At 47.9% G+C, this 487587-nt stretch overlaps 8 protein-coding genes, 1 long non-coding RNA gene and 1 pseudogene across 28 annotated transcripts; 3 read left to right on the plus strand and 7 right to left on the minus strand.

Moving 5' to 3' along the window:
* Positions 1–4374: 4374 nt before the first annotated feature.
* On the minus strand, positions 4375–8917 carry LOC127491683 (uncharacterized). Its single transcript, XR_007920548.2, has 4 exons — positions 8686–8917; positions 7080–7572; positions 5961–6119; positions 4375–5328 (listed from the first exon to the last, which is right to left on the minus strand). It is a non-coding gene; the product is annotated as an uncharacterized lncRNA (long non-coding RNA).
* A 133247-nt stretch (positions 8918–142164) lies between these two features.
* On the plus strand, positions 142165–151803 carry LOC103349280 (uncharacterized). 7 transcript variants are annotated; one of them, XR_011384863.1, is made up of 11 exons: positions 142165–142307; positions 144288–144550; positions 145840–146063; positions 147903–147985; positions 148205–148338; positions 148549–148780; positions 149279–149570; positions 150294–150469; positions 150668–150713; positions 151170–151297; positions 151421–151803. XR_011384863.1 is itself a non-coding variant. In XM_070065102.1 (11 exons), exons 4-11 carry the CDS (start codon positions 147970–147972, stop codon positions 151542–151544), a joined length of 1089 nt encoding a protein of 362 aa, XP_069921203.1. In that variant the 5' UTR covers positions 142165–142307; positions 144288–144550; positions 145840–146063; positions 147903–147969; the 3' UTR covers positions 151545–151803. The 7 variants fall into 7 exon arrangements, 4 of the variants coding, with proteins under 4 accessions (XP_069921203.1, XP_008259211.1, XP_069921219.1 ...); XR_011384864.1 differs by having other exon boundaries at positions 150294–150441; XR_011384862.1 differs by having other exon boundaries at positions 150294–150441; positions 150668–150853; positions 151229–151297; positions 151421–151555.
* Positions 151804–161051: 9248 nt separating this feature from the next.
* BUD13 (BUD13 homolog) lies at positions 161052–404277 on the minus strand. 3 transcript variants are annotated; one of them, XM_070078661.1, is made up of 11 exons: positions 404247–404277; positions 187024–187210; positions 183890–183980; positions 179136–179220; positions 174674–175636; positions 173328–173542; positions 171826–171931; positions 171347–171485; positions 170177–170361; positions 169214–169295; positions 161052–161465 (listed from the first exon to the last, which is right to left on the minus strand). In XM_070078661.1, the coding sequence occupies exons 2-11, from the start codon at positions 187164–187166 to the stop codon at positions 161372–161374; spliced, it is 2103 nt and encodes a 700-aa protein (XP_069934762.1). In that variant the 5' UTR covers positions 187167–187210; positions 404247–404277; the 3' UTR covers positions 161052–161371. The 3 variants fall into 3 exon arrangements, with proteins under 3 accessions (XP_069934762.1, XP_008259196.1, XP_069934770.1); XM_008260974.4 differs by lacking the exon at positions 404247–404277 and having other exon boundaries at positions 187024–187962; XM_070078669.1 differs by lacking the exon at positions 404247–404277 and having other exon boundaries at positions 183890–184019; positions 184395–187176.
* ZPR1 (ZPR1 zinc finger) lies at positions 191116–202310 on the minus strand. 2 transcript variants are annotated; one of them, XR_007919279.2, is made up of 14 exons: positions 202070–202310; positions 201760–201921; positions 200978–201068; positions 200592–200662; positions 199960–200046; positions 199739–199861; positions 199339–199386; positions 199128–199194; positions 198646–198716; positions 197552–197641; positions 196970–197080; positions 195110–195164; positions 192368–192433; positions 191116–191716 (listed from the first exon to the last, which is right to left on the minus strand). XR_007919279.2 is itself a non-coding variant. In NM_001171408.1 (14 exons), exons 1-14 carry the CDS (start codon positions 202247–202249, stop codon positions 191582–191584), a joined length of 1389 nt encoding a protein of 462 aa, NP_001164879.1. The 2 variants fall into 2 exon arrangements, 1 of the variants encoding a protein (NP_001164879.1); NM_001171408.1 differs by having other exon boundaries at positions 191582–191716; positions 195110–195196; positions 202070–202249.
* On the minus strand, positions 204000–206439 carry APOA5 (apolipoprotein A5). Of its 4 annotated transcripts, none has more exons than XM_008258641.4 (4): positions 206415–206439; positions 205874–205933; positions 205664–205775; positions 204000–205164 (listed from the first exon to the last, which is right to left on the minus strand). In XM_008258641.4, exons 2-4 carry the CDS (start codon positions 205920–205922, stop codon positions 204213–204215), a joined length of 1113 nt encoding a protein of 370 aa, XP_008256863.2. In that variant the 5' UTR covers positions 205923–205933; positions 206415–206439; the 3' UTR covers positions 204000–204212. The 4 variants fall into 4 exon arrangements, with proteins under 4 accessions (XP_008256863.2, XP_008256874.2, XP_008256881.2 ...); XM_008258652.2 differs by lacking the exon at positions 206415–206439 and adding an exon at positions 206235–206397; XM_008258659.2 differs by lacking the exon at positions 206415–206439 and adding an exon at positions 206239–206380.
* APOA4 (apolipoprotein A4) lies at positions 226303–228474 on the minus strand. Its single transcript, NM_001171410.1, has 3 exons — positions 228426–228474; positions 227994–228120; positions 226303–227299 (listed from the first exon to the last, which is right to left on the minus strand). Exons 1-3 carry the CDS (start codon positions 228472–228474, stop codon positions 226303–226305), a joined length of 1173 nt encoding a protein of 390 aa, NP_001164881.1.
* APOC3 (apolipoprotein C3) lies at positions 233719–235190 on the plus strand. The gene is made up of 4 exons (XM_002708371.5): positions 233719–233814; positions 234406–234476; positions 234589–234721; positions 234880–235190. Exons 2-4 carry the CDS (start codon positions 234422–234424, stop codon positions 235001–235003), a joined length of 312 nt encoding a protein of 103 aa, XP_002708417.2. The 5' UTR covers positions 233719–233814; positions 234406–234421; the 3' UTR covers positions 235004–235190.
* Positions 237590–239263, minus strand: APOA1 (apolipoprotein A1). 2 transcript variants are annotated; one of them, NM_001101687.1, is given in 4 exon segments: positions 237590–238264; positions 238737–238890; positions 239040–239101; positions 239232–239263. In NM_001101687.1, coding segments are annotated over 3 exon segments (801 nt in total). In that variant the 5' UTR covers positions 239083–239101; positions 239232–239263; the 3' UTR covers positions 237590–237660.
* SIK3 (SIK family kinase 3) lies at positions 243628–487383 on the minus strand. 7 transcript variants are annotated; one of them, XM_051849007.2, is made up of 25 exons: positions 487088–487383; positions 354911–355027; positions 351938–352001; positions 327980–328141; positions 301117–301241; positions 300482–300605; positions 278403–278521; positions 277754–277864; positions 277366–277509; positions 276907–276984; positions 276671–276780; positions 274872–275025; positions 274455–274610; positions 271124–271194; positions 268772–268915; positions 264885–265035; positions 264041–264166; positions 263691–263776; positions 263156–263265; positions 260770–261109; positions 259259–259974; positions 249171–249334; positions 248176–248308; positions 246485–246644; positions 243628–245781 (listed from the first exon to the last, which is right to left on the minus strand). In XM_051849007.2, the coding sequence occupies exons 1-24, from the start codon at positions 487358–487360 to the stop codon at positions 246496–246498; spliced, it is 3927 nt and encodes a 1308-aa protein (XP_051704967.2). In that variant the 5' UTR covers positions 487361–487383; the 3' UTR covers positions 243628–245781; positions 246485–246495. The 7 variants fall into 7 exon arrangements, with proteins under 7 accessions (XP_051704967.2, XP_002708438.4, XP_008259171.3 ...); XM_002708392.5 differs by having other exon boundaries at positions 259259–260154; XM_008260949.4 differs by lacking the exon at positions 277366–277509.
* Positions 396917–397775, plus strand: LOC103349271 (ubiquitin carboxyl-terminal hydrolase isozyme L3-like; annotated as a pseudogene).
* Positions 487384–487587: the final 204 nt, after the last annotated feature.

The raw sequence follows: 487587 nt of genomic DNA on the forward strand, positions 1-487587 counted from the left end.
CTGGATGAGAAGTGGAGCAGTCAGGACACTAACTGGCGCCCATATGCAGGATGCCAGCATCTCAGGTGGTGGCTTAACCCGTTACGTCACAACGCCAGCCCCTAATTGGCTCTTCTTAACCAAGGCACAGAGTGGAGATGGCAGCAGCCTTCAACAGGCATCTCCATGGCCATAAGGGATGATCCTGGAATACGGTCTCATCCAGTCCTTGGGCAAAGGACTTTGGGGCTTTTTTGATGACAGAAAGTCAGCCTTGAGGAGGGGCTGCCGTCCACCCTGATGGGGTGGGGCCCTTGTGGAGACCCAAGGCCCCAGATGAGGACAGCGGCAGTCCCGTCTGACCCTGCAGGCGATCCTCCCTGCAGAATTGGGTTCCTAGCCTAAGAAATCTACACAGAGGAGGGTGACCAGGATGGGGACAGACTTCAAATCATGTCAGAGGACAGAGATTCAAGGAAACAGGCTTATGGAGCCTGCAGAAAACTCACAAGGACAAACTCTCCAATACTGAAAGAGCTGCAAGGGAATGGACTCGACCCTTTGCCTCATAAAGGATAAAATTTCAGCTGTAGATGCAAGACAGTTTGGATGGGGCCAGCGCTGTGGTGTAGTAGGTTAAGCCGCCGCCTGCAGTGCCGGCATCCCATATGGGCACTGGTTCGAGTCCCGGCTGCTCCTCTACCAATCCAACTCTCTGCTATGGCCTGGGAAAGCAGTAGAAGATGGCCCAACTCCTTGGGTCCCTCTACCTACATAGGAGACCCAGAAGAAGCTCCTGGCTCCTGGCTTCGGATTGGCCCAGCTCTGGCTGTTGAAGTCATTTTGGGAGTGAACCAGTGGATGGAAGACCTTTCTCTCTGTCTCTCCCTCTCTCTGTCTGTAACTCTGCCTCTCAGATAAAAAAAAATAAATCTGAAAAAAGACAGACAGACGGGTTGGGCCCCACACAAGGATTCAGAAGTTAGGGCTGACAACTGTGTCACCCAGCAGTGCTTCCTGTCACTTCCCACATTGTGGTTCACAGAGAGCACACCCTGAGGAAAAGGAACCCACAGGGCGCCCCCAGCCGTGGGGTACTGGGCACCCAACTTGGCAGCCTGATGAATTCACAAAACATGACCACTGACAGCACCCTGGAGAAGCTCTGATGTAGACAGAAGTGAGCTTCCTGCTGCTATGGCTATGCAAAGACTAGGCAAGGGCACTGCAGAAATGTCCAAGTATTAGAAAGCAAGCTTGTCCCCTTCATCCTAGGGTTCCAAGATTCTAGGCCACCAGGGAAGACAAGAGGAGGAGGGCACAGCTACTCCATGCACAGGGTGTGCCCAGGGCAGGATCCAGTAGTGTCTTCCCTCTGTTCCCAACAGCAGGCACCTTCCACGTGGGCCGCCCTTCACCGGGACCTGGGACCTCCGGGTATGTCTGTCCCACTAGTTGCACCTGCATGAGGTCAGCCCTACAGATGGACTAGTGAAAGTCACCCACATTGAGCTCCAAGGAGCCAAGGAAAGGCAGGTGGTCCCAGTAATTATCCCCCTACTGACCCTCATGCACCATCCCAAACACAGAGCAGTGCAGCCTCCGCGCTATCCTCCCAGGCTGTGAGAGGAGGAGCTGACCCCAGGCTGATGATGCGTGCTGTCTCAGCACATCTCATGGAGGGGCACGGACAGGAGAGCCAGACAGACCTGGGCTTCTCCACTCTCGGGCTGTGTGGCCTCCATCAATTCCTTAGCCTCTCTGATCCTCTACCTCCTTGGCTGTGATGCAGTGCAGATGGAGCCCACCTCGCAGACTTGTTAAAAGGATTTCATGAGATAACGTGTCGCACAGCCATGGCACTCTGTGCGATCTTGGGTAGGCTACTGTGTTCATGAAGCCACAGTGTCCCCCTCTGTAAGAGGACATGGTTTGTCCATCTGATGACTGAAGCTCTTCAGGCTTGAAGGCTCGGCTCTGTGACCTGGGAATTCATGGCCAAGCCTGGAGTGGACCAAGAAAAGCTCCCCTCGGAGGCTGTGAGGCCAAGCTCCTGGAGCCTGACGATGCCTCACTCCCTCCCTCAACTCCAGATTCACTCCCTAGGGACATCTAGACCATCTCCCAGACCCTTCCCCACCTGCAACCAAACCCAGACAACCAGCCCTGCAACTGTCCATCAACACCTTGGCCTGGAATCCCACAGGACCCAGTGTTGATTTATGAAGCACTTCAGTGTCCCCAGCCAGGTACCCTCCACCTCTGCCCTGCACAAGAGCAGCCCACTTCTTGGAAGATAAGAAGCCACTAATTGTTTCCCTCTCCACTCCGGTATCGATTAGGAGAGTATGCTGCATTGGTGTCTCATTGACAGCCGCTGACTCTTGCCTGGTGTCTAATAGGACGGAACAGAAAGGGGAACGGCTGGTGGGCTCTGCAACCAGAGACCAGGTAAGCAGGTGGAGGGCTGGCTGGCTGGCTGGCTGGCTGGCGGAGCTTGGGCCACACTTCTGCATTTCCAGGACACAGACTCAGAGACCCACCTGCCTACCTCCCCACCTGCAGCCCAGCCCTGGATGAGTAGAGGCCTGAGGATTCTCACAGGTTCCCAGAGTCAGGCACCCACAACTCCCCGTCGACTCCTACCTGTGCCCCTCTCCAGCTGCTCTGTGTCCCAGAAAGCCCACCTGGGTATGTCGCATCACCCCAGCTCCCTTTCTCTCTACTGTAACTCAGAGTTCACCAGGGGAGACACAACAAGAGGCTTCCTGCCAGACCTCTCCCTGACGCCAGCACTCCTCCAGCTCAGCTCTCAACCTGCTGGTCCCTTCCTTTCTGCTGCGTGGGCCACGCCTGGGTGGTAACAGGCCCCACCCCATCACTATGCCCTAGAGGGCTTCGCCATCTTTGTTGCTTTTCCTTAACCTACCAAACTTCTATCAATAACATTCTCTAACCAAACAATCCACCCATTCGGTCTTCCATTCAATAAATCTCCTATGGGCGCACTCCAACTCACATTCTAGGCACAGTGATAAGCACTGAAACAGAAAAATAGTGAGACACAGGCAGGTGGGGTCAGACCTGTGTAGAAATGGGACTACAGTGAATGGGAGAAGCTGTGGGAAGGGGCTTCCCAGGGTGAAGTGGGCTTTGTCCAGCTGTCCCTGAGAAGGGGGGAACACGAGGAGGGTGCCTTTTATCCATCCTATCAATATCCCTGGAGATGTGACTTCTCTATTAGGAACTGATTGAGTATGGATCTTTCTGGAAGTTGTGGAATGACATGGGAGACCTCGCCGTACCCTTGGGGGCTTTCTCAAAGCTCTTGACGTCCAATCCCTTAAGCCAGAGGGGTGGCCAACAGCACCTTTACCACTTCACCCAGGGAGCCACTGGCTTGGAGAAGCGGGCAGAGGGCAGGGTCCCAACCAGTACCCCCAGAGGGTACTGGGAGTTGGCTGGAGAGTCAAAGTCACCAGTTCCTCTAGCAAGGGCAGGATTCATTCAGGAGCCTCTTTTCTGGACTGTGTGACATCCGGGAAGGGGCTTGGTGAAGGGATCGCCACGGCTCAGGAGGGATTTACAGGATTAATCTTAATACTCGCCAGCACCAGTAATTTGGTGATTAAAAAGAAGAAATAATAAAATAACAGGCTGGTCCCACACCATGCGACGCAGTTCCCTCCTCCTAAGCACAAACACTGTCTCACACATGCACACTCACACATGCACCACCCACACATGCACACCTACTTGTTCACACACACATGCACATACCTACACAGGCACACCTACTTGTTTACACACTCACACACACTCTCACATGTACACACCCACACGGGCACACCTACTTGTTCACACACATGCACACACCCACACAGGCACACCTATTTGTTCACACACACACATTCACACATGCACATACCCACACAGGCATACCTACTTGTTCACACACACACTCACACATGCACACACCCACACAGGCACACCTACTTGTTCACACACACACACACACACACAGGCACACCTACTTGTTCACACACACACTCACACATGCACACACCCACACAGGCACACCTACTTGTTCGCACACACACACACATGCACACACCCACACAGGCACACCTACTTGTTCACACACTCGTGCACACCCACACGCCAGCCTCCCAGAAAAGCCGCGGTGGCAGCAATGAGCACCAGGACCCCTGACTTCACAGGTGAAGGTGGGATGAAGCTGGGGGGGGGTTGTTTCTGCAGGGTCCAGAGACAACTGTTTACAACAGATGGACAAAACTAAATTAGGCGATCACAGAGCCTGAGTACAGAGCTGGCGGGGAGGGGCTCCAAGCATTACTGACGATGAATATCAAGTAAGCTAAAAGCCACCCAAAATGATTTTTAGAACTGAATTTAATTGAATGTTGTCATGTGGATCCTACTTCTGCATATAATCAGATTATAAATCCTACTCCAAAGGCTTCAAAACCTACCGAGAACTGTCGAGTGCACTCACCTCTGGCGGGAAAGGTTGTAGAAAGATCACCCTGGCATCAGCACAGACGAATGAGGACCCGGCTGGGCGCCCAGCACCGTGCCGGACGCTGGGATATAAAGATGAGCTGAAGACAGGGCCTCCAGCGAGGAACTAAAGAGGGCTTCCTGCCAAGGTGACAATGGCCATGGCCACATGGGGAGGGGTCTACAGATGGAAAAGGCAGCAGGGCATCCGAATGGCACGGGTGAACGCACAGAGATGGGAGAGAGCATGGCTCAACCAAAGGCGGCAAACCATTCCACTGGGCCAAGGCTCAGTGGGCAGCATCTGAGCTAAAGCCACAAGCGAGCTGGGGTCTAGATCAGGGAAGCTTTTGAATGCCAGGATAGAAGGTGATGTTACTATCCAAAAACAAGTGTCGAGCCACTAGGCAGTTAAGCAAGAGTGTGAGGTGGCCACCACATGTTCTAGAAAGATCCATGAAGAGAACAAAGCTTGCAGCTCTGCAGGCTGCAGGGTCCTGGAGGTAGTTTGGGTAAAGAGGCCAGACAGACGCCCCTCTTCTAGCGGGGTGAGGCAAATGGGATAAACCACATAAGGTTGCAACTTCACAGGTCCCAGCCAGAGACCACTCCCCTCCATTTGATCAGTGACGCGGAGCAGGCAGGGCTGATGGACCCTCAGACCCAGATCTGGGGAGGTGCCTGGTTTCCCGTCTGGAAGGAGCACTGGACTCAGAGGTGGCAACCAGGACTCTCAATCTCCAAATCAGGCTTGCTTGGGAGGTTCCCAATCACCAAAGGCTATGAGGTTAGGAGACACTGCGCAGGCCGTGTTCTTCCACTTACACACTGAAAAGGTATCAAGAACAAAGACAGGGTTTCTGGCAGTGGTCAGCAAATCCTTTTCACAAAATCGCTTTTAAAACTGTACAAAATAGGAAAGGAAGGGAGGGAGGGAGGGAAGAAGAAAACAGAGAAAGCAAGCTCAGGGCTCTGGGAATCAACCAGAGGGAAAACAATGAATCAAGAACCATTTCTTAATGAGAAATTGAACTTGTAATAAGAAAAGTGAGAGGGGCCAGTGCTGTGGCGCAGTGGGTTAATGCCCTGGCCTGCAGTGCAGGCATCCCATATGGGTGCCAGTTCAAGGCCCAGCTGCTCCACTTCCAATCCAGCTCTCTGTGTGGCCTGGGAAAGAAGTGGAAGATGGTCCAAGTCCTTGGGCCTCTGCACCCACATGGGAGACGTGGAAGAAGCTCCTGGCTCCTGGCTTCGGATCAGCGCAGCTCCAGCCGTTGCAGCCAACTGGGGAGTGAACCATCGGATGGAAAACCTCTCTCTCTCTCTCTCTCTCTCTCTCTCTCTCTCTCCCTCTCCTCTCTCTGTGTAACTCTTTCAAATAAATAAATAAATCTTTAAAAAAAAAAAAAGAGAGAGTCTGCAAAATTCTGAGCTGAGGCTGCTCCCATCCCTGCACTCACCTGTGGTTCTGAGTGAGGCCAACTATAAAATCAGATCTTCACTGCGGGAGGGCTGATTTGACTTGGAGCAGAAGACCTGGAGTCTGTGTCCAATGGTTGACAGTGGGGAAGCAGATGTGCAGGGCCTACAGCTTGGCAGGACGGAGGTGACAGTCTCAACTGGAGCAAACAGCAGAGGAACAAATCAGCCTCTGGAGATCAGAGAGGCACCAGGGGCTGCCGAAGCATCCTGGGAGGCTGCACAAATGCAGGGGAGACCCTGTGGCCTGGTGGGAAGCAAAGGCAGGAAAGGCTCGAAAGCTGCCTGCACTTGGGACGTGCACCCCCTTGGTACACACACAGAGGATGGGGGCCTTCCCACTTGAGGCGTTTGCACACACCTCTGACTCATTACTGGCTGACCACCAAGCCACATGGACATAAAGACAAACTTAGGAGGCCAGGATGAAAAACAAAAATAATTTTTAGAAGACTGAGCAGAGACATCAGTAGCTATGCACCGCTAGGGAGACATATTCCCCAGATTAAGTCCAAATATGTTACTAAAAAAAAGAGAAAAAAGAAAAAAACCAGCAATACCTCCCAAGGGGGAAATATCAGATTCCAGAATTTGTACAACATACTATCTAACTTGTCCAGTTCCTAACACAAAATTACAACATGCAAAGAAACAAGAAATTGACCCATACTTAGACAAACGCAGTCAATAGAACCTCTCCAAGGAGACATAGATATTGATGAAGGAGACAAAGACTTCAAGAGCAACCATTATAAATGTGCTTAATGAATTAATAAATGTGTTATTAAAAATATAACTGCATTTAATGAATAAACCATGTTCCAAAACTTAAAGAAATATATAATGACAACCACTTAATTAAATAGGGAATCTCAATAAAGAAACAGAAACTGAAAAACCACAAAATGGAAATTTTAGAGTTTGAAAATATAAGCTTCACTAGATAGGATCAAAAGCAGATATGAGATGTCAAAAGAGACTATCAGTGAACTTGAATTGAATATGCGCCCATAAAACAACCCCGGCAAGAAAAATTATCCAAAGAAAATGAACAGAGCTTCAGAGACCTGTGGGGTGACAGCAACTGGAGCCCAACACACCTTCAATGGAAGACCCAGGAGGAGAGGAAGGACAGAAAGGGCACAGAATTAACTGAAGAGCAGGACTGCCTCCAATTTCGAAGTTCCTTCATTGCTCCACTCTGGACGTCAGGGAGTGACGTCAGGGCGGAGGAAGGCCAGAGGCTGCCAGGGGTGTGGTCAGAGCTGCCCTTCCAGGAGGACCCACACCCACGGTGGCGAGGCACCACGCTGCTACTTAAGTCTGCCCATTGGCCTCACCACAGTCTGTGAGCCCGGCCAATAGCCACGGTTCTCGAGATGCGGAAAAGGCTCCAAGGGGCACTGCAACCGCCCAGGTGACAAACCCAGCAAGTGCTGAGTTGGGACTGGAACCCGCGTTCCCTCTTCCTCACGCTTCTCCTCCGCACTCTGAGGGCTTCCAGCTCACACTCGCCTGCTCCGGTGGACTTCATGCTGGGGTCTCCTGAGGTCCTGGATTGCAGGACCAGAGAACAGTGCGGCAGGACGGAGCCTGGGGTTCAGGAAGGAACGGAGAGGAAACGGGGTGAATGCCGAGGTGGCTAGGAGCCTCCAGCACCCCCTTCTCGTTCCACAGAGATGTGAGGCCTCTTTCCGGGATGCCTGTCCCACTCTGCATGCCCTCCCTCCACCCCTCCACAGGGGCTCTCCGGGTAGGGACTGGGGTTAGAGAGGCTGATTCTAGGTGACCTTGGGGTTTCCAGGAGCATTAGCTGAGCCAGCCCTTCAGGGTCCAGGCCTGGTGACCTCTTCCTTTGCCTGGCTGAAAGTCAGGCTGGGCCCTGCCTTGAGAGTCACCCCCAAACCCTGCACTCTCAGCTCCACTCCCATGCCTTCCAGATAAGGAATCGAGGCCCAGGTGGGTTAAGGAATTAATCGGAGTTCACACAGCTGGTGGCCTGCATCTGTACCCTGACGTGGCCCACTCGAAAGCCTGTGCTCTGCTCTCTCCCTCTCTGGGGCATCTGCTCACAAGGATGCCCCCAAATGCCTCCCCCGAGGGGGCTGGGGGCAGGTCTTCTCCCAGAGCAACTCCTGAGTCCCTGCCTGGATCCCCCCACCCCCCCTCTGGTGCCCTAGGCCTCCTCCCCTACACCGTATCCCACAGAGCAGATTGGGGTCAAAGTCAAAGGAAGGAGATGACCTGCTTTTGGAGGTAGGAAGATTCAGTTTCCAAATATTCACCAGTCAGGGAGGCCCCACCCCCAGTACCCCCCCACCCCCAGCAGATGCTCACCCCATTCCCAGGTATCCCCTGAGAACAAGAGCTCAGAGGCACACACACCCCATCACTGTGAGAGTCCAAACCTTGCATCTCTCTCATCTTGATATTCCTGGGCCAAGCCCATGGGAGGCACTCAGTAAGGAGCCGCTGGTACCGGCCTCCTTCCCCATCTCTGTGTGTGGAGTTAGAAGACCTGGCTACTCAGCCTTTCTGAGCCCCAGCTTCCTCTCTTCAACATGGGGCAGGAGGGCTGTAAGGAGGGCAGGGCCCCGGAGGAGAGGAGCTCAGCGCTGGGCATCCGGGAGGGACATAAGGGCTGGTGGAAGGTGTGAGCAGCCCCACCCAGACTCGAGAGGACAAGAACCAAGGACAGGGTCCTACTGGGTCTGCTGCAGGTGCCGCTGGGAGAGTAGCAGTGAGTCTTCAGGCCCAGCCTGTCGCCAGCATGCTCCAAATTAAATAACTGCAACTCCCCTTTTATTTCCTCGCTGACAGCAACTTATTGCGAAGGCAGCTGCTTCTGACATTCTAATATTCAGAGTCACATCCTGTGGGATAAACACATCGTTGTTGTCTGAGCCAATGATTTGTTCCAGGATAGGAAGGACCCGGGAGGGGCAGGGAAAAGCTACGCTTGGTGTGGCTGGCACAACCGGAGAGGAGGAAAAATGGCCAGGGGCCGTCCTGGGGCCCCTGCGGCGGGCCTCTGCCTCCAGTGTAGTTTGGGCTGCCTGACCGAGCCTCCTCTAGCTACCTGCTCTCACCATATGCCAACCTGTGCCAGGCACTGTGAGGCATACAGAGATGCCTCATGTCTGGGAGGCTCACGTCTCATGCTCCAGTGTGGGCAGGCAGCGGACTCTCACCCATGCACACCGGGTGGCACAGTGGTTAGAGCTAGGTGTCCGAGATGGTAAAACCGGACTCAAATTGTTCCTCTGACGCTGACACCAGGGGTATCTGGGGGAACTTTCCAAACATCAGTCCTGTACCCTTAACATGAGAATGACAGTGTGGTCCACCTCCTAATGTCATCCAGAAGATGAAATGGAAGAATGCAGAGAAAGCACCAGCTGCCTGGAGTACGCGCTCCTGTGGTCTCCAGTGGGCTGCACCAGGAGGGTGAAAGGCTGGGAGAGAGGGGCACCAGCCGGGGGCCGTGGTGATGCCAGGGAGCACTCGCTCCTGAGTGACAGTCCTGGGTTGGTTAGGGGCTACACAACATCCACATATCCCTTCCTGGGCCCCAGACCCAGGTGGGACCTTCCCGGGGTTCAGTGTGTACTGGGATGCACCAGGTAGCCAAGCACATGCGGAGAGAAGCCAGCCGGTGAGCTGACACATTCACAGTGTGGATCACCTCCAGGGAACAGAAACAAACGCCTGGATGAAGTCAGCCATGCAAATTTGGGGGTGCTCTTAAACTGGGATGTAATCCAGAAGGTTCCCCAGGCAGGGAGACCCTAGCAAGGACCCACGTGGCAATGTAGGGAGTAGGGGATGCCTGCTGCTGCAGGTTTCTCTCTGGCCTTGAGGTGGGGTGGCAGGAGGGTGTTTTCTCCATCGAACGGCCCAGTACTATGGTTCGAGTGATTGTCCCCTCCAAAACTCATGTTGATGTGTAGTTGCCATTGGAATGGTATGAAGAGGTGGCATTTCTTTTTGTTTTTATTTGAAAGGCAAATAAAGACACACAGAGAGAAAGACAGGGAGACAGAGAGAAACCTTCCATCCACTGGTTCACGCCCCCAAATGCCTGCAACAGCTGGGGCTGGGCCAGGCCAAATGCAGGAGCCCAGAGCTCAGTCTGAGTCTCCCACGTCAGGGGCAGGGTCTCAAACACTTGAACCATCATCTGCTGTCACCCAGGGTGCACAGCAGCAGGAAGCTGGACCTGAAGCAGAGCTGGGACTCGGAGCCAGGCCCTCTGAGAGGAGACGCAGGTGTTCCAAGGGGGATTTAAACACTGTGGTACATGCCAGCCCCAGGAGGTGGGACTTGTAGAAGGTCGGGAGGGCACCAGGGCTCCACCCTCATGAGTGGACTAATTCCTGATAACTAACTAATGCCAACAGAAGGAGTGGATTCATTATTGTGGCAGTGAGCTTGCCCCCTCTTGCTCTCTCTCTCTCTCTCTCTCCTTGTGCTTCTGCCATGTGTGACCCAGCAAGAAGGCCCTGGTCAGACACCAGCACGCTGACGTTGGACTTCCCAGCCCCCAGACATCTCTGTTCATTGTAACTCACCCAATCTGTGGGCCTCCGTTACAGCGGCACCAAATGCACTGACACCACACAGAAAACCTCAGGGGTGGGATGAAGCGGCGGCAGGCGCAGAGGAGCTGCGAAGCCAGCGCCCCTGGGGCTCCTGGGATTCTGTGAGCAAAGCATTGATTTGGGTTAGGGCTTCCCAATTAGCCTTGAGAGAGAAAAATGTCTCCACAGGCCTGAAAGGAAGAACACAAAAGAGGAAGAGAGAAGCGACAAGAATACCCTGCAGAGTTGCTGACGCCCGCTCCGGCCTTTAGAATACGGTGAGTATGGTAATCTAATAAACACGGCAACAAAGCGTTCGTCGCCAGGCTAATTTTATTAGGACAGATCTCAAATGGCTAATTTCCTTTTACTAATGAGCAAATTAGTTGAATCTCTGATCTGCTTTTAAGGCACTTATACTAATAAAACATGAACGACAGTGCAAGTTGTGAGATGTGTGTTTGGGTTGGACGGAATCTACAGGCGTGGAGGGTTGGTTGTTCCAACGTGACTTTGCCCAGAGGGGCCTCAGAGCTGGGCCGAACAGCAAGCAGCCATGGTCAGCCTTTGCAGCAGGGCTTGGCAACAGAACAGGGTGACACACGAAGGTCAGATGGCCTCAAACTTTCACCAGGTTCCCTTAAGAGGGCGGTGCACCTCCGGCCATAGCCCTCTCCCACCTGCAGCCCTTGTGCAGTGTGTGTAAGGCCTTCCCAGCCCTCTCGGGACCCAGGCTGGCTCGCACCAAAGCAGAGGTCCTTCCTGCCAAACCAGCCTGCTCAGGGGCAGAGATGGGGCTCCTGTCTCCAGCTCCTCAAGGCAGTTTTTCAGGTGTCTGGGGAAGGAGGCGGCACAGCACCCAGTTTTGTCCTTGCAAAGGGGCTTTCATTGAGGTCAGTATTCATTGCAAGCAGTCAGGGCAGGCCTGGGAGAGCTCAGCTCAGGGTGGCCAGGTGGCAGGCCCCAGGGGAGAGGTGTGCCTCAGGGTCTAGGCCAATCAGAGCCCAGGGAAGGGGGTCCTGCTTGCTTTGGTGGCAGAGAGAGAAAGCCTGGGACAGCACCCACAGCAGAGAAAAGGGTTGTGAGGTGGTTGGGGGCAACCTGGCAAACACAGAACCCCCCACCCTGCTTCTACCAGGCTCTGCAAACAAGGGGTAAAAGGAATCTCTTGGAAGGGGGTCAGGACCAGACAGGCTCCCCAGCCCAAAACATGTTCAGCCACCAACAAAGGCACGCATGAGAGTGGGGGACTCACCCAAGAAGGCGCCCAACCGTGAGCCTGACAGAAAGGCCCTCCAAATGCTCAACAGGTAAAAGAGAAGCCCCACCCACCCACCCAAGTCCCAGCTTGGCATGAAGAGGGACCAGGGTTCAGACATCAGCTCAGCCACATAAATGTGAATCCAGCTTACCCGCTTGCTGGTGATATGCTTTGGGTCAAGGCATGCAGTCTCACCACGCTGCAGTTTATTTCTCATCCGAAGGGGAACGTGTGGACTGACAGAGCCATCCCGTGGACTCCAAGAGGAAGGACCCCAACCAACCGTGAGCTCTCGACGGAGCTCTGCCCCCTTCGCTCTGCAGGGTGAGCTTCAGCGGCTGCTGCCCCTTGTGGCCATGCAGAAAGTACACGGACGACAGAGAGAGCAAGAGAGGTGGTCTCCCAGGGCACGCCCTCGGAAGCCCCATCACTGAATTGCTTACTAAAAAGGGAAAGGGCAGCTTCAAGTAAAGGGAGCAGCTCATCACCAGGAGCAAGCAAGTGCCTGGCAGGGAGGCCCCGAGGAGCCTCCGCGCCCTCTGCCACGCAAGCCGCCCTCGTCCAGCACCTGCCGGAAGTCACACATGCACACCGCTGCCTCCTGGCTGAACTTGCCCTTCCCAAAATGCCCCTGAATGAGTGTCCTGTCCTGCAGCCCTCCTGCTTGGAAGGGCTTCAGCTCCACAAACTCAGCGAAGTCGCTTTGCTGGGTGGGGGGCACAATGGGAAGAGCAGCAGGAGGCTGGCCCAGCGACAGGCCCAGGGTGTGTAACACAGCTCCCAGACGAGCTTTCCCGGCCACTTTCCTCTGTGCAGGTCAATCGCCCCGGCCTGCCGTGGGAGCCGCAGCCACAGGCCTCATCAGGTCTCCCAGGTCTCTCCACGTGCCAGGTCTGCAGCCCCCACCCCCAACCTGTCCATTCCTCTTCCCCCTGCCCTCACAGTCCCCAGGGCCACCTCTCTGAAGTGCTCTGGCCTCATTCATTATTCAGCCATTTCCTCCGTTCCGAGGCCCAGGGGCCAGAGGGTTGGCAGCTTGTGCTCTCTTTCATCTCCCAGGTTGCGCGAGGAATGCAGAAACGCTGGGCGGGCGGCCAGGATGTGGACAGCAGGCTCTCGGGCCTGCCTCTGTGACAGCCCCCATGCTCTGTGCTCCCAAGGCTGCTCCCCCAACCCAACACCCCCAGAATTACCCCGCAGCCGGAGTACGTGCCTCCTGGGCCCTGACCTCCACTCCAGCAGCCGCGACCCACCGACGCCCATCCCTGCTCTCACGCAGCGGAGCTAGTCTTGGACCCCAGCGTGTCTGAGTCCAGGCACTGGCTCTTTACAAGCAGCAAGAGGTGAGACCTGACTACTCTGTAAATAGCACACGAGTCACCCGAGATCGGGCTTTGGGCTGAAGGCAGCTGAGCAGCCTTCGCAAACTCCTGGGCAGAGCGAGAAAGACTCCTCCTGCAGTGATGCCGAGATCTGGGCCAACTCCAGAGTCTATCCAGGGGCCCACTCAGTGCTGGTGCCTGGCCTGGCTTCAGAGGGGACTGGGGAGGCAGAGGCTTTCCATGCTGCGGCACCACGTGTCCTGGGATGACCCCTCCCCCTAGTCCCCACCCCAGGCTGCAAGTTTCCCTCCCAGGATGTGCCAAACTGCAACTTGGCCTTCACGCAGGGCTTGGGCAAGGAGAGGGTCAAAGAGCCTGGTCTTGGATGCAGCTCCCCACAGCTTGGCCTCCCACAGGATCAAAACTGCAATCTTCGAGACAGCTACAGCAGTCTGGAGTTAGGCTCCTGGACAGTGGCAGGAGGCAGAGCTGGCCCACCCTGGCCACTGGCAGGTGGAGAATAAACCTGCATGGGCGTCTCTGTGCCCCTGAAGCAGGCGGGCAGTGGGAAGATGAGCACCTAGCAGGCACGGTTCCCATCACCCCTCTGCCAATGCGCCAGGCACTACAGCATCAGACGAAGGCTGTGGCAGTAAAATGAGTCTTGGCCTCCCCTCCACAAGGCCCCATTTCAGAATCAACCAAAGGGGACAGTAAAGGAGCGGTCTCCTGGTAAGGCCACCAACAACAGAGTGGGAGGTGAGGCAGCATGCCGGGGCAGCTGCCCTAGCCTGATCCCAAAGTGTAGGTTTCCCCACGGGAGGGACCTGACAAGATCTCAAAGGGTGACCTTTTCATTGACTCTACAAGCCAGGATGCTGCCTCAAAGCCTGACTCTCCAGCCTGCATTCCCTCCACAAGCACCTTGCACATAGAATGTACCAGCCTTTGCGCAGAGGTTGGGATGAGAGTTCTAGAAGCTCTGGCCAGGATAGAGGAGGCCATCCCACTCAGGACTGTAAGAGGAGTCGACCTGAAGTCTTCCGTGGAGCAGCGGCTGGGAATCCTCACCTGAGCCTCCCCAGAAGCCCCGGCACCCAGGCCTCCAGAGCTTAATGAGAGGACCTGATCCAGGATTAACATTAGCTCAGCATGGTCAAAGGGGTTCTGCCCTGAGACCAGGAAGCAGAGCCACACCCCTGTCCCAAACTGACGTCACCCCAAGTTCCCTTACCCGTAAACTGAGGGAGTCCTTCCCACCCTCACGTCCTGAGTGTCCCTAACTCCTGTCCCAGGCGGTCTTGCCTCCAAGCGTCGTCTGAGAATGCAACGCAAGTGTCAGCGTGGAACTGCAGAGGGTCCTTGGAGGGCTGGCCTGAGGAGCAGGGCAGGAGGCAAGGAGGAGCCCTGCCTGGTCTCGACTTCCAGTGGGACACCACAGAGCCTGGCAGGCTGGGCTGGGCTTCTCCCAAGGGCCTGGGGCCACCTGCGCCAGCTCTCTGATCATGGCAGGTCTGCAGCTGTCTCTGTTTGGGTTGGAAAGAGTGGGCTTTTTGTAGTTTGAGTTTAAGATCTTCAGACCCCTCCCTCTGTTTTTTCACTGATTCAAGTTTCCCTCGCCCAGCTTATGTAATATCCAAAAATCAATTGCTTATTTTCCTGTCTGTTTAAAAATGAAAGTGGGACTTAGAGGGGAGCCTGCAAGCTGGGAGGCAGCCCCAGGCTGAGCCAGAGGCACCGGGAGGAAACGGGCCAGCAGCTGGCTTCTAAGCTGGCTTGTAAAGGAGCTGAGAGCTGGGGGTCTCCGAGGACCTCTAGGGTGGAAAAGCCCCCGGAGCTGAGCTCTCAGTTGACAAGGCCGCCCCTCCCCTCTTCTGCTCTCCCTCATCCCCAAACAGAGCCTGGAGCACCAAGCCACAGCTGCACCAGTGGAATGGGGCTGAATCAGCCTGTTCCAGCAATAGCCAGTCCTCCAAAGAGAGCAGTTCACATGCACCTGCTCACAAACCTCTGGAACTAACTCCCCACAATTCACTAAGAGCCCACGTGGGACGCCTGCATCCCATATCCGAGTGCCTGGGATCCAGTCCCCCTCCATCTTCTGAGCCAGCTCCCTGCTGATCCACCTGGGAGGCAGCAGATGACGGCCCAAGGACTTAAGTCCCTGACACCCACTTGGGAGACCCAGATGGAGTTCCTGACTCCTGGCTTCAGTCTGGCCAAGCCCTGGCTGTGGAGAGTATTTGGGGAGTGAACCGGCAGATGGACAATCCATCTCCATCTGTCTCTCCTTCTCTCTCATGTCACTGTGTCTTTCAAATAAATACATCTTTAAAAAACAACCAAAGAGACACAAACAAAAACTCCCTAGCAGGAATGTAGGGACAATAAAAAAGATCCATGGTTGACAGGGCTTCTTGGGGAAGAGAAATGAGGTAGTGGAGCACAGGGGGTACTTAAGACTACTTAAAACAGCAACCCCATGGTGTACGATGCTGTCGTGGGGGTGCAGGACGTTTCACGACCGTGAAAACCCACAGCACGTATGACACAAACAGGGAGTCCCAGTGCGAACTACGAGCTCCGGTGGATATTCACATCTCCATAGTGCTTCATCGTGGGACAAAAGTGCCACACTTATGCAAGATGTGACTCATACAGGAAGCTATAGAAGAGGGAGGGGTGTGTGGGATACGTCTGTAACTTGTCACTCGGTTTTCCTGTAAACCCAAGCCCTCTTTATTTTTAGAAATAAAGTCTAGTAATAGAAACAGACAGGTCTTGCCTAGTCTTGGCAACAACCCAAATGCCCTTCAGTAGGCGAATGGTTAAACAAACTATGTCACATGCATACCATGCAACAAGGAGGAGCAAAATATTCACACCATTCAGAGAGAGAAAGAGAGAGAGAGAGAGAGAAACACACCCTGGGGTCCAGTGACAGAGCCTCTAACTTGCTGTGTGACCCAAGGCAACTCGCTTGCAGTTTCTGCTCCTGACTGTGCTTCTGGAGAACCCTCTTCCTTCTACCAGTTCATAGCCCTCTGTCTTGTTCAACAGGACAAGATAGAGCTACACCCAATGGCTCTCCACAGCCTCTGGCATGTGGGCAGCCCTGATGGCTCCACCCCTCCCGGCTGGCAAGCCCCAGGACCTTTCTTTCAGCTGGGCTTAGGCAAGGCCCTGCTCTGCAGGCCCAGGAGCCACCCTCCCTGCACTCTGAAGCCCAACTCCTCACCTTCCCCTCCTGCCCCGCCCTCCTCCTGCTCTCCTGACTTGTCCATACATCACCAGGAATGCAATACCCTTTTTCAAAAAAAAGTCATTTTGCTCTGAACTAACAGAGTCAGGCCTCATTGTTCCCAATATCACCAAGCAATTTCTGAGCTAGGGGAGTGTTGAATTGGAGCAGGAAGATGGGCAATTGGGCAGGGTCAGCTGACGTGGAGAGTAAGGGGTTGAGAGTTCCAGGGAGGTGAGAGGAAGGCTCAGCCTGGAATTAAGAAAAAAAAGGAAGCTGGGGTCTCTGGAGGTACAAGCAGAGGTGACACCCTAATATCTTCTGTCTCTGCATTTCTAACACAACTCACTGCACCCAATCTGGGTTCACCTGCAATGTAAGTTCTTCACTCATTCACAAATTCCCCTTGAAATAATGCGCACCTTCTCATCTCTCCATCCTCTTTGCTGCCAGCTTTGCAGGAGAAGCTCCTGGTCAAGAGAGTTTGAGCATCTCTGGGATGGGGCTGGCCCCATCTCTGCCAGCCCAGGGATCACTGTGCATCCTTCAAGGCAGTGTTCCTGCCTCCCTCCTTTAGGGACCCCTGAGCCCAATTCTGAGAGAGTAAACTGACCCCTGCCCTGGGTACCATGATATGTAGGCTCCTGAACAAGTTTAGCACCTATCACACGCATTGGGTTCCTAGGTCATGTGGTACAAACACAGCCTTGAGTTCTGCAAGCTGATGCCCACTGCTAACACAAGCTGCATTTATGAGCAAGGACCGCGTTTATTTATCTTGGTTTCCACCATCCCAAACGCCGTTCCAGACACAGAGTAGGAACTTCATAAATGTTAAGTGAACAGAATATTTTGGTAGCTATATAATTCTGAACACAAAGTTGATTGGCTGACATCAGTCATCTAAGGGGGCATCAAGACACTCTTAGAGCAAAGAAACCCATCTCCTACAGGCTCTAGAACAGAGTTGTCCATTAGAACACCCTGCAATGATGGGAATACTCTCTCTCTCTTGTCTAACACGGAGACACCAAGTGCGTGAGGCTGTTGAGCACTCGGAATGTGGCTAGTATGATCAAGGATCAGAATTTTACATTTTCATTAATTTCAAATTAAATAGCCACATGTGGCTGCTAGCTACCAACGTGGACAACTACCAAATTAGTATAGTTTTGGAGAAAGAGTTGGTGACTTAAAAAAAAAGCGAACATGAAGACTCCTATTAAGACCTGGATGGAGGGGTTGGCTGTGGCATTGAGGGTTAAGCTGCCCCCTGCTGTGCTGGCATCCCATATGGGCACCAGTTCAAGTCCCAGCTGCTCCACTTCTGATCCATATCCCTGCTAATGTGCCTGGGAAAGCAGTGGAAAATGATCCAAGTCCTTAGGCCCTTGCACCCACGTGGGACACCTAGAAGAAGCTCCTGACTCCTGGCTTTGGATCGGCTCAGCTCTGGCCATTTTGGCCATTTGGGAAGTGAACCAGCAGATGGAAGATCTCTCTCTCTCTCTGACTCTCCCTCTTCCTCTCTCTCTGTAGCTCTGCCTTTCAAATAAATAAATCTTAAAAAAAAAAAAAAAAAAAGACCTCAGTGCGGCAGGCATCTGGGCCCACATCCCACATCAAGTCCCAGCTCAGCTCCAACTCCAGCTTCCGCTAATGTGCATCCTGGGAGGCAGCAGGTATTGGCTCAGAGAGCTGGGACCCTGCCACCCACATGGGAAACCTGGACTGGGTTCCTGGCTCCTGGCTTCAGTTTGGCCCAGAACCAAATATTGCAGGCATTTCAGGAGTAAACCAGCAAACGGGCCCATTCTCTCTCGCTCTCACTCTTGCTCTCTCTCTCTAATAGGTAAAAATTTTAAAGAAAATAATAAAAAGAATTTGACACCACAGCATAGTATAGTAAAGATCGTGGGCCCTGAAGCCAGGCTGTCTCGGGTTCAAATCCCTACATCTCAAGTTACTAGCGAGTTATTTAGCTCCCTGTGCTTCAACTCCTCACCAGAAATAACAACAATAATATTTACCACATGGATTCCTGTGAAAGTCAGGGGAGTTAATACATTACCATAGCACCCAACACATAGTAAGCACGCAACACGTACTGTTACTAACATTAGCACACACAGTAAGCACTCAGAAATGCTTGTTGAGTCTGACGTTGCAGCTACAGAGGAATATTTGCTAATATTTACTGAACATGTATCACGTACAGAGCACTGTGTTAAAAACTTGTTAACAATCCCAACAGCAAAGTATATGAGAGGGTTTCAAAAAGTTTATGGAAATGAAATTAAAACTAAAATTTATTTTGGTACAAAAAATTGAAATCTATGCATAGCTTTTCTGTGATACATGTTTTCCATGTTCTTGAAAACCCCACCGACACATGGATTTCCTACAACTGTGTGTACCAACATAAACCTATCTTTTAAGTTCATTTTCCCACATACCTGTAGAAGTGCCCTCATAATTACCAACAAATTAAAGGTGAAAAATGGAGGCTAGAACGGTGAAGTGAGGGCCCAGATTTGAACAGATTGCCTGATTCCAGAGCACCAGTCAGTCTGCTCACGTCTAAAATAAGCCTCGGAATAATGCCTGTACCACAGATTGTCGGGTGTATAAGATAATGCTCATGACGTGTGTTTAGCATGGAGCAATTCACTACACTGGGAGCATCTGGAAACCTCCAGAGACACTGGGGTTGCCACAGCTGGGACAGGTGCACCTGGCATCTGGCAGGTAGAGGACAGAGAAGCTGTGAACAGGCAGTGGTGCACAGAACAGCCCCACGGCCAGGAGTCACCAGACCCCACAAGTCCCGAGTGCTGAGGCAGGGAAGCTCTGGCCAGAGCCTCACACAGACTGTGCAACAAGAGCATACAGGACGGGTGTGTGTGTGTGTGTGTGCGTGTGCAGCTGCACGTTTTAAAGGAGGTGCCCTTTGTCCAGCACCCAAAACGGCAGCACTGTGGCTAGGCAGCTCCATCAGGGGAATGAGCCAGTTCTTCAGGTTGCAAACGGTCCCCACTTGCCACCCGGGAGGGCTAAGTGCCTGGCATTGCAGGGTGGGGAGTGTGCTTGACCGACAGAGTCCCCTCTCCCAGGACACTTGTGACGAAACTGCACCAGTGCACGGTCAGGAAAGAGAGGAAGAGGAGCCGGGGACAGAGTCACCCTCGATGACAAAAGCAGGGTGAACCCACTCCATCCCACTCCCTCCATTCCCAGGTGAGAAGCACACAGGACAGAGGAGGGACCTGGGGCCACAGATAAAGTGTATCAGAAAGTGGAGCCCGGGGGCAGCCAGTCCTCCCACACTCCAGTCTTCCTGTTTGTGGTGCATGAATCGCACAACCCACTCCCCCAATCAGCTGAAAGCTGCCCGCTCGCCAACCACGTTTCGGTGTCAGCGAGATGCCTCCATCAACCTCACTGCTGCTTACTGAGCACCGTGTGCGCCGCAGGGACAAGGAGGCTCACTTTGCCACCCTCCAAGCACACACAGCCCCAGCCTGCCAGACTCCACGATGACAGCTCTGAGCCACAAGGCCACGATTCCTCTGTGATGGATGACCCATGCCTGAGCCACGCGGTGCCACTCCACACAGCACAGCAGGACGACACGCCTGCCCTTGCCACTGAAGCCCAAGGGTCTCTCGCAGTCCCCAGCACAGGGCCTAGCACACAGTAGGTGTTCAACCAAGATCTTCTGAATGCATTGAAAAATAAGGAGGTTGGCCCCTGAGCCCCACAGATGGGATTCAAAGTAACAGCCTTGCCTCCTTGGTCATCTAATGTGTGCAGGCCCTGTGCTTGGCACTCAACCAAGTTAGGGGCAGAGAGGAAAGACAGGTATGAAATAATATGAGCAGGTGGTAAGGGCTGCGATCAACAGAACCCTGTGGGGGTCTGGAGCATGCACCTGAGTTCAGGAGGACACAGGGAGGGTTTCATCGAATGCGAGCGGGTGGGCAGGAATGGGAAGAAGGGGAGGGGTGCGCCTGGCAGACTGGGAGTAGGGAGGGAGAGTGAAGGCGTTCCTGGCAGAGGGTCCCGTGTGCACAGGGACACGGAGGTGGGCACGGCAGCTGAGGGGTGGGGTGGAAGGAGGGCTCCAGCTTGGTCAGAACAGGGGAGGCAAGACACAGCCACTGTGATGTGAGGGAATGAGGAGGGCCCAGGCAGCGGGGGTCCCGGAAGACCCTCCCGATGGGGGCGGATGAGTGTGAGGGGCTCTGCAGGGGAGGTAGTGGCGTGGTAACAAGCGAGCACGCATTTAGCTTCTCTCCCACGTGATACAACCACGGCACGGGGCGCTGCGAGTTAGGGACCTAATGCCACTCCAAATTAAATTCATCAGTGTCTTAATTAAGATCTATATTTAGTTCTTAATTAAAGGGGAGAGAAAAATCCACGATGTTGCACAGCCGAGATTTGGAATGGAGATAAATCATCCTTCCGCCAGCACCCTGGGCACATGCCCACCCGTTTCAGGACCCGGCCTCCCGTCAGGGCTGGAAACCCTCCGTCCCCCTTCCTCCTCCCTCCCTCCCTCCCTCCCTCCTTCCCTGTTTCCATACTTCCTCTTCTCAGTTATTCTGCGACTATTTACTGAGACTCCACTCTGGGCCAGGCACTGAGCTTCGATTCTATTTCCTTTGAGAACAGCAGGAAATAAAAGAGCCTGTGTCTGCCCGCAAGGCACTTACAGCTCAGGGAAGAATGCCCCCGGCCCCCGGCCCCCGCCCCCACCCCCACCTGAGGCCTTTCCGGCGGCGCATCCTGGCCTCCAGACAGGTAGGTGGCATGGCATCAAGGAGAGAAGGCATTGGCAGACACCCTCCTACACCCGGGTGGGCGGTGACTTGCCTGAGACCTCGCACCACTCTCGTCACTGCTGGGGGATCCGTTCAGTCTTCTCTAAAACAAGATGCGCAGCCTCTGGGTGGGATGGAGAGCATCCCAGCCGAGTGCCGGAGGCTCACGTTCACCTCCAGTTTCCCCCGGCTCCGCTACCTTGGGCACATCACTTCTACGTCTTAGACTCCTCCCCTCTTCCAGCAGGAGGAGGAAGCCCTCTTGGCTTTCCATCTCTCAGAGATGGCTGGGAGAGGCTCTGGTAAATAGCCACGTGCTGCCGGACCCCTGTGTGTAATCCCGCACAGCGACCTCGGGGGGCTGCAGCGAAAGTCACCAGAGTGACAGGGGAAGACGCTGCGCCAGGAATTTAAAAGGAAGTGAAGAGATATGAAAGGAAGAGACCGTCTGTAAAGCAGAAGCTTTGGATTTCAAGTTCATTCTCTATTTTTTGTTTGTTTTGGCCACATCAAACTCTTGGGTGAGGAACTGCTGGGTTGCGCCTTGGCAAGTCCCCAGGTGGGCTGGCTGCAGGAGAGACCCTCAGGACCCCCTTTCTCCTTCCCACACCCTCAAGCAGAGAATGAGGATGGGTTGTCAGGAGTGTGAGGAGGGGTCTTCCAGCTTCCCTTCAACCTTAAGACTCTAGAATTCTCTGCCATCCACTGGGGCCCTCTCCCCCTGGGAGGGGCCCAACTGAACAGTGGCTGATGGACAAGGTCATGGCACAAAGAGCTCTGCAGACCAGCAGGCCAGGTTCCTGGGAGGTCAAGTGATTTGGTCAGGTGAACAAAGAGGGCAAGAGCGGGGGTCCACACCTGCCCTGTGCCCAGGACAGTCCCGAAGGGGATTCGAGCATGAGCAAGACAGGGTTCAGCATAGAAGATGGGGGACTGGCAGGGGCAGGACAATTAATTAGGAAAGTCTTGAAGTGGACAAGACAGCTGTTGATTAGGACCACCAACCTGGCCTGCTGCCCATCCTCACCCCTGAGCCCCTCGCCCACCAGAGAATGTTTTTCTCCAAAGCAAACCCAGGCTCTGGGGACTGCTGGGCCCCCCTCCATGTGCAATGCGAAGTCCACTGGGCAACACGGGGGCTGCTCATGGGGGTGGCAATGTGGCATAGGGGGTAAAGCTACCGCCTGCAGAACCAGCATCCCATATGGTCGCTGGTTCTAGTCCCGCATGCTCTACTTCCAATCCAGCTCCCTGCTAATGCACCTGGGAAAGCAGAAGATGGCCTGGTGGTCCTAGGGCCCTTGCACTCACATGGGAGACCCAGAGGAAGCTCCTGGCTCCTGGCCCAGCTCTGGCTGTTGTGGCCATCGTGGGAGTAAATCAGCAGATGGAAGATCTCTCTCTCTCTCTCTCTCTCTCTCTCTCTCTCTCCATCCCTCCCTCCTCCCTCCTTCCTTCCCTCCCTCTGCCTCTCTGCTTCTCAAATAAATTGTTAAAGGGGGGGGGGGGGCTCAAATCACCAGAGCACTGCACCATCCCCGGTGCCCCAGAGAGGGTCCCTGGCTCTGGCAAAGACTAACAAGTGGAAGCACAGGGCCAAGCACCCTTTGCACTTAGTGTTAAAGGTGTCAGACTGGCTAGCAAAAGAGGGGAACACAAGTGAGCCCCCTTGGGAAACAGGTGGCACAAAGGAACAGAACCAGCAAAGACTGGCAGGGGCTGGTTTTTGGCCTGTCAGTTAAGCCCCTGGGGTTAAGTTGTCCAAGCCCCACATGGGATATCCTGGGTTCAAACCCTGGCTCCTGACTGCAGCTTCCTGCTAATGTATCCTTGGAGACAGCAATGAAGGCCCCTCCCCCAGCCCCCAGCCGAGTGGGAGACCTGGATGGAGTTCAGGGCTTCAGCTTGGCCAGCATTTAGGGAGCTCTCCTTTAAGGAAAGGGAAGCGGAAGGGAGGAGATGGGTGGGCCAGGCCGCAAGGGCTGCCCGGGATCGGCCCAGGGAAGGCCTTGGAGGAGAGAGCTTTTCACTCCTGCGGTGCACTCGGCCTCCAGAGAGGGTCCGCCTCTGCACACCGGTCCAGCCTCGCTCCCCACGCCGGGCAAGCTCCGCAGCGCCTCTCCACCTCCGGACCGACCATCGTCGGACAGCCCCGGGTGGGCAGGGGTCTCGGTTTATTTCAGAGCGGGCCACTTGCAGCCGGGGAAGCCGTACTAACGCCCGCGGAGCCGGCAGGCCGGGAAAGTTAACTCGGCACAATCGGCGCATCAAAGCGGCGCAGCTGTGGCTCGCGGAGCCGGCGTCGCTTTCTTCTCAAGGTTCCCTTCTCCCCGATTAATCAGCGGCTACAGCGCGGCGCTTTGATCCCCGAAATCAAACCCTCCGTCTGATGGGTGACTTGATGTTATGCTAATCCGAGCTGATTGAGCTGAGATAATTACACTTCATCCAGGTTTCCTGGGAGTTCCGAATAAATATTGATGCACATCTGTCCCCCGCTCAGGTGTAGCGGGGAGCTTTGCGCTGGCAACAGTTTCGTTCCGGCCCGGGCGCGTGCGCGCGTGCCGCCGCCAGCCGCCCACCTCGGCCTCTGCGCCCGGGCGCTGGGAGCCAGGCCTCCGCGCACGGCCCGCGGGCGCTGTGAACCTGGAGGGCGGCGCGCAGCTGTGCTGCTCTGGGCTTTGAGTCGCGTTGCCTGCTTACGGGCTGTGTAGTCTTGGACTCCGTGGCTTAATCTCTCTGAGCCCCCCAGGGCCTTCGCATCTCTTACCGATTGCGGTGCGGGAGAATGGGCGTTATGAGTCACAGCCGGTCTTGCTGGCACCCGCGCTGGGCCCTCCCTGCCGAGGGCCCCACCGGCGCCTCCTCCCTGCCAGCGCTCGCGTGCCCAGGCTGCTGCAGACGCTATAGAAATGCATAATAAAGACGGCGTTCCGGTGCCGCTCCTCCCCGCGGGCTAATTAGGTCGTGTTTGTAAAGCACTTGGAAGACAAAACGCGCCCCAAGTGTTAATTATCATTAGCCCCGTCCCAACACGCTTCCCCGGCAGCAGCGCGGGGAAGCCATAGTGTCCCCTGGCCAGCCTGCGCCACAGCGGCCGCGGGGGCGGGGCGCGGGGACAGATGCCAGGCCGCGCGGCCCAGCCCCTCCTGGCTCGGGATGAGGGCCTCTGGGACAGAAAGAGGGGAGGAAGAGGCACGTAGTAGCAGACGCATCTAATTGAGGGTGTGTCTGCCTCCCACTCCCGGCTGTCTGGGAAGGCCTCACAGAGTCCTTGGCCCTGGGGAGATGGACCCCTGGCACTGACTGCTGGACTGCCCTAAACAGTGTCTTGAATCTCAGGGTTTGCCCCTGGCTGCCCCTAAAACTTTGTCCCCCGCTAACCAGAAACCCTGCTGCGCAATACAAACCCCCAGCAAGGCCAGGCCCTAGGAACCAGCTCACAATGGCTTTAATTCCGACAGATCTTGGCCTTGCCCTCAGAATGAGACTTTTCTGGAAGTCTATTCGACTCCTTCCTCATCCTCCAGGCAATTAGCCTTCTTCTCCGGCTGGAGGGGTGGGAGAGGAAGGGGCCCTGAGTCCTATCTGGTCCCATTTCCCACCTTCATTAGGGATGCAGGGCAGAAGGCCCAGGTGCACAGGTGAATGTGGAGTGGCATTAGGTCCCTAACTCGCAGCACCCCGTGCCGTGGTTGTATCACGTGGGAGAGAAGCTAAATGCGTGCTCGCTTGTTACCACGCCACTACCTCCCCTGCAGAGCCCCTCACACTCATCCGCCCCCATCGGGAGGGTCTTCCGGGACCCCCGCTGCCTGGGCCCTCCTCATTCCCTCACATCACAGTGGCTGTGTCTTGCCTCCCCTGTTCTGACCAAGCTGGAGCCCTCCTTCTACCCCACCCCTCAGCTGCCGTGCCCACCTCCGTGTCCCTGTGCACACGGGACCCTCTGCCAGGAACGCCTTCCCCCTCCCTCCCACTGCCGGTCTGCCAGGTGAAGGGCAGAGAGAACCCTGTCCCCAGCTCCTCCTCCAGCACTGGGCAAACATGTCCTTTGTGATAAACCACAGCAGCACTTAGATTCTTTCCATTGAAAAGGATAAGGAAGATGTGCAGAGTCCCTTACAATTTACAAAGTGCATTTAGGGGCTGGCGCTGTGGCACAGTAGGTTAATCCTACGTCTGCAGCACTGGCATCCCATATGGGTGCTGGTTCTAGTCCTGGACACTCCTCCTCTGATCCAGCTCTCTGCAATGGCCTGAGAAAGCAGTAGAAGATGGCCCAAGTGCTTGGGCCCCTGCATCCACGTGGGAGACCCCAAAGAAGCTCCTGGCTCCTGGCTTCAGATTGGCCCAGCTCTCACTGTTGTGGCCACTTGGGGAGTGAACCATCAGATGGAAGACCTTTCCCTCTGTCTTTCCCTCTCATTATCCATAATTCTACCTCACAAATAAGTAAATAAAATATTTAAAAATAAAGTGCATTTAAAGCCTTTCTCTGAGAAACCAAAGTTCAGAAATGTCAGGGGATTTGCCCAAGGAAACACCCTGGTTAATGGCCGTGCTGGGACAACAGCCTGGGTATGCTGTCTCCAGACCCTGTGCAACACCTTCGTGTCCATCCTGCAGTTGTATTTCTTTCTTTATTGGAGAGATGGATGGAGACAGACACACACAGAAAGACAAAGACAAAGAGCGCACACGTTCCCATCCACTGATGTGTGCCCAAAATCACTGGGGTGAGGCCAGGACCAATGCCAAGAGCTGGGAACTCAACCCAGGTCCCCCAGGTGAGTGGCAGGAACTCAACTACCTGAGCTACCATTGCCTTCCAGGATCTGCACCAGCAGGAAGCTGAAGTCAAGAGCCAGAGCCCAAAACTGAACCAAGTACTGCAGTGTGGGACACACGTGTCTTAACCACCAGGCCAGTCACACACTCTGTATTTCCTCGTAAAACTGCATATTCCATTGCTCCCCCACTGCTTTACTAAAATCAAGCATTTACGTCAACGAGCATTTTGCTATGGGTACTTCCTGTTGTTGCAGAAGCTGATGGATGGGGCTGGGCGCCAGACATCTCAGAATCAGAAGGCAAACCTCCTGGGTTGGGGAGAAGGAATGTCCAGGCCTCTCCCTGGGGAAAAAGACTAGACACTCCACAAAGCAGGCATGGGCCTCATCTACCCCTTCCACCCTAGTAATTCCTACACGGCATTTCATAATGTTTGTTGGCTTCCAAGCAGGGATACAATGGAAGACCAGGCAGCCTGAGGTCTGCGGGCAAGAGAGAGATAAGGAGGCCACGCCCCTCCGCCTCCCTGATCCCCAGGTTCCCAAATTTTCCAGAGCATAAGATATCACCTGGGGAGTCTGTTACTCCCGTCTGGGAGAGCCCAGGACTCTTCTTCAGGCACCTCCTCACCCAGCACACGCGCCCCAGGGAAGCTAGGACGAAAGCCTTCCTTCCTCCAGCCCCCCCCCCCCCCCCAGGTGCTGAGCACACACAGAGATCCCCGGAGGTCAACCACGCAGGGAAGATGCTCCTTCGGGAAGAAAGCAGTGAGACCACCTCTGGGGGGTGAGAGGGGCAGGGCCATCCCGCAGGCCTGGTGGGCGCGTGGCAGGCATTTGGCCAGGCCTACAGCAGTAGAAGTGGGGTGAGGGATGCTAAGGACACTGGTCCACCTGTTGCTGGGAGCCACCTGCTCCTCCACTCCAAGGGGCTTCTGCAGAGAGGAGCAGCGTGGGATTGAGGATGCAGGATATGTGATGGGTCACTGGGCAGGCAGGTGTGCTGCCCATGAGGAGCTCTGGGGACAAGCAGGGCTGCCTTCTCCACTGGACACAGGAGGTCAGGCTGGAAGGCCCATGAAAATGTTTTTGTTCTCTTTTAAACTCAGAAGAAAATAAATAAGGGGCTAGCATTGTGGCGTAGCAGGTTAGGCCACCACCTACAATGCTGGCATCCCATATGGGCTCCAGTTCGTGTCCCAGCTGCTCCACTTCTGATCCAGCTCCCTGCTGATGGCCTAGGAAAAGCAGCAGAAGTGCCTGGGCCCCTGCCACTGACGTGGGAGACCCAGATGAAGCTTCTGGCTCCTGACCTTGGCCCAGCCTAGTTCTGGCCATTGCAGCCATCTGAGGAGTTAAGCAGTGGATGGACGATATCTCCTCTCCCCTGCATCCATAACTCTGACCTTCAAACTAAATAAAAATCTTAGAAGAAAAGAACTTTCAGAGAGAATGAGAGTTATAACATACAATGTGAATTCACGTGTCTATATACCAACACAGTTATAAAGCAGAATTTATTTTGATGGCAGAAGGGACCTGTGAAAGCAAAAATGCCTGAGAACCACTGAAGTCACAAAGCGGCCTGAGGCAGGGGGCAGGATGTGGGACAGGAGGCCCTGGAGCCTCAGGGGCTTCCCAGAGAGGAGAGGGGACTTCCCCTGGGAGCTGGAACTTACAGTGGGCCTGATCCCTCTCGGATCCCTCTCGGGCTGTGCCCGGGGGGCTGGCAACCCAGCAGGGGTCTGGAGTTGTCAAGGCGATGTTCAGCCAAGCTCCCCATAGCAACCTCAGGCCTACATGTGGGGCTCAAAATGAGAAATGGGGACAGAGAAGCCTGGGTGCATGGGCAGGAGGATAAACAAACGGGAACGGATCCAGGTGAGCACATTTATTTATCGTCAATACGCGCGGTCCCTGTTGATTGGAGCTGCACATCCTTCAATCTGTTCCCTAAGTGGGGAGAAAGAGAAGGACCAGCCTGGCCTGGCCTGTGCTCTGGTGGCCTCGCTCTCGTCCCCTGCCCCGTGTCCTGCATGTGGCGAGCACGCGGCTCCACCTGCAGTCAGAGGCCACGGTCACTAATCCAGAAATGAAAGCGCCCGGAGAAAACAGGCTAATCAAATTATACATTCCTGAGAACCATTTATAAGCCGGGTACATTCTTTAATCTTAATTAGAAATCTGAGCAGCTCCCACCGTCTCTGTAATCAACATTTAAACAGCACTGACCCCCATGGCGCTAACCTTGAGAGCCACGCGCAGGTCGGCAGGCAGCCAGGCAGCCAGGGAGCCAGGGCGGGGTGGGAGCAGCCTCCTCACACGACAACACTGGACCACTCAGCCGCCCCTCGTTACCCCATGGGCTCCCCTGCCTGATGACACACGTACACCCAGCTTTAATCTACGCCATCCGCCCTGCCCCCACCCAGGCCCAGGTGTAGGAGCTCCTGTCTCTCACCTAACAAATACAGAAGTTTTCTGACTGGCCCGTTCTCTATGCTGCAGCCCAGTGATCTTTCTACAAAGCACTTCTGATCACGTTGATTCCTGTAAAACTCCCCCCAAGTTTCCTTAGAGCCTTCAAGATACAATCCAACACCTGCCGCCCCCAGCACGGCGCCCCAGGCTTTGTGGGCTGGCCCCTACCTGCCTCTTTGTCCCATTCCTCCACGACACTGAGCCACTGTGAGCCCCCACGTGCACTGGGGGCCTTGATTTGCTGAGCCTTTGCACATCCTGTGCGTCCTGCCAGGAATGCTTCCCTCTAACTTTAACAACCCGGCTGGCTCCCATTTAGCCTTTAAAAACCTTGCAAAGAAAAGCCACGTTCTGTAGGGCAGTTTTAAACGTTCTCTTTTTCCCTCTGAAGGCCCAATGATTTTCATCTATGAAACTGACAACAGAGCAGAAGCAGGCAAATTTATTGACATGCTGCAACATGGGACTCATACAAAAAGTATGAGACTCAAATTAGGGCTGGACAGCTGCCGCTTCCGTGTGCAGGAAGACGCTGGGACACCTGGAGGGAGGTGGCCACAGGTAGCGGGAGGGTGACAGCCAGCAAATGCACTAACAAGGTTGTCTTCCCACGCAGATGAATCCTCCCAGGTAACACCGAGGTAGTAATCTCTAGCTAGGCCTATGGTCAACTCCCCCACCCCAACCCCATCTCTTTGCTAGGCCTTTGTCAGATGGAAAAGCCCTGCCCACATCTGCTGTTTACTAGATGTAAATGTCTTTTTACAAAGGGACCGCTTTTCAGACCCTTTTTTGGGTTTTCGGCCCCTTTGAATAGACACCTGAACATATGCTAAAGATGTACTTTGGGGTGGCCTGTTTCAAACCCTCTCTGTCCACGCACAGGCTTGTACGGGAAAACTCACAGCCGCATGACTCGTCATAGACTAGGCTGGAAACGATCCAGATGTCATCAACTGGTGGATGCATACACAGGAAAGAACTCAGCGTTGACAGTGTGTTAGGCAGCCACTGGGGACACCTGCATCCCTTGTCACTGTGGATTCGAGTCTCAGCTGCTCAGTGCTCCTGATCCAGCTTCCTGCTAAATACTGGGAAGGAGCAGAAGATGGCCCAAGTACTTGGGTCCCTGTTACCCACATGGGAGACGGATGGAGTTCCTGGCTCCTGGCTTCAGCCTGCCCTAGCCCTGGCTGTTATGGGCATTTGGAGAGTAAACCAGCTAGATGAAAGATCTTTCTTCTCTCTCTCCCTCTCCCTTTCAAATAAATAGATACATTTAAAAATGAACCTCAAAAACATGATGCCAAGGGAAAGGCTGCAGACAGAAAGACTATGCAGGATGTGATTCCTCTTGCAGGAACGTTCCTGCAGAGGCAAACCCACGGAGCCAGAGGCAGATCAGTGGCTGCCTTGAGCAGTGGGTAGAAGCAGCCCCAGCAGCACCTGGGTGTGACAAGGGCATCTCTGGGGGTGAAGGAAGCAAGCATTCTAAAGCTGCATTTGGGTGTTGGCTGCGCAATGCTATAAACTCCCGACAACCACTGAACTGCACACTTGCAGTAGGTGAGCTTTATGACATGAACAACCTTCCCAGGAAAGCTGTTCAACAGTAACGCTCACTCATGGGTGGTCAGCAGGAGGAGCAGGGAGATCTGTGATGAGACAATGTGGAACCCAACAGGTGGGATGCATGCTCACAAAAAAAATTCTTCTAAATTCTCTGCTTAAAATTTTTCCAAAACATTAAGGGGGAAGGGGACTCTTCTTCCAGCCCCAGCCTTTTGGAGGCTGTCCCCCGACACTCCTTGCACCCACCTTGGGAAGAATCCAGCATGCACTGCCCCTCACTGGCTCGGCTCGCCTGACACAGGCTCATTCCTCAAGAAGCTGGGTTTCTCTGTCCCACCCGGGGCCCCTTGAAGAACGCTGTTTTGCAAAGGCAAGGCTAGAAAGAAGGTGGCTGCTGAAAGGCCCCAGATACAATGCGACCTTTGCTCTGGGGCTTTGTTTGTTTGTGTCAAGTGGTTTAGTGAAATCTGATTCACTTTTCAAAAATTATTTATTTGAGAAGCAAAGAGTTGGGGGGGAGAGAGAGAGAGAGAGAGAGAGAGAGAGAGAGAGTTCTTGTTTGCTGTTTCATTTCCCTAAATGCCCACAACATCTGGGGCTGGGCCAGGCTGAAGACAGGACCCAGGAATTCAATCCTGGTCTCCCAGGTGAGTGACAGGGACTCAACTGACTACATGAGCCATCACCTGCTGCCTCAGGGTGTGCATTAGCAGGAAGCTGGGGCTGGGTCTCAAACCCGGGCACTCAGGAATATGAGGTGAGCAAGCTAACGGTGGTTTTCACCTCTAGGCCAAACACTCACCTCTGCCTTCCCTTTTGATTGCTGGGGCAGGAGTCCAATTTATATAACAAGCCTAGAGCCTCCAGGGAGAAAAGAGATGAATGGCATAACCCCTGCTTCACAAACTCAAAGATAGCTCAATGTCCCATAAAACCCAGACCTCTAAAATAATATTACTTTAGGAATAAGGGTACCCAGGTGGGTGACCTGGACCCAAGACAAGGATGTGAAAGTTCACAGGAGAGAGTTGGTTTGGGCAAACCACACTCAGGGTGCAGAAGTCCCTCCAGGGGCTCAGATATGCTTGGAGAGTTGTACTTCTGGTAGAGGCTTAAGCAGGTGAGTGAGAGCCATGACAACTGAGGGCTTGAAGCCCTTGGGAACCTACTGTGGCTTGACAGGGGACCTAGGGTCAGAGGACAAGTGGCCAAGGGCTGTGAGAAGGCACAGCAAGTCACAGCAGCACAGGGCCGTCAGACTGCCACTTCACCTGCACTTGGTGGTGTTGGAAGAAAGTGACCCCACTGGGAACACATATGCCACTGGGATCTTATTGTATAAGTCAGTCTTGAGGAAGGTTTTTGTTACAGCCAAAAGCTTGCTGATTGATACGGTTCTTTCTACACAGTTTTTACACACTCGGTGAGGTCACGTCACAGTCCAGATGGGGAGTCACTGGGAGGCTGCTGTACTCCTGTCTCTGTCCCTGGATCTTCACGCAGAGCCCTGGACTGCGAGTCCAAATGTGTGCTGAGTACATGAATGGCTGAACCCAGGACCTCTGCAGGCTGACTCCCCCGACTGCCAACCCAGGGTGTTCCGCCTGAAATCTCAGGTTAGCATGAGCTCCTTCCTGCTTTAAGAAGTTCCAAGTTTTGCAAGTGTCTTTTCCTCGCCCCTTTCTTGGTATGGCTGGCAGGGGGATAGAGCAAACTCAGGTCCTGGGGACTTATTTGTTGTCATATGGTATTTGAGAACCACGGGTCAGAACTCCCTCCTTGCAGAGCAGTGCCTCCCATGCGCCAGGAACCATGCTAAGATGTAGACATAGCGACGCGTGGCATGCAGTCCTTGCCTTCCTAGACCTTGTTTTCCAGTCAAACAGAGAAACGAGGACGTGCGGGCGTGGGGCCTATGCAATGGGTGTGAAGCACTGCACAGCTCTGGGCTTGGGTAACCCACAGGTGACAGTCTGGCTGCCCGAGAAGCTGGCTTCCTCACTGTCTTGGGGCCCTCCGAAGTCCCTGGGTGTTTTCATAGATCCCAGTAGCATATGTGTTCCCAGTGGGGTCACTTTCTTCCAACACCACCAAGCGCTATTTGAGGAGCAGTAAGTCCAGCGGTGAGACAGACACAGAAAGGGTTGATTCGTGGGCGTGGGCGTGGGCATGGGGGTGTGAGCAGAAACCCAGGTCTTCTTGTCTCTCCTCTGTGTGCCCCCTGACTTTCTCTTCATCCCCAGCCTGGTGACAAGATCAGCCGCAGCAGCTCCAGGCATGCCTTCCAGACCTGGTAGCACACAGCACACGAGGCCTATTGTTCTCTTCCACAGCTGTCTTCCAGATGCAGTAAGACTTTCCTGCAAAAGCCTCCTCTTTCCCTCTTGCTCGTGTCTTATTGGCCCAAATATGAGACACAACGCCACTTCTTGAGCCAGTCACTGGGGAAGACCCAGATGGAGTTCTGGGCTCCTGGATTCGGCCTGGCCCAGCCCCAGCCATTTGAAGAGTGAACTAGCAGATGGAACAGTCTCTCTCCCCACCCCCACTCCCCTCCCATCCTCCTCTTCCTTTCAAACAAATAAACGTATAGATCTTTTTTTTTTTTTTAATGAGCAGGAATTATCAAAAAGACAAGAGGCAGAGGGGTGTCCCCAAGAGTGGGCTCAGCACTTGTGGAAACAAGAAAATGTTCTGTGAAGAAGGAGAGGCCAGGCAGGCTGGGGTGCTGGGGTGCTGGGGACAGGAGAAATCCAGGACCTGCTGGAGGAGGCCTCAGGGGCTGTGTAAGGGCCCTGACCTTGAGTCTCCAGGAGCAGAGGAGTCAGGTTTGTATGAGGAGGGCTTTGAAGGCAGTGAGACAATGTCCCAGCGTAGGCAGGAGCGAGAGGCGCGTTTCCAACGAGGATCCGTGCCGCATTCTCCTCCAGCCAATCGGCTCGCGCTGCTCCTGGAGCTGTCCGCGGTATCTGCAGCAACAGCGGGGGAGCAGCTGAGACTACCGCCTGCCCCGCAGGCCCTGTAGCAAGGACAAGCAGAGCGGACAGGAGGCAGCAAACCCACTCCCCTCTCAGCAGCCCACAATGAAGCTACCACCCGGGACAGCCAGGCCTGCAGTGAGCCTGACTGCACCCCTTGAGTCTCCCTGCCCCCACACCATGGTGCTGCCGGCAGCCCGTGCCGTCTCTCCAGCTTTACTAAGGTAGCTGCTGTCTGCCCCTTGGCCTGCAGCCCCCGACCCTCCAGCCAGAGAGAAGGGAAACATGGAGTCACAATGCGGAAGCCGGGCAAGGAAACCATGAGCTCCTGGTCCCTCTCAGCCCCTGTACTCCCACTTCCAGGCTCTGCTGCAAACACACCTGCTTCTCCCTGGACTCCTGGGTTCTGCTCCCCTCCCCTCTCCCATTCCAGCTTCAGAGGGGTCAGCCCCCACTTCCTCGCCACCTGTGGCCTGGCTCCCACCAACTAGGTTATTATTAATATGGCCACAGCCACTCAGCACCCCCAGGGACCACCTCGAAGAGCCCTTCTCAATCCTCATCCTCTATGATATCTGAGAGGTGTTCTTCACTTTGCACAACCCCTTTCTTCTTAAATTCAACTCGGTATCAAACCCTTACTTCATGGAAGCACTCACAGTCATGGATCTCAGCCTGGCTGCTGTGTCACTGCTGTCTGGCTCCCTGGCCCTCCGGCCACTCCCTGCCTGCCTCTTTCACACCTCTTTCCACCCGCGGCCATGGCCCCACACCTGTGCATGTTCTCATCGTGTGTCTCCAGCCATCTTCTCCCATCTCTCGTTCTTGTGTAACAATGACTTTCACATCTAAATCCCCAGCCCCTCACCTCCTGAGGCAGCCCCGCCTCCCCCAGGAGGCTTCCGCTGGGCCCTGCTCTCCCTGCACCCCCTACCTCACCCCTCCTTCTTCCCAGCTTCTCAGAATGCATCCACACCTCCACACTTGACCCCGTGGAGTTTCCCAGGACACCTAACGCCCCCTGGCCCCTGAGTCTTTAGATTCTTAAAATTCTCATTTTTGCCATAAGCAAACCTTAGGGTCTCCCTAGACATTTGTCTAGTGGAGTCCAGACTCCTCCATGGTCGGCCCCAAGCAGTGCTACAGCCTTGTTTCTGAGGACACTCCTCTGGATGCTGCCTCTGGACCCAGGCCACCCCCGTCCCTGCAGTGCCTTCTCTCCCCCAGCCCATCAGGCTGTTGTCTGTTGCCTGGCTCACTTCTCAGTTCCAGCCATGGGAGCAGATAGAACCTCCAGCTTTGTGATTGAGAAACCTGGGTTCACAAACACCACTCAGAAGCCTGGGTTCACAAACACCTTGCATTCACAGCAAGGCCCTTAATGCTTTGACTTGGACTTGAACTTTGCACGCTGAACTGCAGGGATTTTTCCTGTGCATGTTCACTGCTGGGAAGGAGGGGAATCCCGCAGGCTCCTTGCAGGCAGGGCCGCCTTGGCAGGAGAGGGAAGAAGGGTGCTCAGGCCCCTCCTCTCATCTCATCAACCCACGTGGGTGGAAAAGCAGCAGCAACGCTCACCACTGTGTCTACAAGGGCTGGGGCTGGTTCCTCCAGAACACGCCCAGGGGAGATGCTGAGTGAGGGAGAAAGCGGCTGCTCCCACATTGCCGTGTGTTCCTGCCAGGGCAGGGCAGGGCCAAGCTGCACAGACCCTCAGTCTGAGCGGCGCTGGGTGCACCAACATCTCTCATGAGCTGCAGCCCTCCCTACCTGTAAGCGCCACCCCCCCCCCGCCCCGCCCTGCCAGCCACTCTGTGCAGAGTGTCCTACGACGAATCTCCTCACATTCTCAGCACCACATTCCTAACCTCCTTCTCCAGTTTCTGGAAGAATCGGTGGTGCTCACTCGTGGGTGACCAGTTGTCAGGGATTGCAGAGCCGGCTTGATTCCCAGTACCCACTCCCTCTGCAGCAGCCAAGCTCCCCAGGGGTCAACCTCATAGGCCAAGAATGAGCCCCAGCACTCCTACTCACACTTCCTCTCCCCTTAAAAAAAAAGATGAGCTCCTTAAGAAACTGGATGCCCATTGAGGTCACTTTTTAATGCTCTTTCACTTCCTTTCATGCTCTCAGTTAACACCCAAAATCTGACTCTTCATAGGGGTCATCCAATCCTTTCTTCCCCAAATTGCAATTCCATTCTCAGCGGGGCTGGTCCCCATGTCCCTGTGGCTATCTGGTGGCACCCATGGCTCAAGGCGACTCCATCCCCTGCCCTGTGCCCCAAGCCCAGCATTTACACAGTCGTGAGGCAAACAGACACTCAGTACAAGTGATGATAATCTGTAGCACAGCCCGGTTCTGCATGTTTGCTCCCAAATTCCAAAGCGCAACTCCCCAAATATTACCCTCAGCTGTGCTCTCTTATGAGCTGGAGGCACAGGAAGGTGGCCCCATTATCAGAATACACCAGACAGCCAGCATGCACACAGACCAGGGCAGAGTCCTCCACACCAAGTGCCCTCGGCTGGCATCCGAGGTCCCCTGCCTCTGCTCCTTCGTCCCCCCACCCCCACCCCCAGACCTTGGGTCTCTCTTCTTCCCTCCCTGGATCCAGCTGCTTCCTCCTCCTGACCTCCGGCCCAGGCTCTCAGGCAATAGGTTCCATCAAGTCTTCCCCTTGATGGCAATCAGAGGGGACCTCGGATCTAACAACTCCCACAGGCAGGACAAGGGAACGGCCTCACAGAGACGACACCCAGAAGATAAACAAACCTTCCCCAGCCCAGCGGTTCTCAGCTCTTCCTGTGCACCAAAACCACCCAGGCAGCTTTTTAGGTATTGCTCCAATGACTCTCAGATGGGGCCCACGTGCCACCTGCAACCTGCAGGTGATCCTAAGGCGCAGCCAGGGTGCGTGCCTCTGCACTTGACACTGAGCACGACTCCCAGCGCAACTGAACATCACTTTCTCCTTCTCGCCAAAGACACTCTTCCTTGGCTGGGTCCGGACCCGGTCCCCAGCCTGCAAGAGGAGTCCAGAGGCAGCCAAGCTGCCCGCCATGGCAGGTGTCTGTGCTGACCTGGCACCGGGGCCGGAGCTGAGGGCAGAGCTGGGGCTGCTGCTGTCCCTCTCGCAGTGAGGGGCAGGGAGTGATGCAACGTGGCGGCGAGGATGGCAGAAAGGAGGCCACACCGCCGAGACACCGCTCACCTGGGCATCGCAGTCCAGCTGAAAGCTGTCTCACAATAGCCCTCGGCTGGACTCCCTGGGATTTGACAATGGGCACGAGGAAAGGGGCAGTAGCAAGCTAAAACAAAGACCAAGGGGGCGGTTTAGTCCTGCAGTTCTAAGACCCCTTCCAGCTCCCCAAGGGGGTCAGGGCTGCTCTCTAGCCCCTAGGGCTCAGGGCTCTCAGCCCGGCAGTCCTGCCAGGGGCCCCCAAGTCCTGGGAGGGAGGACACAGCACAAGCCTGGCTTCCCTAGGCCCAGCTGAGGCGTCCCCTCCATCTCCATCTCCCACTCACTTCCTGGCCCTGCACGCCTGCCACACACTCTCTTCTCAGTGGTCTACCCACGGGCCCCGACCCCAGCCAGGGCTTAGGGAGAGCAGCGGCTGCTGACGTGGAAGGGCCCCGCGTGCGCCTGGGCTGTGTCTTGGTGCCCTGGCAGCCGACTGGAGCCCTGCTGCTCTGCTTCCCTGCACCTTCACTGTCACCCCAGCTGAGCCTCCCCAGGCTGCCTGGGGGCAGGTGCTGCCAGCTCCACCTGACAGACAAGCGCGCGGAGGCTCCCGGAGGGGAAGTCGCCGGCCAGCGAGGAACAGTCCGAGTCTCCACTCTCCGCTCCACTCCTTCATCTTTTCCCAGGAGCACTCAGTGGGGGAAGGGCTGTGAGCACCAACACTCAGTCCAAGAGGACATCTCACCCAGTCCCAACCTCAAGACCTGACTCCCAACTCAGGAATCTTCCTGCAAAGCCGACCCCAAAACTTGACCCTTTCCAGGGGACACAAGTCTGGGTCTTTGGCTTGTCAGTGGCAGGTGCCAATCTTTTTCTCCTCCACCAGGGGAAGCAGTCTCTGTGGCTTCTATGAGCTCCTAACCAGCCTTACAGAGCCAATTTAAATGTCACCTCCTCTGGGAAGCCCTCCTTGCCTTCTCCCACCCTCTGCTCTGTTCCCATATTTTCATTCTTCACAGCCTATTATAATTTTTCTCCAATTTTTGTGTAAGTCAGCTTTCTGCAAGCCCATCAGACAGGATAGTGCCTTACTCATCCTGGTGTCTCCCATGAGACAGACCAGGGATTATCCCCAAACCAGGTACAGGTTAGGCATTCAGAAGGCCATGACCTAACCCTGATATGGCATCTCCCAGGAAAACCCAGGATCTGGAAGGGCAAGTGGGCCCCTAGCTCTGCCCTGCAGTCCCTCTCCCAAACTAAGGCCAGAAACTCCCAAGCTGAGCCTGCTGGACCCCAGGACTAAAAGACAGCATGGGATAGAAAGATGCCCTCCCCCAGGGCCAAAGATGCCCTCCCCCAGGGCTGTCAGGGAACCTTCTCCTGTCACAGATCAGGCATTGGCCAGTCCAAGTTGACGGCAGTGACGGCAGCGTTTGACAGGAGGGTACCACCTGGTAAGTGAGCAGAAGTCCAAGCACACACGGAGTCAGCCTTCACCCTGTGTCCCTGCCCAGAGGCATCAGGCACCACGGCCCCAGAAAGAGCAAGAACAGACTGTGTTTCTGGGCAAGAACAGGGACGTGGCTATGGATAGAACGACCCACGGATAAAGGATGCTTCATCCATGCACGCGGAATGACTGACTGAAGAATGGATGAACCACCCACCCTCATGTGGGACCCAGGCCGCGTGTGTCTGTAGGGTGCCGGCAGCCAGGGGGAGGCGACCCAGCCCAGGGATGGCAGAGAGGAGGCCTCCCCTCCCGGCACGGGAGCAATCCCAGGCTTCTGCTTATTGGGAAATCAATAAGGAGGCGGGCCCTGCCTGGGCAGGCTGACACGCTGTATACAGGCCTTCTGCAAACACCATCATCTCCTCAGTTATTAATGGGCCCTGCTCGCTGCCTCTTCATTAGTGCTCAAATATCAACAGAAAACCGTTTACTTACCACGGGCTCCTGCTTGCGCCGAGCAAATTTGGACAGGGCTAGGCAAACAGGGAGCTTGTTGTTGGGCTAATGACAGAGCCCAGTGTAAAGTTTAGCGGCAGCAGAAGCAGGCAGACAGGGCACCAGCCTGCACCTGCCCCCAGGGGGCAGCCCCGCATGAGCTGGTGGGGAGAGGAAGGCGGGGAGCCACACCAGGGAGAGGTGCACGACCTGGGCTCCAGGCCACACAGCCGTGGTCCTGCACTGGAACCCGTCCACATTGTGGTCAGCCGTGACCTCTTCAGACCGCCCCTTGGGCCCTAGGAACTAGGCCTGGCAGGAATGCAAGGTTGCATGGAACAGTATGCGACAGAATGCAAAGTTGCATGAACATGAGCTTCATAGCTACATGCAGCTCAAGTTCAAATCCCGGACCTGGCTCACTGTGCAGTGAGGTGGACCTTCGTTGGCTTAAGCCTCAGTTTTCCCATCTGAAAAATGGACACTAGAGTAGGGTGAATCCCATAGAGAGGCCCTGGCGATTCTGTGGGATGGTGCACAACACAGAGCTTGGTACCCAGGAGCCTTGCGCAGATGAAAACACTGTGGCGAGGACAAATTTGGGACTCTCACCCTGAGGCTGTGGCTCAGAGCACAGGGCCAGACTGGCCCAGGTTTCAAGTTCAGGTGCAGCCCCACAGCACCCTCCAGCACTGTGCATCCATGAACCCCGCCCCGGGGGCTGAGCCACACCAGACGCTCCGCTCCGTGTGCCCAGCGCAGGCTGAGTCTCGGTAGGCCCCCGCCCCCCGCTGCCTTGCTCTTCTAGACAGAAGAGCTCACGTTGCTGGTGGGATGTAGTCCCAGTCTTTGGGGCTCAGCTTTGCAGCCTCAGCTAGCTCTGGCCTCTCAGAGAGTGGTACTGGGGGTGTCCCTCCAGAACAATCCACCTGGGCCCAATGAGAGAGGAGCCTCATGAGCCCCCAGTGGCCTGAGTCCCACATGCCCCTTGGCCTGGTGTCCCAGGTTGGGGGAAGGTGCAGCACCAGACCTGGTGAAAGCAGAGCCCAGGAGCCACCAGAAGGGCCAACCTCTGGTGCTACAAAGTCAGGGCGGCTGAGGGGAATCGGCGGAGAGCAGAGTCCACTGTGGGAGTTGCATCTCGCATCTTCCTGCGAGACCTCCGTCACGCACACACCTGCTGCAAACAGCTGCCAAGCATCTCTCGGGTGCCCTGGGGATGCCCAGCTACAAGCCTTGTCTGCGAGAGGTTTGGGTCTGCTACAGGGCACACACAAGCAAACAGAAGCACAGTGGCCACAGCTATAGCCAAGCACACACAGAAAGGGCCCCAGGAGCAAGGACAACGAGGCCTTGGTTCCATCTGGGGAGGGGCCGATGACCTCACAGGGCATGAATATTCAAGCCCAGGCTGGAAGGAGGAGAGTGGGTTCCAGTCAAGGAAGACAGGAGGGGCCCTCTGGGCCACAACAAGGGCACCTGCAGGCAGGGCTGTGATCAGAGCAGCTGGGGAGGTCAGAAAGGACCGACCAGTTCTGGACAATCCTCCCATGCCACACCATGGCGCTGGGGGCCACCAGTGCACACTCAGTCTCTTTCTGAGACAAGGAGCTCACTCGCTGTGTCCCTGTGCCTGCAGCAATGAAGCAATACCGAAAGGCCCCTGAGACCTAAAACAGCCCCGGGGCAGAACAAGGAGACAAGTTGCTCACCACTCAGCCTACAAACCAGATTTGGTAGAGTGCCTGCTGTATACAGCTCCCAGGAGTGCAGGACCTGCTGTATACAGCTCCTGCGAGTGCAGAGGTCAGAGCCTGCTGTAGGCAGCTCCCAGGAGTGCAGGAGTCAGAATGAACCTGGCTCTCAGGGAGTCGCATTCTGCAGGCGGAAGGAGGACACTGTCCACAATAAACAAACACGGAGTGAGAGGATTTCCCAGGGAGCTAACGCTGGACAGGAAAGGGGGTTTGCAACGCAGTGCAGAACACTGAGGAGGGGCCAGGGCAGCTGTCTTGACTGAAGTAGTCAGAGTCGGCCTATCTAAAGGGGAGACACTTGAACTTTGGATGGAAAAAAACGAGGAAGGAGGATTCCTGAGTTTGAGGCGTAACACCTGGGCGTGTGGGGCGTCCCTTCCAGGGATGGGGAGACTGTGGGCAGGTGGGAAATGCACAGGTTCAGCCGCCACTGCCCTTTAGAGTAGCTAATAACAGGGCCATGAGCTGGACCACTCACAACGCCCAGGCTCCAAAGGGCGTCCGTGCACACACTCTCATGCACGGCTGCCCACGCCACTCCTCGGTGCACACTCACACAGTACCCTGAAGGCTCCTTCTAGCACAGCAATGAACACACTTACAGGGCACACGCCTGCTGCGCCCGATTTCCCAGGCTTTGCCACGCTCAGAGCACAAGCAGTTGGGTTGCACAAAGCCCACAGGTGCACCTGCACCCTGCTTTCCTCCCTTTGCTCATGTACACCCCTTAGCCCTTGCTCCCCTCACGAGTTCCTCTGCTTTTTTAACCTCGTATAATGCGCATATCCACCCCAGGTGACTGGGCTAGGTTCCTCTCCCAGAGGGAAGGAAATTCTGACGCCCGAGTCATTTGAATCCGTGGCACTGAAAGGTCTCCTGACCAGGAGGAACAAGAAAATGTCACTGGCTGATGGGAACAATTTTAATGCAAAATGCCACCTTCTAATGATTGTACCTTTTGCTGCAGCTGCCAGCAAAAAGACACTTAGCTCTTTCCCAGGGGCCAGACACTGATCAAACAGTTTTGTACTTTCTCTTGCCTCCCCCTGCCCCCCCCAGAATGGGGCTCTTTGGCCGTTCGCGGGCTCCTCCCAGCGCCAGCCCAGGCGTCCTCCTGAGCCAAGTGGAGGAGAGGCCTGCAGGAGCAGCCCCGAGCGGGGACATGGGGAGCAGGTGCGGGCAACTTCTTCAACTCTTTTCTTGGCTTCCTCTCCTCCTCCCACAACTGGCTGCACTTAGAGGAGACAGGGCGTGCCCATCGTGCTCACCGGTATCCTGGTAACCAAGCACGGGGCCCAGAGCTTGCTCACAGCCTCACGCTTTCCCGCTAGCCCTGGGGTCGCTCCCTCTCTTCTTCACCTTTCAAAGCCTGAGGATCCTCCAGTTCCCACCCAGGGATACCTCCCCTGGGCGCACATTTAAACTGCCTGGATATTCGATCAACATGCATCTAAGGAACATGGGAAAGACTCGTGCAGCTGGAGTTGAAGCCAGGTGACCCTCAGATGCAGAGAGCACCCAGGCAGGACCCTTTCAAAGCACAGCCTCGAACCATAGAGCTGGGAGGCCCGAGCTGTCTCCTGGCGGCGAGAGGAGGGGCCCCTGGGAGCTGAAAGGGGCTCCAGCCAACAGCCAGCAAGGAAACAGAGGCCTCAGGTCTACAACTGCCCACATCACGAGTGAGCTCAGCGCTGGGTTTTTCCCCAGGCAGGAGTGCACCCCAGCACCTTGAGTTCAGCACAGCACACACTCTCAGCGCTGCCAGACTTTTTTTTTTTTTTTTTTTTTTTGACAGGCAGAGTTAGACAATGAGAGAGAGACAGACAGAGAGAAAGGTCTTCCTTCTGTTGGTTCACCCCCAAATGGCTGCTACGGCCGACACACTGCGCCGATCTGAAGCCAGGAGCCAGGTGCTTCCTCTTGGTCTCCCATGCGGGTACAGGGCCCAAGCACTTGGGCCATCCTCCACCGCCTTCCCGGGCCACAGCAGAGAGCTGGACTGGAAGAGGAGCAACCAGGACAGAACCGGTGCCCCAACCGGGACTAGAACCCGGGGTGCCGGCACCGCAGGCGGAGGATTAGCCTAGTGAGCTGCGGCGCCAACTGCTGCCAGACTTCTGGCCCCCGGAACTGGGACAGCACAGACAGGAGGTGCAAGTTATTGATGTTGTCATTCTTTTTTAAAAAAATTTATTTGAGAGGGGCTGGTGCTGTGGCATAGTGGGTAAAGCTGCCACCTGCAGTGCTGGCATCCCACATGGGTGCCAGTTCACGTCCTGGCTGCTCCACTTCCGATTCAGCTCTCTGCTGTGGCCTGGGAAAGCAGTGCAAGATGTCCCAAGTCCTTGGGTCCCTGTACTCGTGTGGGAGACTGGGAGGAGGCTCCTGGCTCCTGGTTTAAGATTGGCGCAGCTCTGGCTGTTGCGCCCAATTGGGGAGTGAACCATCGGAAAGAAGACCTCTCTCTCCTTGCTTCTCCTTCTCTCTGTGTAACTCTTTCAAATAAATAAATAAATCTTTAAAAAATTTATTTGAGAGGCAGAGCTACAGACAGAGAGAGGGAGAAAGAGAGACAAAGGTCTTCCACCTGCTGGTGCAGAGCTGAGCTGATCCAAAGCCAGGAGCTTCTTTCAGGTCTCCCACGTGGGTGCAGGAGCCGAAGCACTTGGGCCATCTTTCACTGCTTTCCCAGGCCATAGCAGAGAGCTGGATTGGAAGAGGAGTAGCCTGGACTTGAACTAGTGCCTATATGGGATGGTGGCGCCACAGGTAGAAGCTTAACCTACTACACCATGCTGCCAGTCCCTGCCACTTTTTCCTTTCTAATATTTTCATCATGGTAATGTACACTTAACTAAAATTCACCATCCTAACCATTTTTAAATGCATCACTAAGAGAAGTGTCAAGGACATCCACGCGGTGCTGCCATCACCCCAGCCTTCCCCACAGAATTTCCTTTTAATTTTTATTGACTGATTTTAGCTATTTGAGAAGCAGACAGGCAGCAAGAGCTCCCATCAGCTGGTTCACTCCCCAGATTCCTGCAGTGGCCGACTGAACCAGGCTAGTGCTCAGAGCCAGGAGCTCAATCCAAGTCTCCCACACAGGTGGCGAGGACTCTGCTGCTTGAGCCATCACCGCTGCCTTCCAGGGTTCCAGAGCATTTTCACCTTGCAAAAGTGAAATTGTGTCCCCATTAAACAACAACTCCCCCCTTCTCCCTGTCCCCAGCCCCTGGCGGCCACCATCCTCCTGTCTATCTCCAAGAGTCTAGAGGTATAATTATTTCTTAATATTTATTTACTTATTTGAAAGGCAGACTGACAGCAAAAGAAGGAGAGACAGAGATTTTCCACCTGCTGGTTCACTCCCCAAATGGCCACAGCCAGTCCAGGAGCCAGGAACTCCATCCAGGTCTCCCATTTGGGTGGCAGGGGCCCAAGTATGTGGGCCATGTCCTGTTGTTTTCCCAGGCACATTAGCAGGGAGCCGGATGGGAAACAGAGCAGCCAGCACTCTACTATGGGATGCCATGGCATCGCAGGGGGCAGTTCAACCTGGTGCACCCCAACGCTAGCCCCTGTGGGTGTTGTTTTAAACTGCAGAGTCAACAGTAATCTGTTGTGCAGAAATAGCAAAGTAACCCCCACTCTCTCTGAAGCCTTAGCAGCTCCTCACAGCTGTCACCGCCAGACCCCTGCAGTGTCCTCTGCTAAGGCCCAGACCGCCCACTGGGGGAAGCTCACGTCTGGGTGGACAGGCGGAGCTTGGGAGTCCCTCGAGAGTGGCGATGAGAAGGCATTCACCATGCCTCCCCGTGGGGCCTGTTATGATAATAGCTAACAAAAATAGCAGCTGCCATTGATCCTCTGCTAAGCATCTATTTGTACCGTAATGAAGCCCTTAGCTCTCTAAGTCTCACCCACAACGCCCGTAAGTGGCAGAATCTGCAATGAGGCTGAGGCACTGGGACTCGCCGTGTGCAGACACCATGCCACGCACTCCACGGGTGCTTTGTCATTTCAATCCCACGGACTGCCTCGTGAGGTCAACATCATTATTATCCCATTTTAAAGATCATGAAATATAGAGATTCAACAATAACAACTTGCCCCAGGTCATGCACGGTGAGTGACAGAGCCATGTACTTACCACTAGGCTGAGCTTCACTGTCTCGCTCTCCTGGGGCCCAAGAGGACCAGGCTGCGGTGACGGGTCCCAGAAGGTCTGCTCGGAGAGCGGTGGGGCTGGAGGAGGGGTGGGCACTCATCATTAGAGAGGGGACAACTCAGTGGGCTGAGAGCAGGGCCAGATGCCAAAACCGGGCATTGGATTCCAAACTGGGTGAGGAAAGGAGGAGGGGGCTGAGGGAGCCCGGCAGTGGGACCAAGGGGCCCTGGCCCTCAGCCCCAGGCCCCTCCTTCCATCCAAGTAACTTCCCAGCTAAGCATCTTATGAGTTAGAGTCTATTGAAAAAGATTTCGTTAAAAAAGCAGATTCCACTGCTACAACACATTCCTAGCCCTTGGGCTATAAAGATGGTGTGTTTACTATAAAGGCTCAGAAAGGTGAAGCCACTTGTCTAAGCTCACACAGCCTTTTGGGATCAGGCCAAGACTAGACCACAGGCCTCCTCTCATCTTCGGGTCACTGGGAAGATCTATGAGACGGCCCCCAGGCCCCAGCTTCTTCGGGGTTCCTGTGCTGGACTTGAAGCCTCCAGGAAAACTGATGGGCTGAACAAGACTCCCTGGCCAAGAATCGGGGATGGCCCGGGAGCTGGCATGTAGGGTACCAGGCAGGGCTCTGCTCCACCGCGTCACGTGACCTGCAGCAAATCACACTTCCTCCTGGCTTTGGGTTTCTCCGAAGGCTCAGACGGGCTCGCCCCCTGTTGGTCTGGCACTGGTGGCGTGTGCGCCTGTGGCTCTGTGATCCCCGAGAGGCCAGCAGCTGTGACTCAGCACCTCCTTCCCGCCCTGCGCCGGCCCCTGCCCTGCCACGCGAGGATGATGAGAGGCATTAAAATACAAAGCAGCTGCAGACAGGGAGAGTGGCGGAAGGTGTGGGCGCGGGCGGCGGGAGGTGTCAGCGCCAGAGGAAGTAATTTAATAAGGGCCCGCTTGGAAATTATATCACCCCAAATAATATAATAAACCCTAATTTACTCACATTTATCTCCCAGAGTTTTTTGGGGGAAGCATAATCTTGCCTGCTCTACAGTGATGGATTAGCGCACTGGAAACTCCACTGGGAAATAAAAAAATACATCTTGTAGCTTTTGACGCGTTATTATTCAGTGTTATCTCGTACGCCTCATTCCAGGCCCATTACTCATGTTCACTCTTTTCCTTCTGTTTGGCTCCCCCCCTCCCCTTCCTAAAACCCAGGGCCAGAGGCAGGGCTGCCGGCACGTGGCTCTCCCCGCCATCCGCCTGAGCACGACCCACGCTAGGATTTCTGGATTGGGTGATGGGTGGCAGGAGGGGGGGGTCCTCCAGCAAGGCTCCCCAGGGCACGAGGACATGGTCAGTGGTCTGGGGTGTGGAGTGTGGAGCCATTCCTTCCTCTTGCCACACTTGAACCCTACGGCTATGCCCACCTAACCCAGAAAGTCAAAGGGGACACTGCAGCTGCCCCGGGGATCACCAGGGCTGGCCTCAGAGTGGCAGAGTCTGAGCTCTGCAGAGGAGTTGGGAATGGGAATGATCTCAAGCAAGCGAGGGGCTTTCACTGGAAGGATGAGGGATGTCTCAGAACCTGGCAGACCGGGCCTGGCAGAGCAGTCAGCAGCCAGCCAGCTTCCTGTGCCCCTTCTGCAGCTTCACGTCCTCTCTCTCTCTCTCTCTCTCTCTCATCTATCAACTATCAACTATTTGTGTCTATCTGTCTCTGTCTCTCTCTCTCTCCCAGGTCCACCATCCAACTCACTGTTTCCAGGCAAGAGCCTGTAAGAGACCCAGTAGGGGCCAAGAGCCCACTCCTGATCCGGGCAGCTCTGGAAGTGGAGAGGGGAGAGAACAGGAGAAGGTTGAGGCCACACAGGATTTTTAATGGCAGTTCACCCCAAAGCTTCAGCGGGCAGCTGTCCAAGAGACAGGTGCAGCCAGGGCAGCACTCCAGCAAATGGCTGCTATTAATCTTTCTGAGGCTCAGTTTCCTTATCTGTGAAATGGGGGTGCTGATTGGCAGAAGGAAATGAGATCAAGGAATCAGACGCGCTTTGTGAAGGGCACTGGGTGTGCATCACCCCCACCCCACCCCGAGCCCTCCCAGATGCACTGGCAGCTTCCTCTCCTCCTTTCTAAGCAAGGCCAGGCCACAGAGGGCAGCAATGGCAGGCCCCCGAGTGCCCGCAGCTGCCCTTCCAGCCTCCTGAAGGCAGCAGTGTGCAAACCTGCTCTCCCCTGGAGGCAGAAGAAAAGGGGGAAGGCCAGCGGCACCCTGGGAGACTCTGAGCATAATTGCTAATAAGCAGGCGTGACCAAGCCTTAACAATAATTAAAGTTACCAACTGAGAACTTGTCCATTTCGGGGTCTAATGGTTTTTCAGCACATTAAACATTAAAGGGGTAATCACCTCGCACGCACCGGTGCCCGTGCAGACGCCCTGTGTCTGCCTGCTGACAGCAGGCAGCAGCAGGCAGAGGCCCAAGCAGAACCTGGGGTGCAGAAGGGAGGATGTTTTCCCACACCCCGGGGTTGCAAGCACAAAACCTAACAGACTGCCCCAGAGAAGCCTGGTCCCTGCCTAGGGCAGCTGATCTCAGCCAGGATGGGACATCGTCATGAAGTCTTGCTTTTTGTCCCCAGGGCTGACGTCCCCTGGGCCTGAACCAAAGCTCCCAGGATCGCAGGGCAAGGACACCCCTCCCAGGTCTCCTGGCCACCTCTGCTGCACTGAGCTTCAGCATTCCTCTGCCGATCAACAGTGCCGCCTGGTGCACCTCTTCCCCCAGAACAGAGTAGATTTGGGCACTTAGGAAAAACAGAATGCTCTGCATCCTGCTGTTGGGTCCCTTGTATGTCCTCCTCTTTTATTGCTGGGGAGATTTTCCTTTTCCCACTTTGCAGCTGACAAATTATAGAGGTTGATTAATTTGCCTGAGATCACACAGCTATGAGAGGAGGTGCCAATATTCGAACCCGGGGCTTCCACAATGCCTGGGCCCTCTAGAGAAACCCTCCCAAACAAATTGGCTGGACTTCCATTGGCCTGATCCTCTGCGTGCCCCGGGGAAGTTGTTCTCGGCCACAGAAGCAGGGAATCCTGGGACTAGAGCTTCATCTGCAGTGCCACAGAAGGGACACGGACCGGAACTGGGAGTCTTGGGCTCCTCCAACTGCAGTTCTGGTCCCACTTACAGTATGACCTCAGGCATGGTATTAACCCTCCATGTGCCTCCATTTCCCCGCCCCCTCCCCTCTCTTTGTCTCTTTCTTGCTTGTTTCTCCTTCAAATAAATAAAAAAGGTTTTTTAAAAATCCTATGTGATACCATATTGAAATACAGGGCAGATGCTAATTTCTTCTAGAAAACTACTGACCTATATCAACACCCTAAAACCCAATCTCTCAGCGCTCAACAAGACCAATGCCACCTCCTCTGTGAAGCTTTTCCTGGCAGCTGCTCCATCATCAGGAAACTAATTATCTTCCCCTGGGATTCCCACAGTACAGGGCACAAACACTCCCTCCCAGCGCTGACTCGCCACACTGCCTTATATTTATCACAGCATTCATCTCAGCTCCTCCCTCCCCCAGCCAGCTCCTCGAAGGCGGGGCTGGGCCTCCTCCTCCAAATGCCCGTGCACAAGGGAGCCCAGCCACACAGAGCACTGCTGTGTTGTTTCCCTTCCAGGCCCGTCACGTGGCTGCCCCATTCATCTGCCACCCTGGAAGGTTCAGCCTCCTTCCACTTGCTTGCAGTAAATACCTTCAAGCCATAGTGTCTTCCACCATAAAATACAATTAATAAGAACCTCCTCTGGGGACTTCTTGGAAATAGAATTATTTAGTTCATGAATAGCACCCACCGTCTTATAGATGTGGCCCCACCTGTTCACTCCCACTGGGGCTTCCTGGACACACCACCTCCAATTAGTCAAGCTGGGCAGGACACAGAGAAATTCCTGGTCAAGTCTCTGATACCACCCCCGGTTCTCCTCTCCAAATGGGGTAGTTTTCTGAAGCGGGTTTTATCTTAGCCAGTTCAGGTTGCTATCGCAATCACCACAGACTAAGCAATTAATCAACACAGATTTACTGCTCACAGTTCTAGGGGCTGGGGAGTCCAAGATGGAGGCACAGGAGGTTTGGTGTCACAGGTGGCATCCTCTTGCTGTGTCCTCACAGGGCAGAGGGCGCAACTCCCCGCAGCCCCTCTAGGAAGGCTCTAACCTGTCAGGAAAGCAGAACACTCAGGATCGACTCCAAAGACCATACCTCTTAACCCTGTCACCTTGGTCACCTTGGGAGTTAAGTTTCCACATCTGCACTTGCCAGGACACTGGCATTCAGATCACAGCAGGTACCAAGGGTCCACTGGTTTCTGTGCATCAGAGAACTGGCTCCAGGGCAGCCTGGCAGGCAGAGGAGGCCTTTTCTGGTGCCACTTCCCCTCCCTGTCTCAGCCATGTCCCCTCTTCTGCCCGAGGGGGCCCCGAACCAGTGCCACCAAAAGCCCTGACAGCCCCCACCAGTCTCTGCCTGCATCCCATCCTGGTTCCTTTCCTCCTCCTGTCCCTCCCACTCACGCAAAATCCTGTCTTGCTCCTAATGCAGAAGTGGAGTTATCTACAAGGATTTGAAAGGACAAATGTGCAGGGAGCCAAATGGCACCAGGCTCCTCTCTTCCCTTTGATAAATTCCTTGCCTGATCCAGCAGTCTTTCAATTAGGTGGATTAAACTGTAACAGAGAGCTCTGGGGGAGGGAGGAGGAGCTGCTGGGGAAGGAGGATGCTCCGTGGGAATGAACTGATGGCTGACAAGGGCTACCCACACTCAGGACTGGACGGCCAGCCTGAGTCAGCCCCTCACTCTGTCCAGCGTTCACCACTGGCCACATCTGTTTCATCCTCACGATCTCATTTGCTCTAACAGGGACACTACAAAGCATGTGCTCCATCCCCACTGCATCAATAACGCTGAGGCTTAGAGAGCAGCTGACTTGCCCAAGGTCATACAGCAGAGCCTCAGCTTGACCTTGGACATTCAAGATGCTCCCCACTGCAGCCTGCTCTGTCTGGGCTCCCAGCTACCCCATGACATGAAACCCAAAAGTGTTATGAGCTGGGAGAATGGAGAGTCAGCCATAGGCCCACCATGGGGCAGGCAGGTAGAATGTGGACAGGTAACTCCACGGGATGTGAGAAAATGTGCAATTTCTGCATTACTCCCAGCACTGCCCTGCACACCACAAAGTGCATCTGTGGCTTTGCAGACTCCTGTACTAGGGTGAGGTCGGGGCTGGCATGCAAGCTGCATGGTGCAGTTGGCCACGTGAGCATGGAGGAGGGTTTTCCAGTGGACTACACCTAGGTCTTTGCCAAGGGGAATTCTGCACAGAATGTAGTCCCTTAGAGGTAGATGCTGGGACAGATGAGATAACCATGGTGGTGCTTGGTGGCTCCATCCCAGCCACAGCACACACCTGCCCTCCATGCTCCTGCATTGACTTCTTCCTGGGAGTGAGGTGGGGTCAACAGATCTGGTTGTGGATCTCTCCTCTAGCGCCCCAGGGATCAAGTCAAAGTGCTTCAGAAAATGGGAGTCTCATGACAATCCCCACCCCACCAGCGTGCCCCTGGGCCCCTCCACTCAGCCTCACCCCGGATCCAGCCCAGAAGAGATGGACTTGCCCCCACAGCCCCTCTCCAAGTTTCCACAGGCACAGGTCCCCAGGGGAGGCAAAGTGAAAGGATGCCCCTGCCCCAGAGGATGGGGAGCATAATAACATGGGCCAGGGTGGGGTTCTGATGGGAGCCTGGCCTCTTATAGTCAGAATTGCATATGGCTCCAGTGAGGCAGGAAAGGCATCTAGACCAAGCCCCTCGCTTTACAGAAACTGAAGCTCAGAGTGGAGAATGATTTTCCCAGGGCCAAATGGGTGAAGTCCTAAAGATCTGGGAAAAGACCTTGCTCTCCCAACATCCAGTCCTGGGTCCTCCCCACAGCACCCTCTGCTGAGGTCTAGGAGAGAGGGCCCAGCCAGAAACCCAGGAAGGTTGCATGTAGGACATCGCTTAGTTAGGATCCTGCCAGGACACTTTATTGTATATAAGGCACCTTCTAACATTGCGAGGACCCTTCGTAACTAAATGTATGAATTAACCCTTAAGCATCTGTTGCATGCTGACTGCTGAAGCAGGTGTTACAGGAGATAGGAGAAACGGAAAAAAATATTGTCCTGTCCCTGTGGAGCCAACTCGCCAGATGCACAGTCCTTGGTTCCATAAGCATTCGTTGGGGTTAATTACAACACTGTGCTGAGGGTGTTGGGGTGTTCATTACAGATAAAATCCCTCTCTTCTGGGTGCTTCCATTCTAGTAGATAACCATAGCTTATTTCAGCACTGGCCACACACTGGAAACTTCTCTATTACCCTTATTGTCTCATAGAATCCACACAGAAGCGTCTGGCTACTCACGTTAAGGAAAGGGGGATCCAGAGCTGTTAAGGATGCCCCAGCCCAGTTCTTACTTAACCCAGCCAGCATTGGACTCTGGCAGTTTGACTTCAAAGGCTGTGCTTCTAGCTGTGACAGGACTGGACTCAGAAGGAGAAAGTTCCAAAGAACACACATCCTCTGAAATGTGGCCACCTCAACCCCTGGCCCCTAAGCTGGCCGTGCACCTGCACAGTAGTCCCCCGGGGCTCTGGGGAGAGCCGGCACTGCCATTTATAGCCCTGTAAGTCACAGATTGGGATTCAACCCTTTGTGACCCCAGGATGCTTTATCCTGGTAACAATGTGTGGTTTCCACTGGGACTTTGCTTAGGTAGAATTCATCGCTGAAACTCCCCGGATCCGAGGCCAAGTTTAGCCCAAGCCAACCCATCTCTCCCTTGGCTCCTCCCACTGCAACAGCCACAGAGTGACAGAAAGCCCCAAGCTGTCCTCCTGAGGGAGGGGCCGGCCCTCCTGAAAGACAAATGGCCTTGTACTCCACGGCAACAGCCCTGACGTTCAGCGTCCATATAGGTCAGTGCTGTCAAGAGAGGGGGCAGGGTCGGCGAGCACAGGGGACCCAGGTGGGTCTGTCACTACAGGGACCCTGAGGCTGTCACTGCAGGGGAACGAGCCTGTGACAGCAGGTCAGCGGATCTAATGAGCAGCCCAGCTCCGCCACGTCAGCCCTGACACCTCTGCTTCTCCAGGCGGCAGCACCTGTCGGTCTGCTGGCCGGGCCCCACCACCATCCATCGCCCTTCCTGGCAGCTGGTGCCCAGGAAGTGGCCTGGTGACAGTGAGAGGGAGGGCTGAGGGAGCAATGGCGGGGGGGGGGGGGGTGCAGCTCCTCTGCCTCAGCAGTGGAGCTCAGCACAGTGTCAGGGCCCTGCTGTGGGGGAGGCCAGAGACAAGAGAGTGAGGAGCACCTGGGTAACTCACAGGTACCAAGGTGGGCCCTGGACCATCAAAAGCAAGGCAACAAACAAGACTCTGCCCTGCCCTGCAGAGAGCCAAGGAGATGACAATACGATCAAGTGCACGCTGACAGCTACAAACAGTGCAGTAAGGAAACACCAAGGAGACAACCATCGCTGCTGGCACAGTCACTGGGAAGGCTTCGTGGGAGCAGCAACTTTGACATGAACCTTGGAAGACGGATACAGTTTTGACAGGCAGGACGGAGGCTGTGGGGTGTCCCAGGCTGGGGAACCACTGGAGTGGAAGAAGAGAGGCAGAGAGGCATGGGGTGTCTGGGGACTCCAGAACCCAACTTGGCTGGACCACAGGATGCGGGAAGCATAACCAGAAAGACACGCTGAGAGCCAGGCGTGGAATGTCTTGGGTTCCAGGGAGTGGAACTTGGTCTTTATTTGGAAGGTAATGGGCTGTTCTTGAAGGTTTCTGACTGGGGTAACGGCATGGTCAAAGCTGGGGATGGCCCTGGAGGGCACAGGAGGAATTTAGGAGACAGGGCACCTGAAGTGTGAGGACAGGTAGATGGGTTAGGATTCTGGGTGGTTAAAAATAGTGGAAATCTACGATAGAAGAAGCCTGGAGCTGGCACTGTGGCACAGTGTTTAACCCAGCCTACAGCACCAGCATCCCATATGCCGATTGGAGTCCTGGCTGCTCCTCTTCCAACCCAGCTCTCAGCTATGGCCTGGGAAGCAGTAGAAGATGGCCCAAGTCCTTGGGCTCCTTGCACCCACGTGAGAGACCTGGAAGAAGCTCCTGGCTTCGGATCAGCACAGCTCTGGCCATTGCAGTTATTTGGGGAGTGAACCAGCAAATGGAAGACCTCTCTCTTTGACTCTGTCTCTCTCTGTAACTCTCTCTCTTTCTAAAAAAATAATAATAATAATAATAAGATAGAAGAAGCCACTCCAGATCTGCTATGGTTGCTACATCCTATCACCAACCCAGGCTCCTTCTCTTTCAATTCTACCATCTTGGCACGTGGCTTCCATTCCTAACAGTACTTCATGAACCAAAACAGCTACAGTTTAGGCCGCAGGAGAAGGAAACAGGAGATGGTAAAATTCCCCCTCCGCATCAGCCCCCTTCAAAGAAGTCTCCTACCTTTTCCCGCAACATTCGCTTTCCCATCCCACTGACCAGGATTTAGCTGCATGGCCAGCACGAGGCACAAGGAGGAGAGGAATTGTAGTCCCAGGATGGACCCACTGCACGCTGAGGGATTTGTCACTACAGAGAAGGAGGGGTCAGGGTCATTAGTGGGGAGGTCACAGTGCATGGACTCGGAAGCTGTGGTCAGATGTGCCTGCACTACCTCCTCGAAGCCTTGCACTCCAGCGCAGGTGCACCCCGACTCACAGGGAGGCTGGCCCAGCTCCACAGGTGCAGGACACTGAACAGAGCTTCCAGGGCTCAGATTCTGGCTTGACCACACCCCACGCGCCAGCCTTGTGGGGAGAGCAAAGAGTTTGTCCCCGGGATGAATGTCTTCTAGCATTTGCTCTGTGTCTGAAGGAGGGTAATGAGTATGGCCCCTTCCTCAGGTCTCACTGGGACCAGCTATTTCCTTTCATGGGTGAGGTCTCATCTCCAAAGGTTCCGGCTCGCCTCGGCAGTTTCTCTTATGGCATACATCTTAGAGTTTCCCAAAGTGTCAAACACGGGCATGGGAAACAGATCTCATGTCACCAGCCAGTGCCAGTAAATGGCTAGTGGCTGTCTGGTTGCTGCGTTGAGGATTCTCAGGACCCTTCTAGACTTGGAGGAAAAGAAGGCTCAGCCCATTTGGGTTTTGTTTGTTTGTTTTGTTTTGTTTGTTTGCTTGTTTGTTTTTTTGACAGGCAGAGTTAGACAGTGAGAGAGAGAGAGACAGCGAGAAAGGTCTTCCTTCCGTTGGTTCACCCCCCAAATGGCCACTATGGCTGGCACACTGCACTGATCCAAAGCCAGGAGCCAGGTGCTTCCTCCTGGTCTCCCATGCGGGCGCAGGGCCCAAGGACCTGGGCCAAACTCCACTGTACTCCCGGGCCACAGCAGAGAGCTGGACTGGAAGAGGAGCAACTGGGACAGAATCCAGCGCCCCAACCGGGACAAGAACTCAGAGTGCCGGCGCCACAGGCGGAGGATTAGCCAAGTGAGCTGTGGCGGCTCAACCCATTTGTGATGCCTGCCAAGGACAAAACAGGGCAGGGGTGGAACAAATTCCAGTAACTTGCCACTGTCTCCCACTCTGGGTCTGGAATGAACCCCTATTCTTAGCTCAAACCACAGGCAGGGATCTAGGCCAGGCCAGCTCTGGAAGGACCTGGGGGCTGTAAGAGCAGGGTGTTTGGTAGGCAGCTCCCCTTTGCCTTTCTGACACGCTTCCCTTCTGCAACCAAGACTGATCGCTGGGCCAAGAATTTCATGCCAGGCTGGGGGATCCCAGAGGATGAAAGGGTGGTTACCAGAAGGGTAGTGGCAAGCTTCTATTCCCTGAGAATCTAGGTACAGTCAAAACTTGGAGGTGCACAAGGAAACCCCACCCTGGATGGACCGACTCCTGTGCCTGACCAGGCTAAGAGATCACCAGCTGTCCCCTGTCCCCTCCCAGGAGGGATACGCAGACTCCTGAACTGGAAAGCACTGCTCATCCACTTGGTAGAACCCACTCTCTCACCCCCTCCCAACCACCCCACGCTTGCCCACCCCAGTCCTGGCTAAGAGTGCAGCCAGCTCCACCAGGGACAGCCTGGGCGCACTGCCGGTGAAGTCCCCTGAGCCTGGCCACGTTAGCGAGCTAACAAGAACGGATCTGACAGAGCAGGATTACCCACGCGGAGGGAGCCGGAGTGATTGTGTTTACTCCCAAACCTGGCCCTATTTAGTGGTCTGTGTGCATCATTAATCTTCTTCCACAACCCGTTCCCCATCTGCTCCCACTTTTTAATGAACTGCCACTTGTCGCACTCAATAAAATCAGCACTTTTCAAGAATTTCAGCAGCGACGGACGGAAGGGGGAAGGCAAGAGCAGCCAGAGCAGGCGACGGGAGACAGTAGGGGGTGGGGGTGGGGGAGAGAGAGAGAGAGAGGAGGGGTGTTATAGAGATATCCCCGCGGGCTCAGGAACCGTTCTGGATCTGCATGGGCAAATGAATCACAGCACGCCTGGTGCTCTGGGCAGCCTTGCCCGCAAGCAAGGTACTAATAACCACATCAGACCAGGGCGCCGGCAAGGCCTGCACTGCGCCACGTCAGGCTGGGTTTGATCCGAGCCAGCCTGCTTTACACAATTATTTTCCCGGCTGGGAGTGGTACAGGCAGCATAGGGATGGAGTTTTCCAGGCCTGGCCGCCAGCTCTGGGGATTCATCTGATACCAGGCTATTACCTCCTGATTACTGGGCTTGGCACTCACCCGGCCCTGAGCTGCAAATCCACAGCAGGAAGGGCGCATGGGGAAGCTGGGGCTCCCGGCCCACTTTTCAATCATGCGTCCCCCCAAAGGTGCAGGGAGGGCTTCATCCGGGGCTTCGAGGTTGGGGAGGGGCAGTTGGAGGAATAAAGACAATGGTCCTTGCCCTACCTAGAAGTGTCAGGGCTGGCATCGCAGCAGCCGAGGCTCCAGGAGAAGAAAATCCAGGTGAACAAAGAGGGACCTCCCAGGGTCACGCAGCAGTTCTTGGAATGGAAGCCCCAGATGGGACTGCAGCCCAAAGAGGACTCAGAGGGAGGCGGGACTGGCAGCTGGGCTTGACCTGCTGGAGCCCCTGGCCCTCCAGATCAGAAGCCCGGATGCCCTTCCCCGGAGGCTGTCCTGCCTAGCTCCTGGACCAGGCAGGGCAAGGCAGGGAGGCGCTGATGAGGCCTTGAAGCAGCCTTGGCCCGCTAGGCCCGGGTTCCAGGAGCCCGAGCCCTGGGCGCCCACGTGCCCACCAGGTCTGTGGCTCCCCCACTCGCCCCAGGGTGTGAAACACCGAGCCTTGGATGCTGACACAGAGACTGTCAGAGCCCAGCCCGCCATGGCCTCCCAGCTCCTGCAGCTTGCAGTCTCCCTGGCCTTGCAACAATAACTCGGGGAACTGGGAGTGACGCTGAAAGGGCCCCCAGTGATCGGACTCGTCAGGCCACAGATGTCACTCTCATCTTGAAGGGCTGCTTTTCCAGGAAGCCCAGGCCCTGCGTAAAAAGTAAGCAGCACCTGCACATCCCCCCCCCCAGACTGACTGGAGCCCTCATCCCCAAAGAACGCCAGACCACCGACCAATCGAAGGAAGGCCACAACACTGCTGACCAACCGAGGACCCACACCTGCAACAAACATGCCCCCCTCAACCCCAACTTCAATTGATAAGACCCCTCCCCCCGACCCCTCCAGGAGCCCAGGAGTTCAGCGACAGCCGTCCAGTTCCGTGCCTTGCACTTTGCAACGAATGCCTAATTTCTTTCACCGCCCCCGTCGCAGTAACTGACCGGCCTCGAGTTGGTCAAACAGACTTAGTTTGGGGGGTTCTGTAGCAACTCCTCCAGCCAGCTTTGGGGTGTTCCAGAGCATGCCCAAGCCTGAACACCTGTCATGGCAAGGCGAGGGCAAGCAGGGGGGACCTAGGCCCTGCCCCCAGCAAGCCTGCATTTCCAGATATCTTCCCTCCCACTACTTCAGCTCCCACCAGGATGCTTGCCAGCCCCTCCCTGGGGAGCAGGATCCCCCTCCTGGGGCCCCACAACACTGTGCAGTCCTGCCTTCCCCCCACACTCTCGACTCCACCAGGCAGGGCCCGAGGTGTCTGCTTCAAAGCAGTGCCCCCCACACCCAAAACGGAGCACAGTGGATGGACCGGTGGGAGGGAGCTCAGAGCCACCTTGCTTCCTATGTCACCTTCCTGAGGCCCCTGGGGGCTCCTTCCCGCCCTCGGGTCTCCCCAGCATCTCCAAGGCTACCCCCATGATTCTCTGGGCGCTGTGTGGAGCAGGGCGGAGGGCATGGGCGCTCCAGCCCTGAAGCTGCGTGCACCTCCCCAGCGCCACCTTCACCCCAGGAGGGTGAAGATGACTGGAGGGGCAGATGACTCATGCTCACGACGCTGGTCCTCACAGATGCCCCAGCCTGGCTGACCTCACAGAGCCCCTGACCCTCAGCCACCCCGCTTCTTCCATCTGGGGCACTCTGGGCTCAGAGACTAGGTGTCATCCCAGGTTTTGTCCAGGCCTGTGAATGGAGACCCCACTCGAGGCCGAGAATCCCTTGGAAATCACAACCAAGAGGGGACAGAGTCAGAACTGGACTTCCCATTGCCATGTGGGATGGGGAACCATCAGGGAGCCACGCCCCCACCCCCAACCCCACAAACCCAGCCCAGGGACGCTGTGAAGCCAGACAAAGGCAGACTGGAGGGCCGAAGAGAGACAGGAGGATGGGTGGGGAAATGGCTGGAGGAGAGTCCCACGCTGCCCTGGGAAACAGGCCTGCAGGTAGGGGTTTTCCAAAGGAAAGTTAAGGGCCCTCCTGCATCAAAGGAAAAGTTCAAGACCCTCCCAGAACAAAAACAGGAAGAAGAAGAGGAAGGTGGGGTGGCATAATCGTACCTACATATGCAGGTGTAACCCTGTAACAACCCTGTAGCAACCCTGCAGCCTTAAGATACCCAATCGGAATGCATGTAACCACATAAGGGGGACAAAGAGATTAAGACTGTACAGAAGGCAAAGCCTGCTTTGTTCCTGGCTCAGCCCTGGGCCCGTGTTGACTCGAGTAAACACTGCTTCCTGCTCTGAGCCTCTGCGTCCCGTCTCTCTGTCCAAGAACCCCACAAGCATCCTCACCCCAGAGGCAGAAACAGCCCCAGGGACTGCAGCGGCCATGGGGTGCTGGGCCAAGGCCAGGTGAGCGCTGTTGACAAGGGCACAGCAGAGCAGTCGGGACCCGAGTGCCCCCAAACCCAGCACACCCCCGTGAAGACTAGGACGACACCAGTCGGCACTGTAAAGGGAGGGACCAGAAAAGAAAAGGTGAATGATGCATCAAAGAAGAAAAACATGAACGGAAGGAAGGAGTAGTTCAAGAAAGCATGAGTGGGACCTTATCAAAATTTCCAAAAGTTTAAAGGCTTCGGTTTTTAAATATTCATATGTGTTAAATAGGATAGTTTTTTTTTTTAAAGTTAGACACATTATAAAGTAACTTAAAACAAAAAAGAAGAGTAATTTAATAAAGAGACATTATGGGTATATAATCTAATTTTTTTAGTTTTATTTATTTATTTGAAAGGCAGAGTTACAGTGAGAGGGAGAGAGACAAGAAATAAAGCTTCCATCCACTGGTTCATTCCCCCAGATGGCAGGGCTGAGCCAGGCTAAATCCAGGAGCCTGGAACTCCACCCAGGTCTCCCACAGGGGTGGCAGGGACCCAAGTACTTGGGCCAACTTCAGCTGCTTTCCCAGGTACATTAAGAGGGAGCTGGATGGAACTGATGCACACAGATGGAAGATCTCTCTCTCTCTTTCTCTCTCTCTCTCTTTCTCTCTCTCTGCTTCTCCTTCTGTCTCTCTCTCTCTCTCAATATCTGTAATTCTTTCAAATAAATAAGTCTTTTTTAAAAAATTAAAAGTAGAATGAATGACGTTTGACCAGTCAGCTCTGCGAGGTCATGCTGTAGCCACAGGCTTGCCACAACAAACACTGTTCCTCATTCAGATGCAGCAGCAGGTGCCGTCCCCATCTTTTCACTCCCGGACCCAGCTAAAGGGGCCACCCTTATCTTAGCCCCATGGCAGAGGGGAAAGTGCCATGGGGGGACCTCACGGGGAACTTAATGCTGTCCTAACATCATGGACAGATTTTTTTTTTTTTTTTGACAGGCAGAGTGGACAGTGAGAGAGAGAGACAGAGAGAAAGGTCTTCCTTTACCGTTGGTTCACCCTCCAATGGCCGCCGTGGCCGGCGCACCACGCTGATCCGATGGCAGGAGCCAGGAGCCAGGTGCTTCTCCTGGTCTCCCATGGGGTGCAGGGCCCAAGCACTTGGGCCATCCTCCACTGCACTCCCTGGCCACAGCAGAGAGCTGGCCTGGAAGAGGGGCAACCAGGACAGAATCCGGTGCCCCGACCGGGACTAGAACCTGGTGTGCCGGCGCCACAGGCGGAGGATTAGCCTAGTGAGCCGCGGCGCCGGCCAGACAGATCTTTTTGACTCGTATTCCATTTGCTGAGCAAATCTCAGACCATGCCGGATGTCAATGGAATAGGAAATATCAACCCTTGGGAAGTGCTACCGGACAGCAGGCAGGGATGCACGGTCCTCTTGCCCGGGCATGAAACAGCTTTGAAACTGGGGAAAGGAAACTGACTCATTATTCAATTAAAGTAATGGGGGGGGGGGGTGTAAAAAAAGAAATAAATAAATAAAATAAATAAATAAAATAGAAATAAGAGAGCAGGAAGCAGCACTAAAATAAATCAAAACTACAACAAAGACCAGGAGTCATGCAAATATTGACTTTTCTTAAAAAACAAAACCCAGGAATATGTTTACAATCAAGAGACATAACGTTGGCCCTCTGTATCTACTGGTTCTGTGTCTGTGAATTCAACCAGTCCGGACTGAAAATATTGAAGACGGGCTAGCGCGTGGCACAGTGGGTTACACTTGTGACACCAGCATCCGATAGTCCCAGCTGCTCCACTTCCCATCCAGCTCCTAGATAACGCTCCTGGGAAGGCAGAGATGGCCCAAGTGCTTGGCCCCTGTCACCACTGTAGGTGACCCAGGTGGAATTCCTTGCTTCTGGCTTCAGCCTGGCCCAGCCCAGCCATCATGGTCATTTGAGAAATGAACCAGTGGATGAAAGATCTCTCTTCTCTCTCTCTCTCTCTCTCACTCTGACTTTCAAATAAATAAATAAGAGTTCATTTTAAAAAAGAAAGAAAATATTTAGAAAAAAAATGTGCCTATATTTTAAAACTGGACAGGATTTTCCCCTCGTTCCCTAAACAGTGCAGTATAACAATTATTTACATAGCATTTACATTGTATTAGGCATTATAAATAACCTAAAATATATGTGAGGATGTGCATAAGTTTATGCAAATACTATACCAGTTTTTATAAGGGACTTGCGCATCTGTGGATTTTGGTATCTGTAGGAAATCATGGAACCAGTCTTCTGTGGATACTGAAGGACAAGTGTTTAAAACCAGATGCAGGGCAAGCACTTGGCTGAGCACCTGGATTCAATGCCTGCCCCCACTCCTGACTCCAGCTTCCTGCAAATGTGCACCCTGAGAGGCAGTGGCAATAGCTCAAGTAATTGGGTCCCCGCCACCCACGTGGAGACCTGAATTGAGTTCCTGGCTCCAGCTTCAGCCTCAGCCCAGGCCCAGCTCTTGTGGGCATTTGAGGAATGACTTAGTACAGAAAAAAAAAATCTCCATTTCATTCTGGATGAGATGGTTTAGAATTGTGTCCCAGATTCTCCCCCATTAAGTGCAACTATCAACCCTGGAAACAACGACAGAACACTCTGAACTGTGGGAGGCAGGCAAGCTGGCTGTGGCCTCGGCCTGGAGGAGTCATCTCCCACCCCACAGAAGAAGGCAACCGGACCCACCTTTTCCCAGATCTAGCAAAAGCAGGAGCGCAGGCTCGGCCAGCCCCAAATCAAACAGCCCTCAGCTGACAGATCAGGCAAGCCCGAGCGCACGTGCTGGTGACAAGGACAGCCCCACCCATGGGAAGAAGCCTTCAAAAGTTGCTTCTTTCCTTCCTGGCCTGAGTTCCCTCCTCCAGGGGCCCCTTCTGTCCCTCCAGGCAGCATGAGCAGGGGCCACGGGATCCCCAGCTAAAGCTCGTAAACCAGACTGGCCAAAATAAACCCAAAATCCTCTGAAAACATCTGCCCTTTGTGTAACAGCCCCCAGGGGTAGTCCAGGCCCTGCACGTGCCACATACTCAGGGTGGCCACCTGCTTAAGAATAAACATTACGTGGGGCCTCGAGTCTCCTAACATAATGAACAAGACGTCCATGATACACTTTAAAAAATCACCTAACATACCAAGACCTAAGAAAAATCATTAATCTAATGAGAAAAGGCAATCAGCACCACCACCCCCGAGATGAATCAGACACCGGAGTTCTCTGACGTGATCGTTTTTTTAAGCAGTCAGCATAAAAAATGCTTCAGTGATAAATTACAGATTCTCTTGAAGCAAATGAAAATAGAATCTTAGCAAGAATCGAAGTTATATTTGCTTTAAGAAGATCCAGTGGGCATGAGAGAACTTCAAAACTCAATTCTAGTGGCCAAAACCCCAGCTAGGATGCTCGAGTCCCACAGAGCTCCTGGGTTCAGTTCCGGCTCCAGCTCCTGACTGCGGCTTGCTGCTAACTACAGACCCTGGAAGACAGCAGAGAGGGCTTCAGTAGCTGGGCTCCTGTCACCCACATAGGAGGCCTGGTTGACGTCCCTGCTCCTGGCTTTGGTCCCCTAGCTGCTGCAGACACTGGGGAGTGAACCAGGGGATGGGAGTGAGCACTTTCTCTCTCTTTCTCTCTCTCTCTCTCTCTCAAATAATTTAAAACCAAAATAAAAATAAAATCCTAACAGAAAAAAATTTAAACTCACTGGATGAACTCAATAGTGAAGCAGAGATGACAGAAGATAGAATCAGAGAAGAGCTAAAAAGACTTCAACCACACACTTTGAATGACAGACAGAAAACAGATGGGAAAAATTGCACAGAACCTCAGGAATCTGGGGAATAAGAACCAAATGTTCAACACTCACAGCATCCAAGTCCCAGAGTGAGAAGAGGAGCACTCAAAGAAATAATGGTGGCGCTGGCGCTGTGGCTAAGCAGGTAAAGCTGCTGCCTGCGGCGCTGGCATCCCATATGGGTGCAAGTTCAAGTTCCGGCTGCTCCGCTTCTGATCTAGTTCCCTGCTAAAGGCCTAGGAAAAGCTGTGGAAGATGGTCCAAATACCTGGGCCCCTGTCACCCATGTGGGAGACCCGGACAAAGCTCCTGGATGCTGGCTTTGGCCTAGTCTAGCCCCAGGCATTGCAGCCATCTGGGGAGTGAACCAGCTGATGGAAGCTCTCTCTCTCTCTCTGTCTCCCCCTCTCTCTGTGTAACTCTTTCAAATAAATGAAGGAGGAGGAGGAGGAGGAGGAGGGAGAAGAGGGGGAAGAAAAATAATGGCTGGAAATTCTTTAAATGCTGTCAAAGACTCAAATCTGCAGATTCAAGAATCCAAGAAAACCCCAAATGGATAAACTCAAAGAAATCAGTGCCAAGAAAGGTCATAATAAACTTCTGAAAATCAAAGACAAAGAAAAATCTTGAAAGCGGCCAGAGAGAAATGATGCATCACCTAGAGGGAAGCATCGATCCAAATGCCAATGGAGTTTTCGTGGGAAACCACGGAGGCCCAAAGAATGAGGCCTGACATTTCTGAAGTGCTGAAGGAAATGAACCATCAACTGCGAATTCTAAGGTATCCTTCAGGAATGAAGGGAGAAATACATTCTCTGATCAAGGAAAACTCAGTTACTGTGCCTGGACCTCCACGTGGACACGGAGGCCCTCAAGCTGAAAGGAGAGGATAAAAGAACCTTGGAGCACCTGGAAGAAAGGGCAGGAGGAAGAATAGAAATGTTGGCACATTTCAGGACCAGCGCTGTGGCGTAGTGGGTAAAGCCACCGCCTGCAGTGCCAGCATCCCAGATGAGTGCCAGTTCAAGTCCCAGCTGCTCCACTTCTGATCCTGCTCTCTGCTCTGGCCTGGGAAACAGCAGAAGATAACCCAAGTGCTTGGGTCCCTGCACCGATGTGAGAGACCCAGAGGAGACTCCTGGCTCCTGGCTTCGGATCAGTGCAGCTCTGGCTGTTGCAGCCATATGGGGAGTGAACCATCAGATGGAAGACTTCTCTTTCCCTACCTCTGCCTCTCTGTAACTCTGCCTTTCAAAAAATAAATCTTTTTTTAAAAATTGGCACATTTAAAGATTATCTTTTTCACAGGAGTTTTAGACATCAAACTTAGTGATTCAGACAAAAATTATGACATCATCTGATGCACTCCCAAAATTTGGAGAATTTATCCAAGCACTTAGAAAATAAAATAATTAACACTACTTTACCACAGTCTCTTCAAAAAAAAAAAAAAGAAAGAAAGAAAAGGGAAAATTTCCTAACTCATTTTATGAGACTAGTATTATTCTCATAACAAAACCAGACAAAAACAGTACAAGAAAGGAAAAGTACTGGCAAGTATCTTATGAATGTAGCTGGAAAAACCCTCAACAAAATAGCAAACCGAATCCAACAAGATGCATAAAGAATTATAGCCCATGTCTAGATGGGATTTATTTAGGTATGTAAGACTGGTTCAACATTAAAAAATCAACCAATGCAGTCTGCCGTATCAATAAGATAAAGAAGAAAAATCACTTGATCATATCACTGGATGCTGAAAAAGCATTTGACAAAATCCTATACCCTTTCATTAAAACAACTCTCAGAAAGTTAGTAATAGAGAGGAATTACTCAACTTGATAACAAGTATCTACAAAAAGACCAACAGCTAACATCTACTCAATAGAGAATGATTAAATACTTTCTCCCTAAGAACAGGAACAAGGCTAAGATGCCCACTATCATCACACTGAATCAACATAATAATGGAAGTTCTAACCATTGCAATTAGACAAGAGAAAGAAACAAAAGACATAGAGGGGTGAATGGAAGAAATAAAACCATTTTGTCTCCATTTATAGATGACATTATTGTTTATGTAGAAAATCCCAGAAGAAAAATTTTTACGACACTAAGTGAGTCAAGCAGAAGCTGATATAAAACACACAAGAATCAATAATATTTTTATATACCAACAATGAACATGCAGAAACAAAAATTAAAAGCATAACATCATTTACAATCACTCCAACAAAAATAAAATATTTGTGTATAAACTTAAACATGTTCAGAATCTGTATGCTGTGAATTACAAAATGCAATGAAATCAATCAAAGAAGACTTCAATAAATGGAGATACATCCTGTGTTCATGGATTGGGAGACAACATAGTGAAGATGTCCGTTGTTCTTCCAAAACTGACCTATTAAGCTTAATGCAATTTCTATCAAAATCCCACCGAGATTTTCTCTAAATGTTGATGTATTCATCAGAGTCTTCCAGAGCAGCAGGACTAATATGATCTCTGGTTACAATAAACCAGAGATGTGTTACAAAGAATTGGCTGACATGGTTACAAAGGCTGAGAAGTCCCAGGATCTGCAGCCAGCAACCCAGCAGAGCTGACAGCACACAGTTCTAGCTGAGAAGGAGAGCCAGGCCTGTGGTTTCCAGTCCAAATCCAAAGGCCTGAGGACAGGAGAGCCGAGAGTTCCAGTTCCAGTCCAAGTCTGGGCCTGAATCTGACGCCCAGCGTGAAGACAGCAAGGAGTAGGCAAATTCCCTTACTATGTGGTTTGTTCTATATAGGACCCAGTAGTTTGGATGACACCCACCCACACAGCCGAGAGCAGTGTTCTTTGTCTACTAATTGACAAGTTACTCTCATTCAGAAACAACATCTTAGACATACCCAGGGCAATTTTTTTTAATGTTTACTTATTTATTTTTCATGCACTTGAAAGGCAGAGTGAGAGAGAGAGAGACAGAGAGAGATCCGTCTGCTGGTTCACTCTGTAAATGCCTGCAACAGCCCAGACTAGGCCAGGCCAAGGCCACAGCCCAGAACTCTATCTGGGTCTCCTACATGGGTAGCAGAGCTCCAAGTGCTGGGTAGCAGGAGTCCAAGCCTCCCAGGATCCAGCAGGAAACTGGATCAAGCCAGCACTCTGATACGGGATGTAGGCATCCTAACAGCAGTTTAAACTGCTATATCACAACACCCCCAGAATAATATTTAACCCGGGGCAGCATGTGGCATAACAGGTTAAGTTGCTGTCTCCAACACCGGCATCTCATATGTGCACCAGTTCAAGTCCCAGCTGCTCCTCTTCCAATCAATCTCCCTGATAATGTGCCTGGGAAAGCAACAGAAGATGGCCCAAGTGCTTGGGCCCCTGCAGCCACATGGGAGCCCTGGATAAAGCTCCTGGCTTCAGTCTGGCCCAGCCCCAGGCATTGGGACCATTTGGGGAGTGAATTAGTGGACAGAAGATCTCCCTCTGTGTCTCTTCCTCTCTTTCTCTCCATATCTCTGCCTTTCTGATAAAATAAATCTTTTTTAAAAACTTTAAAAAAAGAATAATTTTAAGCTAATATCTGGGCACCACATGGCCCAGTCATGTTAACACATAAAATTAACCAACACAGTAGTCAAACCTATTCTTTTAAAAAAAAAAAAAAAAAGATTTATTTATTTATTTATTTATTTGAAAGAGTTATACAGAGAGAGAAGGAGAGGCAGAGGGAGGGGGGTTTCTTCCATCCACTGGTTCACTCCCCAATTGGCCGCAACAGCCGGAGCTGTGCCAATCCAAAGCTAAAAGTGAGAAAAGTCCATCTCACCGAAGTGTATGTGGGATCTCTCTAGATTACTTAGAACGCATGTGAATCCACGATTACATTAATAAAAGTTTCAGTGAAGCAACAAAATCGGGGTGGATGTTTGGCCTAGTGGTTAAGATGCCTGCATCTTAGCCGGCACTGTGGCTCACCAGGCTAATCCTCCGCCTGCGGCGCCGGCACCCCGGGTTCTAGTCCGGGTCCGGGCGCCGGATTCTGTCCCAGTTGCTCCTCTTCCAGTCTAGCTCTCTGCTGTGGCCCAGCAGTGCAGTGGAGGATGGCCCAAGTCCCTGGGCCCTGCACCCGCATGGGAGACCAGGACGAGGCACCTGGCTCCTGGCTTCAGGTGGGCGCAGCATGCCGGCCGTAGTGGCCATTTTGGGGTGAACCAGCGGAAGGAAGACCTTTCCCTCTGCCTCTCCTTCTCACTGTCTAACTCTACCTGTCAAAAAAAAAAAAAAAAAAAAAAAAAAAAAAAAAAAAAAGATGCCCGCATCTCACATCCGAGTGCCTGGGTTCTACACCAACCTCCAGCTCTTGACTCCAAGTTCCACAGTTGCATACCCTAGGAGGCAGCAGTGATGGTTCAAGTAATTGGGTCCATGCCACCCACGTGGGAGACCTGGATGGAGTTCCCACCTCCTGTCTTGAGCTTCAGCCAAGCCCAGGCTGATGCAGGCATTTGGGGAGTGAGTCAGTGGGTAGTTCACTAAAATCTCTCTAGCCCTATTTCATCTGTCTCCTCTTGAATACATAAGTATTTTTAATCTACAGATAAGTTAAAAACAAAGAGATTGTATGACAGCAGACATGGATAGCCGGGGATTATTTTCATTCTTCCCTTCTTCCACAGAACACAATTTTCAGTCGGGCTCATGGTTTCACAGAATAAATAACTACATTTCCTAACCTCCTTTGCAACTAGAGCAGCACTGGTTAGAAGAAGTTCTAACCAGTGGAATGTAAGGGGTGACAATGTATCCAGCTTGCAGAAAGCATTCTTCAAACAGAAGGGCACAGCCTTCCGGCTCCCTTCTTACTCTCTTACTAAATCATAAGGACAAGGGCCACAACCTAGCAACCGGGAGAGGATGAGGCAGTGGACTCTGGCTCGCTAAGGATTTTCTGGAGCCACCATAACTCTGGTCTGCCTTTGTTTCATTACAAAGAAATAAACTTCTATCATGTTTAATCTGCATCAACCTTTTTAAGCAATAACATCTACCTTATTTGGGACATAGGGAGTTGGGTCTTTGAGTTGAATCCAAACTTTACTAGAACAAATGGAAAGATATTCCACACCAAAACAGACCTGTTTCATTTCCAAGCCCAAAGGGGAACTACAGGAGACAAGAAAGACAAGAAAGAACGTATAGACTGTGGAAGAACTACAGATCAAGCAGATACGAGGACCGTGAATGGACCCGTGTTTAATAATAGAGCAACAGCTCGATGGCTATAGCAACAGCACAGAGTACTACGAGAAAAACAGATCCACAGAAACTGTGGCTAAGGAATTTAACATACCCCCTCCAAACAGATCAAGAAGGCAAAAATGAGCAAAGATAGAAGATTTAAGCAATGCAAGTGACAAGCTTGAACTGAAATATAATAAAGAACTATACCAAAGACATGAGAAACATACATTATTTTTTAGCTCACCTGCAATTTTTTAAAATCCACTAAGAATTAGGTTATAAAGGGAGATTATTCAACCATTTCCAAAGACTATAATAAAATAGAAATCAGTAACAAAGAGACAGGTTTTTATTAATTCCAAAGGTATAGAAACTAGAAAATGAATCTACTTATTAACACTTGTGTTAAAGAGGAAATCATAGGGGAAATTATGAAATACTTAGTACTGAATGACAATGAAAACACTACATGTCAAATTTGCAGGATACAGCTAAAGCAAGACTTAAGGAAAATGAATGGCTTTAACTACGTCTATCAAAAAAACAAAAATAGAAAAAGTTAGCTAAGTATTTAATTCAGGAATTTAGAAATAAAGATCATAGAATAAATCCAAAGAAAAGAAAAATGAAAGACAAAAAGGATACAAATCAAACTCAAGAATAGAAGTATATTAAATTAAGATATAAAAAATTAATTTTAAAAATAAAAAATTATTGTACTGTGAAAATGTTCAATTTTAAATAATAAGATATGCTTTGAATCATAAAAAAGTATAAAATATCTTCTTGCAATTCTTACTAAATTAATCTAGCCATTGATCATGAATGGTTATTAAAATCACTAAATCACTGGTAAAGATGGCACCAAAGGGGCTGGCGCTGTGGTATAGTGAGTTAGGCATCCACCAGTGGCACTGGCATTCTCTATAGGTGTCAGTTCAAGTCCCAGCTACTCCACTTCTGATCCAGTTCCCTGCTGATTGCCTGGGAGGGCAGTGGAGGATGGCCCAGGTACTTGGGCGCCTGCATCTGTGTGGGGGACCCAGAGGAAACTTCTGGCTTCATTCAGAAAGACCCAGCTCCGGCTGTTTTGGCCATCTGGGGAGTGAACTGGCAGATGGAAGATTTCTCTGTCTCTCCTCTCTGTCTATAACTGCCTCTCAAGTAAATAAATAAAATCTTTTTTTTTTTAAAAAAAAAGGACTATTTTTTAAAAATTTTAAAAGACGGCACCAAAAATTATTGGGGAAACAATGATTTTTTCAAAAGATTTATTTACTTCAATTGAAAGGCTAGTCACAGAGTGAGAGAGAGATCGATCTTCCATACACTTGTTCACTCCCCAAATGGCTGCAACAGCCAGAACTGGGCCAGGCTGAAGCCAGGATCCAGGAGTTTCTTTTGGGGCTCCCACATGGGTGCAGGGGCCCAAGCTCTTGGGCCATCGTCCATTTCTTTCCCAGGCACATTAGCAGGGAGCTGGATCAAAGGTGGAGCAGCCAGGACTCCAACCAGCCCCCATATGGGATACCGGCACTGCAGGCAGTGACTTACTTAGCTGATGGTTCACCAAAAGGAAATCATTAAATCTCTACCTCCTGCTGTATACAGTGTGACTTCTCGGAAGCCCAAAGCCCTAACATTGAAAGGTAAAATGATAGACTGCATAGAATAAAAATGAATACAACTTTCCTTGTGATCTCCAGCCAGGGTAGACTTCATAAACAAAACCCAACGAGGCCAGCGCTGCAGCTCACTAGGCTAATCCTCCGCCTGCGGCGCCGGCACACCGGGTTCTAGTCCCGGTCGGGGCGCCGGATTCTGTCCCGGTTGCCCCTCTTCCAGGCCAGCTCTCTGCTGTGGCCAGGGAGTGCAGTGGAGGATGGCCCAAGTCCTTGGGCCCTGCACCCCATGGGAGACCAGGAGAAGCACCTGGCTCCTACCTTAGCATCAGCGCGGTGCGCCGGCCACGGGGCCATTGGGGGATGAACCAACGGCAAAGGAAGACCTTTCTCTCTCTCTCTCTCACTCTCACTGTCCACTCTGTCCGTCAAAAAGAAAAAAAAAAAAAAGAGCCAAAACCATGAAGAAAAACTGATTAACTTGACTATATCAAAAGTAAAGATCTCTATTATAAATTCGAAGAATGACATTCATTCTTAGGGCTTCTGTGTCACACTATCCCAACAGTTACAAAAGTCTTAACCTATTCCAGCAACAATGCTAAACCTAAAATATCGCCTAATGGAAAAGTCCTGAATCTCATTATCTAAATATGCAAATCAGCCAAGGGTGAGACGCGGGGTACAACTTATCATAGAGCAAAATTCCTCTCCATCTGTGGGCTTGTGGAACCGGAACATAAATTGTCTGCTCCCAAAAACACAGTGGCAGGACAGACACAGACACACATTCCTACTCCCAAGGTGAGGAATTGAATGGTGCCGGCGCTGTGGCACTGTGGGTTAAGCCACCACCTGCGACACCAGCATCCCATATGGGCACTGGTTTGAGTCCAGGATTGCTCCACTCCCTGTTAACGCACCTGGGAAAGCAGTGGAAGATGGCTCAAGTGCTCGGGCCCCAGCCATCCCTGTGGGAGACCCAGATGGAATTCCTGGCTGCTGGCTTCAGCCTGGCCCTCTGTGGCTTGAGGCTTTGTCCCCTGCCTGAGTGGCAGTGGCAGCCCCGTCTCCCTCTCTGGCCTTGACCTCTGCTCTCGAGGGCTGTGCTCAGAGACACTCATCCTGTTTCTTTTAGGATGTGCTTGTAGCTGAGTAGGTCTGCTGACTAGTTTCCTTCCCTTCTTCCAGTCTGTCCCTTTCAGTCTGAGCCGGCAGAGTGTGTATTGGTGTAAATTCTCAAAAACCTTGTGGGTCTCCCATGCATGTCAAGGGGACCTGCGTCATTACACACAAGGGCCCTCCGTAGACATTTCCTGGGTAACCCACCTCTGTTTCCTGCTGAGATGATTGGTTGGATTTATAGGCACCCACTGGGTCTCTTCAGGGAAATGGGATCTGGCCACACCTACCGTGCTGCAGTGAATTTCCCAATTGTGGCAATCTGGATAAGCCAAGAACCTCCCAGATCATCAAGTGCTGGTTTCTTGATGCTCAACAATACTTTCCTCAATTAATCTCTCTGCTCTGGCACTTTAAACAGCAAGGGGAAACCAGGGTGCACCCTCCACATATTGCCTGGAAATGTCCTCAGCTAAACATCCAAGCTGAGTGCTGCTCTTCAAGTAGAACATAAACCAGCCAGGGTCTCTGCCACTTCATAACAGGGATTTCCTTCCCTCCGATTTCCAATCGCACGTTCCTCGTTTCCTTCCAAGACCACACCAGAAGTGCCATCAGTGTCCACACTCTGTTCATGATGACACATGTGTTCTCTCAAATGATAGGAGCTTTATCCACCGCTCTTTCACTTCCAATTTAGCCCTCATTAGAATCGCCTTTAACACCCATATTTCTGCCGACTATCTCTTTGGTGCAATCTAGGCTTTTATCTGTTGTGAACCTCCAAGTTCTTCCAGCCTCTGTCCATGACCCAAGTCCAAAGTCACATCCACATTTTTAGATACCTGTCAATGCCAGCACCCCACTTCTCAGAATCAAAATCTGTGGTAGCATCCTAGGGCTGCGTAACATAGTACCATAAGCCAGATGGCTTCACATCAGAAACGTGTCCTCGCACCCTTGTGAGGCTAGAAACCTGAAGTCAGTGTGGCAGGAGGGCCGCGCTCACTGCGAAGGCCCTAGCAAAGGATCCTTCCTTCCCTCCTCCTGCTTCCCGGGCTCCAGGCGTTCCTTGGCTTATGGCATCGTAACTCCAATCTCTGCCTCTGTCTCCACAGGACCTTCTGTGTCTCTGTGTCCTCTCCACTTCTTTTTTATTTTTTAATATTTATTTATTTATTTGAAAGCCAGAGTTACACAGAAGGAGAAGGAGAGGCAGATAGAAAAAGGTCTTCCATCAGCTGGTTCACTCCCCAGTTGGTCGCAATGGCTGGAGCTGCACCGATCCAAAGCCAGGAGCCAGGAGCTTCTTCCGGGTCTCTCACGTGGGTGCAGGGGTCCAAGGACTTGAGCCATCTTCTACTGGTTTCCCAGGCCATAGCACAGAGCTGGATTGGAAGTGGAGCAGCCAGAACTCAAACTGGTGCCCACATGGGATGCCGGCACTGCAGGTGGTGGCTTTACCCACCATGCCATAGCGTCTGCCCCTCCACTTCTTACAGGAACACAACTCATTGGATTCAGGACCCACCCCAAATTTAGGATGATTTCATCTTGAGATATTTGACCAAGTACATTTGCAAAGAGCACATTTACAAATGAGGTCACATTCTGAGGGTCCAGGTGGACACGGATTCCTGCAAGATTCTATGCCGCCTATTGCAGATGCCATGGACAAAATTAACAAGCAAGTGACAACTCAGAGAAAATATTTCATAGTCTAATTAAGGATTGCTATCTTTAAATACAGGAAACAAATCAACAAGACAGGTAACCCTATAATGAAAGAAGCAAAGGATGTGAACAGGTCATCCTGTCCACAGAAACAGAAACTCAAAGGATTGAACCTTAGGATTCAATTAATAATAAGAGAAACCCAAATTAAAGTAAGGAAATTCTACTATATACCCTTAATGTTGGTGGTTAGATAACATCTGTGTTGACAAGAATATGGAGAAACAGGAACACTACTTAATCTACATGGACTTTGCATCTTGCTCAGAATGAAGCCACAGTCATCACTCTGACCCACAAGTCTCCACGTTGCCTTGAGTCCTGCTCCTGCCTCTGCAACCACCTCTGCTCCCTCCGCTCCCTCCCCCGAGCACCAGCCCCCACACTGCTCCTGTACCAGGCCAAGCACACACTGGGGCTCTAGGAATTTGGCGCGTTTTGTTTCCTGCCTGGAACACACACTCCGTTCAGCTAAAAGACTTTGGCCTCTGCTTAAATACCACCTCTTAGGGGAGGCTCCCTTGACCACTCTGGCAACACGGGAGAACCCTGAGTCCCCATTCACCTCTCTCCATCACAGTCATAGCTCCCTGACATACTGCATCTGCTGCTTGCTTATCAGGTTATTGTTTATCTCCTGCTACCCACTGCAGCATCCCCTAGCCAGTGTCGGCAGGTTGTAAGTGTTCAATAAATATGCTGAATGAACAATGAACTAGCAATATTGATCGACTGTTTCGGTTGTACTATCTCATTTAATCCTTACAATAACCACATGAGTTAGTCATTATAGAGTCCATTAGAGTGACTTAGAGATCGAGGCTCAGAGGGATTAGACCACCTATGGCGATCACACAGCCAGCAAGGGATCCAACTGGGATGTGAGCCCAGCCTGGCTGATTCCAGTCTCAGACCCTCAAACATTCCAGTGTACTCCTGCTGACTACCCAGAGAGCTCCTGGTTCTTGCGTGGCAGCCAGGAACGTGCTCGGCTCACACTTCCGGCCTCACCCTTCCAGAGCCAGCCCCCAGGCTGCTCCTAGCCAATGACCAAGCACAGCCGGTGTCCACGCAGGCCTCTTCCAGGCAGCTGTGGCTCAACAGGCCACACAGGGTCTGAGACCCTTCCTGTCCCATCCTCCTTCCTCTCCTTTCTCAAGGTCAGAGCAGTGTTGAGGTCTGAAGACGTCCCCTGCCTTCTGCTCCTCCCCTTTGTACTGTGACGGGGAATCCTTCCCCCAGAGAACCACCTACACCTCTAAGCCCTCTCGGCTTCTGTTTCCTGGGGGTCCTGAGCTGACAGACGTCATGACAGCAACCATCAACGGGACAGCACAGTCCCCACTGAAGGTGGACAGACACATTCCCTGCAGCCAGCAAGTCCACGCCTGCAGACACAGTCAACGGAAATGCAGACGCACGGTCACAGAAGGACAAGGGACAAAAAGGCCCACAGCAGCACTGTTCATAATAGCCCCAAGCTGGGAACCACCCAGAGTCCCCTCAGCAGTCATATGGGGAAGTAAATCCATCGCAGTACAGTCACACAATAGAAGGCGTTACAGCAAAGAGAAGGCACACGCCGCAGTTACACCCCTGTGGGTGAATCTCACAGACGTGACATTGAGGGAAACAGTCAGAGCACACAGTGTAAGACTCTGTTTATACGAAGTGTAAAAAAACCCCATGTTGGACATTAGGACGACAGTTACTCTTGGGATGAGTAGTGGCTAGAAGGGACACAACAAGAGATCGGGGTGCTGATGGTGTTCTGTTTGCAGCTCTGGGTAGTCACTGTGTGATCCAGTGTACTTTTTGAAAATCATTCACAATGTGTATTCTTGCCTATATGTATATTAGACTCCAATGTAAAAGATTTTTTTAATTATTATTTGAGAGAGAGTTCTCATCCACTGATTCACTCCCCAAATGCCTGCAACCTAAGGGACCAAAGCCAGGAGTCAGGAATTCGATCCAGGTCTCCCACACAGGTGGCAGGGACCCAGTGACGACAGTCACCACTGCCGGGACCCAGGTCTGCGTTTGCAGGAATCTGGATCAGGAGCTGGTGTTCTGACACGGGATGCATCTGTCTACACTGCTAGGCTAAAAGCCCATTCCCACAAAGGTTTTCATGAAAAAGAGAAAGTTGGCCAACACTGAACACTCAAAAGAAAGACAAAATCACAGCCCTAATCACAACCCTAACCCCTAATTCCTGCCAGGGCACCGCCACCTCAATGTTATCCCATGGCTCAGAAATGTCCTTTCCCCGTACCCTCAATGTCCAGGCTGTCACCAAGGCCTGCTCCTTCTGCCTTCACAGTGTCTGTCGGCTTGGATCCGTTTCTTTCATTTCTGTTGTCTGCTCCATTGGATGCCTGGACTCAGCTAAAGTTAGCTTCTAACTGGTCCTGCAGCCAGGGCTGGGACAGGGCAAGGTTAGTGCCAATATTTAAGAAAGTGACACCTTCAGGGGCTTGCCCAGGCAGGGCCAGCACCTGGGGGTTATGGTTCCTTCCACCATGCTTGCCTCACCCTAGGTCCCTGCTTCCACTTTCCCTGACAACACACCTGCTCCAGGAGCCGATTTATCCTTCTTACTGCCCCCGCCCCGTGCCTCTCTCGCCCAAGGACTTATCCCTGTCCCACCTGCCTACTAATTCAAAGATGGCCCTGGATGAATCACACCATCTCCCCTGGCCTCGGTTTCTTTATGTGTAGAGGGAGAAGCCTGGACCCAAAGGTGTCAAGCAGATATCCTGTGAGTGCCGGCTCGGAACAGTTGGCTTGGCGATCTGGAGCGTGAGGTTGAGAAAGATACGAGGGCGAGGACGGATTCACTGGAGAAAAGCGCCTTGATGAGTGACTGATACTTGCCGCAGGCGAGTGTCTCGGTCTGTCCAGGCAGCTGCAACAAACCACACAGAGCTGGCAGCTTAGAGCTTTGTTGCTCACTGGCCTAGGAGCTAGAATGTCCTAGATCAACGCATGGGCACATTTGGCTTCCGGGGAAGACCTGCTTGCTGGCTCACAAACAGTGCTTTCCTGTCGGGAGGGGCAGAGAGCTCTTGGGAGTCTCTCCTGTAAGGGCACTTCCACCTCCACAGGGGTCCCACCCCCAGGACCCAATATCCCCTGCAGACCTCACCCCCACCGTGGGGGTTAAGACGTCAACATTTAAACTTGGGGCAGACACCAAGTATTCACAACCATGCTACATGCACTGGGTTTTTGCCTTAAATGGCTCTAAGTCCGAATTGCTGACCAGGCATTCTAGACCCTTCATAATCGATTCTCACCACACCCCCAAGCCAGTTCCCTGGGGCATCGACTCGACCATGTTCAGCTGGGCTGCAAACCAAACCAAGGGCAAGTGCACTGAGACAGCCACATTGCCGACAGCAGCCACACCAGCCTCAGGCGCACCAGGGCAGGGCCCCACCAAGTTGCTCAGGCCCTGGGCCCTTCTCCACTTCCAGGGCCAATTCCAAAGCACTGCTCTTCCCCCCACCCCCAGAGAGATGATCTCTGCCACAGCCAAACCTCATCCCCATGGAACCACCTGCCCACCAGCCTGGTCCCCTAGGCTCCTCGGGCACCTGCAGGAGGGAACCGGATTCAGCAGGTGGCCCAGAGAGTCAGCAAAGCACAAAGACAAAGGCCAGCTGGCGAACCCACACAAACGGCAACCCAGTGCCCTGCGGAGGCTCCACGGGGCTGTCTATGTCCCAGATTCAGACACACCAGTGCGCGATTTAAGGGTGGGGAAATCATAGTTCTAATCTGTCTTCTTTCTTTTCCAGCATTTTTTCACTCTAATTGGTGATGACCGGCCTCTGCTTGAGCTGGCTGGTATGAAAGAAGCCAGAGCAGAGCTCCCCCGCCCTGTGTGGATGGGCCCCTGCACACAGGCACACAGGAGGCAGCTGGGGATCGCAGCTACGTGTGGCTGCAAGATCTCTGCTCGCACAGAGCGCCAGGAACACGCGGAGCTGCCGTGATTCACTGTCCCGAAGCTGGGTGAGGTGGGCCCTCCAGATAAGGCACAGTCGGCCAAGCAGAGCAGAAACAGGGGAAGCTGGAGCCAGGGGCCAGGGCCAGGAATGGACTAACATGTTGCTGGCGTCTCTTGGAGCTGGAAGTCCCAGGACTAGGCTCATGTGTCCAGCAGGCCAGCCTGGGGTCGGGGTGGCCTGCTTTGCTCTGCACCATTGCCAAGGTGCTGCAGGAGCTCCCTAGGGACCACCGTGAGCCCTTCTCAGGGACATTCCCAACGCCCCCATCAAAGTGAACCCAAGTCGGGAAAAGCACGGTGGGTGAAATCATGGAAACGCAGGATTTCTAGAGACCAGAGCGGCCAGGAGAGGATGAGCAAGGCCTCCAAACACCGCTTGGGTCTTGCCTCAGAAGGGCCAGGCCAGGGGTCCCAGGCCGTCCTTTGCCCACCCTATCCCTGCTGCTTCCCTCCCCTGCCCCTCTGCTTGCAGTGCAGCCTGGCAATCACACGTGAGAACAGGTGAAGAGCAGGGAGGGCACCTCCTCTGGGACCACGAGGCTGGGCACAGCCAAGCTGGCTGGGGGTGGGGGCCCCTCTTCTGCCAGTTAGCAGAACAGAGTAACCACTTCTCTGGAAGGAATGTCAGTGACACCATTGGGAAGGAGAAGGGCCTGGCTACTCGCTGGAGGCCATGAGTGAGCTTGGAGGGCAAGAGGGACATGGGGGATGGATTGGGGTGGGGAAGAGGCAGGAATCCCCTTTTCTCTCACCACCAAGGGCTCTATCCACCTCCCCCGACTCCTGATGCACACCATGGGCACCCTTCAAAGTCCTCCCCCTCCAAGGAGCCTTCCTGCCTGCCCCAGACAGAAGTACCTGAAGTATAACCAAGGTTCAGGATCACTGTCTCCAGTCCATTGCTTTATAGACCTGGCAGTGGCAATAACAAGGTCTTGGGAGGCAACATCTGGATCTTATTTGCAGTTCTGCCTTGACGAGGTGGGTGACCCAGACAAAATATGCATCCACCATGGAGGTTTGATCATAGCACCCACCTCCCAGTACTGCAGCAAATAAGCTACACACAGAGCCCAGGAATTTAGCAGATACTCGATAAATGCGCTTCTCCATAACACGCTTCATTGCCGGGTGCGTGTCTCACCTCCCCACCCAGACTGCCAGGTCCAAGAGGGGAGTTTGGCACCGACCCCACCCCTGCCTCACACCCTGAGCCAGCACAGTGCTGGGCATGTGGCGCGCTTAGTAAAATGCCTTTGGGAAGCAGCAACTTAGAGAGCAAGGTGGGGGGCAGGGTTCCAGGAGGCAGAATCCTGGGAAAGGCGATTTGACTCTGCAGTGTGGGCAGGGGGCTGTCACAGCCTTCTCATCCAGCAGTAAAGCGCCATGTTCATTATTTTAACAGTTATTCGTGATCAAACGATTTGGTGTTAATGTGGATCTAATGTATAAATCCATACGGGTCCCACAGTCATTTAGCATTAATTAAACGAGGCCATTATAAGGCTGGGATTCCGCTGGGCTTACTGCACTTAGTCATGAACGGCAGGAACCACTCGGCCACTGTACGCTCGCTCTCTCTGCTCCTGCCCTGGCACGGGAGGAGGTGTGCTGGGAGGACTCTGGCTGGGGTGCAGAGGGATGATTGGCAAGGTTGGGGGGGGGTCCAGCCTTGTCCTTGGGGAGAGGACACTTCACAAAGGGCTGAGTTTGTAGCACACTGGAGTGGAGCATCTTCTGGTGACCGGCCACTCCCTGCCTCCTGAGCCTTCGGGAACAGAGTGGCCCTCTTGCTTTCTTCATGGGACTTACTGTTGTTCAAACCATCTCTGCACCCCTTGGTTCACTGGTGCGTCACCACCAGTTCCATGAGAACAAGGGCTTAGTCTCGCTCATCCCCAATCCTCTGAACAGCTCCTGCCTGGCCCATGGCAGGGGCTCTGAAGATAATTTATCCATCAACTGAAGCACTGGGTGGCCACCGAGGCCTTTCCCAGAAGGGCACTGGCCAGTCTCTGACTTCTGTGTCCAGAAAGTAAGGGTTGTACAGAGAGTGGGCAAGACTCACGGGGAAGACAGCTGAGGCTGAGAGACAAGGGACAGAAAGAAGCCCATCTAGAAGAGAGGGAAAGATGGAGAACCCTTATGAAGTCAGGCATCGTAGGTAAAGCCACCACCTGCAATGCCAGCATCCCATATGGGCACTGGTTCAAGTCCCGGCTGCTCCACTTCCGATCCAGCTCCCTGCTAATGCACCTGCGAAAGCAGCAGAAGATGGCCCAAGTGTCAGCCTCTGCTACTCACGTGAGAGACCTGAAAGAATCGTTGGGCTCCTGGCTTCTGCCTGGCCCAGCCTCAGCCATTGTGACCATTTGGGAAGTGAACTAGTACACTGAAGGTATCTCTTTCTCTCTCTGTAACTCTGCCTTTCAAATAAAGAAATCTTTATAAAAAGGAGGAGGGAGAGCCGTCAGGCAGGAGCCCCACAGAGGAGAGCTCTGGGTCCCAGCAGCTGCATGAGCCAAGGCCATGTGCTGAAACTACATTAATAATCACAATCACAGTGCGAGAATCCCTGGGGACCAGAACGACTTCCTCTCCACAGCACTGGCAGGCACATCGCTTCACTTGGTGCTCCTGCCATCCCCTCAACACACACAGGGGCGATTTCACCTGCCATCCATACATGGAGGACTACTGACAGCGATCATTAACAGACACAGCCCTTTCTCCTCCTACGCAGGAACGTCGGTGTTTATACCCATTTTGCAGAGCAGCAGGCTCTCAGAGGTGAAGGGCCCCATCCAAAGTCACTTGTGGACAGGCAGCCTAACAACCTCAAACTCAACCCATGGCATAGCAGGTTGAGCCACCACCTGTGATGCTGTCATCCCATATGGGCACCAGTTCGAGTCCCGGTTGTTCCACTTCCCATCTAGCTCCCTGCTAATGCACCTGGGAAGTCAGTAGAAGATGGCCCAAGTGACTGGGCCCCTGCACCCAAGTGGGAGACCCGGAAGGAGTCCCAGGCTCCTGGCTTCAATCCCAGGCTCCTATTTCAGCCATTTGGCTAATGAACCAGCAGAAAGATATATTCTCTCTCTCCCTCTCTCTCTCTCTCTCTCTCTAGCTCTGCCTTTCAAATAAAGTAATTTTTTAAAAATATTTATTTATTTAAAAGGCAGAGTTACAGAGAGGCAGAGGTAGAGAAAGAAAGTGAGAGAGAGGGAGGGAGGGAGGGGTCTTCCATCCGCTGGTTCACTCCCCAATTGGCCACAACACCCGGAGGTGTGCCAAGCCGAAGCCAGGAGCTTCTTCCGGGTCTTCCACGCAGGTACAGGGACCCAAGGACTTGAGCCATTGTACACTGCTTTCCCAGGCCATAGCAGAGAGCTGGATCAGAAGTGGAGCAGCCGGGATTTGAGCCAGTGCCCACACAGGATGCTGGTGCTGCAGGCAGTGGCTTTACCAACTACACCACAGTGCCGGTCCCAAATCAAATAATCATTAATGAGAAAAAATTATCCACAACTCAGTGGTCAGTGGTTAGGACGAGGAAGCACAGCTCCCAGTCCCCACCCCGTCCAGGCCTGAGTTACTGAGCTGTAGGGTTAGGATGAATGACAACGAGGACAGCAGGTTGAGGACAACCTCCCTCCGGATGGAGGTTAAGCTGAATGAATGAATGAATGAAATAGTTCATTGTTGCAGTTCAGAAGGCGATGGTCAGAGGCTCTGGGTGCCTCACAATCTACAAGTTGCAGCTGAAAACGTTGTAGGCGGTGTCTCCTACCTCTTCACATACCCGCCTCCATTCCCGGTTCTGAGACCTTGGATCTACCACGTAGGCTCCGATGTAAAAGCATGCCAGAGGCAGGCCTCCGTGACTGGCTGAGCACGCACGCGTAAGGCAGGACAAGCGAAATCAGCCAGGCTGCCAGGGGCACTCAGTGCTGTGGTTGCCACGGGGGCGGCGGGGGCTGTGGTCAGTGGGACAGGCCACACCCTGGGGGTGGGGGCCATGTGCACCTGCAGGCCCGGGGTCACCAATGCTTCCTGTTTCTGAAGAAAGCTCAGATGTGTGGCTCTCTGTTGGAAATTCCACAGTTCTAAATCGAAGCCAGCGCTGTGGGTGCCGAAGTCTTCTGGGGGAAAAGCTCTTTTTCTTTAGCAGCTTTATTGGGGTCTAATTAGTAGACAAAGAGCTGGACAGAGTTGATCCGCACCATTTGACAGATTTGACCATAGGCAGACACCTGCACTCAGGGCACCACATGAATTCAATGCCTCCTGGGCCCCTTTGCCTTGGGGTGGTGGTGGTGGTGGTTGTGTGTGTGGTGTGTGTGTGTATGACTTGGGGGGGTGGTTGTATGTGTGGTGTGTATATGACTTGGGGGTAGTGGTGGGGGTGGTGGTTTGTGTGTGTGTGTGTATGACTTGGGGGGGTAGTGGTTGTGTGTGTGTGTCTTTGTGTGTATGACTTGGGGATGGTGGGGGGTGGTTGTGTGTGTGTGTATGACTTGGGGGGTAGTGGTTGTGTGTGTATGTTTGTGTGTATGACTTGGGGGTGGTGGTGGTGGTTGTTTATGTGTACGTGTGGTGTGTGTATGACTTAGGGGGGTAGTGGTTGTGTGTCTGTGTGTGTGTGTATGACTTGGGGGTGGTGGCAGTGGTAGTGGTTTATGTGTGCTGTATGTATGACTTGGGGTGGGGGGGTGGTTGTGTGTGTGTGTATGTGTGTTTGTGTGTATGACTTAGATGTGGTAGAGGGGTGGGTGGTTGTGTGTCTGTATGTGTGTATGACTTGGGGGTAATGGTGGTGATGGTGGTTGTCTGTGCGTGTGTGTGTATGACTTGGAGGTGGGGGAGTGGGGGTGGTTGTGTGTGTATGTATGTGTGTATGACTTGAGGGCTGTGGCGGGGGTGGTGGTTGTATGTGTGGTGTGTGTATGACTTAGGGGGGTAGTGGTTGTGTATCTCTATGTGTATGTGTATGACTTGGGGATGGTGGTGGGGATGGTGGTTGTGTGTGTGTGTTTGTGTGTATGCTTGGGGATGGTGTGGGGTGGTTGTTTGTGTGTGTGTATGACTTGGAGGTGGGGGGGTTGGGGGGGTTGTGTGTGTATGTATGTGTGTATGACTTAGGGGGGTAGTGGTTGTGTGTGTGGTGTGTGTATGACTTGGGGGTTGTGGTGGGGATGGTGGTTGTGTGTGTGTGTGTATGACTTGGAGGTGGGGGGTGGGGGGATTGTGTGTGTATGTATGTGTGTATGACTTGAAGGGTGGTGGTGGTGGTTGTATGTGTGACGTGTGTATGACTTAGGGGGGTAGTGGTTGTGTGTCTGTGCGTGTGTGTGTATGACTTGGAGGTGGTAGGAGTGGGGGGGTTGTGTGTGTATGTGTGTGTATGACTTAGGGGGGTAGTGGTTGTGTGTGTGGTGTGTGTATGACTTGGGGGTTGTGGTGGGGATGGTGGTTGTGTGTGTGTGTATGACTTGGAGGTGGGGGTTGGGGGGATTGTGTGTGTATGTATGTGTGTATGACTTGAAGGGTGGTGGTGGTGGTTGTATGTGTGGTGTGTGTATGACTTAGGGGGTAGTGGTTGTGTGTCTGTGCGTGTGTGTGTATGACTTGGAGGTGGTAGGGGTGGGGGGGTTGTGTGTGTATGTATGTGTGTATGACTTAGGGGGGTAGTGGTTGTGTGTGTGGTATGTGTATGACTTGGGGGTTGTGGTGGGGATGGTGGTTGTGTGTGTGTGTATGACTTGGAGGTGGGGGGGTTGGGGGGGTTGTGTGTGTATGTATGTGTGTATGACCTGGGGGCTGTGGCAGTGGTGGTGGTTGTGTGTGTATGTATGTGTGTATGACTTAGGGGGGTAGTGGTTGTGTGTCTGTGTGTGTGTGTATGACTTGGGGGGTGGTGGTGGTTGTGTGTGTGGTGTGTGTATGACTTGGGGGTGGTGGTGGGGATGGTGGTTGTGTGTGTGTGTGTTTGACTTGGAGGTGGTGGGGGGTTGGGGGGTTGTGTGTATGTATGTGTGTATGACTTAGGGGGGTAGTGGTTGTGTGTCTGTGTGTGTGTGTATGACTTGGGGGTGGTGGTGGTTGTGTGTGTGGTATGTGTATGACTTGGGGGTTGTGGTGGGGATGGTGGTTGTGTGTGTGTGTATGACTTGGAGGTGGTGGGGGGTGGGGGGGTTGTGTGTGTATGTATGTGTGTATGACTTGGGGGTTGTGGTGGGGATGGTGGTTGTGTGTGTGTGTATGACTTGGAGGTGGGGGGGTTGGGGGGGTTGTGTGTATGTATGTGTGTATGACTTGGGGGTGGTGGTGGGGATGGTGGTTGTGTGTGTGTGTGTTTGACTTGGAGGTGGGGGGGTTGGGGGGTTGTGTGTATGTATGTGTGTATGACTTAGGGGGGTAGTGGTTGTGTGTCTGTGTGTGTGTGTATGACTTGGGGGTGGTGGTTGTGTGTGTGGTGTGTGTATGACTTGGGGGTGGTGGTGGGGATGGTGGTCGTGTGTGTGTGTGTATGACTTGGAGGTAGAGGTGGGGGGGTTGGGGGGTTGTGTGTATGTATGTGTGTATGACTTGGGGTGGTGGTGGGGATGGTGGTTGTGTGTGTATGACTTGGAGGTGGGGGGGTGGGGGGTTGTGTGTGTATGTATGTGTGTATGACTTAGGGGGGTAGTGGTTGTGTGTCTGTGTGTGTGTGTGTATGACTTGGGGGGGTGGTGGTTGTGTGTCTGTGTGTGTGTGTGTGTATGACTTGGGGGTGGTGGTGGGGATGGTGGTTGTGTGTGTGTGTATGACTTGGGGGTGGTGGTGGGGATGGTGGTTGTGTGTGTGTGTATGACTTGGAGGTGGTGGGGGAGTGGGGGTGGTTGTGTGTATGTATGTGTGTACGACTTGGAGGTGGGGGGGTTGGGGGGTTGTGTGTATGTATGTGTGTATGACTTGGGGGTTGTGGTGGGGATGGTGGTCGTGTGTGTGTGTGTATGACTTGGAGGTGGTGGGGGGTGGGGGGGTTGTGTGTGTATGTATGTGTGTATGACTTAGGGGGGTAGTGGTTGTGTGTCTGTGTGTGTGTGTGTGTATGACTTGGGGGTGGTGGTGGTTGTGTGTGTATGTATGTGTGTATGACTTGGGGGTTGTGGTGGGGATGGTGGTTGTGTGTGTGTGTATGACTTGGAGGTAGGGGTGGGGGAGTGGGGGTGGTTGTGTGTATGTATGTGTGTATGACTTGGGGGTGGAGGTGGGGATGGTGGTTGTGTGTGTGTGTATGACTTGGAGGTGGTGCGGGGTGGGGGGTTGTGTGTGTGTGTGTGTGTGTGTACGACTTGGAGGTGGGGGGGTTGGGGGGTTGTGTGTATGTATGTGTGTATGACTTGGGGGTTGTGGTGGGGATGGTGGTCGTGTGTGTGTATGACTTGGAGGTAGGGGTGGGGGTTGGGGGGTTGTGTGTGTATGTATGTGTGTATGACTTGGGGGTGGTGGTGGGGATGGTGGTTGTGTGTCTGTGTGTGTGTGTATGACTTGGGGGTGGTGGCGGGGATGGTGGTTGTGTGTGTGTATGACTTGGGGGTGGTGGTGGGGATGGTGGTTGTGTGTGTGTGTGTGTGTGTGTGTGTGCTGCAAGAACACCTCACACATAGTCCACCCTCCCAGCACGTTCTGAGGGCACAATTCCAGTTGCTAAGCACAGGCACTGGCAACAAGCAGGCCTCATTTAGCACAGCTGAGACTTTACACCCTGCGGTAACCCCTCAGCCCCCGACGGCTTCCCCAAACCCTGCGGGCTGTGGTGCAGTGCCGTAGTCTCTGCTTCCACGAGCTTGGCTATTTTGGGTTCCTCGGGTGAAAAGAATCCTGGGACCGTCCTATTCCACAGAGCAGGAGAGACTCCAGGTTCATTCATGGCCTTGCGAGGGCAGGATTTACTTCCTTTCCAAAGCTGACTGCTGTCCGGGGTGGTGGATGCCACTTTTCCTTATGCATTCACAGAACAGGAAGTGCCTATCCGCTGTCCACCAGTCTGGACAAACACTACAGACCTCCCGCTGGGAAGACCACAGCCCTGCTGACCCCCACCCCCAGCTCATAGGCAGGCCAGGCCACCCCCTACCCTCCAGCTCACATGCAGGCCAGACCACAACACAGCCCCCAGAAACTACCAACCCAGGAAACAGACGTGCGGGACACTGCGTCCACGGCTCCTTCTCAAGTCCATGGAAGAGCTGTGGCACGCACGCACTATGTGCCCACTTCAATCTTTAGTTTGTACCAAACTAAGGTTATCTTTTCAACCCACCTTCTACAGACTTGTGCAAGTGCCAGCATACATGAAGACCCAGGAAGTAAGGGGACATGTGGCCACATAGCTAGATACCCTGAAGCCACAGCTTCCAGCCCAGGCGGCCTCTCCCGGCCTCAAGCCCCCCAAAGTCTGGGAAGAGAGCACCCCCACTCCCACCCCTGCCCCCACCTCCCCCAAGCCCCACCCTCGGGCCATTTAAAAGGCAGCGTGGTTGCACAAGCCAGCTGTCACTTAGGCACTTACAGGCAGACCCGTGGAAAAACCAAACCACTGTTATTACACTTAATAACCAGTTTCCACATCATCAACTCATTGGCGTCTGACAGGCGCTCTTAGGGTGTCAGCTCCCTCGGCCCAACAAGTCGCCACTAGCAGGGGGCCGTGGGGTTCAGAGCGGGCTGGGCGCCGGCCTCCTGAGACTTAGCCCATCCCCTCCGGCTCCAAGCCGGGACGCACACCCCAGGGCAGCCGTGGCAGGCCTCGCCCTCTGCTCCATGCGCCCAGGGTCTGGAGCCGGGTCAGAACCCCAGAGGGGCCGGCGCTGTGGCACAGTGGGTAAAGCTGCCGCCTGCAGTGCCAGCATCCCATATGGGCGCCGGTTCAAGTCCTGGCTGTTCCACTTCTGATCCAGCGCTCTGCTATGGCCTGGGCCCCCGCAATCGTGTGGGAGACCTGGAAGAAGCTACTGGCTCCGGATCAACTCAGCTCCAGCCGTTGCAGCCATCTTGGGAGTGAACCAGCAGAAGGAGGACCTCTCTCTCTCTGCCTCTCTGTAACTCTGCCTTTCAAATAAATAAATCTAAAAAAAAAAAAAAAAAAAAAAAAAAAAAAAAAAAAACAGAGAAAGGGCCCTGAATAGTGTCAAGAAAAGAAGAGCCCAGCTTGGCAGAATGGGCACCCAGAATCTGCAGGAAGTGAGTCCAGGCTGGGACACCTGTCTGGATCCCAGCGCTGCTGTGGGACCTGGGGGGGGTGGGGGTGGCTCCATTTTCCTGGGCCCAATTCCCACTTGGAAAAGGTGAGACCTCAAGAGTTTGTCCTAAGGGTTAATAGTGCCCAGCACGGCATCCACACCCAACAAATGGTGGGTCTTACCAAGCGGCCGACGAGGGGAAAGGGGCACAGGTTTGGGGCCCGGGGGGAGGGAGACGGGGACCAGCACAAGGGGCTGTTCGGGAATTGGACCCCGGAGAGAGGCTTCTACATTGACCTACCGCACCGCAGGAGGGAACATCTAATAATAGAAGCTGATGACAATAAAAGCTAACATTATTCTCACAACCCCCCTTGAAGAGGTGAGAAAACTCAGAGAGGCTCAGTTACTCCCCCAGAGTGCCCCAACAAGCACCCAACTGGGCTTGGAGGCCACACCATGGGGCTGGACCCTGAGAGCCTCTGGCCCCTCCCCCCTTCTACCCAAGCTTCTTCAGGGGAAGATCTGCTGGAGGGGGTGGGGCAGGGGCCAGGGGCCAAGCTGTGGTTATCCGGGGTCTCAAGGTCGCAGGTCCAGGTTGTTCAAATGAACGCAGAGGTCTGGGGAACAATACAAAGAGAGGAACCAGGGCGTGAGGCCCCTGAAATGCAGTGACCTGCCTCTCGTTCTGAGGCCACACAAGCCACATCTTCCACAAGGGTCATCCTGCCAGAGCCTTGGAGGACAAAGGACCAGCCCCCTTTCTGGGCCCTGGCACACACACCTGCACTGTCCCCTCCTGAGGCCCTGCTGCAGTACTGGCCTGAGGCAGTGCAGTGCTGCCATCTCTTGGCTGCACATCATACTGCAGCCCCATCCATCCTGCAGGATGAACCCAGCGCAAGCCCAGCCCCAGGAGCACCTGCTGCCCCAGCCTGTCCCGCAGAGCCTACTTCCAGAGCAGGTCCACCCAGCAAGCCTGGGAGGGCAGCTCCTCCACCAGATGGGGCCTAGGACGTTAGACCAGCCTCGGCAGCCACAGAGACCAGGACAGGGCATCAATGCCCCAAGGAGCCCAGGGCACCTGAGCTTGTCCCTTCTCCCTGCCCCATCCCAGGGCAAGCAAGAAGGAGGCAGGCGAGTGGAAGAGAAAGCATTTTTGAGGGCCTAGGGATAGGGTTTGCCACCAGCTTCAACTATAGCTGCGACCCCCAAAATGCCAGGGGCCGTAGCCCTGAGAGGCGGGACTGTGGGTGACAGGCATGGTTTCATGCTGATTATTCTGGGACTATGTTTCCTTTTTGCCCCTCTGTGCTTAATTGGAATTTCACATTTTTCTGCAATGCCAAAGTCACAAGAACTAATATGTGTCTATAAATTTGTCTGAAAGTAAATCTGCTTCTAAGGAGTAACACAGTAATTCGCCAGGGAAAGGCCCTTTTCCTTCACAGGTGTGGAAAGGAGCTCCGAGGTGGGCAAGCGCCCGAGTCTGGGCACAAGGTGAGCCGGGGCGGACTGGGGCTCCCCCTGCATCTCAGGGTTCTCTCCTTTGAAAACCAGCTCATGCTCCCCGCACCTCCAGAGACTTGCCCCCTACTCGTCACACACACTTCCTGTCTCTCACTTTACAGGAACAGAAACGTACCTCCTTCACTACAGCATTCCCAGTGTCCATTATTGTGCCTGGCATGTGACAACCACACCACAAATTTGTGTTGAATGAATGGACTTAATCACAGAAGGCTTCCAGGAGGTGGTGATTTATACATCCTTTAAAGAAAAAAAAAAAGACAGTGTTAATGAATCAACAGGGAAGGGGAGCACCCCAGAAGTGGGATGCCAGTTAGAGCTGCCACGTGGTAAATCTGTGTTCCCACCTAACTTAAAAGGAGAGAGAAAAAAGCAGAATGACGTAGATTGTGCTTCCACACACACAGGTGCCTGAGCTAGGATCTGGTCCATGGCTCTTATTGCTGGCTTCATCCTGGGACTCTGGGCAGAAGCCAGAAAAAGTCCCCCATCTGGGACCAGGGAGGATGCACCAAGAATGGAAGCAGCAGTCACTGGATCTGCTGGGGCCCGTCTGTGCCAGCCTGGGTCTGGCCAGGTCTGGGGTGCACGCCTGGCTGAGCCAGGAACCACCTTCTCGCTGCTGCACGTGGGAGACCCAGAACGCGTCACATCAGCCTGATTCCCCAGGGCTCCAGCCCAGAGACAGATGAGGGGCTCCAAAATGCTCCTGGAAAACTAGAATGAAGAGAGAAGTTTATTTTGGTGCTGAGCGTGTTTGCAGTCCATGTGTAATTGTTCCATAACATGCATTTTTCATGAACTTTTCAAGGCCCCCTCATATGCATGAATTTCAAAATTTTTGCACCAAAATTAACTTCTCTCTAATTTCATTTTCCATAAACTTTTCGAAGCATAGGGGGTGGGGATCCAGAAACCCTGCAGCCCATGGGGAAAAAGTGAGGGGGTCCAAACTTAAGCAAGGTCTGATTTTCAGGGTCCTTGATAATATCTCTGACTTTTAGATTTGATGTCTTTCAGGTAGATATAAAAGTCCCGGGAAAATGGAAAATTTCATCACGGTGCACAATGAATTGTTCTGGAAAAGTCCTTCGATAAGTTCTTGGAAAAAGCTTTATTTCTCCGAGAATCGTGTCTTTCTGTCAAAGCCCGGTGCACCTGCCTCCAACCGCCGTCAGAAAGGAGATGCACACTTACTGAGCACCTGCTGTACGCCGGCCCTGGGCAGGGTTACGGTGTGCCCGAGGAAAATGGAGCAGCCCCCCTCCCTCCCCCGCAGCCTGCAGAGACCTCCATCCTGGTCACCGACAGCATCTGCCCGGTACCTGGGAGGCGGGTCTCTCACCCTGCCCAGCCCGGGAGGCGCCGAGGCCCCAAACATCCTCAGGTATCTAGACAGGGAGCAGGGCGCCCCAGCGCTCTCTGACTGACCCTGAACGGAACTCAGCCCTGCTGCGGGCTTCGGGGTTTCGGGGTCCTCCCGCGAGGCCCTAGAGTGCCCGTGGGGCCGCTCCTGGCGCTGGGGCCCGGGGTCAGCGTGTCCCGGCATGAGGAGGAAGCACTCAGGGCAGCAGTAACGACTAAACGATAGAGCGCAGAGAACAAGGGCAGCGGGAAACAAAGAGGAATGGAGGGCACGTGAAGAGACAAAAAGACCGAGAAAGAAGAGGGGAGGAGGGAGGGAGAGGGAGAAGGGCCAGCCCCCCCCCCCCCCCGCCATCTCCAGGCGGCCCCCAACTCTCCCTGCAGGGAGGCGGGAGGAGGGGCACAGCCGCGGGGTAACCTTGGAGACAGGGCAGGCGCGAAGGGGGCGGAGGCTGCGGGGGCGCGGGGCGGGGCCGCCCAGCAACAAGTCCCGCAACAGGTCCCCCGGTCAGCGCGGGGCGGGGCGGGGGCGGGGGCCAGAGGAGGCGGGATAAAGAGGGAATCAATTTGGGAAAGAAAGAGGGGGGAGGGAATTGGGAGCTAGGAGGGAGTCAACCGCCCGCACGCAAGCACGGCTGCGCCCCGGGTGCGGGCTGCCGTCAGGGCAGGCTGGCCAGGTGACCCCTCTGGTTAGCAATAATGCATATCTGAAAACCGCCAGGAGACAGGATTTGGAGTGCTTTCTCCACAGAGAAACGATACAAATATGAGGTGATAGGTACACTAATTACCCCGAGCTGATCATTATACAATGCAAATGTGTATAGAAGCATCAGTGTTATCCCATGGATATTTACAATTGTTATGTGCCGTGTTACAAATATATGATCTTTTCTTAATGAAGCCCAATGCCCCTTCCCTTGCCGGATGGCCAGACTTAGTGGCACACTTTTTTTTTTTTTTTTTTTTTTTTTTTTTTTTTTTGAAAGACAAAGTTACAGAGAGGTCTTCTGTCCACTGGTTCATTCCCCAAATGGCCACAATGGCAGGAGCTGATCCAAACCCAGGAGCCAGGAACTTCCTCAGAGTCTCCCACCTGGGTGCAGGGGTGGGTCCAAGGACTTGGGCCATCCTCCACTGCTTTCCCAGGTACATTAACAGGGAGCTGGATCGGAAGTGGAGCAGCCAGGACAGGAACTGGCACCCAGTTGGGATATTGGTGCTGCAGGCTGGGGCTTTAGCCCACTGTACCACAGCGCCACCCCCATAGCACACTTCTAACAAGAAGAATGTGATGGAAGAGACAGACTGACTTCTTTTTTTTTTTTTTTCTCTTTTTTTTTTTTAAAGGCAAAGTGGACAGTGAGAGAGAGACAGAGAGAAAGGTCTTCCTTTTGCCGTTGGTTCACCCTCCAATGGCCGCCGCGGCTGGCGCACTGCGGCCGGCACGTCGCGCTGATCCGAAGCCAGGAGCCAGGTGCTTCTCCTGGTCTCCCAGGGGGTGCAGGGCCCAAGCACTTGGGCCATCCTCCACTGCACTCCCTGGCCACAGCAGAGAGCTGGCCTGGAAGAGGGGCAACCGGGACAGAATCCGGCGCCCCGACCGGGACTAGAACCTGGTGTGCCGGCGCCGCTAGGTGGAGGATTAGCCTAGTGAGCCGCGGCGCCAGCTCTTATTTATTTATTTTATTTGACAGAGCTAGACAGTGAGAGAGAGAGAGAGACAGAGAGAAAGGTCTTCCTTCTGTTGGTTCACCCCCCCAAATGGCCGCTATGGCCGGAACTATGCCGATCCGAAGCCAGGAACCAGGTGCTTCCTCCTTGTCTCCCACACCAGTGCAGGGGCCCAAGCACTTGGACCATCCTCCACTGCCTTCCTGGGCCACAGCAGAGAGCCGGACTGGAAGAAGGGCAGTGGGGACTAGAACCCGGTGCCCATATGGGATGCCTTAGATGGAGGATTAACCAAGTGAGCCACGGTGCCGGCCCCGACAGAGTGACTTCCAACACCAGGTCATAAAAGGCGTTGCCAATTCTGGCTGGCCCTCTCTGGGACCTCCCCACCCCCACTCTGTGAAGGCAGCAGGCACTCCTGTGGACAGGGCTGTACGGCCAGGAACCGAGGCCTTCCGCCTACAGCAAGCCCAGCAGTGACTCATCCCAGGGTGGAGGTGGGCCCTGGAGCCACAGCCCAGCTTCCAGGTGAGACCACAGCCCTAGCCACCAACTGACCACAGCCTCATGGGAGACCCCAAGCCCAGGCACCCAGCTAGCCCTTCCTGAGTTACCAACCCACACACCTAATGGGAGAGGATGAAGTTCATCATTTAAAGCTCCTAAATGCTGGGGTGATTCGTTACCCGGCAATGGATAGCAGCCATGGGGCTTGTGATTGGTTCTGCAGCCACAACTCCAACAGGGCATGAAACCCACAATGGAGCCCAGACAATGCCCACGGCAGTGTGGGGGTGGGGGACACCATGCAGCGGCCCCAGGGAGGCATCAGCAGGTCCTGCCGCAGACAGAGTTCTGACTGGCACCCCAGGCAGGTCTGCTGTGCAGGGCACTGGCCAGCCTGGATTGCTTAGCATTCCCAGACAGGCAGCAGCCCCGAGTGGGTCCTCCTTGACCTTGGCTGTCCCCACAGCAGCACAGTTCTGTGAGGACAGCAGACAGGCTGGGGCAGAGCAAGCACAAGGTAGCAACCACAGTACCTGGCCTCAAACCCCAGTCTTCACCGATTATCTGGATCATCTTGTACAAGTGACCTTGACTCTCTTCATCTGCCTTTCTCTTCTGTGAAGTGCTGAAAATAAGCCCTGCCTGACAGGGTAGACGTCTCACGGTGTGGAGGAGTGGAAATCAAATGAGCAATGAACAGACAGCAGCAAGCCCAAAGCTGGTTCTCCATCAGTTTCGGCACCACCCAGCCCCAGAAGCCAGGAGGGCAGGCGTAGCCAAGGTTTGCCCTAGTTTCTTGCCTGCACTTCCCATGTGACCCATACTTCTTAAGAGGAATCCCCAGAGAAGTTTAAGAGGAAGGAGTAAAGAAAGGAAGAAGTTGACGCCGTAAGCACCTCTAAACTGTCTGCAGAACAGGCCTGCCCTTGACCTTGTTTCATTCTTCTCACGTCCCCGGGTTACTCACTGGGGAATGTTTGTTCTGCCAACCACACAGCTGCCTCAGTCTCCTCATCTGGAATACAGGGCCAATAACACTCCTTGGTCCATTCACTTGCTGTGAGGGTTAAATGAGATGACAGGGGAATTGGCCTTGTAGTCACTCCTCCAATATTCAGGATGACTGTGGCAATGCCAACAATTCCACCAGGGTCTGTAATACTAAATATGCTTTCATACCACAAAGTTTAAACCCAGGGACTTTGACTTCTTTTAGTGAAGGAACTCCACTCTCTTTCTGAGGTCTTCTCCTCAAGTAATTAATTGTGGAGGAAGTTCTGACGTGGGACAAAAGTCTTTCCTTCTCCCTGCACACCTGCTGTCCTGCTCCATCAAGCATCGTTCAGCTCTGCACCTGCAGCACACCTCTTACGTCAGGGCCTCACACGTGCAGGGGAAGGACACAGGGATGGATGGGTGAGTGGATGCATGGGTGGGTGCATGCATGGATGCACGGACGGATGGATGAATGGATGCAGGGATGGATGAGTGGGTGGGTGAATGGATGGACCGATGGTGAATGAACGGATGGATGAGTGGATACATGGATGATGGGTGGTTGCATGGATGGGTGGATGAATGGATGGTTGCATGGATAAATGGATGGGTGGATGGATGAATTCATGCATGCATGGATAGATGATGGGTAAGTGGATAGAGGGATGATTTGAGGGTGTCCTTCAACCCAAGCCCTATGCCAGATCTTATCCTGTGCTTTTCCTGGGGCTCAGTGTGGACAGAAAAAGTTCCCCTCCCACAGGGAGGGAGAGGAACATCACCCACCCTAACTAGCTCTGTCTTAATTACACACGTTGCTGCCGTGTTCATCAGCTGCACCTGAGTAGTGGTCTTAGTGCCCTCTGGGCTGTCCTCCCAGAGGTGGAGAGGGAGGGAGAGGGAGGGAGAAGCCCCTGTCCTTTACCACTCAAGGGCTCAGCAGGCCGAAGGGAGACACAGTAGCAGGGCGGCAGCCTTCCACCCTGTCCTCAACCCTCCGGCATCTTAGAATTCCCTGGGGTAAGGACAGGGACTGGGAAGTGGGCAGAGACTCCTCACAGGACCCCCCCCCCCACTGCCATCCCCACCTCCCTCCACCCCAGAGATGCCCAGAGAGGAAAGGGTTGAGTGGCTGGGAGATTGTCGCAGCATCACGGAAGAGCCCTGGACTCAAGTCAGCCTTACGCTGAGGACCCCTCTCTGACATCTGTAGGCTCTGTGACCTTGGAGATGCCACGTGACCTCCTTTTGAGGAGGAAGTAGAATATTCAGTCTCCTAAGATCCCTGCCATCTCTCGAGAGTCAGAATCCAAAGGACAAGTGGCAAGGTCATTGAGGAGCTGGTCAGCTGGACCCCAGGGCAGAGTCAGGCGTGTCCTGCCCATCAGCTCTCTGGCTGGGGGCCTGGATAAGGCAGGGAGCCTCCTGGGTCCCCTCCTCATGACAATGACCGGTGCCAGGAAAGACACTCTAGTGGAGCCTGGAGCCTCCACACTGTGGCCTGGGCCTGGCAAAGAGGCAGTGGCCGAGCCAGGAGTCCCTGAGCAGGCCACACACTCTGTCCTCCTAACCACACAGCTGCTGGGAGATAAAGAGCCAGGAGCACAGCCAAGGGCCTAACCAGGGGCTCGTGGCCACTTCCTGCCCATCCCAAGTCCTCGGAGCCACAAAGCTCCAGCTGCCAGCCTGAGCCCTCTTCCGCTGCTGCAAGTGCCACCTGGCCAGTCTAGAGAGCTGGAGGACATGGGCATGGAGCTCCAAGGACATGGAGCCGGGCCAGGTCCTCAGCGTGCACAGTGACTCATGGCACTGCAGCTCCACCAGGCCAGACTCCAGCAACCAAGAGACAGACCTCTCTGGAGCTGAGCCCCCGACTGCTCCAGCGGAGTGAGGGGTGAGGAAAGCGTGATGTGTGTGCCCAGCCCCAGGGGACAGGAGAGCTGGCATCTCCCAGAGACTTTCTGGGAAGTGTCCTCAAGGCAGCACCCGGCTCCAGCCCAGCCTATCCACCCTGCAGTCAAGGGTGTCCCCTTGTCCCCACTCCAGCCCCAGCACCGAAGGTCAGCCCATTCTGCAGATGAAATCACAGAGCCCTGGAGAGGCAGGGCAGTTCAGGGCTGAGCTATGTGGCTCGAAGGGAGAGGGCAGTCCAGGACCGGTCATCCAGCTCCCCTGGGGCTGTGCCAGTCCAGCCAGGAGGGTCTCTAGACAGACAAGAGACAGAGGCTGAGGGATGTCTGCCCTGGGGACTGGCTCCATCTGTCCTCAACACGTCCCTGCCACTAACCTGCCACGTGAGCCTCTCTAAGAGACCTGAGCCCTCTGTGTCAGAATTTCTTCATCTCCAAAAAGGGGGTGGTCTCTGCCCAGAATCCCCTCTGCCCAGGGCTCCTTGGAAGGTCTAGATGAGTAAATGCTCCGCATCACGGTGCTGACGCTGTGGCGCAGCAGCTTAAGCCGCCTCTTGCAATGCCAGCGTCCCTAGCTGAGCGCCGGTTCAAATCCCAGCTGCTCCACTTCCCATCCGGCTCCCTGCTAATGTGCCTGGGAAGGCAGGGGAAGATGGCTCCCTGCTGGAGTTCCTAGCTCCTGGCTTCAGTCGGGCTCAGCCCCAGCCACTGCAGTCTTTAGGAGAGTGAACCAGCAGACTGAAGCACGCTCGATCTCTCTCTTTCTCTCTCTCTCTCTCTCTCTGCCTCTCAAATAAAATAAACAAAGCTTTTAAAAAGACCTCTCTGCATCATGCATCAGTGTCCGAGCCACAAAGAAACCTCCTCGTTTTGCAGTGTGGCAAAGGCGTGGTAAGGCCCCACATAAATTTAAATCCTCATGGCTGTATCGGCAGAAGACATTAATCACAGATGATGTTCATGCAACAGATACGTGCAGCAGTGTTATGCTGATGAAGGTTCGCAGATTGAAAACATTCTCACGTGTCCATAGGCAGACCACTTGTGCGATGGGGGTGGGGCTGGCTCCTGACCTCCTGTGGATCAGCTGGCAGTCAAGGACTCCAGCTCAGCCACGGTGTGACCTCGGGCACCCTATCTGACCTCTCCGCTCCATTTCTTCACAATCAAAGGGGACACTACTAGTGGACACCTCACAGGTCACCCTGAGGATTTAAGGACTTACATCCGGCTGGCAGACACATAATAAATGCTAAATAAACATGGTCTTGGTATCTCTGGAGCTCCAGGGGTCCTTTCCAAATGTCCAGGGATACCTGCTAACCCCTCCCCCACCGATTCTCAGCCCCTTTGGGCTGGGTCCGTGAACTCTGTGAGATGAGGACCCCACTCACCAGGGCCAATGCCCCTCACTCCAGTCCCGACCATCCCCCACCTGCCCGCTGCCCACCTGGGCAGCCACTGCCTGCAGTTCCAGGAAGCTGCCTCTTCCCTCCCCTGCTCTGCCCTCACCACCACGCAGGAATCAATGCAATCCCCTAAAAGCTCATAACTCGGAGGTAATTATAAGAAGCATCAATTACCCAGCAATGTGGATTTCATGAATTCAATTAATTTGCATGGCGATCGATACGGGCGGGTTCGCTGGGGTCCCCGGGGGAAGTTAGGACATTGTTCTGCACACTATTGATTTTACAATGTAAAACAAAACCTCTCTCCCCGAATTCATAGATGCCCATTCAGCCATATTAACTTTCAGATCATTTATTTTTGTATGTCTTTCAACTGTGTTTGTTGCTATCACACAAATGCAGAGTATTACATTGTAGGGAATAATTGAATCAATACAGTCACGCAAGGCAAGGCCTCCCCGGCTACAGGAAGAAGGGCTGCTCTGCTCCATCCTCTGCCTTCCCCAGCCAGCACCCTGCCCCCACCCCACCCCAGACACCCTCTCTCCCAACCAGGACACTCTCCTGACCCTGAGTCATCCGCTCCATGACATTTACCGGCCAGGTTCAAGACAGGCCACAGATGCAGCAAGAGAAATGTGGTTAGACAACGGGAAGAACTTTCCTGGTGATGGACAGGAGCTCAAGGAGGTTTGAATGAACAGAGGACTCCCTTTTTTGGGAAGAATTTTCAGAGCCAAAAAGATTAGGTCAGGGGCATGGGCTCAGTGACTCCTTGGGGATACAGGCCAGGGAGAAGTGTTTGCGTTTTCTTTATTTTATTTGAGAGGCAGAGAGAAACAGACAGAGCTCCTAGCTGGGTTGGTTCCCTCCACCAATGCCCACATGACGGGGGGCTGCGGAAGACCAAAGTCAGGAGTTGGGAACTCAACCAGGGTCTCCCATGTGGGTGGGTGGCAAGAACACGGTGACCTGAGCCATCGCCTGTGCCTCCAGGGGTACACAAGAGCGAGAAGCTGGGACTCAAACCCACGCGCTCTCCTGTGGGATGCAGGCGCCCCAAGCAGCGTCTCAGCCACGATGCCAAACGCCCACCCCTGGGAGGGCCGGTTCTTTTCCTTCCCCAGGAGTCAGCGTGCCCTGAACTTGCCGCACCCATCATGTCAGAGAAGGCCAAGTTTAACAGGAGGTGGTGGCTCTGGAAAGAAGGGCCCCCTGCTGGGGCTGCCCATGCTCCCCAGCTCTGGTATCCCCTCACCGCCGTGTTCTTGAACCCTGCCCCCTCCTATCCCAGCCAGCCAGTGTCCAGAGACTCCTGCACACACACACACACACACACACACACACACATGCACGCACGCACACAGCAGTCCAGACACAGGCGAGGGGCCTCCAGCCCAGCCATACCACTGGGGAGCCCAGCTGGGACTGCTCCAGCCTCAGGGCCCCAGCTCGGCACAGCACCCCAGCACCCAGTGTCTGGAGAAGGGGAGAAGCCTCTCTTTTTCTGAAATTTGACTCTCTCCCTCCCACCCCCTGTCAGGATATTAGACAGCTAAACAGCCCGCCGCCTGTTTCCTTCAGATAACCAGTTCCTGACGAGCCCCCTAATTGTCCCCAGAATCTCAGCGCCAGTGTATAGAGTAGGTCATTTAACCAACAGTACACACAACTAAATAAAAATCCATTTTCCAAGAGAAAATTCTATTCTTATCAGAGTTCTGCAAGAGGGCTGCGCGCGGCCCATGTTAATTGAAGCTTTGATGTTTGTAGGAGGAGGCCTCTAATGAGCGCCACAGAGAGGCTGGTTCATAGCAGCACGCCCCGCAGCCAACGAGCACACCCCAGGGGCCTGTGCCCAGGGGCAGGGGGGCCCCAGGGCCTCAGGGTCCCAGCCGCTGCCTCGGGCCTGGAGCAGGCCTAAAGGGGTGAGGAAGGCCAGCAAGCTGGAGGGGCCACCTGGAGGTTTGCCCAGTATGTGGCCTTAGGCAAGTCACTTGCCCTGCCTTGCCTCAGTTTCCCCTGTGGGTGACCATAATCCTCTTCACCTTTCATCCTCTTCACCTAGCCTGAAAGGCCATTTGACGGTAATACAACAAAAATGCAATCAAGGGAAGGGAGTTTCCTTCTGGGGAATGCGCTAGAAGCCAGGCTTCCAACTCACCACTTTACAACCAGTACAGCATAAGGGACCCGCGCTTGCCCGCTGACCACTCTCTGCTCTCTGCTTTGGAATGCTCCTTATCGCCTTTGCATACAAGGAAACTGAGCCGGGTGAGTGCCTTGCTCCAAACCACAGAACGTGGTGGAGCTAGGAAGTCCAACCCTCTCTCCTGGCCTCTGGAATCTAAACAGCTCCCTCTTGTCAAGCAAGGTGGGTAGCTCTTCCCTCCCTTCATCTCGATCCCGCCCACCTGCCTGCTTCCGACCCCACTCGGGAGTAGCATCTGGACACACACACCTGCACGGCTTTCTCTGCTCTTCCCAGCAACCTTCAAAGCAGGCAGGCAGGTACCTGGAGGCAGGAGGATGAGCTTTGCAGGAATGCATGCAGGTTTGTGAGCTAGCACTTCAAAGCTGTCTGCCCCACCTGGGCCACATGGGCTTTCAGACCTGCAGCTCCAGTGCTGCAGTGGTGGCGGTGGTGATGCTTTTTATACCCAGCACACAAAGCTGCTCAAACTGTTACCACCCAGCTCTCTACACACAGAAACCGGACTCAGAGGATTGTTGCTTTGGACTCGTTCTGAGAGGAGGAGCACGGTGGGGGCAAGAGGCACGGAGTCATGACACAGACCCCGGGAGTCGGATGAAAGCAGGCTAGAGGCGAGCAGCTACAGACTCGTTTATTTCAGTTGGTACAGCAGCTTATATAGCCAAGGCAGCCAATCCGGTCAAGGGGTGGTCTATGCCCTAACCAATCACAGCCTGTTGCCAGACAGGCTCTGTTGCCATGTGGTTTCCAAAGCCATCCAATCACAACCTGTTGCCAGGCAGGCTCTGTTGCCAAGTGGGTTTCAAAGCCATTCCTGAGTAACTGATGCTCACTTGCCAGTGGCCATCTTGGCATGGCCTTCTCATTCCACCACATTTCCCCCTTTTCGTTTATTTTTGAGCTACGGGAGGCATGATCCTTGGCCATACCATTGTTGACCCCGTTTCCATGTGGTCTCCGTACACGGCTGTGCCTGTCTTGAGTTGTTCCCCAGGGGATCTTACCTGTGTTAACCAGCGCTCAAAATGGGAGACCACAGGAGTGCTTGCTCAGATAGGGGTAGGAATGAGAAACAATGGTAATCAGGAATGGCATGACCGCACGCAGGCTGTGGGCCGTTTGAGTGGCTGACCAGAGCTAAGTGGGGTATAAAGCAGTAGCGGATGTGGCTATGGGCAGATTCTCAGGGTAGGATGATAGGGCAAGCAGCTTGACAATCGGTAGCAGGTGCATCTGCTAACAAGGCAGGCTCTCAGTCTTGTTCAGCTGGTTCTGGTTGGCTGTCAGTTGCAGGCTTGATGTTTCTGGCTGGTACCCAAATGGGCTGTCCCACATTCTCTGGAAAGACACAAGCATATCTGTGGCCCTTGGTTAGCAGAAGCCTTTTTATAGGCGTTGGAATCCAGGGCCTGAATTCTGTGTCTGCTCCGACATTAATGGCAAACATGTGGGTGGGATGAGGTCTAGCGGCCGCCCTGAGATCCTGGGGTGCCCGGGGACTGCCACAAACGTGGGGATCCTCACTGGGTGTGGATGGGAGGACCTCACATGGGTTATTGCCCAGGGCTTCAGCCGCCCAGGCACATTTAATCCAGTGCTTCTTAAAGGCCACCAGAGATTACAGCTGAGATAAGAGGAGAGATGCAAACACAGGGCTGCCCAGGGCTCATCAACGACTTGACCCTGGCTTGACCCAAGCACCTGGGCCCAAGCACCAGCCAGGACCACAGGCAGTGCTCTTGGGGAGAGAGAGGGAAGAGGCGGGGTCTTCAGGGGAAAAAGGAGGAGGAGGAGTGGGTGAGCTTACCTGACCGGATCAGGTGAGAATGAGCTCACGTTCATCATCCTCAACATATTTACCTCTGACTGCCAGTTCTGTGCAGGGGCCAGGGGCTCAGAGGCAGGCATGCAGCCAGGAAGCCCTCGTGCCTGTGGGAGCCATGGTTAAAGCAGAGAACGTGTCAGCTGAGGCCTGCCGGGGTCCTCGGGAAACGTGAGGAACTTCTCAGCTGTCACTTCCAAGATGCCCAGGGGAGAGGGGAGAGGTCTGCCTCGAGTCACCACACCGTGACTGCATCAGACGGCTGTGCCAGCTGAGACCAGCCTGCAACGCGGGCACCGACGCCCAGCTCAGGAGAGCTCCGGCAACTTAGGATCACGTGACTGGCAGGGAGCCGGGCTGGGACTGAACCTCGGGCAGGCGGCCCCTGGGCGCAGTGCCTCCCCTGGCATACCAAGCCTGATAGGCACAGGGTGCAAGACATCCGGTGGCCCAAAATCAGGAGTGGAAAGCAGGCGCCTAGAACGGGTCCTGGGCACCTGCGTGGCTGACCCTCCCTCCACTGCCCGACATTTCCAACAGGCAGTGCCCACGCCAGCCGCATCTGCAGCTTCAGCAAGGCTCAGCTCCAAAAGGGGGCAGGACCTGGGGACAGGAGGGCTCGTGGCCACTGGCTTCTGCCTTCCCAGGAGCTGCGGGGCCTGAGAAAAGATGAGGAGGAGCTTCCTGGGACTGACGACTGAGTCAAGGCCAAGGTGGCTGAGAGGCCTCAGGACCTGCAAATCCCTTTGCAGCTCAGCCAGTTCCCTTTCCCTGGGCGGCAGTGGGGCTTTTTGCTACATGCTGGCATGCCAAGAGTTAAAGGCCGGCGCGCTATTAGAAGAAAACTCCTTAGAAAGCAGAAGGCTCCCAACCTGAGTCTCCCAATCAGGGAAGCCTGGGAGATGCAGCCTCCTGGCCCCCCGCCCCTCTGTCCCCCAGCCTGAAGGCAGCCAGAGTGAGAGCCCCACAGTGAGAGCAACCGGTGTCTCTCCCGGCTTACACCTCAGTGCTTCCTCGCTGCCCAGGGGACGCGATCCTGGGACTGTGCCCACAGCGGAGGCCACGCCTCCCCTCCACCTTTCCAGGAGCCTTGGGCATGCAAGCCCCCTCGGGCTCAAGCTCATACGGACACTTCCCGGCGTGCCCAGCACTACCTGGTGCCTGCTGCCCTTCCCACCTGTCACATCTCACCACTCCCATGCAGCCAGCCTGTGGGAGGTGGATTGCATTAATGGCTGTCCTCCTGGGCAGCCAGGGTAGCTTATCGCTCTGTCCCTTCACCTAGGGTGCACAGGTGTGTGACTTGCTTTCGGGGTCAAGGTTGGAAAGTGCTCCTGTGACTGGACTTTCTCCCTTCTGCTCTTTCCAGTACCATTAGGAGATCCTGCCCAGGCCAGCCCGCTGGTCCCCAGAGGGTAGCCATAGACTCACAGAGCTGAGTGTCCTAATGAGACCCCACCTAGATCAGCTGGCCCCCAGGCAACCCACAGACGCAGGAACTAGATAATGGTATTCTTACGTGCAGTTGAGAACCTGTGCGTGTTTGTTACACGGCATGGTGAGCATACTGTTTTGGTACCTAACTGATGCATCATTTTAACCGGCATGATTTCCACCTACTCAGTAGATTTCAGCTAAGGCGGATATCATGTCTTGGAAGTCTGGCCTGAGCCCCACCTGTTCCCACTGCTCAGAGGCAGGTGCTCCTCCTGGAGAGTTCCATAGCACCGAGCGGTTACTGGGTTACAATTGCTATTTCACTTTGCCGTCTCCCTCCCCGCATTCTGAAGTTTTGAGGTCAAGGACTTCAGATTATTCACAATTTCTGGCACACAGGGATTCAATGACCATTTGTCGGAAGAATACAAGGATATTTCAAAATGCTCACAGAAAATGGAATTAAAAGATAAGTTTATTTTTGGTGCAAAAATAATTGAAATCCATGCAAAGCTTTTTTTTCCATAGCACAGAGTTTTCATGAAGTTTTTGAAGACCTTTTGCATGCATGGATTTCAAAAAGATTTTGCACCCAAAAAAAACCCACAACTCTTAATTCCATTTTTCACGCACTTTCTGAAGTCCCCTTGTAGATGTGGAGCCAGCCTTTTCCCAGGGGTGGATGCAAAGAGACCTTCTCGCTTTTCCACCCCCACACTACTGTCATGGGAAATTCCCCAAGTGGAAGCAAACTCCCGTGAGCTCGCCACCGTTCCCACCGTTCCCACCGTTCCCACCGGCCGCTTGCGCCCAGGCGCGCTCGAGCCCCCGGTCTCCCAGGCTCCTCTTGCCCGCTGCCTGCCTGCTTGCTTGGAGATGAGGCACTTTTTGAGCCACTTCGCTCCATCTTCCTGCAATATCCTCCAGCAAATCAAGCATCCCCTTCTTGGGATGTTTTCAATCTGTTTTATGTTGATTTTAATTAAAGAATCCAAAACTGAACAAACAGTTCCTAGCAGGTGGCCATACAAGTGTGAAATAAGCAAACTGTTTTATCTGCCACAAACTCTGCTAGTAAATTTCTTCAAATTAATCCCAGCCTCCGAGAGTCTGCTGATTCCAAGGAGAAAGCTAAGCAATCCCAGCCTCCAAATATTTGCTTTTGTTACAGTTCCTGGAGCCGTCGACGGGCAGATCTGCCTTTGCGCCACCCTCAGCCCCTTGTCTCCCACACCCATCTCTGGCCCAGAACATGGCTCCACAGCCAGAACTCCAGTAGCGCACTCAGATGCCCAGGGGAGCACTCCCAGACTCCTTTTTAATTTTTGATTTTTATTTTATTGTTGATGTGAAGACAGAGACAAGAGATCTGCCGTCCTCTGGTTGGCTCCCCAAATGCCCACAACAGCCAGGGCTGGGCCAGGCCAAAGCCAGGAACTGGGAATTCCATCCAGGTCTCCCATATGGGAGGCTGGGACCCATCACCTGCTGCCTCCCAGGTTGCACATGAGCAGGGGACCGGGGTTGGGAGCCAGAGCCAAGACTCGAACTCAGGCACTCAGATGTGGGATGCAGGCCTCCTTGCGAACAGCATCACCCCTGTCCCAGGCAACCACTACCACTGCCACCCCTCCCACCAGAGCCTCACCCAACTCATGAGCACAAGTCCACTCCTAGGGAGGAAAGGAGTTGGGGGCCCGGCACAGGGCTTCCTCGCCAACCCCTGGAGCATGCAACTCAGGAATGAAAGGAGCTCTGGGAAAATGACAGCCCCAGCCCCAAGTCCTGGCCACGGCATAGGAGATGGCCACTCCGTCTCCACGGATGGACACGCAGATGGTGCAGCCTCTCGTGCAACCTGTGAGCCTGTGCAGAGCAAACACTGTAGAATTTTTCTTACTTTTGGATCCTAAAATTCCGCATGTAGGGCTTTATCCCCTCCCAAATTATTTTTATTTTTATAATTAATGTGTAGTAGTATCTATTTATTTTAGAGCTATTTATAATGGCAAAATTTGGGACAATGTGTTGCTCAGCAACAAGGAATTGATTACATAAATGATGGAACAGTCATAAAATACTGCAAAATAATATTTAATAATGTGGAAAATAATCTTGAGATTTCAGTGGCTAACGCAGGTTACATGACAATACATACAGCATGACTTCACTTTCTTTTAATTTTCTTAACAGCTCGTATATATTATATCCCATCTATAGTATTCTATATTCTTTATGTAGTATGTATTATACATTATACATTTGTAGCATATTATTCAATGTGTAGCATACATGTTCTGTATGTCCTCTGTGCTATAAACTCCAGAAGTAGGATAAATATTGCCTACATGTTATTCTGTATAAGTAATATGTGTGTGCACGTGTAAGAAAAAACCTGGAAAGATATAAGCTAGCATGAATGGTTGTCTCCGTGGGTACTGGAAATATGGTATATTTCTTTTTTTTTTTTCTTTCTAAGTGTTTATTTATTTATTTACTTATTTATTTTTATCTGAAAGCCAAAGAGAAAGACAAAACTCCTAACCTCTGGTTCACCTTCCAAATGCCTGCAGTGCCAGGGTTCAACCAGGCTGAAGCCAGGAGCTGGGAACTCAATCCAGTCTCCCACATGGGCAGCAGGTATCCAGCTACTCGGGCCAGCACCTGCTGCCTCCCAGGGTGGGCATTCACAGGCAGATTGGGAACAGAGCCAAGACTTCAACCCAAGCACTCCCATACAGCACACAGGCATCTTAACTACTGCACTGAACACCTGCCCCTCTTTCTTCCCACTTTTAAAATCATTTTGTTAATTTTCTGATTTCGAGAACCCCGGCTGGGGAGATAGGAGACCCGGGGTGGACTTTCAGTGATGGACGTCACCTCGTGCCAAACACCCCAGCCTCACGGTCGATCCAGTCGTAGACTCACTGATGTCACACAATATCAATTTCCTAATGTACATGGGGTATGGAGGAGGAACCACAGGGGACATTTTACAATCTCCAATGTGCACTGCACCAGCCCTGGGAGAAAAAGATGGCAGGGAAGGAGAAGGGACGAGCTGAGCAGGGCTGCCACCTGTTTTCTCCACTCCCTGGGGCCTCAGAGCATCAAGACCGACACAAATGTGGCACTCACTATGCTCTGGCACTGTAACATTGCACACTTGGTGCAAAGCAACGCAGGCAGTGAGAACCTGCATCCCGCCCCCACTGTAATCACAGGGCTGCCCCTAAAGGACAGTGGCATTTGGGGCCATGCCCAGGAAAGGGGTCACCTGAGCTCGGGTACAAGCATAGGTCTGGCCAGGGACCATGCTCTCTGCCAGCAGCACCCACACCTCTCCTGGAAACCTCCCCTTCAGTAATCTCAGCCCTGGACGTGCCACCCCTGTAGAGCAGCCGGCGGCAGCAGGAACAAACCTCTGGATCTGTTGGGGTGACATAAGCTGCAGTGCAAATACCCAAACACGACCAAAATGCATCTCTTGCTCAGAGTTCGTCTTAAACCCAGTCTGCTTCCCTCTTGCGGCCCCACCCTCCTAGTGCAGCAGCTGGAGGAAGAGAGCAAGGCTTGCACCAGGAAGGACCTAAGAGGCATGGCTGAAAGTGCCCACTATGCCCCTGCTCACATCCCATTGGCCAGGACTCTGTCACATGGCCACATCCAACTGCAGGGGAGGCTGGGAAATGTAGTCCAGCAAGTGCAGCCAGGGAGGAGAGGAGGCACGGATGCCTGCTTTCTGGTGATCCCCTCGCAGGCTCCCGCCCAGCAATGTGGGCAGATTGTCATGATGTGGCTCTTTCTCATCACCGTCTTTATTTTACCCTGGGCTCCAGACACACCCTGGCATGGAGGAGTGCCCAAGGACATAGCACAATGCCAGGGGCACAGTGGCTTCTCTGCACCACCTGTGAAACAGTCTCCTCTCCGGGCTGCAGGGACTCGTGCCCCACATGTCCCTTCTGCTCCCCTGCCTTCCCCGCCTCTGCACCCCCAGGGCCCTTTCCCCACTCGCTGGCACCTCAGTTCCCACCACTTCTCCCTTCTTCTCTCACTTCTCCCTCCCTGAAGCCCTCAGCTGCACACTTCCTCCATCCGAGAGGACCTGTACTTCTTTTTTTTTTCTTTTTTAGTATTTATTTTATTTATTTGCAAGTCAGAGTTACACAGAGAGGGGAGAGGCAGAGAGAGAGAGAGAGAGGTCTTTCATCCGCTAGTTCACTCCCCAATTGGCCGCAACAGCCGGAACTGCGCTGATCCGAAGCCAGGAGCCAGGAGCTTCTTCCGGTCTCCCAGGCGGGTGCAGGGGCCCAAGGACTTGGGCCATCTTACTGCTTTCCCAGGCCACAGCAGAGAGCTAGATTGGAAGAGGAGCAGCCAGGACTAGAACCGGTATAGGATGCCGGCGCTTCAGGCCAGGGCGTTAACCCGCTGCGCCACAGCACCGGCCCCAAGGACCTGCACTTCTGACTGCCTGCTGGCCACACACACACCTGAGCTTGCCAACACCTCTCTCTTGTTACTGAGTCCGCCATCCTCCCTGTCACCCAGGGGACCCCAGGGGTGTCCCAACCAGCCCTGCCACAATGAGCTCCCAGGGGCATCATTTCTTCCAGTATCTTTCTTTTTTTAAGACTTAAGGCCGGTGCCACGGCTCAATAGGCTAATCCTCCACCTAGCGGCGCCGGCACACCGGGTTCTAGTCCCGGTCGGGGCGCCGGATTCTGTCCCAGTTGCCCCTCTTCCAGGCCGGCTCTCTGCTGTGGCCCGGGAGTGCAGTGGAGGATGGCCCAAGTGCTTGGGCCCTGCACCCCATGGGAGAACAGGAGAAGCACCTGGCTCCTGCCAGCGGATCAGCGCGGTGCGCTGGCCGCGGCGGCCATTGGAGGGTGAACCAACGGCAAAGGAAGACCTTTCTCTCTGTCTCTCTTTCTCTCACTGTCCACTCTGCCTGTCAAAAAAAAAAAAAAAAAGACTTATTTATGTATTTTGAAAGTCAGAGTTACAGAGGGAGAAGGAGAGAGGGAGAGAGAGAGAGAGAGAGAGGGAGCTTCCATCCACTGGTTCACTCCCCATATGGCCGCAATGACCAGCATTGGACCTGGAGCCAGGAGCTTCATCCGGGTCTCCACATGGGTGCAGGGGCCCAAGCACTTGGGCCATCCCAAATGCTTTCCCAGGCGCATCAGCAGGAAGCTGGATCAGAAATGGAGCAGCCAGGACTCTCCTCTCACACCCGGACAGCACCCCCTCTGCTCTAACTCACCTCCATCTGCTCCCCTCTCTCTTCTAGCCGCATCCCCCACCACCCCTGCCCCAGACCCGCCAAGGCCAAGGCCTTCCCAGTCCTGCAGCCCCTCCACACCCCTGCACGCACATCTCTGCGTGTGAAATTCTACCAGGAAAAATCCCACGCATGTGCCCTGAGCAACCTCTACCTCCCCTCACCCACCCTAATAAAACAAAGGCAAAGTGCCCCCACCTCCCCGGCTCCCTCCGCCCAGGGCTTTGCCCCCTCGGCCATGCCCCCTGCCCAAACACTCATTCACTGCAGGACAGGGCTTTCCCAGACGGCCTGGCCCAGGGGCTGGCACTCATTAAGGCGCACAAGGTTTACCGAAGGCAATGGGGAGCTTCTCCCCCACTCCCCAGGCTATGGCATGGTTGAGAAACGCATGTCCCAGAAGACTCTCTTTCCCAGTGGGCCCCGGCGAGGCCTGGCTAGCGCCGCCCTCTGCATCTCAGCCAAAACTGACTTCCTGTAACCCTGAAGGCACGAAGCCAGGGAGGAGCTGTCCTGGGAGCAGGCCCTGCCTACTGTTGAGGCGGCCGAGGGGGTGGGAGAGGCAGGTGGCCTGCCCACCCCTCCTCCTCCGGTGGGGAGACAGCAAGAAGGGAAGGCAGCCAACAAAAGAAGCCCCTCCCCTCCGTCGCCTGCCCCGTGGCCTCTCTCAGAACTGCTTATCAGCATCCTGCCGTGACCTCTGCACCACCAACTTACAGGACAGTTGCTCCCGGAGGCAGCAGCAGCCCCAGTTTGAAGCCAGCCCCCAGCGCCACCATCAGATTCCAGACTGCTTTCCCAGCCCCCTGGAGTCCAGGGCCTGTACCCCGCTTGGGGAGGGGTGGTGCCCCCTTCCAAACCTCAGGGCAGGGAGTCTTGGGGCCCCAGGGGGTGGCTCCAGTAAAGTGGCACAGGTGCAAAGATCACTCGCTGCCTCCAGACACACACCAGTAGCAAGGCACAGGTACACCCCACTTGTGTAGGCAGTGTGCACAGAGGCAGGTGCACACCCAGGAGGAGGTGCCCGCTGCCTCCTCACCTGGAGCAAAGCCTTGTCTTCTGTTCCCTTTCCTCTCGTGCCCTCCCTTCCACCTAGAAGTACAGATGGGGCCTCCACTAGGCAGCTTTTTGTGGCTAACTTTTTAAAGAAAAGAAGCTTTTTTGGCTCACGGTTCTTGCAAGGTTTCAGGGCCTTATCTGGTGGCGGTGTCCTTGCTGGTGGAGTCCTGAGACAGTGTGGAGCATCCCGAGGCAAGAGAAAGGAAGAGTGTGTCTCTGTCCGTCTATCTGTCTGGTCTCTGTCCCTCTCTTCATAAAGCGTCTGGGATTCACTAACAGAGACTCCGTCCCGACAGCCTCGCCCGGCCTCAGCACCTTGCCAAAGTGGGATTTGGTCTCCACCCTCCTTGGGCCTCGTGATGCAGCTTAGACCCCAGCACAAGGTCACGGCAGGGCCCTCTCTGCCTTCCCAGCACAGAGCTAGCTCATGGAGGGTGACTTGGGCGGGGCAGGAAGACCCAGAGGGAGGGGAGAAGCTGGCGGGAGAGGGGCAGGAGGAGGCCAGCAGGGCACCTGGAGCGAGTGAGGACGCTGGGCGAATGAGCGGCCCTTACGCTGAGGTCCCTCTGCGAGGCCAGGCTGGCTGAGACCCCCGCGGTCCAGGGCAGGCAGCCCCGCCGGGCGGGCCCAAGCTCTGAACACCAGCGACTTCCACGGTGGCCGCCCACACTCAGCTCCGCACGCGGCAGCCAGCAAGTTCTGTCCAAGTTGGCTCTTCCCACCCCCGAGGCTTCCGTCCCACTCGGGACACTCTCCCTCCTGTGGCCTATGAAGGCATGCGGCCTCTGCCCACGAATTAGCACTCCTGGCCCAGGAATACACACGTGTGTTCACGGCGGTTTGCTTAGCACGTCAGCTCCCCGCGGCGGGGACTCCGCAGCCCCCACCGCTGCGCGGGCAGAACCTGCGGGGCCTGACTGAGCACGGGCTCAAGGCAGGTGCTGGCCGGCACCAAGAACCTGGCATGCGCTCCCAGCACGCAGGCTTGTCTTACCCGTCAGCCTGGGTGTTCTTAACAGGCATCACTGGGGTCCGTGGGAGGGCCCCCTGGAAGTCCTTAGACCCCCCAGGAATTAAACGCAAAGTGAGTTCATGCACATACCCATGGGTTTCTGGGGAGGGTGTCCATGACTGTCATGGGAGACCCAATAGGCTGAGAGTCTGAGGAGCGAGAGGGAGAAAGAGGGCAACAGGCAGGAGCACTCTGCTGGGTGGTGTTGCACAGTGAGCGGCAGAGGCTCTGGGTCCCCCAGACTTGTGTCAGGTATTTAAATCTACCAGGATGGGGGCCGGCACTGTGGTGCAGTGGGTTAACGCCCTGGCCTGAAGCACCAGCATCCCCTATGGGCGCTGGTTTGAGATTGGCTGCTCTACTTCCAATCCAGCTCTCTGCTGTGGCCTGGGAAAGCAGTAGAAGATGGCCCAAGTCCTTGGGCCCCTTAATCCACGTGGGAGACCCGGAGGAAGCTCCTGGCTCCTGGCTTCGGATCGGCACAGCTCCAGCCATTGCGGCCAATTGGGGAGTGAACCATCAGATGGAAGACCTCCCTCTCTCTCTCTCTCTCTCTCTCTCTCTCTCTGCCTCTCCTCTCTCTGTGTAACTCTGACTTTCAAATAAATGAACAAATAAATCTTAAAAAAAATAAATCTATGAGGATGGAGGGGGTAATTGTGGCACAGTGGCTAAAATGCTGTTTGGGACACCCATATCCCATATTAGAGCTCCGGGGTTCAAGTCCTTACTCTGCACCCAGTCTAGTTTCCTGCTAAAGTGCACCTTGTTAGGCAACTGGAGATGATGGCTCAAGTACTGAAGTCCCTGCCACCCATGCGGGAGGCCCGGATGATGGAGTTCCAGGCTCCTGGCTTCGTCTTGGCCTAGCCCCAGTTATCGCAGGCATCTGGGGAGGGAAGCAGCAGATTTTCATTCTCTCTTTCTCTCTCTCTTTCTCTTTCTCACTCTCTGCCTTTCAAAGAAATAAAATAGGTAAATTTAAAGAGATGCCATGACCTAGGAAAGCAGTACAAGATGGCCCAAGGCCTTGGCCCCTGTACCGGCATGGGAGACCCGGAAGAAGCTCTTGACTCCTGGCTTTGGATCGGCGCAGCTCCGGCCGTTGTGGCCAATTGGGCGGTGAACCATTGGATCGGATGCCTCTCCTCTCTCTGTGTAACTCTGACTTTCAAATAAATAAATAAATCTTTTTAAAAAATTAACATCCTCAGAGAGACAAGACACAGCATCCACAAAATAAGAATAGGTTGCTATAAGCAAAGAACACTGAATGAAAAAGAAGAACTGAAAATTTTGGGTAGCAAAGATGAAAATTGCAATAGAAAAGAGAGAAGATAAAACAGGATAAACAAATAGCCTAAAAAGGAAGAAAATAGGAGAGCAAAATTTTTAAATCAGATGACTAGGGCAAAAGATTCAACATCAACTAATAAGAGAATAAGAATGCAGAAAAGAGAGATCATTAATAAAATAATTCAAAAAGTTTCCCCAAAACTAAACAGCATGAATTTCCATGTGCCAAGTCCAACCCATGAAGATCAATTCACACTAAGACACATCATCATAAAATTTCACAACACTTAGGAGGATTAAAGAGAAAATTCAAACAGAAAAAGGGGGAGGCATCGTAGTCCAAGGGCTAAGAATTAAAATTATTTTAGCTTTTTTTAACAGAACACTAAACTCCAGAAGGCTGTGGGGTGATGTGCTTGACATTCTGAAGAGCAACGTGCAGATGAGAATTCGGGGTCAGTCAGGGTGGGCTTGGTTACTGCAGTGACACACAGCTGCTGCCCGTCTGTCTCAGTGCAGCGGGGGCCAGGACTACTGCAGACTGCCCCGTTTCCCCGGTGGGTTTAGACGCTCACCAGCTCTTTGAAAAACCCTCAGGGAGAGTCACACAGCACTTCTGCTCATGGTTCTAGCTCATGGTCGCAAATACAATTTCTAAGAGTTAGAGAAGTGCAAATCTGCCCTTGAGCAGAGAGAGGAGAAATAGGTACGGTGGGTGTATACCTGTGTGCATGTGTGTGTGTTCGTTCATCCGCTGGTCATTCAACAGTCGGCTCCCTCTCCTTACCAAGCCACCTACACTTACTCTGTCCCCAAGGACAACAACCAAAAACTTCCACCACCCGACATAGCCACAAATGCTAAGCTTAGGAGTCCTGCTGATGTGTCACAGTGCATACACATTAGATCCAGACACACTCTCCTCTTAATCTGGAGAGCTCTATGCTGAACACAAGTTTTCTGTTCTATGTACCCAAGAGACTGAGGGGGTGCAGAGGGAGGATGATCGCAATGGCCAGTCCCATTCAGAAAGGGGAGGAATGGGAACACATGGGAGACACGAGCCCACAGCAATGCTGAAATCCTGCTGGGCGGACTTGGGAGGGCCTGGCCCCTGGGAGCAGGGCTGCTCTGGTTAGGGGCCCACTGTACTCCCTGGGTGCAGCTCCTGCCTTCGTGGTACTCCACCACTCCCAGATCTCTCCCCGGGAAGCATTTCCATTACCCTCCTTGGTCATAGCGGAAGTGAGGGCAGGAGAAAATGCACCCCTCAAGGGCTGAGCCTCTCTCTGGGATCACCCCCTACTGATTGCCGGGGTCATTGAGGTCATAGAGTCCTTCTCAGAAACAAAGAATCCAACTCAGGAAGGAGGCAAAGGAAACCCAAGAATGGCAGCGAAGAAAAGACCTGGATGACAGGGTACAGCGAGACTTGGGAGCAGTCAGCCCAGAAAGAAGGAAGGCAGGGGACTTCAGGGCACGGCTCTCATTTTTTTAACAACAGAAGACATGGATTATCTCATGAGCCTGTGATAAATCATACTGAGAGACTGTTAGAAGGAATAAGAAAAAATGGCAACAGATCCACCTTAAACTAAGCAAACTGAAAACTAAGGCAATTACTAACTTCAGAAGAAACACAAAGAAGAGAAATATACTCCAATGCTCAGTTATAAATATCTGCATAGGTATAACAATGTTCTGAGTGTTGGTATAATTTAAATGTAATACAGTTGTATTGGGAGTTATGGTAACTAAATCCTCATGTATAATAAATAGAAGTCAATGGATATCTAGAAGTGATTAACTAAATGGTATCAGTACTTATGAGTTTTTCAGAATAATGCAGGTTTAAACACTAAGAAAGTTACAGATGGAGACGAGGGAGACTACAGAGGGCTGAGACCAGGAGCCACTGCATTTTGTTGTCAACTTTTTCATGCTACTTGACTTTTAAAACTATGTGCATATATTACCTTCAAGAATTTTTTTTGAAAATTTGAACTGCGTGCATTGATGGTCCTAACATTCAGCCAAATTGAGGAAAATGAACTATCCCTTACTAAAAACTCCTCTACAACAATCGTTGGCAAGTGGTTGTCCAACTCTGACTTAACCATCTCCACCATAGAAAACTCACCACGCGAACGCACCTGCTATTCCCCTACAGCCCTGCCTCCTGGGCTAGATCGCACCCTAAAAGCAGAGAGACCGTGAGGCTGTGGGGCCAGGTCCACGTCTGTGAATGCCTCCTACTTCTCCAGCAGAGGGAGGGTCTTCTCACTGTGGCACAGCCTGCCGCCCTGGCCATCCCTGTGGAAGAGATCCCTCCCTCAGCCTAACCAGTGCCCACTCATCCTGTCTCAGCTTCAGAGCCACTTCCTCCAGGAAGTCCTCCCCAGCATCCTAGCCTCAGTGCCCCTCCTCCGACTCTCGTCACTTCCTGGATTCAGCCGTCATCCTCTCCCTCCTCCTCACTTCCTTTTCCACTCCACTGCCTCCCTCATCACAAGCCTCAGTTGCCTTCAGCGGGCAGGGCCAGATTCGCTTCAGTGGTTCAGGGGTGGAGACTCCCACGTGGACCTTGTCCTGGGCCAGGGATGTCCCGGGAAGGCACCTGAGTGAAGGCCACACTGCACACAACACGCGTGAGCATCTTCCTGGCCTGTCCAGGCAAGGCTGGGAGGGAGTGGGGGGACTGAGTCTGACTTGATGCCCCTCATCAAATCGCTGTGTAACCTCCAGCTATTCCATCTCTGGGTCTCAGCCCTAGATGAGAAGAAAACAGGCAGGGTGGGAGTGGCCAGCACCCAGGTGCCCAAGAGCTGGGCCTCCAGGGACAGGCAGAGGCCAAAGCTTAGCCGACAACAAAGGGGAAGGCACAGAGCCCCTCCTGGCCTGCATAGATCACAGGAGATGGAATTAAAATATCTATTTGAAGGTGGGCGTTCAGTCTAGTAGCTAAGATGCCCGTGTTCCACATCAGAGCTCCCGGGTTCAATTCCTGGCTCTGGCTCCTGACTCCAGCTTCCTGCTAATGCGGACCCTGGGAGGCAGCAGTGATGGCTCAAGAAATTAGGCTCCTGCCACCCCACGTGGGAGACCTCTATTGGGTTCCTGGCTTCCAGCTGTGACCTCAGCACAGCCTCAACCTTCGGGGGCATCTGGGGAGTGAACAGTAGAAGGGAGTACTGTGTGTGTGTGTGTCTGTGTGCGTGTGTTTCTCTCTCCCTCTCTGCCTCTCAAATACATTAAATAAATTATAAACAAAGGTAAGTTAATTTTGGTGCAAAATTTTTTGAAATCTGTGCATGCATTCATAGAAAATGTGAAAAAGCTATGCACGGATCTCAACCTAAATAAACTCACCTTGAAACTCCATCTTGAACTAACTTTGTGACGTTCCCTGGCAGGTGCCTGCCGGGTGCCGGGAAGACGGGAGGTGGCAGGTGAGAGGACTCCCTGCCAAGTGCAAGGCGCTTTGTGGGGCTGGGGCTGTGACTCGCACAGGCTGCACGCAGGCCCCCCTCAACGGCCCCTCGGCATGGCCAGGCCACCCTCCTGCCCCGCCCCACTGTCCCAGGAATCACCAGGCAGCAGAGTCCAGCTGGGCCCCTCATCAAATCGCTGTGTAACCTCCAGCTATTCCATCTCTGGGTCAAAGTTCGGCCTTTCTTAACTTCTCAGGAGTGTGTGCCTGTTAGCTTCCTGGTGGGGGCCAAGCATTTACCCCCACAGGCATCAGCAAGCCCCGGAATTCCAGGGCCGCTCTTCAGGCTGGGGGCTTCCGCCGGCTGGCCGGGAGTGGAGCAGCTGGCCCAGGCAGATTGCCCGGCGCGCTCAGCATCCGGCTGCTTCCCAGGGGCACACCCCTGATAAATATGGATGCACACCTGGCCAGCAGCAGGCCCACACCCTCCGCCCGCACGCACACCCCCGCCCCTGCCTGCGGGATCCCAGGGCACAGGCAGGGGAGGCAGGGAGGCAGCCCGTGCACTTGTCAATTACGGGAACAAGGCTCTGGGCCCCGCCTCGCCTGAATATACATGAAGCCCTGGCTGCCACGAGCTCCTCTCTCCCACCTCTCCCCACCCACAGCAAGGCAGGAGGGCGCTCGCCAAACCTCCAGCAGCCCACCTGCTTTGCGACCCAGGGGCACCCTGGCCTCCCCGGCAGGACCCTCTGCCTCCACGCGGTGCAGGCTCTGTGGCCAGAAGCTGCCCGCTGCCGCTTCTCCCCACACCCCCAAGAGCCAGCAGGCTCGTCCTGAGCGGGCTGAGGGAGCACAGGGAAGATGCACGGGCCCCCCACAACGTGCTCCCCCAGGGATGGGTTTGGTGCTCCCCCTGACCCTGTTGGAATCAAGCACGGGGCACTTCCTGTGGGGGCGGGGCAGGGGAGGATGAACCCCTGGCCCCTGGGATGTGACATTGTTCAGAGATGGATCTCATCAAGTTAGAGCCCCACGTTTAAGAGGTCACTGGGCACAGAGACGTGCTCCTAGGGAGGAGACCGGACAAGGACTGTGCTCCAGGGAGAGGGGCTAGGAGCCCGTCCTTCCCACACTGGCCTGCATGGCCAGGAGCCAATGCAAGTCCATCGTTTAAGCCACAGGGCGGATGGTACTTGGCTGCCCTGGCCCCTGCAGAGCAGCCCCCTCCCCTCCTGAAAGAGCCAGCTGGAGGTTGCGGCTTCGGGCTCGGTGTGGGCTCCGCTTCGCACCCTCCCCAGCTCACACAGGCTCCTGCAGCCCCTGGGGACCCCATGGGACAGATGAGAACATGGAGGCCCGCTGGAGGTGACGACTGAGCCGGAACTAGAACCAAGGCCCCCTCCCTGAAGGGCTTTCCTATGCCAAGGCAAATTCCTCTTGCCACATTTGGCCAGAATCCTGGGAGGCCGTGGTCTGGGGAAGCTCCTCTACCCTGCAAACCACGGTTGGATCCCAAGGGGGGGGGGGGGGACAGCTGCTCAGCAGGCCCCGCCCCTGGGGGCAGAGCCAGGGCGGGTGCTTTTCACAGCCCTCCCCCATGGTGCTCCCAGGACAGCCTCAAGCCAGAGGCCTCCTGGTGGACCAGGACTCCCTGTGCCAACTGCCTGCGATGCTCTCTCCATCCCTGCGTGCCCAGTGGCAATCACACCTCAGGGAGCCTCAGCTGCAGAGTAAGGTGCAAACGGGTGCCCACACATTTCTACGGGAAGGCCGGCAGATGCCAGGCTCGGGACACGTGTTTCAACTCCTTTACTTTACTGGGGGGCCAGGATCTTAAAACACCAACAGAAGGGAAAATAGTGCTCTGGGGGCGTGGACACTGCTGCAAAGATGCCCGGAAACCACCTGGAGGGCCTGGGATCCAGGCCTGGCTGCCCCGCTTCCCAGCCAGGTTCCTGTTACTGCAGCTGATGGCTGCAGGTGCTGGGTCCCTGCACCTACATGGGAGACACAGATGGAGCTCCTGGCTCCTGGCTTCAGCCTGGCCCAGCTCCAGCTGTTGAGGCAATAGGGGAGTGAACCAGCAGATGGAGGATCTCTCTCTCTCTCTCTCTCTCTCTCTCCCTCCCTCTTTCTCCCCCTCTCTCCCTCCGTTTCTCTACTTTTGAAACAAATAAAAATAAATTTTAAAAACGTAAATAGTATTTTGCTTTAAACCGGGACCTTTACTCTTCCTCTTAAGCAAATATCATCAGTCATCATGAAAATCAAGGAGCTGCCCTGGAGCACTCCCGAGGCAGGTGCTGAGTGCTCCTCACAGCATTTATTCTCACAGTAGCCCTAAGAGGAAGGGGTTAGAGTCCCCGCGTTACAGATGGAGCAGCTGGGGCTCAGAGATGCAATTTAACCCACTCAAGGTCACGCAGCCACGGGGTGGTGGGCCTGAGACTGCAACCAGATGACCTGTGACTCTGGCCACAACTACCTGGTCTTCCACAGAGCCTCTAGACTTCACAACTCATAACCCACTGATGGAAAAGCTACTAAGTACTGTGGACATTAAAAGCGTCCCAAAATGCTTTTTTTTTCCCACGGTTTTATAATATCCACAGATTTTTCTTCCCTAACATGAAATTGAAGAATTCAGGCACACAGAAACGCCAGCCCAGAGAAGGAGGAGAACTGCTGCCCTCACTCTCAGCACACAAAGAACCGCCCCCCTCCAGCCACACTCCCGTCTCACCACGGCTCCATCGCCCCTTACCGGCCTGGCTTCTGCAGGCCTGGACTGCCCTCTCGTGGCCATGCGTGTAACTGCAGCGGATGCCTCCACACCCTGCCCCCAGGCCAGGTGCTGGCCACCTGACCCCCAGGTGAAGTGGAAAGCATTCCTGATGGGCACACCCACACTGTGGCAGCACCAGCCTTCAGACTTTGCCCAAGCACTGGGACTGAGAGGCCTGGGTGCTGAGGCCCAAGCGCCAGACTGCAGCTCCTTCTCTTCACCTTCTCTGCCAACCCCCTTGCCCAGGTAATGGGGGCATTAGCAGTGAGGAGGATCCTGGCCCTGGGGCAATGGCCAGCACTGTGATCCAATGTCCAGCATGCAGCCGGCAGCCTCCCTCCAGAGCTCCCTCCTCTCCTGGTGCTCTCAAGCCCCACCCACAGGGCACTCCCCTCCCCAGGAGGCCTTTCAGCCCTGTCTCCAGTAGGGGCACCCTGGACCCTCTCAGCAGACCCAGGACCACCAGTCTGCCCCTCCTCCAGCCCCTCCACAGCCTGAAAGGCCCTGAGAGCAGGGACCAGGTGTCCACCTGTACAGTTACAGAGCCTGCTCAGCTGGCTGTACCAAGCCCACCTGTCCTTGGCAAGGCCTCCTCTCATCCTCTCCCAGCCCCTTGCCTACCCTGGGCGGGGGTAGGAAGTCCCAGCAGAAGCGATCCGTCAGCAGGCATTGGATGACCAACAACCTCCGGCTGGGACAAGGGCAGAGGACCATCTCTACTCCAGCTCAGTCCTGAGGGGATAGAAGGCCCCTCACGGTCAGTCAGCCCCGAGGGCCAGTGCGGAGTGGAGTCTGAGGGCTGCTACCCCCCCATCAGAACTGGTCACTCAGGTGTGCCCTGGCTGGTCTGAGGGTGCCCCAGGCCTGAGTGCGCAGCCGCCTGTGGGCTGTCAGGAGCGATTGCAGAGGCGCCGCTGATGTCCCTAAGTGGAGGACTGGTTAATGCGGAGCTGCCTCTGGGGAAACGGGAACGCCTGGGCGAGAGATGACAAATGGTAGCCGGCCAGGCTGAGCGCACTGCCATCTCGTACATCTCCTTCGGCAGCCCGCCCGCCCGCCGCCCGCCTGGCTCTGGTGGAGGTCAGCCCCAAAGGAGCCCCTTTGGGCTCCAAGAAGCTCTGGGGGGGAGGGGGAAGCAGCAGATCCACCTGTCCCCAGCTGCAGAGGGGAATGGGACACCCCCCTGCCCACACACAGACACACACAGACACACACACACACTGGCCCTGCCCCCACAAAGAGGCTGTAGGAGAGGCTCAAACCAGAACATTGCTTAGGACAAAGCTCCCGCCCCTGGCTCTGCACGGAGATGCAAAGGCCCAGATCGCTGCCAGGTGCACGCTGGCCACAGCCAAGCCCTGCCTGGAGAAGGAGCAGTCAGGCTAGCAGGCTGGGGGCGCCCACAGCCGGCCGCCCAGCCCACGCCAGGCATGGGGAGGGGGAGCGGGGTGAATAATGGCGGGCACAGGATGCTCCCGAATCCAGATAAGGGAGAATAATAACTTGTCAAAGATATCTATGATGTGCGCTCGCTTTCCCGACGGAATATCTATGGGGCTAATTCATCAAGCCCCAGGCTGGCTGGGGCCCCGGTGGGAGAGAGGAGCACGTGCCGGGCCTGTGGCAGCCCAGCATGGCCTGTGTGGGCCACCAGCCCCTCTGGCTCCAGGTCCTGCCATGCTCAGTGGGCACCACGCCCTTGGAAGCCCACTGTGCCCACCTGCTCCTCTTCTGGCCACTCTTGCTCTCCTCCCGCTGCAGCCTGGGCAAAGCCCCAGATTTTGGGTGTTGTTTTAAGATTTTTTTCCTGTGTTTTTAATTTGTATTTATTTGAAAGGCAGGGAGAATCTTCCAGCCACTGGTTCACTCTCCGAGTGCTTGTGAGAGTCGGGGCTGTGCCGGGCTGAAGCCAGGAGCCCAGACCCCCATCCAGCTCTCCCGCGTGGGTGGCAGGGACCCAAGCACTTGGGCCCCCACCTGCTGCCTGCCAGGGTGCCACCATCCCTGCCGGACTCCTCCGTCCCACAGGCCCTCTCAGGCACCTCGCCCAGCTCCTCACCGTGGCAATGCCCTCACCTGGGTAGACTTCCAGTTAGCACACAACAACCACCTGAGCCCACCCACTCAATTCATTGAGGGACCAGCCCCTCCCAGATCCCAGGCCTGTTCAGGGCACTGAGACCACAAACCAGGGAGCGAACCGGACAGAGAGGCCCGCACCATGGGGCGGCGCTGTTAAGATGTTGGAGGGTTTCCACCCTCCCCTGCCTCCCCACAACCCTGCAACTAAATGGTTAACTCCTGGCACTGCTCAGAAGGCCTCCAGCGTCCTACCAGGGGCCCCCAGCCTGACGCCCACGCCCATGTATTTAGTGGGAGCTGGTGGCATGTCTGTCCTTAAATATTTTGACTCTCGGCACCCGGAGAGCACACCTGTAGCCTATCCCGCGGGAATTAGAGAGCTTGTCAGAGCCAGGATGGCCGTGTCTGCCTCCTCCCGCCCTCTCTCCCTCCCTTCCCACCTTCCTGTTTGAGGCCTGAGGTCTTCCTCCTGGCGCCACTGCCTGGCCCCTGAACGCAAATCCAAGAGCTCCCACCCAGGGCCGGCCTGGAGGGGGCATCCCCTGGGTCCCCAGGGCCAGGAGAGGGAGACCAGGTTCCCAGAGGTGCAGCCCCTCCTGCTGTTCCTTCCCCAGGGCTCCTTCATGGGCACCAAGAGCCCTTCCCTGTGTCCACAGCCCCCTCCCTGTCCGCAGACAGCGGTCCCAGGGCCGGCACGGGCACTGGCCTGGCCCCCTCCCAGGGCCTGGGCGAGGAAAGAGGCAGAAGGGGGCCATGCTTCCGCCAGGGCAGCCTGAAGCTGGAGAACAATTAACTTGGCGCCTTCCACCAAGAGCAGGGGAAGTGGGAGCCACGGGCCTGAGTCAGCACAGCGCAGAGGCGGCCGCCAAGCGGCTGGCTCAGCTCGTTAGCAGGACGGGGCTGAGCCAACAAGAAACAAGGTCAGGGAGAGGGGGCCGGGAGCCCCCCGTGGAGGCGGGGGGGCCTCTCCAGCCCCACCCTGCAGACTGCCCAAGACAGCCCTCCCCTGCCTCTCCCCCAGGCAGCCAGCACCTGTACCCACTCAGCAGCACCCTCCAGGCCCCCCGCCCCCAGGCAGCTGCTCCAGGACCAGGAGCAGTAGGGGAAGCCCACCACAGGCTCCCTCCCTGAGAAGGGCTTGGGCCTCAGGAGCAGCGCCACGCTGGAGAGGGTGGAGGAGGAGGAGGGCCCCGTGGCTGGGAGGCTTCATGGAGGAGGTGGTCTCTTCACCTGTATTTCCAGAAGGTGTACACATCCCCCCATCTCCCAAAAGGAAACAAAGCAGCCAACTGCGGAGTACGCCCCTCCTCACCCCACCTATGATCCCACCACTGGCCTGCAGGATCCCCCCAACCTGGGGAGGGGTGGGCAGCGACTCCCCCAGACTGGAGGTGGAGATTTGCACTCAGGTGCATTTGGCTGCAAGCCTGTGATCTGCAGAAGGAGCTGAGAGCAAGGGGGGGGGGGGTCTAGGAGGAGGGGAGGTGACAGGCTAGAGCCAGGCTGGAGGGGGTGCTGAGCGTGGCTCCAGCCCCCGCAGGACAGGGCTCTGCTCTCTGGGTGACAAGACCTTGCCCTGTAATGGGCTGCAAGGGGCAAGGTTGTCCTGAGCCACCCAGCTTTGCCAACAAGAGCCGGGAAGGCCACCAGGAAGCCAGGCCTTGATTAGCTCTTGACCCTGCGTGCGCGCCTCTCGGGTCCCGATGTCGCCACAAGGATTTAAGGGGAAGGGCGGGTGACAGGCAGCCAAGGACGAAGCAAGGCTGGGTTGGCCTGACCACAGCCACCCCGGCCCCAAGACCCAGCTTCCCAGGGAGGAAGGGCAGACCAATGCAAAATGACGGCGGACAAGTGCTCCGAACATGTGTGTCTAACGATAAAATTATTCCACTAGATTTGTCTAGCGTAAGTTCCTTGGAGACAAAGCTGTTTTTTTGTTTTGTTTTGTTTTGTTTTTCATTTGAAGGTCAGAGAGACAGAGACAGACAGATCTCCCATCTGCTGGTTAAATGCCTGTAACAGCCAGGCTCAGGCCAGGCTGAAGCCAGGAGTCAGGAACTCCATCTGGGTCTCCCACGTGGGTAGCAGGGGCCTAAGCACTTGAGTCATCACCACCACCTCCCAGTGTGCACGGTAGCAGGAAGCTGGAATTGGAACCTGAGCCAGGACTTGAACCCAAGACCGCCCAGATGGGATGCAGGTGTCCCATGCAGTGTCTTATCCACTGGGCCAAATGCCCACCGCAGAGGAGGGGTTTAGGCTTTTGTTCACTGCTGTATGCCTGAACAGTGCACAGCACGTGGTAGCTACTCAGTACTGTGTGATGCCGAGGGGACGAGGGACGAGGGACGGGGGACGGGGGACGGGGGATGGGGGGGCGGGTCAGATGAACACCCTGGTGTCAAACCTGGCTCTCCCTTCACCCAAGCCCCTCTTCCCCACTCTGCCCTCCACACACCCCTGACCTGGCGTGACTCAGACAAGCCCACCCCCTCCTGCCCCAACCCCCACTCCCCCTGCCCGCTGACCACACCCAGCAAGCACAGTGAGCCTGGGGTGCTGTGCCCAGGCACTGACTCTGCACTCATTTTATAGACGGAGAGGCTGAGGGCTGGAGAGGCCCAGGGTCACACGAGTGGTGAGCGTAAGAGCCAGGACCAGACCCACGATCATCTCCACCAGGCCGGTGCAGCTCTGGCATCCTCCTGGCTACCTCCTGGGTCTTCATGAGTATCCATGACACTGAATTGGAACTTGTCCTAAAGCCATTCATCGGGATCCTTCACCTGGAATCGCCTGGTCCTTGAGACAGACGTCACACTGGCCTGGGGTCTGAAACAGCCCCAGGAATGCCCTCTCCCTCTGCTCTGCTCAGCCCCTTCCCTCAGAGCCTTGCGGTTCCCGGCTTGCTTGCTGAGCTGACCTGCCCACAGGTCCCTCACTCCAAGAACTATGAAGCACAGGCAAGCTTGAGCCCAGGGGTTCCCCAGGGAAAAGGGGTTCTGGAGCCCTCACACCTCACCGAGTCCGGCAGCGTGGCCCCCTAACCAAAGCGCAGCAGGCGAGGGTCACAGGTGGACAAAGGACTCCACCCGGAGAGCTTCTCCATCAGTCCTGGTCCACCCCTCACTTGAGAGACCCAGCAGAGAAACCTAGAGACCCCTCCCACATGGAGCTGCCACAGGACCCTGCTCTTCCGGTCCCTAGTGAGGTCAAGGTGGGAGCTGGGCCCAGAGTACGGTGCCACCAGGCCTGAGGTCAGAGGTCAAGGTGCCCTAGCCTGGGTTACCCCATCCTGAGGAAACTTCAACAGGGCCTGGTTCTCAAAGCTGCCTAGCCTGGGGCTCGCCTGGGTCTGCAAGGGGCAGGGGTCTCAGGGTCCTTGTTTGGAGAAGGTGTTCTGCGGGGGTCAATGGCTTCAGTCTCCAAGCCCGAGTTGCCAGGAAGTGAGGGGGGTACCGGCGACAGCCCCTTGATGTACTCCTGCATCTGCTCCCCACCTCCTGTCCCCGGCTGAGCCAGGGCTTCCTCCCCAGCACAGGCTGGGCTCAGCATCTTGTTTTAGCGTTGAAACCTCCCCAAGAAGGAAGCCAGATATGTCCGTCAGGTCGCCCGGGCTATGCCTCCGCTGCCCCCGGTCCAGCCAGCTGCCATGTGACCTGTCTTTAAGACACAATCAAAACCAAAAATCTGTGCTATTCCAGGAAGGCTCGGCCATGCTGCCACACACCTGTGGCCTCCGTGCTCTCGCAGTACATCCACGGGCACCCAGCATGTGCCGTGGTAACGTTCAGGTGTGGTGATTTGCCTAGCCCCGTGCCCCGCACACAGAAAGCTCAGAGTTCACTTTTAACGCAGCAAATAGATCCAGTGCGCTCATCACGCCACAAGAGAGGAGCAGGCTGCTGGAGGAGCAGAGCCCTCCCCGGGGTCACAGGGCGGCCCTGGAACCCCCGGGATTGCTACCCCCTCCCTGTCTGCTTTCCCTCGCACCGCGTGCCTCCTCCTGCCCAAATCAAGCCGGGGACCACGGGCTCAGGATGTGTGGGTTTTGTTGCCATCTGTGTCACACATTCGGCAGAGTGTAGCCATCCATGTGTACGTGTCTGTATGAACCACTGAAAGACCAGGCACCCACCGGCGTCCCTGCCACCTAATTGAGCCACAGAACAGAATTCAGGTTGCGTACACTCCTGCATCACCCTGCACTTGGCCATTGGCTTTGTCCCCTGGCTTTGCTCACTGCTGGGCCACTGTGTGTGTGTGTGTGTGTGTGTGTGTGTGTGTGTCTAAGGGACTGCCTGTGCTTGCATAGCCAGGTCTGTGCTCGCTACTCCGCTTTTCAAAACTAACCAGGGTGTGTGATCTCTTCAACGCTTAGCACTGTTGTGTTCAAGTTTTCCCAAAGCAGTGAACTCTGAACAGACGCCTCTTATGAAACCAGGCCACAGAAACGTACAGAATCCACCCGTCAAAGAGCAGCAGCTCCCTCCTAAAAGCCACTTTATTTTAGGCACTGACTTAATGGTGTACAAATGACATGCACAGCGATGCGGAATTAGCATATGTCTTGAATTCTTTTTTTTCCAGGAAAGGATTTTGTATGTGTGTGGAAAAGTCAACGGCTTGTCCTTTTCTCCCGGAGCGGTTACCATTCCAGCTGCTCCAGACCAGGGACTTCCCTTGTGTTTGGAGGCAGAAGAGGCCCCAGGAGGGTGCGAGAAGCAACAGGCTCAGGGGGTCCCCCAGACCCTTCCTCTCCCCCCGCCCCAGGCAGCCCTCACTACCCTCTGGCCCACAGCTGCCCTCGCCCAGGGACCTGGTGGCAGACAGCGGCAGACCTACTTTGGTTTCCATGGCACCCGCAGGCATCGGGAGGCCGGGCGAGCGTGCCGCAGCCAGCAAGGCAGCTGGGTTTGAAGGGTGTTGATCTCTCTGCGGACCAGCAAGGCAGAACCACGGGGGAGCAGAGGCGGCAGCCACACCAGCAGCAGCCACAGGAGCTGGGCATAGGAAGTACACGGGGCCCTGGGTGCAGGGCCCCGCCACCCTCCCCCACCCAGACGGAGACATGCTAACCAAGGCACCCACCCCCAGGCTCCCCTGGGGAACCCCAGCTCAGACCTAGGCTCATGCCAAATCCATCCCCCACGGTTCACCTGGGTCCGTTTTCACACAAATGCAGACCCCTGCCAAGAAATGCTCATCCACACACACGACGTGGAGATCCACATTCACCCCCACACACGTTCTCCAGACACACTCACCCCTGCACACACACACACAGCACAGGCAGTACACACAGTACACTCGCCTTATCCCCACACACACTCCATACTCACATGCACAGCCCCAGACACCCCCCCACACACACACACACACAGACTTGAAGGTGGGGGGCCCAAGCTCTCCGACACGACTCCGACACCAGCTTGTGGCTCTATCTGTGGCTGGAACCGAATCCAAGCATCCCAGCGCCAGCCCCCGGCTGGCCACCTCGTGAGCCACGCCCACCATGGAGGGGCCTTGCGTCTTCTCCGTTTATTTACTCTGCAGTTCTCCGGCGTGGCCTCCATAAATGCCAAGAGGATGAGAAGTCCACAACCCTCGTGCCGTTCGGACTAGAAATAAAACCTGCGATGGCGGCATCACAGAGGCGCACGCTCCTGTGCGGCCCCTACCCCAGGCGTGCTCCAGCAGGCTCCCGGCCCGCTGCCCCCAGAAGGCAAGGGGAGGAAGCCTGCTGGCTGCCACTGCCCCGAGGGGACACAGGGACACAGAGCCCAGCGTGCCTAGTCACAGGTCAGCACGCAGCTCCTCGCCCGGCCAGGGCACTGCACAGCCACAGGCTCCACCCAGGAGGCCTTGAACACCTGAGACCCCAGGGGCCCCTTGGGGAGGGGCACATTGGCCTGAGACTCTCTTGAAGCTTGATGAGGTGGTTTCAAGATTGTCCTGGTGATAACTTGTTAATTAACGGGCAGAAGTTGAAAGGTGTGCGGTGTGCTGTGTCTCTGTGCCCAGTGTGATAATCACAATAGCTAACACTTCCCGGGCATCAAACATCAGTACCTGTCAGCTGTTGGTATTATTGCGAAGCCAGCTGACAAGGAAAACCACCCGGAACTTAAAAGTCGGGGGTGCAGAGATGAACGTCCTTTGTTCTCCAGAGTTCTGAGTCAAAGAAACCGGTTCAGTTTTAGCAGCAGCAGCACAAGCATGCTTCAAAAAGTCGGTGGAAAATGGAATTAAAAGATGTTCATTTTGGTGCAAAAAAAAAAGTGAAGTCCACACACACATAGTGTTTTCTTTTTCTAATCTTTTTTTTTTTTTAATTTTTTGACAGACAGAGTGGACAGTGAGAGAGAGAGACAGAGAGAAAGGTCTTCCTTTGCCGTGGGTTCACACTCCAATGGCCGCTGCGGCCGGCACGCTGCGGCCGGCACACAGAGCTGATCCGATGGCAGGAGCCAGGTGCTTCTCCTGGTCTTGCATGGGGTGCAGGACCCAAGTACTTGGGCCATCCTCCACTGCACTCCCTGGCCACAGCAGAGAGCTAGCCTGGAAGAGGGGCAACCGGGACAGAATCCGGCGCCCCGACCAGGACTAGAACCCGGTGTGCCGGCGCCACTAGGCGGAGGATTAGCCTAGTGAGCCACGGGGCCAGTCAGTGTTTTCAGAAAAAGCATTTTCCATGAACATTTGAAGACTCCCTCCAGTTATCTCTGCCGGGCACTTCGCAAGGCCCCCCTTTGTACCCCTCAGCAGCTCCTGGTGGGCAGTGGGGCTGCCTGCCGGAGAGGCAGGTCCCAGACTAAGGAGGCTCACACAGGCCCACAAGGGCCCGACACCTACTGGGAGGAGTAGGGGGCGGCACCGGAACTGCACCAGGCGAGGGCTGGGGGTCACTCCCTGATGGGGAACGGTCAGGAAGGGCTGGGGAGCCAAAGAAAGCTTCCCGGAGGAGGGCACATCGCCCTGGCCCTGGCTACATCGCCAGGCCTGCAAGCACAGAGTTAGATCAGCCAAGCTCTGGGCTGGCAGCGGGCGCCCTGTGCGGGGAGGTTTCGGGCAGGAGCCAAGGGCGCGAGACTGACAAGGTGGTCTGAATCCGGATGCAGAAAGTCCTTGCAAGTGTGTAACCCGGTGACCCCCACGCTCGATGTGGGGCACAACGGGGAGTCTCAGGCCAGGTTAACATCACCCCCTCCCATGCACGGAGACCGAGCCCCAGCGGGAAGCCCCCCACGCCGCTAGGGGCGTGACACGCAGGGGCGCCTCCATAAACGTTTCTCGGCCTGCGCGGCGCGGGGTCGCGCGAGGAAAATGGATTACGAGTCGGGTGACCCCGAGGGCTTGGGCAGGCCCACTGTTGCCCAGGCCGGGACGTCAGGCCACACGGTTAACCTCGATCTCCACGCTGGCGAAACGAATCCGATCATGCCCTGACCTCTCCTGTTCAGCCCTCCGAGCCGGCCGGAGGCGCCAGCGAAGGCGGGGAACCCAGCGTGCCGCCACCCAGGCGCCCGCACCGCGGACTCAGCTCGCGCCGCTACCAAGAGCAGGCAGAGCGCGCTCGGGCGGCACCGACGGCCTGCGCCCAAAACCTGTCACCCGCACTCGCTTTCGGCACCGGCAGAAGGTGCAGGATGGGTGCCCACCCGCAGCCCCCACGGCCGCCGGCAAGGATGCGCAGCGGGCGGGGCGCACCCCCGAGGGGACCGCAGCTGCGGGACGCCCAAGGTGCCCTTTCCCTTCCGGGAACAGTACCCCCTCTCAAGTCCAGGGAACAGCAATGGCGGGCTCTCCAGGTTCTCACAACCGCTATGAAAGCGGAGGGGAAGTACTGGCTTCCCCCTCTGCGCCCAGAAACCGATCTTGCGTGGCTCACAGGCGGACAGAGAGGCAGCTGCGACTAATACCAGGCAGGGGCGCGAATTCTCCCTGGCCCAGGGCTAGTTTTGCCTCCCTCCATCCCGTCCATCCCAACTGTCCTAAGACAACAGATTAAATCATGAAATGGGCACAACGAACATCTTAAAAATTGCTTGGGTCTGGCGTTGTGGCGCAGCTGGTTCAGCCACTGCTTACTGCTCCAGCATCCCCTATCAGCATGCTAGTTCCAATCTCAGCTTCGCCTCCCCATCCAGCTCCTTGCCAATGCACCTGCGAGGGCAGCAGAAGATGGCCCAGGTGCCCTGCCTGCCACCCATGGCTCCTGACTTTGGCCTAGCCCAGCCCTAGCTGTTACAGCCAACCGGGGAGTGAACCAGTGTATGGAAGACCTCTCTCTCTCCACCTCTCTCTCTCTCTTACTTTCAAATAAATAAACTTAAAAAAAAAAAAAAAAAGGTGACGTGATCCCATTAAACCACCCAACTCTCCTTGCCTCTGCCATGGCGTTTTTTTAGATTCTCCTATTAGGACAGAAAGAGAGAAGGGAACTCTAAAGAAATCAGGTCTAAAGGCCACCGGGGGGGAGCTGCCCTTCCTCTTTGTGGAAAGCTAGTGTTTAGAAAGCCCTGGGTTCCTTCTGAAAGCTGAAAGCCATCGGTAAGGACCCAGTGCTCCCTGGTCCACACTCAGCAGCTCAGATCTTTCTTCTCACAACCCAGAGGTGCCAGCTTACAGAACGCGGTGTCAGGAAGTGAAAACTTGCCAGGGGTCACACAGCAAGGGGCAGAGCAGCCCCCTCCCCTGCGCTGTCCTTGTGACCGCTGAAAGGAGAAGCCCTCTCTGACCCTGAAACTGCAACAGGAGCAGGAGCACTGGGCGTCCAAGCAGCTGGCTTTGCGTCCCCACTGCCACTTCCGGCTCTCTGACCCAGGCCAGCCACCCATCTCAGTCTCCCAGCCTGTGAAATGGGGATAAGTGTCCCACGAGGCGAATGGACAACAGCCAATGGCAATGGCAGGCGGTTATCGAGGAAGGCAGCCTTGGGTGTGGCCTTCACCCCAGCTTCTGCTTCCCCCTGAGGGGCAGCGGCAGTAACTGGCTTCCCAGGAACTGAGAAATAAGGTGGGGGGCTGCTTCCAGGTGGAGTCAGGTTCAAGGCTCCAGGTCTCCCACCCGGCCCGAGTCACTTTCTCAAATGATGTGTCAAGTGACAAGCAAAAATATATTAGCAATTTAAGAGCGTGATTTGCCTGCAACTTTTTAATCCTCAGGCTGTTGTTGAATAGATTAAAGTGTCTGCCTTGATCCATGCATTTAGATGGGAACATAAATATAGCCATCACTTAGCTCGCCGCCGCCAGGCTGGGTGTCACGCCGCGGCGCCAGCTGCCGACCCGGCCGGGCGAGGCATGGGAGGGACCTCTTTGCCCTTCAAATCCCTCGCGCATTTCCGCCCTGACTCGGTGCCCGCAGCCGCCGCCGCGGCTCGCGCTGGGAGAGGGAGAGGGCGGAAGCGGCCGGGTCCCCCAGCTCCGCAGGGCCCCGCCAAGAAGTCGATTTTGAAGAGGAATTTGGGACATAGATCTCCGGCGCGCCCGTTTTTTCAGGCGCCGCTCATCCACAAATCCATCTATTTTCACATGAATCTGCGGCGAGAGAGCCTCTTCCCTCGCGGGGCGGGGCGGGGCGGGGCGGGGCGGGGGGTCCGCAGAGCCCCCGGCTGCCCGAGCCGCCCTCCGCCCCCAGCGACCTCGACGCCTCCCTCCCTCCAGGGGCCGGGCCCTGGGCTGACTGCTGACGCCCCCGGCCCGCAAGCGTGCAGCGCGCCGACGCCCGCGCCCCAGGCCCCTGCCGAGCGCGCACAAAGCCGGGCGCGCCGCCCGCGGCTCCGGGTTTATTCTGGGCCTGGCGGTCCGAGCTGCAGCTGCGAACAGTGGGAGCCGGTTCTGAACGGGGCGAGAGGGCTGGCGAGGCTCCTGCAGGCAATTAGGCCTCAAACAATGGCCCGCGGAATGTCAGAAGTGGCGGGGAGGCTGGGCTGCCGCGGGTCCGCGTGCGGGTGGGGCCCAGGGCCCAGAGACTGAACTGCCTTGCTCCGGGCGCCCCTTTGGACAGGTCGACACCTTCGTGTCTCCTCTTCCCGAATCCCCTGGGGGGAAAAATGATCCCTTTTCACTCCCGGGAGCCTTGGCTGCAGAGACCCCGCCCCCAGAGGTCTTTTTCCAGGGAGAAAAGGCAGCCCCAAGCTGGGGAAGACCTAACACCCCACGGGCCAGGCCTCCACCTACAATTCTTCTTCTTAAGATTTATTTTATTTGGGGCCGGCGCTGTGGATCAGCGGATTAAGGCCCCAGCCTGCAGCGCCGGCATCCCATGTGGGTGCTGGTTCTAGCCCTGGCTGCTCCTCTTCCTATCCTGCTCTCTGCTATGGCCTGGGAAAGCAGTAGAAGATGCCCCAAGTCCTTGGGCCCCTGCACCCGCGTGGGAGACCTGGAGGAAGCTCTTAGCTCCTGGCTTCGGATCGGTCCAGCTCCAGCCTTTGCAGCCATCTGGGGAGTGAACCAGCAGATGGAAGACCTCTCTCTCTATCTGTCTCTCCCTCTCTCTTAAAAAAAAGGATTTATTTTATTTATTTGAAAGGCAGAGTCACAGAGAGGGAGAGACAAGAGAGTGATCTTCCATCCCTTGGTTCACTCCCCAAATGGCCCCAAAATCCAAGACTGGGCCAGACTGAAGCCTAGAGCCAGGAGCTTCTTCCGGGTCTCCCAGGTTGGCTTCCCAAGCAGTTGGGTCATCTTCTGCTGCTTTCCCAGGCCATCAGCAGGGAACCGGATGGGAAGTAGAGTAGCCAGGACTCCAACCTGCACCCATTTGGAATGCCGTTTGCAGGTGTTGGCTTAGCCTGCTACCGCAGGCCCCCAGAGACTTCTAATTCTAAAAGGCCCCAGGATCCAGATGCAGTGTCTTTCAGAGGCACCCAGTCCTGCCTCTCCCCACGGGAGGACTCTGGCTGTGGACTCCCAGCCAGAAAGCAGCGTTGAGCAGCAGGCAAACCTCCAGGGACAGCCATGAGTGGGCTCTTCCAGAGCTCAGTCCCACCCTCCAGTATTTGCGGACCCATCCTTGGTCTCCTCCCCCGGAAGCTTCCTGCAGGTGTCATTAGGTGGCTGACCTTAATAACGCCGAGATTATCCTGGGCTATCTTGTGGGCCCCAGTATATTCCCAGGAGCCCCTGAAAGCAGAGAATATTCTCCAGCCGAAGTTCGCAAGGTGCAGCGAGAGAGAAAGGAGAGGACGAAATGTGGCAGAAGGGAACGTCAGAGAGCTTGCAAGTGAGAGAAGGCGCTGAGGCACTGATGCTGGCTCCAAGACGCAGGAGTCCACATGCAAGACGTGGAAAAGGCCTCTGGGAGAGGAGGGTGGCCCCAGCCGACAACCGCCAGTGCTACAGCCCCGGGGAATGTGAGGGAGCGTGGGAGCAGATCTTCCCAGAGCCCCCCATCAGAGCTGGGCCCGCGAGAAGCCAGGGGAGTTTGTGACCTGCGGAACTGTAGATCACTAATCTCTGTGGCTTTAAGATGCTAAGGTTGTGATCATTTGTTACAGCAGCAACAAAATCCCTCCAGCTCCCGCTGCTGCTACAACAAAAGACACCTTCATCTGGATTACTATAAACAGCAAAGGGTTATTCCTCGCAGCCGGGGAGGCAGGAAGTCCAAGGTCAAAGCATTGCAGACCAACTGTCCAGTGAGAGCCTGTCCCAGAGTCCCCGTGGGTGGTGCCTTCTCCATGCCCCCTTCCCCCACAGAAGGGCAAACAGGCTCTCCCAGCTCCTTTTAGGAGGGCACCGATCCCATTCACAGGGGCCTCACCTCTTCGTGGGGATTGGGCTTGAACCTGTGGACTGGACAGGGACACCAACAAACACACCCTACCCCTCTTCCCCATGACCCACTTAGCAAATGGCTGCAGCAATACCGGCTACGCACCCCAGTGCCTTTTATGCGTGTCTCAAATCCCCGCCGACATGCAAGGCATTGCTGGTGGCAGTGGAGGCCACTCGTCTCTCTCAGAAACCCCACTGCACACCTGCTGCACCTGCACAAGCTCCCAGCAGCCTCCAGCCTCCCACCTTCCGGTCTCTGGCCTCCTGTTTCCCTCCTCGCCACCAGTCCCAGATCCGATCTCCACCAGAGTCTCTATGGGTCCCCTCTTCCAGGAAGCCTCCCTGAGCCTTCCAGCCTGCACAGTCCCCGCCCCTCTGCTCTCCCCACTTAGCACACAGGACACAGGGCCTTGGGTTCGAGTCTGCCTTTCCTAGGCACCCTTCCCAATGGAATGGCAAGATCCACAGCTTTCATGTCTCTTATCTCCCCACTGTGCCTGACACCCTTCTGAGTATGGGGTGGGGGTCAAGTGAAACCTGCTACATTGTGGCCTGGCGGGTAAAGCTGCCACCAGCAATGCCAGCACCCCGTATGGATGCCGGTTTGAGTCCCGGCTGCTCCACTTCCCATCCACATCCTGCTGATGGCCTGGGGAAAGCAGCTGAAGATGGCTCAAGTGTTTGGGTCCCTGCCTCCCACATGGGAAACCTGGAACAAGCTCCTGGCTTCTGGGTTTGGCCTGGTCAGCCCTGGCCATTGTGGCCATCTGGGGAATAAACCACTGGATGGAGATCAATCTCTCTCTCTCTCTGCAACTCTTTCAAATAAATAAACAAAAATTTTTTTTTTGACAGGCAGAGTGGACAGTGAGAGAGACAGAGAGAAAGGTCTTCCTTTGCCGTTGGTTCACCCTCCAATGGCCGTCCCGGCCGGCGCACGGCGCTGATCCGAAGGCAGGAGCCAGGTGCTTCTCCTGGTCTCGCATGGGGTGCAGGGCCCAAGGACTTGGGCCATCCTCCACTGCACTATCTGGCCACATCAGAGAGCTGGCCTGGAAGAGGGGCAACCGGGACAGAATCCAGTGCCCTGACCGGGACTAGAACCCGGTGTGCCGGTGCCGCAAGGAGGAGGATTAGCCTAGTGAGCCGCGGTGCCAGCCTAAATAAACAAATCTTTAAAAAAAAAAAAGAAACCTGTTGAGTTGCAAGCACAGTGAAAATGTTCTCAGTGTGGTATTGAGCGCTAGGTCTCAGGATCTCAGGGACACTCCTCCTCCCCATCTGGCCTGGCCCTGCCTTCCAGGGGCCAGGAGAAAAGTCAGAGGCCCCAGGCCAGGGGGGCCCTCGGCAGGCACTGAGTGGGTAAGAGCAAACCACACGGCAGCCCCTCAGAGACTCGGGAGCAGCACCCTCTGAGCCAGGCCACAAATGAAGCCGGATCAGGAGCCGGTGAGCCGAGAACGGTGCCCAGGGCGGACACAGGCAGGTGCAGCGTGGAAAGAGAGGGCAGCAGGAGGAAGCGTCCGCTGTGGGCTCTGGGAGCAGGACGAATCAGTAGGGCCAGGGGCTAGCCTGTTCCAGGAAGGACCAGGGTAAGGCTGAGGAGGCGGGGCAAAGAAGGAAGAGGTTAGGAAGGCAGGGAAGGGGCGGGCTGCAGACAGGAAAGGTATGAGGAGGAGAGGGAGGGGCTGGCAGGTCTCCCTCAATGGTGGCCGTGGCCGGGAAGGAGCATGAAGCGACACCTAGCCCGCCGGGGTTAAGGTGAGGTGAGGAGATGGCGATGTCACCCCCTCCCCCCCAGCCACCACAACGAAGAAATTATGTAGAGTAATTAATCAAAAGCTAATGAGAAATGTGTTTTCTCTCCCAGCCTAGCCCCACATCACATTCTTATTAGCTGAGGTTATTACAATAGTAATCATGCGTGCTCCAGGCGCAAATTGGGTTTTTTGCTCCACTGCCACCAATTTAGAAAACCATTAATGGCAAGATAAAGGCCCCCATGGCTCACACCAGGCCGAGCTGGGTGAACCTGCTGCTGACTCCTGCTCCGGGCGCCCACTGTCCAGGGGGCTTTGCAGAGCACCCCAGGAACCCTGGGAGGTGGACAGGGAGCCAAGAGCTGGGGGCTGGGCCGGGACCCCAGGTTTCACCCACAGGAGGGCACTCTGTAGAACTCATGGGAAGAGGAAATGAGAAGGTAAGTATCGGGGCAGGTGGTTGCCGCAGCAAAGACGCCATTGGGACGTCCGTGTCCAGTATTGCCTGGGTTCAGACCTGGCTCTGTTCCCAGTTCCAGCTTCCCACTAAGGCACGCCTTGGCAGACAGCAGTGAGAGCTCAGACACTTAAGTTCCCACCACCCGCCTGAGAGACTGGGACGGAGCTCCTGGCCCCCGGCTTCAGCCTGACCCAGCCCTGTCTGTTCCGGGCATTTGGGCAGTGAACCAGCAGATGGGACATCTCACTCTCTAGCCTTGCCTTTGTTTCTGTCTCTCTGCTTTTCAAATACATAAATAAATATTTTAACTTTAAAATACATAAAGAATTTTAACTTAAAAAGATGTTTATCGTGGCTCAAAACAATTGGACTCGGTGCATGGTTTTCCGTAATACACATTTTCTACAAGTTTTTTGCAGACCCTCCTGCGTGTGTGTGTGTGTGTGTGTGTGTGTGTGTCTGTGCGTGTGTAGTCTTTCCTTGATAATTACTGGAGACTCAGTTGCAAGGGATGAATTTCAATGGATACTGCAAAGGAGGAGATGCACTGGCTCCCGTTCCTGGGAGGAAGAGGGGTAAAATCAGAGCGATGTGAGGGCATCAGGCCTCTCTCGCTCTGTGCATCTCTTTTGGTGTTGTCCTGTGTTAGTCTCTTACTACATGTGAGCCTCTTCCCTGGGTTGGGAGTCTGGGAAGAATGACTCCTGGGTCAGGGCCAAGGCTGCTCCAGGCTTACATAATCGTCATTCTGCCTCAGCAGCCACATACAAAGTGCAGGGCAGGAGTCCGACTGTGCCACCTTGGGTCCTGCACGCGTGCTAAGGCCCACCTGTGGCTGGGGACACCAGGCCAGCCAGGTCTTAGTCATGGGGACAGTTCTGTGCTTTTGCCCCTACAGAATGGGGGCAGTGTCCTACAGCAATAGAACTACAGCAGCCAAAGGTAGAGAAAGGGGTGCTGGGCACACAAAGATGGAGACGGCCACTGTACATGGAAAAATAAAAATAAAATATCAGGGTTCCAACCCTGCCCTTTGCAAACCACTTCTTCTGAAAGCCCTGGGCACTACCGGGTCAAACACTGAGCACCAGAACATGTCAAAGACCATTTTCCCCAAGTAAATCTCCCAGGATTTACAAAGCACAAAGTTACACCACACTCACGGCAGCAGTGGCAAGCGCTTAGCAACCTCACTGGTTGGGCTGCCTGTCAGAGGGCCTGCCTGTGGCATCAGAACCTATAGCCCATCGGTCCCTTCAGCCCGTTCCAGGTGATTCTGTGCTGAGGATCAAAGTGCAGATCTAGAAGGCGTTCATAGCCATGGCTCTATAAGGCTAAGGTCAGCCAACAGCAATGTCTCTACAGAGAGCACTCCCCAGGCGCCCAAAGACCTCACAGAAGTCCAATCAAGACAGCTCAAGAGATTTCTGGAATACTGCACCCTTATATTATACAGCTTCTTCTAAGCACGCCTACACAAGTCTGATTCATGGGATCAGAAGTACACTCAGGATGTCCTCCTAAGAAAAGGCTAAGACTTCTGGCTTGGTTGTTCCTATTGTTTAATATCCTTCAGTTGTTTGAATTTGTCTACGGCCCCGACATGGTAAAACTGCCCACCACTTCCCAACTGGGGCCAGACTAACCCAATCTGAAGTCTATCTCTACTTCCCACTGGCTCAATTTCCTTGTCTGTAAAATGGGAATATACCTCCATACACCTTCGGAAGTGGTCTGTGCGCAGCCAGGAGGCCCAGAGGTGGCCTTGTGAGGTGTCAGGCCCTGTGTGAGTCACTATGGGTGAAGATAGGACTTAGGGGAATCTAAGAATGCCAAGGAGGGGGCCAGTGCCATGGCATAGTGGGTTAAAGCCATGGCCTGCAGTACCGACATCCTATATGGGCACCAGTTCTAGTCCCAGATGCTCCACTTCCAGTCCAGCTCTTCGCTAATGTGCCTGGGAAAGCAGCAGATGACCCAAGCCTTTGGGCCCCTGCACCCATATGGGAGACCCGGATGAAGCTCCTGGCTGTTGGAGCCATTTGGGGAGTGAACCAGCAGATGGCAGATCTCTCTCTTTCTCTCTCTCTCTTTCTCTCTCTCTCTCTCTGTAACTGCCTTTCAAATAAATAAATTGTTAAAAACTTAAAAAAAAAAAAAAAGACTGATGAACAAAGAGTACGTGTCATGCAAGAGCCATGAACCAAGAGGAAGACGGAGCTGCTGGCCTCCTGGGGGTGGGGCAGATTTGGGGGAGGAGCGGTCTGCTGCAGCTGGGCGGACAGAGGAAACGTGCTGAAGAGGCCACGGCCAAGCTGAGGTCTGGAGATGAGAACCCTGAGGGTGGGAACGTGGAGCAGGCCACAGCTGAAAGGGGCCTCCCTCCGGGCCACCTGCTTCCTCCTGTGGTCTCTCCAGTCACAGGGGATGCTAGCTGGGCACCGCCAAGGGGTGGCCTTAGAGGGGGTGGGGTGTTCCTCACAACTCGTCCCTGGAGAATCAGGCCTGTGACACCCTCTGCAGGACCACCCACCTCCTCCCCATCCCACCACCTGCCTCTATCCGCTCTCCTGCTCGGCCATGGTTCAGTGCTGCTGATTAGCAGCAATCAGCTCAGCTCCCCCAACCCCACCCCTCTGCCAGGGCTGGGACAGCTGATCACCAAGGCTTCCTCTCCCTCCTGCAGGGAAGGCTCAGCAGGCAGCTGGAGGCAGGGGGCAGAGGGGAGGGCACAGCTGCTCCTGGAGTGGGCTGAGGTGGATACAGAGGGGTGTGGGATTAAACACAGAGTCCAAAGGCCCCTCTAGCTCCTGCTCGGGCTGAGTCTCCATGATAACAAGAATTCCTAGCAAGACAGAGCCTGTAGAAGCCCTTTTCCCATAGCGTCTCACCGGTTTAATCCCAAATCAGCCATGGGAGACAGGTGTCGTCATCATCATTCTTGTTGTCATCGTCTAATGTTTTTCTGCCTTGGTCAGCTCTAAGATCCAGAGGAGGGGACCACGTCAGGCTTGTGCTGCTGTGGTGCCCAGCACCCAGCAGAGATGGTATTCAATAAATAGTTGCTGAATGAGTGGCTGGATGAGTGGATAGGTGGATGGATGGATGGATGGATGGGTGGATGGATAGATGGATGGATGATGGATGGAAGGATGGTTGGATGAGCAGGTAGATAGATGCAGAGGCAGGCAGAGGAACAGATGGGTGATAAATTATTTCACTTTGTAGATAAGGAAACTGAGCAGTACAATGGGAAAGTACCCTACACCAGAACAACCGAGCAGCAGCAGGTCAGCCCAAGTCCTGGCTCACCAGCCTCCTCATCTCACATGCTCCCCAGCGTCCAAATCTGCCCTTCTCTTTGGTTTCTTGAACAAGCTCGGCCGAGAAGGGCCTGACCTTCTGAGGCTCTGGTTCAATCCTTCCTCTGGAAGTGGGTCAGAAGCCACGGCCCTGCCAACTCTGCCCTCACAGAAAGGGCGGGATCCCCGGAGCCCAGGACCTTGATCTGAGACACCGAGGCCCGCTCTCACTGTCCTGGATAAACCTGGCTGGTGTGGGGAAAGAGCGTGCGCCCCCACGGAAGAGCTGGTGACCACGGTGCAGGCTGACCAGCACAGGACTTGGAGTCACACGGACGTCACACACTCCGCTCTGTGACTCAGCCAAGCACCCGCCTCGCCCCATTTCTTGGTTGGTTCCCTGGGCGCTGTGATGTTCTCCCTCCCTCTCTCCATCTCAGTGAACCTGGCTCCGACCTCTCCAACCTCACTCTCCCTATAGATAACATATGAGGGTACGGTGTCACCCACATTCCGTGGAAGGTTGAATTCTGTGGGATAATTGTGTGGCCCAGCCCCAGCCCCATGCCCAGCCCTGTTCCTGGCTCCAACTGACTCCCTACCCTCCTCACTCCTCGGAACACAGACCCTGGGAGTCATCCGTGGCAGCCTCACTTCCACTCTGACCACGCCCACCGCCATCAGGCTGGGAATTCTTCCCTCGCCCTGCCTTCTGCCCCTCTGCTGCCCCCCACAATGAGTCAAGGCCCTCTCTCCAGCAGATCCTGTGTCCCTGCAGTCCCGGGGTCCATCCTCAGGCTTCTCCCAGGAGGCACGCTCACACTTCCCACACTGGCCCTAGGCAGCCACCTGGCTCCCGCTCTACCTTGTAGTCCCTCGTTTGCTCTGATCTTTCCAGGACCACCAGAGAGCTTTGCCCAGACCTGGCGGGAGTCCTTTGCCTCAGTGCACTTTGGGGCTTTCAGAGCAGGCACATTCGATGGGAACAGAGCCCACACCCCTGTCCCTGAGATGCACCTGGGAGTCACTGGGCGGAGACCCCTTCCCACCTCTGCCATGCCCATGGCGGCAGCTGCGCTTCATTCTGCTGTGATTCGGGAGGAGATCTGCCCCTTCAAAGCCCACTCGAAGGCCGGCGCCGCGGCTCACTAGGCTAATCCTCCGCCTTGCGGCACCGGCATACCGAGTTCTAGTCCCGGTCGGGGCGCCGGATTCTGTCCCGGTTGCCCCTCTTCCAGGCCAGCTCTCTGCTGTGGCCAGGGAGTGCAGTGGAGGATGGCCCAAGTACTTGGGCCCTGCACCCCATGGGAGACCAGGAGAAGCACCTGGCTCCTGCCATCGGATCAGCGCGGTGCGCCGGCTGCAGCGCGGCAGCCGTGGCGGCCATTGGAGGGTGAACCAACGGCAAAGGAAGACCTTTCTCTCTGTCTCTCTCTCTCACTGTCCACTCTGCCTGTCAAAATAAAATAAAATAAAATAAAAAAATCCCACTCGAGGTGGGTGTTTAAGACACCTGCATCTCACATGGGAGTACCTGGCTCTGGTTCCTGACTTCAGCTTCCTGAGAATACACATCGGGAAGCAGGCAACAACAAGTGATGGCTCAAGTAATTCAGTCCCTGATATCCACATGGGAGACCCAGCATGAGCTCCCAGCCCCCAGCTTCAGCCCCCGACCCCCAGCCACTGAGGGCAGCTGGGGAGATTCCGCAAGTGGGGGCTTGCTCACACTCTCTCTGGCTCTCAAGTAGACTTTTAACATTTTTTTTAAGATTTACTTTATTTATTTGAAAGGCAGAGTTATGGAGTGAGGGGGAGAAATAGAGATCTTCCATCTCCTGGTTCACCCCCAAACGGCTGCAACAGGAGCCAGGAGCTTCATCCAGGTCTCTCACACGGATGCAGGGGCCCAAGGACTTGGGCCGTCTGCTGCTGTTTTCCCAGGTGCATTAGCAGGGAGCTGGATTGTAAGTAGAGCAGCCAGGAATTGAACCAGCACTCATGTGGGACGTGGGCGTCACAGGCAGTGGCTTAATCTGTTATACCACAACACCGGCCCCTAAAAAAAGGTTTTAAGTCCACTTAACATGATTCCTCCTGAATGTCAGGGCACAAGGTAAACCCCTTAACACCACAGACTTCAGGTCCCTTTTCCTGACCCTGGCCTCAGTGCCACGTTCAGCCATATGTCTCAAGCAGGGGCTTGGTGTGCAAGCCAGCACTGGCCACTGTCCTCCCTGCCATGTCTCCTCGAGGGCAGCCTCTGGCCCATGGCCAGCAAGGCCCTGGCAGGTGCCTCTGATGAGAACTGGAGGCTGCATCGATGCTGTGACCACTTAGAGGTCATCGCACAGCAGGTGCACCTGGGATCCAATGAGACCGACCGTCCCAGCCCATCATTCCAAAGCCAAGCAATCCCAGAGGAACAAAGACAGACAAGACCGCGTCCACTGGGACGATATTACCATCATTCCCATCCGACAGGACAGGCAACTGAAGCCAGAGGCGAACGCCCACCCCAGGTAAAACAGTGGGTAAGTGAAAGAGAGGAGCTGCAGGAAACTCAAAGTGTCCTGGCTTCTTGGGCTGACTGAAGGGTTCAGAACTGATGTCTCCAGTGTGGTGACCCCAATGTGGCTCCACAAGCCAGACTCCTGGTGCCAGCTTCCGTGTCGGGCTCCAAGACATGGCAAATGCCTGCTAGTGCACGGACACCAGCGTTATGGAGTCTCTACTTCACCTGGAGCACGCGCAAGGTTCCTGGCTGAGGAGGGTGGAGAGAAGCCGGGAAGCCACAGCCTGTGCATGCAAATGAGGCAGCTGCATAATTAATTAACATCAAACAGTTTCATTACGAGATGGAGCTTTGCGGCTGTTTGTCTTGAAAAAAAAGAAAAAGAAAAAAGAAAGGAAACAGCAGGAAGGGGACCAGAGAATGGAGGCTGAGACTGCTCGAGCCCAACTGAGAGGCTCCTGATTCTGCCTGCGGTGGTGGTGGTGGTGGTGGGGGGGGTGATGGCAAGGTCTGCTGGGACAGGACGCTGCCCAGGAGGGCTCTAGCCCCCAGATCTTAACCTGCCTGCACAGGGACAATGCTCTTCCACCGCCAGCCCGCTAAGAACAGCGCCAAGCCCCCAGCCAGGCCCCTGCAAGAGCCGAGGTGGGGAAAGGAAGGTGAGCGTCACCAGGCTGAGTGCAGGGGCCCCTCCCAGAGCAGCCAAGTGGGAAGCCCACAGGGAACCTCGATTCCCAGCCACTGAGCAGTGGCTTCCCCAGGGAGGGGGCCGGTGCTCTACCCCTCACCGAGACCCCAGTGCTGCCAGGTCACCAAAATGGTCTCAAAGCCCTGTGGGACAAAGAGCAACCGTGAGGAGCAGGCACACCAAGGGGCCCACGTGTCCCGCCCTGTATCTCGGCTCTCCTTTCCCTTCCACCCCAACACCCATTCTTTCAAAGTGCACAGGGGAGGGCAGGCGAGCAGAGTTGCTGGCCCAGGCCTCCAGGAGCTCCAGCACAGACCCTGGGGTGCGGGCCCCTCATGTCCCGCCTCTCGGAAGGCATCCCCCCAGCACCGCAGGATCCTGACAGTGCCCGGTTCCAGCCATACCCAAGCAATGTCTGTGCTGCGGGCAGCCACAGCCTCCTGGGTTCCCACTGCTGGTCCTGCCAGCCTCTGTCCCCCCTGTCTATCCAGCTCCTCCCTATCTGCCAGTGCCCGAATAAATATCCCCTCTCCCGCCCCCCAAGACTCCCACCCTTCCTGCCTTCCTGTTGCCTGCTGGGTTAGGCCCCACTCCTCAAAGTGCTCAGCTGGTTTGTGTCTATGCATTTGTTTGTGTGACAGACTCCAGCCATAGACCTCGAGTGCCTCAAGGGCAGAGTCGTCATCTTCTTTCAATCACTAATATCTGGGCTAGACTTCAAAAGTTTGTCAAGGGGCCCGAGTAGTGGCGAGGGGGTGGAGCTGCCACCTGCGATTGCCAACATCCCATATGTGTCCCAGCTGTTCCACTGTTAATGCACCCGGGAAAGAAGATGGCCCCTGCCACACATGTGGAAGACCCGGAAGAAGCTCCTGGCTCCTGGCTTCAGCCTGGCCCAGCGCTGGTCACTGTGGTCATCTGGGGAGTGAACCAGTAGATGGAAGACCTCTCTCTCTCTCTCTCTCTCTCTCTCTCTCTCCTTCTCTCTGTAATTCTGACTTTCAAAATAAATCTTTATAAACAAAAAAGTTTGTCAACACTCACCTCATGCAGACATCCCAACTTTTTTTTTCTTAGTTTATTTGAGAGCCACACAGAGAGAGCGTCCACCCACTGGTTCACATCCCAAATGTCTCCACCAGCCAATGCCTCAAGCCGGGAGTTCCACCCAGGTCTCCCATATGGGAGACCTAATCGCCCGCTGCCTCCCAGGGTCTGCATTAGCAGGAAGCCGGATCGGGGTGGAGGTGGGGAAGAACCCGCTACTCTCTCGTGGGACGCAGACACGTCAACCCTGACCCACTGGAAGGAGAGTTTCATCCGCTTCCTGGATGTGTCGCAGACGCCGGCCAGCTGTTGAGACGGCAGGAGTGGCCTCGGCGGGCTGGGTGTGTGAGGACCAAGAGCCACCTCCTGAAGGGGCCACCTTAGGCTGCGTGGCTGAACGCCAGGTCACAGCAGAGATCAGGTGCCGGGAAGCCCGACCTGGGCGGCCCAGGGGCCCCATCTGGGTGTTGCAGGGGACACGGGGATCGCAGTGCCTCTGGACACCCCTGTGTGCAGGGGAGGGTCTGTCAGAGGGCGTTCTGCACACGTGGACTCAGGCGGCTGCTCCAGGCCTGCACCTCTCCCGCTGTTTCCCCAGCGAATCCACAGGGCCTCTGCGTGCCCCAGCCTTCTCTCTTCCGCCCTCCCTATCCTCCCATCCTGCTGACTCCGTGTAGCCTACATCTTCCCCAGACGGCCAGAGGGGAGGGACCCAATTTAGGTAACAAGGTTATTATCAGTTAATTTCCTGCGGTGGCTCCTAATTGCAAAGAAAGAGAGGAAAGAGGCTCATAAACATTCCCCTGGCCTCCCCTCCACGGGCAGACAGGCAGACCCTTCCTAGCGCTCTCTCTGCATTCCTGCTCTCTTCCTGCTTTGTCTGCGGGGGGAAGCCAGGCCCGGCCTGGGACTCGCTCCACAGAAGCCACCAAGAGGCACATATATTTCGTGTCAGGGTGGGTGCAAGGAGGAAGCACAACCCAGAGGGCTCCAGGCAACTTCCTTCACGATTTCATCTCTGAGTGTCCTGCTACTCCACAACTCAGCACGCTGGCACACGTCAGCAGCACTGATGCTTGGTCCCCAGTTCACAGAGGCACACAGCAGTCAGGCCTCGGCTCCCTTCTCTCCTGCAGGGAGGGGCGGGCTCTTAGAGAGGACGCAGGTGGAGCGGCCCCGCCCCAGGCTGGGCAGGCAGTCCAGCACTTGCTGATGGAGACCCTGAGCAGTGGGTGCCAGACGGCAGGGGGGAACGGGGAACGTGCAGTCTGGATGGGAAAATCACCCCCGGCAGGGGAGCGACGCCAGGGCCCAGAGTCCGAGGCAGCAGGGCCACAGAGAGGCAGGAAGGGCCCCGCCAGAGCGGAAGCAGTGGGAGTCGCTGGGGCTGAGCAGGTGCCCAGCTGGGCAGCAGCAGGGCCCCGTGGGCAGTCTTGGAGCCGATACCCAGCATATCGAGGATTCGTGGCCGTGCCTGCTGGGTGGGACTCCCCCTTAGCAGAGGAGCCCAGTACAATGCCCCAGCGTGACACCCGGCCACTTGCTGCAGGCAGCTGGGGACGTAGATGCCGTGAGTGGCCCAGCACTCGCCCCCTGAAGTCTGGCAATGCCAGCGGACAGGGCCGATGCCTGCCAGCCGGAGCACCGAAAGGTGGAAGGTCAAGGTCAAGCTCCAGGAGAGAGCCAGACCTGGACATGGTCAGAGAGAGGAATTGGGTGGCGAAGTGCCCGACCAGGGCCTCACAACGCCACCCAGCAGACGGTGGGCCCCTTCCCCGAGTCGGCCCACTCACTCCCAGGGCCCCCCAGCCAGCATCAGCCTCTTCTAGACCCTCAGACCTTCCTCTTCTGCCTTCTACCAGCCCCGTCTGCCCGTCCTGGGCCTCTGGAGCCACAGCCCACAGCCACGGTCACCATCTGGGGTGCAGGTGGCCATGGGCCGCCCCACCTCCAGGAGTGGTCGCTGCGTCCTGCCTTGCCCAGGCCCGCGCTGCTGCCAACACAAGATCTTTCTAAAGCACAGCTCCAGGCACAAGCTGCCCACGTCACGGTACTGACAGCTCGGAAGCGCAACCCTGCAGCCACACCTCGCCTCCACACAAGTCGCCGCTCCGGCTGCTGGCCGCCCGGCCTCAAGCTCCTGGAGACATCGGCAGCTTCGCACCCTCAGCGCATGGTGATGTCCACTGGGTGCACGGCTGGACGCAGATGGTGGGCTTCCCTCGTTATCACAACGAGGAGAGTCAGAGAGGCGAGGAACTTCCCGGTGCCACGCAGGCTGCGTCCTACCTCCGGCCACCCACAGAGCCTGGGAAGAGCCAGGACAGACGAGCAGTGGGACCCTGGGCCAGGCAGCGGTCTGCACGGGGCAGGAGGCAGCAGGCGGGGAAGGCAGCCAGTGGGAGGGGCTCAGGAGTTCAGCAGCTCGAAGAGCAGGAGCCGCTGCCAGCCTCGCCCAGGTGGGGGTGGGGGTCAAGGACTCGCCTCCCCCAGGAACCATGGTGGGGCTAGAGGCGCTGGGCCAGAGTGAGGACAGCACCTGGGCTGTGCAGGTCGTAAAGCCCAGGGCGCTGCGTGAGCCCTGACAAAAAGGGGACCCCGTCGCACCCACACCCCTCTCAGGAGGAGAAATCTGGGGACACAGAGGCTGGGCCCTTGGTCTGTGAAAACCTCAAATCCCAGCTCAGCTGGAGAAATCTGGGCTTCATGGGGGAGAAGTGAAAACCCGGAGAACCCCATTCTCCCCAGCTCCCACCCCTGCCCCAGCCTTCAGAGGCCAGTGGCTCCCCCTATACACACCTTAGCCCCACCCAGAAGCCCTGCCAGCCACACCCACTGCTCTTCTGCCCTTGGCCTCTTTGCCTCTCCCCTGGACGTGGAAGGCCACCTCCCTCCTCTCTCAGCGACTGGGGGAACAGGGGAACCTGTCTTCCATCATCAGCCACCTCGCCCTGGGCCTGGCCCCAGCCCCATGCCATCCACCCTTGCTGCCTAGAGCTTAGGGCTCCAGCGCCCAGCGGGAGGCGGCTATGCCATGGCTGGCCCTTCCGTTTTGTCAGCTGCTGCCCGATGACAGCGAGCAGGGCCCAGGAAAGCACGGGTGACACTGCTGGCCCTGCCCAGCAGTGCCCAAGTCCAGCCTTGCTGAGCAGCTCTGTGCGCGCCCTGCTGGGAGCTGGGGGAGCTCGGAGAAGGGCAAGTCACTGGGCTCGGAGCACCGACCTGGGTCCCCCGTGCCCCCAGAGGAAGGCACGCTGGGGCCCGGGGTAACAAGGCGGCCCCAGGCACCATGTTGGAGCTGCCCATCCTCACTCAGGGTGTCTCTTCCTTTGTGAGACCCCAGGACCCAGCCGGGGGCTCCGCACATCAGCCCTGGCCCAGATCTGGGGGCTCAGTGACAGGGGTGGCAGCTGGCCAAAGGCTGGTAGTGGAAAGCAACAGGGAAACTTCGCAGAAAACACACCCCTCCCCTTCCCCGAGCCCACCCCTTCTTCTGCTAGCCTGGCCTGGCTGCAGGGCACAGAGGAGGAACTGGAGAGGGCTGGGATCCAGCACAGACAGCCCGGGGCCCTGGCCACCCACTCCCGCGCCCCTGGCAACACGGAGCCCCATCATCAGGCGCTAATTAAATCCCCCTAATGAGGAAAGAAGGATTCAGGAGCCGGCTCCGCCGTGGCCGCCCCGGCCCACCGCCCTCGCCTCTCCATCGGACTTATCGCTCGTCACAGGATGTTTACAATAATTTTTAATTTGTGCAATTATTAATCACTTTTCTATCTGCCTCATTTGCATAATAATTAGTCATCTCACTGTTTGGCATGCCTGTGAATGACAGTGTTTTAAATTGAATTAAGATTTTAATATTCTATTTTCCTGCTTTCTTCCCCCTCCATGCGCTAATCAAAGTCAGATTTGGCAGCTGGAGAGAGGGTGGGGAGGAAGCTGGCAGGCCCCGGCCCTGGCCTGCTCTGCGCCCCTGACAGCAGTGCTGGGAGGAGGCCCCGTGCGGCGAAGGTAACAGCAGCCGCCTCTCACCAGAAACCTGGCACTTGAGGGGTTAACCCCGCATGGCTACCTGGGTGACAAGGAGCAAAGGCATGGGGGGAGTCTGGCCCAGTGGCATCAGGGGTCAAGAACTGTACTTTCTTTTCTTTCAGTTTCCAGGCAGGCATTGGCATGCACACTGCAGAGCAGCCACTGATCCCTGGTTTCTAGCCCAGGTCCCCTCCAAGGGACCTCAGAGCCCTGGGGTGGCCTCACGGCCATTCCCCTGGTGGGGGGAGCGAATCTCTAGATGCTGCAGTTGAGCCTGGCTCCCCTTCTCCATCCAGACAGCCCCAGGCCCTTTGCCCAGGCAGAATCTTGAAGACCTGCACCAGGGAGTGTGACGGGACAATAAGCAGGAGCCGGGTGCTACGAGTTGATGCATCTCAGCTCGCTCTTCTGACTGCCCTGAGAGCTCAGCTCCAGCCGAGAAGGGGGCCCTGCCCTATCTCAGCCTCCCGCTGCTGCTGCTGGCTTGCCTGCGTGTTGCCATGGCAATCCCCTGGCTACCAGGGATACCCATTGCTGCTCTAGAATTCTCTGCTGAGGCCTGGCAGCTCTGCCTGCAGCCACTTAGAACATCTCGCCCTTCACCATGGTGTGAACACCAGCACGGAGTCTGCCAAGCTTGGTCCTGGCCTTGCCCTTCAGGTGAGCAGGAAGACGAGCCCAGAGCCAGGGATCAGTGCAGGGCAAACAGCCACGGGCTAGGCCAGTGCCGCTCAGCACCCCAGCAACAACGCTTTCTTTCCTCTGGCCAGCCCCCTCCTCCCACGAGCAGCAAGGTCTCCCACCCTGCACTTAGGGGTGCAGGGAGGTCCCTAGATTGGGGGGGGGGAGTTAGTCTGACCGCCAGCATTAGAACTGGGGTGGGAGGGAGAGCGCTAGAAGTCTCCAGAAACCTTTCTCTTTCACAGGGCCCCCGGCTGGCCTGAGTTGCCCACCTGCAAGCCAGCCGGTGGGGTCAGGAAGAGGAGGTGTTCCACGGGTCCCCTCTGGCCCAGAGTGTCCCTGGGCTGACCCAGGAGCCCTCCTGCCAATGCATCCAATTGTTGGTCTAGCGAAGCGGGACTAGGAACCGGCCTGAAGGCCCAGGAAGAAGGTTCACTAGAATCCAGGAAAGGCCCTGCCCTAACCAGAGGTGACAGGGAGCTGTCAAGAACCTAGCAGGCCCTAGGGCTTTGGGCCATGTCTCCAACCTGAACTAGAAGCAGCACACGGTCTGCTTATCCCATTGTCCACCAGCCCAGATGAGCAAGGCCTCGGGACCCCAGCTCTGTCCCACAGTTGACTGCAGCCTCCACAGCCCACTTCCTCCCACAGCCCTCAGACGGCGGGCAGAGCCCTGTAGGTGGTAGGACACTAGCCAGGGCTTCAGTAGCCCCTGCTGGCCGCTGTGGCCTTCATAACTCATCCTGGGATGCAAAGAAGGCCCAGGGGTTCACTGAGCTCCAGTTGACTGTGACAAGCCTGGTTGACACCTGTCACCCCAGCCTGTTTATGATAGCAATGCGCGTAATGCACGTGCTCTCACAAGCATCCTAGTCTGGGTGATAAGCTAAATGGCCCCAAATTGCAGCCATCTTGGGAGTCCCAGAGAGCCCGGGGGACAGGTGGAGAAACAGCCTGGAGACCCCAGCCCTGACTCCAGCGCCAAAGAGAAGTGAGGTTTCCCGCTTTGAGTCAACACCATAGGAGGACTTTCAGAGCCTCGGCCACTAAGCCAGGGCAGAGGCATCACCACATACCTTCCTGGGGGAGGAAGGCGTGCAGAAAATGCAGGGAACTACTTCACAGAGGGAACAGAGAGATGGAAGAAGAGCAGAGGCCGTGAGAGGGAGTAAAATGCATTACTCCATATGTCCAGAAGATGGCAACACCGAGCAGCCTGACAGCCCACATCCGAGGCAGCCTGGTGGCCCCGGGAGGCTCTGAGTACCTACCGCTTCTCCCTTCTGCAAAGCCCATCTTCCCCTTTATCTGCTCTCCATCTGCTGCGCCCTCGATGACTCAGCCTAAATCACAGAATCAAGACATTAAACCACTTCACAAGCTCCACCCCCTTCCCTCCCCAAGAACCAAGGAAGAGAAGCCAGAGCCATCAGCTCCGGCCAGCAGGGCTCTGGGTCCCTTGCGCTTGCGCAGACGACTGCATAACACAGGGCTCCCCAGAACCCCTTTTCTCTCCACCCATCGGGTAGGGAGTTCCCAAGTACAGAGGCGCAGGAACCACTGCCGTTTTCCGCGGGGGTCACAGAAACCCAAAATCTATGTGCTGTCATTCATTCAGAGACGTGAATGCGAGTTAGCCGTGGAGTAACAAACGCACTCGCAGTCACGGGGTGCGGTGGGGGGAGCAGCATCTGGGGCCCAGGAGGAGAGCAGCCCCAGTCCCACTCCGCACAGCCTTGTGGGGCGGTGAGAAGGGAGTCTGGCTGGTGCAGGCGGCTGCTCCTGCACGGTCCTCCCGCCTGAATCCCCACTCCACACAGGCCAGGTCGAGCGGCTTGGAGCGGAGCTGAGTGGCCGCCCGGCCTCGGTCACGTGCCCCCTCCAGCCCACGCCAAGGCTGTGCAAAGCAAGCACATGACTGGGCTCATTTGGGATTTTATCCCCTTCTTCCCCGTGCAGAAGAAAAGGAAAAAAAAAAAAAAAGGCTCCCAGAATCCCAAGGAAGATTTCCACCCACACTGGCACGTCACTAACAAGAGGGCTGCTGGGCTCAGGAGTTGGCACCAGCCCGATTTTTACCTGCTCGGAACCACGAACTAGCATCCGGCTCAACTCAACTCAGGCTTACTGGACTCCTCCCCTAGGCGGGGCCTGGTGCTGCACGCTGCAGGCTGTGGTCTCTTCTGGCTGGGGGAGAAAATCAGCACAACTCCCAGGGTCAGGTATGTGAGCATGTCATGGGACAAAGCCTTGGAGGCTGGGGAGGCCCCCGCAGGGAATGGCACTTGGGTTGGGTCCCAAAGGCTTTGCTAGGACAGGGAGGAAGCACAGGCGGGAGCAGTCCCTGCGGGGAGCAGAGGCCCGTGAGGGGGTGTTCACGGGTACATCCCACCAGCTCTCCAGAGAGGCAGGCAAGAGGTGGGTGGGTCAGGACAGGAGAGAACGCCAAGGAGATTGGACGCATCCTGTGGCCAAGCACTTCATCCTGGACATGCTTTTCCAGGGACCCTCTGCCCACCCCCCATGGCTGGGATTCCCAAACTTCCCCCACTGTCTCCAGGAAAGCCACAGCACCCCCTGTGGCTGGGCCTGGGCTGGCCGGAAGGGCCTCTGCAGGGGCATCTGATAGGAGGGTCCTGTGCGCTAACGGGACTGCACACAGGGCAGTCCCCCCGCCGGGCAGGGACAGGACCAAGGAGCTGGCAGGAGTGCTCTGACCTCTGCCACCTGGAGGAAGCACTTCCGGGCTCATCCATTAGCCTTGGTTTATGGAAACATGAGCATCAGCTTTGCTGGGTGGCTGGGAGGCGAATGAAAGGAGTGTGTGCATTTAGTGCCCAGAGCTGTGCTGCTGGTTCTGGGGTGTGTGCCTTGGGCTGGGAGATGGGGGTTGGGTTGAAAATGAGTAAGACAGGGGCTGGCACTGTGGCATAGTGGGCTAAGCCTCAGCCTGTGGTGCAGGCATCCCATACGGGCGCCAGTTTGAGTCCCGGCTGCTCCACTTCGGATCAAGCTCCCTGCTGATGGCCTGGGAAAGTAGCGGAGGATGGCCCAAGTGCTTGGGCCCCTAAATCCACATGGGAGACCCAGAGGAAGCTCCTGGCTCCTGGCTTTGGACCAGCCCAGCTCTGGCCGTTGCAGCCATCTGGGGAGTGAAGCAGTGGATGGAAGACCTTTCTCTCTTGTCTCTTCCTCTTTCTATGTGTAACTCTGCTTCTCAAATAAATAAAATCTTTAAAAAGAAAATGAGTAAGACAGCTGCTGGCCATGGGACCTCACTGTCCTCCGCAGAGCATGGCGCCTGCTGCCCTGGGAGGGCTGTGAGAACTCAGAGAAGGGCTGCACTGGCAAGCCTATCCTGCACTGGGAGCGTGCACGAGTCTCCACTCCAAGGTCTGGGCAGAAACTGGGCAGACGGGGCCCGTGGAGCACCCTCTGTATCCCTGGGGATCCCAGCACCTCGGAGGGTTGCCCGAGAGGGGCTCCATCTCTGTCGACACTTTCTCTTTAGTTCCCATCAACAGACTTCCCAAACCGGGCCTCAGACGCCAAGTGTGCAGCATGAGGTCAGGCCGGCCAGGCTGAGCTGAGCCCCAGCGGCAGGCATGGGACCAGACAACCCCACTGCGGCCTCCTCCTCTCCTGCACCAAGGAAAACCAGGACCAGGGCAGCGTCCCACCACCTTTCTGGACAGAAAGCGCGAAACAAGCAAGTGGCGTTCCTAGAGGCTAGAGGTAATCAGACTGTGCCCAAAACACCCACGACGCTAATAAGAGGTGGCAACACAGCTTCCTTCCTCTCCCAGCCCGTGGAAAGGAAGCGTGGGAACTCGCCAGTGGTCAGCGCAGTAGGAATCAAGGGTGTGGTACGGCCTCCAGGGAAGCTAACTCAGTCATAGACACAGTGTTTAAAATATAGTATCTTGGAGCCGGCGCTGTGGCACAGCAGGTTAGGCTGTAGCCTGCGATACCAGCATCCCATATGGGTGCCAGTTCAAGTCCTGGCTGCTCCACTTCCAATCCGGCTTCCTGCTATTATGCCTGGGAAGGCAGCAGAAGATGGCCCACATGCTTGGGCCCCTGCCATCCACATGGGAGACCTGTATAAAGCTCCTGGCTCCTGATTTCAGCCTGGCCAAACCCTGGCCATTGAGGCTCTTTGGGGAGTGAATCAGCTGTCTCTCCCTCTAGCAGTACCTTTCAAATAAATAAATCTTAAAAAACAAAAACCACCAATGGGGGCAAGCATCTGTCCTAGGGATGATGTTGCTGCCTGGTTTAAGTCCCAGCTCCGCTCCCAATTCCACCTTCCTGCCAATGCACACCCTGGGAGGCAGAGGTGATGCTTCCCATAGTCGAGTCCCTGCCCCCCATGTGGGAGATCCAGAGTGGGTTCCAGGCTCCTGGCTTCAGCCTAGCCCAGCCCCTGCTGTTGTGGGCATTTGGGGAGTGAACCAGCAGATGGGAGCATGTTCTCTTTCCCTCTGCCTTTCAAATATATAAAATGTGCACACTGGTGTGAGCCGTGCTCTGGGGAGAACGGCGTCTCTGCTCTGACTGGAGAGCCCAGGGTGTGATGGCAGGGAAGTCGGTGTGGGGTGCAGGGCTGGCAGACCAAGGGCGGCCCAGGGACTGCGCGTGTTAGCTGGGCCCCACAGCTCTCTGAGCGCCGGGATGGGTGACAATTAGCTCTGCAGGACTAGAGCTGAGAAATGGACTAAGAAATACTTCAAAACCAGTGAGCGGGAGACACACTCAGTACAGCTGGGAGCAGGCAGACCCAGACGCCCGAGGGGCTGCAGCTCAGGCACACACACAGCAGAGGGCACAGCTGGACCTGAGGCTGGCTGCAGAGACAGGGCGCAATGACCTCCAGGCCTGTGTCACGCTAATCACCTGGGCCCAGCTGCCGGCACAGCGGTTTGTGCTGGGGACGCACTGCCTCCACCTCCTCTCCCACAGCCAAAGCAGTGGCTTGCAGAGAAGGCCCTCAGCAACCTGAGACCCCAGAGCCGAGGCCAGTTTGCTCACACACAGGCAGCCCCGCTCAGGAGCTGGGAACAGAGGGTAGGGCTGGTGGGTCAGAGTGCCCCGCCCCCGGGCATCCCTGTGTGCTGTGGCTGTGGGTGAGTGTCCTCCAGTCACACCCCCATGCACACTCAGTGTCTCCCTCTCACTCCCCTCCTAGGTTCCAAAGCTCCGGCTCTCTGCTTCCCTTTCTCTGAGGCCGGGTGGGCGGGGAGAGGAAGACAGGGGTGCCTCCCACCTCCGGCTCTGCTCTGACCTCAGGGGTTCAGTCACAGCCCTCCCCACCAGCCTCCTACCATCCTGCAGGACACCCGCCCACCTCAGAGTGTCACCTCCTTCACAGGCCAAAAAGCTGCCCATCCTCTCCCGACCCCCCACCCTTGAACCTCAGACCCTGGAGTTCTAGTTGCATCCACAAGTGGCCAGCAGAGGGGGCCACCTTTTCCTCCTCTACCCAGAGAGCTGGAGGAGCCTCCTCTAGGTCCTGTGGGAGGAGCCTGGGGCTCTCCCTGTCTTGCACTCCCCGCTCTTTCTGCTGCCCCTTAGGAGACCCGGACAGCACAACTACAGTGCCAAGCCCGCGGGCGGGGTGCCCTCCATCGTGGAGCCCAGCATGGCCTCTCTCCATGGTAAGCCTCCCCACCCAGGCCAGCATGGCCTTCAAGGCCAAAGAAACTGGAAATTATCATTAGCAATAACTGCCTTTGAGATGCCGTGTGCCCTCTGATGGGGACAACCGTGCCCTCACCCCAGTTTTACGGGTCCCTCTTCTCTGCTCAGTGGGGCGGGGGTGGGGGTGGCGGGGAAGAACCACTGAGTCACCAACCACTACTCCTCCCCTGCCCTAGACCCTGGCCCTCCCGGGGACAGAGCGCACTGCCTGCTCGTCCACTCTGCTTCAAACAGCTCGGTCCTCAATCCCACCCAGGAGGACACCCTGGCCCCCCAACCACAGCCAGGCAACAGTGGCCCCGGTGTCCAGGTAAGGCCAGGAGTGAGGCGAGAGTGGGTGGTAGACAGAGCTGCAGCAGATGCTAGTCAGAGGGCAGAGGCAGAGGGCGCGCCTCGCACTGCTGCTCCAGAGCCACCCAGAGACTCAGACAGGGAAGTTAAGCAACTCGCTAGAAGACAGCAAACACCTGAGAGGGGAAGGCCAGAGGGACTCCCCCTGAAGACGGTGCACCTCCCACAGGGGGAGCAACAGCCCGGAGAGTCAGAAGCCCAGGAGGAAATAGCCCCAGGAGACATTAAATACCGCCTGGAGCCCCTGGCCAAGGCTCCCCTTCAGACACAGCCCCCCAGCTCCTGCAGCCGGTTCCACAAGCCTCAGGGGTCCCCCTTCAGGACGGCCTATGGATTTGAAAGCGGCAAGCCCTGGAAGGCAGAGCCCACGCCTTCCCGTGGGGAGCAGCCCTCCCGCCCAGGTGAGACCTGGCCTGGTAAGCGGGGACAAACGTGCGGCACTATGTGAAGCAGAATCCAAGCCCTGTTTCCACCACCTCCCAGCACCCTACCCAGGGCCACTCCTGTCCCCCACGCAGACGCCAGAGCTGGCAACCAGCAGCCCAGACACAGCAAGGAGCACGGGCCATGGCCCTCGCTCTTCAAAAGCCCTGCAGGCAGGAAACCCTTGTTCCAGAAGGAACCATACCAACCCCCTCAACCTGGCCTCCCCTCCTATCCGCTTTGGTGATCCAACTAGGGCTGGCAGGCCCCTCTGGAATGCTTTGGTCTTGGGGAGGAGACAAGCAAAAGATCAGAGAGTGGTGGAGGGCACAAAACTGAGACACTTTAGGTCCCCATCAGACAAAAGGAGGTTGGGGGAAGGCTCAGCAAAGAGCAGGTGCAGCTCAGGGGAGGCCGGCCACGTGGTCCAGATTCCCTGAGGGTGATCCCCTCCGCACACCCTCTCCTCCCCTTAGGTGACCACAGTATGACCACTGCTCATCAGGTTTCCGTCCACAGCCAGCCTCTTGGGCAGTCAGTGCTCCCAGTTCACATCCAGGGCCAAAAAGTGGCCCCAGCAGCGCGTCCAGGCCACGGGGAAAACGTGAGTCTGCATCAGAGTGACTTGCAAGCCCCAAGGTGGAGGCAAATTGTTGCTCCTGACCCGGACAAGAGCACGCGAGGAATCGAGCCACGGGAACAGCTGCCGAGCTGCAGGGCTGCCGTGCGGGAAGGGGCCCGGGAACAGCCCTGTCTCCTGAGACTAAGGTACTGGCTCAGAACGCTCGCAAAGAACTGGTTACTCTGGGATCCGGGATCCCCTTCTGGCTCAGCTTGCCTTCGGCCTCTCACCTGAGGCTGGAACTCGGGCTGCTCCTCGCTGGGGGTCAGCCCTTCCCTAGGGACCTGGGGGAGGCATGCACCCCAATTGCAAGCCAGGGCTGGAGTAACCAGGCTTATCCGGTGCTCGAGAACGTCCACTTGCCTGTCAGGGCTCGAGTGGCCTGCTCCTGGCCCCGACTCGTTCGGATGAGGTTAAAAGGCCCAGCTCAAACCCACAGCCTGGAGCAGGTGCTTCAAACGCTACAGAAGCCACAGTCCTAGTCCAACAGGGTGGACGGAAGGATCATGTCCACCCCGAAGGGACCAGGAACGCCACTCTTGTGACCAGGACGGCACACCCGCTCCACACTCCTGTGTCCCGGGATCCCAACGGGTGCTTGATAAAGGCTCTCCCCGGCCCGTGCTCGGCTGCGGCTGTCTCACCCCCTCCGCTGAGGGCAGCATGATAACTGAGGGGTGTGAAAAGAAAACAGCCAAACTGAAACTTCATTTTCAGAGACACAGTCCAGGAACTTTAATTTGAAATCCCCTGAAAATATACTGTAGCATTTTAGGCAAACCCAACAAGGAAAGACAGAGAGATGGGCTGGCGTCTGGATCGGCTCTCAGGGCGGATCCCCACAGTTGAAACACGTGTTCCCCATGCAGCAAATACATCCAGTACGCGCGGAGGAACATGGCTTGTGGCTGGCAGCCCACAGCCCACCTGTACCAGGAGCCGCGACCACCAAGGCTGGAGACGGCCATGCTGGGTGGGAGTAACACAGCCAGGCTCGCTGTGGACCCAGTGACCAGGGTAAAGTGTCCAAGTTCTTGGTCAAGAGGTAATCAGCATGAGGGTCGTGCCTGCTCCTTCATGGGAGGGGCAGGGGAAAGGGGCGAGAGCCCAGAAAGACGGGCGACGATGACTTCTGCCTGCTGAGAGGCTGGCACGAGGAGGCCCTGAACGTGCGCTGGGCACACAGTGAGGCTTCAGGAACGACGGCCACTTCCTTCCCAGACACGTGTTCCTCCCTCCCCAGGTGTCTCCTCTACCTCCTCCCAGGCACCTGGTAAAGACACTCAAGGGTAAGTGGCCCTCTCACATCCTCGGGGTCTTCAAAGCCAAGTTCCAAACTGAAACTACCAGCAAGCCATTCTCCCAGGACTGGGGAGCGCAGCCCCAGGTGCGCTGTGGCCCTCGTGACAGAGGCCATGAGAACCCCCCGGTAAGAACTCGGGTGGGCAGGGGTCGGTGCCTGGGCTGCCCTCTCCCCTGGCCCCTCACGCCCAGCGGGGAGAATCAGCAGGGGGAGAGCCCTGTTGTTTAAATTCCTGCTCCTTTCCAACGCACAGTGGTAGGGAGCAAGCTAAGCTCTCCACAGCAGAAGTCCCTCTCTTGCCCAGAGAAACGAACCAAAGAGAACGGGCCTTGCTCCAGCCCTTGGCGGGCAGGGGGTGCTGAGTATGACCTGCAGAGAGGGACAGACTCCCCTCCTTCTAAACTCACTGCTCTCACCCCCTCCCTCTGGGGTGGGCTCACAGGCACCAGCTGAGGTTGGAGCGACCACCAGGACCGCCTACCTGCCCTTGTTTTCTGAAAGGGTGAAGCTGTGTAAACCCAAGATCAACAGCGACAAGCTTGAGCCAGGCGATTTGTCACCTGAGCACAGGTACGAAGGACAGCCGGTCACTCCCAGACACGGCGGTGCAGCTCCTGCGCCAGGCGGCCAGTGGCGGAGGAGACGTGCCTCGGCTCCAGCCCAGCCCCGTCCTCTCCCTGCCTATTTCCACAGGCCAGTCCAGCTGCCCGAGATCCGGTTCCCTAAGTACCTATGCCTTGAAAACAGAAGAGCAGGGGAAAGGGCCTTCCCAAACATCCTACGCAGAAGTGCCCAGTTCAGGACACACATCTCCTGACCGGCGAGCTGCCTGAAGGCCGGGACCCCCCTCTCTCACAGAGACTGCCCAGCGTGCTCTAACCCTCGTCCAGCTCTCTCTGCTGCCATCCGAGCACAGGGGAGGACCTGCCTTGGAAAGCAGCGATGCACCATGGCCCAGAAGGTGTGTGTTTCAGGACCGAGGAGGAAGGAGGTCAGAGCAAGTCCCTCTTCCCCAGGAACCCGTGCGCCCGCCAGTCAGTACCACCGACGAATTACATGCTATTGGAGCCACAGTCTGTTCACTGGTACTTCTTTCTTCATTCTTTTTTTTTAAGATTTATTTATTTTACTTGAAAGTCAGAGTTACACAGAGAGAGAAGGAGAGGCAGAGAGAGAGAGAGAGAGAGAGAGAGAGAGAGGTCCTCTGTCCACTGGTTCACTCCCCAGATGGCTGCAATGGTCGGAGCTGCACCGATCCGAAGGCAGGAGCCAGGAGCTTCTTCTGGGTCTCCCACGCAGGTGCAGGGGCCCAAGGACTTGGGCCATCTTCTACTGCTTTCCCAGACCATAGCAGAGAGCTGGATCAGAAGTGGAGCAGCTGGGTCTTGAACCAGTGCTCATATGGGATGCCAGTGCTGCAGGCAGCGGCTTTACCCGCTACACCACAGCGCCGACCCCTCTTTCTTCATGTTTTTACAGATATGATTCACATGCCCTAAGTTCACCCTTTTAACTTAGACAATGCAGCCTAGACCTGGGAATGGAGGCGGCCTAGAAAAGGAAGGGAAGCCAGTGGGTCTGAATTTGATTAAAACAAAAATCTTCTATGTTTCCAAAACTCCAGCAAGGGATTTATTTTTGAACATTTACTTACTTATTTTGTTTATTTAAAAGCCCAGGAGAGCGAGAGAGAGAGCGAGCGAGCAAAAGAGAGTGGGCACTCCTATCTGCTGGTTCACTCCCCAAAATGCTTGAACAGCAGGGGCTGGGTCAGGCTGAAGCCAGGAGCCAGGAACTCCATCCGGGTCTCCCACATGGGTGGCAGCCATCACTGCTGCCTCCCAGAATGCACATTGGCAGGAAGCTGGGTTGGAAGCAGAGCAGCCAGGACTGGCATCAAGCCCTCTGATGTAGGATGTCGCTGTCCTAGCCACTGGCTCAGCGTGCTGCACCTACCCCTGGCAGGGGAGAGTCCTTTAAAAAACCCATTTATTTATTTATTTCACTGGCAGAGTGATTGGGGGATGGGAGAGACAGAGACAGACAGAGAGATCTTCTATCCACTAGTTCACTCCTCAAATGACCATAACAGGCCGGCGCCGCGGCTCAATAGGCTAATCCTCCGCCTTGCGGCACCGGCACACCGGGTTCTAGTCCTGGTCGGGGCACCGGATTCTTTCCCAGTTGCCCCTTTTCCAGGCCAGCTCTCTGCTGTGGCCCGGGAAGGCAGTGGAGGATGGCCCAAGTGCTTGGGCCCTGCACCCCATGGGAGACCTGGCTCCTGCCTTCGGATCAGCACAGTGCACCGGCCTCAGCGCGCCAGCCGTGGCGGCCATTGGAGGGTGAACCAATGGCAAAAGGAGGACCTTTCTCTCTGTCTCTCCCTCTCACTATCCACTCTACCTGTCAAAAAAAAAAAAAAAAAAAAAAAGAAAGAAAAAAGAAAAAAGAAAAAAAAATGACCATAACAGCCAGGTCTGGGCCAGGCCAAAGCCAGGAGATCAGAACTCCACCGGGTGGCAGGGACTCAAGTACTTATGCCATCCTTGCTGCTTTCCCAGACACATTAGCAGGAAACTGGAGCGGAAGCAGAGCAGCAGGGACTCAAACCTGCACTGCCATGTGTTGCCAATGTCACAAGCAGTGGTTTAATCCACTGCATCATGCCAGCCTCCACCCCACCCCAAGTAAAAGAATCTGATCAAAACCCAACTACTAGGTCTTTCTGGAAGATTTTTACCATATTGAAGATCTAAGGTAGGGGTAGGAAGCAGAGGAATATGCAGCTGGGTTTAGCCGCACCTCTACCCCTGCGAAAGTCCAAGGCCTGTTATTCCAAAGCACCTACAGACCCAGGCCACAAAAGGCGTCTCACACTGCCCTCTAGCAGCCAGCCTAGGACACGACAGCTGGCTGCAAGCCGGACAGGCTAGGGGTCTCCCACCTGTGCATGCTATTTTCACACTGACAGGAATGCAGAGAAACTGGAGGCAGGGAGAGTTTACAGATTTTCACTAGTGTCTGTCAAACACAGAGCTCACCTGGAACAGAATCTATCTGCTTCATCTATACCTCAGTGTCGGCTTGAAAACAGACAATACTTTTGTTAAGGAAAAGGGGAAGTGATTACAGACTTTTAGGTGTGAGGGTTTGGCTACAGCAGTAGAGGCACCACCCGGGACACATGCGTCCCACATGAGAGCGCCTGGGTTCAAGTTCTAGCTCCACTTCTGACTCCAGCTCTTGCTAACGTGCAACCTGGGAGGCAGCAGGCAATGGCACCAGTACTTGGGTTCCTGCCACCCACACAGGAGACCTGGATTGAATGTCTGGCTCCTGGTTTCAGCCTGGCCCAGCCCTGATCATGTGGGAAGTAAGCCAGCACTTGGAGATCTGTCTGTCTGCATTTCAAATACATTCAAACATTTTATAAGTAGTAAAATAAAATAAAAAAAAAAAACTGTATAAAGCATCAGGGCCTCTCAAAGCAAATTGTTCCCGAGAAAGTGTGGGGCCTCACAAAAATAAAGTCGGAGCCTGAACCACACAGAACCAAAACCTGGCTGTGCAGAAGGGTGTGGCAAGAGCCTAGGGGTTGAATGCACTCGCCGCCCCCTCTGCCCAAGGCAGGGGCAAAGGAGCCTGTAAAAAGTAAAAACCTGCAGTAGAATCCAATTTCCAGAGCCTGTATTTCTTGAGGCTTTTAAAAATAAGCCTTTTATTTTGTAGTAATTTTACATTTACAGAAAGTCACAGAGAAGACTACAGAATCTCATGTACTCGTCTCCCAATTCCTCAAACTACATCTTTTACAACCGTACTACTCTCAACACTAAGAGATCTACACTGGCCCACTTCTAGGCACTAAACTTTTTTTTAAGATTTATTTTATTTATTTGAAAGACAGAATTACAGAGAGAGGTAGAGACAGAGAGAGAGGTCTTCCATCTGCTGGTTCACTCCCCAGATGGCTGCAACGGCCAGAGCTGCGCTGATCCAAAGCCAGGAGCCAGGAGCTTCTTCCGAGTCTCCCATGTGGGTGCAAGGGCCCAAGGACTTGGGCCATCCTCCACTGCTTTCCCAGGCCACAGCAGAGAGCTGGATTGGAAGTAGAGCAGCCTGGTCTCGAACCGGTGCCCATATGGGATGCCAGCACTTCAGGCCACAGTGTTAACCCACTGCGCCACAGCGCTGGCCCCAACGCACCAAACTCTTACATTTTGTTTGGATTACACTAGTTTCTCCCCTTTTGTTCTAACCTTGAACCTTTAAAAAATGATTCAAAAGCCTGTACTGTGCATAGTGGGTAAAGCCACCACCTGCAGTGCCAGAATCCCATGTGGGCGCTGGTTTGAGATCCGGCTGCTCTACTTCCAACCCACCTCTCTGCTATGTCCTGGGAAAGCAGCAGAGGATGGCCCAAGTCCTTGGGCCCCTGCACCCATGTAGGAACACCCAGAGGAAGCTCCTGGCTCCAGGCTCCTGGATTTAGATCAGCACAGCTCAGGCCATTGTGTCCATTTGGGAAGTGAACCAGCAGATGGAAGATCTCTCTCTCTCTCTGCCTCTGTCTCTCTGGAACTCTTTCAAATAAATCTTTTTTAAAAAATAGAAAAAGTGATTTGAGTTAGGAGCCGATAGACAGACAGGCAGTGTGGCTCGGGGAAAATGGCACTGAGTTCTGGCCCCCGCTCTGCCATGTGCGTGCGGCAGAAGCTACGTTTCCTTTCCGGGCTCTCAGAGTACTTCCATCTCACAAATGCTGGCTCCGGACACAACTCAGTCCCTTCATCTCCCTGGCTTCACTTCTGCCACCTCCGAGCCAGCGCCGGGAGAGACATTCCTAACTGGGCAGTGACGCCAGGCGACGCTCCCCAGATAAGAGAATGGAGTCCCTTTGGGCTTTGCACATCTCAAAATTAACAGCCTTTCTTGGTAAGTCTGAGAAGCGCAGGATGCTGTGGAGAGGATACCCGGGCAAAAACACCCTCTGTTTCCCTTCTTCCTGGACACACACTGTGTCTGCTAGAGCCCCCTGCATTAAGGGGGAGCCATGCAACATTCCAGCCGGCAGGATCTGAGTGGCAGCGTGTGCCACTTCTAGTGTGCGCCCGTCACGTCAGCTCAACTCACCAGAATGGCAGTGCCCAAGCCAACATGGAACCCTGTTGCAGCTGGCATCAGCCTGGTCCCTCAGTGACCACATAGCATATCCTCCCCCCGCTTCCTCCACTACAAACCACCTGGATGTATAGGAGTGAGGAGGAGGAAGAAACCCCTTCTGTTCAGAGTCTGCTCTAGTAGTTCAGTGCACCCTGACACAGGTAACAACGTCAACTCCATCTGAACAAGACCTGGCTCCGGGAGCCGTGCTTGGGGTCTTACAGGACAAACTGAGTTGACTGCAGGCCTCAGTAATGGCCCACTGTCACTTTCACCCATGCAGGCCTCTGATCCCCTTCACTCTCCTCTCAGTTCCCATACCCTCCCTCACCTAGTCCTATTCCAAAGATTTATTTATTTACTTGAAAGTCAGAGTTACACAGAGAGAGAAGAAGAAGCAGAGAGAGAGAGAGAGAGAGAGAGAGGTCTTCCATCCGATGGGTCACTCGCCAATTGGCTGCAATGGCTGGAGCTGTGCCCATCCAAAGCCAGGAGCCAGGAGCTTCTTCCAGGTCTCCCACGTGGGTGCAGGGGCCCAGGGACTTGGGCCATCTTCTACTGCCTTCCCAGGCCATAGCAGAGAGCTGGATTGGAAGCGGAGCAGCCGGGTCTCAAACCAGTGCCCATATGGGATGCTGGCACTTCAGGCCAGGGTGTTAACCCACTGGGCCACAGCATTGCCCAAGTCCTATTCTAACAAGTTAAGGAGTACAAGGAGGATTCAAGAAGTTCATGGAATATGCTTTTTAAAAACTACACATGTATTTCAATTATTTTTTGTACCAAAGTAACAACTTTTAATTCCATTTTCCATGACCTTTTTGAAGACCCCCCTCACATATCCTCCTTCAAAATAAGATTGTTTTGATTGTTTAAAGTGCTGAGTTCATTTTTGCTGTATCTCAGTACTCCTTATTTTCTCCACCTGGAATCCACCATGTGGCCAAGTTCCTAAAAGCATGCATCTGATTTTTCTTTAAATAACATTCTATCAGAAGCATGTATCACATTACTTTTCACTTCCCTTAGTCGCAGCTATCTACCCTTCTTCCAGCTTGTGGCTGTCTGCACTGCACGTAGATAAACACGCCTGCATGTCAATCCTAGAGGATTGTGCAAGATTCTCTCAAGGATACAGCCAGGAACGGAAGTGCTCTGATGTATGGACATACATACTCTATCAGTTACTGTATGCCAAGTTAGCTACCTTAAATTCAAATTACCTGTCCTAAACGTTTAGTAACTTGGTGCTGGTGCTGTGACGTAGCAGGTAAGGCTGCCACCTACAGTGCTGGCATCAATATGGGTGCCGGTTCGAGACCCAGTTGCTCCACTTCTGATCCAGCTCTCTGCTGTGGCCTAGGAAAGCAGTAGAAGATGGCCCAAGTCCTTGGGCCCCTGCACCCACGTGGGAGACCTGGAAGAAGCTCCTGGCTCCTGGCTCCTGAGAGGCGCAGCTCCAGCCATTGCAGCCGATTGGGGAGTGAACCAGCAGATGGAAGACCTCTCTCTCTATCTCTCTGTCTCTCCTTCTCTCTCTGTGTAACTCTTTCAAATAAAAATAATTTTTTTTAAAAAAAGTTTAGCAACTTAAATAAGTAACAACTCGCAAAGATATATATATCAAGTCCCATATATAAGGGACTTGTAACCAAATATATGAAAAATTCTTTACGTAGGTATGTATGTGTTTATACGTGTCACACACACATGACACAAAAAAAATGTGACAAGGATGTGGAAAAATCAAAACTCCGATTTGTTTCTTCAGAAGAAGTTGACAGTTTCTCAAAAAGTTAAACATTGACTTACACAGGACCAGGCAATTCCACTCCTCAGTATACAGCAGAGGAAATAAAAACAGACATCCACAAAACAACTTCCGCACGAGCTGTCCACAGAAGCATTATTCATAATAATCAACCCAAATGGCCATCCAATAATGTATGGATAAATACAAACATGATCTAAACACAAGGAATATTAGTTAGCCATTAACAGGAAGAGGGTACAGACACATCACAACATGGGTGAACCTTGAAAAGATTATTAAATCCAAGAGGTCAGACCCAAAAGGCCACAGGATCGATTTCCATTCACATACCATACTAAAGTCCAGAACAGGCCCATCTCTGGAGACGGGAAGTAAACTAGTGGTTGCCCAGGCCTGGGGGGGTGGGAAAGCGGGGAATTACTGCTGATGGTACAAGGGTTCTTGTGTCCCCATGGTGACAGAAATGCTTTAAAATCACTGTGATGGTTGTACACCTCTGTGAATGCTAACTCCCGCTGCATCACTTTAAATGGGTCAACTGTGCAGTGTGTACACTGTATTTAAAACACAGTCCCACAGCAGTTTCTCTGAAGCCACTGTAATGCCCCTGCGAAACAAGCAAGGTGCCTCGAGGGGAACACGCCCGCAGACACCTGTCTCAGATGCAGTACCCAGCACAGGGGCCAGTTTCCACCAGACGAGCTTGCTAATGCACGTGTCACGACAGCAAGAGCATCCCTCAGCATCTGAAGGAACAACACTCCGTGTACCAACAAGGAAGAAAACGTGACATGGAGAACATTTTGACTGAGAAATCTTAAAACAGCAAATAAATGGAAATGCATGTAAAAAAAAATACCAAACACCGATTATCTCACAGTTTCTCTGATTTTGGAATTTGAGGTGAGCATTTGGCCTTAACACTTAAGGTGCTGGTTACAACACCCACATCCAACACTGAAGCGCCTGGGTTCAGTTCCCAGCTCCAGCAGATCCTGGAAGGCAGTGGTGATGACTCAAGTGAGTAGATTCCTGCCACCCATGGGGAGACAGACTGCATCCCTGCCTTCCAGCTTGGGTCCCATCCAGGAGCCACTGCTGGCATTTGGGGAGTAAACCAGCAGATGGGAGCTCTCTTCTCTCTTTGCTTCGTCCTCTCTCTCTCCTTCACTTCTTTGATCAATATTCTTTCTTGCCTTAGATTCTGCATTTTGATTGATTGGTATTTATTTTAAAGGCAGATTAACAGACAGATCTTCCATCTGCTTGTTCACTCCTCGAACGTCTGCAACAGTCAAGGCTGGGCCAGGCTGAAGCCAGGAGCCAGAAACTCCATCTGGGCCTCCCACGTGGGTGGCAGGAACCCAGGTACTTGGACCATCATCTGCTGCCTTCCAAGCATATTAGCAGGAAGCAGAGGGGCCGGCGCCATGGCGCAGGTTAATCCTCCATCCCATATGGGCACCGGTTCTTGTCCCGGCTGCTCCTCTTCTGATCCAGCTCTCTGCTATGGCCTGGGAAAGCAGTAGAAGATGGCCCAAGTGCTTGGGCCCCTGCACCCGCATGGGAGACAGGGAAGAAGCTCCTGGTTCCTGTCTTCAGATCAGCGCAGCTCCGGCCGTTGCGGTCATTTGGGGAGTGAACCAACAGAAGGAAGACCTCTCTCTCTGTCTCTCCCTCTCATTGTCTGTAACTCTACCTCAAATAAATAAAATCTTTAAAAAAAAAAAAAAAACAAAAAAAAAACCAGGAAGCAGAGACAGAATTCAATCCCAGGCGCTCTGATATGAGATATTGGTGTGCCAAGCTACATTCCAACCAGCTGTGCCAAACTACCCTTCAGATCCTCAAATAAATAAAAATTTGAAGAAAAAGAATTTGGAGCTGGATGGTTCTGGCTCAGGATTTCTCATGAGATTGGCGTCAAGTCGTCAATCATGGTGGCAAGCGCCTGAAGGCTTGAACAGAGCTGGAGGACCCATTCCCAACGTGGCAACTGGTGCTGCCTGTTGGTGCGAGGCCTCAGTTCTCCTCCCCAGGGGTCTCTTCAGAGCACTGCCTGAGTATCTTCCTGATACAGAGGGGGGCCTCTTCCCAAGCCAGTGACCCAAGAGAGTACAAGCTATATGCTTCAGTGTCTTTTATGACCTAGGCTCAGACGTCACTCATTTCCCGTACATCCTTATTGGTTGCCCACATCAGTGTTCCTCCCTCACTATGGGAGGAAGCTACACAAGAGCTTGTATACCAGAAGGCCGGGATCGCCGGGGACCACTCTGGAAGCTGATGATGACGACAGCAATAACAGCTGATCATCTTTATACTTACTTTATGCTAGACACTATTCGAAGCTTACAATAAATCTATGAGGTAGGTACTATTATCTTGACTTCACTGATGGAGAAAATAAGGTACACGGAAGTTAAGAGCGTACCAAATCTCACAGAGCTAGCGAAGGACACAGCTGGGATTCAGATTCAGGGACCTCAGCTCCAGAGCCACCCTCAGCCAACTGCACCACTGCATGGCAGGCCTTACTTGGTTGCAGGAAGTGTTGTACATTTGTTCTGCAGAACGGATGCACCAGGCAAAATTCCCCACGTTTCCATTCCCCTCAGATTTCAGTTACTTGCTCATTTTTGCCAAACTAACAGATGTAGAGTAGACACTCAGTGTTCTAATTTGCATTCTTCTAGTTACTGGTGAGGGGGTACACTTATTAGCGACTCCAGTTTTCTTGTTTGACTTTGCTTTTCATACTCTGCATATTCTTATTTTGTGTTGTCATTTTCTTCCTGATTTGCAGGAGTTCTTTCTCTAATCAAACCCTTATTTTTGCAAACTCTTGGCATTAGACACCGCAAAGACTTTCTCCTAATTAACATCTATTTTTGAGAGGCTTTGCAGACTAGAAATCTTGTTATAGTCGTCAAAGCTATCAGACCTTAGGGGTTGTGCTTTGGGATTATATTTAAGAAATCAATCTCCACTCCAAAGGCCTGAAGACCCCATTTGTTCTTACTAGCTTTACCATGCTACCCTTCATTCAGGTCAATTGCTCTGGGCTTTCATTTTATAGGGGATGAGCTATGGATCCAACTTTATTTTTGTTCAAATAATATGTAAATTTCTGAGCACCATGATTCATCTCTTCCCCACCAATCTGTGTCACTATCTTTACCAAATGCTGTGTCTTTAAATACTCGCGTGTCTAGTCCCAGGTCTAGTTTAGTGCTAATTCCTGTTCTCTGCAAAGAAAAAGTGTTGTGAAAGTTTTTATTCACATTGCTTTCCAGATTAACGAAAAATTCAAACACCACCCTAAGACCTCTGGAGTTCAACATTGGCTTGTATTCTTTTCTAAAACAGAGTACCCAGTTAAGAAAATTATTCTTACGAAAATAAATGTATATTTATTTTTAAAAAGAAGAAAAAAAAAGAAAGACCCAACCAAGAACCAAGGGTGGGACACAGAAGTCAGTGTTTCCTGTGAGAGTCAACCACAGCCAGTGTTGGAACACCTGCAAAGGTCAGGTACCTCCGTCCAAAGATCTGGTCTCAAAACATTGCGTGATGAAGACTGGCTTTTAGCCAGCTGCTGGTCTGCGTGGGCCTTGACCACTGGTATGGGCGACTGTTCCTGCTGGAGGTCGGGCTGCCCCGTGCCCGCTCCCACAGCCCACATCCACCAGCACAGCGCCACAAAGTCACATATCCTCAACGCTCCACTTGTAGGCGAGCTCTTCCACTGCCTTCTTGCTGGCAAGCCTGGCGAAGCGCTTCTGTTCAAATCCATTGGATCTGCAATCAAGAGATACACTCATCAGAACCCTGAACTGGGCATCTATTTTACAAAGGACAGAACAGTTCACAATAAACAGCACAGAGGAAAGTAAGGCAACTGTGTGAAAACACCTGAAGCAGGTGCCACAGAATCAAAGGGACAAAGCACATGATTCACCTTCTCCTCAGCCCTTGTTCAGACCTTCCTCCCACTCTGCACCAACTGTTTCAAACCTTACCATTTTCCAAAGCTCAGCTGGTATCTCTATCTCACAGTTCATCCATTCATTAAACACTTATTCTCACTGTACACTAGGCAATGTGGTAAGCATTAGGAAAATGAAAACACAGCACCTACCCTGATGAATTCATAGACTAGTGGAAGAAAGAGACAGCTAACAATTTAAATTTAAAGAAAAAGGATAAACTATGGTAGAAATATGCATGGAGTATCATGAAACAATAGAGATCTTACTCAGCTTAGAGGCAACACAGTAAAAAGGTGACACAAGGGATGGACAAGAATGGCCAGCAAAGACTGAAAAGAGCAAGAATTAACCACAAGGAGCAGAAGGGTTAAGAGGTCTTTACAGGACAGACATCACCGCAAGCAGTAAAAGCAAGGGCACAGAAGGAAGTACCACCCTGATAAGTGCAGGGAACCAAAGGCAAACTGGCAAGGCTGCAGCCAAAAGTGGCACAAAGGAAGCAGCCACAAGCCAAACTAGAAAGGCAGACAGAAGCCAAGTCCTAATGAGCTTTATAGAACATGGTAAAAAAAAAAAAAAAAAAAAGCTTAGATTTCATTCTTTCATTCAGAAAAGATGAGCTTGTTCATCAGGCAGAGAGACAGACAGAGAGCTCCCATCCACTGGTTTACTTCCCAGAAGCCCACAACAGCCAGGGCCAGAACGGGCCAGGGCCAGAGCCAGGAGCCAGGAACTCAATCCAAGTCTCTCACATGGATGGCAGGGACCGAATTACTTGAGCCATCACCTGCTGCTTCCCAGGGTCTGTATCAGAGGAAGTTGAAACTGGGAGTCCGAGTAGGGTGCTGAACCCAGGCGCTCTGACATGGGAGGTGGGTACCCCGGCCAGCAGCTGAACTGCTTGGCCAAATGCTGGTCCCGTAAAGTGTGGGTTTAAATCAGGAGCATAAACCGTTCTTCAAAGAGCTCACTCTGGAGGAGCCTGTAGGCAGGAACATCACTGCAAAGGTCCAGGAAAAAGATGACAGCAATGATAAAAAGGACGGATGGAAAGAGAGAAGACAGAAGAGGCAAAATCAGTAGAACTCAGAGACTGATTAGTGCATAAAGACAAAGTGAGAAGAGGTGCATCTGCTTCACAGGTTAATAACTGAGTGAGCAGACGAGTGAGGCTGCCACTAGCCAACAAAGAGTGGACAACAAAGGTGCGGGCTTGGGGTAGGGACGCTGAGGAGTTCCATTTTGAACACACTGACTCTGAGGCATCTCAAGTGCCATCTATCAACAGAGAACTTCAACATGTGGCTGGATGCACCAGGACAGGCAGGAAATAGATTTGTGTATTTCCATGGCTCAAAGTATGACCAGGTGAAATTCAATCAGAGAACAAAGGGTGTGAGACAGCCAGGGGTTATGGATGGAGCCCTGAGGAACATTTAACAGGTGCACAGAGCCGGCGCCGCGGCTCACTAGGCTAATCCAAAAACCGCCTTGCGGCGCCGGCACACCGGGTTCTAGTCCCGGTTAGGGCGCCGGATTCTGTCCCGGTTGCCCCTCTTCCAGGCCAGCTCTCTGCTGTGGCCAGGGAGTGCAGTGGAGGATGGCCCAGGTGCTTGGGCCCTGCACCCCATGGGAGACCAGGAGAAGCACCTGGCTCCTGGCTTCAGATCAGCGCGGTGCACCAGCCGCAGCGCGGCGGCCATTGGAGGGTGAACCAACGGCAAAGGAAGACCTTTCTCTTTGTCTCTCTCTCTCTCACTGTCCACTCTGCCTGTCAAAAAAAAACAAAAACAAAAACAAAACAAAACAAAAAAACACAACAAACCAGGTGCGCAGAGGTAGCCAAGAAGAAATGATGATGGAATCAGCAGGAGGGTGTCTTGGACCCCAATGCTGGCGGTGGTGGTGGGGGTTGAGGGGGGAGCAAGAGGATCTCAAATCTCTTCTGATTACTATGTGTTACTTCAGTCTTCTTAGCTCAGCTTCTTGAGAGAGCCTTCATGTTTCCATTCCCTCACTTCTCATCCACCCCTTAACACAATGGAACCTGGCTTTTGTTTCACTAGAGCTTCAGACTAGAGAATCAGGAGTCCAGGGTTCCGACTCCAGCTTCATCATGGAGTGGCATGACTCTAAGTAAACTGCTGATTTACCTAGTCCTCAGCTTCTCCTTTAAGTAATGGCTGTTAGAATAACTGAACTAATGGGTTTTCAGACTGCAACAAATTGCAGATCTGTTCTAGAGAGAGTCCCTTATAGTAGGCCAAGAGCAGGCAAAACTAGAAAAGTTGATTAAAGACTGAATAATCAGAAAGCAAGCAAGGAAAACAATATGAAATAAAAAGAGAAATCTAAAATGAGAAGTAAAGAAAGCAACTGGGAAGGATAGAAACACCAGTACAAAACTAAGTCAGAGAACTCTTAGATTTGGTAACAAAAAATTTAAAAACCAACCAACCACAAATGGAAAGAGGTATTTGGCATAGCAATTAAACCCACTTGGGATACTCCTATCCCATAACAGAGTGCCTGGGTTCCAGTCCTGATTCTGCTCCTAATTCCTCCTTCCTGCTAATGCATACCCTGGGAGGCAGCAGTAGTCAGGTGCCTGCCACCCATTGTATTCCTGGCTTTCAGTTTTGGCACAGTCTAGCCAGCCACTGTGGGCTTTGGAGAATAAACCAGCAGCTGTCTCTTTTGTTTTCTTTTGAAGATTTATTTTATTTATTTGAAAGGCACAGTTATGGAGAGAGGGAGGGAGATGCAAAGAAAGACAGAGATCTTCTATCTACTGGTTCACTCCCCAAACGGCCGCAATGGCCAGAGCTGGGCCAGGCTGATGCCAGGGGCCCGGAGCTTCATCCAGGTCTCCCACATGGGTGCAGGGGCCCAAGGACTCGGGCCAACTTCCACTGCTTTCCAGGTGCATTAGCAGGGAGCCAGATATGAAGTGGAGCTGCTGGGACTAAAATGGATGCCAATATGGAATCCCGTGTTGCAGGTGGCAGATTTACCCACTAGACCACAATGCCAGCCCCAACTGTCTTTCTGCCTCTCAAACAGGTACAATTTTTAAGTTAAAAAGAAAAATAACTAAGTGGAAATTTTAGCTACAGTCCACTGCAAAACATTTTAAATACCACTGTGTTACCATGTAAACTATCAGAATAAAAACCAATAAGCTTGAGAGGAATATAACAGAATCTGTCTTTACAATGCATCATTCATACTATCTAGTAACAATAAAAAGGCCAACATGTAAATAAGCAGGACAGTGTGATACACACAAGTAAAGGCTGTCAACAGAAACCAATTGTTGCAATTAGCAGAGAAAAATTGAAAGCACCAAATACACATATTTTCAAGCAAAGAATATGTCTCATAATAAATGGGTGGATAGGAAATCAAAGCAGCGAAACAGAGGCTATCAAATGGAAATTCTGAAGTGGAAAAATATAACAAATCAACTGAAATAAAAAACCTACAACTGACATTGGCAGAAAAACACACCAGGATATATAAATTATCTAAACACAGTAATCACCATAACCTAATTGACATTTATAAAACACTACCCCAGGGGCTGGTATTGTGACATAGAGGGTAAAGCCTCCACCTGTGATGCTGGCATCTCATAAGGGCATTGATGCGTATCCAGGCTGCTCCACTTCCAATCCAGATCCCTGCTATTGCACCTGAGAAAGCAGCAGAAGATGGCCCAAGTACTTGGGACCCTGCCACCCATTTGGGAGACCCCACTGAAGCTTCTGGCTTCAGCCTGGCCCAGCCCCAAACATTGGTGGCTATTTGGGGAGTAAACCAGCAGATAAAAGTTCTCCCTCTCTGTGTCTTTCCCTGTTTTCTCTGTAACTCTGCCTTTCAAATAAATAAATCTTAGGAGAAAACAAAAACAACCCCTCACTACCCCAAATAATTGCAGAACTTACGTTCTCTTCAAGTGCAAGTCAAGCATTCGTAAGGCAGACAATATACTGGGCTAGAAAACATATACTAATAAATGTCAAAATATCAAAATATTACAGAATATATTCTCTGACCACAATGGAATTGAATTAGAAGTCAATAAAAGGGGCTGGTGCTATGGTGTAGCAGTAAAGCATTGCTTGAAGTGGTGGCACTCCATACAGGCACCGGTTCAAGTCCCAGCTGCTCCTCTTCCGATCCAGCTCTCTGCTATGGCCTGAAAAAGCAGTAGAAGACGGCCCAAGTCCTTGGGCCCCTGCACCCACGTGGGAGACCCGAAAGAAGCTTCTGGCTTCAGATCAGACCAGCTACGACCGTTGCAGCCAATTGGGGAGTGAACCAGCGGATGGAAGACTTTTCTCTCTCTGCTTTTCCTTCTCTCTCTGTGTAACTCTTTCAATTAAATAAATAATTTTTTTTTTTTTTTTTTTTTTTTACAGGCCGAGTTAGACAGTGAGAGAGAGACAGACAGACAGAAAGGTCTTCCTTCCTTTGGTTTACCCCCCAAATGGCCACTATGGCCAGTGCACTGCAGCCGGGGCACCGTGCTGATCCGAAGCCAAGAGCCAGGTGCTTCCTCCTGGTCTTCCATGCGGGTGCAGGGCCCAAGCACTTTGGCCATCCTCCACTGCCTTCCCAGGCCACAGCAGAGAGCTGGACTGGAAGAGGAGCAATCAGGACAGAATCCAGTGCCCCAACTGGGACTAGAACCCGGGGTGCCGGCACCACAGGCGGAGGATTAGCCTAGTGAGCCATGGCACCAGCCTAAATAAATAAATCTTAAAAAAAAAAAAAAAAAAAAAGATGTCAATATCAGCTCTTCCTGTAAGCAGTCTTAGATATCTGTGAAAATGGTTTTGCTGTTCACTTGACCCAGAAAACCCCACAAAATCATGCAAACCAGAGGTTTCAAATCTTCATGTTCACTTTAAGAAAACCTGGGAAACTGCCTAGGCCATCAGGTGTATGCATATCTAACAAGACATCAAGTATCTGAAAAATGTCACATTGAAAGAAGCAGCATGGGCCATTCCATCTTTACAACAGTGGGGTTGAAAGCTGTGCCCAGGCCAAGCAGTGGGGCCTGACACAGGGTTGACGGCCAAAAAAAATAAGAATATGAACTTTCTGCTGCATGTGCTTAAAGACACAGCGTGCTGAACTGAGGATCTGGATGCAGAGTCTCTGGTCACTGAACACAGCCCCCAAGACACATCGCTGTGCATGTGTGCATTAACCCGCACATGGGCTCCGCCTGACACAGAGATGATCCTCACTGACGAGAGATAAATTACTCCTACACCAGAAGAGAAGGTGGCACAGAAGGAAAAGATATCCTACAAAAAGCTGAAGAAACAAAAACTTACGGGCTGGGAATAAATTCAGCATAAAACAAATACAAATTAAAAGCAAAAAAAAAAAGTTAATAACAGTGAGATATCTCGTGAAATCACTATGTTTGGAATTTCACAATGCACTTCTAAATAATCCATGGATCAGAGATCCAAGAAGAAATATTTTAAAAATCCATAATACATGAAAAAACTCTCAGTAAACTAAGAATAGAAGGGAGCTTCCTCAACTTAGTAAGGTTTACTGACAAAAAACATAATTTACAAAGCCATTTTTAATGGTAGAAGACCACGTTCTCCTAAGATCAGGAATAAAGCTCTTCCTACTCCTAGCCAGCATCTGTACTGGAAAGGCTACCTAATGCCACACACAGGAAAAGAAACAAAAGGCATTCAGAATGGAAAGAAGCAGCAAAACGGTCTGTATTCAAAAACAGCATGATCTTCTAGATACAAAATCTGATGGAGTTTACAAAAAAAGCTATTGTACAAGATGAGCTGAAAAACTGACAATATTTGTTACCAATGGAAAAATTCAAGCTTTTAAGTGTAAATTAGAATTTTGAAAAATTGTCACCATAATTCTTTAGCTTCCCATATTTAAAGAGACTTGCAGTAAGGTAAGACTAGCGAAAGTATAACTGTATAATGAAAACATGTCAGCATTTGGAAGAGCTGAAAAACTCAGCAAACCAGTATTTTGCAAATGATCAATGAGTGATGTTATAAAATCACGTATGGGGGCAGGCATCTGATGTACTGATTAAGATGCTACTTGGAATGCCAGCATCCCTTACCACAGTCTGGGTTTGAGTCCCAGCTCCACTCCAGATTCCAGCTTCCTGCTAATGCAAACCCTGGGAGGTAGCAGGTGATGGCTCAAGTGGTTAGATTCCTACCACCCATGTGGGAGATCTACATTGAATTCTGGCTCCTGGCTTTCAACTGGCCCAGCCTTGGCTAAAACAAGCACTTGAGACATGACACAGCACATAGGAAATCCATCTGTCTGTCTCTCTGCCTTTCAAATTAAATAAGTAAGTAGACAAAAAATTAGAACAAGAGTCTAGAAATAACAACAAAAATGAACTGAAGTCAAAGATTCACTCAAACTAGGAAAAAGATAAATGGATTTTTATGCAACAGTATGAAAAGTTCCCTGATATGGTTTCAGATCCCACTAAGTAACCTTCAAGAAACTGGCACTTACTTGAGATGTTGTACAGTATCAGTGAATATAATATGTGTTCCCTTCTCCACCTAGCCTATGTGCAAGGCTGACTTTTCTTTAGCTAAACAACATTTCACAACAGACAAATGCAGACCCCAGCTGCTGAAGTCAGACATTAATGAGACTTGCAAAAGCATAGATCAACACTATCCTTGTCAGTACTTTTTTAATTTGAAAAATATAGCTATTTTTTATAAAAGTAATATGGCAATTATTTTAACACGTAACAGCTTTACTTTTTTAGAATAAATTAAAATAAGAATAGTATATTCTAAATTAATATTTAATTAATATTTTTAGAATAAATATAATTAAATGTCTCAGTTTTAATCTCTAATATGGCAAATATTAATATAATCTATGTAAATAAATAAAAGCTTTTGGGAATCCTAAATAATTTTTAAGAGTGTAAAGGGGTCATGAGATTAAAAATTTTGAGAATCACTGTGTTAGATACTAGAATGTTCTTTAGCAGGCAAGAGGAGATGGGATCTAATAAGTAAGTAGAAGGACTGACTTGGAGTAGGAGAAAATACAGCTCATACATCATAACAGACAAGAAGTTAGAGTACATGGAAACAGATGCTGGTGGTTGAATAGATGAGAGTCTGTGAAACATTACAAGCAGCTCACTGCTCAGAGAGTGAAGGAAATGAAGGTTCAGGGACTACATTTTAAAGATACAGACCACAATCCATAACTCATTCCCTCTAAACCTTAGAAAATATCATTAAAAGGCCAATGTCCAAGACAAAAGATGCCCTACCTTGACCACGTCAATTCTGAAAAAGAAACAGGAGGGAGGGGAGTGTTCCAAGTATGGGAAATAGGATTTGTGAACCTCAGAACTAGAAGCAAGCAAAATGTGTATTATTCACCTTGTGATTACAGCAGAGAATGAGGCAGAGTATAGAGTGATTTAAAAACAGTGAGGAAAGATTAAGGTCAGACAGAAGAGAAAATGAAAATGTAGGAAATAATCATGATTACCTGTCCACTCCATCCCAGCGATATCCAGGCCAGATATTGAATCTGTTGGGAGGAGGTGCTGGGCCATTGTAGCGAGGTCGCACTAATGAGAGGAATGAAAAAAAAAAAATAGTTTCTGCATTGTAGTGCAGTGGGTCAAGCCGCCACCCGCAATGCTGGCATCGCATGTGAGCACTGGTTTGAGTCCTGGCTGCTCTGCATCCAATGGAGCTCCCTATTAATATGCCTAGGAAAACAGTGGAAGATGGCTCATTTACTCGGGCCCCTCCCACCCACATGGAAGATCGGATGGAGTTCCAGGCTCTCAGCTTCCACCTGGCCCAGCCCTGGCCATTGGGGCCTCTTGGGGAGTGAACCAGCAGATGGAAGATGGATCTCTGTCTCTCCCCTGCACATCTGCCTTTCAAAAAAAGTCTCAAGTTGAACCTAACTTTATAAATACAAGGAATTTAAAAGTGTATGAGAGGGGCTGGTGGTGTAGCCAGAAAAGCCATCGTTGCAATGCCAGCATCCCATATGGACACCAGTTTGAGTCCCGGCTGCTCTACTTCCAAACCATCTCCTTGCTAATGCACCTGGGAAAGCAGCAGAGGAAGGCCCTAATAATTGGGCCCTTGTACCTACACGGGAGACCTAGAAAAAGCTCCTGGCTCCTGGCTTCAGACTGGCCCAGCTCTGGCCGTTGGCCATTTGGGGAGTGAACCAGCAGATAGAAGATTTCTCTCTCTCTGTCTCTCCCTCTCTCTGTAACTCTTTCTTTCAAATAAATAAATAAATCTTAAAACACAAACAAAAAACCAAAGTTGTTCAAATCTCAACTTTAGAGACAAACTGCTTTAAAAAAAAAAAAAAAAGTGAATGGGAAAGCCTTCTTTGCACATAGCTGTGTATTAGTACCCTAATAACTGTCTTTCTTCACATAAATCCCCTCTAGTCACTTCTGGTGACTGCCGGAAGTCTCACCTTTCTTATTCTTGCTCTCCTTGGCCTTACTCTTCTTGATGAAGTTGGCCATGGGGTCTCCTTCTCTTTCTTGTTCTCTCAGCATCCGATCCAGATCTTCATCGTCAATATAGCGGGCCAGAGGCTTCTGCATCTCCTTGATTGCATCCTCCACATTCTGTTGCTGTTGCCGGTCCTGGGCAAGCCTGAACCAAAAAGAAACAGGAGGGGCTGCAACTGTGTTTGCTATTTCCATTCCTACACTGGATGGACCACACTCCTACATTAGTGGAACCTCCTCCTTCTACTAATCCAGGCTAAATAGTGAAAATACTGAGCTGGAAGTGTGAAATAAATCAGTATCCCAGGAAGGAGATTCAGCACAGTGAATTTCCCATTCCTGATAACAGTCATTAAATAACATTTTTTTAGGTTAACATGCAATGCTAGCACACTTTTAAGGGGTACAATGAAACTTTTCCACACATATACACAGCTTCAACCAACCACACCAGGCAATCATCTTGTTTCCTCTTTTCCTTGTGTTTGCAATGTATCAGCTCCTCTCTTCCAGTTCTTTATACAGGATATTTTATACCATCATGAGCCCCAGTCACCCCTCCTCTGCTGTAATATACCAGAACTAGCCAGGTTTACCCTACTTTGTTTCAGTACCCATTGCCCCACCCTCCCCCTCCACTTCCCTCACCTTTCCCCACATCTAGTAATCTCTATTTTAAATGTGAATCAAGTGTCTAATAACAGCTTTGGGGGCTGGCAAGTGGCATGGTGGGTAAAGCTGATGCTTGCAGCACTGGTATCCCATATGGTCATCGGTTAAGTCCCAGCTGCTCCACTTCAGGTACTGCTCCTTGATAATGTGCCCAGGAAAGTAGCAGCAGATGGCCCAAGTGCTTGGGCCCCTGCACCCACAGGAGAGACCTGGAAGAAGCTCCTGGCTCCTGGCTTCACATGGGCTTAGCTCTGGCTGTTTCGGCCATTTGGGGAGTGAACCAGTGGATGAAAGATCTCCCTCTGTCTCTTCCTCTCTTTCTGTACCCTGCCTTTCAAATAAATAAATCTTACAAAAACAAAAGAACAGCTGTGACAGAACAATGAACTGCTAGCAGAGCCGAGGACCGACTTGTTCTCATCACTGCAGTCCTGCTTCCCCCTTTCAGGGTCCCTTACCCTTTTCCCCATCGCGCGTACTGCTCATTTCTCTCCATGTCCTTCTCCGCTTTTCTCCTCTCCTCCAAACGCTCCAGTTTCAAATTCCTCTTACGACCAAATTTATCTCGAAATACGGTTTCAGCAAACTGGAATTGAGCTATAAAGAAAAATCACATTTTTTAAGATAAACAACAGGTATTAAAATCAGAAATGATATTCTCACACATGATACCAACAGCTTGGGATTCTGATGCTAGGTAAGAACTTCTACAGCCAAACTACAAGTGGTTCCTATCAACATCTAGCCGCATTTTGGTGATGGGCCTGAGAAGCGACATATTTCAAAAAGGAAAGAACCATCTGGTCCCACAGAGAAGTTAAAATGATGCATAAAATCAAAGCTGAAATTTGGTAGCAATTAACTATCAATAAGTTACATTTAAAAAAAAAAAAAGCTACACGAGCCTGGAATGCTCTCAGCACTTTTACATTTTTACCTTCAAATGCCAGGGTTTCTTGGTCCTGCTTCTTGAGCTCCTGCTGTTCTTGCTCTACATTAGTTAACACCAACCCAGTTTTAGCTCCAGAATACATGTGTGCAGCCTATGCAATGAAAAAGGAAGCATCTGATGTTAATGAGACATGGTTAACTGCAGTTCTGATGATCAGCAATGAGCAAACCAAAAAATCCAGCTTTGTATTTCCATTATTTACCAAAGGATAAAAGATTAAAATCTAATTTCATGGAAAATCTAATAGTACCATCAAGTTGAGGAGTAAGCAGAAACACAAACAACAACACGTAAGAGGGAAGACTAAGCATTTGCTTTCCTGACTTCTCAGCATACAAACTGCACACACCAAGACTCACTCTGGGCTCACTTGACCAGAAATTTGTATCAAGCTCGAAAAATGCTCCATTTAAAGTATAAACCTGAGCAAACCTAAGATGCTACATTGTAGATGTATTTCAGGAGAAACAGAAGACCTGATGAAAGGAAAACTTTTTACTCATCTCCACTTTGTATCAAGATAGCAAACCCCACCTCACAAGTGGAGTACACGGTGGGTCTCGGCATCCGTAAGCAACTCAACTCTGATTAATATTAAACCGCCCAGGAACTGAACAGATACATAAAATTTCAAGGGGTCCAGCTAACACAGACACCTTACTTTTTTCCCCAAAAGCAGGTTTGGGGACAGGCTGGTCCACCTTACCAGGACCAGTCTTTTCCAGGTCTTCTGAGAAGACTTAGCTGAGAAACCTGCCTGAGAGAGAAACTCGCACACCACAGTGCTTAATCAACTCGCAATAAGATGCCTTTAGTGCCACTGCTCTTCCTTACGGTTACTTGGGGTTCACGTGGATTTTTATTGTGCTAATCCATCAAGCTTTATCATAGATGTAAAATACAACAAAACAGATTTCTCAGACTGTGATTTCTGAAAATAGTTTTATAGTTTAAGTGTCTCTCTTTTTGTTCCGGCTAAAGATATGTAATCCAACTTACAATAATAAATTTATAACAAATTACACTAAATAATCACTTTGTCCTAAGCTCACACTTAATTACCCACACTTAATTCTCATAATAATCTTAAGGTACTGCCATTATCTACAGCTGAGATGCAGAGATATTAAGTATCTTGTCCAAATCTCCCATTTAGTAATTGGCAGAAGTAGGATTCAAATATGTGATCAGTTTGACACAGGCTTTGTGCTACGAACTCTATCCTACAAACCACAACCCTTCATTTACTCATAAGGAAGCAGGAAGTTTTTCTAGCCCAAAAAAATTAACACGAGACTTGATACAAGCCCATCTGGGTGGGGTTACAGCCAGTCCCACCCTGAGAGCAAAGGAAAGTGCCCCAGTGGTACTTCTAAGCCAGGATTCCCTGCACTGCCATAGCTACTTCCTCCGCTGGCTCGGTTTCCTGGGACTCGTGCAAAGCCAGAAGACAGGAGTCACGGGAAGGGAAGGACGGGGCTCCCTACCCGCTTTCCGGGAGGCTGACTTCTCCTGGGTGGAGACAGATCCGAATCAGGAGACCTGGTCCCCCGTTTCCTCCTTGGTGGAGAGAGGTCAGAATCAGAGCTTCGGTGCTGAGGTCTATTCCGTGGAGGAGACAGATCTGAATCAGAATCCTGAGGCCTCGGATTTTTACGCCGTGGAGGAGAAAGATCGGAATCAGAGGCTTTCCGGCGGTCACCTGGGTAGGAAAGAGTTCCTATGTGTTTCTAAGTCTCCTAGGTGAGGAACTTAAATGAAATTTCCTTTGGCTGGAGGAAGAGCCTAGAAATTAAAGAAAAGACTAATCCCTTTGTAAGAATCTGTAAGAAAAATTTACTCAGCTGGTATAGAACATTGACCTAAACACAAGTACAGAAGCTTTGGGAGAAGAGCCAAGTCAGAGATACTCTCAAAACCAACAGGCAGCAGATGGGGTTCTACTCCCAAATGACTAGTGACTGTGGCCATGACCGCTGTGTCAAACTTCAACACCTCCATCTACTCACAGAACAGGCTAAACAACTTGGGAGTTAGCTCTCCATGGTGCGGCCAAAGTTGGAAACAGCTACAGTATATTCTGATATCTGATATATATCACGTTAAGAGAGAAGGTAAGATTACACACACCGTAATACTCATTCTGCATAGCCAGGACTCAACTGCAACAAAAATACATTCAAAAAAAAAAAAAAAAAAAAAAAGACTAAAAGAAGGCACACATTCAGCCTAGTGGTTCAGATGCCCCGATTCCATAAGAGTATCCGGGTTCAATATCTGGCTCCAGTTCCTGACTCCAGCTTCTTATTAAAGCAGACCCCAGGAGGCAGCAGTCACAGCTCAAGTAACTGGGTTCTTGCCAGCCATATGGGAGAACTGGATTGAGTTCTCAGCTCCCAACTTTAGCCCAGGCTGCTGCAGGCATTTGAGGAGTGATTAGCAGATGGGAGCTCTCTGTCTGTCTCATTGGACCTCTACCTCTCAAATAAATTAATTTTTTAAAAGACTAAATGGACATTGGTTACAACATTATCAGTGATGGCCTCTGAATGACAAAATTTTGTGTCATTTTTTCTGCCTTTTTGTACACTTCTATGCATTATAAAACTTCTGCCACAAACATGTAGTACTTTTATACATGGTGAGAAGTAAATAAAATAATTCATAAAAATGTCCTCCTTGCCATCATAATGTTTTAACTCTCCTGAGCCCAGACTCCCACTTTTCAAAACTTTTCCAAAGAAATTCCATTCTCACATCTAATAGAGCAAGTAGAAGTGCAATAGAAAACTGCCAGGAAGGAAGTCCCTCCCGCGGGCGGTCACGTGCTCACCTTTAGACTCAAGCTGCTTCTTATCTCCAAAATGGGATTTTGCCTGTCTTTTTCGTGGCGGAGAGAGATCCGAGTCACACTCATACTTGCTCTTCTTCGGGAGTAATGAATGAGAGGTCTGTGGCTCATTCCAAGGTGGAGAAGTCTTGCTAGATGCTCTTTCTGGGGCTTTCTTACTTTTGGTTTTGGACACTGAGTGAGTGACATCAGGTGCCGAATTGGGGGAACTGTGTCGGGCCCCCCTGAGCTGCCCTGTGTCAGAGGTCCCGGGAATTTTCCTAGGTTGGGAAGCGTCAGGGGAGCTGTCGTGGGCCCTTCTGGAGGAAGAAATATCTGAGGAATTATGAGACGTCCTCCTAGCAGGAGACGGATCTGGTGAATCATGACGGGTTCTCCTAGGAAACACAGCTGAAGAACTGTGATGAGGCTTCCCGGGAGGAGAAGGATCCGGGGTGTCGTGACGGACCCTCCTGGGAGGAGAAGGATCCGGGGTGTCGTGACGGACCCTCCTAGGGGGAGAAGGATCCGGGGTGTCGTGACGGACCCTCCTGGGGGGAGAAGGATCCGGGGTGTCGTGACGGACCCTCCTGGGAGGGGAAGGATCCGGGGTGTCGTGACGGACCCTCCTGGGGGGAGAAGGATCCGGGGTGTCGTGACGGACCCTCCTGGGAGAAGGATCCGGGGTGTCGTGACGGACCCTCCTGGGAGGAGAAGGATCCGGGGTGTCATGACGGACCCTCCTGGGAGGGGAAGGATCCGGGGTGTCGTGACGGACCCTCCTGGGAGGGGAAGGATCCGGGGTGTCATGACGGACCCTCCTGGGAGAAGATGGATCCAAGGTGTCGTCATGGATTCTCCTGGGAGGAGAAGAATCCGGAGTGTCATGACGGAGCCGTCTGGGAGGAGAAGGATCCGGGGTGTCGTGACGGAAATGCCCTTGTGAAGGTAGGTCTTCATCGTGACCTAAGCACAAATAGCAAAGAATCAGATTTCCATAGTTGCTCTGTCCACCCCTTCATTTAAAGTTTCAAAAGATGTCCCGGCAGCATACACCTTAGAACTACTCAGAAAGCCCAAAAAGTCTGCACAGCTCTCTTCCTTGGAGGCAGCAAACCAGCACTAATGAATCTAGAGAATAACCCCTCTTACTGGTCTACAAGTCATAAATTTGAAAGCATTTTAAAGACATTTTTCATATTATACCCTCTAAGGTAAGCAGGGCAGGTCCCTTGTTTTATAGACATGAAAAGGGAGGCTCTGTGATACTGAGTGATTTCTTACTTAAGGTCACAGCTACTAAGATAAAGACTGGCTAGAACCAAACTCTTCTAACCTTTAATCCAGTTTCTTTCCAAAACCTCATTTAGGCAGAGTTCCCCCTCAGTGGCTCCTACTGATACTTAGCCTAGACTATTTATAGCTGTAATCAATCTTCTTTCAAAAGTCAAATGGACGAGGCCGGCGCTGTGGCACAGCGGGTTAATCCTCCACCTGCAGCATCAGCATCTCATATGGGCCCCGGTTCTAGTCCTGGCTGCTCTTCTTCCCATCCAGCTCTCTGCTGTGGCCTGGGATGGCAGTTGAGGATGGCCCAAGTCCTTGGGCCCCTGCACCCACATGGGAGGCCCAGAGGAAGCTCCTGGCTTTGGATTGGTGCAGTTCTGGCCATTGCGGCTATCTGGGAGTGAACCAGCGGATGGAAGACCCCTCTTTCTGTCTCTACCTCTCTCTGTAACTCTATCTTTCAAATAAATAAAATAAATCTTAAAAAAAAAAAAAAAAGTCAAATGGACAGAACCTATGCACATTAAAATAAAATGCTTGTTAAACATTTAATCCATGTCACTGTGCTTCTTGTAAGAGAAAATCACTTACTGATAATCTACTATGTGCCAATGCTCTATACAGATTGCCTTATTTAATTTTCACAAACGTAGGCAGTAAAGACTATCCTCATGAGGAAGCTGATACCCAGGAAGATCAAGTCATCTGCCCAAGTCACACTGCTGGTAAGTAGTGAAGGAGTAAATAAAAATCCAGATTGGACCCCAAAGTCCATGTGAAATCTTTAAAAATATGTAGCTGAGGAAAAAATTCACATTTGAGGCCATCAATTTCAGTGGCACAATAGAATGAAATGTTTATAGCAACTGCAACATTCCCCAACTCCAGTTCCTCCTCTCCCTCTGGTTCTTGTCATTGAGCTATATGGGCCAAAACCACAAAGCTGGCTAGGAACACGTGGATATTGTTAAGTGCATGAAGTAAACCGAGGCACCCCTCTGCTCTAAGAACAGACCTATGGCACTGGAATCCACCCCACAGAGAACAGCACTGATGTCTGCAGGAGGCTTGACAATACATCTAATCCATGAGACTGATACATTCCAAGAGATGTATACAAAGGGGGAAAAATCAGAACAGTAAGTTATTTCCAGTAAATAAAGGACTGTGTGTGTGCGTGTGTGTGTGTGTGAGAGAGAGAGAGAGAGAGAGAGAGAGAGATTTCCTAGACCTTTAGACATGGAGACCAGAAGATCTTCTCTGAAAAGATTATACAAAAGATTGGAAACACACCTAGAGGATAAGGTAGAAAATAATGGATAAGACTAAAAAGCATTCTGATAAAAATATCCCAAGACTAAAGTTTTCATTTTTTTTTTTTAAAGATTTACTTATTTATTTGAAAGTCAGAGTTACAGAGAGGGAAAGGCAGAGGCAGAGAGAGAGAGAGAGAGGTCTTTAGGTCTTCCATCTGCTGGTTCACTCCCCAAATGGCTATAATGGCCAGAGCTGAGCTGATCCGAAGCGAGGAGCCAGGAGTTTCTTCCTGGTCTCCCATGCAGATGCAGGGGCCCAAGGACTTGGGCCATCTCTTACTGCTTTCCTAGGCCATAGCAGAGAACTGGATCAGAAACAGAGCAGCTGGGACTTGAATCAGCGCCCATATAGGATGCTGGTACTGCAGGCATGGGCTTTAAGCACTATGCCACAGCAGTGGCCCCTAAAGTTTTCATTCATAATATGTACTGAAAAGTAACCAAGGCAACAGTGATACAATATATACATATATATATATATCTCAGTGATATAATTATATTATATTATATATATATCAGTGATATATATAACAGTGATATACAATCTATAGCTGTCACTTTCACTACACATTTTTTCAAATCAGAACTGTAAGATAATTAACATAATGGCAGAAAGTATAACACAGATGACAAATCTTGTCTAGAAACTAATTTATCCTCAACGTGGGAAAAGGAACAAGCATCCAGAATAAATTGGAATTAAACAGCTATCAAGAAGCAGGGTCTGGGGCCGGTGCTGTGGCATAGTGGGTTAAGCCTCCACCTATGATGCCACCATCGCATATGGGTGCTGGTTTGAGTCATGGCTGCTCCACTTCTGATCCAGCTTTCTGCTATGGCCTGCGAGAGCAGAAGATGGCCCAAGTGCTTGGGCCCCTACACCCATGTGGAAGACCTGGAAGAAGCTCTTATCTCCTGGCTTCAGATAGGCCTAGCTCCAGCCTATTGAACCAACAGATGGAAGACCTCTCTCTCCTTCTCTCTGCTCTGCCTCTCTGTAACTTTGCCTTTCGAGTAAATAAATAAACCTTTAAAAATTTAAATAAATAGAAGTATTAAAAAAAAAAAAAGCAGGATCCTTGTTTATGAAATACACATGGGCAAAACCAAGCATGGCCCCAGTGGCAACACAGAGCAGGATATACTCACTGGACTCACAGGTACAGCTATCTAGAAAGTTCTTGGAAAAGGAAGAACAACTGCAAAGCCTCTAGTGAAGAGCAACAAGCCATGAGCAGCAAATGCCTATCAGCAAGCCAACAATTCCACACTACTGAGGCACCTCCTGGGCTAGGCAGCAGGAGGACCACAGCAAAGCACAAGGGACAAACACACGCCTCTTACCCAACTCAGAAAGTCTCAAAAGAAAACAAAAAACAACTTTTTTTAAGGAAGTTAAATTATTGGCCTAGAGAGAAGGTCTAGAATGGGAGGATAATGCATTGTAAAATACCAATATTTAAGGGGGAAAAAAAACCAGAAATCTATTAACACAAATAAAAAGGACAAAAACCATTGGTCCTCGACCCAGACATGACCACTTCATTCTGGAAGAGGAGACAGGAGCTGAAGTCTCCGAAGTGCTCCTCTGCTTCTTGTGACCTCCTCCCAAAGTCCCGCCTATAGACCAAGAGCTCTCCCATCTAGGCCGAGAGCAGTCCCAGAGGAGCCACTTCCTGACCTCGGTAACCCCTCATACCCATGTCTTACTCATTCTGAAGAAATCCTGAATTCTTTTTCACACTCGATTTTTCAGGCTCAATAACACACTAAAACAAACTATCATTCCTCTAATAGAAAAGTGTAGAAAAGGGTCTACCCTGTAAATGGTGAGTTTAGATTCATCTACTGGAGGAACTCACCTCCTAGGAGCTTCCATTTGGCACTGGAGCGAAAGGCCTCCATCTGTTTGACCTCTTCCGGCCGTTCATCCACAAACTCAGCCACCTGTGAGAAGAGGGACACTATGTAGAGGACATCCACGCAACCAGCCAAGGAGCACTGTTGTCTCAAAACCTGAAGCTATGACCATTCCCATTCCTGATACACATGGTGCACCCAGTCATGAAGAAACACGCAGCAGTGCTCAGTTACATCCGCCCCATCAACACCAACTGTCATTGTACTGACTATCAGTTTCCCTCCAAAGGTTAATTTCTAACATGACAAACCTTTTTGTTAGGAATCCAGGTACACAAGTGCCACTTGTAAGCTAAAAGCCACATTCCTTTTACATTTTTCACTTTTACATTCAAAGAGAAAACACAGGCTGCCTCCCTGTCACGCCTGCCACAGATCAAGGACTCTGGGCTCCTTTTTGTTGCAGGTTGTCACCAGGCCTGGTATTCTTAAATCCAACCAAGGAAGCCTCTGAGATGCACACAGAATCACAGATCTTTAAGGCATAAATCTACATCTTACATTCTCCAAACTCTCAAACAAACTGGAATTGTCACGAAAGTATCCCTGATAGGGGCTGGCACTGTGGAACAGAAGGCTAAGCCTCCACCTTTAGTGCCGGTATTCCATACGGGTGCCGGTTCCAGTCCTGGCTGCTACACTTCTGATCCTGCTCTCTGATAATGGCCTGAGAAAGCAGCAGAAGATGGTCCAAGTGCTTGGGCCCCTGCATCCACATTGGATGCTCGAAAACAGCTCTTGACTCCTGGCTTCGGATTGACCCAATTCCAGCCACTGAGGCCATCTGGGGAGTGAACCAGCAGATGGAAGACTTTTCTTTTTATCTATAACTCTTAAATAAATAAATAAATCTTTAGAAAAGAAAAGGAAGGAAAAAAGAAAGAATGGAGAAAACAAAATATCCCTGATAAATATTCACTCCCTCAATCCTTGACAGGGAACTCATTATCTTACAAGGCAGTCCACTGTATTTTTAAGCAGTGTGAGAAGGCTTCAAGTTTTATGAGATCCATATCCATTTTCCTATAACTTCCTTCCATTGATCCTAGTTCTACCCTCTGACAAAACAGATTACCATTCCAGAGGATAGCTTTTCTTTCTTTCTTTAAAAAAAAGAGGCCGGCGCCGTGGCTCAATAGGCTAATCCTCCACCTTGCGGCGCCGGCACACCGGGTTCTAGTCCCGGTCGGGGCGCCGGATTCTGTCCCGGTTGCCCCTCTTCCAGGCCAGCTCTCTGCTATGGCCAGGGAGTGCAGTGGAGGATGGCTCAGGTGCTTGGGCCCTGCACCCCATGGGAGACCAGGAAAAGCACCTGGATCCTGGCTCCTGCCATCGGATCAGCACGGTGCGCCGGCTGCAGCGGCGGCCATTGGAGGGTGAACCAACGGCAAAAAGGAAGACCTTTCTCTCTCTGTCTCTCTCTCTCACTGTCCACTCTGCCTGTCAAAAAAAAAAAAAAGATTTATTTATTTATTTGAAAGAGTTACACAGAGAAGGAGAGGTAGAGAGAGAGAGGTCCTCCATCCATTGGTTCACTCCCCAAATGGCCTCAATGGCCGGAGCTCTGCCGATCCAAAGCCAGGAGCCAGGAGCTTCTTCCAGGTCTCCCTTGCGGGTGCAGGGACCCAAGGCCTTGGGCCAACTTCTACTGCTTTCCCAGGCCATAACAGAGAGCTGGATCAGAAGTGGAGTAGCCGGGTCTTGAACTGGTGCCCATATAGAATGCCAGCACCACAGGCAGCGGCTTCACCTTCTACGCCATAGCACTGGTTTCCAGAGGATAGATTTTCAAAGAGACTGGCATTGCCAAGTTCTAGTTACAAAGTAGACTATGTGCAAGGCACTATGTTGTGTACTTTACTTATATATTATCTCATTCTTACCTCACAGGGTCCTCACAATAATCCTGCACAGAAATACCCCATGTTGCTGAACAGAACACTTTGATTTGCTCGTTATTACTGGCGGCAGCCTAACTCACTGCATCACAATGCTGGCACTCAAGCCATTTTTAAAAAATAATTCTAGGGACCAGCACTGTGGCAAAGAGGGTTAAGCCACAGCCTACAGCACTGGCATCCCATACTGATGCCGGTTTGAGTCCTGGCTACTCCACCTCAGATTCAGCTCCCTGCTAATGAGCCTAGGAAAGCAGTGAAAGATGGCTCAAGTATGTGGGCCCCTGAACTCATGTGGGAGACACACCCAAATGAAATTCCTAGTTCCTGGCTTCAGTCTTGCCCAGTCCTGGCCGTTGCAGCCATTTGGGGCGTGAACCAGCAGATGGAAGATCTCTCACTGTCTACTGGCTCTCATGCACCCTTCAAAACTCAACTCAGATATTTACATCTACATGACGTCTCCCAACAAAATACCAAGTGTGCTATCTACCCTGTGCCCCCATGGCATTTGCCGTATGTGGCCTGGGAAAGCAGAAGATGGCCCAAGTCCTTGGGCCCCTGCACCTGCGTGGGAGTCCCAGAAGAAGCTCCTGGCTTCAGATCAGCGCAGCTCTGACCACTGAGGCCAATTGGGGAGTGAACCAGAGGATGGAAGACCTCGCTCTCTCTGCCTCTCTTTCTCTCTCTGTGTAATTCTTTCAAATAAATCTTTAAAAAAAAAAAATCATTGCTTACCAACACAACACACTGAGCAGTACCAACTGCTGACCCTGGGATCTTGCGGCTGATTGGGAATGGCGGCTTGCTGCTGCCACCCAGCACTGCAAGAGAAGAGTGCACTGCACACCGCTAACCCAGAAAACAGTCAACACACAAAATTACAAGGATAGTTTCTACTGACTGCATATAGCTCAGGAACTGTCTAAACAGACACAGTGAAAGACCAGGCTATGGTTGGTACTGGCCCAAAAACAGACGGATAGACCAACAGAACAGAATCAAAACTCCAAAAATCAACCCATACATCTACAACCAATTTATTTTTGACAAAGGAGCTAAAATCAATCCTTGGAGCAAAGACAGTCTCTTCATCAAATGGTGCTGGAAAAATTGCATCGCTACTTGCAGAAGCATGAAGCAAGACCCCTACCTTACATCTTACACAAAAATCCACTCAAAATGGATCAAAGACCTAAATCTACAACCCGATACCATCAAATTATTAGAAAACATTGGGGAAACCCTGCAAGACATTGGCATAGGCAAAGCATTCTTGGAAAAGACCCCAGAGGCACAGGTAATCAGACAAAAAGGACAAATGGGATTACATCAAATTGAGAAGCTTCTGTACTGCAAAAGAAACACTCAGCAAAGTGAAGAGGCAACCGATGGAATGGGAGAAATAATTTGCAAACTATAAAACTGATAAAGGATTAATAACCAAAATATATAAAGAGATCAAGAAACTCAACAACAAACAACCCAGTTAAGAAATGGGCAAAGGACTTAAACAAAAGAGAAAATCCAAATGGACAACAGATACATGAAAAAATGCTCAGAATCATTAGCCATCAGAGAAATGCAAATCAAAACCACAATGAGGTTTTACCTCACCCCAGTTAGAATAGCTTTCATACAGAAATCAACAAACAACAAATGCTGACAAGGATGTGGGTAAAAAGGTATCCTAATCCACTGCTGGTAGGAATGTAAACTGGTACAGTCACTGTGTAAGACAGTATGGAGATACCTCAGAAATCTGAATACAGACCTACCATATGATTCAGTCAATCCCACTCCTGGGAATTTACCCAAGGGAAATGTTATCAACATATGAGAGTTATCTGTACCCCTGAATTCACAATAGCAAAAATGAAATCCTGTTGATTACAACAAAATGGATATAACAGGAAAACATTACACTTAGTGAAATAAGCCAGTACCAAAAGGACAAATACCTTATGTTCTCCCTGATCTGTGGTAACAGAACATCTAAAAGGTAATCTATACATGTGAAATTGACACTTTGAGATGACTCTGAACAGCCCTTGTCTCAACTGCTGAGGAACAGTTTCTTTTTCATACTATTTGTTGAACTCTTTACTTAGTATAGAGTTAATCATGTGTATAAAGTTAATTGAAAATAGATCTTAGTAAAAAATAAGAATGGGGGGAGGAGGACTGGTGCAGTGGCACAGGGGGCTAAAGCCTCTGCCCGCAACATCAGCATACCATATAGGCACTCGTCCATGTCCTGGCTGCTCCTCTTCCAATCCATCTCTCTGCTATGGCCTGGGAAAGCACTGGATCATGGCCCATGTGCTTGGGCCCCCTGCATCCTCATGGGAGACCCAGCGGAAGCTCCTGGCTCCTGGCTTCAGATTGGCTCAGCTCTGGCCATTGCAGCTATTGGGGGGTGAACCAGCAGATGGAAGACATTTCTCTCTGTCTTTCCCTCTCCCCTCTGTCTGTAACTCTACCTCTCAAATAAGTAAATAAATCTAAAAAAAAAAAAAAGGGAAGAAAGGGAAGAGGAGAAAGAAGGGTGGGAAGGGTGGGAGGGCAGAAGGGAGGGTAGGGTGGGAAGAATCACTATGTTCCTAAAATTGTATTTATGAAATGCATGAACTCTGCATACCTTAAATAAAAGGCTTCTGGGAAAAGAAAGACAGACAGATAGACTAGGCTAAATCATCCTCTGTGCTCAACTTTCCCCTACAAATCTATTCTGCCCTGGGAGTCAACACTGAGAAGCTTAAATCATTTCCAAGTCCCAGAGTCCTGAAGATACACACCACAGGCAAATCTCCATCATCTTCTTCCTCCTTTTCTGGTTTAGCGGTAGAGATAGCTGTCCAGCTCACATCATCATCCACAATCCGCATTCTAAATGGAAACAATAAAAAGATCAAAAAGGATACCAATCTAATGATCCATTGGTTTTTTTTTTTTTTTTTTTTTTTTTTTTTTTTTTTTTTTACAGGCAGAGTGGACAGTGAGAGAGAGAGAGACAGAGAGAAAGGTCTTCCTTTGCCGTTGGTTCACCCTCCAATGGCCGCCGCGGCCGGCGCACCGCGCTGATCCGATGGCAGGAGCCAGGAGCCAGGTGCTTTTCCTGGTCTCCCATGGGGTGCAGGACCCAAGCACCTGGGCCATCCTCCACTGCACTCCCTGGCCACAGCAGAGGGCTGGCCTGGAAGAGGGGCAACCGGGACAGAATCCGGCGCCCCGACCGGGACTAGAACCCGGTGTGCCGGCGCCGCTAGGCGGAGGATTAGCCTAGTGAGCCGCGGCGCCGGCCGATCCATTGGTTTTAAGACAAAGCTCAAAATCCTACAAAATTGCCCAGAGTCTAATTTTTGCTCCCATGGCCAACTTCATCTCATACCACTGCTCCCTCAGTTCACAGTCTCCCAGGTCATCCTCTGGTGCCTAGAATGACCAAATTCCTTCCACATCAGCTTTCACATCCGGAATTCCTTTCCCTCTGCCTAACCCACTATTCCCCTATTTACCAGGAAACTCTTATTCATTCTTCAAGTCCTAGCAAAAATATCACTTTCTTGGATACAGCTTCCTTGCCTACCCTCTCCCTGCCCCAAGATCAAGATCTTCAGTTATACTTCCATTGTATTGATCACGTTAAGAAATAAATCAATTAGCTGTGTAATCAGTTGTTTAAATCAGCTCCATCAGAAGCAGCAGCAGCAAGGCTCTCTGGTTCACAGAGGCATCCTCAACACCCCACAGTAACTGGCACGGCAGGGTATGGTCAGCCTTCCGTATCCACAGGCTCCACATGCAGGTGCACACTGAAAACAGCCAGGTATGACAAGTAATCTAGAAAAGACTTAATGTATACGGGACTTCATACATGGGTTAATGCAAACAACACTACGCCACTTCACATAAGGAATTTGAGTAATCCATTGATTTTGGGAACCAAGCTCCCACAGATACTGTGGGACAACTGTATTCAAAGAGTGTTTGTTACAAGGATGAAGTGTGATGTGAATAATTATTATTCATAAAGCTTAGGGCAAACATTGATTCAGTGGTTAAGCCACTGCTTGGGACACCCACATCCTATGTCGGAAGTGCCTGGTTCTAGACCTGGCTACACCACTTCTGATCCTGCTTCCTCCTGGTGAGCTTTCTCAGGTACTCAGGTCCCTGCCATCCCCATGGAAGACCCAGATTGAGTTCCTGGCTCTGGTTTCTGCCTGGCCCAGCCCTAGCTGTCACAGGCAATTGGGAAGTGAACTATTTGGAAAATCTTTGTCTCTCTCTCTCTCTGACTTTCAAGTAAGATGGAAACAAACAAAAAATTTTTTTATAAATTTTTACTAGGGCCAGCATTGTGGCCACTACCTGCAAATAAGCTCTGATTTGAGGCCTGGCTGCTCTACTTTCAATCCAGCTCCTTGCTAATGAGCCTGAGAAAGCAGCGGAAGATGGCCCGAATATTTGGGCCCCTGCCAGCCATGTGGGAGTCCTGGATGAAGTTCCGGGCTCCTGGCTTCCGCCTGGTCCAGCCCCAGCCATTGCAGCCATTTGGGAAGTGAACCAGCAGATGGAAAAATCTCCATCTCTCCCTCTCTAACTTTGCCTCTCAAAAGCATAAATACATCTTTAAAAATAATAATTTTTTAAAGATAGGGATACTTGATACAACAATCATTACTTAATATGCTATATTACTCAACTTTACTGTCACTTTAAAAATTAGGAATCTGAAGCTGAGAGATGAAAAGATCTTGCTCACAGCCACACATCCTATAGTGGTCTGGCAAGGACAGAAACACAGATCAGGGTCGCTTCACAACACAAGCTACTACTGCTGCACGGCCATGTCTCCAGCGTCCACACACGAATGGGGAAGAAAGAATGAGGCAAGAATCACACTAGGAGGAAAAGTGGACTAGTTCTTGTGAACTAGTTTGACTTCCCGGGCATATCTGTTTCCTAGGGCTGGCCATCACAAAGTACCACAAACTTGGAAGCTAAAAGTCTAAGGGCAAGTCCAAAAATGCCAGCACATGCTCCCTAGGAAGCCTCCTGGGAAGAGCTTTCCTTACGGCTTCTGGAAGGTCCTCACGGTGGGGGAGATGGGAGGTGGAGACTGGGGGTCTGAGGGTAATGGGGGTGCTGGCTCCTGGCAGCATAAATCCAACCGGATGTCAGCCTCCACGTACACAGGGCCGCTTTCCCTGTGTCTCTTCTTAAAAGAACACTTGCCATATTGGACTTAGCGCCCACCTTAACCAAGTAGGACCTCGTCTTAACTGTAGCATCTGCAAAGAACCTGTTTCCAAATACCGTCTCAGGTGCTGGGTGGACAGGAATCTGGGAGTGAGGAGCACTGTTCAACCCAGAACTTTGGATACGAACATTTTCTCATAAAAAAAAAAAAAAAAAAAAAAGACACAGAAATACCTACTTAATGGGAGTGCTGTGATGCTTAAAGACACTCGTGTTTTAAGTTCTTACAACGGTACTTGTTAAGAACTACAAATGACAAGAATCGTGTTAACAGTAGTTACTACTAAAAGTAACAGCATGCGATCTTGGGTCTCTGGTTCAGGACCAGCGACCACGGGATCTGGGGCACCCCAACCCCACCTCACCCCACTCCCGCCCCGGGACAGGCTCTGGAACCCTGAAAACCCAAACCCAGAGCCCGAATCAGCCCCACTGCTCTCGGGGCACAACATTCACAGGCTACAGGCGGGAAAGGAAAGTTACAGCCTGGCTCCGACGCGCGAGGCTTAAGCCCCGCGGTCCGAGCCGAGCCCGAGGCTTGGACGGGGGTCGGCCGGGGAATCCGAGGGAGGCCGGCGGGTCCCGGGAGCAGGAAGCGCCGGCGGCCGGGGGCGGAGTTGGGAAGGCCGACGGCGCCACACGCCCCGCCCCAGTGAGCACCACTCACCCCTTACCGCCGGCCCCGCTGGGCTTCGGCCGCTTTTTGCGCCGTTTGCGCCCGGAGTTGGAGGCCCCATCGACGCCGGCATCTGGCCCGGATAAGTAACGCTTCAGGTACTCGGCCTTGGAGAGCGGCGGAGCTGCCGCCATGGCAGCGGCGAGGGCAGGGACGGCTAGGCGTTGGGGACAAAATTCTTGAGAGCGAAACAGACGGCGGCCTTCGAAGGGGTGGAGCCAGAACCGGAAGTAGCGGATCCGCTCCAACCGTGGAGACTGACAGGTGAGCCCTGCCGGTGACGCCGGGGCGGGCTAGCGTAGACATTCCTGCGGTGACGCAATCATGTCTCTTCTTTATTCATCCTACGTACTGCCAACAAGCTGACCCAAACAAGATCCCCTGCCCCCGCGGCCTCGGAACCGCACTGTGGTTAAGGTCGCAGGCCTGGAGTGACAGTGGACCCTGTGCGACTTTGGCCAAGTTTTCTAACAAAGTGGGCACAATGATGGGCATAGCCTAACAAAACGGTGGCGAGGACTGAGACATTACTGTGTGCTCATCGGCCTGTGATCCTTTTATCAATGTCAGTATCTTTAGGCGGGCAGGAACCTGCTCCGGTAGGCTACCAGATGCCATTCAAGAGAGGCAGCCAGGGAGTCCAACCCCAGTAAAATTACTGTGGAAAATCCGTAGGCTTCCAAAGCCTGTGCAGGTGCCCCACACTTGGTTCAATTGGTCGCCCCTAGTTCTCTCTTATAGGAAACTGTATATAATTTTTCCAATAAAAGGATGTGGATCTACTTTCTGCATACTAAATGAGCGAGGCTGGAGAGACCGAACTCGAATACTCAGGTTTCTGGGGAGAAGACTCTTCTGTGGAGGGTTAAGAGTTTTATTTGAATTCTCTCACTTGGCCCTCTCCGCTGTTTTTGTGAAATAAAGTAATGGCCCGTATTTTCATCTCATCATGTATGTTAAGTATTTGTCACTGTTTTATTAGTTTATTAGTCAAGTAGGCATTGTGTATTTTACAAATAAATACACCTATCTTGGGATATATGTTCCAAAACCCTTCACTCACATAACAGGCTGGGAGATGACTGCCTCGAAGCATAACTTTTAGCCACTGGGCCGTACTGAGCGTCTGCAGCCACAGGCCCCGAGTGGAAAGCAGGCTGGGTCTCGGAGGGCTTGTGAGAAGGCGACACTGGACTGGGAAATTAGGATCTTGCTAGCAGAAGGGCCCTATGGGCCCCCTACACAGCCCTGCTTGGCTTCTAATCTTTGTACAGCTTCAGGCGTTTGGAAAGCGTCACCCTTCCGCTCCAGTGAACGTGAGCAGTGTCCCCTCCTCGGCCCCCATCAACCCCTCTCCTGCCCTTATCTGTCTTCAGTTCTGCCAGTAGCCATTCAGCCCACCCCCAACCTCAGCCTGACAAGACTCAAGCTCGAGGGCTCGTGTCTAGCACAGCGGTTATCACAGTGCCTGAATTCAAGTCCCAGCTCCGTTGCTGACCCAGCTTTCTGCCAATGTGCACCCTGTGAGACCGCAAGTGGTCGCTCAAGTACTTGGGTTCCTGCCACCCACGAGGGAGGCCCAGAAGTTCTTGGCTCCCAGCTTTGGCCTGACCAGCTGTGGCTGTTGTGGGCATTTGGGGAGTGAATCAGCTGGTGGAAGATCTGTCTCTCTACCTTTCAAATAAAGTGAAAACATAAAAAGTAAGTGGGATGGATTTCTATTTAAAAAAAAAAAACAACACAGCCAAGCTCATGCCCCAAGCCTCCATTGCAAGGTGGTTAAACAGATCAAATGACTATGTGCCCAGTAGCAGGGTCTGAGCTTTGCCCTGCGTTGCAGCTGCAGCGAACAAAACAAAAGGGTCTGCCTGGCCAGCATTTGAAGTTTGCCTTGTAAAAGCTCTACTTCCTTCTCAAAGTCCCCTAACCTCTCTGAGGTTGTTTCGTCATCTGTAGAATGGGGATAATTTTATTTATAGCTGCTTACTTAGAACACATTTACAGCCAAAAGAGACACTTCAGGATTTTAGTATTAGGAGAAAATACATATACAAGTACTTCACAATTAACTCATCCTTACAAAAACCCTACAAAATAGATGCATTATTCCCATTTTACAGACCAAGAACCTGAGGCACTAGAGGTGCCCACACCAAACTCTGAAGTAAACACACAGGACAATCACTGGCTCTTTATCCTTCGCAGTTGAAAACTGCCACTTGCCTATAAAGTATGTAGAGACCCTCCAGTACCCACCTGCATGGTCGCAGGTCTAATGACATGTGCCTCCACTGAGCAGCTCAAAAGATCAAGTAGGAAGCATGCTCTCACTAACAAGTCACTGTCTTCTTCAATCACAAAACTTCCCACTTAGATTTTTATTCTCACACTGGAAAACTGATGTTTGTGGCTGACACTCTCGCCGCCCGCAGCCTTTAGCAGGGCTTCTCCTGTACCTTGTTACCCACACCTCCAGTGCCCCAACAGGACTCCATCCAGGCTGGATGGTTCATAAGCACCTGTGGAGGATTTTCACAGATATTAGCTTATTCGACATGCGAGGGGCTGGGGGGCAAGACACTCTTTAACAAGAAATAGGCCCACATCCCAACAGACTTTATGAATGAGAATGCTGTGAAACTCATATGCTGACCCCAGTCCTGTCAACAGCAGGATGGGCCTTAGCTGGGTTACTCCAGTCTGGCACCTGGCCCAGTAAGTCTGCAGGTTTAGAAGAAACTGTTATCACAATGCAGAAACTGACTGGAGTCCGGGCGATTGCCTCACACCAACTGAACGCCCGAGAGACTCCGATAAACCAGAGTGCCATTTTTCTCCTTTCACAGTGGACGATGAACCTGATAGCAGAGCTCATCTTCAAAGAGCAGCCCCCAGCCCATGGGGAAGTTCATTCAAGAGGCCAAATGATAGAAGAGGAGGTTGCCGGGTAAACTCAGATACCCTAGTCAGTTGGAAACATAGCTATCGACAGTCTCTTGGGGTAGAGTACTTGCATCTGAGAGGTCGATTCCAAAGTGTTGTGGCTCTGTCGTGTGTGGGAGTCATTTCTAACCCCAGTCTCCAAGTCCTTACCCCACCTTACCTTTGCCCTCACTTACAGAATGAGAGAGGTACAGGAGTTAGTCCCAGGACAGGAAGAGGCGCCAGAAAGCAGAGCCTTCAGAAACTAATACATTTAAGAGGCAGGAGGCAGAGGCTCCACATAAGGAATGGTCGAAGGAAAGGGAAAATTTGGCACAGGACACAAGAGCCACAAGAAGGGGTGAGGAGAGATGACCAACTGTCCACCCAACAGAGGTAGAGAGGATGAGAACACTTCCAAGTGGAAAATCACTCGTGACCTGTGAGGATGCTTTAACAGGGAGCAGATGTCTGCCGACTCATCTGAAACTACGCAATTCTTCAGGGTTAAGTTTATGGCACAAGCAGACCTTACTGAACTCATACCCTGCAGCCCACACCGCACGAGTCACAATCCCTTCCTCAGAGGCAGCAGATCACAGTGTGAAGGGCGCTGGTAGGGGAGTACAGGGGCTCACTGGGCCCTTAACTTGCTACACTGCTGCAGGCAGCCCCTCCTGCTATGGTACAATCCATTTCCCTGTTTGGAACTGAGTGTGCAACTAGCTGATCTCAAATACTCTGGCTCTCACATTCTCCAACCCCAGGCTTTTGCCTTTACAGTTCTCTTTGTCCAGAAGTCTCTCCCTGCAGTCACAAACCTGACTCCCTCCCTGACCTCCTTCTTTGCCCGAACATCAAATGATCACCTTCCTGTTGAGATCTTCCTGTCCACGCTATTCCAAACCTATGTCCCCACTTCCTAACGCTATTCACACCCTCTCCCTGTGAGGCTTTAAGCTCCAAGAAAGAAGAGGCTTATTTTGTTCACTGTTTTGTGGCGTGCCTGGATGAAGCAGCTGAAACTTCTGTGGGAAAAAGGCATAAAATGCTAGCTCTATTCCCAAATTACAGTGGTCACTCTGGAGAAAACTGTCCCTAGGCAGGCCAGAGTCTACCAGCTGATGTCAAACCAGAACAAAGTGAATTCAGAAGCCGGTGTTGTTTGAAAGCCATTGCTTTAATGATACCTTCTCCACCTGTGCTGGACCCCTCCCCTCAGTACTGACTGGAAAGTCAGCACTTCATATACGCAACTCCAACTCCCTGCTGCAGCTGTCACCGGATCCCATCTTGGCCAACATCAGAGTTCCAACTCGAGAGGATGCAGCATTGCGTGAAGGGAGGGTTAAGAGTGGACAGAAAAAATGACGTAATAACATGCCCTGGGGTTCATTTCTGGGTTTATTCCCAGGTCAATTCCAAACCTCCAAAATAAGGTCAAGTAATGCAACAGGCTTGAGCCTGCATCACAAGCTATTTAGAAAGTGTGCCTAGATCGCTGACTCAGGCCGGGAGTCTTCCCAACCACAGACATGGCTGGCGGGGAGGCCTGTCTCAGACTTACTCCAATAGTAAGTAACCCTGCAGTTCGAGCAGTGTGGAGGCAGGCCGTGAACCTCCACTGCTACCGCTGTGGGGCCACACCTGCCTCGTAGCCCTCTGTCTTCATGTCATTGAGCCCTAGCTCTTCGTTTTGGTCAAAAGTGCGCTTATAGTGCTCCACCTTCATCTCAGGATCATCTTCAGGCGCATACACGTTCTGCAAGGCCAAGGACAGACCATCAGTGCCTGCACCACCTCCCCTCCCACATGCAGCTGCCAGCTCCCACTTTCCCCAGAACTCAGTAGTTTATTCTCTAAGGGCCTCCAATTCTTTAAGGCCAGGCTGAACCAGTGGGTAACAGGGTCCACATGGGCCAGCCCAGCCCCAAGCAGAATCAGAGAACAAGTTGCCAAAAACATTTTTATCTGCCCCTTCTTAGGAAAAATGTGACCATAGTCTCAATCATGGAAAAAACTTAGAACACTTTGCCTGACCCTTCACTACTCCACAAGTATTAAAGTGACATCAATCACCAGACTATCACCCCCATCAACTTAAGTCCTAGGTTTCCCCATCTGCCTCTGGATCTGGCTCCACTTCTCACTGCACAATCAGATGTGCAGAATGAAAGCTTCATAACTGGAAGAGCCTAGGAATATTGCCTTTTCCTTCTTCACACAGCCGTGAGACCTGTCCCCACGCCCACCTTCCTTGCTCCCTTATCTTCTAACATCTGCCAGAAGCCTCCTGGTCAAGAACAGAGCAATCAGAACCAAGTCTTCCAGTTTCTGGGGAAACTACACATATTCAAGTTACATCAGAAAGTGTACCTGCATGAGACATCAGGGAAGGTCAAGGTCTACGTACCTGCAAGTAACTGTTTCCCGCCGGATCATTCATAATGAAGTGGGCCTTCAGGTGACCTGCCACGATCTGAAGGAGAGAGAACAGGACGTGTACATTCTACACAGGGTAGGACTGGGCTGTGCCTGCCAGACAAGCCCCAGCCCAATTCACACACTGAATCCACCCCCACCCAACCAGGTTTTGAGCACTAGTGAAATCAGGTGCCTTGGAAGTGGGGGTGAAAGGATCTAAAACTGGGATGGCAAACACCCAGCCCGAGGCCCACACAGGCCCCTGAAATCATTTGGTCCAGCCCTAATAAGGCATCTGCCGGCGAGACTCAAAATTCAGTAAATCTATAGCAGGCTGTTTTAAGTTGATAATTTTGTATGGCTCATGAATGATGTTATAAATATCCAAATTGACCTTGGCAGAAAAACAGTTCCCCACCCCAATAAAATATTGTTTGAAACCTATTTGTAAACCAATTCAAGCGCAGGTATTTGGCCTAGTGGTTAAGACACAAATTAAGATACCTGCATTCCACAACAGAAGTGTCTAGGCTGGATCCCAGCTGAGGCTCCCAATCCCAGCTTCTGGCTCATGCCAACTCTGGGACGCAGTGTTAACAGCTCGAGTAACTGGGTTCCTGCCACCTACCCACACGGAAGACCTGGATAGAGTTCTAGGCTCTAGCTTCAACCTTGGCCCAGCCTCAGCCAGAGAGAGCAGTTGGGGAATAAACCAGCACATGGGAGCTCTGTCTTCTGTCTCTCTCAAGTAAATAAAATTAAAAGTAGTAACTCAATATCAATCTCATGTCCCACTTCAAAGGGCTAACAATTTTTTCTGGATTGGGGAATTGGCCCAGTTGAGAGCAGAGGGAACAGAGTCAAGAACAAAAAGGTGGGGCGGTGCTGTGGCACAGCAGATTATGCCATGGCCTACACCCCATTATCAGAGGGCCAGCTCAAGTCCCACTTTCCAATCCAGCTTCCTGCTAATGCGCCTGGGAAAGCAGCAGAAGATGGCCCAAGTGCTTGGACCCCTGCCACCTCAGACGGAGTTCCTGGCCCCTGGCTTCAGCCCGGCCCAGCCCCATGCACCATTTGGGGAGTGAACCACTGGATGGAAGATCTCTTGTCTCTCCCTCTCTAACTCTGCCTTTCAAATTAAGAAATAAATCTTTAAAAAACAAAGAACAAAAGAGAATATATAAATGTATGCTTCTCAGAAACAGACACACATTCCCCAGCACCCCTCCCACACTCAGCTCAGATACTTCCAGCCGCGCCATTATCCTCAGGACAGAAAGTACCAGAGCCCCCTGGTGGACATCCGACCAGCCCAAGAGGAAAGACCTGACAATTCCGGCATTCATAACCTTAACAAAATGGCTACGCTAGAGCCTGCTATAATGAGCCCCATGTCAGTAAGAATCACCCCCACTGAGGATTTGGGGTTTTGTTATTGTGTTGTTTAGATTTATCTGTTGGCTGGTTTGTAAGGCAGAGGGACAGAGTGAGAGTGAGAGTGAGAGTGAGAGTGAGAGTGAGAGTGAGAGTGAGAGTGAGAGAGTGATCTTCCATCCCTTGGTTCACTCCCAAACAGCCACACAGGCTGGGGCTGAACAAGGAAATCCATCTGGGTCTCCAATGTGGGTAGCAGGCACTCAAGTACTTGGGCCATCTTCTACCACTTTCCCAGGTGCATTAGCAGGAAAGTGGAGTAGCTGGGACATGAAACTGGCAGTGTGATATGGGATGTGGATGTCCCAAGCAGCAGCCGAACCCACAACACCCTCACGACACACTCCAAGGTTTTCAGGCCTCTACTTATAAGCAAACAATGAGTCACCATAAATCTGAGCAACTCTCTCTAACACTGAAAAACATAAATTTGGGGTGGGGGGCAAATAACTTACAGGAAATGGAAATTGCAAGAATTGGAAAAAAAAAAGAATGCAACATTAACATTCCCAAGAAAGATTACTAATCCTTAAAACAGGATACTATTTTTTAAAAGATGTGGGAGTATTCAAAGTCCACAAAAAGCTCTTAGAAAATAAAAATATTTAGTAGAAACGCAAATTTCTAATTGAAAGGTTAGAAAATAAAGTTCAGGGAATCTTCCACAGTAGAACAATATACCAAGAAACTAAATAGAACAACAAAGAGTACATTACAGAAGACCAGAAAGTGAGTCTAATTTCTAAAATCTAGGAGTTTTCAGAACTAAAAAGACAATCTTCAGTAGAATTGAGCCACACATGTTTTCCAGATTGAAAGGAAACAATGGTGGGAAACCAACCCGCAGCATGGCACACGCTGAAAGTTCACATCACTGGGAACAAAAAGATCACAAAGTCACAAGCAGAAGATTGGGAACCAAAATGGCTTCAGGCTTCTCAACAGCCAAACTGGGAATGGAAGACAGTCGTACAATGCCTTCCAGTTCTCAGGAGAAATTATTTCTATCCTGGAAATCTATTCCCAGCCAACAATCCAGTGTGAGGGCAGAACAAACAGAGACGTGGAAGATCCCAGAAATTTCATTTTCCATGCACTTTTTCTCAGGAACCTTTGAGAGAAGGTGCTTCTACAAAATAAGGGCGAAAACTGAGAAAGATGGCAGGGGATACAGGAAACAGCAGGACCCCCAACGTGAGGGTTACAGTTTGGAAAAATGGTAAGAGTAAGTAAGCAGCCTCTCGTTCACCTGAGCCCCCGGGCCCCACGTACTGACCGGCCTGGGTCACCTTACCTGGTCCAGCTTCCGGCTAAACTCCTGCAGCTTCTCCGCCTGGCCAGGATTGGAACTGTCACCCAGGGTAAAAGGGTTCTTGGTTACCTTCAAGAAATGGCATCCAAATTACTAACTGGTCTTTCAGCTTTATGTCTGCAAGACTTGGCCATTAACCAGACAGGAGGTGGCAGTGGGGTATCCACACCACCTTTCTAACCAAGGCACTGGGATCAATGTATCATGACAACAGAACTGGCAACGAGGAAAACATCCATACACAGGTTCCTACAATATGACCTTGAATCCCTAAATTGAAGAAATGCAAAGGAAAAGTATAATTTTCAATGATCAAATGCCAAGCAACTGAGAATTAGCCAAGTGAAATAAGATAAAATGGCAGAATATTTGCACATAACCTATATATCTTCCTGTATACTTTAAGTCATCTCTGGATGATTTATAACTAACACGGTATAAATGCTACATAAATAGTTGTTAGACTGTATTGTTTAGGGAACATGACAAGAAAACAGTCTGTATTGGGGCTGGTGCTGTGCACAGCACGTAAAGCCGCCGCCTGCAGTGCTGGCATCCCATGTGGGTGCTGGTTTGTATTCTGGCTGCTCCACTTCCAATCCAGCTGTCTGCTATGGCCTCAGAGAGCAGAAGATGGCCCAAATCCTTGGGCCCCTGCACCTGCATGGGAGACCCAGAAGAAGCTCCTGGCTCCTGGCTTCGGATCAGCTCAGCTCCAACTGTTGTGGCCAATTAGGGGGTGAACCAGCAGATGGAAGACATCTCTCTCTCTCTCTCTCTCTCTGCCTCTCCTCCCTCTGTGTAACTCTGAATTTAAAATAAACAAATAAATCTTAAAAAAAAAAAAAAAGAAAGAAAGAAAGAAAGAAAACAGTCTGCACACATTCAGCACAGGTGCAATTATTTTTCTGATATTTTCCAATCCACGACTGGGCCAAAACACACATAAGCAAGCAGACTTCACAACGTTCATGGAAAGTGACATTTTGGTCCAAAAATCTTAAAATCTATGCATAGTTTGTTTTGTTTTTTATTTTTTAAAGAATTATTTTATTCATTTGAAAGAGTTAGAGAGAGCCAGAGAAAGAGAGAGGGGGGTCTTCCATTCCACTGATTCACTCCCCAAATGACCACAACAGCCAGAGCTGAGCTGATCCAAAGCCAGGAGTCAGGAGCTTCTTCTGGGTCTCCCACATGGGTGCAGAGGCGCCAGGACTTGGGCCATCTTCTGCTGCTTTCCCAGGCCACAGCAAGGAGCTGGATCAGAAGTGGAGCAGCCAGGACTTGAACCAGTGCCCATATGGGATGCCAGCACTGCAGGCTGGGGCTTTAACCCGCTGCACCACAGCACTGGCCCCTAGCATAGTTTTTTCATAACATGTGTTTTTTTGTTTTAAATATCCCTCTTCAAAAGATTCATAGGTGCATACTATGAAAAATATCTGCAGGGATTTCAAAATCTTTTGCACCAAAATATAAAAATATCTTTTAATTTCATTTTCTGTGAACTTTGTAAAGTACCCTCATATGTATGTTGTAAGGTACCCTCACATGTATGTTGCAGGGTTTCTTAGGTGCTAAAAGGACCTCATCTCCTCATTTCATAGTGAAATCACTTACCCAAAACCAGAAAATAACCACATAGTCCCAGAGTAGGCCTGGGAACTTCCATTCAAAATTTCCCATAAACTTTCCTTCACAATAAATAATATTTAAGTCTTAGGCCAGCTTTACAACAAAGCAGCCCCAGTTAGCAAAAACAAATGAGGACATGTCAGGTCTCCCAGCCCTTTTTCCATAGCCAAACTGCTGGAAGCAGTTGTACCCACACCGCGGACTCACCAGTTCCCGGATGTCTTTCAGCAGCCCCTCCAGTGTGGTGAACTTGCCCCCCAGGACAGCCATTCCCAGCTCAAACTCTAGCTCCGGGATTTCCACGCTACATGTCTCAGACTGTGAGATAAGAGGACAAATTAAAAAAAAGAAAAAAAAAAAAGAGGTCAACTTGAGCTTTAAATCAAGAGCAAAGAAAGCAAACCAGAGGCCTCCTGCCAAATTAACACAACCAAGTGACAGTTTGGGGACAAAGTCAGCTGTCCCAGTTTTTTTCTGACTCCCCAGTTAGAGCTAGAGACTCGCTCCTGTCCATCTGAACCACAGAAATGGAAGCAACTTAATAAAGGGACACGGAGTCGTCACTCCAAGCTGTCAGGCAAGCTGTCACAAGACCTCAGAGAAGAGGGCTCCAAGTCATCAGCAAGAGCTAATGAGTCACCTCCAGATCTGCCATTTCAACCACAGGTTACCCCTGCCCAGGGACCCTCAAACCCAGGGGGGTAAGGGGGTCACATGTCCCTGAACATTATTTTAAGACTATTTCCTCCACGCAGAGGGACAGCCGTAGGAGCACGAGCAGGTTCTCACCTTGAGGAGGTCTCTGGTCATATCTGAGGGCTCTGTGATGTGAAGGGTGATCTTGGTGCCCAACGGCTCCACTGCTCCTCCAGACTTCACCTGCACAGACGACAATCAGGAGCGGCAGAGAGAAGCCCAAACCTTACCTGGTGCAGGGAGACCACCAAGGGCAGGCTCCAGTCATGGCTCCCAACACAGAACCTTCGAAACCAGTAATGGCAGCAGTTCCCCCAAACCAAAAACATCAGGTACAGAGGGCCCAGCACCAACAGCACACCAAAGCTTGTCCCAAAGTGCCAAGAAACTCTGAATTCACCTTTTAAAAAAGAAATCTGACTCTTAAAAGAGACTTTTAACCACTTAGTCTAGTTCTTACATTCACTGATCCAATGTGTGGGTCTCCTTTACAGTATTCTGATTTAAGAATTTAATCAGTGCATGCTTCAAGACAATGTGCAACCCTCCCAGGCACCCCATTCTATTTTCAGACAGCTCTAATAAATTCTTCATTCAGAATCAAAATCTGTCTCCCTGAACTTCCACCACTCCGAGGAGTAGGTCAATAGCCTTCTCTTTAGGAGTCTGCATTGTGGCACAGCAGGTTAAGCTGCCACCTGCAACGCTGGCATCCCATACAGGCATTGGTTCATGTCCAGGCTGCTACACTTCCGATCCAGCTCCCTGCTAATGACCTCAGAAAAGCAGCAGCAGATGGCCTAAGTGCTTGGGCCTCTGTCACCCACGTGAGAGACCTAGAGGAAGCTCCTGGCTTCAGCCTGGCCCAGCCCTAGCCATTGTGGCCATCTGGGGAGTGAACCAGAGGATGGAAAATCTCTCTCTCTTTAACTTTTTCAAATAAATTGATTTAAAAAAAAAAAAAAAAAGCCTTCTCTTTCTATCGTTCTACATTAGGATTTCTCTAACTTTCCTTCACTAGGCTCATTCTCTGTTCCTTCAAGAGTTCCTTACCAACGCTAAGCCCAAGGGAAAGTTCCAGTCCACCATTCCCTCCCATCCCTCCTCCCCAGGCAAAATCAGGAGGAATGTGAGTCAGAGGGGGGCTGCCCTCAAGCTAGTCTTCTCATTCGATGGAGCCCACTCACCTCATTGGTCCGATGTCCACAGTTCTCGCAGTTGGTGGCCATGATGATAACTTCCTTAAAGTGGGGGATTTCTGGCAGATGGAGTTAAGGAATTCTGCTTCCAGGGAAGCAAGAGCACTCTCTGGGGAAAAACAAAGCCGAACCCCACACAAACAGGTGTTGCTCCCACGACCACAGAATTGTATCACAAGAGGCAGCCTAACTCCGAGAGGGCTCAGAAGAGAGCAAGCTCCCGACCCCTGGCAACTCCTGATCATTCACATATGAAGACGTGACTCAAGCCACACACACAGGAGCCTCAAAACCATGGAATGAGTTTCCCTGTGAACCCAAAGTGAAATTACATGTTTAATCAAAGGCAGCATTATCCTCTTCAATACTGCAAACACAATTTTAGATATACTCGGCTACTTGGCTCGTGGCCAAAATACAGTCCTCCTGCCTGAGTCAGAAGAGCATCCCAAGAGCTTGCCAAAAGATACGTACTAGCTTCATGTTAGTCTGAGCTGGGGCATTGCATTCTGGGCAGTTTGTGTTGAACTGCAGCACCTGGAAGACAATATGGGGCACAGGGTGAGCCCTCCTGGGTGTGATGCTTAGGCTAAAGACATCCGCCCAGGCTGCTCATGGTCACCTAACATCTTCTGGGCCCACAACTCTGCTCCTCCCTCAACAGCAGGCAGAATGACTCACTTCATTTCTGAGATCTTCCTCTTCGGGCTTCTCCTCTGGCGCTTCTGCCTAAACAGCAGAGATACAGATCACAAGTTGGCAGGGGGACCTCAGCTCACCCGACACCCTGCCCTGGACTGGGAGAAACACTGCGGTTATGTCAGGTGCCACCTCATGGGGGAAGGAATCCAGCAAGTGAAGCCCCAAGCCGGGGAAGAACAGGGCTCAAAATGGGCCCACAGTCACTGCTTCCTTTCTGTGAAGTTTACACCAAGTCCTGGACATGAGTTAGATGAGAGGCACAGACAAGCTGAGGTAGCGTCACAGGGCATCAGCAGCAAAGAGAGCTTCTGCTGACCACAAGCAATCCAGCGTGCAAGATATCTCCAGACTATTCTTCTTGCTCCTTCAGTCTACTTACCTGGAGCCCCAGCATCTGCTCCTGCTCTGGGGTGCGGCTGTAGTGTGTGATCACCAGGGCATCATCTTTCTGAGGGGCATGTGGGTTTTCCACAAAGCTGTTCCCTGAAGGATCATCGATGATCTAACAGAGTAATTGCAACAAGAACTCATATACAATGCTCACAGTCCCAGGCAGTTTGAATGGTCTGTCCTGAGCAACTATAACCCCACAATACTCACCAGAGTGAAAGGAGAGTCCATTAGTTTTAGTTCTTTCAGTCTGACGATGAACTCATCAATTCTTTCAGCTATGGCATCTTCATTCGCCTACCATAAACAGAAAGTAAAAGCGTCAGCCCTGTCATGCCATGTCCACCAAGAGACTGACACCTGTCTTAGTGTGAATGGGAACTGAGCAATGAGATGTCAAAAACGAGCCTGAAGTTGATGGGTGGTGCCAGGGTATCTTTTATTTATGTGGCCCAGGCCACCTTCATGCCGGGTAAGGGACAGAACAGACCTCTGATGGGGCTCCCGACTCAGCTGCAGCCAGATGACCAAATGCACAGTTATGTTATTTCTCTGATGCTAAGTATAAAATACAAAGGGACATTTAGAAAGCACAGAGAACCAGAAGGGGATCAGGATTCAGAGGCATTGTTAAGTTGTCCAGGATGAGGCCTGAGCATACACTGGGGGAGGGAGGAGAAAGGAAATATAGCACCCTGGCCACTGCAGGACCACACATGCTCCCCGCAAAGTACTCTGACAGTCAGTGAGACACCATTGAGCCCCCTGGGAAGCTGACGCTCTACCAGACCCACATATGCAATTATCCCTTGAGTTGCTGCAGCCAGAAAACCCCAGCTCACCCTTCGTGTGGGCTGGTCCTGCTCGAGGCCAGAGATAGCACGGTTGATCAGTCCTTCAACAGTGGTCAGAGCTTATGAGCAGAAAGGAAAGGTCAGTGAGTCTTAAGCTCCGCCCCCAAGTGCCTATGCCACCCTGGGTCACTCTACAACAGGAAGCCATCAGCTCTGACAGCAGAGATGCTAAAATTCTATGATAAGGACACCACTGCCTCACTATCCCTCTGTACTATATCAAGCCACTGTTGTACCAATGAAGATCGCAATGACCACATGGCCAAACACATACACAAGCGACTAGGCCTGATACCTTGCGGGACCATGCGAGAAAGCAAGAAGACTCCAGCTACCTATGAACAGCCCGAATACCTCAATGACGTTAAGCTCACCTCCCTTCTGGCTGAAGGCAGGGATTTCAAAATCCAGCTCAGGGATCCTTGTGGTGGCAGAGTCAGTCTTCACCACTTCTCTGTTCATGTCCTGGACAGAAGGGGAAACCTTCAGTGCGGAGAGATCAGGAGCACAGCTTCGGCCAGCGCCGCGGCTCACTAGGCTAATCCTCCACCTTGCGGCTCCGGCACCCTGGGTTCTAGTCCCGGTCGGGGCGCCGGATTCTGTCCCGGTTGCCCCTCTTCCAGGCCAGCTCTCTGCTGTGGCCAGGGAGTGCAGTGGAGGATGGCCCAAGTCCTTGGGCCCTGCACCCGCATGGGAGACCAGGAGAAGCACCTGGCTCCTGGCTTCGGATCAGCGCGGTGCGCCAGCCGCAGCGTGCCAGCCGTGGCGGCCATTGGAGGGTGAACCAACAGCAAAGGAAGACCTTTCTCTCTGTCTCTCTCTCTCTCACTATCCACTCTGCCTGTCAAAAAAAAAAAAAAAAAAAAAAAGGAGCACAGCTTCTCCTGGGGAAAGAACCAGCCCAGCCAGCAGCAGCACCTCTCTCCACTCCAGTGGCGTGAACACGCTACCCAAAGGGCGAGAAGAGCATTCGCTTAGTTCACGCTCCTACAAAATCCACAGGCCGTGTTTATAAATCCTATCTCACCCGAGCAGCTGATGGCACCAAAAGGGGAAACCGAGGCTTGGAGACCCGTGGGAATTTATTCCTGGTCTGACCGCACAGATCGGACCTCAGGCCCTGATACGCTGGGGCACTGCGCTGGGATGCCCTCACCTCCGAAGATCTGACGGTCAAGGCATAACGCACTCCCTGGTCCTGGATCCTGCCTGCCGACTGGATCTCCGTGTTGTCCCAGCCACAGTGCTCGCAGGAGAAGGAGCTCACGATGATTTCTCTGAAGAAGGGGATCTTGGTGAGCAGCAGCCGCGTCATGCCCTACGGCAGCACAGAGGAAGAAGGAAAGAACCAAATGGAACCCCGGTTCCCCGCCTTATGGATCGGACCCCGAGCCAGCCCGGCGGGACACACCTCCGGCCCCCGCCCGCTCCAGCCCTGCCCTCCCGCCGCCGAGCCCCCGTCTCACGTTGCGGTAACAGTTCATGCACAGCGACTCGATCTCGGTGGGCTGCTGCTCCTCGTCCTCGGCGTTGATGGGCCGGAACAGGTGCCCCGCGGCAGGAGGCCCGGCCGCGGTGGGCGAGGGGGCAGCCGGGACGGCCGCGGCCCCCGGGGGCCCGGGCTCCACAGCCCCGCTGGCCGACATCACCACGCGCAGCTCCAGCCTCGGCTTCCGGCTTCCGGCGCGCTCGCGGCCCCACCCCTTTACCCGGCACTTCCGCCGGCCGCCGCCCTCGCCCCTTTTTAAAGTACTCGCCGGGCAGTCGGAGACGAGGGCTCCCGGTTTACCCGGGTTGCGTGGACCGCCACAGCCCGCTGGGTCCGCCGCAGTTCAGCCGTGATTTCCTGCAGGACGTGTTTTCTAGACGCAGGGGCATTTTTTTTTCCGCTCTTGGCAATAGCTCCACCGCATCTCACAAAATTCTCTCAGCCCTTAGGTCTAAACATTGGAGCTCCAGGACAGAGGGACCTAGCTTGTCCCTCCCTGGGTATCCTCCACGGAGCTGCGCTGCAGGTCCCCTCTCGGGGTGGCCCAGCTTCTTCTCAGCCCCTCGGTCCCTCTCTCCCTTTGTGTGCGTCCCACTCCCCATTCTGCCTTCTTAAGCACCTCCCCAACTTCCAGCCTCCAGCGCGCACGCAGCCCCCGTTTTTGCCGCCCTCACATCTCCCTCCCACCCCCCCAGCTGACTCACCCTCCAGGCTTCCTGACCACAGCCCCACCACCTCCTTTCCAACGTGGCACACTTTTCTTTCTACCACTTCCTCTCCTTGTGCTGGGGCCACAGACCACAACTTTGTGGCTAAGAGTGGCTAAATGTAGAGTGTCAGGGAAGACCAGGTGATGCGCTCAGATTCGTGGGGGGTCTTGTGGTGGGAGGGGCGGGAAAGGGTGCTTCCAGGGACAGCCGGAGGGAAAGGGGTCCGTTTGTCCTTTCCTCTTTGCCCCACCTCACCCCCCGGTTCCCAGGGGGTCCAGGAAGGCTTTTGGTGACCCTGAGTGAGTATGTATGAGGGTGAGGGGCTAAGAGTTTGGGGGATCCCAAGAAAAAGAGGCCATCAGAGTGTAGAACATCAGGGACAAAAGAGGCAGGCACCTCAGTGCCACCAAGGCCATACTCTCCTGCAGTGACAGGCTGTGTTCCACCCACACAGTCCTGTGGCAAGCAACCTGTTGAATAGGACCAGTGCAGAGAAAGCCTGCAAGCCGGGTCCACCCTACCAGCCGCGACAGACAGCTGTGGTGTAGCCAGAAGCCGTAAAGCAGAGCCCCTGGGAGGGGCTGATGAGAAGAGGCACAAGGGGTTGCAGTGGGGCACGGGTGTGCTTTGCAGACTGTATATGTCCAAATGAGAGTCACAGCAGGCCAGCAAGCTTCCATGATAAGCATCTATTTCAGTGGAGCCAGACAGCCAGGCTTCAGCCTGGGAGTCAGGAGAGAGTGGCCCGGGATGGGTGAGCACATCCCCAGGGCGTTGTAAGTAGCCTCCCCCACGTTGGAAGGCTCAGTCCCTTATTATGTGCAGAGCCCAGTATAGAAATATGGGCTCTGCCGACTCCCGTCACTGCCTCTGCCATTCATTCTCAGTGGCACTGGAGCCAGCAGAGAAACATACACAGGACCCTCCCGTACTCTCCCTCTGGGGGTGTCCTCCATCCTCCCTCCTGGTCCCCTCCTGTATCCTGCCTCGGCAGGGACCAACTGCCCCTCTGGCCGCTAGGTGGCCACAAGTGATTGGAGCTCAACTGCAGGATGTACCCCTAGTGGCGGCACAAGCTACAGGCGCCGGCCGATAGTGACCTGCAGGCGTAGGGCGTAGGGCGGCTGTCCCTCCCCATTCCCTCCAGCCCTGATTGGAGCAACTCTGAAGATTGCCAAATGAGCACGGGAAGCTGGGTTTACAGTGCCTGCTGAGTGTAATGCGTCCAGATGGGAGAGCCGCAGGGGGCCGGATACGCCCGCACAGCAGCCCCTTCAGCCGCCTCAGCTGTCCTGTAGGACCCTCCGCCCTCCACCCAGCAGGCCTCTTTCAACGACTGCACCCTGCCAGAGGCTCAGATCCATGCTTCTCCAGACAAGAGTTGCGGAGTGGGCCTGGGCAAGCAGACCCTCAGGGCTCCCCCAGATGGCCATGGCCCTGGTCATGGAGGCTGTAAGTGATGTCTTCCCACAGGTCATCCAGACGCGCCTGCAGCTTGCTCAGGGCCTTGCCATTGTCCATTTGCCGGAACTCGGGAGCGAAGGCACTGTGACCAGGAGGGGGCGGCGCCAGCTGCTGCTGGACCTCCTGGGTCTCCTGGTCGATGGTGCGGGTGAAGTCGGCGATCTGCAGGAAGGTGTCATGGCGGAAAGCCTGGAGTCGCTGGCGCACCTCCTCAGAGAGCACCTGAGGGTCCGGGCCGGCTCCCTCCCCAGCCCCGTCCATGCTGGCGCCCACAAAGGCACTGAGCTCATCGCGCAGCTGGTCCAGGTTCTGCTGGATGCGCGCGTGCAGGGCCCCCGCCTTGAGCGTGAGCTTGTGCGAAAGCGCCTGCATGCAGCGGCTGAGGCGCGCCGGGCTGGCGGCGGCGTGCGGGGCCACGCTGCGGTGCAGCTCCTGCACGTGGTGCCCGATGCCGCTCAGCAGGCGCTCGGCGTAAGGGTGGAAGAGCTCTTTGACGCGGCTGGTGTGGTGCCTCACGCGGCCCTGCAGTTCCTGCAGCAGGCTCAGCGCCTGGTCCACACCCCCCAGCAGCTGGGCCTTGGCGTCCTCCCCTACCATGCGCAGCTGCTCCTGTAGCTCCTGTGCCTGCAGGGCCACCTGCTCCATCAGCTCCTGCGTGTAGGGCTTCAGTTGCTGCCGCAGCCCCTCCAAGTTCGAGCCCACGAGCTCATGCACCTCCGCCATGTAGGGCTCCAGGCGTGCCTTCAGCTCCTCCAGCTCCTCCTGCAGCTGCTGTTGTATGCTTGCTGGGTCTGGTGGCAGCCGAGGTGGCTCCTGCGCCTGCACGCTCATAGGACCCAGCTTTTCCAGGAACATGTTCATGTTGCTGAGGTCTTGCTCAAGGCTGTCTTTCAGGCTCCTGGGGAAGGGGGCAGACACCCAGGCCATCAGACTGCCGGCCTCATCATCTCCTTTGCTCGCAGGGGCATTGCACACTGATCCTCTAGGGAAACTGAGGACATCGGGCTGTGGCCCCAGGGGATGGGGCTCCAGTCCTCACCCCCTAACCAACCACAGCTCCTCGCACACAAAGCCCAAGCCATCACACATGCAAACCCAGATACGTATCACCGTACAAAGAAGCATGGGTGTACCGCCATTCTCCAGCATCCTTTCACTGTGGGGATCTCAGAATTAGGGCAGTCCCCCGGCTAAATCCTGGTCCCATGGCTCAGTGGGCAAGGGGGCAGCCGCTATGGCAAGGTCAAGGGTGCTGAAGAGCCCCAGGGAGGGGGAATTGCCAGCAGAGGTAGCTCAACTCCTGTCCCCTGAATGAGGGCTCAGAGGTAGCAGCGAGCGTAGTATCCCATGCCTGGCTGGCTCCTCGCCTGCTGGCACCCCTGGCCCTGGACACTCACACTGGCTCCCGCACCAGCTTCTGCTGCTGGCTCTGCTCCTCCCTGCCTTTGTCCCTGCTGCTCTGGCTGAAGTAGTCCCAGAAGCCTCTCCGTGCCTGGGCGGCTGAAAGCACTGCGGGGAGAGAAGGGGTGTAAGGCGCTCCCGCGGCGGCCGCCCCTCTGGCCAGCGTCCACCCTCACTCCCACACTGGCTCAGGGTTGCAGACCCACCTGAGAGCAGGGCCAGAGCCCAGGTGAGGATTGCCGCCGAGCTTGCCATTATTGCGGACTCTGAGAAGGAACGTGAAGAAGCGAGGGAAGGAATAGGCCCCAAGAGCAGCCTGCCCCAAGGCCCTGGCGACTCGGGGGCACAGAGCTGGGGTGGGGTGGAGCTCTGGAGGGCTGACCTGGGTGAGTAGGGGAGGCCGGGTGGAGAGGGTTGTCTTCCTCAGATGGGGGGAGGAAGCCTCACCTCAGCCACACAGTAGGGAGTGAAGAGTTCAACCCTCTTTGCAAAAGTGCCCCCATCCCTCCTGAACCCCAAACCCCAGAAGCAGATCCCTAGTCCTCTTTGGCCACCACCCTCACTCACCTACCTCCCTGCCTTCCATTGCACGGCTGGGGATACTGTGGCACGTGGACAGGCAAGAAGCAACTCTGCCTAAGTGCTCCAGGAGGCTGTCTCAGTTCCCACCCTCAGCTCTGTCCTGAGGGCCCCTAGCACTCCCCTCCCTAGAGGCTGCGACTCCATCCCACTGCCCCGGAGGCTCACCTGCTCAGTTCTGGGCACAGAGAGCAGACGTTTGCGCTTTATACTCCGGAGGCCGGGGTCCTGGCAACAACTGCTCTTGGTAAATACCACGTGGAGGTTCAAAGAAGGGTGACCTCAGCTGCCTCCCAGCACTCACCTCCTGCCCTTTTCCTGGCACCCAGAAGATTAAGGAGTTCCCTGGGATCAGGGGCTGCCCCAGCAGAGAGTGCTTTCTGGAAAACATGTCTAGTGGGGCTGAACCGGTGGCCCACTTGTCCCCGAACCCCATGGCTGGCAACCGTCCCACTGTCCGCTTGCAGGCTGGCCCCTCGGGAGAAAGGAGCCTGTTTGTCTGCTGGGAGCCCCACTCTTGCTCAACTACCCTGAGACACCGTGCCCCAGCCAGCTAGCCAGCCAGCCAGCCAGGACGCTGTCCAGCTGCAGCCAGAGCCAGGCAGCCCTTGACAGCCCCAAGTCAGGCTAGGCAGGCAGCCGGCAAGAGCCAGCATTTATAGGCTCAAAGGCCCTCCCACCGCCTGATTCATGAGGTGATCCTGGAAGAAGCAGAGGAAGCAGGCAGGGTGGAGATGAGCCGTACCAGGGACTCTGGACCCAAGAGAAGGGAGAGAGAGAAGGCTTCCCCCCAGTGCAAAAGACTGAAGTCCAGCCCCCGGGCCTCCCAGGAGGGGAAGCTAGTGACATTCTCACTCCTTATGCACACACATCCACAAGTTCCTGCCCCTACAAGCATCTTGAATCCATGTGCCCTCTCTGCCATTTTCCCCACTGCCACCACCCCGGTTTTCTCCCTGGTTGCATTCACAGCCTCCCACGGGCTCTCGGCCTCAGGCCTGCACCTGCGGACCATCCTCTCCTCCTGCTCACTGTCCGTTTCCAGCCTCATCTTGCTGCACAAAGCCTTGGCATTCGCTGAGCACCCCACCCCGCTGAGCCATCGGCTGCACCGTTCCCTCTGCGTGGCACAGTCTGTCTTCCGGTGATGGATATTTTTCTTCTTTTATAACCAGACTTAGTATGTGCAGTTTTATTTCTCATGTCAGTGTAAGCCATGCAGGACTACATCTGTCTTGCTGCATTGTCATACTCACCAAGAGGCGCATGTCCACGGCCTGCACTGTGGCGTAGTGAGTAAAGCCACTGCCTGTGATGCCGGCATCCCATATGGGCACCAGTTTGAGTCCCAGTAACTCCTTGCTAATGGCCTGGGAAACCAGCAGAAGCTGGACCAAGTGGGTGGCCCCTGCCACCCACCTGGGAGACCTTGAAGAATCTTCTGGTTTCTGGCTTCAGCCTGGCGCAGCCCCAGACATCATTTGGGATGTGAATCAGTGGTTGAAAGATTCTCTCTCTCTTCTGCCTTTCAAATACATGAATGAATCTTTTATTTATTTAAAAGAGGCTCATGTCCAAGGTGCAGCTGCTCTGGCTCCTGTCAGCAAGTGTACCTCCCAGCCAGCTGGAAGAAGGAAAAGAAGGACATGTTCCCTCCCTTTGAAGACACATCCCAGAGGTTGCCCTTACCACCGACATCTCACAGGCTAGAACTTAGTCACACGGCTGAAAAGGAGGCTGGGAAATGTAGTCTTTATTCTGGCTGCTGGCGGGCCCTGCTGAAAGGGGGCTTCATTATTTAGGAAGCAGAGAGGAACGGATCTGGGGGCACAGCAGCAGTCCCTGCAGCATAGCTCTGCACGCCCTCTCCGCCTTCACCCCTGCCTGCTCTGCGGACAGATCGGCTCCTCATTACTCACGCAGCACCGTGAGTGTTGCCATATTCCAACACATGTTACCATGTAGTGCAAGGATTTGGTGACACATCAGAGAGCCTAACGTAGGCTCACCAAGGATTGCCAATGGGAAAGTGTATACTTGAAGGACATAAAGGCAGTCGAATTGATAGCACTTGGTGGTTGATGGGATGATGAGGTAAAGGCAAAGAAGGAACCCAGATGATTCCCCGGTTTCAGGGCAACAGGGAGACGAGCATTCCTTTCACCAACCGCAGGAGCCTACCAGAGGAAGAGAGGGTTGGGACCGGCAGTGAGAGCCCAGTCTAACAGCAGTCCTTGCTGGAACCTAAGCTGGGTTCCCGACAGACACAGGGCAAGCCCCACTGAGGTCTGTTTGCATAATGGCCAAGGAGAAATTCATTAGAAAAGAAAACAAGCAACAGGAACTACAACCTAGTCACAAAAACTCTAGTCATCAGGGAAGGGAAACTCAGAGGGGCGTGTGTTCAGGGATGAAAGATGATAGTGGAGAGCCCTGAGAATCTCGATTTGGGGGCAGGCATTTGGCCCTGAGGGTGGGACGCTGGTTGAGATGCCACATCTCAGATCAGAGTGCCCACGTTGGATATCCAACTCCGTCCTGATTCCAGCTTCTTGCTAATGCACACACCCTGGGAAGCAGCAGGTGACAGCCCAAGGAGTTGGGTTTCTGCTACCCATGTGGGAGACCCAGACTGAGTTCCTGGCTCCTGGCTTTGGCCTGGCCCAGCCTCAACTGTTACAGGCATCTGGAGAGTGAACCAGTGGATGGGACCCCTCTGTTTCTCTGCCTTACTTTTTTTTTTTTTTTTTTAAGATTTTTTTTTTGAAAGACAGTTACAGAGAGAGGTTGAGAGAAGAGAGAGAGGTGTTCCATTCCACTGGTTCACTCCTCAGATGGCTGCAAAGGCCAGAGCTGCGCTGATCCAAAGCCAGGAGCCAGGAGCTTCCTCCGGGTCTCCCACTCAGGTGCAAGGGCCCAAGGACCTGGGCCATCTTCTACTGCTTTCCCGGGCCATTGCAGAGAGCTGGATCTGAAGAGGAGCAGCCCGGTCTTGAACCTGTGTCCATATGGGATACTGGCACTTCAGGCCAGGGCGTTAACCCATTGCACCACAGCACCAGCCCCAGTAAATAATTTTTCTTAAAGGGAGGTTGAATGACATGGAGTATGGAAGGAGGAAATCCCACAGATCCTGCATGACATCCACCAAGAGAAGAGAGAGGCGATTGCAGACGCAGTGTTCCAAACATGATGGTACAGAAATTTCACAAATGAAGGATGTGACCTGAAGTGTCAGAGTCCAAGTAGGATAAATTAACACAAGCCCAGATCAACACACACTGTGGCCAATCTGCACAGCATCAAAGACAATGACTATGAAAAATCAACCACAGAGAAAACAGTCATTATCTACAAAGTATGATTAACCTGACTGCTGACTTAACAGCAATACCCTTAAATCTTCAAAAGACTGATGGCAAATTAATGGTCAACCAAGCATTCTACTCGGTGAACTATTAATGGGGAGTAAATTGTTTTCAGAGAAAGGCAGGAAGTTTTAGCACTCTCAGGCCCTCACTGCAAGAACTAGAAAGATTTGAAACGGAAACAGAACCCAGAAAAAAAAGAAGAGTTGATAAAAGGAGACACAGGTAGCCAGGAAGTTAGTCAATGTTTAGGTAAACAAACAAAACAAAACAAAAAAGCATTAGTGAAAATACACCGCGGGGCCAGCATTGTGGCACAGTGAGTTAATCTCCATTTGCAATGCCGACATAATATATCAGAGTGCTGGTTTGAGTCCCAGCTGCTCCACTTCTGATTCAGTTCTCTGCTAATGCACCTGGGAAAGCAACAGAAGATGGCCCAAGTATTTGGGCCCCTTGACTCTCAGCTTTGGAATGGACCAGATTGCTGTCTCTTCCTCTCTCTCTCTCTCTCTCTCTCTCTCTCAACAAGTAAATAAATCTTAAAAAAAATACACAGAGGCCAGCGCTGTGACATAGCTGGTAAAGCTGCCACCTGCAGTGCCGGCATCCCACATAGGTGCAGGGTCAAGTTCCAGCTGTTTCACTTCTGATCCAGCACTCTGCTACGGCCAGGGAAAGCAGTAGAGGATGGCCCAAGTCCTTGGACCCCTGTACCTACGTGGAGGACCTGAAAAGAGCTCCTGGCTCCTGGCTCCTGGCTCCTGGCTTTGGATCTGCCCAGCTCCAGCCATTGTGGCCATCTGGGCAGTGGACCGGTGGATCGAAGACTTTTTCTCTCTCTCTGCCTCTCTCTGAATTCTGCCTGTCAAATAAATAATCTTAGGGGGAAAAAAAAGTAAGCAAACCTATATTATGAAAGTTCCTTTTAAAAAAAACCATATGCAGATGAGATATGTTTTTATAACTAAAATTGATCAAATATTGGCAATTTCATATAGTTCTAACAAAATATATATGTAATTTAATTCATTGCTGTATTTGCAGTGCTTTATGCTTATCACATGATAGGGGGTCTAAATGTGTGTGTGTGTGTGAGACAGAGAGAGAGGGAGAAAGAGAGAAAGACTACTTTAAGAAAAATGTTTAAAAAAATGCGGAACTAAAATTGCAGGGCAAAGTAATGTGAAAATGAGAGCAAGAGCAAAGTTAAAGCATTCAGTAGTCTTTGCATTATTCAGAAGGAAGTCAGGAATATTGATTACCTTTAGACTTTGTTAGGTCAGGCAAGAATACCAAAAATTTTAAAGATAACCCATTAAAAGAATGGGAAGAATGGGTGACTTTGACCGGGTGTTTGGGCAAGGGACTAAAGAGCATCAGATTGATTTCTAGTAAAGGAGGACGGGTTGAGTGCATGCATTAGCCACTGCTGTGTTCTGCAATCCCAATAAAGTGGCATGAAAGTGCACTTCTTAAAAATGCATAAACCCACAAGAAGAATAGAAAAGGAGACAAAAGCAAGAACATTGTGGAAGTGGTAAAGTTCCCGGATGGTCCATCGGTAGTAACTGGGCAGACTTGAGAGGATGCATCTTGAAGCTCCTCAAAGCCCAGACACCGGCCACAAGAGGTTCTTCTAGCAGCCTGGGTGACGGTGGGCCTGAAGTCGTCGTTCTTGGCTGAGAGCCCTGAGGAGCAGCTGTGCTCCAGCTCTGCCCAGCTGGGTGGCTGTCCTTTCCACCTGCGGCTTGCTCTCTGGAAAATGGGGGTGAGGGTATGCGGGGGGTGTCTCTGGCCCGTGGGCAGCCAGAGTCCTGGCATTTAAACAAATTAAGGAAAACTTCAAGTATTAAATGCTGAGACCCCTGGCTCCACGCACTGCCCTCGTGTCATCCAATACCGTGGCCAGCTAGACTGTACCTCCAGGAAGGGGCTGGAAGAACCTTCTCCCTGAGGAATTTAACTATCCTGAGGAATCAGACCTACAGAAAACAAGTTTCAAGGATTCCCTGGGGTCCAGATGGTATCCCCAAGACTTCCCCTCAACTTCATGCTTCTTGTAGTTTAGTATGAACACTGAAAAGTACAGACGAGCTGAATGAACAGTGCAAGAATCACCCTTACACTCAGTACCCGGGTTCAGTCATTGCTAACATTTGGCTATATTTGCACGCGCGCGCTCTCTCTCTCTCTCTCTCTCCACATAAAATGTGTATACATACACATTTACCCATGTGGAAGTTGCAGATGACATTCACTTTTCCTCTACATAACTTCAGTTTTCATGTCCTAAAAAATAAGGACATCCCTCTCCCAAACCACAATCCCGTTATAATACCTAAGAAAATTAGCAATGGTCCCATGTTATCACTGATAAGACAGTCCATGCTCAAATTTCTCCCATTTTCCTTTTAAAAAGTGTTTTTAATTGTTGTCTTTTTATTCGTAAATAAAGATCCAGGCCGGCGCCGCGGCTCACTAGGCTAATCCTCCGCCTAGCGGCGCCGGCACAGCGGGTTCTAGTCCAGGTTGGGGCGCCAGATTCTGTCCCGGTTGCCCCTCTTCCAGGCCAGCTCTCTGCTGTGGCCAGGGAGTGCAGTGGAGGATGGCCCAGGTGCTTGGGCCCTGCACTCCATGGGAGACCAGGAAAAGCACCTGGCTCCTGGCTCCTGCCATCGGATCAGCGCAGCGCGCCGGCCGCGGCAGCCATTGGAGGGTGAACCAATGGCAAAGGAAGACCTTTCTCTCTGTCTCTCTCTCTCACTGTCCACTCTGCCTGTCAAAATAAATAAATTAATTAATTAATTAAAGATCCAATCAAAGTTCACACATCACAGTTGATTGTTAAATACTCTTTATCTCAGGGCGCTGTGGCATAGAGGAAAAAGCCACTGCCTGCAGTGCTGGCATCCCATGTGGGCGCCGGTTTGAGTCCCAGCTGCTCTACTTCTGATCCAGCTCTCTGCTATGACCTGGGAAAGCAGTACAAGACGGCCCAAGTGCTTGGGCCACTGCATCCGCATGGAAGACCTGAAAGAAGCTCCATCCTGGCTTGGACCTGGCCCAGCCCTGGTCATTGTGGTCATCTGGGGAGCAGATAGGCAATCTCTCTCTGTCTCTCCCTCTGTCTCTTGGTAATTCTGCCTTTCAAATAAAAAAAATAAAATAAATATTTTTAAAAAAAGAGCCCATCTAGTACTTTAGCATCCAACACAGTGGGTGGAAATAGATCCAGCCCAAGGCACATCATCGGGGCATAACAGAAGCCCAGGGCTGAAGGGAAGATGCTAAGAACTTCTGGAGAGAATGACAGCAACAGCAACAGGTCCCATTGGAAAACGGCCTCAGCCTCCTCAGCAGCCACCCCGAGGCTCCAAAGCAATATAAGCAGACATTCCAAAGTGTGAGATACATTTTATTTTCAATCTCCAATATTACACTACTGCATAATAGCCTTTCAGAGTGAGGTAGCATGAAGACATTTTCAGAAATGATCTGAAAAGCCTACCTCCCAGGCACTCTTCTTGGGAACAAGAGAAGGGGGTCTTCCACCGAAATAAGGGAGTCCCCCTTGAACCAGAAGGTCCGGGATCCAGGTCATGAGGTCTGGCTCGCTCGTGGGTGCTTTTTTTTTTTTTTTTTATTTACTTGAAAGAGTTACACACACAGAGAGAGAAGGAGAGGTAGAGAGAGAGAGAGAGAGAGAAAGAGAGAGAGAGAGAGAGAGAGATCTTCCATCCATTGGTTCACTCCCCAATTGGCCGCAACAGCTGAGCTGCGCTGATCCAAAGTCAGGAGCCAGGAGCTTCCTCCAGGTCTCCCATGCAGGTCAGGGGCCCAAGGACTTGGGCCATTTTCCATTGCTTTCCCAAGCCGTAGCAGAGAGCTGGCTTGGAAATGGAGAGCCGGGACTCGAACTGGTGTCCATATGGGATGTCAGCACTGCAGGCGGCAGCTTTACCCACTAGGCCACAGTGCCAGCCCCGTGGATGCTTCTAAAGCCTGTGGTGCTGCTTCCTGGGTCGACACTGCCCAAAAATGCATGCAGCCCTCAGGGCCCCAGCCACCCTGGGGGCTGCCGGGCAGAAAGGAAGTCTAAGGAGCAAACATTTGTTTTGTACCATCTGGCATCTCTCCCCAAACAGTCTCAGTCAATCACTGGTTGATTTCAACAAGGTCAAATTCATGGAGCAAGAGTCCAGATACTTTGCAAGAGTTCGTTGCTTTACTCTCAGGCTTGCTTCCCATTTTCTAGATTTATACCAGTGGGTGGAAATTGACTGAAACCCATGGAAAACGTTACAGCAAATCACGTTTGAGCTGTGAAAGCATGCACCATAATCATGACCACATGAACACGGACTATGACGTCACTGGTTTAAGACTTATCTATATATTTATTTATTTATTTTTAAGATTTATTTATTTATTTATTTGAAAGGGAGAGAGAGAGAGAGAGAGAGAGAGAGAGAGATCATCCATCTGCTGGTTTACTCCCCAAATGGCTGTAACAGCTGGAGCTGGGCCAGGCCAAAGCCAGGAGCCAGAAGCTTCATCCGGGTCTCCCATGTGGCTGCAGGGCCCCAAGCACTTGGGCCATCTTCCACTGCCCTCCCAGGTGCATTAGCAGGGAGCTGGATTGGAAGTGGAGCCACTGTGAACGCCAGTGCTGCAGGCGGCAGCTTTAGTCTTTATGCCACAGCACCAACCCCAATATCACCATTTTAGTACAAACTATGGTACAACAAATTGAGAGGCAGAGGAAGAAGGCAAGAGACAGAAGAGAGCATGGATGTTGGGGGCTGTGGTGTGTATGAGGCGGGCATGTGTGATAGAGAAACCAGTGTGCGCTGACCACCATGGGGAATCATAAACCTCAACAGAAGAGGAGTTGCAGTCGAAAGTGATGGCACAGGCTTCCCGGAGTGGGAAGGGGTTAAGGTGGAGTTGAGGGAGCACTGCAGTGGGAAGATAAGGTGCAGTTGAGGGAGCACTGCTGTTTTATGCTGACTAGTGGAAAGGACTCTTTAAACCATGTGCAGTTTGATTTTAAAAGTGATTTTAGGCCGGCGCCGTGGCTCAATAGGCTAATCCTCCACCTTGCGGCGCCGGCACACCGGGTTCTAGTCCCGGTCGGGGCGCCGGATTCTGTCCTGGTTGCCCCTCTTCCAGGCCAGCTCTCTGCTATGGCCAGGGAGTGCAGTGGAGGATGGCCCAGGTGCTTGGGCCCTGCACCCCATGGGAGACCAGGAAAAGCACCTGGATCCTGGCTCCTGCCATTGGATCAGCGCGGTGCGCCGGCTGCAGCGGCGGCCATTGGAGGGTGAACCAATGGCAAAAGGAAGACCTTTCTCTCTCTGTCTCTCTCTCTCACTGTCCACTCTGCCTGTCAAAAAATAAAAAAAAAAAAAAAGTGATTTTAAAAACACGTAAAATTGTGTATTCGTTAAAAGGATAGAAGACGGGTAGAAGATGGAGAAGAAAGCTGGGTGGCCGGCATTTGTAAGTGAGCAGTTCAGAGGCCGCCTCCCACATCAGAGAGTGGGGTGTGAGGGCAGCTCTGACTCCCTGGTGCAGACGCGGGAGGCAGCCGGAGATGGCTCACGTGGTGGCTCCTGGCTCTGACCCGGCCCAGCCTCGGCTGTTGTGGGCACTTTTGTCTCTCTTGTGTTTCTTCATATGCCTTTGCCTCTCAAATAAATTATTAAAAAAAAAAAAGAAAAAGAAAAAATAAACAAGCAAAAAAAATGGTAAATAGAAAATATAAAATAATGTGACAGAAATAAGACAATGATCACCATCAAGGTAAACACTAAATGTGCCATAAAACACGCACCCTGGGGGCCAGCATTGTGGCACAGCAGGTAAGCATGAGTCCAGCTGCTCCTCTGATCCAGCTACTCCTCTGATCCAGCTTCCTACTAATACGACTGAGAAAGCAGCGGAAGATGACCCAAGTATATGAGCCCCTGCCACCCACATGGAGACCAGGATGGGGTTCAAGCTCCTGGCTTCTGCCTGGCCCAGCCCTGACTGTTGTAGCCATTTGAGTGAACTAGCAGATGGAAGATCAATCTCTCTTCCTCTCTCTCTCTCCCCTCTCTGTCTCTCTTCCTCTGTCACTATGCCTTTCAAACAAATAAAAGAAATCTGTATAAAAAGCACCCACTCTGGAGCTGGACTCCGGGGTTAAAATTCTGCCACTCAGTAGCTCTATGACTTGGGCAACTTATTTAACTTCCCTATGCCTCAGTTTCCCCATTTGTACAATAGGGAGATGCTAATATCTACCTCAAAGGATGTATGGGAAGTAATGGATTTTCTTTTTCTTTTTGTTAAACATTTATTTATTTATTTGAAAGTCAGAGCTACACAGAGAGAAGAAGTGAAAGACAGAGGTCCTCCATCCACTGGTTCACTCACCAAATGGCCACAACAGCCGGGGCTGGGCCAGGGAAAAGCCAGGAGCCAGGAGCTTCTTCTGGGTCTTCCACTGGGTGCAGGATTCCAAGCACTTAGGCCATCTTCCACTGCTTTCCCAAGTGCATTAGCAGGGAGCCAGGTGAGAAGTGGCGCACCCAGGACTCAAACCAGCACCCATATGGGATACTGACATCACAGGTGGTGGCTTTACCACAACACCAGCCCCAGGGAGTAACGTTCTAATACAGGTTTGTTTTTTTTTTTTTAAAGAAAAAACAAAACATGCAACTATGCTTGACACTCAGTAGGTGCTAAATGAGAACTTCTTATTGTTACTATTGTTCGTAGATTGAATTTCACAAAACTTCTTGTTATTTACTATTTATAAGAGGCATATCTAAAAGATAATGTCAGAAGAAGTCCAAAAAGTTGGGAGAGGAAAAAGAGACTTTAAAAAGACACACCAGGAGCTGATACTGGAGCGTAGTAAGCTAAGCCTCAGCCTGTGGTGCCGGCATCTCATATGGGCACTGGCTTGTGTCCAGCTGCACCTCTTCCTATCCAGCTCTCTGCTATGGACGGGGAAAGCAGTAGAAGATGGCTCAAACGTTTGGACCCTGCCCTCAGATGGGAGACCCTGAAGAAGCTCCTGGCTCCTGGCTTCTTATCAGCTCAGCTCTGGCTGATATGGCCATTTGGGGAGTGAACCAGCAGAAGGAAAATTTGTCTCTCTGTCTCTGTCTCTCTCTGTCTGTCACTCTACTTCTCAGATAAATAAATAAAATCTTAAAAAAAAAACCCACACACACCAAACATTTACCAAAAAAGTAGATATATAGTATGTTATCAGAATGTATAATACAATATCAGCTTGTGGTAAGAAAAATTAATAAGGATTAAGTGTATCATTACTTAACAAGAGAAGAAAGAATTCAACAGGAAAATAAAACAATTCTGAACCTAACTGTATAGCTTCAGAATATCTGAACCAAAAACCTACAGAGTCACAAAGAGAACTTGACAGATTGGGTGGGATATTTTTTTAATACCATTTCCTCAAAAATTAGTAGACACACAGGAAAAAAAAGAGATTTAAGCAATAATCCATAAACCTGCTTTTTTAAAATTATTTATTTTATTTATTTGAAAGACAGAGTTACAGAGAGAGGTAGAGACACAGAGAGAGGTCTTCTATCCACTGGTTCACTCCCCAGATGGCTGCAACAGCCAGAGCTGTGCCAATTCGAAGGCAGGAGCAAAGAGCTTCTTCCAAGTCTCCCACATGGGTGCAGGGACCCAAGCACTTGGGCCATCTCCTACTGCTGTCCCAAGCCATAGCAGAGAGCTGGATCGGAAGTGGAGCAGCCAGGACTCGAACTGGCCCCCATATGGGGTGCCGGCTCTCCAGGCCAGGTCTTTAACCTGCTGCGCCCCCATACACTTGCTTTATAACAAACTTTGTACCCCAGGAAATATAAAGTGTTTTCCACAATCAAGCATATACCAGGCTTCAAAAGAAGTCCTAATATTGTTTGCAACAGCAAAAAAGTATGGAAGGAAGAAAGGAGGGAGGGAAAAGGAACATAATTTGTGTATCCCTCAGTAAAGGAACGGGTGAGTGATGGTATGGCCACAGACTGGAAGCTGCACAGCTGACAAACACAAAGGGCTTCATATATATAACTTTTTTTAAAAGTGGAAATGCACTTAAAATTATTTATTTTATTGAGAGGCACAAAGAGAGAGAGAGAGAGAGAGAGAGAGAGAGAGAGAGTTAGTTGTCATCTTCCGACTCATTTCCCAAACGCCTGCAAGCTGGGGCTTGGCTTGGATGAGGCCAGGAGCTGGGAACTTTCCAAGTCTCCCGTGTAGGCAGCAGGAACCCAACCACTTGAGCCAGCACCACCTCTTCTCAGGGTGCACACGAGCCGGAACCTGAGTGGGGAGCAGACCAGGATCAACCTGAAGCATCCAGTACGGGATGCAGTTATCACAGGCAGCATCCTAGCCACTAGACCAGACGCCAGCTCATGTCCCCAGAGCACAGTGTGAGGGGGAATAAAGCAAGACGCCGAAGGATATCAACACTTGTACACTATTTCGTACATTTGTACAACATAAAACAATACCATCATTTTGGACACATAAATATATACAAAAAAACAAAACCAGGATAGCATGGGAACTCGCCAATTTCAGGCTGGTAAATGGAACAAAGGGAAATAAATAGAACTGGGGAAGAAGGCAACCACATGTGTTGCATTTTACTTTTTAAAAAATGATTCTAAGACACAAATGTGAAGTCATCCATGTTTGTTATTTCTTGGTCATGGGAACAAGTATGTTAATGATGCTGTCATATGTGATTTTATGCATACTTGAAATATTTCATTATAAAATTTTAAAAATAGGGGGCCAGCGCTGTGGCACAGCGGGTTAACACCCTGGCCTGAAGCGCCAGCATCCCATATAGGTGCCGGTTCGAGTCCTGGCTGCTCCACTTCCGATCCAGCTCTCTGCTGTGGCCTGGGAAAGCACTGGAGGATGGCCCGGGTCCTTGGGCCCCTGCACCCTCGTGGGAGACCTGGAAGCAGCTCCTGCCTCCTGGCTTCGGATCGGCGCAGCTCCGGCCGTCGCAGCCATCTGGGGAGTGAACTAGCAGATGGAAGACCTCTCTCTCTGTTTCTACCTCTCTCTGTAACTCTGTCTTTCAAATAAATATAATAAATCTTCAAAAATTTAAAAATAGAAGAGACCAATATCAGATGGCTGAAAGGGTAGAGAGAGAAAAGGCTGGCGAGGACACATGGGCTGGTGCACAGGACGCTCCGGGGTGAGCAGGTGTTTCGGCACAGTGGCTGCAGAAGCTTGAGAGCCGCAGCCTCTGGAGAATCTGGGGCAGGAGGGGCTAGAGAGGATGTTCGTGTCCTCGGAGAACAGCACAAAGAAGGCTCACCAGACCCTAGCCAAGAGCCCGCTTAGAGCAGGAGGCCTAGAATTAGCGATGGCCTAAGTCAGAGCACAGTTTTCTGTAAGAGGAGCCCACACAGTGGTGTGCAGATGCGGGATCTAGCCTGAGGGGGGCTTTGCAGGTGTGTGAGGGAGGAGAAGGATGGAAGAGAGCTGCTTGGGGGGTGGGGGTGGGCCAGGTGCAGCACAAAGGGCAAGTGCGAGGGCTGGAGAGGATGTCTGAGAGGTGGGTCTCCAGGGTGCACTTGTGTGGTGGCTGAATGAGACTGAGTGTGTGGAGGAGGCGAGAGGGGAAGGGCGATGTCCCTGGAGGAGGATGGCACGGCAAGCCTCGGAGATGGGTGAGCTGCTGGGCTGGGCACTGGGCGCCGTGTGCCTGAGGCTGCAGAGCCTGTGGAAGGCAGCAGCAGGGGCGAGGCGCCCGACACAGCCAGGTGTGCCCAGCCAAGGCAGGCAGGAAGCAGCAAGACACAAAGGAGGCCGTGGAGAAGCCAGGAGCCCAGGGACTTGAACGAAGGTCAGGGAGTGGAGGGAGGAGGAGGGGGAGGGGCTAGGTAACCGAGTTTGTCCCAGGGGCCAACAGGGTGAACCTGTGGGAATGGACATGTGGACTGGTGGCAGGGTCACCTTCTCTTTCCTGCAAAGAATACGCAGGAAAGAGAAGGGGGGTGTTTCCCCAGCCCCTCTGTGCCGGGTGTGAGCAGGAACTCAGGTGTAGGCTCCGAGGCAGATTAGCATAGCAGCAAGCAGACCCAGAGCTTGGGCGGAGACAGCTGGCCGAGGGGTGGGACCAGTTGCTGTGTGCCAGACAGGGTACAGCTAGGGTGCTGGGGAAATGATGTAGGGCCCAGAACAGCTGGAGCCCCAAGTCTCCATGCCTTCCTGAGCCGGCCAGACAGGTTTCAAACAACTTTACCCCCAGGAATCTCTCCCTAGAGTCCAGGATTTACTCCATTATCTGGCAGGCTCAAGTCAGTACTCCAGGTAGATGCTGTTATCCATCTTCCGTAGCAGAGAGCCTGGGGCCCGGAGAGATTCCCTATCTTGCTCAAGGTCTCACCCTGGGTCACTTCCACGTCTATCTGACTCCAAAGTCCTCGCTAAGCAAACTGTCTGGGGCTCGGACCGGGAGGACTCTGCTCCTAAGACCAGAAACACAGCGAGCGCCTCTGCATATCTCCCTGGGAGACCCCCGGGACCCGCTGTGCCCGCAGTGCCTCGTGCTGCACCCCACGGGGGGCATGATTTGGGAGAAAAAGGGCCCTGGAAGCACGGTCCCAGGACAGTAGCTCAGGGCCAGCCAGAGAAAGGACAGCCAGGCCCACAGAGCTGCCCGGTCATCCCAGGGGTGGAGGCCACCTCTCCCTCCGTGTCCCATCCACACTTGAGCATGCCCCCTCGGCTCCCCCTCTTCTCCATCTCCTGCATAGGCAGAACCAGCTCCCCCATAGCCACGACACCAGGTCCTCGTGTCCTTGGGTCCTCAGGCTGCCACTGTGGCCTGTTTATCCTCCCCAGGCTGAGATCACCATGCCTGGCAGGTGCCTGGGGGTCAGGTGTCAGAGTCAACCCTTGGGCAGGGCGACCACGTGGACTCTAACGCAGCAGTGTTCCAAGCACATGCTGAGTCAGCACGGTGATGGCGTGTAGCACAGATAACGACTTGGATCATTTACTCGTTTATGTTTTGCTTATGTACACTCCTCTTCATCAGCAAAAATTTGAGGGCACTAGAAATAAAACTTAAAATAGCAATAGAAGGGGGCGGGGGAGAAAGCCTCAGGACTAAGGGAAATGAAAGGAATAGCAGAAAATCGTGGCCCTTTGAAGAACACAATCATAGGAGCCGTAAGAGACGGGGCTGTTGCCAGAGCTGACGTTTTCGTGTTGGCTCCGGGTTTCCTGGCAATGCACGAGGAGGCAAAATCCAGTCAGTTACACAACTGTTGTGATTCGGAAGGGGGAGGCACATCTGATTCACGGGAGAAATCAAGCTTGTCCAGATGCAGAGTTGCAGAGTGAGTATCTCCCTGGGGTGTTCTGTGGAGGGCCTTTGAGATGCACTGAAAAGTCGTGGAGGAAGGACAGCCTGCAGGAAGCAAGGGGCAGCCTGGCCCAAGCGCTCATGGGTGGGAACTGAGCACGCCTGGATTTCCTGAGTGCGAGCGCTCATCTATCGAGATGTTAAACTGCCAACTAAAATTAGTGAAGAGCTTTTTGTTTTGTTCACATAAAAATACAACATAGAAAAATGGAAAACACAGATAAGCAAAAAGAAAAAGAGTAACTCTTAATTCTGCCACCATCAACATTTACATATCCTTCCACATTTTTAATCTAAGCATATATTTGCATTTGACAAGTTTATTCTTATGGGACCAAGTTGTTTAGTAACTTGGTTTGTCATTTACATGGTATTCAACTTTTGAAATTATAAATGACAATGCAGTGAATATCCTTACAGCTAAATGCATGAACCTCACGATTATTTTCTTAAGATAAATTTTATTTATTTATTTTCAGATAAGTTTTAAATTGAAGAGTGTTCTCAGGGCAAGCAGATCCCTCTCCACACTGAAGCCCTCCAGGGGAGGGAGGCCGCAGCGGCGTGGCCTCTGTACCACAAACCCACCAGCAGTCTCTGTGCTACTTCTGTGGCTGTTCAGATAAACACGGCAGATTGAATGTATGTGTTTAATTTCACTTTTTTTTTTTCCTGAAACTCTCCTAAAACTATAGTGAAAAGTTTTTTTGTTTTGTTTTGTCTTGTTTTAAAGAAAGGATATAGGGGCTGGCTGCTTCACCTGTAATGCAGCTCCCTGCTACTGGCCTGCGAAAAGCAGCAGTAGGTGGCCCAAATATCTGTGCCCACTTGGGAGAGGAGGTGGAAGCTTCAGGTCCTGGCTTCAGTCTGACCCAGTCCTGGCTGTTGTGGCCAACTGGGGAGTGAACCAGCAGATAGAAGACCTCTCTCTCTCTCTCTCTCTCTCTCTCTCTCTCTCTCTGCCTCTCCTCTGTAACTCTGACTTTCAAATAGATAAATCAATCTTTAAAAGAAAAAAAGGAAGAAAAGAAAAGCTGTAGCCTTCCAGAAGACTGGAAGAAAAGACTTGCATCCACATTTTTGGAAACTAGAAAGCAGACAGCACAGTTGCCACTAATTTAGCAGAGGTCTGAAGATGCTGGTCTCAAGCTGTCGTGGACAAAGATAGCAGCAGCGTGATTTATGGCCCCCCTCCGCCCCGCCCCACCCCACCCTGGGATCGCAAAAGACTGAGGAATTGAAGGAGAGCACGGGAGCTGCTGTATGTCCATGTGGCACCTGCCTGTGGATTACAACTCGCCTCCTCCTTCTCGGGGAGTTCCACAGACAGTGGCCAGCGGTTTGTCACATCAAATATATTCATCCATAGTGTCTCCCACATGAAGGGGGCTTGCACATCCGAGACAGCCCTGAACCCGAGGTACCGGGTACCCCTGACAGTTGAGGTGAATGAGAAGGCTAACGAGAGGTTAGTTGACGTGATGTAAGGAGAGACTGGAGCTCCAGCTCCCCTCTCTCGCCTTGGTAGAGGAGTGGAGAAAAGAAAAAGAGCAATGCCAGCAGTGTCAAGGGCAGGAGTCCTGCGCTAGACACAGAAGGACTGAACCCAAGTTCACCCTTTGAACGCATGAACGAGCCCCCATTCTGCTGCTTCTCTGGCCCCAAGAACACACACCCAGGCCCTTACCCTCCAGGCGGGAGAATGGAGAAACTTGTCAGCAGAACATGACCAGCTCAGGGGAAAGACCTCAGGGTTTTGCCACTGGGGGTTCTCCAGCTACGCATGGCTGCAGTTCCCCCTCCAGTGGAGTTCTCGATTGGCAAGCACTCACCTTGTACTTGGAGCTTCAAACCACCTTTATATCACCCCCCATCCATTCTTCAAATGTGAACAACCAAGGGAGGATTACCGGCCATTTGAAGAAAGATACTGACATGAAAGATACTCAGAGTGATAAAGACAAATGAACATCTACAAGGGAGCTTGGGAGCAGGCGCTTAGCCTGGTGGTTCCAACGTCGGAGGGCCTGACCCACCTGGATCCCTGGTGCAGGAGGATGCTTATCCTGTGGCTAAAGGAGAATTGAAAGGAAGATCAAAGTGAAGGAAATGTGCTGAGGAAGCTTCCAGGTAAATTTTAATAATTTTAGAGCAGAGGAGTACAAATAAGAACACAACACGGAAGCTGTAGTGGAAAGAAACAATTTAGTTTTTATTAAGATTTATTTATTTATCTGAAAGGCAGAACTACAGAGAGAGAGAGAAGGAGAAACAAAAAGAAAAAGAGAGAGAGAGAGATCTTCCATCCCCCATCTGGCAAAAGTCAGGACTGGGCCATGCCAAAGCATTGAGCCAGGAGCTTCCTCCGGGTCTCCCACGTGGCTGCAGGGGTCCAGACACTTGGGCCATCTTCTGCTGCTTCCCCAGGCCACAGCAGAGAGCTGGACCGGAAGTGGAGCAGCTGGCACTCAAACTGGCACCCTTTTAGGATGCTGGCACCGCAGGTTGGGGCTTTAAGCTGCTGAGCCACTGTGCCGGCCCCGGGCCTGTTTAGTTTGAGTCATCTTCACAGGATCGTCCAAAGACGGGATGGATCAGGGTGAGAGATGGTAAATCGCCTCAGTGGAAGATCCTGTGCTAAGCAGGATTTGTTTGCTGGGCAGTGGAGTGGCGACCACGTGCCAGGCTCTGTACCAGTCAGCTGTTGCTGCATAACAAGTCTCTCCAGAACTTAGTGTCTTAGCACAGCAGTAGACATTTGCAATCTCCTGCATTGTCTTTTAACTTTTTAAATAGATTATTTATTTATTTATTTGAAAGACATAGACTGAGTTCCATTCCTCAAATGACTGCAACGGCCAAACTGGGCTGGTGCAAGCTGGAGCCAGGAGCCAGGAAGTCAGTCCTGGTCTCCTATGTTAGTGGCAGTGGCCCAAGAACATGAGCCACCCCTGCTGCCTCCCAGGTTCTGCTTTAGCAGGAAGCTCGAATCAGGACACAAACCCAGGCACTCCAACGTGGGATACGGGCATCTCAGAGTCTCAACCGCTAGTCCAAATGCCCGGCCCTGACTGGCAGTTTCTTCAGGGCCTCAGTGTGGCTGTGTTTCTGGGTGAGGGTCCCACATGAGGTTGCAAGCCGAATGTTGCCTGGGGCTCCAGTAACCTGCAGGTGTGACTGAGGCTGGAGGACCTGCAGGCTGTTGGGGCAGGATGCTCCCCGCAGGGACGGCTCCATGGGGCTGCTTGAGTGTCCTCATGACAAGGCAGCTGTCCTCCCTCAGAACAAGTGACGCAAGAGCAAGCCAAAGAGAGCCACGACACCCTTTAGGACCCAGCCTCGGGACTCCATCAGCGGGACTTCCGCGACAGCCTGCTGAACACCCAGGAGCCGCACAAAGTGAACTCTGTCAGTGAGGCTCCAGGGACCCCCTCTATAGCCACAGTGATGCTGGGGCTTCCCTGAGGTTGGCCCCAGAGGTTCACGTGCAGGGAGCTCGGTCCTTAGTGAGCAAGGCTGAGAGGTGGCCTTTCGGGGAGCCACCCCCAGAGGGGACTGTTTCTTCTTGAGGGGTCCTGGCTGGTTACCACGCAGACGGGTTGTTATCAAAAGAGCCAGCCTGGCCCTGGACGTCTTTGGCTTCAAGTCTCCCGATGTGATCTCTCCCTCTCACACACACTGCCACTGTGATGCAGCCAGAAGACCCTCACCAGAGCCAGCCAGTGCCAGGGCCACGCTCTTGGCTTTCAGAACTGTGAGCTAAACAACCTCACCCAATGTCAGGAAGCAACAGAAAATGGACTCAAAGAAATGATGAACAAAGAAGCAGGTGGCCGGAGCCCAAGAGGCTGTTTATTCAAATGCAGTCATGATCACTTGCTGGAGGGGATGGCAAAAGAGCTGGACTGAGAGCAGGCGCACCCCTGCAATCCCAATGCCCCACACAGGTGCGGTTCAGACCCTAGGCCCGCAGGTCCCATCACTGATCGGCCGTCTCAGGCCCAGCAGCTCAAACCCGTACTCGCTGACGCAGGCGAGCCTGGGGTTGCCATCACACAGCAAGGCAGACAGCCATGGTCCCGCCCTCCGACTGTCAGTCACAGGAACGCAGAGTCCCCATGGAACTCCAAGCTTGTTTCTCTCCTCGGAGCAAACCACTGTGTGCACCCCTCGTGCTGGGAGCACAGAGTGTCCTAGGACAATGGCAGGAGGACACAGCGTCCCCACACCAGGAGCTGCTTTTGATCCTGTCAGGAACTCCCTCCAGAGCAGCCAGGCTGGCGGGTACAGCAGAACGGGTCTCCAGCCTCCTCCCCTTGCCCTGGCCAGGGCCACTCAGGCACTAGAGACCTCAGGGGTAGTGACCCCTCTGACGTCCCCAGAGCATTTCTGACCTCTGAGCTTGGGGGGGTGTGGAGGGGTGTGGCTGGAACTCTGCCTAGCAAAGCACTGGGGTGCCCTGGGCAAGCCCTATGCTCTGGAGGTGTCAGAGCTTCTGTCGCACCTGCTGTAAGGCCTGTGTCCTACAGAGAAGATTCAGCTACTCACTCCTGAGGTTTCATTTTTTAAAATAAAGATTTATTTTATTCATTTGAAAGTCAGGGTTACAGAAACAAACATGCATCACTTGTATAATGGGGATGGGCTGGGCTGGGCTAACCTACACTTGGCATAAATAAATCAAGCAAGGGCACAGAACTTCATCTGCGAGGAAGGGCAGTCCCCACCACGGGACCAGGAGCTCTCGGAGGCCAGAAACCATGTCCTGCTCGTCTCTTGGTAACCCCTCTGTGGGAAGCCCCGAGTCAGGCACACAGCTCCATAAAAGCTGCTTGCCCATTGTCCGGGGCCTGAACAATGACTGGCACACTGAGACCCGTCAGTGAATACTGTTGGGCAGGTGAACACCTGGGTTATCTGTTTTGTCTTTGGATAACATGCGACATATTTTCCCATCTCCCTCCCCAGCACACCCTCTCCTGCTCTCCCCATGGTCTCCCCGGCCCCCAGTCTCCCCCAAAGCCTTGCCAAGTGGTGGCCTCCTCCCCATCGCAGGCGGGCCGCAAGGAGTCCCACACCAGACCGGCCTAGCGTCTCAGAGGCTTTATTGAATAGTGAGAGGGAGCGTCACTTCCCACCGGACACGTGTCCTCAAGCTCATACAAGAAGTGCTTTGGGACAGACTGACAGACAGGTGGCAGGGCAGGGCAGGTGCCGGGAGGACGGGGGCGAGGGCACCAGGGGCAGCTCAGCTCTCCAGGGGGGCCAGTGGGAGTGCCTGCACCTGCTCCTGCCCCTGCCCCGGGAGGGCGTCGGCCGGGGGTGTGTCCTGGATCTCTTTCTGCTTCATGGTGCTGAAGAAGGAGCTGACCTTGTCCCTCAGGTCCTTCTCCAAGAAGCTCAAGTGGCCTTCCACGTTCCCCGCATAGGGGCCCAGCATCTGCCTGAACTGCTCCACCTGCTGCACCAAGGCCTTGTTGTAGGTCTCGCCGTAGGGCTCCACCTTGCGGCGGAACTCCTCCACCTGCCTGCTCAGGCGGCCGCTCAGCTCCGCCAGCGACTTCTGCAGCCCCTCGCCGTTGCCGCTGAGCTTGCTGCGCACGTCCTCGGCCGCCAGCACCAGCTGCCCCCGCAGCTCCTCGGCGTTCGCGTAGAACTGGGCCTTGAGCTCGTCCACATTCTTCTTCATCTGGAAAGCCAGGCCCTCGAGCTGGTGGTTGAGCTTCTCCTGCATGTCCTGCGTGTAGGGGGCCAGGCTGATGCGCAGCCCCTCCTTGTTCTGGTCGATCTTGGTCTTGAGGTTGTCGGCAAAGGACGTGAGGTGCCCCTTGAGCTCCCCCACCTTCTGGTCGATCTTGGATTTGAGCTCGTCGGTGTAGGGTGTCAGGGAGGCCTGCAGGTTGCCCATGTTCTCGTGGAACGTGGTCTGCATGCGCTGCGTGTACCCGGCCAGCTGGTGCTGCAGCTGCTCGGCCTGCGCGTTGACCTGTGTGCGCAGCTCGGTCGTGTAGGGTGCCAGGAGCTCTTGCAGGCTCTGCATGTTGTCCCCGATCTTCTGGCTCACCTCTTGGGCGCGGGGCAGCAGCTGGGCGCGCAGGTCCTCCAGCTCCTTCCGAATCTCCTCCTTGAGCTTTTCCGAGTCCTTCGTGAAGCGCTCCTGCAGGTCCACGATGAAGGGCATCAGCTTTTTCTGCATGTCATCGGCGTACGTGTTCACCTCCCCGAGCTTGTCCTGGAAGAGGTTGCTGTGGAGGAAGGGCACAAGAGGTTGGCCGCTTGTGGAGCGCTGGCCTGCACCGGCCTGGGACAGGTGAGTGAGCAGGGGGCCCGACCTCACGCATCCTATCCCAGCAGCTGCCCCCGGTGGTGGTGGTGGGGATATGAGGTCGGAGCATGGAGGCAATGGGCACTGAGTTTGCCTCTCCCGGGCTCCCAGGGCGCCCCAGTGCCGCTAGCTCCTAACCTGTGACCTTTAGCAGTTTGCTTTTCCTCCTTGTTTGCATTAGGATTGGACTTTGAGGTCCTTCTGGAATAGGGTGTACTGCAACCTGGGCTCCCACTGCGAGATCGAAGCTTGTGCTCACCCCTCTGCAGAGCAAGGGGCCGGCTCCCTGCCTGGGCCCAGAGACTTCCCCAGTGTCCCCACTACCCCTCCTTTCATGGGATCTCTCCTTCTGGAGTGCGTCAGGAGCCAGTTCATGTGACATCTCGCTCGCATCCCTTCTGTCATGAGCCTCGGTGGTAGGATGTGTGAAGCCCTAGATCGTCACTACAGGAAGGTGCCTTTGGGTAATTCAGTCTGATCCCAGGTCCGGAGAACCAGCCTAAGGCAGTGCACCTGTGTGCCCCGAGCCCCCAGCTGCTGCCCCTAAACACAGCCCAGGCCAGTGCACAGCGTGACCTCTAAGAGCCCCAGTCCGCCAGCTGCACCCCTCTTACTTGAGCTTCTGGCTGAGCTCCGACTTCTGGAGCTGTTCCACAGCCTCCTTGGCGTTGTTGCTCAGCTGCGAGAAGTAGTCCCACATCACAGTGGCCACCTGGTCCGCGCTGACCTCAGCCTGGGCACCTGGGCAGGGAACAGAGAACAGTCTGTGTGGGCCTGCCTCCCTCCCGGGCCCTCTGCCCCGGCTCTGGGCTGCAGGCTGGCTGGGTGATGGTAGGTGAGCCCCATCCACTCTCTCCCGTCCTGGTTCAGCTCATCGGCAGCCACAGGCACAGGTGCAACTGGTATGAGCGCTGTGCTGGTGGGCCTGCCCGGCCGTGGGGATGTGGCCAGCTCTGCAGGGAGCCAGCTGGCAAATGGCAGCCCCAGGCCCAGCCTCTCCACTCTGCCCACTCCTTGCAGCCCCTCCGAAGTCAGCTTCTACTTACCGGTGAAGGCCACCAGGGCCAGGGTCAGGACCACGGCCTTCAGGAACATGTTGGGCTCCGCGCTCTACTGCAGGGGTCTTGTGCTGCCCTGGATCCTTCCCGAAGCCCGAGGGGACCTGAGGAGAGGACCTCAGGCAGTGCACCTGTGCTGCTGTGCTCGGAGCCGGAGCCAGCCAGCCATTTAAAGCCCCTGAGGTGGCCTCCCCGCCTCCCTCTCCCCTGTGACTCCACGTGGAAGGTGACACATTCCCAGGCCTCTTGGACTTTAGTGACTCTAAGGCTACGTGGAAGCTGACAGCAGACCCGGGCTTAGGCAGCAGCCAGGGACAGCATGTGGCCCTGCCCCACCCAGCGTGAAGGGCAGGAGGGGCAGCCAAGGGCCGTGGGGAAAGCACGGCCTTTGGAGCCCCTGGGCCTGGGACGGATGCCCCGGGGGTCCTGATGACAGCTCTGGCTCTGTGCCACGCTGTGGGGTAAAGTCCACTCCTCCTCTGTCTGTCCAAGTGCACAAACCTCCCTCCCCAGCCCCACATCTGCCACCAACCCTGACTCCATGCCAGCAGCAGACACTGGACTGGGACCATACGGGGCTGCAGATGGGGCAGTGAACCGAGAGCCAGGTTGCTGTTGAGGTGTCTGGGGGGTGGGGCTCTTGAGATCCCTTGGGCAGGGGCAAGGCAGGCAGAGTCCTGCCTGGAGGGGTGCTTGTGAGTGTCCCCCACTGCCACGCTGGGCCACCTTGGTCCAATTATTCAAAGCCCTGAGCCTCAGTTTCTCCTCTGAGCAATGGGGCGGTCAGACACATTAAATGAGATGTTGCTTGTGAATTGGGTCATAGAGTGCTTCAAAGTTATTATTATTATTATTGCTTTCTTTTTTTATTTGATAGATAGAGTTAGACAGTGAGAGAGACAGAGAGAAAGGTCTTCCATCTGCTGGTTCACTCCCCTATTGGCCGTAATGGCTGGAGCTGCACCGCTCCGAAGCCAGGAGCCAGGTGCTTCCTCCTGGTCTCCCACACAGGTGCAGGCGACCAAGCACTTGTGCCATCCTCCACTGCCCTCCCAGGCCACAGCAGAGAGCTGGACTGGAAGAGGGGCAACCGGGACTAGAACCTGGCACCCATATGGGATGCCGGCGCCACAGACGGAGGATTAACCAAGTGAGCCACAGCATCGGCCCCTATTGCTTTCTTTTTTTAAAGATTTATTTTGTTTATTTGAAAGTAAGAGTTACACACAGAGAGAGAGAAGGAGAGGCAGAGAGAGAGGTCTTCCATCCTCTGGTTCACTCCCCAGTTGGCTGCAATGGCTGGAGCTGCACCAATTCAAAGCCAGGAGCTTCTTCCAGGTCTCCCACATGGGTGCAGGGGTCCAAGGACTTGGGCCATCTTCTACCGCTTTCCCAGGCCACAGCAGAGAGCTGGATCAGAAGTGGAGCAGCTGGGATTCAAAGTGGTGCCCATATGGGACGCCGGCACTGCAGGCGGCGGCTCTACCCGCTACACCAGAGCGCTGGCCCTACTGCTTTCTTGATTTGGACAAAAACAGGGAGTGCGGTAGAGGGAGCGTTGGCAGAGTGAGACCCCGCCTTCTGAGGGTTGCAAAGGGGACTCAAGCCGAGCGACAGCCTGAGGCCTGATGGCTGCCCTGACTCACCAGCCACACACGCTGGGCAGGAGCATTCTGCTTGAGCAGACCTCTGGACCTGAGGCCCTCAGGGGCCCTGTCATCTGGGCACAGAGTGGGCAGGGCTGGTGCTGGAAGTTCTCCTCCTTAGACATCTGATGGTGTCCTCTGCTGAGGTCGCACGCACCAGCTGAGAAGACAACACCCTGCGGCCAGGGTGGGCTGCTCTGCCGAATCACAGCCTCGCCTGGTGACTGCGCCTGCGCGGCAGCACAGCGCCCTGGGCCTCTGTGAGCTGAGAGCCAGCGGAGGAGATCCCGGCTATGCTGACCCCAAGTCACCACGGCTTCCCTAAGTCAGCTGGAAGGCCTCTGTCACCAGCCCCCTTTCTGCAGGTTTCCCACTACCCAGCAGCGGTCCCCACCCTGTCCTGGTTGCCTCCAGTATCTACGGGCTACTCCTTCCTGGGCGGTTTGTGGTGGTTCTTGGTAGTTTCTGAGTTCAGACTCCCTGGGTTTGCATCTGGGACCCTGCACAGAAGGTCTGTGCCTCCATGGGATGTGACACAGACCACGTCTCATGGGCGCTGCCAATGCGGTGGCATCATCTGTGTCATGCTTGCAACCGGGCTGGCCGTAGTAAGTGCTCATTAAACAGTGTGTGTTTACTCCTGATTGGCTCACTCTCCTGTACTGTTGGCTGTCCAGAATCGGGCACAGTCCAGCCTGGGCTGGCAGCAGAGGTTGGTGCTCAGTGCCCCACCCTTTCCCCGGGGCCAGAGCTGACAGGGACAGTGAGTCAGGAAGGACACCTCAGCTGCAATTTGACCTCCCGGCCTTGCAGTCTGAGAAGCAGGTGCCGTCAGCATGGGACAGGTCCAGAGGTGCTTCGTCTGGCCCGCCTGCCCTTTTGCACGCAGCCTCTGGGAGCACCTGCGCTACAGGCGCATGCCCAGGAGACTCTACCAGGGCTACAGACTCACCAAGTGTGCCGACAGGGGGGGACCTGGCGTGGCCTGTGCATGTGGCCACATGCATGGGGAGGGCATGCTGCCCCCTGGCGCAGGGGGTTGTGATGCCATTAATGCATGTGGTTACATCCCAGAGCCTGTGGGCTTGTTTTTTATTACTTTTTAAAATTATTTATTTATTTATTATTTATTTATTTATTTTGACAGGCAGAGTGGACAGAGAGAGAGACAGAGAGAAAGGTCTTCCTTTTCCATTGGTTCACCCCACAATGGCCGCTGAGGCCGGCGCACCGCGCTGATCCGATGGCAGGAGCCAGGTGCTTCTCCTGGTCTCCCATGGGGTGCAGGGCCCAAGCACTTGAGCCATCCTCCACTGCACTCCTGGGCCGCAGCTGAGAGCTGGACTGGAAGAGGAGCAACCGGGACAGAATCCGGCACCCCGACCGAGACTAGAACCTCATCATCCACCCCAGCTGGGAGTCCAGCTCCCCCAGAGCCCCGCACCTCCAGGGCTAAGGGGCAGGCTGCCACAGAAGGGGAGGCGCTCCCAGTGGCCGCCCCCGCCCCCTGGCCCAGCTCTGAGGTGCCGGTGACTGCTGCTGCCTATGTGTCTTGTCCCCCTGGGCGTTGGAAGACCTGGATTCTGGTTCCCACTGGTCACTGGCAGGAAAGTGGAACTGTGCACCCAGGGAGCTTCCTGGCCCTTTGAGCCTTAGCTTTCTCACCTATACAAAGGACCTGATAATGTTTCCAGAACAGGATTACAGGGCATTTAAAACCAATGTTTGTTCTCATCTACTTGAAAGGCAGAGCAACACAGAGAAAGAGCTATTGGGTAAATTCCCAAATGCCTGCAACAGCCGGGGCTGGGCCAGGCTGGAGCCAGGAGCCTGGAACTCCATCCAGGTCTCCCACATGGGTAGCAAAGACTCAAGCATTTGAGCTGCCACCTGCTGCCTCCCAGGAAGCATCAGCAGGCTGCTGGGTCGGACGCGGAGTGGTGGAAACTTGAACCAGGTGCTCAGATAGGGAATGTGGGCGTCCCGAGCCTCGGCTTGAGCAGCTGTGCCACAATGCGTTTTAGCAGACACAGTCCTAAGTCCGAGGAATGAGTCTCTGACAGAAGAATTTGAGGTCCCTGCCATGGATAAGGAATGCTGAGGGTAAGGCCAGGCCTCTGGTTCCACGGTGTGGGAGAGCTGCTGCCCACCCAAATCCTTGTCACACTGGTGGCTCCTCCGGCCTCTGGAGCAGAAGGCGGGGCACAGTAGCTGGAGGAAGGCGGAAGGCTCGCCAGGACCCTGCCCAGAGCAGCCTCATCGTCCACCTCTCATGTATTCCTCACCACAACCCTTGGAAATGTGTATTTGGTCCCCATTTTACAGGGGAGAAAATTGAGGCTGAGCCGCTAGACCTCTGGCCGTGGAGCGCATGAGTAAGCCCAAGGCAACATTTCCATGTAGGATTTCTTTTTTTTCTTTTTTTTTTTTTTTTTTTACAGGCAGAGTGGACAGTGAGAGAGAGACAGAGAGAGAAAGGTCTTCCTTTTGCCGTTGGTTCACCCTCCAATGGCCGCCGCTGCAGCCGGTGCACCGTGCTGATCCGATGGCAGGAGCCAGGAGCCAGGTGCTTTTCCTGGTCTCCCATGGGGTGCAGGGCCCAAGCACCTGGGCCATCCTCCACTGCACTCCCTGGCCACAGCAGAGGGCTGGCCTGGAAGAGGGGCAACTGGGACAGAATCCGGCGCCCCAACCGGGACTAGAACCCGGTGTGCCGGCGCCGCAAGGTGGAGGATTAGCCTATTGAGCCACGGCGCCGGCATGTAGGATTTCTTGACTGCAAAGCCCCAGCATCCAGAGGACAAAGGGCCCAGCCCTGCCATCCCCGCTGCGGCTCTCAGCGTGGGCCCAGCGGACACCTTGGCCCCGAGAAGGGCTGGAGGTCTCTCCTGCCCAGCAGCCGCCTGCAGAGCTCGCCTTGTCCTCTGCTCAGCGGTGGGGGCCGAGCACAGTGACCTGAGGCCCAAGGGAGAGAGTCAGTGGCAGGCATGAGCTGAGCTCCTGGCCAGGAGTGTTATCAGTGGGTCCAGAGGGCAAGGGGAGATGTGTGGGACGGGCGTGGGGGTGGGGGACAAAGGCCTCGGGCTCAGAGTGGCCTTTGCTCTTCTCCCACCAACCCCTGCCCTGGCCCAGCGGGGGCGGGGGCAGCCAGAGGTGCTGGGGAAGGGGCCATGGGGCCCAGCAGCTGTGTCGCCCAGCAGCGCCATGCTGTGGCCTTAGCTCTGAACACCCCCAGAGCTGTTCTCTGGGCCTGCAGAAGTCCTCGACCCCCACCTCCTGCCTGCCCTGGCCGCCCACCCAGGCTGTTTGCAGGGCTCAGGGGACGGTGGGGGAGAGGGGCCAGAAAACTCATGTGGGAGCGGCTGAGATGCACTCAAGGCCTCCGGCCTGTCCCCTAAGTCCTCCCCCGACTCCCCAGCCCCTCCTGGGGGAGCCTGTCTGTTAGAAGGGATGGGGTCTCCCCAGGCCTATGCATAAGCTGCTCAGCCCAGCTGGGCTGCAGGGGTGGCACCGAGCATCATGGGCAATGGTCTTCCAGGGATTTCCCAACTCGCTCAGCCCCTGGCTGCTCCGGCAACCCTGGCTCCGGCCCCGGCCTCCACTGGTAAGCAGGCGACCTTTGCCCGGCTCACTGGGCCCTCGGTGCCCGCTGTCCTGGGGCAGTATAAAAACAGGCCGGCAGCCTCTTGCTGGGCTTCTACTCAGTTCATCCCCAGAAGCAGTGGCTCCAGGTAATGCCCCTGGGGAGGAGGCGGGGGATGGAGGCCAGCGAGGGACCGGGAGGCGGGCAACCTGTCCGCCCAGCCAGCAGGCCTGGAGAGAAGCCAGGGAAGCCTCTGGACCTGAGGAGGCTCCTCCACTCCCGACAGCATCCTGGGGGAAACTGAGGCCGGGAAGGGGAGGAGTCGCTTGCTTAAAGCACGTAGAGGGCAGTGGCAGAGCTGGGACGGGAGCTGGCTCCACGTGCACGCACTTTCCCCTGGCTCTGCACGCTTGGGGCTGGAGAGGGCTTAAACACGCTGGTGCCACCCACACAGGAAACCTGCGACCCGGGGAGAGGCCGACGCCCATCCACAGCCACACAGCGTGCTAGCGGCAGACGGGGCTGGCCCGGGTGTCCACACTCCCCGTCTAATGGGTTTCTCTTTTCCACCCCCACCACTGCCCCCGACCGGGGTCGGTCTCCAAAGCCCCCTGTCTGGCTTCCCCTTCTCTGGCTCACCCAGCTGAGATCCATCTAGGGGCCGCACCGCTCCCAGGAAGGGGTGCACAGGTGGGGGGGGTGCTGGGGTGCCCCTCACACTCCACTTTCCTCCCTGCAGGAACAGAGGTGCCGCCATGCGTCCCTGGCTGCTCCTGGTTGCCGCCCTCCTGGCGCTCCTGGCCTCTGCCCGTAAGCACTTTGTGGGGGACTGGGCTGAGGCCACCTGGGGAGACTGTGATGGCTTGGGGAGCCCGAGGCCCCGGGACCAGTCCCACCCTGCTCAGCCACAGTGTCCCTGCAGGAGCAATGGAGGCCGAGGACCCCAAGGACGCCTCCCTTCTCAGCGTCATGCAGGGCTATGTGCAACACGCCACCAAGACGGCCCATGACGCGCTGAGCAGCATGCAGGAGTCCCAAATGGCCCAGCAGGCCAGGTACACCCTCGGGCCCTCACTTCCCTGCCCTCCAGGCCAGCTGCCACCGGGTCTCAGGGCCAGTGGTGGGGACAGCCGGTGGGCGTGAGGGTGGGGACCTGCGTGCCAGAGATGAGCTCTCACCTCCTCCTCTGCTGCTTCCTTTTATTCAACCCCAGGGGCTGGGTGGACGCTGGCATCAGCTCCCTGAAAGGCTACTTGAGCACGTTTGCGGACAAGTTCTCTGGGTTCTGGGACCTGAGCCCTGAGGCCAGTCCGACCCAGGCGTCTGAGGCTGTCTGAGACCTCAGCACCCGCAGTCTGCCTGCCCATCCGTCCCGCCGCTGCCCTGGCTCCCGTGGGCTCCAGAGCTGTCCCCACGCGTGGCTTGAAGGGACAGTAACCTCAGTGCCCCCTCGCCCCCCCCCCCCCGACCTGGCTCACCTCCAAGCATACTGCCTCCCAATAAAGCTGGACGAGAAGCCGCGGAGAGCAGGATGTCCCACGCGTGCCGTGTGTGCTTGGGCATGGGAAGGTGCTGGGCTGTTCCGTGGGTGGGCCTGGCACTAGTGCCGCATCCACCTCCTAGTGGCCTGGTGGTCTCTGGGGCCAGTTGCTTCATGCGTAAAGTCGGGGTAAGCCTGCTTATTCTGCCTGCCTTGCTGGGTTTGTGTGGAAGAGGCAATGGGCTAATACTGGGGTTGGTAGTACTTTGCTAAACCGTCAAGTGCTGTGCCGTGTGACTCGGTATGTACTCTAAGCCAGACACTGTGCCTGGAGCCTTTTTGACGTCATCAGCATTGGCATTCTGGATTCACCGAGACCCTGAAGCTGACCCGCCCTGTGCGGGCCCCTGGGGAAGGAGGCAGGGCAGGGCAGTGGTTGGGGTAAGACACAGTCATGCTGTGGTCCTGGCCTCCATTTCAAATCTGTAAAGCAGCTCCAGGAATCGCCCCCTCACTGCAGGTTCGCTGTAAGAATGAAATGAGAGAGCGATTGAACGCCGTGGCCAAGCGCCCGCACTCCCGCGGCAGCCTAGTAATGGCAGTCACTGGTATACTTGAGCTTGATGGGCCCCTTGGGACCAGGCCTGGCGTGGAGGCCCAGTGTCCTGGGAGCCAAGAAGGAAGAGAAGGTCACCCCAACAGGGGCTGCTTCTCTTGTCTCATCCGCACCCCAGATGCTCCCGTCAGAGAGTTCTAGAACCATACAGCACCTCACACCCCCACACAACACTCCCCGGATGAAAAGACAGAGGCAGTGAATGGCAGGGCTGGACCTGGAGCCCGTGTCAGCTGCCCGGTTCTGCTCAGGAGGCACAGGAAAAAAAGCCTTGTTACCCCTATGCCGGGCATTGGGGGTGCTCCCTAACAGATCTCGGCGGCTTCAGTACATCCACCCCGCCTGGAGGTGGCTTTCTCTCTGGAAATCCACTTGGGCTTCTCTTCTGGCCCTGCTAGCGCCAGGGATCTCAGCAGGACACCTGGAAGATGTTCCCGTGAATAGCGTGACACCTATTATTCTGCATGGTTGGGAGCTAAAGAGCCCGCTCCTTCATCCAAGTGGCTGTTGAGGTGGGGAGGGGAGGGGAGATGGGGAAGGAGCAGATCGCCCAGCGGCCTGCAGGGAGAGGCACTGCCCAGCACTGGGACGGCACACGCGTGCACGTGGGCCAGGCAGGAGCCGAGTGGAAGAGCAGGCCTCCCTGTGTGCACAGCCGTATGAACTTGAGCGCCTGGCCATCCACTTTTTTAAATATAATCATGGATGCCCAGGGGCGGATAAGTATACAAAGGGCAGCAAAGCCCATCCTGCCTCTGACTTGGTGAGCACACTCACATCTGCCGGCTGTGGCTTCACCACCTGTGACGTGGACACGATGGCCATTTACCCAGGATGTAGGGGAGGGTGCAACGAGACGATGGCCATGAAACATCGTAGAAATCAACTGTGCTGATCACATGCAAGAGGTGGTGGAGGTTCTTCCGACTGCCAAGTGCCGCCAGAGCCCTGGCAGCGGCATGGGCAGGGTGCTTCTACACCTGTGCCTGCTTCTAGGAAGGGTGGGAGGAGGGGTACTAACCTTGAGAAAAAGAAAAGGGAAGGGTTTGCTTAAGCATTTTTCTTTAAAGATTTATTTATTTATTTGAAAGGCAGAGTTCCAGAGAGGACACACACACACAGAGAGAGAGAGAGAGACAGAGAGAGAGAGAGAGAGAGATGTTCCATCAGCTTGTTTACTCCCCAAATAGCTGCAATGATGGGAGCTGAGCCAGGCTGAAGCCAAGAACCAGGAGCTTCTTCCAGGTCTCCTACTTGGGTGCAAGGGTCCAAGGACTCGGGCCATTTCCCATTGCTTTCCCAGGCACGTTAGCAAGAAGCTGGATCAGAAGTGGAGCAACTGGGACTCCATCTGGAGACCACATTTGGTGCCTGAGTCATAGGCAGTGGCTTAATCCACGGCACCACAATGCTGGCCCCTCAAGCATTTTTATAAATACAAGCAGCTTGTTTGCTCCTGCCCAAATCCTTCAAGTCCCAGTGGCTTCTTAAGGGCCCGCCCCAGCTGGCTTAGAGACAGAGGGCCGGCAAAGGTGCCTGTCCCCTGCCCAGGTGGATGTCTCCACATGCCCAGCTTACATTCAACATCTCTGGGGACAGGGAATCCGATTCTCCCAGCAGAGCCCACCCTGTTCCCGGAGCCTCTTCAGGGAGGGCTGTTAGAGCCTCCTGCGGGGCACTTGGCCTTGGGCTGTCGCTCTGCCTGGCCCTCCCTCACTCCCAAGCAGCCAAGGGCAGGTCCCACAGCTGCCCTGCTCTGGGAGCCAAAGCCCAGGCTGCCCCTCCAGCGCCACCCCACTTCCATTCCCCCCAGAGAGAGAAGCTGCTCCCAAGTTGTAAAATACTTTATTCTAAGACGCCGAATGCTGGAAGGGGGAGCGGGGGCGGCAGTAGGCACCTCACTGGGTGTTCAGCTTCTTGGTGGCCTCGTCCAGGACGTTCTGCACGCTGGCCTTGAAGCTCTCCAGCACGGGCAGCAGGCCCTGGCGGAGGTCCTCCAGCGCAGGCCTGGCCTTCTCACTGAGCACGCTCAGGTGCTCCCTGGCCTTGGCCTGGTACTCGGCCAGGCTGGCGCCGCCGCCCTCCTTGATGGACTCGAGGCGCGCGGCCAGGCGCTGCTGCAGCTCGTTGCTGTAGGGCGCCAGCTTCGTGCGCAGTGTATCCACGTGGGTGCGCGCGCTGTCGCGCAGCTCCTCGGCCAGCGGGCTCAGCTTCTCCTGCAGCTCGGTCAGCTTCTGGCGCGCGCTCTCGCGCAGCTCCACGCCCAGGGGCTCCACTTTCTGGCGGTAGCGCTCCACCTCCTCCTGCCACTTCTTCTGGAATTCGTCCAGGAAGGGCTGCACTTTCTGCCTCACCTCCTGCAGATCCTTGTTCATCTCCTCCCTCAGCCCCTCTGTCTCCTTTTCCAGGTTATCCCAGAACTCCTGGGTCACAGGGCCGAGCTGTTCCTGCAGCTTGCTGACGGTGCTGCTCAGGCTGTCCCAGTTGTCCAGGAGCTTCAGGCTGGAGGCAGACACAAGGCGCTGAGGGGGGACCCTTCCAGGCACCTGGGACTGCCCCCAGGGGCCTCGCACCCCGCCTACCTGGGTGAGCCCACAAGCCCCACCCGTCCCCAGATGTGTAGGGAAGCCTTGCGCCTTGGCCCCTCCACACACTTCCTCACCCAGTACCTCCCTCCCACACCCTGTCCCATTGTACAGAAGGCTGGAGGCACGGCTGGGACCGGTGCCCAGTGTTGGTTGTCCCGAAAGCCTCCCCACACCCCATCCATTATCCTCCCTGAAGACAGCAGGGGACACGGACCCCTTGCAGGCTGCTGGTGGGCAGGCAGCACTGGTCTGCCCTGTGCTAGGATAGGGGGAGCCCGCTCCCATTTCTCCAGCCGGGCCTTCTGTGGGGCCCTGCCGTGAGGACTCAGCTGGTCCTGCAGGCCTCTGCCCCCAGCCGCTGCCCCAGTGCCGGGCTGCATGCTTACTTGAGTTGCTTTCCAAAGGCGGAGGCTTCAAACTGGGCCACATATTCTCTGCCGCTGTCCTTGACTGTGTCCACATACACGGTGGCGAAATCCTTTATTTTATCCCATGAGGACCGGGGTTCATCTCGCTGCCAGAAATGCCGAGCCTGGCTCCCTGGGCGTGAGAAGGCAGCCCCGGGTTAGGCCAGCTCTGAGCCAGAGTGCCAGGGGTTGGGATGTGGGAGGGGGGTCCTAGTGAGAAATTCTACTCCTTGGGTGAGCCCTGGGGTTTTGGGGCTCCCTACACCGGGTGGGGGCACCGACCTGTCAGGAAGAGCACAGCCAAGGTCAGCACCACAGCCTTCATCCTGCAGGAGCCGAGTGACCTGGAGGAGAAGAGGGCCTGGCTGAGAGGGGGAGCCTTCCAGCCCGGGAGAAGGCCTGGGGGGCGGCCCCAGAGCCTGCCAGGGAGCAGGACCTGAGCCTCAGCTGCCTGGAGTAGGCAGCAGCACTTACCTGCCCCGCCTCCTGGAGCTCTCCAGCAGTCTCCTGCGGCCAGCTGGCCCCTGGCCTATTTATGTCTCCAGGCAGGGGCTGGGCTGTGAGGCTGATAAGCCCAGCTGGGCCTAGTCACTGCTCCCTGGTCCTGGCCATGTGGAACTTAGAGTTCAAGGATCAGCTCCGTCCCTAGGGCCGGGCAAATAGAGTGGGCAAACAGGAAGCTGTGGGGGCTGCAGGGCAGGGGTCAAGGGTTCAGATGGGGGCGGGAGGGGAGTGGTTTCAGGCTTGCAGTCCCCAGGGTGGGGGGCATTGGCACCCCTCAGGGGAGTGTCAGTGCCTTCCATTGTGCCTGTGCCACAGGGGAGGGGCTCCCTTCCCCACTGCCCTGTCCCCACCTCCCACCACCACTGTTCCTCCTCTGGTCCCCACTGCTGCTGTCCAGGCCCCGCAGAGACCTCCCAAAGTGCTAACCAATGGGAAAGGTGGCGACTGGGGGACACTGTAGAGGAGTGGCTCCCAGACTGAGATCAGAGACTTCTAACGGGGAGCTGCCAACTTTCAATTTTGTCACACCCAGTAGCTTCTTCTCTCCCAAAAATAGAACTCTCACCATGGAAAGTGACCATCACTTTAAAACAGAAGAGACTTTCTAACATCCAAAGAGGAGTCGCATTATTGCAGGCACTTACACTGAAGACGCGTGCCTTTGTGTTGCTGGTGTTTCCCTGTGCTCACACTCAGGGGAGGGTCCCTGGACTAGGAGGTGGCAGGAGGGCGGTTTCTCATCTCCCTTTGCGTCATCTCAGGGGAGGGGGACCGGGAGCCAGCTAAGTCATAACCCTGGGCCTCAGTTTCCTATCTGCAAAACGGAGCGCCACAGTCAGAGACACTGGAGGCCCCAGAGGCAGCCTGCCAGTGGGAAACGCTGTGCGTACATTGGCACCTGCAGTGCCGCCTTGTAAGGTTTCTTGTGGAAGGCCCAGGCCCTCGCACACCGGGTCATGGACAGCACCCAAGTTACAGAGACTTTGAACTTCCACGCTGAGAAGAACCGAGAGACCAGCCAGCCTCTCCCCACCCTACCGTCTTCCTGACGAGGAACTGAAGAGTGGAAGGGATTTGCTCAACGTGTGTCATCGCTCAGAGATGCAGTCAGGGCTGGACCTGGAACCCAGATCTCTGGATTTAGGACCCAGGGCAGAGATCTGCCCTCCAGGAAACTCCCTAACTCTCTAGAAACCAGCCAGGCTCTCTGCTCTGCCAGACCTGGGAGTGGCTGGCTCCAGGCCTTTCCCATTCTAGCCAGTCTCATGCCACAAGAAGGCTTTCGATCTCAAAAACCTTAGGGTTCGACTGAGCCCTAGCACTTCCGAGCTGTGTGTGGCTCTGGGCAAGTCACTTAGCTCCCTTCTAGCCGGGGGTACTGTGTGGGAGCCCCTTCCCTGAAGACCCACGTATCCTCAGCTCTGCCCCCGATCTCAGACATGGCAAAAGGGATTTGCAGAAGTTATGAAGGCCCCTGCGAGGGGGTGGGTGTCCTGGGTTATGCAGGTGGGCTGGATGTAATCACAGGGGTTCTTAAATACACCCCAGGCAGCAGGAGGGTTAGAATCAGGGAAGGCAGCCTGGGATGGGAGGGGAAGGAGTTTGCTCAGGGGAGGCCATGAGTCGAGGGATGAGGGCAGCTTCCTTCTCCCCAGAAGCTACAAAAGGTGAAAGAACATGGTCTCCCCTGGAGCCTCCGGAGAGCACAGCGCTGCTGACGCAGGGTTCGTCCAGTGTGACCCATGTTGGACTTCTGAGCCCTCCTCAACTATAAGGTGATGAATCTGTGTTGCCATAAGCACAACATCTTGACATGTCTGTAAAACTGTTAGAATGGTCCCGTAACTATCTGGCACCCCCTACCCCGGTCCGCGCTGCACTAACCCATTAATTCCCATAGCCCAGTTCTCGGCAGCAGAAGTGGAAGCAAACAAGGAATCCTTGCTTCTCCACTTGGCCTTCACCAGCAGATGATGAGATGTGGGACATCTTTTCCAAGATGACACTGGCCTCAGATACCCGTGGGGCCATGCAGAGAGGGAGGTGGCCTTGGTGAATGGTCCACCTGGGCTGCCCTATGGCCATTCCAGCTGTCCGTGGTTTAGACAGGGATGGAAGCTGATGCCATCCATATGGGGCAGCTTGTAGGTATCAGGCCAGAAGTTCTTTTGCTGGTCAGAACTCATCTCAGCCAGTGTATGGGGATCTCAGCAGCTTACTGGTTGGACTCCAGGATTTTCACCCTTCTCTTTAGTTACTGAAAAGATTATGGCTAAAACTAGTATCGAACATTTGTATGGTTCTTTAGCAGTCAGAGCGCTTCCACATCAATTTAGCATGTTCCTGTAAGGCTGGAGGCAAGGTTACCTTCTTACTTTGCTAAGATCTGCCCCGTGTCCCGCCACTGTTCGTACTGAGTGCTGGCAGGGCTGGGAAGTAGGCGGCCTGGTTTCTGGCCTGTTGGCTTCATAGTCCTTGTACTCTGTTGGGTACTTCTTGGTTTCCTGTTAAGGATTTCAAGGCCTCAGGGTGGGGCCACTGCGGGACAGCACAGCGGCACGCACGCTGTTTCCTTTCGGAGTATACCTATCCCTAGTGTCTACTTCGTTTCGTGCAAGACATCTGGCTTACGCCCCGCCAGACACCTCTGCTAATATTCTGGGAAGGAAGTGAGGCTTTCTGGAGAGAAGCCTACAGACACTAATAACTGGGCTCTGCACAGAATCGGGCTTTGGGTGCAGACCTCAGTGCCCGCAGACCGGACGCCAAGCCCTATTCCCACCACCCTCTTCCTCCCCATCCTGGGCGTCTACAAAGCAGCTGTTATTCAACTGGGTCCCCTGACGTGTGGGATGCAGGTAGCCACTCGGGAGTGGATTTTGCTTCGTGATTAGCGACTTCTCTGTTTATGTCCCAACACCCCGGTCTGCCTGCCTCAGGAGGACTCCGTGCCTTGGTAGGCCTGGCACATAATAGACACTGACCAAACATCTGCTCAATGAGCGACACTGGCACAGCGAAGGGAAGGTCACCAGACTGGGGAAGCTGCGGGCCTTGGAAGGCGGCTCAGGAAACCAGAGCATCAGCCTGGTAGTGGCCCCTGCCCAGGACATCCCACCTGAGAACACCTGGGAGGACCAGGGTGGGAGTTGAGGCAGGGAGGTTCAACCGAGCAGGGGAGCGAAGACACCCCCCACTCTGCGTTTCCTGGTTGACAATTCTGTTGCAGCTCTTCTGATAGAACCCCGAGGCAGAGCACTGTAACCAACTCTGCCAAGATCCTCTCCTGCCCTTCTCTTAAGAGACAAAGGCCAAGACCCAGCTCATCTTTGACCATCACGAGGGAGGCACAGCAGCTCTCTGAAGTCTTATCTTTGCAGCAGAGTGGGGTGGGGCCTGGCACAAAGTCAGAAAACTCGCAGAAGGATCTGCCAGCGTGGCTTCCAGTTTCTTAAGCTCAGAGACTGGCAGCTCTGCATCCAGGAGACAGTGTCTCTGGAAGCTCACCCTACCTCCAGCCCAAAGCCCTCCAGCCCTGCCCTGGTTGACCTCAGGGGGTGGTGGCACCCACTGCAACAGGAGCTCCGTCACTGGAAGGCATCTGGGCGCCTCACCGGGTCCAGACTCACCTGGTCCTGCGTGGGGGAGTGTATGCAGAGGATTTCTAGAAGGATCTTTTGTTCTAAATGGTCCTGCGGTGGCTTTCTGGTTCCCCTGGACTCAAAGGCTTTTGTTAACTTTCCTCCCCCTCTACAAACTCAGTATTTCCAGTGTCAGGATGTGTTCTTATAAGACCTTCCACTGGCTACCTCTTAGCCACGCTTGGGACGTTGTTAGAAATTCAGCTGTCCCCTCTGGAGTCCAGGGCAAAGAGAAGAACTGCAGGAGTCCTCTTTCTACCCTATCACTTATTTGCCCATCACATCACCAGGCTGAATGGGGTCACCTCATATAGGCTCCACCCTGTGCCAACTTTTTGAGGATCTCCTTCCCCCTACTTGTTCCAGAGTAGCCTGACAAAGAATGTTTCCTCTCCAACTTAGCAAACTCTGCGCTCCCTTCTAAGGGGGTAGAGTCCAAGCTGGGAGTCTAGGGACACGGTGTGAGCTGAGTCCAGGTTTCTACAGAATGCTAGTTTCATAAGGTGAGGTGTGTTAATGAGTGCTCAGAGCCTCACCCGCAGCCCGGGGACTCCCCAGGCCTCAGTGTTCCAGCTTCCACCTGCGTGGACACTTCTCTCAGCTACAGTCTGAATCTCAAGGCCAATAACACGTCAGCATCAGCACGTGATCAGAACATAGTCACTCGACTCAGTTCTAAGTTGGAAGTGTTCCCCGCTCACAAAAGGACAAAAGGTCTTAGCAACTGGAATCTGTAGATTTTTTAATTCTTTTTTAGTTCAACATAATGAGAAAGAAAAAATATTTCTGACATTTTCGAAGAACAGAAATAGGAAAGTATATTCATATACATTCAACATATACTGCGCATATTGGTTACTACAATACAAAGCAATGATTTTTTTTAAAGTGTAGTTCGCAAGATGGCACGGTTAATAGGCTCACTGGCTGTCATCTGCGTAGGTGCTGGAGGGTGGCAGTCTGCTCTTTCACACACCAGTACCTTGTCAACAGAGCAGGCTGAGCATGTGGTAGCAGCAGGCTGAGTCGGGGGAGGGGGCGTCAGGTTCGGAACAAGCCCGAGAAGTCCAATAACAGCTTTTGCTTTTCGGGCTTTCTTGGTAAGCCCCCTTCTGGCGAGTAGTTGGTGATCCCACTCTCCCCCCACCCCAAAGTGGAGGGGAGACAGGACCAGGGCAACACGGGACAGGTCCCAAGAAAGCTCTTGCGCTGCGGAAATCCACTTGAGGGCTACCGGGTCCAGAAGCCAAGCTGCCGGTATCCGGGAGGGACAAGCTGCATGGGGATCCTGCCGGCAGCACCAGGAGGGCCATGCGGGGCACCCGCTTTCTTCTGTGCAAATTCAGGACGAAAGACTAGGAGGGAATGGGGACCTTGTACTCTGTTCCCAGAAAAAGAATTGAGAGTCACCATATTTAATGTCTCTCTTTTGTTTTGAAAATCAGAAGAGATAAGTCAGATCCTCTCTCAGCCCCCAGCAAGCAGAGAAGACTTTGGTTTCTAACAGTGAAATCAAGATAACCACGGAAGCGATAACTAGTGCATCTGCACCGCTTCAGCTGGGGAGAGGGGACTGCTGTATCTGCCACGGGCACAAGAAAGAGCTGTTTGCAACTACAATGCCTAAAGAAAATACTCTGAACAAAAGGTGCAAGTCACAATTCAAATAGAACAGAATCTGGTTAAACATTTTTCTTTTAAACAAAAATTCTGTGTCTTTATTTACTAACAATAATATCAACATTTATCAAAAACAATTCCTACATGATCAAGAATGAAAATACAGGGGTTGGAGCTGTTTAGGGAGGAGGAGAAGGTTAGGAGAGAGGCAGGACCCAAGACAACCTCCTATTCTTGCCGGTGACAAAGCGACTAGAAGGGGAAAGCTGTGTGTGTGTGTGTGTATGCATGTACACACACATGTGCACACACACATGTGTACACACACACATACCTTTTTATAGCACAATATAAAAATGAGAATGAAAGATGGACACAGGAAGCATAGTGCGCCAAGTTCAGGTATTCAGTCCACGGGTGGAACCAGGACAGGAAAGGCAACCGACTTTCCAGGTGACAAGAGGGAAGCTGTGCTACACGCCAAAGAGGAGGCTCAAAGTGAGACAGCCTAGCTGGGGACCCATTGATTCTAGGTTACTCTCAGCCTCTGTGCTAAAGTTTTGATGTGATCTTGGCCAAGCCAGACATTTTTCCCATGGATTCCTGCAAAAAAGGTCTGTCTGGGTTCTAGGCTTGGGGCTTCTTTCTTTGCTTTCTTTTTGCTCTCCAAATGCCAGAAGCCACGAGCCCTTCCCTGCTCCCCTTCCCCAGCCACCAAGATCTGAGAGGCTGTTACCCTGGAGCGTTTGCTCCTGTGGGAGAGGAGCCAGAGGAACGGTGGGCAGGCTGGTGAGGGTCGTGGCTCTGAGCCCCTGGCCTCTGAACTCTTAACTGCTTGCCTCTCCTGTCTCACAAAAGCAGAGAAAAAACAAAGAGAAAGAAAAGAAAGAAAATCACCTCTAAGAGAAAGCATGCCCCAAACAAAACAAACTAAAAAAAAAAAAAAAACAACAAAAAAAACACAAACAAAGCCAAAAACTAAACAAAGAACCCCACCAACTCAAATACACTAAATACGCTTTCACAGAGATGGGGAGCATGGATTTCCTGTTTATTTCCTTGGTGTCTTGGTCATACAGGCAAACATGGCAATACCCCCTCAGAACCCAAAAGAACAAACAGCACACTGATGAACCAAATGTGAGGAAGCGAGCCACGATATTCTGCGTGAAGAGAAACACAATGGCCATTTGGCGCAACGCTGCTAGATACTGGTGGTGTAAAAATCAACCTTTTCATTCCCAAGCTGTATACAAAACCTGCAACAGAGCAGACAGAAAGAATCAGTATGCAAAGAGAGACTCAGATATTCAACTGAAAAACTTTCTTCCTAAAGATAACTGGTTCACTTTCACGTTGAGTAATTTAAAAGACTTGCATTACTGAAGCTCCAATACAGATCTCCCAGAAGGCTTCACTTTTATTAAGTCTTCCGGTCAAAGATTTTTCAGAGACAGAAGGAACCCTATTGTGCACCGTTTGTATTACTCCAGCCAAACCATTTACCCATTTTCTGCCACTGGCCTCTCACCACGCATTTCCTCTGTCTGGAATATCCTACCATTTGCTTCTGTACAGCTTTTAAAAAATCTGCGGCTGCACATGTTTTCCTGCTAGGCCTCACCCTTCAGGACTGGGTCTAAAGGACTACCACTTTCCTTATTACGCTGGCCAGAGGTCAGTCACCTCTGCCCTTTGGAGCTGGGGCTTACTTACTCAGTGTGGGCGACAGCACCTATAACACAAAGTGTAGGTCACATATCTTCTCGCAATGGAACCGAGGCACTGAGTTGGCCCCAGACTAGCACAGTGCTTAGTGAAATGCAGGAAGACGTGAAGGCCATGAGATGAGTGACGGTGTCAGTGTCACTGGCACCACACATGGACTCGCTCTCCTGATGGGACCAGGAGCAGGCTCTGAGGCTACTGGGCTGGTCTGGCCCTGCTCAAGGTGACACTCACTCTGTTCCTTGCTACACGCCTGCCTGCTCCATGCTGAAGGAGAGCTCGGGGTGCTTGTAGCTGAGCAGAATGTCTGTAATACACGTGGATGGGTAGCAAGAGGAGTTGACGTGCTGGCTGCCATCGCTCTGTTCGTGAGCCCCCAGACTCACCCCACATTCTGTAAGACCAAAAAAAAAAAAAAACCACGTGAGATGGGCAGGGAGCTGAATGGGGTTGGGGAGGGGGGGGATAAGAGACATGAAGACGTGGAATAAGGCAGCCTGTCTGAGCGCTGAGCCTGATAGCCAGCCCACAATTCCAGCTCATAGCAGGCCTTCAAATGGTTTAGTGACTGTGGCTGGGAGCCAGGCGTCTTCCCATATTCTCCTCCAAGTGGCCCATTTCCTCTTGTTTCTTTAATTATTTTGTCGTCTTCTTCTTTTAATATTTATTTATTTGAAAAGCAGAGTGATAGAGAGAGATCTTCCATTTGCTAGTTTATTCCCCCAGTGCCTGCAATATTGGTACTGGGCCAGGCTGAAGCTAGGAGCCAGGTACTCCATCTGGGTCTCCCATGCTGTGGCAGGGACTCAAAGTACTTAAGCCATCGTCTGCTGCCTCCCAGGCACATCAGCAGGAAGCTGGATTGGAAGCGGACTAGCTGGGACTTGAACTCAGGTGCTCAGATGTGGGATGTGGCCATCCCAAAGGGTGGCTTAACTTGCTGTGCCATTAACACCTGCCCCCAGTGTTCCCCTGTTCTTTTCCTTCCCACCCTGAAGTAGGATCAATGACAGTGTAGAGTGGGAGAGGAGAAACTTCTCCTTCAGACTAACATCTCTTGCAGCTGGGGTTGTGGTGTAGCCCACGATGTCAGCATCCTATATGGGCGCTGGTTCGTGTCCCACTTGCTTCACTTCCAATCCAGTTCCCTGCTAATGTGCCTGGGAAAGCAGTGGAAGATGGCCCAAAATGCTTGAGCCCCTGTACCCACGTGGGAGACCCAGATGGAATTCCTGGCTCTGGCGTGTTCCAACCCTGGCTGTTGTGGCCATTTGGGGGAGCGAACCAGTGGATGAAAGATCACTGTCTCTGTGTCTCCCTCTCATTCAATAATTCTGCCTTTCAAATAAATAAATAAATCTTTTTTAAGTAAAATATCCCAAGTTCTTTTAGGATGAAAGACACAGTAATCAGTGCTTGTGTGGGTCCATTCCTGGGCACCCTGTGTTCTAGGCACTGTGCTAGGCACCTTACCCTCAGTAAGACACTCGGTCTTCATGGCACAATCTAGGGTACAGGCACTAGTACTTTTGCTTCCTTACTTACGAGGAACTTGGGGTCCAGGAAGGTTAAGAGCCTTGCTCGAGGGGCCGTGAAGAGTGGCGCTGGACCTCCCTGCAGACCTCTCCATCTTATGGCCTGTGTTTTACAATTATTTTTAGCCCCTGCTTTGGCTCTCAGGAGAGCAGAAACGTTCCTACAACACAATGCCCTCTAATTAGAAGCAGTAATTAAAAGTGTATCTTCTCAAAGCATTAGGAACAGGACAGGGCTTGCCCTGTTCTCAGCCAGAAAGCTGTGGGGATGCTGCGACTCTGCTTCTCCCTGAACCCTTTCTACAGAAGAGGGGAGCAGTCGCTGGCGAAGATGGAGGGAAGTCCTCTCTAAGAACTTCTCTGGTGTCCTCCGTGCACAAGGCCCCTTACCCTCATTTTCCACATCTGGAAACTGCTGGCTGCCCATGAGCGAGGACTGACTGAGAACTGCATCTGACATCCGGGCAGAACTAAGTGCTTTCCCAGCCACGAGACTCATTCCTGGCAAGTTATCCAGCTGTACCTGCAGAAAACAATTATGGAAAGACATAAGGACCCAGAGAACGTGCCACTCTCAGGTGCCTCTTAGAGACAGCTGTTCCTTCTAGAAGAGCCCAGACTACAGGCAGCCTAACACACCACTCCCAGACTCCCTTCTGAAGCATGATCCAAAGAGACACGCTGCAACACTGACAGTTTGGGGGAACCTGACTCAGCCCTCCCCACTTCCCTACCACGAGCAGTTGGGGTCTGGATGAGGGCATGGTAAATCTCAGCTGGCTGTTAGACCCCCTCGACATGCACACTTCCTTCTAAAACCAGGTTTCTATCCCAATCACTGCTAATCATTTGTCACAGGATAACACTGTGCAAATGTACCCTCTGCCCTCAGCAATACAGCCGCCACTAGAGATGGCTGTTGAGCACCTAAGCTTTGACTGACATAACTGAGGAGCTAAATTTTTAATTTAAAGACATTTCTTTAGATAGCCACATGTGCCCTAGTTGCTACCACTTTTGTGATGTCCCAGGAGTCTGCCCAAGGAAAACAAAGCAAGCCAACTTCTTTTATCCAAGTAAGTTCAATGCAGCTGCCGAAAATGACCTGAGAGCCTAAAGGTTCATCTGCTGGGGCCTGAGTGTGGACTGTTTGGGGGAGAGGTTTAAAAACTAAGACTGCAGGGAACAGATATAACTATTTTTGACTCCTCTGCCTCAAAAGTGATGCACAGGTTCTACTGGAGTTCAGTAGGGAGACTCCTACTGGTCTCAGTGGTGCTGGCACTCTGAGAAGAGCAGAGAGTGGATACCACATTACTATGCTGTGTTTTCAAGGGCAGGCTGATAGGATCCCACCTCTGAAAAGCAGGAAAAGACCAACATACGTAAGCGTCGTCACTGTTCTGGATTGTGTGGTGTCTCTGGAGGGTCCGGGGCCGGTGGTGTTCACTGACGGAGGGCCGTGTTGGGTACCCAAGTCCATTGTGGTCTGGTAGCTCCATTGCTTGTCCTGGAGAACTTCTGTCCATGCAGTTCCCTAAGACAGACTCTGAGAAGACAGAGCAGACTAGGGTCAGCGGTGTACAGCCTTTCCCAACATTGTAAGCCCCCATCAAAGAAATGCAGTGTCTGGCAATGGGCCACGAGCAAGGGTGGAGACCAGCATGACTACTTAGGAAATATGAGTCCCATCAGTAAAGGGACCATATCCTAGGAGAAAAGTCTGCATAAAGGGGCTGGCTGGATCGCACAGAACCTTTTCTTCTTTCTTTATTCCTCTGTGGACTTACCTGTGCTATGTTCCCAAACCCAGACTCCCACAAGGAAGGCTCTCAGAGCTTTCGGGCACCTCTACAGCCTGCGAGGATGGCCCCCATTCTGCAGATGCCTCTTCTCTCCTTTCCGGGCTCCCACCTCTGTGTAACACCCTGGTCCTCCCCTCCCTATTTTTTAAACTGCACTTCCACCTCCTGCGGCTCCCCTACCCTTTATAAGCAAACACTCGTTTCCTTTCTGTCCTTGACCTTCTGTCCTCCGACACTAACTCTGGCAATATCATCTACATTCATGGCTTTAACTGCATTGCCTTTTAAATTCCAGATCCACAATTCCAACTAGTTCCTAACCATTTCTTTTTCTGAATATCTCACCAGCATGTGGCACTTCCCATGTCTAATTACAAACCCACCAGATTTCCCTATAACCTGCTGTACCTTTAGACATCATGGTTTTAGTGCCTAATTTTCCTAATCTTCCAGAAACAAGCGATTGGAGTCACTATTGGTTCTGTACTCCTGGTCCCACAATGGCTTCAAGTCTAAACAATCTAAGAATGTTTGTCACTTTAGCCCCCTTCTTTCCAATCCAACCGAAGCCTTATTACCCATTTCCTGGATTATTATACTTGCCCCCTAACCGTTCCCCTACAACTACCCTACCAAGATTAATCTTTCTATAGAGTAGTCAATATACTTCCTTTTCACAACACTGCCCCAGACTATCTTCCAATTAGTGTTTCACACTACATATTTTAAGCTCTAGTCAAATGAGACCACTTGTAATTCTCCCCACCCATCCACAGTCTATGCATTTGCTCTTGCTGTTCCTTCTACCTAGGAAGCCTGATTCTTCTACCTCTGTTCATGACAACCCAATCAACTTATCCTTCCAGGTTCACCTCAGATGTTGTTATCTTTACAAAACTTTACATTTCATACAGATATTAATCATTTCATCCTATCTTTTAAACTTCAGAGGACATTATTAGTCTGACTGCTCTAACATTAACCCTGGTATTGCTGGTCTGAATCACACATACTAGATTATAAACTCTTTGAAGGAAAAGACTGTATCTTATACATGTCTGTGAACCATCAGTATTCCAGAACACTGTCCTATAGCCAGTAAATATTTAATAATTTCTTTAATTGAATTTAATAAATGCTCTCTTAATATAGGTTAGGATCCTGTCAGAGCCATGCAGTTCTACGAACCAGAGTTTGGAGAGAAAGAGAAGTTCAAGAGGAATGAGTTTTCTTGGTTAAAGGTGGTAGAGAAGAATCGTATAGTCATATCTAGATTGATAGGGCCCTCTTGGTAGCACTTTGACTTCAGTCATGAAAAGCCACAACCTGAACACATGCGTATGCTTGTTTGGTTTTTGGATTAAAGCTCCTTAGCAACCTTAGGGCTTTTCTCCAGATGAATTACTCTGCGGCAAGACCAAATTAAAAAGAAACACAGCTCTAATGCTAACTGTGCTGTTCCAACAGCTAGGAAAGGAAGATACATAGCTTTAGCTTGGGCAGAGGGTTTCATCTCTCTACATTCAGCTGGCCTCATATGAGCATCAAAGTTAAGCCTGGCTTTAGGGGCTGACATGGGAATGGAAGATTGCCTTTGTGCACACTGTTATCAATCTAAGACATTCTGGTGAAAAATTAGAGGAGGAGCGAGCTTCCCAACTACCAAGGATAAAGACAAGCAAGAAATCTTTTGAAAATTCTCTGAATAATGAGGTTCGGGGAACAAACAGAAGCCAACTATTCTGCTACTGAAATCCAAAAAGCCAGCAGAAAGAGAACAAAAGAAAACCTATGTCAAGACTTGCTCAGTGAAATTAGCTCATTCGTCTTACCCACTCAGCCCAATTCCTCTAGTGGACACAGCTCACACATTGGCCCCAGGGCCAACCAAAACCACTGGCAGGAAGTGGTGCAACCCTGGCTCTGGGGGAGTGAAGAGGTGTTGATTCTCTCTGCTAGGCCAAGAAGCCACGTGGGGAGTTGCTTCTTTTTCAAAATATTTTCCAATGCCTACACTCTAAGCCTGGTTATAGAGTTGGATGCAAACTTTATCAGCTGCCGCTCCTTGTTGCCCCCCAGAGACAAACAAATGTTCTCCTGTTTAAATATTTTTAAAGGACCATTGTCAAACATGAGAGGATGGCAAAACTAACAAAAGGTATACAGTCCTGGATCTTGGTGTTTAGCCCTTCCTTCCTCTCCTGGAGGCTTCACTGTTTTTGTTTATTTGTTTGCCATGCAGCTAAGTCTCCTTTTCCCTCCCTATTTCTGAAAATTTTTTATTCCTGGGGATGGGGCTTTTCTGCAAACTTAAACACCTACACTCTTTGCAGCTGTGCCTTTGGGAAAGTCATGTGGATTTTGTCCTCTCTGTCCACTCTCCTCCCAGCCTCCTGAGGCAAACAGACCTGAAAGTACCACCAAGCCCTCATTGGGCAAATCACATGATGAGCCTGCCTGACCAACCCTCCTCATCTCTCTGCCTCAGGCTCACCCCTCAGTCCAGCTATGGGGTTGGGAAGACTTCCTGTGGGAGTGGGAACTTGGGCAAATTATCCAGCTTCCCTGGCTCTCAGCCTCTTGATCTATAAACCAGGACCTTCTCTACAGGTGTGTAGACAGTTCAATAGGACACGGTATACCATAAAAGCTCAACAGAAACAAGTTATTTATACTAGTTTCAGAGATGTTACTGCTGAGTAGATAGAGGCATACTGAGCCAACTGATAAAAACACAGAAACTGATTTCATCACAGAACCCTACTTGTAGAATCATGGGGATAACTCACCCATATATTAATAAACCAATAAATCTCTGGAACTTTATTTTCAAAGACTCTGATTTAGGAGAGAAAAACATGAGTTAAAAACCAGATGAAAATAAAGTGTATGAATAGGAGCTAGGGAACACACAGGGGCTGTCTGCATGAGTTTCAGTGTAATCCACAGGTCAGAGACCTGAAAGGGACTGGCATCTTTCACTTGACAGACATGCTCAGAAGGCATCAGATGGGGTAAGGAGGCAAAGCAAAGAATAAAAGCGTAAGAGTCAGAGTACTGAGGTCAGAATGCAACTCCGCCAAGAACAAAGTGAATGGACTTGGGTAAGTCCTTTAATCTATCCTTGCCCTCAGAGTCCATACATAAAAAATGAGGGGGTCTTAGGGGTTCAAAAAAGATGATACAAGTGAAGGAGTCTTTAATTGTTCTGAAACATGTGAAGGAGTCTTCAAAAAGCTCATGAAAAATGTGTATTATGAAAAAAAATCATACATGGATTTCAAATTGCTTTGTACCAAAAATCTTTTAATTTCATTTCCCACAAACTTTTTGAAGTATCCTTGTTTAAAGTATTATTTTTAGTAAGAATGTTCACTTTGAGTATAAAAGTCCCTGTGACACTTTATAGATGAGATCCACTGACCACTCGGGGGTCTAAGTAGACTAATCCGGTGACCGAGGGACATGAGTTTTCACTGACATCTTCAGCATCCTTTATACCAAATTTAGCAACTAGAGGAACTGTCGGGCTCACAGAAGGATGTATAAGTAATGGAGGAAAGAGGACTTCCAAGAGCCCCACATTTGACTATTTACCAAAGTGAAACTAAGAGAGTACAAGGGTGGGATGATCATCTGATCACACAAGGAAAAAATGCACAGATGAACACAATACACACCACCCGCCTGCACGGGGAACTTTGGGGCAGCTTGCACAACTCTCTATTGAATCTGTCAATGTTGACTGTCCTTACTCATGTACTGGATTTTAAGAGAAATGACATGTTTGCATATTCCTCTTAAAGACTCGGAGGGGCGATCCTTCCCAGTCTGTCAGCATTTTATCTCTCTATGAGGCCGGAATAACACTGAGGCTGACTGAGCTCAGCGAGGAGGATGTGGTTTTCTTCATGAGTTCAAACTGGCAAGCTCACTGTGTAAACTGGCTATGCTGTTGCACTTATTTATTTGCAAAGTCAAAAAATCAAGTGTATATTATCACTACATTAGAAAAGCAAACATGGCTACTTTGTGAGTGGCAGACAGAGAGATTACAGGCAGCATGGGGCATGGGTAGCTCTGAACCTTCTACCTGTTTGAAGCAGAGCAGTACTGCTCTGGCAGTGTCTGGCCCTAATGGCTGGTAGCTAACAGCCATGAAGGAAACAGGTAACCATGGACATTGATATGATGGCATCTAATTTGCATCGACTAATACTAATTATCCTTGTTCATCTACCCTTGAGAAATTTCAGAAAGACCACACCAGTTCTGCTTCTATTAAATTATACTTCTTTACAGAGCACTTCATGTCAAAGCACTTTATGAGCAAGTCTTCCTTCCCACAAGAGAGTATAAACTTCTTGAAGGCAGGCTCTTTCTTTTCATCTCTGTATTTTCCATAGCATCTACAATATAATCTTGTGCAATACAGTAAGTTCTGTTGAGTTTGTTCTACCCTGGAAGTAAGAGCTGAAATCTTAGGGCCAGCGCTGTGGTGCTGCAGGTTAATGCCCTGGCCTGACGCGCTGGCATCCCGTATGGGCACTGGTTCTAGTCCCGGTTGCTCCTCTTCTGATCCAGCTCTCTGCTGTGGCCTGGGATAGCAGTGGGAGATGGCCCAAGTCCTTGGGCCCCTGCACCCACGTGGGAGGCCCAGAGGATGCTCCTGGCTCCTGGCTTCGGATTGGTTGCGGCCAGTTGGGGAGTGCACCATTGGATGGAAGATCTCTCTCTCTCTCTCTCTCTCTCTGTAACTCTGACTCTCAAGTAAAAAAAAAAAAATCTTTAAAAAAAAAGAGTTGAAATTTTTTGGAACTAGTGTGTAAGTGCACAGGGATGGAGGGATCATTAAAGGAAATAGTAGGCATCCCTTTCTCCAAAAACCTCAAGTGTGAGTGCCCTCTACTTGCCCACAGGGTGATGGGGCACAGCATTATAATTCTTTTTTTAAGATTTATTTATTTCAAAGGCAAAGTTACAGAGAGAGGGAGGGAAAAAGAGAGGGTAAAAGATAGAGAGGGAGAGAGGGAGGGAAAAAGAGAGGGAGAGAGGGAGAGAATGAGGGAGGGGGGGAGAGAGGGAGAGAGAGGGGGCAGGGAGGGAGGGAAGGAGAGAAAGAGAATCATCCATCTGCTGGTTCACTCCCCAAATGGCCACGAATGGCTGGGGCTGAGCGAGGCTGAACCCAGGAGCCAGGAGCTTCTTCCGTGTCTCCCACATGGGTGCAGGGGCCCAGGGACTTGGAGGCCATTTTCTGCTGCTTTCCTTGGTGCATTAGCAGGGAGCTGGATTGGAAGCAGAACAATTAGAACTCGCAGGTGCACCCATCTAGGACGCCAACATCGCAGGGGGCTTAACCTGCTATGCAACAACACCAGCTCCAGTATTATAATTCTTGCTTGGAAAAAGTGACAGCAAATTATCTGATTATTCTTTGGAAAAGTAAAAATGAAAGACTTCTCAATTAGAAGAACAGAACGAGGTCAGGTTAATGCAGTAAGAGACTGTGGAACCTGTTCTAGTTGTCCCAGAGCAGTTGTGAAAAATAAATATGTAACTGAGTTGAAAGCACTAAGCATGGTGCAGGTGTTCTACAAACATTAACGCGATGCTCCTTCTCTAAGAGAGGCATTTAACACAACACCTTTCATTACAGTAAATAGAAGCCAGGTTACACGACAGCCCATGATCACCTAGTTAGCTCACACTGTTTAAAGTAAGGACAGGCCGGCGCTGTGGCTCACTTGGTTAATCATCCACCTGCGGCGCTGGAACCCCAGGTTCTAGTCCCGGTTGCTCCTCTTCCAGTCCAGCTCTCTGCTGTGGCCCAGGAGGGCAGCAGAGGATGGCCCGGGTACTTGGGTCCCTGCACCCGCATGGGAGACCAGGAGGAAGTACCCAGCTCCTGGCTCTGGACTGGCACAACGCCAGCCATGGTGGCCATTAGGGGAGTGAACCAACGGAAGGAAGACCTTTCTCTCTGTCTCTGTCACTGTCTATAACTCTCTGTCTCTCTCTCTCTCACTGTTTAACTCTGCCTGGCAAAAATAAATAAAAAATAAAGTAAGGACAACAGGGGCCTGGTGCTGTGGCATAGCAGGTAAAGCTGCCACCTGCAGTGCCACCATCCCGTATGGGCGCCGGTTCAAGTCCCAGCTGCTCCATTTCCGATCCAGCTCTCTGCTGTGGCCTGGGAAATCAGTAGAAGATGCCCCAAGTCCTTGGGCCCCTGCACCCGCATGGGAGACCCAGAGGAAGCTCCTGGCTCCTGGCTTGGGTTCTGTGCAGCTCCAACCATTGCAGCCAACTGGGGAGTGAACCAGCGGATGGAAGACCTCTCCTTCCCTGCTTCTGCCTCTCTGTGGCTCTGCCTTTCAAATAAATAAATAAATCTTAAAATATTAAAGACAGGGAGAGGGTGCAAAGAAACCCCAGATAAACTGGAAGGCTAGAAGGACAGGGTAGTTTTGAACCAAAGCCTTTAGGAACATACTTATAGAGGTAATGGTGATGCTAGCGCTATGTGTCAAGAACGTAGGGAAAAGGGAGAGGGGAACAGCCAATGGTGGCAAACCAACTAGAGGAAGAACTATGGCAGATTTGTTAAAAAAAAAAAAAAAAAGGCATAATCACAAAGTATCAACCTGAAGTGAAATCATTACACTCAATAGAAAGGAAATGACGGGGGATAACTGACAAGATGGCACATTGATTTAAAACTCCAGGAGAACTGAGCAGTGTGCCTCTGCTGTAAATCTAGACGATACTCGGTATTTTAGAAAACCTCTGCCCTCCACCTCTAATTCCTTCTTACACGCTTTAAGCCAATCAGGCCTCTTCCCTGAGACATTCTTATCCACTGTTCTTTCCTCAGGCTTTCTCCTGTAAATTCAAATGACAAAATCCTCTTCATCCATCAAGAGCCAACCCCAATACTACACTTCGGGCTACAAACCTACTCTATTCCTCCACTTCAGAACTAACCACAGCACTTGCACCCGACCCTATTTTGCCTGCTGTAGGCACTAACTAGACCAGTATGTCTGTTGAAGGAGGGCCCCTCTGACAATTAGGGAGCAGTGAATACAAGCTCTCTCCTTTCTGCACACAGCACACAGAAGGAAATGGAAAAAGAAATTACAGAAAATAATTTTTGAAGAAAAACGCTTCAAAAAGTATTTAAGTGCATGGCAATCTGGGGTTGGGAAGGGGTAGAAAGTGAAGCACTATTTGCTTTGTTCCTTCCAGGGTGCCTTGCAAATCCAGGACTTGCTCAGTAAGAATTTGTTGGAGTGGGTGCCGGCACTGTGGCACAGCGGGTAAAGCTGCCACCTGCAGTGCTGGCATCCCATATGGGCACCGGTTCGAGTCCTGGCTGCTCCATTTTCGATCCAGCTCTCTGCTATGGCCTGGGAAAGCCATAGATGATGGCCCAAGTACTAGGGCCCCTGCACCCATGTGGGAAGAAGCTCCTGGCTCCTGGCTTCGGATCAGCGCAGCTCCAGCCGTTGTGGCCAACAGGGGAGTGAACCAGCAGATGGAAGACCTCTCTCTCTCTCTCTCTCTCTCTCTCTCTCTGTAACTCTGACTTTCAAATAAATAAATAAATCTTTAAAAAAATAAAAAATTAATCTGTTGGACTGAACCCAGCGACTGTTGGGTTCAGCTGCCACTTGCAGATCTTGACTTAGGGGCAAGTTACTTAACCTCAGTAAGTTTAATTAATAAAACAGGAATAGTAAGAGTTATTACCTTCTAAGCTTGTTGTGAGGATTAAATGAATCTTATATACTAACAACTTCAGATGCCTGGGAACTGGAAATCCCAATAGACATGTTAGCTATTCTCCTTTTTATGTCAACCATAGTATGCTAGTTGCTGGACCCTCTCATTCCCACATGAGCTTTTTCTCATTCCCACTGTGTCCCTAATACCACCATCATCCCATCTCTGCTCCACGTGGCTGAGGTGACATGCCATATTCTGTCAAGTTCTTATAAAAGTCTTCTATGCGGGTGGGTGTTGGTGCAGTGGTTAAGATGTTGCTTGGGATACCCATATCCCATGTCATAGTGCCTGGGTTCAATTCCCAGCTCCACTTTAAACGCCAGCTTCCTGCTAATACACATCTTGGGAGGCAGCAAGTACTTGGCTCAAGTACTTGGGACACTATTACACATGTGAAAGACTCAGATTGATTTCCAGACTCCTAGCTTCAGCCCGACCCAACCCTGGCTGCTGCAAGCATTTGGGGATTGACCTAGCAGACGGAAGATCTCTCTCTGTCTCTCTGTCTCCCTCTTTAATAAAGATTTTTTTTAAGTCTTCCAAGCAGAGTTGAAATCTGCTGCAACTTCCCTATCCTGCTCTTGGTTCTGCCCTGTAATATGAACCCAGAAGTCTAAACCTTTCTTCCACCTGACACGTATGATGTTTCTCTTTAGTTTTTCTTTCCCAACTCTAAACACCCCTAGGTCTGTTAGTCATTCCACATATGACCTGGTTTTAGAAACTTCCACCATTGTATGTCCACCTGAAAATAGTGGCCATAAGTAAACACAATACAACTGCCTGGGGGTAGACCTCTAAGTTGATGACACACATGTATACAGAAGCCCAACATTTAATTGGCATTTGAAACAACCACATTTTCCTATCAATGCGTGATAAGCATGATCAGAAGTCACCAAGTCTTTTGCACATAAATTGCTTTAGAGTAAGGTTGTCAATCCTGCTCTGGGCTGCAGAATCTAAGTCCCTTTGAGGTTGAATTTTGCATGCTGACTCTGAAGGAAAGGACAGGAGATCCAAGTAATTCCAGGAAGAGAATAGCAGAAGGTTGCACAGTTAAAATCCATTTTTATTCCCTTGATGTCAATGGTGAAGAGTGGCAAATTGTTAAGATGTATGATGAGGGGATAGATATCATTCCTGTTTTTAGCTAGGGTGAAGGCTGTGATGCTAATGGAACTATATTTTCTGAAGATCACTACTGCCAGTAATCCTAATATCCTTCAGAATGAAAATGAACACATTCATTGATTATAAAGTGGTACAAAATGAGCTGCTATGGGGCCCCTCATGATGCTGTAGTATTCTATATGTAGCTCATTAATGAAATGATCAGAGTATAATAATTCACATTCACATATTTATATACATTTCTGATCAAGTACTTCTCTCTTTTTCGTTTCCATGCAAACATAGTATGACACAAACACTTAAATATCTGCTTTCATCTGCCTAAGTGCCCTGCAAAGGGTTGTTACTCACCTGCTCCTCTTCCACACACGAGGAAAATGAGGATCAGAGTTCCCATATTCGTGAACGAGGTAAGACCAGGATTAAGGTGCTCTCTTTGTCCCACACATTTACAGTAAGTCTACTTCCTCAGTGCTGTCTGCCTTTATGGCAGAAGCTAAAGGCAGCTATCTTGATGACAGCACTAAGTGCTACTTGTCTCGTCATTGTCACCTTATTCTGAAAACAGACCCCATATCCACCAATACCCACGTCCTACAGGCTTCTCCCCAACAAGGTCCTGAAGGGCTTCTGAGTGGTTTTTTCCTTAGGAACACAGAGTACTTGTTGGAACAAGATAACATTACCGAGTCACTGGAATTAGGCACTGTGGCCCAGGACTTGGATTCTGAGGGGACTCTTACCTCGGCTGGGCACCTTATTTCTACTGAACGCAGCAGGCGGCTGATGTCCATAGGGATGAATCCCCAACTCCTGGGCATGACTCACAGTTCCGAGTAAAGATTCGGGGTCCCCAGGTCCACCGGTACTCAAGAGCAGGGGGCTGTCATGGCAACCTTTGGTCAATGTGCGTGGACTCTTACTATCTGGAAAGCCATCCTTGGCCCCCTCACATGAGCAGTCCTCTTCCATGCTCTCTGAATGCAGCAGTGCCGGCTGATGAGCATAGCCATGGGTCGGGGTGGGTGAGGAAACCTGTGAGATACATTCTTGCACCCTGATTTGTAGAAGATGCTGGGGGCTGGTGTGGTGTTGGTGATAAGAGTCAGTATTTTGATAAGATAAAGCCTGGCGCTCTGTCATACTCTGTCCCCCGAGACTGGGAACCAGACTCCCAGCATCCCCTTGGTTCATGGCCCTGAACAATTCTTGGTACTCTTGCTGCTGTTGCTGCTGCTGCTGCTGCTGCTGTCGTTGTTGTTGCTGCCTTTTAATGAGCTGTGCAAACTCTGCTGGGGGTAGCCGAATGTCCGAGTGGCCGGTGAGTGAATGCCGGGGAGAGAGCAGTCCCTGAAGGATGTGGGGTACCTGCTGGTGTCTTGTATAGTCTGGCGGCGTGGGGGACAGCAGGGCCTGCTGTAGTGCCGATGTGGTATAGTGTGGCGGCTGCTGATGTGCACTGGGAGGGAAGGTGGGGAATTGGTCAAGTGGAGGGACTTTCAGGGCTTGGGTTGGAGGGAACCCCACTCCTGTTGTAGGGCTGTAGCTGCTGGGGGAACCCCGGGACTGGTCCGAAAACAGATGGGGGTGTAAATGCGCCTGGTCGTAGTTAGCAGGGGAGAACCGATTGACGTTCAAGCTGCAGACACAAAAGGGAGTGAGTACCAGGCATCCACATCACAAGAGTGCTAGATTCCCCTGGGGAATAGCTACTACTCTTCCTCAGTAGGGAGCACACCCGCTGGTCCAGAGAATTGAGGTGTGATGGGGAGGAGGGGGATGGGTCATCCCTATTTCAGCCCCTTATTCATTTAACTTGTAAGTTCCAAGGGTCCTGGAGCACTGCGAGCATAGCAGATCTAGCTCCACCTTGAAGGCAGCACTTTGGCAAATCTTAAAACATCCTTTGAGCTATTTAGAGGCAACAATCTCATAGAAGAGTGACAGAGAAAGACTCATAGAAGAATAAACAAGGGGAACTGGCATATTAATATATCCCTCTGATAGGCTTCTTCACTGTAAACAAATAGCTAAAGTAGCTGTGTCCTTTTCCCTCCTCTCTCATTAGCATTTTAATCCTGAGTCCATAAATAGGTTCCAATTTCATCTCAAACCCATCTCCCTGGTTTTAGAAAGGGTGTAACTAGAGCAGAGCCTGGTCAGACCCATTCTCCATCCCCCCTTTTCTCGGCTAAGGGGCTTCCTCCCACCCGGTTCCCTGAGTAGATGGCTAGGGGATGGGAGGCAGTCTCACCTGTGGGCCTCTGCACTGTCAGCACTCAGCTGCTTGGACAAGGGTCGGTGCCCGTAACTGAGGGTGGCCATCAGGTTGGTACGGTGCTGCATCTGAATCTGACTGGCACTGGGGCTCATGGAGATGCCTCGCCCAGCAGAGCCTGCAGCTGGAGCTGCCATGCTGCTGAGCATGTCGACGGGCTCCTGTACTTGGATGGTCACCTGTTGTGACTGGGTAGGCTGCTGCATGCCCAAGCAAGTTAGTGCCACGCTGGGGGGAGGAGAGCAGCTCTCAGACTGCTGCTGGAAGATTGCACTGCGGGAGGGTAAGCCTTGAAACTGGGAGGGAGATGCAGCACCTGGAGAGAGAGGAACTGAGAGTGACCACGAGCCCAGGCTTCCTGCCAGCTGGAAGTAACGAGAGCCAATGAGAACGCTCAACCACACACAATCTGCATAAGACAAGCTAGGAGAATTTGTAAACACCAGATTCCTGGACCTACCCACAGAACACTGATTCCATAGATCAAGGTGGGCCTCTAAGAATCTGCATTTCCAATAAGTTTCCCTAAACCCTGATCCTCTGGTCCACGGATTATTCTTTGAGTAGCTCACTAGGCAGTACTTCTTAAACTTTAACCCACATACAAAATGTTTAAAATGTAGATTCCAGGGGCCAGTACTGTGGCATTGTGGGTAAAGTCTCTACCTGCAGTGCCAGCATCTCATATGGGCACTAGCTATTCCACTTTTTCTTTTTAAAGCTTTTATTTAATGAATACAATTTTTATAGGTACAATTTTGGGAATATAGTGGTCTCCCCCCCATATCTCCTTCCTTCCCCCACTCCCGTCCCACCTCCTACTCCCTCTTCCATCCCATTCTTTTCTTTTTCTTTTTTTTAAGATTTATTTTATTTATTTGAAAGAGTTACAGAGAGAGGTAGAGACAGAGAGAGAGGTCTTCCTTCTGCTGGTTCACTCCCCAGATGGCCGCAGCTGGAGCTGCACCAATCCAAAGCCAGGAGCCAGGAGCATCCTCCAGGTCTCCCACATGGGTGCAGGGGCCTAAGGACTTGGGCCATCCTCCACTGCTCTCCCAGGCCACAGCAGAGAGCTGGATCAGAAGAGGAGCAGCTGGGACTAGAACCGGCACCCACATGGGACGCTGGTGCTTCAGGCCAGGGCATCAACCCACTGCACCACAGTGCCGGACCCTATCCCATTCTTCTTTAAGATTCATTTTTAATTAACTTTATATTCAGAAGAGCAACTATATGCTAAGTAAAGATTTCAACAGTTTACACACATACCCATACACAATGTAAAAAGTACTGTTTGAGAACAAGTTTTGCAGTTAATTCTCATAGTACAACTCATAAGGACAGAGGTCGTCCTACATGGGGAGTAAGTTCACAGTGACTCCTCTTGTTGATTTAACAATTGACAATCTTATTATGATGTCAGTGATCACCCGAGGCTCTTGTCATGAGATGCCAAGGCTATGGAAGCCTTTTGTGACCATAAACTCCATCAGTATTCCAGCTACTCCACTTCTGATCCAGTTCTCTGCTATGGCGTGGGAAAGCAGTGGAAGATGGCCCAAGTCCTTAGGGCCCTGCACTGGTGTGGGAGACCCAGATGAAATTCCTGACTCCTGGCTTCAGACTGGCTCAGCTCTGGCCATTGCAGCCATTTGGGGAGTGAACCAGCGAATGGAAGACTTCTCTCTCTCTGCCTCTCTATAACTCTACCTTTCAAATAAATAAATAAATCTTTTAAAAAATGTAGACTCCAATTTAGCAGGTCTGGAGACTCCATTTGAGAAGAAAGGGTCTCAGGGTCAATTTAGACTTTTAAAGAATATCCAACGAGACTGATAAAGGTCCTAAATTATGTGGTTTGCTCAAGGAATTCTCAGAGTGAAGATCTCTGAAGACTCAAACCCAGCAAAGTATACTCACCTTCACCTCCATCTAAACAGCCACAAACCAGAGGGCCACAGCACAGTGGATCATCAAAGGGAGGCACAACAGTAAAGAAGGCTCAGGAAGCAACGTTTTATTTGGTAGGGTTAGAGAGGGTTTATTTAAAAGATTAGTTATAGTTGATTTTCCCTGAGAATGACTTTGTGCCAGAAACTATTCTAAGTGCTTTATATATATTATTTATTAAATATTATTATCCTCATATTTTACAACTGAGAAAGCTGAGGTACACAGATGTAATATACATAAGGTTTCACAGCTAAACAAATTGGTGGCACCACTGCCAGGCACTGGCTCTGCAGCCCCACATCTAACTACTATGTTATCCTGTCTTTCAAATGCTTTCTGGCACTCAAGACTGAGAGGGTCATTTTGTCTACGTGGCATGCACTGGGTCACCGTGAATCCCTCCACTCACCGTGAGGTTGGATCATGGCACTGTTCATTGGGGGAGGACTATTACTGGGTGGCCTGAAGAGATGGTTGTTGGGGTGGTTGGGGGGTGGGCTTGAAGGCTGAATCCTCAACCTTAAAAACAACAAAACAGATAAAGAAACTTCTTGTGGTGATACTATAATCTTGAGTTAAGTTTCAGCTGTATGATATACACAAATAGCAACTTTTTTTCTTTTTAGTTTTGATAAGCCATCCCCTACAGTCTACTGGAAACCTATCCCCATTTTGTATAACCAGACTTCTCAAAGAGGCCAAGTTCACAGTGGGCCTGTGCCTGGCCTCCTGCATTAGGTATCAGATCACTTTAAGCTATCTGAAGTGGCAAAGGAAGTCAGGATTTCAATTAGGCTCCTAAAATTTAGATTGGTTTCTCTGCTTTTCTAATAGTTTCTTCCAAGATGGGTATTAAAGTAAGCCAGTGTCTCCCATGTGAGTGAGACCAAGGACATTAAGCTATAAAGACACCGGCTTTGGCATAACACAAAATGATTGCTTACCTCTGGAGCTGGTGGGTGAGAAGGGCTGGCTGATTTTCACACGAAGCCTGAAGAGGTGGAGAAGGCTGAGGAGGACAGATGGAGTCCTAAAACATAGATGGGGAAAGCAAGAAAAAAAGAGTTGTGAGCCTGAGGTTAATCAGAGCCATTCTCAGGAGAAACAGAAGTATATGTGACTCAGACTTAGGCTTCTGCGTGTTGTTCAGCAAGCACTCTGATTACCTTTACTCCAACGCATCAAACATAACCGAACTCCACTTTGCCCCGAGCACTCTCCTCCAAAAAGCATATGCAAATCAGCCTGAAAGCAAACTCTAACAAGTTGGAGAAAGCAACGCGTGAGGGCCTACTTGGATTTGTTGCTGGAGAATTTGGTGGTGCTGCTCCTGCTGGTACAACATATGCTGCTGCTGGGTCTTCTCCAGGGTTCTTTCATCAATCTGCCCCCCGTACATCTTCTGTAGCTGCTCACACTCCTGAAGGGAAAGCAGTGAATGCAGATGGGATGCAGCCAGGCCTAGCCCATGCAGTGATCTCAGCAGATGCAGATTTGCCTGAAGAGCTCATGGGCAGAAAGAACCACTGAGAACAGTGTCTTTGACGACCAACTCATTTATATAGGCACCTGTGTACTAAATGTATTCTGCCCTGCACTCTATGAGTGAATGGAAAACTGTGTCTGAGTGTGCACTGTGAAACGTGTGTACAGTGCCCAGGCCACTTGAAGCTTGATCATCAGGAAGAACGAAAGGAAACTGGCCCTCTACGGAAGCCTAGAGGTATGTCTCCCGCTTCTAGGAGCACCGCTCCATACTGACTAGAGTATGCCAGGTGGTAATGACGCAGAGCAGGTTCCAACACGACCCAGCACCTTCTATCAGGAGAGAATGCCAGGGCTGCTCAGAAGTACTTTCCCTGGTGCTTTCCCACTGAAACTCACGCCCAGAAATTCCTCCCCAGTGGGTTATAGAGGCAGAAGAAAAATCTAATCCCTTCACGAGGAAATCAAGTTTGACCTTGGGAGAGCTGTACGTAACGGGAAGTAAGGAAAGAGTTAGGAAGTTAGGCTTTTCTAACCTATTAAAATGCAGTGTTGCTGACAGGAAGGGAGTAGGAAGTAATGCCTGAGCCTCCTGTAATTCAGGTCTCTGTTGCCCACGCTTCTCCAGAGATGCCTGCTGTCTCTTCCATTACCTGCTGCAACTGTTTGATGCTGCTGTTGTTGCCCATTTTTTCCAGGTGAGCTTTGAAGGCCTGGATGCTTGCAGCCCCATCTGAGAACCGGCGCACGGGGGAGAAACGCTCCGTAGGGAGGTGCAGGGTGTTGGAGTCCTTGTAGGTAGAGCTGAATACATGGGAAGACAAGATTAGGGACTAGGCCTCAGGGGTTCTGATTCAATCACATAGGGACCGCTGGTCCAGATGAGCACAGAGATGGCTGGCTGCACGTGTGGCCCTGCATTTTAAGCAACTTCCAAGAGGGTGGTTGTTTCCCTAGCCTGCTTCCCATACAGGGCTCCAGGTACGCATCTTCCATCTCCACTTACCTTTAGTTGGCTTACATTCCAGGGCTGGTGAAGTCCTGGTATCAATACATTCATTTATTACAAATATATTAAGCCAGAGAGAAAAGCTTGTCAGTATCTCCCAGGCCAGGCTCTACAGGAGCGCCTGTGTTTACAATTTTACCTCTATCTAGTGCCTTTAAACCTGAAATTCATCATTTAACCAGCATTTTCCCTGAGCAGTAATCTCTGTATGACCAGCTCATCTAGTCAGCTTTTTGGTCAAAGGTCTGGCAGGACTCATAGGTTCTGTGCTAGAAAATGCAGGGTGGAGGTTGGGGTGTGGGATAATGGGTACTTCTGATCCTGGGATGGAGACAGCACATTCTTAAGGAATGTGGGTCTCAGATCCAGCACCTACCTGGTCAATGAAAATAAGGTTACCTACTATGAAAATCAGTAGCACCTGCCCAAAGGTCTAATAAAAGAGGAATCATGTGGATTACCTTCCAAGACCCAGTGGCTCAATCAGAACACAGCCAGTATCTTACAGAAAGAAAGAACAAGCTATTGATAAGGAAGGCCTAAGAAAGCATCAGGGTTAGACGCTAACACCTATACCTGTTACGTAATCAGAAAGAGATGTTTATGGATTGAGGTAAGCAGATAAAAGACTGCCAAAGCAGCATTCCAGCAGCTGATGGAAAAGGCCAGGGCTTCACGTCCAGGGCACGGATGACAGTACACTCAGCTATGGGTGAAATGATGGATCGCCTTGCCAGGTACTCACTTTGGACTGAAGCAGAAGCAGAGCTAAGGAAGGAGGTTAACAAGCGAGTTCAAATACAATGCAAACAGGAGGGACTAGGAGGAACAATGACTGCGCAGAGGTGTCAAGAGAATTCTGGCAGCAGGTGCGAGCCCTTCACCCACTCTTTGCTAATGATGTCCTGTTTCAGATGCTCCCTGAGGCTGGATACAGAGTGAGTTAATGAGATGAGCATGAACACATATTTGTTTCAGTCACACAAAAGACAAATGATCTGGGGGGACACAATCCAGAAACAGTGATCATGAAAGCTGATATCCAGAGCATTTGCTCAAAACTTCTCTTTTCTCTTTCTGCTTCAGATTTTGAATTAAAGCAAGTATTTTTTTCTTAAAATTTTACTCATATTTTCCAATAACAGACATATTTCTAATTCATTCAGAAAGCTGCGTTTTCCAAAGAATCAATAGTCTCTCCACACAAAATCATTCTCTGCCATCAGAGGAACGATCCTGGGTCCAGGTAGTTCATGACTTTTTCAGAAGCTCTGGTTTGACCAGACTGATATTCACTCAGTACAGCACCGTAACTTCCAGGGAAACATTCTGATGTAGTTGCTCATCTTAGATATACTGATAGTATCAATTGTGCTTGGCTTTATTTTTATCAGCAATCATGTTCAGACAAGCTCATATTAGGCTGATATTCCCAATATACTCTTCAAACAGGGACTTGGTTACCCACCTGGATAAGGTCCATTCTGTGTCAATTTCTTGTAGTAACACTTAGAAAATTGTACATTATAAAGTACACACTTCCAGTAATGAAAAGATTAATCAAATATGTCCTTGGTCTCCATGGTGAATTTCATCTATTAGACCTCAGAAGAACAGATGCCGTTATTTATCATATTTGTTCATCTATGCCATTCTTTAATCATTTCCTCCAGAAAATGAAAGGAATTCAAAAACCTATCCAGGCCACCCATTTTCAGTCTTTTATGGCCTTAGAAAGTTCCTTTTTTCCCACAAAGACTAACTTCAATATCTTGTGTTATATATTTGTACAGTAACTCCTTCAAGACATGCTGAGTTTGCACAAATTTCCCACCTTACAAAAACTGCCACTCATAAAGCACTCTTTTTCTTCCAATTTAAACTGGCTTGACCACAGGAAATCCTTGAAACATGCTACCAAGAGAGTCCACATGAAAACAGATGGCTGACAGACTTCCAGCAGGCAGGGCCTTGATATGAGTGCCGGGTGAAAACCACATCAATGGAACTGTGGGCCAGTGTGGCCTTCCTTTAGCAACCATGTTGACAGGATATAGGGTCTGTGACAGAGGCTGACTGTGGAGATGTGCTGATCTTCATGTTTCCCTGAAAAGAGTGACCCCTGAGGAACACCTAGAATGGAATAAGGAAATTCAAGGGACTTAAGCTGTACAACAGACTCTGACAAAGGCTGAACAACTTCTTGTCAGGCTGTAGAGGAAGGGAAGACAGAGACGAGCAGAATGAAGTGACAAAGCACCTGTCTGCTGTAGCTATGGAGCTCAACATAATGAGAAATCATGGAAATTCACAGGGGGAAGGAAGAGAAGGTGGCTCTCCAGTAATCAGTGCCCTTTGATGAACACTACATGGGTCTTAAGAGATCTTCATTAGATTGTCTTTCTGTGCCATCAGAGTTTTATTTGAGAATCTTCATTCTTGTTATTCCTACCAACCCCCTTTTCACTAGGTTATTCACAGTCACTTATACAAAGCTTATCTTCTTTCTGTCAGAGTTCCAGCGTGGCACTAATTATGCCTCAGCCTGCTCAGAGTTCACCTCCTCTGCTGATTTCATCCAGACCCAGTGGGTAACTAGTTACAGTAAAAACATTCTATCAAGCCTGCAAGTGCAAGTTGGTTGCAAGATTTCATAACACACACATAAACCTAATTTCCTTGGAATGTGATGGCTTCTCAGCCTTCCCAGGAAAGACTTGCTTTCCTCTGTGATCTCAGAAAGACTGAAATTAAAAAAATAAGCTCTGGCAATTGATGATGGTTTTGATAGTGTGGCTTAGGAGCTTGGGAATAGCTTCAGGATAGATGAAGATTTTTAGACATCAAGGTATTCACAGAAGATGAGCATCTTCTGGATCTAGGACCGTGTCATCCCTCCTGCTTCCAGGTTTATTTGGATTCAATGAAGTTTTCTTGGTCAGGAAGATTAAACTTGCTTTTACTTCTTCAAGAGAATGAATTAGAATGTCACAGAGACCTAGCAGAAGATTATGCCATCAGGATATTCAAAGAATGACTTCTCAAGCACATTAGTTAAGAGTGTACAGCATCTCTGCTCTACCATCCAGAAGGGGATGTATCTTCCTCCATCTCCAAGCTCGTTGTTCAATGGTCACACGGTATGGAATGCTCTTTCTTTTGTAGGTGATGAATTATTAAAGGTCAAGTCTATTAATATGGCTACAAATCCTCCCATTTCCAGTTGGCCTTCTGAGAGCTTTACTTCCTTGTAGTTCTCAAGTTCAATTTCATGTATGAGTCAATATCCAGAATCATGGGAATCAATGCAGACAATAAACAGGTCTGCAAGGTAATGGGAAAGAAGGATCTTGTCTTGCTCAGGGCTCAGTAGAAAACCTTTGCCCTGTGCATTGCTTAATGCAAGAAGTTGAGAAGAGGTGAGTTCAGGATGACAGCTGGCTTCTATTTAAAGCCTTGATGCTAATCACCATCACTGTGAGACTGTCCAGTGAGCCTCAAGGAGCTCCCACAGCTCAGGTGGCTACTCACCGATGCTGATCTGGTACCAGGTGAGGAGGCCAGACCCGGGAACGGAAAGGCTGCTGTCCTAGCTGTCGTTGTAGGTCCGGTGGGATCTCAGCTGTAGGGTTGGTCATGGCCAGTGTATGTCTTTTGGACCTATTTGCCAAGTACCTGCAACAAGCAGGAGCACATTTCACAGTAAAAAAGACAGACAGGAATATTCCTCCACAAGAAGCAATAGAAGTTAATCCAAAGCACTCTGTGAAACAGTGCCAGAGCTCCAAAAGGGCTCCATGGCACACAGATCCCTGACAGATGGAAGTGAAACATGTCTAAACGGCCAAGAAAAGCTGGCTTAACATCGCAGCTGCTGAATTTTGGACCTAAGAGTAGCCATCGAAGAGAAGAAAGAAAGCAGATCAAGCTCAAAAGGACGATCAACTTTCCTTAGTGCATTCAACAGAAGAATTTATTGTCTACAGGTTTATGTTATTCCTCCTTCCCCTTCAAATTCCAAAATGCAAGTTAGAAGCAGTGAGCCTAAGGACTATTTCTAGAGATAAGCAAGGGAGATACTCCGAAGGATACCACATTTGAATCTTGAACTGATAGGCCCGGGTTTTGAGACTGTTCTCATTATGTCTCACAAAAACCAGATCCTTCCATGTGGGCAGAAAGCTCCAAAACCACCTCGGTGGTTATGCCCTGTGATTGTAGCAGACATCGGAGAAGGAAAAATGATGTGCCCAGGGAATCAGCATTCTGTAGAGGATGAAGAACTAAAACCACATGAAAAGTTTAGAATTGTTTTTAGGGGAAAAAAACGGCAGGCAAGAAAACAGAAGTTTCAAAAGTGAAAGAGTTCACAAGCTGATGACTTTCTCTGGAAAATCTTTCAGTCAATACCATGAACAAGAATATCAGTCCCCCTTCGACCGGTTGGTGACTTCCTCCACCACTGCTGTTCTTGGGCATGAATAAAAGAAGTACTATCCCATTTTATCAAACCCGATAGGCATTATCCCCTTTCAATGTTGATCTAAGGAAGAAAAAAGGTGGAGCTGGAGGAGGTGAAGTACAAGACAAAGAAGATAAAGTAAAATATTGCAGTCTATATTAAGGTAGAGAAGCAGTGAATTTCCAAATTTTTCATTTCATCATGATACCAGTAAGACCCCTTTGCAACCTTATACACTTTGTTATCAGTAAACAATAGAAACAACAGCATCAAGAGAAAAAATGTCACCAGTTTTCCCTCTATTGGCTAAACTGTAGAAGGAGCTGGCCCACCTGCCAACACTTCTGTGTGCCACGGTTTCCTTTCCACGTGGGACCAGCTTCTTTCTGAATAGTAGCTCTCATACAGAACTACTAGGGGTAGAAAGAGTGTCCTGGCCAGCAACTGTCAGGTTCTTAAAATGGTTTTATTTCATTCTTAACTACCCTGCCCATTTAAGCTAAAATCAGATAACAGACTGTAAAGTAATTAGTGGTATGAAAACTTGCCAAAGAGTAAGCCATCAGTGGTTTAATATCCATTTGATAAAGACACCCAAAGTTTCTTCAAGAGCCCATGAAAACCATTTTATTTCAATTTCCCTCAAGGGAAAAACATATAATCACGAAGAACACCTGCATTTCTGGGAAAATACATGCTGGATTTTGGTGAAATTCCCTCCCCGGAAAATAAGAACGACAACTCCCACAAGGAGGCATGCACGGAGTTGAGAACCAGGGCTAATGGAACTGAGGTCAAAGGAACGGTACAGCACGCCTGGTTCTCTGTGATGTCGTTCTCTGTGAACTGGGCATCTCTCAACAAGGCTCTGCCAACAATCAATATCTGCAATTGTCCCTGGCCCAAATTCCATATTCATTTTTCAATATCTCATTGTTGGTACAAGGGAGTGGAAGAAGCACACAGCACACAATACAAGAGGTATTCATTCTCCTGGAAAGGAAGAGTCCATGCCAGAGGTCCATAGCCAGACCAGCTAGGATCACTGTCATCCCAAATCTCCAATTCCTTTTCAGTAAACAGTTCTTGGCAGGTAGGAGCAGGCTTTGTGCCTTGTGAATACTATCAGAGTTGCAATATGAACACAGGGGGCAAGGAAGGAAGGAAGGAGGACAGAAAAAGTTCTTATGGTTATTGCTGTCACTTAGGGGACTTCCAATGGCGCTTACAGAAATGAGATTTTCTGGGCAGTCTTCTGTTACTTCCATGTGGGGAGGAACATGCCATCTGGCTTGAGCAAAGAGACCACACAAATGTTGAAGCTGCACTGTACCACCTCCTTGGGCAGAGGTGACCTTTCGTTGGTTGCAGGGGGAGCCTGCCCAAGGACGTTCTGCAAGCACTGCCAGATGTCACATTACCTCTGCACAGCTTCCTGATCTGGCTCCCCGTCTGAGCTCTCCTCGTCCACAGGGGTAACTGCTGGCACTGCCTGAAGAGAAATAGGAAGGAAAAGCTCAAGGTGGCTGCTTATGCTGTAACATCTCTTATCCCTGGGACCGGACTTGGGGCAAGACTTTCTGTTAACCCTCTTGTTTACAAAACTGTTCCCAGATCTTTGGGTTACATACAGCTTTCATATGCTTACTGTTCATTTTTACCTTGACACTAATTTGGATTCCTTCCTTCCTTTATTTATTTATTTATTTTTTTGACAGGCAGAGTGGACAGTGAGAGAGAGAGACAGAGAGAGAGAGAGAGAGAAAGGTCTTCCTTTTGCCGTTGGTTCACCCTCCAATGGCCGCCACCAGCGGGCTGCAGCCGGCGCACCGCACTGATCCGAAGGCAGGAGCCAGGTGCTTCTCCTGGTCTCCCATGGGGTGCAGGGCCCAAGCACCTGGGCCATCCTCCACTGCACTCCCGGGCCACAGCAGAGAGCTGGCCTGGAAGAGGAGCAACCGGGACAGAATCCGGCGCCCTGACCGGGACTAGAACCTGGTGTGCCGGCACCGCTAGGTGGAGGATTAGCCTAGTGAGCTGCGGCGCCGGCCTGGATTCCTTCCTCTTATTACCTTTATCCATTCATGTATTCACCCAACAAATAGCTGAAAGCCTACCGTATTACATGATAAAATGGGAACTTACAGATAGAGTCTTTGCCTTCATTTCATAGTCTAGTGGAAAACAGCAGCAAGTAAACACACAAGTACAGAAGTATGGCTAAGTCCTCTAATAGGGAGACTAGGGAATTAAGGAAGGCATCCTGGAGGAGGTGAACACCTCACCTGAGATCTGACAGATACATAGGAGCTACCAGGCAAAGAAGCAAAGGGTAATGGTTTCTAGGCGGAGAGAAAACAGAAGGCATGCGGGGATGAGGCAAGTCCATGGAAAATGCACATTATGAAAAAACTAGGCATGGACTGAAATTTTTTGTACCAAACTAAAAAAACTTAGCTGTTCGTTCTGTTTCTCCATAAACTGTTTGAAATACCTTTAAATCCGAGGATCTGAAAATATAGGAGTGTTAACCTGGAATATCCAGGAACTGACCTGTCGGTTTCATATTAATATTATTATCAGAGTTTCAATGTCTTAATTCCAGGAAAAGCCATGAATGATTTCAAAGGTACATTTTAATACACAACATGTAATTGTATAGTTGTAATTCAATACTTTAAAACTAACTTCAGTGAAAAGAGAACCACCACAATGCACGCCTCACTGTGACAGTGTCCTCAACTGCATGGAGACGGAAGGTGGCACACTCATGGCTATGCATAGCTCGGTGCCCACAAATCACCATGCCCCCCCCCATTACAAAACCAAAAAAAACTTTTTCAAATAATTCATTTTTTAAAATCTAGAGTTTCCAGATCCTTCAATATATTTCTACAAGAATGGAGAAAACAGGGTTAGGAAGGAAGTGGCTGTACATGAGGCAGAGGAGGAATGCTGTGGCCAGTTATAAATGGCCTTAAATATCATACTAGAAAGTTTATTTTGAGGAAGGGCAGTAGTGAATCACTAAAGAGTTTGAAGCAGGGCCATGATGCTATAAGAACTGTATCTGAAAAAGCTAGGAACCTTTAGTTGCAGGGTGAAAAGTGCTGGTGGTAGAGATCATGAGACAAGACTGGAAGCAAAGAAGCCAGTTAGGAGTCCATTGTGTTAATCCAGGCAATGGATGACAGTGATCTCAGTTAAGAAAAAGGCTGCAGAGATGCAGAGAAGACATTTAATTCATGGGCACCACATAACTGGTTTCATATGGGGGCATAAGGGACAGGCAAGAGTTAAAGATCATATCCATATTCATAGCTTGCATAACCAGAAGAATGACAGCACCACTCACTGTCAGCCAAGGGGAGGAACAGGCTTCTGAGAGTCCTAAGCTCATTTTTGAACATACTGAATTAAAATTGTAAGTACTGTGGGATAACCAACTAAATCTACTGATGAGACCTTCTTACCCTTGTACTTATACTTGTATACAGATGTGCAGAATTGAGAACACTCTGGGCTGGAGAAACAGATGGTAAGTTAAATTATGGGACTGGGCAAACTCATCCAGAGGTAGTATGTAAAGTGAGCTGGGAGTTAAGGGCCTAAGACAAAACTCAGGATTTGCCAACTGCAAGGAACAAACAAACTGTGGATAGGCATGGGACAAAGAATATGTTGTCACAAATGGGAAAAAAATAAAGTCTATTTCAAAGAAAAAATGGTCCTCAGTGACTAATACAGTTGAGATGTCTAAAAAGATAGATTAAAAATGTCCACTGGCTTTATCAACAAGAACTTATTAGTGACCTTGACCGAAACAGTTATAGCAGAGAAGTCATCTCACTTCCTATAAAAATTTGTTCCTGATCCCTCCTAACCCACATTGATTTTGTCCATCCCTGAATGCCTCTGCCACCTGTTAGTCTACACTATTTACTTTGGCACTTAAACTCATACAGTTTTTTACTATTATTCAAATACTTTCCATTCATTCATTGATTTTTGTCTTCCCATCTTATAAGGTCAAGGATGCCAACAGCTATTATATATAATTCTGTCACTTTCCAGATATCAGTGTTATTGAAGTGTGGCCCAAGGACCCATGCCTATCCACAAACTGTCTTGTTACCAATCCATGATAGAAAAATAACCAGAAGAAAACCAAAACTCAGAGGAGGAAAATTTTCTTTGGTTGTGATCATAAAGTGAATATAAAAAAGATGAGACTGAGAAATACCACCTGACTATGCTAGAGCTTCTGAAAGCCAAATAAGTGATCTATGTGGTATCAAAAATGTGAGGTGGTGTTTGCTGATCAAAGGAGAAAGAGTGGAGATAGGCAATTCTGGACCCCAGCCATGAAAGCAATTAACTCCAGAGAGCACTATTAATTCAGCTGCCTTCTGGCAGGGATACGTATCCGTGAGAACGCTCTGAGCTAGACTACTGCTCAAACTTGCAAAGGTACTGGTCCTTGACTTAGGGTGCCTGTGAGTGGTCCACTGCAGAAGATGCTTTCCAGGAACAGGGTTCCACTTAGAAATTATTTGGTTAAGTAAGGAAATGAGCCAAAAAATAACAGAGATGGGAACAGTCTACTATATGAAGAAAATAGGAATATATTGAGCATAATACATCTGTAGGAAGAGTAAATTCCAAGACCTAGCTAGGTCTGGGTCCCCAGCCCTATGCCCACAACCCTTTTATCACATCTCTGGGAAAGCTGGGCTCTGTGCTGCTACTCACTGGTGTCATGGTGACAAGTGGGGAGGGTCCCCGTGGGCGCTTCAGCAGCTGCTGGGCATGCAGTTGGATGTTGGCTCCTCCATCTGATGCCCTCCGGCCAAGGGGGCCCATTCCATTCAGTAGCTGTAGGGTGGGTGGCTGTAACAGAGACTGCTCCTAGCAGGAACAGAGTGGGAAGCATAAACTGGTGAGATAAAGGGGGAAGAGGAGTGAAAACAGCAGTACTTTATCTACTGAAATTAAGGGATCTTTTGACTGTAAGGTAGACTAGCAAAATCTTCCCTCTGCTTTGCAACAGAAATCATCCTTCCCTAAAAGGAAACCCTTAAATCCTGGAATAGATTCCTAGGGAAAGCCTCCCAAAGGAAGCTCAAAGTTTGTGTCTCCTGGGGCAAGCCCTCTTCCATATCCAGGTACCTTGTACTCAAGCTGCCCAGTTGGTTGCAAATTTTGCATGGGTAGCAGGTTATGCATAAAGTTCATGTTAGGGGCCACTTGCAGGAATGGAGCTTGTGGGTTGACACCAGGAAAGCCTGGTAGGAGCTTCTGTAGATCTTCCATGACTTCCGTGCTGTTAAGAAACAGTATGTCAGAGAAATCTGGTTAATATTCTTATTCAAAAGTGCATATATCCCAAAATTGATAACAGTACAATTTGTCTTATTATTGTTATTTTACTTCTAAAATCGTATTTCTAAGGTCCACAAAAAGAAGCCTAATGGGTGGAATCTGACTCTCTGCCACTTTACTACTTGGGCCTGAGGATTGTCATTCCTTGTTGACCACTCATGTGAAAAACAACAGCTCTAGGCCAAGAGGAAACACTGGCACCAGTCCAGTTCAGGTTTTCAAAGCCTGGAGGTGAACAGCTAGTCTGTGGAGAACACAGGCCATCCGATGAGACAATGACTGCCCGAAGTAGCAACTGATTCACCGGGGAAAGAATGCGAGTATTCTTGTCAGTGGTGACAGGACAGATAAGTACTGGGTGTACAGAGCTGTCACGCTACAACAGCAGGTTTTACAGCATACTTTAAAATAAGCGAGCTTTCCACTAACAGAGCAACTCAGAACTCCACCCCTTCGCAGCTGACAGTCTGTGGAGCCACAATGTTCCCCTATTGCCTGTTTGATAGTAGGCCGAGACCAAGAAATGGAAAGCAAGCAAACCAGCAGGAATGGGAGTCTTTTTTTGAAAATCATGTGGAGAAAAGAGAGATTTGTAAGGAAACCACTTTTGCTCCTAGTTGAACTCTCAGGAAAACTCTTGCCTCTAACTTCTCTTCCCTACTCAGCAAAGAAAAGTATCCAGAAAATAAGTAAAGCTATTTTTAATATTGAGAGTTCTCAACTGTAGAACAAACATGGGCCAAGCTGGTCTTTAGTCCATTTCCCCACTATGAGGGCCAGTAGGGAACTTCATGAAAACACTTCGGGAAACTGGTATGTTTTTGGATTCTTATTTGCTGAATTTTTAATTGTCCACATAAAGAAATTACATCATATAATTTGTCCTCACTTCCCCAAGAAGAGTTCCATTACAGCATGTGGCAAACATCTCTAAAGGCTGTCAAACTGAGATGGATTTTTAAAAGATATGTGTTTTATTTATTTGAAAGGCAGAGTGACAGAGAATGAGATCTTCCATCAGCTGCTTCACTCCCCCAATGGCCACAACAGCTGGGCCGGGCCAGGCTGAAGCCAGATGCCTGGACCTCCATCCAGGTCTCCTACACCATGGCAGGGGCAAAAGTACTTGGGTTGTTTTCTGTTGCTTTTCCAGGCACCTTAGTAGGAGCTGGATAGGAAACACAACATCCAGGACTCAAACCTGTCCTCTGTTATGGGATGCTGGTTCCAAAGGCAGCAGCTTAACCCACTTCACCATGATGCTGGCCCCTCAAATGAATTTTAAGAATCACTTTTATGTAACTTAGATCAGAAGTCCTCAATCTGTAGGCAAAGATGATATCATAGTCTTCAACAGTATTGTGATTAATCGGGATGATGGTTCTAACGCCCACTATCCACTAGGACACCTGACAATTTTTTAGTCAAATCAAGTCTGATCTACGGTATGGTCCCTGGAATGGGTTTAAAACCTGTCTTAGCCACTTGTTTAGATCTCATCTGGGGGTTATAATGAAGTGGAGAAAACCTGCCATGGTAAGAATTGATAGCCAAGTGGGAATTCTTGGCTTTGGCCAGATACTCACCGTGGGTCAGCCACACCCACTGTGTGCCTCCTCATGGACAAATAGCGGACCAATGCTTCAGGAGATGGTTCTTCACCCTCATCACTATCCAAGTTCACTGTCCCATCCGGCTGAGGTGGAGGGAAAGAAAATCAGTTAGAAATAAACAGTAATTAGAAATAAGAAAGAAAGGAAGGAAGTGTGGATACGGGAAAGAAAATGGTTTCGGCTAACAATCATCAGAGGTTGCTACTTGCCTCCACAATTTGGTTCTCTGGGTTGATCAGCTGCACCTGGGGAACGCTGAGGTTCATAGTGGTACCTGACTGCTCTGCCTGAAAAGCAGTACACATAGACACACACAGCTTTAACAACAGAGGCAAACAGGAGCAGTCTTTCAAAATCATCTTGATTGCTAAAGTCTTTGGTTCCTTTGCCCTTAAAATTCATAACAAGGAAGCTTTCTTTAGAGAGGAAAGTATTTCCCAGTGATTTTTCTTGAAAAATCAAACAAAAACAACTATTGTAGCCCATCCATCCTCTCTTCAAATAAAGGTTCAGATTTGACTGACCCCTGAACCAAAAAAAGAGGTAGAACAGGAAACTCTCTTGATTTAGGGTTGGTGAGCAATGGCTAATCTTTACCACTCCCCATCTCCCCCGCCTCACCCCCGATGTTACTTTTCCTGAACTAATTCAGTGGAGTTATTGCCCACCTGGATATTGACTGGTGCTTGAAATGCCATGGCTCGGGGCATGCTAGGGAGTGCTCCGAGACGCAGGGTTTTATGTCTTTTGTGGCGATCACACAGCAGGCTGTAGATTGCACTATAGTGATCATAGGCATCTGATCTTAATGACTACCAAAAGAGAAGGAAACAGAGCAAAAACCCTGATGAAATGGCATGTCACTGGCCAAAGCCCTCTCAATAATAACACCAGAACACCAAAGCACCTTCTTTCCTTCCTTCCAAGGCCCAGGGAGGAAAAGGAACGTGGAGGGAAACAGAAAGACCCAGGTTGTCAGGGAGGAGGAAGGACAGAAAGGGCAGACAGAGGAAGGCCTGCTACATCTGACTTTGTTCTCCAGTCCTTCACAGATACCTGCAGCGTCCGCTCTTTGTCCAGTCCCATGTCTTCCATAGCCAAGAGAACATCCTCATTGAGGGGGTCCACCTGTCTTTCTTCCTTTAGTTGTTGGCATTCAGCTATTAACTGTAACATAAAAAGAAGGAAGCTATCAAATCCTCAACTGTGTCGATATGGCACATCATATATAATGACGAAGCTATTCCATGCCCATGAGTGTGGGATTTTTTTTTTCTTGCCTCAAAGTGTAAACAAGACAGCCCTGTCAGTAGTCAAGATCTCCCTGGTACCTGAACTCCTTTGAGGACCTAAGATAGCAAATAATGGTTTAAATAAAGGTACGCTACAGGAGCCACTGAACTGAAGAAACTGAGAGGAAGGAGCGGTATCTTGGTGAGTGAAGGGCAGATCTGTGAGCTGCACTGTCTGAAAAGCCAAAAGCAGATGATGAGTCCGAGACAACAGTAGGGAACTGGTATCACTATTCTCCAACAATTCCGACGGCTTTCCCTCCCTTAGTGCTTGCTTCACTTGCTGCTTTAGTACTTCACAGCAGTTCGTTCCTAGCGTCCATCTATCAGGCCATGGCCTTATTATAATCACATGGAGAAAGACTGCAGCAGTGCTAAGAGGAGTTGCCTGAGGAAAGCGGGACCCAGCTCACCCTGTCGAAGTTGGGGTCAGCGTCCCCGAGCTTCATCCACTTGTGCTTGCAGATCTGCTCCATCGAAAGGCGCTTATTCGGGTCTAACACCAGCATGTGCCGGATCAAGTGTTCACATTCTGCAACAGACAAATGGCCTGGTGAGGGAAGCACGAATGGAGCTGAGGATCTTGAGGCAAAGTCAAGTTCCTTGCTTCTCATTTTGTCTCTCTTGTTCCTCCATCCTTACCCATTTTACTGCTTACTCCAGAAAGGGCTAGGCAAAGGCAAAGAGTGGAGAAAAGAGAAATTGGAATGCAGTAGCCTGGGTAATGTCTTTGCTCAGTCTACCCACAAAAACTCTGGGAATGATCCATGTATTTCATTTATTTATATTATGTATGACTCCATTTAGTACAATGAATGAGGAGTGGAATTCCATCTTCTTTTATGTATTAATATGTGCATACTAACACATAATGCTTTTGGCCTACATGTGTAACAGCTGTCTTCAAAACTCAAGGAATTTGAAATCTCTGATGGTTCAAGGCATGTGGGGAGAGAGGAACAGGCACAGGCTACCTCTTTACCAGACACTAGGATTCAACCAACTTTATAATTTTTTCAGTGTTGTTTAAACATTCACAGGCACATAAAACTGGGCTCTGAGCTACAAAGATTCAGATCAACAGATACTTACACAGATTATATTGCAGAAAGAAAAACGGATTTCAAATCAAGAAACCTGTATTCTGACTTCAAAACCACCTCTGTAGAACTCATCTGTAACCTGGAATTACTGAAGATCGTACGGAAGTAACAGTTGTGATGAAACTGCTGCTACTGCTGATAAAATAGCCATGTTGTTTCTAAGTACTTAACAATTATTATCTTATTTAATTCTGACAGCAATCTTGGGAAGAATGTGCTATCATTGGACCCATTTAAAAAATGGTAAAAATCAAGCACAGAGAAGAAACTTATTCGAGGTCACATGATTATCAAGTCAGATGTCAAATCTGATGGTCTGACTCATTACCATCATGCAGCTCTGCACAGAGCGGATGGCAGATCCAAAACCCAGAGCAATTAACATCTTTACCTGAGCCATCATAAAAACGTCTTAACTAGTCTTTCTGCTTCATTATAATCTACACTCCATGCAGAGGCAAAGGGGATTTTTTTTTTTTTTTTAAAGCATAGGTTCGTGCTTTTCATTACCTTGCGTGTAATTCTCTAGTCTCTTCCCACAACCCTCAAAGTAAAATACAAAGCTCTGGGCCCACAAGACCCCTTCCTACTTCCAGGCTCCTGCCTACCTCTCTGACTTCCTCTCCTGCTATTCTGGCCTCTTGGAATCTCTGCACATCTTCACGCATGCCCACCCAATGGGATTACAGTTGCTCTCTTCTTTAACTGGAATATTATTCCTTAGACCTTCACACGGCTGGCTCCGGGTCATTCACGTAAGAGCTTAAAACGTTACCTCTGCAGAAAGCACTTATCTAACCACCTGCTCTGAACTAGGCCTCAATCCCTCTATTATATATGAATTTTCTTCACACTAATTACCTCTTTGTGAAATCTTGTTTATGTGTTTACTTGTTTATTGTCTGACTACCCCATCACAATGCTAAAGTCATGTCTTTCTAACCACTGTATCTAACATCAAACCTCCAATATTAAAAATGGTCACTATATCTCATGAGCTGAATAATTATCTACTGAATATATGAACAAATGCTTATTAAATATTTAATCTAATAAAATGAGATTGTATTTGTCAAATGTTTTTTTAAAAAGATTTATTTATTTGAAAGGCAGAGCTACAGAGAGGCAGAGAGAGAGAGAGAGATAGAGAGGTCTTCCATCCACTCCCCAAATGGCTGCAATGGGCAGATGCCAGGAGCCAGGAGCTTCTTCCGGGTCTCCCACGTGGGTGCAGGGGCCCACTCAAAGACTTGGGCCATCTTCTACTGCTTTCCCAGGTTATATTTGAGAGCTAGATGGGAAGTAGAGCAGCCAGGACTCAAACCAGGGCCCATATGGGATGGTGGTGCTGCTGGCAGCGCCTTTACCCACTACGTCACAGCGCCAGCCCTGTGAAATGCTTTTTAAAACATGAAGTTCTCGGAAGTTTTTAAAATTTCCACCTCTATTTCATTATAACTTTCCTAAAAACAAAACTGGACAGTGAAAATAAAATAAATCATGTCAAATTTAAAAAAAGACTTTATATACCGAGCACTGTGCTTATCAACTTTATTCCACTTAATCTTCACGACAGCCCTAAACTGGATACTATTGTGAACACTATTTGCAAATAGAGAAGAAATAAAATTTAGGAAAGCTAGATAGCACACTCAACATCATGAACTAATGGCAAATATCTTCACATGGACATAAATTCTGTTTTATCTTTTCAAAGATGAATTCAATTGTGCAATTTCTATACCATTTGACAAATACCATTTTATATCACTGCCTTGAAAGGAGTACTAAGAATGATTAAAACACATTCTTCTTGGCTGGCGCCGTGGCTCACTAGGCTAATCCTCCACCTAGTGGTGCCGGCACACCGGGTTCTAGCCCTGGTCGGAGCGCCGGATTCTTTCCTGGTTGCCCCTCTTCCAGGCCAGCTCTCTGCTGTGGCCAGGGAGTGCAGTGGAGGATGGCCCAAGTGCTTGGGCCCTGCACCCCATGGGAGACCAGGAGAAGTACCTGGCTCCTGCCTTCGGATCAGCGCGGTGCGCCAGCTGCAGTGCGCTAGCCGTGGCGGCCATTGGAGGGTGAACCAACGGCAAAAGGAAGACCTTTCTCTCTCTCTCTCTCTCTCTCACTGTCCACTCTGCCTGTCAAAAAAAAAAAAAATTCTTCTTAATTTTTAATTTATTCTAACTTTAAAATAAGATGAAATAAAGCCCCTATATCAAAATTATTTTTATGGCAGTCACCAATTTGTTCTTGCTTTATGATTAAAAGTACATTCAGATGCAGTGTAGATCTCAAAGACTATAGTTCCTACAGCCCTATAAAAATAAATGCTGGGGCCAGCACTGTGGTGCAGCGGGTAAAGCTACCGCCTGCAGTGCCGGCATCCCATATGGGCACCAGTTCAAGTCCCAGCTGCTCCACTTCCGACCCGGTGCTCTGCTATGGCCTGGGAAAGTAGTGGAAGATGATCCAAGTCTTTGGGCCCTTGCACCTGTGTGGAAGACCCGGAAGAAGCTCCTGGCTCCAGGCTTTGGATCGGCTTAGCTCTGGCCATTGCAGCCAATTGGGGAGTGAACCAGTGGACGGAAGACCTCTTTCTCTCTCTCTACCTCTCCTTCTCTGTGTAACTCTGACTTTCAAATAAATAAATAAACCTTTAACAAAAAAAAAAAAAAAAAAAGTCATCTCTTATGGCCTTGTCCAAATACTGACGGAGTTTGTGGGCTCAAAAGGCTTCCATAGCCTAAGAAGCTCATGTCAAAAGCCTTGGGTGGTCACTGACGTCATACATAAGAGTGTTAATTATTAAATTAACAGGAGTCACTGTGTACTTACTCCCGATGCAGGACTTCTGTCCTCAACGAGTTGTTTTATGAGAGTTAGCTGTAAAACTAGTTCTCAGTTTGTGTGTGTGCGCGTGCGCATGTGCAAATTGTTTAAATCTTTACTTAGAATAGAGTTGGTCCTCTTTGTATAAAGTTAATTGAAAATGAATCTAAATGGAGAATAGGACTGGCAAGGGGAGAGAGAGGAGGAGGGGTGGGAGTGTGGGTGGGAGGGCGGGTATGGTGGGAAAAATAAGTATATTCCGAAAGTTATACTTATGAAATATGTATTCTTTAAAAAATAAAAATAAATGCTAGCTATAAGAGTTTTATTAAATTGTTTCCAGAGTAGCAAGGCTAGAACCCATAACTGTATCATCTGTATAGATTATAAATATCATTGACACACAAATTTGTGGTCTGCAATTACCGGAGAAGAAAAAAATGTCCTATATAGAGTTAAGAAAATTGCTAAAGCTAAAGGCCCCTGAATAGGGAGAATGGTGGGGCCTGCTTTATAAGTTGTGAAATTGTTTTTAAGGCCTCTAGATGGCACTCTTCTGTTTTCTTTTGGTTCCACATAGAATTTATAGCATAAAAGATGATCAAGGCCCAATGATGTTAAATCTTTTAAAAACAAACAAAAAATAAACATTATCATAAAAAGTCCTACTTATAAGTTGTCTCATTCAATTTCAGAATCTTGAAACCTCTACTACATTTTCTTTACCCATTATTTGACCTCAGATGCCTTGAAAAACGTCCAGAAAAATTCATACAAGACTCATGCACAAAAATCTGCATATAATTTAGACTTTTCAAGGAGCCCAGGAAGCTTGCCATAGATTCCACAGATGTCTACAGGTCCCCAGTTAAGAAGTCCTGGCTGGGGATAGCACTGGGACATAGCAGGTTAAGCCACTGACTGTAGTGCAGGTATCCCGTATGGGTGCTGGTTCAAGTCCTGGCTGCTCCACTTCTGATCCAGCTCTCTGCTAATGCATCTAGGGAAGCAGTGGAAGATGGCCCAAGTGCTTGGGCCCCTGCACCCATGTAGGAGACCTGGATGAAGCTCCTGGTTCCTGGCTTTGCCTTGGACCAGCCCCAGCCCTTGCAGCCATTTGGGGGAGTGAACCAGCAGATAAAAGCTCTCTGTCTCTCCCTCTCTGTAATTCTGACTTTCAAATAAAAAAAAATTTTTTTAAAGAAGTCTTAGTCTTAAGGACAAGTGCTTTTATCTTGTCTATCCCACATAATATACAACTTGCAAAGGAATAGAAATCTAACACTTTTCATATGTTGCACAGATGGCAAAATATGACAAAACACAGAAGGCTACACATCATCAACTTATATTTCCTAAGTGTCATACAGCTCATGAAATTAAATTCAAAAAGAGATTTGAACACCACCATTCTACATAAAATATGAAGAGAGAGAAGGGAACGAATGCTCTCAGGATAGTCAATTTAAGAGTGGAAAGAAGAAGGGGCCTCAGATCAAAGGGTACAAAACATCAACTTTTCCAGATGCCAAGAAGTAGTCTATTTTAATGTCTGAAATGGCCCCATCATTTGTTCCCTCTCAAAAGGCAGGGCCTTTGATGCTGAATGAAACCAAAGCACTCTGGGCAATGCAGGAATATGCTACGTGTGCCAGAGAAGCAGCTTCCCAAAGAGGTTGCTTTCATCTGCTCTGTATAAGAGGCGGAGTAGCCTCTGCAGTGGAAATCACTGAGGGCCCATGAAACCCGAGACCTCAGTGAGATGTTAACCAGAGGATGCGCTGCACCGGGCACAGGCCCTGCCCTGCTGTGCTAACAGGCATTTGGATGACTTAGTGCAGAGAGAGCTGTTGTACAAGCAGGGTCCTAAAATGAGAATGAAGTTGAAATTTGGTGTGATTCCCTCTAAGAAGACGAGCTCTTTAAAGTTGCCTCTCTTTGTTGTCCGTTTTAAACATTTTCTCTAATATGTTGAAAGTAGTATGCCTAAGGGGGGAAAATAAAGAATGTGGGGAGGGACATAAAAAACTAACTTTACATTCACCAAAGATAGTTTAATAGAAGCTCTGCCTCCAGTTTCCAGGCTAGAAAAAGGAAGAATAATTAAGAAGGAATTTCCTCACTAAAATTTTGAAAGCAGGCCTGAAGATAGGCTCAAGGTGATAAGGCTGATTGATCATGAAGAGAAATGATAGGCAATGGAGGGTGTTTTTCAAGGATCTCAAAGATTTTTACAGGGGTCGGTGCTGTGGCATAGAAGGCCAAGCTTCCGCCTGCAGTGCTGGCACCCCATAAGGGCAACAGTTCAAGTCCCAGCTGCTCCACTTCCAATCCAACTCCCTGCTAATGCGCCTGGGAAAAAAGTGGATGATGGCCCAATTACTTGGGCCCTTGCACCCACATGAGAGACCTGGAAGAAGCTACTGGCTCCTGGCTTCAGCCTAGCTCAGCCCCAGCCAATTGCAGCCATTTGGGGAGTGAACCAGTGGATGGAAGACATCCCCTCCCCTTCTTTCTCTGTACCTCTGCCTTTCAAATAAATAAACAAATCTTAAAAAAATGTTTTTACAAAGATGACGAACTGGATTTATAGCATGCTGTTCCAAGTGCCTGAATTTGGAATAACTAGAAAGTCACAAGTTCAATATAAGAAAAAAATATTTCTAATTACCAGTACTGATTGAGTTTACTGGATCAGAGTCCTAGGGATCTAAGGAGAATCCCTTAGGGAAGTGAGAAGGAGCAGTCAAGCAGGTAAAGTCACTCTTGGAACACAGCTAATTTATCCATTTTGTGTTCTAGGTAATATTTCACTTGAAAAAATACGTCCAGAAACAATTGGATAGTATGAACTTTTTGGTCCTCTTCAACTCCAGCGAGCATGTTACTGTGAAAAGAGACTGACTTATCCTTTGAAGTAGTGAGCTTACTGTCATCAGAAATGTTTAATCAGAGGCTGGCTTTGAGATGTTATTAGTGAGCAGAAAGACTCGAAGTCCTTTAAGCATGGAGACTATGTCTTATAGAGTCATATATCCCCAGTGCCTACTATCATACCTGACACATAACTGGTCCTCAAAACACAGCAGTTGAAAGAAACCCAAGACTAGATGACTCCTACAATTCCTTCCAACAACTTTAATATTCTAGGTCCAAGAATCTACTACAGAGGCAGGCATTCTCCTTGGTTCAAGCAGGAATAACCATATGGCCACTATTTTACTTAAGATTTAAATGCAGCACTGCTACCAAAAGTCCAAGTCAGATGACTTCCAAGGCTTCTCCTTGTATCTTTATAGAGTTCTTTGTCTCACACAAGGTGTACTTAATGATTTTGTCCCTGAGGCTATACAGAATAACCTGTAAAAGGAGCGGGATTTGAAGGGGTGACATGCTGCCTGAATCTGTTACCCATTCACTTTGTCCGGCTCAGGTAAGAAATGAGATTGTGCGCATGACAGCAGAACACAGATGAGCAGAACAAGACTGATGGGTGATCTGCAGTGACAATCTCAGGATGCTGCAACAAGGCTCGGGGAAGAGCCTGTCCTTTCCCCAGAATGATAGGCCTCCAGAAAGCTCATGGACAAAGTGCTTTATGACACTGCATGGACTTAGAATTTTTTTGGACCACAATAAACTTATTTAATTTCCACTTTTCATGAACTTTTTGAAGTACCCTCATGTAGTCTGGACTTAGAAATGTTCATGACCCAGAGCTAATGCTGTCTGCCTTTTCCAAAGAGAAAAACCACACATAAGGTCATGTTGTTTTTCTTCATGCAAAGAAAACAAAGTCTGTCATAATGTCCTGATCCTTTAATAACCACAGAATAATGTGACCTGCTTGCAATGTCATGATCCCTACAGAAATACTTTTAAAATAAGTCAATAAAAAACAAAGTTGTGGGTTTTTTGCCAAGATATTTTCTTTTGGAAAGAAGTTAGCCAGAGATAAGAATCCTCATCCTCTTTGAAATGATGCCTTATTAACACACCCAAGGAAACCTGTAAATTAACTACCAGCTAAGGTTAAACCTATTTTGCATAGTTACTATTTTATTTATTTTATTTTTATTTATTTATTTATTTTGACAGGCAGAGTGGACAGTGAGAGAGAGAGAGAGACAGAGAAAGGTCTTCCTTTGCCATTGGTTCACCCTCCAATGGCCACCGCGGCCGGCGCGCTGCAGCCGGCGCACCGCGCTGATCCTATGGCAGGAGCCAGGTACTTCTCCTGGTCTCCCATGGGGTGCAGGGCCCAAGCACTTGGGCCATCCTCCACTGCACTCCCTGGCCACAGCAGAGAGCTGGCCTGGAAGAGGGGCAACTGGGAAGAATCCGGCGCCCCGACTGGGACTAGAACCCGGTGTGCCGGCGCCACAAGGCGGAGGATTAGCCTAGTGAGCCGCGGCGCCAGCCCATAGTTACTATTTGAAAATCTAAACAAAGTAGAAAATGGTCTTTACATAAGAAATTGGTAAATATAAATAACACACCAAATGTGCTAACCTATAAATGCATTCAGAGACTGCATAAATGTTAAGTATAATGGTACAAAATACAAGGGGCAAATACAATCCCAAAAATACATATCGCAATGAAATTTCTAACACTGGATATTGCGAGAACAATGGTGCTATAAAATAAAACTTTAGGGCACTGGCATTGTGGCATAGCAGGTTAAGCCACTGCCTGTGACGCTGACATTCCATGTGTACATTCGTTCGTGTCCCAGCTGCTCCACTTTCAATCCACTCCCTGTTAATGGATTGGGAAAAGCAGTGGAAGATGGCTCAAGTGTTTGGGCCCCTGCCACCCATGTGGGAGACCCAGATGAAGGTCCTACCTCCTGGCTACAGCCTGGCCCAGCCCTAGCTACCGCAGTATCTGAGGAGTAAACCACTGGATGGAAGATCTCTCTTTCAAATAAATAAATATAAATAAATCTTTAATAAGTAAATATAATTTAAAAAATACATCAGTGTAAGAATCTCAATACTTTCACCACATAAATTAAATTTTTATGTGCTACTGTTGCAACAGAAATATCTGAATGTTTCTAAATCCCAAGTTAAGGGACTAGTAATTTAAGTCATAGTCAACGCTGCAATTTTACACAAGCAAAATACACAATCCTGAAATTAACTGTAATGGAATTTGAACTATAACAGTATTGGTTCTAATAAACTGTGACTCATAAAAAACAAGTACCAAGATTACCCCCTCTCACACAATGACACCAAGAAAAAACTATCTTATTTTGAAACCATTTCCTTTCCGTTCTTTTGGGAAAATAAAAATGGGACTCTCATACAACTAGAATACTTCAGCAAAATTTCTTTTTTTTTTTTTTTTTTACGATTTCTTTATTTTATTTGAAAGGCAGAGTTGCAGTGAGAGCGGGAGAGAAAGAATCTTTCACCCACTGATTCACTTCCCAAATGGCTGCTGTTGCCAAACTGAGTAGCCCAGAGCTTTTCCTGGGTCTCCCACATGGGTGCATGGCCCAAAGGACTTGGGCATCTTCCGCTGCTTTCCCAGACACATTAGCAGGGAGCTGGATCAGATGTGGAGCAGCCAGGACTTGAACCGGCACTTGTATAGGATGCAGCACTGCAGGTCGGTGGCTTAAACTGCTAAGCCACAGCGCCGTTCCCAGCAAAATTTCTAAAAGGATTTTCCAACCAACAGCATACCAGACAAGAAAGTTTAGAATTTTTTTTTCGTTTTTTTATTTTTTTTTTTATTTTTTTTTTTTTATTTTATTTTATTTTTTTTTTATTTTTGACAGGCAGAGTGGACAGTGAGAGAGAGAGACAGAGAGAGAAAGGTCTTCCTTTGCCGTTGGTTCACCCTCCAATGGCCGCCGCTGCAGCCGGCGCACCGCGCTGATCCGATGGCAGGAGCCAGGTGCTTTTCCTGGTCTCCCATGGGGTGCAGGGCCCAAGCACTTGGGCCATCCTCCACTGCACTCCCTGGCCACAGCAGAGAGCTGGCCTGGAAGAGAGGCAACCGGGACAGAATCCGGCGCCCCAACCGGGACTAGAACCCGGTGTGCCGGCGCCGCGAGGTGGAGGATTAGCCTATTGAGCCACGGCGCCGGCTTTTTTTTCGTTTTTTAATCAAAGACTTTCTTTATTATTTTTTTTTCAATAAGCATTCACTAATTACCAACTGTATACCAGTGAGAAGTTACATTTAAGCTGTGTGAGAGAGTTTGTGATTTAAATACAAATCTTAAAACTACTGGTTTCTGTAAGTATAAGAATATTCTGAAATAGAAATAATGATCCTTTTAACTCTAAATTCTAGGAGACACTTTCTGTAACTGAACATAGAAGACGGACGGAGATGGCTTAGAATGTCTCAACAAAAAGCGTTGTCACCGATAAGAAAAGTTTCTATTAGGAATCAACAAACTTAAATTGAGAGGCTATATTCTTCAGTTTGCATAGTTTACCAATCTGACACAAAATACTGTTTTACTTATACATCTCTATTTGTTGGAAAAGCAACACCTATGTTCTTCATTTTCTCATTTTTTGTTTCTTTATTGCATGCTTGTGATGCTTCCAGAATCAAGATTCAGAAATTAGGGGATACTGGTTTAAAGGCGGGAAAATATTGGCATTTAACCCTAGTTAAAAACTTGTTAAAACTACTTAAAAGCTAGTTAAAATAGTTAAAAACCTAGTTAAAAACCTAGAAAATACCCTGGCTTGCTACACTGTTGAAGAGACTATCCATTTTGTGGTTCACATTTATGTAAACATGTTGCTTATATTATCATATTCAAATATTTTTGAGTCCTAATGTCAGTAATTAGGACAAAATTATGGCTCAGTTTTACTGCAGTGTCCGATACACGTACTTACTTCTAACTAAAGCTTTGAGAAATTTTCTAGACTTAGACAAAGATATCCATCCCTGGATTTTCTTGATACTTGGAATAACTTATTAAAAATTAAAATTCAATCAAATATGGTTGGATGGTCCTAAGTCACACTGCCAGGGTTCAACTCTCAGCTCTGCCACTTACTAGATGCGTGATCTTGCATGTGACTGAAGCCTGCCATGTTTCCACCTTCTTAACTATTAAGCAACCTCTCAACTAGATTATCCCATATATTAGCCTATCTTTCAAGGATGTTTTGAGCATTATATAAAGTAACATGTTCATGCAACAACATCTTATACATAGGAAGTGTTCAATACTCACATCTCTAGATTCTTCCTCTTAGAACATGCTCCTATTCTATATTTTTCTATATAAGGTTGCCATAAGCCAGGAGACAGTTTGCTTAAAAAGACTAATAATAAACAGAGCAGGATCAATTCTTAGCCACTGGTTTTCTATTATGTTAGATAAAAGCACAGGGACGGTCAGAGGAGTTTTAGCCTCTTTCTTGATATCATTTGTGATTTCTGCATTCACTGACACCAAAGCACTACACGGATTGTCTCCCAAGCAGTGGAGAACTGCTTTGAGGACTCTGTGCTCTTCAGGACGTGGAGTCTGGTGGGAGAGCTACTTTAATCCTCTGACCCAGTCTCTCTAAACAAAGTGCTTTTAGCCAAGCAAGAGGCTGCGTGGTTCTTTATGAGCAAGCCAATCAGATCAGAGTTGTTTGCCTCTAAGTGGAAGCTTTTTTGGCAGTAGCTACAGGATACATTCTCTATCAGAAGCATTATGCAAGCCTGGGTCTTGCCATTCCCAGCGATAAAACACTTATGTAGTATTACAATTAATTAAGTCACAATGAAGTCTAATCAATAAAGATTCAAAAATATTGTCCACAAGAGATCTCTAAGCTCTTGCCATCACTACAGTTTTTACACTGTAAATTAATTTCCCTTCAGTTAAGTAAATGATCGTATTACATTTGCTAGCAGGTGGTACAATTGAGGATTAAGGCAAACTAGGCTTTAAAAAGCAGGTTTCTAAAAATATGTTGTTAATGATTTTTGGTGCTCAAAAAATTTAACTTGCTGGTTTCCAACTCTGGGAAGGGAGTCAGAGAAGTATGTGCTGACACATGTAGCCAGACAGGTCTCATCTTCTGTGAGAGCCCAGGAGAACAAGTTTCAACCTTTAATCCTTCTACAGAGGTTCTGGGATTCTGACAAGCTTAAATAAAAAACATTAGCCTGGACCAAACTTACTTTACTTGAGACACAGAAAGTCAGTACCTCAGGTATCTCTCTCTCTCTTTTTTTTTTTTAAAGATTTATTTATTTTATTTGAAAGTCAGAGTTACAAAGAGAGAGGAGGAGAGAGAGACAGAGAGAGAGAGAGAATCTTCCATCTGCTGGTTCACTCTCCAAATGGGCTGAGGCTGGGCCAGGCTGAAGCTAAGAGCTAGGAGCTTCATCTGGGTCTCTCACATGGTTGCAGGGGCCCAAACACTTGAGCCATCTTTCATTGCTTTCCCAGACACATTAGCAGGGAGCTGGATCAGAAGTAGAACAGCTGTGACTCTAGTTAGAGCCCATATGGGATGCCGACGCTGCAGGCCGCAGTTTAACCTGCACCACAGCGCCGGCCCTCGAACATCTTTTTTAAACTGTCAATTGGGGCTTGAGTTGTGGTGCAGCAGATTAGCTGTGGCCTGCGATGCCAGCATTCCATGCTGTAGCGCCAGTTGGAGTAAGCTGCCCTGCTTCCGGTCCAGCTCCCGGCTAATGTGCCTGGGAAGGCAAGGCAAGATGATCCAAGGACTTAGACCCCTGCCACTCATGTGGTAGCCCCAGATGGAGTTCCAGGTTCCTTGCTTTAGCCTGGCCCAGTTGCAACCATCATGGCCATTTGAAGAGTGAACCAGAGGAGGAAAGATCTTTCTGAGTCTCTCCTTCAATAACCTACGTAACAAAAGGACATAAAACACATCTTGCTGAAAAAAATAATTCCAGATTATTAATTTTATCAACATAACACAAGAGTTGGAGATTCCACAGTTAAGTGGTGATAAATAATTGTTTTTCATTTAAAAATATTTACAGACTATTTATATCCCATCTGGTACTTTCAGGTTTTATGGAAGATTATGATGTGCAAAACCCATTTTGATATAAAACACAGTTCTGGTATCAGAGTGTATTCTAGGGGGCAGGGTGGGGAGAGACATACACTTTATGGTAAAACTAGGAATATAAAATCAACTCAACTTTGAATAAATCTTCTTTTAAATTTATATCACTATCATTCCAACTTGAAAGCATGTGTCTTTAGCACATTTTAGGATGCCCACAAAAGGAAATTTGTATCAAACAAATAAGACCAGGAATAGAAATATCCACGAATTGTGAGGACATGTCATTCCACACATTACTGACAATAAAGAGAAGTTCAGCATTCTTGAACTAACTGTACCCATTTGTACAGTATGGCCTCCTACACAGCTGTAGATACTCTGGAATTCAATTTGGCTAGAAGGAGCTAGACGATAGGGCCTCCTTCCAACTGTCTTTTTCTCCTAAGCACCAACTTAGAAAAACTATGTCAGTCCTGATGTCATTTCTAGATCCTTCTGACAGAAAAAAAAAAAGAAAGAAAAGAATAAATTCGACTTAGGTCTACGACAACAGCCTGAAAAAAAGAAATGATCTGTTCTTAAGGATTTCCCTCAACCACATTATCTCCTGTACTGCAGTCCTAGTAGACCTGACAGGCTGGACAGTAGCTGCCTCCTGCCTCCGCACAATCAGGTCTAATGATGTACAACTGTGCCCAGAAACAGGCAACGTAACCAGAAAAGGACTCAAGGAGACTCCAGATTTATTTCACACAAACTTGAAATTTCATGGTGTCTAAGTTAAGAAAAGACCAAACATCCTTACTGATTTTCTCCTATGCCTTATCCTTTTGACAGTATCTCTGGTGGACCCCGGGATTCAGCCCTATGGCATTAGACAATGCCAAGCACACGTATGTTCCTGAAGGCAGCAGAGATCATAATACTCACTTCCCAATCTGGGTTGTTGCTCATTTTCTATACTTAAAGCTCTGAAAAATTTCATTCCTATTTAGGGAATTTCTTAACTGGGATTAAAGAGTGGCTTTCTCGGACTCTTTAAGCTTTCATGTTAACATAAATATTAGTTCTTTCTGAATACTTAAAATGTTATATAGTTTATTTGTAAGCATTACTAGAAAATGTGGGGGCTAGCTGTGGTGCTGGCATTCTATATGAGAGCTGGTTCAAGTCCCGGCTGCTCTTCTAATCCAGATCTCTGCTTATGGCCTGGGAAAGCAGTGGAGAATGGCCTGAGTGCTTGGGCCCCTGTACCTGAGTGGAGCACCTGGAGGAAACTCCTGGCTCCTGGCTTCAGATAAGCTCAGCACCAGCCATTGTGACCATGTGGGGAGTGAACCAATGGATGGAAGATCTTTCTCTCTGTCTCTCCCTCTGTCTGTCTGTAACTCTGCCTCTCAAATGAATAAATAAAATCTTTAAAAAAAAGAAAAAAAGAAAGGAAAAGGAAATGCGGTCAATGGTGCGTTAGCTATCTACTGGGATACACTAGAGAAGCCAGCTCTGGAAAGGCCTGAGTAAGAATCTCTCATGATGATGAAAAGCAGTAGAAGCAGGAGGTGGAGAAGATCCAAGCTGCTTACAGGAAACACGGACACTGGAAAAGCAGAGGAAGTGGTTTGTTTATCTTCCCCTTGTCTTTTTTTTATTTTTCTTTTTGCAAAAGTATGGTGTAGTAGAACAAATACTGATTTGAGTACTGACTTAGTCATTTATTAACTGTGTGGCTTTAGACAAGTTAACTAATGTCTCTAAATTTCAGCTTTCCAAACTTCATTAATATGATAAAACAATATGTGCCACTACCAATTACAGAGTATAGTTACAATGCTCAAATTAAATAAAATGTAAGAAAATATTTTGTAAACTCAAAAGCACTAAAGAAATGCAATTTCTTGATGTTATTATTTGAATAGTCCTATCCTCTGGAAGGACTTTTGTAGTCAGCATGTTAACAAACTTATGAATCAGGTTGTTCATTCATTTAACAATGAGTGCCAAGCACTGTGCTAAGCCCTGGAAACATAGCAATGAACCATACCCAAAAGCTCATTGGGGTCAAGTGGCCACGGGGTGGGAAGGAAGAAGGTAAGAAACATAAAAAGTCAGGTAAGGGTGAGTACCATGATGAAATGGCAGAACTATGGAAAGAGAACCATGAAGGTAGTCAGGAAATGCTCTCCATGAAGACACATGAATATCTGATGGAACAGGAATGTCTGTGTTTGCGTCTGAGAATAAGCAAGAATGCTTCTGTAATGGGAGCTCAGAACCTGAGTGAAAAGTTAATAGGAAATGAGATAAGGTTGGGGGGCAATCCCCACTGTGCCTCGTAGGCCATAATAATGACTTGCCCAATTTTACTCTTAGTGTAAATGAAAGCCATGGTGGGTGGGGAGGGCAGCCAACAGTCAAACAGGATCCTGACACAGGTGTACTACTTACTAAATACCACTGTGTTCCAGAACCTACGGGGGATTACAGATAACTGTGAAGAAGACATATTTCACCTGTACTTCCTCCAGACTCACAGTCTGGTATGGAAAACAAACAATGAAAGAAGTCTACTTACAATATAAAGTTTAGTAAGCATCATAAGAGAAATTCAGAGACCTGAAGAGTAAGTATTTCTACTATTTCTAGATTCTTATTTCTACTCCCTCTAATGTCTTATCCTAGATTCCAGAATACAGGAGTGGGTAGAAAGAAGTATGAGAAGAAAGAAGTAATATGGGCAAAGGGAATTGCTCTAGAAAATATGGTATGTTTAGCGAACTGGAAGAAAAACTACAGCAACTTTAGAACAAAAGTTGAAAGGACAGGCAGGAATGGAGTCATAAAAATATTTCTAGGCCATTATTTTTTCAAACAGCAGTCATGTGATCAATTTAGTAAGTTGTAATCAGCATTTTTTAATGGAATAGAATAACATATAATAGAGTGTACCGCACATAGTAAAGCTAAGTTTTGCTTTAAACAAACTTTTCAGAGTGGGCCTTCTGATACATGGAGTTAAGCTACCACTTTCGATGCCTGCATCCCATATCAAAGTGTGGGTTCAAGTCCTGGCAACTCTGCTTCAGATCCACTTTCTGCTAGTGTGCCTGGGAAGGCAACAGATGATGGCCCAAGGACTTGTACTCCTTCCACCCATGTGGGAAACACGTGGGCCTGGCCCACACCTGGCTATTGTGGCCATTGGGCAGTGAACAACCAATGGAAGATCTCTCTTTGTGTGTTCTCCCCCTCTCTCTGTCACTCTGCCTTTCAAATAAATAAATCTTCTTTTAAAAAAGGGTGAGGGTCTGTTGTGGTGCTGTGGGTTGGTCCTCCATGGCACCACCATCGTATACAAATGCCAGTTTGAGGCCCACTACTCTGCTTCTGGTCCAGCTAGCTCCCTGCTAACTCACCTGAGACAGCAGCAGAGGATGGCCTGAGTGCTTGGGCACCTACCATCCACCTGCTGCTTCTGTCCGGCCCAGCCCTGGCTGTTGTGGCCATTTGGGGATTACATCAGATGGAAGATCTCTCTGTGACCCTGCCTTTAACATAAATAAATAAATCTTAAATAAATATATAAATCTTAAAAACATTTCATTTCAGTGGTATGCTTATATTCTGTGTTGCAACATAAAATGTATTTTTATTATGGTCATAGTAAAAACAAAACGTTTCAAAGCTGGTACCTTCCCCAATTTATGGAGTAAAGCTTTACCTTGGAAGAATGACAAATCACTAAGAACTTGTAAGCTGGGGCTGGCAGTGTGGTGCAGCGGGTTAAAGCCCTGGCCTGAAGTGCCAGCATCCCATGTGGGCGCCAGTTCTACTCCCGGCTGCTCCTCTTCTGATCCAGCTCTCTGCTATGGCCTGGGAAAGCAGTGGAGAATGGCCCAGGTCTTTGGGCCCCTGCACCTGCGTGGGAGACCCAAAGGAAGCTCTTGGCTCTAGCCTCTGGATCGGTGCAGCTCTGCCCATTGAGGCCATCTGGGGAGTGAACCAGTGGATGGAAGACCTTTCTCTCTGTCTCTACCTCTCTCTGTAACTCTGTCTTTCAAATAAATAAAATAAATCTTAAAAAAAAAAAAGTTGTAAGCTGAAAAATAGTATGATCAGATTTTGGGAGAGAGGAAGAAGATTTTGTTCATTTTTGTATCTGTGTTTTGGAAAGATGACCTGTGCATCAATGTGGAGAATGAATTGGAAGGGGGACAAGATTGGAGCCAGGAATTCATATATTTTACTGTTTAATCCAGGCAAGCGAAGATGATAATATGATCTACACAAGTGGCTACAGAAATGGAGAGTTAAATCTACATCATTTGGCAATGACAAAGAAGGAATCAGGAATCAAAGATTGTGTCTGCCTTGGTCAGGTGGGGATGCTAACTACTAAGACAGGGGACACAGACTAGAGCAAATCTGGGGAGAGGTGAGTTGAGTTCAATTTTGAAAAAGTTTCCAATGATATGACTTCAAGCCATGTAAGTAAAGACAACGGGTGGCAAATGGTTGCATATACAGCCAGAGGGCCCAGAAGAGACAGCCCTAATCCAAACCCTTAACTGGAGATTGATTTAAGGATGAACAGAGAAAGAGAAATCTGGCAGAGAATACTGAGAAGGTGTATCCAAAAGCCAGCAGGAAAACTGGGAATGTGGTGTCTTGGAAGCAGAGAAAAATATGTTTCAAAAAGTGAAGTGACTCAACAACGAGAAAACAAAAAACTTGAGTGAAAAAATGGGCAAAAGACCTGACAAGACACCTCTTCAAAAAATTCAGGAGGCCAATAAGCATGTGAAAAGATGTTTATCACCATAAGTCACTGAGAATTGCAAGGAGATACCACTATATAGTTGTTAGGAGTGGCCAGAAGCCAGAACACTGACACCCCAAATGCTGAGGATAATGCAGAGCAACAAAAACTATTATTCACTGTTAATGGAAATGCAAAATGGTACAACCACTTTAGAAGACAGTTTGGGAGTTTCTTATGCAACTAAACATAGGGGCCAGCATTGTGGCTCAGCAGGTTAAGTTTCTGCCTGCGATGCCAGCATCCTATATGGTTGCAGGTTTGAGACCTGGCTGCTCCACTTCCTATTCAGCTCCCTGCTAATGTGACTGGAAAGCAGAAGACAGTCCAAGTGCTTAGGCTCCTGCACCCACACAGGAGACCTAGAGGAGGCTCTGGGCTCCTGGCTTCAGCCTGGCCCAGTCCTGGCTGTTGTGGTAATTTGGGAAGTAAACCAGCAGATGGAAGACCTCTCCCCGGCCTTGTGTGTGTGTGTGTGTATCTCCTCCTTTCTCTGTAGCTCTGCTTTTCAAGTAAATAAAAAATAAATCTTTTTGGGCCAGCGCTGTGGCACACAATGGTCTAAGCCTCCGCCTGCGGCATCGACATCCCACATGGGTGCAGATTTGTGTCCTAGCCGCTCTTCTTCCTATCCAGCTCTCTGCTGTGGCCTGGGAAAGCAGTGGAAGACGGCCCAAGTGCTTGGAAACCCTGTACCCACATGGAAGACCTGGAAGAAGCTCCTGGCTCCTGGCTCCCGGCTTCGGATTGGCCTAGCTCTGGCCATTGTAGTCATCTGGGGAGTGAACCAGCAGATGGAAGACCTCTCTCTCTCTCTCCCTCTCTGTCTGTAACTCTGCCTCTCAAATAAATAAATAATCTTAAAAAAAATTCTAACCATATGATCCAGCAATTATACTCTTTAGTATTTACCCAAATGAATTGAAAATTTATGTCTACACAAAAACCGTATAAATATGTAACAGTAGCTTTTATTCATAACTATTAAAACTGAGAAGCCACTAGGGTGTCCATCAATAGGTAAAAGGATAGTAAACGGTGATATATGTAAACAATAAAATATTACCCAGCAATAAAAAAGTGGGCTATCAAGCCATGAAAAGACAAGGGGGCATCCTATACCACTAAGTGAAAAAAAAATCAAGGCCAAAGTGCTACGTAATGTATGTTTCCAACCACATGATATTCTGGGAAAGGCAAAATGTATGGAGAAAGTAAAAGGAGCAGTGGGGGCCAGGAATGAGGAGGCAGGCCGGGAAGATTAGGCAGAGCACAGATGATGTTTAAGGCAATGAAACTACTCTGTATGATACTATAATGGTGGATACTGTATGATACTATAATGGTGGATACATGTTATTACATATTTGTCAAAACCCATAGGATATTCAACACGAGAGTGAATCCTAGCATGAAGTATGGATTTTGGGTGATAATGATGTGTCAATGTAGGTTTAAGGACTTTATCTAGTGCACAATTCTGATGGGGGGGGTATGTTTCTAGTGGGGAAAGATGTGCTGGGGCGGAGAGGGCAAAGTGTTTAGGGAAATTCTGTACCTCCTGTGAACCAAAACCTGCTCTAAAATATAAAGTCCTATTTTGTAAAACATACAGAATGGTGAAGCACTCAATATTGCTGGGCAATTATTATGATAAATATGAGGAATCCAACTATCACTGGTGACTCTGGCCAGAGCAACCCACTGACCACTTTTCTGCTTCCAGTTATAGTAAAATTGACAGAGTTGAATCTATTTCCCTTCTCTATTTCTCTTCCTCCACTCCTTTTCTGCCGTATCCACATGATTTAGGCTTTTGCTGCAGTCCTTCCACCAAACTTGCATCAAACAGCTCCATATTTCTAAATGCAACGTTCAGTTCTTGTGGTTCTCCGGTGACAGAGCAGCTGCACTCCCCAGAGTTCTTCACTCCTTCCCCCTTAGAACAGTTTCTCCACTTGTCCAGAGGAGCAGATTCTGGCTCACCTCACTGACCATTCTTAGGATACCTCTTTACCTTCTCAATAACTCAATATCTTCTCTGGTATGTTCCAGAGCTTAATCCTCGGACCTCTTTATTTCTTTAAAATCACTGCCTAAAAAGCAATCTCATCTCATAGCTTTAAATACTATCCACACTGATGACTCCCATATGAATACCCCTACCCCACAATTCTCTGCAAAATTCAACTGCATACACAGTATCTCAATTTAGATGTGTAATGAACATCCCAAACATAACACAGCTAAAACATCCCCTCCAAATGTCAATAGTTTTCTTCACTCATGCACATCTTATTAGCTATAAATCCAGTCTTCCAGCTGCTCAGACCAAAAATCCCAGAGCTAGCCTTTATCAGCAAATCCAACACTAAATATTGTTGGATTCAGACTGCCTAGGTTCAAATTCTAGTTCAGCCACTTAATAGCTGTGTTATCTTGAGAAAACTGCTTAACCTCTCTGGCTTCAGTTTTATCATCTATTTAAATGGAGATGACAACATTACATATCTTATATGGTTGCTATAATTATTTAATTAGTTAATGTTTTTAAAAGCTTTGAACAGTGTTCTGCCACAGAGCACGCAGTTATCACTTCAATCTGATCACTTCTCATGGCTTTCACCTGTACATCCCAGTCTGGGAACCAGCCACCAAGATTTCTCACCTAGATTGTTGTAAAAGTCTCCTACTAATTGGTCTCTTTCCTGCAGCCCCCATACCTTCAGACCACTGGCAAAACAGTAGCCAAAGTAATCTTCGTTAAGCCAAAGGCACTGTCAAATTCTTTCAACTTCTTTGTATGCTTGAAAATTTTCATAATTAAACTTGGGAGAAAAACAAAAGTGGAATATGTCATACTTCTGTCCAAACCCTCCAATCCTGGACATTCCATTCAGAATAAAATTTTTATTTATTTATTCATTTTTGAAAGCCAGAATAACAAAGGGAGGGAGAGACTGAGAGAGTTCTTCCATCCACTGGTTCACTCTCCAGATGGCTGCAACAGCCAGGCTGAAGCCAGGAGCCAGGAGCTGCTTCTGGGTCTCCCACATGGGTGCAGGGCCCCACAGCCTTGGGCCGTCCTCTGCTGTTTTCCCAGGAGCATTAGGAGACAGCTGGATCAGAAGTGGAGCAGCCCAGACATGAACTAGTGCCCAAATGGGATAATGGTATCACAAGTGGCAGCTTAACCTGTTAAACCACAAGGCCCTGAAAGCTAGTCATTTTACATGAACTGACTGGGCCCCAAAATGAAGCTTTCTCCTACTTCTCTGTCCTCACCTCTCTTATCCCTGTTCCTCCTGACTTTGCAGCACACAGGCCTCCTTCCTATGGATTTGCACTCTTCATTTGAAGGAAGAAAGTATGTCCCTTGGGTAGGCCACAACGTTGCTTCCCCCCTGATGCTCCTCTTGCTGGGACTTCACAGACTGCACAGCTCACACCCCAGCCTTTCTGCAGTCTTGCTGAAAGCCACTTTCTCAGTGAAGCGGCTCCCTGACCCAACCTTTTTGAATAATCTCCCAACTGCCATCCTAAACTCAGCTTTGTAAATTTTTCACACAGCATTTTTCATTATTCAATATATTAATAAGTCATCAATTCTATGGATACTCAAATCTAGTCCAAGTTTCATCTATTTATTCTAAAACGTAATTCATTTGTGCTTATGGTTTGTTGCCAATCCAGTGGACATGTTTTTCCTTAAAATTAAGAGAAAATTAAGTAAAACTAAAAACATATACTACTTTCTGCACTGTCTCTAAAATGCTTTCTTCAGGGCAGATATTTGGCAAAGCAGGAGAGACACCACTTGGTGGGGCCAGCCCATATCCCATATCAGAGTACTTGGGTCTGAGTTCTGATTCTGCTCCAATTCCAGTTTTCTGCTGATATGCATCCTGAGAGGCAGGAGGTGATGATGGTTTAAGTAGTTGGGTCCCTGCCAACCATGTGGGAGACCCAGATTGTGTTTCCGGCTCCTGGCTTCAGCGTGGCCCAGCCTCAGCAGTTGGAGGTACTCAGAGAGTAAACTAGCAGATGGGAGCTGTGTGTGTATGTACATGTGCCTTTCAAAAAGACTCTGTATGTGTATATAAATGGTGATGAAATATTGTAGATTCTAGTTATGTAGAATCTGTTTTCAGTATTACCTTTTTAACCCTACTGCTCTCTTTTTTTAAAATGTCCCTTAATTTGAGTCCGGAGGATAAATAATATAGAAGTAGGAAATGAAGTAGTAGCAATCTAAGATGCAAAACCTGTTTTATCTTTGCATTAAAAACCATTTTACAATGGAGCCACAGTACATGGAAATATTACCCTGTAAAGGGGAAGGGGGCAAGACAGTGATAAAACAGGAACATTTACTGCATTGCCACCACGTGATGGGCCTACTGACTCATTACATACATTATTTAATTTAGTTCTTATAGTAATAGCCCTCACAAAACTCTTAGCTAACTTAGGAGGAAACTAAAGCTCAGAGTCTAAATTCAAACCCAGGCAGGGCTGTCGGATAGCAAAGTCTATATAATCTATTCCTTTAGAACCTTGCTTTCTGGAGGTGCTGGGTCAGCAAGATGTTGTTAAGGGGCTATTTACACTCCATCACCAAATTCTTAGCATGATAACTTAAGATAACTTAGCATGTCTAACTTTCCATGAATCCAGTCATAGGTGTGTACTGGCAACTCCCTTACCTGTGGACATAAAAAATGGGATGCGGAACTTTCCACTCAGGACCCGGGCCCGCAGATTCTGCAATGTGCTCCCATCAAATGGCAGGGCACCACACACAAGGACATAGAGGACAACGCCAAGACTCTGCATCCAAACAGAGAGTATATACAATTAATCACACCAGAGGAAACAACGGAGACCACTGCTAGACGATGGTGATTCTCACACAAGGTAACAGAACAAACTCTTCCCTCTGGTTTTATGAGAAATGTTATGTGGCACTGTCAAAACCAATCATCTTTAGAATGGTTAATATTCTTCTTGGGTTCCAGACATTAATTGGGGGTCAGAGCCAAAATTTCTTAGTATTCATCCTCCAGGAATAAGAAAATGGCAACAATATAAAGTTTGGTCCTTGTCAAGTGTCCCTGCTCATACTGGCCCTGAGGGATTCTTTTCAGACACAAATGGGAGAGTTTGAAACCCATGGCTCTGTCCGTAAGACACTGCTTAGGAAAGACTTTGAATAAAGAAATGGGAATTGGAAGAACAGGTAACCATGATCTCAATTCACAGGCAGCACTATGTGCCTTCCAGGATGAGGACAGTGCCATCAATCAAGGATTATGGGACATCAGAGAAAGCAGTTACTTACCCAGATGTCCACTTTGGGCCCATCATATTCCTTTCCTTCAAAGAGTTCAGGTGCAGCATAAGGAGGGCTGCCACACCAGGTCTTCAACAGCTGCCCAGGAGTGAAGAGGTTACTAAAGCCAAAATCTAGAAAGGCAAAAGACACAACTCACTTGTTTCTAGTCACTAGAGTGAAAATTCCAAATCATTAAGTCTGACTATCAAAGGCAAAAAGAGAAGGTTTAGATATGGCCAACTACTAGCCTGTAATAAAAACAATGAAAGAGATATACATGAGTTAGAATGCATAAGATATCTGGTTAACTAAAAGTAAATGATTGGTTTACATCAGCAAAAATAGCACTGTTCCTTTCATAAATCTAGGCAGGCTGGGCTTTGTGGTACTTGTACCTTTTAAGAACAAAAATGAAACTGAATGATTAATATTAAGACTATATCATAATCAATATATACAGGTAAGCTTATTCAAGTAGATTCAGAATTTTCAGATTATTTTTACTTCTATGACAAACATATTTAAGACCACTTAAAAATTAGAGAAAATGATAATACTATCATTAAGATGGCTGATTCAAAATGAAGAATATGCAACTTACATATAAAATTGAACCAAGAATGTTTGCATTTAAACTTCGACCTCTGAACTTTTAACTCCTTCCCCCTTTCCTCTTGCCCTCATATCGTGTCCTTTTATCTTTTTTTTCCTCTCACCTTTTTTTTTTTTTTTTTTAAATTTTTGACAGGCAGAGTGGACAGTGAGAGAGAGAAACAGAGAGAAAGGTCTTCCTTTTGCCGTTGGTTCACCCTCCAATGGCCACTGTGGCCAGCGCATCGCGCTGATCCAAAGGCAGGAGCCAGGTGCTTCTCCTGGTCTCCCATGGGGTGCAGGGCCCAAGCACTTGGGCCATCCTCCACTGCACTCCCTGGCCACAGCAGAGAGCTGGCCTGGAAGAGGGGCAACCGGTGTGCCGGCCTCCTCTCACCTTTTAAGAGAGAGTAGAGAGTAGGTAGGAGGGGTGACTCTTGAGGAGGAATACTGAGAAAATGAACATCCAGGATGGTAGGCCAAAGAACAGGGAGCAGCTGATACACAAATGCTGTCATTTATAAACCACACTTCCCGCAATCCCACCATCCCAAAATGCTAAGGACCTACCACTCTGTGCACTCTTCCCTCCCTTTTCTAGTGTTACTCTGCTATTGACAATTCTGTCTCCTTTGGCTTTTAATTTCTTTCTACTTTCTGTTTTCCGGTGGGCATTTATGATTTTAATTACCCCTCCCCTTGCTCTATATTTTCTCAGGGTTCACTCTTATTGTCTCACAATTTCTACCATAACTTGTCTGGGAATATTTAATCAAAATTTGTTCTGACCTAGGACCACTCTTAAGTTCCTGGCATGAATGTTTAACACTTACTTGGAAACAAACACCACAAACTCATTTTCCAAACTCAAATCTGTTCTTCCAGTGATGCTCCTATCCTCACTGGTAGCATTACAATCCCCGTTATCAGGAATAATGAAGTCAACTTTACTTTCAATTTCTTTCTTCCTCCCATTTCACAAGCCAAGCTGATAAAATGTCTGTTTCTACCCCAGTAAGTGTGTTCTGAATCCATCCCCTTTCTATTTCCATTGTTACCATCTCAGTTCATTTTCTTATCATTGCTGGCCTAGAGCGAAGCTATGATTACTACCTATGTCTATTTCATTTCCCTTTAAGCCATCACAGCACAGTAAATGTCATACAATTCAGGTTCCACTACCTCCTTGCTCAAAAACATTTGGTGGCTCCCTTCTGCTTACAGAATAGTCCTAACCTCTTAGCATCATTAGTTAAGGTCCTTTATAACCTAGCTCCACCCAACCTTCCCAACTTATCCTGGCCAAGCTAGCATTACTACACTATTCACATCCTGTGTTTACATGCCTTTCTTATGCAATTTCCTCCCGGTGCCAAGCCTTTTCCTTTCTTTTCCACTTTTAAAACATCACCCACTTTCAAGGCCTGGTCAAATATGACTTCCTTGATGAAGCTTTAACTGACAGAAATACCAAGTCAACAGTTTCCTCCCCTGCGCTCTACATCTCAATTATCACTCTGCCTTCTATTAAACTTTGCTGTATTGTGTGTTTGTTCCTTCTACTAGTCAGTGAATGCAAGGAGCACAGTTTTATATAATCTTAGTTTCCACGCAGTGTTTTTAATACATAGCAGTGACTTGAGAAAAGGTCATGAAATGAAGCTGCAATAAAATCACTGGGCCAATCCTTTCCCCAGCTCCTGGCTACTGTAGCCTTCTCACACTGACAATGGCAGCTGGCCAGCTACTATGAGCGCCTCCACCTCCTAGTCATTCCTCCTAAGTTTCTAAAATTAGCTTAATGATCACAAGGAGCCTGGAGGTCAGGACCACAATTAGAATCATTATAGCTCTAAGAAACCAAATACTCTCATTCATCAAAGGAAATGAATGCCTCTTCTGTGAAGTCTTCCTGGATCTCCTACTTTCTGTGCACTCCTCCATTACTCTGCAGACATATATCTCCAATCTAGTTCCTTAAAAACTGACTCTCATAAAGATCGACCCTCTCTTTAATTCCTTAGCAATATACCTTATTCTTCTTACAGTACCTAATATAATATTTAAACACAGTGGGAACTTAATAAATGTTGATTATGAATTAAACTGGTTTTAAAACTCCACAAACTAACCTACAACTTTTGAAAAAGTATCTTTAATTTACAACCTAAAAAAATTATAACTTAATAGTCTGTACACACTCTAATAGAGAATGGGCCCAAATCTCAATAAATGAGATTCTGCAAAGTAGATGTCTTTGGGAATTATATAGAGATATTTATAAATTTTTTTCATTAATTTTCAGAGACCTTCACTGGGTCTTTTTCCACGACTGGATTTCTATGTCTCCACAGTGCAGAGGACAAATGTGGATGTTTCTGTTCTAACTGAGAGAGTCTGACATTGGGGCGGCTGAATAGCAAAGTCCAAAAGAAAGAACTGTAGAGCTTTTCTATTTGTGTCTTAAACAGAGAATGCAGTAAGATAAGCAACGGTTAAAATCAGCTTATTTTAAAATTTCCTAATAAGCACTTTAAGATATATAAGAAAGTTCTCAGTTTAAACCACTAATGCTCCACCTACAATCAGTAACCTTTCCATCCTTTCATTCCACTGTGGAGGGGAAGGCACAAACTTAATAGCATGAGCTTGTTTATGGTATCTAACAAACAGGAAATCTTTACAAAGAATATCAAAGGAAACTAGCTTCAGCAATGGTGGCAGGCTTAGACTACTATTAGGTTTCAACATGAGAAATGAGCATGCAAGAATAAATGATCTGATGAGGACCTGACAGCTAGAGAGGTTCACATCTGGGAAGCACCTATTTCTACAGTATGTTCTAGATAAACAACTGGCTATAGCCAAATTGGTAGGCCTATGGCCAAAAGCAAACTTTCGAAAAAATTCAGCAACAAAATGTTACTGGTTTACTCTTAGAGAGAGAGAGGTTTATTTATTTATTTGAAAGGCAGAATGATAGGAAAAGACAAGAGAGAGATCTTCCATCTACTGGTTCACTCCTCAAATGCCTGCAATAGCTTGGGCTGGGCCAGGCAGAAGCCAGGAGCCAGAAACTCCATCTGGGTCTCCCTCCCGCATGGGTGGGAGAAGCCCAAGTGCCAGAGAGCTAGACTGGAAAGTAAAACAGCAGGGACTTGAACTGGCACTTTGATATGGGATGTTGGCATCACAATCATCAACTTAACTCACTGCACCACATTGCCAGTCCTACGATTCTTTCTTGAATATGCCAAACCTAACAGGATCTGGACCAGCCTCCCTTTTCAATATACATATTATCATAAATTGACAGTTTTGTTACCTTCCCTGTTATTGGCGCTTTCTAAGTATTTCACATTAATTTTCAGTATTGCCCTATATCTTTTTTTTTTTTTTTTTTTTTTTTTTTTTTTTTTTGACAGGCAGAGTGGACAGTGAGAGAGAGAGACAGAGAGAAAGGTCTTCCTTTGCTGTTGGTTCATCCTCCAATGGCCGCCGCGGCCGGCGCACTGCGGCCAGCGCACCACGCTGATCCGAAGGCAGGAGCCAGGTGCTTCTCCTGGTCTTCCATGCGGTGCAGGGCCCAAGCACTTGGGCCATCCTCCACTGCACTCCCTGGCCACAGCAGAGAGCTGGGAGGGAAGAGGGGCAACCGGGACAGAATCTGGCGCCCCGACCAGGACTAGAACCCAGTGTGCCGGCACGGCAAGGCAGAGGATTAGCCTAGTGAGCCGCGGCGCCGGCCTAGTATTGCCCCATATCTTTTAAGATAAAATTCTGATCAGTTTATTGTCCATTCCGCGATAATGTTTTCAAAAATTCAAAATATCCCTGCAGGAGAAGCCCAAATTGTTAACATATACAAAACCTGAAACTCATTTTGAAAGCTAAATTCTTTTCAATCAACCCTTCAGGGACTGAATAACTGGGATGGAGAGAATACCTTCTCTTCATTCTTTTAGCTGCTTGCATTTTGCTCCACATCATAAGTGGGCTGGAAGGAAAAAACAAAAGCAGCTAAAAGGCAAAGTAATCTATTGTGGGCTTGTTGGTAATTTAGGGAAGTACCAGGAGAATGTTGGGATATGCAGTAGGAAGTAGAGGCAGGATGGCGTGGAGGGGGAATGGACAGATATGGAATAGAATTACTAAGATTTTTGATGTTTTTATTTATATGCAAAAACAACAGAAAAATTGACCATCTTGGGAGAGAAAATTCTCGTAACAAAAATTGGCACAATTGACAGCATAGAATTTTTGTCTGATGTAAAAACTGGCTAAGATGGTAGTTGTTGTGGTAACAAGGGTTAATCCAACATCTGGGACACCTGCAGCCATACCGGAAAGCCTGGGTTTGAGTCCCTACTCTGCTTCAGATCAGCTTCCTGCTGGTGCATCCTGGGAGACAGAGGAAAATGGCTCAAGTATTTGGGACCCTATCACCCACATGGGAGACCTGGATGAAGTTTCTGGTTCCTGGCTTCAGCCTGGCCCAGCACTGGCTATTGTGGCTGTATGGGGAGTGAATCAACAGGTGGAAAATCTCTCTCTCTAACTCTGCCTTTCAAAAAAAAATAAATAAATATTAAAAAAAAAAAGATAACATGAATTATCCATGAATGCTTTTAAGTCCCTTAGTACTGCATGACTCAGCAATTTTATTTCTAGGTTTATATTCTTAAATGTTTAAGAATTCATATTAATGTTTAAGCATATACCAAGATGAATGTTTAGGAATGTTCACTGAAGCCCACAAATACACCAACTGATACAATGAAGAAAAGATTTGTAGTATACTCATACCATGGAATAATGAATTAATCACGGCTATAAAAACATCAATCAATCTCACAAACATTGTTGAAATAAGACACAAAATAATGCATTCAATAGGATTCCGTTCATATATAGTTCAAAACAAGAAAAACTTCAGCACTTAAGGATGAGCCTATTGCACATTATATTCAATATAAATGGCAACTCTTGAGACAAAACTCCTAAGTGATGCATTACATCAGTAATAAAACCATTTTATCAAAAAAATTTTAAAACTATAAAGAGCATAAGTAAGTAACATAAAAGTCAGGACACAAATTACCTCTGGAAGAGGGATGAGGCAGTGATAGGGGTACAGTCCACACTGATGAAATATTCTGGTTTTTAGGTAAGTGGTAATTATACAGGTGCTTGCTTTAGTGATTCATTAAGGAATATGCCTATGTTTAAGGAATATTTTCTGTATATAAACATAGTATTTCAAAATAAGAGGAAAAAGGGATGAAAGAATAGCTCCCTGTTCTCGCCTACTTCTATTTCATGCTATCTAAGAAACTGGATTCACTGGAATCCAAGTTGCACAATCCCTGGGACTCTGGAGCAGAGGGAGCAGGTTGTTCTTACTCCGATTTCCCAGGACCTAGAACAGCACCAGCTGTTGTGCCCATTTTGGGACTAAAACAGCAAATAGAGATCTCTCTCTCTGAATCTGTCATTCTGCCTTTCAAGTAAATAAATAAAATAAATAAATCTTTTTTAAAAAAAGAATTACCGTGGGGTAAATTATGGTATATCTACTTGATACACAAACAAGATTATATTAAGCAGCATGGAAATAGAAGCAGCTATAAAATTGTACATACACATTATAATTATAGAAAACATGAATATGGAAAAAAGATAAAAGGAAATATATCCAAAATGACAGTGATACCTTCAGAGGTGGGATTATAGTTTGAATACTTTAAAAAATCTCTTGTTGTTTAAATGCTCTATAAAATGCTTATATTATTTATAGCTAATTTTTTTCAAAGATTTATTTATTTATTTATTTGAAAGTTAGAGTTACACAGAGAGAGATGGAGAGGCAGAGAGAGAGAGAGGTCTTCCATCCACTGGTTCACTCCCCAATTGGCTGCAACAGCTGGAGCTGTGCCAATCTGAAGCCAGGAGCCAGGAGCTTCTTCTGGGTCTCCCACGCGGGTGTAGGGGCCCAAGGACTTGGGCCATCTTCTACTGCTTTCCCAGGCCATAGCAGAGAGCTGGATGGGAAGTGGAGCAGCCAGGACTCGAGCAGGTGCCCATATGGGATGCCGGCGCTTCAGGCCAGGGTGTTACCCCACTGTACAACAGCACCGACCTCTTTAGCTAATTTTTTTAAAAGATAAATTTATTTATTTGAAAAGCAGAGAAACAGAGAGAGCAAGAATTTCCATTTGTAAGCTTATTCCCAAATGCCCAAAACAGCTGAAGCTAGGCCAAGAGAAGCCAAGAGACAGAAAATCCACCCTGGTCTCCCAAGTGGGTGGTAAGAACCCAAGCACTTTGGCCATCATCTGCTGCCTTCCCAGGCACATGAGCAGGAAGCTGCTACAGAAGTGGAGGAAATAAAAATAAATAAATATTAAAAAAAAAAGGAGGGTGGGCGATGCTGTGGCATAGCAGGTAAAGCTGCCGCCTGCAGTGCCGGCATCCCATATGGGCCCCAGTTCTAGTCCCGGCTGCTCCACTTCCAATCCAGCTCTCTGCTATGGCCTGGAAAAGCAGCAGAAGATGGCCCAAGTCCTTGGGGCCCCGCACCCGTGTGAGAGATCCGGAAGAAGCTCCTGGCTCCTGGCTTCGGATCAGCATAGCTCCGGTCTTTGTGGCCACCTGGGGAGTGAACCAGCAGATGGAAGATCTCTCTTTTCTCTTTTCTCTCTCTCTCTCTCCCTCCCTCTCTCTCTCTCTCTTTCTATCTCTACCTCTCCTACTCTCTTTCTGTGTAACTCTGACTTTCAAATAAAAAGAAATAAATCTTAAAAAAAAAAAAAAAAAAAGAAGTGGAGACACCAGGACTCAAAGTGGCACTCCGATATGTGAACAAAGTGGCGGCTTTTAATCCACTAAGCCACAACGCCTGCCTCATAATTAAAATTTAAATATAGGCTTCAAAACATGATCTTGGGCTGGGGCCACAGCTCAAAGGCTAATCCTCTGCCTGCGGCGCCGGCACACCGGGTTCTAGTCCTGGTCGGGGCGCCGGATTCTGTTCCAGTTGCCCTTCTTCCCAGGCCAGCTCTCTGCTGGGGCCCGGGAGTGCATGGAGGATGGCCCAAGTCCTTGGGCCCTGCACCCCATGGGAGACCAGGAGAAGCACCTGGCTCCTGCCTTCAGATCAGCGCGGTGCGCCAGCCGCAGCGTGCCGGCCGCGGTGGCCATTGGAGGGTGAACCAACGGCAAAGGAAGACCTTTCTCTCTCTCTCTCTCTCTCACTGTCCACTCTGCCTGTCAAAAAAAAACCAAAAAACCAACAAAAAAACCCCCCCCAAAAAAACATGATTTTGAACAATAAGAACTACAACATTGAGCTGTCATGCTTTTTAGATCATTTTCAGATACTAATGCTAATAAATACTTTAGTATCTTTTACTCTTTATTTATTAGCGACAGGAAAGTTTCAACAATAAAATGAACACTCTGGGACAGGTGTTTAGAACAGGGAGGCCCATATTCCACATTGTAGTTCCTGTTTTCAAGTCCCAGCTCTGCTCCCAATTCCAGCTAATGCACACCCTGGTCCTTGCCACTCACGTGGGAGACACAGATTAAGTTCCTGGCTCCTGTCTTTGGCCTGGCCCCACCCTAGTTATTGTGTCCAATTGGGAAGTGAGCTGGTGGATGCAAGATCTCTCTTTAAAAATAAATGAATAAAAATTAAATGACAAGTATTCTGAAGAGTTACAGAAGAAAATGGTTACCAGGATACTCTCACCCTCACAACAGAAGATATGGGTGGAACTGTTCTCTTCATGTGGCCTATGATCATTTATTTCTCCACTTATAAGTGGTTCTTAACATAATTTGTTAAGTTTCTTTTCCAACTCCCAACACCCTGGTTGGTTTTCATTTGTTTGTAAGCTAAAATGGCAACTTAAATCCCTTTCTCTAATATAGAGCAGTGGGCTTTTTAATTTGAACCATATGTATGTCTCCAAAGGAGAGTTTAAATACTAAAGCTTATTATCAACTTTAAGACTTGAAATTCTTTGTTCTAGGCAAGACCAAGAGCTTGGAACTTTATAAGGTAGTAATATCATATCCTTAAACATGAGTATATCAGCAACTGGACATACAAAAATATCAAGGGGGAAAGAAGGAAGAATGGGTAGCACTGATTTAACAATCAGGGTACCTGCTACCAGGAATTCTCTTATTTGGTCCACCTCTTCAGAGAACTATCCTTGATTTCTCTTTGGCTGACCAAAGAACAACCCAAAGCAGATGTAAACAGACTAGCCACAGCTTCAGCTAGCTTCAGTGTTCTCAGTATCCATCAGGCAGCACCACTGCACTGGCAGCCAACCAGGGGAACCTGGGCTTCACTTCCTTGCTGTGTAAGTCAACAGCTTGGAAGTAGGGAGCTGAGCGAAAAAGTCAAGTGGTGAAACATTTATCCTAAATGAACAACCTCACCAGAAAATGTTGTGACAAGATCTTTCATTTTCCCAAATTTCAAAGCTTCTGAGGACTCACAATCCCAATACTGCAATTGCAATTACAGACAAAGATGAAGAACAGAAATAATCTTGGCCCTTAATTATTTCACAATGGACTTTTAAAAGTGGAAGGGGGTTGGGGGAGCTATCAGATATTGGAAATGGCTAGAAATGACTTAGAGAACCAAAGATCAACACTAGCATAAGGACACTGTATAAATAGGATTGAGACTGTTACACTGCCTGTTAAAACGGAACATGGCACAGATAAAAAACTAATTCTGCCTTTCCTAGGAGTATTACCAGCCTGAAGTCATATCACTCAAAAGCTTTATCTGAAATTAGACAAAACAACAGTCAACTGTGTGGATCTCAGAATCACGGCAGTGATGAAAGATGAGTTTCAAAGTTCCCAGGAGTCACAACATTAATCCACTCTTGAAAACAGGTCTTGGGGAGTCCTCAGTGTTTAGCAATCACTCCGACCCCTGGCTGAACTTTCTGACTAGGAGCTAATAAACAAGTAATGCCAAAACCAACTGACTCACATCGTAAGCACATATACACAAGAAACAAACTTCTTTATGCGGAAAAATAAGTAATATGCTCATTTGAGGTGACGGCACAGATTTGGACTAGCATTAGAATGGTTGCATTTTCAGTGAATGACATGTTATTCCCCACCTCCAAAAAACACCTTATTATGTCGGGTCACTGAATTCAGCTATTTTTTTTTTTTTTAAGATTTATTTACTTATTTCAAAGTCAGAGCAATAGAAAGAGGTAGACAGAAAGAAAGATGTTCCATCCACTGGTTCATTCTCCAAATGGCCTCAATGGCCAGAGCTGAATCAGGCAGAAACCAGGAGTCCGGAACTTCATCTGAGTCTCCCAGGTGGGTGGCAGGGTTCCAAGTGCTTGGAACATCTTCGGCTGTCTTATCTACCTTAGCAAAACACTGGATGGGAAGTTCAGCAGGGACTTGAACTGGCACTCCAATATGGGATGCCAGCATTACAGGTAGCAGCTTAACCTGCTGTACCACAATGTCAGCCCCTCAATGGAATTCTTGAAATTATGAGTGAGTGCTATTATACTCATCATTCTAAATCCCATCAATTAGAACAATAAAAATTCACGCATTCCATCAGGTAAGTTTCTAATTTCTAATTTCTAACAATTTCCCAAATTAAAAACACATATGGTCTAATAACCAAAAGCCTACTTTTGGAGGAAAGCAGGTACAGGCTATCATTAAAGGAGCTATAAAAATATGAAAATATTTTTTATAAAATATAAAATTTTTTATGAAAATATTTTCTTAAATCAAAACTAATAGAGTGAACATAATTAAAATGACAGTAGACATCTGAAAAGCAAGCAACCTGAAAGGTAATCTGTAAATATGATAATAGGAGTAAGTGTTCTCCAAATTTCTGACGGATCCCAAATGGTCTTAGTACAAGATGAACAAGACAGACATGGCCCCTTCCCTCAAGGAGCATATTAGTCCAAGTGGAAGAGATACACATGAAACACCTACACATCTAGCTATATAATTAATCATCATATAGGTTTTAAGTTCAGGCAGCAATTGGCATACAACGGGGAGGATAGGGGGCGCTGTGGTGTAGTGGGTAAAGCCACTGTCTGCAATACTGGCATCCTATATAGGTGCTGGTTTGAGTCCAGGCTGCTCCACTTACAATCCAGCACCCTGCTAATGCACCTGGAAAAGCAGAAGATGGCCCAAGTGCTTGCAGCCATGCACCCACTTGGGAGGCCTGGATGAAGCTCCGGGCTTCTAGCTTCAGCCTGGTACAGCCCCGGCTGTTGCGGTCACTTGGAGAGTGAACCAGCAGATGGAATATCTCTCTCTCTCTCTTCCTCTCTCTGTAACTCTGCCTCTCAAATAAATAAAAATAAATCTTAGAGAGAGAGAGAGAGAGAGAGAGAGAGAGAGATTCTTTCCTGAGGAAGATTCTATCAAGAGTTCAGAAAATTTTTCGGTATGATCAAGAAAACCAAGTATTACACTTGAATTAGAATGTAAAGCAACTGTAACCTATTTAATTGCAGTTACTCAGTATTTCCACTTCTTTGACTCACAAGCTCCTTTCAGAGGAATGTATTCGGATCTGGGTGTCTGGGATAGCAGTTAAGTCACCTCTTGGAATGTTGGCATCCCATTACCAGAGTGCCTAGTTCAACTCCCAGCCACTCTGCTTCTGCTACAATTTCTACTACTGTATATCCTGGGAGGCAGTAGTGATGTCTCAGGTACTTGGGTCCCTGCCACTCACATGGAAGACCCAGATAGAGTTGTGCATTCCTGGCTTTGGCCTGGTCAAGCCCTGGCTATCACATTTGGGGAGTGAACAAGCACTCTGGAAGATCTCTTACTCTGCTTCTCTTCTTTTCAAATAAAATGAAAATAAGCAAAAACATTAGAAATAATTTTAAAAAGTAATGTATTCTCTTAAAAACCTCCCAAGAAAGAACATTTTAAAATAATTTTGATATTTTCCATAATTGATGATAAAATGACTAACTTTAAAAAAGTTATTTTGCATCATCAGTACATAATTTTATAATTGATTTGAAAATTACTTATTAATTTTATGACAAACTTGTATTTTCCCATTTTACAAGTAACTCACACTTATTTCTTACAGAGTGTTAATAAAGGTATTAATTTCAAGTTTATATATCATGTTTAGTTATGAAGCCACATATACACTGATTGTTATTAAAATGAAATCAATGAAAACTTTTCATGACCTGTATTGGGAACACTTATGTATCAACCTTAAAAACCAAACTGGTTATCTAAATTATTCTCATGTTATTTTTAAATGATGCAATGACAAATTTTAAGCCAGTATTTGTAAGTACTTCTGTACTTCTTTACAAATAACACATTATGAATGTGGATAGTCCTTATTTCCAATAAACCAAACTAGACATAATATTAGACAGCTAGGTATAATATGTATCTCTGTGCATGCGTGAGTGTGTGTGTTAGTTTAAATGTTACATGTGTGTATAATACTTATGGTTTTTGTATTTTTGATTTTTAAAGCCCTAGAAACACATCTCAATGTTCTATGTAAGTACTATGATCAAATGAAAATAATTTATGAATTTGGTGAAGTTTATCTTGAGGTATTACAAGAATTATCATTTTTATACTCATTAATTTAAATTGTAACACTGTGTTAGTTACATTCTATGTAGTCCAGTGGTCCAAAACAGATGGGAATTTAACAAAATACAATGAAAACCTGAATCCTGTTCAAAACGTTGTGGTAACCAATTACTGAACAAGAAATGGAATGACTGAGTCATAAGCATGCTTATTATCTCCCTGATAGTATACAGACTCAGTCAGAGGCCCTCAAAGAATTCCATTAAAGGAGAAGACATAAATACTTCACTTACTAACTTCTAAAAATTAGAAAAGGCAAGAAAAGTCAAGAAAGATCATTATCACTTTTTATGACAGGAATCCTCTGGAACACTGAGACTCTCTCAAGAATGAGCAGTCATTGGCTGGAGAAAGATCCTGTATACTACTTGAGGTGGTAAAAGTAAGCGTAGCCTGAGAGAAAAATCCAAAGATCACATATATCTGACTGTGTTATTAAGCAAATTGTGTCTTTCATTTTAGCAACCTGGACTTTTTTTTCAGTTAGGCACAAAAAAAGATAAAAATATTATAGTTACTTTCAGGATTTTTTTAAAATTTTTATTTATTTATTTATTTGAAAGAGTTACACAGAGAGAGCAGGAGAGGCAGAGAGAGAGAGAGTGAGAGAAGTATCTTCCATCCACTGGTTCACTCCAGTTGGAGTTCAACTCCTCAGTTGGCCACAACGGCAGGAGCTGAGCCAATCTGAAGCCAGGAGCCAGGAGCTTCCTCCAAGTCTCCCATGCAGGTGCAGGGGCCCAAGGACTTGGGCCATCTTCTACTGCTTTCCCAGGCCACAGCAGAGAGCTGGATCGGAAGTAGAGCAGCAGGGCATGAACCAGCGCCCATATGGGATGCAGGCACTGCAGGTGGCGGCTTTACCTACTATGCCAAACTGCCAGCCCCTCTTCAGGATTTTAAGAGGACTGATAAAATATATTCAAGACTCATAAAAATGAGAACTGTTTTCTGGACTAACGGAGACTTTTACTAATATCTGCTACCTATTAAGGGCCTGCTGAAGTAATTAGTCCCATTCTTTTTGAAGATCCTTTCGTTTTAAGTTTCTGTCATACTTTATACAACACAATGAAGACTTCTTCTAGGCAATTTGTTAGTCCCTTCCCAACAGCAACTTGCAGATAAAGAGCTTATAATCCTTTAAGAAAATCAGATACAGAGAATCAAGGTAGGAAAAAAGTTCTTCCAGTTTCTGCATCCACTAATAAAATTCAAACACTAAATGGAGAGAAGATCAGTAATCTTTTAAAAGCATCTTAAATCAGAAATTACAGGTAAGTGTGCACCTAATTTCCAACATCCATCCCTTGCTTGCTAGAGATATTTTAAAACGGTCATTTTCTGCATCTTCAATTAGATGGTGATAAATTATTTTCCTTTGTTCCAGATGTTATGTAGATTAAGATATAATTTTTATTTCAATCATCATTTATCCACATTTTATTTCTATTTTAACTGACATAATAATTATATATATTTATGGGACACAATATGATATTATGATTATGTATATATTGCAGAGTGAGTAAATCAAGCTAATTATCATTTCCATCACCTCACATACTTATCAATCTGTATTTTATTAAATGCTATGTCCAATATGGTCCCAGAGACAAACAGCAATCTGAAAGTTTGTGATGTGATGTCAAGTTGAAGGCTTAAGCCATCCATCCCTCCACACTACGCGCAGCTCAGCTGCCTTCTCCCCATAGATGGGGGAGGCAAATTCTCAGGGTCAGCTTTCCTTTCCCATGGCTGCATTTCTGTTGCCCAAGGCTTCAAAGAAAAGTTTCCATTTCTGTTCTGCCCTCTGCTTCCATTTCCTTTACTCTCTTCACAACAAACAAACACATTTATTTCTTTATTTATTTACTTACGAGGCAGAGAGAGAGAGAGAGAGAGAGAGAGCACTCCAATCTGTTGGTTCACTTCCCAAATGCCGTTAACCACCGTGGCTGAGCTAAAGCCAACGCTGAGATCTGGGAACTCAGTCCAGGGTGACAGGAACCCAACTATTTGAGCCATCATCACTGCCTCCCAGAGACTGCACTAGCAGGAAGCTAGAACCAGGAGCTAGAACTATCAAACCCAGATCCTCCCTTGTGTAACAAAAGCATCTTAATCGCTAGGACAAGCGCCCACCCCTTCCCTTCCTTTTCTGTTTCTAATTCCTTTATTTTCTAGCTATCTCGAAAATAAGTGACTTTGCAATTCATTTCTTTTTTTAAATAAAGATTATTTATTTATTTATTTATTTATTTGAGAAGGAGAGACAGAAAGGTCTTCCTTCCATTGGTTCATTTCCCAAATGGCCGCAACGGTTGGAGCTGTGCTGATCCAAAGCCAGGTGATTCTTCCCGGTCTTCCATGCAGGTGCAGGGGCCCAAGCACTTGGGCCATCTACTACTGCTTTCCCAGGCCACAGCAGAGAACTGGATTGGAAGAGGAGCAGCTGGGACTAGAACCAGCACCCATATGGGATGCCAGCGCCACAGGTGGAGGATTAACCTACTTCGCCACAGAGCTGGCCCCTGCAATTCATTTCTATTGATGTGGAAAACTTCAAGGTTGGGTAAAAGTAAAAGAGAAGTCAATGTATGCAAACTGGAAGCCTGTGTAAGAGGAGCCTTTGGTTAAAGAAAAAACTGCTTATTCTCGGCTTCTCAAACCGGCATGTGTTCAAATATCTTCAGGCATAATGCTTCAGTGTGCCAAGAGTTATGTGAAACTATAGGTTAAACAGAATGCGTATTCCTGGAACATCAACCTTTTTAAAAGTAATCTTAATATTAAAACAGATACAGACACACCATTGAGTAGAATACAAAATGTGTATTAAAAGTTACAGCATGTGATTAAAAAACATGTTTAAAGTGGGCCATTTCAGACTATGTAGTTAATCAATCCCCTACTTGCCCCACCTTATATGAGTTCATTCCCCTCTGCTATTAGGGAAACAGCAGCAGGAAAATCTGAGAGGCGATGCTTCTACACAGGCAGCATAGATACTCTGAGTGAGCGAGCACCACAAACAGAAAATTGTTCTTGATCTTAGCAGGATGTAATTGCTCTTCAAGATCAAATATTTAGGCCGGCGCCGTGGCTCAATAGGCTAATCCTCCACCTTGCGGCGCCGGCACACCGGGTTCTAGTCCCGGTCGGGGCACCGGATTCTGTCCCGGTTGCCCCTCTTCCAGGCCAGCTCTCTGCTATGGCCAGGGAGTGCAGTGGAGGATGGCCCAGGTGCTTGGGCCCTGCACCCCATGGGAGACCAGGAAAAGCACCTGGCTCCTGGCTCCTGCCATCGGATCAGCGCGGTGCGCCGGCTGCAGCGGCGGCCATTGGGGGGTGAACCAACGGCAAAGGAAGACCTTTCTCTCTCTGTCTCTCTCTCTCACTGTCCACTCTGCCTGTCAAAAAAAAAAAAAAAAAAAAGATCAAATATTTAAGACATTTCTTATAACCTAGAACAATAACTGACAACAACCGCTCATTTGGGGGCCAGTGTTGTGGCATAGAAGGTTAAGCCACCATCTGCAGTGCTGGCATCCCATGTGGACCTGGTTAGAGTCACAGCTGCTCCACTTCCAATCCAGTTCCCTGCTAACTCAGCTGGGGAAGCAATGGAAGATGGCCCAAGTCTTTGGGCCCCTGCACCCATATGGGAGACCCTTAAGAAGCTTCTGGCTTCAGCCTGGCCCAGCCCTGGCCGTTGTGGCCATTTGGGGAGTGAACCAGCGAATGGAAGAGCTCTCTCTTTCTCTCTGTCTCTCCTTCTCTCCCTGTAACTCTGCCTTTCAAATAAATAAAATACCTTTTAAAAATCTGCTCATCCGAATTTTAATTTTAGATTTTTTTCATACAAATCAGCTGTATACTTGGAAAATCTTTTAAATAAATGCACACTAATTTTTCATATATAAAGCTCTAGTCTTAGGAATAGAATCCAGAAGAGACAATTTTTCAAATTTTATTTCCCCAAGGTCAAAATACATCAAGGTTGTTTATAGCACCTTCTAGCTGAGGGTCATATGACATTTCAGTGTGAGAACACAGACTGAGCCATTAAAATTCCTAGACTCTAAAATGACCTTGAACTCAGGAAAGTCACAGTGGCTTCTGTGGGCCTCAATTTATTGACTTGTCAACCAGGGAGGTGCACTGAATAATAACTCAAATAAAGAATGTTAGGATCATGAAGTAAACTTTGTGTCAATTTAATGAATTTTGCATAACTACTTCCTACAACCAGTCAGGGACATTCTCAATCACCACACTGTGAAAGCACTCTCAGAAATAAAGGTTGGAAACCCTTTTTTTACTATATGATAGTATCTTAGTATATTTATAATGAGAATAACAGGTCAATGAACTTGTAGAATGTTTTGATTCCTCACTTTAACAAAAACGAAACAGTCTAGCTCTCACTGCATTAAGGTCAAAAATTTCCATAGTACCTTAAATCCATGCACTCTGAAAACTCTTTCCAAAATATTGGTTTTTTTGTAGTTGCACTTCAGATCTTTGCTGTCTACTGATTGCCAACTAAAACAATAACACAGGAGTGGAAACTATCTCATGGAGACCATTCTGGGAGTCGACATTTAAAGGGAAAAGTTTCCAACTTCCTTAGGTTAAAAAAAAAGTTTCCACAATTTTCAAAACATTCTCATAACATCTGAGTATTTGAAAGAACTTTTCTTCAGGGAGTAAGCCAGCTACATTTTGGGTTTTTTTTTTTTTTCTTGGGCAAAATACAGAAAGCTCTCCACTTAATCTTTGGGGCTAAGGATTAAAGTTACTTTCAATCAGCAGCACATCAACCATTTAAAAATAAGACAATGTCATTTTTCTTTGATAGCTTAATAACCCATCAATAAGAAAATCTGATTTCTCTAGTTCTAAATGTATCATTGAGTGGAAGTTTTCTTTTACTGGCCTAGATGGCTGACTTGCTATCTAGTCCTAAAATTTCTCTTGCTTTCTCTTCTGCATTTGTCACCATTTTCTTCCTTTCCATGTTTACTGCACCACCCTCACAGCAGATTTCATCATTTCACAGCCTTTTACTGGTCTTCATGTCCCCTTCCTCTTTCTCCCCTGTCCTGAATTTGATTTACTAAGTCACGTATTCAAATAATCTCACAGTCTAGTGTAAATATCAACCACTCCTCCCTTCTCTGGTGCACCTCCCCACCCTGAGCCTTGCTTCCAGCAGTCTGATTTTCTTTGCAAAGATGCCACTTGCCTTCTGTTGCTGCTCATGCTTCTCTAACTTGGATTCCCATTGGAACCAAAATAAAATCCCAGAGCCTCACCAAGTACAACTGGTCCTTGCCATCTCTCACTGCAAGGCCTTCCACTTCCCCTCTTCTTATGCCGGGTCATGCTGATCCTTCTCCTACCTCTCAGATTAGAGTCTTTATGTGCTACATTCATCTCTATCAAGCCTTTGCACTGCTCTTCCTTCTGCATGGAAAGGTTGACTATCCTGGTTAAAAGCAGTAATTCTTGGGGCCGGCGCCGGGCTGTGGTAGGTTAATCCCCCGCCTGCGGTGCCGGCATCCCATATGGGTGCTGGTTCTAGTCCTGGCTGCTCCTCTTCCAGTCCAGCTCTCTGCTGTGGCCTGGGAAAGCAGTAGAAGATGGCCCAAGTCCTTGGGCCCCTGCACCCACAAGGGGGACTGGGAAGTGGCACTTGGCCCCAGGCTTTGGATCAGCACAGCTCCGGCCATTGCGGCCACCTGGGGAGTGAACCAACAGATAGAAGACCTTTCTCTCTGTCTCTCCCTCTCACTGTCTGTAACTCTCTCTCTCAAATAAATAAATAAAATCTTTAAAAAAAAAAAAAAAAAAAGCAGTAACTCTCCCACACGTCATTCAAATCATTTCATTTTACCTTTGTCACAGTCCTTATGAGAACTTATTTGTGTTTCCTATACATCCCCCCATCTCCCCCTAACAGAGTGTTAGCTCCAAGGCACTATTTTATTTGCACTGCCTAAAGTCCCAGCTAACAAAGTTGCTGACCATCCACTACAGAACAACTATGCGCTAGCCAGAAGGGGTAAAACAACCAGGATAGAATGCAGACTCTATGAAATTTATAATCTAATGGAATTTTACAAACTAAAATGATTTTTGTCTTCAAACTTCTAAGGCAATCAAACTGTATGATTACTGTGATGATGAATCATGATGTGCCTTGTGACATCTCTTCCAGGGCATGAAACTATGATTTGGTAGCTGTGGTGCAGGCTGTCACCCAGGGATGCTGACTGTCTGCTGAGAGAGCCATGCCATGCCTCCCCAGTCCTGCATCTGCTCCTCTGCAAATCCTGACATATGGGAGGCATAAAAGTAAAGTTGGAGGCTAACAATTCTGTTCTCCAGCACTGGGATTAAAGAAGTCTTAGATGCTCTTGATGAGAAATTGGAAAGTTAAATGTGCCAGAAGATGAAGGGATCTTAACATCTCCTAATAAGCTATGTTTACATGCCAAATATGATGGAATTAAGTGATATGTGTGAAAAGTGCTTTGTGAACGCATATATATATACATATATGTATACACACATATACATTTTTCAATTTAGAGTATAAATGCTTGTGATCAGGAGTCAAGTTTCACATTTATTTTTTCTCTTCCATGTCACATGATCAAAGAGCCTTTTTTTCCCTTAAAGCAGATAAGATTCCATATAACTACTAAAAATGTTTGGATTTGGTAAATTTGCTTTTCAGAAATAAAATTCTTTATTTTGAAAATTATCAATGCTTATTCTGTGTTACTAAAGACAGAAACATTGATTAAAAAATCCTATAGGGGCCAGCGCTGTGGCACAGTAGATTAAAGCCCCAGCCTGCAGCGCCGGGATCCCATATGGGTGCCAGTTCGAGTCCCGGCTACTCCTCTTCTGATCCAGCTCTCTGCTATGGCCTGGGAAAGCAGTAGAAGATGGCCCAAGTCCTTGGGTCCCTGCACCCACTTGGGAGACCTGGAAAAGGCTCCTGGCTTCGGATCGGCGCAGCTCCAGCTATTGCAGTCATTTGGGGAGTGAACCAGCAGAATGGAAATCCTCTCTCTCTCTCTCTCTCTCTCTCCCTCTCCCTCTCTCTTACTGGCTTTACCTCTCTCTGAAAGTCTGACTTTGAAATCAATAAAAATGATTCTTAAAAAAAAAAAGAAATCCTACATAAGTCCAATTTGTACTTCCAATAAGAATAGTTTTAAAAATTTTAAAGCTAAGAAGAAGGGGTCGGCATTCTGGCGTAATAGGTAAAGTCACTGCCTGCAACACTGGCCTCCCATATAGGCACTGGTTTGTTTCCCAGTTGCTTCATTTCCTATCTATCTCCCTGCTAATGGCCTGGGAAAAGATGCAGAAGATGGCCCAAGTGCTTGGGCTCCTGTCACCCATTTGCAGACCCAGAAAAACCTCCTGGCTCTTGGCTTCAGCCTGACATAGCTGGTCGTTGTGGCCATCAGGGGACTGAACCAGTGGATGGAAGAAGTTTCTGTTTCCTCCTCTCTCTCTACAGCTGAGTTTTAAATAAATAAATCTCTTTTTTTAAAAAATATTTATTTGAAAGTCAGAGTTATACAGAAAGAGAAGGAGAGGCAGAGAGAGAGAGAGGTCTTCTACATGCTGGTTCACTCCCCAACTGGGCACAACGGCTGGAGCGGTGCCAATCGGAAGCCAGGAGCCAGGAGCTTCTTCTGGGTCTCCCATGCAGGTGCAGGGGTCCAAGGACTTGGGCCATCTTCTACTGCTTTCCCAGGCCATAGCAGAGAGCTGGATTGGAAGTGGAGCAGCCAGGACTCAAACTGGTGCCCATATGGGATGCCAGTACTGCAGGCGGCGGCTTTACCCACTATACCAAAGCGCCAGCCCCAATAAATAAACCTTTTTTTTTTTAATTTTTTTTGACAGGCAGAGTGGACAGTGACAGAGAGAGACAGAGAGAAAGGTCTTCCTTTGCCGTTGCTTTACCCTCTAATGGCCACCGCGGCCAGCACGCTGCGGCCGGCGCACCGTGCTGATCCGATGGCAGGAGCCAGGTACTTATCCTGGTCTCCCATGGGGTGCAGGGCCCAAGCACTTGGGCCATCCTCCACTGCACTCCCTGGCCACAGCAGAGAGCTGGCCTGGAAGAGGGGCAACCGGGACAGAATCCAGCGCCCCGACCGGGACTAAGAACCCGGTGTGCCGGCACCGCAAGGTGGAGGATTAGCCTAGTGAGCTGCGGCGCCGGCCCCAATAAATAAATCTTAAAAAAGAAAAAGATGAGGAGGAAAGAGGAGGGAGGAAGGGGAGGAGGAGGAGGAATAAGAGGAAGAAGAAGAACAACAACAATAATAAAAACGAAGATATTTACCTGGTCTTCATTCCCTCCGTAAACAGCACAACAACAAAACTTCACAGAAAATAATCTAAGCACAAAGAGCCACAAACTATAGAACGATGGTTCAGTCTTACATCTATGAATGACATTTATCCATCAGGTCCAGGGAACACAGGTTCTCTCTTAAGAGGGCTACCACTAGCATGGGCCCTAAGTAAACAGCCACATTAGTTCATAAAAAGGTAAAGAGAAATCACACACAATTATCCCCAGAACAATTTACTCATCTTCAACATTTAACAGACTGCGCTATCTTCAAAAATTTGATTAGGGCTGGCGCTGTGGCACAGCAGGTTAAAGCCCTGGCCTGAAGTACCGGCACCCCATATAGGTGCCGGTTCTAGTTCCAGCTGCTCCTCTTCCTATCCAGCTCTCTGCTGTGGCCTGGAAAAGCAGTGGAAGATGACCCAAGTGCTTGGGCCCCTGAACCTGCGTGGGGTGACCCAGAAGAAACTCCTGGCTCCTGTGGGGAGCAACTCGGACTAGACTAAGTTACTGGAATTAAGACTTATTCTATGCATCTGCTCTCCCACAATATGGCGCTGGGAGAGGAGGAAACAACTTCTACACAGCTGCCTCTCGCCAATTTGATTGACTGAGCTGCAGGAGCTGATCCTGCTCCTGATTGGAGGAGAGCAGCGTGCTCGGCGTGTGGGTAGCAGAGTTGGGATTGGTGGAAGAGGACTATAAAGGAGGAGAGAGACAACATGCACCAGGAACATCTAAGGGGAACATCGGGATAACATCTGAGCAGCCCCCGAGAGAGCCGGCCGGCGGTGTGCCGCTCCCCTGCGGAAGTGGGGAAAGTGGCAGGGGGAGCCGCCCTTCCACGGAGGTGGAAGGATCGGCAGCCAACCCGGCAAGGACCGAGCAGACGAAAGAAGAGCACAGGGTCCTGTGTCGTTCCTCCATGAAATGGGGGAGCGACAGGCTCCTGGCTTCGGATTGACTCAGCTCTGGCTATGGTAGCCATTTGGGGAGTGAACCAACAGATGGAAGACCTCTCTCTCTGTCTCTACCTCTCTCTGTAACTCTTTTAAATAAATATAAATAAAATTTTTTTAAAAAATGCATTTAAAAGACAGACATGATGAGAAAACTCCCATTTCCTGGTTTTCTCCTCCGTGCCCACAGTGCAGGCTGGGCCAGGCCAAAGCAAAAAGCAGGGAAAAGCAATCTCACACAGATGGCAGGAACTCAGTCACCTGAGTCATCACTACCTACTTTCCAAGGTTAGTATTAGCAGAAAGCTGGCATCAGGAGCCTGGGTGAGCATCAACCCCCTGCACTCTGATATGGGATACAGGTACCCTAACCAATGTCTTAACCAACAGGCCCTACACCCAACCCCAAGTGCATGACCACTCAGGTAAACGTTGGCATAAGGAAAACACGAACTCCTAGTATTTCTTAATCTGACTTTTTTCATTTGTTCCATGTTAAATTTATACTGTAACACATACAACAATTTTAAAGACTAGTGACCTAAGACTGATGATATCTAATAACTCTTTTTCTCTTTCACAAGTTTGTTTCATTTACATTAGCTTCTTCTCACTGCGACTGATACTTTATCCCCAAAAAAAACAAAACAAAACAAAAAACACTGAAAGTATCTGTGACTTACTTTGAGCTTTTAGAATTAAAAGTTGATATCATTACTTATCTGACCTTATCTTGTGAAAACTATCCAACCTACTGCTCCATAATTAGCCATGTTAGAGTTGGTTTTAACTAGAAGTATGTCCCCCACTGGTCCATTAAATTCAGAGTTGGCAGGTGAGAATGACAGGTTTTTCAAATTTATGTGCAAGAAAGAGAAGTCCAGGCAATGGCTGAGAAACTGAATAATGACGGCATCTAAGCAAGAGAATGCACAGCAAAGAAAATGTTAGAAACTGCAGTAGAGCACAAAACTGGAGGTGCACATTTATTGTTTTGTGCTAAAAACAAATAATAAAAATGCAACCTTTGGGTTAATGACCTTGAATATCTTGCCAAATCATATGTGTTAGCACACAGCAAGGCTGGCAACCAGCACCCCCATGAGTATGAAATTACATATCAGCAGGTCGAGATCCTTAGTGTGATTATTTGGATTTCTTTTAACTAAAAAAAGGACTGAAAAAATTTCCTTATCCAAATATTTCAGAATAGGCTCCTATTTCAATTATTAGTGGTCTCTGCTTTCACTCTTGGTTTCCCAGTGCAAAAATCAAAGAACATAGAAATTTCCTTAATTGAATCAAAATAGTCCTAAATTCAAGAATCTAGAATCAAGGAAACATTAGAAAGTGTTGACTCCTGGATCAGCGGAGGCAGAATAAAACTACGGAATATAAACAGGGCCTGATAATCCAGACTACTACAATGACATCTGTGGTAGGATCAATAATGGCCCCCAACTATATCTATGTCTTAACCCTCCCATACTTGTGAATGTGTTGTCTTATATGGTAAAGGAAACTTTTGCAGATGTGATTAAATTAATGATATTAAAATGGCTCTATGTTGGATAATCTGGGAGAGTCCCTTTTTTTTGTGATCACAAGAGTCCTTACGAGGGCTGGCACTGTGGTGCAGAGGGATAAAGTCCTGATCTGCAGTGCCAGCATCCCACATGGGTGATGGTTTGAGTCCTGGCTGCTCTACTTCTGATCCAGCTCCATGCTAACGCACTGGAAAAGCAGCAGAAAATGGCCCAAGTCCTTGGGTTCCTGTACCCACATGGGAAACCTGGAGGAAGCTCCTGGTTCCTGGCTTCGGATCTCCTTGGCTCCAGCCACTGCGGCCATTTGCGGAGTGAACAGGCAGATAGAAGATTCTCTCTCTCTCTCTCTCTCTCTCTCTCTCTCTCTGAAACTCTGACTTTCAAATAAATAAAATAAATCTTAAAAAAAAAAAAAAAAAGTCCTTATGAGCGGGAAGCACAGGTGAAGAGTAGATGTGACAGTGGAAGTCGCAAGTTAGAGTAATGTGAGGAAGTGGCCCACGCCAAGGGCTGCAGGTGGCCTCTAAAAGCTGAAAAAGGTAAGGAAATGCACTTTCCCTTCAGAGTCTCTAGAAAGAACCAGTCCTGCTAACATCTTGAATTTAGCCTTATAATATTTATTTCAGATGCCCAACCTCTGGAACTCTAAGTTAAAATCAGTGTTGTTAAAACCACCACAATGAGGTTTCACCTCACCCCAGTTAGAATGGCTCTCATACTGAAATCAACAAACAATAAATGCTGGTGAGGATGTGGGGCTGTTGGTGGGAATGTAAACTAGTACAGCCATTGCGGAACACAGTAAGGAGAGATCTCAGAAAGCTGAAAATAGATATATCACGTGACCCAGCCATCCCGCTCCTGGGAATTTACCCAAACGAAACAAAATCATATTAAAGACTTATCTGGGGTAGGCTCTGTGGCTTTGCGGGTAAAGCCGCCACTTGCAGCAGTTCGAGTTCCAACTTCCAATCCAGCTCTCTGCTATGGCCTGGGAAAGCAGAAGATGGCCCAAGTCCTTGAGTCCCTGTATCCACGTGGGAGACCCGGAAGAAGCTCCTAGTTCCTCCCTTTGGATCAGCCCAGCTTCGGCCATTGATTTTGTGGCCATTTGGGGAGTGAACCAGGAAGACCTCTCTGCCTCTGCCTCTTTGTAACTCTGCCTTTCAAATACATAAATAAATCTTAAGAAAAAAAGTGTAAAACCCCCATGTTTATTGCAGCTCAATTCACAACAGCTAAGATATGGAAACAACCCAGATGTACAAAAGCTGATGACTGGATGAAGAATATGTATTATATATATAGTATGGAATACTACTCAGCAGAAAAAAGAATGAAATTCTGTCTTTTGCAATGAAATGGCTGCAACTGGAAACAATTATACTTAGTGAAATAAGCCAGACCCAAAAAGACAAATACCATATGTTTTCCTGGATCTGTGGTAACTAACAAAGTATCCAAAAACGTAATGTATACGAATGAAACTGACATTTTGAGATTCGATGATTGTTTACAGCCCTCTTCTCTACTGTTAAGGAACAGAGTTTTTTTTTTTTTTTTATCTTACTATTTGTTGAATTGTTTACTTAGTGTAGGGTTAATCTTATGAGTATAAAATAGACTGAGTAGATCACTGTAAAAATTAAAGGAAGGAATGGGAAAGAAAGGAGGGAGTGGAGGGAGGAAAGTATTACTATGCTCCTAAATACATGAAATTTGTTCACCTTAAAAACATTCAAAAAAAAAAAAAACTGTTGTTTTAAGCTACTATGTTTGTGGTAACTTGTTATAGTAATAAGAAATTAATATATTTTATTATACTTTAAGAATTATGAAGTTTAGTAAGTATTATTACTATTAATTTAACTAGAGCTACAATAAATCATTACAAGAGTGTTTCAAATTGCCAGCCCTACCTCTATGGAACTTGCCAGTATCTAGAGAGCTTTGGAGAAAATAAAACAGATAAGAGAAAAGGAAAAAACATGATTTTATATCAGAGAAAGAAAGCTCTTAATTCCTATATTCTACGAGGTGAACTAATGCTGAATTTAAAGGGTTTACAAACTGTGTGCAAGTTCTAACAAGAGTGCAGCCATCAGCCCAACTGAGATAAAGAGCTAAGGATGTTCTAAGGAAGTGAAAGTGAACAGGCGTACCTCCACAAAACAGTGAGAAGAATCGCCAGCAAGCGAGGTGATACAAAAAGCTTTGACTATAATGTGATATAAAACTGAACTCTCAACTCCCACTCTGCTAAGGAGTGAAATCAACTGCTCTTTATCTTGGCTTTTCAAGGCAATCATATTCTAACTATACTTCAATTTTCTATATGAGAAGCCCTCCTCTTTACCTGGGAGGCAGCAGGCACACAGTACAATACCAGGAACTGTCATAAAACAAAAATGCTTATTTCATATTTATAGTTTCTGTATAGATTACAGTCATTTTGCTCTATCAACAGCTTACATTCATTAGGCACAACACTAGCAATTTACTAAAACTGAAGCATGAACACATTGAGGCAATGCAAAGTAGTTTTTAGGTACTGTCAGATGACCAGACCAGTATAATTTGAGGAGATAAGTGGTGGAAAAAATAATTGTGTTAAAACTACCTATCATCACAGACTTGTGAAATGCAGCCATATATATGAAGAGATATCAAAAACTTCATGAAAGTGAAATTAAAAGACAAATTTATTTTGGTGCAAAAAAAAAAAAAGGGAATCCACGCATAGTTTGTTCATAGTACAAAATTCCATGAACTTTTTGAAGACTCTTCTATTTATGTAAAAGAAAATAAATACTTAGAAAAGCCTTCAGAGGTCCTAAATCTACTTTTCTTCATTTTAGAGATGAAGCAGCTTTTAATAAAATATTGTGTTATATTTGGGAATAACAACAAAAATGCTTAACTGCAAGCCACTATAAGATCTATTCTTAGAAAATTATCATTAAACTACAGCCAAGAGAGTAAGTATGCCAACAGGTACAAAAGTCAACTGTCACAACTGAAGCTGAGGGTACACAGACAATTTTAGCAGTTTTCCTGCCTACTTTATTCTATATTTTATTCTTTTTTATTTAAAAGGACTTGCCAACAAAAATAATAAAATTTTAAATGTCATATTTTCCCTTCTTTGTCCCCAGCCTACTTCGAGCTAATACTATATTTTTTGTTTTAAAGATTTATTTATTCATTTATTTGAAAGTCAGAGAGAAGGAGAGGTAGGGGGCGGGGGAGGATCTTCCATCGCTGGTTCACTCCTCAAATGGCTGCAATGGCTGGAGCTGCGCCAAACTGAAGCCAGGAGCTAGGAGCTTCTTCTGGGTCTCCCATGTGGGTACAGGGGCCCAAGGACTTGGGCCATCTTCTACTACTTTCCCAGGCCATAGCAGAGAGCTGGATCAGAAGAGGAGCAGCCGGGACTAGAACCAGCACCCATATGGGATGCCAGCACTGCAGGTGGCAGCTTTACCCGCTAAGCCACAGTGCCGACCCCAATACTACATTTTTTAAAGATATATTTTGAAAGTTTATTAATTTTCAGGTTATTTTTTAAAGCCTAAATTCTCCTTATTTTCATAATACTTTTTTCTGAATATATGGAAATAGACAATTTTGCTTTTAAACCCCCAAAGGAAAGCTCCTTTGTCTCTATTTCATATTCTTACCACTCTTCTCACCTGCTATTTTGATATTCAGATTAGCATCCAGAAGTAAATTTTCAGCTTTTAAATCACGATGAACAATATTCCGACAGTGACAAAAATAGACGGCTGTGACGATCTGTTTGAACTTCCGACGGGCCTCCTTTTCTGCCATTCTACCATGGGCCACCAGGTGGTCTGCAGTGAAGAAATGCACAGTCAGTTCTTACTTTTTTTTATTTTTTTATTTTTTTGACAGGCAGAGTGGACAGTGAGAGAGAGAGAAAGAGAGGAAGGTCTTCCTTTGCCATTGGTTCACCTTCCAATGGCCGCCGCGGCCGGCACGCTGCGGCCCGCGCACCGCTCTGATCCGAAGGCAGGAGCGGAGCCAGGTGCTTCTCCTGGTCTCCCATGGGGTGCAGGGCCCAAGCACTTGGACCATCCTCCACTTCACTTCCGGGTCACAGCAGAGAGCTGGCCTGGAAGAGGGGCAACCGGGACAGAACCGGTGCCCCGACCAGGACTAGAACCCGGGATACCGGCGCCGCAAGGCGGAGGATTAGCCTATTGAGCCGCGGCGCCGGCTAGTTCTTACTTTTGGACAGTGCTGTTATTTCAAAGGTAGACTTAAGGAGAGATACAAAAAGACCCCATCAAAGGAATGAGTTAGAGAATTGAAACAACCAAAAGGAAAGTAACACACCTACAGTCCTGGTTTGCATCTGTAAAAATTCATTGGTAATAAGTATCAGAACTATTTTAACTATAACTCCTGTTATGCAGAAGTATGCATAGCAATGCACTTGTTCTACCATAAACAAAGAAAAAGGAATCCTGAGGGTGGTAATGGTATAATGGTATTTTTCAAGGATTATAACTAATACCTCCTTTTCATATCCCAGTGCAAAAGATTAAATACACATAAGCAAACATGCACATGAAGTATCAGGAATATTGCCATGTTAAAAAGCAGCAACACAATAATAATTTTAGAAAACAGCAGAGAGAAATAAGACATTACTAAGGGCAAAAAACTACTTTATACAGGACTCTGGGCCATATCTTTTCTGTTTTCTCTATGATTTGATTTTAAAATGCACCTCTTTGGTCACTATTCTCTGGAATGCACAGCAATATGCTTACTTTTTTATATTTGTATTTATTGGATTTACTAAATATTTTTAAAACTGTTATTAATTTTACAGATAAAATCCATAGAAAACCAAGTGAAGCTTCTACCAACTTAAATTAACCCACTTCCTTAACCACGTTGTTAACCAAGGCATATCAAAAGAATTACAAGAGATAAACCCTGCAATATTGTAAGTCAAGCTTTCCTGACATTTAAATACAATTTGACCCACAATCAATACAGGAAGCTATTTAGATACTATCCAATAATGGCAGTCAGTTTATACTGAACCAGTGACAAACATATGCCTCAAATCAACAATATACATAGGTCATGACATCTGATGGGCTGAAAAATGATAAAGTACATTGATCATAATTTCGAACAGTCTTATCAGTATTTTTCTTTATTTAACTGATCTAGCTCAGAAAAGGACATACTTATATTTGCCATTATAAGCATCTTGAAACAATAAAAAAAGAAAAATTAGATGACATAGATAAATGCATTGCTTGTTTATCAATAGTACTTTATTAATAGTATCCAGATGTCTTGGTGATACCTCACTCACTCAGCTGCATCTTTTCTTCATCAAAGGGAAGTTCAGGATAAAACACCGTGACTAGAAATGACAGCCAAGACTGAGAGCCTGAGCCAAGACATGGGACGTGGGAAAGGGTGAACAACGGAAGCCAGATGACAATCCACACAGATTTTGAAACAATTAAAACTGCTTTCTGACCACAAAGAACGTAAATTTCTGCAGTGCAAATACTACAGCAATTTTATTTTATTTTTAAAGGGTTATTATTTGAAAGTCAGAGTTACACAGAGAAAGAAGGAGAGGCAGAGAGAGAGAGAGAGAGATCCTCCATCTGCTGGTTCACTTCTTAATTAGCCACAATGGCCGGAGCTGTGCCAACCTGAAGCCAGGAGCCAGGAGCTTCTTGGGGTCTCCCACGTGGTTTCCGGGGTCCAAGGACTTGGGCCATCCTCTACTGCTTTCCCAGGCATTAGAAGAGAGCTGGATCGGAAATGGAGCAGCCAGGACTCGAAGCGGCGCAAATATGGGATTATGGCACTGCAGGCAGTGGTGCTACCTGCTACACCACAGTGCCAGCCTCTACTGCAATTTTAAGAACATGTCTTGGGACCAGCGCTGTGACGTAGAGAATAAAGCCACCAACTGCAGTGGCAGCATCCCATATGGGCGGGGGCTCATGTCCCAGCTGCTCTACTTCTGATTCAGCTCTCTGTTATGGCCTAGGAAAGCAGTAGAAGATGGCCCAAGTGCTTGGGCTCTCACACCCGCATGGAAGATCTGGAAGAAGCTCCTGGCTCTTTACTTCAGATCAGCCCAGCTCAGGCCATTGCAGCCATTCGCGGAGTAAACCAGCAATGGAAAACCTTTCTCTCTGTCTCTCACTCTCTCTGTCTGTTGTTCTGCCTCTCAAATGAATATATAAAATCTCATAAAATAAAATAACCGGCCGGCGCCACGGCTCACTAGGCTAATCCTCCGCCTAGCGGCGCCGGCACACCGGGTTCTAGTCCCGGTCGGAGCGCCGGATTCTGTCCCGGTTGCCCCTCTTCCAGGCCAGCCCTCTGCTGTGGCCAGGGAGTGCAGTGGAGGATGGCCCAAGTGCTTGGGCCCTGCACCCCATGGGAGACCAGGAAAAGCACCTGGCTCCTGGCTCCTGCCATCGGATCAGCGCGGTGCGCCGGCCGCAGCGCGCTGGCCGCGGCGGCCATTGGAGGGTGAACCAACGGCAAAGGAAGACCTTTGTCTCTGTCTCTCTCTCTCTGTCCACTCTGCCTGTCAAAAAAAAAAAAAAAAAAAAAAAAAAAAACAAAGAAAATTATTTTTAAAAATGCCATAAAAGTAGAAAATACAATTATTAAGACCTTTCAAAGGAATTTCTATAATTTTCGCTTAATATGTACACAATTTTTGAAGCATTTCCCTCAAAAACAATCACCTATAGCCAAAATACCAACTTGATAGAAAAAAAAGGAAAGAGTAAGTCTTCAGCCTAGAAGTTAAAAGGACTAGAGTACTAGTGTAGCTTGCTATGAGGGCTCAGAGGCAGTGATAAATGAGCTACCACTCTGGTGTGTTTAGGCTTCTGGTGAGATCTGTCATATGAATTTTAAACAACACAAAGTCCCTGACCAAGGGTAGTAACTCAACACAAGCTGTTAAGGAACTGGACGCCCATCAGATGCAGAACGCTAGGTCTTATTTTAAGATACCATTCTCTAACGTACCTACTCCTTTGACCCCTATTTCTCTTAAAGTGGGACCTAATTATTCTAATAATATGTTTTCCTTGCTAAACTTTGTCTAATTAAAGAGCTTTGAAGAGACAGCTATTCTTGAGAAACATAAAAATAAACCCTTACGAAGGTTTACCATCAGAAGCTCAATTGGCCAAGCCACCCATTAATTAAAATGCCCAAGAGACACTCGTCTGGCAGTAAATACTAATTACCAGCACACATCAAAGAGCTTCTTAAATACGACAGAATGATTAATTTCATGATTTCCAAAATAAGTGATTTTCTTTTATTAAAAAAAAAACCTCTTTATAAATTTCTAAGTATCTTGTTTTCCTAAAATGATTGGAAAGTTCTCAAAAGTGTTACAAGGCCAGGAGCTAGTGGAATGCAGCCTAGTTCTGTTTTATCTCTACAATGACACTTCAGTTGTCCCTGGACAAATCATTTATACTGCCTTTATCCCTACCTCTTGATCTGCTAAATGGAAATAAACTCTGTTCGCACGTTATAGCCAAGGAAGGGATAGCATATTTGGGAATAAATTAATATTTTGGCTGAGTTATCATATATGAAAAACTTACAAAGACATTGAGAAGGTCTACTTAACAGAAGGAATATTTAAGTATGGTATTAATAAATAGTCCTTCAGGATTCTGCAGTGTTCATTTAAAGGTGATTATTCTTTACATCAATTGCCAATTGATTCTGGTTAGAAGATATTTGTCATTGGGCTATTGTTGTGGCACAGCAGGTAAAGCCACTGCCTTTGATGCCAGCATCCTATATGGGCATTGCTTTGAGTCCTGGCTGCTCCACTTCCAATCCAGCTCCATGCAAATGTACCTGGAAACGCAGCAGAAGATGGCCCAAGTCTTTGGGCTCCTGCACCCAAGTGGGAGACCCAGAAGAAGCTCCTAGCTCCTGGCTTCAGCCTGGCATGGCCCTAGCCATTGCTGGGAGTGAACCAGTGAATGGAAGATCTCTCTCTCTGTGTTTCTCTAATTGTGCCTTTCAAATAAATAAAATAAACCTATTTTTTTTAAAGATATTTGTGGTAGCACTGGATAAAACAGTTTAAACCATGACAGTTAATCCAGACACTTACAGTACCCCCTACAGTTCTGTATATAAAGAAATACAAATCACTCTTAAAAAAAGTATTAGCTACAAACACTTAAAACTTGATCCTTTCTCCTGGCCACTGGGCTCGGTGTCCGGGTGTCCTCCTCTTTGGTAGCCCTGCACTCGTCCCCACCACGCACGCTTCAGACCTCAACCTCAGCTTGTACTTTCCCTCCTGCCCTCCACCATCCTTACCTTGCTTTCAGTATTAGCCTGCAGTGGCCTAGTGGGTGGGTGTGCCAGGAAGCCAGCGGCCGGCAGCGGTTTTCAGACCCTGCTGAGCTGCTCTGACAAATGGCTGCTTTCTAGCCCTATATGCTTCACAAGTCAGACAGCAAAAACTCTCCAAGCACAAGTGTGATATTTAACTTACAGTGAGGAAACCCAGAGCAGCAGCCCCGCCTGGACGTAACACAGAGCCATGGCATCTGAATAAATACTTTGGTGCTTTCAGAAGGAAAATGGCACCTGAATCCACTCGAATGATTCCGAGTAAAATATATTTTGAACCTCGTCAGGACAAACTCTAAAGAGTTGCTCTGCTTGTTCCAGGCAACTCAGTGAGCTAGCTCCTAAATACTGGGCTACAAATACCACTCACATCCTCAGTCCCAATCACTCTGCACGCGTGAAACTCCAGAGTCTCCAGATTCTTCCCCTTTCCCCCAAATAGGAACAAACCTGCCGCATAAAGTCCATCATACTAAGTCCTTTTTTATGAGCAATTAAAATGAAAAGTCATCTAACACTACTTCACTGCAACCACCTAAACTAGACAGGGATGAGATAACTCTTGCTTTAAAAGGGAAAATGGCCGGCGCCACGGCTCACTAGGCTAATCCTACGCCTGTGGCGCTGGCACCCTGGGTTCTAGTCCCGGTCGGGGCACCGGTTCTGTCCCAGTTGCTCCTCTTCTAGTCTAGCTCTCTGCTGTGGCCCGGGAAGGCAGTGGAGGATGGCCCAAGTGCTTGAGCCCTGCACCCACATGGGAGACCAGGAGATAGAGCCTGGCTCCTGGCTTCAGATCAGCACAGTGCACCAGCCATAGCGGCCATTTTGGGGGTGAACCAACGGAAGGAAGACCTTTCTCTCTGTCTCTCTCTCTCACTGTCTAACTCTGCCTGGCAAAAAAAAAAAAGGGGGGGGGGGAATGGTTCTCCTTTTCCACTCTTTCTCACTGTGCAATCACCATATCACTTGACACTGGACTACCCTCATCCTTATCTGCTTTTCTTAATGAATAAAAAGACATTAGTGACACTAATGGATTTATACTCATATACCCCAAGAGGAGCAACAGTACTGAAAGAATGGGAAATATAGTCTGAAGTTTCAAAACTATGACAGCATCAGCACATAAAGTTTCAGAATTCAATGTTTCTCATTTTGTCCTATCTTTCTCAGAAGAACTACCCAGTGTACATTTAGTTTCTAACTTTTCAAAGAGCAAAAATACACATAAGCTAGTGTTAGCTTCCCTAGACCAGCTTCAGTGAGTGTCCGAGGTATGCCACTAATGGGATAGTTGTGGAGAGCCAATATTTCTTAAAATATTCCACTTTTCTACTCTGAACAGACAGTGTCTTCATTTGTCTGCTAAGTCTTCAACTAATAGTTGTGGCAAAAGACTAGCTGAGGGCCGGCGCCGTGGCTCACTTGGCTAATCCTCTGCCTGTGGCGCCGGCATCCCATATAGGTGCCAGGTTCTAGTCCCGGTTGCTCCTCTTCCAGGCCAGCTCTCTGCTGTGGCGCCCGGGAGTGCAGTGGAGGATGGTCCAAGTGCTTGGGCCCTGCACCCCATGGGAGACCAGGAGGAAGCACCTGGCTTCTGGCTTCAGATTGGCGCAGTGCGCCGGCTGTAGCGGCCATTTGGGGGGTGAACCAATGGAAGGAAGACCTTTCTCTCTGTCTCTCTCACTGTCTAACTCTGCCTGGCTAGAAAAAAAAAAAAAAAAGGCTAGCTGAGAAAGTGCATACCCCTACAGCAGGCCAAGCAGCAGAACAGAAACTCTGCATTTCTTCTGATGAAGAATGAACTCAGCCTAGAAAGGGAAAAGACAGCCAGCCGGTGTGCTAATCTTAGGTGGCTACCTGAAAAAACTTCTGCCAATTCCAAGCTAACCACAGCTAGCTTTGCAACTCAGTTCTATCATTTCTTCTTCCTATACCCATGGAAACGACTTCCTGTTTATCAAACAAATGCTTCTTCCAAAAGAGCTAGGGTGAGGCCAAGATAATTCAGCTTGCCTGTGAGCAAGTTAACAAGCGTGCACTCACTTTAATATTCTATTGTCCTCTACTTACAGGCCCAAGCTACCAGTGACTAGAGGAAGAGGGTTTGTCATTTTGTCTTCCTTTCCAAGAATCCAACTAGCTCAGACCAGGCTTCCTGTCTTACACTGCTTCTTGTTACTATCTCTTTTCTTCAGTCTTCCAGTTGCCTAGGCCAAAAAATGTGTCATCTGTCTTCGTTTTCCCCCATACCATCACCAAATTCGATTTAACTCCAACTCCCAATCTGTCAGCAAATTCTATTAATATCCAATGCACTGGCAAATTCAATTAACTCTACCTTCAAAATGTACCCAGAATTCAACTGCTCCCCATTCCGCTCTCCACCCGACTCTAGCATAACCAACATAGTCTGACAGCCATTCTCTCTTTCTGTCTCAGATAACTGCAATCACCTCCTAACATTACCTCTAACCAGTGCTCCTGCAACTGCCCTTGGCCCACTGCATCTGCTACCACAATAGCAGCTATAGCAATAATTTTTTAAAATTTTTTTATTTTGAAATAATTACAAATTCACAGTAAGTTGCAAAAATAGTACAGAGAGGTACCATGTACCCTTCACCCAGTTTCCCCCAGTGGTTAAACCTTACCTAATTATAGAAAATATCAAAATGCAGAATTTTACATGGATACAATATGTGAGTAGTTCTATGTCATTTTACCCCATATGTAGATTGATGGAACTAACACTGCAATCAAGATACACACCTATGTGGATTTAGTCTCTGAGTGCTCATATATGTATATGTGCATATGCAAATAAACCTTGTCTTTTCTCCTGTTCAAGAAAAAAAAAAAGAAATAATCTATCATCATAAAGATCTCCTTTGTACTACCCTTTTAGAGTCATGTTTGTTCCCTCAATCCCTAACTCCTAGAAACCACTAACCTGTTTTCCATGTATATAATTTTGCCCTTTTGAAAGTGGTTTGTAAATGGTATCATACAGTAGGTGACCTTTTGAGACCAGTGTTTTTCACTCATCACAATGTCCTTAGGATACACCCAGGTTGTGTATTAAAAATTGTAACAGGCAGTGAAGGATGGCCCAAGTGCTTGGGCCCTGCACCCCATGGGAGACCAGGAGGAAGCACCTGGCTCCTGGCTTCGGATCAGCGCAGTGTGCCAGCCGTAGCGGCCATTTGGGGGGTGAACCAACGGAAGGAAGACCTTTCTCTCTGTCTCTCTCTCTCACTGTCTAATTCTGCCGGGGGGGTGGGGGTGGGGGTGGGGGGGAAGTTGTGATATCAATCGTTTGCTCCTTTTTGATCTGAGTAGGATAGCATGGTATTGATATGTAACAGCTTGGTTACCCACTAACCTACTGAAGGACATTTTGGTTGTTTCCAAGTTTTAGATATTACAAAGAAAGCATCTATGAAAAACTATGTGCAAGTTTTTGTATGAACGTAAGTTTGCATTTTCTATGCAGCTTGGGTAATTCTCTTAAATTCTCAATGAGATCATGCCATTTTTCTTCAAATCTTCCAGGGGATTCCCAGGTCATGATCTCTGCTATCATCACTTTCTGTGTCACTGGTTCACTCATTCTACTCCAGCCACATCTGCCTCCTAGATATTTTGCAAACACAGCAAGAATGCTCCTGCCTCAGGCCTTTGTTCTTTCATTCTTTCTTCCTCTTTTTTAAATATTTATTTACTTATTTTGAAAGAGTTCACAGAGAACGGGGAGAGAGACAGAAAAGGAGATCTTCATCAGCTGATTCACTCCCAAACGGCTGCAACAGGAAGCTTCATCAGAGTCTCCCACGTGGGAATACAAACACTTGGCCCATCTTCTGCTGCTTTTCCCAGGCCATTTGCAGGGAGCTGGATCAGAAGTGGAGGAGCCAGGACACAAACCAGTGTTGGGATGTCACAATGCCAGCCCTACTTCCTTTTTTATTTTTAAGGGAAAGGGTTTATTGGGGGAAACCCGACAGACTGGAGGGACACAGCAAAGAGGGAAGATGAGGGAGAAGGAGAGTGTAAGAGAGATCAAGAGAGAGAGAGAGAGAGACAGAGACAGAGACAGAGAGAGAGAGAGAAATCAGGAGACAGTGGTAGTTTTATTGAAGAATTTGGTTACATACAGGTCCTTATAAAACTTTGCTGAGGGGGCAGGCAGGGAAGTAGGAGCAGTGAATCTCATTAGGATGGGGGTAGGACTGACACTGGTGGTTGGGCCATGTGGCTACCTGACTTCCAGCAAGGGCGGAGGGCGTTAGAGCCTAAGATGGTGTCTGGCAGCCCACTTTCATTCTTTCTACCAAAAATGCTATTCCCCCAGATACGTGAATGACCTTTTAGAAAAAGCTAAGCTTTGGGGCCGGCATTGTGGCATAGCAGGATAAAGTCCTGGCCTGCAGTGCTGGCATCCCATATGGGCACCAGTTTGAGTCCCAGCTGTTCCATTCTGATCCAACTCTTTGCTGGAGCCTGAGAAAGCAGTATAAGATGGCCCAAGTCCTTGGGCCCCTGCACCTGCATGAGAGGCCCAGAAGAAGCTCTGGCTCCTGGCTCCGGATCAGCCCAGCTCTGGCTGCTGCAACCATTAGGGGAGTGAACCAATGGATAGAAGACTCTCTCTCTGCCTCTTCCTCTCTGTAACTCTGCCTTTCAAGTAAACAATAAATAAATCTTTTTTTTTTTTAAAAAAAAAAGGTAAGCTTCTTAGTGAGGCTTTCCCCGACCACCCTATCTCTACTGTCAACTCTACCTGACAGTTCATATTCACTTCCCTTTTGTACCTTATCACTTTCTAAGAAATTACCCATTCTACCTATTTAGCATGTGTACTGTTTAATTCTTCCATCAGCAAGTAAGCCTCATAAGGACAGAGATTTTGTTCATTATTATCTCCAGTATGTGGAACAGTGTCAAGCACATGTTAGGTTTTTAATAAATCTGTAAAGAAAGAACAAAGAATGAATGAACTCCGATCTACTTCTTAAAATTATTTTCTGGATCTCAGGTTTTATTGGCAAAATGAATACTGAATTAAATATATTGCTTACCTTAATAGATATGTCTTCCTAAGTAGTTCAAGGAGACATCTTAACATTTGAGAACTATCATTTAAAAAGATTCATTTATTTATTTGAAAGACAAAGAGACAGAGAGATGGGGAGAAACAGAGAGAAAGATCTTTCATCTACTGGTTTGCTTCCCAAATGCCTGCCACAACCAGAGATGGGCCATGCTGAAACAAGGAGCATGGAACTCCATCTGGATCTCCCATGGGATGGCAGGATCCCAAGTGCTAGGGCATCCCCTACTGCCTCCCAGCATGTGCAGTGTCAGGAAGCTGGATTGGAAGTGGAGGGAGGATACAATCCCAAGCACTCTGATATGGAAGGCAGGTGTTACAGCTTAACCTGTTGTACCACAATGCCAGCCCCGAACTATCTTCAATTACAAGATATGCTTTAAATTTGAAATTCTTGAATTAAAGAACTATTTCTATTTTTTCTTAATCCTCCATAATGAGATAAGATGGATGTCTAATAATTATAGGTTAAGAATATCAATCAGATAAAATAATAAGATTTTACAAAAACACACATTTTTGGATTCTTCATTTAGCCATAAAGCATGTCTGTAAATGAAGCACTTCATGTCAGTTATTCATGAAAAACGTGCTACCCTGGGGGCGGGTATTCGGCCCAGTGGTCAGGCCACTCAGGTTCTGGTTTCACCTCCTGATTCTAGTTTCCTACTGATGTAGATTCTGGGAAGCAGCAGGTGATGGCTTCAGTGGCTGGGTCCCTGCCACCCATGTAGGAGACCTGGACTGGGTTCCCAGTACCTGGCTTTGGCCCAGCCTAGTCCCAGCTGTTATGAGCATTTAGTGAATAGGCCAGCAGATGGGGGAGTCCTCGTGTGTTCTCTCTCTCTGCCTCTCAAGTTAAAAAAAAAAAAAAAAAATCATGTTATCCTTTGGATTGCAAGTGCGTTCACATTAACATACAAAGAAAGATTTGTTTTCCTACAACTTCTTAATAAATAGTTCTAGACTAAACATAAGCCCAGGCAGCCTGTGAAACAAGATTCTACATATTCCAAAAAGCTTTTCAGGAATGTTACTCAGACTTTTCTGATGTAATGCAAGTGTTTCTCATGCTACACCAATGTATTAGCAATGGTTGGTTGGGTGATTTGTAACAGAGGTTAGTCCTGATTCCTGGTATAATCTGCAGACTCCAAATAAAAACAGAGGTACCTTTTGTTTCTAATATTTCCTGTCAAAATGCTGCAATCTTAGCTCTAACTAGCCTTCTAAAGAGAAGAGACTAAGTACATGTCTCTATGCAGTTTTATCTAGCGTAAGATCTTAACTAAGTATAGTAGGCTAAGCCTCTGCCTGCGGCACCGGCATCCCATATGGGCGCCAGTTCATGTCCCAGCTGCTCCTCTTCCAATCCACTCTATGCTTGTTGTCTTGGAAAACAGACAAAGATGGCCCAAGTCCTTGGGCTCCTGCACCTGCATGGGAGACCCAGAGGAAGCTCCTGGCTCCTGGCTTCAGATCAGCCCAGCTCCGGCTGTTGTGACCATTTGGGGAGTGAACCCGCAGATGGAAAACTTTTATTTCTGCCTCTCCCTCTCTGTAACTCTATCTCTAATATAAATAAATAAAATCATTTTTTTAAAAAGGTAAACATTTTTAAATATTTAATTTTAATTGAAACATTAGTATAAACTTATGTTTTACTCTCTCTCTCACTCTTTCTCTCTCTCTCTCTCTCTCTCTCTCTATATATATATATATACACACACACACACACACACCATGAATTTCCTAGCTCTATGTACTGAAAAGGTCTGTAAGTAAAGACAACCAAGAATCCCTAATGGGCATCCCTATGATCACACCCTGGTCTCTAACTGCTACTCTGAAGTAGAAGAAACCAGAGCTCCTAAGGAAAATGTCAGATTCCAGGTCGGGTTCTAATACATTAAAGATAAGTCTGGGATATCTTGTCTAAAAGCAAGGAAGATATAATGACTATTGAGATCTCAAAGAAAGGCCATAGAATTAATTTGTCAAGACTCCCACTGGCTAAATGGAATAAATTAAAAAAAAAAAAATAGTAACATAGATTAAAGCACAACCAATACACTGAAATGTATACACTCATAATTACACTGTAAAACAAATAAATAAAATCTACCTCATTGGTCTCCATTAAAAATTGCTAAGGTTTCAATTTATTTTTCTGAAATTTGATTCAAAGAGTAAAACATCAAGAATTTATCTTGCCTTTACTATGGTTTCTAAATAGTCTATAAGACAAAGTTTCTTACAGAAGAATTATAGCTAATAAATGTATAAAGGATGAGACAAGCAGGAAAAAAATTGCCATTTTGCAACTTCTAATGAAATAAAACATCAAGGTAACTAAATAACAAAGACAACTAAAATATTAGGCCCAAGATTGATGGAAAACTTTTAAGAGATGGTGCTACCTCAGGAATGTGGTTTGTCCCCCTGAAAATTCATTGGCAGTCTAATCTCCATTGTGAGGTAGTAAGAAGGTATAAACTGGGCCAGCGCCATGGCTCACTTGGTTAATCCTCCACCTGCGGTGCTGGCATCCCATATGGGCGCCAGGTTCTAGTCCCGGTTGCTCCTCTTCCAGTCCAGCTCTCTGCTGTGGCCCGGAAGGGCAGTGGAGGATGACCCAAGTGCTTGGGTCCTGCACCCGCATGGGAAACCAGGAAGAAGCACCTGGCTCCTGGCTTCAGATTGGTGCAGCGCCAGCCGTAGCAGCCATTTGGGGAGTAAACCAACAGAAGGAAGACCTTTCTCTCTGTCTCTCTCTCTGTCTATAACTCTACCTGTCAAATTAAAAAAAAAAAAAAAAAAAAAAAAAAAAAAAAAGAGGGTATATACTTAACCCAACCAGGATGCTTAAACTTGTGGCCTTTGGGAAGATACTCAAGGCTGGATAAGATTATCAGGGTGGAGTCCCATGACTGAATACCAGTGACTTTCTAAGAGAGAGACCAGGAGACACATACAGACACACTCCATGTCTTTCTTTCTCTGTATCTCCTTTTTTTTTTTTTTTTTTTTAAAAAAAAAAAAAAAAAAGAGAGAGAGAGAGAGAGATTTTATTTATTTGAAAGGCAGAGTTACAGAAAGAGAGATCTTCCATCTGCTGGTTCACTCTCCAAATGGCACCAATGTCCAAAGTTGGACTGATCTGAAGCCAGGAGCCAGGAGCTTCTTTCGGGTCTCCCACATGGGTGCAGGTGCCCAAGGACTTGGACCATCTTCCACTGTTTTCCCAGGCACATTAGCAGGAAGCTGGACTGGAAGTGGAGCAGGCAGAGCTCAAACAGGTGCCCATGTGGGATACCAGCACCGTAGGCAGCTTTACCCGCTACATCACAGCACCCGTACCCACTCCCTGTCTCTTGTCAAGTGATGGATGCCTTGTACCACCCTGGAGTTTGCCAGAAAGAAGGACATCATCGGATGCAGTTCCTCAAACTTGGACCAGAACCATGAGCCATAATACAATTTTTTCCATTATAACTTAGTCTGTGGTACTGTATTATTAATAACAGAAAATGGACTAAGGCAGATGGATTAGGTGAACAATACCGAAACCTACAAATCATCCTAAATATCATTAGAAGTGGAAAAAATAAACATGAAGAGATAGGAAAATGTGGAAATGTTCCTACCTCTCACCCTAAAAATTGAACCTGCATTTAACCGAATTCCTCAATATAACTACCACTTTTACAAGAAACAGTGAGCTTGAAAAGTCTTCATTGAATGACACAATGAAGATACGATCAGCCAAATCAGGCATGTGGGAAATTTTAATTGATAAAGTGCTGGATTTATGATTTCATGGTCTCAAATAGGAAGTATAAGGATATATATCTAAAGAAATCATAGTGTGGAAGCTTTAAATTACAAGTTTAGCAGTTTACAAAACAAACCAATTTCTGAATTCAGTTTGTAATATTAAACAAGCCAACATGCTCATGGTTGCCCCTTTTATGATATAGTAAGCAATAAGTATCTCAATAAGGCAATTGAGTAAGTAATAAATGTTCATTCCATAACCATTTATTGAAGCCTATGACACTGCTTGGAACTCATAATCTTCAATGTCTTTCTCTGGAAGGCCTCTGGAAAACAAAAATGTGATTTCCTTCCGTGTCAAAAACTCACTTAATTAAAACATGTTATAGAATAACATGATTAAGCCGGCGCCGTGGCTCAATAGGCTAATCCTCCACCTTGCGGCGCCGGCACACCGGGTTCTAGTCCCGGTCGGGGCGCCGGATTCTGTCCCGGTTGCCCCTCTTCCAGGCCAGCTCTCTGCTATGGCCAGGGAGTGCAGTGGAGGATGGCCCAGGTGCTTGGGCCCTGCACCCCATGGGAGACCAGGAAAAGCACCTGGATCCTGGCTCCTGCCATCGGATCAGCGCGGTGCGCCGGCTGCAGCGGCGGCCATTGGAGGGTGATCCAACGGCAAAGGAAGACCTTTCTCTCTGTCTCTCTCTCCAACTGTCCACTCTGCCTGTCAAAAAAAAAAAAAAAAAAAAAAAGAATAACGTGATTAACCTGATTCTATCTTACAGTGACACATGAGATAAATTTAATGAGTGTGTCCTACATGTTAAGACACTGCAAGGCAGACTTGCTACAAACTGCAGTCTAGGAACATTCTTTCTATTGCTCCACCTAGATTCTGCCAGTTACCTAGCCAATGTCAGCATCTATGAAGATAACTTATTTGACAGCTAGGCATCATGGTTCCTCAAAACCCTCTTTTCTCCAGTGACATATAATTCCATCAAAGTTCAGCAACTTATCTTGTGGCCACATCTTGGACTTGCCTTTGACATTATGTTACCTCTGACATTCTAATCTCTTATCATAACTTTGTAGAGATACACAGTCAAATAGGAATATGAGGGCCATTTATATAGTATAGGACGTTCTAAGTTATTGCATTAAAAGTAACTGCTCATTAAAAATTAATTTTAGTAACTTATTTTGTGTAACTAATACTTTAAAAATTCATTTAAACATGTAATCAATATAAACATTAGCCGTGAGGACTCCATGTTTGGCTTGTCTCACACTGGAATGCCTGGGTTTTATGCCTGACTCTGACTTCTGATTCCAGCCTCCTACTAATGCAGACTCTGAGAGGCAGCAGCAATAGTCAAATGACTGAGTTCTTGCCACTCATGTGGGAGACCTAGATTTCATTCTTGGCTTCCAGCTTCAGTTTCTAGCCCAATTCAGAGTTATTGCAAGCTCTGATGATGAACCAGTGGATATGGAGGATGAACCAATGGATTGGGAGCTCTCTCTCTGTAATTCTCAAATAAAACTTTATAAAATTTATCAATGATATATATTGCCTGCTTCATTTTTAATACATTAAATCCAGTGTGTGTTTTACACCTATATCACAACTGAGATGCTAAATTACCTATAGCCAAAGTGAAATGTAATCTTACTAAAATAAAAAGTCATGTTTAACAGAAAAATATTTAACATTGTCCATATTGAAGAAATAGGCCTTGCCCAAAGAGAAGGTCTGGCCTTCGTTGGCTTCTGGGAAATGATGTCTGGGTCCCTTGAATACATGCGTGCTAGGAGTATCTGCTTGGACACCTTGGGATGTGCTGCATGTCAGAGAGTCTAACAATATGATTCAGGTTGGGACTTGTCACACCCAAAAGGTCTTAGGGTAGAGAATGGCTACATTAGAAAGATTAACAATCTTAGTGTTGGGGATTCAGGTCATCGATATCAGTTGACCTGGACAAAGAGATCAATTATAAAGGCAATCAATCAATCAGGCCTATGTAAAATAAAAAAGCTGAACACAGGGGCTTACCTGAGCTCCCCTGATAAGCAGTGTTCTACATATTGTTCCACACTGATACCAGGTGAGTAACACAGCTTGCCTCCATAGCTAGAGGACAATCAAAGCTCTGCATCTAGTATTCTCCTGGACTCTGCATTTTGTCTCTTGGTTGATTTTAATCTGTATGCTTTGCCTGTAATAACCACAACTGTGAATATATTAGCTTTCAGTGAGTCTTTCTCAAACCTTATTAAACCAGAAGGTGGTTTTGGGGATTTCCCAAACTTGTGGTTGCTGCCAGAATACGGGTGATTGTTGGAGTCCGTACTCTCTAACTCTGGTTGGTTAACTCTAGAAGCTGGCTTAAGACACTTACACAATGCCACAGACGTTAAATGTAAATGTAAATTAAATTCTTAACTCAGTTTCTCACTAGTAACATTTTGAATGCACAATAGCAAGATGTGGCCAGTAGTTGCTGTATTGAGGTATATTTTATACTCATAAACCCAAAACACTTTTTTTTTTTCAACTTAATCTAGATCTCTAGCTTTTTAAGTTATTAAGGCCATTCATCCTGATCTCACTTGAGTATCCTGTCCCCTTCCAGCCTAAGCCCAGGGATCCATTATTACTAGTGGCTTCAATATCTTTAACACATTATCTCTTCTCTTCATGTCTTGTAAACACCAACACTGGATCAATCCAATTTCCCACTTACTTATAGGTAGTTTAGCACTATTGAGGGCATTCAATCCTGTATAATGAAACAAAATCATAGTTTCCTATCTCTAGGAACTTTACTCTTTTACCTATTCCTGATCACACGATGGCTTTCATTCCTCCCAGGAACTAATTTCCCCTTCTTCTCCCTGATCCAGGTCCCTATTCTCTCAGCTAACAACCTCATATTCTACTCCAAATGGAAAATTAGACAAAGACATGATATTCTGTACTTCACATTCTTCTATCTAAAAAATTATCTGCAGCCACAAGCATCTTTTTACCTTCTACCTTTTTCCTTTACCTTCTTCTGTAAGACCAATTCCTTACAACTATCCTCATAGCTGAATTACCTCCATTTCTTATGGATCTTGGTGTATAAATTATGTTTTCCATATCAGTTATTGTCCAATTCATCTTTCTCACTACTGCATTTTCAATTTCAACCTATAACTAAGTCTTATATGTAAACAAATTGAAACACAACAAAACTCTCCCTTACCCCTTTGTCAAGCACCAAGAGGCTCTGAGATTTTACCCTTCTTATAAACTCAAAAAATTAACCTGCCAGTTTCATGGATGCTGGCAGAAAACATGATCTCCTCTCTGCTCAGGTCAGAGACAATAGTCTTTGTTACTTTGGAAACAACAAGCAGCATGGGCAGCAACATATTTGCTTCAGTTCCCCAATTCGTAATTCCCATAGAACAAAAGAAAAGGGAATACATACACATAGTAGAGAACATTATAGGGGAGGAAACCTAAACTTTGGAAACGTAAATATTTTATAATGGGTAATAAACAAACCTATCTTTGAGCTCTGGAGAGAAACACTATCTCAATTTTCCAAGGCTAGAAACATTTTTTTTTTTTAAGATAGTCTGGAGCCAGCACTGTGGCATAGCAGGTAAAATCGCTGCCTGATTGGGCACAGGTTCATGTACCAGCTGCTCCACGTGTGATCCGGCACTCTACTATGGCCTGGGAAAGCAGTAGAAGATGGCCCAAGTCCTTGGGCCCCTGTACCCATGTAGGAGATCAGGAAGAAGCTCCTGGACCCTAGCTTCAGATCAGCCTAGATCTGGCAAGTGAGGCCATTTGGGGAGTGAACCAGTGGATGGAATACCTCTCTCTCTCTCTTTCAAATAAATAAAATAAGAAAGAAAGAAAGAGAGAGAGAGAGAGAGAGAAAGAGAGAGAGAAAGGCAGGCAGGCAGGCAGGCAGTCAATGCCTTGCTCGCAAAACATGAAGAAACTTTAGATACCCATTCAGAATTCTCTCTGGACAACCAACTTCCTGTTCAAACTACCATCTTTCCCATTCTTTTCTTGAAAGCTATGTTTCTCAAAACACTAGCCTTACCTAATGCCTCCAAACAGGCTTCTAATTTATACCAGCTTGATTCCAGTTATGTATAAAAATGTCACTCTTCAGTTGTTCTATTTTTTTGCCATCATTTGTAGTAATATTTTATACCTATCAAATTAATTATTATAAAACAATATATTGTTATAGTTATTACTTTATCATCAGTAACAATTTTCTTAGTCCAATGCAGTTTTTCTCCTACATGTCTCTTTTGTACTGTCATTGGCAGATATGTGATACAAATATTATATTATAGGCCTAACAATGCATTATGTGTATATTATTTCTTCTTTTGTTTTTTTTTTTAAGATTTATTTTATTTATTTGACAGAGTTACAGAGAGAGGCAGAGACAGAGAAGGAGAGAGAGAGAGAGAGAGAGGTCTTCCATCCGCTAGTTCACTCCCCAGATGGCTGCAACAGCTGTAGCTGTGCTTATCCAAAGCCAGGAGCCAGGAACTTCTTCTGGGTCTCCCATGTGGGTGCAGGGGCCCAAGGAGTTGGGCCATCTTCTACTGCTTTCCCAGGCCATAGCAGAGAGCAGGATTGGAAGAGGAGCAGCCGGGACTAGAACCAGCGCCCATATGGGATGCTGGCACTTCAGGCCAGGGCATTAACCCACTGTGCCACAGCACCCGGCCCCCAATATTTCTTCTTTTTAAATAGGATAAAAGAAGAAATGAACCAAAACATGTACCTCTTCTTTAATAATCACAAAATTATCTTTGCTGGTTCTCCCATTTTGTATTTGTATGGATTAGAATTACAAATTTGGGAGCCATTACTGTGGCCCAGTAGGTTAATCCTCAGCCTATGGTGCCAGCATCCTATACAGGCACTGGTTCTAGTCCCGGCTGCTCCTCTTCCGATCTAGCTCTCTGCTGTGGCCTGAGAAAGCAGTGGAGGATGGCTCAAGTGCTTGGGCCCCTGCACCCACGAGGGAGATCAGAAGAAGCTCCTGGCTTTGGAAGGGCTCAGCTCTGGCCATTGCGGCTATTGGGGGAGTGAACCAGCGGATGGAAGAACTTTCTCTCTGTCTCTCCCTCTCACTCTCTGTAACTCTCTCTCTCAAATAAATAAATAAAATCTTTTTTTAAAAAAAAGCATTACAGGTGGGAGGGAAGTTATAGGGGGAAAAAGCCATTGTAATCCATAAACTGTACTTTGGAAATTATATTTACTAAATAAAAGTTTTTAAAAAATTAATTAATTAATTTTAAAAAAAAATTTTAAAAAAAGCATTACAAGTTTGGTCACTTGCTTTCAGCCTAAGGAATTTCCATTGGTGTTTCTTTTAACTGTAAAGTGGATCTATCGGCAAAAATAGTCTCTGATTTTAATTACTTGAAGATATTTCGCTTTCTTCTTTGAAAGACTGTTTTTCGGGATACAGGAGTTTGGTTAACACATTTTTGCTGAAGCACTTTGAACGTTATTCCATTGCCTTCCATGGTCCACAGTTTGTGCTGAGAAGTCAGTTTTTGTTCTTACTGGGGTTTCCTTTAAGTGATACATTGCTTTCAATATTCTTCCCATCTTTGACTTCACCATTCCCACCACAATGTGTCTATGGATCGGTGTTTATTCTACTTGGATTTTGTGTACTTCCTGAAAATCCAGGTTATTATTGTTTTTTGATAAGTTTACAACCATTATTTCCTGTTCCTTCTCTCTCTCCCTCTCCTATCATGCACACATTGCTGCTCTGTTTTTTATTCTTCATTCTTTTTTATGCTGATGCTGATGTCCTGCTCTTTCTGTTCTTCATCTGCATAATCTCTGTTGATTTATCTTCAAGTTTGCCTTTTCTTTCTTCTGCCACTCAAATCTATACCTGAGCCTAATGAATTTTTTTTATTTCAGTTATTCTACTTTTTTCAACTCTTTAGTTTTCATTTGGTTCCTTTTAATAATTTCTCCTTACTGATATTCTCTAAGTGACATTATCATTTTTTTAACTCTGTTTTTCCACTGTTTTTTTTTTTAAAGATTTTATTCATTTATTTATTTATTTGAGAGGCAGTGTTACAGACAGTGAGAGGAAGAGACAGAGAGAAAGGTCTTCCATCTGCTGGTTCACCCCCCAGATGGCCGCAATAGTCGGAGCTGAGTCAATCCGTAGCCAGGAGCCAGGAGCTGTTTCTGGGTCTCCCACATTGGTGCAGGAGCCAAAGCGCTGGGGCCATCTTCCACTGCTTTCCCAGGCAATAGCAGAGAGCCAGAACAGAAGAGGAGCAGCCAGGATTTGAACCGGTGCCCATAAGGGATGCCAGCACTGCAGACAGATTAACCTATTGCGCCACAGCACCAGTCCTGACATTATCATTTCATGTTTCTTTACTACATTAAATGTGAGGCCCCTTATTTTTGTGACCATGTTTATGATAACTCTTTAAAGTTTTTTTTTTTTTCTGATAAATCTGACATCTAGTCTCTCTGATACACCATTCTAGTTGCCTGATTTTTATCCAGTTTATGGTTCATCCTTTCTTTTTTCTTTACAAGCCTTGAAGATTTTTGCTGTTGATACTGTTAACAGGGCATTTTTAGTTAATATACTATAGCACCTCTAGGCAGTGATATACCTTTCTGCTGTTCCCCCTACCCCATTTGCTTATTAATTTGCTCCCTGACTAGCTGCATTCTTTCATTGAAGTTTATCCCCTCCATACACCCAGTGTTCAGCTTCTGTTATAGTTCTGGGACACATAGCTTTGGCATGCCCACAATTAATCTGGCAGGACTCATCCTCTTTTCCTGACCATATCCAGCTGTTTAACTCCACTAAATGTTGGCTGATTGCTCTAATGTTCTGAACAATAACCTGGGATATAAACTGGTTCACAAATAATACAATCAAACTCTGGCTCTCTTGAAGGAATAGCTTCTGAGATCAGTATCTTACTTTTGTTTTGACCTCAGGAAAGCTCTTTCTCAATGTTTTATTGCCTGGTTCTCTCCAGGAAATTATCATACTGCCATTTTGGCCTGTGTTAAGAATTAGAAACTATGTGTTTTATGGTCTGTTTTTCCTCCCCAGGTAAATCTCTGAGTTAGGTCTCCAGAGCTAGGGTTGAGGCTATGGCAAGCTTGTCTGAGTGAGCAGTAGGAGAGAGAACAGCAGCTTGGAGGTCCTTGCAGCTTGCCTCTCCAGGCGTGGAACCACTACTGTGTTATTGCCCCAGGCAAGAGTAATCTGGTCCCAGTAACACCAGCCTGCTGTAATCAAGTCCCACAGGTCGGGACTGGACAGAAGGGAACAACCATTTCTCAACACATTCCCTTAGGACTTAGCCTCAGCAACAAGCAGCTGGGGACGAGATGAGAAATGCTGATGTCCTGCTCTTTCTGGGAAGAAAGGAATCTGTCCCGGTGTTGGGAGAGGGAAGTAGAGAGGAGGAAGCCCTATGTTGTTGGCCGAAGTAGTCTGGACTGGAACGCCCATCTCCCAGAAACAGCAAGGAGAAAGTGGGAGGAGTACTGATGCAAACACCAAGAACTCTAACTGAATTTCACAGGCATTCTTGAATAAAAGTTTCATCTGCTGCTTGGCCTTAGTATCACTTCCAGAGACTGTAAATGGCTATTTGGTTTATTCTGTTTTCACCAGTTCTACTAGGACTAGAAATCAGGTCAGCAGAGCTCTTCACACAGCCACGACAGAAGGTGATTTATGTTTTATATGTATCATGTTACCTTCACAACTACGAGGCAAATACTACATATCTTACCTTCTACAGATGTTGTAACTGAGACACAGAATCATTTAGTTAACTTTTTCCAGGTAAAACAGCAGATGGCAGAGATTTGATTCAAATGTAGCTCTAACTACCTTCAAAGCTCATGTTCTTCATTAAACCTGTCCTCTCATCTTTTACACAGATACTTTTTAAAATGAGACCTCATGAGACAGTTCTACTTTGTATAGTCGATGATGATTTCTTAGGAAATACACTACTTTTGTTTTCATCTGAATCTTTTGAAATAATACTAATAATATAGTTATATGTATCATAACATGTAATACATAATTACATGTTTTCAAATATGTAAGTGTATGTTGTTTAAATATGTATTTATTTGAAAGGGAGAGTTACAGAGAGGGAGAGACAGAGAGACAGACCTTCCACCCACTAGTTCACTCCCCAAGTGGCTACAATGATCAGGGATGGCAAGGCAGAAGCCGGGAGCCAGAAACTCCACTTAGGTCTCCCATGTGGGTGGCAGGGGCTCAAGTACCCGAGCCATCACTGCTGCTTTCCCAGGCCCATTAGCAGGGAGCTGGATCGAAGTGGATCAGCCAGGAGTTGAACCAGCATGCACAAGGGATGCCAGCAATGCAGACAGTGACTTAGCCTGCTGTGCTACCTCACTGGCCCTGATATATATGAATGTTTAAAATAACATTATCAAAATTTCCATCCTGTCCGCTTCCGCTTGAACTGCATTGCCTCAAAAGAGTTCATGACCAGAGGATTGTCTTTCCTCTATTTTTAAAATCTGCTTTCCTAAAGAGCAAGGCAGATCTCATGTATCCTGTGCTTGGTTCTTAGATTATTATGAACATTTAGATGACATGATCTCTTTTCTCCCAAGATTACCATTGCTTCTCCACAAATAAATGTCTTTCCATGAGATAAGATAGTAAGTAGCTCAAGGATTTGAGAGATGTTTTGCTTTAGTTATAGAATAAAACTTGTAAAAGGTATCCAGAAAATGAAGTTTGTCTGTTGGCTTTTGTGTACATAGATGGCCTGAACGAAGGCAGTTTTGTAAGACATACATAGCATGTCAGACCACAGTGTACTCCCCAAAAAACATAACTGTTATTTCTCTCTCTCTCCAAATACTGTTTATCATGCTTTTATTTTCTGGTTTACAGACTCCCACATAACCACGGGTAAGACTTCAATGATCTCCAAAAATTAATCACAGCATCTGCACTACTGTTCTTACCTCTACAGAATTTTATGGTTTCAGCTCTCATGATCAAAGTTATATTTTGATTTCCATGTCTTTATTTTACCAAATTTCTTTGTCTTAAACGAGTCAGCATTTCCAAGGCACAGGAGGCATATAATTATACATAGTAAAAGCCTAGTATATCCTCTTGACAGACAATACTATTCTTTAATTCTTTTAATGCTTTAATTTCTTTGAAATAAAGTATCTTCTCCAATACTATATTCTGATTAGCAATATCATTTCATTGCTATAGTTTTAGCATAAAAGGACATACATAAAGCCAATTAAAGATAAAATTAAGAAAAAGGAAACTTTCTTTAAAAACAACTAGCACTTATTATGCAGGTTTTTAAGACACAAAAACCATTAGATTGCAAGGGAAGATTTCACACACACACACCCCAGGTAGCCACAAATGTCCAACTGGAAGTTCTATTTTGTAAGTGATTGCATACTTTTAAATATATTTTAAATGATTAAATGATCAAATTATTTTCTAGAAAATCAAAAAATGAAGAAATTAGATAAATCTAAAATATATAAAAAGAAACCTGCTCTGGCAAACAAGTCAGTTGCTAAAAAGGTGCAGTGAGGGGAGACACATGTCAATTCAGATTTTAAAAGTTTACCTTGTACCGCTGCTAGGCTCCATTTATCACTATTACCAAAACAAAAAATACTGCCAGGTTTTAGGACCTAAAAAATCAGATTTGCCAGTAACAAACTGTACTGATTATGATATTGTGTTAATGGTAAATAAATTTAAGAGAAAAAATAGCTGCTGAAGGCAAAATCTGAAAATTACAAGAATCATCAAAGAGAGCTATGAACACATGGCAAGGAATAGAGTTATAAGTTATATTTAAACAAGTGTAAGGAATGTACTAGGGTGAGACTGCTTGCTCACACAGCAGAGCCTGCACACTTGTGGGGGTCCTGTCACACTTGGTAACCTCAGTTAGAACTCAGCAATGGGAAAGAACGTGTTCAGAAGGAATGTTTGTTTTTGGAGAACTTTAATTTGAACTGTCAACATCCAGCTGAAACAAAGAAAACACCTTGGCTTAGGAAATAAAGAAGTTACAGGGATTTTATTAGGTGAGTCAAAAAAACTAAATTATTTTGTTGGTAGAAAATGACAGACGGAAGGACAGCATCAAGTGACAGCTGTTCAAGTGACAAAGGCACAGAACAGCTATTTTAGGTTTGCCATACTGTGCTCAATAGCTGTTTAAAGAATGCAGTAAATGTACTTACCAAATATTTCCCCTCCACTAGCATATTCTGTCACCAGATAAATCATCCGTTCTGTCTCCATAACCTGGTACAAAGGCAGGAAAGTGACAGACAGTGACACAAATGACAGGTTGATATCATAGGAAGAGAAACGAATGATTCCTCTTTTGTCATTGAAATATTAATAATCACTATTACTCAAAGGAAATATAAAATATTTTAGGTGGAACGGATATAATGTTAAGAAAAAAGGGAGAAGATATATATTCTCCCAAGTTCTTGAAAGTGTAAAACATTTACTAATTGAAGGATATAATCTTTTTTGTTGTTCCAGGAGGTCTCTGCAATCTGCTAGGCTGTATAAAACTGAGAAGCATAGGCGCCAACAACCAGAAAAAGTTCACATTCAACATCAATAACTTGAAGTTCAAAAACACCCCCAAAACACTCAATGAAAACAGGGAAAATAATGGGACTCACTTAAGAATGGCACAGAAACCATAAATGGCTTTCTTTTTAAATGCAAATGACAACTTTCCTACCCTTTGCAGTTTTATTCAATAAAGGGGAACAATAATTTAAAATATTCAATCCTTTAAGTAACATAAATTACTCATTTGGATTCTGTCTTGGCACCTGACTCTAGCTTCCTGCTTATCTGGACCCTGGAAGGAAGCAGTGAAGGATCAAGTAAATAGGCTCTTGCCACCTACATGAAACACCTGGATTGAATTCCCAGCACTCTCCTTCAGCTCTGGCCCAGCCCTGGCTGTTCTGGGCATTTGGGTAATCAACCAGTTAAATGAGAGTGCTCCCTCTTTCTCTCTAATGAATAAATTTTAAATTAATAACATAAAGGTATATATATTCATTATAATTATTTTAAATGCCTAGTATATAAACAAAAGAGCATTTTTTCCTCTTTCCAGTTTCCTCCCTCTCACTCATCAAAGGAACACTATCAATAATCTATTATAGGCTGGCGCTGTAGCTCAGTGGGTTAAAATCCTGGCCTGCAGCGCCGGCATCCCATATGGGCACCAGTTCGAGTCCTGGCTGCTCCACTTCCAATCCAGCTCTTTGCTGTGGCCTGGGAAAGCAGTAGAAGATGTCCCAACTCCTTGGGTCCCTGCACCCACGTGGGAGACCCGGAAGAAGCTCCTGGCTTTAGATCGGTGCAGCTCCGGCCATTGCGGCCATCTGGGGGGTTGACCAGCAGATAGAAGACCTCTCTGTCTTTACCTCTCTCTGTAACTCTGTCTTTCAAATAAATAAAATAAATCTTTTTAAAAAAAGAAAGAAAAATAATGTCATAATGGTATTCTCCTTTGCACTTCAAGGCCTTTTATTAACTGCAAATGTTCTTTTTTATTATTAAAACTTTTCAGGAGTTCAGAAACTGTTTCCTGTACAGTTATCTGTATTTGTCACCTTATAAATCCGAGGAGACTGACCTGAAAACCACCTTGATACCATATGAAGACAATTTGCCAGCTATTCACTTAGGCAGTTCAGAATCTCTCACTTACAATACCAGTTGCCAGAAAGCAAAATTAAAGTTTAAAAGAAGGCATTGTTCAAAGCCAAGGCTGAAAGTATGAAGATTATTTCAGGCTAATGAAGCCTTGGGTAAGATTGTAAATTTGCGGAATTCAGTTATAAGGTTCATATCTAGAAATTAATCTCTTGAGAAAGGTCAGCCTAAGTCCTACAATTATTTAAACACAATTTATTATTCAAGGGGAGGTCAAGAAGTTTATTCAGTCTACAAAGACAGGAAAGAAGCCAAGATTAGGCACCTGCAAACTCACAGATCTAGGTCTCAAGGCAACACCAGGAAGCTTTCACAAGTTTGCTTCTGGGGTAGGTATTGTTCAACATTTAATATGATAAATTTCAACAAATCTGTTCCTGCTGACCTCATTCATTTCATTATGTGAGAAGCTGATGCCAGAGAAGAACTCTACAACTGCAGCCTTAACCACACATCCTAAAATCACAGTATGTTTCCTCACTGCCATAAAACTGAAAGGCTCTGAAAGCTTGCCCACTGTACCTTGTCCATGCTTTCTCCACTCCTACCCATGGTCCCAAGTCTGGGCCAGTAACAATTTACTGCAAACTAATAACAGCAAATGAACAGAGTGGGTGGCCACTTCCTTCAGAACCAGGAGACGGCTGTTCTGGCAGAAAGCAGTGAACAGGGCTGGCCCTGAACAGAAGCAGAGCTCGGGGCTGCCAACACACTGCAATCTGAGAAGCACCCCAAAGCCCAACCTCTCCCAAAATATCTCTCCTATCAGCCTGCTAAGGTGAGGTCCCCCCTTTCCTATCTGGCTTAAAATTCTAGTCACTAGATTTACTGCTTCTGCAGTAAGGTTAGGGAATCATTTTGATGATGGCATTAAATATCCATGTTCTTAAGATGGTAAAAAAAACTGAAATAGAAATCTCTACTACTGTATAGAATTCATCTTGATTATCAAAATAATTAAATGTTACCTTGGAAAAGTCAAGGACTCTACTAGAACAGAAAAGAGGTAGGTTTTAATTGATGAAAGAAGTTAAAATATTTTGTTATCATAACTCATAATGTGATTACAGAAAATAATAAATAAATAATGTAAAAACATTATATTCATCTCTAGCTTTTTGTCTCAAAAGTTTTCCCATCCTGATTTAGGATTCTGACCTAAGTAAATTCTCATCATCTTCTGAATAATCTTTTTGTGTAATTTTTGCTACTAGTAGCATCAAATTTAAGATCTACTTGGCTAAGGGAGGCCTCACTAGTAAACAGTCAGGGGAAACAAGAAAATTCTACCAAGTATTGAGTATGACAATAGACGGGTAGGATAGATACAAACATACAAACACAGAAACAAAAAGAGTTGCTTGTGCTAATCCACCCACATTTCCTTCCAAGGCAGCCACAGATACAACAAATCACTCTAGGTTCTTCATAGCCACTCACCACATAACTAGTAATCCTACCTGGTACAGCCTGATGATATGGGGGTGGCAAAGCATCTTCATAATTTGAACTTCCCGAAAAATCTTCTTCAAGTTTTCTTCGTCCAGTTGGGTTTTATCTATGATCTTGATGGCAACCTGATAAAAGAGGAAAAACATTTACTCTGACACATTATTAAAAGCAGTTCAGGAAGGAAAATTAAAACTACTTTAAGGGGCCAGGGCTGTGGTATAGCAGGTAAAGGTGCCACCTGCAGCACCAGCATCCCATATGGGCACCAGTTGGAGTCCCAGCTGCTGCACTTTGATCCAGCTCTCTGCTATGGCCTGGGAAAGCAGTAGAAGATGGCCCAAGCCTTGGGCCCCTACGCCCACAGGGGAAACCTCTAAGAAGCTCCTTGCTCCTGACTTCAGTTCAGTGCAACTCTGACGGTTGTGGCCATCTGGGGAGTGAACCAGTGGATGTAAGACCTTTTTGTCTCTGCCTCTGCCTCTCTGTAACTCTGCCTTTCAAATAAATAAATATTTAATTAAAAAACACTTTAAATTTTATATTCCATAAAATACAAGCTGCCAGTATTTAATATATACAATGTCAATGAAGACAATGAATTTACTCCCTTAAAAAGACAAGAAATGAACTTCTTGCAATTTCATCTTAGAAGAACAGACTTCAAAAGATAATGAGTCTTCTGCTATTTCCTAAATTGCATATACAGTAAAACCTGTATGAGAAAACACTTCATCATTCCCTGGATGTGGTTACGCTCTGGGTCAAATCCTGCTTCAATGTAGAGAATGAGTATAGGACCATTCTTAAAACAAGAAGCTTAGATCACAAGTGCATGATTTTTTAGTAAGGCTCCACCAGAACTTTCACATCTCATGAGGTACTTGTAGAGCTGAGTAATAGAGATAGTAGTAGCAAGAAGCAGGAAGGCTAAGTAGCAGCTGTGGCAACTACCTTATAGTGTATGCTTTCCATGTGGCAGGTATAATAGTGCTTTGCAGGTACTAACTCATTTGAACCTCATAATACCCAAATTATTAGTATATTAACCTTGTTTTATACATATAGAAATGGAGGGACATATGTAACAGATCCAACATTGAATTGCAGGTAGATTGAATTTAGAGAGAAATTCTTAACATTATATGAGTCAGATCTTACTGCTTAAGCATAAAACATAGCTTTCCATTTTGCCCACTAGTCTGAAGACACCCAGTAGCACATACATTTAAAAAAAAAAATGAAGAAATTACTTTAATCTACTAAATCTAAACTTCCTCATTATTCTCATTGAAATGCTTAAAATATTTTCCTAAAATCTCTAAATCTCAGTTTCAGTTTTTTAATCAGCATATAATCAATATTAGTTAGATGAAGGAAATTCTAGTTTTCTCTAAATCTTAAAATTCTGAGTCCACACATGGAAGAAGGCAAAATTTCAATGCTAAAAATGTTTGTTCAGAGAAACACACATTGTTTGGAATTACACTTGATAGATGATTCAAATGCATGAATGACAACTACAAATTAACTTTATTCAGGGGTAAGCATTTGGCACAAGAGTTAAGCTGCCATGTGGGATGCCCATATCCCACATAGGAGTGCCTGGGAGTCCCAGCTCCTCAGCTGAGGCAGCAGATAATGGCTCAAGTACTTGGGTCCTTGTCACCCACATGGGTGACCTAGATGGAATTTCACGCTCCTGGTTCTGGCCTGGCCTGCCTCTGTTATGAGCATTTGGGAAGTGAATCAATGGCTCAAAGATCTCTTTCTGTCTCCCTGCCTCTCAAATAAAAAATAAAAATACATAAATAAATTTTAAAGTAACTTTATTTGGAGTTGTTAAGACGAGGAATAATGTGAGAAATATACAAGGAAACAGATTTCTGTTCCACTCAAAGGGCATTTAAGCCCTGCCTAATGATGGAATGTGATGAAATGATGTGGGTATATCCAAAATTACAAAGATTAATCAGACACAGTCTTAAGAGCTTGCAACCCAGCAGGGAAAAGAGAGGCGTGAAACAGAACAACACAGCTCTGGAAGTATAATCAACAGAGCTATGTATGCAGCATTAGTAGTGCAGAAGATGAAGATTGGTCTTCACTTGGGAAAGAAGACATAGACATAATAAGGAAAGAAGAGAGAATCTGACTACAAACTTATTGGGTGTAGGCAGAAAAGAGGGTGGAGAATTCAATGAGGAGAACCACTGGAATCATGAACAAATCTCACCAAAAGCCTGATCTTCTCTAAGAAGTCTTGAACCATGACTACTGACCACCAATATTTCTACTTCTAATTAGTGTACCAGATCACATATAGGACGTCAACTCCAGCTACTGGTCTGGCAGCTAGTCTTCTTTCAGGACAGCTTCCATGACAAAACAAAAAAATTACGGCACACAATGTTTCTTTAGAGAAGGAATATGTAATCTTAACAGTTACTATTCATAAAATCCTACAGAGACATGTACCTTGTAGTGTACAGAGTGCTTTCATATTTGCAACAAGCCTAGAAAACTTGCAGAGAGGGCTGGCGCTGTGGTGCAGCAGGTTAAAGCCCTGGTCTGCAGCACTGGCATCCCATACAGGCGCTGATTTGAGTTTCAGCTGCTCCACCTCTGCTATGGCCTGGGAAAGCAATGGAAGATGGCCTAAGTCCTTGGGTCCCTGAACCCATGTGGAGACCTGGAAGAAGCTCCTGGCTCCTGGCTTTGGATCACCTCAGCTCTGGCCATTGTACCCATTTGGGGAGTGAACCAGTGGATGGAAGATCTCTCTCTCTCTTTCTCTCTTTCAAATAAATAAATCTCTTTAAAAAATAAACTTGCAGACATATGCCTACAGCAGAACTTTTCAAACACCTGTGCTAGAATGGGTTGTAAGTGGCAATAGGTTATCTCTAGGCTCAAGAAGCTTCATTTGTTTACCACAGAAAAACTATGTCATGATGGTGAGAAGGTTGGAAAGCATGGCTAGGAATGTTATCTTAACAATAGCAGGGGTGGGGGAGTGAGAGGAAGGGGTGACGGAGGGTGGGGGGCACAAGGGGGCAGGGAGCTAAAGCTATCTAAATATTACACCTAGGGGAGAGGGAGTGGGAAAGGGGAGGGTTGCGGGTGGGAGGGACGTTATGGGGGGGAAGCCATTGTAATCCATAAGCCGTACTTTGGAAATTTATATTCATTAAATAAAAGTTAAAAAAAAAAATTACACCTAAAAATCCCCCTCCTCTCACCCATGCCCTATTAATTGATGGCATGTACTAAGTACTTCAATGTAGGGGGAGGCAACTGACCAAATTTTTGTGCTTTTTCACTCCTAACAGAACAGTTCTGCCACACTGTAATTGGGGTAGTCCCTGATTCACAGTGGACTCACTCTCACTTTCATAAGCATTCTAAAGCAATAAACCCTTCAAAATGGTAAAGAGAAAATGAAACCTAATAATCTACGAGAACCAAGTTGGCTACTAGGATCTTATAGTATATACCATGTAACTAATAAAGTTTTAAATTAATAAAGATGAAAAGGTATACTATGGATTTTATAACAAGTACATCTGACTTCACATAAAGGGAATATGGTCTCACATGCTGAACTGTATTCTTATCTTTTCAGGGAAATTGCATTAAGCATTAACTTATTCATAGAAGGTAGACACAGAAACATTCCAACAGATTAAACATCAAGGGAAGGCATTTGGCCTAGTGGTGCAGAGGCCCACATCCCATGTCAGTCCCTGGATCCAAATCCTGGCTCTGCTCCTGATTCCAGCTTCCTGCTAATGTGCACCCTAGGAGGAAGCAGGTGTTAGCTCAAGTGGGAGGGGGCCCTGTCACCCATGTGGGAGACCTAGACTGAGTTTCTCAGCTCCTGGTGTTGGCCTGGCCCAGTCTCAGGCTTTGAAAGCACTTGGGGAGTGAAGTGGTGAGTAGGCAGGAGGACAGTTCTCATTTGTTTGTTCTCTCTCTGCTTCTCAAATTAAAAAAAAAAAAATTAAATCTATTTTCTATCTATCCTTCAGTGACACTTAAGATTCCACAAGACCCCTATAGATGAAATTTTGCATAGCAGTTAAAAATATCACCAAAACAAGAACCAAAATCACTTAATGTGTAACTTAGCACCAGTTACTGAATTTTTCTGTGGCTCTTTATTGATAAAATGGGGGCAAAAGGGGAACCTATTTTAAAGGATTGCTGGAAATTAACTAAACTGATGCATGCAAACTTTTTAGTATAATACTCAGTACATGGTAAACATGCAATACAGTAGTCCTCCTTTATCCAATGTTTCATATTCCACAGTTTTCATTACCTATAGCAAACCATGGTCCAAAACCATTACATGGAAAATTCCAGAAATAAATAATTCAAAAATTTTAACTTGCATGCCATTCCCAGGAGCATGATTATTCTCTCACCGTCTCACCCCACCTGTACCATCCTGTGCCATATATGAATTATCCCTTTGTCCAATGTATACACACTATTTGTATCCACTTGCATCCACATGTTATTCACTGAATAGCCATCTTGGTTATCACACTGACTGTCATGGTGTTGAAGAGCTGAGTTCAGATGTTTTACTTAATAATGTCGCAAAAGCAGCAGAGTAGTGATGTTGGCAACTCCAAAATGTCAAAGAAAAACCATTAAAATGCTTTCTTTGAGTGAAAATCTGAAAGTTCATCACTTAAACATACAAGGAGAAAGAAAAAATTGTATGCTGAGGCTGCAAAAGATCTTCAGCATGATTAGATATTGAAGGGGAAGACTACATTCATGTAGCATATGTTGACATAACTAGTTTATTAGCAGTCACTGCTGTTAACCTGTTACTGAGGCTAATTTATAAATTAAACTTGCTCATAGGCAAGCATGTGCTGCATGTGCAGGAAAAAGCAGATGTATAAGGTTGGTACTATCCAGTTTCAGGCAACCACTAGGGTTCTTGGAACACATTCCCTATGCATAAGGGGGAAAAGAACCACCACATACATTAATTACAGGTACTGCTGTTATTTTGCTTTTTCTGGAATCAAGTTTAGGCATTCCTTAGCAAAAATTAGATTTGTTTCACAAAACAACATAATCCAGGATCTGAAACACATCAACTCTTATTCTGGGGGCAAGTTGGGGGGGACAAGAAACAAAATAGCTAACAATTTGTGGGCAGATTTCAGAACCAACTGGCTGCTGCCAGCTGATGTGGGAAGAACATGGAAGAAACAGAGCTTTATGGAAAAAGAAATGCATTCCATTCAAAAAAGTCACACTGAGCCACAGGATGGAACCCACAGCTAGACCTGACCCCTGGGGCCGTGCCAGAGAGAAGGCAGCCTGCTTCTTCACAGCAGGCAGTCTCCCTTCCCACCTCTAGTAAATAGCTGACACCCAGGATGCAGGAGCACAGTTACCTGACAGTACCACTGCACAGAGAAGGGAACTTTCTATATAGCTCAGCTGCAAACCACAGAGCGAAGGTTTTCTGAACAGTGGGAGCATACCAATGGAACAGAGAAACTAGCAAGTCACAGAGCAAGTGACTGGCACACAGGATTATTTTGAGAATACCTGAACAGATTAATGAGCATGAATTTTCACAGTTACAGATTATCAGAGGCCATATAATAAAGGTTTTAGCTTCAAGTAAATACTGGTTTCTTGAAAAGTTAAATCTGCTCATAGCAAAGGTAAATTGGTAGGTAAGTAGAAGCCAAGCTCTCAAAAAGTATGTTTTTAGATTGGGGCTAAAAATCTATGAATCATAAAAATTGTACTTACATATGAAAATTATGACAAGAAGGCAACTTCACACTTTACCAAAAGATGATGGATTTCTTAGATTTGCCTGTTATGCACAGAATTCTTTTAGCTTGCAAAGAGCATGATTTTTTTAACTGACATTCTAATATTAATTAAATATGGCATTGAATCAAATATGTTGTAATAGGTAGACTGTGAGAGTCCTTAAGAATTTCCCTCCTCAGACATTTTCATTGACAAACTCTTCTTTTCTGTCATATGGTAAGAAAAAAAATTAAATTCAGGTCATGCCAAAATTAAAGTCATAATTCTTTATTATTCATTCTAGAAGGGAGAAAACAGCCATTTCCCCCTTTTTAGATCTCACTTCTAAAAACCACAGTTCCTTTAACTCTCACCTCATTTTTGCAAACATAGTAATGCTCAAAGGGAAAGAAGTGCACAAAAATAGCGGTTTCTTTGCAACACGCAATAATTCACTTGCATATTCTGATAGCACATTCACAGGCAAGATGATGTGACAGAATAAAAGCTAAGGAATCAGGAAAAGCGCAGTAACGAGATCAGAACAAACCACCTTTGCTCCTCAATGTTTCCCATCAAAAGCAAACTGGCTGAAGTAGGGACTGGGGATATGGCATGACCAACGGGACAGTTAAAATATACATATGTATCATTTAGAACGAAAACGCAAAGGCCACAAGTGCTAAAACTCCCTCAAGCACAGAAAGAGCATTCCCTTTACTGGCACGCATATGCATGTGTAATAATTCATAGAATATAGTAAACAGACTGTATGGTTTTAAGAAGGAAAGAGAAAACATTATGACAGTTTCGGCAAAAGTTTACTTTTTCAATATTCTGTTAAGGAAATAAGTTTTATTTCTCATTAAAATCTCTTGAAATTTAGGCAGATAAACATTTTGCCACTGTGAATTTTTTTCAATATACTTACGTCATTATATTAAATTTCTATAACAATATGTTTAGTCTCTATTTATATTACAAAGCTTATCTACTATAGATCATGCTAGCTCAGCTCAGCTCTAGAATGATTTTATGGCTTAGATCTCAGTGACTACTGGGCATTGAAATGCGGCTAGTTCCAAACTGATGTGCTATAAATGTAAAGCATACACTAGATGTAGAAGATATAGCTCTTTAAAAAGAATGTAAGCTTTTCATTGATATATGTTTATAATATTATAATAGAGAAAATAATTATATTTATAAACTATATATTTATCTCTATATATTTTTCTATATATTTACATAGAGAAAAATTACATTATAGAGCAAATAAAACATATTATTTAAATTAATTTCATCTGTTTCCTTTTACTTTATAAGATTTATTTTATTTATTTGAAAGGCAGAGCTACAGAGGGAGAGGAAGAGACACAGAGAGAGAGGTAAAACATATTATTTAAATTAATTTCATCTGTTTCCTTTTACTTTATAAGATTTATTTTATTTATTTGAAAGGCAGAGCTACAGAGGGAGAGGAAGAGACACAGAGAGAGAGGTCTTCCATCTCCTGGTTCACTCTCCAAATGGCCATGACAGCCAGGGCTGGGCCAGGCTGAAGCCAGGAGCCAGAAGCTTCTTTCAGGTCTCCCACATGAGTGCAGGGGCCCAAACACCTGGGCCATCTTCCACTGTCTTCCCAGGCATATAAGCCAGGAGTGGACAGGAAGTGGAGTCTCAACTCATGGGAGGTCGGCACTCTGGGAAGCGGCTTAATGTGCTCTGCCACAACAGCAGCCCCCCTATTTCTTTTTACTTTTTAAGATATGACTACCAGGGGGGCATTGTGGTATAGTGGGTAAAGCTGCTGCCTATAATGCCAGTATCCCATATGGGTGCCAGTTCATGTCCCAGCTACTCCACTTCCCACTCATGTCCCTGCTAATAGCCTAAGCAAAGCAATGGAAGAGGGCCCAACTGCTTGGGCCCCTGCCACCCATGAGGGATACTCAAAAGAAGCTCCTGGCTCCTGGGTTTGGCCTGGCCAAACCTTGGCTGTTGTGGCCATCTGGGGAGTCAACCAGTAGATAAAAGATCTTGATGTATTTAAAAAAAAATACATGGCTACTAGAAAATTTTAAATTATGTATGTGTCCCTCATTCTATTGGACAGCACTGGTCTAAATGATGTCAATGGGATAAATAATTAACCATCTAGTTAAAGGAGTTATTCCATGAAAATGACTTATGAAATAGCTGACTCAATATTGAGAATTAATAGCGAGATAAGAATCTCACAGGGGGCAGAGCTGTGGCGTAGTGGGTAAAGCTGCCTCCTGGAGTGCCAGCATCCCACATGGACACCAGTTTGAGTCCTGGTTGCTCCACTTCCAATCCAGCTCTCTGATAAGGCCTGGGAAAGCATTGGAAGATGGCCCAAGTCCATGGCCCCTGCACCTGTGTGAGAGACCCAGAAGAAGCCCCTGGCTCCTGGCTTCGGATTGGTGCAGCTCCGGCCATTGTGGCCATCTGAGGAGTGAACCAGGAGATGGAAGACTGACCTCTCTCTCTCTCTCTCTCTGTGCCTCTGCTTCTCTTTCAAACTAATAAATGAATCTTAAAAAAAAAAAAAAAAGGAATCTCACAGAAACTTGATCCAGGTTTAAGGGTACTCAATGTTCAAACACTGTCTAGGAAGAAAATCTCTAATAAATCCTCAACGTTGTCTAAGAACTCAATTAACTTCCACTACAAATATTTATAACTGAATTTCTTCACTGGCTCTATGCAACTAGTAGTAGGCATTCTCAAGAGGCTTCTCTGAGAAAATGAAGTTTTATAGCTCTAAAAAGCAGTTTTCAAATTTTTTGGACACAGGTCTACTCTTTTTTTTTTTTTTTAATTAAGATAGATTTATTTATTTGAGTTACAGAAAGGCAGAGAGAGAAAAAGAGAGTCTTCCATCCGCTGGTTCACTCCCCAAATGGTTGCAACAGCCAGAGCTGCGCTAGTCTGAAGCCAGGAGCCAGGAACTTCCTCCAGGTCTCCCACACAGGTGCAGAGTCCCAAGAACTTGGGCCCTCTTCTATTGCTTTCCCAGGCCATAGCAGAGAGCTGGATAGGAAGTGGAGCAGCCAGGACTCGAACCGGTGTCCATTTGGGATGCAAATACTGCAAGTGGCAGCTTTATCTGCTATACCACAGCGCTGGCCCCATCAGGTCTACTCTTGAAAGCTTAGAATCTTCAAAGAAGTATTGTTTATACAGATAATATCTTATTAATATTTACCTAGAAATTAAATTAAAATCAGAAAATAAAGCAAAATTTTCAAAGACTAGACTATACAAGCACACATTTCGTTAGCCATCAGGGTAATTACAATCATCATACATTAAGTAGTCTCAGGAAATCTTCAATTCATAATGAAAGGGACTAAAAAATGAAAATGTTTTGGCATTAACATTTTTAAAAATTTATTTTATGGGGCCAGCACTTTGGTACAGTAGGCTAAGCTTCCACCTGCAGAACTGGCATCCCATTCAGGACCCCTTTGGCTTGTCTTCTGATAAACAGCTCTCTGCTATGGCCTGGGAGAGTAGTAGATGGCCCAAGTGCTTGGGCCCCTGCACCTGTGTACAAGACCTAGAAGAAGCTCTTGGCTCCTGGTTTTAGATCAGCCCAGCTCCAGCCATCGAGGCCATTTGAGGAGTGAACCAGCAGATGGAAGACCGGCCTCTCTGTCTCTCCCTCTTCCTCTCTCTCTGTAGCTCTGCCTTTCAAATAAATACCTACCTCTAAACTCTACCTCTAAAATAAATAAATCTTTTTAAAAAAATGTATTTTATTTGAGAGGGAGTAGGGGGAAAGAGAGACAGAGAGAGAGAATAGATAACAGATATCCTATCTGCTGGTTCATTCCCCAAATGCCCACAATGGCCAAACACAGACCAGAGCAGGAGCCTGGAATATAATACAGGTCTCCTTCATGGGTACAGGGGTGTGCATTAGCAAGAAAATGAAGTCAGGAGCTGGAATCAGGCGCTGAACCTGGGTACTCTGATATGAGATGTATCTTAACCACTAAGCTAAATGCTTGCACCATTTTTAGTTTAATTTATGAAAAGAGTTTTGGCCTTGGAGATCCTACTGAAAAAGTCTTGGAGAGTCTGGGGTCTCTGGATCAAACCTGGAGAACATATGCCCCAAAGCGTTCATTATATGAGTATAAAATGAATTAACTTCTCTTCCATGCTTTTAGAATAGTATCACCTTTGGGAGAACTGAGAAACTAGTCATTCCAATATTTTTCTATAAGATTTACTCTTTCACAGGACCCAGCTGAGAATGACTAGCTAGAAAAGAAATAAAATGCCTTTAGGGCCGGCGCCGCGGCTCACTAGGCTAATCCTCCGCCTAGCGGCGCCGGCACACCGGGTTCTAGTCCCGGTCGGGGCGCCGGATTCTGTCCCGGTTGCCCTTCTTCCAGGCCAGCCCTCTGCTGTGGCCAGGGAGTGCAGTGGAGGATGGCCCAGGTGCTTGGGCCCTGCACCCCATGGGAGACCAGGAAAAGCACCCGGCTCCTGGCTCCTGCCATCGGATCAGCGCGGTGCGCCGGCCGCAGCGCGCCGGCCGCGGCGGCCATTGGAGGGTGAACCAACGGCAGAGGAAGACCTTTCTCTCTGTCTCTCTCTCTCTCACTGTCCACTCTGACTGCCAAAAATAAAAAAAAAAAAAAATTGAGAACCATTAAATCAAACATATGTGGTACTTTGTCATTGTCTACTTCACTAAACCTCTCACATGTCTCATATAGTCTTTTGCTGTACCAAATTCTGGAAATTTGCTTTAGTTAGTTCATTACAGTAATTCACTCTCTCACTCTAACTAGTCAATATCTTTCCATTGTATTTTTCAACTATGTTTCTTTATTCATGTAAGTTCTACTGATACTAAGTTCTTCTTTCCCATCTTCCTCATCAATTTTGAGTAGCTCATTCTACTCTTAACCCTCTCTTTTGTTTCTTTAAATATCTGCAGGGTGGGCATTTGGAACAGTGGTTAAGTCATCACTTTGTACTTCAGCATCCCACATCAGAGTGCCTGGTTCAAGACCTGACTCCTTCACTTCAGTTCAGTTTCCTGCTAATGCCCACTCAGGGAGGCAGCAGATGGGTCCCACTATCACAGGGGAAACCTGTTGAGTTCCAGGCTCCTGGCATCAGTCTGGCCTGGCTCTAGTTGTTGCAAGCATTTGGGGAGTGAATTAGCAGACGGAAGATCTCTATGTATCTGTCTTTAAAAAAAAAAATTAACCAAAAAAATCTGCAGGGGCCAGCATTTTGGCATAGTGGGTGAAGCTGCCAACTGTGATGTGAGCATCTTATATGTGCCGGTTCGTGGAACAGCTGCTCTACTTCCAATCCAGCTCCCTGCTGATGACCTGGGAAAAGTGGCAGAAGATGGCCCAAGTGTTTGGGCCCCTACCACCTGAGTGGGAGACCCAGATGAAGCTCCTGGCTTTGACCTGGCCCAGTCCTGGCAGTTACGGTCTCTGGAGAGTGAACCAGCAGACAGAAGATATCTCAGTCTCTTTTTGTCTCTCGCTCTGTCACTCTTTCAAATAAAGTACAGAAATCTTTTTTCTTTTAATCTGCAGTATTTTGTTAATGCTGATGTTCTACTTATCTATTACTGTGTAAAAAACTACCACAAAACACAGTGGCTTAACACAACAACCACTGATTTTGCTCAGAAATTAGCAATTTGTTCAGGGCTCAGAGAAGGAAGTTTGTGTTGGCTTCCCATGGCACCACCCAGAGAAACTTGACAGGGGAGGGAGGATCCCCTTTCAAGACACCGGACTTACAAGGCTGGATAGCTAATGCTGCCTGTCAGCTGAGAGCCTGGTTGATGCTACTGGCTTGAGGCTTCAGTTCCTTTCCATATGGATCTCTGTCCTTGGACTTTTTCACAGCATGGCAACAGATTCTAAGAAAGAGCATCTCAAGAGAATTGGGAAGAAATGTGTGGTATTTTTATGACTCGGCCTCAGAAATCACACATCACTTCTGCAACATTCTTTTGGTCAAAGCAGTCACACAGATCTGCCCAGGTTCAATGGAAGGAGACAGAGACTCCTTCTTACTTAATGGTACAACAGCAATGTTCTAGAAGGGGACATGGGTCATGAAATGCTGTTGTAGCCATATTTGGAAAATACAATCTGTGACATCTGACTTAGTTGCCTATTTTCTTTAACAAGCTCACATCTCTGGCAATTTCACTTATAAAAAATCTTTTATGCCTGTCTATAAAGTGTGTTTCTATAGGGATATGAATCTGATCCTGCCAGCCACTGGAGATCACAAGCAACTAGGAATATGTTCAAAGAAGTTTGTAGTTTACAACCTTTCATGTCTCACAGGTAGTATGGAATCAGCTGTAAATCTATGTGAGTGTGGGTATCTGCTTAAGCAGTTTCATGAGACACTTTTTCCCTACCTCCATTCAGATTCAAGACACTAACAGGCAAGACTCCAGATGAAGGTTTTTTGTTTTTGTTTTTAATCTTACTCATCCACTCCAGGTCCCAGTTCTATTTGGAACAGTCTCAAATATGACTTACCACTGTGGGCTTTTTCTTACACCAGGCCCAGAATTTTAAATACATTTTATATGCAGTTATGTATTTTTCCCTTCCCTAGCTTCACTTAAAAATATTCTGACCAGAAGTTATTTCTCTGCAAATCTAACCTACCACATTACTGCAAAACAAAATACTTATCGTTCAATTTTTTTTTAAATTTATTTATTTGAAAGGCAAAGTTAGAGAGAGATCATCTGCTGGTTCACTCTCCATATATTTGCAACAGCCAGAGTTGGGCCACGTCAAAGCCAAGAGCCTGGAACTCCATCCAGGTTTCCTATGCAGGTGGCAGCACACAAGCACTTGGGTCATCATCCACTGCTTTCCCACATGCGTTAGCAAGGAGCTGGATTGGAGCTAGAGCAGCCAAAACTCAAACTAGCGCTCATATGGGAAGCCAGAGTCACAGGAGGCAGCTTAACCTGCTACGTCATGATGCCAGCCTCTCATAATTCATTTTAAGCTATTTTGTTTATTAAAAGTTGATCAATAACTTCAGGAATACATCAGTATTTTTAAAAGGCAGGTACATAAAATATTATCACTTGAAAGGAAACACTTTGGAAATGATTGAATTAATATACATCCTACTGACAAACCCAAGGAAACTTAAACTTATTAGAGATGATAGCATCTATCCAAGATTGCTTAGCTTTTAAAATCTATTGGGGTTTGTACATATTTCAAATGTGGTTTAGTGCTGTCCTATAATCCCCCCCAAAAGAGGGAAATTCCTCTTATTTAAAGGAAAAAACGAAGAAAAAAACCCAACAAACTATTTCTACAATCAGTGTCCACAGTTTAAAAAAAATAAGAAGCCAATATAATGTAAAAACAGATTAAATTCAAGTTATATTTGGCAAAGTGAAAATTAATGCATTTCTTTGAAACAGACATTCTTACTGTAGTTTTAAAAATGAATACATGATAGCATTCTAGGCTCAAAAGAAAAAGCAACAATTCAAGGGAGAAAAAGCTGTAAACTGCGAGGACAAGACCCTATGAATGTCCCATCTCCCTACCATGCTAAAAAGCAATGCTACAAATCACCATATTCTCCAAAAGATGACAGCAAACTTATATCTCAGAGGAGAAATAGCTCTTTATGGCTATTAGTTGGCGCTGGCAGGAGGCTTACCAACAACTTACTGAACAGACTATTTATTGTTCTTCGTCTTGTGCACTATGACCTTTCCAGCTCAGCCTGCTAAACACCACAGTGGTCCACCAGGGGACAATCCACGTGGAAGCAAATTCCAAAATGTCACTTACCCTATACGCAGCACGGATTTCCAGATTCTTCATCCTATTTTGCTCTATCCCTCTCTGGGTCACAACAAAACTTGTCAGATGTCAGAATTTGCTATGTATAAACTCTGGAGCCCAGATTAGAAAGCTCAGCAAAGCATGCATTTAGGGCTGGCAAAAATGGCTGCTTTGTGTACCAACTTGGATTTGCTAACTTAGGATATCTACAGTTTCAAAAATGTGCCTAAGACCATTGAAATTTAAAACTGGAAGGAAAAAAAGTACATGTCACACACATCTTAACTCAGGCTTACAAGTCTTCTGAGATCACCCTTCTCTCCAAACCAACAAAATACCAACACTATTACACAATTTGTGGCTTCTTCTCATAATTGAAGAAATTAATGGCTTTGGGTACAAAACTTAGATAGCTTTATCCTGAGATATTCTCCCAGTCTTGTCCAAAAAGTACCAGTTACTTCACTTCCACATAGGAATGTACAAAAGGTTCTCTTCATTCACTGGCAATTTCTCTTCATAGCAAAACTTCAAGAATGTGTACTGGAAGAGTTTTTTACATGTGAAAAGAGCCTGCAACAAAATCCTGTTGTTGGGGCCGGTGCTGTGGCGCAGTGGGTTAAAGCTCTGGCCTGAAGTGCTGGCATCCCGTATGGGCACCAGTACTAGTCCAGGCTGCTCCTCTTCCGATCCCGCTCTCTGCTATGGTCTGGGAAAGCAGTAGAAGATGGCCCAAGTCCTTGGGCCCTGCACCCGTGTGGGAGACCTGGAAGAAGCTCCTGGCTCCTGGCTTCGGACTGGCGCAGCTCTGGCTATTGTGGCCATCTGGGGAGTAAACCAGCAGATGGAAGACCTCTCTCTCTGTCTATATCTCTTTCTGTAACTCTGTCTTTCAAATAAATAAAATAAATCTTAAAAAAAAAATCCTGCTGTCGCATTTATCAAGTTAATAGGCCTCATTCATACTGTATTTAATCTTATACCATATTGAAAGTTGTTTTCCTAATATTAAAGTCAAGTGTTAGGCTTCATAATGAGGTAGGATACATTTAGCCTACCAAGTTTAAATAGTTAAACCTGGAAGAAGTAATTCCTCAGCCTCAATTATAAGTCATCCTAACTTACAGATTTGGAGAGCAAAGCTACATTCTCCAGTTTTAGGCAATGTAAATCTAATAACACAGTAATGAAGTTTCCTATTTCGGGTAATAAGGTTATTCATATAAATTAATTAAAGCCTAGAAGTTAATTGATCATACTAGTTGAGTTTGCCATTATAAATCAGAAAGATGCTTGCTTGCCCATAACTGCTTTTTTTCCCCTCCCTTTGTTCACTTGTATCTTTGGAAAGAACTTTCATGTATGTTAAATAAAAGACTTAACCTTGCATTTATGATAAAAAGAAAACTGGGTTTTTCTTTTCCTAGGTATCACATATAATAAGGACAATAATGAACACGCATAAAGAGAAGCCATTGTTTAAAAAAAAAAAAACTTTTACACTTAGTAACACAGTCCTTTAGTGCAGAGTTCAGTTAATACCTACTCAACAAATAGAGATCACAGATAAAAAGTCCATCATCTCCCCTTGCATAGAAATCGAAGAATCTACTAGCACTAACCACAATCCACTCTTCAGACTCAGGATTTAGGGAGAAGACCAGTTTATAATTTCAGACACCTCTAAGGGCTGAGGTCACCTAATGAAATCTGCATTCCCACTGAGCTGTGTGCTGGCTCACTCTAGCGAAGCAATCATCAAAGGTAGCAATCATTCTGCTGTGGGAGAAAAGGGTAGTGATTACATTTTGGACACAGTTTTTTGTTTTTGTTTTTGTTTTGTTTTTTTTTTTTTTAGTTCATTCTTCCTCTTTTCTAAAAAGAATGATTTTTTGCTGAAGAAATTATGCTCTAAGCTTCCAACTTGCAATATCAGGTGAAAATTCCCAATGTCATTAACAGTGCAGAAAGAAAAGGCCCTGGGTTTGGGACAAAACAACGGAATTAGAATCTTAACTCTGGCGCTTAGTTTCTATTCTGTGTAAGAATTACTTCTATAGAGCTGTTATAAAGGTTAATACATTAGGCCAGCACCGCGGCTCAATAGGAACCCTGGCACACCGGGTTCTAGTCCCGGTCGGGGCACCAGATTCTGTCCCGGTTGCTCCTCTTCCAGCCCAGCTCTCTGCTATGGCCCGGGAGTGCAGTGGAGGATGGCCCAAGTCTTTGGGCCCTGTACTTGCATGGGAGACCAGGAGGAAGCACCTGGCTCCTGGCTTCAGATCAGCACAGCGCTCTGGCCGTAGCGGCCATTTGGGGGCTGAACCAACGGAAGGAAGACCTTTCTCTCTGTCTCTCTCACAGTCTAACTCTGCCTGTCAAAAAAATAAATAAATAAAAAGTTAATACATTAAAGTGACCATAACAGTAGCTGATACAGAACAAATAACAAATAGATACTGGCTGTTCTCACTGCTGTTATTATTACAACTACTGTAACTGGTTGTGATCAATTAGTTGTAAACACCACTGCACTTGGACCAGCCATATTACAACTACTACTATTATTATTACTCTACATAAGCCTGATCATGTCCCTACCCCAATTCCTGATCATTTCAAACTTCTGTCAATTTCTTTTTAAAGCCTTTTAGTGAACCTCAGACCTCTAATTTTCAACAGATGACCTAGCTTTGTGCTTAACAGAGAAAACAGACATGAAGAACTCCCTCAGCTTCCTTTATGTCCCTATATATGTATCATGCATCCATACTTTTTTCTCTTTCATCCCAGAACAAGCAGGTCTTTCCTCCTTCCTCAGGCATGCACACTTATTGGGATAAGTGTTAGTCACAAGCTACTGCTATCTTCCTCAAAGAAAGGAAATAGCAATTTCCAAACTTTGCATTACAGAAGACTCACTGATTCTACTGGTTTTACTGGATTACTCTGCTCTTTGTGTTCAAAAGCACTTAGCAGCAATAACTGAAGAGTTCTGAAGAACTACTGGTTGAACTCATACAAACAGAAAGTTAAATGGTAGTTGCCAGGGGATGAAGGAAGGGGAAAGGGAGAACATCGTTTAATGGGGAGGGAGTTTCAGTTTTACAAGATACGAAGAGTTGCTGGAAGTTAATTGCCTAACAATGTAAATGTACCTAACAATCTGTACATGTAAAAATGGTTACAGTAAACTTTTTGCTATGTGTATCTCAACTCAGAACAATAACCAAATGAAATCTGCTCTGATCTCACTTCTTTTTTTTTAGTGTTTTTTTAAAAAAAATTTAAGGTTAACAAATTTCATGTATTTCATATACACAGATTTAGAAGCACAGTAATAATTTCTACCATACCTTCGCTTCCACCCATGCCCTCACCCTCTTTCCTCCTTCCTTTAATTTTTACAATGATCTACTCTGTCTATTTTATACTCATAAGATTAACCCTACACTAAGTAAAGAATTCAACAAATAATAATAAGAAACATTGTTCCTTAACAGTAGAGACAAGGGCTATAAACAATCAATAAATCTCAAAATATCAATTTCACTCATACACATTACATATTTTTTTTTGGTACTCTATTAGTTACCACAGATCAGGGAAAACATACAGTATTTGTCTTTTTGGGACTGGTGTATTTCACTAAGTACAATGGTTTCCAGTTGCATCCATCTTGTTGCGAAAGGCAGGATTTCATTTTTTTAATGGCTGAGTAGTATTCCATATATATAATATATTATATAGTATATAATATATATATTATACATATGCACACCCACCCCCACCACATTTTCTTTATCTAATCATCAGCTGATGGACATCTGGGTTGATTCCATATCTTAGCTATTGTGAGTTGCGCTGCAACAAACCCAGGGGAGATGGCTGGGTCACATGGTATATCTATTTTCAGCTTTCTGAGGTATCTCCATACTTTCTTTCACAATGGCTGGAAGTAGTTTACATTCCCACCAACTGTGGATTAGGGTACCTTTTTCCCCACATCCTCACCAGCCTTTCAATTTGTTGAAATCCTTGGCCAGCATCTAAGAGAAATGTTTGTTTCCTATGTCTTCTTAAAAGATAACAAATGTGGAAAGTGTCTGGCACAGTGGTTAAGCCATGGCTTAGGACTCCCACATCACATATCAGAGAGCCTGGGTTTGAGTCCAATCCCAGCTTCCTGCTAATGTACACCATGAGAGGCAGCAGATGATGGCTCAAGTATTAAGTACCTGCCATCTACACAGGAGACCTGAAATAAATTCCTGACTCTGGTTTCAGCCTGGCCCAGCCCTGGCTGTTGCAGGCATTTGGGAAGTGAAGCAGCATATAGCAGATCTCTCCCTCTCCCTCTCTCTCTGACATTCAAATAAATATAGAAAATACAGGGGCAGCGCAGTGGCATAGTGGGTAAAGCCACCTTCTGCAGTGCCGGCATCCCATATAGGCACGGGTTTGAGTCCTGACTGCTCCACTTCTGATCCAGCTCTCTGCTATGGCCTGGGAAAGCAGTGGAAGATGGCCCAAGTCCTGGGGCCCCCACAATCGCGTGGGAGACCTGGAAGAAGCTCCTGGCTCCTGGCTTCAGATCAATGCAGCTCCGGCCATTGCAGCCATTTGAGGATTTAACCAGCAGATGGAAGACTCTCTCTCTCTCTCTCTCTCTCTCTCTCTCTCTCATCCTCTCCTTCTCTAAGAAACTCTGCCTTCAAATAAATCTTTTTAAAAAGAAAATACAAAGGATAGCCTGTTGCAGGCACCACTGCGACTTCAGATTGAATGTATTCGCAGAGATAACTAATACATCTGCAGAAATACCCTGCAGAAATAATACAAATACACCACTCACATTCCCAATGGATTCTCTTGACATCTATACAGAGCATCCTTGGGGCAGGGTATGGAAAAGAATAAACATGTACTAGGAAGCCCTCTTAACATAACTTGCTCTAAATGAAACTCACCAGATGAAATCCCTGTTGTAGGAAACATTTTACTTGAGATGCAAATATTTGTTAGAACTATGGTTTAGATAAAGACCATCTATTTTTAGGAGAGAAAATATGCAATAAAACTAGTGTAGCAGCAAACCAAAATGCAAGGAGAGGAGATAATGGTAAACCATTCCAACCAGAATAAGAAACTGGACTTTTGAGTGTTATTTTTAAAATGCTAAGCACTCACTTTTTACCTCAAGATGTTAAAGAATCATTATGCAGAGAACACAGTGTATTAAAAACAAAGGCAAATACATTAGCAAGACTGACTGTATTCATAGAATGTACCTGTGATTTGGGTGGTGTAACACTCTCTAATTTTATTAAATATAAAGAACATGACTTCAATATAGAACCATATAATGTTAGAACTAAAAAGATTCTTAGAAATACTTTCTTCTAACCCAACTTCTTTGTTTGACAGAGAATAAAATGAAAGCATTGAAGGGGTAAGTAAAATCTAAATACAAAACAAATTCTGAGATTCCAGTATATAAAAATTCAGAAATTTCTAATATAACAGCATTAATTATAAGAAGGTGTGATCGTTTTTAAAAGAACACATCCAGAATAGCCAGAAACAATCAGAAACCTTGGGGGTAATACATTAAAATGTGTGAGAATTTTATGAGAAAAAATATAAAATTTTACTGAAGAATCCAAAAGGATACACATGCTGTGTCCACAGATGGCCCTAATATTGAACAGACCTCAACTGTCCCCCAACCTCTAAATAATCCACATTTTCTCTTCCAAATAAGACTTCAGTAAATAAAATAATATCTCCTATGTTGTGGGTAATAATGGGAAAATGACACAGGAAAAAAAAATGGAATAAATCAGGAAAACATGTTATCTTACCTAAGTAGTTGAAACTTTAAATGTAGGTCTGTAATTTATGATACCCAGGCAGCCACACCTTTCCTTCTACATTCATTTCTCCCCCCAAGTTTCAGTGTCAATCAGATGCTACATGTTTTCACACAGCTCTCTCTATTTGCTTTTAAAGTCAGTAAGGCCTTTTAAAACACAAAGTAAACTTTGGAACCAATGTGGGCAGGCCAGAAACTAATTCAACATTTTATATGAATATATATAGTTCACGATATACATATTTTAAGATTTGCTCAGTCTTGCAATTCAATATTGTCACTCTGCCTAGAAAGCACAAGATGTTGCTGGTTCAACATCAACAAATTATCCTTCTAAATCCTAGGAACAACCAAGAAGAACTGGGGCGGCCCTCTGAGGCTTCCAGTACTAAAAAGATACAGTATCAGTAAAACCCTAGTAAAAGTTATAAATTAAAACTAAAGGCCATCCAAGATTGTTTACATTTGCATCCTTGAGGAAAAGAAAGGACTGAGCAAATTAAAATGAAATCATTAGATGTGGCCCTGTGGGGTTGTTAACTCCCTATAAGTGGATTTCCAGAAATGAACATCTCATGTGCAGATTTTTACATACAAAGTAGGATAAGGCAGGACAAATAACAAAGGTAAATCTTTAACTTGAAGGAGATAGTTTCTGAAAGCTTAACTCAAAGAAAGTAAAGTACTAAACCTTTAGGTGTAAACCTTACTACAGACTGAAAAGCAAGCAACTAGAATTTCTATTCTAATAGAGTAATTTCTAAGTTTCCAATTTTTATTATATTGGATTCAAAGTTACTAAAACAAATTTCAGGCTTACAACAATGATGAAGACTTTGTTTCCTCCCTCAGAGGGGGAAAAAAAAAACTGGAAACAGTACACACTCTGTTAGAAGACAGCAAGACATTCTGTATTTTAGTGGTGTGGTCATGTAAAGAAAAGGCTATGACTGAGCACATTAACTATGCAAGTTTCTTGGCATCAATAAAACATGGTTCTAACCAGTACCAATCCTGCACAGCCAATTACCAGCAAATCTCCCTAAGTCCACAACTCAAAGGTGAGAATGTTCCTAAACAAAATTACCATAGAGGCAAGTGTCTAGACAAGGAGAAAAACTGCCAACATCAGAGGGCGTCCCCAGTTTAAAGAACGAATTCCCTCCCCTCTTCTAGAGATAACCAGAGAGAATATTGCAAATACAGCCCAAAGGTCAGAGGCTAATAAGCAAAGCTGAGTATAACTGGTACACAGTAATGAGTAAAGCAACAAATCTAAACCCAGAATATACAGCCTAACAGCTTAACATAAGAGTTAAAAAAATTGCCAATACATAAAAGTATATTTTTATTTAAACAAACAAACAAAAAATATTAATTTCCCTTGGACTCTAGTTTTCTCAAGAAAATAGGCAGAGGCTGGGCATGTGACCCAACAGTTAACATACCCACATCCCACATCAGGGTGACTGGGTTCAGTACTTGGCTCTGACTCCTGACTCCAGCTCGCTGTCAATATAGAACTTGGAGGCACCAGTGACAGCTCAAGTAATTGGGTCACTGCCATTCACAGGGAAAGCTGGATTGAGTTCCCAGTTCCAAACTTAGACCTGTCAGCTGCTGCAGGCACCTGGGGGGTGAACCAAATGGAGCACATGCTTGCTCACTTGCTCTCTCTAGTAAATTTTTTAAAAAAAACTTATTTATTTATTTATTTATTTGAAAGTCAGAGTTACACAGAGAGAGAAGGTGGGGGGGGGGGGGGAGGTCTTCCATCAGCTGGTTTACTCCCCAATTCCACAATAGCAGGAGCTGTGCAGATCCGAAGCCAGGAGCCAAGAGCTTCTTCCAGGTCTCCCACATGGGTGCAGGGGCCCAAGGGCTTGGGCCGTCTCCCACTGCTTTCCCAGGCCATAGCAGAGAGCTGGATTGGAAGTGGAGCAGCCTGGACTCAACCGGCACCCATATGGGATACTGGCACTGCAGGTGGCAGCTGTAACCGCTAAGCTACAATGCCGGCCCCAGACTAAGGTTTCAATATCAGGTGCTAAATTCTAAATCTGAATCACTATATGAAATTTTTTAAAAGATGTATTTATTTATTTATTTATTTGAAACAGAGTTAGAGAGAGAGAGAGAGAGAATATCATCTATCTGCTGGTATACTCCCCAGATGGCCTCAAGAATCAGGGTTGGGCCCAGGCCAAAGCAAGGAGCCAGAGCTTCATCTGGGTCTCCCATAAGGTGGCAGGGGCCCAACACTGAGGCCATCTTCCCTGCTTTCCCTGTGCCATTAGCAGGAGCTGTATCAGAAGTGTAACCAGTACCCATATAGGATGTTGGCATCACAGGCAGCAGTTTTACCCACTACCACAACGCTGGTCCTGGGAATGCTTTTTAAACTATTTACTTATTATTTGGAAGGCAGAGTGATGGAGTGGTGACAATCTCTTCCATCTGCATTCACTCTTCAAATGGCTCCAACAGCCAAGGCTGGGCCAGACCAACACCAAGAGCCATGAACTCCATCCTGGTCTCCAAAGTGCGAAGCAGGGGCCCAAATAATTTGGCCATCATCTACTGCCTTCCCAGGAGTGTTAGCAGCAAGCTGGATTAGAAGAGCAAATGGAATTCGAACTGGCACTCTGGTATGGGTTGCTAGTGTCACATGCAGTAGGTTCTTTAACATGCTATGTCGTGACATCAGCCCCAGAGAATGCTTTTGTAAAAACTGAGGGATGAGTATAATTCTACCAGTCTAAAAATTAAGTTACTAATTCATTATTCATCAACATACTTTCAATCAAAAAGTATACATAACTTTATATCATTAGAGATACTCTCAGGACAAATATCTGACCTAAAAGATCTAACTAAATATTTTGGTAGCTGTCTTTTGCTTAATGATAAAAGTCAAAACAGTATTTCACAATCTACCTTCAACCTATCTTGCAACTATATCTTCCAACATTACCAGCCACCATCCCCTACCTGATCCTCATACTTTTATCTAATCAATCACTGTACACAACAGAAATTTGCAAATAGCCACTTTTTAAAAATGTAACCTTTCCAGACTTTGTCAGGAAAAATTAATTCCTCCCCTTCTTGCTTCTACAGCAGGTTTTTCATTGCTGACTTAGAGCACACACATCTTCACACATATCCATTATACATATGGAATACAAAATTTATTGTAAACCCTGACAGAGAGAAGTCTTAGTTTTCATGTATTTAAACACATATACATAAAAAAAACCTTTCTTTGTATATCTATACAGAGAAAGGCATTGATACAATATTTCTTACTATTTCTATTCTTATTTCTTCCTTTTTTATCTACTCTATATCAGTAATATACTCCCATACAGGATGCCATTAATCCTACAGCATAAAGATTATATTGCGGTCAAAAAATTTTTTTTCAAGTATAAGAGTAAATTATATGGTCTCTACCACTAGAGTTAGGCTCAATCATGAGGACCCAATAGAATTATAAACCATACACTGCTGTGTCTTTAAAGAAATAGGGGTTGGGACCAGCATTGTGGCAGCCGCCACCTGTGATGCTGATGCCAGCATCTCATATGGGCAGGGATTAGAGATGCAGCTGCTCCACTGCCAACACAGCTTCTCGCTAATGCGTCTGTGGAAGCAGAAGATGGCCCCTCTGTTTGGGCCCCTGCACCCACGTGGGAGACCCAGAAGAAGTTCTGCGCTCCTGGCTTCAGCCTGGCACAGCCCAGGCCTTTGCAACCATTTGTGGAGTGAACCAGCAAATGGAAGATCTCTGTTTCTTCTCTCTCTGTAACTCTGCCTTTCAAATAAATAAAAAATACAACCTTAAAAAAAAAAAAAAAGTAGGGCTTTCCACTGTAGGTAGTAGTATAAATGGCCACCACTGATCAGGACAGAAACTGGTAACAGTGAAAATAAAAAGGTCACTAAGAGACCAAATGTGAACAACAGCTAGATTTTTAAGAACTTTGCTTGTTGTCCCCTCCCTACAGTAGTAAAAAATGCTTTTCATACATAAAACTGATTTTTTAAAAGACAAATCACAGAATAACCCTACAGTAACTCAAATATTCACATCATTTTCAGATTGCTTTTTCTTCTATGGTACTTTACATTCCTAAAATGGCTGACTTATAGAATTCAAGGTTAACTGGAAAACATTTTATTTATTACTATTTAACTTTTTTAAAAAGTCTGAGAAAACAAAATAAACTTAATCCTTTATGAATGAAACCCTATTACAGTAGACCCAAAAATACAGGTTACTTAGCTTCTACTAAACATGATTTCATTTCTCTCTCTACCCTTCTAATACATTCTACAAACCATGCAGGAAAAGATATTTAAGGAAACATGTATATTCCTTCAGTGCAGCCTTAAAGCATCAAGAGAGAGAGAAGGAAAACCTCAAGTAAAAGGAGGGCTAAAGGAGAGGAAGAGGGTCTGAAAAGATGTCAGCAAGATGCTGAGGGCAGACAGATTGCCTAAGAAACCAAATAGTAAAAAGTAAGAGGAAAAATCTGGAAAGTCTCTGAAAGGCTTTTAAAGGAGATCAATCTCTCATCCTAAACGATGCAGAGCAAAGAGACCAATTGTTATGAGTGACAAAGGGAACATAGAGTGAACCCACCAGTAAGCAAATGCCTTTCCTAAACTACTCAGCACACATACATCAACTTGAGCGACCATGAACAAATTGGAAATTGATGACAAATCTTTTGACTGCCTAATCTTCAAACATACATGTTGTGTGTATAATTTTTAAGGCAGCTTAATGTCAGCTTAGCATTTAAGGTATAAATAGTATATTCAAACAGGTTTCAAATTAAAAACCAATTCTGTTTACAATATGATCTAGGTAAAGAAACTCAGGAAACCAGACACATTTATGAACTAGCTAGCTTTCTTCCTCCAGCCTTAAAATCCACTCTAAAATTGGTTTGATTTGTCAGAGTTATGAAATTACAAAATTTTATTCACAAGCAACCAGTAACCGATTTTGTAAAGGGTTTCAAATGGACAAAACTATTTGAAGTCTCCAAGCCAAATCTTTGTTCTAAAACACTAAGCCAGTTTGTTGGTAAAGAGAGGGAATTAATAAAAGGAAAAAATACATAGGAGAAAAGAATGGTAATATTTTCCCTGAAAAATAACACTTTAGAACATAGAGGTTAAGACTTCTTCTAAAGGCAGACTGAATGCTCTACTCTTAGCGGACTTTGGGACCCTAGGGAAGTTGCCTTGCCCTTGCTGCTTTCCATTTCCTCACTTGTCAAAGAGAGGTTAGTAATAATATCTAACTCACAAGGTAGTTGTCAGAGTTTATTTATATATATACACACACACACACACACACACACACATACACACACACATATACATAAAATTTTATTTTTTTGAAAGGCAGAGTTACAGAAAGAGAGGGAGAGACAGAGAAATCTATCATCTGCTCATCTACTCTCCCACAAATGGCTGTGATGGTCAGTGTTGGGCCAGGGAGGAAGCCAGGAACCAAGTCTAACCAGTCATCTTCTGCTGCTTTTCCAGGCACATTAGCAGGGAGCTGGATTGGAAGAGGAGCAGCCAGGACTGGAATCAGTGTTCATATTGGATGCTTTGCAGGTGGAGACTTAACCTTTTAAGTCACAAAGCCTGCTCTAATTGCCATGTTTAAGTAAAATAATGATTAGGGAAAAATAATACTTGCTAAAGATTCAATAAATGGGGCCGACGCTATGACATAGTGCAGTTGCCAGCATGCCATATAGGTGCTGGTTTGAGACCCAGCTGCTCCACTTCTGATCCCACTCTCTGGTATGGCCTGGGAAAGCAGTGGGAGATGGACCAAAAGCTTGGACCCCTGCAATTGCATGGGACACCTGGAAGAAGCTCCTGGCTCCCAGTTTGGATCTGGCCCTGCTCCAGCTGTTGTAGCTATTTGGGGAGTGAACCAGCAGATGGAAGATCTCTCTCTGCCTCTCTGTAACTCTGCCTTTCAAATTAAAACAAAACAAAACAAAAAAAGGATTCAATAAATGATCTTAAAATCTCTTTGGGATTATCTAATTAACCTAAGTATCTTGACCAGTTATACAAGTATATAATGTAACCATCCCAGATGATACTGTAAGAGTAAACTTCCTAAAACACTCCTTTTATAGAGCTCCAGGAGCCTGTGCTGACTCACACTGAGCTCAAACTCATGGGCCTGACTTTCAAGATCCTCAAGGGGCTGGCCCTAGCTGTTAGGGCCATTCTGGGAGTAAACCAGTAGATGAAGACCTCTCTCCCTCTCTGTCTCTCTCTCTCTAACTCTGCCTTTCAAATAAATAAATACAATCTTTTTTTAAAAAGTTGTTTCCTCTTTTACCATTTCTTACAAATTCCCTACTTGGCATCTTACTAATGTTCCCAAGTAGTGTCCCTATGAGAGTACTATATATGCTGATCAGAAAATAAGCTGGCCGGCGCCGCGGCTCACTAGGCTAATCCTCCGCCTTGCAGCACCGGCACACCGGGTTCTAGTCCCGGTTGGGGCGCCAGATTCTGTCCCGGTTGCCCCTCTTCCAGGCCAGCTCTCTGCTGTGGCCAGGGAGTGCAGTGGAGGATGGCCCAAGTGCCTGGGCCCTGCACCCCATGGGAGACCAGGATAAGTACCTGGCTCCTGCCATCAGATCAGTGCGGTGGGCCGGCCGCAGCGCACCGGCCGCGGCGGCCATTGGAGGGTGAACCAACGGCAAAGGAAGACCTTTCTCTCTGTCTCTCTCTCTCTCACTGTCCACTCTGCCTGTCAAAAAAATAAATAAATAAATAAATAATCTCAAAAAAAAAAAAAAAGAAAGAAAGAAAATAAGCTATTCCAGGACTCAAGGGAAGGAAAATAAATAAAAGACTGACAACTACTCTTAGAAAAATATCTGAAAGTCGTCTTCCTCTTACCTAAGTTGGGTTTTAGATGTAAACAGAAACAAATGTGTAAAATCTCAATTTCACCATAGAGCATCATGAACCTTAACCAAGATCTCATAGATAAAGAGAAAAAAAAAAAAAAAACTGGCAAGGCAAAAGCACGGCTTTCACCCTTTGGTCAACAACTTTTAGCACTCTAATGCTTCAGAATGCCCCAGATAGGGCCTGGCACACAAAGGTTTCATTAAATCTAGTGCTTTGCTTTCTCTACAATTTATAAAATCACTGGGATTTTTAAGAATAGCCATAAAATTATTAATCTAAGTTTTTGCAGTAATGAACTTTTTGATCAACAAATACAATAAAAGTATAAATTCTCAGCCATACAAAGATATAAATTTAGTCATAACCCCAAACAAGTTCAAAAAGTTGTTCTTAAACAAACTAAACACACATACACAGGAATAACTTTACCAAGTAACCTATTTTGAACAAATCAAAGAGAATACTGACAGCTACAGAATTTCAAGCAAGAACAAAGGCATACAAAATCAAGGGATATTCCTCATCAGATTCCAAATTCATAACTAATAACAGTTCTAAGCTTTTACTTCAGAAGATTTATGAAATAAAACACATTTTTACAAAGACAGGGGAACCAAATTTGCCTAGTGTTTGACTATACAGTTCAAAATGTTAGATCAGTCCTGGAATCATGGGTTCCAATCCAATATTTAAAGCATTTTCTATTTCCTTTTTTTTTTTTTTTTTTTTTTTTTTGACAGGCAGAGTGGACAGTGAGAGAGAGAGACAGAGAGAAAGGTCTTCCTTTGCCGTTGGTTCACCCTCCAATGGCCACTGTGGCTGGCGTACTGTGGCCAGCGCACTGCGCTGATCCGAAGCCAGGAGCCAGGTGCCTCTCCCTGTCTCCCATGCGGGTGCAGGGCCCAAGCACTTGGGCCATCCTCCACTGCACTCCCTGGCCACAGCAGAGAGCTGGCCTGGAAGAGGGGAAACCAGGACAGAATCTGGTGCCCCGACCGGGACTAGAACCCGGTGTGCCGGCGCTGCAGGCAGAGGATTAGCCTGTTGAGCTGTGGCGCCAGCCGCATTTTCTGTTTCTTACTGGTAGATACATACTGCTCACTTTCAGGTACATCTCTTTTAGTCACATTAACAGGACAGATATTTAATAATTAAGTATATATATATATATATATATATGTTTGCACTCTAATTATGATTCTGAAATTTTTACTATAGTCACATCTACCTGTTGAATTGATCCCTTAATCATTACATAATGCTTTTCTTCATCTCTTTAACAGTATTTATGTTAAAGTCTATTTTGTCCAATATTAGGAAGACAACACCAGTTCTTTTTTGGTTTCTTTTAGCATAAAGTACCTTTTTGTATCCTTTCACTTTCGGTCTGCATCTATCTTTGTTGGTGAGATGTGTTTCTTGTAGACAGCAAATAGATGGGTCTTGTTTTTTAATCCATTCAGCCAATCTGTATCTTTTAACTGTAGAGTTGGGGCCATTTATATTCAAGGTGATTATTGATAAGTAATGAGTAGGTCCTGCCATTTTTCCATAAATATACCTATTATTTACTTTAGATTTCTTTTGTACTTTTACTGGGGGATTTTCTGCCTTCACATTCTTTCAGAATGATGGCTATCTTTCTGTGTTTCTATGTGCACATCCTTAAGCATCTTTTATAAAGATGGACAAGTGGCAATAAATTCTTTCAATTTTCTGTTTGCTATGGAAGGTCTTTATTTCACCTTCATTCATAACTGAGAGCTCTGCGGGGTACAGTATTCTGTGCTGAGTTTTTTTCTTTTAAGACTTGGACTGTATCTCACCATTCCCTTCTAGCTTGTAGGGTTTCTGATTAGAAATCAGCTGTAAGTCTAACTGGAGATCTCTGAAAGTAATCTGGCATTTCTCTCATGCACATTTTAGAATCTTCCATATTTTACTGTGGAGAGTTTGACTATAATGTGTCATGGTGAATATCTTTTTTGATCATGTCTATTAGGAGTTCTATGTGCTTCCTCTACTTGGAAGTTCTTTTCTTTCTCTAAATTGGGGAAGTTTTCTGTAATTATTTCACTAAATAGGCTTTCTAGTCCATTCTCTCTTTCCATACCTACAGGAACTCTTAAGACCTACATGTTGGGTCATTTGATAGTATCTTACAAATCTGCAACACTTTTTTTTAAAGATTCATTTATTTGGTCGGCGCCATGGCTCACTAGGCTAATCCTCCACCTTGCAGCGCCGGCACACCGGGTTCTAGTTCAGTCGGGGCGCCGGATTCTGTTCCGGTTGCCCCTCTTCCAGGCCAGCTCTCTGCTGTGGCCAGGGAGTGCAGTGGAGGATGGCCCAAGTGCTTGGGCCCTGCACCCCATGGGAGACCAGAATAAGTACCTGGCTCCTGCCGTCGGATCAGCGCAGCGCGCCAGCCGTGGCAGCCAATGGAGGGTGAACCAACGGCAAAGGAAGGCCTTTCTCTCTGTCTCTCTCTCTCACTGTCCACTCTACCTATCAAAAAAAAAAAAAAAAGATTCATTTATTATTTATTTGAAAGTCAGAGTTACACAGAGAGACAAGAGGCAGAGAAAGAAAAAAAGAGGTCTTCCATCCAATGGTTCACTACCCAATTGGCCACAACGGCCAGAGCTGCGCCGATCCAAAGCCAGGAGCCAGGAGCTTCTTCCAGTCTCTCATGTGGGTTCAGGAACCCAAGCACTTGGGCCATCTTCTACTGCTTTCCCAGCCCATAGCAGAGAGCTGGATTGGAAGTGGAGCAGCCAGGTCTCAAAACGGCACCAGTATGAAATGCCCATTCTTTAGGACAAGGGGTTAATCCATTGCACCACAGTGCCAGCCCCATGCAATATTGTTTTTAAGTTTTCGATTTTCTTGTTTGTATTTTTGGCGGGGAGTGTGCAGGAGTCTGACTGTAAGATCTGTCTTTTAGTTTGGATATTCTTTCAGCTGCTTCGCCAAGTCTGCTCTTAAGGCTTTCCACTGCATTTCTATTTGATCTATTGAATTCTTCATTTCTAATATTTCATTCTGATTTCTATTTAAAATCTCAATTTCATGGGAAAATTTCTCATTCATGTCATATATGGGTTTCTTTAGCTCAAGGATTTGCTTCTGATTACTTCTGAGTAATCCTATGATTAATTTTAATTCCATTTCTGGCATCTCCTTAACCTCTTTATCTTCATATTCTAATATTGAAATGTTGCTGTGTTCCTTGGGGTGGGGGGTTTCATGGTTGTCTTCCTTATTCTTGTTTCTTGAATTTCTGTGTTTGTTTTTAGGCATTTGTGGAGTTGATTTTTTTTTTCTCCCTGATGGCTTTTATCTATGAGCTATTCCTCTGTGGTTTAGTGGAATGTCTGCACTTTCAGTGAATACCAAGAGGTGGTGTGGTGGGTGTGGCCAGGGAGCTCTGATCAGTGCACCAGGGTGGGGTGAGTATCCAGGGTAACACCCAAGTTGGATATGGCAGATCTCAATACCCAGCTACACCCTGTACCTTCTCATATAACCATCAAGTCCCCACAGTCTCAGCACCCTAGGATCCCAGTCCATGAGTGCAGAGGTTTCTCTCTGCCCTGTCAGCCTGTCCAGTCAGAGAGAGGCAGATGTTCTGCGAGATAGCTCCACCTAGGTGTCTTGACTCTGGAGGATGTGGGCACCCCACCATCCCACATGGCTGCCCAGCCATCTCCCAACCAGGCTCAAAGTCAGTGGGGACTGTGGACTGTTCCCTCTGCTAGAATCTCTGGATCACACACGTACCAAACAGCCACTGCCAAGAGTACTGCCAAGGTGTCCTGTCATAGCTAGCTCCTGTGTGGGCACACAAAGTCTTCTGCAGCTCCCGCCCAAACACAAAATGGCGCCTGCCCTTTCTCAGTTGGGTAGCAGGCACTGTTGTGGGGAACCTGAGTTGAGTTCACTGTGTTCACTCAATTTCCACTGGGTCTAAGGGCAACTGTTAGCAACCACTAGCCCCCAGGGCTTCAGTCCAGACTCACATCCTGCTCTCCCTCCAGCTATATCACCACAGGGTGCTGCAGTCTAGTCTCGCCTCTGTCTCCAAGCTGCTACCCTTCTCTGGTGCTCGGCTGTGCAGTTGAGTTCATGTTCATGCTGCACGTCCGCACCCTCCACACAGGTCCACGGTGTTCCTCTTCCTCTTGTAGGATTTCCAGCGCAGTTTTCTCTCCAATTCTCCCCGAAAGTGCACTTCCTACTTTTTAAAATCCATTTTCTCTTATTAATACACTATCTATTTGTCTTCCCTCTGTCAAACCCTGAGCCAACCACTTTCCCTAGGTTGACTGAGAAAGTACAGGAAGAGTAGTATATAAGATAGCCAAGACATAGAACAAGGAACTATGGGAGGTAGAGACAACTTGTTCACATGGCGAACAGGCTGAGAAAAACTACCATCAGGGAAAAGAGCCCCATGGCCTCTGAGACAGCAAAGTCCAGATTCACGTTTCACGTAGAAGAGTTGTTGCTTCAGGCCGGCACCGCGGCTCACTAGGCTATTCCTCCACCTAGCAGCGCCGGCACACCGGGTTCTAGTTTGGTCGGGGCGCCGGATTCTGTCCCGGTTGCCCCTCTTCCAGGGCAGCTCTCTGCTGTGGCCAGGGAGTGCAGTGGAGGATGGCCCAGGTGCTTGGGCCCTGCACCCCATGGGAGACCAGGAGAAGTACCTGGCTCCTGCCATCAGATTAGCACAGTGCGCCGGCTGCAGCACACCGGTCGTGGCGGCCATTGGAGGGTGAACCAACGGCAAAAGGAAGACCTTTCTCTCTCTCTCTTTCTCTCTCTCTCTCTCTCCCTCTCTCTCTCACTGTCCACTCTGTCTGTCAAAAATAAAAATAAAAAAAGAATTGTTGCTTCGAGAAAGTTCCTAGTATAACCGATGATGAGATACAGTCCCAATTCCAGCCCAACCATGGCAGCCCCAGCCCCAGCCCTGATGAATCTGGCTATTGTGTCAGTGTCCCTTGAAATGACACTGGTTTGGTGTCAGCTGCTGAGGCGCTCATCTGTCTGTCTCTGGTCTTTTGAACACCACACAGCAGGTAGTGGTCAGCTCAGCAGCAGTAGGTACTGTGAGTAGAGATGAACCTGGAGCAGGCATACATTTTCAGGGTACGAAGGGCAGTAGCAGGACAGCTGCTCTCAGTGCAGAGAAGAAAGCAAACTAAACAAAATATATTGTTGATCTAAAAAAGCAATTGAATAAAATGTTTCAATTTCCATGACCTTGCAATTTCACTTTACTAACACAAATCATCTGTCCATACCTTGCTTTAATGTTCTCTCAACAATCCAATACATTGTCCATGTTAAGGGTACAAAACAAGAAAATAATTAACATTTTCATCATCACATCATTGACAATTAGCCTACTTGCTAAGTCTGTAACACAAACTCTTCTGGCAATTCAATGGAAGTTGAGCAACCCAATCACCTTTTAGTAGTATTTGTTTAAGTACTTTGTAATTAAAATGTTAAGACATTTTTATTTCAGAAAATTTAGAAAATACTGATAAGAAAAAAAAATCACTAATCTTATCACTCACGGAATGCGCCCATAAGCATTTCAGTAAGCAATCTATCTTCATCACCTGGCTTAATTTGCTTCACCTCAACTTCAGCTCCATCACCAGCCCAACCTCTTCCAGGTACACCCGGATCACCTACTCAAAATCTGCCCCTAAACTCCTAGAATACGTCTATACTTTCCCCCTATATAAATACCTATCCACACAACCAACTGGATACATACATATTCCAAACACCAAACGGAATATTATTTTTATCACTTACAAACACAAACTCTTTAGCTTTCAACATCTTTAGTTTTCTACATTATGAATGTGTTCCACAATCTAAAATTAATCAAGGTTAAACTTTTAGGCTACTTCATTTCTTTTCTCCTATTTCAAATGATGTTGCAATAAATACTCTTGAGGCTATACTGTCTTAGCCTATCATTATTTCGGTAAGACAAACTCTTAAATTGCTAAGTCAAACAGCATATACTTCTCAGGCTGTTGACAGACTGCTGAGAAATAATTACTTTCCATTAAATTGTGTCTGCCTTGTCCCTCCAACTGAAAAGCAACACTACTTTTTTTAAATAAAGTTTTGGGGGCCGGTGCTGTGGCGCAGCAGGTTTACGCCCTGGCCAGAAGCGCCAGCATCCCATGTGGGCGCCGGTTCGAGTCCCGGCTGCTCCTCTTCCAATCCAGCTCTCTGCTGGCCTGGGAAAGCAGTAGAAGATGGCCCAAATCCTTGGGCCCCTGCACCTGCGTGGGAGACCTGGAAGAGGTCCAGCCATTGCAGCCATCTGGGGAGTGAACCAGCAGATAGAAGACCTCTCTCTCTCTCTGCCTCTCCTCTCTTTGTGTAACTCTGACTTTCAAATAAATACATAAATAAATCTTTTTAAAAAAATAAAGTTTTGTCATTTTGGCAAATAAAAGAATCTAAATATTTTAAGTTAATTTTTATTCTTCTCTATTTGAAAGGCAGAGCAACATAGAAGAAAGCGAGAAAGATCTTTCATCAACTCCCTAAATGCCTGCAATAGTCAGTGTCAGGAAGGCCAAAACCAGGAGACAAGAGCTCCAAATGGGTCTCTTACTGAGTGGCAGGGACTCAAATACTTGAGTCATCATCATCTGCTGCCTCCTAAGGTTTGCATTAACAAGAAGCTGGATCAGAAGTGGAGGCAGGACTTAATCCCAGTTTACTCCACTTTGGGATGCAGGTGCCCCATGGGGCAGCTTAACCCACTGAAACGCAATGCCTACCACAAGAATATAATTATAATTGGCAATTCTTTAATTCTAAATGACACATATAAGTATATAAGGAATATATCTACTATTAGATCTGTATATTAGATCATTGTGGGTTTTTTTCATTGTTTGTAAAAATTTCTATCTGGTCACATGTAGTTCAAAGCCATTTTATCCAACCTCTAAACTCCAGCAGGTCTATATATAAGGGGAAAGTGAAAGTATAGCATGAAATAACACTATTTTGTATTCCTACTTTGGAAACTACGTACCCAAACCTAATGCTGGGTAAGATAATATCTCCATTATTTATGCTCCAATATAAAAGGTATACACAGAAGAGCTGACACAATACCTTGAATAATAAAAAAAATCTATCTGCAATTAGCTATTGTTAAGAGTTTATAAGCCAGAGAAACCCATCTGGGGTTTGTATTTTAACTACTTTCTTAGATATCCCTTTTAAAACCTTAAGTGCATTTTAATGCATAGTTCTGTCATGGAGCCAAGAAATAATAAAATAGGGAGACTATCAACTCTCTTTAATGCTGTTAGATTACTAAAACATTAATGACAAAATATCATATTAAAGTGATATATCTTATAAAAGTAATATCAGATCCTCTTACATTACAACTGATTCATCCTTTTGTTACCTTGCCCAAGCCAACTTGAAAGACAGAGTAAGCTTTCAGGTTCAAGATTTCTCTAACTTGTCCAATTCATTCAGACATCAACAAGCCCAGCTCCAAAATGATTACTTGTTTTAATGAATGTGTTTCTTAAAGACTATTAAAATACTTATTGATGCCAGCATAGCTGGAGAGGCGGTAAGTAGCCCAATGAGATCATTAGTCATTGACACTAAATCATAGTAGCACTAAGAAATGACAACAGGTTGCTTAGCAGCAGTTGTTCAAATGCATTCATATTAAAAGAACTGACAGTGATTGCCACACAGAATCACAGATGAAGTCTATCTATAAAAACAGTGCTCATTAACCTCTCAGTAACAGAGGTCAACTTCTTGGCAAATACTCATCACAGACAGGAACTAGAAGGTGAGACTACAATTCTTTCTCCCACCTTCAAGTAGGGAGAAACAACAGGAAATCTTCCTCTCCTCTGAACTTCATGCTACTCAACTATACGACTACCAAAGTCTCTTTTTCAAAGGTTTATTTTATTAATTCTAAAGGCAGAGTTACAGGGAGAGGGAGAGAAAAAGAGGTCTCCAAATGGCCACAACAGCCCGAGCTGGCCCAGGCTGAAGTCAGGAGCCAGGAGCTTCTTCCAGGTCTCCCAAGTGGGTGGGTGCAGGGGCCCAAGCACTTGGGCCATCTTTCACTGTTATCCAAGGTGCATTAGCAGGGAGCTGGATTGGAAGCAGAGCAGCTGGGAATCAAACTGTCCCCAATATGGGATGCCATCACTGCAGATGGCGGCTTAACCTGTACACCACAAAGCCAGCCCCCAGATTATCTTTCAATGTATAAAGGCTAATGTGGCATCTGGCTCTGTCTTCTCCATCCAAGTTACAATCATCATTCTAGGCAACTTCAAGTCTATAACTGTGACCTTACTACTAAGGACATTTGCCTCTAGTCCACTTTGCTATGTCAACCCCATTGCTGAATTAGTCATAATCTATAACTATTCCGAACTTGACACCCTAAGTTCCACTAACCAATTTGTTTTCTCTATGCCTTCCCTTCCCCATCACCTCCCTTTTTTCTTCCTCTGAATTATACCAATTTTGTCCCAGTTTCCAACAACGATAATATTTGTCCTACAACAGTCTGAGAAACGACACATGAATGTCTAAACGCTGTTAGTTCTCTTCCCACCTCACTGTTCCCCTTCAGGAAGATCAGCAGATAGCCCTTCATTCTCATTAGAATCTTCAATCACTGACCTCCTCCTTCCCATCTTCACAATTGCTCTTGACCTCCCCATAGCAAAGATTCTATAAAGAGTAATCTTTGTTAGTGCTACATCCTTACCTACTATTCCTCAATGCAATGGAAACTGCCCTCTGCTCCTACCATCCCACTGAAACTTTCTCCTGGAAGTTCACCAAGTGACCCACTAATGCCAAATTAGTAGACATTTCCCGGTCCTTATCAAAATGACTTGCCAGCAAAATTTGACAGAACTGACCAGGCTTTTACATAAACACTTCCTTCTGCTTCCAAAAAAAAAAAAAATCCCCAGCCTCTCTGATTCCTCCTTTATTATCTACTCTATTCTGCTTCCTCTCCCAATCCTCTACATAGCAGCCAGAAGATTTTTCTGAAGGCTTAATTTTGATCATGATACTCTCCAAATTAAAACAGTTCGTTTTCTCTTAACCAAACCCTTTACATGGTTTATAAGGTTATTCTGTTTAATTCTTTTGAACTCATTTCTTTCAAATCCACTTCTTGCTCTCCACTACCCAGCCATGTAATTCCCTAAATGAGCCATGGTTTTTCTTTCATCTCATCTACCCATTTTCAGATACTTATTTCCTCATACTTCCCGAACCCCACCCCTCTATACTGCACAGCTTTACATGGCTGATTTCTACTTAGGCCTTCCTAAAAAGGCTCTCCTACCCCCTAACACTACACTAAAGCCTGTATGTTGTCATAAATGTCCTGTTATAGTATTCAGCAATTCTAATTGCCTGTTACTTCTTCAACCTCCTACTAGACTGTACACTCCCGAAGGTAGTAAATATATCACGTTCACCTCAGCCACAGAAGGCATAATTCTGTGCTTGATACATAATATGAACTTAATAAACATTTCTCAACTGAATGAATGAAGTTCATCTTTTTATGCATATTTATGTACATAATTCAGGTCATTATTTCTCCTTTTTTTAAAGACTTCGGTTTTTTATTTATTTCAAAGGCAGAGTTACAGAGAGAAAGAGGGAGAGAGAGACAGACAGAGAATCTTCCATCTACTGGTTCACTCCCCAAATGGCCCCAACAGCTGGGCTGAACCAGGCTGAAGCCAGGAGCTTCTTCCAGGTCATCCAAGTGGGTGCAAGGGCCCAAGCACTTGGGCCATCTTCCACTGCTTTCCCAGGTGCATTAGCAGAGAGCTGGATCAGAAGGTGAGCAGCCAGAACTCAAACTGGTGCAGGATGCCTGTGCTGCAGGCAGCAGCTTAGCCTGCTACACCACAGCGCCAGCCCCTGTTTCTTTAATGATTCTAACAGACTCCTGATAATGAGTAAGTCTCCTGATAAATACAAGTTTCACTACCTTCCATGTATCCTCAATTTTGTCACATGAACCAATAATAGAAAAGCCGATTCTAAAACTATTAGAAGTTTTCCCTTTGGCAACAGGAAGAAATCCAAACTCCTTAGCATTAAATACAAAGTACCCTCATTGTCTGGTCTCTACTAACCTATTCTTTCCTATTCCCTGCCCCTTCCTCACACCACCATTGTGCTCTTGCCTTCAGAAACCATCTACAGTTCCCCGAACTTGCCATGCTTTTTCAAACTCATCTTTGTATCAACTCTAAGTCCTTTCCTGACTTTTATAAAGCCTGTCTTTTAAGCATTATAGTAACATCTAGAAAGCTTCTAGATTCCAACTGACTGTAAACTGCAAATATTGGGATAACGTATTATTCTTTCCTCTCTCACAAAAAAAAAAAAAAAAAGTATCCATCTTAGATCATTTTCCCAATAAAAGCAGAATCTATTTTTCTGTTTAAATTACTTTCACTAGTGTCCATATGGGCTACAGCATCTCCTTCTATATAATATGCCTACATCTAGCCCATTACCAAGAAAAAAAATGCATATTCTGGAAGAAGAAAAAAAGAACATTTCACAATATTAGCTTCATAAGAAATATACTTTAACCTATAACAGTATCAAGCAGAAATCTCAATATAATGAAATGCTTGTCACTAGCAGTTCTTTCATGGAGAACACGTAGGAGGAAGGCTTGTCATCTGACAATATCTACCAGCTAGCATTATGCAAGTATCAGAATTAACAAGCAGAAAGTAAGTTACTGTCACCAAAAAGACTATCCTTAAGTGAACTCTACTGTGAAATGAGGTGGAAGTTGTGTTTCTCCTGCTCTAAAATTCAACGTGCGGGGCTGGCACTGTAGCGTAGCAGGTAAAGCTGCCACCTGCAGTGACATCCCATATGAGCACCAGTTCAAGTACTGACTGCTCTACTTCCTATCCAGCTCTCTGCTGTGGCCTGGGAAAGCAATAGAAGATGGCCCAAGTTCTTGGGCCCCTGCAGCCACGTGAGAGACCTGGAAGAGGCTCCTGGCTCCTGGTTTCGGGTCAGCCCAGCTCCGGCCGTTGCAGCCAATTAGGGAGTGAACCAGCGGATGGAAGACCTCTCTCTGTCTCTCTCTACCTTTCCTTCTCTCTCTGTGTAACTCTGACTTTCAAATAAATAAATGTTTTAAAAAAAAATTCTACATGCTTACATTCCTTATAGGTAGCCAGTATTGGTTAAGTACAGATTTGCCAACAGGAAAAGCAGTCAGTGTTCTACCATAAGCATATATGACGTGTTGAGTAAATGCAGCCTTTGTAATTGCTAGAGCAACAACCAATAACATCAACAACAAGGTCCGGCGCCTTGGCTTACTTGGTTAATCCTCCACCTGTGGTACTGGCATCCCATATGGGCGCCGGGTTCTAGTTCCGGTTGCTCCTCGTCCAGTCCAGCTCTCTGCTGTGGCCCGGCAGGGCAGCGGAGGATGGCCCAAGTGCTTGGGCCCTGCACCCGCATGGGAGACCAGGAGAAAGCACCTGGCTCCTGGCTTTGGATCGGTGCAGCGCACCGGCCGTAGTGGCCATTTGGGGAGTGACCCAACGGAAGGAAGACCTTTCTCTCTGTCTCTCTCACTAACTCTGCCTGTCAAAATAGTAAAAATAAAAAATTTTAAAAAACAACAAAAAAAATTGAGGTAGGCAAGAGAGTGGTCTGCCTACCACAGTAACATTCTCTTTCTTATAATACTAATTTTTGCTACATTTAGTCTCTTATAATGAGAAATTCACATTAAGTTTATCAGATTCTAGGAGCCAGCGCTGTGGCACACTGGGTTAACACCCTGGCCTTAAGCGCCGGCATCCCATATGGGCGCTGGTTCGAGACCCGGCTGCTCCACTTCTGATCCAGCTCTCTGCTATGGGCTGGGAAAGCAGTAGAAGGTAGCCCAAGTCTTTGGGTCCCTGCACCAGTGTGAGATCCGGAAGAAGCTCCTGGTTCCTGGCTTCGGATCAGCAGAGTCTGGCCGTTGTGGACATCTGGGGAGTGAACCAGCAGATGGAAGACCTTTTTCTCTGCCTCTCCTCTCTCTGTGTAACTCTGGCTTTCAAATAAAAATAAATAAATCTTTTAAAAAAGTATTAGGTTATGACTATTTAGAAACAGACAAGATTTATATGGAATTAACCAAGCTACATGTACCCAACAATCATTTCTGTTCAAGGAATCTTTAGTGAACATAAAAACATAAAAGAAAGGCTCAACTCAGGGCAGATCTGGTTTGGAATTCAAGCTCTGCTACTAACTACTTTTGCATTTTGGGTAATGTGTTTAACATCTCTATGAACAATTTCTTCTAATATAAAATGAAGGCAAAAAAACCATGAGCTAAAAGCAGTTCACAGAGTTGTTCTCTGAATTAAATAATATATTCAATGAAATGCCAGGCACACAGTAAAAAGTTTTTTCAATTTTGCTGCTGTTAACTATTCTATTTGCTTTAGGTAGACTCAATTTCACAGAAGCTCCTAAATACACATACAAGGGGCCGGTGTTGTTTCGCAATGGGTGAAAGCCCCAGCTTGCAATGCTGGCAATCCCATATGGACACTGGTCCAAGTACTGACTGCTCCACTACCGATCCAGCTCTCTGCTATGGCCTGGGAAAGCAGCAGAAGATGGCCCAACTCCTTGAGTCCATGCACCTGCGTGGGAGACCAAGAAGAAACTCCTGGCTCCTGGCTTCGGATCAGCAAAGCTCTGGCTGTTGCAGTCATTTGGAGAGTGAACCAGCGGACTGGAAGACCTCTCTCTCTGTAACTCTGCATTTCAAATAAATAAAATAATTCTTTAAAAAAATTTCACATATAAAAAAAGAAACAATTCAAGTCAAGAATTTAAAGTCGAAGCACATTATTTATTAAATCAAAAGAAGTGAGGAGTACAGATTGGTCCTCATTTTAGATGTAGAGCACTGCTGAAAACGAGAAACCAGGAGTGTGCATTTAGCCTAGCAGCTAAGATGCCCACATCCCACTTCAGAGTACCTAGGTTCAGTTTCTGGGATCCAGCTCTTAACTCCAGCTTCCTGCTAATGTAGACCCTGGGAGGAAGTAGATGTTGGATCTGGTGCTTGCTTTGGTCCCTGCCACCCACATGGGAGACCTGGATTGAGTTACAGGCTCCTGGCTTTGGTCTATACCAGTCCTGGAAGCTGTGAGCATTTAGGGAGTGAAGCAGTGGGTGGAAGACCAACCTCTGTTTCTCTGCCTTTCAAAATAAAAATTAAATAAGTACTTTTTTTTTTTTTTTAATGAAAATCCACTTCAGGGATAGGCATTTAGCCTAGCAGTTAAAATACTTGTTAAGACACCTGTGTTTTGGGGCCAGTGTTGTAGCACAGTGGGTTAAGTCATTGCCTACAACATCAGCATCCCAAATGAGCAGAGAGTCCTATCCTGGGCCCCTGACACCCATTTGGGAAAACTGAATGGAGTTTCAGGCTCCTGGTTTTGACAAGGGCCAGCCCCAGCCATTGCAGCCATTCATTTGTGGAGTGAACCAACGGATGAAAGAATAAAATACCTCTCTCTCTCTCTCTCTCTCTTTCTCTCCCCCTGCCTCTTGTTCCTCCACTCCCCTCCCCAATCTCTTCTCTGTAACACTGCCCTTTAAATAAAATAAATTCTTTCTTTCTTTTTTTTTTTTTTTTTGACAGGCAGAGTGGACAGTGAGAGAGAGAGAGACAGAGAGAAAGGTCTTCCTTTGCCGTTGGTTCACCCTCCAATGGCTGCTGCAGCCGGCTGATCCGATGGCAGGAGCCAGGTACTTCTCCTGGTCTCCCATGGGGTGCAGGGCCCAAGCACTTGGGCCATCCTCCACTGCACTCTCAGGCCACAGCAGAGGGCTGGCCTGGAAAAGGGGCAACCGGGACAGAATCCAGCACCCTGACCGGGACTAGAACCCGGTGTGCCGGCGCTGCAAGGCAGAGGATTAGCCTAGTGAGCCGCCGCGCCGGCCAAAATAAATTCTTAAAACACACACCTGGCTGGCGCCGCGGCTCACTAGGCTAATCCTCTGCCTTGCAGCGCCGGCACACCAGGTTCTAGTTCGGTCGGGGTGCCCCTCTTCCAGGGCAGCTCTCTGCTGTGGCCAGGGAGTGCAGTGGAGGATGGCCTAAGTGCTTGGGCCCTGCACCCCATGGGAGACCAGGAGAAGTACCTGGCTCCTGCCATCGGATCAGCATGGTGCGCCAGCCACAGCGCGCCGGCCGCGACGGCCATTGGAGGGTGAACCAACGGCAAAGGAAGACCTTTCTCTCTGTCTCTCTCTCTCACTGTCCACTTTGCCTGTCAAAAATTTAAACACACACACACACACACACACACACACACATACACCTGTTCTATACTGGAGTACTTAGGTTCCATACTCAGCTCTAGCTTTTGAATCCCAATAATGCATGTCCTAAGAGGCAACGGTGATGGCTTAAGTGATTAGGTTCCTGACACCTTCATGGTTGAGTTCCCGGCTCCCAGTTTCAACCCAGGTTAGCCCTGGTTATTGTGAGCCTTTGGGCCTTGGTTATTGTGAACAAGTGGATGGGAGTGCTCTGCTCTCTTGGTCTGTCTGTACCTCTCTCTTATTCTCTCTCTCTCCCTCTCTCTAATAAATAAAAATAAGAAATCTAAATACACTTCAAAAACTATACCTAGTTTTGTTTTGTTTTGTTTTTTTAAGGTACTTATTCACTTGAAAGGCAGAGTTGAGGGTGAGGGGCAGCAGAATCTTCCATCTGTTGGTTTACTCCCCAGATGACTGCAATGGCTGAGGCTGAGGCTGAGGCTGAGGCTGAGGCTGAGGCTGAGGCTGAGGCTGAGGCTGAGCCAGGCCAAAGCCAGGAGCCAGGAACACCACCCAGCCTCCCACACGGGTGCAGGAGCCCAAGGACTTGGGAAATCTTCAGCTGCTCTTCCAGGCACATTAGCAAAGAGCTGGATTGCAAGTGGAGCAGCTGAGATATGAACTGGCACCCACATGGGATGCTGGTGTCACCAGTGAGGCTTAACACTGGCACCCTATAGCTAGTTATTAATCCTCACCATAGAGGCTTTTCTGCTCAACTCAGGGAGATGCCAGTTCCACTCAGCAAATTCTTTAAAAGTGGAAATCTGCACAATGGCAGCTATGCCACAGCCCAGCTGTAAGGCACGCCATCCTCCACACACTAACCATCATTAGCCAATAGTGGAAGCCCCGGGAACTGTAGTCTGGCCAAGCTACATAATAAAGTATGTTTTGAATTAAAGATATCCTTTTTAAAAAATATATAACTATCCAAATAAATAGCTCAGGTTTCTGAGGAAAAAAAGATAAGATGAAAGTGACTACCATTGTTGTCACATGAAAATTTACTGTTAATTAGGCTGGTTTTAAAAAAATCCTATGAGAGCTGGAGAGAGGCCAGGCAGAGCAATCATGGAGGGTCAGCGCTGACTGCCGCTGGAGGCTAATCCAGAGGTCACCAACCAGTTTCTCAAGCAATTAGGTCTGCATCCTAACTGGCAGTTTGTTGATGTATATGGAATGGATCCTGAACTTCTTAGCATGGTACCAAGACCAGTTTGTGCAGTGTTACTTCTCTTCCCTATTACAGAAAAGTATGAAATATTCAGAACAGAAGAAGAGGAAAAAATAAAATCTCAGGGACAGGATGTGACATCATCAGTATATTTCATGAAGCAAACAATCAGCAATGCCTGTGGAACAATCGGATTGATCCATGTGCTATTGCGAACAATAAAGACAAGATGCACTTTGAATCTGGATCAACCTTGAAAAAAATTCCTGGAAGAGTCTGTGTCAATGAGCCCTGAAGAATGAGCCAAGTACTTGGAGAACTATGACGCCATTCAAGTGACTCATGAGACCAGTGCCCACGAAGGTCAGACTGAGGCATCAAATATAGATGAAAAAGTAGATCTTCATTTTATTGCATTAGTTCATGTAGATGGGCATCTCTATGAATTAGATGGGCGGAAACCATTTCCAATTAACCATGGAAAAACTAGTGATGAAAGTTTATTAGAGGATGCCATAGAAGTTTGCAAGAAGTTTACGGAACGTGACCCTGATGAATTAAGATTTAATGTGATCACTCTTTCTGCAGCATAGTTTGTCAATAATGGAAACACCAAATACTGTATTACTTATAACAAAAATTTAATTTCTGCTGCCATACACTAAGTGAAAAATTTTGATATTTTCATTAACCTGATTAAACTTTATGTGGATTAAACTTTGAAAAAAAAATCCTATGTTCCAGTCTTATTTTTCAATGACCTTGAAATACCATGAAGTTACTATTTCCTCAAAGAAACACAGTGCATATTAGGTGAAGTATCATTTCACAGAAATACAAGAACTATGCTTGTATGTGAAAATATACAAGGAAAATGAAGTGAGATCTTCTCAAGAAAACAGAAAAGATGAGAAATACAGGAAAGAAGGAAACCTCCAGAAACAGCAACTTGAAATAAATCTGAGATAAATATGACACAATCTTTCAACTGTACCTCTTTCCTACCTAAAAACATTATGATGTAGGGATTGAGCCACAAAGTTAAATAATTTTGACAGATCTGCTCCTATTCTTAAGATAAGTCACACCTAGACCACTCCTGACAGATATGACTCTACACTATTTCAAAGAATACCTCCAACAACCTATCTACATACTTAAGATTATATGTAAACTGAATAAGCTATGCTTGCTTTCTCTAATGTATTCTGACAGTATCTCTTAGGAATTTGTGCTTATAAGGAATTTAACATATATATGTAAAATCACATAGAATGCTTTTTCCAAGGTGGTTCACAAATTTCTAGTTTTCAATTTTCTTATAAATTTTCTAACATAGTTATCCTCAATAATGCCAGATTTTTTTTTTTTTTTTTCAAAAAAAGGATTTACTTATTTATTTGAAGGCAAAGTTAGAGAGAGAGAAAGAGAGAGAGAGAGAGAGACAGCGAGAAAGGTCTTCCATCCTCTGGTTCACTCCCCAAATGTCCACAACAGCTGGAGCTATGCTGATCCGAAGCCAGGAGCCAGGAGCCTCCTCTGGGTCCCCGACGCGGGTGCAGGGGCCCAAGGACCTAGGACATCCTCCACTGCTTTCCCAGGCCATAGCAGAGAGCTGGATCGGAAGTGGAGCAGCCAGGACTCAAACCGGTGCCCATACAGTACGCCAGCACTGCAGGCGGTGGCCTCACCCGATATGCCACAGCGCTAGCCCTTCCATTACATCTTCACAGCTGCCCACTCCAGGGGCTAACAATCATGTTACAGTACATAATAACTCTGATTTAGACTTAGAAATCTGACATTAGGTAAACTCTAAGAGTTTAGAATGTAAGTTTACTGCACTGTCAAGTTGTTCAACTTTCTTCACTTAAATAATGCATACTGCGTTCCTTTTGATACACTTCAGTACCTGAAAACATCACTTTTGGAAAATAAAATAGAAAGATATTTGGCAAATAGAAAACTTAGTGTTAAAAATTAAAAGAGAGGGAAATGTGATAAAAAGACTAATTTTGAAGAAAATTTCTGAAATAGAGCCATAAAATCTTGATTTATTCCAAAACAAGTAGGTAATTTGGCTCTCAAGCATAAATGATTGCTACAGAAAAATAAACTAATATTTATGTTATGCAAAGTACTTTTATTCTGATTTAATCCCCCCCAAAAATCCCATCTGCAACTGAGGAACCTAAACATCAAGTAATTCAGCCAACATCAAGCTAGAATTTGAACCTTAGACTTTCTATTACCAAACTCTATACTCTTTCTATTAAAAGTTCCCAAGCTCACAAATTTGTTAATATAAAAGCAAAGGAGAAAAAAACAGAAAAGGGGAAACTTCTAAACTACAAGAAAAAAAACTTAAATTCCCATATAAAGAAGTCAAAACCAAAATTCAATCAAGCACATAAGATACTATCTATATATTTGATTAAAAGTTTTCCCTACAGAGAATGACAATGTTGTTTCTTTCTCAAACTGAAAACACTTCAAAATCATATTGGGAAAGGATTTAATTCTACATAGTTAAGACAGATAGGGGCCAGTGCTGTGGCACAGTAGGTTGATCCTATACCTGCGGCGCCGGCATCCCATATGGGCGCCAGTTCTAGTTCTGGCTGCTCCTCTTCAGATCCAGCTCTCTGCTGTGGCCTGGGAAAGCAGTAGAAGATAGTCCAAGTGCTTGGGCCCCTGCACCCTCATGGGAGACCAGGAGGAAGCACCTGGCTCCTGGCTTTGATAGGCACAGCTCTGGCCACTGTGGCCACTTGGGGAGTGAACCAACGGAAGGAAGACCTTTCTCTCTGTCTCTCCCTCTCATTGTCTGTAACTCTACCTCTTAAATGGAAAAAAAAAAAAAAAAGACAGAAAATTAAAAGGGTACTTGAATAATTGGGGAGGCATTTGGCACAGCAGTTAAGCCACTTCTTTGGATACCCATATCCCATATTAGAGTGCCTAGGCTGGAAGTGTGGCTCCATGTTCCCAATTCAGCTTCCTGCTAATTCACATCATGGAGGCAGCAGATAATGGTTCAAATACCTGGGTTCCTGACACCCCCACACGGGAGACCCAAATTGAGTTTCCTTCTAGTCCTCTGGCTTTGGCCTAACCCAACCCTAGTTGCTGCAGGCATTTGGGAGTGAGAAGAAGCATCTCTCTCTGTCTCTTGTATCTGTGACTTTCAAATTAATAAATAAAATTTTTTTACAAAAATAAAAGAAAACATTTTGGTTAACTAAATGAAAAATTCAATCCAGAAAACACAGGGTACTTGAAAAGCTCATGGAAAGGGGCCAGCACTGTGGCACAGTGAGTTAAGCTGCTGCTTGCAATGCTGGCACATCATCAGTTGAGTCCCAGACGCTCCACTTCTGATCCAGTTCCCTACTAACATGCTTGCGAAAGCAGTAGTAGATGGCTCAAGTACTTGGGCCACCTGCACCCATGAGGGGACCTGCAGATGATGCTCTTGGATCTTGGCTTTACCATGGCCCAGCCCCAGCTGTTATGGCCATTTGGGAAGTGAGCCAGCAGATGGAAGATCTCTCTAATAAATAAATAAATCTAAAAAAAATTTTCATAGAAAAATAGAATTAAGAGGTAAGTTTACTTTAGTATAAAAAATTTTTGAAATTCATGCATAGTTTTTTCATAGTAATATTTTCCACAAACTTTTTTGAAGACTCATCACAGTTGTGGACTGTAAATCAGACGACTAAATCACAAATAGCCTTATATTTGGTAACATTACTTTCTTGAAGCATTCATTGTATGAGTCTGTAAGTACACAAAGTACACAAAGCAACCCAGAAAAAAATTATTCCAAAATTAGACCAACTAAATGTAGGAAGATAAAGGTAGAGTTTGCATTTTTAAGAAACTATGATGCACAGTCAATAATTGCTCCAAACGTTAACCATTTCATAAATACCACGAACGTCACAATTGCTCAATGGGTCAAAGAACACTTTATTAGTATCCTATAACAAATAGACCAAACCAACATACCTTACAATTGACTTACTGGGTACTCAACTACTTAAAAAAAATTTCATACAACTACTTTGTTTTATGCTGACATTGTACCATTCTTCTTTTTGTTCAACCTCGAGATCACTTACCAATCTCACACAACTATACCACTAAAGTCCTTGTAATGATGATGTATTGTGTGGGAAATATATTTTGATTAGTTAAAATAACACAAATGACAACATCTGTTACTAGTTCATCCCCCATGGAGGTTGATGCAGCTACACAGTGACAAAGATCATAGAAACTGCAAAACTTGGCAAAAGGATGGGTGGGGTTGTCAGGTAAGCAAAACCTTTCCTACCTGGAGTGAAAACTTTGACAGTTACTCCAGACATGGAGAAAACTGCTAAGCCAGAGACAAGAAAACTAGGTTGTTGTGTTCACCTGAGCAATTCAAGGCCTTCTAAGGATACTACAATCTTTTTTTTTTTTCCTTCTGCTAAACGATCTTTTTTCCGTTCCCTCAGACTATACCCATTACATCAGCAGGGCTGTTCCAGCTTACTGTGGAACTCTTCTCTGCTGACATATTAAATTATATGCCAAGCACACTCCATTCCCTGTCCCCAAGGCCACTGTCCTCTTTAATTTCTTCTTTGATTTTTTTTAAACTTGAGAGGCAGAGAGAGAACGAGAGAGCGAGCTTTTATCCAGTGGCGTTCACTCCCCAACTGCCCAAAATGGCCAGGATTGGGCCATGCCAAAGCCAGGAACTCGGGACTCAATCTGGGTCTCCCACATATAGCAAGGACCCAATTACTGGAGCTATGATCATTGCCACACAGGTCTACATTAGCAGAAAGCTGGAGCCAGAAGCCAAAGCCAGGTGCTAAACCCAGGTACTCAGATATCAGGCAGAGATGTCTTTAACCGGCATTTTAACTGGGCTAAACGTCTGCTCCCTTTTCTGCATTTAAAGGCTGTTCCTCTAGAGGAAGCCTTCATTCCTCGCTTCATTTAAATGACATTACAGGGGGGCTGTCGCTGTGGCTTAGTGGATTAAGCTTCCACTTGCAGCACTGGTTTGTGTCCCAGCTGCTCCTCTCTGTTGGTGGCCAGGGAAGGCAGTGGAAGATATCCAGAGTTCTTGGTCCCAACACCTGCATGGGAGACCCAGAAGAAGCCCCTGGCTCTTGCCTTCAGATTGGCCCAGCTCCAGCTGTTGCAGCCATTTCGGGAGTGAACCAGTGGATGGAAGACTGACCTCTCTGTCTCTCCCTCTCTCTGTCTATAACTTTGCCACTCAAATAAATAAATAAATAAATAAAACCTCCCAGGTGCTCCTGGCCCTGGCTCCTGACTACAGCTTCCTAATAATGTACTTCCTGGTGATGACTCAAGTGATTGGATCCCTGTCATTCATGTGGGAGAACTGGACTGACTTCCCAGCTCCCAACTTCAAACCACCCTAGTCCTGGCTGATGGGGACATTTGGGGAGTGAACTAGCAGGTGGGAGCACCCTTTCTCACTCTCCCTCCCTCTCTCTGGCTGTCTCTCCTCCCTCTCAAGTGACACTAACTTTTTAAAAAAGGATTGTTGTTTAAGAATACACAAACACACACACACACTACTAACAAATACTATCTGAGATGAAATCTGAAATTTCCACAGCCCTCCAGTTTGTTCCCTTCAAATAGAAACTACAAAACTTCTGCAGAATGTTGATGTGTTGCAAATAGATTAGTCAGGCTAAACCACAATGGGGTAAGAAGGAGTAATAAAAAGGAGGGCAAACAGGGACTGTCTGAACTTGTACCTAATAGTATGGGTGCATTTTGATTACATTCCTAGGTTTTGGTTGAGTCATTGTTTTGTACCATGGAGAGAAATATTTCTGACCACTGTTACACATAATAATGAACTATTCTCAAGCAGTTTTCTAAAGAAATTACATAGAGAAAATCATTTCTTTCCCAGAATGAGAAATTCTGTTAAGTTTTGTTAGGTTTACAAAGAATTCAACGGCACTTATCAGCCAGTTTTTAGCACTGAGAGAAGCTGTTTGGGATTTACTGAGAATTCATTCACACACAAAATTTTGTAAGGTATTGTTTAAAAACTTTAATAAAATGAGGTTCCCGCTTGGTTGTCTATCACTACAATCTCTCTCTGATTATCGCTTAAATACCTTAAAAAAAGTTAATACCTTCAAGCACCAGACATCACTCTTTATACTTGAAAATACAGGACATCCTCAAGCAAGTCAATAGTCATTTCACAGAACTGGAATCTTCATGGCACCATCACACTTGCAGCTGTTAACTTTTCCCAAGGCGTTAAGTTTTTATGTTTTTTTAAAGATTTTATTTATTTGAAAGGTAGGGTTAGACACACACAAACACACACAAAGAGAAAGTGTCTTCCATCCGATGGTTCACTCCCTAAATGGCCGCAATGGCCAGAGCTGGGCGGATCTGAAGCCAGGAGCCAGGAGCTTCTTCCAGATCTCCCACATGGGTGCAGGGGCCCAGACACTTGGGCCATCCTCCACTGCTTTCCCAGGTGCATTAGCAGGCAGCTGGATTGGAAGTGGAGCAGCCAATACTCAAACCAGCACTCATATGGGATTCTGGCGCTGCAGGCAGTAGCTTAACCCATAGGCCACAACACCAGCACCCAGTTTTATCTTTAAAGGCCTTCATACATTAGCCTCAAACTACTTTCTCATCATCTTTTAATACTAAACTGATGCATTTACTGTCTCTAAAAAATGACTTGCACTATCATGTTTTCATATCTTTGCTTATATCACTCTGTCAAGAATTGCCTCTTTCCCATTTTTCTCCCCACATATGAACAGACACTTCTGATCAATCCTTGCTAACACTGGCAGTCTTCCCTTCTCTCACTCCTCTAGTCAGCCAAAGGTTTTCTGTCCCTGCTCACAATCTTTGTGGTCTTTGCCCAGATGACCCTATTCAACACTTAGTGAAACAAAGCTACAAATATTCTCTTTTTCATTGACTTGTAATATTTTGCAACTAGAAAAACCCTGTAAAATAATTAGAATAATAGGTTTCCAAGTTTTTTTTAATCACCAAAGATACTTTTGTTTTTAATATATTCCCCCGACACCTGCTTGTCACTCTTAGGCCTTTATGTTAAAAGTCTGCAGACAAAATTTTTAAAAACTTTGTGAACGGCCGGCGCCACGGCTCACTAGGCTAATCCTCCAAGTAGCAGCACCAGCACACCGGGTTCTAGTCCCAGTCGGGGCGCCGGATTCTTTCCCGGTTGCCCCTCTTCCAAGCCAACTCTCTGCTATGGCCCGGGAAGGCAGTGGAGGATGGCCCAAGTGCTTGGGCCCTGCATCCCATGGGAGATCAGGATAAGCACCTGGCTCCTGCCTTCAGATCAGCGCGGTATGCCGGTTGCAGTGCACCAGCCGTGGCGGCCATTGGAGGGTGAACCAACGGCAAAAGGAAGACCTTTCTCTCTCTCTCTCTCTCTCTCTCTCTCACTATCCACTCTGTCTGTCCAAAAAAAAAAAAAAAAAAAAAAACCTTTGTGAACTAAGTTATGTTTATGAATAAACAAAATTTACTTGAAAAACAAAAAAGGATAAATTAAAGATTTATTGTAGGGGCCCGCATCATGATACAGCGGGTTAAAGTCCTGGCCTGAAGCACGAGCATCCCATATGGGCACCAGTTCTAGTCCCGGCTGCTCCTCTTCCAATCCAGCTCTCTGCTATGGCCTGGGAAAGCAGTAGAAGATGGCCCAAGTCCTTGGGCCCCATGTACAAATGTGGGAGACCCGGAAGAAGCTCCTGGCTTTGGATCGGTGCAGCTCTGGCCCTTGCACCAGCGAATAGAAGAACTCTCTCTCTGTCTCTACCGTTCTCTCTGTAACTATTTGAAATAAATAATAAAAAGTTTAAAAAGTCTAAAAAAAAAAAAAAGGACTTATTGTAGATCGAAGTTGCTCAAACTCAGATCCAACAGAGAAAGGATACAACTTCAGTTAACAGCAAAGATAACTGAAATTTTATTTAACCTGGGTAGTTTAATCATGAATACAAAAGCTATAATTATTCTCAGCTTTAGAAAAGCAAAACAGGCCCAGTGTTGGGGCATAGAGGGTAAAGCCACCTTTAATGCTGGCACCCCATATGGGGATTTGTTTGAGACCCAGCTGCTCCACTTCCGATCCAGCTCCCTGCTGCTTGTCTAGGAAAGGCAGCCCAGGAGTGCTTATGCCCTTGCTACCCACTGCTCGACTTCTGGTCCAGCTCCTGGCAAATGTGCCTGGGAAGGCAGTGAAAGATGGCCCAGGTGTTTGGGCACCTGCACTCATATGGGTGACCTGGAAGAAGCTGCTGGCTCCGGCCTTCAGCCTGCCCAGCCCTAGCCATTGTGGCCATATAGGGAGGGACCCAGCAGCTGGAAGTTCTCTCTCTCTCTCTCTCTCTCTCTATCTCTCTCTGACTTTCAAATAAATCTTTTTTTTTAAACAAGTATAACAAAATATAGTTTCCACTGTTATCTACTCAGACCTTATCTTATGATCTTACTTGAGAGAAATCAAAATTAAAAATCATTGAGTTAGGTCAATCTCCTGCAGTGCCAGCATCCCATATGGGGGGTGCCAGTTAGAGTCCTGGCTGCTCCACTTCTGATCCAGCTCTCTGCTGTGGCCTGGGAAAGCAGCAGAAGATGCCTCAAGTGCTTGGGCCCCTGCAGCTACATGGGAGACCCAGAGGAAGCTCCTGGCTCCTGACTTCAGATTGGACCAGCCCAGCTCAGGCCATTGTGGCCACTGTGAACCAGCAGATGGAAGACCCCTCTTTTCTTTCTCTCTGCCTCTACCTCTCTGTAGCTCTGCCTTTCAAATAAATAAGTAAATATTTTTTAAACATTAAAAATAAAGTAAAATTAAGAACCTGGGGACCAGCACTTGGTACACTAGTTTAGACTCTACTTGGGACACCCACATTCCATATCAGAATGCCTAGGATCAAGTCCTGCTTCCACTATGGATTCTAGCTGACTGCTAACACATACCCTGGGAGGCAGCACTAGATAGCTCAACTAGCTGGGTCCCTGCAACCCATGTGGGAGGCTTAGACTAAGTTCTTGGCTCCCAGCTTCAGCCTGCTCCAGTCCCAGCTGTTGCAGACATTTGGAAGTGAACCAGAGGATAGTGTTTGATCTCTCTCTCTCTCTCCCCCGCCCTCTCTTCAAATAAGTAAATGTTATTTTGAAAAAAAAAGTAAGAGTAAATAAAATTAGGAACTTATTTATCAAAAACCACCATAAACAGTGAAAAAGCAAGCTACCAAAAGAAACAAGATCTCTTGTAATAATTATGTACAACCAAGGGGAAAAAAGGCTTACATCCAAAATATATAAAGAACTACCACAGTCAATAATTAAATGTACAAACAACCAAACAGAAAAACCTGCAAAAATCTGAACATTTATGAAAAAGATAGTCCCATTTTAAAAATTAAAAAATACTTGTTACAAGTGAATGGAAGATTTGTTGTATTGGTACTCGTCTGTTTCCTGTCCTATCTTATCTATCTTATCTTATTTGAAAAGCAGAGAGAGATCTCCCATCTGGTAGTTCACTCTCCAAATGACTACAACAGCTGTGACTAGGCCAGGTCAAAGCTAGGAGCAAGGGACTCAGTCAAAGTCTACCACATGGGTGGAAAGGACCCAAGTACTTACGCCATCACCAATGGCCTCCTAAGGTGCACATTAGCAGGAAGCCCGAATCAGGAGCAGAGCTGGTACTTGAACCCCGTCAGCTAGATATGAGATGCAGGAATACTAAACAGCATTTTTACTACTAGGCCAAATAGTCTTCAACCATTTTTAAGACTGTAAAACACTGGTTTCAGTCTGTCTTGGGCCAAATTCACATTAATTCTGATTAATTTTGCTCAAAACTAATCATAAAGGTTTGACTTTAGGGGAACCAACAGCAAATTCTGTAGCTACAAAGTTTTCTAAATGATAATAACAGATTCCAGAAATGATATTTTCCAAATAAAAAAGTGACACGTTAGTCATTAAAGTTCAAAATGAAGATTATATCAAGAAACAATATTCTGAAATTGGCTGATAAGTAGTCAAAAGTGGGACAAATGAATTTAATTAAAAATTTTACATAAATTGCCTATCAACTTCTTTTTGAGGAAGAGAAACTACTAAGATGAATAAGATAAGCTTTGTTAATTTACACTTCAGATTTAACTAATCCAAATAAGAAATAATTGTGAATAAGAAGTATTAAAGTTCACAAAGTAATGCTTTTATGCCACATAAGTTTAAGACTAGACAAAAAGGTTAAGAAAAGAAGGGCAGGCATTATGGGGCAGTGAGTTAAGCCACCACTTGGGATGCCAGCATTCCATATCAGAGAGCCTAGTTCAAGTCCCAACTACTCCACTTCTGATCCAGTTTCCTGCTAATGCTTCTGCAAAGCAGCAGATAATGGCTCAAGTACTTGAGACTATATACTACCCCATGTAGATTATATACTATACCCACGTCCAAGATCCAGATGGAACTCCTGGCTTCTGGCTTCAACCTGGACCATAGCTGACCATTGTGGACATTTAGGAAGTGCACCAGTGGGTGGAAGATTTCTTTCAATGTGTATGTGTGCATGGCCCTTTCTCTCTGTCACTCAGCCTTTCAAATAAATAAATAAATCTTTAAAAAATATATAAAAATCACTGAAGCAGTATTTTAAAAGATATTTTTTTATCACTTCATTAAATTCTGTCAAAGAATAAGGGGAAATTTGTTATTTGGAATGTAAGTGGTATTTTGCTCTCCAATGGACTGAATCAATTAAAGAAAAGCCTCATATGCCCCACACAACTCTTCAAGAGCACTGAAACTGCAGATCAGTTCTCTCATATAAGGCAAAGTAACATTAAGTTCCATCTCCCTTGACAGAAGACAGGGACAGATGAAAAAATCTGCAGGGGGCCAGTGCTGTGGCGCAGCTGGTTGAAGCCCTGGCCTGAAGCGCAGGCATCCCATATGGGTGCCGGTTCTACTCCTGGCTGCTCCTCTTCTGATCCAGCTCTCTGCTAAGGCCTGGGATAGCAGTGGAGGATGGCCTAGGTCCTTGGGCCCCTGCACCCACATGGGAGACCCGGAGGAGGCTCCTGACTCCTGCTTCAGATCGGCATGGCTCCAGCCATTGCAGCCATCTGGGGAATGAACCAGCGGATGGAAGACCTCTCTCTCTGTCTCTACCTCTCTCTCTCACTCTTTCAAATAAATAAAAGAAAAAAATCTGCAGGAATTTCATATCACATTTCCATCTTCTGTACTCATTCGTTTGTATTATTTTCCTGAAACCTTGCTCTCCAGAGCCATGTATTACCACTACTACCAGACATATACATCCATTAACCTGAAACTCAACTACCAACAAAAAATTAGGCTTAGATCAGTGAGGGTTAATTGATGTTTCTTCTTTCCTTAATATAAAATAAAAGTAGTTTTTCTAAGTGTACATGGATAATATTGAATAAACGTTATGTTCAACATTAGAAAAAAATCTCATGAAATCATTTTTAAAAACTAAAATCAGGGCCACAAAACAGAATCATTTTCTACCCCTAAATTTTCTTCAATAAAGGAGGAAATAAAACAATTTACTGATACCACTGCACCATAAGGGGCTACACTACTACTTGAAAGGGAATGGGAGTTCCAAGTTGTACCTTTCCCAAAGAAAAGTCCCAACTCAACCACATCAATTACTTCTGGCTAAAACAGAAACAAATATGTAAGAACAAACAACCTCCCAAACCAGGAGTGTGACTAGTAGGCTGAAACTATATAGTCATTTGTTCAGAAAAAGAAGTATAAAAGCCAACTTAGTTCCTATAAAGCACATGCCCTTGAGAGTAGGTCTTTCATGATCATTTGGGCAATTTCTACACAAGTAGAGAAAGCCTACTGCATGTGTAAAGAAAAATAAACATTAAACCTTCAGAACTATTTGCACAAAAGAAAAATGGAATCACAAGTCAGACTAGGGAAGACTGGTATTTATCAAAGTTCAACCACTCAGTACAAATTTGCTCCATCACCATGGCCACAGCTCATGGACAGAACTCCACTGCTTACACAGAATTTTCCAAACATTAACCAATGTCCATAACAGCCAGGTGAGATAACTGATGTTTTAAATATCTCTTTTTTTTTTTTTTTTTTTTTTTTTGACAGGCAGAGTGGACAGTGAGAGAGAGACAGAGAGAAAGGTCTTCCTTTGCCAGTGGTTCACCCCCCACAAGCCGGCGCACCGTGCTGATCCGAAGCCAGGAGCCAGGTGCTTCTCCTGGTCTCCCATGGGTTACAGGGCCCAAGCACTTGGGCCATCCTCCACTGCACTCCCGGGCAACAGCAGAGAGCTGGACTGAAAGAGGAGCAACCGGGACAGAATCCGGCACCCTGACCAGGACTAGAACTCGGGGTGCCAGCGCTGCAGGCAGAGGATTAGCCTAGTGAGCCACGGCGCCGGCCAATGATGTTTTACAAATAAGGGGATGCAGCCTGGGAATACAAGAGGTGAGGACCTGACAGAGTCAGTGTTCTCTCTGCCTTTTTTTTTTTTTTTTTTTTTTTGATATGCATACTACCAAAAGAAACTACTTGCTGCTTCTGTTGAGCTCTTTGATAAAGAAAGATGCTAGGCCAGCGCCGCAGCTCAATAGGCTAATCCTCTGCCTGCAGCGCTGGCACACCGGGTTCTAGTCCCAGTCAGGGTGCCGGATTCTGTCCCGGCTGCCCCTCTTCCAGGCCAGCTCTCTGCTGTGGCCAGGGAGTGCAGTGGAGGATGGCCCAGGTGCTTGGGCCCTGCACCCCATGGGAGACCAGGAGAAGTACCTGGCTCCTGCCATTGGATCAGCGCAGTGCGCCGGCCGCAGCGTGCCGGCCGCGGCGGCCATTGGAGGGTGAACCAACGGCAAAAAGGAAGACCTTTCTCTGTCTCTCTCACTGTCCACTCTGCCTGAAAGAAAGAAAGAAAGAAAGAAAGAAAGAAAGAAAGAAAGAAAGAAAGAAAGATGCTCTCAAGTTCACATATAAGGGATTATGTTTTAAGATGCAAAAGTCCAAAGCAAAGGTAGCATGGACACTTTGCTTACCATTGTCTTTGTCAACAATTACAAGAAATTCCATTAATGAATTAAGAAATCAGCTTTTAAGTAACATTCTACTAAAACTACAGGCCTGCCTACTAAAAAAAGCTTTAGTTTTAAATGTTTTACTTTATATTATTTATAGTACCAGTTGCTAGAGAAACAAATATCTAATTATTTTGTGTGTGGGTATATTAAAATCATTTTATCATACAAGCAAATGTGTCTGGAGGAGGTTGGCTAGAAACAGGTATGAATGACAAAATTTTGTCTTTTGATTAAGGTGATGGCTATTAATGATTCATTAAACATCACTGAACCATATACTTAATATCTATATGTTTTCTGCTGTGTAAGCTTCACCCAAAAATTACACAAGTCAAAGACAAGTATTTAATAGCCAAACCCTGTGTTAGGAAGTACTAAAGGTAAGCAACATATCACACAAAAAAAAGACAAAAAGTCCAGCTGAAAAAACTTGCTCTTTTTCATTTTGTCTACATTTCCAGCTTCTATGTACTAATTAAATCTTGAAGAATTAACTACCCATGGGACTTTCATAGCCTACACACAGTATAAAGGAAATGGTCTCAGGGTAGTGTGGACATGCCTGTGAGCACATAACCCACATTCAGCAACTAGAGATGCCCAAGGTACCAGACAAAGCTCAGCAAATCATCCCTGTATCAAAGGCATCATAGAAAGTCCTCCTATGATATCTGCTCAGATAGATTAATAGATGAAGAAATGGACTGAAATTGTACTGATAGCCACAAGACCCAAATTAGTCTCTCATGGTCATCAATAAGCTAGTTACCACATTGTGTAGGGCAATGGAGAAAATGTAAAATGATACAAATGTAAGTACTATCATAAATGGAAATTGCCACTATGACCTGCAAATAGAAGAGTAATCTGGACCAGCGCTGCGGCTCACTAGGCTAATCCTCCACCTAGCGGCGTCAGCACACCGGGTTCTAGTCCCAGTCGGGGCGCCGGATTCTGTCCCGGTTGCCCCTCTTCCAGGCCAGCTCTCTGCTGTGGCCCAGGAAGCCAGTGGAGGATGGCCCAAGTGCTTGGGCCCTGCAACCCATGGGAGACCAGGAGAAGCACCTGGTTCCTGCCTTCGGATCAGCGCGGTTTGCTGGCCGCAGCGCACCAGCAGTGGCGGCCATTGGAGGGTGAACCAACAGCAAAGGAAGACCTTTCTCTCTCTCTCTCTCTCTCTCTCTCACTGTCCACTCTGCCTGTTTAAAAAAAAAAAAAAAAAGAGTAAACAGAAGAGTAATCTGGCCAGACAGGCCTACTTTGTTTGGAAGCAAATAAAATAACAACACCTTCACTCTAGAAGCAAAGAACTTCTGCTTGATAGGAATACCAGGTTTAACTATTGGCAGATTTCAGAAAACACAAAAGACACTCAAGACAACTAATGCAGGCTAAAGTACAACAGTTTCATGTTTTAAAATAACTCAGTCTAACTACAAAGTCAACCATTCTAACAGTCATTTTAAAAATGTACTACTCATGACCGGCGCCACGGCTCACTAGGCTAATCCTCCACCTAGCGGCGTCAGCACACCGGGTTCTAATCCCGGTCGGGGCGCCGGATTCTGTCCCGGTTGCCCCTCTTCCAGGCCAGCTCTCTGCTGTGGCCCAGGAAGCCAGTGAAGGATGGCCCAAGTGCTTGGGCCCTGCAACCCATGGGAGACCAGGAGAAGCACCTGGCTCCTGCCTTCGGATCAGCGCGGTGCGCCAGCCGCAGTGCGCTGGCCGCAGCAGCCATTGGAGGGTGAACCAACGGCAAAGGAAGACCTTTCTCTCTGTCTCTCTCTCTCACTGTCCACTCTGCCTGTAAAAAAAAAAAAAAAAGAAAAGAAAAGAAAAGAAAAAAATGTACTACTCACATTGGCTACTTAAACATTATTACTCATTGTTCATTTCTGATATTTTTTCTCTTTACTCCTAAAGACTACTTAAAACAGGCATTTAAACCAATAAGAATAAAGACTATCTTGGAAGATACAGCTTCAATAACGACCTATTACTGTAAACTGACATAAGGTGCAAACATCTATATATTTACCATTATCGCCATTTGATAATAAAACCAAATTTTAAATAACTGAATGGCACTTCTCTGTAACAAGCCTTACATGGACAATAAAGAGAAGGCTGGTGACAGGAATTTAGTGCTCTAATATCTACCAGGTCTACAGCTGCTGAGCTACCTCTTTTGTCAATCTAAAATGAGTCACTGCCATTTTACCTATCCAAAGGGTGAGGTGAAAACAATGAAATTAGAAATCAAGTAGAGAAAATAAAGCCAGAGATGCCACTAAAATGTAGTGTGAATAACAGAAAAGAAAAACCAAATTAAGGCTGCCATATTTTACAAACTCTTAGGTTTAAATATGCCTTAGAAATCGTCTAATGCAATAATTTTCAAATGTTTTTTAAAAGATTATATTTATTTATTTGAAATGCAGCATTACAGACAGAAAGGAAGAGGGAGAGAGACAGAGAGATCTATCTGCTGGTTCACTCCAAGAAGGGTTCCAATAGCCAGGGCTAGCCCAGGCCAAAGGCAGGAGCAAAGAAACCCCATCCAGGTGTCCCAGCAGGGTGCAGGGACCCAGGCACTTGGGCCATCTGCTGCTGCTTTCTCAGAAACATTAGCAGGGAACTAGATTGGAGTGGAGTAGCCAGGACTACATGAGATGCCAGTGTTGCTGGCAGCAGCTTAACACACTAATACACTGTGCCACAATGCCAGCCTCTCAAAACATTTTTTTTTAAGATTTTATTTATTTACTTGAGAGGTAGAGTTACAGAGAAAGAAGAGACAGAGATGTTGGTCTTCCATCTGCTGGTTCACTCCCTGAATGTCTGCAACAGCCTGACCTGGGACAATCCAAAGCCAGGAGCCAGGAGCTTCTTACAGGTCTCCCATGTGGGTACAGGGGCCCAAACACTTAGGCCACTTTCCACTGCTTTACCAGGCCAACAACAGGGAGCTGAATAGGAAATAGAGCAGTCAGGACTCCAACTGGTATCCATACAGGATGCCAGAGCCACAGGCAGATCCTTAACCTACTACACCACAGCGCCATACCCTCAAAACATTTTTTTAAGTAGCTATGGAATCTGCTTCTCTTTAAAAAAAAAAGGGGGTGGGGGGGGACAGCACTGTGGCACAGTAGGCTAATCTTCCACCTGTGGCGCCAGCATCCCATATGGGCCCTGATTCGTGTCCTGGCTGCTCCACTTCTGATCCAGCTCCCTGCTACGATCTGGAAAAAGCAGTAGAAGATGGCCCACATGTTTGGGCCCCTGCCACACATGTGGGAGACCAGTATAGAGCTTCTGGCTCGTGGGCCATGGCTTCAGAAAGGCCGTTGCAGCCGTTTGGGGAGTGAACCAGCAGACAGAAGACCTGTCTGTCTCTTCCTCTCTCTGTCTGTGACTCTGCCTCTCAAATAAGTAAATAAATCTTTTAAAGAACAAAATAGTTTATATCAGATGACTTTCCACCCTCTGTTTCACCCCATCACACTAAATCATCCATCAGTAATAACAAAATCAAAAGACAATCTTCATTTGAATAATAATCACCACCTTACCGCAGTGTGTACACTCCAGTTAGTACTCAGGCTAATATGAAGGCCACTGTTGAGAATCCTAAGACTCTGGGTAAATATACCTTGAAAATCACTGATTTTCACTATTCCAACCTTTCATTTTACAACCAATACCCATAAAAATAAAAACAAGTGCCAGTTTAGTATGATTGAAAAAAAAAAAAAAACTATGGAATAAGAATAAATCCTGGTCCTGGCCTTTGCCACTTATGTGACCTTGAGCATATCTCTTAAATTTTTTGAGCTTTAGATTCCACATCATAAAATGGGAATAACTCTATTCATACCTTTGCTCAATATAAGATGACCAAATCTAAAATGTCATCTTCAATGTCTATAAAAGTGCTTGACATACTTCATAAATAAAAGTGTTATTATTTTTATTGCTAGATTATTATAGAGGATATGAATCAAGTGGAGAGCCACACCTGGAACTCCATTCACCTGAGCCTTTCCAAGGCTTTTTCTACTTCACACAGTGCTTGTGTTCCACACTAAGCCACTGATATCAACTTCTCAAACCTGAGTTTTACAGTAACCATTTTCATCAGAAAAAGAAGCTGTTCCATGCATAAAAGAAAATCTTTAAAATTATATAAATGAATGTAACTGCAAGGAACTTAGAGTTTATGCAAGAGAAAAAGGGAAGATATAGACAAAGGATATATTTGTATTCTGCAATATAATATAATAAACGTTCATTAAAGTACTAATAAAACAAATTTCAACATTCTGAGTTGACGCACACTATTGATATACTGAAGAAAAAGGAAAAAGGTCTACCTGAATAACTTGAGAGTACACATTTTTTAATTTTCATCAACCTGAAAGGCAGAGGAGGGTTCCACCCTCTGGTTTACTCCCTAAATGCCCAAAACAGCCAGAGTTGGACCTGGCTGAAGACAGAAGTCCAGAATTCCAACCAGGTCTCCACGTGGATGGCAGGGGCCCAAGCGCCACCTAAGGAATGGACCAGTGAATGGAAGATCTCTGTCTGTCTCTTCCTTTCTGTTACTCTTTCAAATAAATAAATATGCCTTAAAAAAAAAAGTCTGAAAGAGGAGCCAACATTGTGCTTGACACTGGCATCCCATATGAGTGCAGGTTTGAGTCCCAGCTGTCCCATTTCTGATCCAGCTCCCTGCTAATGCACCTGGGAAAAGCAGTGGAAGATAGCTAAAGTACTTGGGTCCCTGACAGCTACAAGTTCCAGGCTCCTGGCTTCTGCCTGGCCCAGCCCAGCCCAGCCATTTGGGGAGTGAATCATCAGATGAAAGAACAGCTCTTCCCCCACCTCGAGTCTGTAATTCTGTCAAATAAATAAATCTGAAAGGGAAGGGGGGTCTTGAAGAAATAACACCAGTAAACCTCCATATCAAATATAAATCTAATCTGACAAGGTCACTTGACCTACAGATTATATATTGAAAGACTGACCAGAAGCAAGCATTTGGTGCTGTGGCTTAAGTTGCCTCTTGGGATACCTGCATCCTATATGAGAATGCCTGGTTTGCATTGCAGTTACTCTGTTTCCAACACAGCTTCCTGCTAATGTGCATCTGGGAGGGAGCAGATGGATAACTCAAGTACTCGAGTCCCTGGAGTTTCAAGCTCCTGGCTTTGGCCTGGTCCAGCACCAGCTGTTATGGGAATCTGGGGGAATGAACTAGCAGATGGAAGATCAGCAGATGGAAGATCTCTGTCTGTCTTGAGGAGGAGGGGGAGGAAGAGAGAGAATGTGTGAGTGTGAGTGTGTCTTTGTTGTTCAATTAAAAAAAAGTAAACAAATTTCTAAAAAATTTTAAATAACTGAATGGCACTTCTCTGTAACAAGCCTTACATGGACAATAAAGAGAAGGCTGGTGACAGGAATTTAGTGCTCTAATATCTACCAGGTCTACAGCTGCTGAGCTACCTCTTTTGTCAATCTAAAATGAGTCACTGCCATTTTACCTATCTAAAAGGTGAGGTGAAAACAATGAAATTAGAAATCAAGTAGAGAAAATAAAGCCAGAGATGCCACTAAAATGTAGTATGAATAACAGAAAAGAAAAACATATTATTCAAAGAAATTCTAGGGCAAATGGAAAGCTTCTCAGCTGGAAAACACTACCAATGCAATTTTGTTTCAAAACATAAGAACTTTTTATAAAAAAAAAAATCTGTGCTTATAAGCTCATGCATATTCATAAAGTGATTCATCTGCTAAGAAGATACAGTCATCCAGATGCAGTGAGAAAAGCTACAGCTTTAAATGCTCAATCTACCCATCAGACTTAAAGGTTACAGTAGCATTTCTTAAAAACATATTAGTCATCACATCTCAACTATACATTTCTGTAGAGAAAACAGAGCAGATCAGTAGTATACAGGTTTGTCCCTGATAATAGTTAACAAAAGTCAAACCACATTAGAAAATAACATGGAACTCTGTTAACATCTGCACGTTCATCATCCTGGAAATTTCACTTCATACACCATTAGCACGATGAACTCTTTTCAGAGAAGGCTGTGTTCTAAAACTGACTCACCCTGACCTATCTTTAGTATCTGAACATATGACAAGACAATGCAACAGCAAGAAAATGAATGGGTCTATAAGACAATCAAATCATAGCAAAGCCAGGTAAGCTTATCTTGTAATTGATGTGCATAGCTGTCCAAAGTTTTAAGTAAATCTCCTCTTACTTCAATGAAGACAGTGTGAAGTCCACATGTGTGGACTGCATATACAGGATTCTATTTTTTAGGAAAAAAAAAGATTAACAAATTTATGGAGTGTTTGCTATATAAACATACTTTACTATTTTTATTGCTACTGATATTATTACTACTATCATCTCCATTTTGCAAAAGAACTGAAGTTCAGAGAAAGGAAGTCTTGCCTAAAATTATATAGACATTAAAAGATAATGGTAAGACTCAAACTCAATCCCTATAACTCTTAATTCTGTGATTCTCATTAAAGCTAAACTCTTTTTTCACCTCTCTGGATGAAACTCATATTTTTTCATTCATTCCTTTATCTAGTCAAAAAATACTAAGCTTCTCTAAGCTTGACATTATTCTCAAGCCCAGGGGATAGTGCTTTAGGTGGTAGACAGATTGTATTGCAATCTAGTATAATAGCCAAGGAGAGTTTAACAATAAAAGTACACCAGTTTAGGAAGTGGTCAAAAAATGTGGGTACATGGCACACTAGAAACACAGATGAGGAAGTCCTTTTACTCTTTCCATGGAGGGCCTCTTTTTATAGCACATTACAATGTTACCTGAATCTTGGAAAGTGAAAGAATTTTGACAAGTGGATAGAACAGTAAGCATGTCAGGAAGAGAAAATTACCTGAGCAAAGAGAAAGGCCAAAAAATATATCTAACATATTTTTTAAAAGTTGGCTCAGTATAACTGAGAGCCAGATCAAGAAGCCAGACATGAAGTAGGAAAAGAGGCACAAGTCACAACAATCAAGACTAGCATCACCAATGCCATGTTTTACAGAAGACAGAACACAGTGAAGTTGGGTAACTTGCTAAAAACGTACACTTCAAGTGCTCAGCATAGCAGCACAGCAAGTTAAGCTGCTACCTGTGATGCTAATATCCCGTATCAGTACCAGTTTGAGTCCTGGCTGCTCTACTTCTGATAACAACTCCCTGATAATGCACCTGGGAAAGCAGCAGAAGATGACCCAAGTACTTGGGCTCCTGTCACCTATGCAAGAGACCCAGACAGAGTTCCAGGCTCCTGGCTTTAACCTGGCCCAGCCCCAGCCACTGGAGCCATTTGGTGAGTGAAGCCAGTGGATGGAAGAGCTGTCTTTCAAATAAATAAATAAATAAATGTTTAAGGAAGGAATGGTAAGAAGAAGGAAAGAAGGAAGAAAATTTAAACTTTGAAAAGATAAACTGCAAGGCCAATGGTGGGGCATGGCAGGTGAAGCTACCAGCATCCCATATGGGTGCCAGTTCGAGTCCTGGCTGTTCCACTTCCAATCCAGCTTCCTACTAATGCTCCTGGGAAAGCAGTGGAGGACGGCCCAAGTGCTTGTACCCCTGCATCCACATGGGAGATCTGGACGAAGCTCCTGGTTCCTGGCTTCAGATCAGCCTAGCCCCAGCCATTCTGGCCATTTGGGGAGTGAACCAGCAGATGGAAAACTGCTCTTTCTCTGTAACTCTGTCTTTCAAATAAATAAATAAATCTTAATAAAAAAGTATGCTATGGGTTAGAAATTAAACTCAATGATTTTTATTTACATAAATTAAGATTTTAGTTGGTACCCAAGAGGCCCACATTTCTCTTCAGCATAATGTGTGAGCTTTGGTGTTATTCATCTTCACTGTAGATTACCAAATACTTTATTTTGGTTCTCTTAAAATTTTGCCCTCTTCTTGGCTTTCTGATGCTTTTTCTCTTTGCCCTTTAAATATCTGAATTCCTTAAGGTTCTATTTTTAGCTTCTTCTCTATTTATATGCTTCCTTGGACTAGCTAGAACGAGCCCAATGTCTTCAACTATAGCTTACACCCTGAGATTCTTAGATCCCATAGCTCTTCTGAGTTTTAGAACCCAGTTTCTAATAGAATAGCATATGTCTTTACCTTATGCTACATAGACATTATAAACTTAAGTCAGTTTTCTAAAACTGAACTCATTAATTATCAAACCAAGCTTTTCTTTTCCATCTTCATCATGACCTACCAGTGGTATTAAGTCAGAAGACTACAAGTTAGCCTAGAGAACTAGAAAGTTTATTCCCCAAATGCATACCTAGCCGTGGCTGGACTAAGAGTGAAACCAAGAGCCAGGAGTGCAATACAGGTCTCCCACGTGGGTGATGAGAACCCAGTCACCTGACCGACCCATCATCACTGTTTTCCAGGTTCTTCGTTAGCAAGAAACCAGAGTTGAAGATGGAGGAGGGTATCAAACCCAGGTGCTTTGATATGGGACAGGGTATCTTAACATACATCTTAAGTATAGGCCAAATGACTGTCCCTATCTGCCACACTATATGGGATGCCAGTGCCACAGGCAGCAGCTTAATCAACTAGGTCACAGCACCGATCCCCAATAGCATATTAGAAGAGGGAAAAAGTAGTAAGGGCAACTAAAAGAAAAAAAAATCTGTTGGGGAAGAGATAGAAATATTACAAAAGAATTCAAACATTTAATTCATTCACTTCATAGGAAAAGAGCACTATATACATCAGTCTGATAAATAACATTTATATTAGGGTGCTTCTAAAAGTTCATGGAAGTAAAATCAAAAGGCAAGCTTATTTGGTGTAAACAATTTTTTGAGATCCATGCATAGAGGACATTTTCAGAAAGTTCATGGATGGGGTGGAGCATCTGGCCTAGTAGTTAAGATGCCCGTGTTCCTTACTAGAGTGCCTGGTTCTGTTTCTCACCTATGGCTACAGACTCCAGCTGCCTGCTAAAGCAGACCCTGGGAAACAGCAGTGATGGCTCAAGTACCTGGATTCCTGATGCTCGTGTGGAAACCCTAGACTGAGTTATCAACTCCCAGCTATGGTCTTAGTTCAACCCTGGCCACCAGGAGCATTTGGGGAATGAATCAATGAATTAGAGTTCTCAATCTCTCTCTCTCAATCCCCTCCCCCAACTCTCAAGTAAATATTTTTAAACTTCATGGAAAATTTAATTATGAAAAATTCAGGGATGAATTCAAAATTTTTTGCGGAAAAAAAACTTGTCTTGGAATTCCATTTTTCCTCTAATTCCATTAATTTTTCCATGAACAATTTGAAGTACTTTCAAAAAGATGATCCTAACACATTTAATAAATTTACACTCATTCATTCTCTTAAAGAAAACACATACTACTTTAAATGTGTATACTCAGGAATATGTCAGTACTATGTTCATTAGCTTTGAAGTCAAATAGATCTTTTACAAAAATATATACTAGCTCTGTGACCTCAGACAGGTCTACTGAAGACCCAGATTCCTTTCACATAATGGAATTAATAACACCTACCTCAATGGGTTGTTGACTAGTACATAAGAGCTAGACCGAAGTACATATAATAAAATGTGTATTAGTTTATCCTTTGATGAATCTTGACAAATATATGTACTATTGCTCCAATCAAAATATGAAACATTTCCACCAGAAATTTCCTTCCTACCCCTTTTAGTGAATTCTATCAATTAACACAGAGACAACCACTGATTTCCATCACTGCCACTTAATTTCACCTATTCTACACTTCACACAAATGGAATCATACAACATATACTTCTTTGTGTCTGGCTTCTTTTATTCTACATAATGTTTTTGAAATTCAAGTTCATCTTTTTTTATTTGAGTAGTTTTTTTTTAAAGATTTATTTATTTATTTGAAAGGCAGCATTACAGAGAGGCAGAGGCTGAGAGAGATACAGAGAGAAGAAAGAGGTAGGTCTTCCATCTGCTGGTTCATTCCCCAGATGGCCACAACGGACGGAGCTGTGCCAATCTGAAGCCAGGAGCCAGGAGCCAGGAGCTTTTTCCGGATCTCCCATGTGGGTGCAGGGGCCCAAGAAGTTGGGCCATCTTCTACTGCTTTCCCAGGCCATAGCAGAGAGCTGGATCAGAAGTGGAGCAGCCGGGACTTGAATCGGTGCCCACTTGGGATGCTGGTACTGTAGGCGGTAGCTCTACCCGCTAAGCCACAGAGCCTGCCCTAATATTTGAGTAGTATTGTATTGTATTATATTGTACTACCATTTACTTATCTGTTGGTTGTTTCCAGTTTTGGGCAATAATTGAAATGTCTTTTCAAATAATAGGATATATCATTAAGATTCATTTCTACCATTAATATTAATAAAGGAAGCACTAATATAAAAAGCGTAGACATTTCAAAGCCTATTTAGGGCCTTGTTTGATTCAATATTCTATCCTACCCATTACTTAAAATATAAATTTAATTTACTTAAGTATATTTCATTTTGGATGAATACATTTTTAAATTTCTACTTCTTTTAGAGGCAGAAAGAAAGAGAGATAGAGAGAACCCATCACTGGTTCATCCTTCAAACACCAGCAAAGGCCGTGGATAGGGCTACCTGGATTATTCCAGGGGCCAGAATGCAATCCCAATCTCCCACGTGGATGGCAGAATCCAATTACTTGAGCTTTCAGGGTCTGCATTAGCAGGAAGCTAAAGTCAGGAGCTGGAACAGGAACGTAAACCAAGCATCTTAATGGGGAATAAGACACCCACCCTTGATGAATACTTTTTTTTTAAAGGCTTTAATTTTTTTTAAAGATTTTTTATTTATTTATTTGAGAGGTAGAGATACAGTGAGTGAGAGGGAAAGACAGAGAGAAAGGTGTTCCATCCGATGGTCCACTCCCCAAATGGTGGCAACGGCTGGAGCTGCACCAATCAGAAGCCAGGAGCCAGGTGCTTCCTCCTGGTCTCCCATGTGGGTGCAGAGGCCCAAGCACTTGGGCCATCCTCTACTGCTTTCCCAGGCCATAGCAGAGAGCTGGATGGGAAGAGGAACAGCTGGAACTAGAGCCAGCACACACACAGGATGCTGGTGCTGCAGGCGGAAGATTAACCTACTGCGCCACAGCGCTGGCCCCAAAGGTTTTTATTTATTTATTTGAGATGTAGAGAGGGAGAGACAGAGAGAAAGGTCTTCCATCCACTGGTTCACTGCCCCAAATGGCACCAATGGCTGGAGCTGAACCGATCTGAAGCCAAGAGCCAGGAGCTTCTTCCAGGACTCCCACAAGGGTGCAGGAGCCCAAACACTTGGGTCATCTTCCACTGTTTTCCCAGGCCATTAGCAGGGAGCTGGACTGGAAGTAGAGCAGCCAAGACAGGAACCAATGCCCATATGGGATGCCGGTGTCACAGGTGGTGGCTTTACCCGCTATGCCATTACTCCAGTCCTCAGGGTTTACATTTTAACCACAATTGGGGGGGGGGGGGGGATGAAGATTTTAGTTCAAGAACTCAGATTTTAGACTTCTGCTCCTAAATGAAAATTTGCATATGTACTGTAATTATTCCATCACAGTCAACTTGTATTAACATAACATTAGGGGCCAGGGCCAGGGCCCAGGGCTGTGGCTCAGCGGGTTAAACACCCTGGCCTGAAGCGCCAGCATCCCATATGGGCGCAGGTTCGACGTCCGGCTGCTCCTCTTCCCATCCAGCTCTCTGCTATGGCCTGGGAAAGCAGTGGAAGATGGCCCAAGTCCTTGGGCCCCTGCACCCGCCTGGAAGAACCAGAAGAAGCTCCTGGGTCCTGGCTTTGGATCAGCGCAGCTCTAGCCGTTGCAGCCAATTGGGGAGTGAACCATCAGATAGAAGACCTCTCTCTCTCTCTCTCTCTCTCTGCCACTCCTCTCTCTGTGTAACTCTTCCAAATAAATAAATAAATCTTAAAAAAAAACCTATCATTAACTCTTCCAAAACTGTTAAATGTCACAAGTTAAAGCCAATGTGCAAAAAATATATGAAATAATGGGCAAAATAAACTTTCCAGTTCAGATGAAAGTTGGGATATTACAAAAATTATATGTCTTTTCCATTTAAAACCCCTCATTCACTAAGAAATAAAACATAAAAACACTTTTAAAAAAATTCAGAAGTGTCAGCATTGTGTAGCATGTGATTCAAGTCCCAGCTGTTCCATCCCAATCAAGCTCCCTGCTAATGCATCTGGGAAAGCAACAGAAAATGGCCGGCCCATGTGCTTGGGCTCCTGCCACCAACATCAGAGACCTAGATGGAGTTCCTGACTCCTGGCTTTCGCCTGGTCCAACCCTGGCATTTGTAGCCATTTGGGGAATGAACCAGTGGATAGAAGATCTCTATCTTTCAAATAAATTATTTTTTTAATGCAGACCATTTATTAATCTGATCATTCATTTCTAACATTAGATAGTGGGTAGAAGAAAACTCAAATGTGTCTTATACAATATTTTCCCCCCAAAGAAACCTTTTATTTAAGGAATACAAATTTCCTAAGAAAAACTTTAGGAATATAGTGATTCATTACACCATACCTAACCTCCCAACCCTCCTTCTCTTCCATCTCCCATTCCAAGTCCCATTCTCCATTGAGATTTTCAATTAACTTTATACACAGAAGACCAACTCTATACTAAGTAATGATTTCAACAATTTGAACACACACACACACACACACACACACATAATGTTTGATAACAAGTTTTACAGTTAACTTTCATAATACAACTCGTTGAGGACAGGAATCCTGCATGGGAAGTTAGTGCACAGTGACTCCTGTCATTTATTTAACAACTAACACTCTTATGTATTATGTCAATGACCACCCGAGGCTCTTGACATGAGCTGCCTAGGTTATGAAAGCCTTTTGAAGCCACAAGCTCCGTCAGTATTTAGACAAAGGCATAAGCAAAGTGGAAGTTCTCTCCTCTCTTTAGAGAAAAGTACATCCTTCTTTGATGGCCACTTCTTTCTGCTGGGGTCTCACTCAGAGATCTTTCATGCAGAACATTTTTGCCACAGAGTCTTGACTTTCCATGCCTAAAATGCTCTCCCGGGCTTTTCAGCCAGAACAGGATGCCTTAAAGGCTGATTCTAAGATCAGAGTACTACTTAAGGCAATTGTCATTCTATGAATCTGCTGTGTGGACTACTTCCCATGATGGAACATTCTCTCTTTTATAATTCTATTTATTATTATTATCAGACACTTGATCCTATATATATGATCATTTTAACACTTAATCCTATCTATATGTAGCACTTAATATGATCACTTTAACACTTAAGATGACATTTTCACCACCCAGCCTAATGTGATTTGAGTTCCCATGGCAAGTTGTTTTTTTGTTTGTTTGTTTGTTTGTTTTTTGACAGGCAGAGTGGACAGTGAGAGAGAGAGAGAGACAGAGAGAAAGGTCTTCCTTTGCTGGTTCACCCCCCAATGGCTGCTGGAGCCAGCGCACCACACTGATCCGAAGCCAGGAGCCAGGTGCTTCTCCTGGTCTCCCATGCAGGTGCAGGGCCCAAGGACTTGGGCCATCCTCCACTGCACTCCCAGGCCATAGCAGAGAGCTGGCCTGGAAGAGGGGCAACCGGGACAGAATCCGGCGCCCCGACCAAGACTAGAACCCGGTGTGCTGGCGCCGCAGGAGGAGGATTCGCCTATTAAGCTATGGTAGCGCCGGCCCCCATGGCAAGTTTTTAAACTGCACCCTTAGGAGTAAGTCCATAGGAATGTATGCAGAACTAAACAGCTTTACAGTTACAAACTTCCTCCTCCTTCTCTTATTCCCATTCTCTCGCCATTTCTCACACCAATATGAAACGTGGGCATTCCAAGCAGCAGTTTAACAGCTATTTCAAACACACCTGTCCCCTCTCACCATTTAATGAAAAGAAATTCTTCGAAGGTAAATCCAGGAAATAATCAATACTCAATATAAAATGTAAAGGGAGGGGCTGGTGTTGTGGTATAGAGGTAAAGCCACTGCCTGTAGTACTGGCATCCTATATGAGTGCCAATTCAATTCCCAGCTGCTTCACTTCCCATCCAGCTCTCTGCAATAGCCTGGGAAAATAGCAGAAGATGGTCCAAGTTCTTGGGCCCTTGCACCTGTGTGGGAAACTGGGAAGAAGCTCCTGGCTCCTTGCTTCATATCAGCCCAGCTCCAGTGGTTGCAGCCATCTGAGGGGTGAACCAGCAGATGGAAGACACCTCTCTCTCTCTCTCTCTCTTACAAATAAATACATCTTTTTTAAAAATGTAAAGAGATACTGTATAACAACAAGCCCTTGCCCTCAAGCAGCTTCCATTAACAATAAAAGTCAACTACAGGAGATATCACAAAGCAAAACAAGATTAATAGCTACATGACTCAGAGACTATTAGACTATTTGAGTTCAAAGGAAGGAATGATTGCCTTGGCCCAGAAAAGCTGATAAAGCTTCACCAGGGCTGAGAAGCAAAGAAAGCAAGGCTGTCAGGAATGGGTAGTAGTGTTTAAGATGAAATAGGGTACTCTGGCCACACACTTATACCCCCAACTTCACTGACTCTTCCCTGACTCTTCTTAAAGAAACTATGGGCCAAAGAAGATGTGAATCTGACACCTTCTATTAGCATTAAGCAACTAAGAAGAGATAGAAGGAAAATAATTGTAATGACATTCCAGATACCTGCCACTCCCAAATAATAAAGCAAATAAGCATCAAAACTTACACCAAGTAAAATAAATGTCAATGACTTCAGCTTAGGACCAGCTGTAAATGGATGTTCTGCTTAAAAAGACACATACACAGGGGCCGACGCTGTGGCAAAGCAGGTAAAAGCCACCGCCTGCAGTGCCGGCATCCCATATGGGCGCCGGTTTGAGTCCTGGCTGCTCCACTTCCAATCCAGCTCTCTGCTATGGCCTGGGAAAGCAGTAGAAGATGGCCCAAGTCCGTGGGCCCTGCACCCGTGTGGGAGACCTGGAAGAGGCTCTCAGCTCCTTCCTTCGGATTGGGGCAGCTCCAGCCATTGTGGCCATCTGCGGAGTGAACTAATGGATGGAAGACCTCTCCCCTCCCCCCTCTCTCTCTGCCTCTCCTTCTCTCTCTTTGTAACTTTTTCAAGTAAATAAATAAATCTTTTAAAAAAATATGAAAAAAGACACACACACACAACAACTAGCTTCTAATCTACCTCCTATGTAAGAAGGGAAATTGCCGTACATAAAGAGAGAGACACATCTCCGGGGGTGGGGGGTGTTAAAATGAAGCAGAAGAAAAAACACATATGCATGAAAATACACAGAACCACCATGGAACCAGTGACTCCCAAAACTGACAATGGTTTTCTGGCCACGAAACAAGTTAATTCCTATGCTAAATACCTTTCCCCTGGTTTCTCATGGTTTTTCAAATGATGAAGAAATCATAAAACCATAAAAATTCAGAAGTTCTGAAAAGTTCTACATCTTTTTTGTTGTGCTTCCTAAGACTTTTATTCCTGAATCAACAGAAAGTAGAAACCTTAGCCAGAATTATTTACAACAGATAAGTGAATTTACATATCAGACAATATTTTTTTAAAGCAGAAACATCCTGTTTGGGGACTCTCCATACAGGATTACTGACTTGTCTTGGCCAAACTACAACCTTCTCCCTTTCCAAAGCACAATCTTCCTGTTTTCTCAGCCTCATCTGAACCCGCTCAACCAAACAAAGAACCACTCAAAGAAAATTTCACAGAATACCAACTTTAATAATTTATAGCCAAATCAACACAGCCCTTAGGCTCTTACCCAGAATAAAGTACTACAAGATTCTTTATTGGCAATGATTCTTTTATCCTCTTATCTTTGCTAATAATTTCATATTTTTTGCCTAAAATCAATCAAAGCTAAGATTTTTCAAGGTAGTCCACATTCACGCAGTATCTCAATAGGTTAATCCTCCACCTAGCAGCGCCGGCACACCAGGTTCTAGTCCCGGTCGGGGCGCCGGATTCTGTCCCGGTTGCCCCTCTTCCAGGCCAGCTCTCTGCTATGGCCAGGGAGTGCAGTGGAGGATGGCCCAAGTCCTTGGGCCCTGCACCCGCATGGGAGACCAGGAGAAGCACCTGGCTCCTGGCTTCGGATCAGCACGATGCGCCGGCCGTGGCGGCCATTGGAGGGTGAACCAAGGGCAAAGGAAGACCTTTCTCTCTGTCTCTCTCTCTCACTGTCCACTCTGCCTGCCTGTCTAAAAAAAAGAATTACCGTCTCTATGTTGAGACTAGAGCAATTCTCAGCAAGGGAAAGGTGGAATCTGACTCACGAGGGTATAGTTCAAAGAAAAAGTATAATTAATAAAATAAATATTATTTGATAAATAAAAATATATCTATCATCTTCCCATTACAAACCTCAAAAATAAAATTCAACCAGCAAATAATCTGAACCCTGCAATTAACTGAGTTCAAGACAAACTTGCCACTAATATGATATGGTACTATAATGTACACTAGAATTCGTACTATAAATCTCACGCAGGAGATCCAGATGAAGTTCTAGGCATGGCCCAGTCCCGGCTGTTGTGAATATTTGGGGAGTGAACCAGTAGATCGAAGAGCCCATGCTCACTTGAGCTCTTGCTCTCTCTCTCTCTCTCTCTCTCTCTCTCTCTCTGTGATTCTGCCTTTTAAATAAATAATAAATCTTACAAAAAAAAAAAAAGAGCGAATAGTGTGATAGACCTAGAAATGCAGATGCAATTAGAGACCATAATATCAAGAAACCTGAAGATTCAAATAAATAGTTCAAAGATAAACTATAATCATATAATATTTTGGTTCCATTTTTGATTATATATTTAAGTTGTATTTAACTATATCAACATAATATTTTGTTGGTTTTTTTTGTTACTACAGTCAAGCAAATTACCATATACATCATCTCATGCAGTTACTCTCCTTCCCCATCCCCCTTTTTTAATAAGAACACTTCAAAATCTATCCTTAGCAAAAATCTGGAATACAATACAAAGTATTAACTGTAGTTTTCATGTATCAGATCTTTAGAATATCATATTTTGAAATGTAAGCTGGTATTAATATTTCTCCAAGTAGAATATATATATATATATATATATATATGGAAAAGGGAAAACAGAATCCCTCAACTGGGACAAAGAAAAGAGAAGGGGAAAAGTAACAAAGCAAGTCAGAAAAGATGCAGAAAGGCAGGCTTTGCAGGTAGTTCAACTGTATGTCAGCTTTTCTCAAACTGTATGGTAGTCAAACAAATTCAAGAAAGGCTACGTATCCAATCCCCATGTATCCCTTCAGGTTATTTTAAGACCACTAAAATGTCCTATACTAAAGGAACTCACTAATTTTGCTTACCCTATCAATTCCCAAATTTATTTAATTTTTTAAAAAATCCTTTCCTCCTAGAACATTTATTTAAACATTGAGGAACACTAATTTATTCTACTGAATGATTTCTGGGAAAGTTTAATACTAAAACATCTGGGCCGGCGCCGTGGCTCAATAGGCTAATCCTCCACCTTGCGGCGCCGGCACACCGGGTTGCCCCTCTTCCAGGCCAGCTCTCTGCTATGGCCAGGGAGTGCAGTGGAGGATGGCCCAGGTGCTTGGGCCCTGCACCCCATGGGAGACCAGGAAAAGCACCTGGATCCTGGCTCCTGCCATCGGATCAGCACGGTGCAGCGGCAGCCATTGGAGGGTGAACCAACGGCAAAAGGAAGAACTTTCTCTCTCTGTCTCTCTCTCTCACTGTCCACTCTGCCTGTCAAAAAAAAATTAATTAATTAATTAATTAAAAAAAATACTAAAACATCTGAAAAATATGGTATAAGTGGGGCCAGCATCATGGCACAGCAGGTTAAGCCACCACCTGCAATACCATCATCCCATATCAGAGTGCCAACTCAAGTTCTGGCTGCTCCACTTTCAAAACCAGCTCCCTGTTAATGCACGTGGGAAAGCAGTGGAAGATGCCCAAGAGCTTGAGCCCCTGCCACCCATTTGGGAAGTGAACCAGTGGACGGAAGACCTCTGTCTCCCTCTCCCTCTCTCTTTATCTTTCTGCCTTTAAAATAAATAAATAAATCTTTTTAAAAAATGGGAAAAGTGTGATTCATATAACATGAGACAGCCACTATCTTATGGTTCTGTATTATTTTTCAGAAAGACTTTTTGAAAATCACAAACCACTTTGGAGGCCTCTCTTATTTTGTTTTATCCTAACTGGCACAGGAATATCAGGCTTTATTTTCTATCTTGAGCACAAAACATTTCAGACTATATTCTGACAACAATACAACTTGAATTAACTTCTGATTTCTTTGTCCAAAGCAGCCCAAGGATTTCAACAAAGAACTTTCTTTTACTTATCAGATAAGGAGAGTGGTAGAGCCTGTTTATCCTTACTCTCTTTTTCATGTGTTTTTAATCTTTTTCCTTCCAATTTACCATTTTCCATTCTCTATTCTTCCAGTCATAAGCAATCTCCCCTTACTGGCCCACTTTTATCTTATGTACTCATGTCCTGTGTGTTTCTCCCAGCTCTCTGCTCAAATTATCATCTTGAGCCTGTGGAATGTCATTTTTTTAAAAGATGTTATTTATTTTATTTGAAAGGCAGAGTTACAGAGGATGGCCAGGAGAGACAGGGAGCTCTTGCTTCTTCTGGTTCACTCCCTAAAGTGGCCAAAACCAAGAGCCAGGAGCTTCTTCCAGGTTTCCCAAGTGGGTGGAGGGGCCCAAGCACTTGGGCCATCTTTCCCTGCTTTCCCAGGCATACAGAGAGCTGGATCAGAAGTGGGGAAGCCAGGAATCAAATTGGGCCCCATATGGTATACCAGTGCTACAGGCAACAACTTAACCTGCCATGCCACAATGCCAGCCCCTGTGGAATACCATTCTGACCTTAAAACATGTTGAACTACTGATAAATGACAGGAAAGACAGAAGGCACATATGCTACAGTTACCTCGTTTTTTGCCTATTGTAGATTCTTAAACACCAAAGCGCTCTTTCTCACTAAGCCTACAATATTCTCAGCAGTTACCTTCCATCTCCTAGACTGAAACCTATTTAAGCCCCACATGTTCTCACTTGCATCCTTTAGATTCTAGCAAACAGCGAAAGGCTGCAGTAGTGTCTTGCTGCACTTCTACATGTGTCTGGTTTTTAAGTCAGTACCTGCATGAGAAGCACTTGAGACACAGCAAAGGCCTTTGTCAAATTATCAGTATCACAATCAGAAATCTTTCTATAGTTAACATACATAAGGAGCAGTAAAAACAATGAGGATAAACTTTAAAACAACCTTGAAGCATTCTACCTTCCAGGAGTGCTTCCACTATATTGACTAGGTGAATGTTTCAACAAGCATTTCACTGTGATTTCTTCCTAATTGGATTTCATCTAAATATGAGTAACCATCCTAATTAAGAAAAGCCAACTGGCTAAAATGCTATAAAATCAAGCCCTCTCTTAAAGTAATTCATATCTTTCTCTGTTCAACCAAGAATGTGGAGTACAGCAGAATGAAGGAAAATGTAAGACTCATTCAATGATGGCACATAACTAAGCTAATTAAGATAAATTTTTTAAATTGTTTACTTAGTACCCGCCAAATTCTATAAGGAAAATAACTGTTGGTGTAATTATGCAGTTTTGTATCTCATTAGCTACCACAGTGGAAGATTATGTATTGTGCAACAATGATATTTGTTGAGCCAATAAAATCTGAAACTGCTGTCAGAAAGCTGTGTTTATATACCCCTTACAACAGTATCCTTTTTTCCTTTTAAATAACCAAGATATGCCCACAAGAGTTCCCATCACTGCTTCTACAGTCAAACTAAAAATTTACTTGATCAGTTTCCCTAACCTACCAAGTTGGAAAAACACAGTCATTTCTGATTCAGCAAAGAGCATCCCATCCCATCTCCCAAGATGCCATGAAACAACTCTAGACACAGAGTTTGGGGAAAGCTTAATAACTAAAAGAAAAACAGGAGAACAAAGAGCAAGTCCTAAACTGTAATTCAAAGCAAGTATATGGCACAGCAGTTAAGAGACCACCTGGGACACCTGGATACCATAATGAAGTTTCTAAGTTAAGTACCAATTCACTTCTGACCCAGCTTCCCAGCGATGTGCATCCTGGGAGGCAATGGTTTTATGGCTCAAGTCATTGTGTCCCTGCCAGCCAAGTGGAAAACCCAGATAGAGTTTCGGGCTCCTGACTGCAGCCTGAACCAGCCCTGGCTATTGCAGGCATTTGGGGAGTGAACAGTAGATGGAAGATATCTATTTCTCTGACTCTTTCTTTCTCTCTCTCTGCCTTTGAAATAAATAAACAAAAATTTAAACTGTAATTCATATCTACTTCTTCCATCTCAAAATTAAAATCCATACTTAGGCAAACAAACATCCATTACCACAACAATTTTAAAAAAGAAAAGTTCAGTCCTCAGTCTGCATACTAGACTGATGCCCCACTTGACAAGGTTTAATAAAACATAATAATAATACTGAAGGGGCTGGTGCCGGGGCACAGTAGGTTAATCCTCCACCTGGAGCACCGGCATCCCATATGGGCGCTGGTTCGAGTCCCAGCTACCCCTCTTCCAATCCAGCTCTCTGCTATGGCCTGGGAAAGTAGTAGAGGATGGCCCAAATGCTTGGGCCCCTGCACTGGCATGGGAGACTGGAAAGAGGCACCTGGCTCCTGGCTTCGGATCGGTGCAGCTCCAGCCCTTGTGGCCATCTGGGGAGTGAACCAATGGAAGGAAGACCTTTCTCTCTGTCCCTTTCACTGTCTGTAACTCTACCCCTCAAATAAATAATAAAATCTTTAAAAAATAGTAATAATAATAAAACTGAAATTCACACATCTTGGAAGGCAACAGATGATGGCTCAAGTAGTTGAGTCCTTGCCACCCATGTGGGAGACCTATATGGAGTTTCAGGCTCCTGGCTTCAGCCTGGTCCAGCTCTAGCTGTTCTGGGCATTTGGGAAGTGAATCAGTGGGATGGAAGATCTCTGTCTCTTTCTATCTGTGTCTGTCTCTTTCTCTGTCATTCTGCCCTTCAAATAAATAACTTTTAAAAAATAATAATACTGAAATCCATCTGATGAATATTTAACTAAAACAACAGCAAAAGCACTACATTTAGAAAAACCAAATTCAGATATTTTCATTAGAGTTCCCAAAAAAATGCCTGAACTCTTTATAATCCTGCTAAATATATTAACCATGCCTTAACACAGATTAAACATAACAAAGTTTAGTTACTGTAGCATGTCACTACCAAGAGGAACATTAACCTGAGCTGTTCAGTCATTGGGTTCACATCTAATTATTCAACTACATCTTAGCCTCCAAATATAATTTATATTTTTCCTGGTTTTGAACTTTAGCTATATTTTACAATATTATTATATTTGCTTTCTGTCAGCCACCTCAAATCCTGTGTAGAACAAAACAAAGTTAAATAAAATTTTATTCAATTTGTACCCTCAGCATTTACTGTAGTGGCAGGTATAAGTTCTTAATTCATGTTTAATTCACTTGAAGGCTACTGTCCCATGTAATAGTTCAGGTCAATAAGATATTTATGTCAAATAAGTATTTGACCGCAGCAAACATTAACATTATTAATTATTGGGATAGATCAGAAGCCACAAGCCCTAAACCAACATACCCAACAATGTTTTATCAATAAACAGAGGAATGCCAAAAACTGCATTAAAACTGTTCTATGGAGGCAGGTGCTGTGGCATAGAAGGTTAAGCCACGGCCTGCAGCCCCAGCATCCCATATGGGTACCAGTTTGAGTACTCCCTGCTTCACTCTCAATCCAGCTGCCTGCTGAACAGCCTGGGAAAGCAGCAGAACATGGATGGCCCACATGGGAGACCTGGAAGAAGCTCCTGGCTCCTGGCTCCTGGCTTTGGCCTGGCCCAGTCCTGGCCACTACAGCCACTTGGGGAGTGAACCAGCGAATGGAAGACTTCTCTTTCCGCCTCTGCATCTGTCTCTCCCTCTCTGTCACTCCACCTTTCAAACAAATAAATAAATCTTTACCCAAAAAGCAACTTTCTAAAAGAGTTTAATGTTCATAAAAAACTATTTCAGTTGATCAGAGCAAACCTGACCATGTACTCCTGTGCATGCATGACAAGGCATACTATCTATACTACAATTCCTGTTTAGACAAGATTATGAGTTCTAGTGACTAAATTTTAATTATGACTCATCTAACAAGCCAAGACATACCACTAAACAAAAAGTATACTGCTGACTTTGAGATTTAGTGATAGAAAAATACAATAAAGTCTGCCAGAAAATAATGTTTCTTCTTTAGCATCAAAGGACCCCACGCCTGATGACTTTATAGACCTCTCCCCCTCATATTTTGTACACTTAAAAATTGGGGAGCCGGCGTTTGGCCTAAAGGTTAAGATGCTCCCATCCCACCTCAGAGCGCCTATGGTCAATTCCTAACCCCAACTCCCGACACCAGCTTCCCACTGATGCAGATGGTGGTAGGCAGTAGTGACGGCTTAGTGACTGGGATACTGCCATTCACATGGGACACTTGAATTACATTCCCTCTGACTAGTTTGGCCCCAGTCATTGCAGGCATCTGGGGAGTGAACCTCCAGATGGGAGCTTTCTCTCTCTTTCTCTCCCTCATTAATTAATAAGATTAATGATGACAATAGGTCTGATCTGATTTCATCATCATTTAAAAAAAATCATCTATTATTTTTCACTTTATGTTTCTGTGTGGGAGCAAACTGTTGAAATCCTTACTTAAGGTATACTAAGTTGATCTTCTGTATATTAAGATAATCAAAAATGAATCTTGATGTGAATGGAAGGGGAGAGGGAGTGGGAAAGGGGAGGGTTGTGAGTGGGAGGGACAGTATGGGGGGGGGGAGCCATTGTAACCCATGAGTCGTACCTTGGAAATTTATATTCATTAAATAAAAGATAAAAAAAAAATAAAATAAAAAAAAAAGTAGAGCGTGGAGTTGAGCCCAGGTGCTCATGCAGGCATCCCAAGAATCTTAACCACTGCACCACAACAGCATTTCCCTACAGATTTGCGCACTTTTTTTTTGGGGGGGGGGTAGGATTTTTTTGTTTGTTTGTTTGAAAGGCAGGGTGACAGAGAGAGGGAAAGACAGAGATCTTCCATCTCTGGTTTGCTCCCCAAACTGCCAGAACGGTCAGGGCTGGTCCAGGCTGAAGCCAGAAGCCAGGAACTCCACCTGGTTCTCCCACACAGGTGGCAGAGACCCAAGTACTTGGGTCTCTGCTGCTGCCTTCCTGAGAGCATCAGCAGGGAGCTAGATTGGAAGTGGAGCAACCAGGACACGAACTGGCACCCATATGGGATGCTGTTGTCACAAGTGGTGCTTTATCTCACTTCATCACAATGCCAGTCCCAGAACGGTATACTTTAAGTGAACAAATTGTATGCTATGTAAATTATATCTCAATAAAACTGTTTAAAGAAAAAAAATAAGATTAATGAATTAATTTTTTGGGTAAAATAGTTAAAGTCCAATTTAAGTTCCTACCTAAAGAAGGCAAACTATCCATTACAGGAGCTGATAGTAGATAAATAACAATATCTGTGAATCAGTCATAGAATTTATTTCAATTACCTTTCTTGGCTTCCAATAATAGAGACAGCATTTAAGAACAAACACAGGAGATGAAGATGGTTAAATTGATAATATTTGTATATATTAATCTACCACAAGCTAATTTTACACACTTCAATGATCCCCATAACCTCTAACAACACAAAACAGAAGCATAGTCTTCTGTTCTAAAAACTGTTTAGAGAGGACTTGTCAATATTTAATCAAATATCTGCTTACTGACGGGGAAAAATCTCTGTTCACAAGCCAAGTGCCTTGTGAGAATGAGAGTTGCATATGGCATCTCTCCTCTCTGGCCTCCTAATTCCACATCAGTTTGTAGTTATTCTTGTACTACAAGCGTATCAGTTTCAGAATGTAAGCCTCATAAACCCCCAGGAAAGCCACTCTAGTGGAACTGTTCCAGAGTTTCACTTCAGCTCCATAAAGAACCTAAGAGGCCCCATCCATGACATGAGTGAACAGTAATTGCTCTATTAGTTTCCACCTCTGACCTATAAAGACCAAAGCCTGGAGCTGTCTATAATCCATAAGCCATTTTAATATTCCGCAAGAACATTGCAAAAATGTGGCTTGAGTTACTAATCCTGGGTAGAATTTGTTCTAATTCTCAAAAAATAGGGGAAATTCTCTCTCTCTCTCTCTCTCTCTCTCTCTCTCTCTCTCAAACGTGCTGTGATGAGACGACACTTTTATGAAAGGTCTGTAACAGAATATCTTAATCACACCTGAGATAAAAATAAAAAGTGAGCTATTCTCCTCCACACATTACATTAACTAAGTAGTCTGCTTCATTATTCTGGTATCCATTTCCTAAAGTTTACTACAGTAAACAGCCCTTCTGGAACTAATAGACTGGGTAAAAATGCATGACCTCGATGGATAGATTCTGAACATCAGATATAGAAGACTATCCAGTTTAAACTTTTTGCTATGAGAAAATGAGAGTTTCAATATGTTAAGTGATTTAGCCAAGGTCAGATGGCTTGAGGTACACTCAGGACAAGAATTAGGGTGTCCTGGCTCCAGTCTCAAATTCATTATGACCACAAGAACCAGACAATGAGAGAAAGCACTACTATTCATTGGTAGTAAGTGCAGTAAGGCACTTTTCCTATCCATCTGTCATTAAAATATACAATCTCTCTCTGTTCTACACAATAGCCTATGTGGTAACAAAGCACACATGAGCTAAATCAGTATGCAAGGGTCATTTTTAACAAACATGACACAACACTAAGGCATAATGCCCACATTAAGTAAGAAGCAAAATACTGTGACACAATGAAGGCTTTATTTAAGCCAAGTGATTTATACATGCCACCACTTCACCAATCACCTAAGACGCTTCTTGTGGGCAGAAACAGTTTCTTCTCAATCTCTGTATCAGCACAACTAAAATAGTTAACTTCATGAACCCCTTAAATTTGAAAAAGTCGGGAGGGGGCAGCACTGTGGCACAGCAGGTAGAAGCCACAGCCTGCAGCACGGGCATCCCACATGGATGCCAGTTCAAGTCCCAGATGCTCCTCTTCTCATCCGATCTAACTCTCTGCTATGGCCTGGGAAAGCAGTAGAAGATGGCCCAAGTGCTTGGGCTCCTGTACCCGCGTGGGATACCCAAAAGAAGCTCCTGGCTCAGTGCAGCTCCAGCCGTTGCGGCCATCTGGGGAGTGAATCAGTGGATGGAAGACCTTTCTGTATGTCTCTTCCACTCTCTCTATAACTCTCTCTCTCTCTCAAATAAATAAATTAATAAATCCTAAAAAAAAAGTATTCCCTTGACTATTTTCAGTTTGACATCTAAAATTTCTCATCGTAAGTTTAAATTGCCACAAAGGCCATACTTTCATTCATATAAAGTTATTTCAAAATGTTTGTGAATAATTGAATTACAAGAGAAGTTTATGGGGTGAGTGTTTGGCACAGTAGTTAAGACACCAGTTAGGACATCCATGCCCCATATCAGAGTGCTTGGCATCAAGTCCCAGCTCCAGCTCCTGATTCCTGTTTCCTGCTAATGCAGATCCTAGGAGACCTGAATTGAGTTCCTGATTTGGGCCCTAGCTGGGCTGGGTTGTACTGTTGTGGGTATTTGGGACGTGAACCAATAGATGGGAGTGTGCTCTTGGGGGCAAGGTGGAATCTGTCACTCAAACATTTTTCTTAAAAAAAAAAAAACTGTAGGGAGTGGAGTTGGCATTGTGGTGCAATGGGTTAAGCTACCACCTACAATGCCAGCATCCCACTGCTCCACTTCTTTAAAAAAAAAAAAAAAAGATTTATTTATTTTATTTGAAAGTTAGAGTTACACAGAGAAAGAAGGAGAAGCAGAGAGAGAAAGAGGTCTTCCAACCGCTGGTTCACTCCCCAAATGGCAGCAACTGTGCTGTTCCAAAGCCAGGAGCCTAGAGATTCTTCTGGGTCTCCCACAGGGGTACAGGGGCCCAACAGCGTGGGCCATCTTCCACTACCTTCCCGGCCATAGCAGAGAGCTGGATCAGAAGTGGAGCAGCCGGGACTCGAACTGGCGCCCAAATGGGATGCCAGCACTGCAGGCAGCGTCTTTACCCGCTATGCCACAGCGCCAGCCCCACCAACTGCTCTACTTCTAACCCAGCTCCCTGCTAATGTGTCTGGGAAAGCAGAAGATGGTCCAACTACTTGAGCCCTTGCACCTACATGGAAGACCTGGATGGAGTTCCAGGCTCCCTGGCCACTGTAGCCCTTTGTGGAATGAGTCAGCAGACTAATTTTCTTTTTCTCTCTCTCTATCTCTGTAACTCTGCAGTTCAAATAAATAAATAAAATTTTTTAAAAAATAAAATACTTCATAAGTTCTATGGATTAATTTATTTTCTAAGAATCTAAAAAAATTTTAGGAATTATCAACTATTTAATAAGATAGAAATCATAAAAATATAAATCCCAACTATCCCTATATATATTTTATTCTGAAGGATGAATTCTAGAGGTGTATAAAGTTAGGTATTTTCCAAGGTCTGTTTATCCAATCTTCCCATACAGAAGGCTGCAGTTATATTTATGTTAATTCCATCCTTATCGGATTGGCTGCTTCTTCTACTCTGCCCTCTAGGGTAACTGGGCACTGCAGTTACCAGACTAAAGTTTGACAAAGTTACTTGTTCTCTCACTTGTCTTTGACACACTTGGAGATCAGAATGTAAGAAGCCTTTGACACAAGTCCCATCATGCCAGAAAAACAGGTACAGTTTTGAACCACATCACAGTTAAATACAAGTCAATTGCAGAATAAATATTTTTAAAGACACAATTCACATACTATAAAATTTTCCCCTTAAAATATGTAATTCAGCAGCTCTTACTATCATCAAAAAGTTGTACAACCATTTACCACTGTCTAATTCTAGAATATTTTCACACACCCAAAAGAAATCCTGTACCTACTGGCACTCACTCACCATTCCCCCCTCCCTCCAGAGGCCCAGCAACCACTAAGTCAAGTACTTGAGCCAGTATATGCTGCTTCCTAAACACTTGGAATTGGAGTAGCCAGGACTCCACATTCCAGCACTCCGCAACGGGATGCAGGTGTCACAAGCACCCCAATGTCTGTCTCCTAGGTCCAATCTTTGAAGAACTGTGAAACTGTTTTTCAAAGTAGCTGAAAAACTTTGTATTTCCACCAGCAATGTATGAAGCCTTCAATTTGGAGAATAAATTTTATTTTCTAAAATATCTTCCTTTTACAAGCTTTCTGCCTTCCTTTTTATAAAAACGTGTTCTAGGAAGACAAAAGCATTAACAGAGAATATAAATGGTATGGCTCTAAAATATTAAGGCCAGCTATCCCAACACACTGGAATATTCATTTATATAAATAAGTACTATGCTTCCTTTAATTACTTAAGGAGGTTTACACCCAGTCTGCCTTTAGAAATCGCTCTTTTGAAATTATGTTCAAGGACAGGTCTTAAAAGATAAAAGTCAGTCTTTTTTTTTTTTTTTTTTTTTTTTTTTTGACAGGCAGAGTTAGAGAGAGAGACAGAGAGGAAGGTCTTCCTTTTCCATTGGTTCACCCCGCAAATGGCCACTACAGCCGGCGTGCTGCGCTGATCCGAAGCCAGGAGCCAGGTGCTTCCTCCTGGTCTCCCATGGGGTGCAGGGCCCAAGCACTTGGGCCATCCTCCACCGCCTTCCTGGGCCACAGCAGAGAGCTGGACTGGAAGAGGAGCAAGTGGGACAGAATCCGGCACCCCAACCAGGACTAGAACCCGGGTGCTGGCACCGCAGGAGGAGGATTAGCCAAGTGAGCCGAGGCGCCGGCCAAAAGTCAGTCTTAACAGCGTCATATATCCAGACTCTTTTCATTTTAGGACCACACACCATACTACCCAGCTTGATCACCCACCTGATTTGTTTTAAAGACATAAGTTCATATGATTCCACAAACAACTTCCACAAACTCAATCCAGCCTTGAAAAGAAAAAAAAAATTTAGCCATTAGAATATATAGGGGCTGGAGTTATGGTGCAATGGGCTAAGCCACAGCCTGCAACACTGGCCAGTTCAAATTCTGGCTGCTCCATTTCCATTCTAGCTCCCTCATAATGTGCCCGGGAAAGCAGTGGAAGATGACCCAAGTCCTCAGACCCCTGCACAAACAGGGAGACCAAATGAAGTTCCAGACTCCTGGGTTCATCCTGGCCCAGCCCCAGCCATTGCAGCCATTTGGGGAGTGAACCAGCAATGGAAGATCTCTTGATCTCTCAATCTCTTGATCTCTCAATCTCTTGATCTCTCTCTACATATATATAACTCTTTCAGATAAGTAAGTCTTTAAAAAAAAAAAAAAATGGATCTAGGGGCCAGTGCCATGGCAAAGCAGGTAACCATCCCATATGGGTGTCAGTTTGAGTCCCAGCTGCTCCACTTCCAATCCAGTTCCCTACTAATGACCTAGGAAAGCAGAAGAGTATGACCAAGTCCTTGGGCCCCTGCACCTATGTGGGAGACCCGGAAGAAGCTCCTGGTTCCTGGCTTCTGATCACCCCAGCACCAGCCATTGTGGCCATTTGGGGAGTGAACCAGCAGATGTAAGATCTCACTCTCTGTCTCTCTGTCTCTGTCACTTTCTCACTCTGTAATTCTGACATTCAAGTAAATAAATCTTTAAAAAAAAAAAAAGGATCTATATTACAATTACATAAGATATCATCACTAGAGGAGCTAGAGGAAGGGTACTAATTTGGTAACCTCTGTGATTCTCTATTTCAAAATAAAGATTCTCTAAAAATGGATCTTAGAAGAACTTCAAAAGGAAAATGGGAAGAAAAAGGAAGATATTCTGGATAGGTACAAAGGGAAAATGCAATTCATACTAGAGAAATCATAACTAGCCCAGATAAACCACAAAGTTTACTCTAGGCCACAAAAGAGAATAGAAAAGGTAACCATAGTTGAAATGTAGAGTCCTATACTGGTTAATTTTGTGTCAGCTTGACTGAGCTAAGGGATGCCCAGACAGCTGGTAAAACATTATTTCTGGTTGTGTCTATGAGCATGTTTCTAGAAGAGATTAGCATTTGAATCACTAAACTAAGAAAATTCACCTCAACGATCTGAGTAGACACCACCTAATTTTTAGAGGGTCCTTACCCCAAGAAAACAAAAAGGCAAAAGAAAGGCAGAGGAAGGTGACAAAGCTTCTGTCTCATCTTGAGCTGGAATATTCATTTTCTTCTGTCCTCAAACAACAAAGGGCAATCATTTCTCAGCCCTTCCTACTCCAGGATTTACAACAGGACACTACCTCTCCCAATTCCCAGGCTTTCAGCCTTGGCTCCTCTAGTTCTCAGGCCATTAGTCTCCAAATGAATTATACCACCAGATTTCCTGGTTCTCCAGCTTGCAGATATCATATCATGGGACTTCTCAGCCTAGATAACTATGTGAACGAATTACTATAATAAATTTCCTCTTTATCCATCCATCCATTGTAGTGATTCTGTTTCTCTGGAGAATTCTGATACAAATCCAGAATGTCAAGACTCAGAGTTCGGAACTTACCCTGCATACAATGGTGTACTCTTGAAAGATTTTTTTTATATATAATGCATAAAACAAAATCAAAGCAGGATTTAAAAAGATTAATATGGGGGCCAGCGCTGTGGCATAGCAGATAAAGCCGCCACCTATAGTATCGGCTTCCCATATGGGCACTGGTTCGAGTCCCAGCTGCTCCACTTCCAATCCAGCTCTCTGCTGTGGCCTGGCAAAGCAGTGGAAGATGGTCTAAGTCCTCAGGCCCCTGCACCCATGAGGGAGACCTGGAAGAAGCTCTTGGCTCCTGGCTTAGGATCAGCACAGCTCCAGCCATTGTGGCCAATTTGGGAGTGAACCATAGGATGGAAGTCCTCTCTCTCTCTCTCTCTCTCTTTCTCTCTCTCTAACACTGACTTTCAAATAAATAAATAAATCTTTAAAAAAAAAAAAAAGAATAAAGTCCAGGAGCTGGCATTGTGGTATAGTAGATAGTTGTCTCCCACAACTGTCATCCCATATAGATACCAGTTTGTGTCCTGCCTGCTCCTCTTCCGATTCAGCTCCCTGCTAACAGCCTGGGGAAAACAGTGCAAGATGGCCCAAGAGCTTGGGCCCCAGCCAATCATGTGGGAGTCTCAGATGAAGCTCCTGGGTCCTGACTTCCACCTGGCTCAGTACTGGCTGTTGTAGTCATCTGAGAAGTGAACCAGTGGATAGAAGATTCTCTCTCTCTCTCTCTCCTCTCTCCTCTCTCCTCTCTTTCTCTCCCTGACTTCCAAAATACATAAATCTTAAAAAAAAAAAAAAAAAAAGTTCAAAAGGAAGAAACCACTCTACCACTCTACTTACATACAAAAAAACAAAACAAAACAAAACAAAAAAGGTCTGATAGTAGACTTTCTAGCCTTGGAATGTACACCTACTTAAGTAAAATGTATGAGAAGGTCTCCTATGCTCTGGGAGTACCTTCTTGCTATAATTTCCCTACAGGTTCCTATCTATTGTAATAGCAAATTTCTGAATGAAAAGCCTGCAGAGGTCTCGTCCCAAACAGTTTGGAGTCTCTAATGACATACTTTCAGAAGGCAATCATTTCCAGGAGACACAAGATGCTAGTTGTTATGATACAAGAGGATCTAGCACTTTATTATGGACTAAGCAAAACAGCACAACTAACTAAATGCTTGTTGAGGTCACACAGTATACTAGACACTGATGACACAAAGATGATTACAACAGTTCCACTAGGGTAGGCATTTAGTCTACTGATTAAGACACCCACCAGTTGAGATGCCCACATCTTACGTCTGAGTGCTAGCATTTGATTTTGGCTCTAGCTCCTGATTCAACAGCTTCCTGCTGAGATCTCTTTTGAGGCCCCCACTCCTAGCTTTGGCTTCAGCCCTGCCTAAGGGCCACTGCAGGGGAGTAAACTACTAGATGAGAGCACTCAGGTGCTTGGGCCCCTGCCAGCCACATGAAGACCCAGACAGAGTGCTGGGCTTCTGGCTTCAGCCTGGTCCAGCCCCAGCTGCTGCAAGCATTTGAGGAGTGAATAGTGGATAGAAGGCCTCCCTCTTCTGTTTCTCCCACTCTATTACTCTGCCTTTCAAATAAATTAATAAAATTTAAAAAGAAAAAGAATTACAACAGTCCCACTTTCAAAGAAGCCACAGTCCACTGGGAAAAATATATTGGCTTCGGACCGGCCCAGCTCCAGGTGTTGCAGCCATTTGAGGAGTGAACCAGCGGGTGGAAGATAGCTCTCTCTCTCTCTAAATTTATTTTTAAATAAATTTTAAAAACATGTAATAACAATTGGTAAATGCTATTATAGAGGTATCTAAGAAATGCTTTGCAAATAATAAGAATATGGAGTACTTAGCATGTACATGTTCTTTTCAAAGTATTTTTCCTATATTAAATTACTTAACTCTCACAAGAGTAATATTGTCCACTTTTTATACATGAAGACTGAGGCACAAAGAGGTTAAATATTTTTATTCCAGTTTTATGGCTACCTTATAAACCTGGGAAGTCTGGCTCCAAACAAGGATTTAACTGTCCACCATATTGGTTCTTAATAAAGGACCAATTAATGTTGTCTTGTAGGACAGTTAAGACTGAAGAGAGAAAAGAGCAGACATGACGGCACAGGAGGTTAAGCCATGGTTTGGGTCACCCACATCCCATATAGGAATGCCAATTACGAGTCCGGGCTTCCCTGCTTCCAATCCAGCTTCCTGATTATGCACCATCGGAGGCAGCAGATGACGGCTCAGGTGCTTGGGACCTACCACTCATGTGGGACACTCGGACGGAGTTCCAGGCTCCGGGCTTCTGCCTGGCCCAGCCCTGGATATTGTGGGCATTTAGAATATGAATCAGCAGAAGAAAAGAGCAATCTCTCTCCCCCTCTACCTTTCAAGTAGATAAAAAATAAATTAACAAAAAAAGTGTGAAGGGGAGACAGTACACGGCATATTTTAGACCTACCATTGAAAGGTGGCCAGGAATTCACCAGGCAGGCATTTAGGATGGAAGGCTGGATGCTTATTTGCTGGGAGTGGTTGAGGAACCCACACTCTATGCAAAAACAATGCAGGAGCATAACAGCAGGTCAGGGACAACAGCCTGAGATTTACCGTCCAAGGAACAGTCATGGCATAGTTAGTATCTACTGGACTTCACACTGTAGGACTCCTAGGTCCCAGGAACAAGAGCTGAGGATATAGAAGAAGGCTGGTGTAATGGGCCTTGGAGGCTTTATGTTTCGGGTCTCATCTGAGGCCTTGCCTGCTGAGAGATATGAGCCTATCTGCCTACCATAAAGATAAATCTGGATGAAAGGAGGAAGGTGGCCCAGAGGCCAGGAGGCCAATTAGATTATCCCAATAATTCTATCCAGAAGTGATAAGGAAAGGATGGACACAAGCAGATGCTTCCGAAGTGGAATTCTCAGTACTTGGTGACTGGTTGCATGTGGAAGATAAGGAGAAGGCAGACAGGTAAAGTTATTTTTGTTTTGGGCAGAAGGAAGACAAAATTTTACAAGAGAAAAATAAAGGCAGCTAATATTTATTAAGCACCAGTATATATGACCACCATCCTAAATATTTTCACAATTCTCTAATTTAATATTGATAAGGTAAGTTCCATTATTATCACCTTTTCAGTAATGGGAAAATTGAAGCTTAAGGAAAATAAGTAGGGGTCAGCCTTGTGGTGTAGCAGTAAAGCCACCGACTGTGATGCCAGCATCCTACATGGGCACCAGTTCAAGTCTCAGCTGCTCGACTTCCAATCCAGCTCCTTGCTAATGTCCCTGGGAAAGCAGCAGAGGATGGCCCAGGTACTCGGGCGCCAGCACTCACTGGGAGACCCAGAAGACACTCCTGGCTTCAGACCGGCCCAGCTCCAGGTGTTGCAGCCATTTGGGGAGTGAACCAGCGGGTGGAAGATTCTCTCTCTTTCACTCTACCTTTCAAATAAATAAATTAAAAAAAAAAAAGTAGTTTATTCAAGGCCATAGTTATCAAGCACTGAAGCCAGAGAAAGACTCTGACTTTAGATAAATTGAGTTTATATTTGGGGAGGAATTCAAATGTGTATATCTTATAGGTAGATAAATATTTTTGTATGAACTTCAGGAAAATCGAGAGTCCTTCAGCTAAAGATTTCTAATAATATCTTTATTTCCCTTACTATTTTTACTATTAGCATTTATCAATCTCTTGCTATAAATAAGACACTATATTAAATGCTTTTATCATTTAATCCACAAATCAGCTCAGAAGTACCAATTCTGCCCATTGTTATGGAGAAACAAACAGAAACACAGAGAAATGAAGCAAATCACTCCATGTCCCTCAGACAGAAAATAATGAACCAGATCCAAATGCTTCTCTTTCCAGTTTGGACCACAGGAAAGAAAGAAAGGGGCTAAAGGTGGGTTGAAAGGAAAAGCCAAGGACTGAATACAGAACATGATCAAACAGAACAAACAATTTTAAACAGTAACATATCTGTAAGAGAATACCCAGAAGGTATTCTTGTTTTGAATACTAAAGAAAAAAAACTGGGGGCCAGCACTGTGACACAGTAGATCAAGCCTCTGCCTGTGGTGCTGGCATCCCATATGAGCGCTGGTTCAAGTCCTAGATGCTCCACTTCCGATCCAGTTCCCTGCTGATGACCTGGAAAAGCAGTGAAAGAGGGCCCAAGTACTTGGACCCCTGCACCCTCACGGGAGATCCGAAGGAAGCTCCTGGCTTCGGATTGGCCAAGCTCCAGCCGTTGTGGCCATTTGGTGAGTGAATCAGCATATGGAAGACCTCTCTGTCTCTCCCTCTCCTTCTCCCTCTAAGTCTGCCTCTCGAAAGAAAGAGAAAGAGAGAGAGAAAGAGAGAGAGAAAGAAAAAGAAAGAAAGAAAGAGAGAGAGAGAGAAAGAGAGAGAGAAAGAGAGAAAGAGAAAGAGAGAAAGAGAGAAAGAGAGAAAGAGAGAAAGAAAGGAAGGAAGGAAGGAAGGAAGGAAGGAAGGAAGGAAGGAAGGAAGGAAGGAAGGAAGGAAGGAAGGAAGGAAGGGAGAAACAGAGAGAGAGAGAGAAAGAGAAAGAAAGAGGAGGGAGGGAGGGAGGGAGGGAGGGAGGGAGGGAAGGAAGGAAGGAAGGAAGGAAGGAAGGAAGGAAGGAAGGAAGGAAGGAAGGAAGGAAGGAAGGGCACTGTGGCACAGCAGTTAAAACCGCTGCCTGAGGTGCCGGCATTCCATATGGGTGCCACTTCAAGTCCCAAATGCTCCACTTCCGATAAAGCTCTCTGCTATGGCCTGGGAAAGCAGTAGAAGATGGCCCAAGTCCTTGGGTCCATGCATCCATGTGGGAGACTCAGAAGAAGCTCTTGCCTCCTGGCTTCAGATCAGCCCAGCTCCAGACAGTGTGGCCATCTGGGGAGTGAACCATTGAATGGAAGACCTCTCTCTCTCTCTCTCTCTCTAAATCTTTCAAATAAGTAAATAAATCTTTGAAAAAATAAATTTTAAAAAAGAAAAAGAAATTTGTTTTTTAAAGAGTTATTTATTTATTTGAAAGGCAGGTGATAGAGAAAGAGGGAGACACAGAGTGAGAAAGAAGATCTATCCACTGATTCACTCCCCAAAGGGACACAAGGGTTTGGGCTGGGCCAGGTAGAAGCCAGGAGCTAGAAACTGTATCCAGATTTCATGCATGGGTGGCAAGGCCATCTTCTGCTGCTTTCTCATGCACATTAGCAGGGAGCTAGATAGGAAGAAGAGCAGCCAAGACCCAAAGCATCCCTCCAATAGGGGACACCAGTGTCTCAAGTGGCGGCTTAACCCACTGAACAACAATGGCCCAGGAAATTTTTCATTTTTAGTTTCAATTTCAATAGCCAGGGATAAGCCAGGCCAAAACCAGGTGCTCATACCTTGATCTGGGTCTGCCACATGAGTGAGTGGAAGGGACCTAAGTACTTGAACCATCTTCTGCGGCCTCCCAGGGTACACATTAGCAGAAAGCTGGATTGGAAGCAGAGGAGTCAGAACTCAAAACAGGGACCATGGAATGTGGACATCCCAAGTCACCAAGAGCCACCCAGGAAAGGAAAAATTGTAAAGAAAAAAGAGAAACCAACAGTGTCACACAAATAGAAAAGTTTAAATTAGGTAGCTGGGATTAGCAACAAAGCACTGGTAACCTTTCCCAGCATAGTTTCAGTGACACTGCTGGGACAGATTACACAGAAATAAGAGAGTAAGGGAGGTAAAGAATAAAAGTTTGGTGATAAAAAAGAGGCACTAGCAGGAATCTGTGAGTGTTTTCTCTAGGCTTGAAGGGTCACATCCTGTCTCATATTTTCCTTCTTTTTTTTAACACCCTCTTAAAACTGTGAAAGTATTTTTAGCTGGGAATGGGAAACAGACAAAAACAAGCGGCAGAGCAGATTTGAGCGCTGGCAATCATTTGCTAACACCTCTCCAGAGCATGGTGGTCAAAAACACACACTGAAGCCACACTAACTAGGTTAATATCCAACTAATCATTATCCAGGCAATCTTGAGAAGGTCACTCATCTTTTGTATGCCTTTTTCCTTACCTGTAAAATAAGGAAGATAGCAGGCACTACCTCATCAGGTAAAGAAAAGGAAATACAGGCAAAGTATTTAGCGACTGCCACCATGGTGTGTGCCATGTAACTTTAAAACGACTCCAAACACTTACACAGTTTGCTATGTTTGTTTGAGAGCATTACTGGCTCCTTTAAAGAGAAATAAAACTAGGGCCTGTACTGTGGCAAAGTAGGTTAAGCATCCCATATGGGTGCCGGCTCTAGTCCCAGCTGCTACACTTCCGACCCAGATCCCTGCTGATGACCTGGGAAAGTAGTACAAGATGACCCAAGTCCTTGAGCCCCTGCACATGCGTGGGAGACCTGGAAGAAGCTCCTGGCTCCTGGCTTTGGATCAGCTCAGCTTCAGCTGTTGCAGCCAATCAGGGAGTGAACCAGCGGATGGAAGACCTCACTCTCTCTGCCTCTCCTTTCTCTGTGTAAGTCTGACTTTCAACCAAACAAACAAATCTTTAAAAAAAAAAAAAAAAAAAAAAAAGAATTAGGTTGTGAGGGCTCCCCACTTCATGAATTGGGTTTAGGTACCCTTCTAAAGGGCATGCTGGAGGGAATCTGTCCCCTTTGCCCCCCTACCTTCAGTCATGAGAGCACACAGTGTTCTTCCTCTCAAGGGGATAAAGTGTTCAAAGCACTATTTCCAAGCAAGAACTAAACTCTCATCAAACAATGAACCTGCTGCTGTCACCTTGATTATGGCCTTCCTAGCCTCAAAATGTGAGAAAATAAATTTCTGTTCTATATAAATTACCCAATCCCAGGTACTGTTAAAGCAACACAAATGGACTAAGACAGCTATTACAGAAAAGGAATATATAAGTAGGGAGGATTTGTCAGAGGATGGGCAGTCAGAAGACCACCACAGAGAAGGAGAAATATTAAATGGAAAAGAATTAACTAATAAAACAAAGTCCTGGGGGCAGCGTTGTGGCACAGCAAGTTAATCCACCTCTTGTGATACTGACCACCCATATGGGAGAGTCCCAGCTGCTCCATTCCATTCCAACTCCCTGCTAACGCGCCTGGGAAAGCAGTAGAAAAGGGCCCAAGTACTTGGACTCCTGCCACTCACATGGGAGACCCAGAAGGTTCCAGGCTCCTGGCTTCTGCCTGGCTCAGTTGTAGCCACTGCAACCATTTGGGGAGTAAACCAGTGGATGGAAAAATCAACCTCTTCCCCCTCCCCTCTCTTTCACTCTCCCTCTCTCTCTGTAACTCTGTCTTTTAAATACTTTTTAAATTTGTTTACCTAAAATAATAAAAGTGCACTCACAGGAGAAAGTTGAACTAAGGCAATGCACAGTCATACAATGAAATCTGTGTAGTCATTTAAAAGAAATATAAATAGGCAGCATGGGAAGAATTCTATAATTCATTATTTGGTTAAACTGAGATAATTATAGTGCCCCATGCAGTTGTACCCAGAGTTGCATGCAGAGAAACCCTATGTACTTTATCTTTTTTTCCCTTAATGGTGACATCTTGCAAAACTATAGTTCAACATCATAATTTTTAATTTAAAAAACTCAGAATACTATTCAAATTACATACATTCCCCTTGTGTATCCATACAATTTGTACATTTACAAAGAAGTTATACATTTAATTGCTAGTAGTTGACCCCTCTAGAAAGTATGAGAGGTTACAGAAAATGGAGGATATATGCTTTTATGTTGACTCACACTAATTTTTCCTACGAACTACTTCTGGAATATAAAAGGTAAACAAGCGGAGAGGTTAGATTTGAAATAAACATAGGTACATATTCCTTCAACCAAAGGCATTCAGTATTTGGAAGCAGAAGGAAGGAAACCTGAGAAAGACCACACTGATAGCCACTATTTATTCAGCTAAATGGAATGTCACAAGGACTCTGTCACTACTCAGTGGCAGGTTCGGTCTTAGACATTGAAGATCTGAAAATTAATCAGGCAGGTGCACTTAAAGCCTGCCATAGAAGATGGACATATTAACAACAACAACAACAACAATAAAAACACACAATTAAAATTGGGACCATGCTGCAGCATAGCGGGCAAAACCACCGTGCAGTGGCCAGCATCCATATGGGTGCCAGTTCGAATCCCAGCTGCTCCACTTCCAGTCCAGCTCTCTGCTATAGGCTGGGAAAGCAGTAGAGGATTGCCCGAGTCCTTGGCCCCTGCACTTGCATGAGAGATCTGGAAGAAGCTTCTGGCTCCTGGCTTCAGATCGGCCCAGCTCTGGTCATTGTGGCAACCTGGGGAGTGAACCAGCAAATGGAAGACCTCTCTTTCTCTCTGCCTCTGCCTCTCTATAACTTTGCCTTAAAAAAAATATATATATATATATTTTTTAAAAATACACACATTAGAATCACCATGACAATACAGCACAACAGTTTAGAACACAGGCTCTGTAGTCTGTTTGCCAGGGTTCAAATCCTAACGCTTCTACCAAACGACTGTGCAACTTTGGACACTTGATTCATAACCTGTAATGCTCCTCATTCCAACTGTGTCATCTATAATATTTGTTATAGTTCCTATTTATTTAGTGACCTATCTAACTCATTGGATTGCTGTGAAGACTAAAGAGGTTCATATGTATGAAATGCTTTGACAGGGACCAGTATTGTGGTACGGCAGGTAAAGCGGTGCCACCTGCAATGTCAGCACCCCATATTGGGTGCCAGTTCGTGCCCTGGCTATTCCACTTCGGATTCTGCCCCCGACTAATGGCCTGATAAAAACAGCACAGGATGGTCCAACTGTTTGGGACCCTGCCACCCAAGCTGGGAGATCTGGATGAAGCTTTAGCCAGATCCAGAGACAGCCATTGTGGCTATCTGGGAAATGAACCGATAGATGGAAATCCTCTCTTTCTCTGTCTCTCCCTCTCTGTGTAACTCTTTCAAAATAAATAAATAAATTCCTTTTAAAAATACATAGAACAATCGCTGGTGCACAAAAAATACTTAAATGTTTGCTGTTACTATTGTTCTAAGTTTTACTATTACTATTAATTATTTGAGAGGGAATCTAATCTACCTTCAGGCAAAAGGAAGAGCAAAATTTCCTTAAGAAAATAACATATATTGGGGGCCGATGCTGTGGCGCAGTGAGTTAACACCCTGACCTGAAGCGCCAGCATCCCATATGGACACCAGTTCAAGATCTAGCTGCTCCACTTCCAATCCAACTCTCTGCTATGACTTGGGAAACCAGTAGAAGATGGCCCAAGTCCTTGGGTCCCAGCACCCGAGTGGGAGACCCAGAAGAAGCTCCTGGCTCCTGTTTTGGATTGGCGCAGCTCCGGCCATTGCGGCCAACTAGGGAGTGAACCATCGGATGGAAGACACCCCCCACCCTGCCTCTCCTCTCTCTGTGTAACTGGACTTTCAAATAAATAAATAAATCTAAAAAAGAAAAGAAAAGAAAAGTACTTTGGGCCTGCTCAGTGGCGTAGCAGATAAAGCCACCAACTGCCCTGCCGGCATCCCATATGGACACCACTTCAAGATTCGGCTACTCCACTTCTGATCCAGGTCTCTGCTATGGCCTGGGAAAAGAGTAGAGGATGGCCCAAGTCCTTGGGTCCCCACACCCATATGGAAGACCCAGAGGACGCTCCTGGCTCCTGCCTTTGGATTGGTGCATCTCCAGCCATTGCGGCCACCTGAGGAGTGAACCAGCGGATGGAAGACCTTTCTCTCTCTCTCTTTCTCTCTCTCTCTCTCTCTCTCTCTCGGCCTCTACCCCTGCCTCTCTGTAACTCTGCCTTTCAAATAAATAAATAAATCTTAAAAAAAAAAAAAAGAAAGAAAAGAACATATAAGCTAAGTCCCAAAGAGGAACACAAACTAAACATACTAAGAGAAAAGGTCTCTATCACAAGGAAGAGGATATACCAAGCCCTAAGCTAAGACTGAGCGTGGCATGTTAAGAATCTGAAAAAAAGGGAAGGTGGGGCACTGACCAGAGTAAAATGAGACTGGAAAACTAGAAAGAACATGTTAAACATCAGAGTTTTATCTTTATCTGAATAATGTAATATATTATAAAGGAAATAATATAACAGATTTGTTAGGTGGGGCACTGACCAGAGTAAAATGAGACTGGAAAACTAGAAAGAACATGTTAAACATCAGAGTTTTATCTTTATCTGAATAATGTAATATATTATAAAGGAAATAATATAACAGATTTGTTAGGTGGGGCACTGACCAGAGTAAAATGAGACTGGAAAACTAGAAAGAACATGTTAAACATCAGAGTTTTATCTTTATCTGAATAATGTAATATATTATAAAGGAAATAATATAACAGATTTGTTAGGTGGGGCACTGACCAGAGTAAAATGAGACTGGAAAACTAGAAAGAACATGTTAAACATCAGAGTTTTATCTTTATCTGAATAATGTAATATATTATAAAGGAAATAATATAACAGATTTGTTGTTTTTCCCTTTTTCAAAAATGATTGTGCTAAAGTGTGGAGTCGGCTAGGAGGGAGGAAGGTAGCAGGAGCCTAAGGAAAATGCATAAAAATGTAGAAAGAACATTCTGGTGACAGAGAAATGAAATCAACTACAGACAAGAGAAGACTATTAGAAGAGAATAACAAGCACAGACGAGGTTAGAGCTCATGAATTAGTAATAGAACAAATTAATATGATTAAATCATTTCTTTAGGCTCTAGAGCAGGAACACACAAAAAGGGCAGCATTGTTAATCCACAGCTGGAGATCTGCGTGGCATGTGGGAAAGAACAAAGAGGCAGGAGAACTGAGGATATTTATGACTCATTGAAAATGACCAACTATGGTGTCCATATGGCATAAGGCTATGCCAGGAAAAATGTCACAAACTGAGAAACAAGGAAGATATAAGGGGTGGTAGGCCCTGGTGAAATCAGAGAATAAATTCAGCAAATGGCAGCACTAAGATGAACAAAAATTATGTTCAGAAAGTAAAACTTCTAACTTCATGATTTCAGAAGTAGAAGTCTGAATGGCCATGAAATTAAAACTGCTATAGAAGTGGAGGAACAAACAGCTAAGCCAAAAAACATCAGTCAGAATGAGATCAGAATGTTGGATGAGGAATCAACATGGACACTCAATGTACATGAATGGAAGGAGTAAACTTAAGGTCATCCATCTGCTGGTTCACCCCCCAAATGACCGTCACGGCCAGAGCTGCGCCAATCCGAAGCCAGGAGCCTTTTCCTGGTCTCCCATGCAGGTGCAGGAGCCAAGCACTTGGGCCATCCTCCACTGCCTTCCCGGGCCACAGCAGAGAGCCAGACTGGAAGAGGGGCAACCAGGACTAGAACCTGGCGCCCATAAGGGATGCTGGCACCGCAGGCGGAGGATTAACCAAGTGAGTCACAGCGCTAGCCCCATCTTCCTCTTCTTCTTCTTCTTCTTTTTTTTTTTTTTTTAAGATTTACTTATTTATTTGAAAGGCAGAGTTTAGAGAGAAAGAAAGAAAAAGACAAAGAAAAAGACAAAGCTGGAGAGATCTTCTATCCACTGGTTCATTCCTCAAATAGCTGCAATGGCTAGAGTTGGGCCAGGCCAAATCTAGGAGCCTGGAGTTCCATCTGGGTCTCCAAGATGGGTGGCAGGGGCACATTAGTGGGAAGCTGGAACAAAGCAAAGTAGCCAGTACTCAAACTGGCACTCCAATATGAGATGTCAATGTTGTAGGTGGCAGCTTAGGTCACAATGCCAGCCCCCAATGAGCATTTTTTTAAACTTGCCTTTAATTAAAAAAGAAAAAACACCAAGTAGTATACTCATGTTACATATACATTCACACGTATATAAAGTGCTATATAATGAAGTTGAACATCTTTGTATTTGATTATTATTTGTGGCCTTTTTCTATTTTCCTGCTCAACTATGGTCTTTTTACTTTCAAAAAGATAAATATGGAGGTCAGCATCATGGCATAACAGGTAAAGCCACTACCACCTGCAATGCCCACATCCTATATGGGCACCGGTTCGAGTCCCAGCTTCTCCACTTCCAATCCAGCTCTCTGCCATGGCCTGGGAAAGCAGTAGAAGATGGCCCAAGTCCTTGAGTCCCTGCACGTGTGAGACCCGGAAGAAGTTCCTGGTTCCTGTCTTCAGCTTGACCCACTCCTGGCAATTGTGGCCATTTTGGGAGTGAACCAGTAGATGGAAGATCTCTCTGGCTTTGTCTTTGTCTTTGTTTTTAACTCTCTCTGTCTCTCTTCTCTATTAACTCTGCCTTTCAAACAAATAGAATAAATCTTTTAAAAAAATAGAAACAAAAAATACAATTTAGCATGTTATCAGACTTCAAAATCATTCACTGCTACCCAGAACCAGATTTGTCAACTTTTATAACGTATATAAGGGTACCCTTTTTAAAAGACACCTTGAAGCAGAACTTCAACTAAACTTATATTCTTCCCAGAGTATAGGCAGAACAATTAGTAACTAAATGGCTTACAAATTAAGTTCTCTTGAAACATTCAAAATATTAAAGGTAAGTAATATATCTGAACTGTAATTGATTTTCAGTTGCTAAAAACCTTGGATAAAATTCAGGAATTGATCTCTAGAAAGTAATTGTTTTCCCTAGTGGTTCTTGCCCAATGCAAAAGAGGATGTGGTTTGGCTTCCTGCCCTGCTCTGATAAATCCCAAGCTACTTTATTACTTTAAAAAATGAAAAAAGTGGAATGAGCATTTAGACTAGAGGCTAAGACATGCACATCCCTGAGTGCCTTGGTTCCATTCCTAGCTTTGACTCCTGATTCCAGTTTCCTGCTAAAATAGATCCTGTGAGGTTGCAGTCATGGTCCAAGTAATAGACTGAGTTCCCAGCTCCTGACTTTAACCTCTACCTATCCCAGGTCATTGGGGCATTTGAGGAGTGAATCAGCAGATGAGAGCTCTCTCTCCCTCTCTATGTTAACTTTTAAACAAATAAAGGAGGAGTGAAAACTGAATTTTTAACTTTAACTATAAACTATGTAAAAATAGCAAAATAGGATCTGGCATGACCACCTGCAACACCAACATCCCATATGAACACCAGTTCAAGTACTGGCTGCTCCATTTCCGGTTCAGTTCTCTGCTAATGCGTCTGGGAAAGCAGCGGAAAATGGCTCCCAATTATTCACCACTCAAATGAAATGGGGAATGGGGATGCCGTTCCAGCCTCCAGGCTTCGACCTGGCCCGACCCTGGCCCTTGCTGCCATCTAAGGAGGTAGAACGTTCTTTCTCTCTTTTCCTCCCTCCCTATTCAAATAAATAAATAAAAAATTTTTTTAAAAAAAAGAAAGTAAAATGAAAAGTCTCCGGTGATAGCACTAAACAACATATCTTATTAATGAAGTAAATGGATTTTTCATTTTTTATGAATACCCACTGAACTTCAGAATAACCCATGAAAACAAATATTTTACCTTATACTTTATTTGATTTGAAAGCATGAAAACATACATATATCACAAAAATATTCTAAATAAAAGAGTTTAATAAAAGTGATATGTCTGGGGCCAGCGCTGTGGCTTAGTGAGAAAACTGCCGCCTGCAGTGCCAGCCTCCCATATGGGCACCAGTTCAAATCCTGGCTGCTCCACTTCTGATCCAGCTCTCTGCTATGGCCTGGGAAAGCAGTAGAAGATGGCCCAAGTCCTTGGGTCCCTGCACCCACGTGGGAGATGGGAAGAAGCTCCTGGTTCCTGGCTTTGGATCAGCAGAACTCCAGATGTTGTGGCCATTTGGGGTGTGGACAAACAGATGGAAGACTTTTCTTTCCTTTCTCTCTGCCTCTGCCCCTCTGTAACTCTGCCTTTCAAATAAATAAATCTTTAAAAAAAAAAAGTGATAATGTCTGTCAAAACTTTAAATGGCTGTTTTCACATGAATATAGTTCCTTTCTCTATTATCTTCAACTTTAAAATTAATTTTCATATATTGATTTAAATGAAATTCATTCCCCAATTTAATATTTTTACTCCTATCAATAAACTATGATTTCCAGCACCATACACCAATACACCAAAGAGTTGGGCTTCACTAGAATGTATGATTTTTCTAGATGTGGGTGACTATCACCACACATAAGTTATTTATCTTTCAAACATTATTAAAATCTGATGATTACTAAAAAACATATTGAAGATGCCCAAGGTACATGAAAAAGTAGCTGGAAGACAGTTTTTATTTGCTTGAGCTATAGATAAATAGCAAAGATTTCTCATATACATCATCAAAAGCACAATTGGTAAGAGAACAAAGTAACAAACTGGAATTCAAAATAAAAACTCTTGCTCTTCAAAAGTCATTGCTCCCTGTTAATGCACCTAGGAAAGCAGCAGCAGATGATCCAAGTGCTTGGGCCCCGGCACCCATGTGGGAAACCTGGAGGAACCTCTTGGCTCCTGGCTTCAGCCTGGGCCAGCCCTGCTTTTGCAGCCACTTGGAGAGTGAACCAGCAGATGAAAGATCTCTTCTCTATGCATTTCCTGACCCCATAACTGTACTTTCCAAATACATAAAATAAATCTTTTTTTTTTTTTTAACAAAAAAGTCACTGTTGAGAGAATATAAAGCTAAGTCACAGAATGGAAAAAAAAGACCTGGCCATTTGGGAAATGAATCAGTGGACAGAACATCTCTCTCTCTCTTGCTCTGCTTTTCAAATAAATAAATACATTTTAATGGTTCAATTTTATTGAATGCAAATTATACCACAATCAAGTTAATTAAGAATATATTAAGAAGGTATTTTGGAAAAAAAATCTATAAAATTATCATGTTTGTTCCCTAAGATGTTTATGGTATCTCCCATTACATGCTTTCAAATGTTTTGACACTCTTATAAAAAAAAAATCTCAAAAAAGGCTAGAATTATCATCCCATTTTACAAATAAGAGTTGGGTAGATACACAGGGTTAACAATTAGAAGCAGCGCCGGCGCCACAGCTCACTAGGCTAATCCTCCACCTTGCGGCGCTGGCACACCGGGTTCTAGTCCCGGTCGGTCGGGGCGCCGGATTCTGTCCCGGTTGCCCCTCTTCCAGGCCAGCTCTCTGCTGTGGCCAGGGAGTGCAGTGGAGGATGGCCCAAGTGCCTGGGCCCTGCACCCCATGGGAGACCAGGATAAGTACCTGGCTCCTGCCATCGGATCAGCACAGCGCGCTGGCCGCGACAGCCATTGGAGGGTGAACCAACGGCAAAGGAAGACCTTTCTCTCTGTCTCTCTCTCTCTCACTGTCCACTCTGCCTGTCAAAAAATAAAAAAAAGGGGGGCGGGGGGGAACAATTAGAAGCATGAACTGGGGACTTAACATTGAGAAGACTTGTCAATGGCAATAAAACAACTACATCCAACAGTCTGACGGGATAGGGATAAAATAAGTATTGGGTCCTGACCTACTTTAAAAAAAAAACTATAGATCCACACAAAAAATAAGGACTATTAAAAAACATATTCTCAGGGCTAGCGCTGTGGCACAGTGGGTTAATGCCTCGGCCTGCAGGGCCAGTATCCAATATGAGTGCCAGTTCAAGTCCCAGCTGTTCCACTTCTGATCTCTCCCTTTCTGTCTGTAACCCTGCCTTCCAAATAAACAAATTTTTACAATACAAAAAGAGAAAATGCCTAAAACCAACATTATTCCTATATGTACCACACAATACCACAAATAAACAAGAAGTCCAGGAATACGGAAAACAATTACTTTTAATACAAGTGAGAAGGCGCTCAAAACCCATATATCTGATCTGAACTTAGATTTGTCATTGATTTACTCACACTTTGATTTTACTCATTCTGCCTGCTTCATTACCACATCTTTCTTTTAATAGAAATATTAATTCTGGTCCTAAATAGACCTTGAGGATACTGCAGATGTAAATAATTTATGTTAAAAGAACTGAAATGCTACAAAGTCAAGCTATACTCTCCATACAAAAGCACATAACAAAGAATACATTTTACATGTATTATTATCAAATCAAATTAATAAATACTTGGTTCTCTTTGTCAATATTTGTTTTATATCTTTGTCAAACCAAAGGTTAAAAATGCTATTTTACTGTAGTTTTAATGATCTGTGATTACTTTAAAACTTACTGCATATGGGTGAGATGGTCATCTTTCATTCAATTACTGTTGACGGCCCTTGCCTATATTCCTGCTAAATTAGGGTCGTTTTGCATTTTACTTGTTAAACTTTTGATTTGGTGGAGCATTAAACCCTTGACTGTAATGTTTATGTCTCTGTCTCTCTTCCCTCAGATAAATATATGTTTACAATGTCTTTAAAAGTCAGTCAAAAGAGATGTAAGACTTACCCTATATTAAGTACTAACTAGAAAGTATACTGTTACATATCCACTTGTTATGAACACTAAATATAAGTGGCCGTTTTTCCTACGATGGTTATTCAATGTCTTTGAAATATGATTAAGCAAAACCTAGGAAGTGCACCGACATTTCTCCAGAGGAGAAACAATACCACTAATACATATGAGTGATTTAGTATGAAAATATGACTAGGTTATAACTAAGGTCAGTCTCTTTGGATAATCAAATGATTGACACCACATTAAGGCAAGTCAAAGAAGAATGTAACCTAGCAGAAAAAAATCAGTGATTAACGATGAATCACTGTTTCCAGTGATTATTTCACCAAAACAACAACCTGCCATATTAACACTCCCCTACAATGGCCATTGGAAGTACTTCAAAGTTATTATCCAAAAGGCTTGCACCGATATTTTGCAGGACAATGCTAAGGGATTGAAGGCAATAAAGTCTCATTTAAAAGCTATATTTGGGGAAGGCATTGTGGTGCAGCAGGTTAAGCCAGCACTTAGGACACCTGCAGCCCATATCAGAGTGCTGTTTCAAGTCCCAGCTACTCTGCTTCTAATCTAGCTTTCTGCTAATGCTTCTAGGAGGCAGCAGATAATGGCCCAAGAACTTGTGTTCCTGCCAACTTGTGGGAGGCCCAGATGAAGCTCCTTGCTCCCAGCCTGGCCCAATCCTGGCTATTGTGGACATTTGGAGAATGAACCAGTGGATGGAAAATCCCTCTCTCTCTGGATGACTATAGGATACACCAGGACAGAATACATCTCACTATATTTTATTTTTCTGTAGCTTTTAAATTTTTGATCAAGGGCCAGCATTGTAGCATATCAGGTAAAACTGCCATCTGCGAGGCCAGCATCTGTATGGGCATTGGTTTGGTCTCAGCGGCTCCACTTCCCATCCAGCTCCCTGCTAATAAGCCTGGAAAAGCAGCAGAGATGGTCCAAATGGTTGGGCCTCTGCATCCACGTGGGAGGCCAAGAAGGATCTCAGTCTGGCCAGCCCAGACCATTGCAGCCATTTAGGGAGTGAACCAGCAGATGGAAGATCTCTCTGTTTCTCCCCCGACGCCAGTAACTCTGCATTTCAAATAAACAAAATAAATCTTTAAAAAGAAGAAAAATTACCCTAAATGAGAAAAATCATCTTTTCATACAACTATAAACCTAAGAAATAAGTTGAACCATTAATGAGGATGACAGTGTATCTAACAACTCATTTCCTGGGCCAGCCTATTATCACAGTTACCACCACCACCTAAAACAATGTTCCCTTACACAACCACATTCCATCAAGTAACTGGAGTTAGTTTATTTCTTCTAGTCAAGCATCCTAACTTGCTAGTTATATGTCTGTATGCTGTACATTTCCAAATCCAATATTTGTAATTCTTAAAACTTACCTGTTTTAGGGTTCTACCAAGAGCCTTTTTAAAAGGGTTCCCTGAACCCTGAACTGTAACACTTCCTACCTTCAGTGTATGTTGAGGAATCCATTCCAATGCTGACTTTCCAAATCAAAGACAGTTCTGCCTCTACCACTCAATATTCACCACCCAAGCAAATCACTAATTTGATCATCAAAGATCAGGTGGCTATAATACAAAGCATCCTCCTATTTTAAAAAGAGCTAATTTTTTCCAATCTTGCAGAAAATATTCCTCCCAAACATTCCAGAGTAACTCTTCCATAGAGGTAAGTAAATTTTACCAAGGCAACATTCTCCCAAACCTAAATTTTAAATATTGCCTTAAATATGACAAATAATACTAGAGAACAACCATTTAGCTTAGTGGTTAAGACATCCACACTCGCTCTCAGAACATATTTAACCTATCTCTTTTTCTGACTCAGTTTCCTGCTGGTGCAAACCTGGGAGGCAGTGATGATGGCTTGGATGACTGGGTTCCTGCCCCACCAATGAGACAGACCTAGACTGAGTTATTCCCAGCTCTTGGCTTTAGCCCCAGCCAGGGACCACTGCAGACATTTGGGAATAAACCAGCAATTACGGGGGGGGGGGGGGGGGGGGGTTGTGTTTTCTCTCTCTCTCTCTCTCTCTCTCTCTCTCTCTGTATGTGGTGTGCCTGCCTGTCAAATAAATAAAAATTCAAAATGAATAAATAATACTGGAGTAACATGACAGGTCATGAAACACGACTCAAAACAGGAGCTAAGGCTACCTTCATTCCTGATTTCCTATGGCAAGCAGGTTATTTTTGGACCAAGCTTATGAAGCAGTACTTTGTTGACTACACGCTTCATCCTCTGAATGAATATTCCTTTCACATTCAACCTTGGTCCTCGCTTTCTGGCACAGAGTTCCAAAACCTCAATGGAATACATAATGAAATGCCAGGTTATTTTAGAGCAAAAAGGTTATACCTAAAAAAGCTTTCTAACTGGAAGTCTCTTCCATGAAAGCATATAGAAATTTGCTGACTCTTTCACTGCCCTTTTCTCTTTTTCCAATAGCTATCTGCTTTCTTTGGAGCAAATCTGCAGTCAAACACAAAAGTCGATCACCTACCAAAGTTCACATACAGACAGGTGTCTTGTGAGCACAGTAACTCTCAAAAGTATCTACTCAACACGAGATAAACTACGAATAAGCTGCTTACTGGTATGCTGGTACAGTTAGCTGCCTAAAAATCTCTCAATTAAGACTAACATTGCGAAACATTTTTAAACCCAACTAAAAGAAAAGATCATTTTCTACCCATAGACACTTGCAAAACCCATGTAAGTCAACTAGTTCTGCCACATAAAAACCCTTTATTCCAGAGTTATTTTCAGTGGCACTAAATTCCAGGGTGGAGACTAAGGGTCCCAAACAAACCTATTTGAGTATTTTTCTACTTTAATAAATTCTAAAATTCATGGTTAGGCTTATTCTGGAAAAGTATAAAAGAGTTTGACAAAATCTGTTTTGTTTCATTTTAACACTATGGGGAAGGGGGGTGAGCTAGGGTGGGCGCCATGGTGTAGTAAGTTAAGCCTCCGCCTGCAGCGCCAATATCCCATACGGGTGCTGGTTCGTGTCCTGACTGCTCCTCTTCCAATCCAGCTCTTTGTTAATGGTCTGGGAAGGCAGTGGAAGATGGTCCAAGTGCTCAGGGCCCCTGCACCCACATGGGAGACCTGGAAGAAGCTCCTGACTCCTGACTTCTGGCTCCTGCCTTCTGATTGGCCCAGCTCCAGCCATTGTAGCCATTTGGAGTGTGAACTAGCGGATGGAAGAGATCTCTCTCTCTCTCTCCCTCTCCCTCTCTCTGTAACTCTTTCAAATAAAATTTAAAAAAGAAAATGGGGGGAGGTGGGGCTGGCACTATGGCGTAGCAGGTTAAGCTGCTGCCCATAGTGCCAGCACCAATACGGGCGCAGTTCAACTCCCAGCTGCTCCACTTCCAATCCAGCTCCCTGCTAATGTGCCTGGGAAAGCAGCGGAGGATGGTTCAATTGCTTGGGCCCCTGCACCCCTGTGTGATGACTTTAGGATTTCAAATGAAAGCCCCATGGCAACCACAAAGGAAACAGCTATGGAATATACACAAGGGGGCAATGAGAAAGTAATTTTAACATTTCATTATGGAACAGTCAAATGAACATAAATGAAGACAGTAACACAGGACATAAAGGACATAAAAAGCTACCACTCAGCAGAAAATAAGCAGCAAAATGATGGACACCAACCCTTCACTTTAAATGTAAGTGGCTTTAACTATCCAATCAAATATCAGATGAGGGGCCAGTGCTGTGTTGCAGCAGGTATCCCATATGGGTGCTGGTTCAAGTCCCAGCTGCTCCACTTCCAATCCAGCTCTCTGCTAATGTGCATGGGAAAGCAGCAGAGGATGGCCCATGTGCTTTGGCCCCTACATCACCATGGGAGACCCAGAAGAAACTCTTGGTTCCCAGCTTCAGGCCGGCTCAGTTCTGGTTGTTGTGGCCATTTGGGGAATGAACCAGCACAAGGAAGAGCTCGCTCTCCTTCTCTGTCTTTCCCTTGCTCTTTCTGTGACTCTGCCTTTCAAATAAATAAATAAATAATTTTTTAAAAATGAAAGAAAAGAAACAAAAAAATGGGTAAACATAAAAACACACTTGTAACAGTTATTTAGAATGGAGAGTTTCATGGAACCATTCTAGAACATTTCAATCAAAAAAAAACCCAAGGATTTTATCATAATATGCATGTCCTGTTAGTTCCGGTCCCCAGACATTAAACTCTGTTCTAAATGTTTCTAATATAAGACCCTGACATTGCCAGCGCCGCAGCTCACTAGGCTAATCCTCCACCTAGCGGCGCCGGCACACCGGGTTCTAGTCCCGGTCAGGGGGCTGGATTCTGTCCCGGTTGCCCCTCTTCCAGGCCAGCCCTCTGCTGTGGCCAGGGAGTGCAGTGGAGGATGGCCCAAGTGCCTGGGCCCTGCACCCCATGGGAGACCAGGAGAAGTACCTGGCTCCTGCCATCAGATTAGCACAGTGCGCCGGCCGCAGCTCACTGGCCGCGGCAGCCATTGGAGGGTGAACCAACGGCAAAGGAAGACCTTTCTCTCTGTCTCTCTCTCTCTGTCCACTCTGCCTGTCAAAAAAATAAAATAAAATAAGACCCTGACATTAGTTCTTGCATGCGAAAGACTTTACAGAAAATTCCAAGAAAATGTTCTATTTCAGAGATTAACAATGCCCATGTTTCATGGGGCTGGCACTGTGATACAGTGGGTTAAGCCCCTATCTGCAGCATCAGCATCAAATATCGGCGCTAGTTCAAGTCCTGGCTGCTCCACTTCCAATCCAGCTCCCTGTTAACACACCTAAGAAAGCTGCAGAAGATGGGTTTCCCACCCATGTGGGAAACCTGGATGAAGCTCCAATGGCCCAGCCCTTGTCACTGGGCCATTTGGGGAATGAACCAGCAGATGAAAGATCTCTCTCTGTCTCTCCTTCTCTCTCTTTGTATCTCTGACTTTCAAATAAATAAATAAATCTTTAATAAATAAGTAAATAAAATTTCTCTAATATAAGACCCTGACATTGGTTCTTGAATGAGAAAAACATTACAGAAAATTCCAAGAAAATGTTCTATTTCAGAGTTTGAGAATTCTCATGTTCAGGGCCAGCACTGTGGCATAGAGGATAAAGCTGTCACCTGCAGTGTCGGCATCCCATATGGGCGCCAGTTCCAGTCCCAGCTGCTCCACTTCCGATCCAGCTCTCTATTGTGGCAGGGAAAGCAGCAGAAGATGGCCCAAGTCCTTAGGCCCCTGTACCCACGTGGGAGACCCAGAGGAGGCTCCCGGCTCCTGGCTTCAAATTCAGCACAGCTCCAGCCATAGTGGCCATCTGGGGAGTAAACCAGTGAATGGAAGACCTCTCTTGCTCTCTGCCTCTCTGTAATTCTGCCTTCCAAATAAATAAATCTTTAATAATTAAAAAAAAAAAAAAGAATTCCCATGTATCATAGAGATAAGAAAGATAAACAAAAAAAAAGTGTTTATTCAGCAATGATACTTGACCCCATTTGGTTCATCCAATGACTCAAATACCGCATGCCACAGGAAAGTAATATGTCATGCAAACTGTGGGAACTCAAAGTCACTAAACTGAATGCTATTATAACATTTTTAAGATTTATTTATTTGAGAGGCAGAGTTACAGAGAGGGAGAGACAGAATGAGAGATCTTCGACTTGCTGGTTCACTCCCCAAAGCCTCAACAGCTGGAGCTCTGCCTATCCAAAGCCAGGAGCCAGGAGCTTCTTCCAGGACTCCCACATGGGTGCAGGGGCCCAAGCACTTGGACCATCTTCCACTGTTTTCCCAGGTCGTTAGCAGAGAGCTGGATCGGAAGTGGAGCAGTCGGGACTCCAATCAGTGTCCAGCACCTCAGGCAGAGGCTTAACCTACTACGCCACAGCGCCAGCCCCAACACTATTTTTTTAAAGACTGATTCGTTTATTTGAAAGTCAGAGTCTGGGAGAGTGGTGGACGAGAGGGGGATCTTCCATCCACTAGTTCACTCTCTCCAGATGACTGCAATGGCCAGAGCTGAGCCAGGGTGAAGCCAGGATCCAGGAGCTTCATCTTGGTTTCCCACATTGGTTGCAGGGGACCAAACACCTGGGCCACCTTCCATTGCTTTACCCAGGCCATTAGCATGGAGCTTAATCAGAAGTGGAACGGCAGGACTGGCACCCATCACTTTTAAACAATGTCTTTTCCACTATCTGATTTGACTATCAGCTGGGTACCAACTGATAAGAAGCCCTCAGTGTTTGTCATTGTTGCTAGTTGAGAGGCAGAGTTACAGACAGAGAGGGGGAGAGACAGAAGGTGTCTTCCATCCACTGGTTCACTCCCCAAATGGCTGCAATAGTTGGAGCAGGGCTGATCCAGAGACAGGACCCAGCAGATGGAAGATCTCCCTCTCTCTTTCTCTGTCCCTCTCTCAAATAAATAATAATAATAATAATAATAATAATAAAAACCTCTTCAGCAAGTAACACCCTCAAAATCACTTATACTTTGCAGGTTGACTCTCAGAATAGATATATGTTTAATCATTAAATTAAATGAATATTTCTTGGCCGGCGCCATGGCTCACTAGGCTAATCCTCCGCCTGCGGCGCCGGCACACCGGGTTCTAGTCCCGGTCGGGGCTCCGGATTCTGTCCCGGTTGCCCCTCTTCCAGGCCAGCTCTCTGTGGCCAGGGAGTGCAGTGGAGGACGGCCCAAGTGGTTGGGCCCTGCACCCCATGGGAGACCAGGATAAGCACCTGGCTCCTGGCTTTGGATCAGCGTGATGCGCCTGCCACAGCGTGCTGTCCGCGGTGGCCATTGGAGGGTGAACCAACGGCAAAAGGGAAGACCTTTCTCTCTGTCTCTCTCTCTCACTGTCCACTCTGCCTGTCAAAAAAACAAACAGTGTAAATTAAATGAATATTTCCTATGGGATAGCAAGATGTTTTACTAAGGGAGATTATAGTGCCTCCCAAACTGTGGTAGCATGTATTTCAGAATGCTTAAGGCTAGCCTTTCAAGTAGACTTTAAGTAGTGTGATACTCTAATATTTACAGCTGTACTGTATCAAAGTAAGTAAAGTCATGACAATCAATGGAATAGGCTGCATAGAAATGGACAAAAATATCAATATGGGAGGAGTATAAATTCTAAGATAGCTTTACAAATCAAGAGGGAAAAGATGAGTTATTTAAGAAATTATGTCGGATAGCCTCTCAGCCTTTTGGCTAAGATCAAGTGAAGAAATTATGTTGGGGCCAGCGCTGTGGCGCAGCAGGTATAAGCCAACGCCTGCAGTGCCAGTATCCCATGTGGGTGCCAGTTCGAGTCCCAGCTGCTCCACTTCCAATCCAGTTCTCTGCTATGGTCTGGGAAAGCAGTAGAGGATGGCCCAAATGGTTGGGCCCCATACCCACGTGGGAGACCCAAAAGAAGCTCCTGGCTCCTAGTTTTGGATCAGCCCAGCTCCAGCTGTTGTGGCCATTTGGGGAGTGAACCAGCAGATGGAAGACTTTTCTCTCTCTTCTGCCTTTCAAATACATGAAGAAATCTTTAAAAAAATTATGTTAGGACAAAAAGCTAGATAGACATCCTGAGAGAAGCCTATATTCATTCATGGAATACATGTAGGACCTATCATGAAATAGACACTATGCTACACAATGAAAATAACAAGAGAAAAAAATTACTCTGCTGCCCTTGTGGAGCTTACAGTCAAGTGGGAAGAAGAAAGCCATTAGTAATCACAAAAATAAATGTAAAATTATGACTCCAATAAATTTCACAACTGATTCCTATCCTATTTGGTCTATACCAAAACATATTTCCTAGTAGGCAGAGATTTAGATCTAAAAACAAAACCATAAAAATACTAAAGATGGTACAGGTAAGTATTTTGTAAGTTGAGTATAAGAAACCAAGAAGTCATAAAGAAAAAGCAACAGAAAAACATATTGTAAACACAAAAATGGTCACATTCTGTGTTATACACACACATATACACACACACAAAGACAAGCATAGGAAAATATATGTAATATGCTTTTTTAAAAATATTTATTGCCAGGCAGAGTTAGACAGTGAGAGAGACAGATATAGACAGTGAGAGGGAGACAGACATAAAGGTCTTCCTTCCGTTGGTTCACTCCCCAGTGGCTGCCACGGTAGGCGCTGCACGGATCCGAAGTCAGGAGCCGGGTACTTCCTCCTGGTCTGTCACGTGGGTGCAAGGCCCAAGCACTTGGGCCATCCTCCACTGCCCTCCCGGGCCACAGCAGAGAGCTGGACTAGAAGAGGAGCAACCGGGACTAGCAGCCAGCGCCCCAACCGGGACTACAACCCGGGGTGCCAGCGCCGCAGGCAGAGGATTAGCCAAGTAAGCCATGGCACTAGCCTGTAATATGCTTTAAAAGATAATTAACTTCCCTGATATTCCAAAAGCTATTACAGTTAATAAGAAAAAGCCAAAAGCCCAATAAAAGTACACAGAAAATTCTAACAAAAAAAAAATCAACAAATTATGTTTAAGTGCAGTAAAAAATGACAAACTAAAATGACATCTTTTTCCCACCTGTCAGATGAACTTCCTAAAATGACAAGTTGCCAGCACGAAAGAAAACAGAAAAAGCCCTGTCATACACTTTTGAGCGAATTAGCATGGCCTTACTCAGAGAGAAATTTGGCAGCATCAAAACTTTAAGCACTCATTCATTTTTTTGATCCAGGCATTAGATTTATGGTAAATTATTCTTTACAATTACTGAGAAACTGAAGGATCTATCTTCTAAAGAAGATCCTAAGATTGCATATATCATGATGGATACATTACTTTGAGGGTTTACTCTGGGGGGGTCAGATATAATAAAACTCTTGGATTTTTTAAAATTTCAAAAAAATCTAAGACTTAAGAGTCATCCAAATAGTAAATAGTACAACAGGAAACAAACGGAATAGAGAAGAAACACTAGCGGGTCAGGGCTGTGGCTAAGTGGGCTAAGCCTAGGCTAGCGGTGCCAGAATTCCACATGAGCCAGTTTGTGTCCTAGCTGCTCCATTTCTGATCCAGCTCTGCTATGGCCTGGGAAAGCAGCAGAAGATGGCCCAAGTCCTTGGATCCCTGCACTCTCATAGGAGACCCGGAAGAAGCTCCTGGCTCCTGGCTTTGGATCTGCTCAGTTCCAGCTGTTGCAGCCATCTGGGGAGTGAACCAGAGGATGGAAGAAGATGTTTCTCTCTGTCTCTCACTCTCTGTATATGCAACTTTACCTCAAATAAATAAATAAAATCCTTTAAAAAAAAGAAAGAAAGAAAGAAAGAAAGAAAGAAAGAAAGAAAGAAAGAAAGAAAGAAAGAAAGAAAGAAAGAAAGAAAGAAAGAAAGAAAAAAAGAATGGGGGCCGGCGCCGCAGCTCACTAGGCTAATCCTCCGCCTTGCGGTGCCGGCACACCGGGTTCTAGTCCCGGTCGGGGCGCCGGATTCTGTCCTGGTTGCCCCTCTTCCAGGCCAGCTCTCTGCTGTGGCCAGGGAGTGCAGTGGAGGATGGCCCAAGTGCTTGGGCCCTGCACCTGCATGGGAGACCAGGATAAGCACCTGGCTCCTGCCTTCGGATCAGCGCGATGCGCCGGCAGCAGCGCGCCGGCCGCAGCGGCCATTGGAGGGTGAACCAACGGCAAAAGGAAGACCTTTCTCTCTGTCTCTCTCTCTCTCACTGTCCACTCTGCCTGTAAAAAAAAAAAAAAAAAAAAAAAAAAAGAAAAAAAAAAGAAAAGAATGTGGGCAGCGCTGTGGCACAGCAGGTTAACACCCTGGCCTGAAGAGCTAGCATCCCATATGGGCGCCGGTTCGAGACCTGGCTGCTCCTCTTCCGATCCAGCTCTCTGCTATGGCCTGGGAAAGCAGTGAAGGATGGCCCAACTCCTTGGGCCCCTGAACCTGCATGGGAGACCTGGAGGAAGCTCCTGGCATCTGGCTTCGGATCGGCACGGCTCCAGTCATTGCGGCCAATTAGGGAATGAACCATCGGATGGAGGACCTCTCTCTCTACCTCTCCTCTCTCTGTGTAACTCTGACTTTCAAATAAATAAACCTTTAAAAAAATAAAAAAGAAAGAAACACTAGCACAAGTGTGCAAACTATAAGTGTACAGAAACATTAGCTGACATATATTTGTAATTTTAAAAAACCTGAAACAACTCTAAAATTTACCAACAGGATACTATTAAATAAACTATACTACCTCCATAAAACAGAATCCTCTGTAGCCATTAAAATTATCCAACTAGGGGAGGGCACTGTGGCACAGCGGGTTAAGCTATCCTTTGGGATGCCCACATCCCATATGAGCGTGCCTGGTTTGAGTCTTGAGTCTGGCTTTCACTTCTTTTTTTTTTTTTTTTTAAAGATTTATTTATTTACTTGAAAGTCAGAGTTACACAGAAAGAGATGAAAAGGCAGAGAGAGAGAGAGAGAGAGAGAGAGAGAGAAAGGTCTTCCATCCGCTGATTCACTCCACAGTTGGCCACAACAGCCGGAGCTGGGTCGACCTGAAACCAGGAGCCAGGAGCTTCTTCTGGGTCTCCCATGCAGGGCACAGGGGCCCAAGGACTTGGGCCATCTACTGCTTTCCCAGGCCATAGCAGAGAGCTGGATCGGAAGAGGAGCAGCCGGAACACAAACCAGTGCCCATATGGGACGCTGGCACTGCAGGCGGCGGCTTTACCCACCACACCACAGCACTGGCCCATCCTTCACTTCTAATCCAACTTTCTGCTAAAGCATCCTGGAAGGCAACAGTGATGGCTCAAATGCTTGGACCCCTGCAACCCACATGACAGACCAGGATGGAGTTTCTGGCTCCCAGCTCTAGCTTGGCCAGCCCTGGCTATTGCAGGCATTTGGGGAGTGAACCAATGGATGGAAGATCTTTCCCTTTCTCTCTCTCTCTCTCTCTCTCTTTCTGTCAAGCTGCCTTTCAAATAATGAAAATTAAGATTTATGAGAGAGAGGGAAAGACAGAGAGAAATCTTCCATCTGACGATTGGCTCCCTAAATGACTGCAACAAGGAGCACAAACTCCATCAGGTCACCCACATGGGTGGCAGGGGCCCAAGTATTTAGGCCATCTTCTACCGCCTTCCCAGGTATGTCAGCAGCAAGCTGGATCAGAAGCAAAGCAGCTGGGACTCAAACTGGCACTCAGATACAGAATGCCAGTATATCAAGTGGAGACTTAAACAGCTGAGCCACAGGGCAGGCCACCTAAATAATTTTTTTTTTAATGTGATCTAATTTAGGACAAAATGTACTGACATGGAATAATGCTGGATATGTGTTAAATGAAAAAACAGTAGTAAACTGGATGTGTGGCATGATCATTTTTAATAATCAACATACAATGTTAAGAATGAGAAAAATTCTGGTTATAAAATGTTAACGATACTTTTTCTGGCAAAAGGGAACTTCCACTTTCTTTGATATATATTTTATAAAGTTTAATTATTTTAAAAGACACATATGGGGCTGTTGCTGTGGCTTAGTGGGTAAAACTGCCACCTGCAGTGCCGGCATCCCCTATGGGTACCATTTCAAGTTCCAGCTGCTCCACTGCCAATCCAGCTCTCTGCTATGGCCTGGGAATGCAGTAGAAGATGGCCCAAGTCCTAGGGACCCTGCACCCACGTGGGAGACCAGGAAGAGACTCCTGGCTCCTGGCTTCAGATTGGCCCAGCTCCAGCCATTGCGGCCAACTAGGGAGTGAACCAGCAAATGGAAGACCTCTCTCTCTCTCTCTCTCTGTCTCTCTCTCTTTCTCTGCCTCTTCCTTTCTGTAACTTTTCCTTTCAAATAAATAAATAAATCTCTTTTGAAAAAAAGACCCATATATCAGATAAATAGACACATACATAGATGTTTTTAGAGTCTTTGAAGTCAGGAAAACTATATGAAAATGCAACAAAGGCACAGAATGAACACAGAGGAAAACAAACAATAGATCACATAATTTCAGAGTTTCTGCACAAATTCCTGCACAAACTCAGAAACTACAGAAGCAAAACTTTAAAATTTTGTGCCACAAACAAAACTATCAAGGAAGTGAAATGACAAACCGTGGAATGGAATAAAATAGTTGCACTCATATATGTAGCAAGGAATTCCTATGCAAAACATAAAGAACTCTTACAACACAACAATAAAGATAAATAACCCAATTTTCAAAACCAGCAAAGGATGCAGACAGACATTTTTCTGAAGGAGATATACAAATGGTTAAGTCAGCACATGAAAAGATAATTAACACCATCAGTCATTTAGGGAAATGCAAAATGCAAAACCACAATGTGATACCACTTCATATCCACTAAGATGGCTAAATTACAAAGAAAATAAGATTCGGATGTGGAGAAACTAGAACTCCCTACTTCTGCTAATGGAAAAATAAAGTGGAGCAGCCCCTCTGGAAAATACCTTGGTAGTTCCTCAAAAAGTTAAACATGTAGTTACCACATGCCCAAACAATTCCATTCCTAGATGAATACCCAAGAAAAATGAAAACATACCATTACACAAAAAATTTATACATGAAATGTTCACAAAAGCATTATTCTTAAGAGCCAAAAGGTGCAAACCACACAAATGTCAACTAGTTCATGAATGGATAAGTGTGGTATATCCACACAACAGAATATCAGTCAGTCAATAAAAAGAATGAAATTCAAACATATTCTACATCAATGAACCTTAAAAATATCATGGTAGGGGCCTGCATTGTGGCATATTAAGTAAAGCCATCACCGGTGGCACCAGCATCCCATATGGACAATAGTTCGAGTCCCAGCTGCTTCACTTCCAATCCAGCTCCCAGAAAATGAGCCTGGGAAAGAGCAGAAGATGGCCCAAGTGCCCAGGCCCACGCACCCACGTGGGAGACCTGAAAAAAGTCCCTAGCTCCTGGTTTCAGCCTGGCCCAGCCCTAGCCATTGCAGTCATTTGGGAAGTGAATGAGGGATGGTAGACATCTCCTTCCACCCCATAATTCTGCCTTTCAAATAAATAAAATAAAACTTTAAAAAAAAAAAGATATCATGCTAAATGACAAATCGAGAAGCAAAAGACCACATACTGTATGAGTCCATTTATAGGAAATGTCCGGAATAGGCAAATCTATACAAAGATTTACTAGTGGTTGCTGAAGGATGGGGGAGAGAGGTTGAAGAAATGAGCTTGGGTATAGCATTTCTTCTTTTCCTGTTTGTTTTTGTTTTTGAGAGACAGAGAAACACAGACTGACAGCTCCAATCCACAACAGTCAGGGCTGGGCCAAGGACAAAGCTGGGGGCCAGGAACTCAATCCAGGTCTCCCACTTGGATTGGCAGGGACCCAGTTATTTGAGCCATCACCTGGTACTTCCCAGAGTTCACATTAGCAGGAAGCTGGAATCAGAAACCAGAGGCAGACATCAAACCCAGGCACTCTAATATGGGACGCATATGTCTCAATCAGTGATCAAACTTAACCACTAGCCAAACACCTACCCCTAGTGTTTCTTTCAAGAGGAACAAAAACATTCTAAAATTTATTGCATTGTACTTGCATAACTCCAAATATGCTAAAGCAAAAATTAAATAAGGTGAATTACATGGTTTATGAACTGTACCTCAATAAAGCAGTTGAAACGCAAATAAATAAAAGAAGAAACTGGAAGCTCCATGAGGTTAAGTGATTTACACAAAGGCAAACTGCTCAGCTGTAAAAACTGGAACTAGAAACACATCCCCTGACTCCTAAACAGTGCTTAGTCATTACTACAGATTGTATCAGACAGCTGGGTTGGACCAAAAAGGTTCACCAGAGAGCTAGAAAAGCAAAAAAAAAAAAAAAAAAAAAAAAAAAACCCTAGCAAAAGCATTAAGAAAAGGAGGAAATATTTAGGTAGCATCACTGAAATGCAGTTTTTAAAATTTAATGTGACTCCAAAATGGATTCTTAGCCTAAATGTCTAACAACCACCAAAATGCTATAAGAGGCTGTGACTCAGTATTAACAGTGCCCCCTTTTACTAAGAGCTCAATAAGAGCAGGGCACTGGATGCAGCTGTTGACTCAATAGGAACCAGGAAAAAGAGATCCGAAGAGGCAGCAGTCTGAAATCACATGCTACTCGCCTGCATATGTCAAAGGCCAATGAGTAACATGCTTCAAACAAGTCATTTTATCCCTTAAGATTGTAAAATCCTTTAAAGAGATTCAAAAGTTCTACCCCAACATTTAATTATGTCCTAGGTTTACTAAACACATATAAGATGTCTAAGTATAATATACAAAAGTGGTGCTTCTGCAGCTGCCTTGAGCACAAAGATCATTACCAGAATACAACTACCCCATTTGACTAGAATAACAATATCACTGTTGATGTAGAAATGGAAAGTAAGCCAAGAACACGCAATCACTAAAAACATTATTGTGAGGGTTAAAAAAAATGAGCTACTAAAAAACCTCATCTATTGTCAGAACATTGCTTATGCAACATTAGAACATTCTGACAGAAGGAAAGGACAACAGGAGGCAGGAAGCAGAAAAAGAGAAGAAATCCTGCAGGTGCCCAACGAACCCTAATAAGAAACACACAGCTCTGCTTCTGCCTTCCACAATAAAAACAATTCTGTTTCTCGTGGCATGTGAACCAAGATTTCTTCTGCCAGAAACAGAAAACAACTTACTACATGAAAATGTCAGCTTGTTCCACAGAACAATATACTGGCAGTGAACAGACATAAGCCTTTTAAACTAGAGTTTGGGCTGCTTCCTCACCAAGTTTTAACATCACTGGCCCATTATCAAATTCAGTTCGGCGCATGCAAACTCTAACAAAAGTGACAAAAATACTACCCTGAAGTAAACATAACAAATAATAAAAACTCCCACAAAATATCTTGTTCTCAAATTTCTAACCACTTTGGCTTATTTGTCATTTTGAATTAACGCAGCAGCTTCCGTCACCCACCTCCGCTGAAGTAACCTGCCAAAATAATCAATGCTTCCCCTTCTCTCTATAAAACAACTTATGTCCCAAACATGAAGACTGGTCCCAACTAATAGCTACTGTCTCTTTTTTTAAAAAAAAGATTTATTTATTTATTTGAAAGTCAGAGTTACACAGAGAGAGGAGAGGCAGAGAGAGAGAGAGAGAGAGAGAGAGAGAGAGAAAGAAAGAGAGGTCCTCCTCTGGTTCAGTCCCCAGTTGGCCACAATGGCTGGAGCTGCGCCGATCCAATGCCAGGAGCCAGGAGCTTCCTTCGGGTGCTTCCACGCGGGTGCAGGTCTGCTTTCCCAGGGCATAGCAGAGAGCTGGATTGGAAGTGGAGCAGCAGGGACTCCAACCAGCACGCCACATCGCCGGCCCCAGCTACTATCTCTTATTCCTGGAAATTTCTGTTCCCATTACTATGTTGCATGCTTAATTATTTTTTCACAAATCTACTGAGACTAGTTGCTCTTACTATACCACTTACATAATTAAACATCATGTAAACTAGTGAAAGAAAGAAAAGAAAGGCATGTTTCCATGAAAACTAAGTTGAATGATCAAAAAAACTTGGTAAATCAGATTAGCTGTGGATGAGACAATTGTAAAGGATTGAGGGAATAGGGATCATAGAAATCAAGAAGGATTTGGAATTCACATTGCTTCAAAATGCCTTTAAATTCCTCTTTTGATTTACAAAAAGGCAGAGTGATAGAAAAAGGCAGATATAGAGAGAAAGAGATCTTCCATCCACTGGTTGACTCTCCAAAGGGCAACAACCAGGCAAAGCCAGGAGCCAGGAACTCTCTCCGGGTCTCCCAACTGGGTAGCAGGGGCTCAGGTAGTTGGGGCCATCTTCCTCTGCTTTCCCAGGCACATTAGCAGGAAGCAGAATCTGAAGCGGAGGAGCCAGGACTGAAACTGGAGCTCTCATATGGGATGCTGGCATCATGCATAGCGGCTCAACCCGCTGTGCCACAATACCAGTCCCCTCTTCAGCTTTAAAAAAGGCAAACCAAAACGGGAAATTATAAATTGGTGAAGGAATTCCAGTCAAAGCATACAAAGAAATGGCCAATGTGCTTCCTCAACAAATTTGAAAGAGAAAGAAGGCAAAGCCTGTAGTTTGAAAACAAACACATTTAAACCAAAAAAAAAAAAAAAAAAAAATTCACTTGAGGCAGCAGTTACAATGCATGGACTTTAGACTCTAATTCAAATAATTAAATGATTAAAGTATGACAATGGGGAAAGTTTAACACTGACTTGACATTTAATGATATTAATAAATTACTGTTAAATGCTTTAGGTAAAATAATGGTACTGTGGCTATGTTTCTTTGAAAACAAATTCTCATCTATTTAAAGATACATCCGAAATATGTACAATGAAATGGCAGTATTTCAGGATTTGCTTCAAAATCCAGGAAGAAAGGGGAAGCACAAGAAAGTACACAGATGCAAGACTGGCCATTAGTTGATAACTTTTTGAGCTGGAACAGGTTGACAGGGCTCATTATACTATTCTTTCTCCTTCTGTTAATGTTTGAAATTTTCCATAAGCAACACTTTAAAAAGATTAGTACATGTGGCTGGCGCTGTGGTGCAGCAGGTAAAGCCACTGCCTGCAGTGCCAGCACCCCATGTGTGCGCCCGTTCAGGTCCCGGATGCTCCACTTCCGATCCAGTTCTCTGCTACAGCCTGGTAAAGCAGAAGAGGATGGCCCAAGCTCTTGGGCCCCTGCACCCGCGTAGGAGACCCGGAAGAGACTCCTGGCTCCTGGCTTCAGATCAGCGCAGCTCTGGCTGAACCAGCGGATGGAAGACCTCTCTCTCTCTCTGCCTCTCCTTTTCTCTGAGTGTAACTCTTTCAAATAAATAAATAAACCTTTAAACAAAAAAAAATTGATGCTTACCAATAGTTCTTAATGATGAAAAAGTGCTTATGATAATTGGAGTGGGGGACAAAATAGTGTAATCTTATCTCAATTATTTAAAAATACAAAGGTAGACAACTATTGCTTCTGAATGGCAGGATTACAAATGGGTTTTCCTTCTGCTTTTTGTTTTGTATTGTTTTAAAAGATTTATTTATTTATGGGGCCAGCACTGTGGCGCAGTGGGTTAATGCCCTGGCCTGAAGAGCCAGCATCCTTTATGGGCGCCAGTTCGAGACCCAGCTGCTCCACTTCTGATCCAGATCTCTGCTACGGCCTGGGAAAGCAGTAGAAGATAGCCCAAGTCCTGGGGCCCCTGCACCCATATGGGGGACTCCGAAGAAGCTCCTGGCTCCCAGCTTCGGATCGGCACAGCTCCAGCCGTTGCAGCCAATTGGGGAGTGAACCATCAGATGGAAGACACCTCTCTCTCTCTCTCTCTCTCTCTTTCTCTCTCTACCTCTCCTCTCTCTGTGTAACTCTGACTTTCAAATAAATCTTTAAATAAATAAATAAAAGATTTAAATTTATTTGAAAGAGTTAGAGAGAGGGAGAGATAGAGATCAATCTTCCATCTGCTGGTTCACTCCCCAGATGGTTGCAATAACCATGGATGGGCCAGGCCAAAGCCAGTAGCTTCTTCCACATCTGCCACATGGGGTGCAAGGGCCCAAAACACTTGGGCCATTTTCTGCTGCTTTCCCAGGTGCAGTAGAGGGAGCTGGATCAGAAGTGGAGCAGCTATGAACCAAATCAGTGAGCATATAGGACGCCAGCGCTGAAGCGGCAGCTTAACCAACTAGAGCACAGCGCCAGCCCCTCAGCTGCCCTTTTAACTCAACCCTCTGGCTACCCTGAGAATAAAATCTGTCTTCTTGTCTTTCAGTGCCAGTTATTGCCATGTTTTGCATACACATGACACAACAAATACTAACTGAATTACCCTTTAATGTTAAGGACCAAAGTAAACCACCAAAATTAAGGGCCAGTGTCAGGGAAGTTTCTTTGGTGGGCTGCCTTTCATTTTGTTCTGTTTTGTTTGTTAAATTAAATCACTTGGTATAAAGAAGGGAACAAGTAACTCAACAAATAGTCTGCAGTTATTTCAGGAAGTGCCAGCAGCCCAAGACAGTCTGATAAGTCACCAAATTAAGAGAGGATCCAAAAGAAGGGGCCATCAAAGAAGGATGTACTTCCATCTGAAGGAGAGAAGTTCCACTTTGCTAACGACCCTGTCTAAATACTGATGGAGACTGTGGACTCAAAAGGCTTCCATAGCCTGGGCAACTCATGACAAGAGCCTCAGATGATCACTGACATCATAAATGAGTGTCAACTGTTAAATCAACAACAGGAGTCACTGTGCACTTACTCCCCATGTCCTTAATGAGTTGAACTATGAGAACTAACTATAAAACTTGTTTCCAAACAGTACTTTATACTGTGTGTCTGTGTGGGTGCAAATTGTGGAAATCTTTACTTAGAGTTGGTCTTCTGTATATAAAGTTAATTAAAAACGAATCTTAATGAAGAATGGGATAGGAGAGGGAGTAGGAGGTGGGACAGGAGTAGGGGTGGGAGGGTGGCTATGGGGGGAAGAACCACTACATTCCTAAAGCTGTACCTATGAAATTTGTATTCATTAAATAAAAGCTTTCTTAATTTTTTTTTTTAAATAAAGACAGTTCAAAGTTAAAAAAAAAAGAGAGAGAGGGCCGGCACCGTGGCTCAACAGGCTAATCCTCTGCCTTGCGGCGCCGGCACACCGGGTTCTAGTCCAGGTCAGGGCACCAGATTCTGTCCCGGTTGCCCCTTCTGCCAGGCCAGCTCTCTGCTGTGGCCCAGGAGTGCAGTGGAGGATGGCCCAAGTACTTGGGCCCTGCACCCCATGGGAGACCAGAAGCACCTGGCTCCTGCCTTATTGGAGGGTGAACCAACGGCAAAGGAAGACCCTTCTCTGTCTCTCTCTCTCACAGTCCACTTTGCCTGTCCAAAAAAAAAAAAAAAGAGAGAGAGAGAGAGAGAGAGGATTCAAGGCAAAAGGGGAAAAAAATTACAGGCTCTGACAGGGTGATCATGTCTGTGGAGCTATCCCACAGAAGTAACCCGCTTGGAAATATGAAAGAAGCTCCCATTTAAAGTAAGGAACTTGGGGACTGGTGCTGTGGCTTAGGAGTCTAAGCTTCTGCCTGTGGGGCCAGCATCCCCTGTGGGCACCAGTTTAAGTCCCAGATGCTCTACTTCCAATCTAGCTCCCTGCTGATGGCCTGGGAAAGCAGTGGAAGATGCCTCAAGTGCTAGTGCCCCTACACCACATGGGAGACCTAGAAGAAGCTCCTTGTTCTTAGCTTCGGATAGGCCCAGCTCAGCCATTGCAGTCATTTGGGGATTGAACCAGCAGATATAAGACCTTTCTCTCTGTCTCTCCCTCTCTCTGTCTATAACTCTATCTCTTAAATAAATAAAATCTTTTTAAAAATGAAAATAAAAAAATAAAGTAAGGAACTTGAATTTAGGGCCAGTGTTGTGGTGCAGCAGGCTACGCTGCCACCTGCACTACTGGCATCCCAGTTCCAGTCCCAATTTCCAGGCCACTATGATCCAGCTCCCTGCTAATGCTCTGGGAAGGCAGTGGGAGATGGCCCAGTCATCCACATTGGAGACCTAGATGGAGTTCCTGTCTCCTGGCTTTGGCTTGGCCCAGCCTTAGCCATTACAGCCATTTGTGGAATAAACCAGCAAATGGAAGATCTCTCCCTCCCCCTCTCTCCCTCTCTCTGTCTCTCTCTGCATTTCAAATAAATAAATCCTAAAAAAAAAAAAAAAAAAAAAAAAAAAAAAAAAAAAAAAAACACTTTAAATTGCAGGATACAACACACTGAACTTCCTAATAATAAAAGTTTGAGATATGCCAAAAATTACTTGCTCAGATATGTGAAATCTCCTTACTCAGAGAAAATTGTGAGAACAGAGTAGAAAATTACTTTTCTTTAATATCTTAACAAGAGATAAATTCTAATAAGCAAAATCTGAGATGTATTAAGTGTAGAAAAATAAACAGCTTTTTTTATTTTCTATATATTCATTCACTCCAAGATTACGTACAAACATCATACTAAGCACTGGGACTGGGAATATAGGTATAGCAAACAATAGATTAAAATCCCTGCCCTCAGAGTTTACATTAAATTATCACAGTGTGCCATCCTATATCATGAAATGTAAGTTTGATTTTTTAAGTGAAATGATTTTTAGAAATTTCAAACATATCAAATTCAATAAAATAAACAGAATGTAGTGCATGGGCTGACCCAGAGAAGCCCTTAATAAATGTTTGTGAAACAAAATTAAGAAATTGTGTAGCTGAGCTATTAGGAGGGCACAAAGACTTCACTGGATACTCCTTCACACCTTCTAAGTTTTGTGCCGTATTCCATCTATTTCTATTTCTTGTTTAAGAGGCAGAGATGGGAACAGAGAGCTCAAATCATTATTTCACTCCTCAAACGCCCACAACAGCCATGGAGACCAAACCCTGGACCCAGATACCCAATCCAGGTTTCCCGTAGGGTGGCAAAGACTCAATCACCTGACCCATCACCACTGCCCAGGTTCCGTACTGGCAGGAAGCCGGAGTTAGGAGGCAAAGCTGGGTATCAACCTAGGTAGTCTGATGTGGGACATGGGCATCCCTGCCAGCATCTCAACCACAAAGCCAAATGTCCCATATCTATTTTTATAAATAATTTTTTTTGACAGGCAGAGTGGACAGGGAGAGAGAGAGACAGAGAGAAAGGTCTTCCTTTTGCCGTTGGTTCACCCTCCAATGGCCGCTGCAGCCAGCGCGCTGCAGCCAGCGCACCGTGCTGATCCGATGGCAGGAGCCAGGTGCTTCTCCTGGTCTCCCATGGGGTGCAGGGCCCAGGCACTTGGGCCATCCTCCACTGCACTCCCTGGCCACAGCAGAGAGCTGGCCTGGAAGAGGGGCAACCGGGACAGAATCCGGTGCCCCAACCGGGACTAGAACCTGGTGTGCTGGTGCCGCAAGGCGGAGGATTAGCCTAGTGAGTCGCAGCGCCGGCCTATAAATAATTTTTTAAAAGCTTATTGGATGGGGGCCGGCGCTGTGGTGTAGCAGGTAACACTGCCACCTGAAGTGCTGACATCCCATGTGGGCACCAGTTTGAGTTCCGGCTGCTCCACTTCTAATCCAGCTCTCTGCTGTGGCCTGGGAAATCAGTGGAAGATGGCCCAAGTCCTTGGGCCCCTGTACCCGCATAGGAGACCTGCAAGAAGCTCCTGGCTTCAGATCGGCCCAGCTCTGGCCACTGTGACCATTTGGGGAGTGAACCACCAGATGGAAGACCTCTACTTCTACCTCTACCTCTGCTTCTGTGTAATTCTTTCAAATAAAGAAATAAATCTCCTTCTCTCTCTCTGCCTCTCCTTCTCTCTATGTAACTCTTTCAAATAAATAAGTAAATTTTTTAAAAAGGCAGGGGAAGGGAAGGCGGTATGGTGGTGTAGCAGTAAAACCACTGCCTGCAGTGCAGGCATCCCATATGGGTGCCAGTTCAAGACCCGGATGTTCCACTTCTGATCCAGATCTCTGCTATGGCCTGGGAAAGCAGTAGAAGATGGCCCAAGGCCATATGGGAGAACTGGAAGAAGCTTTTGGCTCCTGGCTTCAGATCAGAACAGCTCCAGCTGTTGCAGCCAATTGGGCAGTGAACCTCTCTCTCTCTCTCTGACTCTCCTCTCTCTGTGTAACTCTGACTTTCAAATAAATAAATAAATCTTTTTTTCTTAATTTATTTATTTATTTTTTTGACAGGCAGAGTGGACAGTGACAGAGAGAGAGAGACAGAGAGAAAGGTCTTCCTTTTGCCGTTGGTTCACCCTCCAATGGCCGCTACGGCCGGCGCGCTGCTGCCGGCGCATCGCGCTGATCCGAAGGCAGGAGCCAGGTGCTTATCCTGGTCTCCCATGCAGGTGCAGGGCCCAAGCACTTGGGCCATCCTCCACTGCACTCCCTGGCCACAGCAGAGAGCTGGCCTGGAAGAGGGGCAACCGGGACAGAATCCAGCGCCCCGACCAGGACTAGAACCCGGTGTGCCGGTGCCGCAAGGCGGAGGATTAGCCTGGTGAGCCGCAGCGCCGGCCTAATTTTTTTTTTTTATAATAAATCTTTTTTAAAAAAAAAGAAAGAAATCTCCAAAAAAAAAAAAACTTATTGGATGGACAGACAGAGAGATAGCTGGAATGGATAAAAATTTTCTTCTCCACAAATATTTAGTCTCAAGAAATGTGTGGTTAGCTAACCTACATTTTCACACGCAGTTCTTCTGGGGAAAGCGCTAAGAAGGAAAGCATACTGTAGGTAAGCATGTGCTGGAGAAGAAACTAGGCAAAAATGTCACGATTTCTCAGAGGTTCCTAATCAAAACCTAAAATAACTAGTCACAAGTATGCAATTGAGTAAGGCCAGCCCACAGAGACAAGCTTAAGCAGCCAATAGGTCTGCTTCTCCTTTCTTTTCAGTTTCTGGGAAATGTGGCTACGTATTCACAATGTGATACCTAGTCCTTTGGAAAGCCTAACTCTGAGATGGAAGTATTTCTCAGTGGCCACAGAATCCATGTCTACTGTGAATCACATACCTGCCAAATAGAAACATGTTCCTAACATAACTTCATGATGGCTCATTCAACAGTTTTGGACTAGCCGATGGGATTCTATTCTTAACGGTCTTTCAAATTAATGTGGCCAAGACTGCTGAGGCTTCTCAAAGACATTAAGCCATTTACTTAGCTATGATTTATTACATTAGGACAAAAGCCCATGAGAATGCATATGATTTTCATCCTTTGAATATTATCGGTCAACTGCAAGACAATAGGACTACACTATTATGTCAGTAAGGTACCAAGCTACTCCCTAATAGGAGGATCCAGGGACTCACTTGATAGGGGAGGTCATTTATCTGGGGGAGGGGTGCAGTTCTCAGACCAGAAATTTGAACCAAATTTATAGGAACCCTAAATAAATGATTCTCTTGGTCCTCATCTGTGTTCAAGGTATATATCTAGGTATCCAGTTCTCTTAACAAGTTATAAGATGGTACCATCCCTGGAAACTGGTAGTGATCTGGTAAGTGAAAAGCCCACCTAAGAAAGGTACCTTCAAATGTAGATCAGACCAAGCCAACAGAGCAAAAATATTAATCACCCATATTCCTTGGGAGTGAGTTGGATATACTGACATAAGAAAATTATATAAGGTAGACTATTTTAATGGTCCCTGCATTTGTGTTTATTGCATCTCCTTTTTTACTTACTTTGTATCTCACTCCTGTTAAGGGAGCACCAAGGGGAATTTGAGTAGGAAATTTAAAAACAAAGCAGTGGTAGGTAAGTGACACAATGCTAAAGGACAAGTAAAATACAGTGTTGATATATTTACTCTTCTTTCCTACTTATGCATGTCTCCTCTCACTATGGCATCTCACTTGTGGAGTCTGTTTTAATAGAAAGGATATAAATATTTCACACTTTAATTGGTAGGAGTATCTTGTTTCTCTAATAAAAGAGCAGGGTTCAGAGGGCAAGAGCAATGTTTTCTATGACTGGAGGAATCAAGGTAGAATCAACTAGGAGTACAGATGCATAGATTCTTTAAAAAAAAAAAAAAAGATTTATTTATTTTTGAAAGTCAGAGTTACACAGAGAGGAGGAGAGGCAGAGAGAGAGAGAGGTCTTCCATCCACTGGTTCACTCCCCAGATGGTTGCAAAGGCTGGAGCTGCACCGATCCAAAGCCAGGAGCCAGGAACTTCTGGGTCCCCAACACGGGTGCAGGGGTCCAAGGCCTTGGGCCATCCTCCACTGCTTTACCAGGCCACAGCAGAGAGCTGGTCCAGAAGAGGAGCAGCCGGGTCTCGAATCGGCACCCATATGGTATGCCGGTACTTCAGGCCAGGGCATTAACCCACTGCACCACAACGCCAGCCCAAATCGCTAGGTTTTTTTTTTGTTTGTTTGTTTGTTTTTTGTTGTTGTTGTTGTTGTTGACAGGCAGAGTGGACAGTGAGAGAGAGAGAGAGACAGAGAGAAAGGTCTTCCTTTGCCGTTGGTTCACCCTCCAATGGCCACCGTGGCCGGTGTGCTGCGGCCGGCGCACCACGCTGATCTGATGGCAGGAGCCAGGTTCTTATCCTGGTCTCCCATGGGGTGCAGGGCCCAAGCTCTTGGGCCATCTCCACTGCACTCCCAGACCACAGCAGAGAGCTGGCCTGGAAGAGGGGCAACCGGGACAGAATCCAGCGCCCCAACCGGGACTAGAACCCGGTGTGGCGGCGCCGCAAGGCGGAGGATTAGCCTAGTGAGCCGCGGCACTGGTCCAGATGCCTAGATTCTAATTTCAGCTACCCCACTAGCTAGAGGACTCTGGGAAAATGAGGGTGTGGGGAGACATACAAGAAAACCATGAATCTGGTAGATAATTGCTCTAAAAAACTTCAATGGTCCCTTAAAACCTGAGAGTCTAAATTTTATAAAATTCACATTTCCAAACTCTAGAAAAGAGTTGGAACAGAACATCTCTATTTCTATACTGTGCAGAATAAATCAATAAATATTTGTTGGTTGATCATGTTTAATTTATGTGCAAAATGTATGGCATTCTCTTTATCCTGTTAAAATCGAACACCTCCCTTCTCAAGATATCTAACGGAACAAGTTCTCTTGCTCTGTATCATAAAACAATCAGCCTGAATTTTTTTCGTTTTATTTACTTCTTTGAAAGAGAGAGAGAACAGAGAGAATTTCCATCCACTGGTTCACTCCCTCAAATGCCCACAGTGGCCAGGGACTGAAGCCACAAGTCAGGAATACAATTCAGGTCTTCCCTGTGGATTACAGGAATGAAACTAATGGAGCAATCACCACCGCTTCCCAGGGTCTGCATTTACAGGAAGCTGGAGTCAGAAGCAGGAACCAGGAACTAAACCTAGGTATTCCCATGTGGAACACAAGCATCTTAACCACTAGGCCAAAAGCCCAACCCCGGCATCAGTTTTTAAAGGCATCTATCAGTTGATATCAGTGCTCTATTTTGATATCCTATGATGTTGATCCCGTTTCATACCCAATTCCATAAAATGGTCCATAAGATCTGAAATCTGGCCCCTATCTGACTTCATCCTTATCACTCTCCCCCTAGTTCACTAAGGCACCATGACCTTGGGTCTGATCTTTTGATAAACCAAGTTCATTCTGCCCCAAGGCCTTTGCATTGACCATTCCTTTTGGATGGAATGTCCTGTCTTCTGGGTCTTCCCAGGATGATTTTTTTCTCACCATTGAGGCCTGGGGTCAAACATCACCATCTTGGAAGGCCTTCTCTGACCACCCTATCTGAATCAGCACCCCCTCCAGATAGTCTCTGGCACTTTTATTTTCTTCATATGTATGAAGGCATGGGTTTTTTGGTAATATATCTCTTATGTATCCGCTCCTATTAGAAAATAAGCTCCAGGAAGACAGGTGCTTGTCTGTTTTGTTCATCCAGTGTACTGCAGGACCTAGAAAAAATCTGACAAAAAAAAAAAAACTGCACTCAGTATATATGTGTTAAATTAATGAATGGATAAGGGAAAGGTTCCATTTCTGAAGATGTTGGCTCTGCTAAGTAGAGAGCATTTCTTTTTTTTTTTTCTTCAAAACACCTATTTTGTTCTCCTTTATGCCATGAACTATAAAACATTAGCCAGATTGATGCTTGGAAAATGAAAACAGCACTTCTGGCACAGAAATAACTAGTATGGGCACCTCTGGCTTGAGCCAGATCTACGACTTTCTAGGGAGCTGGCACCAAAGCCAGAATGTTAAAATAAACACCTTTGATACTGAAAGTGGAATGCTGGTCAGTCTTGGCTCTTTAAAAAGTTTACACAAAGTTAGTAACCCCATCACAGCTAAATCAAAACAAATTTGGTCATCTTTTAACAGTCACTTCTAGATTGACTAAAGAGGAGACTATTTTCCACAAATGTCTCTAATGTAAAACTTGCTTTCAATTTCTTTCTGACATAATCCTCTCTTCTATTTCCCAATGAATCTTGTTTTCAGCTTTCTAATGGGCATAAGCATCATCTCATCTGTAACACTGAACTCTTCCTTAGAGTAAAAATAATGCTTTCAGTTCACTTTGAGTTGTTGGAAATGAGTTTGCACTAAAAACCAGACAGCACACAGATGTGTCCTCACTGATCAAATCTGGAACAGGGTCATAGAGCACAATGTTTCTCTGCACAATATTTAAAGTTAAGAATCCTGACCTTTGCCTTCTAAGTAGCACTCTCACAGGCAAGTGCGAATGTGTCCTGATAGTCTACACATTCTCCACTGGATTTAAGTTGATTCTCTGGAAAAGACTTTCAAACACACTCTTTCATCATCAATGTGACAAAAATTAGTTACACAAAACACACTGAAAATTCAAAGCAGCTGAATGGAAGAGTCAGGGTTAGTCACAGTTTTCATTAGATAAGGCTCATAACTTTTTTAGGAAAAAGAAAAAAAGAATTTAGTGAAAAACTATGTCTTAAAATGTCAATGCCATGTGATTAGCCAGCCCATACCCCACAGGAATTCAACACAACTACTTCAAAGTGGCACCTGAAATAGTGGCAAACTCCTTTTTTTTTTTTTAACCATGAAAACATATCATCAAGATGGAATCTATCTACACAAAACTGATGACGTATGCATTGATGAACTGTTCCCAAGAGGTAAAAAGCAAAAAAGAGGGCCTATGTCTTACTCAGCTTTCTTACTCTAACACCTGATGACGATGGTGATAATCACAAAGATCACACTTCTTCCATGTCTTACTATGTGCCTGACCTGTCCTAAGAGCTTGCAGTGTATCATCTTATGTAACCTTCCTAAGACCCAAATCTGTCAGGTGAATACTATTTTACAGGTGAGGAAATGCAAGCGTGGAGAAGTTAGATAACTTCTCATGGTCCAAGATCAACCAATTGTGAAGCAGAAGAGGATTCAAGCCACGAAATCTTATATAAAGCTGAAGCTATTAACACAAACTAGTAATAGGTAAGTGAAATATATTTGTTGTTTAAAAGTATTTGACCAAAGGCTTTTATCGTCATGCACACTTTTTAAAAAGCACGCAAAATATACATACATATCATGTCTTTGTTCCCACTCATCTAATCAGTGAAGGTATCATTAGGCACACGCAACAGACTATAAGCAAGCTGAGAACAGAAAACCTATTTTTAAAATTTCTTTAATGCTTTATAGTTTTATTCAAAAATAACAGAGCCAAAAAGTCTCAGGCTAAGGCTCCTTCAAAGGAAAAGGAAATCAAAGCAGGTAGGACAAAGACGGTCAGGGTGAGCTGCTGACCAAAGTATGTCCCAGATGAATATTCTCCCCTGTTAACTGTTCTGCAGTGACGCCCTAGCACTGCAGTGCTGCCAATATGAAGTCTGAGCTCATGAGGACCGTGCTGCAAAAACCAGAGGAAAATATTTCCTTTTCTCTGCTGATATTATTCATAACAGGGTCCTACTACAGGAGGTTTGAGAGCTCTCTGAATTTGGGAAAAAGCCAACTAAACCACTTATTGTTGGATAGGGTGCAGTAGCTTAGTCAATAAATGCAGTTTATTTTAGCCCTTAGTCCTTGGAATGGTTAGTGTCTGTTAGAAAAGGCGATCATAAATATTTCTCTGATGCTGAGAAAACATCCATTGCCTAACCTCCTTTGGCCAACGCAAGTATCATCTGAATTACCTTGAGTCTGACTGCTATATACAGTTATACGAAAAACTCAGACCATTCCGTGAGCTACAGAGGAAAAAAGAGAAAGAAAATCACACACTTCTAAGACAGAATTTTAAAAATGATACATTCTGGAAAGAGATGAGAAAAAAATTACTCTTTGGTGTCAACTGACCTTTCTGCAGAAGATAAATGCTGCATGGGGAGAAAAATCTACCTGAGTAACGGAGCAGCAGCTTCGGCAACTTCTAGTACCTAGGCACCTTCCCTGCCATTATATAACCAAACCATGGCCTAAATAGGCCATCGTACTGTATGTCAACAGCTGTTAGGCACATCCAAGTTGTCAGCATTTGAGAACCCCTTCCAAAGTGGATTCAGATAAGCAGGGAGCAGGCCAAAATATGTTCACCCTGCACACAGAGCCCATGACAACTCCTTATGAATTAAGCTTCACTCCCTGTCCTCAGAGTAATTCAGAGAGCAAGAGATAGGGTACTTGTAACTGTAACTAGGAAATTGCACACTGTTACAGAAACACAAATGAATGCTGGTGTGGTCTCTTCACACATGCAACTCATTGTCCAAGCCATTTCAGTCTCATTCAAGACTCTGAATATTTCCATACATAGGATTGCACAACTGCACACCACAAATGATCAAAGATAAAAACCAACATAAACAGTGACACCCGTTTATAAACAAGCCAACGTTTAAAGTTCTGCAGTCCTAAAGGATACCAAAACTCTCAGTTGAAGAAATAGGCCTCCTCTCCCCCAACCCCCAAACACACACACAGGAAAATTAGAAAGCGGGCAGACCAGCCATAATTAGGTACTGGCTTTGCTGACTACTGAAGACAGAAATGTCTCTTTTGTATATAAAGCCAAGAATCAACTGTTTGCAATTACATTTACAAAAACACTCAACCCTGTCTGTCATAGATTTTTTAATCAATATTTTGATGTATCCAAGGGCTAGAAGATTCAAAATTCTTTAAATCACAGAGACCATAAGCCACACAACCAATTAAGTTCACGGAGTCCATCCCCCAGAGGTCAGAGCAAAATAATCACAGGAGCACAATGTGATTGCTTAGTGGAGGGGGTGGGGAAAATATCAAAACAAGGAACAAGGCACACTGTTTGTAAATAGAAGTTTGGCTTGGCTAACAGTAAATGGGACTGGCAACAGTGGGGGGTGAAGAGATCCACTCATCTTGGGAGTCTGCTCCCCTCCAGGGTGGTCAGGGATCCCTGGACTTTGGTATATCTCATTCAGCTCTGACCTGCAAACTAGAGGCCTTCTGATAAAAACTGACCCCCACCCTCCAGAAGAAAAAAAAAAAAACTGAAGGGGCCCTCCAGAGGAAGTGAAACTGACCAATCAATGTGCCACAGCCACCCTCCCTGCCACCCTGGTAAGAAAGGCCCCTTGTAGTCTTTGACAGAAGGGGGGGGGGGAAGGAACTTCAAGGTTGCAAGAGAGCAGGAGAGAAGGCCTAAATAAGTCACTGGCCTCTGAAAACAAGTGATTGCCATAAAAGCCAAAATAACAAGGCAGGTCGTGATAACCAGAGGCTGGGCTGAGGGGAACTGATGTGGCTTTGGTAGGAAACAGCAGCAGCCATCGGCTCCTTCAGCCGTCAGGTTGAGGGAAAACACAACTGCAGTTTTCAATATATGAATGACTACATGAAAAGTATTCATTCAAGTGCGATACCGAGCAAAGAAAAGGTGCAGCTAAGATGGGCTTTGTGGGTTCCACCAAAACCGAAAGATGCCTCCTGATGTCAACACTACCAATGAAGAAAGTACTGGCAGTGTTTCCATCAAACACGCAATTTCTCATGTATACATACATGGCTTCCTAACTGACCTTGGCCAATTTCACCACTCCGGCTCCAAGAATCCCTGGGGAACCTAAGGGCCCACGGAATGGGATCCTCCCGCGACTAGTTCCTCAGTCGCAAGCTTTCCCAAGCCACTGAAAGCCCACCCTAGGTTCTACAAAGCCCACAGCTCCCGACCCTCCAACAACTAAAAATAACCAGCAACCCAGCGCTCCCCAATGGTTTAACCCCTGATTTCCCAGGGCCACCGGAGACCTGCCCGCCTCCCCCTTCCCCTCGGGTCGCTCTCCCCGGACCCCTTCCTAGGGACAAGAAAACAATTGTCCTCCTGGCCCCATTTTCTGCACGGCTCCTTGCAACAGCCGTGTCCCCCCAAAGGCCCCCACGGGCCCCCTCTCTGCAGCCTCGGAGGAGCCAACGCGCGCTCCCACCTCTGGCACCAGGTGCCAGGCTCCGCGTCGCGCCCTGGACCCTGCACCGCTACGCGGCCGGCCTCGCTCTCCTCCGAGCCGGTCTGCCAGTCCGGCCCCCGTCTTCCCCATCCTCCTGGCCACACTTCACACGCCCCTGCTCTCACTCCCCAGGATTTCCTAACCGCTGGTTCCACACTCCTCTGGGCTTCCAGTCGCCCGGCCCCGGAGAGTTCCAGCCCCTTCTTTCCAGCCAGCCGCCCACCGCCCCCTACAGCGCCCGGCCGACCCTCCCCACGCCTGCCCCTCAGCCCCTCTCTCGGGAGCCCGTGTTTCCCACCGCCTCACGCAGCCCCGAGCCGTGCCCCGGCTCCCCAACGCTCCCCGACACGCCGAGCCCAGCTCGCGGCGCCCGCCGCTCAGCCGGGGGGTCGCGGGTCGCCCCGATCGTCCCGGGCCGCGCCGCCCCTCAGCCGCCCGATCCCGCGGCGCCGGTACCTTGGCCTTGGTGACGAGGTGCGTGGCCCGCTTGACCACGGCGAAGTTGCCCTTGCCGATGGTGCGGTCGATCTCGTAGTAGCCGATGCGAGCGGGCATCGGCCCGCGGGAGGCCGGGGCTGAGGGACGCGGCGGGCCGGCCGACGGGGGCACAGCGGCGGGGGCAGCCGGGGGCCCCGGGGCAGGCGGAGGCAGCAGGCGGCCCGCCGGCCCGGCTCCCCCCGCTCCGGCCCCGGCAGCCCCGCCAGCTCCGCTCGCCGCCGCCGCCGCCATCTTGTTGTGCAGTGAAACCTCCGGGGCCGCGGGGAGCCGGCTGGGGGGGAGGGGGCACGGGGGGGGCGGGAAAAGGAGGGGGGCCCGACGGACGTCACTCCGGGAGGCGGAGCGCCCGCGCGCCGGGCGCCCGGCGCCATGGCAACCGCTCGTCACGTGCCGACGCGCGTCACTGCCCAGAGCCATGGCAACCGTGACCTCACCGGGGAGCTCGACCTTCCCGCCTG

The sequence above is a fragment of the Oryctolagus cuniculus genome, chromosome 1, assembly GCF_964237555.1.
Source record: "Oryctolagus cuniculus chromosome 1, mOryCun1.1, whole genome shotgun sequence".
Lineage (NCBI taxonomy): Eukaryota > Metazoa > Chordata > Mammalia > Lagomorpha > Leporidae > Oryctolagus > Oryctolagus cuniculus.

Coding starts and splice junctions, on each gene's coding strand:
- LOC103349280 (XM_008260989.4), top strand. Junction 148,339..148,548: donor ACAGTGGCCCCGGTGTCCAG/GTAAGGCCAGGA, acceptor CACCTCCCACAG/GGGGAGCAACAGCCCGGAGA. Junction 148,781..149,278: donor GGAGCAGCCCTCCCGCCCAG/GTGAGACCTGGC, acceptor TCCTCCCCTTAG/GTGACCACAGTATGACCACT.
- BUD13 (XM_070078661.1), bottom strand. CDS start 187,166: ATGGCGGCAGCTCCGCCGCTCTCCAAGGCCGAGTACCTGAAGCGTTAC. Junction 183,981..187,023: donor AGCGGGGCCGGCGGTAAGGG/GTGAGTGGTGCT, acceptor GTTTCCATTTAG/AATGCGGATTGTGGATGATG. Junction 175,637..179,135: donor CAAATGGAAGCTCCTAGGAG/GTGAGTTCCTCC, acceptor ATTTGTGCTTAG/GTCACGATGAAGACCTACCT.
- ZPR1 (NM_001171408.1), bottom strand. CDS start 202,249: ATGTCGGCCAGCGGGGCTGTGGAGCCCGGGCCCCCGGGGGCCGCGGCC. Junction 199,195..199,338: donor AGGAAGATCTCAGAAATGAA/GTGAGTCATTCT, acceptor ATTGTCTTCCAG/GTGCTGCAGTTCAACACAAA. Junction 197,642..198,645: donor GTGGACATCGGACCAATGAG/GTGAGTGGGCTC, acceptor TCGTCTGTGCAG/GTGAAGTCTGGAGGAGCAGT.
- APOA5 (XM_008258652.2), bottom strand. Junction 205,776..205,873: donor GGCTCTGGCCCTGCTCTCAG/GTGGGTCTGCAA, acceptor CTCTCCCCGCAG/TGCTTTCAGCCGCCCAGGCA. Junction 205,165..205,663: donor AAGCTGGTGCGGGAGCCAGT/GTGAGTGTCCAG, acceptor CCCCTTCCCCAG/GAGCCTGAAAGACAGCCTTG.
- APOA4 (NM_001171410.1), bottom strand. CDS start 228,474: ATGTTCCTGAAGGCCGTGGTCCTGACCCTGGCCCTGGTGGCCTTCACC. Junction 228,121..228,425: donor GGCCCTGGTGGCCTTCACCG/GTAAGTAGAAGC, acceptor TTCCCTGCCCAG/GTGCCCAGGCTGAGGTCAGC. Junction 227,300..227,993: donor GAGCTCAGCCAGAAGCTCAA/GTAAGAGGGGTG, acceptor CTTCCTCCACAG/CAACCTCTTCCAGGACAAGC.
- APOC3 (XM_002708371.5), top strand. CDS start 234,422: ATGCGTCCCTGGCTGCTCCTGGTTGCCGCCCTCCTGGCGCTCCTGGCC. Junction 234,477..234,588: donor GGCGCTCCTGGCCTCTGCCC/GTAAGCACTTTG, acceptor GTGTCCCTGCAG/GAGCAATGGAGGCCGAGGAC. Junction 234,722..234,879: donor CAAATGGCCCAGCAGGCCAG/GTACACCCTCGG, acceptor ATTCAACCCCAG/GGGCTGGGTGGACGCTGGCA.
- APOA1 (XM_070070259.1), bottom strand. CDS start 239,082: ATGAAGGCTGTGGTGCTGACCTTGGCTGTGCTCTTCCTGACAG. Junction 238,891..239,039: donor GGCTGTGCTCTTCCTGACAG/GTCGGTGCCCCC, acceptor TCTCACGCCCAG/GGAGCCAGGCTCGGCATTTC. Junction 238,265..238,736: donor GCCTTTGGAAAGCAACTCAA/GTAAGCATGCAG, acceptor GTCTGCCTCCAG/CCTGAAGCTCCTGGACAACT.
- SIK3 (XM_002708392.5), bottom strand. CDS start 487,360: ATGGCGGCGGCGGCGGCGAGCGGAGCTGGCGGGGCTGCCGGGGCCGGA. Junction 301,242..327,979: donor TCTGAATATCAAAATAGCAG/GTGAGAAGAGTG, acceptor TTGCCTTTCTAG/ATTTTGGCTTTAGTAACCTC. Junction 248,309..249,170: donor AGAACAGTGACGACGCTTAC/GTATGTTGGTCT, acceptor TGTTTTCTGCAG/GTACAGCTGGATAACTTGCC.